At 50.8% G+C, this 560604-nt stretch overlaps 22 protein-coding genes, 2 long non-coding RNA genes, 6 other non-coding genes and 2 pseudogenes across 62 annotated transcripts; 18 read left to right on the forward strand and 14 right to left on the reverse strand.

Annotated features, from left to right (window-relative positions):
- The first annotated feature begins 5837 nt into the window (after positions 1 to 5837).
- ADGRL1 (adhesion G protein-coupled receptor L1) lies at positions 5838 to 56573 on the forward strand. Of its 4 annotated transcripts, none has more exons than XM_059888482.1 (24): positions 5838 to 6618; positions 24854 to 25016; positions 29438 to 29651; positions 34520 to 34629; positions 38312 to 38329; positions 41963 to 42763; positions 43780 to 44094; positions 44831 to 44934; positions 45215 to 45400; positions 45720 to 45758; positions 45909 to 46092; positions 46265 to 46387; positions 46894 to 47108; positions 47405 to 47575; positions 47982 to 48191; positions 48309 to 48529; positions 48768 to 48834; positions 49309 to 49400; positions 50062 to 50230; positions 51475 to 51603; positions 51750 to 51846; positions 51928 to 52056; positions 52215 to 52232; positions 52697 to 56573. In XM_059888482.1, exons 2-24 carry the CDS (start codon positions 24947 to 24949, stop codon positions 53434 to 53436), a joined length of 4422 nt encoding a protein of 1473 aa, XP_059744465.1. In that variant the 5' UTR covers positions 5838 to 6618; positions 24854 to 24946; the 3' UTR covers positions 53437 to 56573.
- A 15160-nt stretch (positions 56574 to 71733) lies between these two features.
- Positions 71734 to 72633, reverse strand: LOC100848715 (uncharacterized). Its single transcript, XR_003035455.2, has 2 exons — positions 72566 to 72633; positions 71734 to 72213 (listed from the first exon to the last, which is right to left on the reverse strand). It is a non-coding gene; the product is annotated as an uncharacterized lncRNA (long non-coding RNA).
- Positions 72634 to 73209: 576 nt separating this feature from the next.
- Positions 73210 to 85637, forward strand: ASF1B (anti-silencing function 1B histone chaperone). Its single transcript, NM_001075453.1, is given in 4 exon segments — positions 73210 to 73426; positions 80296 to 80411; positions 83034 to 83210; positions 84412 to 85637. Coding segments are annotated over 4 exon segments (609 nt in total). The 5' UTR covers positions 73210 to 73317; the 3' UTR covers positions 84619 to 85637.
- A 2511-nt stretch (positions 85638 to 88148) lies between these two features.
- PRKACA (protein kinase cAMP-activated catalytic subunit alpha) lies at positions 88149 to 106103 on the forward strand. Its single transcript, NM_174584.3, has 10 exons — positions 88149 to 88408; positions 96138 to 96199; positions 96648 to 96776; positions 99037 to 99135; positions 100137 to 100219; positions 101238 to 101364; positions 101457 to 101552; positions 101653 to 101775; positions 103813 to 103977; positions 104546 to 106103. Exons 1-10 carry the CDS (start codon positions 88363 to 88365, stop codon positions 104669 to 104671), a joined length of 1056 nt encoding a protein of 351 aa, NP_777009.1. The 5' UTR covers positions 88149 to 88362; the 3' UTR covers positions 104672 to 106103.
- On the forward strand, positions 92026 to 93764 carry SMIM46 (small integral membrane protein 46). The gene has a single exon (XM_059888540.1). The coding sequence runs from the start codon at positions 93524 to 93526 to the stop codon at positions 93674 to 93676; it is 153 nt and encodes a 50-aa protein (XP_059744523.1). The 5' UTR covers positions 92026 to 93523; the 3' UTR covers positions 93677 to 93764.
- A 1254-nt stretch (positions 106104 to 107357) lies between the features above and the next one.
- On the forward strand, positions 107358 to 110311 carry SAMD1 (sterile alpha motif domain containing 1). 2 transcript variants are annotated; one of them, XM_024994856.2, is made up of 5 exons: positions 107358 to 108336; positions 108755 to 109049; positions 109139 to 109235; positions 109347 to 109458; positions 109560 to 110311. In XM_024994856.2, the coding sequence occupies exons 1-5, from the start codon at positions 107392 to 107394 to the stop codon at positions 109716 to 109718; spliced, it is 1608 nt and encodes a 535-aa protein (XP_024850624.1). In that variant the 5' UTR covers positions 107358 to 107391; the 3' UTR covers positions 109719 to 110311. The 2 variants fall into 2 exon arrangements, with proteins under 2 accessions (XP_024850624.1, XP_059744522.1); XM_059888539.1 differs by lacking the exon at positions 109560 to 110311 and having other exon boundaries at positions 109117 to 109235; positions 109347 to 109455.
- A 104-nt stretch (positions 110312 to 110415) lies between these two features.
- Positions 110416 to 114486, forward strand: C7H19orf67 (chromosome 7 C19orf67 homolog). 2 transcript variants are annotated; one of them, XM_002688739.5, is made up of 6 exons: positions 110416 to 111868; positions 112541 to 112685; positions 112805 to 112905; positions 112992 to 113177; positions 113531 to 113665; positions 114104 to 114486. In XM_002688739.5, exons 1-6 carry the CDS (start codon positions 111531 to 111533, stop codon positions 114276 to 114278), a joined length of 1080 nt encoding a protein of 359 aa, XP_002688785.2. In that variant the 5' UTR covers positions 110416 to 111530; the 3' UTR covers positions 114279 to 114486. The 2 variants fall into 2 exon arrangements, with proteins under 2 accessions (XP_002688785.2, XP_024850625.1); XM_024994857.2 differs by having other exon boundaries at positions 112544 to 112685.
- Positions 114487 to 119298: 4812 nt separating this feature from the next.
- Positions 119299 to 122947, reverse strand: MISP3 (MISP family member 3). The gene is made up of 4 exons (XM_015471954.3): positions 122827 to 122947; positions 120504 to 121335; positions 119893 to 119966; positions 119299 to 119652 (listed from the first exon to the last, which is right to left on the reverse strand). Exons 2-4 carry the CDS (start codon positions 121069 to 121071, stop codon positions 119641 to 119643), a joined length of 654 nt encoding a protein of 217 aa, XP_015327440.1. The 5' UTR covers positions 121072 to 121335; positions 122827 to 122947; the 3' UTR covers positions 119299 to 119640.
- A 4489-nt stretch (positions 122948 to 127436) lies between these two features.
- Positions 127437 to 136807, forward strand: PALM3 (paralemmin 3). Of its 3 annotated transcripts, XM_024994858.2 has the most exons (8): positions 127437 to 127629; positions 129078 to 129200; positions 130521 to 130569; positions 131431 to 131511; positions 131949 to 132091; positions 132230 to 132314; positions 134592 to 134637; positions 134726 to 136807. In XM_024994858.2, the coding sequence occupies exons 3-8, from the start codon at positions 130525 to 130527 to the stop codon at positions 136567 to 136569; spliced, it is 2244 nt and encodes a 747-aa protein (XP_024850626.1). In that variant the 5' UTR covers positions 127437 to 127629; positions 129078 to 129200; positions 130521 to 130524; the 3' UTR covers positions 136570 to 136807. The 3 variants fall into 3 exon arrangements, with proteins under 3 accessions (XP_024850626.1, XP_005208688.1, XP_024850627.1); XM_005208631.5 differs by lacking the exon at positions 129078 to 129200; XM_024994859.2 differs by lacking the exons at positions 127437 to 127629; positions 129078 to 129200; positions 130521 to 130569 and adding an exon at positions 130599 to 131290.
- Positions 133075 to 160846, reverse strand: IL27RA (interleukin 27 receptor subunit alpha). Of its 5 annotated transcripts, none has more exons than XM_059888135.1 (14): positions 160591 to 160794; positions 160037 to 160154; positions 154289 to 154446; positions 154049 to 154203; positions 151694 to 151853; positions 151528 to 151601; positions 147069 to 147252; positions 146785 to 146973; positions 144099 to 144200; positions 143866 to 144024; positions 138988 to 139113; positions 138296 to 138389; positions 138002 to 138095; positions 133075 to 133481 (listed from the first exon to the last, which is right to left on the reverse strand). In XM_059888135.1, exons 1-14 carry the CDS (start codon positions 160682 to 160684, stop codon positions 133458 to 133460), a joined length of 1731 nt encoding a protein of 576 aa, XP_059744118.1. In that variant the 5' UTR covers positions 160685 to 160794; the 3' UTR covers positions 133075 to 133457.
- On the forward strand, positions 158200 to 158847 carry LOC614617 (ribosomal protein L13a pseudogene; annotated as a pseudogene).
- A 147-nt stretch (positions 160847 to 160993) lies between the features above and the next one.
- RLN3 (relaxin 3) lies at positions 160994 to 163581 on the reverse strand. Its single transcript, XM_002688750.5, has 2 exons — positions 163220 to 163581; positions 160994 to 161851 (listed from the first exon to the last, which is right to left on the reverse strand). Exons 1-2 carry the CDS (start codon positions 163395 to 163397, stop codon positions 161622 to 161624), a joined length of 408 nt encoding a protein of 135 aa, XP_002688796.1. The 5' UTR covers positions 163398 to 163581; the 3' UTR covers positions 160994 to 161621.
- Positions 163582 to 186285: 22704 nt separating this feature from the next.
- Positions 186286 to 221732, forward strand: RFX1 (regulatory factor X1). 6 transcript variants are annotated; one of them, XM_024994861.2, is made up of 22 exons: positions 187214 to 187437; positions 195992 to 196360; positions 203604 to 203713; positions 203959 to 204042; positions 205082 to 205189; positions 206116 to 206232; positions 207236 to 207331; positions 207741 to 208115; positions 208855 to 208949; positions 212801 to 213179; positions 214952 to 215133; positions 216113 to 216232; positions 216324 to 216439; positions 216660 to 216778; positions 216860 to 216969; positions 217407 to 217558; positions 217640 to 217737; positions 218803 to 218952; positions 219056 to 219264; positions 219883 to 220036; positions 220119 to 220164; positions 220302 to 221732. In XM_024994861.2, the coding sequence occupies exons 2-22, from the start codon at positions 196048 to 196050 to the stop codon at positions 220469 to 220471; spliced, it is 3303 nt and encodes a 1100-aa protein (XP_024850629.1). In that variant the 5' UTR covers positions 187214 to 187437; positions 195992 to 196047; the 3' UTR covers positions 220472 to 221732. The 6 variants fall into 6 exon arrangements, with proteins under 6 accessions (XP_024850634.1, XP_024850629.1, XP_024850628.1 ...); XM_024994866.2 differs by lacking the exons at positions 187214 to 187437; positions 195992 to 196360 and adding an exon at positions 186286 to 186788; XM_024994860.2 differs by having other exon boundaries at positions 187214 to 196360.
- Positions 221733 to 221843: 111 nt separating this feature from the next.
- DCAF15 (DDB1 and CUL4 associated factor 15) lies at positions 221844 to 231079 on the reverse strand. The gene is given in 13 exon segments (NM_001034685.2): positions 221844 to 222383; positions 222759 to 222874; positions 222948 to 223052; positions 223282 to 223367; positions 223459 to 223587; positions 223681 to 223772; positions 223881 to 224315; positions 227628 to 227798; positions 227886 to 228025; positions 228105 to 228211; positions 228792 to 228927; positions 229016 to 229113; positions 230944 to 231079. Coding segments are annotated over 13 exon segments (1803 nt in total). The 5' UTR covers positions 231076 to 231079; the 3' UTR covers positions 221844 to 222327.
- A 115-nt stretch (positions 231080 to 231194) lies between these two features.
- Positions 231195 to 250317, forward strand: LOC112447337 (uncharacterized). Of its 4 annotated transcripts, none has more exons than XR_009495155.1 (4): positions 231195 to 231774; positions 248753 to 248884; positions 249139 to 249170; positions 249262 to 250317. It is a non-coding gene; the product is annotated as an uncharacterized lncRNA (long non-coding RNA). The 4 variants fall into 4 exon arrangements; XR_009495157.1 differs by having other exon boundaries at positions 231195 to 231665; XR_009495156.1 differs by lacking the exon at positions 248753 to 248884.
- A 5341-nt stretch (positions 250318 to 255658) lies between these two features.
- PODNL1 (podocan like 1) lies at positions 255659 to 261342 on the forward strand. Of its 3 annotated transcripts, XM_005208634.5 has the most exons (11): positions 255659 to 255734; positions 255861 to 255909; positions 256048 to 256275; positions 256983 to 257076; positions 257365 to 257429; positions 257583 to 257692; positions 258237 to 258393; positions 258646 to 258761; positions 259418 to 260075; positions 260658 to 260806; positions 260927 to 261342. In XM_005208634.5, the coding sequence occupies exons 2-11, from the start codon at positions 255907 to 255909 to the stop codon at positions 261075 to 261077; spliced, it is 1731 nt and encodes a 576-aa protein (XP_005208691.4). In that variant the 5' UTR covers positions 255659 to 255734; positions 255861 to 255906; the 3' UTR covers positions 261078 to 261342. The 3 variants fall into 3 exon arrangements, with proteins under 3 accessions (XP_005208691.4, XP_010805010.1, XP_024850635.2); XM_010806708.4 differs by lacking the exons at positions 255659 to 255734; positions 255861 to 255909 and having other exon boundaries at positions 255926 to 256275; XM_024994867.2 differs by lacking the exons at positions 255659 to 255734; positions 255861 to 255909 and having other exon boundaries at positions 255926 to 256275; positions 258324 to 258393.
- A 595-nt stretch (positions 261343 to 261937) lies between these two features.
- On the reverse strand, positions 261938 to 280273 carry CC2D1A (coiled-coil and C2 domain containing 1A). 2 transcript variants are annotated; one of them, XM_059888116.1, is made up of 29 exons: positions 279985 to 280273; positions 278462 to 278597; positions 276844 to 276959; positions 276686 to 276751; positions 276308 to 276442; positions 275977 to 276211; positions 271224 to 271348; positions 270702 to 270774; positions 270449 to 270520; positions 270226 to 270356; positions 270073 to 270145; positions 268659 to 268792; positions 268178 to 268289; positions 267923 to 268095; positions 267077 to 267199; positions 266935 to 266993; positions 266726 to 266842; positions 265330 to 265403; positions 265195 to 265253; positions 265023 to 265074; positions 264820 to 264919; positions 264641 to 264731; positions 263823 to 263960; positions 263667 to 263728; positions 263032 to 263095; positions 262814 to 262940; positions 262654 to 262730; positions 262533 to 262580; positions 261938 to 262451 (listed from the first exon to the last, which is right to left on the reverse strand). In XM_059888116.1, the coding sequence occupies exons 1-29, from the start codon at positions 280042 to 280044 to the stop codon at positions 262431 to 262433; spliced, it is 2853 nt and encodes a 950-aa protein (XP_059744099.1). In that variant the 5' UTR covers positions 280045 to 280273; the 3' UTR covers positions 261938 to 262430. The 2 variants fall into 2 exon arrangements, with proteins under 2 accessions (XP_059744099.1, NP_001092424.1); NM_001098954.1 differs by having other exon boundaries at positions 263667 to 263731; positions 279985 to 280257.
- Positions 280274 to 280340: 67 nt separating this feature from the next.
- On the forward strand, positions 280341 to 301198 carry BRME1 (break repair meiotic recombinase recruitment factor 1). Of its 4 annotated transcripts, none has more exons than XM_005208636.5 (10): positions 280341 to 280455; positions 280709 to 280775; positions 281305 to 281356; positions 286528 to 286708; positions 290511 to 290592; positions 290808 to 290912; positions 292286 to 293566; positions 297425 to 297513; positions 300090 to 300182; positions 300531 to 301198. In XM_005208636.5, exons 3-10 carry the CDS (start codon positions 281326 to 281328, stop codon positions 300682 to 300684), a joined length of 2016 nt encoding a protein of 671 aa, XP_005208693.2. In that variant the 5' UTR covers positions 280341 to 280455; positions 280709 to 280775; positions 281305 to 281325; the 3' UTR covers positions 300685 to 301198. The 4 variants fall into 4 exon arrangements, with proteins under 4 accessions (XP_005208693.2, XP_005208692.2, XP_005208695.2 ...); XM_005208635.5 differs by having other exon boundaries at positions 280712 to 280775; XM_010806706.4 differs by having other exon boundaries at positions 280343 to 280455; positions 280712 to 280775; positions 293465 to 293566.
- A 1898-nt stretch (positions 301199 to 303096) lies between these two features.
- NANOS3 (nanos C2HC-type zinc finger 3) lies at positions 303097 to 314547 on the reverse strand. Of its 4 annotated transcripts, none has more exons than XR_009495154.1 (2): positions 305008 to 305248; positions 303097 to 303432 (listed from the first exon to the last, which is right to left on the reverse strand). XR_009495154.1 is itself a non-coding variant. In XM_059888542.1 (2 exons), exons 1-2 carry the CDS (start codon positions 313949 to 313951, stop codon positions 303342 to 303344), a joined length of 750 nt encoding a protein of 249 aa, XP_059744525.1. In that variant the 5' UTR covers positions 313952 to 314547; the 3' UTR covers positions 303097 to 303341. The 4 variants fall into 4 exon arrangements, 3 of the variants coding, with proteins under 3 accessions (XP_059744525.1, XP_059744527.1, XP_059744526.1); XM_059888542.1 differs by lacking the exon at positions 305008 to 305248 and adding an exon at positions 313293 to 314547; XM_059888544.1 differs by lacking the exon at positions 305008 to 305248 and adding an exon at positions 305277 to 312587.
- On the reverse strand, positions 307061 to 307173 carry MIR181D (microRNA mir-181d). The gene has a single exon (NR_031181.1). It is a non-coding gene; the product is annotated as a microRNA mir-181d (primary transcript).
- MIR181C (microRNA mir-181c) lies at positions 307243 to 307339 on the reverse strand. The gene has a single exon (NR_031372.1). It is a non-coding gene; the product is annotated as a microRNA mir-181c (primary transcript).
- Positions 314548 to 329002: 14455 nt separating the features above from the next.
- LOC132345691 (uncharacterized protein MT2145) lies at positions 329003 to 335727 on the forward strand. The gene is made up of 2 exons (XM_059888546.1): positions 329003 to 329141; positions 334438 to 335727. The coding sequence occupies exons 1-2, from the start codon at positions 329017 to 329019 to the stop codon at positions 334682 to 334684; spliced, it is 372 nt and encodes a 123-aa protein (XP_059744529.1). The 5' UTR covers positions 329003 to 329016; the 3' UTR covers positions 334685 to 335727.
- MIR23A (microRNA mir-23a) lies at positions 334489 to 334561 on the forward strand. The gene has a single exon (NR_031347.1). It is a non-coding gene; the product is annotated as a microRNA mir-23a (primary transcript).
- MIR27A (microRNA mir-27a) lies at positions 334663 to 334740 on the forward strand. Its single transcript, NR_030884.1, has one exon. It is a non-coding gene; the product is annotated as a microRNA mir-27a (primary transcript).
- Positions 334818 to 334889, forward strand: MIR24-2 (microRNA mir-24-2). Its single transcript, NR_030968.1, has one exon. It is a non-coding gene; the product is annotated as a microRNA mir-24-2 (primary transcript).
- A 1972-nt stretch (positions 335728 to 337699) lies between the features above and the next one.
- On the reverse strand, positions 337700 to 362315 carry ZSWIM4 (zinc finger SWIM-type containing 4). 3 transcript variants are annotated; one of them, XM_005208639.5, is made up of 14 exons: positions 360290 to 362295; positions 357877 to 358078; positions 355866 to 356222; positions 354393 to 354541; positions 354159 to 354309; positions 352833 to 353000; positions 351700 to 352050; positions 350258 to 350395; positions 349671 to 349925; positions 348850 to 348985; positions 344200 to 344354; positions 342160 to 342323; positions 340180 to 340261; positions 337700 to 339750 (listed from the first exon to the last, which is right to left on the reverse strand). In XM_005208639.5, exons 1-14 carry the CDS (start codon positions 360440 to 360442, stop codon positions 338891 to 338893), a joined length of 3321 nt encoding a protein of 1106 aa, XP_005208696.1. In that variant the 5' UTR covers positions 360443 to 362295; the 3' UTR covers positions 337700 to 338890. The 3 variants fall into 3 exon arrangements, with proteins under 3 accessions (XP_005208696.1, XP_059744528.1, XP_002688800.2); XM_059888545.1 differs by having other exon boundaries at positions 357877 to 360214; positions 360290 to 360376; XM_002688754.7 differs by lacking the exon at positions 351700 to 352050 and having other exon boundaries at positions 360290 to 362315.
- A 5406-nt stretch (positions 362316 to 367721) lies between these two features.
- C7H19orf53 (chromosome 7 C19orf53 homolog) lies at positions 367722 to 373161 on the reverse strand. The gene is made up of 3 exons (NM_001076345.2): positions 373045 to 373161; positions 372912 to 372967; positions 367722 to 368501 (listed from the first exon to the last, which is right to left on the reverse strand). The coding sequence occupies exons 1-3, from the start codon at positions 373142 to 373144 to the stop codon at positions 368361 to 368363; spliced, it is 297 nt and encodes a 98-aa protein (NP_001069813.1). The 5' UTR covers positions 373145 to 373161; the 3' UTR covers positions 367722 to 368360.
- A 1675-nt stretch (positions 373162 to 374836) lies between these two features.
- On the reverse strand, positions 374837 to 381253 carry MRI1 (methylthioribose-1-phosphate isomerase 1). Its single transcript, NM_001046387.1, is given in 6 exon segments — positions 374837 to 375070; positions 377960 to 378184; positions 378267 to 378443; positions 379752 to 379927; positions 380768 to 381006; positions 381090 to 381253. Coding segments are annotated over 6 exon segments (1077 nt in total). The 5' UTR covers positions 381222 to 381253; the 3' UTR covers positions 374837 to 374942.
- A 992-nt stretch (positions 381254 to 382245) lies between these two features.
- Positions 382246 to 395301, reverse strand: YJU2B (YJU2 splicing factor homolog B). Of its 3 annotated transcripts, none has more exons than XM_024994593.2 (10): positions 395262 to 395301; positions 391655 to 391699; positions 389527 to 389580; positions 388404 to 388486; positions 388229 to 388284; positions 386688 to 386748; positions 385708 to 385850; positions 385452 to 385624; positions 383053 to 383191; positions 382246 to 382955 (listed from the first exon to the last, which is right to left on the reverse strand). In XM_024994593.2, exons 2-10 carry the CDS (start codon positions 391655 to 391657, stop codon positions 382465 to 382467), a joined length of 1203 nt encoding a protein of 400 aa, XP_024850361.1. In that variant the 5' UTR covers positions 391658 to 391699; positions 395262 to 395301; the 3' UTR covers positions 382246 to 382464. The 3 variants fall into 3 exon arrangements, with proteins under 3 accessions (XP_024850361.1, XP_059744363.1, NP_001069812.1); XM_059888380.1 differs by having other exon boundaries at positions 391944 to 395301; NM_001076344.2 differs by lacking the exon at positions 395262 to 395301 and having other exon boundaries at positions 382247 to 382955; positions 391655 to 391702.
- Positions 395302 to 470395: 75094 nt separating this feature from the next.
- LOC112447504 (small ribosomal subunit protein uS14-like) lies at positions 470396 to 470685 on the reverse strand. The gene is made up of 2 exons (XM_024995360.1): positions 470660 to 470685; positions 470396 to 470567 (listed from the first exon to the last, which is right to left on the reverse strand). Exons 1-2 carry the CDS (start codon positions 470683 to 470685, stop codon positions 470396 to 470398), a joined length of 198 nt encoding a protein of 65 aa, XP_024851128.1.
- Positions 470686 to 471380: 695 nt separating this feature from the next.
- On the forward strand, positions 471381 to 543425 carry LOC112447505 (mitochondrial transcription rescue factor 1-like; annotated as a pseudogene).
- TRNAG-UCC (transfer RNA glycine (anticodon UCC)) lies at positions 532193 to 532265 on the forward strand. Its single transcript has one exon. It is a non-coding gene; the product is annotated as a tRNA-Gly (tRNA).
- Positions 543426 to 560604: the final 17179 nt, after the last annotated feature.

Consider the following 560604-nt stretch of genomic DNA (forward strand, 5'->3'; position numbering starts at 1 on the left):
CTTTGCTCTATACCCTCAGTTTCCCCCCCTCCCCAACTCCTCTCTCCTCCAGACACCTCAACTCCCCCTCCTCTCCCCTGCTTTCTCGCAAGCACTCAGTCAACCATCTCTGGCTCCTCACCTGCCTCCTCCAACCTCACCTCTTTCAGCATCCTCTACGTGGGACTCGCTCAGCTCTCTCCCTTCACCCCCATTTCGTTCCCCCAACTCCTCCCCCAGCCCTGCTCTCTTTACTCCAGTCCCCTGCCCTCTCGACCAACCAGAGCACCTGCTGGGGAAGAGGCGGGGCCTCCTCCTCACCTGGCGGCCGCAGAGCAGCGGGGCAGCGGCCCCTAGCGGTCGGGGTGGGAAGTGCAACCCAACTGGCCTCCCCTCCCAGTTGGTGCCTTACCGGGAATGGACCACCATTGCTGCCTGCCAGCTGTTGCTCAGACTGGACCTGGGTGGCTTCCTGGACTCTTGTTTCTTGGGAGTGAGGAAGGTGCAGCGTCCGCACTGTGATCCAGAGGTGACATTTGAGAAGTTCTGCTGGGGAAGGGGGATTCAAAGACTAACGTGTCCTATTGGCTCTGTCCCTAGGCTGTGCCTCAAATCTGGCCCTTTCTCCCCAGCACCCTGTTCCAGGCCTCCATCACCTCTCAGCTGGATTGACTGTGGAATCCATCTCCCCAGTCTCCTGGCTCCTTCTCAAATCTTACCAGGGCCAGAAGGTTCCTGTGAACATATAAGTCAGGGGAAAACCCTCCTCTGCCTAGAACCTTCCATTGCTCCCAGGTGACTCCGATTAAAAACCAATTCTCCCCGAAGCACATCAGGCCAGGATGGTCTAGCCCATTACCTCCCTACCCTCACCTTCCTCTCTTTTTGCCCTCACCCCCTCCCTCCAGCCACACAGGCCCGCTCATTGATCCTTTGAACACCCAGCATGTTTCCACCTCAGGACCTTTACGCTGGCTGTTCTCTCTGCCTGGAACCCCCTCCCCCCCACCGCCGATCTCCCCAGGACTCCTTTTAAGTCTTTATCCAAATACCACCTTCTTAGTGAGCTCTTCCCTGACCTCCTCTATCTAAAACTGCAGCCATCACCATGTTCTGCTGCTGCTGCTGCTGCTAAGTCGCTTCAGTCGTGTCCCACTCTGTGCGACCCCATAGACGGCAGCCCACCAGGCTCCCCCGTCCCTGGGATTCTCCAGGCAAGAACACTGGAGTGGGTTGCCATTTCCTTCTCCAATGCAGGAAAGTGAAAAGTGAAAGTGAAGTTGCTCAGTCCTGTCCGACTCTTAGCGACCCCATGGACTGCAGCCCACCAGGCTCCTCCGTCCATGGGATTGTCCAGGCAAGAGTATTGGAGTGGGGTGCCATTGCCTTCTCCGGTCACCATGTTCTGTCTTCCTTAATTTTCTTCCATAGCACTGATCATCCTCTAACATCCTGTACCTTTTAATTGTCTGATTTCTCATCTGTCTTTCTGATTGGAATGTCAGCCCCAAGAACAGAGAAGCTTGTCTGCCTTATTCACTGCTGTGTTCCCAGCAGCTAGCACAATGCCAGGTGCACAGTAGGTGCTCAACACATGCTTGTTAACTGAATGCATTGCCTTGCCCCTGCCAATGACAGCAGTTGGAATTAATCCCCACCCACACAATATCCTCCCAGCTCAATTCTGAGACCCCTTTACCTGCCTTTTCACTTGAGCCGAGGTATAAAGGACAGGATGGGGCTCCAGCAGTGCCCAAGGTGGGGGTATAGGAAGCCTCCAGGAGAGGCAGGGGCACACAGAACTCCACCCCACCCACTCTTCAAGGCTTGGACAGTTCACCATCCACTCCCCTTAGCACCCTGCTTACTTTCCAGGGCTATTTCCATCATGCTTTCTGTGCCTGCCTTACCCACTGAACAGGGATGCCCCAGAGAGGAACTCCAGTCTTACTGGCAAGACACTAGGGCATTCTCAACATCTGGCCCCCAGCCACTAAATGCTGTAAGGGGTCCTCCGTGTTTGAGGAATACATGGAAGGAATTAATACACTGAATGAGAAGCCCCTCAGGGTCAAAAATGCTGGCCGAGTGGGCTCTAGGTGTATCTGTGCTGGGGGTGCCTGGTGGGCAGTGGAGGGCTGAGCATTTTTCCTGAGACCAGGAACGTGTTTCATTACCAACCCCAACCCCTGCGCCGCCCTCGCATGGGTTCTCGCACCTCCGGCACACGGACCTAAGGAATACGAAGAAACAGGACACCCACGACTGAGGGCGCCAGCCCTGAGGTAGAGGACTCAGAAGATCGGGGACAGAGGAAGGTGGAGGAAACCAGCACCCAGGTCGGTCAGCACTGGAGCTCAACACACGTGGACACAGGAGGAGGGCAGAGGGCACAGGTGAGTAGAGCTATCCACGTCTGAGGTCAGGGTGCGCCAAATGCTAGATGCACAGAATGTAGGGTCTCCAAGACGCCGGGGGATCCGTACGTGGGGTGTCCTAGGCGCGGGCCACCTGGGTGTGAGGGTTTTCTGGCATAGGGTAAAGAGAAAAGTGGATGTCCAGGCGCCGGATGGACAGGACGTTGGGTATCCAAGACGCGGGTCACGCTGAGCGTGAGAATCCGAGGCATAGGTAGGATGCGCAAAGAGAGAAGCGCCTTGGGAGTAGGGCGTCCTGGGCGCGGGTACGGACACGCGCGGTGCTGGGCGCCGGGAGCTGGGGCGAGACTGCGCGCGCGCGGACGCGTTAGTTTCAGGAGCCCGGCTGCTGGCGCGGCATCCACTGCGGCTGCGCAGCCGGGGGTCTTCGGGGAGAAGCGCTGGGGCTCTTTTGCGCCCCCAGCCTCTACTCATCCTTCTCCTCTTGAGCCCCTCGCCCGCGAGGCCTAAAAACCGCGATAGAATGGAGGCTAGTGAAACCGATCCCGGCCACAACACGGGGCGCTCTGCTGACCACGGGCTTTGGGGAAAAAAGAGGAGGGTTTGGGGGAAGGGAGTCCTAGCCAGGATTTTTCCAAACTGAGCCGGGGGTTCCTTAAAGCATGGCACTCCTTTCCCTCGTATAAATTAAAGACACCGCTTCTCGCAGCAACTGAAGAACGCAAGTTAGTACCGTCCCCCAGGCACATTCATTGGTTCCGAGGGTCCCTCCATAGAGCAGGTGGGTGGGCTACTCAGGGCTGGACGGCAGGGTGGTGGGAGGACTAGGAGCCAGGGGGCTCTGGAGATGCTCAGCCTTCCTTGAGCTGCACGTTCTTCCCCCTTTCAATCCTTCCAGGTTTATAGAAAGCTGGCTGTGTGGATGTGGGGGGAGGGTTCCTGGTTGCCCCCTGCGGTACCGCCAAAGCCTTTCATGGATCCTACCAGGTGCTGCGGAGATATTTCAAAGTGGGAAACTGACGTGTGGAGAAGCCGAACCTCCCCCATTCTCCCATCCTGGTACTGCACCAACCATAGATGGATAGAACCCCCTCCGCAGCCACAAACCTCCACTTCATACATATTTGGTCCCTTAGATCCAGCCGATGGGCCTGACCATCCGTATTTAAGGCCCAAGGTCTACAGCCACGGAACCCTGGGTGTGAAGGAGGAATGAAGTTAGCCCGCCTACTGTCTCCACCCCTGAAGTCTAGGGCTGGATTTGGCCCCAGTTCCAGGCTATGAGAATCCCTGCCCAGTCCTGAAATGATGGTTGCCCACAGAAGCAGGTGGAGGGTGGTGGGTGCCATAGAGGTAAACCCCGGTTACCCGGTCAGCCTGGAAGTCTGGCGTCTCTGTGCGTGCTCAGTCACTCAGTCCTGTTCGACTCTTTGCAACCCCATGGACTGTAGACTGTGTCCGTGGAATTTTCCAGGCAAGAATACTGGAGTGGGTTGTCATTCCCTTCTCCAGGGTATCTTCCCGAGCCAGGGGTCCAACTCACATCTCTAGCATCTCCTGCACTGGCAGGTGGATTCTTTACCTCTGTACCACCTGGGGAGTCTCTGCTTTTCCCTAAATTCAAGCTTCTGGGAAGGGATTTTTAGAGGACGGGTTTATTCACTTGCAGATGTTCCTTTTAGGGTTTCTTAGATTTTTATAGCTCCCCTCTAAGCCTGCCCCAAGTTTTGTCTATTTGTCACCCCAACCCTTTCCATTGCTACTTCCACGCTGTTTCTCAATTCCTCACCCATTCTGCAGAGCCAAGTTGGAATGGCAATGCATTCTCTTCCCTGGAGACAGAGACCAGGGTTTGCCATCTTCCTCGTCCTCAGCACATCCCCTTCCTCTATAATCCAGGTCCGGACTTGTCTGCCCCACTCTCCCCACTATTGCCTGCTCTGTGTCTACCTGAGATTCAGCCCCGACTTTGTATGCTCTGGCCCGTGTGCTAATTAGACCTCCACTGGATGATTCCCTTCCCTAAGGATCCAAACCAGGGATTTGCTCCTTCCCATCCATCAGTCTTCCCCTTGCACCCATCCTTCATAAAACGCCAGGCTTCCAGGTCCGCTCTCCCGAGATCCTCACCGGATCTTACCTCTCAGGACCTTCTAGTACCCGCCGCCCTCTAGTTTTTCCTCAGCCCCCACCCTGCACTGATCTGTCTATTCTGCCAAAGTGCCTATTTTTGGCCTGGGGCCCGGTTTTATAGCCCCCACTGTGGGTCTTGGCAGTCACAGCTCTGGCTCTGGGAATCCACGCCAAGTCGGACTGCCTTCCCCAACCAGGGAGATGGGGTGCGGGGCTCCCTTCTGCAGCTGCAGCATGAAGCCAGCCCCAGGCCTCACTCGGCCAGATGCCTAGGAACCCGCTGGTTCCTTGTCCTACTTCAAGTCCACCAGCTGCAGTATAATTGCTGGGCTGCGGAAATCCATACCGAGTTTTTGCACTTGCCGAAAACCTAAAATGCAATTTTTTCTCTCGGCCCCCCCACCCCCACCCAAAGCAAGACCTTTGAGGCGTTTATAGATACTAACCTCCCCCAAATACCCACCCTCTCCGCTCCTGCGACCTGGTCAGTTCCCAGGCCTTGACCAGTTGCCACAGATCTTTAGCTAGGGTCTTGTCCCATCCCGCATACTCCAGTCCTGGCTTTGCGGTCTTCCCTTGCCTTATATTGTAGGTCTGGTCTCCCAGGGTAGCGGCCTCCTCATTGCATTCCCTTCGCATCGCCCCTGGATCCTGAAACCGATTTTACCTGCCTGCTTCGGTGCAGCCAGCGCTCCAGATCCTTTCGTGCCCGAGTCCAGCCCTCCTTTTGCCCCTCCTTCTTGCACGTCGCTGCCAGGAAGACGAGGGCAGCCCACGCCGCCTCAGCCACTAAATAGCCCCTTCCCGGAGACCCCTGCGAGCCCAGGTCTGGGAGCTCTAGGCCAGGTCTTGCTTATTCCCACTGCATTAGGCATGACGCATTACTCCGTCTCCCGAGGAAGAATCCGGCCCGAAATTTGCGTGCCCGGGGTGCATTTGGCCCTGTCGCAGCTGCCTTCGTTCCTCCCATCTCTGTCTAATCCAACCCGGGTTTTGCAGACCCCTTCCAGATCGCTCCCATTTCTCCCCTCACCGGGCAAAGCGCCTTTACTCCACTACCTGCAAAATCCGTTCCGGGTCTTCCTCGAGCCTGTCTCCCCTCCCCCACTTCCCGTTCCAAAGCCGGGATCCAGCACAACTCCTTCCCTCTCCCGGTTTTTCCATAGGGACAAGAGCGGGGCGAAGGGGAGGAAAGTCCATTCCGGGTTTTCGGACCGGCCTCCGGTGCGCTTGGGCAGGTTGCGGCGGCCGGTCCCGGGCGGCGGCTCCGGGCCGGGTTTTGCGCGTGCCCGCCGCCCCCCTCCCGGAGCGGGTGCGCCGGGGAGAGGGGCGAGCAGGCGGCTTGTCATTGCTGGTGCCCGGCGCCCGCTCGGTCCGCGCGTCCTGCGGTGCCCACGGGCCCGGCCCGGCGCCCCCCCCATCCGGCCACCCCGGGGGCGCGACGCCGCCGCGCCCGCCTACAACCGCGACCCCCCCCCAACAAGCTCCGCGCCGCCCGCCCCCTACCCGAGCCCCCCGTGGCCACTGCGGGGAGCCCGACCCGTCGGCGCGGGAGTTGTCGGCTCTGCGGCGCCCCCGCCCCGCCGTCTGCTGAGGAGGCCCCGGCGAATGGGGCCGCGTGGGCCCCGGAGCGGCGCCGCCGGGCGGCGGGGGGCTGCAGGGGCTCCCTAGCTGCTCGGTTAACCCCTCGGCTGCCGCCGTCGGAGGGGGCTGGGAAGTCGCCTGGGCGCACACGTGCCGCCTCCGTCGGGGCCGCGGAGCTGCGGGGAAGATGCGGGCAGCTGTTGGCGCCGCCTCGGGGGGCTCCGCCTCGCCCCAGCCCCCGGAGCTCTGACACCGCCCCCGCCCCGCCGCCTCCGCCGCCTCCCTCCCCGGGAGGGGCGCGGACGCTCGCCCCCAGCCCCGAGTCTCTGCCGCCGCGAGGGGGCCGCCTTTGGAGCTGTGTAATCCGCTTCTTCTTCTTTTTTTTTTTTTTAATTTTTGGTTGGTGACAGCGGTTCTGGGCCCCGCCACCCCTCGCCCGATTTCCCCCCTGTCCCGGTTCCGGGAGATGTGCCGGGCAGGGGTCCTGGGTTCGCGGAGCCGCAGGAGAGACGCGCAAGGCCGACCCCGGAGCGGCGCTGGACAGGTGAGTGTCTGAGGACCCCGGGCGAGGGAGACGCCGTACCTGGGCCAGGTGTGGGGGCCGAGGTAGGGAGGATGGGAGCCCGGGCCTGTCCGGGCCAGGAAGGGGGAGGGGATGCTGGAACCGCGGGTCACAGCACCTGAGCGCGAGGGGGATGGAGGGCGGCCTGCACCTCACCCCACCGGTGAGGGGGCCGGGAGGGGCAGCCCCCGTAGACTGTCGGGGGTGCGGATGCGCGGCCGCGGGGTGCCCGTGGGGGGAGGGGACCGCGAGTGTGCCCGCGCGTGGCTGCGTGTGCCCGCGCGCGCGCCAGCCTTTGTGGGGAAGCGGCGCGGCAGTGCCTGCGTGTCCCCGGTGCGTGTGCGCGCGGGTGCTTGGCGCCCTGTTTGTGTAGGTGTCTGGGTGTGAGCGGAGAGGGTGCGTGTGCGCGCCGCGCGCCGGCCCCAGCCCCCGGAGGAGCCGTGTCGGGGGCTGGCACCCCACGAAGCCGGGCTGGGGGTTGTTTTTCTCTGGGAGGCAGAGGCGCGGGGGATGGGGAGGGGTCTGTCTGGGTGTCTGGTCGGCTGTAGCCGTCGACAGCATCTTCCCTCCGCGGTACCGCGTTAAGCCTGGGAAGCTGTTGGGTTTCATCCATCCGGATTCGGGCTTTGAGGTCCAGCCCTCCCACTCTCCCAGGTGTTCGCCGAGTAGAGCTTGGGGTTTCAATTGTCATCTTTCTATCTGCCTGGGACGGGAGTCCGTGCCAGAAGAGCCTGGGCAGCGCTGTGTGTGTGCTCCCGCCGTGGCCAAAGTGGCCCCACAGGCACACCGCCCCCCGCCTGCACACAGCCCTCATACACATCCCTGGCCCTAACCTTCCAGGCTCGGTCAGCACCCAGCCCCATCGCTGCCCGGCCCCTCACTGGACCTTCCTCGCGCTCCGCTCCTCCCTCCCCTGCCTCTCCACCCCCCCCCTCCCCCGCCCCCCGCGCGCACACAGTCATGGCAGCTGAGTGGGTGTCCCTCCATGGCAGCCTTGAGACAGGGCCCCCTTTCCTCCTGGTTCCTGCAGTACCCGGGGCCTGGGTTCCTCTGCCCACATCCAAACATGTGGTGAGCTGGGGGAGCAGGGGGAGGGGTTCAAGATGGCTGCCAAGATGGCTGGTTGCCTTTCCGCCTCTCTCTCTTTCTCTGCTTCTCTCTCCCTCTCTCGGCTTGCCCTGTTCTCTTCGCTGCTACAGGAGTCACCGATGAGAGGGGTTTGGACAGTCTGAGGGACAGATATGGGGGACACATGAGAGTAGATGTCTGCTCAGGGCTGGTGGATCTCAATTCTGCTTGGGGAGAGGCGGGTGATCCCTGCTCCCCTCTCCAAGCACCCAAAGGCCGGGCGGGAACCTGTAACCTGACCCCAGACCCCAACTCCTTCACCCCCGGGCCTAACAGCCTGGGAGCTGCCCGCCCTCCACCTGGTCTCCTAGGCCTGGCACCCTGAATGGGTCATCAGGGTGTCCCACTGAGGGTCCCTGTCTCTCATTCTCTCCATCTGCCTGATGGCCAGGGACTGAGCACTCCCCGCTGATGGGTCAGGCCCCAGCTGTGGGGGCAGGTGACTTCTCCTTCCTCCCCATTCCCCCACCCCCAAATTCTAATGCCGATTTTATTACTTAAAAGTAGGATGAAAACAGGGAGAATAAGAGAAGGAATACAACCTTCATTATCATATCGAGAAAATTATCCGTGATTTTCCTAACTAGTAATTTGCCTGCCATGCTGTTCAGAACTGACTTGCCCATTAATTACAGAGATGAAAAATCATCTGGAAAGCGGAAAAGGGAACTAATTCGATCCCTGGCTGGCAGCAAGGGCCCCCATGCACCAAGCCACATATGTGTGTGCTCACATGTGAGTGCCTGGCCTTCCCACTGGCATTGCCACCTTCTTCCTCCTCTCCCTCAGGGAACTCCCTTGGGGCCTCAACTCACCCCACGTTTGTCACTCCTGCTCTGCATGGGGTGCCCACTCCAACCCCCTCTCCTGGGGAGCTGGCTGATCCATGCTGATTGCTGCCCTTGGGCGTGGAGAGGATGCCCAGGGTTGAGGGAGGGCAGGGAGCTGGGGACCAGCCGCACCTGGGTGCCGTGAGGCCTGCAGGGAGGAGGTGGAAGGCAGGAGACTCGAAGCCTGGTTTTATTCCCAGCCTGCCCTGGGGAGCCCCTTCTCCTGGGAGGCGGGCCATAGGGGAGGAGCTCCGGGGGCCCTGGCCCCTCTGGAGTCTGTCTGCATTCAAGCAGTCTGGTCCTGGCTTGGGCACCACCGCCATGTGGGGGGCTGACAGGAGAGAGCATGGTGCTTCAGCCCCAGCCTGGGCATCAGGGGGTGGGGGTGCCAACCCCAGGAGGCTGTGCTGCCTGGCCCCAGAGGGGATGCCCCGATGGAGAACAGGAGGAGCAGTTCCCCCTGCCTGCTGTCCCCGTCCCAGCCCCTGCTGGCCACAGGGAGCTGAAGTTGTCAGTCACTGCCCCCTCCTACCTCTCCAGCCAGACCCAGACGTGTGACCAAGGACACACAGAAGGCTCTGGTTTCTGTGTGGGCTCCTCTCGAGGATTCAATTTCCAGACGCCAGACAGTTCCCCTCTTCCAGACCCTCCAGGGAGGTGAGGAGGGGGGTGATGCTCCTGAGATGGGGGTTCCCCAGGTACCTGACTGCACCAGTGCCCCTCCCAGCCCTGGGCTCAGCCACCCTGATGAAAGAGGAAGCGGGGTCCCAGGTGGCAGGGGGGCTGCAGAACAGAGGCCTGGGAGCGGGTCCCACCGCCCTGAGAATCCAGGCTGCTGTGACCTGTGGGTACGTGTGCTGTGATTAGGATGGTAACCTGGACGAGCCTGTGTGTGGCCACGTGTCCGACAGGCTGGTCCTGTGTTCATAAGGTTCTCCTGGGTGCTAGTGTCTGTGAGTTTTGCAGAGGGGATGTGTGTGTGTTTCCACGTGTCAGGAGCTGTCTGCGTCTTGTGTGCACCTGCTGTGTGTGCACGTGTGGCTCCTGGGAGCAAGGCTGAGCAGACCTCTTCATGAAACCTGTGAATATTTGCCAAGTGTCTTTTCCACTCAGCGCTGTGCTGGGGACGCCAGGGGGACAGTACCCCAGTCCTGTCCTCAGGGAGCTCACAGTCTAGTGACACGAGCAATTTCAGTCAAGGGGCTCCTATCATAGGAGTTGGGAAGAAGGCATATATCTCCCCTCCAGAGCGGCCAGAGCTCCAGCTGGGGTGGGGCAGCCCCTTCATCTTGGCACCCCAAGCATGGGGTGTCCCAGAGTCCAGACCTTCATGATCTTCCCTGTCACCCCTTCCACCTCGCCCCCTCTCTCCTCACTGCTCCTAAGCACGCAGTTCGACCACAGGCCCTTTGCACTGGCGGCTCCTTCGCCCGGGCCCCTCCCCCTGACACGTGCAAAGCTTTTGCTCCCTCACCCAGGGATGAGGGTTGTCCCCTCCTCAGTAACCTTTATCTACCCCATGTAGCCTGTTTAAAATTTCAGCCTCCCACCTGCCTTCTGACTTTCCCTAGCAAGGATGACTTTGCGCACATTCTGTAATTTACTGATTTATGGTACCTGTTTGTTTATTGTATGTCTTCCCCGATCAGGACCCGAGCTCTTGGGGAATTTGTTCCCTGGTTTGCTTTTGGACGCCAGGTGCCTAGACTCAGGCCGGGCCCACAGTAGGCGCTTGAGAACTCTTAGCTGAGTGAATGGAGGCGGGGGGAGCCTCTCAAAGGACGGAGACCCCAAGGGACTCCCTCTCCCTGGCTTTGCACATTGAGGGGTCCCTGTGGACCCTGGTCCTCTTAGGGGAGCCAGGGCTACCCACCAGGGGCCAGACCAGGCCAGCTCGGCACCTGTCCCATGCACACTCTTGTGAGGCAGCTCCCTGAGAGGGCCTCATGGGTGCTCCAGTGTGTGAGGGTGTCCCTGTGGGCAGGCGTGGGGTAGTGTGCATATAGGGTTTAGAGCCCAGAGGGTCACGTGGGGGCCCCCGCCTTTGCTGGGGATAGGAATGTCATGGTCAAGGCCTGAGCAGCTTTGATCCAGGGGGACACTGACTCAGACTCTCATAGGATGATGGGACCCCACTCTACCCTTGTTTCAGATCCTAGGAAATCAGCCAAGCAAAAGCTCCCCCGCCCCCCACCTCAGCTCAGCTCAGCGCTCAGTCACATCTGACTCTTTGCGACCATGGACTGTAGCCCGCCAGGCTCCTCTGTCCATGGGATTTTCCAGGCAGGGATACTGGAGAGGGTTGTCAGGCCCTCCTCCAGGGGATCTTCCCGACCCAGGAATCGAACCCACGTCTCTTGCGTCTCCTGCACAGGCAGCCAGGTTCTTTACTACTGCACCACCCCCTCCCACACCATCCTCCCCCAAATCCAAAATTTGGGGAAGATAAAAATTGCAATAATTAGATGCTCAGGCTAAAAATACCCTTGTTCCCCCTCTCCCCAAAACTAAAAATAGCCAGGGCTCTTCCCTCCGAGGCTAAAAATACCAGGCAGACCAGGAAGCCAGGTGGGTGCTCCTATCTGGTGTCAGGGAGGTGAGACAGACAGGCAAGGGGCCCAGGGCAGGGTCTCCCAGCCATGGCGTTCCTGACATTGGGGCTGTGTTGTTCATTTTTTGGGAGGAGGCCTGAACTTTTCAGCATCCTTTGCCTCCATGCTCTAGATACCAGGAGCAATCCCCCCACCCCTGAGTTATGACACCTAAAAAGGCCTCCAGATTTTGCCAAACAGCCTGGGGCAGGTGGGGCAAAATCATGGGCCCTCCCAGGTGAGTACCACTGCTCTAGATCGAGGGTCTGCAGATTCCCTCTGTGAAGACCCAGACAACAAGTGTTGGAGACATTGGCGGGGTTAGCAGCTCTGTTGCATAAACTTCCTCCGCCTCTTCTTCTTAATCCTTTGAAAGCGGCCAAGCTTATTGGCTGGGGGCAGTGCCCAGTCCATAGGTAGTCAACTCCCACCCTGGCAGACCCACCCACCCTTTTTTGCCCCTGGTGACGAGGTCAGGGTGCCCTTGAATGCACCCTCATCAGCAGAGGGGCAAGTCTGGTGGTGTTTGTCCCTTTCACCTCCCTGCCCACACCCCCTGCTGTTCCCCTGTGCCCACTCTCTCACTGGTTGTCAAACACACAGCCCCTGCCTCCGCCGAACAGCCCCAGGGCCTTTGCACAAGCTGTGCTTGCTCCCTGGAATGCTCTTCTCCTCCCTGGGCACCTCTGTGGCTTCTTCCTCACCTTCCCAGAGCTTTATGACATGTCTGGCCTTTCTCCATCACTGTATTTAACATTGCCCAACACACACACACACACACACACACACACATACCAACCACTAGTACATCACAGGACTGACTTTTTTTAGTGTTCTTTATGTCTGGCTCATTCACAGCTGTCTCTCCACACCTCGGTCAGTGCCTCACACACAGTTGGTGCCCTAAAAGAGACGTGTGGGTACTTCCCTTGTGGTCCAGTGGTTAAGATTCAGGCTTCCACTGCCTTGTTCCCAGATTCGATCCCTGGTCGGGGAAACTACGGTCTCACAGGCTATGCAGGTGTGGCAAATAAATAAGATAAAGAGTCATGTAGAATCGCTGAATATTATTTCTAAGCCCCACAACCACCATTGTGAGACTTTCGTCCCATTTCCCCAGGGAAGAGACAGAAGGCAGAGGAGGGACCGTGGTGGGGGCAGGGGGAGTTGCATCGTCACACAGCCTAAAGTGGGCACAGCTGGGATTTAAACCTAGGACCCTGAGACCTGGGGCCTCTTCCCTGTTGCCCCGCTGAGCACCATCTCCCCCACCCTCTGGTCTCTGCCCCTTTACTGCCAGCTTGGTGGTAGCAGAGGGCCCCAGAGCTTTCTTCCATGTCTTCTGCCAGAGGCCCTGGCTCCCGTGACCATTTTCAGCACTGCTCTGCAGTACCTGGGGGGTTCCCAGGTGGCTCAGCAGTGAAGAATCCGCCTGCAATGCAGGGGACCAGGGTTTGATCCCCAGGCTGGGAAGATGCCCTGCAGGAGGGCATGACAACCCAGTCCAGGATTCTGGCCTGAAGAATTCCAGGAACAGAGGAGCCTGGCGGGCTACAGTCCATGGGGTTGCAAAGACTTAGGCACAGCTGAGTGACTAGATAGCAGCTACAGGACCTGGAGTGTATGTGAGGCGTGTGATCGGTCAGGGAGCACCTTGGGGTGGAAATGGGTCTCGGGCTGCCTGTGGTTCCAACCTGCTGTGGAGAGGAGCATCGAAGAGGTGGCCGGATGGCCTGTAAGGGAGAGCTTCCTGGCGGAGAGGGCTTCCCAGCCGAGGCCTGGAAGGGAAGGAGGGGTAAAGTGGAGGGGAGTCAGGGAGAGTTAGTGAAAGGAAGGGACCCGCCCTGAGGTCAGAAAGAAGTGGGCAGCTCAGACGGGAAAGGAGAGACATTCCCTGGCCAGGCAGGGAGACAGGACGCGGGTCCTGGGGCCCGAAGGACTGCTTTGGATTTGTGTTTCTACTTGTGCACAGGGCTGAGGAGGCCTGGGAAGGGGTCAAGGCCATGAAACAGGGTTAGAATGTTTAGTATGCGCTCCTTCTGGCTGCTTCATAGGCGGGAACTGTGGAGGGCAGGCGGGAAGGGAGCCCAGGCCAGGGGGGAGGTGGGGGCGAGGCCAGTGTGGGTCGGAGGCCACCACAGCTGTCAACATGAAGGCTTGGGCGGGGGCCTTGAGACCTTAGAGAGGGACCCGTGCGGGGCTTTCGAGACAGAGTTGACATGATTCAGTGGGTGACCAATTGGAAGGCAGAAGGAAAGGAGGGGGACGGGGAAACTGCAGGCTTCTGGTTCAGACAGCAGGGTGGACCTAGAGAAACGAAGAGGGTGGGGCCAGGGAGCACCTTCCGCTCTCATCATCACCCCCCACACGTAGAGTCTCATCTCCCCTCGCCCGAGTCAGGGCACATCTTGTCCCCACTCAGTCTCAGGGTGGGCCTTCCCTGGTGGTCCAGTGGCTAGAACTCTACACTCCCAATGCTGGAGGCCTGGGTTGAATCCCTCATCAGGGAACTAGACCCCATATGCCACAACTCAACGTTCATATTCTCAACTAAAGATCCCACGTGCCGCAACTAAGACCTGGCCTAGCCAAATAAATAAATATTAAAAAAAAGAAGCTCCACTGCTCCCGGCTCACTCCCGCAGGCCCTGCTCGCTCTGCCCTCTACACCTGCCCTCACCCCTTCCCACTCTCCCCTTTCTCTCTGAACCAGAGCCACGCTCTAGCACATTCCTACCTACCTCAGGGCTTTTGTGTGTGTTCTTCCCATGGCCTGGATACTCTTTCTCCAGTACCTCGGTGGCTCACCTCCTTGTGACCTTTGCTAAATTGTTACCTACTTAGCCAGGCGTTCCCTGACCACCCCATCTATGTTTGCATTGACACATATTCCCCACCCCACCCCCATTCTTTCTCTGCCTCGAGTCTATTTTCCTCCAAAGTACTTGTGACCAGGTGGGAACTAGGTAACTACCCCCTGAATGGACGACCTCTTCCAAGGGTCTGTTTCATCGTTGTTCATTAAACGAATTAACAAGAACGCTCTCCTCACCAGAACTGGGCATGCAACAGAGAACCAGGCCAACCCACGATGGAATGTTCCCTGATGGGATAGATAGACTTTCAACCGCAGAGCCCAAGTCCAGTGAGGGGAGCAAAATGTGGAGGCCCAGTGTACTGCTAGTGTGGGTTCCAATGCAGTCCTGGGGGACAGAGCCTTTTGGAGGAAGAGGGCACAGAGGGCAGGAGTCTTCTGGGTATGTGGGTGAGAGATGTGGGGGGTGAGGAAAGAATAGGCCGGAGCAGAGAAGGTGATGAAAAAAGCAGGAAATCCAGGCCTGAAATACCAAGTCGCAGCCTCTGAGGCAATAGGGAGCCATGGAGGGTTGTAGGCAGGCAGTGATGTGGAGTTTTCATTTTGCCAAGAGCACTCTGGGTGCAGGATAGAGATCAGAAGGGGTGGGAGTGGCAGATAGATGTGGAGGAGACCAGGGAGGAGGCATCCGTGGAGAAGGGGAGGCTTTGAATGGTCCCACCCCTGCCACTTGGCTGCCAGAGTGACCTTTTAAAATTTATAGGCAGACAAACCCCACCCTGTGGCGCCGACATCTAGTGGGAGAGAGATAATAAGCAAATAAGTAAAACGCATGGAGAAGGCAATGGCACCCCACTCCAGTACTCTTGCCTGGAAAATCTCATGGACGGAGGAGCCTGGTGCGCTGCAGTCCATGGGGTCGTTAAGAGTTGGACACGACTGAGCAACTTCACTTTCACTTTTCACTTTGATGTATTGGAGAAGGAAATGGCAACCCACTCCAGTGTTCTTGCCTGGAGAATCTCAGGGACGGGGGAGCCTGGTGGGCTGCATAGTCCAGTCTGTGGGGTCGCATAGAGTCGGACACGACTGAAGCGACTTAGCAGCAGCAGCAGCAGCATGGCAGGCATGATAGGGATGAGTGCCGGGGAAAGCAGGATGCAAGAATGTTGGGGCTAGCAGGACCTCCCAGAGCTGGCAGCATCTGTGTAAAGACTTGAAGAAGGCAAGGGAGGAGCTTTGCAGGTCTGGGGAGGAGGGAACAGCCTGTGCAAAGGCCCTGAGAGGATACTTGCCTGGTGTTAGTGAGTGAGGAGGAAAAGGTGGAAGGAGGTGAGGGTAAGGACGGGATGGGGCTGAGTGCACAGGGCCTTGTGGGCCGAAGAAGGGCTTTGACCTTTGCTCCTAGTGTGGTGGGAGCCGTGGAGGGTTCTGAGCCAGAATGGGACAGTGTGGGGACTCAGGTGCTCACCGGCGCCCTCTGGCAGCTGTAGGGGGAATAGGCTGGGCTGCGAGGGTGGAGAGCCGGAGAAAAGGGAGGAGGCGGCAGGGCTGGACCAGGGAGGGGACCAAGGCCTGAGGAGACAGTGAGCAGATGCCGAAGGAGGAGACGAAGGAGCCGCTGCGGGGATGGGAGGAGGAGAGGTTCTTGAGCACCTCGGAGGACTCGGGCTGCTTTCTGCTGAGATGTTGGAAGATGAAGGGGTGGAGCTAAGGGTTCAGTGGGGACCCTGGCCTGACCCCACCCCCAGAGCCCACAGCCCCCTTCCTGAAGGAGGTTATGTGCTGGACACTCTCTGGCACTTGCTCCACCTCTGTGACGGCAGTCTGTCAGTCCTAGAGTTGGGATGGGGAGATGGGCTCAGAGAGGCCAGGAGTCTGGCCTGAGAGCAAATAGCACACAGCAGGTTCAGACCCAGGAGCCAAGTCCCTGGCCTTAGCCCAGGCCTGCCGCTTACCCATTCGGCCACGCCTGAGGGTTCCCTGGAGGAGGCGGGCCCATGGAGCTGGGCTCTCTGGCTGCTGGGTTTGGGGAGGACTCAGGCTGCTGAGGAGGGAGCAAGAGGAAGGAGACTTGTTCTCAGGGGCCCGGAATCCTGCTGGTGGTGTCCCCCACCTCCAGATATTCAGACTCCCACCCACTCGAGCACAGAGGGTTGCCACGGCAACCACACTCTAGGGCAAGCTCGCGGCTCCCCCTCTCCGCCAGCAGCCGGTTTTCCTCCTGTCGCCCTCCTCTGCCCCATCCCAGGGCACCTGAGGACAGAGCTTGGGCCGCATCACCCGCCCCCAGGACATGCTTTTGCCCCTTGACTTGAGACTGAGGTGGGGCTCAGGCAAAAACAGAGGCAGGTGTGGGGTCAGTGGGCAGCCTGCATGACCTGGGGGTCTAACACACCTGGGGCCCAGTCTCCCTTCTCAACGTGAGGGTGGCGAGCCCTGTTTCCCATGGGTTAAATTGGGAAACAAGTTTCCCAAACACTCCAGTTCCCTGAGGCTCAAAGTGGGGACAGACACAGGTGTGCGCTCACCTGACCCCTGTGGGCATGCCCACTTTGGAGGCCACTCAGGCTTACAGAAGCAGTCTGGGCCCAGAAGAGCGGCCTCTTGAGGGCCCCCAGGTCTCCCCAGCTTGCCGTGATCAGCCTGGGGTTCCAGGCCCCCTTGCCACTTGGGTGCCCTTGGGATCTCACTTTCCTCTCCTATAAAATGTGGGTATGCACCCCCCATCCTTACTAAGTCCTTATGAGGATTACCTGAGATACAGGCGTACAGTGCTCGGAATGGGGCACAGCGCTGTCAGCTGCTGCCCCTGGCCGTCGTGGGTGGTTCTGGCAAATGGGAGGTCCCAGCTGACCCCCCACACCCCTGGAGCAGAAAGGTTTTCCTGAAGTTGTGAGGCTCAAGGCCCATCTCCCATCTCTGCCTATATACCACCACCCCTCCTGCCCTGTCTGCCCTGACCCCCTGTGTGAGTTCACTGGGGCTGCTGTTAAAGCCAGGCTGGGTGGCTTTAACAGAAATGTATTGTCTCCCAGTTATAGACACCAGAAGCCCAAGATGGAAGCATTGGGTTGGTTCCTTCCAGGGGCACAGAGAAGGAACCTCTGCCCCAGCTTCTGGAGGTTGGCCAGCAATCCCTAGCTTGAAGGCGCGTCACACCAATCTCTGCCTCGTCTTCATGGGGTGTTCTCCTTGGGGGTGTGTGGGTCTGGGTCCGTGTCCTTTTTATAAGGACAGCAGTCTGATTGGATCAGGGTCCACCGTACTGGGGCTTCCTAGGTGGCTCAGTGGTAAAGAATCCACCTGCCACAGCAGGAAAAGCAAGAGATGAGAGTTTGAGCCCTGGTCTGGAAAGATCCCCTGGAGAAGGAAATGACAACCCACTCCAGTATTCTTGCCTGGGAAGTTCCATGGACAGAGGAACCTGGCGTGCTGCAGCCCATGGGGTCGCAAAGAGTCAGACATGACTGAGTGCGTGCAGACACACAAACACACACACACCCCACCCTGATGACCTCACTCATTTTAACTTAATTACATCTTTATCTCCAAATAAGGTCCTATTCTGAAGTGCCGGGGGATAGGGTGCCATCGTATCTTTTCTGGGGGGAATATAGTTCCATCCACCCCAAGGCCTCAGGGCTGGTCAGGCCTGGATCTCCCAGGTGGTTCCCACCTCACCACGTCTGACCTCACCTCCTCACTTCAGTGAGCACCAGGTGCCAGGAGAAACTCCCCAGGGCCTAGTGGGTGTGCAGTCAGGCCAGGAAGAGAGGGGACAGAGCTGCTGTGCCCAGCTCCCCCAACTCCAACCCCGAGGTGGGGACAGCCCTGGGGATGCCTGGGGCTTCGTGGGGGAGCTGCTCCAGGGATGGGGCTTCCGGGAGCAGCAGCAGCCCATTGGGAACACTTTCTGTGCCCCTGAGGCAATGGTGCCCAGCCTGTGTGGGTCAGGCTTGGCCCCTAGGTCACAGGGCAGATGCCCCGCCCAGCCATCCCCACCACTATTCGTGTGTTCATTTGGTAAATATTTGTTTGTGAACCTATTATACATCTGGGCTTCCCTGATAGTTCAGTGGTAAAGACTCCGCCTACCAGTGCAGGAGATTCAGGTTCGATCCCTGGTCCAGGAAGATCCCCTGGAGAAGGAAATGGCAACCCGCTCCAGAATTCTTGCCTGGAGAATCCCATGGACAGAGGAGCCTGGCAGGCTGCAGTCCATGGGGTCGAAAAGAATCGTGCACAACTGAGCAACTGAACGACAGCTAGTACTGCACATCTAAGTGCCAGGGGACAGCCTCGGGAACTTCCCTTCTTGGGGGCGGGGGAGGAGTACGAAGGAAATCCACCAGTGGACAAGTCAAGTCACGTGGCAGTGGCGTGACCGGTGGGTGCAGGGATGACAGCGCAGCAGGGGACACCTTGAACTCACTGCACACCAGGCAGGGCCCTGTATGTTCCCTGGGTGTGAATTCATCATGCTGTGCAGCTACCCTAAGCAGCAGCCCCATTTTACTGAGAGAAAAACAGCCGTGGGAGGTTACAGGACGGTGGGAATGGGCCAGGCGGGCACTGGCTGCCAGCGGCTATGGTGCAGGGTGGTGGAGGCCCACCGCATCTCTGAGGGGGGGACATGAGCGGAGATCTAAGGGGCACCGGCCAGGACTGCGTGGCCGGAGGAGCGGGGAAGGGGCAGGAGCCGGACGTGTGTGGTCTCACAGGATGTAAAGTGGGAGCTCTGGCAGGGATTTAAGCAGGGGCGCAGTGTGTTCAGATTCTTTTTTTTTTTTTGGCTCTGCCACATATCTTGTGAGGCCTGGTTCCCCAACCAGGGGTTGAACCCGGGTCACGGCAGTGACAGCACCAAGCCCTAACCACTGGACCGCCAGGGAGGTCCCAAGATTGTCTTTAGAAAGTCCCCTCTGTGGAAGAGACTTACAGACGTGGGGGCGGGAGGGGTGGAAGGAGAGGGTGGGATGAATGAAGACAGGAGCATAGAAACATATACACTGCTGTATGTAAACTAGACAGCCAGTGGGGATTCGCTACATGACTCGGGGCTCAGGTCGGCGCTCCTCGACAACCTAGAGGGGTGGGATGGCGAGAGAGGTGGGAGGGAGGCTGAAGTGGGAGGGGATGTATGTATACCTATGGCTGATCCGTGTTGATGTCTGGCAGAAACCAACACAGTATTATAAAGCAATTACTTTTCAATTAAAAATAAATAAATTGAAAGAAAAGGTCCTCTCTGTGGAAACAGCCTAAGTATCCGTCAGTGATGAATGGATAGGAAATTCCCTGGTCATCCAGTGGTTAGGACTTCACATTTTCACTGCCTAGGTGTTATTAGCTGCTCAGTCTTGTCCAACTGTTTGCCATCCTATGGGCTGTAACCCACCAGGGTCCTCTGTTCATGGGATTTCCCAGGCAAGAATACTGCAATGGGTTGCCAGTCCCTTCTCCATTCACTGCCTAGGGAGCGGGTTCAGTCCCTGGTCAGAGAACTAAGATGCTGCGAGGCACATGGCATGGCCAAAAACAAACAAAAATAAATTAACACATACAGACTACTCTGTTAAAATACATAACTAATAAGGACCTACTATATAGCACAGGAAACTCTATCAGTACTCTGTAGCGGTGTATACATGAAAATAATCTTTTTAGAAAGTGGATATATGTATATGTATAATGGATTCACTTTGCTGTATACCCAAAACTAACATAACCTTGTAAATCATCTATATTCCAATTAAATTTTTTTATCCAAATGGATGAAGAAATGTGGTTCATTCGTACAATGAATATTACTCAGCCAGGAAGAGGAACCCAACTGACACACTCTTCCACATGGGTGAACCTCAGAAACATCTTGCTGAGTGAAACAAACCAGACGCAAAAGGCCACTGATTATCTGATTCCACGTGTGTGCGATGCTAGAAACAGGCAGATCCATTGACACAGAAAGCAGATGAGTGGTTGCCAGGACCTGAGGGGAGCGGGGAGACAAGAGTTCTTGATCAGCAGGTACCAAGTTTCTGGTGGCTCAGATGGGAAAGAATCTGCCTGCAGTGCAGGAGACCCAGGTTCAATCCCTGGGTCAGGAAGATCTCCTGGAGAAGGGAATGGCAACTCACTCTAGTATTGTTGCCTGGAGAATCCCATGGACGGAGGAGCCTGGTGGACTATAGTCTGTGAGGTCACAAAGAGAGTCGGATACAACTGAGCGACTAACACACACACAAGTTTCTCTTCGGGGCGATAGAAAAGTTTTGGAAATAGAGGTGCTGGTGGCACAGCATTGAGAATGTAATTAATGCCACTGAATTGTATACTTAAAAATGATTAAAATCACAAGTTTTACATCATATATGTATATATATACACACACATATATATATATATATATAGGGCTTCCCTGGTAAAGAACCCGCTTGCCAAGGCAGGAGATGCAAGTTTGATCCCTGGGTGGGGAAGATCCCCTGGAGAAGGGAATGGCAACTCACTCCAGTATTCTTGCCTGGAGAATCCCATGGATGGAGGAGCCTGGTGGGCTACTATCCATGGAGTCGCAAAGAGTTGGACACAACTTAGCAACTAAACAACGGTGTGTGTGTGTGTGTGTGTGTGTGTGTGTGTGATACCACAACCTTTTAAAAAGCCCCTCTGGCCGCCAGGGGAAGCCTGGGATGTAGGAGTGGAGGTGCTGGAGGGCAGCGGGGAAGGGATCAGAGCTCTTTGGTGAAGATGGGAATGCCCAGGTCTGGAGGACAGATGCTGAGAATGGACAGAGAGACGCTGGGCTGTTCTGGAGGTGCAGACCCCGGACTTAATCCTGAACTGGCTGTGGGGGTGAGGGAAGAGGGAAATCCCAGATTTTGACTCCTTGAATTCTGACCCAAGGTCCTGGGAGGATGGTGCCAGGGGGGGACCATGCCCTGAAACCGGGAGTTTGGTCAGGTCTGGTCAGGGTCAAGGTGCTTTGGAGATCCAGACAGAAGTGTAGATGTGAGGACAGAAACGGGGCTGGGACTCAGAGGCGGCAGCTGTCATGGGTACAGATGGTGTCTAAAGCCATGAGGCCGGTGGAATCCCTGAGTGGGGTGTGGACAGGAAGAGGGCTGGGGTCCTGGGGTTCCGGGGAGCGGGGCCAGCCCAGAGGAGAAGAGCTAGCTCCTTCATGGATGCTTCCTGGGTCCTGACCCTCCTTACTCTGGGACAGCATCCTGTGCTGGCTTACTGTGCATGTAGGCTGCGGTCCTTATGAGAACCCTGCAGAAACAAGGTGTCAAGGGAACTGGGGGTGGGGGGACCCACTCAGGGCCTTGGGGCATGAAATGACCGAGTTGGACCCCAGACCCATGTTGGCCGGCCACACCCAGAGCCTGGCATCTGGCAGCCTCTTCAGCATTAACCAGGTGCTAACCGGTTTAACTCCCTAAGGGAGCCAGAGGGAGAATGCTAACCAGCTACACTCCCTAGGGAAGAGCCAGGGAGGGGAGCATCCAGCAGCCTAGCGCCAGTTCCCCGCTCCACCTCGAGTCTGGAAAGTAGATGCGGGTGGGAATGAGGTGATGCCCCCCACCGCACCCCGCCCCAGACCATGTAAAATTGTAGAATGCTTCAGAATGAAAGGAAACCATCCAAGGCCGCATCTGGACAGGGTTGTGGGATGAGAGAGATGGTTGTGGGCTGAGGAAGTAGAGGGGAGAGTTTGCTGAAGGCTGGGAGCTGGGGAAGGTCCTGGGGGTCGGGGTGGGGGAGCTGCGCCGGGAAATTACTTTCTATTTCTCATGAGAGGAGACAGCCCTGGAGGGACGTCCTGCCCCATGAGTGAGCAGCCCAAATCTTTATTCCCTGAGAAGCTGTGCTGAGTCCCTGCCCTCAACTGGCTCATGATCTAGTGGGGAAGGCTGACAATAGACCTGCTTATACAAGAAGGTGATTTCAGGGCCTTCCCTGGTGGTCCAGTGGTTAAGACTCTGGGCTCCCAATGCAGGGGGCCCAGGTTCTATCCCTGGTGAGGGAACTAGATTCCACATGCTGAAACTAAGAGTTAGTGCAGCCAGATAAATAATTTCTTTAAAAAGGCAAAATGTTTAAAAGAAAAAAGAAGGTGATTTCAGGTGCTGTGAATTAAACATGGGGCTGGGGACTCCCCTGGCGGTTCAGTGGTTAAGACTGTGCGCTTCCACTGTTCGGCCCCTGGTCAGGGAACTAAGATCCCACAAGCTGCACAGTGTGACCAAAATAAGTTAAAATAAAATAAAAACAGGGCTAAAGGATGGCGAGCGAGGATACAGGAGTGCTGGGGGTGGTCAGGGCAGGTTGCTCTGCTGGGGTGACCTTGGGGTTGAGCCCTGAGTGCTGAGAAGCTGCAGCAGGCAATGGGGGTACTGGGAGGCTGTTCAGCAGAGGGGCAGCCCAGGCAAGGGCTCAGGCCGGAAGGAAGCTGGAGCTCCAAGGACTGCGAGGAGGGTTGCGTTGGAGAACGTGGTGACACCAGCCCAACCAGCAGCCTCTGGGTCCTGGTGAGGAACGGAGACCCCAGGGGAGAGCAGAGGGGGAGGTTAACGCTCAAATTTACATCACTGAATGCTGGCCTTAGCACTGAGTGGAGGCAGCGAGGCTGGGAAGAGGAGGAGACCAGGACAAGCCTCTGGGGGCAGCAGGGTGGCGGCTTGGGCCTGGTGGTGGCCCTGGGGAGTGGGCAGATTGACAGGGTACTTTGGAGGGAGGCAGAGCCCATGGGACTTGCTGGAGGAGCTTATGAAGGAGAGGGGAGCAGAGAAGTTGGTAATTGAGGAGGATTTCTAGGTTCGGGTTCTGAGACTGATTCAGCGTGGAGAAGGAAATGGCTATCTACTCCAGTATTCTTGCCTGGGAAATCCCATGGACAGAGGAGCCTGGCAGGCTGAAGTCCATGGGGTCGCAAAGGAGTTGGACGTGACTGAGCAACTGAACAACAGCTGTTCAACAAACATTCAGGCCTGTTGTGGAAGCAGGACCAAAACAATGCAATGATCCCTGCCTGTGGAGGGGCACATCCGTTAAAAAAGAGAAATAGTCACATTTGAACCAAGGTTTGAAGGAGGCCAGGGAGCAGAGGAAGAGGCCGTGTGAATAACTGGCAGGCAGAAGATTCACCCAGAGGAAGTGACAAGTGCCGAGGCCCTGGGGCAGGGTCTGGGCTGCTTGAAGAAGAGCAGGAGGCAAGAGTGGGGTCAGGGAGCTTACCGGGCTGGTTGATAGGCTTTCAACTGTGGGGGGAAAAACAACCAGTCGTCAGGGCTCTTTTGTGAGATTCCAAACTGTAAATAAGAGGCTTGGAAAGTATGAGCTTGTCCCTGGTGTTGAGACCATAGGACAGACGTGGGGGATGCGAGTAGAGGACAGACCAAGGGTTTGCACACTAGAAGTGAAGTGAGAGTCACTCAGTTGTGTCCCACTCTTTGCGACCCCATGGACTCTGCAGTCCATGGAATTCTCCAGGCCAGAATACTGGAGTGGGTAGTCTTTCCCTTCTCCAGCGGATCTTCCCAACCCAGGGATCAAACCTAGGTCTCCCACATTGTAGGCGGATTCTTTACCAACTGAGCTATCAGGGAATGAGAGCCAGATAAAACATGGGGTGCTGGAACTTGCCTGGTGGTCTAGTGATTAATAATCAGCCTTGCAATTCAGGGGGTGCAGATTCGATCCCTGGCCAGGGAACTAAGATCCCGCATGCCACAAAGCAACTACACCCATGCCACACAACTACTGAGCTGGTGAACCACGACTAAGAACTCAGCCAAATAAGTAAAAGAGAAACTGTTTTTTAAAAAAGAAACATGGGTGCTGACCCTCCTCAGAGAAGGTACATTTCTAGCAAGTTGCTGTCCAGGCTGGTGCCCCTGGGCCAGGGTCATACTTGAAGAACCGGGGTGTAGATGGAGCAAAAGACCAAGGGTGGAGATCTGGGTGTCCCATCTTAGGAGTATCGCAGGGGAGACAGAAGCAGTGAGAAGAGGAGAGGCTAGGAGGGAGAAAAAGTGGTCAGAACCCGGCTCTGTGCCCTCGAAGCCGCTGTGCCCGGGAAGGACAGACTGGGGAAGAGGGGGCTAGCCTGGGAGGGCATACAGCTCCCACCCCTCCTCCAGCCTCCCCAGCCCCTCCAGGGGCTGCACCCACCCCTCACCCCGCCTGCCCATCTCCAGCTCACCCTGAGGGTCCCCCCGAGAGGAAAGAGGGGACTTAGTTGTCCCTGGTCCCTGATCTGTGGCGCCAGCCAGCTGGATTCTAATTAGCTTCCAGAGCCAGAGAGACAGGAAGCCAAGGGGCTGGGGGTGGGGCCCTGGACTCCTGCCCAAGCCCGCGAGGCTGCAGGCCGGGGCCAAGACGCCTGGGTCCCCCACCCTGGACGCCGTGCTGGATGAGGAAGCTGGGGTAGGGGAGACGAACTGGCAGGGTCTCAATTTCAAGAGGCTTCCAGAGGGTTCTCCTCTGGGATGGAGGGTCTGGGGCCTGCCTGGGTGCAGGTGGGCCCTTCTTAACTGATACTGCCTGAAGAATTACCCCAGCCACCTGGGGAAGGGGGCACTGGCAGACCCCAGGAGGTGCTTCTGGGAGATTCAAGGTGCCCAAATGGGTGGGTCCACCTGTTGGGGTGGGGGGGTTGCAATGTGAGCCAGAGGCCTTGGAGGGGTCAGCCTCGCCCAGGGGTGCCGCTTCTGTCAGATACGGCCGGCTTGGTCCACCCCTCTCGGGGCAGCGGGCTAGAGGCCCTCGGGCACCTGCAGAAAGAGAGGGAATCTGCCCTCCTCCTCAGCCCGCCCTGCCCCCCGCCTCACTCTCCCTGTCCTCCACAGGCTGGTGGACCAGGCCGTGGTGCCCACCTGGTGATGCAGGGCGAGGCCCCCTGCACAGCCCACTGAGCTGAGAACGCACCCCTGGCCGCCGCCATGGCCCGCCTGGCCGCCGTGCTCTGGAGTCTCTGCGTCACAGCCATCCTCGTCACCTCAGCCACCCAAGGTAGGTGTTGAGGGGGCCGAGGCAGGGTAGAGGGGATGAAACCCCAAAATACCCCCGACCAGGGCTCCCCTGGTGGCTCAGCGGTAAAGAACCTGCCTGCCAGTGCAGGAGACCTGGGTTCAATCCCCGGATTGGGAAGATTCCCCTGGAGGAGGGCATGGGAACCCACTTTTTGCCTGGAGAATCCCATAGACAGAGGAGCCTGGTAGGCTACGGTCCGGAGGGTCGCAAAAGAGTCGGACATGACTTAGTGACTCAACCACCACAATCTCCTGATCCCTTGTTAAGAGAATCAGGCCCCCACCCAGCCTAAGTCTGGCAGACCCGGAGCAGAGAAAGACTTGGTGATCAGATACCCTGATTCAAGGGGTCCCCAAATCAGCCCCTCACCCCCAACCCAGAGCTCCAGGGCTTGTCCCGCCAGGGGTCCTAGGGCCTGGGATTTGGGCTGTGGCCTCCAGGACCAGGACAGGCCTTCCTGGTGAGGCTCTTCTGTCTCCTGTGTGTGTGTGTCTCTCTGTGATTACATCTCCGAGGCTCTCGCTGGGAAGAAGGCTTAATTAAAGCATGCCCGCTGACGTTTATTTAAAAACAACTAATTATCCGGCTCGGCCCTATGCTGGCCCTGGATCCCGCACACGCCACAATTAGTGCCCGGAGCCTACCCGCCCACCCTCGCCCGATTACTCAATTACTGTCCCTACGGTGGGCCCAGGCGGGGGCAAGGGCAGCGCGGGATGAGAAGCAGAGAGAGGAGGCCTGCCGGCTTCACCCTCGCCCTGGGGGTGCCCCCTGCCCCACTCTTCCCAGCCCTGTCTGGAGGCTGCTGGTGGTGAGCCCTGCTCACCAGCGCTCCCTCTCACAGAGAGCCTCAAAGGTAGAGGGGGCGTCATTCAGCCATGCCACCAGGCCTTGGCACTGCTCCGGCCAGCTGGCACCCTCCAATCCCACAGCACCCGTGTTCTCTGCCCGTCCAGGTCCTGCCCTACAGCCCCAGTGGGGCCGGGTGGGGCTGCTTCCACCCCCAGACCCATCTGAGCCAGCCCTCCACCCCCAGCCTCCTTCCCAGACCCAGGAAGGACTAAAATTAGATGTGGGAGCAGATGGCGCTGGAGGAACACATGTAAAACTTTTCCCCAAGTGGGACTCAACTCACCCCAAAAAACCCCGAGGGCCTGGCTGCCAACCCTGTTGGGCCCCCAGCTGGCATCAGAGGGACTAGATCGCAACACAGGGGGTCCGTCTGTCTCTGCTGCCAACGCACACTGGGACTTTCTCTCCATCCACCAGTGACAGTCTCCATGTTGGTGGCTTGGGACCCTGCTGTGTATCCCTGCTTCCCTCGGACCCCTGGCATAGGCCTGGCTGGGACCAGTGTGCAAGAAGGTGGCTGCCCCGGCAGGCGTGGATGGTGCTGAGCCCGCTCTGTCCCCCAGAGACGAGCTGCCTTAATCATCCTCCTGACAGTAGTAATCAGGGGCCTGTCTGCTCACTGCGGACCAGTTCTGCACCCCTCAGCAGAGGCCCGTGAGGTAGGCGTTGTTGGCTCCCTAGAATAGGAAGTAAGGGCACTGGGGTGGTCAGTGACTACGTGAAGCCACCAGCCAGGGAGTGGCTGCACTGGGATTTAAACCCTAACCACTGGGCTCCTGAGTCCCAGCTTGCAGTCCCTGAAAGGCACAGGAAGGGAGCTGACATGTGACAATGTAGCCCCTCCAAGAGCCAGGCACTCCCATGGCAAGTTCTTCCATTGTCATGGCAACCCTAGGAAGTTTCCCAAGTGAAAGCCAGGGCCCCCTCCCTGGGATGCCCTCACTGTCCACAGCACCTCCTTCCAGAACATCTTCTAGCACAGAAGCCTCCCAGTACATCCCTGGGCTGTGGTTTGCCCATTTTACAGATCCAGAAACAGGCCTGGTGAGGCACCAGCAGCAGCTGTCCAGACGAGAGTGTGCATGGGAATCACGGGTGGGTGTACCCATTTGGGGGCTCCTGGTTTCACCCCCGAGATTCGGGATCAGCAGGCCTGGGTCTAGGGGCACTCAGAATCTGCACTCTGAACACAGTGTGGATATGCCCAGGGCCACACTGGGAGGAACCCTGGCCCAAAGGACCCACCTGGCCTGTCAGCTGGGAAGTAGCAAAGTCAGGCTCTGTGGTTTCTTCCAGAACATGAGGACATTCCCTAATACACCCTCCCTGCTCTGTGCGTGGGGGTGGTGTGAAGTTAGAGAAGTGCCCCAGGCCACTCTCAGCTTTGATGATTTGCCTGAAGGATTCATGAAATTCACAAGCACCATTATTGTTGTTTACTCGATCAGTCGTGTCTGGCTCTTTGGGGACCCCATGGACTGTAGCCCACCAGACTTTGCCGCTGAGCCACAAGGGAAGACCATCCCTTGCGGTTATAGTTGATTACTGGTGGCTCAGATGGTAAAGATTCCTCCTGCCAATGCAGGAGACCCAGGTTCGATTCCGTGGTTGGGAAGATCCCCTGCAGAAGGAAATGGCAGCCCACTCCAGGATTCTTGGCTGGGAAATCCCACAAACAGGAGTTTGGCAGGCTACAGTCCATGGGGTCACAAAAGATTTAGACATGACGTAGTGACTAAACAACAACATCGTTGACTACAGTGAACTGATACAGATGAAAATCAGCCAGGAGAGGAGGGGCATGGGGCAACTTCGGGAAGGTTCTGTGCAGGTGGTTCCCTCCCAGTGCAGTCTCAGACAGCGGGAACTCTCTAGGCAACGATGAGCCACACCACGCATGTTATACTGCTAACCAGGGAAGCTCTTCTGAGCTTTGGTGTCCAGAGTCTTTACTGAGGCTCAGTCACATAGACATGGCTGGCCTCAATCTCCAGCCCCTCAAGAGGTCAGCTGATACATCACCCAAAACGCCTACCTGAAACCGCATTGTTAGTGAACTATATTTAATAGTTTGCTAGGACCGTCGTGACCAAGTGCCACAGACTGAGGGGCTGAAGCCACAGAAAGGTATTCCCTCCCAGTTCTAGAGGCCAGACGTCCAAGATCAAGGTGTCAGCAAGATTGGTTCCTTCTGAAGGCCACTGGGGAAGAGTCTATTCCAGGCCCTTCTCCTTGGCTCATAGGTGGTCATCATCTTCCTCCCTGCATCTCCACATCATCTTCCTTCTTTGTGTGCCTCTGGGTCCAAATTTCCTCTTTTTATAAGAACACCATTCATATTGGATTTGTTGTTGTTGTTCAGTCGTTCAGTCACATCCGACTATTTGCAACCCTATGGATTGAAGCACACCGGGCTTCCCTATCCTTCACCATCTCCCGGAGTTTGCTCAAACTCATGTCCATCGAGTTGGTGATGCCATCCAACCATGGCATCCTCTGTCAACCCCTTCTCCTCCTGCCTTCAATCTTTCCCAGTGTCAGGGTCTTTTCCAGTGAGTCAGTTCTTCGCATCAGGTGGCCAAAGTATTGGAGCTGCAGCTTCAACCTCAGTCCTTCCAATGAGCATTCAGGGTTGATTTCCTTTAGGATTGACTGGTTTGATCTCCTTGCTGTCCCAGGAACTCACGAGAGTCTTCTCCAACACCAGTTTGAAAGCTTCAATTCCTCGGCACTCATATTGGATTAGGGCCCACCTTAGTGGCCTCATTTTAACTTGAGTACCTCGGTAAAGATGCTATCTCTAAATCTGCTCGTATTCTAAGGCAGGGGTCCCTTTCCTGGGCTGCAGACCAGTAGTGATCCATGGTCTATTCGGAATCAGGCTGCAGAGCAGGAGGTGAGTGGTGGGCCAGCAAATGAAGCTTTATCTGTATTTACAGCTGCTCTGCATCATTTGCATTACCGCCTGAGCTCCACCTCCTATCAGATCAGCGGTGGCATTAATATTCTCATAGGAGCGTGAACGCTACTGTGAACTGTGCATTCAAGGGGTCTAGATTGCGCGCTGCTTATGAGAAACATCCGAAAACAATCGTCCCCATACCCCGTCCATGGAAAAAATTGTCTTCCATGAAACCAGTCCCTGGTACCAAAAAGGTTGGGGACCGCTGTTCTAAGATACTGGGGCTTAGGGCTTGATTTCAGCATCTGAATTGGTGGAGGGGGGAAGACCTGATTTAACCCATTAACAGTTCACACAGGCTATCCTGGCATGGCTCCAGGCCCCCAAGTAAAGACACTCTTCTCACAAAGGACACTAGAAGGGCTCATAGGACACGTCCCAGGAGCCAGACTCTTCTTGGGCTGGGCTAATGGCCTTACTACACAAGTGGGCACACCGAGAAGCCCATTTCACAGATGAGTAAACTGAGGTTCATACAGCCTGCAGGCCGATACAGTCAAGCTGGAGGTGGAGCCTCTTCAGTGGGGTTCTGTCCCACCCCTCCTGGGCCTGGTGGTGACCGACTCCCTCTCTCTTCTCCCTGCAGGCCTGAGCCGGGCTGGGCTCCCATTTGGGCTGATGCGCCGGGAGCTGGCATGTGAAGGCTACCCCATCGAGCTGCGGTGCCCGGGCAGCGACGTTATCATGGTGGAGAATGCCAACTATGGGCGCACAGATGACAAGATCTGCGACGCCGACCCTTTCCAGATGGAGAACGTGCAGTGCTACCTGCCGGATGCCTTCAAGATCATGTCCCAGAGGTGAGGGGCTCCAGGAGGAAGGGGTGACAGCAGTCCCGAGGGGCCCCAAATAAGGTGCCTGTCCTCTGCGCGCCCCATGGCCAGCACACCCTGTTCCCCTTCACCCTTCCTTGTGGGCATTCGACACATATTTCCTGAGCAGCTACTAGGGGCTAGGTGCCACGCAAACAGCCAGTAAGACCCAGCCCACCCCCTGCCAGCCTGTCACCTCCCCAAGCCGTACCCTTCGCCAAAAGCCCGTTGCCTCCAGACGCTCATCCTAAGATTAGCGGGGGCTTGCAGGGTAAGGGCCAGGGCAGGACAGGGGGCTGTGTCAGAGGAGCTGAGGGACAGCCCAGAGGGCTTCCCTGAGGAGGTGACATTAAACATGGACGGCAGAAGGTTATGTGCTTGTGTCAGAGAGAGGTGTGTGAGAATGTGAGGGAGTGAGGGAGTGTGAAGACTGTTCCTTTCTGTAAGTGTGTGTTTGAGTTGGGGGTGGGAGGTGTACAAAGCTACACACTCAAGCCAGACCACCTACAGCTCGTCAGCCCTTCCTTCAGATTTTACCCAGATTTAGGACTTCCCTGGTGGTCCAGTGGTTAAGAGTACGCCTGCCAATGCAGGGGACATGGGTTCAATCCCTGGTCCGGGAAGATCCTACATGCCACAGGGCAACTGATGCTGTGTGCCACAACTGCTGAGCCCATGTGCTACAACTGCTGAACCCATGTGCTACAACTGCTGAAGCCCGTGCACCTAGAGCCGGTGCTCTGGAACAAGAGAAGCCACCGCAGTGAGAAGCCCGAGCCCCACAGCTAGAGAGTAGCACTGTCGCCGCAACTAGAGAAAGCTAGCACACAGCAGTGAAGACCCAGTGCAGCCAGATTAAAAAAAAAAATTTTTTTTAACCCAGATTGATTGCTGCTGTTTCCACGCCAAACCCCCCACGGCTGCTTACAGCATGCTCTGCCCCCTCTCCTTGCCTTCTCTTGCCTGCCTGCTATAGTCTGTTCCCGCCATAGCAGCCAGAGAGCGCTTGTGAGCACTTGAGTCAGGTTCTGCCCTCCTATCAGATCCCTCCTTGGTGCCCACCTCACTCAGAGCAAAAGGCCTAAGTCCTCCTCAGGTCCACAAGGCCCTGGACACTCTGCAGCGTCCTCTCTAGTCCTCACCTTCTCCATGCTCCTCCTCACTGGATTTCAGTTACCTGGCCACTCCTTAGACTCATCACCCACCTCCTGCTAGGGGCTCCCTCAGGACCTTTGTGCTGGCTGTTCGCCCTGTCTGGAATCCTCTTCCCCAAAACCCACGTGACTCCTCCCTCCCCTTACTCAGGTTCTTTCATTTGAATTATGGTTTTTTGCTGCACCCCGCTACTAGGACGTGGGATCTTATTTCCTTGACCAGGAATTGAACCCACGCCCGCCGCACTGCATTAAAAGCACAGAGTCTTAACCACTGGACTGCCAGAGAAGTCCCCCATTCAGGGATTTTTTTTTTTTGGCCTGACTAGCCTCTTAATGAGGTCTACCTGACCACACTCTAAAATCACAGTGCCCCCGCCCCACTTCCCAGCCCCTTCTCTGTCTCTCTCTCTCCTAGTCTTGACTTCTGCCCACAGTTCATTGGCTGTATTGCCTCTTTATCATGTCTCTTTTACGTCTTCCCTCCCTGGGCTGTCAGCCCCACAGAGTGCTGTCTGTCTCCACCATGTCCGCAGCCAGCTACCCCACAGGCGCTCACTGAATTTTTGCCAAATGCCTGAGAGAGAGAGCAGGGTTCACTCCAGGACCCTGAGCAGAAAACTGGAAAAGGGGAGGCCTGGGGCCAGCTCCACAGCTCCTCAGGGATTCTAGAATCCCTCACTGGATGGGGCTTCCAGAAGCCTTCTGAGAGCTTGGGGCAGGGAATGGGCATGGTCAAGTGGCTCAGGTAGGTGGGCCGGGCTGGAACCACATCACCCTCTCACTTCCACCATTTCTTTCTCAAACATCTACTCTCAGGACTTCCCTGGTGGTCCAGTGGTTAAGGCTCTGAGCTTCCACTGCAGTGGGCATGGGTTTGATGCCTGGTCAGGGGCTTCCCAGGTGGTGCTAGTGGTAAAGAACCCACCAGCCAATGCAGGAGACATAAGAGACATGGGTTCGATCCCTGGGTTGGGAAGATCCCCTGGAGGAGGGCACGGCAACCCACTCCAGTATTCTTTGGGGACTTCCCTGGTAGCTCAGACGGTAAAGAATCTGCCTGCAATGCAGGAGACCTGGGTTCAGTCTCTGGGTCGGGAAGATCCCTGGAGAGGGGAATGGCAACCCACTCCAGTATTATTGCCTGGAGAATCCCCATGGACAGAGGAGCCTGGTGGGTTATAGTCCATAGGGTCACATAGAGTAAGACACAACCGAAGCAACTTAGCACAGAGAAATAAGGTCCAGTGGTGTGGCAAAACACACAGAAAACAAAAAACTATTTCCCTGAAGCAATCTTCTCCCTCTTCCCTAATTTCCATCTCCCAACACCCCTGCATGGACCATCCCAGTCCAGCCTCCCTTTTCTCCTACCCACTGCCTCTCCAGATCCTCCCTGCCCACTTTACTCGGACCAGCCTCAGGGTCTATGGTGGTTTTCGCCATCTCCCCAAGTTGCTTGCACAGAAACTCGCCTAGTTTCCGACGCCCATGGGGTCTCAATTCTGGGGCAGAGGGGTGGGGGACACAGTAGTGCGGTCACTGGGGCCGAGCGAACGTGATGAGGCCACTGCCCCCACTGTCGTCACATGTGGAGACTCTACGTTAGTTCAGGGTCCAGCTCTGTGACTCTGACAGAGACACCCCAGGGTAAGTACAGTGGCCTAAACAGGATCAGCTTCCTAGGTGAGGCTAGTGGTAATGAACCTGCCTGCCAATGCAGGAGATGTAAGAGAGACAGGGTCTGTCCCTGGGTTGGGAAAACCCCCTGGAGGAGGGCATGGCTACCCACTCCCGTATTCTTGCCTGGAGAGTCCCATGGACAGGGGAGCCTGGTGGGTTACAGTCCATAGGATTGTAAACAGTCAAACACAACTAAAGGGACTTAGCTCACAAACAGGATCAGAACTGAAAAGACCTTCAGCACCTGCTTCTATCTGAGTACTGAAACCCCGCCCCCTACTTCCACCCCAGGGCCACTCCCTTAAAGGCTACATCATACCCACTCTCACCTTCTGGGTTAGAACTCAAGTCACAGGCACTTCCCAGCAGGGGAGGCTGGACATGTGGTTTTTCCAGGAAGGCCAGCATTTCTGTGTTTTTCTTTTTGTTTTCATAGAGGCGAAATCCACATAACAAAAGATGCACCATTTTAAAGTGAACAGTTCAGTGGCATTAATTACATTCACGATATTGTGCAATCTCTGCCTCTGTCAAGTTCCAGAACATTTTCATCACCTCAAAAGGAAACTCCATCACCCTGAGCAGTCACTCCCCACCCCCCTCCCCTCCCCTGAGTCCCTGGCAACCACTAATCTACTTTCTGTCTCTGGATTTGCCTGTTTTGGACATTTCATATAAATAGAACTGTGAAACACGTGGCCTCAGGCTGGCTTCTCTCACTGAGCATGATGTTTTCAGGGCTCATCCATGGTGTAGTATTAGCGCTTCCTTCCTTTTTATGGCCGAATAATGCTCCACTGTGTGGGTAAGCTGTGCTCCATTTATCCACTCATTCGCCCGTGGGTTGTCTCTACCTTTTGGTGATTGTGTGAATGATGCTGCTGTGAACATTCATATACAAGCAGTTGTACACAAATACACCTTCAGTGTTGCAGGAGATGAACGGACCTGCTTTCAGTTCTTTGGGTCATAGGTAACAAAGTCTCTGTTTAACCATCTGAGCTCAGTGTTATATATATTTTTAAATTTATATATTTTTAATTGAAGGATAATTGCTTTACAATATTGTGTTGGTTCTGCCATACATCGACATGCATCAGCCATACGTATACATATGTCCTCTCCCTCTTGAACCTCCCTCCCACCTCCCATCAGTGTTATATTTTTGAAAAGGGGAGGTGAGGAGTGTGGGTATGAGCAGATGCTCATGAGTTAAGCACTCATTGGTTAAGAGCAGGATTGAAGTGAAGACGCAGGAGCCCCCTCTGCCTCATACCTGTCAGGAAGCCCCCCCACAACCAAACCACTTCTTTCACACCTACAGTCAAGGTGCTGTCCTGCGCAGCCAAGACTCAGCTGCTCCAGGAAACAGAGACCTTGACCGTGGGTATAGACAGCAGAGAAGAAACATCTTTTTGTTGTTGCTAAGTAGACTTCCCATCGCGTGGTAGCCAGACTCCTGAGAAGTTGACAGGGACTTGGGGGAGTTCCGCATGGGGAACCGAGGATGGTTTCAGCATGAAGGGACGACTCTGCCCCTCTCTGGTTGCAGAGCCTTGCGGCAGCTCTGTCCAAAAGGTGGGACATGTCAAGACGTGGTATGAGGTGGCAAGCACTGAGCATTTCATCAGTGTTCACAAAGATACCACCTTGTATGTATGGCTTCACATCTTATTGAACAAAGGACAGGTTTTATGGTCAATTTATGGGAAAAAAAGAGACGTAATGGCACAGGTGACACTCAGGAGGAAAGTGATGAAGGGTGACTGGAAAAACATTTTATGGAGTGACCCTCTGGCATAGCCTTGAGCTTCCTGCTGTGCCAGGCCTGAGAATAGAAGACTCCTATCTGGAAGGAGAGAGCAGACAGGAGGCAGAAAACAACATCCACATACGGCCCCTGGCATGGTCACCGTGGTTCCTTCCCCAAGTGGAGATGTCCCTTCCTCTCCTGAGCCTGGGCCTCCCCCGCCCAGTTCCAGGCTCGTCTTTTCCCAACCCCCCATCTCTCCTCCACAGGTGTAACAACCGCACCCAGTGTGTGGTGGTCGCTGGCTCCGACGCCTTTCCGGACCCCTGCCCTGGGACCTACAAGTACCTGGAGGTGCAGTACGACTGTGTCCCCTACAGTGAGTCATCTTGTTCCTCACGCGACATGGGCCCTTCCCCCTCCCAGAAGCAAGTGAGGAGGAGACACCTTGAACACACACACACACACACTCACACACACACACACACACACACACAAGGCCCAGCTGGGCCAGGAACACAGGGATGGCTGGACCCGCTCCCCCCCTCACAGATTCTCTTTGCTCTGACTCCCTTGTCCACACCGCTGTCTGCCCCACCCCCACCCCCACCCTTGACTCTGTCCCCATCCACTGGGCACCTTCTCCAGCTCCTGTTACTCTGGCCTGCTCACCCTGCTTCTTCACCTGCCCTTGGCTTATTTATACACTTCAAGGCCGCACCCAAATACTCCACTTGGCACACTTATTATCTCTCCTCTCCCCGGACCTTGACCTCACTGCCGTCTAATTCCTCCTCCCCTGCTCTTCCCACATCCCTTCCCTTCCTGACCACCTCTTACACACATGCTCTTCCCTCTAACCCCACTTCCTCTCAGCTCCCTCTCCTTTTTCTTATCCTTCTCACTCCTCACAGGCCCCCACTCTTGCCCCTTCCCAATCCTGGAAGCTACCCATAGACAAGCAGGTCATCCTCTGAGGCCTGGCAGCAGATCTCATGTGAAGGGCTAGGGGCAGCTTCCACAGATTCTTAACTCTTGGTTGGTTTGCCTGTTAGCATGCCAGTACTTCCTTTCTGCACAGGAAGTGCTGCCATGTTGGACTGAGGGTGGTACCCAGGCATCCTGAGGAAGGTGATCTGGGGAGCCAGGGGCCTTCCATTCTTGCACCCAACTAAAGGAAGCAAACCATCAACAGGGTCTCTCCTCCTCAGCACCCCACCCTTAACATGGCCCTTCTTTCCAGCCCTCATGCTCCCCCAACCCTTCCTCATCATCCATTCCCTCCTCTCCACCCCCAGCTTCATGTAGCCAACCTGAAGGTAGGGCCCTCTGGGCAGAGGGGGGAGGAGGCAGGGCCACCAGGGTGTCTTGAGTGTGGGGGGCAGGGGCGGGGGAGCAGGAGGCCCTGTGACTCTCTCTCCTCTCCCCTCCCACCCCAGCCTTCCCCCCAACCTTTGATTTCTCCTCGCAGGTGACCGCAGATGTGCTGGGGGAGATAAGAGCCTCATGTGCTTCCATAGCTTTCTTCTTTTACTCCTTACCCTTTCCTTTCAGCGACCGAGGCCTCCAGTCACCGCCTGAGGGGGACGCCCATCTGATCCTTGAAGCCTCCCCACAGCACTGGGGACACTGCCCACCCCCTGTGGGCTGGGGCAGCAGGGGAAGGGGGACAGGAGTTGGGGAGCACAGCACAGTGGAAAAATCTAGACTGGGTTCGAGGTTCAGCCCCGGCCCTTGGGTTTTCTGGCTCGGAAACTGGAGCAAATGACTTAAATTTCTCTGGGCCGCTGCAGAAGAAGGCAAGAGTCTGGGAGGTCATGTGTGCAAGGCGCCCAGCCCAGGGCCCGCCACAGAGCCCAGTCGTGGTGGCAAAGTGCTGGATGTAAACTCCCCCCACAGGGCAGAGACCTCATCTTCAACCCCCTCCCCAGCGCCCAGACCCAAGCCTGGTTCGGGATGTGCTCAGTAATGGTTTGGGTGCCCTTTCAATCCAGCTGAGCCTACACCTCCCTCTGTGACGCTGGGAGGGGATCAAACACCTCTGAGATGCTGCCAGGACTCCGGAGAACGTGGGTAAAGAGCTCTCTGTGCACCCCCAGCGGGAGATGTGAAGGAAACTGCACCCGTTCTGTTTACTTCACTTCATTGAAGTCGTGTTGCTTCACTTCATTGAACCTGTTTCCTCATTTATAGACAGGATTCTCGAAACGCTGCCAGAGGGGTGCTTAGCTCGCTTCCTGGCGCCTAATAAGCGCTGAGCACTTAGTAGTCGTTGCTTTTCTTTTGACCACTCACCATGACTTTTACCAATTATTATTGCTATTGGTAATCAAAAATAAAACTAACACCAGCTGACAAGCCCAGTTTCTCCTGAGACCAGGCAGATAAAAAGCAGGGGGGGGGAAAATCTCTTGGTCCAAGTGGCGTGCAAAAGCAAGTGGGAAAAAAAAACAAAAACAAATGAGTGGATACTATGCAGGTACAGAAGTAGGGAAGAGGTGTAGAGACTTCCTAGAGCTGAACCTCCGAGTGTGGGTGGGAGGGCATGACCCACAGAGACCAGGAGGGCTCAGGGAATGGGCAGCCCCCAGTCTGATGGGAGAGAGCTACCTTGAGCCCTGGGAGAGGCAGTGGCACACGCGCTTGGGTGCGCATGCACACACACACATTCTCACACTCACTAACACGGAGGATGTATCTGGGGGGCTGGGCTAACTCCTGGTCCCAGAAGAAGAGGGCTGGCATTCCAAGGGTGATGGAAGCCAGGCCACCAAACAGGGAGGCCTGGCACTCACTTAGCCCCAGACTCTGAGCACCTCCTGTGTACCAGGCTCTGGGAGAGGCGCTGGGAAGGGAGTCAGACACTGCCCTTCCCGGCAGACAGGTGGCAGGAGAGCGAGGCCCAGGTCAGAGGTTCCTAAGGGGCCAGGGGGCCCAGAGCCTGGAGGGGGCACAGCCTGGGCAGCCCCTCTTGCCATGGGCTTCAGAGGCTGGGGTGACCCCAGTGCTGGTCGGGGGTGGGTGCGGGGCTACCATGGGAATGGAGCAGTGGGTGTGTGGGGCACCCCCCACCTCCCCTGGCACACGGACCTGACAGGCCCGACTAACGCTGGATTTGCCTTGCAGCTGAGCACAGTTTAACCCGTGCCCCCTTCCTCCCCAGGTGCTGCCCGCCTGCCCATCCCAGCTGTGGGCTGGGGAGCTCCCAGCTCCTGGGCCCCCAGGGGGGAGCTGGGCAGAGAGACTGAGCCTCGGGCTTGCCCCCGGGGGAGCGGGGGAGCGTGTCTGTGGCCCCTCCTGCTGTCCTGCCCGTCTGTGATGTCGCCCCCAGCCCAGCCTCTTCCCTCTCTGCCTCGTCTCCCCGATGGGGCTCTTGGAGGCCCCGGGCTCCGCCTGTCTGCCTCTCCATCGTTCTGTGTCCGACCTGCCACCCTCTCTCTGTGTTGGCTTCCGGGTGGGGGTGGGGTTCCGAGGGTTTGGGGAAACGCAGCTGGACTCTTTTTAAGGCCAGCACAGAAGAGGAGGGCATCCTGCGTGTCTTCTCTGTGGTGCTCCCAGGCTGAGGGTGGCACTGAATCCCCTCCTGGGCCCCCGGTTCTAGCACAAGGGCAGCAGGCAGGGCTGGAGGGGACCAAGGGGTTCCTCCACCCCCACCATCCCTTCCTGGTGGCCCCTGGAGCGGAGCTGCCTACCGGCTGGGGCTTCCCCTCCCCAGCCTTGCTGCACTGGGGGTGCCCCCTCCGGGCTGAGGGCTCTGTCCGTCTGCCTACCTGTATGCCCCCTCTCCCTGCCCCCAACCCGTGTCTCTCTCGGTCTCTGTCCTCCCGTGTGTCTCCCTCCTCCCTGTGACTGTCTTCCCGACATCCTCCCTAGGAGGAAAGGACATGGGGGCGGGGGCTGCTCTACCTTCGGGGTTGGGGAACCAGGAGTGAGGAAAAGAAAGGAAAAGGGGGCGTGTTGCCAGAAAAGAAACGAAAGCAATTTAATCTTTTTTTTTTCTCTTTTTTTCTTGCACATTTTTTTTTTCAATTTGTTTTCTCTCTCTCTTCCGATGCTTAAAGTAGAAGTGGAGCAGAAAGGTAAACGCACTGTTACCAATGCTAACCCCTAACTCAGACTTTGTTTTACCTGTACCACACTTATGTGACCTGCCCTCCCCTCCAGCCCCTTCTTCTACCCCCCACCCCCCAACTTGGTCCAGTCGCTCCCCACCCCACCCCGGTGTCCCCCCACTGGTGGGGCCAGCCCTGGTGCGACCAGGCAACTCCACCCTCCAGACACCCAAGGGAGCTTCTCTGAGCTCGGGCAGGACCTTCTGCTCTCTCTACCTCTGTCTCTCTCTCCTCTCACTCTGTCTGTCTCTCCCTGTCCCTCCTTTCTAGTCCCTGGCCCCTGCAGGGGTGGGGGGGGAACCTGACCTTCTCTCATACTTCTTTTGCCTCCTTCAGGAGAAGTCTATAAGCATCCAGGGTGGGTGGGGAGAGAGGGACCCTCTTCCCTGGCTCCCGACTAGGGGCGGAGGGCACCGGGGAGCCGGCTGTCTTCTCTTTTCTTCCTGCCCCAACTTTTGTGTCTGGTTCAGGGGAGGCGGGAGGGAGGGCACACCTTTGTTTTCCTTTTGGGGAGCAGATTACCTCCTCCTTCTCCTCCTCCTCTCTCTCTATTTCTCTCTCTCTCTCTCTCTCTCTCTCTCTCTCTGGCTCCTGGTGGTTTAAGTTCCTTCTGGTTTGGCGTTTCCAAGGCCCAGAGCTGTTTCGGAGCACGGAGCACCAGTTTTCCCCACCCCCACCCCATCCTCCACCAGCGGGGGGTGGTGGGGGGCAGCCCCTGGGGAGAGGGGTGTGAGTTGCCCCCAGCCCGGGGAGGGCGCCTGCCAGATCACTGGGGGGCCCGAGGGGGCGGGGGTGGGCCTCACGGTTGGGGGAGCGAGGGGCGGGGGAGCGTTTGTTTGTTTTTTTTTTTTTTGGTTCTGAAATACTTGCGAAGCTGCAGTCAGGGTTTCTTCTGGGCTGTTGTGGTTAGAGGACCAGAGAGAGGGGGGCGGGGGAGGCACAGGCTGGGTCTGGGGGCTTCCGTGAGCACCGTAATTTCCACGGCGGTAGGGAGGGCGGCTGGGCTGGACTTGGCTGTCGTGGAGGGCCACCGCCTCCCCTGGAAGTCGTGGGAAATGGACAGCGCTGAGGCGGGGATGGGAGAGATGACCTTTTGGGATCACATTGGCCTTGAAATTACGGTGGTCAGTGGAGCGTCCCCTTTGAGGGAGGCAGGGCGGGGTCCCTCCGAGCTGCTCCCCTCCCCCTTGTCCCTCCCCCCATCTCATAGAGGCCTGGGCCACCAGCCCACCGCCCTGCCCCTCACTGCACCCCACCACTCTCTCCCTCTCTCTTTCCTGGAGTCTCTCCGCCCAGCACCAGACACTCTTCTTGCAGGCCCGGTGGTGGTCGGACACGCAGCCTGGGATCTTTTCTCTTCAAGGGACGGGTGGGAGGAGGCTGGAGGGCAGAGAAGGCTTTGGGAGCTTGGCGCTGGGGCAGGGTCCTTGCTGGCAAAGGCCCCGAGCAGGCCCTTCCTCATCTTCTCCCCCTTCCCCCAGGGTAACCTCTAACCACGTTTTCCTTCTCCATGCCCTGCCCACCAGGCCGGGCTCTGAGACCTCCCACTGCCCACCCCCCCTACACACACACACACACACATACAAACACATCTGTCAGGCGTCACAAAGGTGGCTGGGGGGCCTGGCTTGGGGAGAGGGAAGACCCAGGCACAGGAGAAAAGGGCAGAGGCCAGTGGGCTGGACAGAAGGTGCAGGCTAACCCCTCAGGGCACTGGGAACACAGCGCTAGAGCCCCAGGCTTCCCTCCCCTTCCTAAAGCAGGGCATGCACCTGGCTGCTTTGTGACCCAAGACCCCTGGATCAGAAAGTCCCTGACACTGTGGCGGGCGGGCTGGAATCCCCAGCCACCCACCTAACCCTGCTGAAGAATGGGGCTGGAATTGGAATGAGGAATGGTTCCTGGCCAAGGCCCTCTAGCCACTGGGGCCACGCCCCTCCCCAAGCCAGCACCAAGTCCCAGCCCTCTCTTGTCCCCTCGGGCCGGCTGCTTTGGTGACAGGCCAAGCAGGAGCAGAGAATTCACTACAAACTCTCACCCCGGCCGGTCCTCAGGTTCTGCTAGTCGGGCGGCGCCGAGAGGGAGGCCCCCAGCCATCCTGGTTGGAGGGACCTCGCCACTGTGGGAGAAGGAGGGGAGCCTGGCCACACTGTTTGTGCAAGCCCAGACTGCCACCGGGCCAGTAGGGGGAGTCCAGGAGTCGGTGGCGCTGGGTCGTGACTGGGCAAGGGTGGGCAGGCCGTTGGTGGCCAACGAGATGCAGTTGAGGTTTTCCTCCTTTTCAGGGAATGGGGGGGTGGGGCGGGGCCCCCCACCTTTCTGACATCAGCGCTGCCTTGGTCCCTCCTCCCGAGCCGGGGATGGTTGCAGGTAAATCGGGTCGGGGAAGGGGAGGTGGGGGGCCTGTCGGGGGCGGGCTGGGTCTTTATCCTAGCACCTGGTTCCCTCCCTGGCCCCCTCTGAGCTGGACCTGGGACTGCCCCCCCAAGGGACCCTCAGTCGGGCCTGGGCCTTGGAGTGAATTCTCTGCTCACCCCCCTCTCTCCTCGCCAGCACTAACTCTTTCTTCCCAGGTGCTCTCCGGCGTGCCTCCCTTGGAGCCAGGACCTCGCCGAGCGCCCCCACACCACCACTTGTCTCTCTTCCCTCCACACAGCTCTCCTCCCCACTACCCAACTCTCCCAGGAGTCCCCTCCCTCTCTGCCCTCGCCCCACCACCCCTGTGCACCAGTATCAGTGTCTGCTGCTCGATAAACCCCATGAGAGACCCTGCCGGCTGGGGGCAGGGCTGGGCACCCCTCAGGAGGGGCTGGACTTTTCCGAAAACTCTTCCCCAGCTCCTGATTTCCTGGGTGCTGGGTGGGGGGTTGTCACAGGCTGCGTCAGGAACCTTGGGTGCCTCTCTCACCCTGGAATAGGAGTGCGCTCCTGACACCCACCCACAGTGGGTACGGAAACATCACTCTACCTTGCAGTTTTTGCAGGAGGAAGAAAATGGAGTTTTTTTAAAAAAACGTATATATATATATATATATATATATATATATATATATATATCTGTGTCCTGGTGTGGTTGGTGAAAGATGGGACCCTTGACCCTAGCTCTTCCATAGGGGCGCAAATGATGGCAAAGGGACAGGGCCCTGAGTCCCTGGCACCTCAAAGCCACCAGTGGCTCCAATGAGGAAATCTCTCCATCCCCCACTAAAGGCACATGAGACTGACTCTCGGATGGCTCTTGCCAAACCCCTTATCCCCAGCCTGTGGGGTCTCTAGCAGCCAGGGAAGGAAAGAGGGGCACCTCCTCCCTACTCCCTCACCACTAACCCTGCTCTTAATGGCCTCCAGGGTTGACATCTCCAGGGAGAGGGGCAGCTGGGCAGGGCAGGGGTCCCAGCCCAGAAACCCCCTTCCCATCACCAGCCCTACCAAGCAACCGTGACTGCAGCAGCAGGAGGGGACAGCCTGGCTCCCCCCGCTGGCCACGTGACCAACTCGCCTCTCTCTCTCCCTCTCCCTTGCCACCCCCGTCCCCCCCACCCCGCCCCCCGCTCCTCCTCCTCTCCCTGTGTCCTCCCTGCCCCTCCCCGCCCGACCCAGTCTTCGTGTGCCCAGGGACCCTGCAGAAGGTGCTGGAGCCCACCTCAACCCACGAGTCGGAGCACCAGTCTGGTGCATGGTGCAAGGACCCGCTGCAGGCAGGTGACCGCATCTACGTCATGCCGTGGATCCCCTACCGCACGGACACGCTGACCGAGTACGCCTCGTGGGAGGACTACGTGGCAGCGCGCCACACCACCACCTATCGCCTGCCCAACCGCGTAGACGGCACGGGCTTCGTGGTCTACGACGGCGCCGTCTTCTACAACAAGGAGCGCACGCGCAACATCGTCAAGTACGACTTGCGCACGCGCATCAAGAGCGGGGAGACGGTCATCAACACAGCCAATTACCACGACACCTCGCCCTACCGCTGGGGGGGCAAGACCGACATCGACCTGGCAGTGGATGAGAACGGGCTGTGGGTCATCTATGCTACTGAGGGCAACAACGGGCGGCTGGTGGTGAGCCAACTCAACCCCTACACGCTGCGCTTCGAGGGCACGTGGGAGACCGGCTACGACAAGCGCTCCGCGTCCAACGCCTTCATGGTGTGCGGCGTCCTGTACGTGCTGCGCTCCGTGTACGTGGACGACGACAGCGAGGCAGCCGGCAACCGCGTGGACTACGCCTTCAACACCAACGCCAACCGTGAGGAGCCTGTGAGCCTGGCCTTTCCCAACCCCTACCAGTTCGTCTCCTCTGTCGACTATAACCCTCGCGACAACCAGCTCTATGTCTGGAACAACTACTTTGTGGTGCGCTATAGCCTGGAGTTTGGGCCGCCCGACCCTAGTGCGGGTGAGGACAGCTCGAGTTCACTCCCCAACAGCCCCTGCCCCTGGGTCTCAAGCGGAGGGGGGTGCACTCTGAGCTCCTAGAGGACCTGGAGGTGCGTTCAAGGGAACCCTGGAGGTCACAGAGGTAGCAACGGGACAGGCTGTTTTCAGCACTTTCCAATTAACTCCTCTGATCCTTGCAGTCTGAGAGCCAGGGCTTACTGTTGCCTCATTTACAGATGAGGAAACCCAAGCACTGGGTGGGCTTCCCTGCTGGCTCAGATGGTAAAGAATCCGCCTGCAATGTGGGAGACCTGGGTTCGATCCCTGGGTCAGGAAGGTCCCCTGGAGAAGGGAATGGTTACCCACTCCAATATCCTGGCCTGGAGAATTCCATGAACAGAGGAGCCTGGCAGGCTACAGTCCATGGGGGTCTCAGAGAGCTGGACACAACTGAGCGATTTTCATATACACAAGCACTGGGTGGATGTGAGATTAGCTAGCTTGCTTATTTGAGAAACTAGACCAAGGACTCTGGGCTTTTAGCCAAGCTGCACTCTCCTAAGGCCGTTTTGAGCCCTGGAACCCCTTCAACCCCAGTCTTGGGTGGGAGTACCAGTAAAACAGCAAAGCTGAACTGCTGATATTGACTAGGATTGGGAACCTCTCGGCAGTCTCATTCTAACCCCTCAGCCACCCTAAACCAGCTCTGTGCAGCCCCACAGCTCAAGAAGAGTCCCCTCGAATAAAAAAGGGGGAACTGAGGTCCCCAGAGGGAAGGGACGTGGCCAGGCCAGAGAGCCCAGAGTAAGAGGAGCATGAGGGTGGGAGCCTGCAACACTGCCTTCCTGGCTTGTCCTCTGCAGTTGCTCTCAGACCTCAGAGGACAAATGAGTGGATTTCTGCCACCTTCTGATGCTGTATAGTCCCAGGGGTGCATGGGGCCTCTGGGCAGAGAGGGGCTAGGGGAGATCTCTCAGACCTAGTGGGAGACCAACCCTGGGGGTAACCGCATCTTGTGTCCCCTCTCCCTTTCAGGCCCAGCCACTTCCCCACCCCTCAGCACAACCACCACAGCCCGGCCCACACCCCTGACGAGCACAGCCTCGCCAGCAGCCACCACCCCGCTCCGCCGAGCACCCCTCACCACGCACCCCGTGGGTGCCATCAACCAGCTGGGACCTGACCTACCTCCAGCCACTGCCCCGGCCCCCAGCACCCGGCGGCCCCCTGCCCCCAATCTGCACGTGTCCCCAGAACTCTTTTGTGAACCTCGAGAGGTGCGGCGGGTCCAATGGCCGGCCACCCAGCAGGGCATGCTGGTGGAGAGGCCCTGCCCCAAGGGGACTCGAGGTGAGTGCCGAGCCTAGGTGACCTTTGCTGCAGCTGGCTTGGGGAATGACCACTGCTGGCCTGGCCAGGAAAGGGACAGGGGACATGCCCCTAACTCAGCTTGGATGCACTTACCTGTCCACCTTCCCTGCCAAAGTGGGCTGTATGCAAGGGTCATGCTTCATGTCTGCAGCTGTGTCCCCAGGGCACAGTCACAGCTCAGTTAGTGCCCCTTGCTCCACCCCTGTCCCCTCCTGCAATTCTAAGCACCTGCCATGCAAAGCCCTGGATGGACCCTGCAGGGAGCCCCTGGGAGTTAACCTGAGTCCTGGCCTCGGACCGAAATGGACACAGGCCCAGGAGCAGCTGGGGGTCAGGACACAGCAGCTGACGCACCAGAGAAGGCAGGGCCGGGACCACAGGCTCCAGGGATCCGAGGGAAGGGTCAGAGAGGCTTTGCGAGAGGCGTGGTGGGGCTTCCAAGGTAGGCTTGACCGGAAGGCTCTGACTGTGGTAGGCCAAGCTGGAAGAGGAGCCGAGAGGGAGGGTTTAGGGGAAGTGGGCGGTTCATGTCATTTCAGAGTGACACCTCTCTTTGACTGTCTGGCCTGTTTCATGTCTGGTCTTCCGTGCCCCCTCACCTCTTCCCTCACCTGCTCGTCCCCCTCTCTCTGCCATCTCCTTTTTCCTGCTCTGGCCCATTCCCCTCTCCCTCCCCGTGGCTCCCTTCTCTGTTCCTGTGTGTCTGTCCCTACAGGAATTGCCTCCTTCCAGTGTCTACCAGCCCTGGGGCTCTGGAATCCCCGGGGCCCTGACCTCAGCAACTGCACCTCCCCCTGGGTCAACCAGGTGGCCCAGAAGGTACCAGCAGCCACCCCACCCCCAGATAGGCACACATGCTTACCCTGCTGGCCCTGGGTGCCCAGGCACAGGGCACAGCGGGGGGCGGCGGAACTCCTGGGGAGACAGGCTGGGGTCCACCCCTAGTCTCCAGAGGGGACAGACAGATGGGGAGGGCCAGGGCAGGCAGGGAGAAGGGACCGCAGAGAGGGATGAGAGGGGCTGAGCAGGCTGGGTGTGTGGAGAGAGAAGCAGGATGGTCCCTGACGAGACCGGGGGCTCCCCCTCCTCCCTCCTGCAGATCAAGAGTGGGGAGAACGCAGCCAACATTGCCAGCGAGCTGGCCCGCCACACCCGGGGCTCCATCTATGCGGGTGATGTGTCCTCCTCTGTGAAGCTGATGGAGCAATTGCTGGACATTCTGGATGCCCAGCTGCAGGCGCTGCGGCCCATTGAGCGCGAGTCGGCCGGCAAGAACTACAACAAGGTGGGCCCGGCGGCGGGGGCCGTGGGGCAGGGGCACCGCCCTAGGAACTTGGGAGACACCCAGCCTGGCACTGCAAAGCCAGGCGGCCATCCACGGCCAGGAGAGGAGAAGGCAAGACAGAGCCCAGGCCGGCAGGGACTCCCTCCTGGATGGTCCTGGGGGTGTGGGGGCTCCCTTAGCAATGGCTCTTGCTCGTGGGCTAGCCCCAGGTCAGTGGCAGAGACAGAAGAGGAATCTCTCTGGTGCCCAGACGTGAGTGTCAGGGTTCAAGGAGAGGGGCTGGGAGACCAGCCTTCACCCCACCTCCTTCTTTCCCCAGATGCACAAGCGGGAGAGAACTTGCAAGGACTACATCAAGGTGAGGCCCAGGAGCTCCTGTCTCCTGAGTGAGTGGGGCTGGCCCCAGGAGGCACCAGGAGATAGAGGTTCCGAGAAGGGGGTGCGGAGCCCAGCTGGAGGGACTGAGGGACAGAGCGGGAGTCGCAGCGTTGCCCCGCCACACTTGCAGGCTGTGGTGGAGACAGTGGACAACCTGCTGCGGCCGGAGGCCCTCGAGTCCTGGAAAGACATGAACGCCACCGAGCAGGCGCACACGGCCACCATGCTGCTAGACGTCCTGGAAGAGGGCGCCTTCCTACTGGCAGACAATGTCAGGGAGCCGGCCCGCTTCCTGGCCGCCAAGCAGAACGTGGGTGAGTGCTGCTGTCAGGTCGGGGGGCAAGTCGGGGTGCAGAACTTGAACAGGGTGGGGGGGTCCCTGTTCCTCCTGGACAACCCAGGGCTACCCTGGCCCTCAACCTTGCCTGAGCCTCTGGACTGTGGACAGACCCCAACCTTGTGTGCCCTGCCACCCCGTCCCCACAGTCCTCGAGGTCACAGTCCTGAACACTGAGGGCCAAGTGCAGGAGCTGGTGTTCCCCCAGGAGTACCCGAGCGAGAACTCAATCCAGCTGTCTGCCAACACCATCAAGCAGAACAGCCGCAACGGTCAGTGTCTGAACCCTGAGCCGGTACCCCAGCTCTTCTCATGGGGAAGTTCTTAACTCTGATCAGGCTGAAGACTCTGATGAGAGGTTGGAGCCCATAGCAACACACAGAGGTGTCCTTCATGCAAGCTAGTGTAACTTTTCAAGGGATTCAGGGGGACCCCAGAAAGCCCCACAGAACCTCAGACAGTTTGGAGGGCTCACTCCTGTGCGATAGCAGCATGATCCTCAGAGTTTAGGGCAGGTTGTGCCATTTGAGATTTAAGGCCCGGAGAGGTTAGGGAATTGCTCAAGGTCACACAGAAAGTGAGAGGTGGGTGAGGTGTGTCCTGGATCACTACCCTGCCATTGGGAACTGCCTGCAACTGAGCAGCGGTCCCACGGAAGGGCTCCTAGAGCCCCCTTGCCTGGGCGGCAGCCTGACTTCAAAGATCCCAGCAGCCAGTGTTACTGGAGGGCGGCACCAGCCAGGGGCTGACACACGCCTGCTGGGCCTGTCCTACCTAGGAGTGGTCAAGGTTGTCTTCATTCTCTACAACAACCTGGGCCTCTTCCTGTCCACCGAGAACGCCACGGTGAAGCTGGCGGGTGAAGCAGGCTCGGGGGGCCCAGGGGGCGCCTCCCTGGTGGTGAACTCGCAGGTCATCGCAGCGTCCATCAACAAGGAGTCCAGCCGAGTCTTCCTGATGGACCCTGTCATCTTCACTGTGGCCCACCTGGAGGTGAGCTGAGATGTCCACTCCTTCCGTGAGTGTCCCAGCACCCTCCGCTTTCCCAGGCTGCAGATCCATACCCCGCACTGTGTGTTCACCCACCCCGAGAGCAAGTTACAACCCCTCCCTGGAGAAGCAGCCTCCCAGCCCCCACCTTAGCATCTCGGGCCATCTGTCCCCGGAGATCTCAGGCTGTGACCTGGAGCTGGAAGCCCCAGGCATGTCTCCTGCTTGTCCCCATGGTGGGGTGTTGGGGCTGGGGCTGGACTCCCAGCTCTGACTCCCTGGCCTCCACCCCACAACAGGCCAAGAACCACTTCAACGCTAACTGCTCCTTCTGGAACTACTCAGAGCGCTCCATGCTGGGCTACTGGTCAACCCAGGGCTGCCGCCTGGTGGAGTCCAATAAGACCCATACCACATGTGCCTGCAGCCACCTCACCAACTTTGCTGTGCTCATGGCGCATCGCGAGATCGTAAGCTGACCGGCGCCCCACCCCTCCTGGCGGGCCTGCTTCCTGGCTCAGCCTTGCATGGCCTCTTGGGTGGTGCCAGGGAAGGCCACCTTCATGGGCATGGGGGGCCCTGAGTCTTGCCCAGGGCAGGAGGCCACATGTCTGGCTCTCCCTAGTCCGAGTTCCACCTTTTCCCAAGGCCCGCTGGAGAAGCAAGTTGGTGTCAACCTTTGTCATGTCTCCACAAGCCTGCCAGAGCATGGGAAGTGAGCGTGCCACCTGTAGAGGGGTGGGGGCCTGGCTAGTAGACTGGGGTGGGGCAGAAGGCCAGGTAGGTGGCAGAAGGCCCAGTGGGCTGCAGCTCGTGGCCCCGGGCCTGGCCCATGTGTGTGTGCAAGGCTCAGCATGCCCCCTGCTCCTTCCCCAGTACCAGGGCCGCATCAATGAGCTGCTGCTGTCGGTCATCACTTGGGTGGGCATCGTCATCTCCCTGGTCTGCCTGGCCATCTGTATCTCCACCTTCTGCTTCCTGCGGGGGCTACAGACCGACCGGAACACCATCCACAAGAACCTCTGCATCAACCTCTTCTTGGCGGAGCTGCTCTTCCTTGTCGGGATAGACAAGACTCAGTATGAGGTGGGCGGGACTCTGGGGCAGGAGCGGAAGGGGCGGGGAGGAGATTGTGATGCCCACTGGCAGGTCGGCGGCCAGGGCAGCTCCTTACCTGCGTTGCTTCCCCACCCCTGTCCCCAGATCGCCTGCCCCATCTTCGCGGGCTTGCTGCACTATTTCTTCCTGGCCGCCTTCTCCTGGCTGTGCCTGGAGGGTGTGCATCTCTACCTGCTGCTGGTGGAGGTGTTTGAGAGCGAGTACTCCCGCACCAAGTACTACTACCTGGGCGGGTACTGCTTCCCTGCCCTGGTGGTGGGCATTGCGGCCGCCATCGACTACCGCAGCTATGGCACCGAGAAGGCGTGAGTGCCCCCTCCACCTAGTCTCTCCTCCTTGTGGTTCCCTGCTCAGCAGCTTCCCTTGAGCCAGGACCCTCAGGGCACTGGCCTCCCTTCTCCTGAGCTCTGGGGCCTGAGCCATTAGAGTCCCTGGGCCCTGGGGGTCAGAGGGAGGGAAGAGCGCACCCCCTCTCCCCTGCCCCCCTCACTTCTCTTCCCCTGCACCGCCACATCTCTCTTCCCGGCCCTGCTTCCTTTACAGGTGTTGGCTCCGAGTGGACAATTACTTCATCTGGAGCTTCATTGGGCCCGTCTCCTTTGTTATTGTGGTGAGTTGGAAGGCAGTATCCCTAGCATTGAGTCTGTCCTTCATCCAGACCAGCTCTGACCCCCAGACCCCCATTTTCCCCAAGCCCTTGAAAACTGAGCAGCCAACTGAGGCAAAAAAGAGCAGCTTGTGTCTGTAAAGCTCCAGCACTGAGGTCGGTCTGTCTAGGAGCTGTGGTGTGAGCTCCTGCTCTATGTCAGGCCCCCGAGCCCTGTCCCCCCAGCCCCGAGAGCCACATTAACAGGCACCTAGGGGCAGGAAATGGCAACCCACTACAGTATTCTTTCTTGGGAAATCCCATGGATAGAGGAGCCCGGGGGGTATAGTCCATGGGGCTGCAAAAAAGTTGGACGCGGCCGAGCACACATACCAGCAGAGGGGACCCTGAGGCGGGGGTGGCAGCTGGGATTTGGTCAGAAGCCGCTGCCTGGAGGCAGAGGGGCCTCGGGCCAGCCCTCCCCTCACCCGCCCGCAGGTGAACCTGGTGTTCCTCATGGTGACTCTGCACAAGATGGTCCGGAGCTCATCCGTGCTCAAGCCTGACTCCAGTCGCCTCGACAACATTAAGTGAGCACCCCTCCCTGCACCTCTGCCCTGGCACCTCTGAGCTGAGCCCAGCCTCTCCCAGGCTTTCCCGAAAGGTGGTGTTCTCACCTCTTGTGTTGCTTTTTAAGGACGAAGGTGGTGTTTTACTATGTTCTTTGTGTGTCTGTTTAACGAGTATTAGACAACACGGTGTTAGCACATCCAATGAAGGTTTCAAGCACATCACCGCTTAGGGTGAGAGAGTTCACAAAGCAAGCACAGCGAGTCCCCTGGAGGTCTGGTGGTCAGGATTCGGTGCTTTCACTGCCAAGGGTGTGGGTTCAGTCCCTGGCTGAGGAACTAAAGATCCCGCAAGCTGTGCAAGGTGGCCGAAAAAAATACGCGAGTCCATTTTAGGGTAACTTAAAGACACATAGGCAGCAAAAGATAGATTAAAGGTTTGGAAGTGTAGCCAAGAGGATGAAGGATACAGGAGAATGACTGGCTATTCAGAGAACTCTGACCCCCCGACCTCCACATGCCCCCCAGGCCTAGCTGGGCTGATGAGTGTCGCTGGGCAGGCCCGCTCACCCCAGGGCACTGCCCAGACTTGCTGAAATAGGGACATGCAGCAGGGCCCTGGGGGTGGTGTCCCTGACGGCGGGGACTCTGACGTCCTGTCTCCTCCCCACCACCCCCCCAGATCCTGGGCCCTGGGAGCCATTGCGCTGCTCTTCCTGCTGGGCCTCACGTGGGCTTTCGGCCTCCTCTTTATCAACAAGGAGTCCGTGGTCATGGCCTATCTCTTCACCACCTTCAACGCCTTCCAGGGGGTCTTCATCTTTGTCTTTCACTGCGCCTTACAGAAGAAGGTGAGTTCTGGGGAAGAGGGCCAGGGGCCTGTCTTCTGCAGCGGGACCTGTGTCTGCCTGGAGGGAAGCACAGGCTCAGGCAGATTCTAGCCCGTGGTGAGGAGGGTTCTGGAAGAGAGCAAGACACAGGAGCCCAGAGGAATGAGAAAGCAAGACAGATGTGGGGAGTGGGAAGAGCTCAGGGCAGGGACATGGCTTGGGGTGTAGATCAAGCGTGTGGAGGAATACAGCTCCGGGTGCCACCCAGACAGAACATTTCCTACTTTAATAGTCGCGGGGTAAACCATGAGTTTTGTGGTGACAGGAAGTTTCCTTTTTAAATAAAGGGTGTTAAAGTCTGAATCTTAAAAATAAAGAGGTAACAGAAGCAGAGGAATGTAGAGAAGAGTGTACAGGCTGTAGACTCAAGACGGAAGCCAGGGAAACGGAGCCAAGGAGTGTTAGACTTCGTCTTGAAGGCAGTGGGGAGCCCCAGTCAGGCCGTTGTTGGTCTCAGAGGACAGTAAGGTGGGTGATGGCTGCACAGGGAGTGAAGAAGGCAGGGGTCACTGGTCTTGGCTGCAAGGTCAGCTGTGTTCCCGTTCTGATGACAGGTCCACACTGGACGCACAGTGACAGTGGCATCCTTACAGGGCTCCCCCACCGGCCCGCGGGGTCCGCCCTGGGCCCCCCTTTTCTCCCCGTTCCTCCAGCCACGCTCTGTCTTCTGTCTGCAGACACTCAGGCATGGGCCTTCCTCGGGGCTTGTCCCCTACCCCTCCCCAGATCTCTGCGGGGCCCACTGCCTTGTTGCTTTCAAGTCTTTGCCAAACGTCTCCTTAGTGAGTCCCCCCGCTCCCCCGTCTATTGGAAATCACCACCCACTCCCGCCACCAGCCCTGCCTAACCCCCGGCCATGGTTCTCTGGGCAGACAGCCCACATAACGCACTGCTGCTGTAGATGTGTTCAGTCTCTGTCTGCTGGAAGATACCAGCTCTGAGAAGGAGGGCTCTGTTTCTGATTTGCATCTGTCCTTGGGGCCTAAACCACACTTGGCACATAGAAGATGCTCCCTGAAGGTCTGCTGAGCAAATGAACAGATGAGAACTTAATGGTGAAGGTGGAGAAAGGAAGATGGGCCTGAGTGAGAAGAGAGCCTGCTGGGCTGACCGCTGGAGGCAGGAGGGGATGGCAGGGTTTCTGGTGCCCACCAGCAGCTTGGTCTCGGGTCTGCCAACTGCCTGCCCTCCTTGCCCACCCGCAGGTGCATAAGGAGTACAGCAAGTGCCTGCGGCACTCCTACTGCTGCATCCGCTCCCCACCCGGGGGTGCGCACGGCTCACTCAAGACCTCAGCCATGCGGAGCAATGCCCGCTACTACACAGGGACCCAGGTACAGGCAGGATCCGCGCCCCGGGCTGAGGGCCGGACCCAGCGCCCCAGGCGCAGGGCACTTCTCCGCCCAGTCCCTGGTGGTACCCATCGGGCATGGGGAGAATGGGCGGCCCGAGAGCCCTCATGTCTGGGTTACGTCCCCAGAGCCGAATCCGGAGGATGTGGAACGACACCGTGAGGAAGCAGACGGAATCCTCCTTCATGGCGGGCGACATCAACAGCACCCCTACCCTGAACCGAGGTGAGGGGGCACTCCTGAGCCCCGCCTGCGCTCCCTTTGAGGTTCTCCCAGCTGCCTCGTGACATCCTCCCTCCTGGGCAGGTACCATGGGGAACCACCTGCTGACCAACCCTGTGCTGCAGCCCCGTGGGGGCACCAGCCCCTACAACACCCTCATTGCTGAGTCAGTGGGCTTCAACCCCTCCTCGCCCCCAGTCTTCAACTCCCCAGGTGAGGGCACGCTGGTGCCAGAGAGGGTGCCAGGTCTCGGGGTGGGGAGAGTCTCTACGGGGGGCACCCTCGTGCCTCCTGAACTGGTCGGAGCCTAGACCCAGCATTCTGAGCCTGCTCTCACCTTCTCTCTCTTCCCTCCTGGCCGGCACCTGCAGGGAGCTACCGGGAACCCAGTAAGTGTGACTGTTTCCTGTTGATGTTTCCAAGGGTGGGGACAAGAGGGGAATGCGACAGCGGCCCCCTCAGGTGACCACACCTTAGAGAGAACTGGGGTGCCCCCCACACACAGACAGGAGTCTCTGGCTTGGCAGCCGGCTGGATGATGTTGCATTAGGTGGGGAGTCATGGTGATGGAGATCACGGGAAAGGGACCTGGCCACCCAGGCTCCTCATACTGCTGAGACTCCAAGCCCCCAGATGGGAGGGGACCCTGGGGAAATTGGTCCCCACCCCCACTAACCGTCTGCTGAGCTGGTTCCCCACTGCCAGTGAGGAAGAGAGGGAATAGAAGACCCCAGACCCCAGGGACAAGGTGAACCCAGGGAAAGCCAGGTGAAGGCAGACACCCACCTCCCATGTGGCCCACATCCCTTCCACTGCCCAGCTCTCCTCCTGAGCTGCTCCCTTCTGCCTGCAGAGCACCCCTTGGGAGGCCGGGAAGCCTGCGGCATGGACACGCTACCCCTCAACGGCAACTTCAACAACAGCTACTCCTTGCGAAGCGGGGATTTCCCTCCTGGGGACGGGGCCCCTGAGCCCCCTCGAGGCCGGAACCTGGCCGACGCCGCTGCCTTCGAGAAGATGATCATCTCGGAGCTGGTGCACAACAACCTGCGCGGGGGCAGCAGCGGAGCCAAGGGTCCTCCACCGCCGGAGCCCCCTGTGCCTCCAGTGCCAGGGGGCAGCGGGGAGGAAGAGGCTGGCGGGCCCGGGGCTGACCGGGCAGAGATCGAACTTCTCTACAAGGCCCTGGAGGAGCCACTGCTGCTGCCCCGGGCCCAGTCGGTGCTGTACCAGAGCGATCTGGACGAGTCGGAGAGCTGCACGGCGGAGGATGGAGCCACCAGCCGGCCCCTCTCCTCGCCTCCAGGCCGGGACTCCCTCTACGCCAGCGGGGCCAACCTGCGGGACTCGCCCTCCTACCCGGACAGCAGCCCCGAGGGGCCCAGTGAGGCCCTGCCCCCACCCCCACCCGCACCCCCTGGCCCCCCCGAAATCTACTACACCTCGCGCCCGCCAGCCCTGGTGGCCCGGAACCCCCTGCAGGGCTACTACCAGGTCCGGCGGCCCAGCCACGAGGGCTACCTGGCGGCCCCGGGCCTTGAAGGGCCAGGGCCCGACGGGGATGGGCAGATGCAACTGGTTACCAGTCTCTGAGGGACCTCACGGACCGGGGGCTGGTGGCCCGGGCCAGGGAGGGGCCCCTGGGCGGGGCTCGTGGGAGAGGGAGACGGATGGAGACCGTGGCCGATGGGCCACTCTCTCCAGGCGCCCCTTGGCCGTGGGCCCTCCAGGCCCCTTGGGGGCTGCGCTGTGGGGGCCCGAGGTGCAGGGTTCACAGACAGGGTTTCCCACCAGCCATGTGCACCAGCTCAATTCGGGGGAAGTGCAGTGAGGAGCCAAGAGGCCCCCAGGGGAGTGAGGAAGGAGACATTGGAAGGGTGCAGCCCACCCTTGACTTCCCCCGCCCCCCTACCCTTCCTGCTCCCTGGAGGGAAATGAGGGTTCTGCTTGCCCTGGGCCAAAGGCCCTGCTGGATGAAGCCTGTCAGCTGCTCCTCTCTTTGCAGCCGGAAGTGCAGCCGGAAGTGCTCCCGGCTGCACCCAGATGGAGCAGTGGGCGCAGGACAGATGGACAGGTTCCTCTGCACTCCAGTTCCCTGCTCCTCCTTGGAGACTGGGGCCACTGGCCTGGGAGAGCGCCCTCGGGGGGAGAAAGCCCCAGGGTGAGAGGAACGGGCGGTTGTGGCTGGTGGTTTACAGGTGGAACTTTCTCTGAAGCTCCTTCTCTCTGCTCTTCGTCCCTGCTTTCCCCGGCAAGCCTGCCCCCTCAGCCCTCCCTGAGTGCACCCAATGACCCCCTCCCTTGGGGCGACTCCTGATGAAGCACAACTCCCCGCAGGGCCCCCAGCCCACAGGGGTGGCCGTATTTGAGCAGTTCCCAGTCCTGTGGGCTCGGCTATCTGGGGAGCAGATTTTGGGTCTGGAGCTCCCTGGGGAGTGGGTCCTGGGCTTGGATCTTTCCCTAGGGGGCCCTCTTACCCCCTCCTCTCTCTTTCTCCTCCTCCTCTTCCCCCATTGCTGTAAATATTTCAATGAAATGGAAAAGAAAAAAAAAGACAAAAAAAAAGAAAGAAAATCTCATCACTTGAAGCCACCGGGAGCCTGCGGCCCGGCCAGCCCGGGATTTTTCCGGAGCAGAGCTGCGCCGCTGGGCCCTGGCAGCCAGGACTTCTCCATGTATGTGTGCATCCCCCAGCCGGGGTGGGCGGGCCACCAGAGCAGCTTTTTACAATCCAGAGACAACAAAATCTAGAAGCAACATCGAAACAAAGAACCGTTTCCTTCCCCCAGCACCTGGTTCTGTCGCCCCCCCCGACCCTCCTGGTTCGCCTCTCCCTGGCATCAGTCAGCCCTCCTGGGGCGTGTACCTCACTGTCTGCCCCAGGGCTCGGCCTGTCTCCCCTGCCCCTCCCCGTGGCCCGGGGAGGCACCCTCACGCCCAAAGATGCTTCTGCCGAGATGGCTGCGCTGTCCCTTTGAGTTCCTGCTTCTTGTATATTGCTTCTGGGACTCAGGGCCTGGGAAGAAGGGGCTGATTTCCTGCCTAGAGACGTTGTTGGGAAGGAAAATGAGGGCAGCGGTGTTTGCTGGAGGCAGGTAGGACTGGGAAGGAAGGAATGGGAGTGGTGAGATGGTCTTACACCGGGTGGGGAGGCCGAAGCTGAGAGGTCGCCTTGCCTCCCCTCCACCCTCCCGCAGGAGAGTCAAAGCCAGGTAGTACCTGGTAGGGCCTGGTTGGGGTGTCTCCTGAGGACCTCTCCCTGCCCCCTCTCCAGTCTGTCTCCCTGGCCTTCCCAGCAACCCTCCCCCCTTACCTCTTCGGGGGTAGTGTAGTCCCATTGCCATAGCCCAGCCCTGTCATTGCCATTTCCCCAGGGGTAGCCCTCCACCTTTGCTCTGACCCCTCATCTCTTTTGTCCCTCTTTTCTCACAAGTGCCATGAGTTTTCAAACATCTTCGGGTCTCAGCCTGCTGCTGCCATGAACTTCTTCGGGTTCAGGGGGAGGGACTCTAGGGAGGAACTGGGGAAAGGGGCAGAGGGGTGGCTGGAGGGACCCTTTTTGCTGCTAGAAAGCCCCTCCCTTCTCCTGAGGAGCTGGGGCTGGCTGGTCCCCATCAGTTAGGGGAGAAGGGGCCAGACCAAAGAAGCTGGTTTGTCCCATGCCGGGGGACAGGAGTGGGGAGAAGGTAAGGCTGGGTTCCATCTGTTTTCTGGAAGGGAGGGTTAACCCCTTTCACCAGATCATGGGCAGGTCTGAGCGGGGAGGGGAAGGAAGGATGGGAATGGTCTCTCCCAGGTGGCTCCGTGAGGAAGGTATGGGGCAGCTCCACTGCTTTCCTCAACTTCATTAGGCCAGAACTCCTCTCTGGGGACTAGAGAGCTGCTGGGAGACAAGGGTAGGTGGAACGGTGGGCCTGGCCCAGGCATCAGCCAGGCCATAGAGTCAGGCCGCCTCTGGCACCAGCAGAGAGGTCTGGAAGAGCTGGGGGCAGTGGGGGGAGAGGTCCGGAGGACTGGAGGCAAGCAAGGCGCCCCGCTTCCTCTTCCCTGCCCAGTCCTTTTCTCTCTCCAGTCTCCGACAATCAAGGGGAGAGAGAGGGTGCAGTGGGTCCCGGGGCTCCCACTCCAGCCAGAATCCCCAAGGTGGGCTCCCAGGCCTCAGAGCTGTGTGGCAGGGCCCCCTGGTCGGTAGGTCTGGACATGCCGCAGTCCAGCACGAGGCTACCCTGAGCGCCCAGGTGTCCCCCCACCCCCGCCAGACCTGGTGCCTTGACGCCCCCACCCCAGCTGGGACAGTGTAGAGAAGGAAGGGTCTTGGTTTCCTCTCCTACTCCCTTCCTTGGGCTCCTGAATTCATTTGCTTTGAAATCTTGTTGTTTTTCTCTGGGTTTGGTGTTTTTGGTTTTTGTTTTTTTTTTTTGGGGGGGGGGTTTGGTTTTCCTTGCCTTCCTTTCTCAGTGTCTCCACCTCTTCCCCTGTGTCTCAGTCTCTGTGTTCCTCTTCTCTCACCCTCAGTTTCTCTCTGTCCATTCGGGCCTCCTCCCCTCTTCTCCCATGACCCCAGTCCCTCCTTGGTCTCCTTTTCGATATGCCAAACCAATTTTGGGTCGAGTGCATTTAACGAGAACAAAACAAAAGGCTCATAACAACAAGAACGTTTCAGAAAAAAACAAAAAGTTAAAAAAAATTGTTGAGTCAAAAATCAATAAAGAAATTAAGATTTCTTGGAATGACAAGAGTGGCATGACTCATTGAGGTGGGGGGTGCGGTTGGGGGTGTGTGGTGAGTGAGCGGCTCTTTGCAGAGCATTCCTGTGAGGCTGTGACACAGGAGCCTGCACTGCCGTTCAGAACCCATGGCAGAGGTCTGGTGAGTCAGCCAGTGTTCACAACACTTGGTGGGCTCAAGGGCCTAGCTGGACAATTCAGGTGCAATTTCTCTCAAGCCTCATGAATGCTTTGGGTGGAGGGTGCTTGCGCTCCATTTGACAAGTGGGGAAACAGGCCTGTAGCACCTGGATGCACATCCCAGTCTCTGGGCTAGGCCACTGTGCCACATAGTGTCTCAGCCAAGCCCTTCTTGGCCCAGACAGCTGTCCACAGGCTATGTTGAGAGCTAAGCCCAGGGACCATACGCTGCACCTTGTATGATTCCAACTGCCATTCCTGGACTCCCACATGTTATTGGAGTGGTGCATTTTTGATCGTGACAGCACAGTGGAATGGCATCACGTGTATTTCACTTTCTCAAATATAGCAGCCAGTGTTCAGAGAGAGAGAGGAATGACCAAACAGTGCAAGAACCTCTCTCCATGCCCGTCTGCCCTCAACACAGGCATCTGGGGTACCACCCTCCGCCATTCCTCTCCCCAGCTACTCCTTCCCAGTCTCCATGCTGGTTCCCTCTCATCTCCTGACCTCTTAATGTTGACAGGCCCAAGGGTTCAGCCTTGGACCTTTACCTACACTCACTCCCTGGAAGATCTCATCCCATTTCATGGTTTTAAATAAAGTTGACCCTTGAGCAACACACCACCACACAGGTCCACTCAGATGAGGATTTTTTTTTCAATAAGTATATTGGAATCATTTTTGGAGATTTGCAACAATTGGTAAAAACTCAGGTATAGACTAGAAATACTAAAAAAAATTAAGAAAGGTATGTCATGAATGCATAAAATATATATAGATACTATTTTATCATTTACTACTATAAAATGTGGGTTTTCCAGGTGGCTCAGTAGTAAAGAAACCATCTGCCAATGCAGGAGACCCTGGGTCGATCCCTGGGTTGGGAAGATCCCCTGGAAGAGGAAATGGTAACCCACTCGAGTGTTCTTGCCTGGGAAATTGCCTGGACAGAGGAGCCTGGCGGGCTACAGTTGTGGGGTCACAAAAGAGCCGGACATGATTTAGCGACTAAACAACAATCATAAAATATATACATATCGATTATAAAAAGCTGAAGTCAAAACTTATCAAAGCTTTTGGACTTACAGACCATACATGGCGCCACTGACCACACAAGGCTCCCATAAAGCAATCATTGGTGCTTCTTCATTACCAATGTGTGAAACATTATACCTGTAAATAAAAATGAATTTCTTTTTCAGTTATCTAATTTCATTTTTGATGTCCACTGTTAGGAATATGTGTAACATCTACAGTGTTTTTTGTATCATATAAGAAAACATTGATGTAGATACTGAGAGACAATTCATCTTGTAGACAGAGAAGGTAAACTTAAATGTATTTTCTCTTCCTTATGATTTTCTTAATAGTTTCTTTTCTATAGCTTATTTTACTGTAAGAATACAGGATATAATACATATAACATACAAATATGTTTTAATTTACTTTATGTTATTGGTAAGGCTTCCAGTCAACAGTAGGCTATTAGTAGTTAAGTTCTGGGGGAGACAAAAGTTATACATGGAGGGACTTCCCCAGCAGTCCAGTGGTTAAGACTCTGTGTTTCCACTGCAGGGGACACGGGTTCAACCCCTGGTTGGGGAACATGCTGTGTAGTGCAGTCAGAAAAAAAAAAGTTACACATGGATTTTTGATTGCCAAGGGTCAGCATCCCAAACTCCTGCATTGCTCAAGGTCAGCTGTACCATCTATTCTACTGATGACTTCCAAATGTAGAGCTCCAGCCTGAACTTCTATCTCGAGCTCTAGATTCATTTACATCTGATGAACCACTCCACATCTTCCCCTGGGTGTCTGGTAAGATCTCAAATGTAATGTGTCCTGAACCCAGCTACACACACCTGCTCCAGTTCCTCCTAATGTAATGTGTCCTGAACCCAGCTATACACACAGATACACACACACACACCTGCTCCAGTTCCTCCTACCGGCTTCACCTTGATTAACAGCAAGTCCATCCTGAGATTCAAGATAAGACCCTTGGAGCCTCCCTTGAACTCACTCGCTGTTTCATACCCCACATCTAATCTGAAGCAGAGGCAATGGTGGCTCTAACTTTAAAATACCCAATTAACTAGTTCTTACTACCTTGGTTCAAGCCCCCACTGTCTCTTACCAGGACCATGGTAACAGTCCATGAACTAGCGCCCTTGTTCCTCTTCAGGCTTTTCTCAACACAGAAACCAAAGTGATCTCAATAAGCATACTTTCGTCCCTCCTCGGCTTAAAGCCCAGAAGGCCTCCTCCTGGCCCAGACAAAAGGGCCAGGACAACAAAATGGCCCACAAGGCTCTCCAGCATCAGATCTCATCCCCATGGCTCTCCTCCTTCCCTCCACTCCAGTCACACTGGGGTCCTCACCATCCACAAACATGCAGGCACTCTCCTGTCTGCCTCAGGACCTTTGCACTGGCTGTTCCTAGGGTTCACCTATTCTCCTTGCAGGGCATATGAAAATCAGAGCTTCCCAGCAGGCCTTACCAGGCTACTCCATTTAAACGGCAATTGCTGCTCCAGAATTTCCCAACCCCTGTCTTGCTTTGTCTCCCATCTCACAAACTATCTTTTTTGCTTGTTTATTGTCTGCCTCCCAAACTAGAATATAATGCACAAGTCACGTCCAACTCTTTGTGACCCCAAGGACTATACAGTCCATGGAATTCTCCAGGCCAGAATACTGGACTTGGTAGCCTTTCCCTTCTCCAGGGATCTTCCCAACCCAGGGAAGATTGCAGGCGGATTCTTTACCAACTGAGCCACAAGATAAGCCCAAGAATATAATGCATAAGGGTCTTTTTCTTTTCACTGCTGTTTCCTACTGTTTAGCACAGTGTCTGACACACTGTAGGTGATCAGTGAATATTTGTTAAAAGACATAAAGCTGAACTGAGCATCAGACCCAGAGGATGCCTGAGATGAGTTAAAACCCTTCCCTCAGCAGCTCTCAGCTCCCACACACTGTTTTGTATGATGCTGATGTTAGCTCAGCAAGGTCCTGAAACCTAAGTTCAACAGTTTAGCTAATGCCCAACGATATCCTATGCTGATGAGGAACTAGTTCTACTGGACTTACTGAGAGATGCTCTGTGAGCAAATTTGGGAGATCTAAGCATAGTTAAACTTAATTGTATATGATTCTGACCTCATGCTCTTTGAAATTTAATCCTGGCGTAAGATGAAATTCTACAACAAGGCCAGTTCTTCCACCTTTTTGCCCAGCACTGTACACACGACTCCTTCCTCCGCACATACAGTGAAACCTGCTGTGCCTGACAACCTGTGACCCTCAGGGCTTGTTACTGGGGCACCTGTCCACACTGGGGGCAACCATATGCACGTGCCCAGGAACAGTAACACTTAAGTTGAGACTCCTTTCAAAGCTCTTTGCTACATTTCATCTTAATTATCATAAGATATATATTATTATCCCCATATCAGATGAGGAAACTGAAGTTAAGAATAATTAAATGACTTACTCAAGTAAGATTACTAAGCAGTTCAAAGTGCCCACACCCTGTAGATACCTTACGTATACTGTCCAATTTAATCCTTCCAACCACCCAATGAGACAGGTTTTACTTAGTTCCATTTTACACGTGCAGAAGCTGAAACACACCGACGTTCACCTGGCTAAAAAGAGAAAGTTGGACCAGGCCTCCATCTTGGTCTTCTGACCCCAGGGGCTGCATCTAGGGTTGTCTGCACTCAGCTGTGGTTTCCCAGCACCATCCCCCTTCCTGCCAAGCCCACTCAGATCAGATCAGATCAGATCAGTCGCTCAGTCGTGTCCGACTCTTTGCGACCCCATGAATTGCAGCACGCCAGGCCTCCCTGTCCATCACCAACTCCCGGAGTTCACTCAGACTCACGTCCATCGAGTCAGTGATGCCGTCCAGCCATCTCATCCTCTGTCATCCCCTTCTCCTCTTGCCCCCAACTGCTCCCAGCATCAGAGTCTTTTCCAATGAGTCAACTCTTCGCATGAGGTGGCCAAAGTACTGGACTTTCAGCTTTAGCATCATTCCTTCCAAAGAAATCCCAGGGCTGATCTCCTTTAGAACGGACTGGTTGGATCTCCTTGCAGTCCAAGGGACTCTCAAGAGTCTTCTCCAACACCACAGTTCAAAAGCTTCAATTCTTCGGCGCTCTGCCTTCTTCACAGTCCAACTCTCACATCCATACATGACCACAGGAAAAACCATAGCCTTGACTAGACGAACCTTTGTTGGCAAAGTAATGTCGCTGCTTTTTAATATGCTATCTAGGTTGGTCATAACTTTCCCTCCAAGGAGTAAGCGTCTTTTAATTTCATGGCTGCAGTCACCATCTGCAGTGATTTTGGAGCCCAGAAAAATAAAGTCTGACACTGTTTCCACTGTTTCCCCATCTATTTCCCATGAAGTGATGGGACCAGATGCCATGATCTTCGTTTTCTGAATGTTGAGCTTTAAGCCAACTTTTTCACTCTCCTCTTTCACTTTCATCAAGAGGCTTTTGAGTTCCTCTTCACTTTCTGCCATAAGGGTGGTGTCATCTGCATATCTGAGGTTATTGATATTTCTCCCGGCAATCTTGATTCCAGCTTGTGTTTCTTCCAGTCCAGCGTTTCTCATGATGTACTCTGCATAGAAGTTAAATAAACAGGGTGACAATATACAGCCTTGACGTACTCCTTTTCCTATCTGGAACCAGTCTGTTATCCCATGTCCAGTTCTAACTGTTGCTTTCTGACCTGCATACAAATTTCTCAAGAGGCAGATCAGGTGGTCTGGTATTCCCATCTCTTGAAGAATTTTTCACAGTTTATTGTGATCCACACAGTCAAAGGCTTTGGCATAGTCAATAAAGCAGAAATAGATGTTTTTCTGGAACTCTCTTGCTTTTTCCATGATCCAGCGGATGTTGGCAATTAGATCTCTGGTTCCTCTGCCTTTTCTAAAACCAGCTTGGACATCAGGAAGTTCACGGTTCACATATTGCTGAAGCCTGGCTTGGAGAATTTTAAGCATTACTTTACTAGCGTGTGAGATGAGTGCAATTGTGAGGTAGTTTGAGCATTCTTTGGCATTGCCTTTCTTTGGGATTGGAATGAAAACTGACCTTTTCCAGTCCTGTGGCCACTGCTGAGTTTTCCAAATTTGCTGGCATATTGAGTGCAGCACTTTCACAGCATCATCTTTCAGGATTTGGAATAGCTCAACTGGAATTCTATCACCTCCACTAGCTTTGTTCGTAGTGATGCTTTCTAAGGCCCACTTGACTTCACATTCCAGGATGTCTGGCTCTAGGTCAGTGATCACACCATCGTGATTATCTGGGTCGTGAAGATCTTTTTTGTACAGTTCTTCTGTGTATTCTTGCTATCTCTTCTTAATATCTTCTGCTTCTATTAGGTCCATACCATTTCTGTCCTTTATCGAGCCCATCTTTGCATGAAATGTTCCTCTGGTATCTCTGATTTTCTTGAAGAGATCTCTAGTCTTTCCCATTCTGTTGTTTTCCTCTATTTCTTTGCATTGATCGCTGAAGAAGGCTTTCTTATCTCTTCTTGCTATTCTTTGGAACTCTGCATTCAGATGTTTATCTTTCCTTTTCTCCTTTGCTTTTCGCTTCTCTTCTTTTCACAGCTATTTGTAAGGCCTCCCCAGACAGCCATTTTGCTTTTTTGCATTTCTTTTCCATGGGGATGGTCTTGATCCCTGTCTCCTGTACAATGTCACGAACCTCATTCCATAGCTCATCAGGCACTCTATCTATCAGATCACACTAAGGGGGGCTGACTATATGGGCTCCCCACATCAGAGATGCCCACAAACTGTGCCACACCCTGATGGTCCCCACGTAGCTAGTATGTTAGAGGACTATCCAGAGTGGACTCATGTGAGTTAAGCTAGAGGGAAAGCCCTGATGCAGAGCAATGGTGGATTCTCTCAGATACCCAAAGGGCTGAAAACACTGGAGCCTCTGCTGTTGAGAAAACCTCCTCTCTCCCATGAACTCTTGGGAAGGTCTAGAGGTGCTAGGTTGAGGCTACCCCTTTATCCCCACAATATCCTTTTTTTTTTTAAATTTATTTGGCAATTGAAGGCTAAACACTTTACAGAATTTTGTTGTTTTCTGTCAAACCTCAACATGAATCAGCTATGTGTGTGTTAGTCGCTCAGCCGTGTCTGACTCTTTGCAACCCCATAGACTGTAGCCTGCAGGCTTCTCTGTCCATGAGATTCTCTAGGCAAGAATACTGGAGTGGATTGCCGTTCCCTTCTCCAGAGGATCTCCCAGACCCAGGGATCGAATCCTGGTCTCCTGCATTGCAGCCATTCTTTACTATTTGAGCTATAGGGAATCAGCCATAGGTATACATATGTCCCCTCCCTCTTGAACCTCCCTCCCATCTTCCCCCTCTAGGTTGATACAGAGCCCCTGTTTGAGTTCCCTGAGATACAGTATTCTTTCTTATTTTTGGCTGTACTGGACATGGGTTACTGCACATGGGCCTTCTCTAGTTGCGGTGAGTGGGGGCTGTGCTCAAGCTGCGGTACACAGGATTTCTTGTGGCTTCTCCTATTGTGGAGCATGGGCTCTAGAGCACATGGGCTTCAGTAGTTGCAATGCCTGGGCTTAGCTGCCCTGTGGCATGTGGGATCTTCCCGGACCGGATACTAAACCTGTGTCCTGTTCATTGGCAGGTGGGTTCTTAACAGCAGGGTCACCAGAGAAGTCCCTCCTCAGGCTTATTCTGCTCCTCTCACCTTTTCAAACATCTCAGTCATGGCAACAAGCTGCGATGACAAGACCCGCTCCCACCTGCATCCCTTCCTACGTCTCTGGGCCTCTCCTTGATGAAAACCCTTGTAACCACGACTCTTCTATCTGTCCTGGCCACTGTTTTCCACCACCCTTTGCCTCTGTCCAAGTGATCCCATCTTCTCACAAGTGAAGCCCTCATTTTAAGCCAACCAGTCCTCTCCTGGGAATTGATCCTAAGGAAACACCCATGTGCATGAAGACTGCAACAAGAAGGTTCACTGTAACAAGGCTTCTAAGAGTGAAACACTAATCTAAAATTTCAGCACAGAGAACTGTTATGTGAATAATGCACACCCATATGCAGCCACTCAAAATGACAATGTAGAAGAACACTAAATAATGTGAAAATATATTCATAATAATCCTAAGGGTAAAAACCTATATATAAAAACAAGGTAAAGTATGACTTTACTTTTGTTGTGATGGCATGTATATACAAAAAGTGTGTATATACAAACATGAAACTGTATGTGTGTGTATAAATATAAAATATATGCAGAATATAAAGCTAAACATCAGAATATTAACAGGGGTAACATTAACTTTCTTGAAACTCTGTATTTTAAAAATTGTTTGCATTACACATTTTTACTTTTGCAACAGGAAAAAGTATTTGTGTGTCCTACTTTCTATGGAGGAACAAAAGGCCAAGGATAACCAACACAAATGGAAGAAGAAAGAACAAGGTGGGGAATTAGCCTTACCAAGACTGGTTATAGTGTGTTAATATTTCACACAATGGGGTGTTGGCAGGGGAAGAGATGAAAAGTCTGAGGGAAGAGACCTGTGGCTAGATGGGAACTTGCTCTAGGCAGAGATTACAAATCACTAGGAAAAGGATCGAAGAAGGCAATGGCACCCCACTCCAGTACTCTTGCCTGGAAGATCCCATGGATGGAGGAGCCTAGTGGGCTGCAGTCCATGGGGTCGTGACGTGTGGGACACCACTGAGCGACTTCACTTTCGCTTTTCACTTTCATGCATTGGAGAAGGCAATGGCAACCCACTCCAGTACTCTTGCCTGGAGAATCCCAGGGATGGGGGAGCCTGGTGGGCTGCCGTCTATGGGGTCGCACAGAGTGGGACACGACTGAAGCGACTTAGCAGCAGCAGCAGCAGCAGGAAAAGGATGGGTTAATCCAGAGGATCTGATATTTTCTGGTCTTGAGCTCCCTTCACTCTTTTAAAAACTTATTTTAAAAATAATGGTAGGGAAGGGGCTGTCTGGGAGGAGCACAGCGGATTTTTAGGGCAGTAAAGATACTCTGTATGATACTATAATGATGAATATATGTCACACATTTGTTGAAGTCTATAGAATGTACACCAAGGGTGAACCTTTCTGTAAGTTGCGGATTTTAGGTGATAATGATGTGTCAGTATAGGTTCATCACAAATTCAGCACTTCGGTGGTGGATGTTAACAGTGGGGGATACTATGCAAGTGGGAGGCAGAAGGGGATGTGAGAAATCTGTCATGAACCTAAAACTGCTCTAAAAAATTAATTTTAAAAAAATTAATGAGGACCCTAATGAGCTGTTCTTTATGGGACTAGAGATTATATCTATTTATATTTACTAAATTGGAAATTAAAACTGAGAAAAATTTAAAATATTTAAATTAGGTAATAAATCTTTTAAATGTTAAAATAACCTATTAAAAATAACTGTATTTTTAAAAAACAGGTAGTGAGAAGAATGGCATTGTTTTACATTTTTGTAAAGCTCCTACCCTCTAGCGTAATCGAAGAGCTGGATTCTGACATAGGTTTCTACAATCAATCCATTGCAGTATGCTGTTTTGGTTGAAGTATATGAAGAAAAGCCAGACTAACAAAGACATATAGTTGGAAAAGGGAGGAGTGTTATAGACTTTTCAATTAATTTGGGATATTTTACTTGGTTACTATACCAAAACTCAACAAGTGGTAGTGTATTAAGTTAGTTACAATGTAGAGTATGAAACTCTATCAATAAACTTTTCATAGTTACACTGGAACTCATTGGTCTATTTTACAAATTTTTATCTTTTATGACTGATTTTGTAACATCATGCATTGGTCTTTAGAAAACATTAATATGCTGAGTTATTATATTTCACTATATAGTATTTTTAAAAATATATGGTAATTGTATCACCACTGATCTCATCAGGAAAGCCTTCAAATATTGAAAAGTTGGGGACTTCCCTGGTGCTCCAAATAGAGAGCTTGGGTTCAATCTCTGGTCAGGGAACTAGATCCCACATGCCGCAACTGAAGATCCTACATGCCACAATGAAGACTGAATATCCCATGTGCCCCAACTAACTAAGAGCCTGAGCAGCCATATATATATATGTTATCAGGCTCATGGTGATGAATAAAAGCTTCCCAAATGTCTGTTTTGCTTAAAAGCTCAAATATTATCACTGACAACACACTGTCAATCTTCCTCCTAGTGACAACTCACTTCATTCATTTCTGAGAAAATACATGGCCAATATCCTAATCTGAATAATTAATAATTAGCGATTATTCAGTAAAAATGGTGTTCATGAAAAAAGTAGGCTGTTCCACCTCCACTCAAACTGGACAGGTGCATTACCTCCTTACCGTCATTCTCCAGCATGCAACACAAGTGCTCTATGCAAAGGTCCCATTTCACCACCCAGAACATTAGGAAGACCTGCTGCAGGGCTAAGCTTTAACACAATTACTACTTTCACTGCTCCTTCAAGGACATTCTTCAGTGACACTGTTTCAACACTGAGTGTGTGAGGTGGTGAGGAATACACGACGACCACTACATAATACAGTGACACTGCACTGATTGCTGGAAGTGACCAGCAGTTTTACTAACTGTTGCTTTTGTACCAACAGTACACAGACAACAGAGCACAAATGAAAAAGGCAAATAATGCTTTAGAAAATTATGAAAACAGTTTATCTCATGGATTCCCTAAAAGGTTCTTAGGGATCCCCAAGGGACTATATTTTGAGAACCACTGGACTGCTCAATAAACGGAGCTGAAGCTGGAACAACTGGTTATCCATCTGAAAAAAATTAAACCTACCTCACATCATAAACAAAAATAAATTCCAGTTTGATTTTTTTAAGCTAAATATGAAAAATAGAACTTCCAGAAGAAATACAGTAAGATATCTTATTGACTTCAGTGTAAGATTTCTTAAGCAAGACACAAAAAACACAAACCCTAAGTAGATTTATAATTCCGATGACATTAAAATAATGATGATGGTGACAGTAATAATAATAAATTCTGAACATCAGTAGACATCACAGTGCAACTTCTCTGGCAGTCCAGGGGTTAAGAATCTGCCTTGCAATGCAGGGGATTTGGGTTTGATCCCCAGTTGGGGAACTAATTGGAGAAGGAAATGGCAACCCACTACAGTACTCTTGCCTGGAAAATTCCATGGACTGAGGAGCCTGGTAGGCTACAGTCCATGGGGTCACAAAGAGTCGGACACAACTGAGAGACTTCACTCACTACTGGGGAACTAATATTCCACATGCCTCAGAGCAACTAAGCCTACACGCCACAACTAGAGAGAACTAAGATCCAGTGCAGCCAAATAAACATTTTTTTAAAAAATGAAAAAGACACCATACAAACAAAAAGGCACACCTCACTTATAAGTCCTGCACTCAGTAAAATGAGGACAATCCAGCAGGAAAATGGACAAAGATATGAACAGGCAATTCACAAAAGCAAATGGTCAAACAAACATGAAAAAAGTTCAATTTCCCTTGTTAATCAGGGTAATGCAAACTGAAACCAGTAATTCACACCCATCATAAGGACAAGTATGTAGAAGTCTGACAACAGCAAGTGTAATAAGGACACAGCAACAGCAACTTTGTTGGCAGGAGTGAGAACTGGATCCATCATTTTGAAGAACACACTAGCAATATCTAGTCAAGGTAAATATTCCCAAACCTCAGCAAATCATCACCTAAGTATGCATCCCAGGGAAACTCCTGCACGTGTACACCAAGAGCCATGCACAACAATGAACACTACAGTGCTGTTTCTAAGAGTAGAAGACTGGAAACTGGGCTTCCCTGGTGGCTCTATGGTAAAGAATCCACCTGCCAATGTAGGAGACATAGGTTAGATCCCTGGTCCGGGAAGATCCCACATGATGAGGACCAACTAAGTCCGTGTGCCACAAATATTGAGCCTGTGCTTTAGAGCCCAGGAGCCAAAACTACTGAAGTCTGTGAACCCTAGAGCCTGTGTTCTGCAATAAGAGAAGCCACTGTGGTAAAAAGCCCATGCATCGAAACTAGAGGGTAGCCCCTGCTTGTTACAGCTAGAAAAAAGCCAGCACAGCAATGTGACCCAGCACAGCCAAACATAAGTAAATTTTTTTAATTTAGGGAAAAAATAGAAAAGTGGAAACAAATAACAAGCAAGAGGTGGATGGATAAGTAAATTCTGTCCAACAAAACTTGCTGTGATCACGCAAGCATTCTTTATTGGAGTTGTCTAATGTGACAGCCACAAGCCATGGTGTCTATTAAACATATGAAGTGTGGCTAAGTAACCAGGGAGTTAAATTTTTCATTTAATTTGGATTAACTGGAAAAAAAAATAGCCACACGTGGCTAATGGCTACTGCATCATACAGCACAGCTATACAGCAGGGAAAATAAATGACTACAGCTATACATGTGTCACAAATACATTTTAAAAGTATTACACTTGACCAAAAAAATGCAAGTTTCAGAAGGTAGGGCTGGCACCAGAGGCAAGCTAGGTGTCTAGACAAAATTGTAGGAGGCACTTGCCTTCAGAGTCATACAAGTACAGGTTGGCACTTGTGTGACTTGGAGGGTATGTCTCTCCTTAATGCCAGCCCTGATGGGGTATGTCTGGTATGACACTGCGTTGGGGGTCCAAGATAACCCCTGCTGCTGCTGCTCCTAAGTTGCTTCAGTCGTGTCCGACTCTGTGCGATCCCAGAGACGGCAGCCCACCAGGCTCCCCCGTCCCTGGGATTCTCCAGGCAAGAACACTAGCTTCTATGATTCATGAGGAGGATTCATAGAATTTAGCATCTAGCTTACTCAAGGTATGATTTTGTTTGGGTTTTTGCTTTTGGCTGCACCATGAAGCATGTGGGATCTTTGTTCCCTCACCAGGAACTGAAACCATGCCCTCTGCCATGGAACCATGGAGTCCTAACGACTGGACTGCCAGAATTTCCCAGGGTATGATTTCTTACTGTGAAAGGACACAAAGCAAAATCAGCCAAGAGAAAAGGTGCATGGGGCAAGGTCTGGAGAAAACCAGGCACAAGCTTCCACAAGTTCTTTCCTGGTGAAGTCACATGGGACTTCCTGAGTTCCTACAGCAGAATTGCGACAACACGTGTGAAATGTCTACCAGGAAAGCTCAGTACCCAGGGTACCTGGGGCAGGAGGGGGCTGATCAAGTTTCAAACTTCCAGACTCCAGAAGGAAAGCAGGTGTTGGACCGAAATCACATTGTTTGTATAGTTTAGGCCCCACCAGTCACTTGTATCATTTAGGGAATGGTGGGAACTCTCCTGAAATCCAAGTTCCTATACACCAGCCAGGGCCAACCTTGCAAATAGGGCTTTCTAAATACAGTTAACTCTTTTGTGCACAGCTATCACTTCTGCAGGGCTTCCCAGGTGGTGCTAGTGGTAAAGAACCCTGCCTGCCAATGCAGGAGACGCAGGTTTGATCCCTGGGTCAGGAAGATCCCTTGGAGGCAGGCACAGCAACCCACTCTAATATTCTTGCCTGGGAATCCCGTGGACAGAGGAGCCTGGCGGGCTACAGTCCATAGGGTCGCAAAGAGTCGGACACGATTGAGGTGACTGAAGTGAATGGAGTTCCCACCATTCCCTAAATGATACAAGTAGGCTAGTGGTGCCTAAACTGTACGAACAATGTGGTTTGGGTTCAACACCTGCTTTCCTTCTGGAGTCTGGAAGTTTGAAACTTGATCAGCCCCCTCCTGCCCCAACTACCCTGGGTACTGAGCTTTCCTGGTAGATATTTCACACGTGTTGTCACAACTCTGCTGTAGGAACTCAGGGAGTCCTTTGTGACTTCACCAGGAAAGGACTTGTGGAAGCTTGTGCCTGGTTTTCTCCAGACTTTGCAGCAGTATCATTTCCATAAGGTTGTGACATACAATACTATATATAGTTTGAAGACACCTATTAAAGATGTACAAGCATGTACAGAAAGATAAACACTAAATCCAAGATTGTAGTTACATCTGTAAAAAGGGGAGGAATAGGTCTGAGGCAGGGATATATAAGGCCTTTCAATTGCATCACTAATGTTTTACTTCTTAAGCTGGGTAAGGAGTAAAAATGTACTTTGTTATAGCATTTCTTCTTCTCTTTTGAGTGAGTACACCTGAAATACTACGTAAGTTAAATGATGACTATGAACTGCTAATGTTTCTTATTTATGAAGTAGTTTTCACATTCCAGGTACCATGTAAGCCCTTTATATGGATTTATTATTTTTTAAAAACAATCTACTGAAAACTTTCTACATGTGAGGTCCTGTGCTAAGCTCTGGAAATACACTGAGAGGTCTGTATGAGACAGGTGGAATCACTGTCCTCAACCAGCTTTCAGTCTACTGAGGGACAAGAGTTCCCTGGTGGTCTAGCAGTTAGCATTTGGGGCTTTCACTGCTGTGGCCCAGGTTCAATCCCCAGTCAGGGAACTGAGATCCCGCAAGCCATGCAGTGGAGCCAAAAAAAAAAAAAAAAAAATCTACAGATTCTGATAAGTGCTCCTAATAAGCAGGCTTTTGTGATTAATGAAGGTCTACTTTAACTAGGGTGGTCCAAGAAGACTTCTTCTAGAGAGACATCTGAGGTGAACCATAAATGAGAATGAGACAGCCCAGCAATTATCTAAAGGAAGCACATTCCAGGCAGAGGGAACAGCAAGTCCAAAGCCATGCAGCAGGAATAAAGTTTGGTGTGTTGAAAGACAGGAAATAAAGCCAGCAGGGCTTGGGAGTGGTGACAAGAGGGAGACTGGCAGATGAGGTCAGTTGAGGCCACTGTGCAGGGCCTCCTAAGCCACAGTGAAGATCTTAAGTTTCATCCTAAGTATGATAAGCCTTTGAAGGTTTTAACCAGAGTAATGATATGAACTGGTTTACAACTGAAGATTATTCAGCCAGCTGTAGGGAGAAGGCATTATAGACAGAGACATAATACTTCTGACTGATGAACTTTTCAGGGGCTATGAAAAGGCTGGGGCTGAGAATAAAGGAAAAAAAGTTCCACAATGCAGAAAGAAAACTACAAAGTTGTAATGAATAAAATGTTTAATATCTAGAAAACAAAACATAACAACTTCATCAAAGTTCATATGCATAAGCAATTGAATTACATTTGGAAATAATTTGAAAATTTGACCTTCTCAAATCACAGAAATTCCTAAGGATGCCCAATGACTGCCAAGAACCCAGAGCCAATCATAATGGGAATTTTCTTGCAGCCAAATCGTTTCAATGAGGGGAAAAAGCCTTTCAATCCTACTTTATTTGAGATGGAGATACAAAAAAAAAAAAGAGAGAGAAAATATTCTGAGCATCACGAGGCCAAAGAGGAGGATGTTTAAGAAAGGCTGCTGCTGCTGCGTCGCTTCAGTCGTGTCCGACTCTGTGCGACCCCATAAACCGCAGCCCACCAGGCTCCCCCGTCCCTGGGATTCTCCAGGCAAGAACACTGGAGTGAGTTGCCATTTCCTTCTCCAATGCATGAAACTGAAAAGCGAAAGTGAAGACGCTCAGTTGTGTCCAACTCTTAGCGACCCCATGGACTGCAGCCTACCAGGCTCCCCTCATCCATGGGATTTTCCAGGCAAGAGTACTGGAGTGGGGTGCCATTGACTTCTCCGATAAGAAAGGCCAGTGGCTTGAAATATACCGTTCAGGCTTATGTTCTACGAATTTGAATGTTGTTCGGGGGGCTCTTGGATTTTCCGAAGAAGACATCTGAGAAAAGACTTGAATAACAAGGAGGCACCAGAAAAGAGGTTGGGGCTGTCACGTCGGATTTTATGGAAAAAAAAAAAAAAGGTCAGTTTGGCTGAAGTTGGTATTGGCTATCCAATATCGGAAGCCACAGGGGATGACAAGCACCTGAATGTGGCTAGTGCCACTGTGAAACAGAACATTCCACGTCGCTTAACTTTCATCAATTAATATTTCCATTTATCACCGACATGAGATTGAGTTCATGGGAAATTTTAACGTATGTTGGGAAACATTTGGGCATGTGAATCTCCATTTCAACTGTAAATTTTTGTGAAACCTCAACTATTTCCGGTGAAAACCTAGCGTCCGGATTACAGATGTGGTGTAACGTGTAAAACACACAGGTTTTCAAACCGTTAGTACTAGGTAACAAAAGATACCTCAGGTTCGTGTTTTTTTTTAATACCGATCACATGTTGAAATGATATTGTGGCTATAGTACATTACATTTAATATATATATATTTAAAGTGGTTTCTACAGAACAGTGTAAGATTAGGTTTGTTGCCGCTGGACTGACGGGAGTGCGGAGGCCCCTCGAGTCTTCCAGACAGGGGGCGACGGTGGTCCCGCCTACGCCTGGGAGTGGAAAGAAATTTCTAGATGTATTATGTAGTCATAAATCAGGCCAGTAAATTTTCATGCCCCCTTTCAACGAGCCGGGAAATGAGGCCTCGGGTGGTGCGTGGCAGAGGCCGGATTCGAAATCCCATTCAGCGCCGTCCACCTGAAACCTCCCCAGAGGCTCTCAAGTAAGAACCTGATTCGAACCAGGCCCGACTACTGGGTCCCGGGCTCCAGAGCGCCGCGTTACCGCGGCACCGTCTCCGCTCAAGGGTGAGTTAAACGTTCACAACGTTCACAACGGACTCCCAGGCTGCTGGGCCTGCGGGGCCAGGAGCCCCTTAGAGAAACTTCCGGCAACGCTCACCTGCTGACAGACGCCGATGCCGCAAACGCTGCTCCCTTCTCTTCACACTCGGCTCAACCGCGTCAGCTGCCGACTTCCGCTCTACTTCCACGAATCCCCGGCCGAGTCTTCTCTTCTCCCGCCCCCGAGCCAATTCAGCCAATCATCTCTCAGAAAACCTGCTTTATCTACGCCCCATTTCTGCCTGCCAATCACTGCAAGTCCAGCACCTCCCTTCCTTCCCGCTTAAGCGAGCGCTGTGCGCCACCACTCGGCGGTTGACTGCGCGGCCCCCAGCTGGAAGTCTCTCCCGGAAAGGCGGGGCTAATCGCGGACCTCGCTGGTGCGGGGACCCTCGGGATTGGCCAAGAAGAGCCCGGCGCTCTGACCCCGCCCACCCCTTCCTGGACAACCGAGTCGGAGGCTCTGGGGATTGGTTCCCTGCGGACACCAAAGAAGCCTAGAGACGGTCCCGCCTCCCTTGCTCATCCCCTAAGATGGAGCTCCAGGGATTGGTCCCGGGTGTCTCGGCGCGCGCCGACCGGCGCTCCAGGATTGGCTGAGGAAGCGCTTGCGCAGTCGTGGAGCGTTGACGGTGATTGGCCGTAGGGTGAGAGCCGGCTATTTGAAGGAGGCGCGCGGACTAGATACGCACTTCAGATCGCGGTCAGAGGAGGCGGGAGCGGATTTGGGCAGAGCTTCTCCGCTGACCCGACAGGACCCAGCCGCGGGCTCGGCCCCAGCTCTGGCCTCAGCCGCGACCCGACGAGGCGATGGCTAAAGTGTCAGTATTGAACGTGGCGGTGCTGGAGAATCCGAGCCCTTTCCACAGCCCTTTCCGGTTCGAGATCAGCTTTGAGTGCAATGAGGCCCTTGCAGACGGTGAGATTGGGCCCTTGTGGAGACCCCACTCCCCTGAGCTAACCTCGACCTCCCTTTGCAGACAGCCCCGAGGCCAACCCTGCCAAAAACACTCCCTCTCCCCCTCCCCCAACCGCGATCTCCCTTGAACCAAAGCCCGCCCGCCAGCCCCAACCGCCCCCCCCCCCCCTTGGAGACTACCCCCATCCCACCCCACCCCCATGGTTATTCCTCTTTTTCCCTAATGGAGACCACTTCATCCCCATCTTTCTCCTGGGCCGTTCCTCCTGAGCACCTGTTTTCTGTGTAGAGACCTCAGCCTCAGTTCTTTAACTTGCAGAGACCCTCAGCCTCCCCATCTTCCTTAAGAAACCCCCCATCTTCTATTTCTGTATGGGCAGACTACCATTCCAGCCACCCAGCCTCCCCCACCAATCCCCTCTCCGCTACCAATCCCCTCTCCCCTGTGGTGAGACACTTCTACCTCACTCTTTTCCTGTGAGAGCTTAAGAGATCTAAGATCTCTTAGAGCTAGAGATCTAAGCTCTAGCCCCCTCCCATGTCCCATATAAAAACCGCAGCCTCCTCCCCCATTGTCCCTGTGAAGATCTTACCCCTCTGGCAAGACCTCACACATCTTTATCTCCCCATTTGTCTCCCCATAATATCCCCTACCTGCTGATACTTAACCCCACCCCACCCCCCTTCTGCTTGTTTTCTATCTCAAAGCACATACCCTAGAACCTGGCTTCCCTCCTTAGTCTGGCCCCAACCCTCTACTTCCTCAAGAGAGGCATGACCTGGCTTCCTGCTCCAGTGTTTGAGGATGATCTGGTCTCCCCAGCTCCTCTTCCTTCCTCCTCCCTGACTGTGGGCTTCAATGAACACACTCAGATCTGAGGAGTGGCATGGCCAGGCACACGTTAGCTGGTTCCTACCGTTGGCCTGCTGGATTCCTGCTGACCCACTGCAGCAAAGCTCGCAACACTTTTGATGGCCTGACCTCGACTTGTGCGGTGTGGGTTGGGTGTGCCAGGACGAGCCATGGTGATGTTTGGCTTCAGTCTGGGAGGTCACAGCCTTTTGTGCATCTTTTCCAATGTGCTTTCACAGATGTGCTTATTCATCCCTGTGACAAAAGGCGGACATGGCTCTCATCTCACAGATGAGAAGGCAGGAGACAGAGAGTAAAAGACCTTTCAAGTTAAAGGTCTATAAAAACCAGAAAAGCTAAGGTCGTTCAGCGAGTCTTGGCACCACTTTCAGGAGCAAGTACTTCCATTAGACCTCTTCTCCACTTGGTGGTTAAAAGAGAAGAGGCAGCCTCTAAGGAGGTAGAGATCTGGAAGGCCAGGGTGTGCTAAACTAGCACTTTTCAGTGGTCGGTGGGTCGTTTGCCTGCAAATGGGCTTCTCCAACTAGCATGGGGTTGAAGAGTTTTGATGTCTGTGTGCTTGGGTGGGGCCATTGGATCACTCCCTGCTTTCTCTCCTTTTTAAATCAAGGAGTCATTCTACTTATAACTAACTATAGAATATGCCCAGTTAAATCCTTTCTGGAACAAGGCAGGGTGTAAATAAATAAATAAAGTGTAGAATGACCTTGTGGAATAAGACTTAATTTTAAAGCCAGGAGATGTAAGGAGCTAATAGTTCAAGGGATTCATAGTTCCCAGATGGCAGGAGATCGGGTTTCAATCAGCCTGTTTGAGCTCCTGGCATTTAAAAATGGTTGCATGGTCATTATCTAGTACTTTCATTCCTGCAAAGCTACTGCCCTGTTACTTCACTAATCTGTTCATAGAATCAGGAGAACCTAAAGTCAACCTGCTGGTCATTGTTTTTTATTTGTGTTCTATTTTATTTAAGATTTATTTATTTTTGGCTGAGCTGGATCTTCGGTGCTTTGCTCAGGCTTTCTCTAGTTGGGGTGAGCAGTGACTACTCTTCGTTGTGGTGCATTGGACTTCTTGCTGCGGTGGCTTCTCTGGTTGAGGGGCACAGGCGCTAGGTGAGCAGGCTTCAGTAGTTGTAGCACTCGGGAGTAGTTGCTCCACAGCATGTAAGATCTTCCCGGACCTGGGATCAAACCCATGTCCCCTGCTTTGGCAGGTGGATTCTTAACCACTGGACCACCAGGGAAATCCCTAAAGACAGTTCTTTTTTTCCCCAAGGTCATTATTTTTTTAATGGAAACAAAATGATTTCTCCAAGGTCACACAGCTGGTGTGTAGAATTATTAACACTAGGTCTTGTCTCTGAGTTCTGAGTCAGGGTTCTTTATCTTTGCTATAAACTGGAAAAGAGTGCACCCATTATTTTAGAAGTGGGACATAAACAGGACAGAAGAGGGCAACAGGGTCCTATTATTAATTATACCTGGACAATAAAGCTTTTGCTCAGAAGAATTCTAGTTGGAAAGCCAACTCTGGACTGGAAGTCTAGACTCTCTGGTTGTACCTCTAGGGCTGTGCTTCACTCTGACCTGTCAACTTGCTTTCTGCCTCTTCCCACAGAGCAGAGAGGATTTGTCTCCTGCCTCCCAAACAAACGGACTAGGCCTGGCTTTAGAAGTCTCTTAGATTCTGGAGAAAGTCTCAGTCAGCCTTATTACCTGGCAACTGAAGATCTGAACACCCAGCCCCCAGTCTAAGCCATTTCTCAAGGGCTCTGAACCTCTTTTACTCTCTCTCTCTCCTCCTCAGCAGCATGTGGAAACAGATGCATCCAAGGCCTGGGTCTATATTCAATACATTGGGTGTGTTTTCCCCCAGTTTAGTGGAGAGATTCATGAGATACTGCCTGAACAAGCCTTAGAGCCAGATTTTCTGACCCACACCTAACACGCTGTGGTCAGGCCAAGGTTCAGCTGTATTATGAACAAAGGGAAAGTGATAAACAGAAAAAGGCCTACTAGATAAGTTGTTGGGGTTGGGGTTGTTTGGGGTTTTTTTGATTGGGGGTTTGTGTGTGTGTGTGTGTTTGTGTTTGGCTACAATGGGTCTTCATTGCTGCACTTGGGCTTTCTCAGGAGCTGCTCTTCATTGTGGTGCTTGGGTGTCTCATTGCGGGAGGCTTCTCTTGTTGTGGAGCCTGGGCCCTGGGATGAGCAGACTTCAGTAGCTGTGGCACATGGGCTCGGTAGTTGCGACGCATGGAGTTAGTTACTCTGAGACCTGTTGGGATCATCCTGGACCGGGGATGGAACCTGTGTCTCCTGCATTGCAGGTGGATTCTTATCTACTGTGCCACCAGGGTAGTCCTGTTGTGATTTTTTGGGGGCAGGAAACAGATTCTCCAGCAAGTTAAACTACCGTAATTTTTTATGTTTTTCATCATATCGTTGGTCTGGATTTTGATTTCATACATAGTGGAGGAGCATTTTGTGCAGTGGTTAGATGATGAAGTCACGGCATAAAGACAAAACAATGGAATCCATTTACCCTTGGAATTACTTAGGCTAGGCATATGTTACACGTGTGCGACCTTAGCTCATATTCAGTAGGAATGAATTTGTGCTGTTTGTGACTGACGTCCCCACATCTCATTCAAAAAAGTGAAGTCACTTCAGGATGCCTCTGCTTAAGAGTCAATTCCAATTTGTAGGTCCTTGTTTCAATCATCTTCTGTCTTCCATAGATGATTTTATAAACTCTTTAACTCTTATTATTTTTTAATATTTATTTATTTATTTGACTGCCCTGGGTCTTAGTCACAGCATGCGGAATCTCTTCAGTTGTGACATGCAAACTCTTATTAGCAGCATGTGGGATCTAGTTCCCCAAGCAGGGATTGAACCTGGGCCTAGCTGCATTGGGAGCTCGGAGTCTTAGCCACTGGACCACCAGGGAAGTCCCTCAGCTCCTTAATTCCTGAGTGAGTATTGTCGTCCTTGGTTAATTCTCTGGTTTCTTTCTGACCTGACTACTGGGAGCCACTTCAACCCAGTCACCTGACCACCTGCGTTTCTCTCTTCCAGTCTGCACCCACACAGGCTTGTTTAGGTTTTGCCGACAGGTGTTTTTGGGTTTTGGCCATTCCATGCCAAATTTGGGATCTCAGTTCCCTGACAAACAGGCCACAGCAGTGGAAGACGGGAATCCTAACCACCAGGCAACCAGGGAACTCCATTGCCAACAACGTTGAAAGCTGAGTGGTGTGGTATACATCAGGTCCTATTCTATTAAAATCTCTCTTTTGTATCCACCTTCAGCACATTAGTTAGGTTTCCCAGGTGGCTCAGTGGTAAAGAATCTGCCTGCCAATGCAGGAGACTCGGGTTTGATCCTTGGTTGGGAACATCTCCCGGAAGAGGAAATGACAACCCACTCCAATATTCTTGCCTGGAGAATTCCATGGACAGAGGAGCCTGGAGGGCTACAGTCCATGGGGTCACAAGAGTCGGACACAGCTTAGCCACTGAGCACATATGCAACACGTATGTGACTCCACTGATGATGGGGAAGGCAGCCAGAAGGAAAGATACCAAATGATAGAACTGTGTCAGAAAGGTGAGAACAAGGCTAGCTTGTTTTCTGTTCATCCAAAAACATGTTATTTCCGGTTGTGTCACTACTTGTAGCAAAAATAAATCAGTAAGCTTAACTCCTTCCTGCAAATAAGAGAATGGGGTTTGACTGAAGCCCAGTTCAGTCCAATGGCCACCCACATCCTGTAGGCCTGCTAGGGTCCCTGAGTAGAAGGCCGGGTGTCAGCTGTGACGGGACAGGAAACCAGTGTATCAAGGAAGGGCGTGGAGCTCAGGTTTCAGACCTCCATAGTCATGGCCCAGCATTGCTGTGCTTCCGAAGTTGGGTGCTCTGGGACTTCCCTGGTGGTCCAGTGGCTAAGATGCCAAGCTTCCAATGCGGGGGGCTCAGGGTTCAATCCTTGGTTGGGGAACTAAGATCCCATGTGCTGTGTGGCAAAGCCAAAAATAAAATAAAATTTAAAAAAAGAAACTGCCACAGGTTTTAATTAGATTTAGGACATGCTAAGATTAATAAGGAACAGGGGTCTAAGGATTATGAGAGGCCATTCCCCCCGGTCCTCACAAACACTTCAGGGAATATTGAAATAACAGTCAGGGGGAGACTTCTCAGGCCCTTCTAGACATGTGCTCAATCGCTCAGTCATGTCCGACTCTTTGCAGCCCCACAGACTGTAGCCCTCCAGGCTTCTCTGCCCATGGAATTTTCAGGCAAGAATCCTGGAGTGGGGTGTCATTTCCTTCTCCAGGGGATATTCCTGACCCAGGTCTCTTGGGTCTCCTGCACTGGCAGACAGATTCTTTACCAGTAGCACCACTTATGGACATGGGGGTGACCTTATCCATTCTCAGCCCTACCCTCATTCACTGCCCTTTGCCTCAGAGTAAATGGTCAATTCAAATGACAGGTGTTTCTAATTCACCTCTGTGCATTTTAAAAGCAGAAACAGTAATGTTTCAGTCAGGAACTGTCTCAGGAAGACATATGTTCCTTTGGCAACATGTACTCCAATTCATTTCCTAGGATGAGCCCTCTTAGAGGCATGTGATGTCCATACTGCCTGAAGGGCCAGGTGATTTTAGAAGGACTTCCCTGGTGGTCCAGTGGCTAAGACTCCGAGCTCCCAATGCAGGGGGCCCAGGTTCGATCCCTGGTGAGGGAACTAGATCCCACATGCCACAACAAAGAGTTCACAGGCCACAACTAAGACCCGGTACAGCCAAATAAATAAATATTTTCTTAAAAAGGCACCAAAGTTGGGTGCTCTTGTGGGACACTAGACCAAGGAGCAGGGCAATGTATAAGACAGTGTGCTTCCTGTGAAAATCACAGCTTGGGAAACTTCTGCCCCGGCTCCTGCAGCCCGTAGGTTGTGTAATTTCAAAGAACCTAAAATAAGTTTCAGGTCTCTGGCCAGATTTCCCTGTACTAGCGTGACCTTGCCCCTGATATACTTGGCCCTCCTGCCAGAGCCCTCAGTCACTGGGAATTTCCTGTGTTTGATAGGCGGGGTCTCACGGAGCACTTTTCCTTTTATCTGGCCAGAAGAGAGCCAGGAATGGGGGTCTCCCAACTGGAGGGGATGCCAGAGAGTTGGGGTTCAGGATGGCCTTAGGGTGCCACGTTTGTGGACTGAGTCGCTGTCACCCGAAGGTCCGAGAGCAGGTGTGACTTGGTGTTGGATCTGGAGGACCCGGGGACTGGCCAGCTCCCCCAGCGACCTCATCTCCCCCTCCTGCCGGCTGGCTCTCCGACCAGATTGCAACCCGCCGTCCTGCCCCAGTTGTCGAGGGATCTACTCAGTTCAGTGGCACCAGTCCCTGTGTGTGAAAGAGGATGCTGCCTCCTGTCCCAGCTCCCTGCTCTTCCCTCCTCAGCATGTCTCTGAGCCTCCATCACGTGGCCATTAATTCAGCCTCTGCCATACGGTTCACCCTCAGGCTCTGAGGGGCCTGAGTTGCCCTGGAGGTGCATAGTCAAGGTCACCTGGCCAAGTTAGGCCCACAGGAGAACTTTCCCCACTGGAAATAGAGCTTCGTGCCTGCCCTGGTGACCAGCAACACAGTGCCTGGCCCTGGGTGCCCAGTGGATGTCGGGTGTTCTTTATTAAAATTAAAAAAAAAATTTTAATAGATTTTATTATTCACAGCAACCCTCCCAGGTTTTCCCCATTTTACAGATGCAGAAATTGAGGCATGGCGAGGTTAAAGAATTTCTCAAGGTCACAGGACAGAAGCGGGGATTCAGACCTTGGCAGGTTACCTGCAGTAGATGTCAGATGTCCTTGAGAATTAAAATCTACCAATGTATTAAGGACTGATGCAAAACTACCACGAGAAGGCCCTTTCCCAGCTTTCTTGCTGTTAAATTATTTCTGTTCCTAACACCCGTATCCTTGCAGACCTGGAGTGGAAGATCATTTACGTTGGCTCAGCTGAGAGCGAGGAGTTTGATCAAATCCTAGACTCAGTACTGGTTGGCCCTGTCCCAGCAGGAAGACACATGTTCGTCTTCCAGGTAAGAAAGACTCGGCCTTGGTCCTTGACACCTAGAAACATCCTCTCTAAAAAAAAAAAAAAAAGAAAGAAAGAAAAGATAGAAACATCCTCTCTGACCCAAAAGCACACAGATGGTTCATTGGTCCGAGTTCAGGTTCAGATCCTGGCTCCACTCTCAAGCACTGTCTGACCTCTCAAAGGTAGTTCAGACATCTCCCATCTCTATTACATCATAGCTGTTACCATGAGCCACCAATTTACAGCTGATTCTTGTTATGGGAGTTCTGTAAAGTTGCTGTGGACACTGAATTAATGAATCCCAAACCATTGCCCCTAGAGCAGCTGTCGCCAACCTTTTTGGCACCAGGCACTGATTTCCGGGAAGACGATTTTTCCACGGACCCAGAGGGGTGGGGGGATGGTTTCAGGATGATTCAAGCACGTTACATTTATTGCGCCCTTTATTTCTATTATCAGCTCCACCTCAGATACCATCAGGCATCAGATCCGGGAGGGTGGGAATCCCTGCCCTAGAGGAAATACAGTGTTAAGTTTCTGCAAGTCAACATTTTTGTCAACCGGTCAATGCATAATCTTGTTTTATGTGTTTTTCTGTTTGAAGACACCTTATTTTCGATTTATTCACAGTGCCCACAGGACTATAACTCATGCCTGAGCAGAGCTTACCTAACATATGTGTTTTCTCTACAAGGTACATCCCTTCTTGCTTTTAGGAACACGGCAGCCCTCACTCAGCACCACGTTTAGGGCCCTTTTAAACAGCAAAATTACCAACAAAAACGCAGAAACTGTGGTCTAGAGATGGCAAAAAAAAGACACGTTTAGTCTGAGATTGCCTCGTTCTGCCTCAAGTAGGAACATGCACACTGAGCTACTCAGATCCCACCTGTGCTCTGTCTGTCCATGTCCTTCAATGACTGTGAAAGCCCCCAGATGTTGATTTGGGGGTTGCAAATAAATTTGAGCAAATAGTCGAATTTTCAAATATATGCAGTGTGTGAATAATGAGGATCCAGTGTAGCTTGTAAGTGGCTCCACTCCAGCATCACGGGCTTCCCTGGTGGCTCAGGGGTAAAGAACCCACCTGCAGTGCAGGAGACGCAGGTTTGATCCCTGGGAAAGATCTCTGGTGGGAAAGATCCCCTGGAGCAGGAAACAGCAGCCCACTCAGTAATCCTGCCTGGGAAATCCCATGGACAGAGCAGCCTGGCAGGCTACAGTCCGTGGGGTCACAAAAGAGTCAGATACAACTTAGAAACTAAACAACAATCCAGCATCACAGGGGTTGTCAGAAATGGAGATTTCCTGTGATTCTTAGACAATGCTGCTGCTAAGTCACTTCAGTCGTGTCCAACTCTGTGCGACCCCATAGACGGCAGCCCAACAGGCTCCCCTGTCCCTGGGATTCTCCAGGCAAGAACACTGGAGTGGGTTGCCATTTCCTTCTCCAATGCATGAAAGTGAAAAGTGAAAGTGAAGTCGCTCAGTCGTGTCCGACTCTTCGAGACCCCATGGACGGCAGCCTACCAGGCTCCTCCGCCCATGGGATTTTCCAGGCAAGAGTACTGGAGTGGGGTGCCATTGCTTTCTCCATTCTTAGACACAGTAAAGTTTAAAAGCCAGGGCTCAAATCCATTCATTTACCTAATCCTGGCCATTCCTGCCCCAATCTCAGCAACCTCATCCCATCACCAAACTCCTTGCCTACCTCTACCCCATCCACTGGCCAGTCCCATCTACTCTACCCCACAACAGGGGCATGCAACCCATACAGTCACACAGGGCCCCACACTTGCTATAATGTTCTGCCATCACTGGCTGAAACGTAACTAATTTTTGAACCCGAGGCCCCACGGTTTGATGTTGTGTTAGTCTCCTTTTGCACCAGTTGTATAGCGGTCCTGTCCTTAGCAACACCCCCCGAAATCTGTCCACTTCTGTCCTTCTCTAAGGCCTGTTCTAAGCCACTGCCCTCTCTCCAGGATGACTTCTGTAGCCCCCTGCCTGGTCTCCCGACTCCCACTTAGCTCTTTTCCTATTGCAGCTGCACTGACCTCCGGAGTTGAATTTTCAGATGGAATGAGCAATGCCACACCTATCTCCTGCTAAACATCCTCAACCTTTCCCAAGCCTTTAACTCACTGATACCTCCTTGCTCACCTCTTCAGCCTCATTTGATCCCGCTCTCCACCTTGCTTCTCAGGTGGTTCAGTGGTAAAGAATCCCTCTACCAATGCAGGAGACTCGAGTTTGATCCTTGGGTTGGGAAGATCCCCTGGAGAAGGAAACAGCATTCCACTCCAGCATTCTTGCCTGGGAAATCCCATGGACAGAGGAGCCAGGGGGGCGCAGAAGAGTCGGACACAACTAAGTACCTAAACAACAACCACCCTCTTGCTTATTACGTTCCTCCTCGGTGCCATGTACGTCTCCTTGGTGGCATCTGCCCCATTCGGCACTTTGCGGGCATGGGTATGATGGATTCTGTCTTCCTCCCTCAACTGAAAACTCCTCAGAGCAGGGACCACCCTTTTGAATCTGTAAATACACATTGCTTGAGAATCATATTACTGGGTAAGATGAGACTGTCAGTATTCAAGCCCAGCATGTGTTTCCCCAGGCGGATGCCCCCAACCCATCCCTCATCCCGGAGACCGATGCCGTGGGAGTGACCGTGGTCCTCATCACCTGCACCTACCATGGACAGGAGTTCATCCGAGTCGGCTACTATGTCAACAATGAGTACCTCAGCCCCGAGCTGCGCGAGAACCCGCCCCTGAAACCAGACTTCTCTCAGGTGGGGCTCTTCTCCACACTTCTGCTTCAGACAGGCTGGCTCCTTTGCCCCTGGGGGTAGCTGAGTCCCTGGAATTAGGAGCCAAAGTCATTTATTAAGGTTTTCAAGTGGTGCTCAGCTCTCACAGCACTGGGCTGGAACAAGAGAGAGAAAGGTCTTTGTTTCTCAGAACTTTGCCTCACAGAATCAAGATTAGATAGGCCCCAGACTTCCCTGATGGTCCAACCAGTGGTTAAGACTCTGTACTTCCAATGCAGGGGCCATGGGTTTGATCCCTAGTTGGGGAGCTAAGATCCTGCAAGCCACGCAGTATGGCCAAAATAAAAACAATAATATATTCTTTCTCAAGCCGTTATCAAATGTAGTAGAAAAGCTTTTGTGTGTATATACACACACAAAAGCTTTTTTTGTATATAATATATGCTGCTACTGCTGCTAAGTCACTTCAGTCATGTCCAACTCTGTGCGACCCCATAGACGGCAGCCCAACAGGCTCCCCTGTCCCTGGGATTCTCCAGGCAAGAACACTGGAGTGGGTTGCCATTTCCTTCCCCAATGCGTGAAAGTCAGGTCACTTGGTCGTGTCTGACTCTTCGCGATCCTACAGACTGCAGCCTACCAGCTCCTCCGCCCATGGGATTTTCCAGGCAAGAGTACTGGAGTGGGGTGCCATTGCCTTCTCTGTATAATATATGTAATGTGTATATTTTAGAAAACTTATGAATTTTTGCCTAACTAAAAAATTTATGACATTTTGATTCCACTTGTTTGACTTAGTATGAATAGGATACTAGATTTCCAATTTAGTGGAAAAATAGATATGCTACAAACAACAAAGGTTTACTGAATATATAGCACAGGGAACTATAATCAATATCTTACAATAACCTATAATGGAAAATAATCTGAAAACTAATATGTGTGTAACAATCACCTTGCTGTGCACCTGAAACATTGTAAGTCAACTATACTTCAATAAAATATATATATTAATAAAAAAATAATAATGATAAAATTAGATAGGCCCCAGCCCTAAGTCATGGCACACAGGCCTTCCCTGGAATTGTACACATGTTGATGGTAATGGAATAAGCAAAGTCGGCTCTTCCTGGGCTTCGGGAGGGGGTTTGAGAGTGCACTGTTCTGTGGGAGGAACACGAGGGCATGCTAACGAGGGTTGGTGTTGCTTTTTCTGCCCCAGCTCCAGCGGAACATCTTGGCCTCAAACCCCCGGGTGACCCGCTTCCACATCAACTGGGACAACAACATGGACAGGCTGGAGGCCATAGAGAACCAGGACTCCTCCCTGGGCTGCGGTCTCCCCCTCAGCTGCACCCCCATCAAGGGCTTGGGTCTCCCCAGCTGCATCCCGGGCCTCCTCCCTGAGAACTCCATGGACTGCATTTAACTGTGGGACTCCAGGCCCTACTTGGGCCCAGCTGGGACCACGGCCAGTCTCTCCTGACACATCTGGAAGGGGCGGCCAGGTCTCCTGGAGAATGTCGGGAAGGCCACATGGAGGACTTTGGGGCCATCAGCTATATCCAGGCCAGTCAAACTCAGCCCCCAGGAAGGAAGGGGCTTCTGGTCTTTCCTAGCCCTGGCCCAGAGGGTCATCTCCCCTCTACTGCCCAGGCCTGAAAGAACCTGGTACTTCAGTTCTTAATTCTTTCTGTCTTGTGTCCTTTCTCTCTTCTACACATACTATATACTCCACCTGCGGGCCATTGTGCCACTGTCGTCCAAGGAGTGCCACTGACCCACAACTTTTCCCACAGACCTCCCTGGCCTGCCTTGAGGCTTTCTTGGTCAGTGCCTGGCAAGGCTCCAACCCTGTTGGGCCAAAGGTTCTGCCATTCATTTCCCTTCGCAACCATCTAAGCAGAGCCACCCAGCTGCCTGGAGTCCCAGGCCAGGAGTCTTGGTAGAAGATAGACTCGGACACAGTTTCTGTCCTTTTGCAAGGATGATTTTTTTAAGACTTTTCAATTCAACAGCCCTCTGGAAAACTCTGTTCCCAAAAAGGTGACCAGCAGGATGCTGAGGTAAGATGGTTGACTCTCCTTTGGGTCACAGCCACCTTCCTCTTGCCTTCCAACTGAATCTGGCTTTCCCTGGAGGCTGCCCCTTGGAGACAATGGCATGTTGGAGGGGTCTGCTGTTCTCAGTCTGTCTCAATACTGGTGTCAGGACCCCTCTGCTTCTGGCTACCTTGATCTGCACTCTGCCAAGACCTCATGTTCTCAGGCCACAGTGCAGACCAGGGAAGCAGTAGAGACCCTGAAAACCTTCCTTCCCCTGCCATACTCCTCACTTCACCCCTGTTCCCTTGCTGCTACGTGGATGCTGTTGTGATTGCAGTTTGTGTATTAAAGGGTTTTTATATTAAATATTTGGTTGGTCTGAAAATAAAAAGCACTTCATCTAGACTCTTTCTGCTTTTGTCTCCACTAGGCTGAGGCAGTTTTGTCTCTTTCTTCTCATGATGGGGGCAGTGGGGGGGGGGGGGCCCTCTTGCCTCAACAGTAGGTTGACTGACCCTTTCTCCCTTACTCACTTCTTTTTATTGTCTTGTCATAGTTGTATTCCAGACTGAGGTCCAGGAAGATTCTTTTGTCAAAACGTAGGCAACCCAGCTGTTCTGTAGATAGAGCATACTAAGTTGCTTCAGTCGTGTCTGACTCTGTGCAACCCCATAGACAGCAGCCAACCAGGCTCCCCCATCCCTGGGATTCTCCAGGCAAGAACACTGGAGTGGGTTGCCATTTCCTTCTCCAATGCATGAAAGTGAAAGTGAAGTTGCTCAGTCGTGTCCGACTCTTCACGACCCCATGGACTGCAGCCTACCAGGCTCCTCTGCCCATGGGATTTTCCAGGCAAGAGTACTGGAGTGGGGTGCCATTGCCTTCTCCGAGATAGAGCATAACCAGTGATTTTTCAGACTTGTCATGACCTTGACCCACCAGAAGAAATTATCGTTGCTCTCTGAGGACCCACATATCAATACTTGTATTAAATTTTACTTAAACTTTGTAACTCCATATCCCCAGGTGAAGTGGTGAGCCATTTCCCCATAATTCACAGGAAAACCCAGACTTCTCTCCCTGAAACTATGGTGAACTTAGGAACATGGGTCTAGATGGCTGCTGGGTGGAGTGTACAGGTCATACCAGTCCAGGCTCAGAGCAGCCAGTTGGCTTGTAGACCTGAGACCAGTCAGCCTCCCCACACTGAGGGGGTGGCTAGCTCATCCAGTCCCCTGCCCCTGGCATCACCTCCTGTTTGGGCTTTCCTCTACCTCAGTGGTTTCAACTGGGCAGCAGTTTTGCCCCCAACCAGGGCAATTTAACAATGTCTAGAGATGGTTTTGGTGGCAGGTGGCACTAGTGGTAAAAGAACCCGCCTGCCGATGCAGGAGACTTAAGAGATGAGGGTTCAATCTCTCCCTTTGGAAGATCCCCTGGAGAAGGAGATGGCAACCCACTCCAATATTCTTGCCTGGAGGATCCCATGGACAGAGGAGCCTGAAGGGCTCCAGTCGATGGGGTTGCACAGAGTTGGACACGACTGAAGCGACTCAGGATGGCAGAGATGGTTTTAGCTGTCACAGGTAGCAGAGGAAAATGAGGCTCTACTGGCATGGGGGGGGGGGGGGGCGGATACTGCTGAACACTACAATGTACAAGGCAGCGCCCCACCCCCAGCCCAGCATAGACTGAGCCAGACCCGAATGTCACAAACGTGGCGGTGGGAAACTGACCGTCCTCACGCTGTCTGTATTTAAAGGGGACCCTGAAGGAAGAGGGGCTTTCCAGGTGGTAAAGGATCTGCCTACCTCTGGAGGACACACAAAAGACGCAGGTTCAATCCCTGGGTTGGGAAGATTCCCCTGGCAGAGGAAATGGCAACCCACTCCAGTATTCTTACCTGGATAATCCCATGAACAGAGGAGCCTGGTGGGCTACATTCCATGGGGTCACAAAGTTGGACACGACTAATCATGCACACACGCACGCTGAAGGAAGGGGCATCTTGCTACTCTGTTCCAGGAGATGAGGTTCCTTTTGCATTGCCCAGAGGGAATCCTCAATCTGGCTGTGCCCCAGATTGCTCATCTGTAAAATGGGAGTGATGATAACAGTACCCACTTGAAAGGAGTGTGGTGCAAAGTAATGTATTTAACAAGTGCCAGCTCTTACTGGTATGAGGCCAGGGTAGGCACCCAGCAAAGAGGTGTCTACTGAGTGCCCCACTCCCAGAGCCCAGCATCCTCCTGAAGCTCCTCTAGCAGGGTCCCATCCTGGACCCGACCCTGGTGCTGCTATCCTGCGCCAGGCCTTATGAATGACGACGGCCGGCGGCCCGGCGACCTATGACCCGCGGCGCCTGCCGCGCCCCTCCCCCGCTTGGCAGGTGGACAGCGGCTGCGCCGGGGTTGGGGTTCGGGGGGGGGCCGAGGCGCCAACCTTGGCTGGCCCGCAGCCGCTGCCGCACTGAACGGGGGCGGGGGACTGCGGCGCGCACGGGGCCGGGCGAACGCCTGCCTGGACCGCCTCCTGGGCCTCAGAGCGCTGCGCGGCCGCCAGCCAGCGTCCGCCGGCGCGCCGGGGCAGCAGACTGCGCCTCCGCCCCGCCCTCTCACCCAGGGATTGACACTGAACGTTCTGCCGGGGCTTGCGGGACAGCGCGCCTCCACGAATTGGCAGCCTCGCTGGGCGGACCCCGGGCCCTGTCGGAAGCCTCCACCAATCAGACGTGTTGGCCCGCCCGGTTAGGGTCTCGCAAGCGCTCGAGTGGCCAAGCGTCCTAGGAGCGCGTCATGAGGCCGAGAGCCTATGGCAGCGCGGGAGGGTCGCGAAGGGCCAATGAATGGCAGCGTAGCGCCGTCAGTCAGGGCGGCCTAGGCCAATGAGCTGCGAGCTGCGGGGGCGTCACGGACAGCAGCAGCGGACTTGGGCTGAGGTTCCCGGGCGGGAGGGCGCGGAGAGACGCGGGAAGCAGGGGCTGGGCGGGGGTCGCGGCGCCTCAACCAGCGCAGCCAACCCGAGGGGCCGCCGCTGCCGCCGCCCAGCGTGCTCTGGGGCCGCGGGCCGCCTCCAGCACCCGCCGCGCCGCAGCTCCGGGACCGGCCCCGGCCGCCGCCGCCGCCGCGATGGGCAACGCCGCCGCCGCCAAGAAGGGCAGCGAGCAAGAAAGCGGTGAGTGCCCGGGCCGTGACCCCGATCCCGGCCTCGCGCTGCCAGCCTCCTCCCTGTCCATCACTGCTTGGCCCCTCCCCCCACGCCCCCCCATTTCTCTCTGCTTACCCCCAGGCGCCCCTTCCCCGTGCCTGTCCAAGGTTGGGGCCCAGGGCCCGCAGAAAACCTCGTAGGAACCCCGTTGCCAAAGACCTCCCCTCCACTGCAAAGACTGTGCTCCCCCCTCAGCTGTCACTGCCACCCCATGGCACGTATGACCGCTGGGCCCCCACATGGGGCCGTATCACCACCCAACTCCCTACTTTCCTGGTCCCTCTCCGCAGATTCTAATCCCCCACTTCCTCACTCACCTCTTCCACAGATGAGACCCACTGCCGAACCCCGACCCAGGCTTCTGCCGGCCTGGGAGTGCTCTGGGGTCTGCCTCCACCCGACAGGCACCTTGGCCACTTGGTGACCACACCCCTCCCCCCTCCAGCCCCCGCCATCTTTCTCCTGCCCTTCCCCTCTTCACCTTATCACAGCCCCCCTTCAAACCCACCCTTGAGCATTTCCCAGAGCCACCTCCAGCATTGTTTTTCCCTTCTGTGTCACTTGGCATGGGGGACAGGATCTTTCTGGGTCCCTCTGCCCCTCTCTCATCCTGTCAGTCACTGCTTCTCTGCTTGTGCTTCCTTCTCCAAGCAAGCGTCTGTCCCCGGCTGGGGTCTCACACTGTTTGTGAACCTAGAGAACTGCTTCTGTGCTTGCAAAGCCAGGTTTGAGCCAATCGTGCTGGAATTCCATGCGTCCTCTTCCTTGGCTTTGGGGGTGAGGGGTTTAAGCAGAGAGCCCCTTCCCATCTCCTGCTGTGCAGTGAGCTCTAGGCTCTTTGGCGGGCCCCTCAATAAATGGTTGTGTCACAACTGAGGCTTGATCATTCACCCAGTCCCTCAGGCTTCTTTACCTGCTTGGGATGAAAAGTGGGGGATTAAGAGTGAGTTTACCAGGGCTCATTCAGCTAGAGCTGGGATGGTGAGAAAGAGGACTCAAGGGATGACAGTTGGGAAGAGTAGTGGGTGACATCTAATGACTTGCTTTGCCAAGAGACAGATTGTGATCATCCCCAAGGTTCACCCAGAGGGGGCCCTGTTTCCACCCTCAGCCCCCAAATCATATTGGCCTTTTCCAGCCAGCCAGGGAAAGAGATTCTGTATCTGGAAATGCCTTCAGAAATGGTCTTGAGTTCCTTCCTCAAGTCATCTGGCTCTCAAATTGTCATCACTCCAGCCCTAAAGTTGGGCCTCAACTAGGATCCCCTTCCAGTTACCCAGAAATAGAGTTGAAAAGGAATGGCCACATCCAAATATGCCTTTCCCAGTTATTTGTCTCAGATCCCAGTGTCTGAGTTCCCTGAATGCTCCCTCCCAGAAAGACCCAAGCATGGAAGCCAGGGAACTTTATTTCCACCCAGATTCAAATAGCAGAACTTATAGCTGCTGAGCAGCCATGGAGAAGCCTGACATGTCACCGATGGGCGGGGGACAGGGAGGCAAGTGCCTGTAGCTGAGCGCTTGATGACAGAGGAGCAGGTGGGTAGTGACCAAAAATGGTCTGGGCATGAGCTTGGAGGGGACTAGACAGAGGGGGAGGGGCCGGGCCCCCAGCAGGTGAGGCCGGCCCGGAGGTGGAAGGTAGAGGCAGGCAGTTGTATATTTCAGTGACTCAGTTGAAAGTTGGGGAGATGACATAGTCCTGGAAAACTTTCAAGGCGTATCAAACACATGCAGTGGAGAGAGGTGGGGTGGCAAAGCCACACAGGGAAAAGGATTCCCAAGAAAAAGATCAGAAGCTCTGGAAGGAACCGGTAATTCAGAGTACAGGCTGGACACCCAGGAAGGGACTATCAGGATAAAATAGAGCCACTATTTACTGGGCAGCTAGGATGTGCCAGGCTAAATGGTCTCCATAGATCTATCTGCTCGAGTGATTTTTCATAACAGGCTGTTACCTGAATTTTACAAATGAGCTCTCTGAGTTTGACATAGATGATGCCACAGAAGCAGGATTCACATCCATTTCCATCTACCAGCCAAATTCCTGGACCCCAGAATTTCCCAACTCAAACATTTCCAAGCTGCCCCCTGATTTTTCACTATATTCACTTCTATTTTGTTAACTGAAATAAAAATTTTGACTCACTTTTGTTCAGATGTAAGTTTCGATCCGTCCTGAGAAATATAAATGAAATCATGGGATTGCTATACCAGTTATATTCTCTCTGGTACACCTTAAAATACAATGTAACTAGAAAGGCAAAATATCCTTAACATCAGTTCGTCCCCAGCCAGTGGGACCTGGTCACACTTTGGGAAACACCCTAAGCTGTACTTCCTTCCAGCGATTTGCAGGGGCTCTTGGAGAAGAAGAGGATGAGGAAAGAAGCCCCTCTTTGCTTCAAAGCTCTGATTCTGAGAGGTTGGAGTTAGACAAAATTTGCCCTCTCCCACAACTAGGATGGGGTGGGAGTGGGGATAAGTAGCCAGGCCAGCCTTCAGGGGGCACCTGACTTTTATCTGCCAGACATCAGCTCAACTAGAGTAAGGAACGTGCCAAACCTTAGTAGGCACCATTTGGCATCCTGCAGCCCCCTGTGCTGCTGTCTCCATGCTGGGGCAGGACAGCCTTGGCCTCCTCTCAAGAAAGCAGGGATTCAGAACCAGCCCGGGAATGGGGTGGGGGAAAGTGTTAGTCACTCATGTCAGACTCTGCCACCCCATGGACTGTAGCCCGCCAGGTTCCTCTGTCCATGGGATTCTCCAGGCAAGAATACCGGAGTGGGTAGCCATTCCCTTCTCCAGGGGATCTTCCCGACCCAGGGATCAAACCCGGGTCTCCTGCATTGCAGGCAGATTCTTTATCGTCTGCGCCACCAAGGAAGGGGGAAATCTGTACCCAAAGATGCCAAAGCCACTGGTGGTAGCCTGGGTAAGATGCTAAGAGGGCAGAGGAAAAACAAGATCAAGCTCAGGGCTCTGAACAAGCTAGAGGAATTGAGAGAGGGCAGTAGTCCCAAGAGGCCCTGGGGACGGGTGCCAACTGGGGCTCCAGCCTTGGCTGCCCTGCCCAAAAAGGTACCCCTAAGAGCTAGTCCATGGAAGAAGGTACAGGACTGGTAAAAGGAAGCCCTCCAGACCTCCCCCAACCCCTACCCCAGCTCCCAGAGACCAGAATATTCACGTGCTGAGAATGAGAATTGCCCCCAAGAGGTCCATAGATGGGAAGACTTGTGGCCCTCGTAACATACTACAGAAGCCTGAGAGGGCCAAACACCGTCTGTGTGTTGGCAGTTGTACAGGTGCCCAAGAGGGTCCTGCCAAGACACGTTTCCTTTACGTCCACCTGGGCTTAAAGAAGCTTGAGGGTCCTCTCTGCCCCTCCCCTGCACCCGCTGGCTCCCAGGTTGGGTTTCTCTTCCTGCCACCACCCCACTACTCCCTGGCTCCCCCTATAGGCAGGGTTCTGGTGATGAGTAGCTAAGCTGGTGCAGCAGGTCTCATGAGCCTTCCCAGCCACCGTAGTCCCGGTGCTTTGAGAGGAAGACTGAGTGATGGCTTCCAACCCTAACGATGGTGAGGCTGAGCCCTGTTGCTATAGCAACTTCCCAGGCACTCTCTGACCCTCAAATCAAGGAGGGATTACAGTAGAGTTTAGGGAGCAAGTGGAGAGGAAAAGGCTGTGGACCCCTGACTGGCCCTGGAAACCCTTCCAAACAACCCTGAGTGGAGATGGGTGGTTTAGTTCAGACAAGGGGGTGGGGGGTGGGGTGGATGATCCACCCAGAGTGGGGATCTGACCCAGACCAGGCCGTGGGTTAGACCAGCTCAGTGATAGGGTTCAGCTCAGAGTAGGGGTTGGTCCAGCTCAGTGATGGAGTCCAGGTGGTACTAGGCAGTGGTCCAGTCCAGTGTTGAGGTCCAACTCAGACAAGGGGGTGGCCTAGCCTACGGCTTGGCTTTCCTGCCGCAGACTCTCCAGGACGAGCAGGTTTCAAGGAAAAGAGGGTCCTGAGATTTTTTTTTTGGAGGGGGGAGGAGATCTGAGGCTGGGATCCTGCCTCCTGCTGGGGCCCTGGCTTTTTGAGGGCTGTTTTCCCTGTGAGCCCAAATGGAATCCAGACCAGGGTGGAAGCTGGTACCCCTCCTGTGGGAAACAGGAGCAGGCCAGGCCTACAGTCTCCAAAGACAGCAGCTAGCTGGGTTTCCCTTCTCTGGCACTTCCTGTTGTCAGCAGGGGCCGAGGTTGCCGGGCACTCCCGGGAATAAGTAGCTGCCACTGACCCTGCACTTCTTTTGGGGATCTGGAAAGAAGGAGGAAGATAGTCAAAGCTGCCTCCCCCTCCCCCACCCCTGGGTTTAGCGTTTCGTTTCCGGTTTGGACTTTCTGGGCTGAGAGCAGAGCCAAGCACAGGGCAAGGTTTGACAGAGGCCAAGGACATCCCGGGATGCCATGCCCCTCTCCGCCCCTGCACAGGAGCAGGGCTGAGTTAGTGTTACCCATTTCTCTCTCAAAGTAGCCAAATTTGAGGGCTCTAGCTTCAAAGAGCACTTGCGGGAGGAGATAGGGTGTTTGTAACTGCCCCCCCCCCCACCTCCGCCTTTCTCTCCAGCTGCTCTTTCAGCTAATTAATGGAGTTCTGGGGCCTCCTTGACCCCCAGGGAGGCCCCGGCTGCTGCCTGGGCCTGAGCCTTAACTCCTTCCGCTCCCCAGTGGGCACTGCCCTGGGCACATTGGATGCCATCCTCTGGGCAGTCTAGCACCCACTGAGAAAGGCAGGGCCTGGCAGCAGGGAGCAGTGAAGTCCTTGGAACAGGAAGTTAGCTTTAGCACCCCGCCCCCAGGGCAGGCAGGCTAGCCAGGAGGGACACCCTCAGGAGACTCTTCCCACCACCTGCTGCCAAGGAGGGCCTTTACCAACCTTGGCCAGCTGGGAGCAGGTACCTTTAAACGCTTCCCTAGCAACCAGCTCCTCCTCCCCTGTCCACCCCCACCCCCAGGCCCTCCCAAGGAACTCAGCTCAGAGACTCTGCTGTATTCCTGGTTTCCCTGTTCCTGGGAGAGTCAGGGCGGCCTGGGATGGATCCGGGGTCAGGCAGAGGCTGGGATGGGGACTCAGAGACCACCTTCCAGCTGTGGCTGCAGCTGCTTCTCTGGGGCCATCTGATTGTCCGCCTCCTGGGCTACCTGCGCCATACCCTCTGGGCACCTAAGCCGCAACCAGCACCTTGAGCCTCCCTGGCCACGGGCAGACGGGCCCCCGATCACCCCATCCCACTCCACTCCCCGCCCTTGTACCCTCTGCTGGAAGAGGCAGGAAGCAGAGGTGAGTATGGGGACTCCTGGCTGGGTTTTCCCCCCATCATTATTCCTCTTTATCTGCCCTCTCTTCCTGCCACTGCCACACCCTGTCCCTCACCCCCAAATCTGGCAAGCTGATGAGAGCGCACATAGCCTGGTCCCTCCCGCACTTTGGAAAGGTCGGAGCAAGGCTGTGTCAGGATCAAGGTGTCCTTGTGGAGCCTCTTAGTGGGGTACCAACAGACAGAGACGCTGACCCACCACGTTGGGAAAAAACAGGATGTGGCATTTCTCAGGGACAACTGAGAGGAAAAGAAGAAGCAGGACCTGCTTTTCTCCTGGAGTCCTCTCAAATGCACTCCTCTCTGCCTTCTTGGGTGGATGACGGTAGAGTCCCAAGAGGGTACTTCACCCCCCTGCCCCCCTGCCCACCTTCATCCAGCATTCAGCGTGTACGTTTGGAGGTTTCCAAGGAAGGTGTCGTATGTCAAGAAAGATTCCGCTAGTGAAACCCTTGCAAGCCGTGCAGCCCCCAGGCTCGGAGAGTTCTCAGACAAGTTGGTGGCTCAGCCAGGCATACCAAGCGAGGACCCTCGGCCATTCCTGACTGCCCCCTCTCTGCCCAGTCATTCTTCATAGGGCTTTCCTAGCCAACTATCTGTCCTCCATCTGCCACTCTTGTGGCCCCCCACAGAAGGCTCTTCTCTTGGAACACTGAGGGAGAGTCTTAGGATTGATGGGGGGAGGGGTGTGGCTACCCACAAGGCTGTGGGCATTCCTGGCACTGCCTACGGGTGAGATAGGCAAATAACAGGCAAAGCCAAAGTACAAGTGTGCAGGACCCTCTCAGGGTGGCAACCGTCCCAGGGACATCAGGGTTGAGGATAGCTCTGTCCGTGGGCCACCCTGGTGCCCTGGGACCCGTCAGAAACAAAGCACTTAATCTCGTGGGTGTGAGGGACTGTCTGGAAAGTGGTCAGAGGCCAGTCTTCTCATCTGTCCAATAAGAGTAATAGCAGCTCTGAGCCATCAGTGTAGGAGTTAAGCGTGGAAAGCATTGAGTGTGTCACAGAGCTGACACACAGAGAGGGTCCCGAACAGCAGCACGGCTGGCCCCAGGTGGGCCGTTGCAAGGACAGGTCCATACTGCTAGAGTCCATCAGGCCATGCATTCAAGATCTGAGCATTCAGTGCTCTACCTGTATTTTATACCTCTATTTTAAAATACACTTGAACCTCCCTGAAGACTCCACGCTTCCACTGCAGGTAGGGGGCGCGAGTCCCATCCTTCATCAGGGAAGTTCTGCCTGCCATGCCATGAGGCCCCAAAAACTTAAAAAATACTTCACAGCAAGATTAATAGCTGACATTTACATAGCACTTACACCCTGTGCCAGCCACCATCCAAACCCCCTTTGCCAAGATTAACTCCTTTAGTCCCTACAACTACCCTACTGGAGCATTACGATTATTATCCCCAGTTTACGGATAAGGAAAACTGAGGCCCAGAGGTCAGTCACACAGCTCCTTAGGGACCAGGTCAGGAGCTGAACTTGATCTTATCCCAGAGTCCTGGCCCCTACCTACTTTGCCGGGGTGCTGCTCCACACTGGTGGGAATGCCTGTTTTCAGGCTTCAGTTCAGGGGGGTGGTGAATGGGAAGAACCCATAAAAGGAATGTGGGGGGCAAGTGAACCAAAGGAGAGAGTGGACACAAAGTAGCAAGCCCAGGGTCCACAGGGAAATCTTCAATGCTAGCTGGATGGTAGCGTTCACCTGGGGCTGCTGAGGGGCCTGTAGCGGGCAGGCATCAGGCGAGGCTTTCTCTGAAGCGGCTCAGGAGCCAGGGGCCCTCCATTGGCAAAGGCGGGAATGGAGCCAGCTGGGGGCCAAGGCAACAGCTGAACCCCCCAAGGGCGCCTGCTACCCGAGCCCCAGAGGCCTCCACCCGGGCCGGCCTCCCCAGAGAAGGGACCAGAGGAGCCGCCAAATCCAGAGGCTATAAATACCTCGGCTGGCGTCGTCCCTGGCCCTGGAATGTCGGTCAAAACTGGGGCGAGTGGGGGTGGGCTGGCCCGGGCACTGTTCTCTGTCCCCCCACCAAGAGTAACCCCCCAAGTCGCCCTGTCCCCCATTGTAGACAGAGTTGAGACTGGACCCCAGCTGTCTGTAGTAAAGAGGCCCCATACCCCAGCCCAGATCAGGCCCCGCCACCCACCCAGGATTACCCTCAGACTCAGCCAGGACACCCAAAGGCACAGGGAGAAGGTCAGGCTCTAGGTTAAGGCGACTGCACCCCACTTAGCACAAATCAGCATCTCCCCAGGAATAGCCTGGGCCCATGCCAGCAACATGGGGTCTTCACCTCACTGTCTTCCTCTCTTTGTTTCAGTGAAAGAGTTCTTAGCCAAAGCCAAAGAAGATTTTCTTAAAAAATGGGAAAATCCTGCTCAGGTAAGCCCCCTGGGTACAGAGTCCCGGGAGGTGTGACTGACGGCCCCCTCACCCCCAACCACATCCAGGTGACATGGCTAGGATTTTGGGGCCCTGTAGAGGCACCTCACCTGCCCTCATTAACCCCATCGATGCTCATGGGGGCACCGGATCACACATTGCCAGGCTCCTCCACCCCACCACCCCCTTCCAACGGGTGGCCCCTGCCCCCCCAGGCAGCTGCCAGCAGCTCCTGGGCCCCTGGCCAGGGCTGGATCCGGACCCTGCCACCAGCCTTAAGGAATGCGCCCTCTGCCATCTTGTTTTTCCGCCCCCGTCCTTACCAGCTTTGCTCCACCCGGTGCCCATGGCCCCCTCTGCTGGTGGCAGAGGGGACACTCCAAACTTGGGCCGCGCAAGCTGCAGGGGTTGGGGTGGTCCCTGACCCTCCAGAGCCCTCTGCCTGCAGAACACAGCCCACTTGGATCAGTTTGAACGAATCAAGACCCTGGGTACGGGCTCCTTCGGGCGGGTGATGCTGGTGAAGCACATGGAGACCGGGAACCACTACGCCATGAAGATCCTCGACAAACAGAAGGTGAGTCTGGCCCTGCGACACGGCCCGGGTCCCGGCTACCAGGGCTCTGCCTGGGCAGTGGTCATCGCCTGGAGCACCTCCATAACGTGCCAGACCTGGGGGCAGGAAGGGTACCATGCTGCCTTCAGAAAGCTTCCCCTCCCCGGGAGCCACCAGTGTCAATCCCAGCATGGATGCGGCATCAGACACCTAGCCTGTCTCGAGAAAGCCAAGCATTTTCCAGCATGAGGGGAGTGATGTCTACACAGACCTCCTTTCTGTAAATATTTTTGCCAGACAAAATGCTCTACAGCAGCACTGTCCAGGAAATATATCACAAATGGTTGTACATTTTCTAGACTCCTCGTTTTATTTTTATTTATTTGCCCAAGTGGCTTATGGGATTTTAGTTCCCTGACCAGGGATCGAACCCAGACCCTCAGCCATAAGAGCATGGAGTCTTAACCACTGGACCACTAGGGAATTCCCTAGAACCCTCATTTTAAGAGCTTTAAAAAAATACAAGTGGAATTCATTTTAACAATGTGTTGTAATTAAGTCAGTATATCTCCAATATTATCATTTCAACATATGTATCCAGTGTATAAATATCATTAATGAGACACTTTACATTCTTTTTGCCATACTAAGTCTTAGAAATCCAGAGTGTACTTTACACTTAGAACACATCTTCGTTTGGAGGTTCATTTTCACTAGAAAGAAAAGAAAAAGACAAGTTGAAAAAGCAGGTTCACATAGCCCAAGTTGTTCCAAGCAGGCTTGAAAGTTGCCCAGTAACTGCACTGAGTATCAGTTTTTAAATTTTCATTTTAAATACTTTGACTTTTATTGTTTAAAACATCTTTTTTGGGCTCTGCTGAGTCTCTGTGGCTGCTCAGGCTTTTCTCTGGTTGTCGCAAGCGGGGGCTACTCCAGTTGTGGTGCACAGGCTTCTCATTGCAGGGGCTTCTCTCGTTGTGGAGCACAGGCTCAGTAGTTGTGGCACGTGAGCTTAGTTGCTCTGAGGCAGGTGAGATCTTCCCGGATCAGGGATCAAACCTACATCTCCGACATTGGCAGGCATATTCTTTACCACTGAGCCACCAGGGAAGCCCCAAGATACTTTGCATTTTAAACTCCATCTGTCAGTCAACCAGCCAGGTTTCAAGTACTCAGCAGTCATACGTGGCTAGCGTGGACTGTCCTGGACAGTGCAGGTATAGACCCAGAGGATGTCGTGAACAAAGCAGAAGAAGCCCCATTGCAGTGGGGCTCAGAGCTGACCGAGGGGCCAGATTGCGTGCGTGTGACAAGCTGGTCTGAGGTTGACTAGCTGCATGTGACCTTGGGCACCACACTTCCCTTCTCTGCATCTGGACTTCCAGACATGCATGTTCCCAGTGCATCCTCCTCAGGATTCCTGTCAGTGTGTGAGGCGGCTGCTGGGGATGGCTGAGGGCGGAGGAGGAATTAGCCCTGGGTTCAGGTGGATTGTGGGGAGGGGTGCGCTCTAGTTGCAAGGAAGGTATTTCTAAACCCCCCACCCCTTGGGTGCCCCTTCTGCTTGTATGTTCTGTTTCAGCTCAGCTGCCCCTTCCTCCAAGAAGTCTTCTCTGACTCCTCAGACTTCACCGGGTGCCTTATCTGGGCATCCACAGGCCCCCAGCTTCCCCCACCACGGCTCTGACCCCTGTGGCCTGGTGACTCATGTGTTCTTGCCCTGAATTGCATGACTGCATGCCATGTGGGGACAGGCACCTGGCCCAGGGCTTGACAGTCCCCAGGCACTAAAACAGCGTGTGTGTGTGTGTGTGTGTGTGTGTGTGTGTGTTTTAGGTCAAAGCTTATTTATTTATTTATGACTGCACTGGGTCTTTGTTGTGCAGTGCACACAGGCTTTCTCCAGTTGCGGCGAGTGGGAGTTCTCTCTAGTTGCTATGTGGTGTACGGGCTTCTCATTGCCATGGCTTCTCTTGTTGCGGAGCATGGGCTCTAGGGCATGTGAGCTTCAGTAGTTGGGACTCACAGGCTCACTTGTTGTGATGCATGGGTTTAGCTGCCCCATGGCATGTGGCATTGTCCCAGACCAGGGATCAAACCCGTGTCCCCTGCATTGGCAGGCGGATTCTTCACCACTTGAGCACCAGGGAAGTCCCCACTCATACAATTCTAGATGAAGGACCTGGCCCGGCCCTGGCACCTCTCCTTTTTTTTGGGTGGTCAGGAGGGAAAGGACTCGCTCACACCCCGTCTTCTCCACTCTCCCCTCCCACTCCTGCAGGTGGTGAAGCTGAAACAGATTGAGCACACCCTGAATGAGAAGCGCATCCTGCAGGCGGTCAACTTTCCGTTCCTTGTCAAACTCGAGTTCTCCTTCAAGGTGGGGTTCCAGTGGCGGCAGACCGGGGCCGCTGCCAGGCAGTGCAGCCTCTGGGTTCCCAGAGCCGGAGCCAGGCTGATCACCACCAGTGGCTGTCCACTGATGGGGCGGGGGCGTGAAAATCAGCCTGGGGCTCTGATAGCCCCAAGTTCAACTGGGCCTGCCAGCCTCTAGCTTGATACCCTGGGGCTAGTCCCTCAGTCTGGATAACGTCCCTCAAAATCATCACTCCGTTTATAGCAAGAACCTGACACATGGCCACAAGCCATGCCACTCAGCCTGGGTTCCAGTGCCAGCCCTGTTCTTCCTGGCCGTGTGACCCTGGCCAGGGACTTTACTCCCCTGAGCCTTGGTTTCTTCATCTGTATAATGGGTATCGTGGCAGTCCCCACTTGGGGCTGCCATAACAATTCAAAGCACAGCATGAGCGCCCTGTGTGAGCTGTTTTGGGCATCATCCTAAGCCTTGACTGCGAGAGCTGGGAAAGGCCACTCAGGGTCTGTGACCCCTGCAGTCACAAGGGCCCTGCACTTAGTTGAAGCCTCTGCTGCCACCTTCTTGAAATTTGTAATCAAGTTTTTTAACAAGGGGCCTCACACTTTTATTTGGGGGGCCCCACAAATTCTGTAGCCCATCCTGGTCCCAGTTGACAGATGATAAAACCGTGGCCCCAAGAGCCTTGCTCAGGACAGTCACAGACATGAGCCACCATGGAGTTCTGACTGCAGCCCCGATGCCGGCCAGTTCCCTCATGTACCCCTAACCGGCCCTCACTTTGGGCCCCCGTGAGCAGGATGACGGCTGCCCCTAGTTTCTCTCGGGCAGAAGGAAATGAGACAGGTAACTGGTGAGCACAGCGCCTGGCACGTGGGACGCGCTCCGCCTGGGAGCCAGGATGGTGGTTGTCACTTTCTGAACACCTGCCGGGCCAGGGCACTAGGCCTGCAGATGGGGCCCGGAGCTTGGGGAGCAGAGCCCTGATCACTTGCTGCTTCCCGCAGGACAACTCAAATTTATACATGGTCATGGAGTACGTGCCCGGTGGGGAGATGTTCTCACACCTGCGACGGATCGGGAGGTTCAGGTGAGCCCGACGCCCCACCCCACCACCTTGGGGCTGTCCATGGGCATCATCCTTGGAAGTGGTCTCTCGGGGTTCCGGTGGGTTCTCGTTCCCCCTGAGCTGAGGAATCTGAATCTACAGTATCTCAACTACCATGAAACAAAACAAACACAGTAACTTAGGTGTCACCCCGTGAGTGGGTGATGTTATGTCCTTTAAATTTATGCTCTCGTTTTATTTTACTTATTTATTTAGCAATACATTTTATGTACAATAAAATGCACAGGTTTTCAAAACCCGGTTCCATGAGTTTTGACAGCTGCACATATGTGTGTAGCCATCATCCTGGAAAATTCCCTCGAATTCCTTTCCAGGCAAATCACCGGCCCAACAAAGGCCAACGTCGTTTCTGGCTTTCAAACACCATAAGTGCGTTTGGTCTGGGTCTGGACTTGATATAAATGGACTCACACCGTTCATATTCTTTTGTCCCTTTCTTCTCTTGCTTCACATAATCATTTTGAGACCCAGCCACATTGTTGGGTATATTCCTCATTTGTCCTGGTGGTGGTGTTGGGTCCGATCCCATTGTATGAATCTGTTGCAACCTGTGATTCCATTCCTCTGCTGATGGACACATGGGCTGTCTCCAGTCTGGGGCTGTAGATGAAGAAGGTTGCTCTGTGGGTGCTTTTTTTTTTTTAATCACAAAATAAGGCTTTTCATTATTTAGCTTCTTAGAGTACTCACACAAGAGAAACTGACAAATCCACCTCCTTGTTGTTTAGTCGCTTCGGTCGTGTCTGACTCTTTGCAACCCCATGGACTGTAGCCCTGCCAGGCTCCTCTGTCCATGGGATTTCCCAGGCAAGAATATTGGAGTGTGTTGTCATTCCCCTTCTCCATCTGCTGATGCATCATGATCACCTAGGCTGGAGGCAGCTCCACAGGCCCACCTGCTGGACTGCTCTAGGGTGGGCAGGTGCCGTGGGTATGGCCACTCCCACTCACCCATCCCCTCCTCTGTTATCTCCATCAGTGAGCCCCACGCACGCTTCTACGCCGCCCAGATTGTCCTGACCTTTGAGTACCTGCACTCGCTTGATCTCATTTACCGGGACCTGAAGCCAGAGAACCTCCTCATCGACCAGCAGGGCTACATTCAGGTGCCCACTGGGCCGGGCGAGGGGGCAGCCCCAGACGGCCCCGGCCTGAACCCTCCCGCCCTCCCAGCCAACCGCCCATCCTGTGCCCGCAGGTGACAGACTTTGGTTTCGCCAAGCGTGTGAAAGGCCGCACCTGGACCTTGTGTGGGACCCCCGAGTACTTGGCCCCCGAGATCATCCTGAGTAAAGTAGGCACCTCCCAAGCCCTCCCACCACCCGGAGGCCTGTTCCGCCCGCGCCCCTCCTAACCCTCCTCCTCACACCTGCACCTCACCCTTCTCCCTCCAGGGCTACAACAAAGCTGTGGACTGGTGGGCCCTGGGGGTCCTCATCTACGAAATGGCCGCAGGCTACCCGCCCTTCTTTGCCGACCAGCCCATCCAGATCTACGAGAAGATTGTCTCTGGGAAGGTGAGGCCCGGATGTAGGGGGCTCAGCCCTAAGACCATCCTGCCCACTGTGGAGCCCTGCTCATCACTGTCAGAACAATCTCGGGAATTCCTTGATGGCCCAGCGTTTAGGACTCCGCGCTTGCTTCCACTGCAGGGGGCTTGGGTTTGATCCCTGGGTTGGGGAACTAAGTCCCGCATACCTCAAGGGGCAACCAAAGAAAAACCAAAAGAACAATCTAGAAGTTGATGAAGTCGGGCCAGGTGGTGATACCAGACACACCCACCACACTGAGGCCACCACTTCACACAGCCTCACTCATCTCTGGACCTTCAGTGCCGAAACTCCACGGGTTTCCAAAACCCCAGGCTTCACTCAAACTCCTGCCCTGCCTGACATGAGGCTCATCTCACCTCTGTGTGACCCTCTTAGCCTGAGTTTCCATAAGTTTGACATCAGAAAAGCAAGGGTGTTTAGTTCCCAAGCACTACCCTAGAGCCCTACAGGGAGTCACCCAGGACATATAGCCCCACCTCGTTTCCCAAATGCAGACTTTCTAGGTTGGAGGATGTGGGTAAGGGGTGGCTGAACTGTTAGAGCCCTAGAGTGCATTAAGTACCTACTGCCCCGTGCACCCCCTGAGTCGTACAGCACTGTGAGGGAGAAGGAAGCTGAGGCCCAGAGATTGGACATGTCTGGTTCAGGATTACACAGCACCGTTGTCCCGAAAGAGGCTGGGAACCCCAAGTCTGCCTTCGGTTCACCCACCTCCCCTGGAGGACCAGCCATCCCTCCACCTGGCTCAGAAAGTGGTGGAAGTGGCTCCCAGCTCAGCCTCGGTGGGCAGACCTGGTTCTAAGTCCCAGCTCTGCCATCCATCAACTTTGAAACCTCAAGCCAATATCTGTGCTTCTCTGAGTCTCATCCATCTCAGAACTGGGGAATCAAGCCACTTGGCTCTCAGGGAGGTTTAAGAGAGTCACCAACTACAAAGTGGAGTCGTTAAAAAAGGGAAAGATGAGGTGTCTGCCACAAGGCAGAATAGAGGTTGCCAAGAAAATGGCCCAGAGTGGGGAGAAAAAAAGTCAAAGAAGTTTCTGAGGGGGAGAGGAGAAGCTGAGCTTGACTCCCTTCTTTGTAGCATTTTACAGTTCCCACGCACCCGCAGTGGGATTATCTCCCTCATGCAGCCTTGGGATATCTGCCCCGTGCCAGAGAGGCAGGCACAGGCCCAGAGAGGTTAAGGTGGTGGCCAAGGTCACACAGCATGTAAGAAGCAGAGCGGTGCTGAAGTCAGTTCTTGCAGCTGTAAATCCACTGACTACTTATATACAAGGCTGTAGCCTCAAAGCATTTGGGGGAAGTTTCTGGAAGAGTTACACTGAGCCTTAAAGAATGGAAGAGCCTTAGCTATGCAGAGAGAGAGAAATAGAAAAACAATTATTTCTCTCTGAAACATGAATATTTCTGAAGTACCCTAACCCCAGCAGAGCTGCCTTAAGAAGCTGTGGCTAAGGATGCACATTTTGGAGTCCATCAGACCCCACATATGGAACCAACCTGTCCTGCTCCTCAGTGTGACCTTAGGGAAGCTGTTTAACCCTGCCAAGCCTCAGTTTCCTCTTCTGTAAAATGGGAACCTCGGGAATTCCCTAGCAGTCCAGTAGGTAGTCTCTGCTTTCACTGCCAAGGATCCAGGTTCAGTCCCTGGTCAGGGAACTAAGATCCCACAAGCCTCACAGTGAGGCCAGAAAAATAAAAAATCAAATGGGAACATCATAGCTCTTACCTTGCTGCAGCAGTTCTCAAAGTGGTCCCCTTTCCAGCAGCATCAGCATAGCCCAGGCACTGGCTAGAAATATAAGCTCTCAGGCCCTACCCAGATCTCCTGAATCAGAAACTCCAGTGGGCCCAACAAGCTGTTTTAAATGGGATTCCAACACACAATCCAGTTTGGGGTCTTCCACCCAATAAGACTGTTGGGTGAGGAAGGCAGTGTGCTGGGCTCCCCAAACTCCAGAGGAGTTTCTCAGTCTTTCTGTGTTATCCACTCTCCAGGTGCGGTTTCCATCCCACTTCAGCTCTGACTTGAAGGATCTGCTGCGCAACCTCCTACAAGTGGACCTCACCAAGCGCTTTGGGAACCTCAAGAATGGGGTCAATGATATCAAGAACCACAAGTGGTTTGCCACAACTGACTGGATTGCCATCTACCAGAGGAAGGTAGGGCACCCCCTTCCTTCCTCAGGTGCTCTGGGGGGTTGGGGAGAAGGGAGGAGTATTACCAATGGAGAGATGAACAGGGAAGGGGAATCTAAAAATAGCCTTCAGGCTCTGGGTGAATCTAGATGTGGCAACTTAGAGCAGTTGGGGTCTAGAAACAGAGTTGCAGAGTCATTTGGCCACTCTGTGACCTTGGGCAGGAGACTACTCTCTCTGGAAAGTATTAATAATTTGCCCATCAATGTGTTGGCTATAAAATTATTTTTTTTAATTTATTCATCTGCACTGGGCCTTTAGTTGCAGCATGTGAACTGTTAGTTGCAGCATGTGGGCTCTAGTTCCTCGACTAGGGATCAAACCTGGACCCCTTGCCTTGGGAGCACAGAGTTGTAGCCACGGGACCACTAGGGAAGTCTCTATAAGATTTTTAAGATGAGTCCACACTAATGCTAAGCTCAGGCCTGGGTCAAAGTAAGTTATGTTATGAGTGTTAACCCATTCACATTTATTGTTGTAATGATGATTATGTTGACTGCTGAGGTCTGAGTGGTTCTTGACCCCTCTCCAGGTGGAAGCTCCCTTCATACCAAAGTTTAAAGGCCCTGGGGACACAAGTAACTTTGACGACTATGAGGAGGAAGAGATCCGAGTCTCTATCAATGAGAAGTGTGGCAAGGAGTTTTCTGAGTTCTAGGGGTGTGCCTGTGCCCCCATGGGTTTTCTTTCTTTCCTTTTTTTTTTTTGGTGGGGGGGTGGGAGGGTTGGATTGAACAGCCAGAGGGCCCCAGAGTTCCTTGCATCTAATTTAACCCGCCCAGCCCCACCCTCCACGGTAGGGGGAGCAGGAAGTCCAGGTATTTGGGTCAAAACACCAGCTGCTCCCCCTCACCCCCTTTGCCCTCCTGCCTCCCCACCCACTGCTTTTGCCTTCCTTCCACAGCCCCCCACCCCAGCCCACTTCTGCCTGTTTTAAATGAGTTTCTCAGTTCTTCCCTTCTTCAGGTCAGACCAGGTCTCCCTGGTTTCAGGGACAGGGTGTGGCAAGAGGGGCCCAAACTTAACTACAGCCACCCCTCCCCCTCCCCCCCCAAAAAACCCGACAGGCACCACTCTGTAATGGCGAATGAATGAAAAGCCAACCTTGCCTTCAGAATAATCCTGCCAGGGAAGGAGAGATTTTAGTGACATGTTCAGTGGGCCACTTGGTATAATTTTTTTTAAAAATACAATTTACAATCTTATTTAAGTTCCACCAATGCCGCCCTCCGTCCTTCCTCTCCCACCCTTTCCCATGCCCCTCCTCTTCAAATCTTTTTTTTTTTTTTTTTTTAACAAAAACTGGGAAGCAGACTGACTGTAAAGGAAGGAGCTGGGGTTCGAACCTCTCCCCCAAGCTGCTAATCTCTCCTGCCTCCTCCCCCCATCCCTTCCCCAGGATCCCCTGCCAAGCCTGGAAGGGTCTCAGCCCCTTTAGGAAGCCCCTACTCTGTTCTGCTCCCAACAGACCTGTCTTCACTCTTGGGCTTCGGGACCCAGACAAAGCAGCTGCCCCTCTCCCTGCCAAAGAGGAGTCGTCCCCTGAAAAGACAAGAGGGGAAGCCCCGAGCCGAGGGTCGTCCCTCCCAGTAACACTCTCCCCAAACTCCTTGATTTTATTCTCAGCTAGATTTTAATGTCCAGCTTCCTGTCATTTGGGAAGGCAATCACCGCAGAAGGAGGTAGAGCGCCCCCTCCCCCGGGTTCAAGGCCAGGGTTCCTGCGAGGGACTGCTTATTTTATTCACCCAGCAGCCTCCGCCCTCCACCCCCCATCTTGGGCGCTCCTCCTCTGCTTAGCTGTCAGCTGTCAATCACCGGTTCTCCCCCCCCCACCACCACTGCCACCACCCATTTGTGGTTTTTTCTCTCTGAATAGAAAAGTCGGGAGTCACCCCATTCATCCCCACATTTGTTCCACTCATCATTTCTCCCCATCCTAGGAGGAGCTCTCAGGCCTGGGGTGGGACCCCGGGTGGGCGCGGGGGTGATTCAACCTGTGTGCTGCGAAGGACGCAACTTCCTCTTGAACAGTGTGCTGTTGTAAACATATTTGAAAACTATTATCAATAAAGTTTTGTTTAAAAAAAAGTGTCGCTAGTGTTCCTGACTTCGGTCACCCACCCACGCACCCCCAGGGGGTTGGAAAGAGAATTTCGGACCCCAGCGTCCAAGCTGATCAGCACCTGGCCTGGAGTCCTTGTAAAGCTGGGTTTAGCTGGAATTCCGCCACTCCCCTCCGCCCTGCTGGAGAAGGGGGCGCCAAACTGCCCTCTGACCCAAGATTAGGGGTCCCCACATTCTGAAGCGCACCCCCTCTGCGTCCAACGAGAGGCCGAAAGGGCGGGAGCTCTAGGGAGACGCTGGGGCCGGCGCGCCGGGAAGCCGAGCGGCGGCGGGGGCGGCCCTGGCAGGGGGGGTATGGGGTGGTGGAGACCGTGCGCGCCCCCCTCCCCGCGCAGGGCCAAGCACGCCCAAGGGGCGCGGAGGCGGCGGTGGTCCGAAGGTCCCTGCGGCGCCGGGTTAGTGCAGTGGCCCGGCCCGCGGGCGGCGAGTTCCCGGTAAGTGCGGTCCCGAGAGCGGAGCGCGCCGGGGAGGCGTGGAGAGGGGGGCTGGGCGCCGGGGACGTCTGGGTCCCGCGCCCAATGGCTGGAGGGCGGCCGAGCACCGCCCGCCCGCCCCGCCCGCCCCGCCCGCCCCCTCTCCCCTCCCCCCGGCGCTCCCCTCCCCCTCCCCCGCCCGCCGCTTTCCCCCGCCCCCGCCCCGGCGCCAACTCCGCGGCGCCTCCTTAAAAAGCGCGCGGGAGTTGTAAGGGGGGGCCGGGGCGAGCCGGAGTGAGCGAGAGCGCAGGGTTAAGGGGGCGGGCGGGGGGCCCGGGCTCCACCTTAAAAGCGGGCGCGTGGGGGTGGGAGGGAGGAAGGCGGGCGGCGGGGAGGAGGGAGGGAGGGAAGGAAGGGGGGCCGGAGTGTCCCGGGCGCAGGGCGCGCGTGCGGCGGCGGCGGCGGCGGCGGGGAGGGGCCGGCCGCGCCGCGCTCCCCTCCTCCCTCCTCGCATCCCCGGCCCCGCGCGCGCCCAGCAGAAGCGGGTCTGTGTGTGCGTGCGTGCGAGTGAGTGAGTGTGTGCATATTTTTTCTCTCTTTTCTTTCTCTCTCACTGTTTTTTCTCTCTCTCTCTCGCTCCCTCTCTCTCTCTCTCGTTCTTTTTTTTTTTTTTTTTTTGCAAAGAAACAGCAGCGCCGCCGCCGCTCCGCTGAGGCGCTGCGCCCCCCGGGGGGGGAGGCGGAGGAGGCGGGCAGCGGCGGAGGGAGGGGTGCCGGGGAGGGGGGCGCCGCGCTGGGAGGGAGGCAGCGCGCACGGTGCAGCCGGGCCGGGCGGGAGGCATGGCGGGGCCCCCGGCCCTACCCCCGCCGGAGACGGCGGCGGCCGCCACCACGGCGGCCGCTGCCTCGTCGTCCGCCGCTTCCCCGCACTACCAAGAGTGGATCCTGGACACCATCGACTCGCTGCGCTCGCGCAAGGCGCGGCCGGACCTGGAGCGCATCTGCCGGATGGTGCGGCGGCGGCACGGCCCGGAGCCGGAGCGCACGCGCGCCGAGCTAGAGAAACTGATCCAGCAACGCGCCGTGCTCCGGGTCAGCTACAAGGGGAGCATCTCGTACCGCAACGCGGCGCGCGTCCAGCCGCCCCGGCGCGGAGCCACCCCGCCGGCCCCGCCGCGCGCCCCCCGCGGGGGCCCCGCTGCCGCCGCCGCGCCGCCGCCCACGCCCGCCCCGCCGCCACCGCCCGCGCCCGTCGCCGCCGCCGCCGCCCCGGCCCGGGCGCCCCGCGCGGCCGCCGCTGCTGCCGCCACAGCGCCCCCCTCGCCCGGCCCCGCGCAACCGGGCCCCCGCGCGCAGCGGGCCGCGCCCCTGGCCGCGCCGCCGCCCGCGCCTGCCGCTCCTCCGGCAGTGGCGCCCCCGGCCGGCCCGCGCCGCGCCCCCCCGCCCGCCGTCGCCGCCCGGGAGCCGCCGCTGCCGCCGGCGCCACAGCCACAGCAGCAGCCGCCGCCGCCGCCGCCGCAGCCACAGCAGCCGCCGGAGGGGGGCGCGGCGCGGGCCGGCGGCCCGGCTCGGCCCGTGAGCCTGCGGGAAGTCGTGCGCTACCTCGGGGGTAGCGGCGGCGCCGGCGGCCGCCTGACCCGCGGCCGCGTGCAGGGTTTGCTAGAAGAGGAGGCGGCGGCTCGGGGCCGCCTGGAGCGCACTCGTCTCGGAGCGCTCGCGCTGCCCCGCGGGGACAGGCCCGGGCGGGTGCCCCCGGCCGCCAGCGCCCGCGCGTCGCGGAGCAAGGTGAGCGCGCCACGGAGGGGGGCGCCGTGCGATGGGCAGGTGCTGGCGAAGTTGGTGGCGGGGCGAGAGTCCCAGGAGGAAGCGGGCCGCGGGCGGCCGGGGCTTTGCGCTTCTTCCCTGCGGGCTCGGCGGGTGGTGACCTTGGCAAGTGACTTGATCTTCGCCAGCCTCAGTTTCCTCCGCTGTAAAACGCGACTTAATAACAGTAGCGACCTCTTGGGGTTGTTGAGCGAGTTTAGTGAGATTTGGCTACTGAGAGCTTTATTAACACAGAGCCTGGCACGGAGTGGATGTGTAAAAGTTAGTCCGTGTTGGTATTAAAGGTGGTGGTGAGGCAGTCCGCTTGGTCCTGGATCCCCGGGTCGGGCCCAGGGCTAGAACAGCTACTGCCCTTACGGGCCTCCTTCTCTTGCACCAGAGGGGTGGAGAAGAGCGAGTGCTTGAGAAGGAAGAGGAGGATGAAGATGACGAAGATGAAGATGATGAAGATGAAGTGTCTGAGGGCTCCGAGGTGCCCGAGGGAGACCGTCCTGCAGGTCCCCAACACCACCAGCTTAATGGCGAGCGCGGCCCTCAGAGTGCCAAGGAGAGGGTCAAGGAGTGGACGCCCTGTGGACCCCACCAGGGCCAGGATGAAGGACGCGGGCCAGCGCCAGGCAGTGGCACCCGTCAAGTGTTCTCCATGGCCGCCATGAATAAGGAAGGGGGATCAGGTAAGGACCCCTCTGGGGGTGGGGAGTGGCTGGTGGGAACGAACCGAGCCCCAAGACAAAACCACAGGCATCTGTTTTTTATTTCCCAGCCTCTGCTGCCACTGGGCCAGACTCCCCATCCCCCGTGCCTTTGCCCCCAGGAAAACCAGCCCTGCCTGGGGCTGATGGGACCCCCTTTGGCTGTCCGTAAGTTACAATGTTTGAGACGCGGGGTGGGGGGTGGGGGTGCTGCCCAGGTATGTGTGACAGAGCCACGGGAGCGTCAATACTCAACTGGTTTCCTCTGTTCCAACGCAGTTCCGGGCGCAAGGAGAAGCCGGCTGATCCTGTGGAGTGGACGGTGACAGATGTGGTAGAGTACTTCACCGAGGCTGGCTTCCCAGAGCAGGCCACAGCTTTCCAAGAACAGGTGGGTTTCGCCCCCTCAACTTAGCCCCAGGGTTTCAGGGTCTCAGTGGGGGTGTATTCTGACCCTGCTCTCTCTCTACCTTTCTCCTCTGTCCCACCCAGGAAATCGATGGCAAGTCTTTGCTGCTCATGCAACGCACAGACGTGCTGACAGGCCTGTCCATCCGCCTCGGCCCAGCCCTGAAAATCTACGAGCACCACATCAAGGTGCTGCAGCAAGGCCACTTTGAGGAGGACGATCCCGACGGCTTTCTAGGCTGAGCGCCCAGCCTCACACCCCTGCCCCGACCCACTCCAGTCTCCATCTCACCCAAGACCCCCAAGAGTCTGGGAGCTGGACCAGGAACGCCCTCAGGCCTCGTAACAGATTCTAATGAGGGGGCATTCCTACTCACCTTTCCCCCAATATACACGCCTCTGGCCCCCCGGGCACATCCTGTACTCCCTGACAAAGGAGTATGGGGTGGAACAGGGCTTATTCCTTTCACCCCAGGAGGCCAACCCCTCCCTGCCCCGGCCAACCCAGTCTAGGACATTTTGGGGGAAGAAAATGGGGGCTTCCCATCTTCCCTAGATCCTCTTCAGTTCAGCCAGATATTTCCTATATCAGTGTTTTATTCTGCCTGTTCATTTTGGTGGGTGGCCTTTCCTCTCTCCCCCACCACCCAGGCCCCTCCCCAGTCTGGCCCTGGCCTCCAGCCCCTGGTAGCAGCTGGGAAAGGGGTCCCTGGATCTTCCCTATCCGTCCTCCCCTTTTCTTTCTGTTCATTGTCGCTCCAGCTGGCCGTATTGCTTTTTAATATTGCACCGAAGGTTTTTTAAATAAAATTTTAAAAAAAGAGAGAAGAAGAAAATGGCATGGAGTCCATTTCATGAAAGTAGTCTGGGGAGGAGAAGAGCCACCCCGGCCCCCTAGGAGTCTTTGGTTTAGGACAAAGGTGTATGAGGAGGGAGACTAGGTAGTGAGTGGTGCTGCCTCAGAGCTGGCTGTAATTTTGACAGTAACTGTTCCAGGAGAACAGGATTATTTGTTTCTTCTGCCATCTTTCCTTTCCCAGAATAGTCCCTGGGCACACAGTAGGTGCTCAAATATTTGTTAAGTGACTAGCAGTTAACTCTAGGTTTTATGAGCATTCTCTTGGTTCTCACCAGAGCCCCATGAGACAAAGCTTATTAAAAAAAAAAAAAAAAAACCACTTTATAGACCTGGCAACTGGCTCATCACTGCAAAGATGCTGGCTCAGTGTCACACAGGGTGGGGTCGGACACCTGTCATTCTTTACCCAGCGTCTTTAAGTATAATTAATGTATTTGGCTTCAGACCTCTGTATCTGATAACCTTTGCATGTTAACAAAGAATCCAGCCTACAACTTGCGGGGCAGAAGCCTGTTCTGGGCCCATGGTAGGGTCTCCAGTCCTCAAGGTCTTTTTCATAAAAGGGACAGGAGGGACTGGGCCATCAGATGAGATCATGAGATGGGAAAATCTTTTCCAAGTGAAGATTTTTATTGTTAGTGACAACTACTACATCACAAGAGCCTAGTAAATTTTAATGCAGTTTCTCAATTCCATGAGGTTTTGTTGTTAATACAGATTCCAGGGCCTGGGGGTCAGAGTCAGCGAGCGGGGCGGGGCCTTCCTTGATTTCTATACTTGCAACCCCGGGGGTTTGACGCGCGGTGAAGATCCCTCCTCCCTAGGAAACCACCTCCGAGAGTGAAATGCGCTGGCCCCAGGCCGCGCCCCCAGGATACCGCCGCGCCAGCAGCAGCCCAGGTCACCTCCCCCGGAGGCGCACCCCACGGTCAGGTTCCGGGAGCGCGCGTGTGCGCGGGGCGCCGCTGCCGCGCAGCGCGGGCAAGAGCGGCGCGCCCCTCCGGCGTGTTGAAATTCAAATGAGGCGAACTCCTTCCACGCGGCGCCGGCAGGGAGGTCGAGGCTGGGCTGAACTGGAGGAGGGACGCGCTCCCAGGCCAGGCAGGTCTGAGGTACCCTGGGCGGGGTCGAACCCGCGGCCAATGTGAGCAGCGGAGGCTTAAAGAGCTCCGGTGGTCCCCGCCTCTTGCCGCACGATGGCAACAGAACAGTGGTTCGTGGGGCCGCTCCCCGCGGGCTCTGGGGAAACGCCGCCCCTGGGCGACTTGGAATCTGGGGCACAGCCCTGCGAAGACCCCTCGTGGTCGCCTCCCCCTGGCGGACCTGGGAACCCACCCGAGGCGGAGCCCGAGAACGGTGTTCAGGGACAGCTGCCCGAGGTCTCCACCTCTACGCCTTCACCGGAGCGTCTGGCCCCAGGCCCCCGGCCCACCCCTCCTCGCCTGCCGTTGGACACCATGTTCAGCCCCATCACCGAACAGCTCTGCTACCTGCTTAAGAAGGCAGATGATTTCCAGAGCTACTTGCTCTACAGGTGATGCTCGACGGAATCCTAGATTCTACCATGGATGAGAAAGAGGAGGGTTTAACAAAATGGGCGAAATACACTAGGTTTGCATTGGGAGCTAAACGAAGTAAATGACACTAGCTGATTAGCAACCGAAGTTCAGAGTTATGAGAACTGTGTAGAAATTTGGGGTTAGGGAGGGCGGACTATTATGTGGGCTCTTGAGGTTGCCAAACTGCTAGAACTTTTCTCCCATTTTTTAACTGTTGGCTTAAGTTTCGAACCTTGGGCAGGCTAAACAAAACCTATCTGGGCCAGATTTGGCCTGCTGGCTACCAGTTTGAGACCTCAGAGGATAATATGATTCCCAGACCAAGGGAAGGGGGACTGTGATGCTCACGGATCAATGTCCATTGGAATCCCCTGGGAGGATGTTTAAATCCTAGATTTCTGAGCTTCACCCAGGGAACAGGAGTAGGTCAAAGTCAGACGTGGGACTCAGGTGTCTGCATTTTAACAAGTGTTTCACATGTCTTTGATGATGGTGGTCCTGAAAGGTCCTCTGAGAAAGGCCTGACACTGCAGGAGTTTGTTCATAGTGGGAATCCAGGCCAGGGATACAGGTGGGAGGGGTGAGTAGAATAGGAGAAATTGGTGGGGGAGCCAAGGACTCAGGCAAAGGCCCGCTTCTCCCTTCAGCAGGGACCGAGTGCAGAAGGAACAGTTGGCAAAGGCCATGCCCACCTTCTTGCAGATGTGTGAGCCCTACTTCCTGTACCTGGAGGCAGCTGCTCGGAGCGTGCCCCCCGTCTATGGAGCCCTGCAGGAGCTGATCCGAAAGGGGGTGTGTGTGGAGCAGATTTCCCAGACCCTGATGTCCCTTTCACATCCCTCAGGCCTGGGGGATGGGGAGGATGCTCCTGGAAGGCCAACTAATCTCATTATGCCCCCTCTTCCATACAGCTGCTGGAGATCTCCCAACAACTCACTCTTCGCCTGGAACAGCTGGTCCTAATGTATGCCTCATTTGGGTTCGTGAACTTGGAGGAGACTGACCCCCTAAGGTAAAAGCATAAGAGATTTGGCTTGGGGTCAGGGGTGGAGGAGCCCAGAGCATAGCCTCATTCCCTACTCTTGAATCTCCTGCCAGCATCTCTTGTTTCTTCTGCGGGAGGTTCACCATCAGTCCTTCCCACGAGGTGTCCATCTTCAGATACTGTGCCCCTGCCGCCTACACCGCCAGCCGCTTCCCCCGATACCTCTATAAGAAGATGCGCTGGAACCTGGAAACCACCCCAGAGCCCAGCAGCCGGGAGCAAGATTCCCACGTGGATTAGTGAGTCCCCTTATCAGAATCCAAGTCCTCCCCCTCGCTATGGGAGAATGCCAGTTTGGGCCACTGAACCACCACCAAAGTGGAAAGCCAAGCAGGAATTCAAGAATCTTTGCAAGGTCATCCTCACCTTAAATATACATACATATATAGATGCCCCCATCAAAATAGAAGTACTTATCTTAAAAAAGTAGGCTGACAGGGAGAAAAGGCCTCAGTATTGTCACATGCCTACCTGAGAACCTGAAGGCACCTTTTAATGAGTTTCCACTTTACCTCTAAAATTTAAGCCCTCAAACAGAAGAACAAGAAACTACTCACTGCTCACTTTTCATTGCTGCCCCTTCCCCTCCCAGCTACTTCCTATGCTATAGAGATACATGGGAAGACACAGGCAAGAGTCCCGCCAATTCCTGCCCCCAGATTCAGAAGCTGTGGTCCATCGGCCGATGGATGCCCCTAGGACCAGCCGAGGATGACCTTTATTCATGGTAGGAGCAAGGGCAATGGTAAGGTGGGTGGGATCGGAGGGAGGGACAGAAACCAACCAGAGACCATCTGCCTTCCTCAACACTGTTACCATTGATAATAATTAATTTTATTGTGCCCTGAAAAGCGTTTATGCAGACTCATGTAACAACCCACTGAGGTCTATACTACTAGCCCCATTTTACAAAGGAAACAGGTGTTCAGAGAGGTTAAGTTACCTGCCGAAGGACACACAGCTCGTTGAGCAGTCAGCCAGGTCAGGGATAAAATTGCTCAGCCTCCCAGAGCCTTACCCTCTAGGTTTCTCATCAACAAGGAAACCACTTTCCCACCCCCAGCTGAAACAAAGCCTCTTTCAGCCACAGCCTTTCGCTCAAGGGGAGGGGCTCCCGAGTGGCAGGGGACGCTCACGTCCTGGCCTGTCTGTCCCTGGCCCCCAGGATTTTGTGCCCGCAGCCGCCCGGGGACTACCAGCAGCTGCTGACCATCGGCTTCGAGGAGCCGTCGCACATGCTGGCCACCGACCTGCTGGTGCAGATCCTCACGGGCCAGGCGGGCGTGTCTCGGCCCCCGAGCGCCGCCGGGCCCGCGGCGTGGGCCGCGCAGGAGTCTTGAACCTGGAGAGAGGGTGGGAGCTGGAGCTTGACAGTTCCAAACTCCAGAAGAGGGGGTAGGGGAGGGGCTCACTCGTTCTTCTAGTGCGGCTCGGCCTGCCTTCCAAGGGGCCAGGCCGAGCTGGCCCGTCCGCACTGGATCCGGCCCGGCCGCGGAGCCCTGCTTATGAACACACCAGTTTTGTGTTAAATAAAAGAAAGAAAGAGGTCACAGGCTCAGCGTCCGCTCGGTGCGCCGCTCCCCTCCCTCCCGGGGAGAGGAGGCCCCGCCCACTCGCTGTGGCCTTCTGGGTAATGTAGTCTTATGGAAACAAAACTGTGGTCCGCCGACTGGCCAACAGGAGCTCAGAGCATGCGTAGGGGGCTGGTACGAAGCAAAAAGGGAAGTAGCGGCTCCTGTCAACAACCGGAACCCAGATAACCGCAAGTTTTGGGTAGCGAGGAAATTCAACGCCCACTGTGAGAAGGAACGCAGGGCTACGCCCACTCGCATGTTTTGACCCGGAAATTATTTCCCTGTACCAAAAAAGACTATATTTCCCGACGTGCCCCAGGAAAGGGCCAGCGATCAGTTTCCTAAGCGCCGAGGTTATATCTTTCTCTTCCAGCTTTTGGGTCACGGCTTGGGCAGGTCGCTGTACCCTCCTGAGGTGTCCGGGGCGCGGGCTGGTGGGAGAGCTGTGAGGCACTCCAACTTGGGAACTCTAAGCTTCACCTTAGCCTTGGACTGAAAAGGAAAACGGGTTGAGAGGTGAACCCGCCTACCTAGAGCTTCAGAGACCAAGTGGTGGAACCTGGACCTGATAGCAACTGGTCACTGGCCAGGGGAGGAGTGTATTTCTTTCGGCTGTCACTCAGCTGCGAGTTACCCACCCCTCTCCCCTTAAGCTACCGGACACCTTTTGATTCCCTCTAGCATTTTCAGAGTTGGAGAACAGACTTGGAGCCCTGCTTACCTAATAGTCCCCGACACATAGTATTATCATGTGTTATGATTATCCCAGTTTACAAATTATAAAAATAGAAACGTGAAGTGAATCATGATTAACCAAAACCCTTGTCTTTTTGGAGTGGGAGTAGAGGCTTCTGGTGACAATTTCTGACTGCACCAAGGATTTTTTAGTCCACAACCCAGGAGTTTGAATGAGCTCAAACGGGTTCTGAAGTTCCCTAATACTGAGTCAAGGCCCTTCTGAGTTCACCACCACCACTGTTTAGACTCCGTTCAGTTCAGTCACTCAGTCATGTCCAACTCTTTGCGACCCCATGAATTGCAGCACACCAGGCCTCCCTGTTGGAGAAGGCAATGGCACCCCACTCCAGTACTGTTGCCTCGAAAATCCCATGGACGGAGAAGCCTGGTAGGCTGCAGTCCATGGGGTCGCTAAGAGTCAGACACGACTGAGCGACCTCACTTTCACCTTCCACTTTCATGCATTGGAGAAGGAAATGGCAACCCACTCCAGTGTTCTTGCCTGGAGAGTCCCATGGACAGGGGAGCCTGGTGGGCTGCAGTCCGTGGGGTCGCACAGAGTCGGACACGACTGAATCGATGCAGCAGCAGCAGGCCTCCCTGTCCATCACCAACTCATGTAGCCTACCCAAACTCATGTCCACTGAGTCGGTGATGCCATCCAACCATCTCATCCTCTGTCATCCCCTTCTCCTGCCCTCAATCTTTCCCAGGATCAGGGTCTTTTCAAATGAGTCAGCTCTTCGCATCAGGTGGCCAAAGTATTGGAGTTTCAGCTTCAACATCAGTCCTTCCAATGAACACCCAGGAGTGATCTCCTTTAGGATGGACTGGTTGGATCTCCTTGCAGTCCAAGGGACTCTCAAGAGTCTTCTCCAACACCACAGTTCAAAAGCATCAATTCTTCGGCGCTCAGCTTTCTTTATAGTCCAACTCTCACATCCATACGTGACTACTGGAAAACTGTTTAGACTAGTCCAGTCCAATAGAAATTTGAGCCACAGATGCGAGTCACCTATGTAATTGCAAATTTTTAAGAGCTATATTAAAAGAATAAAGAGGTCAGACTTTTAGTGATATTTTTATTTAACCCCAGATATCCAAAATATTTTTGCAATATCAATGTAAGAAATTGAGGTATCCCCCTTTTTTTGCACTAGGTTTTTGAAATCTGTATATTTTGCACTTATAACACATCTCAATTTGGACTAGCCACATGCAGCTTTAATTTGTCTTCCCTTAAGACAAATCCACAGGCCACTTAAAACTAGATTTCTGGTGGGTGGTGGCAGTACTGGGAGAAGGAAACAGGTTTGATTTCCTGGGTCCTATTGGTGAGGAGGGAAGCCCTGGTGGCTCAGTGATAAAGAACCTGCCTGCCAGTGCAGGAAATGGGGGGGTGGGGTTTCCATCCCTGAGTGGGGAATATCTTCTGGAAAAGGAAATGGCAACCCACTCCAGTAGTCTTGCCTGAGAAAATCCCATGGACAGATGAGCCTGGTGGGATGTATAGTCCATAGGGTTGTAAAAAAGTCGGGCACAACTTAGCGACTAAGCAACCAGTAGTTGCTCAGGAACTGTCTACACCCATGATTCTCTAACTTTAGAATCACTGGAGGGTTTGATCACTAAGTCTGGGATGGAACTTTTTTCTTACAAGATCCCAAGTGATGCTGATGTTGCTTGTCCAGACACCACACTTTGAGCCTGTTTCAACCTATATCAAGCCTACATTGACCTGGTGGCTCTCAAACTTGGCTCCATGTTAGAAACACCTGAGGAGCTTTATTGATGGCAAAGCCTCTATCAGAATCTGATTTATTTGACATAAGCATGCCTCAGGTAACTTTAATATGCAAAAAAGTTCATGAATCCAGGTCTATACTTAAGTTCTGTCAACTCGACATACTTAGCTCTTAGCTCCTCTGCAGGGGATTAAGAACAGGCTCTTGGTGTTTCCATTTTCCACCTTGGCAGTGCTGGCTCTGAACTGTGGTGTGGAAGGCTTGAGAGTTCCTCAAACTGCAAAGAGATCAAACTAGTCAATCCTAAAGGAAATCAATCCTGAATATTCATTGGAAGGACTGATGCTCCAATCCTTAGCCCCCTGATGCAAAGAGCTGCCTCATTAGAAAAGATTCCGATGCTGGGAAAGATTGAAGGCAGGAGAAGGGGACAAGAGAGGACGAGATGATTGGATGGCATCACCAACTCAATGGACATGAGTTTGAGCAAGCTCAAGGAGATGGTGAAGGACAGGGAAGCCTGGTGTGCTGCAGTCCATGGGGTTGCAAAGAGTCAGAGATGATTGAGCAACTGAACAACAAATGCTGGCTCCTTCTTGCCTTTCTCTCCATTCCTCCCAGAGTCATGGTCAAGCATGTGGTCAGTGTGCTGATGATGGGGTCGGGGGTGGGTCTTTGGGCTGAGCTACTGTTGGGGTGCAATGCTGTGTGAGCTAGACCCAGGCATAAATCCAGGAGTTTAAACAATGATTCTAAAACAGTCTTTTCTGGATTTCAGCGCACCTCTAAGAATTTGATACATTAAAACTGCAGAATATACTGCACTGATGCAGCTTTACAGCTTATCTTGAACCCAATCAGGGGGGCCTTGGACCCCTTGTCTTAGGACCAAGGGAAGTTAAGGAGGGCTTGCCAACTGAGCCACACATCCTATTGCAACAGGTATTGTTTGCTGTCTGCTCCTGCTGCTGCTGCTAAGTCGCTTCAGTCGTGTCCGACTCTGTGCGACCCCATAGATGGCAGCCCACCAGGCTCCCCCACCCCTGGGATTCTCCAGGCAAGAACACTGGAGTGGGTTGCCATTTCCTTCTCCAATGCATGAAAGTGAAAAGTGAAAGTGAAGTCGCTCAGTCGTGTCCAACTCCTAGAGACCCCATGGACTGCAGCCTACCAGGCTCTTCTGTCCATGGGATTTTCCAGGCAAGAGTACTGGAGTGGGGTGCCATTGCCTTCTCTGTGTCTGCTCCTACCTCCCACCAATTAAAGTTTTCTAAATAGTCACAATTATTTAAAGTTCAGTAGATTTCTCTTTTAAAGATGATTTCCAGTTACTTTGGGGCTTTTTGGGTTTTTTTGTTTTGTTTTGTATTGTTTTTAGATTTTTTGGCTGCACCACAGGGGTTGTGGGATCTTAGTTCCCAAACCTGGGATTGAATGAGGGCCTTCCTTCCGCAGTGAAATCATGAAGTCCTAACCAAGGACTGCCAGGGAATTCCCTCCAGTTGCTTTTGGAAACCAGAGACTTGACACCACTCACACTTTGAGCTCACTCACTCAAAGCATTGGTGATACAGAGGAACCCCTACCTCCTTCCTGCTGAAACAAGGTCTTTGTTTTACAGCACACCTTCTCTCTTTTAATATCTGTCTGGGGTCTGTAAGGGCTTCCCTGGTGGCTAAGACAGTAAAGAATCTGCGTGCAATTTTGGAGACCTGGGTTCCGTCCCTGGGTTGGGAGGCAACTGACTCAGTATTCTTGCCTGGAGAATTACATGGACTGAGGAGCCTGGCGAGCTACAGTTCATGGGATCTCAAAGAGTCAGAAACGACTGAGCAGCTAACACACATACGCTGGGGTCTGTAAGCGTGTGAGGTTTACAGTTGCTAGGCAGATTATAAATGGCCTTACATGCCCTGCTAAGGAGCTTGAACTACCAACACCACTTTTTTTTTTTTTTTTTTGATAGCTATTGTTTATATGCCCAGGACGGGAACCACCTCTTATCACTTCTGTCTAGCCAGCACCATGCGCGGGGCACGTTGTTTGGCACCAATAAAAGTTGACGAAATCTAGAAAGGGAGGGCATGAGTTCGTTTGTCCCAAAGCCGCAGTTCGCACCCGCATCGCTAGGGGGCACTAGGACCCCGGCAGGGCCGGGGGAGACCAGAGGCCACGGAACCCGGCGACAAGGGGACATTCTGCATTCCGGCTGGCGTCTCCCGTGTGTCTCAGGCCTACCTCGTCTCGCCGCGCTCCTGCCCCACCCCAGGAGAAGAGAACCCAGAAGAAAACAGCCTGCACTGTCCAGAAAGAAAGGGCTTTATTGGGGAGTAGGCCCAGCCGAGGATCCCTGTCCTCTAACAGACAAGGCCAGAAGGAGAGGCTAAGGCGCAGAAGGGCTGGGCAGTTTTACTAGCAGGGTGGTGGCGGCGGTGTTTCCCAATGGGGACTAACAGTTTTATAGAAGATTCTGGTCAGTTTCACAAAGTCATGTTCAAGGATGCTGATCGATTGCGTCTTCCCCGGCACAGACCTGTGGCCCTTCTCCAGGCCTTCCGCGGATCCGGAGGGCACTCCTGGGCGCCCGGGCCTGAGGGTCTGCCGGGCATGTTACTTTCCTCTGGGGACCCCAAAGGGCCGGAACCTCAAGGCTCCTCCTGCCAGGGGGAAGGGCCAGACCAAAGGCAAATCTTAGCGGCGCACGCACCGCAAATGGGGACACCCAGGCGCCGGATGGGGCAGTATGGGCCCCACGACCACCGCCTCCTTCTCACCCGCGGGCCACTCCCGGGACTTTGGGTCCTAGCCCGATGACTTCCCCGGGAGCCCTTTCGCTAGCCCAGTTTTCTCCCATGCAGAGGGCTGGGGTAAGGGCAGGAGGGGAAAGGGGTTCCCACCTGTTCCAGACCATTCTCCGAAGCCTTTCTGCGAGGAGGCCAGATCACCGCCAGCTTTCCGTCGCCCCTGCTCACTGCGGAAGAAGGGGCGCTCAGCTGGGATTGCCCCCCCACCTCCACGCCTTAGCAGCAGGAGGCAGTCAGGACGAAGGAGAGCGGCCGCGCCCCTTAAACACACACAGGCGTTCACTCCCCTCCTCCCCACGGAGGCCTCCGTCCCGAGGGAGGAGGGAGGAACCCCAGGGATGGGGAAGGCGAACAAACTCAGAGTGAGGAGGGAGGAATCAGAAAATTCAGAGGGGGAGATCCAGGTGTGCCAGAACGCAGGGAGGGTCCCTGGGAACCCGACAAAGACATCTAAGATCCTGCTCCCTTCCCCCACCACAAGCCTAGGTGGGGTGTGTCTGGGACTCCGACGAAGGTGGGGGTGGAGCATAGGGGAAGGTCAGTCCAGAAAGGGTGGGCAGAGAGAGGAGAGTCGAGAGGGGTGTCCGGGGAGTTTGGGAGCCAGGAAGGGGGACCCTGAGGATTAGAGGACCATTGGAGTTGGGGAGTCGGTGAAAGTGGCTGGAGCCCTGGGAATCCCCAGCGCTGGGACGCCGGTGGCTTACCCGTTAGGCTGGGCGCGGGCTCCTTGAACTCGGCGGTGCCGTAGAGGCTCAGCCGCTGGCGCTGCAGCTCCCGCTCGCGCTCATTCACCTCGCGCACCTCCTGCTCCAGCAGCGACTGTGCGATGGGCGGCGGGGCGCGAGGCAGCACCGGACACCGGCCCTGTACGACTGAATGCGGCCGGCCTCCGGGCTCGGGCAGCCGCTGCGCGTCTGCGCTGCCCTCCGCCGCGGGTGAGGAGGAGCACCCGCCAGCAGCCTCGAAGAAGCGCTTGAGCTCGCCCAGCGGCTGCGGCGGCGGCCGGGTTCTCTGCTTCGGGACCTCGGGGCGCGCCAGCGCCGCCTGCCGATAGGCCTCCCGCTCGATGTCTCGCTGCATCTGAGCGCCCGCCCGAGCGCGCTCCAAAGCGCGCGGGAGCGCGGGGCTAGGGCCCGGCAGGCTGAGCACCGGCCGCACGCGCAGTTCGACGAGTTCACTGCCCGCGCGACCTGGGCTCAGGCCCCGGCTCCGGCGCAAGCTTTCCTCGCGTTCGCAGCTGCGGCGAATTTCGCGCTCGATGGGCGTCTCCATGAGTGGCTCCTCTAAGGGATGTTGTGGGGTCTCCGAACGCAACTGGAGGGCTTCCGAGTTCGACTCAAAGAAGGTTTCCGGACCTTGAGAGAGACACTGCTCCAGGAGCCCCGTGCCTGGCGCTTCAGACGGTTCAGGGTCGTCGCTTCCTTGCCCAGGACTCTCAAAGCCCCCAGCTACGGTCCGGCCCAGGACGTTCTGCAACCTGCCTCGCTGATGGTCCGAGGACTTCCTTCTCTTGCTCGGGGGTCTCCGCTCCCTGGTCTGGGGAGGGCACGGGGACGTCGGTATTCAGCTCTGCGGCGGGCTTGGGAATTTCGCTATCTAAGCCGGGGGGTTCAGGCCCACGCGCTTCGGACGACCCCAGGGCTCCGTTCTGCCGCCCAGGGCCTAGGTGTCCAGGGTTGGGAGCAGCTCGGGAGCCTTAGCTCCCAGCGCTGGAGTTTTGATGCCCAGAGCTGGGACACCCTGCCCTGCGCAGCACCTGTGGTTGCAATTGCCGTCCGCGGGTTCCAAGGCGTCGCCCGCACGGGCCACTTCTCTGACCCGCCCCTGGCCTCCAAGAACTGCCCTCGGGGGCAGGGCCGGGCCCCGCCCCCTGCACCTGCCGGCCGGACTCGGGGCCCCGCCCTAGCCCCGCCCCCGAGAGGGGGGCGCCTCAGCTGGGCACTGGGTTTGGTCCACTGACGCGCCTGTCAGCTCGGGGCATTGGATGTTTTAGAAGAGAGCTTCCCTAGACCTAGCCTGCTACCTGGGGGCGCCAGTCTAGATGCAGTGTTCACTCAGTGGGCGCCACCTTGGTACCTTTTCGGGCTCACGTCCCCGGCATTACCAGGGGGCTTGGTTCCCACCCAGCTGCACGCCTGGCTGAACCTCTGAACCACTGTCTTCTGGTGGGGTGTCCTCCGAAACCATCTTTCCGGGGCCTGGCCTGGCCCGCCAATCCTGTGTCAGCCGGCTGGCAGCCACACCAAAGGGCTCCGGCTGTCCTTTGAAGTTCCACCCCTGCAGCGCACAGTTCGGGCTGGAGGGGGCGCCAGGAACCGCCTCTCCGCCCGCCCCAGTCTGTCTCCCAATGCCTCGGCTCACACTTCCGAGCCGAGCGCCAGGCCCATAAGGGCGCTTCCCCTCACCCCACCCGGAAAAGTTCGCGAGCCGGCCGCTGCCAAGCGCACTCCCAGACCGAGGGACGAGGCAGGCAGGCACACACAGCGCGCCCAGGACCCAGAAGTGCGGCTGAGGTTGGAAAGGCGGTCACCTTGGGACCAGGCGACTGGGAGACCCAGAGAAGTATCCAGGCTTGTGGGGGAAGTAGCTCCCTCCAGCTGGGGCCAGATTGTGGTGTTCTTGGCCAGGATTGATGCCAGGAACAGGCGACCTACTCCCAGGGACATCATTTTCCACTCTCTTCCACTGGCTTTCGCCAAAACCTGCCTCCACCCCTCCCCCTCCATTTTGGGATGACCAGTGAAAAAGATAGTTACCTGAAGAAAGGAGGGGGCGGCTACACAGTCTCAGGAGTGCCGATAATCCCCCAACTCTCTGCCTACTCTGGTGACTCCCTTTTCCATCCACCCTCTCACTCCCCTCTCTCCTGGATCCCAATCTCAAGCAGCTACCCTCCTCCCTCTGACTCTATTGGCCCAATTAGAATTGGGCCCACCTGGGTTCCATCCCACTGAGAACCTGAGCTAAGTGTCAGCCTTCTCCAAGACTCAGTTTCTTTATCTGTAAAATGGGGATGGCAGTACTTACCCCTTTGGGAGGTGATGATGATGAAAACTCTACCTCTGGAATGAGTTGTCTCTACAGTGGACTCTCCACTCATCACCTCCTGTTCCTCTTCTTCCCTGATGGCTCAGTGGTAAAGAATCCGCCTGCAATGCAGGAGACACGGGTTCAACCCTTGGGTCAGGAAGATCTCCTGGAGGAGCAAATAGCAACCCACCCCAGTATTCTTGCCTGAAAAATACCCATGGACAGAGGAGCCTGGCGGGATAGCGTCCAAAGAGTCACAGAGTCAAAAACGACTTCACATGAGTATGTGCATCTCTCTCCTAGCCAAGCATACTGTGCTCTTGGTTCCACCACACCACTGACCCTTCTCTGTCCAAGGACCTCCTTGACCTCCATTTACCAGACCTGGTCACTGGCTTTTCCCTGAGTTCCTTACCACTAGCTCCTTAGTCTTGGAGAATGGTACCCACTTATGGTTTATCCTCTAACCTCCCAGGTGCCTCTTTTCAGACTTCTGGTTCACCTGCATCAGTGGGGTTCTTTCCCCTCTGGCTTCCATTGGGTTTGGCTGATGGGAGAGAGGAGAATGAGAGATCAGGATGTTTAACCCATATGTTCTTCCTCCAAGCTTTGTTGGCTGTGTCCCTCCACTGCCGGCAGCAGCTCCAAACAGCTCTCTCTCCAGGGCTATGGGGTGGTAAGAGCTCCCAGCTGATGCTAACCCAGCAAGTGCACTATGCCTTGTTTATTTCCTTCTATTGAGTTCTGATCAATTACTCAGTTTAAGTATACAATCTCTTTCCTGCCAACACTCAGACCTTGACAAACTCCAATTTCACACTTTAAACACCATCTCTATGCAGATGTCTCCCAAATTTATATCTCTAGCTCTAATTTCTCCTCTGAGTTTTAACTCATATCCAACTGTCCCCAGTCTAATATATAGGTCAAACTGAACACTTTCAAAACTGAATTCTTGGTCTCCCCACCAACTCTACTTCTCTTTACTACATACAGCAACTCACACATTCTGTTTTTTATGTCCCAAAATGTAGAACTCAGCCTCAATTTCTTTTTTTTCCCTACCCAACCCCAGTTCATTCATATATTGGATTGCTGTTTGCTCTGCCTCCAACACATATTCTGAAGTCATCCACTTCTCTCCACCCTGTTCCCAGCCATTCATTGCCCTCCGATATCTCTCCACCAAACTTAGGAGAAAAATCCAAATTTCCTACCCTGGCTCAAAACCCCTTCCCACTTCTCAGATCTCATCTCCTGACACCCTCTCCCTTGATCCCTCCTCCATTTGAACCTTTATGCTTTCCTCAAACTCTGCGATTGCATTCCCACCCCAGGGCCTTTGTACTGGCCTTTCTGTCTGCTTGGAATGACTCAGCATATGGCTGGGTTCTGCTATTCAGATGTCACTTGATTCAGATGTCACTGCTTCAGAGAAGTGGTCTCTGATCACCCAGCCTACCTCAAACACAGCTCTTCTCTGTAACTCTATCCCTGCCTTTTTTATTTTTTGTAATTCACCCAGTACTACAGTTGGGCTTCCCTTGTGGCTCAGACGGTAGAGAATCTGCCTACAATGCAGGAGAACCAGGTTTGATCCATGAGTTGGGAAGATCCTCGGGAAAAGGGAATGGCTACCTACTCCAGTATTCTTGCCTGGAGAATGCCATGGACAAAGGAGCCTGGTGTGCTACAGTCCATGGGATCACAAAGAGTTGGACACGACTGAGCGACTAACACTTTCACAATACTCTAGTTATCATCATTTACCTTTGTTTCTTTATTTGTATATTATCTATCTCTGCCTGCCCCCGACCTCAGCTGGAGAGTGAGTTGTATTAACAGCATTTTCTGTCTGTCGTGTTCACCCAGCTCTCTCACGCCTAGAACAGTGCCTAACACATAACACTTACCAAAGAATGTTCCCAAAATTGGGAACAAAGAAATAGACTTGGAAGTTGCCATTGAGTTTAGGAGACAGACACAATTATAAACAGAACAATCTTGCCTCAAGGTGGAACCCAGGACAAGAGTATAAAGAGAAGCCTATATAAGTGTTGATCTAAATAGCTAACCGGAGAAGGCAATGGCACCCCACTCCAGTACTCTTGCCTGGAAAATCCCATGGACGGAGGAGCCTGGTAGGCTGAAGTCCATGGGGTCACTGAGGGTCAGACACGACTGAGCGACTTCACTTTCACTTTTCACTTTCATGCATTGGAGAAGGCAATGGCAACCCACTCCAGTGTTCTTACCTGGAGAATCCCAGGGACGGGGGAGCCTGGTGGGCTCCTGTCTATGGGGTCGCACAGAGTCGGACACGACTGAAGCGACTTAGTAGTAGTAGTAATAAATAGCTAACAGTTATAAAATCAAGCTACAAGCAATGAAGTAAAATACAAACTCTCCTCCAAAAGGTGCTGCTGCTGCTAAGTCGCTTCAGTCGTGTCCGACTCTGTGTGACCCCATAGACGGCAGCTCACTAGGCTCCTCTGTCCCTGGGATTCTCCAGGCAAGAATAGTGGAGTGGGTTGCCATTTCCTTCTGGGAACAACCCAAATGTCCATCAACAAATGAATAGATAAGCAAAATGTGATCCATTCATACAATGGAATATTATTCAGCCATGAAAAAGGAATGAAGCACTGATTCAGGCTAACATATGGATGAACCTTGAAAACGTTATGGAGAAGAAAACCCACCCAGTATTCTTGCCTGGGAAACCCCATGTACAGAGGAGCCTAGTGGGCTACAGTACATAGGGTCACGAAGAGTCAGACCCTACTCAGCAACTCACACTTTCTCTTTTGAAAAAATTATGCTCAGTGAAAGAAGCCAGACAGAACAGGCCACATATTGTATTATTTATTGTATTATTTCACTGATTTAAAAAAATGTCCAGAATAGGTAAATCTATAGAGACAGATGCAGATCAGTGGTTGCCAGGGTCTTAGGGAAGGCGTGTCTGTTTAATGGGTACAGAATTTCCTCTTGGGGTAATGAAAAGGTTCTGGACCTAGACAGTGGCCAGTTGTACAACATTGTGAATGTACTAAATGCTACCAATGGTAAATTTTGTTTTGTGTATTTTACTACAACTAAAAGCTAATTTTTAAAAATGTGTTCTCTAATGTCTATTATGGCAAATAAGCTTTTATTAAAAAAAAAAAAATTTGGCTGACTTGGGTCTTAGTTGTGGCACAAGAGATCTTCGTGCCTCACGTGGGATCTTTCGTTGTGGCGTGTGGGCTTAGTTGCCCCACAGCATGTGAAATCTTAGTTTCCAGGCCAGGAATCAAACTCATGTCCCCGTCATGGCAATGCAGGGGGTTCTTAACCACTGAACCACCATGGAAGTCCCCCAGATATGCTTTTAGGAGGATCTATTGGGTTCGCCAAAAAGTTCACTTGGGTTTTGCCATACCATCTTCGGGTTGTTGTTATGAAAAAATAAAGTCGCAAAGGAACATTTTGACCAGCCCAATAGAAGACCAGGTTCAACTGAAAATATTTTGAATCCCTAGGAGCTTTGTACTTGGCATAGGAAAACCCCAGGCCTCAGTCTGGCCCCGTTTATTTCCCACCCCAAGTCTGTCCTACACAACAAGGGGCCCTGTACATGTACCTAGGGACCCTGTCCCATGTACCCAAGCTCTTTCCTCGCTCCTCGGCCACTTTTTGGCCATCCTGAGTAGGATCTAGAGCAGGGAGGAAGGATTTAGTTGGGCACATTCCCTTTGTTCCATGGGGAACAGACCCTCTGAAGCAAGGAAGGGGCCTAGGGGACTTCCCTGGCGGTCCAGTGGTTAAGGCTGCAGGGGCCATGGGTGCGATCCCAGGTCGGGTGGGGTGAACTAAGACCCTGCATGCTGTACAGCTTGACCACAAGAGTGCTGGGGGCTGCAGCAGACCAGCCTGGAGAGTAGGAGATGATTTCCCCACGAGGATGGTTGGATAAAACACATGATCAGCTGAGAAAAAGGGCGCTGCTCCTTTAAGAAAGGGATGGTGGGAGGATTGAATAGGGACCTTCAAGACTTGGGTAAGAAGTTCTCTAGACATTTCTCATCACCACACTCCCCCAATAATTATCACATCTAAGGGGCGTCCAGTGTCCTGGAGGCTATTTGATCGAAATCTCTCATTTTCCGAAAGGGGAAACTGAGGTCCAGAAAGGGAAGTTGCCCTGAGTTGTCCAGAGCTCAAGCCTTCTGGTTCTCATGAGGCACTGGCTCTGGTCTCCAGAATCTTCTGGTGGAATCAGCCCTTCCTCCTCACCCCAGAGATCAGGGTCCAAGAAGGGAGGGCAGTAGTATGTAAAAGCAGCAGTATTCGAAGGCAGGTTACCCTTGGTGGGCAGCCGGACTTGAAATGTCTAGGGTGCCAAGTAAAGGTGCCCTTGTCTGAGGGGGTTAGGGAGTCCCAGCCCTAGTCCACAGGCTTGACCAGGCATGTGAAAGTGCGTTTGCCGGGAGGCAGCCGAGTGCAGCAAGGAGGCCAGTGGCTGGTAAATAATTGATCAGGACAGCTGATAGTACCTCCCCAGAACTGCCCGCCAGCCCCCAGCCCCCCTCAGCCCGGCCCAGGCGTCTCCCGCCTCCTGGCCCAAACCAGCTGGACCAGCTCTCCCAGTGCCCGCTTGCTGCCCCCAACCCCCAACTCCCGACAGCCAAGTCACAGCCTCCGGGGCACCTTTCGGCAAGCACCCGGGGTGGTAGGTCTGGAATTTGGAAATCAGAACGTGGGCTTCTGGGCAGAGATGGCCCTGCAGAGCCATGTGTGGTCTCTGGCCACACCCATGTAAGTGTCGGGGGTCAGGGGGGCCAGTGGGCAGGGCCTGGGAGGGGCTCATGGAAGACGCTGGCCTTCCTATGGGGGGACGGCGGGGTGGGGGTTGTCGCTGGTTAGAGCTCCAGCTAGCCTCTCCTAAGGGGGCCAGGAAGAGTGAAGGGCGGCTGGCAGCCAACCCTGCAGCCTCTTCAACGTCCCCCTCCCCAGAAAGTCAGGTGGGAGATGTGAATTCTCACCCCCTTGTTTTTTTGGGATTTTCCACTGGCAGGCTTCAAGCCCAAAGTCCAGCCAGAGGCGGGGTGGGGCTATGACTTGAATGGGGGATGGGGAATGTCAGGGTCTCTCACTCTCATATTTTGCCTCTAAATTCATCCTTTGGTGTCTGTGGTGAGAAGAAATGCTTGAGATCCAAAAGGAAAAAAGGTTAACAGTTCCCAAACTGGAAAAGAGGATTTCAACAGGGAAATGATTACCTGCTTAATGAAATGACCACCAACTGTCCCTGGCAGGGCAAAAAGCTGAAGATTTAGAAACAAGCAACATTGAACAAAGTGTGCAGATTGTTTAATATTTGAGATGTGAAGGCCTTTGAAAGTCAGAGGATGGAGGGGGTTCCAGAGGTTTGTAGAGACTTCTGGAAAAGGGGCTCCCTCCAGGGACCCCAGTTGGGTCCCTCACTCTTTTGGGTTCCCCGTTGCATTATTCACCAACTACAAACCTGGTTGCCTAGCAATGGGAATCTGATCTCCCCCCACCCCCCCAGCAAGGAAGAGGCAGGGTGATTACATCTTGGGCCTGGGAGAACTGAGGGGGTACTTTAGCCTCCCCCAGGGCAAACCTATTAGCAGGGGGTCTGAGCTTCCTTTGGGACACCCTGTAAAGCATGAACTTCAGCATCCTGCCCTAATTGGAACTAAGACCCACCTCCCCAGGCTGATCTCTGGTCCCCTGGCTGTCAAGATGAAGATGCCTGAACTTCCATTTCTCCACAGTGTTCCCAGTATTTGGGCTCTAAGAGCCTTGAGTTCCAATCCTGACTCAATCACCTTAGACAAGTCTTCTGCCACTTCTCAGAGCCTCAGTTTCTTTTTCTGTAAAATGGGGACAGTAGTACTACTTACCTTTTAGGATGGTCGAGAGGGTTAAATGTTACTAAAGTTTTTTGAAAGTGAAAGGTGCTCAGTCATGTCTGACTCTTTGCGACCCTATGGACTATAGCCTGCCAGGCTCCTCTCTCCATGGAATTTTCCAGGCAAGAATCCTGGAGTGGGTAACTGTTGTCTTCTCCAGCGGATCTTCCCAACCCAGGTATCGAACCCAGATCTCCCGCGCTGCAGGTGGATTCTTTACCATCTGAGCCATCAGGGAAGCCCCAAATGAGTTACTAGGAGTAAAGCATTTAACAGTGCCCAGCACATGGTGTGCACTGGCTAATGGTTGGCTGATTTTCTTCTCAGTTGGAATGTCAACTCAGCAAAAAGTTGACTACAGTGTCTCAAGATTAGGGCAGGGAGGAGGAGGCGAAGATGGCTGCGGGAGCCTAGCGGAAGCCCCGAAGAGCACTTAGAGAGCTATATATAGTAAGTGCTAAATGCGAGCTCACTATTATGCCTTCATGGTGAAGCCAGAGAAGATCCGAGAGGCCCCACCAGAGTCTGGGCAATGAGGTTTAAGCTCATCTGATAGGATAGTGCTCAAATTAATAAATGTTTGAGGGCTTGCTCTGTGCCCACCCTGGGCTACGTATCAGGGCCAACAGGCAGATAGATATATCCTTTTAGATATTGGAAGCACCTCCATGTAGCTGGCACTCAGTGCATCTCTGTGATGGTAAGTTGTTGTGACGATGACTGTCCCCGACGTGCACTGCAGTACCAACCAGTCTCCAGCTTCCAGGGACAGCCCAAATGGACTAGGGGTGCCCCGGAGGCTGAGAATTGGGGATCCTAGGGTGCTTTGAGGAGGACAACGATGGGAGAATTGCAGGTTAAACCTTAAACGGCAAGTCCCCCTCCCCCCATTTCGGAGTCCAGCACTAGGCAATGTGACCTGGTGATCCTTGCCCCCTGGGAGGGTGGTTTGCAAGTGGAATAGGCAGCTCTGGAGTTACCATGGCAATGGCATGTGTCCACAGCGAGATGGACACTTCTCTCCCAGACTCTCACCCCCTCTCTCAACCCGTACATAAGGGATGCTGGGTAACAGCCAAGGTCCAGAGAGGGTGTGGGTTTGGGAAAAAATACAGAGCATGTTCTGGCCTGGTGGGATCTGAGCTTCTGGGAATGGTTATTATAATTAATTTAAAACATTATTAGTCATGGGAATTATTTAAATTATCATTATTTTTCTTTTTGACTTGTGAGATCTTAGTTTCCCGATCAGGGATTGAGTCTCTGCCCTCAGCAGTAAGAGCCCAGTCCTAACCACTGGACCATCAGGGAATTCCCTAAAATTATTATTAATATAAACCATGCTACTGTTTGGGGGGCACGATGTCCTAAGGTTTTTCCTGCATGGATAGATATTTCCCTGCAAGGGAATCTCTCTCTGCAAGGTGAGGAAGGGTCAAGCTATTCTGGTCCATTTTACAGATGGGGAAACTGAGGCTCAGAGGGGTGATGTCAAGCCTCAGAAGGGATTTAGCTCAGCCTGTCACAGCCTGGGCTCTCTCCCCCTCACAGGACCCCTGTCCTCTGCCCCGACTCCTCCCAGGTGCAAAGGAGAAATAGAGGAAAGTACTGGGTTTGGTTGATTTCCAAGCAGTTCAGGGATCTTGGCTCAAAGATGGGTGTTCAAGAGATGGGTCTGCTGAGGGTTGGGCCCCCGGGAGGCTCCTTTCGCAGCCCAAGCCGGCCGCCCCTCAACCCCGCTCCCCCTCAACCCCCGCCGTCTTCCTGCAGGCCCATGGCGGAGAGCTCCCTCTATCGGCAGCGACTAGAGGTCATCGCGGTAAGTGACGCCCTACCAGTGCGCTGCGCCCTGAGCCCTGGGCACCCCTCGCCATACCCAGGCCTCTTCCTCACCTCTTTCCTATCACAGGGAGCAGGCCTAGCGCTCTGAACGTGGGGGGAGCACCCTCAGCTCCAGCCGTGCCTGGAGCGCCCCACCAAAATCCTCAGGCCCCTCTGCTCCTCAGTTCTTCTGTATGATCATCAACATCCCCAGAATGGAGCTCTGCGGACTCCGCACTCTCAAATCGGCAGCATCTGTTTCATTCTTGAACCCTGTCTCCCAAACACACCATGTCTGAAGCCCCCTCTCTCAGACCCCCATATCTGGACCTCATCTCTCTGAACCTCCATCTCTGAATCCCCATCTCACTAATCCTCATCTCTCTGGACCATCTCTACATCCTAGTCTCGCTGGATCCTCACGACTGCACCTCCATTTCCGACTCCCCACCTCACTAGCCCCCTCCATTGGATCCTCATATCTGGACCCCCATCTCTCTGAATCGCATCCCTCTTAATCACTTATCTCAGACCCCTCCCCCTCTGGATTCCCATTCCCGGGGCCCTCCCCATCCACAGACCCCGCCCCCCTTCCGCCGGGGCGAGACCTCCGCAGCATCTGGGGCGCGGCCGGCCCCGCCCCTACCCGCTGCTGACTCAGCGCCTCCGCCCCCCAACCTTTTTCCCGCCTGGGGCCCCGACGTGTGTTCCGCTACACGGTGCGACTTGCAGCCCTGGGAGTCCCGGGAGCCCCCGGGAGCCCCGGCTAACCCGGCGGAGGAGGGAGGGTGGAAGGGGAGGCGGCGGCCCCGCCCGGCCCCACCCGGCCAGCGGGCAGCTCAGGGTCCTCTGTGCGCAGGAGAAGCGGCGGCTACAAGAGGAGATACGCGCGGCGCGCCGCGAGCTGGAGGAAGAGAAACTCCGCGTGGAGCGGCTCAAGGTTGGGGGCGGGCGGGGGCGCCTGCTTAGCCCGGGCAATGAAGTGAGGGTGTCTATGAGAGTCAGTTCTGGGAACCAAAGGAGCCTCTCTTTAGACATGGGGTTGGGGGAGTTGGTTCCAGCTTCGGGGATGGGCGTCTTCCCCAGCTTGGAAAGAGTGGTTGGTGGTAATGGGGGACGTTTGTTCCACCTTTGGGAAGATCTTGGGAACGTGTTTGTTCCGCTTTGGGGTAGAGAGGGGCTAAGAGGGACGTTTATTTCCCCTTTGGGGGTGTCTGTCCCATTCTGGAAAAGTTGGGGAGATTGATGGGTGTTTCTTCCAGCGTGGGAAAGCTGTCGGCTGGGAACGGGGTGGCTTCCCACCTGGCATTATTAGGGCACGTATCCCAGCCTGAGGCAGTAATGTCTGTCCATCCACATGCCCCTTCTCATGGCCAGAGGAAGTCTCTCCGGGAACGCTGGCTAATGGACGGGGCAGCTGAGGAGCCAGAGCGGCCCCAGGATCCCACCTCACAGGACCCCCAGTCGCCTGAAGACCAAGCTCAGGCCCGCATCCGGAACCTGGAAGACAGCTTGTTCACGTGAGTAGGGCCCCCTGCCTGGTGGCTTTGCCTCTCTGACTAGGCCAGTCTCCTCTGCCTACTTCGCTGAGACTTCCGGTTGGGGGTAGCCCATTGAGCCTGGGGTCCAGGCTCCCAGCAGCCCCTTCTCTTCCCCAGACTCCAATCCCAGCTGCAGCTGCTGCAGAGTGCGTCCACAGGTGCCCAGCACAAGCCCTCAGGCAGGCCCACCTGGCGACGACAGGTGAGGAACTAGGGGATGTGACCAGCAGAGCTCAAAGCAGTACCTCTCCAAGCACAGTTGTTGTGTTTTTTTGTGACCCTGCCATGTGGCTGTCTTAATTCCCTGACCAGGGATCAAACCTGTGCTTCCTGCAGTGGAAATGCAGGTACTTAACCACTGGACCACCAGAGAAGTACCCAAGCACAGTTTAGATCCTGGGTCCTCTTGTGGTCTTGGGCAAATTGCTTTCCATGCCTAAGCCTCAGTTTCCCCATCTCTAAAATGGGGATATATAACAATAGCACACCGCTGGAAGAGGCGTGAGAGAAGGTCAATGAGATCATAGCTTGGTACCGGAAGCAGGCACAATGGAATGTTTTGATATGTTGTCGTGTTGTGTTAATCGCTCAGTCGTGTTCGACTCATTGCGACCCCATGGACTGTAGCCTGCCAAGCTCCTCTGTTCATGGAATTCTCCAGGCAAGAATACTAGAGTTGCTATTTCCTTCTCCAGGGGATCTTCCTGATCCAGGGATTGAACTGGCATCTCCTGCATTGCAGGCAGATTTTTTATCATCTGAGCACTAGGGAAGCCCTATTTTGATATTTGATTGCCAATATGACCTAAATGAGGAAAGTAGTCAGAAAATGTTGTGGGGCAGGGTTGGGGCTGGGGGGCTGGGGCTGGGAGTTCCCTGGCGGTTAGGACTTGGTGCTTTCACTATAGTGGTCTGGGTTCAATCCCTGGTTGGGATTACTAAAATGATCCCACAAGCCGCACAGTTTGGCCAAAAAAAAAAAAAGATAAGAAAATGTGGGGATGTGTTCTCAGAATTCAGCCCCAAAAATGGGAAAAGTATCCCCACGAGATGGTCTAATAATTTGAGGCATCTCCATGATTTGAGGGGTTTGGGATTTTGTTTTGGTAATGCCTCTATTAAGATATAATCTACATGCCGTACAACATATGGGTCTTTGAAAACTAAGATGACTTTACTTAAAATCTGGCTCTCTGGGTTGTCCTTGAAGTCCATACCATAGATCCAGGAACATTATCCAGTATCCATAGATCCAGTAACTGATGCACCTGGCCACAGTAAGCTGTGGGTTTTCCACAGCCCCCATCTCTCCTTGATGCCTTACTTTGGCTCCCAGGTGCCTGTCTCAGGACAGAAGGGGAGAGGAGACCTTTGGACAGAGGAGGGTAGGATTGAGACCTATGAGGAGATCTGTGGGGTTTGGTTAAGGTGGTTGCATGGCCAGGTCCCCAGCTCCCCTCCCTGAGCTCATCTTTCCCTCCATCCCTTCCTCACTCCACTCCAGCCACCCTTGACCCTTTTGTATCCCTTGAACTTGCCTAATTCATTATAGCCTCAGGGCTTTGCACTCGCCTTTCCCCTCTTCCTGGAATGCCCTTTCCCACCTCTTGACTCAAGGCTGGCTCTTCTCACCTTTCAGGCCTTTTGGGTTCAGTGTCACCACCTCCAAGAGGCCCTCCTGCATCAATTTTTTTTTTTTTTTTTTAATACTTATTTGGCTGCATCAGATCTTAGTTGCAGCATGTGGGATCTAGTTCCCTGACCAGGGGTCGAACCGGTGCCCCTGCGTTGGGAGCATGGAGTCTTAGCCACTGGACCACCAGGGAAGTCCCCCTCCTGCATTTTATACCTACAGGAGGCACCCCATCACCTCCCAGGCATTTCTTAGCCTTTTCCCCCTGCTATTACAGCCCTTCTCACTTCCTGAATTACAGATTTGTATTTTATGTTTATTACCTGCTTCCTTCCACTGGAATTTAAGTTCTAATAGCAAAAGTCTTAAGTATCCCTTAAGTGGGATTTCCTAGGTGACTCAGTTGTAAAGAATCCGCCTGCTGGTGCAGGAGATGTGTTTGATCCCTGGGTTGGGAAGATCCCCTGGAGTAGGAAATGGCAACCCGATCTCATATTCTTGCCTGGAAAATTCCACGGGCAGAGGAGCCTGGCAGGCTGCAGTTCACGGGGTCGCAAAGAGTCAGACATGACTGAGCACGCATGCATGTCCCTTAAGTAACCTCAGTAGCTAGCAGAGTAGATCCCCAATAGAGGGAGTGGCTGCATGGACATAGGATTGACTGGGTACATACGATGTGCAAGGCAGTGCAGCAGAGGGAGATAAGACAGGTGAGGAAGACTCATGGTTTGGTCTGGAAGTAATGGGGAGCCATCAGGGGAGTTTGAGCAGAGTAGGGGTGCTGGCATGCTGGAGGCTGGAAGTGAGATGTGGGCTGCCCTGACCTTGTTTCTGCCATCCCTGCAGGGTCACCGTCCTCTCTCCCAGCCCAACGTGGAGTCAGGTCCTGCAGGTGGGTGTTTTGAGGTCTGGGGATTGCAAGAGGAAGGGCCTGAATCTTACTCTGTTGCCCCATCTCTCCTCTTCCCTGACTCCCCCAGGCAAGACCGATCTAAACAAGAGAGCCTCCTTACCAGCCGGACCGGTGGGCGCATACCCGGAGTCCCCCTCCGAGCCCAGAACTGAGGCTGCCGGGGTTCCAGCAGCCCCGAGGCGGGTCCCTGGGGCAGCAGGGACCTCCTCAGAAGCCAATGGCCCCTGCCCTGGATCCAGCCCCCCTCTGGAGCAGGAGCCGAGTCAGGGGGTGCTAACACCTGAGGGGGCAGTGAATGAGGCCAAAGGAGGAGGCATGGTGAAGGTGGTGTGGGAGGGGCTGAGGCCCACAGAGGACTGTGCCATCGGGGCCACAGGCCTGGAGCTGGAGGCTAAGGTGGAGGAGATGGTGCTGGAGGCCATCGGGGACAGACAGGAAGCCAGCCGTCCAGAGCTCCCCTCATGGGTCAAGGAGGACAGGGCCATCACGGAGGTGGTCTGGGAGGGGATGGGGGGCACAGAGGGCAGTGACTTGGAGGCCATGGCGGAGGCAGGCAGGGGCCCAGAGGCCGTGCAGACCAGCTCCCTGGGGCTCCGGGAGGGATCAGGGGGAACAGCTCCTGGACAAGGTGCCCCCAGGAGCAGCCCTGATGGTGATGGGCAGGGGGTCTTTGGAGAGGAGGGGTCCTTCATCTGGGTGGAAAGAGTGACCCTCAGTGAGGAATGGGAGGAGCTGGAGGTGGAGGGGTTGGAAGGGCCAAAGGCACTGGGAAGGGAGGAAGAGGATGAGAGTCCATTGGGGGCGGAGGGCAGAGGCGAGGAGGAAACGTGGGAGGCGGAGAGGAGGCGGGTGGAGGGACCTGAAGGTGCAGAGAAGAGAGGCAGTGAGGGGAAGGCAGGCACGGAGCCAGAAGGAGCAGAGATGTCACTGGCGCTTGAGAGGAAAGGAAGCCCAGACTCCATGGAGCCAGAGAGAAGAGGTGAGGAACGCGTGGAAACAGAGATGGCAGGAGGTAACGAACCATTGTCAGCCGAAAGAAAAGAAGTTGAGGGACCTCTAGGGGCAGAGAGGGGAAGAGATGAAAAGCCATTGGGAGTAGAGCAGAAAGGAGGTGAGGAAAAGCTAGAGGCAATCCAAGAACCATTGGCAGCAGAGAGAGAAGAAGGGGAGGAGTCACTGGCGGCAGAGAGAATAGGAAGTGAGAAGCCATTGGAGGAAAAGGAAAAAGGAGATGATAAATCACAGAGGGTAGAGAGAATGGGAGATGAGGAGCCCTTGGAGGCAGAGAAAACAGGAGACGAGAAACCACAGAAGGTAGAGGGAACAGGAGGTGAAGAGCTACTGGAGGCAGAGAAGACAAGAGATGAGAAACCACAGAAGGTAGAGAGAACCGGAGGTGAGGAGCCATCAGAGGTAGAGAAAAATGAAGACGAGGACTCACTGAAGGTAGAGAGAATGGGAGGTGAAGAGCCATTGCAGACAGAGAAGACTCGCAGCGTCGAGGAAGAGCAGAGAGAGTCAGAAGAAGAAAAGGAATGTCAGGCAGAGGATGTGAGTGAGGCAGGGGCTCCCCCAGAAGCCAAGGAGGCGCCAAGGCCAGAAGATGAAAGACAGCAGCCCCAGGAGAAGCAGGAAGGCTCCCCAGAAGCAGAAGCAGTGAAGCCCCAAACTCCTGCTGAGGGCCAGGACCCCACTGGAGATGCCACCCCACTCCTGGCAGAGATGTCAGCTCAGGATCAGCCCGCTGAGTGCCAGCCACTGCTGCAGATGGAGGGGCCCAGGGCCAACCCCAGTGCCCACCCCATGCCCACCTATGCGCCTGCCCGGCAGCCGGAGCCATCTGCCCCTCCAGAAGGTGAAGAGGCAAGCGGCCCTAAGCAGAAGACGTGCCAGTGTTGTGCGGTTATGTGAGCCCGTGCCCTCCACCCAACTCCCAGCTCCTCTCACAGCTACCTCGGCCTCTTGGCATCCAGCAGGCAGTCCCAGGCGCAGACGGGGCACCAAGGGACTGACCATGGCACCTGGGAGCCAGTTGGTCTACACGTCCACCTCCACCTGGGCTTCTGGACCCCTCACCCGCTGCCTGTGACCCTGGCCCTCTTCTGTGACAAAGCCTTTTATACTTGAAAATAAAAGTTAAGCATTCGGACAGTGTGAATGTGTGTGTTGCCGGCCCACAACCACCTCACTGTCTGCTGGTGGGAAGTGGAGGGCTTGACTCTGCTAGAAGCAGATTGAGTCAGTGAGAGTTAAATAGATGTGGCTGCTGTAACAAAAAGATCTCAAGCTAGAGTAGCTATCAAAAGAAAAAATTTTATTTCTTTGGACACTTCTATGGGATCACTTGGAAACTCTTGTTTTCTTTCTGTTTCTTGCGCTGCCTTCACCTTGGGTGTGGTCAAAGCTGCATCACAGGGCATACCAATGCTCCAGCTCATGGGAAAGGGAAGGGAATGTGGAAGAGCCCCCACCCAGGCCCAGCGTTGGCACATGTCACCTCTGCTTATGTTTCACCAGTGAGAACTCAGTCCATGGTTACACCTAGCTGCAAGGGAGGCTGGGAGTGCATCCGACTACAGTTCTATTATAGCAGCAGGACAGATATGGGGAGTAGCTGCCACTCTGGATATCACGTATTTTTTCTTTGCTCCCTCATCCATCCACATTTTCCCTGCAGGGCCAGGCCCTTCTCTGTAGGGGTCCTTTAGTCTCAGCTCTTCCTTGGCTGGGTGTCCTCAGGCAAGTGACTCAGCTCTGAGCCTCTATGTCTTCATCTGTCAAAGGAGCTCCCCTCTCCCCTCCTGAGGTCAGTTCAGGCCGTAGCCTGGAGCCTGCAGTGGGGCTCAGAAGGCCCAGCTCCTCAGGCGTGGGCAGGAAGTGTTTCTCATACCCAGAGTCCAGTGGTGCCAAGGGCTGGGGGGGCTCCTTAACTGGAACCTGCTCTATTTCCTCCACTTCCAGGATGGGTGAGTCACCAGGGGGCTGGGCCTGGGGCACCTCCTGGGGAGAGAAGAGACCGAGATTGTTCCCCTTGTACCTGTGAGTGTGCGTGCTAAGTTGCTTCAGTCGTGTCCGACTCTGCAACCCTATGGACCGCCAGGCTCCTCTGTCCATGGGATTCTCCAGGCAAGAATACTGGAGTGGGTTGCCATGCCCTCCTCCAGGGATCTTCCCAACCCAGGGATCAAACCCACGTCTCCTGCATTGGCAGATGGATTCTTTACCACTAAATCCTGGGAAGCCCCTTCCCCTCATACCCCCCACCCTAATTCTCAACTATCCCCCACTGTCCAGCTTTCCCCAACCCCCTAGAGGGCCCCAAGAAGCCAGGCTTTTCACTCACCTTCATGTGTGGCAGGCTGAAGTTGCTATTGGCAGGGTCAGGAATCTTCTCCCAGACCCAGTGGGGCAGTACCTTGTGCTGCAGGTGGACACACCTGGCAAGCAGGTTAAGAGTCAGGGCAGGGAAGCCAGGTGGCGAGATACCCATGCCCAGATGGCAAGGTCCAGGATGTCACAGAGCTCTGAAGCATCATCCCCTTATCCCCAAAGCCCCTGCCCCCCTGCCAAGCCAAGCTCAGTGATGCCCAGCTGCCCTCCCCACCTGGGCAGAGACCTGTGTGTCTGACAGCCTCACCTTCCACAGGTGGCCAGGCTCACACCACAGCCGGTCAGGAGCAAACCCCACAGCAGAAAGACAACTGACAGAACTTTCCAATTCAGGGTGTTATCTGGAGGGCAAGGGGGAGGGGCAGAAGAGCATTTGGACACCAAGAAGGCCGGGAGGGCTCAGGGAAGGCTCATGGGTGGGGCAGGGCACAGGTAAGGAAGCGGATAAATGGGCAGGGCTCATGAATGGGTGAGGGCTTCTCAAGTGGCCCAGTAGTAAAGAATCTGCCTGCCAATGCAGGAGATGCAGAAGACTCGGTTTCAATCCCTGGATTGAGAAGATCCCCTGGAGAAGGAAATGACAACCCACTCCAGTATTCTTGTTGGAGAATCCCACAGACAGAGGAGCCTGGTGGGCTACAGTCCATGGGGTCACGAAGAGTCAGACATGACTCAGCGACTGAGCATGCACACATGAATCGGTAGGGGGAGTCTCAGAGTGGGAGTGGGACTTGTGAGAAGGTCAAGGTCAGGGATGGGTGAAAGGGTCAAAGACACGCATTGCCTGTTAATCCACAGCAGTATTTAGCAGCATCAAAATGCATCATCGACATCCCCAAGTCAAAAGGTTGTCTACCCAATGAAGTTCAGTAAGGATTATGTAACCCCTTCCAGTGGAACAGGGCCCCTTCACATAGCAGTCCCACCCCAGACCTCTACCTGGTAGGTGAAACTGGAGGCTTGGACCAGGTGGGCCCTGTCCTGCGATGGTAGAGGCAGTCATCCACAGCTTGCAGGGACCCCAGTGAAGGTCAGGCAGGGTGATGGTTCGGGTGCTGCCAGTCACTGAAGGACATACCCAGAGAGGTGAGGGAGGCAGTCAAGTCCTGCCTCAGGACCTTTGCACATGCCATGCTGTCTGCAACACTCTCTCCCAGATATCCCCATGGTTCCCTCCTCCCCTCCTTCAGCTCTTTGCTCACAGGTCACCTATTCAGTGAGAACTGTCCTGACTGCCCCCCCAACCCCAACCAATTAAAACAGCACTGGCTTCTCCATTCATCTTCCTTGCTTTATTCCTCTACCCAGCACTTACCATCATCTGACACAATGCATAGGTAGTATTTACTTTATCTATGCCTGCATGTCCCCCATGAGAAGTTAGGGCCACGAGGGCCATATTCCTAGAGTCGTGTCCAACTTTAGTCAGTGCCTGGCACATAGAAAGCACTAAAAAATGATATACAGTTGACCTTTGAACAAGGCAGGGGTTAGGGGTGTTGACTCTTAACTCTGTTAAAAATCCAAGTACAGTATAATTTATAGTCTGCCCTCCTTATCTGTGCTACTGCTGCTGCTGAGTCAAGTCCGAATCTTTGCGACCGCATGGACTGTAGCCCACCTGGTTCCTCTGTCCATGGAATTCTCCAGGCAAGAATACTGGAGTGGGTAGCCATTTCCTCCTCCAGGGGATCTTCCCGACCCACAGATTGAACTTGAACCTCCTGCATCCCTTGCACTGACAGGCAGGTTCTTTACCACTGAGTCACCAGGGATGCCCTCCTTATCTGTGGTTGCTCAATAGGGGCTTCCCTGGTGGCTCAGATGGTAAAGAATCTGCTTGCAATGCAGGAGACCTGGATTTGGTCTCTGGGTGGGGAAGATCCCCTAGAGAAGGGAATAGCTACCCACTCCAGTATTCTTCCCTGGAGAATTCCATGGACAGAGAAGCCTGGTGGGCTACAGTCCAGGGTCGCAAAGAGTCAGACGCAACTGAGCAACTAACACACACACTGTAATTCCTAGTTCCACATCAGCAGATTCAACCAACCATAGATAGTACTGTTAAAATTTACTATGGAAAAAAGTCATGTATAACTAGACCTGCACAGTTCAAAACTATGTTGTTCAAGGGTCAAGTGTGTATTGGAACAAATAAAAGAAGGCATGAATATCATATCCCTCAGGATGCACAGGATCCAGTGAAGGGAAATTTGCTTCAGACCAGGGGAAGACATCTGCACCTCCCAGAACTGTTTTTGTTTACTTCTTTGACCGTGCCTTACAGTTGTGGGATTTTCGTTCCCCTACCGGGGATTGAACCCAGACCTTCAGCTGTAAGAGTCCTAACCACCTGTCCATCAACTATTATCAGTTATTGATAAAGGGCTGCAACTGAAGGGCCTTGATTCCCCAGCACTTCTAGCTGTTGAGGCAGGCAAAATGTTTCAGACCAGAAAAAGCCCTCAGGCCAGGAATGCAGGTGCCAGAGACTGGGAAATAAATTCTGGGCTCTGAGTGGGGCCCTGATGCCACCCATCACAGAAAATAAGGCTCCTGAAATCCTTTCTCAAAATCTGTGGTGCCATATAGCCTTCCCCAACTGTGAATTTTCCAGAATTGGGGCTCCTCTCCTTTTGTCTATATTACTTATGGTCTTGGGACTCCATCCTTAATCTCTCACTCGATGCCCTTCTCAGGCTGTCTCAAGCTCTTTACACCAAGACAGACTGCAGTGTTAAATCTCACCCTGGAATTTATTGCTAGATCTGAAACTTGAGTACCTGACCATCTCATGGACAATCCCACTTGGATGAGCATGTCACATGCAACAAATCCAAATGGGTCCCCCAAATTCTTCTCTAAAGTCCCTTCCACTGGACCGCCAGGGAATTCCCTGGCGGTGTGTGTTTTTAACTGAATATGCCACATAAAGCTATCTAAGCTAAAACATCGAGTAGAAAAGAGAGCTGCAAAACATCAGTCATAAGCTTTAGGGGCCTATAACATGGTTCTCTTTTAATAATAATAATAGGTACATGTACTCATAAAAGGAGAAAGGGGAGCAGAGGATGACACGGTTAGATGGCATCACCCACTCAACAGACATGAATCTGCACAAACTCCAGGAAATGTGAAGGACAGGGGAGCCTGGCATGCTGCAGTCCATGGGGTCGCAAAGAATCAGACATAATTTAGCAACTGCTGCTGCTGCTAAGTTGCTTCAGTCGTGTCCGACTCTGTGCGACCCCATAGACGGCAGCCCACCAGGCTTCCCCGTCCCTGGGATTCTCCAGGCAAGAACACTGGAGTGGGTTGCCATTTCCTTCTCCAATGCATGAAAGTGAAAAGTGAAAGGGAAGTTGCTCAGTCGTGTCCGACTCCCAGAGACTCCATGGACTGCAGCCCACCAGGCTCCTCCGTCCATGGGATTTTCCAGGCAAGAGTACTGGAGTGGGGTGCCATTGCCTTCTCCATTTAGTAACTGAACAACACATAAATATATATGATTTTTAACCCAGTGATATCTATGTACTCATGCAAAGTGCAGTTATGGCAAAGTAACTATGTTTAAAAAAAATAGGCTTTATCAGTTAGAGACAAAGGCAGAAATACCAAATTATTTAAGGGTGAAATGACACCAAAGACACACTAGGTAAAAAGCATGGGGGATACACTGAACAAGAATGATTAAATGCAGTTAACTATTGAAACCGGATGGTGGATACACAAGGGTTTGCTACAGTTTTTCCTACTTTCACTTGAAATTGTCTATAGTAAAAATGTTTAAAATTTTCAAACACCACAACTCAAAAACAATACAAAAAAACACAACTCCCATCTTTGTGTTAATGTACACAGGGCAAAATATGGAAGCTGCATGATCAGTATCACTGAAGTGATGAGAACGCTCATATATTACCAGTCCATTCTGAAGGAGACCAGCCCTGGGATTTCTTTGGAAGGAATGATGCTAAAGCTGAAACTCCAGTACTTTGGCCACCTCATGCAAAGAGTTGACTCATTGGAAAAGAGTCTGATGCTGGGAGGGATTGGGGGCAGGAGGAGAAGGGGACGACAGAGGATAAGATGGCTGGATGGCATCACTGACTCAATGGACGTGAGTCTGAGTGAACTCCGGGAGTTGGTGATGGACAGGGAGGCCTGGTGTGCTGCGGTTCACGGGGTCACAAAGAGTCGGACGCGACTGAGCGACTGAACTGAACTGAACTTTAATGTGTCGGTTTTTAAAATACTTTCATTTTTTTATTTTTGGCTGTGCTGGGTCTTTGTTGCTGAGCGGGTTTTCTCTAGTTGTGGCGAGCAGGGGCTACTCTCTAGTTATGGGGCACAGACTTCTCATTGTGGTGGCTTCTCTTGTTGCGGAGGTAATCGGGCTTCAGTAGTTGCAGTACGTGGGCTCAGTAGCTGAGGTTCTCTGGTTTTAGAGGACAGGCTCATAGTTGTGGCACGAAGACTGCGATGCCCCGAGGCATGTGGGATCTTCCCGGATCAGGGACCAAACCCTTGCCTCCTGCACTGGCAGGTGGATTCTTCACCACTGAGCCACTAGGGAAGCCCCAGTGTGTCAGTTTTTAAAACAAGAACAGATAACTTTTGTAATCAGAAGAAAAGAATATTTTGAATTTTTATTACTTTTTAAACTTTTTATGGTATGTATTGGAGAAGGCAATGGCACCCCACTCCAGTACTCTTGCCTGGAAAATCCCATGGACGGAGGAGCCTGGTAGGCTGCAGTCCATGGGGTTGCAAAGAGTCGGACACGACTGAGGGACTTCACTTTCACTTTTCACTTTCATGCACTGGAGAAGGAAATGGCAAGCCACTCCAGTGTTCTTGCCTGGAGAATCCCAGGGAGGGGGAGCCTGGTGGGCTGCCCTCTATGGGGTCACACAGAGTCAGACACGACTGAAGTGACTTAGCAGCAGCAGCGTGGTATGTATGTGAGATGATGGATGTTAACGAAATTTATATGGGGAATTATTTCACAATATTTGTAAGTCAAACCATTACAATGTACACCTTAAACATACACAGTGTGCTTGTCAATTATATCTCAACGTGACTGTGGGGGAAAGGGTAATAAAGACAATTTAGGGACTTCCCTGGTGGTCCAGTGGTTAAGAATCTGTCTGCCAAAGCAGGGGACACATGTTTGATCCCTGGTCCAGGAAGATGCCACATGCTGCAGAGCGACTAAGTCCATGCACCATAACAACTGAAGCCTGAGCACCTTACAGCCCGTGCTTCACAACAAAAGGAGCCACTGTGATGAGAAGCCCGTGAACTGCCGCAACTAGAGAAAGCTAGCAAGCAGCGACGGAGACCCAGCGTAGCCAAAAATAAGAAAGGTACTTTTAAAAGGAATTTGTGCTCAGAGTAAAAATTTAGTCTATATCCAAAGGTATAAAAAAAGAAATAAAAATCATATGTAATTCTAAAATCCCTATTGATGCTGTGGAGGAATTTCTTTTCATAGTTGTGTCTCTGCTTTGCTCAGTGCTGGGTTTATTGTATAAAAGTGGAACCATCCCGCAAAGTTTTATAATCCTTTTATCTTTTTTCACTTAATAAAATATGACAGGCATCTTTCAATGTCAATAAATATAGATCGGACTCTTCATTTTAAATGGCCACATGACAGTCTGTTACACTGATAGCCACCAGGGTTATTACCCACTAGGGAACCCAGGATATCAGGTTTTCTCGTAGGGGCTGAGAGGGAGCCAAAAGGTTCCTTGGGGGCAAGAGGAGGGGTGGACTGATAGGGGCTGGGGCAGAGGCAGTGGAGCTCACCGTTCTTGCAGACAGAAGGCCTGGTTCCACTCTGTGTACACAGGGTGTAGTGGGTGAGATGGCCCCGGAGTTGCTGCCTTGGGACCTCTCCCCATGCTACAGCAGGGGTCCCTGAGGGGGCATCCTGGATTCGCCAAACCACTGGCCCCGATAACGGTACTGGCGAGAGAAAGTCAGCGGGTCAAGTTCTGCCACGGTTTCAGAACCCTCCATCCTCCAAGCCCACCACTTACCTAGCTCCTCTCTGAACTTCCAGACGGAGGGGGCCGGGGCCAAGCCCCACGGAGAGATCGCGGTCACCGTGATTCGGTAGGGGACCCCTTCCTTGAAATCCACTGAGTAGGGCAGGAACAAAGACCAGTTAGAGCTGGCTCCCCTCCCCAACGCGTTTCTTATTTTGTAAGGAATCTTCATTTGTGTCTCCAGAGGGACACTCTGCTACAAGGGTTTTGAGGGAAAGTAATTTATCTGGGAGGTAACCATAGAAAACACGAACAGGGCAGTGGGGAAATGAAGCGGGGAAGGAAAGAAACCCAGGCAACTGTGCGTTAGAGAACAAGTTCCCAATATGACCAACCAAGGCTTAGTCCCACCGGTGCCCTCTGGGTGGCAGAAGAGCTGACAATCCTGAACTCCATCCCACCCAAGGAGGGAGGGAGTTGGGGTATTTATCCATCGACCATTATCAGTCATTGGTGAAGGGCTGCATCTGAGGGGCCTTGATTCCCAGGCACTTCGGCTGTCTAGGCAGGCAAGATGCTTCAGGCCAGAGAAAGCCCTCAGGCCAGGAATGCAGGTGCCAGAGACTGGGAGATAAACTCCGGGCTCTGAGTGGGGCCCTGACATCATCCATCATAGTAAATAAAGCTCCTGAAATCCCTTCTCAAAACCTGTGGTGCCATATAGCCTTCCTCAACCGGGAACTTCCTAAAACTGGGGCTCCTCTTCTTCTGTCCATATATACTTATGGTGTTGGGACTTTATCCTAAATCTCTCACTTGACACCTTCTCAGGCTATCCCAAATTCTTTATACCAAGGACAGACTCCCCAGTGTTAAATCTCAGCCTAGAACGTATTGCTAGATTTGAGACTTGAGTATCTGACAGTCCCATGGACAATCCCACTTGGAGGAGCATGTCAGGTACAACAAATCCAAATAGGTCCCCCAAATTCTGCTGTAAGACTCCCCAACAAGAACCTGCTTGCTTCTCTCCCTTCCTTTGTTCCCTCCCAGAAGGAGCAAACACAGTCCTTTCTGAGAGAGAAAGTGTTACTCCCTCAGTCGTGTCCGACTCTTTGCAACCCCATGGACTGTAACCCACCAGGCTTCTCTGTCCATGGACTTCTCCAGGGTAGAATACTGGAGTGGGTCGGCATTCCCTTCTCCAGGGAATCTTCCAGACCCAGAGACTAAAGCCAGGTCTCCTGCACTGCAGGCAGATTCTTCACTGTCTAAGCCACCAGGGAAGCCCACAGTCCTGGGTTTCTCAATTTCAGCCCTCACCCTCCCAGTCTGTTCCTCCCACTGCAGACAGGGGGCACCTGTGAGCAACTGAGTCAGGACACACCCTTCCTCTGCTTAGAACCCTGGGTGGCTCCCGCCTCACCGGCAGAAAAAATCAAAGTCTTCTCCATGAGCCACGAGGCTTTGCACATTCTGCCCCGTCCTCTCCCTGCCCTTACCTCCTCCCACTTTCCCCTTTGCTCATTCTATTCCAGCCACACCGGCCTCCCCGCTGTCACTCTAACACATAAGGCACATTTCTGCCTCAGAGCCTTTGCACTGGTTGTCTCCTCTTGTTTTTCCCTTAGACCATGGATCCTTCAGGTCTTAGTTTAAATGCCACTTTCCCAGAGAGACTTTTTCTTTTTTTTCCCTAAAATAAATATCTTCCCTCCTCCCCCTTTACTTTGCCCCAATTACATTACAGGGGTTTCCCTGGTGGCTCAGCGATAAAGAACCCTTCTGCAATGCAGGAGACGCAAGTTTGATCCCTGCGTCAGGAAGATCCCCTAGAGAAGGAAATGGCTCCCACGCCAGTATTCTGGCCTGGAAAATCCTGTCGACAGAGGAGCCTGGCATAGTCGGACACAACTTAGCAACTAAACAATAAATTGCATCACAGAGGTATTTGGTTTTTGTTCCACTGGTTGCTGGCCCTACAAGATGAGGATGGAGATGTTGGTGGGGATGAGAGTAGGGATGCTGTTGAGAGGAAAGTAGTGATAGTTCAGGGTTTGGCTTTAGGAACTTGACTGCTGCTGCTGCTGCTGCTGCTAAGTCGCTTCAGTTGTGTCCGACTCTGTGCGACCCCATAGACGGCAGCCCACAAGGCTCGATTCTCCAGGCAAGAACACTGGAGTGGGTTGCCATTTCCTTCTCCAAGGAACCTGACTAAGTGGTTCAAATCTTGGTTCCACCACATACTTGCTGTATGGCCTCAGGGGAGTTGCTTAACCTCTCTGAGCCTTTTTCTTTATCTTCATGATAATAGCAGAAACCTGCTTTATAAGGAAGATTGAATGGTTTCACGCTGATGGAAAGGCCAGTACACATTAGCTGCCATCACCGTGTTTGTTGTTTAGTTGCTAAGTCATGTCCAACTCTTGTGACCCCACGGACTGTAGCTCTCCAGGCTCCTCTGTCCAGGGGATTTCCCAGGCAAGAATATTGGAGTGGGTAGCCATTGCACTGCATTGCACTGCCTCTCCTGCACTGCAGGTGGATTCTTTACTGCTGAGCCACCGGGGAAGCCCATCATTGTGTACCAGTCTCTAGAACAGGGCTTGGCACACAGTGGGTAGTCAACGAATATTTCTTGCATGAATTAATAATACTTGACCACTCCTCTGCAAATCCAGCCTCTCCTCTGTTCTCCAACAGCTGAAATGGGAACCCTGGTGCTCTTCGGCCTCACCTGGCAACACTGCACTGAGGTTCCCAGGAGGAAGCCGGACCCAGTTGAGGTCCTCCACGGGGTCGCCGTCTCGAATCCAGTCCACCACATGCTCCTGCAGCTCCCCAGGCTCCTGTTGCCAAGTCACCAGCAGCTCTGTGTTTCCAGAGATGCTCCTGACCACCACGCCATGGGGGGCAGAGTCTGGACCTAGAGGATGGGGAGGAGAAATCTCAGCTGTAAACTTGGGAAGTCTCCACTTGCGCCTCCAAGGAATCTCACAAAGGAAGTTCACAGCCTCTTACCCAAGCAGGTCAAAGAGAGGTTGGTAGGAAGCTCCCAGCTTGTGGCATTCACAGCAGACACCCCCACCCACTCTGCTTGGGTGGGGATGGAGAAGTTGCAGTAGGGGGTCTCCTCCTGGATCACCTCCTGATCCTTAACCTGGATCCAGACTCTGTAGGTCACCTGCATGCAGAGCCCTGAAGCCTAAAGGATGAGGGGAAGGAGGGGTGAATCTCTCTCCTTATCAGGCACATACTGTGCATCTCAGTGAGGTCACTGGATAAACGCATCAGTGAAACATTTTTGTTGGTTTCTCTGTTGTTTAGTCCCGAAGTCGTGTCCAATTCTTTTGTGACCCCATGGAGTGTAGCCCGCCAGGTTCCTCTGTCCATGGGATTTTTCCAGGCAAAAATACTGGAGTGGGTTGCCATTTGCTTCTCCAGGCCAATCCTCCTGACCCAGGGATCGAACCTGCATCTCCTGCACTGGCAGGTGGATTCTTTACTGCTAAGTCACCAGGGAAGCCCTGGTTTCACGGTACAGGTGAGGAAACCAAGCCTCAGAGGGGCTCAACAGCAGAAGTGAGATTAGAATACAGCTAGTGAGCCAGAACTAGGGTGTAAAGCAAGAAAGCATACCCAAAATCCAATCAAGATAAATTATTTTAATGCAATATTTTTAAAATTTATTTTTACTGAAGTATAGTTGATTTATGAAGCTGTGTTAATCGCTGCTGTAAGCAAAGTGACCCCCCATACATACATATATATATATATATATATACACACATTCTTTTTCATACTCTTTTTCATAATGGTTTATCACGGGATATTGAATATAGTTCTCTGTTCTACAGTAGGACCTTGTTGTAATATAGTATTTTAATCAATCAAAACTAATGCAAAAAAGCCAAAAACAAAAAAACCATGACAAACAAATTATCAAGATTTTAAGGGACTTCCCTGGTGGTGGAGTGAATAAGAATCCGCCTGCCAATAGGGGGAACATGGATTCGATTCCTAGTCTGGGATAATTCCACATGCTGCGAAGCAACTAAACCCATGGGCCAAAACTACTGAAGCCTGCTCACCCTAGAGCCAGCAAGCTGCCAGCTGCTGAGCTCACGAGCTGCAGCTACTCAAGCTGTCTATAGCCTGTGCACCACCAGAAGAGAAGCCACTGCAGTGAGATGCTCATGCACCGCAACTAGAGGGCAGCCCTTGCTCTCTGCATCTAGACAAAGCCCACATGCAGCAACGAAGACCCAGTGCAGCCAAAAATAAATTTTTAAAAAACAAGAGGAAATAAAGTGATTTCTAAAAAAATATTTTAAGTAAAGACAAAATCTGGCCACGCACTTATATAACCCTGCTTCACTCAGCTTACCCCATTCTGTGCTGTGTGGTTCTTAGGGACTGCAAAACTCCCACTGTTGTACAGAGGAGTGGTTATGTGTAGCAAAGAGGATGGTACCTTCCAGAGTTTTTTGGGGAAACTTGTGAGAATATCTGGTTGCCTCAATGATTGGTATTTGATGCTCAAGAGCCAGGGACACTACCCTCTCCTAGAAACAAAAAGTTGTCCCACCTCCGTTGTGACTTTAGACTGTCATCCCAACTGGAAACTTCTGTAGATAAAAAAAATCTAGCAATTTTAGCTGATCCTAAGACCAAACACCATTTGCTGTATAAATACAAAACCTTTGGGGACCTGGTTTTAATATTCACTGAATGTTAAAATATTCTGAACATATAGGGACTTTCCAGGCAGTTGTGATCATCGATTTCCAGCACGATCTGTGTTCTGATCAGAGAATTTCTCAACATGTCTTGCATTGTCTCATCCCTTTGAAGTCCTGGGAAACTGGCTCAATAGCCTGGCATGTGGACGACTCTGGTAAATGTCCTGTTTGGTATGGAAAGAATGCATGTTCAGATGTTTCCTATGTGAGTCCACTTGGGTGTCTGCTACTCACATGTTCAGATCTTCTAGATCTTGACTTGTTTTCCATCTGCTTGTTATGGAATTACTTAGAGGAGCATGTTAAAAATCTCCCACAATGGTTATGAATTCATAGAGTTCTCCTTGTAGTTCTGCCAACTTTTACTTTATGTATTTTAAAGCTATGTTATGAGGTACATGGAGCTTCCCTGGTGGCTCAGACGGTAAAGAATCTGCCTGCAATGCAGGAGACCCGGATTCTATCCTTGGGTGAGAAGATTCCCCAGAGGAGGGCATGGCAACCCGTTTCAGTATTCTTGCCTGGAGAATACCATGGACAGAGAAGCCTGGTGGGCTACAGTCCATGGGCCCACCAAGAGTCGGATACCACTAAGAGACTAACACAACCCTGTCAGGGAGGTACAGATTTAGTACTCATGTCACACTGGTGAACTGAATACCTTGCCGTTATGCAGTAGCCTTATTTCCCATTTATTTTCTGTTGAATGTTACAATATACTGTACACTGTATGTTACAACACAATACACTGTATTTATACGTTTTAATATATATATATATATATGGGTTATAAGAACTATATTTCTTTTTTATAATTTTACTTATGTATTATCTATTTGGGGCTGTAATGGAGCTTCATTGCTTCACGGGCTTTTCTCTAGTCGCAGAGAGTGGGGGCTACCAGTTGTGGTACTTGGGCTTCTCACTGCGGTGGCTTCTCTTGTGGAGCACAGGCTCTAGACACACGGGCTTCAGTACCTGCGGCACATGGGCTCAGTTGTGGCTCCCGAGCTCTAGAGTACAGGCTAAACGGTTGTGGCCCACAGGCTTAATTGCTCAGTTGCATGTGGGATCTTCCCGGATGGGAGACTGAATCCCTTTCTCCTGCACTGGCAGGCAGATTCTTTACCACTGAGCCACCAGGGAAGCCCTGAGCTATGTACTTCATTTCAGTATAGTAAAGGGGCCTTACAAGGTATGTGTCATCAAACAGAGGCACTGAGGGACTTCGCTGGTAGTCCAGTGATTGACTCCATGTTTCCAATGCAAGGAAGCACAGGGTTGATCCTTGGTCAGGGAACTAAGACCCCACAGGCCCTGGAGCATGGCCAAAAAAAGTGAAAAAAAAATATTTAAATAAATAAAATAAAGGTAGCGAAACTGTGAATTATGCTTTGAAAGCCAATAAACATCAGCTCTGCCGTGTACCAGTTGTGTGGTTTGGGGCAACCTCTCTGCGTCCCATTTTCTCATCTGTAAAGTTTGTCAATATAAATAAGTGTGTAGGCGAGGACCGGGCACACAGTGAGAACTCTAGAAATATTACGCATGGTTAAAGTCAGTGATGTTATTAGATCGTGTGGCCCAAGAAAGTGAGAGCCCTGTTATTTGGTTTCTCGCCATGTTTACTGTGAGTCAGGGCCTTGCAATGCATGGAACCGACTAGGTGCTTAACAGACTTGGGTCAGTGAGAACTGTTTCATTCTTGTCTGTCATCTCACAAGCCCTGTTTTTGTTTTGTTTTGTTTTTTTAAATATTTATTTATTTATTTGGCTGCACCAGGTCTTAGTTGAGGCACACGGAATCTTCAATTTTCATTGCAGTAAGTGGGGTCTTTTAGCATACAGAATCTAGTTCCCTGACCAAGGATCGAACCCAGGTGCCTTGCATTGGGAGCTCAGAGTCTTAGCCACTGGACCACCAGGAAATCCCTACAATGCCCCCTCCCCCGACCTTTTAAAATTATTTATTTATTTTATTCTTGGCTGTTCTGGATCTTTGTTCCTGGACTCTGGCTTTTTCTAGTTGCTGCGAGTGGGGACTACTCTAGTTGTGGTGCTCGGGTTCCTCACTGTGGTGGCTTCTCTTATTGCAGAGAATGGGATCAAGGGCATGAGGGCTTCAGTAGTTGTGACACCTGGGCTTAGCTGCCCCAGGGTATGTGGGACCTTCCCAGCCCAGGGACTGAACTCGTGTCCCCTGCATTGACAGATAGATTCTTAGCCACTGGATCATGAGAGAAGTCCCAAAACAATGCCCTTTTGATACTAACATCAAAGCCCTTAGCATACCCGGCTATATTTTGTGGAGCTGAGCCTTGTATTGCTTCTAAATCTTTGCACCCAACGTCCCCCCCACTGCCTGGAACACTCGTACCCATCTTCAAGTCTCAGCTCAGATCCCTACTTTCAGTCAACACTGGTGGAGTCTTGCTCTGAGCCCAGCGCCATGCCAGGATCTCCCTGATGATCCCCCTCCTTGAAACCCTGAAGCAGCCTCAAGAGGGCAGCAGAGTAGCCTCTGTTTTGTTTACGTCATTGGTTTTTGGTTTGGGGGTGTTTTTGATTTTGCAGCAGTGGGCAGCTTGTAGGCTCTTAGTTCCCTGACCAGGGATTGAACCCACGACCTTGGGAGTGAAAGCTCGGAGTCCTAACCGCTGGACCACCAAGTAAGTCCCTGCATCATTGTTATCCAGGGTTTCCTGACATGGGCAGAGAAATGGGTTTTCACAACTCACCTTCCACAGAAGCAGGGGTTCCTGTCCACCTGGTGCCCCACAGATGTTCCCCATGATCCACACATCTTTTGGAGCTGGTGAGGATGGAAAAAGAAGAGACAAATGGGAATGGCATGATGGCCTGACTTCCAGGAGAGGAAAAGATGGGAAGCCCAGAGATCCTCACCAGAGGGTGGTGTCTGGAAGGGCAGAATGGGGCTCCACTCGCCCCACAGATCCTCCTCTTTGTCCACTTGGCAGCGGCCGAACATCTCGTAGCCAGTGGCCAGTTCCAGGTCCTGGATCTCAATGGGCATCAGAGGTATAGACTTCACTTCCGGTTCCAGCTGGGGGAGTGACATGTGAGTGATGAAGCTGAAGGCTGAATTGAAAGTTGACCTTTTATATGTCGATGTGTGTGCTCAGTCACTTTAGTCCAGTCCAACTCTTTGGGATCCCCTGGACTGTAGCCCACCAGGTTCCTCTGTCCATGTGATTTTTCTGGCAAGAATACTGGAGTGGATTGCCATGCCCTTCTCCAGGGAATCTTCCTGACCTAGGGATAGAACCCATGTCTCTTGCATCTCCTGCATTACATGCACATTCTTTACCACTGAGCCAGCTGGGAAGCCCTTAGCTGCCAACAGGATGACCAGTACTATCTTGCTTTGCCTGGGAGACAGAGTGGGTTCTCAAGACACAGGGCTTTCAGTTTTAAAATTGGGACAATCCCTGGCAAAAAGAGACAATTTGATTATCCTCTGTGCCAGGTATAGCAGTAGGTGGGAAATTCTATTATTGTTCTCATTTTACAGATGAGGAAAACTAAGGTCATGTGAGGGAAAGTGACATACCCAAGGTCACAGAGCTGGTGAGTACTACAGCTGAGATTCATTCCCAGGCAGTAGGATTTCAACGTCTGTATCTTAGCACTGTTCTGAACTGCATGAATATTCCCAGTGAAAACAAGTCTACCCTACCTTGTGGTGCTTGGCACCCCAAGCTGTGACTGAGATCGTTGGTTATCTCCAGTACCCATTCTCGGCTGCTTCTTTTGGAAACCCTGAGTATCTGTCAGGACCATGTGTATCAAGAACAAAGACCACATTTCCCAGTCTCCCTTGCAATCAGGTGAGACCATGTGACTACATTTTGACCAATGAGATATGAGATGAAAGATACATGCAACTTTGGGGCTGTGCTCTTAAAGTGTTTGGGCAGGCTCCCCAACTCCTGGGGTCCCATTGCTCTGGAGCTTTCGTCCTTTTTTTTCACTGTGTGTGAGCTTGGGAAAGTTGCTTAACCTCTCTGAGATTCAGTTTCCCCAACTACGAAACAGAGATCATAAAATAACCTATATTAGGGAAGTCAGGAGTACAGTCCTCATTGAGATCATCCATGCAGATTGCTTAGCTTGGTACCTGATGCATGGCTGGTGCTTGGAAATATGAGCTTCTTTTATTATTAACACTTTTAAGTATTTATTGAAAACCAGGCTCTGTTCCTCATCTGTAAAATGGGTAGGCACAAAACACATCTACCTCAAAGAGTTCTTGTAAGGATTTGATAAAGAGCCTCCAACAGTGTGTGGCACACAGCAGGTGCTAAGTAGTATCTGCTATAAACCTTTTTTTTTTTTTTTAGTGTTCATTTATTTATTTGGCTGCACTGTGTCTTAGTTGCAACATGTGGGATCTAATTCCCCGCCCAGAGATTGAACACTGCATCGGGAGCATGGAATCTTAGCCATTGGACCACCAAGGAAGTCCCCTGCTGTTAACCTCTTCCTTTAAGGTTCATGTAAGTTATCTGAGGAGACAGCAAGGAGATCAAACCAGTCAATCCTCAAGGAAATCAACCCTGAATACCCACTGGAAGGGCTGATGCTGAAGCTGAAGCTCCAGTACTTGGGCCACCTGATGTGAAGAGCCAACTCATTGGAAAAGACCCTGATGCTGGCAAAGACTGAAGGCAGGAGGAGAAGGGAATGACAGAGGATGAGATTGTTGGTTGGCATCATCAAGTCAATGGATATGAGTTTGAGCAAACTCTGGGAGATAGTGAAGGACAGGGAAACCTGGGGCGCTGCAGTCCATGGAGTCGAAAAGCGTTGGATACAACTCAGTGATTGAACAACAACAATTCATTAAATGAAAGTGTTTGAGGAAGTTTACTGAATTTCTCAAGAATTCCAAGTAAAGGGAATTAATTCCCCAGCTGTCCAATGGTTAGGACTCCATGCCTTCACTGCTGACAGCCGGGGTTCAATCCCTGTTCAGGGAACTAAGATCCTGCAACATGCATGGCATGGCCAAACAAGAAAAAAAAAAAAATTCCAAGTGGGACTGTATGGAATTTGTAGATTATCTTGGTGGGGGTACATTTTTTAGCTGAACAAAATGCACGTACAGACCTTTCGTGAGGGATGTGGACAGACTCCAGGGGCAGGTGAGGAACGAGTTCTGGGCTAGGTTGCTGATTTGGGAATGATGTCTCAGGCCCCACCAGAGTAGGGTGGGGGGAAAGGTTCCCTGACACTCACCATCACCCAGGGCATCCGGCACCTTCGATAGTAAAACCGGCAGACCAAGACCTTATGGGGTGGCCACGTAGGAGGGGCCCACTGGACAACGGCCTCCAGGGGGTGGTCATCTGAGAAGTCCACGTCAGGGTATAGGTGGGGGGCATCCGGCTTCACTGAAGAAGGAGAAATGCATTGAGCAGGGGCCTCCAGGACCACCCACCCCACACACAGCGCATCCCCAACACTCCCGCCCATTACTTCGGGTTTCGAGGTTCACAAAGACTGGGGACCAGAGAAGCTGGCCGGCCTTGGCCGCCCAGACAAGGAGTTCGTCAGACATGGTGAGCTGTTCCCGTGGGATGGTCACCCAGTTCTGTCCAGTGGGCACCGCCACGGTCCAGGTTTTGTTGGAATGGCTGTGAGGAGAGATGGGGAAATAAGAGGCGATAGACAACAGGCCGGGCCCCGAGTCGTAATGATAACATCTGTTCTGCCTGGGTTCAAGTCCTAGTTCTGCTTAAGAGCTGTGTGACCTTGAGCAAGCAACTTCACTTCTCTGCGCCTCAGTTTCTTGACCTACAAAATGAGGGTGATAAAAGCACCTGCGAAAAGGGGTGAATAGTGAGGGGAATCAATGCGATGAGATATGAAATGCATTTAGAACAGCCAGCAGCACTTCCCCGATGGTCCATGCACGCGTGCTCAGTCACTCAGTCCTGTCTGACTCTGCGACCCCGTGGACTGTAGCCTGCCAGGCTGCTCTGTCCATGGGATTTTCTGAGCAAGAAGACAGGAGTGGCTTGCCATTTCTTCCTCCAGAGGAACTTCCCGACCCAGGGATCAAACCTGAGTCTCCCGCGTCTTCTGCACTGGCAGGTGAATTCTTTACCACTGAGCCACCTGGGAAGCCCTTCTTCTGGTCCAGTGATTAAAAATCCACCTTGCAATGCAAGGGATGTAGGCTCCATCCCTGGATGGGGAACTAAGATCCCAAGTGCTGTGGAGCAACTCAGCCTGAGTGCAGCAACAATTGAGCTCTCGTGCCACAACTAGAGAGTCCGTGCAACCAAATTAAAACATTAAAGAAAATAATAGCAAGCATCAGGAGCATATACATGATATGAAAGCATTGGTTATTTTATTTATTGAGCACCTATTATATATATCCACATTTACTTCTATATTTTCTTGGGCTCCAAAATCACTGCAGTGACTGCAGCTATGAAATTAAAAGATGCTTGCTTTTCGGAAGGAAAGAATGATAGCTATGATAAACCTAGACAGTGTTTAAAAAGCAGACATCACTTTGCCAACAAAGGTTCCTACAGTCAAAGCTACAGTTTTTCCAGTATTAACATGTGCAGCTGTGAGTGTTGGACCATAAAGATGACGGAGTGCCAAAGAACTGATCCTTTCAAATTGTGGTGGTGAAGAAGACTCTTCAGAGTCCTCTGGACAGCAAGGAGATCAAACCAGTCAATCCTAAAGGAAATCAACCCTAAATACCCATTGGAAGGACTGGTGCTGAAGCTGAAGCCACAATATTCTGGCCACCTGATGCAAAGAGACAACTCATTGGAAAAGACCCTGGTGCTGGGAAAAACTGAGGGCAAGAGAAGAAGAAGGCAGCAGAGTATGAGATGGTTAGATAGCATCACCTACTCAATAGACATGAATCTGAGCAAACTCCAGGAGGTAGTGGAAGACAGAGGAGCCTGGCGTCCATGGGGTCAACAAGATTCGAACACATCTTAGTGACTGAACAACAATAAAAACAACTATTTGGTCAGCTAATACATATTGTGGGCCAGGCCCTGCTGTAGAAGCTGAGAATAGGACTGTGACCAAAGCAGGCAAGGATCCCCTCTCCAGAGCTGGTATTTCAGTGGAGGAGGCAGATGAAACACATAAATATATAATTGATGGTGGTAAAAGCAATATAAAGAACAATCAAGGGAGTTCCTGGCTGTCCAGCGGTTAGGACTCCATATTTCCATTGCAGGGGGCACGGGGTTCAATCCCTGATAGGGGAACTAAGATCCCACAAGCCTCCCAGTGAGGCCCAAAATCCAGAAATAATTATTTTAAAAAAAGATCAAGCAGGATGAGGAAGATGAGGCATGCTGAGATGAAGAGTGACAGTGGTATTTTAGTAAACGTGGTCAGGAAAGCTCTCTGGTGAGACATGTGAATAACAGCCTGAAGGAGGCGGGTGCACAGTTTGTGAAGGATCTTCTTAAATGAAGAGCACTTTAAGAAGGAACAGCAGCCAAGGCAAGGGTCCCGAGGCCAAACTGTGCCTGGTGCTTTTTCTTTTTTTTCTTTTATCATTTTATTTATTTATTTTTGGCTGTGCTGGGTCTTTGTTGCTGCACACAGGCTCTTCTCCAATTGCAGCAAGTGGGGGCTGCTCTCGAGTTGCGGTGTGCGGGTTTCTCATTCTCGTGGCTCCTCTTGTGGAGCATGAGCTCTAGGGGCGCCGGCTTCAGTAGCTGTGGTATGTGGGCTCAGTAGTTGCTCCAGAGCACAGGCTCAGTGGGGCTTCCCAGGTGGCGCTAATGGTAAAGAACCTGCCTGCTAATGCAGGAGACATAAGAGATGCAGGTTTGATCCCTGGGTTGAGCAGATCCTCTGGAGAAGGGCATGGCAACCCACTCCAGTATTCTTGCCTGGAGAATCCCAAGGACAGAGGAGCCTGGCGGGCTACCGTCCATGCGGTTGCAAAGAGTCGGACACGACTGAAGCAACTTAGCACACGCGAGCACAGGCTCAATAGTTGTGGCACACAGGCCTAGCAGCTTTGTGGCATGTGGGATCTTCCCAGACCAGGGATCGAACCCGAGTCTCCTGCACTGGCAGGTGGATTCTTTAGCACTGAGCCACCAGGGAAGAGATGGTTAGATAACATCACCCACTCCTGACTCAATGGACATAAGTTTGAGCAAACTCTGGGAGATAGCGAAGGACAGGGAAGCCTGGCGTGCTGCAGTCCATGGGGTCACAAAGAGCTGGACACGACTTAGCGACTGAACAACGACCCCAGGGAAGCCCCTGTGCCTGGTGTTTTCTGAGAAACTGAGGAGGAGGCTTGCACCCTGGAATAGAGTGAGTAAGGTGGAGGTGGGAGGAGGCAAGGACAGGGAGGCCACAGCAGATTGTTCACATGACAGCAGGAAGGATTCTGGCTTTTACCCTGAGTGAGCAGGGAGCCCTGCAGTGCTGTGCACAGGGGAGGGAAGTGCTCTGATGCAGAAGTTCACAGGCGCCCACTGGATGCCATGGTAGAGAAGAGACTGTGGGGCTGAGGATGGAAACCTGAGTCCTGGGAGGAGGTGACTGTGGGGTCCAGGCCAGCGATAATGGGGACAGGATCATGGAGGGGGTGCTCAGGAAGTAAGGAGTGCCAGATTCTAGATAATGTTGGCAAGGCCTGCTGATGGATCAAATGTGGGTTAGAGAGAGAGGAGTCGAGGATGTCCCAAAGGACTGGATTTCAAAGGTTCAAATCAAGGCCTTCATTAAAACAAAGACAAAAACACATATGCTGGCAAAGATGTGGAGAAACTGGGGCCCTCTTACATTGCTGGTAGAAACATAAAACGGTGCAGCTGTTGCAGAAAACAGTTGGTTCCTCAAAAAGTTAAACAGAATTGCCGTATGACCCAGCAGTTTCACTCCTAGGCATATACCCCCAAAGAACTGAAAAGAAGGACTCAATTTTCAGTAGCGCTAGTCACAACCACCCACGGCAATTGCTCAACGGTGGAAACAGATAAGTAGATGAACGCAGTATATCCGTTACAGTAGAATACTGTTCAGCTACAAAAAATGGAATGAAGTTCCGGTTCATGCTACAACATAATGAACCTGGAAAACATGCTAAGTGAATGTATATAGATATCGAAGACCACATAAGGTATGATTCCACTTATGAGAAAGGCCCAGGACAGGCAAATCCAAGGGATGGAAAGTAGATCAGTAGTTGTCAGGAGACAGGGATTGACTGCTGTTAGGGATGAAACTTCCTTTTGGGGGTAATGGGCATGTTCTGGAATGAAATAGAGGCACTGGTTGGACAACAGTGTGAAGTACTAACAGCTACTGAACTGTTCACTTGCAAATGGTTAATTTCACCTTATGTGAATTTCACCTCATTAAAAAAAAAAAAAAAGCTTTCCGAGGGGCAGGTCCTGGTGCTTGACGGCCAAGGCCATCTCCTGGGCCGCCTGGAGGCCATCGTGGCCAAGCAGATGCTTCTGGGCCGGAAGGGTGTGGTCGTGCGCTGTGAGGGCATCAACATTTCTGGCAATTTCTACAGAAATAAGTTGAAGTACCTGGCCTTTTTCCGCAAGCGGATGAACACCAACCCCTCCCGTGACCCCTACCACCTCCGAGCCCCCAGCGGCATCTTCTGGCGGACAGGGTGAGACATGTTGCCCCACAAGACCAAGTGAGGTCAGGCTGCTCTGGAGCACCTCGAGGTGTTTGATGGGATCCCACCAACCTATAACAAAAGAAAGCGAATGGTGGTACCCGCTGCCCTCAAGGTTGTGCGTCTGAAGCCTACTCGCAAGTTTGCCTACCTAGGGCGCCTGGCTCATGAGATTGGCTGGACGGACCAGGCAGTAACCGCCACCCTGGACGAGAAGAGAAAGGAGAAAGCCCAGATCCACTATTGGAAAAAGCAGCTGCTTATGAGGCTACCAAAGCACGCAGAAAAGAACATCGAGAAGAAAACTGACAAATTCACAGAGGTCCTCAAGACTCATGGATTCCTAGTCTTAGCCCAATAAAATTGACTGTTTATTCTTCAAAAACAAAACAAACAAAAAAAAAGAGACTTTCTTTTATTCCCTCGTGCAAGCATGCATGCTAAGTTGATTTGCAGCCCTCTGTACTGCAGCCCGCCAGGCTCTTCTGTTCCTGGGACCCTCCAGGCAAGAATACAGGAATGAAAGAATACTGGAGTGGGTTGCTGTGCCCTCCTCCATGGGATCACCCCAACCCAGGGATGGAACCCATGTCTCTTACATCTCCTGCATTGGCATGGGGGTTCTTTACCATCAGTGCCACCTGGGAAGCCCTCTTACTTTCTCGTTCTCTACAAATTAAAACCCTTCTGGACATGGATGGTGGTGATGGCTGCACAACAGTGTGACTGTACTTAATGCCACTGAACTGGACACTTTAAAAAGATTGAGGGGACTTCCCTGGTGGTCCAGTGGTTAAGAATCTGCCTGTCAGAGCAGGGGATGCGGGATGGATTCCTGGTCAAGGAACTGGGATCCCACATGCCCTAGAGGCAACTAAGCCCATGCACCGTAACTAGTGAGAATCCTTCAAGCCGCAACTAGAGAGTTGGAGCTGCGAAGAAAATCCAGCACAGCCAAAAGAAAAAGATTGAGGAAAAAAGGGGTAAATTTTATGTGTACTTTACCACCATTAAAAAAAAAACAAACCAACCTTCCATGCCAGTTCCCATCTTCAAATGCTCCTTTTCCTCTCCTCTCACAGCCAAATTTGAAATGAAGTTGAGTTTCCAAGTGTGATTCATCATGAAGCAATATCAGTCACCCCCTCAGACTGTGGGCTCCATGAGGCTTTCTGTGTCTCTTTCACTGTTGCATCCCCAGCACCAGATCAAATGATCTTTTCCTGTTCTCAGAGAGGTTAAGCTACTTGCCTAAGGTCACACAGCAATAAAAAACAACTTCTAATCATTAAGCATTTTCTCTTTCCCAAGTGCCTAAACTCACTGAATTCTCAGAACCAATGCTGGGAACCAGGTTCCATTATTATCAGCATTTGATAGAGGAAGAAACAGAGGTTCAGAGAGGGAAAGTGACTGGTTCATGGTAACACAGCAAGGAAATGAGGGAATGTGGAACTGAAGGGCTAGAGAGTGGGGTCGGGCTGGGAGGTGAGGGTGGGCAGGGCGAATGGGTCCTCTGAGAAGGCTAGAACCTGAGTGGCTTCAGTGTCCCCAAATTACCCCACTGTACTCACTATTTCTGGCTTTGGACATACAGCATGGAGGGGGCTCCCAGGTCCCCATGAGGCTCCCAGGAGCAGTTCAGGTCCCCCAAGGGTCCAACTCCATAGCACTGCAGTGGCCCCGGGCTGCCTGGAGAGGGAGGCAGGAGGGTTCCAAGGAAGGGGGTCAGTTCCCCCAGCCTCGGGCACACCCCAGAACTTCTGACAACTGTGGAGGGCGATCCAGGGTCCCTTACTGAAGCGAGCAGCAGGAAGGGGGCGCTGGCCACCGCTCCCCAGGCTTTGGGCATAACTCCTCCCCTCCCACCAGCCACATCCTGTTAACTACCCCCCCACTCCCCGACAAAAGCCCTTACCCTACCGCCGCCCCCCCAACCCCGGCCTCAAGTTCCCACCTCGCTACCGCCCATTCCCCAAACCCTCGCATCGCCCGGCCCCTGCCACCGGGCCGGGGAGAGCAAAGTGGCTTCTGGACCTCTGCCATTCATTCCGCAAACTTGAGGGTCACCCTGGAGGGTGATGGGCGCGTTCGCGAGCATGAGACACGAGCTCGCTCCAGAACTCACCCTGGGGCCGAGTCCGGCTGAACAGCAACAATAGAAGCAGCAGCAGCATCGGCTTCGGCCGCGGTGGGAAGGGGGCGGCCGGGGTCCCCCGCATGGCACTCCCGCGGCCCCCCAGTCCGGCCCGGCCTTGCCTGGCCCAGCGCGGCCGCGCCGCCCGCCTCGCTCTCGGGGACCAACGCCTGAGCGGCGACGGGAAGCAGAGCCACCCCTCCCGGCCGCCTCCGCACCTTGCGCTGTGGGTCCCCGCCCCTTATCTGCACCGGAAAGTTCCCGGCAGAACTCGCAGGGGCTGGGGGGGCGGGGGGGGGGGAGACTTGGGAGGGGGTGGGGGCTGCGCTGAGGGCGTGGCCGAAGCTCCCTTGACACCTGCCCCTTCCCTTCCCAGACATCACACACTGCCAAGTCTTTTGCAACTTTTTATTTTGAGGGGCTGAAGAAGGTTCTGATCCGTTCCCACCACACACACACTGAGCTTCCCACCCCAGGATACGAAGAAAACCCAGGAGTCCTTCCACCAACCCTGGGGTCTACAGCTTTAGAACCTCCCCCCACAGCGGGCGGGGTTGGAGGGAGAGGGGCTGATAGGCAGAGGGGCTGGCAGGCAGGAAGGCTGGAATGGGATGGGGGCATAATTTGGGCTGGCGAATGGCCACAGGTGGGACAGGAGAGAGTCACAGTTGGGACAGGGGAGAGTCGCAGCTTGGGCAAAGTCTGAGTGTGGCCAGTTTGGGTAAATAGAAACAGAAGGAGACAGAACAGGCCAGGAAAGGCATCGTATGGGCTGCTGAGACGTCAGGGTCCGCATCTGGCCAGGTTGCGGCATAGCTTGCTCAGGGGTGGGATGGACTGCTCAAAGATCAGGGTTGGGTGGGGGCAGTCTGAGCCCAGAGTGCCGGACCTCTGTGACTTGCTGATGAATGAACGCCTGAGGGACCCGAAACAAGTGCCCAGCCGGACACCGGTCAGGTGGATGGCAGGGCTGGGGTATTGACCCCGGTGCCCCCCCCACCCCCCGCCGCCCAGTTTCGCTTCTAGCAGAGTCTGCCGATTTCGCTCTTGCTGCAGCCCCGCTTGCAGCAGCTGCTCGACAGGCCAGCCAGGACGTCGCGTCTGCCCCTCAGAGACCCTGGGGTTCCCTGCCAGTCCTGTCGGCCCCCATAGAAGGCCTGAGGGGACTTGGTCAGGGCCAGCCACTCGCTGGAGGCCACTGCCTCATCAAGCTCACTCTCCGAGTCAGTGTCCACCTCTGGGAAGGTATCTTCTGCAAAAGATGAGAAGAGTTAGTGCTCGGGACTGTGTCACACCCAGAGTCCCAGCTCTGGGCTGGCCCAGCTACTTCTCTGTTCTTGAGTGTGAATAAGCCTCGTGAGTATAGACTTTGATTCTGCTCAGACGTGGGTTCCTTCTTTGATGAGCAACTTAACCCCACTGAGCTTGGCTTTCCTCTTCTGTCATAGGTTTTGCCCTGCGTGCCAAGTCATTTCAGTTGTGTCCGACTCTTTTCAAACTTATGGACCATAGCCCACCAGGCTCCTCAGTCCATGGAATTCCTCAGGCAAGAATACTGGAGTGGGTTACCATGCCCTCCTCCAGAGGACATTCACGACCCAAGGATGGAACCCAGGGATCAAACCTGCATCTTGTCAGGCAGGTTTGGATACCACTAGCGCCACCTTGGGAAGCCCAGCTTTTCCCCTCCTACTTAGTTATTGAGGACCTGATGGTGAAAAACACATGTCTGGGAGCTGAACTGACTGAGCCCTAGTCCAGTTATCATCCTTGAGCTTCAGCTCCCTTGCCTGCAAAGTGGGGATAATAACTCCTGGGACTTCCCTGGCGGTCCAGTGGTAAGGCGTTGCCTTCCAATGCGGGGAATCCAGGTTTGATCCCTGGTTGGAAAGCTAAGATCCCACATGCTTCTTGAAACAGAAGCAGTATTGTAACAAATTCAATAAAGACTTTAAAAATGGTCCACATCAAAAAATTTTTAAAAGCTTCTACTTTGTAGAGTTTTATACAGAGTAGATGACTTAACTAATATGCATTAAGAAAAAAAAAAAACAACTTTAAATAGCATCTGATATAGGGTAAGCACTCAGTTTTGTCCTAATCAGTTTAGACTCAATTTTGCCACTTAACAAACGTGCAAGATACAGGAACTGTGCCTCCTATTTGCAGATAAAGCTGATCAGGGAAGAAAAGCAACTTGGTAGGAGACTCACCTATTAGGTGGTAAATCTAGCCTTGTCCTCACCACACTCCTCTTATTCCCTTCCCTGAGGCTTGGAAAACACTTTAGTTTTGGCTTCTGAATGGCACTGACCAGGGTTGGGCAAACAGCAGCCTTGCGTAACACAGGGCTCACACATAGCAAGTGTCCCAGACTTCTAGCTGGTTCAAATGGTTTGCCGCTCACCCCCCCGCCACCCCCATCTCAGCTCTGCAGCTCTGCCAACCGGCTCCCTCAGCCTTGGCACAGCTTCAAGGGCCTGGCCCATCTCCCCAGCTGCATGTGGTGAAGGGAGGACCTTCCTGCCCCAGCCCCTCATCTCACTTCTGTCTCTGGTTTCTGGGACCCACCTCATGCCCATCAATCCCGCGGCCACACATACTACCTCCTCAGCCTTACCCACAGCGTCGTGGGCACGTCTCCACCGGGAGCCCCCACAGGTGAAGATGACCGCTCGGATGAATTCACGGCCGCAGAGTTTCACTCCATAGGCTGTTGCCCGGGCCTCGGTCCTTGGCAAGAGCTCCCCAGTCAGCACCCCCAGGGCCAGCAGCAGCAGGACCAGGTGTCTGACCATGCTGGACGGGGCTGCCTGAGAGGCGAGAATGGGCACGGCAAGGCAGCTTCCTGGTGATTGGTGCCTCTACTGCCTCCTGGCCCCTCATTTATACATCCTAGCTTCCCCCTCCTGTCCTGTAGGAGCTGAGTGACCTCCTTTATCTCCATCAGCAGAGGGGAGGTGGGCATGCCCACCCCCCAACCCTGACCTTTCCCGTTTCCTGGACCAAGTGATAACCTTTCGAAGGAATAGGGTGACGTGGCCCAGCTGTCATCACCAGCTGTCATCTTCAACAGAGAGAGGTGAGAAGGCCTCCGCTCAGCAGAGACCAGTGAGGGAGTCAATTCTTAGGTAGGTTGATAAGAAGTCCGGGGTCCCTAAGGAGGAGAAAGGGGTCTAGGAGTTCTTAAGGGTGAGATAGGGGTCTGGAGTTCTCAAGGAGGAGAAAAAGACAAACTTTTTGTCTTTAAGCCCTGAGCTGCTGTTGTTGCTGCTGCTAAGTCGCTTCAGTTGTGTCCGACTCTGTGCGACCCCATAGAAGGCAGCCAACCAGGCTCCTCTGGCCCTGGTATTCTCCAGGCAAGAATACTGGAGTGGGTTGCCATTTCCTTCTCCAATGCATGCATGCATGCTAAGTCGCTTCAGTCATGTTTGACTCTGTGCAACTCCATAGACAGTAGCCCACCAGGCTCCTCTGTCCACGGGATTCTCCAGGCAAGAATACTGGAATGGGTTGCCATTTCCTGAGCTGATGATTACACAGCAAAACAACTCATCTTGCTCAAGGATATGTTTTTCCTTAAATTCTGTACCAACGACTATATAACAACAATGTATCCTGCTTGAGGACATGTTTCTCCTTCCTGAGAACCTTCTGACTAATCCTATCACTTTATAAAATGTATATTGTGGGAGTGGGTCTGAAAAGATCTTTACAACCTTGAGACGTTCTTTTGATTTATTGTTAATAACCAACTAAAAAGTATATAGCTCCTTGCTAAGACTAGCAAGTGGGGCACTGTCTGTCCCCCTCCTAATGTCTATGTCAGAAGCTTTCTCTTTTTCACTTTAATAAAACTCTGCTATGCAACAGCTGTTAGTGATCAAGCTGGTACCTGGTCCTGAAGCTAAATCTTCTTCGGAGATCATGAATACGACACCGTTCACCGTAAGCTATCAGCAGGAACCCAGACCCCCACCAGACTGGGAGGGAGGGCACGACCAGCTCCTCATTACCACCCTACTGCTAGGGTCCTGGGCCTCTTCTGTAATAACAATAGTGAGTGCTTACACTGTGTGGGCTATGGGGCCAGGCACTGCTCTAAATATTTCAGATATTGTTTAATCAATTTAATCCTCTCCATAACCTATGATAATGGTTCTCAAAATCTGAGCCAGCCTCAGAATCTGGAGGGCTTGTTAAAATACAGATCGCTGGGCACCACTTGCAGAGCATCTGAGAATCTGTGTGTGAACGCGTGCTCAGTTGTGTCTGACTCTTGTGCGACCCCATGGACTGTAGCCGGCCAGGTTTCTCTGTCCATGGGATTCTCCAGGCAAGAATACTGGAGTGTGTAAGGAAAGGGAGTTAGAGAAGGTGAGGTTCGAGAAAAAAAAAAACAAGACTGCACTTTACAGGAACAGATCACCTTTAATGAGGCGAGAAGGGGCAGCAGTCAGATTAGTGGGCTCCTGGAATAAGTGGGCTCCAAAATCACTGCAGATGGTGATTGCAGCCATGAAATTAAAAGACGATTACTCCTTGGAAGGAAAGTTATGACCAACCTAGATAGCATATTAAAAAGCAGGAACATTACTTTGCCAACAAAGGTCCGTCTAGTCTAGGCTATGGTTTTTCCAGTGGTCATGTATGAATGTGAGAGTTGGACTGTGAAGAAAGCTGAGCACCGAAGAACTGATGCTTTTGAACTGTGGTGTGGGAGAAGACTCTTGAGAGTCCCTTGAACTGCAAGGAGATCCAACCAGTCCATTCTGAAGGAGATCAGTCCTGGGTGTTCTTTGGAAGAACTGATGCTAAAGCTGAAACTCCAATACTTTGGCCACCTCATGCGAAGAGTTGACTCATTGGAAAAGACTGATGCTGGGAGGGATTGGGGGCAGGAGGAGAAGGGGATGACACAGGATGACATGGCTGGATGGCATCACCACCTCGATGCCCATGAGTTTGAGTGAACTCCAGGAGTTGGTGATGGACAGGGAGGCCTGGCATGCTGCGGTTCATGGGGTCGCAAAGAGTTGGACACGACTGAGCAACTGAACTGAACTGCACTAAGTGGAGAAGAGAATAGATATATACATACAGAAAACATATATATAGAAAACATATATATGCAGAGATGCATCATTTTGAGGGGGTCTGTTTTTCCTCATGATTATTTTTGATTAGTTAGCTTTAAACAACTGGGGAAAGGAATTCCTGAGACAGGCCGGAGACTGGGATCAGCTGGGAGCTGAACGTAATCAATATTAATGTCTATTCCTTTCTTTGGGGGAGAAAGTTCTTTATTCTGTATAGAATGGTGGGGGGGACCTGGAGGGAAGTTTTAACTCCAGGCTATTTTGAGTCGTGTAGCTTTCCTTCAGAGTGGGTTGCCACCTCCTCCTCCAGGGGATCTTCCCAAACCAAGGAATTGAACTCACGTGTCCTGCCTGTCCTGCACTGGCAGATGGGTTATTTACCACTGAGCCACTTGGGAAGCCCCATTGAAAATCTGTATTGGCAATACATTTCTAGGCCATGCAGATGCTGCTGGTCCAGAAAGCACACTATTTTAAAAAGTTTATTTATATGGCTGCCCTGGGTCTTAGCTGCAGCATGAGGGATCTTTTTACTAATAGTTGTGGCCTCTGAACTCTTACTTGTGAATATGGGGTCTAGTTCCCTGACCAGGGATTGAACCTGGGACCCCTGCCTTGTGAGTGTGGAGTTTTATCCCCTGGATCACCAGGGAAGTCTCCAGAAACCACACCTCAGAGAACCACTGGCCTATGAGATCAGGACTAAGATTATGTTACAGATGAGGAAACAACAGTGACATAAGGTGTCCAAGGTTAGCTAGTAGGTGAAAGTGGAGATTGAAGTTTAAACAGAGCCTTTGGCTCCAGAGCCCATGCTTTCCAAAAGGAAAAGAGGGAGAAGGAGAGGGTGGGAAGATTTGGGAGAATAGCATTGAAACATGTAAAATATCATGTATGAAACGAGTCACCAGTCCAGGTTCAATGCACGATACTGGATGCTTGGGGCTAGTGCACTGGGACGACCCAGAGGGATGGTATGGGGAGGGAGGAGGGAGGAGGGTTCAGGATGGGGAACACATGTATACCTGTGGTGGGTTCATTTTGATATTTGGCAAAACTAATACAATTAAAAAAAAAAAAAGTCTTTCTTGAAAAAAAATAAAGTCTTTCTTGGAGTGTAGTTGATTTACAATGGTTTGTTAGTTTCAGATGTACAGCAAAGTGACTCGGTTATACACACGTATATATCCACTGCTTTTTTGGGATTCTTTCCTCATATAGGTCACTACAGAGCATTGAGTAGAGTTCCCTGTGCTCTACTAATACAGCAGGTTCTTATTAGTTATCTCTTTTATTTAGGGCAGTGTGTTTATGTCAATCCCAACCTCCTAGTTTATCTCTCCCTCCAAGGAAAATTTTTAAAGAATTTTTAAAAAATAGTGGGGACAGAGTTTCAGTTTCACAGGATGAAGAGTTCTGAAGATGGATGGTGGTGATGCTTACACAGCTATGTGAATGAACTGTTCATTGAACTGGACACTTAAAATGGTTACTATGATACATTTCATGTTATGTGTAGGTTGCTGCTAAGTCACTTCAGTCGTGTCTGACTCTGTGCAACCCCATAGACAGCAGCCCACCAGGCTCCGCTGTCCCTGGGATTCTCCAGGCAAGAACACTGGAGTGGGTTGCCATTTCCTTCTCCAATGCATGGAAGTGAAAAGTGAAAGTGAAGTCACTTAGTTGTGTCTGACTCTTCGTGACCCCATTTAAAAAATAATTTTTATATGTTTAACTAATATCATATATGGGCTTCCCTCGGGGCTCAGATGGTAAAGAATCTGCCTGCAACACAGGAGACCCAGATTTGAACCATGGGTCAGGAAGATACCCTGGAGAAGGGAAAGACTACCCACTCCATTCAGAGACGAACTGTCATGTGTGGGGCAATGTTTAGCAGTGGGCTCTCCAGATACAAAGGAACTTATTTACAAAATGGAAATAGACACACAGAAATAGAAGACAAACTTATGGTCATCCAAGGAGTAGGGGAGAGATAAATTAGGAGGTTGGGATTAATGTATACAGCCCGAATGCATGCATGCTAAGTCACTTCAGTCATGTCCGACTCTTTGCGACCCCATGGACTGTGGCCCACCAGGCTCCTCGGTCCATGGGATTCTCTAGGCAGGAATACTGGAGAGGGTTGCCATGCCCTCTTCCAGGGGAACATATATACACTGCTGCTGCTGCTGCTGCTAAGTCACTTCAGTCGTGTCCAACTCTGTGCGACCCCGTGGACTGCAGCCTACCAGGCTTCTCCATCCATGGGATTCTCCAGGCAAGAACACTGGAGTGGGTTGCCATTTCCTTCTCCAATGCACTGTACGTAAAATAGATAACCAACCAAGGACCCACTATATATAGGGAATTATGCTCAATATTTTGTAATAACCAAAAAAAAAATTTTGTAATAACCTACAAGGGAAAAGAATCTGAAAAAGAATGTATATATATATGGGCTTCCCTGGTGGCTTAGATGGTAAAGAATCCGCTTCCAATGCTGGCGATCTGGGTTCGATCCCTGGGTCAGGCAGATTCCCCGGAAGAGGGCACGGCAACCCATGACTGAGCAACTAAGAACAGCACACATATGTGTACGCATATGTGTATATATATGTCTGTACCCCTGAAACGAACACAACACTGTACATCAATTATAGTTCAATTTTTAAAATACGAAAAAACAAGGCAAAAAAAAAAAAAAGGAAAAAACAACTCAAGGGACTCTCCAGAAACAAAAAGGTCCTGATTTGTAGCAGTTACAGGTTTCTGGCCAGTTTCAAGCTACCAGTATGATATTAGAGTGATATAGCCAATTTCCTGAGAAGTTATTAATCAGTTCTCATGGCAGTATAAACCAGCTCTAGGACACCACCAAAATATGAAAAAGAAATCTCAATTTGTGCAATTAAAAAAATAATAATGATTCAAAGACTTTCCTGGTGGTCCAGTGGCTAGGACTCCAGGCTCCGGATGCAGAGGGCCTGGGTTCGATCCCCGGTCAGGGAAAGAGATCCCAGCTGTTGCAACTAAGAGGTCGCATGCTGAAACTGAAAGATTCCGCATGCTATGACTAAGACCTTGCACAACCAAATAAATGAATATATTATTTTAAGTAATAATTTTTTAACACTCATGTCGTCATTACCCAGATCAGGAGAACAGTGCCAGCACCACTGATGTCCCCCCCCACCCCCCATCACAAGTCCTTCTTCCATGCCCAGGTAAACCATCATCCTGGCTTCAGCTGTCATCATTTCTCTGCTTTCCATTTGTTTTGTTTTCCCCTGGCTGCTGGCTTGTGGAATTTTCAATCCCCGACCAGGGACTGAACCCAGACCCCTGGCAGTGAGAGTACTAACCACTGGCCTGCCAGGGAATTCCCTGCTTTTCATTAGTTTATTTTTTTATTTTTGGCCATGCTGAGTTACCGTTGCTGCTCTTGGGCTTTCTCTAGTTGCAGCAAGTGGGGGCCACTCTCTAGTTGCAGTGCACGGCTTCTCATTGTGGTAGCTTTTCTTGTTGCGGAACAGGGGCTCAGTGGTTGTAGCCCATGGGCTTAGTTGCCCTCAGCATGTAGAATCCTCCAGGACGAGGGATCTAACCTGTGTCCCCTACATTGGCAGGAGGATTTTTAACCCCTGGACCACAGGGAAGTCCTGGTTTTCATTAGTTTTTATACCAATAGGGCATCTCTGAAAAAGATAACTGAATCTCTGAATCAAAACTGAATCTGTTTCTTTTTTTTTCCCTTTTTTTCCCCCTCCATTCAAGCAAGTTGCACTTTCTATCAAAGTATGACATGCATACAGAAAAGTGTCCAGACCATCAGTGGATATCGGAAGGATTTTCACAAACAGAACATACTTCTGCATCCATTACTCAGGTCCAGAAACAGAAATTCCCAGTCTTCACCCAGAGTGGGGGGTTAAGCTCCACTGTCTCGAGGAGGAGTATGGTAGAATTTGTGGACATATGTTAATGGCTAGATAGCATCACTGACTCAATGGACATGAATTCGAGCAAACTTTGGGAGAGGATGGACAGCAGAGCCTGGCGTGCTACAGTCCATGGGGTCACAAGGAGTCGGACATGACTTAGTGACTGAACATCTACAATGTCAAAACCATACTGGCCAATAAATATTTTGAGTGAGACGCTCTGAGGTGATGCAAAGATCCTGTTTCCCATTCCATCCACTGAGTTTAGCCTTCGTTGGTGGATTGTGTGTGCAGAAATTATTACTGTGCTATTTGTTTACTAGTAAGTTTCCATTTACCTCTCTCCTTCTGCATTTGTTATTATTTATTCTTTGGAATTCTTCTGTAAGGAAGAGCTGATTCATCTCCATTTATTTACTTGCACCATCATTTATTTATACCCATAAGGACTCTCGAAGAGTCTTTTTATTCTTTGGGTGAAAATCAAGTACTATTATTGTTTATTTCTCCACCCAAATTGTTCCAGCTTTGGCCGGGAGCTCTTTCAGTTGGCCCCTGCTCTGAGCATTTTCTCTCCGGCCCTGGTCTTTTGACATGACTCCATATTTCTTTTTGAGTACTTCCTTACTTTCTGGCATCACACGATGTTCCAGGCTCATCTTACATTTTCCCTGCCCCAGTCCCAGAATCAGCCATTTTCCCGAAGATTTGGGAATTCCTTTCCTGAGTTTCCTTTACTGGAGAGTGGTGGCAAGATTGAGAAGTCAAGATCGGGATATTGAGTCTGCTTGTGGCTACTGGGGGTAGAGGTTGACGTTACTGCTTCTGGGCCCTCTCAGCTGATAGCATTACTTAAAAAAAAAAAAAGGAAATATTGGACTTCCTAGGTGGTCTAGTGGTTAAGAATTCACCTGCCAGTCAGGGGCCACAGATTTAATCCTTGGTCCTGGAAGATTGCGCATGCCATGGGACAACTAAATCCGTGTGCCACAAGTACTGAGCCTGTGCTCTAGAGCCCGGGAGCTGTAACTACTGAAGCCCACATGCCCTAGAGCCCGCAATGAGAGAAGCCCACACACAGAAACTAGAAAGTAGCCCCCACTCCTCACAAAGGGACAAAGCCCACCCAGCAGTGAGGACCCAGCATAGCCAAAAATAAATAGGCACTGAGGTACAATTCCTATGAAATAAAATGGACCACCTTTCACAAAAAATATTTATTTGGCTGCACTGAGTCTTAGTTGGAGCATTTGAGATCTTTGATCTTTGTCACGGCATCTGGGGTCTTTAGTTGCCACACGTGGTGTCTAGTTCCCTGACCAGGGATTGAACCCAGGCCCCCTGAAGTGGGAGTATGGAGTCTTAGCCACTGGACCACTAAGGAAGGCCCCACATTGACCATTTTAGTGTCACATGTACACACATGTTCAGAGTCTCACTAGTCACAACAGCCAAAGAGTGAAAACAACCCAGGTTCCCATCACGAGATGAATGGATAAACAAAATGTGGTCCATCCCAAGCAATGGAATATCACAGAGTCATAACAAGGAATGAAGCAATGACACACACTACGATGTGGCTGAACCTTGAGAACATAATGCTGCGTGAAAGAAGACAGATATCAGAGGTCACATCGCGTATGCTTCCATGGATAGAAAATGTCCAGAAGAGGCACACCCACAGAGGCAGAAGGCAGACTGTGGTTGCTGAAGGTTGGGAGGAGGCAGGAATCGAGAGTAACTGTTACCAGGTATATCCTAGGATGATGAAACCATTTTGGAACTAGACAGAGGTGATAGTTTCACAACATTAGGATTCTACTAAACACCACTGAATTGTTCCCTTTAACACTGTTAATTTTATATTATGGCAGTTTCACCTCAATTTATTTATTTTTAATTTCACCTCTACTTAAAAAAAATCATCCATAGGGGCTCTGGTGATGGGCAGAGCTAAGTTCAAATCCCATCTCTGCCTAGGTCCTGCTGTGTGACCTTTGACAAGTCACTTAACCTCTCTGGGCCTCAGTTTCCTCATCGGCAAAACGAGGAGGATTCAGTGAGTGCGTCAGATTCTTGAAAAAGTCTGTGGCACACAGTAAGTGCTGCTTAATTAAATGTTATTTCTACTTGACACATCCCCTTTGGATTCTAACTTTATTCCTTTGTCCTTTCTTCATGACAAACTTCTGGCCTCAGTTGCCCCCAAAGCCAAGGGCAACACTCCAGAAGGCAGGAGTCAGAGCTGATGGTACTGCTTCCAAAGGCCTGATGAATAATCCTCACCCCTCCTCTGCCTCTTCTTTTCCTGGCTACTCTCCACGGCCACACCCTTCTGCCCTTTTCTCCATATCCTTGATCTTGGCCCAGGGGTTGCTGATGAACAAACACACCAGAAAATATTTGCTCTCTGACTGTTTGCCTTTAATGGACTGTCCCAAGACCAGAAGTCTCTTTCTGTGCCTCACACAGAATCAGAGTTTTGAGCCCAACAGTTCAGTTCAGTTCAGTTGCTCAGTAGTGTCCAACTCTTTGCGACCCCATGAACCACAGCACGCCAGGCCTCCCTGTCCATCACCAACTCCCAGAGTTCACTCAGACTCACGTCCATCGAGTCAGTGATGCCATCCAGCCATCTCATCCTCTGTCGGCCCCTTCTCCTCCTGCCCCCAATCCCTCCCAGCATCAGAGTCTTTTCCAATGAGTCAACTCTTCACATGAGGTGGCCAAAGTACTGGAGTTTCAGCTTTAGCATCATTCCTTCCAAAGAAATCTCAGGACTGATCTCCTTCAGAATGGACTGGTTGGATCTCTTTGCAGACCAAGGGACTCTCAAGAGTCTTCTCAAACACCACAGTTCAAAAGCATCAATTCTTCAGCGCTCAGCTTTCTTCATAGTCCAACTCTCACATCCATACATGACCACTGGAAAAACCATAGCCTTGACTAGACGGACCTTTGTTGGCAAAGTAATGTCTCTGCTTTTCAATATGCTATCTAGGTTGGTCATAACTTTTCTTCCAAGGAGTAAGTGTCTTTTAATTTCATGGCTGCAGTCACCATCTGTAGTGATTTTGGAGCCCCCAAAAATAAAGTCTGACACTGTTTCCACTGTTTCCCCATCTATTTCCCATGAAGTGATGGGACCAGATGCCATGATCTTCGTTTTCTGAATGTTGAGCTTTAAGCCAACTTTTTCACTCTCCACTTTCACTTTCATCAAGAGGCTTTTTAGTTCCTCTTCACTTTCTGCCATAAGGGTGGTGTCATCTGCATATCTGAGGTTATTGATATTTCTCCCGGCAATCTTGATTCCAGCTTGTGCTTCTTCCAGCCCAGTGTTTCTCATGATGTACTCTGCATATAAGTTAAATAAGCAGGGTGACAATACACAGCCTTGACGTACTCCTTTTCCTGGGTTCAAATCCCATATCCCATGAGCAAGGTACGGCGCCTCTCTGAGTTCATTGGGAAGATGGAGATAATAAGCGTATGTTACTTTATGGGGCTGTTTGAGGACTTGGGTGAAGTGATGTAAAATGCTTACCACTGGGCATAGCAACCAGTAAGGGAAGCAGGTTGAATGCAGAACTGCAGAAAGATATATCCACGTCCTAACCCCCAGGACTTGGAACGTGATCTTATCTGGGGAAAAAGGGGTCTTTTAAAAAGTATTATTTATTTGGCTGTACCAGGTTGCAGTACGTGCGTGCATGCTAAGTCAGTCGTAGCATGCCAGGCTTCTCTGTCCATAGAATTCTCCAGGCAGGAATACTGGAATGGGCTGCCATGCGCTCCTCCAGGGGATCTTCCTGACCCAGGGATCGAACCCTCGCCTCTTTGTTGTTGTTGTTCAATCAGTCAGTTGTGTCTAACTCTGTGACACCACAAACTGCAGCACACCAGGCTTCCCAGTCCTTCACTGTCTCCCAGAATTTGCTCACACTCCTGCCCATCGAGTCAGTGATGCCATCCAACCAACTCATCCTTTGCTGCCCCTTCTCTTCTTGCCTTCGATCTTTCTGAGCATCAGGGTCTTTACCCATGAGTCAGCTCCTTCCATCAGGTGGCCAAAGTATTGGAGCTTCAGTTTTAGCACCAGTCCTCCAATGAATATTCAGGACTGATTTCCTTTAGGATTGACTGGTTTGATCTCCTCTTCAACACCACAGTTCCAAAGCATCAATTCTTCGGCGCTCAGCCTTCTTTATGGTCCAACTCTCACATCCATACATGACTACTGGAAAAACCATAGCTTTGACTACACCGACCTTTGTTGGCAAAGTGATGTCTCTGCTTTTTAACACGCTGTCTAGGTTTCTCACAGTTTTATGTCTCCTGAATTGGCAGGCGGGTTCTTTACCACTATCGCCACCTGGGAAGCTCAGTTGCGTTACACAAGACCTTCAGTCATCTTGCAGCACTCAGGATCTTCAGTTGCAGCATTTGTACTCTTAGCTGTGGCTTGTGGAATCTGGTTCCCTGATCAGGGATGGAATTGGTGCTCCCTGCACTGGGAGCTCAGAGTCTTAGCCACTGGGGGATGTCCCAGGAAAAAAAGGGTCTTTACAGATGTAAAGGACTTTGAAATGACATCATCCTGAATTATCTGTGTGGGCCCTAAATCTGATGCCAAGTGTTAAAGACACAGACAGAAGAGATTAGGCCAAGTGGAGCTAGAGGCAGAGATTGGAGTGATGTAGTCAAAAGAGGCCCAAGTCATGCCAGGAGCCACAGAAGCTGGAAGAGACAAGGAAAGGTCCTCCCTGGGCCCTTTGGGCTTCCCTGGTGGCTTATCGGTAAAGAACTCACCTACCAGTGCAGGAAACCCAGGGTCGACCTGTGAGTCGGGAAGATCCCCTGGAGAAGGACATGGCAACCCACTCCAGTATTCTTGCCTTCGAAATCCCGGAAAGAGTCAGACACAACTCAGTGACTAAAACGGCCAACGAAAGAGGCTTTGGAGGGAGCCACGGCTCTGCTGACACCTTGCTGATGTTGGACTTCTGGCCTCCAGAGCTGTGAGGGAATAAATCTGCATCATTGGAGGCATCCGATTATGATGAACAGTTACAGCAGCCATAGGAAACTATAGAAGAATTTCAAAAGGTAATCTGCTACCAATCTCACTGTGGGCTTCCCTGGTGGCTCAACAGTAAAGAATCTGCCTGCAATGTGGGAGACCCAGGAGATGTGGGTTTGATCCCTGGGTTGGGAAGATCCCCTGGAGTAGGAAAGGGCAACCCGCTCCAGGATTCTTGCCTGGAAAATCCCAAGGACAGAGGAGGCTGGTGGGCTATGGTGCATGGGGTCGCAAAAGAGTTGGACACGACTGAGAGACTGAGCATGCACACACCAATATCATTATTGTTATCACCATCATCATTATCATGGTCAGCATAAAAATGCACTCAAATCTTTCCAATCCTGGGGCCTTCCCTAGTGGTCTGGTGGCTAAGACTCCACACTTCCAGTGCAGGGGTCAAGGGTTCAATCCCTGGTCAGAATACTAAGATCTCACATGCCATGAGGATGTGAAGTAAAAAACAAATTAATAAAGTAAAACAGGGAGTGCCCTGGCGGTCCACTGGATAAGATTTAGCCTTCCAAAGCAGTGGATACCTGAACAGGGAGATAGTGAAGGACATGAAAGCCTGGTGTGCTGCTGGCCAGGGGTCGCAGAGTCGCACACAACTGAGTCACTGAACAACAACAGGGAGCTAAGACCCCACATGCCTCGTAGCCAAAAAAATTTAAAAAAAAAAGAAAACTATTATAACAAATTCAAAACTTTTTAAAAATAAAACAAAATCTTACCAATCCTAAATAGAACCATTCTCCAGATTTGTAAACTAATTTTATTTTTGAACAGTAAACACATTCTCATGCTTCAACAAGCAAAGAGTGTAAGGTTATGTTGCAGGATAAGCCTTAGTTACCCTCCCTTCCCCCACAGGTAACTCACTGCTCTTGATTTCCTGAGTATCTTTCCAGAATTTCTGGGCACATATAAAAAGAAATCCAAATTTGAGTCCTTATCCCCCCACCCACTCACACACACCTGCTTTTATTTATTTATTTGGTTGCTCCAGGTCTTAGTAGAGGCACTCAGAATCTTTGATCTTTGTTGCAAAGTGGGGTCTTTAGTTGCAGCAGGCATGTAGAATCTAGTTCCTCGACCAGGAATGGAACCCAGGCCCTTTGCATTGGAAACGCAGAGTCTTAGCCACAGGACCACCAGGGAAGGCCCTCCCACACATCTGCTTTTATGTTAAAGGTAGCATTAAAAAGTTTCTTTTTATTGTGGTTATATACATACACACACATATATATAGGAGATCCAACCAGTCCATTCTGAAGGAGATCGGCCCTGGGATTTCTTTGGAAGGAATGATGCTAAAGCTGAAACTCCAGTACTTTGGCCCCCTCACGCAAAGAGTTGACTCATTGGAAAAGACTCTGATGCTGGGAGGGATTGGGGGCAGGAGGAGAAGGGGCCGACAGAGGATGAGATGGCTGGATGGCATCACTGACTCGATGGACGTGAGTCTGAGTGAACTCTGGGAGTTGGTGATGGACAGGGAGGCCTGGCGTGCTGTGGTTCATGGGGTCGCAAAGAGTCGGACATGACTGAGTGACTGATCTGATCTATCTGATACATATAAAACATAAAAATTTACCATTTTAGCCATTTTTAAGTGTACAGTTCAGCGACATTAAGCACGTTTACATTGTCGTGTAACTATCACCATCATCCAACTCCAGAACTTTTTCACTTTCCCCAGCAGACCCTCTGTACCCAATTGAACAGCGATTCCCTGCCCCCCATCTCCCGGTTTCTGGTCACCACCATTCTACTTTTTGTCTCTGTGAATTTACTTATTCTACGTACTTTACAAATTAAAACCAAACAGTATTTGCCCTTTTGTGTGTAGCTTCCTGCATTTAGCATAATAGTTCAAGGTTCATCCATGTGGTAGAATGTGTCAGAATTTCAGTTGAAGGTAGCAGGTTTTACATATTCTTCGACAGGTTCTTCCTGCCCCACCTCCCCACACACTTAACAACAAATGCTGGCCATCTCTCCTTTCCAAAGCTGTCCTGATGCACTCGTCATTTTCTGTAACCACAAAGTATTCTGCCACTTAGATGGCCCATAGTTAATTTCACGGCTGGAGACAAACATATTTTCATCCGTTTGTTCTGAGGTTAACACTGAAAGGGAAGACTCTTATACAAACATCATTTCACACACACGCGAGTGTAGCTGTAGATAAATTCCGCCAAGCGAGATTTCTGGCTCGAAGATTATGTGCATTTGTAATTTTCACAGATATTACCAAATTTCCCCCTTTGAGGGTTAGGTTAACTCATACTCCCTCCAGCCACAGGTAAGAGTCCTGTTTCCCTTCAGCTTTACCAAGAAAGTATCATCAAACCTTGGATGTTTGCCAATAGGACCAGCGAAGAATGTTATCTCAGAACAGAGAAAATTTGCATTTCCCTTACCACAAGCCAGGCAGAACATATTTTCATAGTTCCATGTAGTTAAGAGCTATTTATAGTTTTCTTTTGCCATTCTGGTCACCTTCCTCGCCCGTTATTCTTTGTTGATCTTTTCCTTCCTGATTTCTAGGAGGGTTTGTTTTTTTTTTTTAATTGTTGTTGTGCTGTTCATTTAAAAATGTATTTTTGGCTGCTCCACATGGCTTGCAGGATCTGAGTCCCTTCTCAGGGACTGAACCGGAGCCGTGACAGTGAAGGCTCAGAATCCCAACTGTTGAGGCAGTCCGAGCGCGGGTTGGAAAAGAATTTCCAGACACAGAGCATTTCAGAAGGGAGTGAGCTTTTATTAAGAACAAAGAGCAGAGAAAACGTGGGCACTGCGAGCACAGGGGGCCAACCTCCTGACAGACCAGGGAGAGTTGACAGCTTTCATGAGTTAATAGACTCAAGGCAAAGAAAATTCCTGCTGGAAGGGTGGCGTTAGATGACTGTCCAGGGTGCTATAGGGTGTTAACTGCAGTGGGCATCTTTGCCTAACTGGTATCAGCTTGTTAGTGATATCGGGGGGCTTTTGGCAATGGTTACAAAGTGGCTCAATCAGCTTCAAAGGTGACCTCTGTTCTGGGCTCCGTTTCTACGGCCTTGGCGCAAGGCCTTGTACCTGTGGCCTTGGGGGCAGGACTCAACACTAACCACTGGACCATCTGGGAACTCCCCTAGGAGCTCTTTATATACTAAGGAAGCTTACCATATGGTTATGAAATGTGTAGTAAATATTTTTTCCCAGTTTGTCCTTCCTCCAAACTTTTAAATTACTGACCACTAACATTTATTGAGGATTTGCTGTAAGTCTGGTTTTGTCTTACATACTTTAAAGACACTATCTCCCTTTTTTTCTTTCCTTTTTAAAAAATATTTATTCATTTGGCCGCATCAGGTCTTATTCATGGCACGTGGGAGCTAGTTCCCTGACCAGAGTTTGAACCCAGGCCCCCTGCATTGGGAGTGTAAAGTCCTAGCCTAGGGACCACCACGTGAGTCCCCACATCATCTCTTTTCAATCTTACTACCACTGTTTTTCATCTCTAAATACTACAACACAAAGTTCTGAAAATTTTCACACCTAGCAAAATATTCGATCATTTGTCAGTATCATCTAACACCAGAGCAAATATCAAGATTTCCCCAAGTCTCTGAAATGTCTTTTTAGAGATACTTTAGAGCAATGATGGCCAATTGAACTTTCTCTGATAAGAATGTGTTTTGCAACACAGTAGCCTCTAGTTATTAATACATTTGGCTGTTGAGTGCTTTAAATGTGTCCAGTGAGGGCTTCCCTGGTGGTCCAGTGGTTAAGAATCTGCCTTGCAAGGCAGCGAACGCTGATTCAACCCTGGGTCTGGGAAGATCCCACATGCTGCGGGCAACTAAGCCCCTGAGCCTACATGTCACAACTGCTGAAGCCCACATGCCATACAGCAACCGGAGAAGCCACTGCAACAAGAAGCCCTCACACAACTACAGAGTAGCCCCTGCTCTCTGCAACGAGTGAACGCCCATGCACAGCAACGAAGACCCAGCACAGCCAAAAAAAAAAAAAAATGTGTCCGGTGAGACTGAGGAACAGAATTCTTCATTGTATTTTATTTTAGTTTCTTTAAGTTTTAATAGCTACTTGGAAAATTACAGGCCAATATCCCAGATGAAGTTAAATGTGAAATGTAAACAAAATATTACAAATCAGGGACTTTGTGGTTAAGACTCTGCCTTTCCACTGCAGGCGGCTTGGGTTTGATCCCTGCCTGGGGAACTAAGATCCTACATGCACTGTGGCACAGTCAAAAAAAAATTAGCAAATCAAACTCAACAAGGAGTTAAAAGGATCACACACCGTGATCAAGTGGGATTTAGTCTAAGGATGCAAGCAAGTTCAACATCTGTGAATTAATCAATTTGATATACCACATTAATAAAATGATGGACAAAAATCATATCAAAACAATCTTCCAATCATGATGAAAAATCAAGAACCTTGAAACCCTGCCCTTGATGGTCTACAGAAAATGCTAACTTTGTTTTTGTAATCCCACCCCACCCCAAAACCTTGCTAACTTTGATTAAAACACTGAAACCCGGAATAAAAGATCAACAGATGCAGAAAAAAACATCTGACAAATTTCAACATCCTTTCATGATGAAAAAAAAAAAACTCTCAACAAACTGCTACTTAGAGGAAATGCACTTGAGGTAACAAAGGCCATATGTGACCAACCCACAGATAATATATTCAACACTGAAAACTTTTCCTCTAAGATTAGGAGCAAGACAAGGGGGCCCATTCTTACTGCTTTTATTCAATATAGCACTGAAAGCCCTAGCCAGAGCAATTAAGCAGGAAAAAAGAAATAATAGGCATTCCCTCCCTGTAAAAATAGCCACATAGGACTAGCAACTACCATGTGAGATGATGCAGGTTTAGAATCTGACTTCCTCACCCAAATATATCTCAGCTGTATGCACTGTCTCCATTCCTCCCCTCCCATTTAGCCCTCAGCATTTTGCAGTGTGACAGCTGTGCCCCCGCCCCTACAAATGTCACTGAACCCAGGTCTCAGCCGTCTCTGCCTCTTCCTAAACTCTGTCATACCTTCATCACGCAAAGCTCTGACTAGTTTTATTTCTGCCTCCTCCATCCCAGAGGGCTTCCCCTGTGGCTCAGCTGGTAAAGACTCTGTCTGCAATGAGGGAGATCTGGGTTCGATCGCTGGGTTGGGAAGATCCCCTGGAGAAGGGAAAGGCTACCCACTCCAGTATTCTGGCCTGGAGAATCCCATGGACTGTACAGTCCATGGTTGCAAAGAGTCTGACACGACTGAGCAACTTTCACTTCCACCCCAGATCCCCAGTTCCTTGTCCTTTCCAAACCATTGCCAGCATCTCTAAGGCATTTGCTACATGTTCCTGAACTGGTAAATATTCTTAAATTAATAGGATGTATCAGTTTGTATGTTTCTACAGTTTATTTTGCATGTTTATACAAGTGTGTTGTAATTTGCACAGTGAAGCTGTGTCCTAGATCTCCATCTGTATCTTTTTCAGTGATACACTGTGGTTTTTTTTTTTTTTCCACTGTGGTATTTTTTTGTTTATTTTGTTTTGTCTCTCTTTTTTTTAAAGCACATAGAAAGCATTTTTTATTAACTTCTTTCCTTCAGCTTCCTCCCCACAAGAAGATGTATTTCTGCTGGGAGTGGGAGTGCGGAGGGGTGGGGATAGGTTGACACTGGCTCATGCAGATTTAGGGCATCGTCTCTTAGATCTAACTTCTTATTTTCAAATCTCAGTCCATTTCACAGGTCTTCCTTCCTTTTAGTGCCTCCAGGAGTAGAGTCACAAGATTGTCTTCGTGTATCAAAATCCTGCTTCCAATATGTTTCCCCAAACCTGATTAAGTGCATGTTCCTGACATTGGGCTTCCCTGGTGACTCAGACAGTCAAGAATCTGCCTGCAATGCGGGAGACCTGGGTTTGATCCCAGGTTGGGAAGATCCCCTGGAGAAGGAAACGGCAACCTACTCCAGTATTCTTGCCTGGAGAATTCCATGGATTGAGGAGCCTGACAGGCTAATAGTCTATGGGATCGAAAAGAGTCGGACACGACTGAGCAACTTTCACTGTTCACTGTTCCTGACATTAGACTCCATTGTATTCATGCACATGTCTGCACAGTGTTTACATATCAAATATATATATATATATATATGCTGCTGCTGCTAAGTCGCTTCAGTCGTGTCCGACTCTGTGCAACCCCATAGACGGCAGCCCACCAGGCTCCGCCGTCCCTGGGATTTTCCAGGCAAGAGTACTGGAGTGGGGTGCCATCGCCTTCTCCTATATATATATACACATACCTATTGTGTACATAGTTTGAAAAATTAGAAGAACCAGCTTGCTAATCATTCACTACACCTCATGTTTAACAAGCAGAAATGCACATGCTTTTTGAGATGAATTTCCAGTGTAACAGAAGGACACCTTGTTTGTATTTCAATGTACCAAGTGGCAGATTCTTATTTCATTATTGTTGGCACTTTAGTGGCTGGCTCTTTATTTTTTTTTCCTCTATCTCTTTTTTAGCAAAATTCGATGGAGACTTCTCACTCTTGCCACGTGGGTCAGGTGTTGCTTTATTTTAAAATGCTGTAGTGTCTGGGTTTCACCCCATCAGCACCACAATTTTAGAGAGCTACTTCATTGCTTTCAGTGTTGGCTTAGTATTCTGTATCTTGCAGTTCTTATTTCATCTTTCTGGTCCCCTAGGGACAGACACCTTCATTGCTTCCAACTTCCTATTTCAATGTGCATTCTTTTCTGGTGCAAAACTCAGTGAATATAAAAACTTGGAACAGTTTCTTTACCACTGAGCTTTCCTGGTGGCTCAGTGGTAAAGAACCCGCCTGCCAATTCAGGAGACATGGGTTCAATCCCTGGTCCAGGAAGATCCCACATTGGGAAAGCAACTAAGCCTGTGCACCACAACTACTGAGCCTGTGCTCTAGAGCCCAGGAGTCACAACTGCTAAGCCCCTGTGCAGCAACTTCTGAAACCCACGTGCCCTAGAGCCTGTGCTCTGCAACGAGAAGCCTGTGCACTGCAACAAGAGAGTAGCCCCCGCTCACCGCAACTAGAGAAAAACCCTGCAGAGCCAAAAATAAAATAAAATAAAACTTGGAACAGAATTAGCCAAGTTGTAGTTCTCTCAGTTTAACAGGGATACAACAGCTAGTTTAAACGAAGAGACTGTTTGTCTCTGCTGGCAGACAGTCTAGCCATCCTGGGTCCTTTGGTCAGTTGCTCCACCATCCTCTAGGGCTGTCTCTTCAAGGACACTTGCCTGTGTCTGGAGACACCTTTGGGGCTTCCCAGGTGGCGCTAGTGGTAAAGACCCTGTCTGCCAGTGCAGGAGATGTAAGAGACATGGGTGCAATCCCTGGATCGGGAGGATCCCCTGGAGAAGGAAATGGCAACCCACTCCAGTATTCTTGCCTGGAGAATCCCATGGACAGAGGCGCCTAGTGGGCTATGATCCAAAGGGTCGAAAAGAGTTGGACACAACTGAAGTGACTTAGCATGCATGAACGCATGCACGCACACCCGGAGACGTCTATCTTTGGTTGTCACACCTGGAGAAGGGTTGTGTACTACTGGCAGTAGTGAGTGGTGGCCAGGAATGCTGCTCAGTTCTCCACAGTGCACAGAATGTACTCCGGGGGACAAAGAACAATTTGGCTTCAAATATAAATGACGTCACCCGCCCTAGAATAGTCCCCACTCCGTTTTGTCATGACTGACACGTGGAAGAGACTGAGACGGTTGTCCTGCAGCACACTCCACTCAGCTGTTTCCTAATGTCGTTTAGCTTGTTCCTCTATTCTTCCTATTTCCTGCAAACTGGATGTTGGGTGGAGAGATTTGATCAGAGTCAAGTTTAATGTTTTGACAAGGGGTGTCCTGGGAGAAGCTATAAACTTCCTTTGGTATCGAATCAGGAGGCCCAGGAGGCCTGAGGGTCCCTCTCCTGTGAGCTTTACTGCAGCTAATGCTGTTGATAGTCTGGCCTCCGTGATGAAGTCTGCACCCACACACCTAGTGAACCTTCTGAAACCCTGTGCATATCTCTCGCTCCATCATCTTCTCACCTGAGGCTTTTTAAAATTAATTTTTTCTTTTGCCTGTGCCTGGGTCTTCACTGCTTGTGTGTATGTGTGTTGCGATGGAGGGCGGGGTGGTGCTTTCTCCACTTTCTACTCTTCCTTGCAGTGAGCGGGCTTCTCATTGCAGTGACTTCTCTTGCGAGGAGCACAGGCTCTAAGGTTCATGGGCTCCAGTAGCTGCAGCATGTGGGCTCAGTAGTTGCGGCTCATAGGTCCCTAGAGCATGAGCTCAGTAGTTTTGATGTGCAGTCTCAGCTGCTCCAAGGGCATGTGGATCTTCCTGGACCAGGGATCAAACCCTTGTTCCCTGCACCAGGTAGGCAGATTGTAATCCACTGTGCCACCAGGAAAGTCCTCACCTGATATTTGGTAATACCCATTGATGATTACCCTCTAAATTAATTACTGCATTGGCTTTTGAAAAATGGTGATTTTTTTTTTTCTCCAATTCTCTCCTTCCTTCCACATTTTTTAGCTGGCATTCTTGGGCTCTTTGGTGATCAAGGAAAGCTACTACTGGGAAGGCCCGATCATGCTAATTCCTTACTTTTCATAAGTAACGTTTCCAGAAAGGAGTTAGTTAAGAGCTACTTCCAAAGGGTTAATGTGTGTCTGTTTTAACTTCCAAAGTGAAGTGCTCAGACTTTTTTCTTTTTTTGGCCCAGCAGCAGGATCTTAGTTTCCTGACCGGGGATTGAACTCAGCCTGGCGGTGAAAGTGTTGAGTCCTAACCACTGGACTGCCAGGGAATCCCCAAAGTGCACAGATCTTAAATAGAGAGCTCAGGGAATTTTGACATCTATATACCTGTGCAACTGCCACCAGATAAAAATATAGAGCATTTCTAATCCCACACTGCCTTTCTTGCCAGTTTTTTTTTTAATTGAAGGATATTTGCCAATTTTTTTTTCTCGTTGTTGTGCTGGGTCTTCGCTGCTGTGAGCAGCCTTTCTGTCGTTGCAGCAAGTAGCGGCTACTCTAGTTGCAATGTGCATGCTTCTTGTGGTGGCTCCACTACTTGTGGAGCACAGGCTCTAGGTGCATGGGCTTCAGTAGTTGTAGCACGTGGGCTCAGTAGTTGTGACGCACAGGCTTAGTCGCTCCCTCGCATGTGAGATCTTCCTGGATCAAGGACTGAACCCATGTCTCCTGCACCAGGAGGTGGATTCTTTACCACTGAGCCACAGGGAAGCCCCCCCACCCCAACCCCTGCCCACTCCCATTCAGTTATATAGAGTAGTTTTGATTGAAGAAATGATTTCCAGGTTTGGTTGGACCCAACTTGGGGTTCAAGGACTTCAGGAAGATGGGGAAACAGGTGGGAAGTAAAAATAGGGCTTCTTGCACCCCACCACTCAACATGGCTGGCTCGACACCCAAAACTGTCTCACAGAATTAGCTGAACGGGTTGAGTGACTTGCATTGCCAACCAGGACTTATTCTGGGCACTCCTTCCTGGAAGTCTCATTAATTCTTGGGGCTCAGTGAGCATTTCCAAGCAGACTGCTGCTTCTTGTCTTCCATCTAGGGTCACACCCAGGGGCAGCAAAGCACGCTGGGAAGTCCCAGAAAAGGAGACAGCCTGTCTGGGTGCTGCTGCCTTCTGTTACATGACCCCAGAGGATTCTCCTTTCCCTCCTGAGCCTTTGTTTGCTCACCTGGCAAGTGGGGGGAATATTCCACTTTGCTGGGTTCTTGGGAGGATTTCCACAGAATCTAACTACCTTTACGTTTCTGAACTCACCTCCCGGCGCTTTCCTCTCTGCTCATCCCACTCCAGCCAGATGTGTGATCCTGTCCTCAGATGTCTGCTCCTGCAGTTCCCTTAATCTCTGTTTTTTGGGGGCTTGCTTGCTTCTTCTTACCACTCAGGCTCGGTTCAAATGTAACCCATGTAAGTCCTCAGGTTACATGGGTTCCAGCATCACTTTTATCACACATAGTCTAATGTTGCTCTCACAGCTTTTCATTTTTTCTTAAGAGTCTCTGTTGCTGTTTTTTAAAGTATAGTTGATTGACAATGTATTAGTTTCAGGTGTACAACAGAGTGATTCAGATATATCTATATATATTTTAGATCTCTCTCTCTATATATATATAATTTATGTGTGTGTATGCACGCCCAGTTGCTCAGTCATGTGTGACTCTTTGCGACCCCATGGACTGTAGCCTGCCAGGCTTCTCTGTCCGTGGGATTTTTCCAGGCAAGAATATCAGAGTGGGTTGCCAGTTCCTCGTTCAGTAGATTTTCCTGACCGAGGGATTGAACTTGTGTCTCCTGCATTAGCAGGCAGATTCACTACTACTCAGTCACCTACATATTCTTTCTCAGATTATTTCCCCTTATAGGTTGCTACAAAATGTTGAATATAGTTCCTGTGTTAGATAATCAGTCCTTGCTGATTATCTATTTTATGGTTAGTAGCACCTCACAGCTCTTATGAACCTTTTTTTAAGATTTTTTTTAATGCGGACCATTTTTAAAGTCTTTATTGAATTGGTTACAATATCGTTTCTATCTTGTGTTTTGGGTTTTTTGCCAGAGGCAAGTGGGATCTTGACCAGGGATGGAGTCTGCACCCCCTGCATTGGAAGGCAAAGACCTATCCATTGGAACACCAGGGAAGTCCCATCCTAGACTCTTAAGTGTTAATGTCACTGCTTACTGTGTCATTTAGTAGGGAAGGGGGACTGCACTCCACACCCTGCAGGAAGTTATTTTAGTGCCCTTTGCAGAGATAGGCCCCAGGCAGTGGGAGTTCAGAGTCCTAACCACTGGACCACCAGGTAATTCTCTTATTAAGTCCCTTATTTGTGGTAGACCACAGACTCTAGGGATTTGTCTTCTTTTTTCACTTTTACTACCAGGGCCTTGCAGAACAAAGTGTAATGTTGGCAGAACTAGGAAACAGCAGCTCAGAGAGGTGAAGCCACTTTCTCAGTGTCACACAGCAGAATCTGAATTAGAACGTCAAGTTCTGAGTCTCTGCTTTCTTTTTCCTTTCTCCTTGGTCTCTGGTGGGAGTTGGAGCACAAAATTTAAAGTGTTAAAAAACTGTCATCAGGATATTTTTGAAGGTCAAAACTCATGCCAGAAAAAAAGAGTAAAAGGTAAGATTCTACCCTATACTTGCATGATTTCACTTCTCCCTAATCCCAGTCCTGACGGATTCTGTGTTTAAAATTTTGCTATTTTGTTCACTATGGATTTATTCCCCCCCATTAAATTTGATATTTTAAACATACTGCAATATTGCATTAGAATAGTATCCATCTTGATGGTCGAATTTTTGTACCAAAGACGCTCAATCTAATACAGATCCCGCTTCTGTCTCTTCTCCTCCCCTAGAAAAACTGAGGCACGTAGGAGGGCGGGAGTGGGGCAGGAACGGGGGAGGGATGGGAGAGCCGTGTGGAGCCTGGTTGAGCAATCCGAGCTGCCCCGGGAAGGGCTGGACGCTGACCTTTGCTTATCGCTCACGGTGGAAGCAGCTAATTAAGTCCCCCGCCTGTGGGAGACCTTTCGCAGGGCGGCCCGCACCTCCTGCGGGGCCGAGATAGCCGCGGTCGCCCCGGCAGCCGTGACCTTTCCCGGCCCGAGGCGGCGGGGAGGCGGGAGAGAGCCGGACGAGCCTAAGCGGAAGTGGTGGCGGGTGTCGCTCTGGGGCTGGGCCCCGGGATCGAACCCTGGTCTCGCATCCCCACCTGCATCCCACCGCCGTAGGGCAACCGCGTGGGGGGAGGAAAACAGCGCCTGGTGACGTCATCGAACCCGGAGCCCGGCCTCCGCCACCAACGTCACAGACAAACAGCGCTGCGTCACCGTATTCCTTCCCTGACGTCAGCGCGCGAGACCAAGAACTGGCCCACAGGGAAAGGGAGAAGTCTGAAGAAAGAGATCTTTCCTTTCTCGCTCTTTGCATTTGGTAAGGCGTTTAAAGTACGCAGGAACGGACTACCACTCCCAGGGGGGCTTTGCGTGGCGCGCATGCGTATAGGCGCCAGCTAGAGAGCGCGGCAAACCTTTGGGTTAGATTGACATCCCTTTAGTCTAACCAGAAGACAGGCTTTAAGGCAGCAAACCAATCCCGACCTCACAGACCCCACCCCTTTATTCTTAGCCCGACGCTTCCTTGGGGGAGTGACGGGCTCCACTGCCTTTGAGGGCTCAGTTTCCTTTGATGGACATTAACACCGGTGAATCAGAGCGCCGGGAAGTCAAGAGGGTGTTGAAAAGCGTGCCTTGGGGCCAATAGGTTAGCGGCAGGGCCTGGCGCCGTCCAATCACTTTTCCCGGTGTCGCCAATCACCCTGGACCCCGCCCCCCGAGCGTGACGTAAGTAGGGTGGGTAGCAACAGTTGCCCCGGTGAGGGAAACGGAGGCGCCATAGCCACGGTAGTCGTGGCGACCAAGCAACCCGGCAACGCGAGTCAACAACAACAACCGCCCGGCCGACCCCCACCCCCACCCCCCCGGCCCGGCCCGGGGACCCCGGCACGTTCTGTCCCCCTCCCAACATCGCCTCCGAGACCTCTGGAAAGCCCTTCCGCAGAAAGAAGTGGGAAGAAGCCGAGGTAACCCGGGCGGCCCCAGGGTGGCAGGCCGGGCCGGGGAGGGCGGCGGGGCCCGGGCGGCGGGTGTCGCTGTGGTCAGAGTCTTGGGGGAAGGGGCGGGCGGTCAAAATGGCGGCGGCGACCGTCGGGGCCGTGGGGGAGGGGGCTGGGTCCCGGCTGGGGCGACACCACCCGCCCCCGGGCCCAGCGGCCCGGCCCCCGCGAGGGGCGGGAGTTCGCAAGCCGGCGGCGAGTGGAGGTCGGCCGGCCCGGGCGGGGGGCTTTTATATGTCGGGAGGTACAAGGGGGCGGGACTTGGAGGGTTGGGCCAATGGGAGTGAGGGAGGGGCGAGGCGGGATCTAGGTGGATGGGCGGGGCCAGGCCGTAAGGTGTGGTTGGGGGCCGGCCGGTGCCCCAGGAACGGGGTGGGGCAGCTGCCGCCTAGGCCTTCCTGCTCCCTGAAGCACTGGAGGCCACCTGTGCCTCGTCATTTTAGAACCTGCCAGTACTCAGTGCCTGCCACATCTAGGCCTCAGTTTTCCATCCTGTAAAGTGGGTTCAGTCATTGCCATCTCTCCTCATTTTTTGCATTTCAGGCCTCCTAATTCCTTTCAGACATTTCTCTAGGGCTCATCCTTGAATTTTTTACTCCTATCTACTGTTTCTGAAAGTGTTTTATAGATTAACTGTTGGTCTTGATGTCAACGTTGCTGTTCCCTCCTAAATCTACCTTCTCTTTGAGAGGAGGTGAGGGTGGAGAGTTTTTTGAAGCTGCAGGCTAGGGGTAATGACTTTAGTCTGGATGATTTGGTTTGCAGAGAGCGAAGGCCTTGGCTGAGAGACATGATCTTGGGTGGCTGAGTTAGAGGAACCGAAACTTGATTGCTTCTCTGTGGGCAGCTCTAAGATCTCCTTCCTGTTGTCCCTGGGCAGGAGGCTTATTCCTGGAGATGGGGCCATTCCTAGCTTTTCAGCCTATCCTGGGCTTCCTCTCTGGGCATGGGGAGTAAATGGCTCCTGAGGAAGTTTCTGAAGCGGCTTCTCTTGGTCAGACACATGTTTTTGTGTCAATCAAGTTGGTGTCAGCTGGATCACATGTCACTGAAGAGGTACCAGCCTCCAGAGCCACGTGGGGAGGGAGCGGGGACACTGAGGTCAGAGACAAGGGGAAGTGCTCTACTTTGTTAGAGGAGAATCTGAGTGACTGCTTTGCTGGGCAACAAGATCTGCCAGCTTGGGGAAGATTTTTTTAAATAGCCAGCCAAGCCAAGTCCACTGTGCTTATTCTCCGTTTTGCTTTGGAGCTTGGCATCGGCAGGGCTGAGGGCAGACTGCAGCCATTTTCTTTTAAAATCAATCAATAAACTTCAAGGAGAACAAATGTTCCAGGTTCTCCTAAAGCTTTCCCCCAGAAGTTTGAGATAAGGCTGGGAGAAGGGATGTCACTTCTCCAGGGACTTTTCCCAGGTCAGGGGTGGTAGAACCTCTTGAAATTTAAGAAAAGGAGAGATTTAATTTTTCAGTAAAAATCTAGAAATAGCCAGGTTGTCAGATCATCAGCACCTGTTAGGCGAATTCTGATGCAGAAAGCAGTGTTACTGATGATCTAGTCTCATTGACTGCTTCTTCCACTCTCTGTGACCCCCCTTCCCCACCCCACCCCCCATATCTTAGGCGTTTGAAAGGCCCAAGCCCAGAGCAGTTATTAGACTCCAGAAGGGAATACTGGCTTTGGTTGCTTGCCTTTGAAACAATCAACTGCTCTCTAGCTGTGTGGTCCTGGGCAAGTAAGTTAACTTCTCTGGGCCTTAGTTTCCTCTCATCTAAACTAGGGGCAGTGATCATCGGTCACGATTTTAATCTCATGTTACGGTACTGTGGATCCCATAAAAGAATACATGTTGAGCATCAGATACATAGTAATTGCTCAGACTATGTTGACTGCTACTGTTATTATGACGATTATCACTTCCTGCTCAGCCCTTGGAATTATACCACTCACATTTATTTTTATCATCTCAAATCGGGTGACAGCCTAGTGGGTTTAAAGCTTGACTCACTTGCTGGTCCGTGTGGGCCGATGACAGGGATCCTGGGAAGCCGGGTCCTAGGACTCCAGTTTTTAGTGGGAAGGTGTCACTCTCCTAAGGCCCTTCTCCAGCCTTAGGAGAGGACCCAGAGAGAAAGTTTGTCCCTGGGCCCAGACTCAGACGCAGCCTTCTGGGAAGCAGCTGGATAAGCTGGGGCACTGGGTGTCATGGGAAAAGTGGGGATCTGAGAAAGGTGTCCCTGGGGCTAAGCGGCTCACCCTCCCCTCCTGCCACACACTCCAGCATCTTGGGGCTGAAAACAAGGGTTGGGCTAGACAGGACTCTTCCCCACTCCTCCACCTGCCAGGGATACCACCTCCAGAGAGCAACTGCTTGCTGCACAGTCTTCCTGGCCTAAGGGGTCTGTTCTGGATTTGGAGGCATCACCTGCCCCTGTAGCACAGCTGCAGGAGGCAGTAACTTTTCTGCAAGCCTCTCTCACCAGTTGGTAGATTTCAACCGTCTTTGACATTCACTAGCAGTGTGTTGTTCCCAGCATTGTGGACACTTATTTGGCAGTGAAAGTGGAGCGGAGTCCCAGCTGTGTGCTTGAAAGTGTTCTCGTAGCTGGGAATAGAGTGATGGGTGCCCTTACCTTGTGGAGGGAAGAAGAAAATAACCAAACAGGATACAGGGCCAGGGGAAAAAATGAAACAGGAGTATGTGCTCCAGAGGGCTTGTAAAGGGGGAGCTTGAGACCTGACAAGGTGACCTATGAGCTGAGATATGAGTGATAAGGAGCCAACAGGCGGAGGTGAGGAGAGCATGCCAGTAGATGGAAGAGCTGGGGCAAAAGTCCTGAGGCAGGGGGAGGCCTGGAGCGTTTGGGAAGGAGAGAGATTGTGGCTAGAACATTCAGAGTGAGAAACGGGCCTGGAAGGGGCCAGATCCCATGAGGCCCTGTAGGTCATGGGAGGGGCTCTGGTTTTTATTTATTCTCTGTTATGGAAAACATTGGAACCTTTTCAACAGAGGAGCGACACAATAGGGTTTGCGTTTCAAAGACTCTTATAAAGGCAAGAGTGAAGCCAGGAGCCAGTGATGAGTGGGTCCAGGCAAGAGATGACGGTAACCATCAATACTAGCATGGTATTGGTAAAGATGGAGGGAAAAGCCCAGCCTTAGGATCTGTTCTGGAGGAATTATTCAGTCAGTTCAGTTCAGTTCAGTCGCTCAGTCGTGTCCAACACTTTGTGACCCCATGAATCGCAGCACTCCAGGCCTCCCTGTCCATCACCAACTCCCGGAGTTCACTCAGACTCACGTCCTTCGAGTCCGTGATGCCATCCAGCCATGTCATCCTCTGTCATCCCCTTCTCCTCCTGCCCCCAATCCCTCCCAGCATCAGAGTCTTTTCCAATGAGTCAACTCTTCGCATGAGGTGGCCAAAGTATTGGAGTTTCAGCTTCAACATCAGTTCTTCCAATGAACACCCAGGAGTGATCTCCTTTAGGATGGACTGGTTGGATCTCCTTGCAGTCCAAGGGACTCTCAAGAGTCTTCTCCAACACCACAGTTCAAAAGCATCAATTCTTCGGCACTCAGCTTTCTTCACAGTCCAACTCTCACATCCATACATGACCACTGGGAAAACCATAACCTTGACTAAAACGGACCTTTGTTGGCAAAGTAATGTCTCTGCTTTTCAATATGCTATCTAGGTTGGTCATAACTTTTCTTCCAAGGAGTAAGCGTCTTTTAATTTCATGGCTGCAGTCACCATCTGCAGTGATTTCGGAGCCCCCCAAAATTGATAAGTCTTAAAAACTAACTGGTGGGACTTCTCTGGTGGTCAAGTGGCCAAGACTCTGTGCTCCCAATGCAGGGGGCCCAGATTTGATCCCTGGTCAGGGAACTAGGTCCCACATGCTGCCAATCCTGTGTGCTGCAACTAAGACCCGCACAGCCAAATAAATAAATGAATGTCTGGTGGTTAGGACTCTGCTTTCACTGCTGGGGCCCAGGTTCAACCCCTGGCTGGGGAACTAAGATCCTGCAAGCCACGTGGTGTGGCAAACAAACAAATAAAAACACCCCCCCACCACACCAAAAAAAAAAAAAAAAACAACCCAAACTGGATATAGAGGATGAGGGAAACTCACACTGTTATATTTAATTTCCCCATTCCCCCAAAAGTTCTTTTTTGAAGCCAGTCTACAGGTGAGGAAAGTGAGGTTTTCTTTTCATTTCCTTGGGAGGGTCTTGTCCCAGATGTAAACCATTACAGCTAAACCTTCACCTGTTTTTTACTGTCTGTGATCTGAGAATGTTTTTACATTTTTAAGGACATTTTGTGACATGAATAATATATCGTGATATGTGAAAATTATGTAAAATTCAAATCTCAGTGTCTAGAAATAAACTTTTATTGGCACACAGCCACGCAACTGCTTGTTTACATATTGTCACGGCTGTTTTCACAGTCCAGTGGCAGAGCTGAGTCACTGGAATAGACTTGTCTGTCCTTGGAGTCAAAAATCTTGACTTCTGGCTGGCCCTTCACAGAAATATGCCAGCCCCGTCCTAAAGAATGGATTCAAACATTCTCCAAAAAACAGGTGTTGGCTTTGAAGATAGGTGCAGCCACTGGTGCATTTTTTGGCAGTTTCATTGCTAAGGAACAGATTTGCTGAGTCATGCTCAAATAGATGGAGAACACACCTCATCCTGTATAGATATTTGTGACTTATTCCTCTCCAGGGAACACCCTACTGAACTCTGCTCAACCTAGCCTTCCACAATTGGAAAAAATAAAAAGGGAGGTTCCCCGGTGAAATAATTATGGGAAATTTGGCATTCTGTATCATTCTTCCTGGAGACTAACAATGACAATGCTGAGAAGGTCTCCAGTAGAGAAGCTGGCTTAGCTGTTTTACCCATCTCCCCTTCCCCATTTTGAGCTCAGTTGTGTCCATGCCACCTCCCCCTGTCCTCGAGTGGAGACAAGGAGGCCTACAGGGTTTGCACCTTGAAGGGGAGAAAGCACCGGCAAGCGTGGAGGTTTTAAAGCCCTTTTATGGTGGGAGGGGCCACAAGGGGCCACCTTCCTAAGGCTGGGAAAGTCCAGGCCAGGGCTTCTCAGTGCCCTGTACAACCTGCCCCAGAATTATCCTGGCGACTAGCTCAAACGGCAGACTCCAGGGTCATCCCAGACTCTGTCAGTGGGCCTAGGAGTCTGCATTTAACTGACTCCCCAGGTGAGGCTGATGAACACCAGAGTCAGAATCTCTGCTTGGTGCCTGTTTCTAAGAGCTTGAGGATTGCGTCTCTCTCCTTTCCCCTCCAACCCCATGGATGCTTGTTGAGTGAATAATGATAATAGCAACTTCTACTTCTCAGTGCTTATTTGGTGCTCTGCTGATCACATTGGATCTTTGCAACAGCCCTATGAATCAGGTGTTATCATCCCCACACGAAAGATGGGGAAACTGAGGCCCAGAGGACAATCAGTTACATGTTTTAAGAGACATGAATTAAGAGACAGGCCAGGGTTCAAGTGGAAGTGAGTCTGATACTGGTAGACAGGCACTGATCAGCAGCAGTGACTTGAGCATCCGATCTGGACCAGGGTTTGAACCCAGTACTGCGAGGAGGTCTGAGGAGGTGGGCCCCTCTAATACTGGCAGGAAAGAGTTTGGGGAGGGCAGGGGCTGGTGGGAGATGTTTTCCCTGTGTGCTTGGCAGGCAGTAGCCTCTCCCTCTCCAGGTGAGCAAGTTCTCCCTGCTACCTGAGTCCCTGGCAGGCCACCTTTCCATCCTGCACAGTGGGCAAGTCCAGAACCACTCCCTCAGACCTGGACCAGGGCCCTTGTCACTGTCCCTCTCTCTGTAATGACCAGGCTTGGCAGGGAGGGTGGCCTCAGGGCTCTGCCAGCTCTGTTCACACCAGCCATCGGAGCCTGGCATACCCAAGCCTACCAAGCCCACCCGAGTGCAGACAGCAGCCCTTGTTTCCTTTGTACTTAGCAGCCCAAAGCAGGGAGGCAGGGCCTGGAGGCTTGTAGTCTTGCCTAGAGCCTTGTTCAAGGGCCCCGGGCAATGAGGGGAACCAGAGCCATTTCTTAAGTGCTCAGGCTGCACCAGGAGCTTGGCCAAACACTGCCCACACCATCAGACGGAGCTCTGCAGCAGCCTTGCACCGTAGGCCTGCTACCCTCCCATTGCACAGATGGGGCAGTTGAGGCCCAGGGAGTGGACACCCTCCTCGCAAGTCACACAGCGGGGAGGTAGTCAATTTCAAGTCGTGCACAGGCCCATCCAGGGTTTGTGACTCACCTGCCTTGCCCCCTGCTGACCTGGATTCCTCTTGGGTTTGGCATCCAAGAGCAGAGTCCAGATCCCCAGAGAGCGAGATACAGGGAGGTGCGAAGAACACAGGCACCACGGTGCTGGCTGGCCTGCTGTCTCCCTTGGGCTGCTCTGGTGGGCTCCCCGCCCCTGAGTTCTGCTGCTCCAACCAGGCCTTGGGTAGGTGGCATTACCTCTGTGGGTGGGCCTTAGGTGTCTCCATCTGAAAAACAGGAAAGATGCCATCTACCGACTATGAGCCCTGGGCCTGGCTCCCTGAGTAGGGCTGTGGGCTAACAGCACATATCTGGGGGTCAGAGAGACCTGGCTTCAAATCCTTTTTCTTGCTGGTTGCCGCCGCAGGCCTGTGTGCAGGTCACTCCTGAGCCTTGTTTTGTTCATGTGTGAAATGGGCACAGTGGCTCCTCCCTTGCCAGCCTGCTGTGAGGAGGTAATCACAGTGATTACCTGGGGTTTCTGATCACCAAGTAGCAGTTATTTTTCTCTTTCCCTTGAAGATCTTTTTTAGTCCCCCTGCAGCTGGCTGGCCATGGCACACAGGTGCTCGAGGATTATTGCAGAAGAGCCTCTGGCTCAGCCCTGCAGTGTCACGCTGCTGAAGGCCACAGGTCACCGCGACCCCGCAGGCAAAGCTCTAACACTGAGATACGTCTAGGGCCATCAGGGACCACGTAACTGTGAGGGGTGGAGCTTCTCTTAACCACTCCTGCATTTGTTCCACTGTCCCTAGAAGCTCCTTAGTGAAGGAGTCAGGAAACCGGTGGCCCACTCCCTGCTGAGGCGGGGCTCAGCGAGGGGCAGGGCTTATACTGACGATTTGCCTCACTCACAGTACTTGCCTCACAGCGAGCGCCTGAGAGAGGCACCACAGACAGTTAGCAGCCAGAAAAGCTGCCTCTGCATGGTCAGGTGGGCCCCATTCTGAAGTCAGCAGGGCCTACCAGGCCTGCTCTGTGGCCAGGGCCTGCTCCCAGCCCAGTCGCCCCAGGCCCTAGAAGGCCACTGTTCAGGGAGGAGCTCACATCTGGCGTCGCCACCTACAAATGCTCTCATTTCTATGGCCGCAAGCAGCTCAGGGGGCTTTTTGGACTCAAAACACCTTCCCCGTGGCTGGCATTCCGCACCCCCCCCCACCACCCCCGCCTCAGGGAATGACACTCAGCCAAGAATCCAAGCCTAGATGGCAGGCAAGGAGGGGACTGGAAGAGGCTGGCTGGGGGACAGCTTTCCCCATGACCTTCCTTCCCAGCAGTTAGCCCAGTAGTCCAGTGCTCAGAGTGCCCAGGGTTCAGACTCAGTCCCACCTCTTCCCTGCTGTGTGACCTGGGGCAAGCTCCTTAACCTCTCTGAGTCTCAAGCATGGATGCAATTGTTGCAGAGTTTTAAATAAAGTAATGTAGAGACTCGGAGAAGGCAATGGCACCCCACTCCAGTACTCTTGCCTGGAAAATCCCATGGACGGAGGAGCCTGGTAGGCTGCAGTCCATGGGGTCGCTAGGAGTCGGACACAACTGAGCAACTTCACTTTCACTTTTCACTTTCATGCATTGGAGAAGAAAATGGCAACCCACTCCAGTGTTCTTGCCTGGAGAATCCCAGGGACGGAGGAGCCTGGTGGACTGCCGTCTATGGGGTCGCACAGAGTCAAACATGACTGAAGCGACTTAGCAGCAGCAGCAGCAGAGACTAGATTCTGTGTGCTTCCACTACCTGGAGTAGGGGTTTGATCCCTGGCCGGGGAACTAAGATCTCACATGTCATCCAGCATGGCCAAAAAATTAAAAAATTAAAGTTAATTGTAAAGAAAGTACGCAGGACAGTGCCTGCAGGCACTCTCAGGAGAACTGTATAATTTGTTTCTGGGCAAAAGTCGGAGGTCTCCCAGCCCAGGGGTCCCCCAGGCGCTGGAGCCTGCGAAGGAAGACGGCAGGAATCCTGGGTCAGGGTGAGTGGAAGAGGTGCAGACCAGCCCTGGTCCATCCTCAGTTGCTGTGCAGCAGCGGGTTGGTTAGATCTTGCCACCAGCCTCGGAATGTAATTAAGTTGCTGATGAACCCAAACGTGTCTCTGGGGAGCCAGGAGCTGTCCCTGGTTTCCTCTGCCTGTAGATTAATTCTTGTTTTTCCTTATTTTTCTCCTTCCTCTTCTCTCTCCCCCCTCCCTCCTTCTTCCCAAGCAAGCAAAAAAAAAAAAAAAAAAGCCTTATTTATTATCATTTTCCCCACTGTTGGCATGGCAACACAGGCGTACGTTACTGAGTTACAGGCGGCCCCGCAACCATCCCAGCCACCACAGGCTCCGCCGCAAGCCCAGCCGCCACCGCCGCCCTCTGCGGCACCCCAGCCCCCCCAGCCCCCCGCCACCGCCGCCACCCCCCAGCCCCAGTATGTCACCGAGCTGCAGAATCCGCAGCCCCAGGCACAGCCACCGGGCAGCCAGAAGCCGTATGTGACAGAGCTCCCGGCTGCCCCCACGCCCTCGCAGCCGGCCGGCGCACCCACCCCGTCCCCGGCGTCCCAGCAGTACATCGTGGTCACCGTCTCCGGTAAGTGGACGCGTGCTCGGAGCCAGGGCACCCTGTGAACAACTCCAGCAAGAGTTTGGGGGAGCCTAGCCTTATGGATGTGGGGGCATCCCAGAGCCCTCCCGTCATCACTTATTGTGCCTATCACCCGGAGGGCAGCTTTTTAACTGTCTCAGGTCCACAGGTGGGATTTGCGGTACATCTCTGGGGAAGGCTTCCCTGGTGGCTTAAGACAGTAAACGATCTACCTGCAGTGTGGGAGACCTGGGTTTGATCCCTGGGTCGGAAGACCTGGAGGAGGGCATGGCCACCCACTCCAGTCCTCTTGCCGTGAGAATCCCAGGGACGGGGGAGCCTGGCGGGCTACAGTCCATGGGGTCGCAAAAGAGTCAGACACGACTAAGCGACTAACACTTTGACTTTTTTCACTTTCTGGGGAAGAAGTAGTCAGACCAAGCAGGGAGGACTCTGTGCCCCCCAGAATCCTCCCCGCCAGGGCAGCTCTTTGAGCTGGTTCTGTCTCTGTCCTCAAGTAAGATGTCACTCAATGAAAGGCTTGGGTAGTAGAGTTAATTTGCAAACGCCTGCCAGAACTGGAGGGGAAGCATTCGGCCATCATCCATAAAGGGACTGTAACAACTTCAAGTGACTTCCCTGGTGGTCCAGTGGTTAAGAATCCACCTTCCAATGCAGGGAACCCAGGTTCGAGCCCTGGTTGGGGAACTGAGATCCCACAGGTGGCAGGGCAGCTAAGCCTGAGCGCTCTGGAGCCTGCCCAGCTGGTACAACCAAGACCCAACCCAGTCAAAATTTTTAAAAACAAAAAGTAACAGTTTTGAGCTCAGGGGCTGCCTGTGAGATGCTCCCAGCTGCAGTTCAGGGAGGTCCACTGGGAGGTCTGGAGGGGTTGCTCCCCCTCCCTTCTGTTTCATTTTTGACAAGACTTGGGCCAAGCAGGGCTCTTGGTTGGATGAGTTCGTGAGTGTGTGATGTGGCCAGGGGATCCTGTTTGTCACTGCAGCCGCCCCCCTGAGGCTGTGGAGCAAATGACCAGGAGGCTTGGGCTGTGGCACCCATGGTTCCTGCCTCAGAGCATCTTCCCTATGCCCGCTTCCTCTAGAATGGGGACGGGCTGAGCAGAGGGAAGTGGAAGCAGAGAGTCAGGATAGGTGGTCATTCCCCGGAGGGAGATGGTGGAGCTCAGATGAACTTCCCTGGCGGTCCAGTGGTTAGGACTCTGCGCTTCTACTACAGGGAACATAGCTTCCATCCTTAGCTGAGGAACTAAGATCCTAACATCCCACACGCTGCATGGTGCGGCCAAAAAAAAACAGGTGGCGCTCAGGACAGGACTGGGCATCTTTAATGGTTTCTGGTGTTCCCTGTGTAGAGGGGAGGCTGGCCCCAGTCTTTCCGCAATGGAAAAGGAAGTGGTGGGGATCCTAAGGGCATCTTGGGAGGCTGTGGAAAGTGCAGGTCAATTAACTTGACCCTAGGACAATGAAGAGTCAAAACTGGTGGCAACTGACACGGCCCCGTGGGACCACAAAGGAAGCAGTTGGGCCCCGGTAGTGTCAAGGAGGCTCCCGCAGTGTCAGGGTCGCCAGGGAGGGCAGGGGCACGCAGGGGCTCGGGACAATGACTCTTTGCGACACAGACTGGTGTGGAGGAGGGTCTCAGCTGGCATGGGAGAGTCAGCTGAGTACAGAGCGAGGCCAGGCGCAGGATGTGGCCGGGGTCACCAGGCCACATCTCCAGGGCGTTCTTAGCCCAGTATCCTCACCAGCATCCTCCCTGCTCTCTGAAAAACCCAGGCCCCCGGCTGCCCCCTCACCTCCAGCACCTCCCTCTCATTCTGTGTCCTTAACCCCGCACCCTGCTCCTGACCTCACTGTGGACAAGGCATTGTCATGTGACAAGAAGGGCCCCATCTCCCACCCACCCAGCCTCCCAGCACCCAGGGTCCATCTGCACCCACCAGCTCTGCTTTCCTGTTGCTGGAAGGGTGAAGTGGCCCCATGGCAGTTCCAGGCTGCCCCCTCCAGGACTTCTGCCGTCCCAGCCTCATTACTTAGTCCCTCTCTGGTAGATCTTTTCTACCTGCTTGTAAAAATACAGCAGCTCCCATTTTAACCAGGGCCCCCAGGCCCTGCACCCGCTACCGCAGTCGTCCAGTTTTCTTCCCTTAGTTGTTATTTAGTTACTAATTCATGTCTGATTCTTTACGACCCCAAGGACTATAGCCCACCAGGCTCCTCTGTCCATGGCATTCTCCAGGGAAGAAAACGGAAATGGGTTGCCATTTCCTTTTCCAAGGGATCTTCCCAACCCAGGGATGGAACTCATGTCTTCTGCATCTCCTGCATTGGCAGGCGGATTCTTTACCACTGAGCCACCTGGGAAGCCCTCCCTTTGAGTCAGAATTCCTCAAAGGATTCATCCTCCCTTCCTTAGTCTCTGCCCCTTCACTCAGAGCTCTGTCTCCTCAATCCCAGAGTCCCAGGCAGGATCACCCATGGCCCCCATCTTGTCAACCCACTGGTCACCCTCTATTCTCCTCTCCCCTGGCCTCTGGGCAGCACATGACAGTTTCTCCCCTCCCCCCATCCCCCCAGAGATGCCCTCCCGCTCTGGTCTCTGCCCACCTCCCTGCCTCCCCATCTCGGTTCCCCCTTGCTCCTTCCTCCTCATGTCCCTTACCTTGTGCACCATGACCTCATCAGCTGAGGCCTCCTCTCTGCTCCAGGGCCTTGTCCTGTCCCTTAGCCTCTGATGCCACCTCTGTACGACAATGCCCACGTTGTCGGCCCTGAGTCCTCGCCACCTGTGACCCATCCACGTGGTTCCACAGACCTCTCAAACCAGCATGGCCTGATGGCAATCTGGAATTTCTTTCCTTCTTCAAATCTGGCCTCCTTTGAGACTTCCTTGTCCTAGTAAATATCATCCTCTCTCCCCCCCACCCCAGGCCAGGGTCAGCCTTGACTCCTGTCTTACCCATCCTTTTTTTTTTTCCTGGCTGCATGGCGTGGCATGCAGAATGCTAGTTCCCCAACCAGGAATCGAAACCATGCCACCCCTGCAGTGGGAGTACAGAGTCGTAACCACTGGACCACCAGGGAGGTCCCCTGTCTTACCCATCCTTGAGCAAGCAAGCTGTCTGGGCTCCATGTCCTAAATCCAACCAGAACCCACCACCTCTCCCACCTCCCTGTCCCCTACCCTGGTCCAGCCTCTGTTCAGACCCTTCACAGTCCTCCCCAACAGCAACCAGAGGGAGCCTCTTGATAACTGTTGATTCGATTCCATTCCCAGCTCAACCCGGATTATTCCAAAGCAGGTGGCCCTGGGGGCACTCTCTGAGAAAGCCTGGCCTGGCCTTTCTTGCCTCTAGGAGATCTGGATCCCTGTGATAGGGACCAGCTCCACACTCCCTGCGCCGCTACTGACAAAAGTCCAACCTCCTGACTCTGGCCATCCAGGCCTGCTGGCCACCCAGCCCCATCTGGTATCAACCTTCCCGCCTACATTCCTGCTTCAGCCCCACTGGCTTTCCTGTGGCTCCGCAAACCTTCCAGGCTCAATTCGTCTCTGGGCCTTGGCACTCTCGTTGCCCTCTGCCTGGAGCTCTCCCATCCCAGACCCTCTGGTGGCTTATCCCTCATGAATGCTGACCTGACCCAGCTCAGCGCTCCCATCCCATCTCGGGGCCTCTGGGCAGCGGAGAGCAGGCAGGAGGGCTTGCCTGTCGCTGCTAGAGGACTTCTCATAGCCTCCACTTATTGGCCCTGGACCTCCTGAGTGCTGGCTTTTGTTGCTTGCTGTGTCTGGGGTCCCCAGAACAAGGGTCTGGAATGGACGCACGACTGTAGACCCCAGCATCCCCCAAGTCCCAGCCCGTCTCCTCTCTTCCCTTGTCTTCTCCAGCTCCTCCCACCACCCCCCTCCTCCACCCTCAGGGAGGCCCTGGTACCTACTGGTCAAAGCCTTCGGTACCCCCCTCTCCTGGCCCCCATCATGCTGTGGGGCACTCAGTGTGGGTGGGTTGCGGTGTTGATGTGACCGGTTGTGGATGTGAATCTCAGCCTCCTTTCTTTGGTCAGTGGCCTCATTATCTTTCACAGTGGTCCTGGGGAACTGCCTGTCCCTTCTGCTCCTGGTTCTGCCAGCAGCAGGCCTGTCCCCGGAATGGTTACCAGACACTGCTTCCTTGATTTGTTCTATAAGGACTCCTGTGGCTTCGTTGACCCCTCCCCCACCCCTGGCAGTGATTTCTGAGGGTTCCTTTGTAACCCTTAGTGTCCCTTTTATCTAAGGGTGGCCTCTGGGCCACGTGAGCCGGTCCTGGAGGTGGAGGTGGGGGTGTAACTAACACCAGCAAAGGCTGCAGCAAGGTGCCTGGGGCTCCTCCGGAGCCAGAAGCAATGTGAGCTGAGCAGGGACCCAGGGAGTTGCAGGCAGGAGGCAGGGCGGGGCCCAGGAGCCAGACATGGAGCCCAGACTGGAAGCCAGCCAGGAGCGCTGCCGTAGAAGCAGCTCCTCTCGCCCAGTCCTCAGGAGCTCTGCCCTAAGGTGACTTTGGAGGTGATGGGAAGGAAGCTCAAATTTCCAGCTTAGGAACACTCCTCTAGATCCATAATACCCCGTCCTCAGAGGCCACCAGGCTATCACCCAAAACCCAAGTGGAAGGAAGACCTTGTGAGTCCTGCCGGCCATCCCTAGAAAGATGAGACCAAGCCGGTGGAAGGGGATAGGGCTGGACTGAAGAAGGGATCATGTCCAGCCTCTCTTCCCTGCTTCTGTCTCACTTGGAGCCCCTGGAAGTCCAAGACTTGTGTCAAGATGAGGGACCCGGAAGGTGTTTATCAGTGTCCCCAAGCATAGATGGGGAAACTGAGGTCAGGACAGACAAGGGACCCAGGGCCCTGGGGGCATCAGGAATCCACAGGCTCCCCTCCCAATGAGCTGTTGACTGAAATCATTGGCAGGACGGGAGCGAAGGATCAGGAGGAAGAGGAACAGACGGCCCCATGTGTGGTCTGTGGTGACCTGGGTCCCGTCTTGGAGTCCAGCCTCTCAGGCTTCCCTCTGTCCTCTCCCAAGTAGCTCAAAGTGGCCTGTGAGGCCAGAGTAGGTCTCAGTGAGAAAGTAAGTGCAGGGGCCAGGGAGGAAGAGAAGCTCATCAGATCGAGGGACAGGAAATCAGCTGCCGCTTCCTGGCTAGAGATTTGAGACGGCGGGGCCCTCTCTGGCCTGTGCGCATGTGCAAAGTGGAGCTTGCAGACAGATGCTGATGCTCACGGACTCAGGGTCCCTCACGCAGACATGTGCACACGCAGAGCCAGGGCGAGACACTGTGGCAGGAGTCCTACCTTGGCCACAGGAAGCCCCTCGTCTAAAGAGTAGACTATAGAATCTCACCTGCTCATCCTCGGGATGCAGCCTGGCCAGGATGGGGGTTCCAGCCTTAAGGGCCACCCCTGAAGCAGGAGATGGGCAAGACTGTCTCCTGGATCTTCCTTATCCCAGGTGATGCTGGATCCCAGCAAGTCCCCAGGCCTCCAGCTGCTCCGGGTCCCCACTCAAGGACCAACCTTGCCCTTTTCATCAGAGTACCAGGGTGTTGGAGGGGATGGGAGAAGCCCCCAACTCGCTGCCCACCCTGAGCCAGGCTGAACCTGCCACGGGCCTCCTGGGTCAGGCACTGTCCCTTGAGCCATGGACACCCAGGTGTGCCGGGGCCCTCACGGGACTGGGTGCTTTCTCGGGTTTCTCCCTGCGGGCCGGCTCAGTGAGGGCCTCCTCTTTGATGATGACAGGGAAGCCTGAGTGGTTGTGAGGGGTGATTCTAGCAAAACAGAGGAATCAGTGTCTCCTCGAACGAGCTGCAGAGTTGTCCCAGGGCCTCCCCCACGTCTGGCCCACACCTAGCATACACAGTCATGTGCTGTGCTTCAGACTTGGCCCCTGAGGTCTTTGCTTCTACCTGCATGCGGCCACCTTTCTGTTCTAGCCAGTCCCTTCTCCATGTCTCCCTGCAACAGCCAAGGCCTAGCTCCCCACTTTAGAGGCTGAGACCCAAAAGGACGCTCCGAGCCTTTTGTGTCCCCCACAGGCCCTCGGCTCAGACACATGCCTCCTTACCCACATGCCTGAGTCTGCATCTCCCTGCCTTTGGGGCCTCAGCCTAGGCCTGGCCTGTGACTCTGGTCCCAGCCCCACCCCACCTCTGAAACTGCTGGGAGTAACCAGGAGATAAAGGGGGTGGGGTGGCTGGTGTCCCAGCTGGGATGAGGGTCTCCCAACCAGTGCCTCTGGGGACACTCGCCCCATGCTCCTCCCTCTCAGCTGTCCTGCTAATCACTTAGCAAGATGTGCATGAAACCTGACCTGCACCTTCCTGAAAGCATCTCTGGGTACCAGCCTCCCTCTTGACCCCAGAGTGTAGCCCCAGCCCTTCAAAGGCCCCGCTCGGGCTGGGAGGGAAGTATGTTTATCCCAAGAGGACTGCCAGGAGCGCTGGGGGGATTAGCTCCCCAAGGTTGCAGGTATAAAGCCGCCCGCGCACCCTGCTGTTCTGGAGAGGTGGGCAAGGACCAAGGAGTGCCGGGCAGGCTCCTGGGGACTGATGGGCAGGGACTGGGGCGGAAGGGGGGCACCATGTTCTATGACTGCCTCTTCTCGGCTGCCTATCAGCGTGAGTACCCACCTGCCCAGCTCCTGCCCCCCACCCCCACCGAGGACAGGGAGGCTCTGACAGTGGCAAGGGAGGAGGGGGTGTTTGACAGCAGGCTGGTGAAACTTTCTGGGGTCACTCCTCTGACCAGCTTCCGATCCTGGGAAGCCAGGGGTCACCTCAAGGCAGGTGGTCCTGATGCTTTCCAGGGCTGCGGGACCCCTGGGAGGTGGGGTTGATGGGGTCGGTCACGGTCCACAGTCCTGCCTGCTGGGCAAAGGAGTTCATCTCCCCAAGCCTCCACTGCATCTTGGCTTGTCAGTCAACCCTCTGGACACTGACTTCAGGACAATGAGGTCGAGGGGGCGGGGGTGGCTGCTAATGGGTGTTAAGGATTATAGGTCCTTGTGGCCCCTAGCCCACTCCAATGGGCAGTCTTGCGGCTGGACAGGGGCCAGACAGGATTCCTGGAGAGGCCTAGCCTCATCTAGAGCTGGCTTCAGGCAGAAGCATCTATCTAGACGGCCTCAGGCTCAGGGTGGGGGTGGAGGCAGCAGGCAGAGCTGACCTGGTGACCTTTCCCCACAGAGGGTGCCATGCGGGCCAGCGAGACTGTGTCAGAGGCCAGCCCGGGCTCCACGGCTAGCCAGACCGGAGTCCCCACTCAGGTGGTTCAGCAGGTGCAGGGCACCCAGCAGGTAGGACACGCCCCGCCCCCAGGGTGGACAGAGAGCACGCCGCGCGGGCAGTGGGGCTATGGCTATAGTGACCTTGCTTCCCCCACCCCCAGTCCTGCTGCTGGAGCCATCTGCTCACCTGTTCTTATCAAGATGCTCACTGCTAAAAAAAAAATCCCTACCCCTCCACCCCGCCTTTCCCCCACCCCGGCCAGGCCTCCCTGGGGAAACCAGCCCGGTTCAGGCCCTTCTTCCTTTCCCCACAGCGGCTACTGGTCCAGACAAGTGTGCAGGCCAAGCCGGGCCACGTGTCACCCCTCCAGCTCACCAACATCCCGGTGTCCCAGCAGGTAAGCGCCCCGCCTCTGGCCCCCACACCCCACTCTCAGAGCCCTCCCAGGGTGTACAACCAACCCCTGGAGCCTGCTCGGATCTGCCCGCACCAGTCTCGAGGATGTGGGGCCTACCCTGGGGTGGCCAGTGAGGCCGTGTCAGGCAGGGCCCATCAGGCAAGAAGGAGCTGCAGGAGTCATCTTAACAGAGAGACCTGAGGATTGACAGGAACACGTCCTGTCCAACCCTGGTGTTCCTGTCCAACCCTGATATTCCAGAGCAGAGAACCCAAAGCCTGTTAGGAACCAAGAGCCCAGCACCGGGAGCAAGTGCACAGTGATCTGTGGGCTGCAAGGCTGCACAGCGGCCGCTGGGGTCTGGCATGAACTGGGACAAAGTCCTGCCCAGTTTTCAGGGTGGGAGCACATTTTGAGGCCCATGGAGCCAGGTGCCCTGGGAAAAAACTTCAGCTCTGCTGAGTATGGGCTCCAGGACCTTGGGCAATTGCTTCTGCTGCCCTAAGCCTCGCTGTCACCCTCTGAAATTCAGGAGCCACCACGCATCGGGACTGTGTGGGCAATTCCGGGAGCCCGCAGGCAGGAAGCGCTAAGATAGCACCTGGCTCAGCACATTGCTGTTGAGTCACTCAGTCGTGTCCCCCTCTTTTGCGACCCCATGGACTGTAGCCCACTAGGCTCCTCTGTCCATGGGATTTCCCAGGCAAGAATAGTGTAGTGAGTTGCCATTTCCTTCTTCAGGGGATCTTCCCGACCCAGGGATTGAACGAACCCACATCTCCTGCATTGGCAGGTGGGTTCTTTACCACTGAGCCACCAGGGAAGCCCCTGGCACAGCACAGGTGCACATTAAAAACACACAGGCCAGGGGATTTCCTTGGTGGTCCAGTGGTTAAGACTCTGCACTTCTAATGCAGGGAACTCGATCCCTGGTCCGGGAACTGAGATCCCACATGCCTTGAGGAGGGCAAAAAAGAAAAACCTACACGCACACAGGTCATTGTCAGTGAACTGTGGTCCTTCTCCCTTCTCGCTCCAGGCTCTTCCCACGCAGCGTCTGGTAGTGCAGAGCACAGCCCCGGGCGGCAAGGGCGGCCAGGTCTCCCTGACGGTGCATGGCACCCAGCAAGTGCACTCACCCCCCGAGGTAGGTGGTGGCCCCTTCAGCCATCCTCCCCGCCCCTCTCCCCAAAGGAGTGAGGACTCCCTCCTTTGAAGTCCCTGTTGAGCCTGGGTGTGGGAGGCTCGGCCGCTGGATTCTGCTCTGCTGGCTCTGCTCTGCTGGCTCTGAGCTGAGTTTGGCTCCAGGAGGAGGCACCTTCTCTCCTGGGCCAGGATGAATCTCAAAGTTCCAGCTCTGGGCCCTGCATCCCAGGAAGCAAAAGTGGCCGTCTTCCAACCATAGTGTGAATACTGAGGACCCCTAATTCCCATGAGGATGTGGAGGCAGGCGAGCCGTGGATGGCTGGGAGGATGGGTGTCAGCAGTCAGACTTTGAGGTCCCAGGCTGAGACATTCAGTTCTGGGGGTCTCTGGACAGGTCCTCAGAGCCTTCTGAGCCTAGAGTTTTCGAAGCATGAAACAAGTAATGATACCCACCCCTCATCTACTTCCCATGACACAGAGCTGATGGGGGCTCTGCAGCCAGCCCACCCAGGGTCAGCACTTGGTGCCACCACTCACAGCTGTGTGGCCCTACACACGTCCCTTCCCATCTGCGCCTTCACAACTCGTCTGGAAAGTGGGGACCCCCAGACCTAGCCTTTCTCACCTCAGGGCTGCAGTCCAGCTGCTGATGGAGGCAGCTGGGGGCCGCTGAGTGGAGGCCAAAGTCCTCATCCTCCTCACTGGGGAAGACGGGCCTCCCCAGCATCTCTGGGCTGAACTCTGAGCCTTGCCCTGGGATCCCTGGGGCTGCGGGAGGGACCAGGCGTCTGGACGCCCGGGACAGTTATCAGCTTAGGTGGCTGGGAGACGTCCCCCCCAGCCGTTGTCCTCCCCGAATAACTCTTGGGACAGGGTTTGTCAGGGCCCGGCTGCCCCACACACTCTCTGCGCCTCCTTCCCTTGCAGCGGTCACCCGTGCAGGCCAACAGCTCCTCCGGCAAGACGGCCGGAGCCCCCACGGGCACGGTGCCACAGCAGCTGCAAGTCCATGGCGTCCAGCAGAGTGTCCCCGTCACCCAAGAGGTGCCAGGCCAAGGCGGGCGGTGGCAGGGGCAAGGGGTGCCAGCCCAGTGGCCTCTGCATCCTCCTAAAGCTGTTTGTCGGGGTGGTGGTGGGGAAGCCGGTGGGGGTCCAGCCCCAGCTGGCCACCGGGGCCTGCGGCAAGCAGCTCTGCTTCTCTCCAGACTCTACGTTCTCATCTAAATACTGAGGGCCAGGGAGCTAGGTGGTTGGGGCTGCTGTGGAAAGCACCTCAGACTGAATAGGCACTGGGAACAGCTTCGAGAAGCAACCTTGGCATCTCCAGGCCCATTTGCCTGGAGCCAAGTCCTGGCTCGCCCCCAAGGGGCTCAGGGAGAGGCCTCAGCCTGTTAAGTCCATGCCCCATCTTCCAGAGGAGGCCTCACTCTGAGCTGCCAGCCACCGTGGCCAGAGCAGGTTATAAGGCAAGGGTTGTCTGTCATTTGGTCATTACCAGTCAGGTTGGGGGGTGGTTTCCACCCCCTCAGAAAACCAGATGAAAGCCATAGATGCTCTCCCTGGAGGAAAGCAGAAACTCCACCCTGAAGGACTCAACAGATATTCTCCAGCCAGACACCACAGCCCCTCGGAATCTAGCCCTGAGTTCATCACTCAGCTGCTCCCCGCCTCCCAGCCTCTGTCCCTCACTCTGTTCTGAGGGTAATGCCGGCGTCCCCGCCATAGCATGGAAGTGAGGACTTGCTGGATGCCGAGGTGCGGGATGACCATGTAGGCAGTTGGGGTGGGGAGCAGGGACCCCTCCTCGGTCAGCTCCAAGTTCAGCTTTCAGTCCTACTTCCTGTCAGCCTCACCTGGTAGAGCCCGGGTTCACCATGGCACCCAGAGTCAACCTGCTAAGGAACCTGGAAGCCACATGATGTGGGGCCAGTAGTGAAAAGCTGGAGAAAGGCTGCCAGTGCTGGGGACAGGGGTGGCGCTTGAGGACAGGCGGGCAGCCATCCTGGCCATGGCTATCGCAGTCTGACTTGCCTTTCCCTCCCCGCAGAGGTCGGTGGTTCAGGCCACTCCACAGGTGCCCAAAGCTGGCCCCGTGCAGCAGCTCACCGTGCAAGGACTCCAGCCGGTCCATGTGGCTCAAGAGGTGTGTGTCTCACCCACATGCCTCTGGGCAAACTGGGGCTCAGTCCCGGAGGTTGGAGGGGGGGGAGCGGGGGCGGGGAAGGTGCAGGCCCCTCAGGCCGCAGGGAGGGAATGCAGCCCCCCTGGGGGGGTCTGGGTGGAGGGTGGTAGCTGGAACTTTGAGAAACCCAGCCCCACCCTGGACTCCCAATTCCAACCATGGGCCTCAAGCCTTCCTCTTTGCCAGCACCGGGCAGTTCAGGGTCCAGGCTTTGCTAAGAGAGAGCTCTGGATTGCCCCTTCCCTGACACCGGGTGGGGTCTTCTGGTCGGGTTGCTGCCTAGTGTCAGCAGCCCGGTGGGCGGTGGAGGCCTGGACAGCCGCCCGCTGCCGGCCCCGGTGACCCCTCAGTATCTCTGTTTGTCCTCCAGAGCTCAGGCAGTCAGTTTCCCGCTAGGAAGGCAGAGCAGCAAGAGCCCTGGCCCACGCCGCCACCGGAGCCGCCGCCGCCCCGGCCGCCCACGCCTGGGCCCGGGCCGGGTGCGCTGGCCCCGGAACCGCCAGCTTGCCGCGGGGAGGCCGCGCAGCTAGGCAGCCCCGAGCCGCTGCCGCCCCATTACGAGCCGGGCGCCGAGCAGTGGGTGGAGCTGGTGGGCTTCCTGCCCCCGCACCTGCTCCTGCCGCAGCAGAAAGTGGTCCTCGAGCCACTACCCGGGCTGCCGGCCCGAGCCAGCCCCGACCAGAGGGTCAGGATCCAGAGAGTCCCCCAGGTGCTAGTGTTCGGCACGGCCGCCACGGCCCTCAAAGTAGGTGGCGGACGCACGGGCGGGGGTGCGAGGGGCGGGCGGGGGCGGGATCCGCCGGCCCCGGCCCGCGCCCGGCCCCGCAGGCCCTTTAGACCCCACCTCCACCCAAACAGCCTGGGGACCCATCTCTGATTACCCGCCCCCCCGCCCTACCAAAGCGGGCTCCTGGTCCCAGGCTCTGCCCCTACAGACTGGGATGGGGGATGGGTGGGGAACTCAGGCCCCGCCCCTGCCCCGCTTTGTCAGTAGTTCCAGATTCTGGCCCACCAGTGGGGCCCCAGCCCTGGTCCCGGCTCCGCCCGTCGCATCCTGTGCACCTAGGCCCCGCCCCCATAGGCAGGGGTCCCTCCCTGATGCAGGCGCCTCTCCTACAGCCATGGCTAGTTCCCGGCTCCGGCCGGCTTAACCGTCAGGCTTGTACCAGAACTTGGCTCTGCCGCTGGGGTTCAGCTTTCATGCCCGCAGTAGGACCCTGTCTGGGGTCCCCTCCACCCACCTCATCTCAACCCTACCCTTGCTGTCTCCAGTTCAAGCAGAGAGGCCTGGCTTTTCCTGACGCCGCTGTGCCTCATTCCCAGCCCTGGCCCTGTCCAGGGTGTTCAGAGAGCCCCTAAGTGCAGCCTCCCAGCCGGGGATCTGGGAGTCCCCGTGAGCTTGGCCAGCTGCCAGACTTTGAGAAGCAGGGAGGTGGGGAGCCAGCCCACCCCTGACCCTCTGTGTCCCCTTCCTCCCATGCCAGGTGCAGCAGCTCCAGCAGGTGCCGGTCTCACACGTGTACCCCAGCCAAGTGCAGTACGTGGAGGGTGGCGATGCCAGCTACACGGCGAGTGCCATGTGAGTGGGGCGGGGGTGGGGGAAGGGACAGGAGGAGGAGCATGGGTCTGCTCAGGATCCCTTCCCAGAACTTGAAGCCCCAGTCTCCAGCAGACCAGCTAGCCTTCAAGGTGAAAACAGGTGATAACAGTGAAGCAGAAGGGACCCTGGCATGTTGGGAAAGGCGTTCCAGCATTGCGTCAGGCTTTGGAGTCAGGGAGGGGGCTCTGGTTCTTTGCAAAAAAACAAAAAAACATGGACTTCCCTGGCAGTCCAGTGGTTGAGACTGCGCTTCCGATGCCAGGGGCGCAGGTTCGATCCCTGATCAGGGAACTAAGATCTGACACGTCACAAGACATGGTCCGAAAAGAAATTGCAAAAAAGGAAAAAAAGTTTAATTTTACAAGATAAAATTTTTAATGAGTAGGGAACGTTAAACAGTGAAGAAGAAATCTTTACTCCTGATCCCCAAGCCTGCCCCAGAGGAGATGCTGCGCCCCATTTCTTTGTTTCCTCCCTGAGAAACTCTGAGAATAGAAATTACCTGCTTTGTGTGTTGAGAAATAGAGGCAGTGTGTTCTGTCCCCTGTTTCTTCCCCTGCCACATAGCTTGGAGCTCTCCATGTGGGTCTCAGTTATTCTCTTTAATCACCGTGTGTAACTCCACTGCTCAGTCACAGCATGAATGTCATATGGCCAGTCACCCCCAGCTAGCACGTAGACGACTTCCACTCTCTGCTGCTGTACATGGCTCTGCCTTAGTACCTGCCATATCAGGCATATGTCAGCCCCAGGCCTGCCCTAACCTCGGCTCTGGCTCCTTGCTGGGGATCCTCCACACACCACCACCTTCTGTCTCCCCTTCTTCACAGTAATAATTCCAGGACTTAGAGTTATTCTAGTTGTCCGTTCAGCTTCCCAGGGGGCGCTAGTGCTAAAGAACCTGCCTGCCAAGGCAGGAGACGCGGGTTTGATCCCCGGGTTGGGAAGATCTGCTGGAGAAGGGCATGACAATCCACTCCAGTATTCTTGCCTGGAGAATCCCATGGACACATGAATTATTTGAGTTTTGAGAAGTTTCACTGACTTTCTTTGCATTTGCCTGATGTCTTTCTCACGTCCCAACCACCTATCCCTGTGGGCATGACACTGGGGGTGGATTAGCTCATGGAATGACTTGATCCCTGGGTCCTGATCCTGTGGGTGTGGGGCCCCGGCCCCTGAGTCATGGTCTACAGCATCCAGCGACCTCATGGTTCTGTTGATTTATTTCCCGCACTGCCTGGCTCTCATCTGTGCAGGTGACCAGTGCTGGCGGGGGCCACCGAGGACATTCCAGAGAGGAGCCTAGCTCCCGAGGGCCCCCAAGGGCTCTTCTGCCTCTCCCTGGTCTGTCATTGGCTTCTGTTTCAATTCTTCCCTCCGTGACTATAGTGTGTGAGTGATCACACAGTAACTCCGCTGTTACCATCAGATTCTTCTGCTGTATGACTTTCTTGAGGGCACCATATCTTCTATCTCTCCCTCACAGTGGGTCATTTCCACCTTTCCAGCCCTTTGCTGGTCTGGATTCCTGCTCTGACTAAAGCCACACCCCCTGGGCTTCTATCCATGGCCTTGTTTAGCCTGTGTCCAGTTGTTGTCGTTCAGTCGCTAAGTCGTGTCTGACTCTTTGTGAACCCATGAACTGCAGCACATCAGGCTTCCCTGTCCTTCACTGTCTTACGGAGTTTGCTCAAACTCATGTCCACTGAGTCAGTGATGCTATCTAACCATCTTAATCTCTGTTATCCCCTTATCCTCCTGCCCTCAATCTTTCCCAGCATCAGGGTTTTTTTTCCAGTGAGTTGGCTCTTTGTATCAGGTGGTCGAGGTAGATACACACATTCATTCTGGTAGTCATTTGGCAAACAGTTGCCATAGCAACATTTTCTGAGAGCACAGTGTTGCAGGTAGGGTGCTGGGCTGGTTTTGGTTCCTGCCAAAGGGGGTGGCAGGGGCACTTAGCAGTACTGGCTCAGGTCACACACTTCTGGAGTCACTCGTGCCATGATGTGGACTATGTAGGTGTGTGAACCAGGACACAGTGAACAAGAGCTGCATCCTGGGGTCTGATGGATGATGCTGTACACCAGGAGTGACCACACTCCCACCACCACCCCAGTTGCTCTCCTTGCTGCTCTGGGAGGCCCGTAGGACTCCGCTCCCCGGCATCCTTCAGCACCTTCTGGGCCAAGGACACTCCTGACGGGCCTCCCTCCTTTCTGGATTTTAACATTTTAGCTTATGTTTTTTATAATTACTTTTATTTTATTTCTTTATTTTTGGTTGCGCTGGGTCTTCAGTGCTGCGTGGGCTTACTCTAGCTGTGCCACGCGGGGGCTACTCTAGTTGCGATGCACAGGCTTCTCATTGCAGTGGCTTCTCTCGTTGTGGAGCACGGACTTTAGAGCTCCCAGCCTTCAGTAGTTGGAGCTCCTGAGCTCCAGGGCACAGGCTCAGTAGTTGTGGTACATGGGCTTAGTTGCTCCACAGCGTGTGGGATCTTCCCAGACCAGGCATCAAACCCATGTCTCCTGTATTGGCAGGCAGATTCTTGACACACTGAGCCACCAGGGAAGCCCAGCTTATGTTTTCAAACGCCTAATACATTGTGCGTGTGAGCCAAGTTGCTTCAGTTGTATCTGTCTTATTGCGACCTCGCAGACTGTAGCTCACCAGGCTCCTCTGTCTATGGGATTCTCCAGGCAAAAATGCTGGAGTGGGTTGCCATTTCCTTCTCCAGGGGATTGAGAGGGCTCAAAAATCAAACCTGTACCCAACCATGTTTAGTGAAGTGGCTGCCCCTGTCCACACACCCTTCACCCCAACGAATAGCAGATACAGATAATGAAATGCCATGCGATCTCTCCCTTCTTCCCGAAGTATCATCCATACCCCTCCCTGCCTCTTTTGTTCACCTAATGGAACATACTGGACCTTGTTCTTTGGTGGGACCTCAAGACCTTCCTCCTCCTCTCTCACCCCCACATAGGAAATCATCAGCTTTTAACTTGACATCCCAGTAAAGATAGACCCCACCCCCCACCCCCAACCATCCATGTTATTCTTGCTACGATTTGCAGCCTTGAGTTCATGTGACCGAATAGTTGGAGACCTCTCCAGGGCGGGATGGGTCGCTGGGTCAAAGCGAAACATATGTGCGCCTTAATAGTCGTCGCTGACCAGCCCCTCATGGTGGCAGCCAATGGATTTAGAAGTAGAGCTCTCACTTTTCCCCACCCACTTCCTGCACCTCGTGTCCCTTGACATGTGCCACCTTCCAAAGTGCCCTCAATTTACCTTTGCACTTGGCTTCTCCTCTGGCTCCCTTGCTAGGACGTTAACCTCCCCCAGACCCCAGGGTGGGGCCTTTTCTCTCGTGTCCACTGTTGGGTCCAGCGTACCTAGAACACTGCCCAAGCAGGCCTTCAGTAGTTGTTGGTCTTTTTTTTTGGCTGCACCACCAGGCTTGAGCAATTTGAGTTCCCCGACCAGGCCCCCCAGCAGTGGGAGCGAGGAGTCCTAACCCCTAGACTGCCAGGGAATTCTCTCAATAGTTTGTTTTCTGAGTGACTGAAGTGTTTAGCCCGTTGCAAGTTACTCAGCTCTTCCAGTCTCAGTTCCTCACGGCTGAAGCGGGGACTCCCAAGTCACAGGACTGTTTTGAGGATTCAGTGAAGAATTGCCCATCAGGCACTGGGGGGTGTGCAGTGCATGGGGCTGTTGCTGCCCTGCTCCCCCTTCCCCCCTCCACTGCAGGGCCCCCCTCATTATGCCCCTGGGCCACCCAGCTCTTATCCCCTGTCTCCTGCCCTCTACTTCTTTTGTAGCCGCTCCAGCACCTACTCCTACTCTGAGACGCCACTGTACCCGCAGACGGCAGGCACCAGCTACTACGAGGCCGCGGGCACGGCTGCCCAGGTCAGCACCCCGGCCACTTCCCAGGCGGTGGCCAGCAGCGGCTCCGTGCCCATGTACGTGTCTGGAAGCCAGGTTGTCGCCAGCTCCACCAGCAGTGGGAGTGGAGCCAGCAGCAGCAGCGGCAGCGGCAGCGGCAGCAGCAGCAGCGGCGGGGGTGGTGGGGGTGGGGGTGGTGGCGGCGGCGGCGGCAGCGGCGGCGGAGCAGGCACCTACGTGATCCAAGGCGGCTACATGCTGGGCGGTGCCAGTCAGTCCTACTCACACACCACCCGTGCCTCACCAGCCACCGTAAGTGCCCACCCAGCCCCAAAGGAGACAGGGGTTGCGGGGGGGCTCTGGGCAGGGGCAGCAGGCGATGGGTGCCAGCCACCGTCCCCAGGAGTCTGGGTAGCCTGGTGCCAGGGCACTCAGGTGAAGAGGTCCTGGGGTTGACTCCTCACTCTGTGGCCTCAGGGAACCTCCTCAGCCTCTCTGGGCCTCAGCTAATACGCCTGAAGCTCTTGGAGCTATTACCCAAGGAAGTGTCATCGAATCTGATAGTCTGGCGATGGCAGATAGATAGCATGGGGTGAGAAATGCAGGCACCACCATGCCAGGAGCTACCCGAAGCAAGGATCTGTGTCTGTCCAGAAAGGCAGTGAGATAACCTTCCTGTGCCCAGAGCAGCTCTGTGGAACAGCCCTAGGGCCTAATCCTGATGGGGCTTGTCATCAGCTCTGTGACTGTGGTGGGGTGTCCCGGCATGGTCCTTGTCCTCCAGGAGCTTGAGGTCTGAGCGATGGCTTCCCGTCATGTTTAACTCCCGCCCTCTCCCACGGCCACCCATTGTGGACATCATTACCAAGACCGAAGCTTTCTCAGAAGACAGAACATCCCTCATGCACCCAGGAAGCCTGGCTTCTAGTCTGAATTTTTTAATGCTGGTCATGACCCCCATAACTGACTTCATGACTCCCGAGTGGGTTCTGAAAATGTGTTCCCCTAGACCCATGCTGTCTGATAGAACATCCTCCAGTGATGGATATGTTCTTTGCTTGCTGCCTAGTGTACAGGCCTCGGGACACATGAGGCTATTGAGTGCTGGAAATGTGAGTTTCATAGTCCTAGAAACAGAATTGTTGTTATTTTTTTATTTTAGAATTTTAAAAAATGATTTACTTTTGGCTGTACTGGGTCTTCGTTACTGTGCTTGGACTTGTGCCCAGTCTGTGTCGTTGCGGGGCACAGACTTCTGACCTCGCTGGCTTCTCTTGTTGCGGAGCATGAACTCTAGAGCGTGCGGGCTTCAGTAGTTGTGGTGCACGGGCTTGGTTGCCTCATGGCACATGGGATCTTCCCAGAACAGGGATCGGACCCGTGTCCCCTGCATTGGCAGGTGGATCCTTAACCATTGGACTCCAGGGAAGTCGCTGAGTTGTTTTTTAGAAAAAATGATCTTGAAAGAATTATGGTCACAGAAGCTGCAGAGATCCCTGTGGACCCCCCACCTAAGTTACCCCACTCGTTACAATTTATGTATCTGTAGTACAGTATCTAACTCGGAAACTGACAATTGGTCTTATATGGGGGTATCTACTTCTGTGTCTTTTTATAACATGGGTAGATTTGGGAAACCACCATCAAACTCAGAATGCAGAACTGTCCTGTCCCCGCAAAGATCTCCCTGGTGCTACCCTTTTAAAGTCTCCCTTACCCTCCTCCCTTCCAGCATTCCTGACCCCTGGCCATCATGAATCTGTTCCCCATTTCTCTAACACTGTCATTTCGAGAATGTTCTGTGGATGGACTCATACTTGACGTGACCTTTTGACACTGGCATTTTCCATTCCGCCTACATTCATGTAACAGCTCTCCGCAGCTAGTGGTGATGGCCTGGGACAGCGCAGTTCTAGAGAGTTCTGCTGGATTTAGTTCCCATGGGCAAGGGTGACATGACACCCTCGCCAGCATGGTTGTCAAGATCACAATGGGAAATAAATAGAGCGCTTAGCGACGAGCACTTGAGAAATGGAAGCCATTCTTAGCATTCTTCTGATTCTTCCGTGGCCCTCGGGCCCCAGGTCCAGTGGCTCCTGGAAAACTATGAGACGGCCGAGGGCGTGAGCCTGCCGCGGAGCACCCTGTACTGCCACTACCTGCTGCACTGCCAGGAACAGAAGCTGGAGCCCGTCAACGCCGCGTCCTTCGGCAAGCTCATCCGCTCTGTCTTCATGGGCCTGCGTACCCGCAGGCTGGGCACCAGGTGGGGCCACCTGCCCCTGACAGCCCCCAGTGGCTGTAAGGCCCGCCCTCACCCTAAGTTTCAAGGTCCTCTGCTCCCCTTGTCCCTTCACTCCTCTCCAGCCCCAATGGCCTCGTCTCAGTTCCTCTGACGCTCACATGCTCCTGCCCCAGGGCCTTGGCACTCTGTGCCTTTCTCCGTCTGCTGACTCAAATATCCCCTGGCCCTCCTAACTAAAACTTCAGCTTTCCCCTACCTCCTTGGCATCCATCTCACCTAGTTTTTCTCCTGAGCACCCATCCAGGATGCCTTTCATGTTACTTCTCATTTCTGATCTGTCTTCTGATGCTGAAATGCACACCCCTTGAGAGTGTGGGGGCTGCACACAGTCATTGCTTAATCACGGCCTGTGAGTCAGTGAATTCACAGAGGAAGGAGCAAGGAGCCCTCCCGTGAGCCCACCCTTCTCTGCCTCTCCTTTGTGATCCCCCACACCTTTCTGGGCTAAGCCCTGCTCTTCTCTTGGTTCCAGCTCCCAGTTCAGGCCTGAGTGTCACCTCATTCAGGCAGGCATGCATGTAGAATCTTGGGCAGAGTCCCTCGTCTCTCTGTGCCTCCGTTTCCTCAGCTATCAGGCTAGGATGCTAGGAGTACCCTTCATAGGGTAGAGATGAGAAACACGTGCCTTCGCATGTGCTCAGTGCTCAGAACAGTGCCTGGCAAATTGTTATGACTAGTAGTCAGCAAAGACTTGCTAAGTGCCTGCCCCCGACTTTGGTCCTATCTTCACAGAGCTCAGTCTGCGGGTGGGGGCCTCTCCTGGCCCCCATAGGCCCCATGGCTTCCCCAGCCCAGCACCCCCAGCTCTGTGGAACATGGGTCTTACCCCCGGGGCTCTGTTTGGCCCCCTAGCAGAGAGGAGGTGGGTTCGATGTAAAGTTCCCAGTGGATAATCAGGGGCTACCCCCAGCCCAGCCCTCACCCTCTGCCTCCCTCCCAGGGGCAACTCCAAGTACCACTACTATGGCCTGCGCATCAAGGCCAGCTCGCCCCTGCTGCGGCTGATGGAGGACCAGCAGCACATGGCCATGCGGGGCCAACCCTTCTCCCAAAAACAGAGGTAGGAAGGCGGGGCTGGCTGGGTGCTGGCAGGCAGGGAAGGACGTGGCGGCCTAACTGCCCATCCCATTGCCCACCCATCCCTTCTCCAGGCTGAAACCCATCCAGAAGATGGAGGGCATGACCAACGGCGTGGCCGTGGGGCCACAGCAGGCCACTGGGCTCTCGGACATCAGCGCCCAGGTCCAGCAGTACCAGCAGTTTCTGGGTGAGGGCTCCCTGGACTGGGGTGGGGCCCAGGGCAGGCTGTGCAGCCCCCAGAGAGCCAGCAGATGGTTCACTTGCCCTCCCTGAACCTCATCACCCCAACTGGTCATGGGGGAGCTTGGTAGCCAAGTGGTGCCAACTTAACAGGATCCCAGGATGAGGCTGAAAGGGGTGGGTAGGTGGGACTGGAAGGGGCTCACGGTTTCTTCTCTGCCCTCCAGATGCCTCAAGAAGCCTCCCTGACTTCTCAGAGCTGGATCTCCAGGGCAAAGTGCTGCCCGAGGGCATCGGACCTGGGGACATCAAGGCCTTCCAGGTCCTATACCGGGAACACTGTGAGGTAGGGCACCTGGGCAGTGGGCAGGGGTGAGGGGCACCATGCTGCCCCCCGACCCCCTCGAGCATCTGGCCTCCCCAACAGGCCATCGTCGATGTCATGGTGAACCTGCAGTTCACACTGGTGGAAACGCTCTGGAAAACCTTCTGGAGGTACAACCTGAGCCAGCCCAGCGAGGCGCCTCCGCTGGCTGTGTGAGTGCCCCGGGGGGGAGGAAGGGAGGAAGTTGTACACCTGCGAGTCTGACCTCAAGGCTGGGGTGGCCAGACCATGCAGGGGCGGGGGGCTCCTCTCTGATCCCCACAGTTTGTGGGGCCCCTGTGGCCTTCTGAACCCGCCTCCAGAGTGTGCCTGGGGACCAATCTGATGCTCTGTGTGTGGGATGGCGGGCCCCACCGAGCCATTTCCTCCCTGCAGTGGCTAGGTGCCTGGGTCCCCATGTACAAGATGTTGAGATCCCTCTCTGACCCTGGGGGCAGTGAGGCCTGTATCAGCCTGACCCCGGGGGTCTTCAGGATGCAGAGGGTACCTGCCCGAGCCCAGGGTGGGTGAGGGTGCTGTGCCCTTCTGACCCTGGGTGCAGGACTGTGGAACAGCCTCGTAACGCCGCGGGCCGGGTGGGTGCCCACAGGCACGATGAGGCTGAGAAGCGGCTGCCTAAGGCCAGCCTGGTGCTCCTCTCCAAGTTCGAGCCCGTGCTGCAGTGGACCAAGCACTGTGACAACGTGCTGTACCAGGGCCTGGTGGAAATCCTCATCCCCGACGTGCTGCGGCCCATCCCCAGTGAGTGCCTGCCCCGCCCCGCCCCCACTCCCCGTGCCCCACTCCCCCGCCGAGTCCCCACCAGCCCCCTGCCGCCCCCAGGTGCCTTGACCCAAGCGATCCGGAACTTTGCCAAGAGCCTGGAGAGCTGGCTCACCCACGCCATGGTGAACATCCCTGAGGAGATGCTGCGGGTGAAGGTGAGGGTGTGAGGTGGGGGCGGAGGGGCCAGCTCGGGCCCACAGCTTTGGGTCCTCCCTCCGGGTTGGGGGCGCTGGGGGCCTCGGCCTCCTCTGCCTGTCCAAGGCAATAAGATGCGTCCCCGTGTTTGTCCCCTCAGAGTGAGCTGTGGGTGTTGTCTTCATGAGCCAGCTTCCTCAGGTGCCCACTTCTGACACAACCCACTTGTGGTATTTCTGTATGCAACACATCATCTTAAAATAAAAACCAAACGCAAACTTGAGGTAGTTCTCTTCAGAGAGCTTCAGCAGAAAGTGCTTTAGATGTTCAGAAAGAGATAAAATGTTAAAAAAAAAAAGATACCTATAAGGAAACAGAATAATGGCCCTCTCCATCAGTGCCACACATCCACTAACTACCAAGATATTTGGAAATAGATGGAATGGGCTTGCTCTTGAGCAAAAGGAAAAAAGAAAGAAAAAAAAGTTGTTAAAGTCCTGAAAATGCTCACAAGACTGGATGTCAGAAGAATGACCCCCGGGGTCTGCTGGACCAGAGAGCTGGGCTTGGTCTGTGGAGAAACTAGAAACTGGATCCAGGGGGAGTCCTTCGGAACTGGCAAGACTTATGTATTCATTCATTTATTATACACACATTTATTGAGCACCTGCTGTGTGCTCGGCCTGGTTCTAAGTTCTGGGAGCACAGCAGTGACCAAGATGGACAAAACTCCAGCCCTCCCGGAGTTGACATTCAAGGGAATAATCAAACAGAATGAAGCAGAAGGTTATGGAAGCGGCGCCCTTTCTGGGCTGTGCCCTCCCAGATCTTCTTATATGCTTTGATTAAAAATAATAGTGTTCAGATACATTAATTTTTTTTTTTTGGACACATTATTTGTGTGGCTGATGACCCAAAGTTTACAAATCCTGACCCTTTAATCTCCCAACAAAAGCAACAAGGTTTTTTCTCCCTTTTCGGAGAAAGAAAAAGGCTCAGAGAGGTCACAGTGGGTGGGGGAAGGGACCTGAGTGGGCGGGGGCAAGGGTGAATTCCAAGAAAGCCACAAGCCCGGGGCCCCACAGGTGGCAGCGGCCGGCGCCTTCGCGCAGACCCTGCGTCGCTACACATCGCTCAACCACTTGGCACAGGCGGCACGCGCTGTGCTGCAGAACACTGCGCAGATCAACCAGATGTTGAGCGATCTCAACCGCGTGGACTTCGCCAACGTGCAGGTGAGCGCCGGTAGGGCAGGTGACGAACTTGGGGTAGCCCGGCGGGGCGGGCCCCCGGGGCGGCAGCTGAGTCGCGGGCGCCCGCCTTCCTGCTCTGTCCCAGGAGCAGGCCTCATGGGTGTGCCGCTGCGAGGACCGCGTGGTGCAGCGGCTGGAGCAGGACTTCAAAGTGACGCTGCAGCAGCAGAACTCACTGGAGCAGTGGGCGGCCTGGCTGGATGGCGTCGTGAGCCAGGTGCTCAAGCCCTACCAGGGCAGCACCGGCTTCCCCAAAGCCGCCAAGCTCTTCCTCCTCAAGTGGTCGTTCTACAGGTGCGCCCCAGCTGGGCGGGAGGCGCTCGCTTTGCAGCAGGGCAAAAGGGGGCAAGAAAAGGCCCCGCCTCTTCGAGGAGGGTGGGGCTAGACGAGGACCATCTCCTTCAGAGTGCGGCCAGAGAAAGTCCCGCCTCCCTGAGGGACTGGATACCTTTTAAGAAGGCCAGGAGAAGGGAATGGCACCCCACTCCAGTACTCTTGCCTGGAGAATCCCATGGACGGAGGAGCCTGGTAGGCTGCAGTCCATGGGGTCGCTAAGAGTCGGACACGACTGAGCGCCTTCACTTTCACCTTTCACTTTCATGCATTGGAGAAGGAAATGGCAACCCACTCCAGTGTTCTTGCCTGGAGAATCCCAGGGACGGGGGAGCCTGGTGGGTTGCCGTCTATGGGGTCGCACAGGGTCGAACACGACTGAAGTGACTTAGCAGTAGCAGGACTCTGCTGGTGGTGGATGGGTCTAGGGCCCTGCCCTTCTCTGATGGACACCCCGGGGAAACTTGTACGGGGCTGGGTGGTGGTAGCTGCGTTTGCTCAAGCCTGGTTCTCATGGCAGGGAAGTGGGGCGAGAGGTGGGTCTGGGCCTGAGGGTCTCCTGTCTGTCGCCGCCTCCAGCTCCATGGTGATCCGGGACCTGACCCTGCGCAGCGCCGCCAGCTTCGGCTCCTTCCATCTCATCAGGCTGCTCTACGATGAGTACATGTACTACCTGATCGAACATCGTGTGGCCCAGGCTAAGGGCGAGACCCCCATCGCCGTCATGGGCGAGGTGCGCGCAGCGGGACGCTGAGGGCACGGGGCGGGGCGCCCCTGGGCAGGACCCTCACCCCTTTTCTCTCCCCACCTTCCAGTTCGCCAATCTGGCCACCTCTCTGAACCCCCTGGACCCGGACAAAGGTAGGTAAAGCCAGGACCTGAGTTTGGAGGTCGGTACAGGGGGGCTGGGATGGAGGAGGCGCCAGTTGGGGCACCGCGTAGGGGCCTGGTGGCGCGGCCGCCCCGCGCTGAGCCAGGCCCCGGTCCGTGTACTCCAGACGAGGAGGAGGAGGAAGAAGAGGACAGCGAGGATGAGCTGCCGCAGGACATCTCGCTCGCGGCTGGCGGCGAGTCGCCTGCGCTGGGCCCCGAGGCTCTGGAGCCACCGGCCAAGCTGGCGCGGACAGACGCGCGCGGCCTCTTCGTGCAGGCACTGCCCTCCAGCTAAGCCCGCGGCCTTCCCCGCCCCACCCGCCCTCCCCCGCTGCCCCTCCTCGCCAGGGTCCCTCACAGCTTCTGTGGCTTCGCTGTCACCGCTCCAGCTTTGGCCAGGGCCAGGAGGGGCCTCCAAGACAGGGAAGGCTAGGGGGTACCCACCCCCCACCATGGGGCCCGCACAATCACAGGGCCGGGCGGAGCCGCAGCTGCAAACTCTGACACAAAAGACGTGCCTTAAGGAACCCGCCGCAGTGCCCAGGTGCCCCCTGGGGCAGCCAGCTTGGCCCCTTGGCCCCAAAGGCTGCATCATCTCCCTCCCTCCCCCAGCCCCACCCCCACCACCCCAGGGGGCAGGCAGGCAGGCCCCCTACCTTGCAGAACTGTTAACTTATTCAGCTCGCTGGCTTTGCACAGCCTGTCCTGGGCCCAGCCCTGAGCCCCGGGTGGGCGCAGGTGGGCATCACCTGGGGACCCACCACTGTCGGCAGCAGCAGCCCCGGGACCCCTCCCTCAGTAACCCCACTGCTTCCCCCTCCTTGGTATAAGTGCAATTAAAGCCGTGGGTGTCGCATCTTCTCCAGTGCTGGACCCTCCCGTGCCCCACAGCCCCAGAGGGGGGCAGTGCCCAGCCTGGACAGAGGGGGAGGGCAGAAGGGGCACCATCTCTGGCTTCCAAAGAGCAGCAGGCTGGGCCGGGCGATGAGCCCGGAGGGGCCTGCTGCAGGCAGCGGGCCCGGAAGTGCCACGCCTGCCCCAGCCGGGGCTGGGTGCTCCGCCTGCTCGTACCCAAGCCCCCAGGCACCCTTGCCGCTGGTTTGTAATGGAATCTCCACGCTCCTACTCGACCCCCACCTCCGCTCCTGGAGACCGTGCTTCTCCTCCGTGTGTGGGACCTCTGCCCCCTCCCAACCCCCACATGACTATTGTGCGATTTGTGAGCGGAGTCGGTAACTTGTTGGGTTTTTTTCCAACCATCATGGCCTTATCTGTTCCGGTTTTCTCAGTGTTTTCAACCTGTGAGATAGATGTTTATGGCAAAAAGCGAAAAAAGAAAAAAAAAAAAAGAACCTGACCTATTGTATAAAAATCACTATTTTGTGTGCTCCGCGTGCTACAGCTTTTGGGAGTGGTTTGCCCACTCCCTCTCCCACTCCTCTGGGCCTCCCTTCTCCTGGCGGTGAAAGTGTCCACGCGTGTGGTAGTCTAGTGTGCCGAGCTGTTTTCTATCTTTTTGTAGTCTTTCTTAAAACACAATAAATTCCACTGTCATATTTGGCTACTGCTGACTTGCCGGGCTTTGGTGGGAGCCTGGGGGCTGGAGGGGGGCCAGCTGGGCCCCAAGCTCATGAGTAGCAAGCAGTGAAGGGAACTGGTGAGGTTCAGAAATAAAACATTTATTATGTGAAGAGGAACAACAGGGCCGGAAGGGGGCGGTGTGACGGCCACTAGGTTCTCCACCTCAGGTAGGGGCAACGGAGGGTGGTCGGGGCAGGGGTCTGGGATCCATCTGGCCTCCCTGGGCTGTGTGGGGGGCCTTGTCCACACCTGTAGCTGAGGAAAGGGGCGAACTCTCGAGGAACGAGGGCCCGCGCCCAGCTTAGGGTGAAGGCGGGTGCTCAAGGCAGGTGGGGCAGGGGGCTCTCTTCCCTCTGCCCCTCCCCACTTAAATAGGCATAAATAAGAAGCGTCCAGACTCTCAGGCCACCAGGGGCTGCCCGGCCCAGCCCCCTTCCCGGAGCCTAACACTAGTGCCGGTCATCGGTTGGTCGGTTGGTTGGTCGGCCGGCCGGCCGGCGGCTACCAGGAAGGCAGCCAGCTCCCAGGCCACGGAGGTAGTTGGAGTCAGTGTCCAGGGCGGCCGGGCTCTCACAGCACAATCCACGTGTATCGCTCGCTGTCTGCCAGAACTTTCAGTGAGCACCCTGCAGTGGAATGTGGGGACAAGGCCTTGGAACCTCTAGCCGGCCCAGTCTGCAGGAGAGGCTTCTCTCTTTACCTGACCTGATGGCGGCCCAGAAGGCTCTAGCAAGGCAGGTGCAAGTTATCTCTGCCTCGGGCCTGCAGCCATTCAATTAATGTCTGCTGAATGAATGAATGGTTGGGGGGCCGTCAGGTGCCACATCTGAGCTGGCCCCCTGGCTCTGGCCTGGGCTGTCCTCACCTTCACCCCACATGCCACTGCTCAGCCAACGAGCTCCTTCATTCAGCAACATTTAGCAATTAGCGCCCGCTCCAGGCTCCGCCCAGCCCCAGGATCAGGACCCCAGTCCCGAACTGTCGTCAGGTCAGTGCCCCACCTTTGTGCAGAGCCTCGTTGGTCATCCTGTTGACGTATCGGCCGCTGCTCTCAGGCACCAACCACTTCATAACCATGTCCACACAGCTCTTGCGATACGAGCTCCAGACGCTGCCGCTGAGGAAGAGGGTATGAGCAACTCCCAGCCCTGGGCCCAACCCAGCCCTGCCCCGCCTCGATCCTGCCTCACCTGGTCTGCCCTTTGACCTCAGTGAGGTCGCCCACGCTGACTGTCACAAAGATGCCCGTGTTGAGGTCCCATGCCACCTTGAGACTGGTGTGGTAGGTCTTTGGTCTATGGGAGGGAAAGCTGGTGAGCACAAGAGAAAGTGGGGGACTACAGGGTGCCTGAGCTGGAACCCAGGCTACCCCAAGGCGCTTTTATCTTTGGAGCAATAATGGAATAGCCTATCCAAGCTTTGGGGAGCCAAGGGGAGTTTTATCATATGCTACCTGCCCGCACTGAGCTATCATGAGCGCAAGCCCTGCTGGGCAAGGGTGAAGGTGGGTCCTTGCCCACTCACCGGAGCTGGCCTTCCTCGGTGGGGGATGGGAACGCCAGGAGCAGCAAGCCAATGTTGATGAGGACCTGGTTGGTCTCTGGGCAGACCTGGGGAGCGGAGGGTGGACAGTGACAGCTACTGAGAGTGCCACCAAGACCAGGGAGGCCCTGGACCGCCCTGCCTGACACCTGGACCCACCTCCAGGATGACAATGTCATAGTCGCTAAAGGAACAGAACTGGTGACCCCAAGTGGCGTCGTGGCGGATCACCTCGTTGATGACATACTCGAAGTCCAGTGTAAGCTGCTCAACTGTCAGGTACTGACCCTGTGGACAAGGGCAGGGGGAGAACTGTGCCCACCGCCATCCCAGGAGGTGCCCCAGGAGCTGCCCCTTGGCCTCCCCACCACCCACACCCACCTGGACAACGGCCTGCTCCCGCATGGGCCGCAGGTTGCGACCGCGGAGATCGGTCACCACGAAGGGCAGGGAGATCTTGTCATCCTCGAACTCTAAGGGGGCAGGACAAGGTGGTAGGGATGGCGGTGGGAGGCCTGGAGGCTCTCAAGGCCAGCCTCCCATGCTTGGGGCCCTGCCCAACAGAGGGGCTCCCCACTCACCATCCTCTGGCTCCGTCCCCTCACCGGACCCCAGCACGTAATAGAGCTTGGTGTAGTTGACGTATCCAGGCTCTGGGGCGGGCGCCTCTGCTGCAGGGGGGCTGTCCCGGGGCACCGCCTCCCCACCTGGGCCAAGAGGCTCAGAGGGCAGGCGGCAGCGGCTGCCTGAGGGCCCTGGGCAGGGAGGTGGCCGGACTTCCTCCGAGGTCCCACCCTTGGCCTCTTTGGCCCGGCGGAAGATGTCAGCCACAAACTCCTTGGCTTTGGCAATGGCAGGCGAGGGATCGGGGGGCCCAGAGGGCCAGGCTGGGGCCGCTTCAGGGCAGAGGCTGGGGAGAACAGGGGGCAGCTCTGGGCTCTGGGGTCCAGGGGGGCTGGGAGGGGCTGGGGGGTAGGTGGTGTGGTCGTACAGGATCTGGCAGAAGCTGCTATCTCCTGGAACACACAAATAAAAAGTGAAGGAGATAGAAGAGGTCAATAGGTGAGTTTAAGTCAACGCTTTCCTGACCTCCCTCATTACCCTGGGTGGTGGGAGGGGTGGTGGCGTGGATCTTAGAAATCCAAGAGGAGGCCCTCCTGGAAGACTTACATATGCTGAGATCAGTCCAAACCAACCAAAACAGAAAAAGGCCTCACACACACACATGTTCATTCAAACCTTCCTCTTAAGCATCTGCTGTATGCCCCATACTGAGGACATAGGAGTGAACAAGACAAAATTCCCTGCCCTTGGGAGCTGACATGTATGGATAACAGCAGTCATGTATGGATGTGAGAGTTGGACCATAAAGAAAGCTAAACGCCGAAAAATTGAAGATTTTGATCTGTGGTGCTAGAGAAGACTCTTAAGAGTCCCTTGGACTGCAAGGAGATCAAACCAGTCAATCCTAAAGGAAATCAGTCCTGAATATTCATTGGAAGGACTGACGCTGAAGCTGAAACTCCAATACTGTGGCCACCTGATTCGAAAAACTGACTCATTAGAAAAGACCCTGATGCTGGGAAAGACTGAAGGCAGAAAAAGAAGAGAATGACAGAGAATGAGATGGTTGGACGGCATCACCGACTCGACAGACATGAGTTTGAGCAAACTCTGGGAGGTGGTGATGGACAGGGAAGCCTGGCGTGCTGCAGTCCATGGAGTCACAAAGAGTAAGACATGATTGAACAACTGAACTGAACTGAATCGGGGAGCTGAGTTATGATGACAGAAGATAAAAGCTACATAAGGGCTCCCGTGGTGGCTTAGTGGTAAAGAATCCGCCTGCCAATGCAGGAGACATGGGTTCGATCTCTGATCTGAGACGATCCCACATGCCCAGGAGTGACTAAGGCTGCGCGCCACGACTGAATCTGTGCTCTTGAGCCACAACTGCTGAAGCCCGCACAACTGGAGGCTCTGCTCTACAACAAGAGAAGCCACCCAATGAGAAGCCCACGCACCACAACTAGAGAGCAGTGCCCGCTCTCTGCAACTAGAGAGAAGCCTGCATAGCAGTGAGACCCAGCACAGTCAAATAAATAAGCCACAGAGGCCTGACGGTTTACCACACTGTCTTCTGTCCTTTTCAACTTGAAACAGACCAGCACAGGCACAGCCTGGCTGGATCCCAGGCCTCTCTGTGGCTCCACCTAACCCTAACCCTAACCTGACTGGGGGCCAGATCTCCCTGTGGAGAATCTCAGTGTGAAGAACCCAACGCATCCGCCAAGCAGCACCACCACCAGGCACTGGGCCCCCCCTGTAAGCAGCCCTTGTAGAGGGGAGCTCTCCTCTCAGTTCAGAGACTCGGGGCCAAGGCTCAGAGAAACTTGTCCAAGCTCACACTGAGAGATAATACAAGTATGCCAACACACTCATGTCTGCCAGGGCAGTGGCACTTCTTCCGGAGAGGAGGCAGACAAGTGGAAAATGTTTGCGTTAAACCCCACCTCTGTGTAAATACCCTCCTAGGGTGAGAGGGGAGAAGGCAATGGCACCCCACTCCAGTACTCTTGCCTGGAAAATCCCATAGACAGAAGAGCCTGGTGGGCTGCAGTCCATGGGGTAGCTAGGAGTCAGACACGACTGAGCGACTTCATTTTCACTTTCATGCATTGGAGAAGGAAATGGCAACCCACTCCAGTGTTCTTGCCTGGAGAATCCCAGGGACGGGGGAGCCTGGTGGGCTGCCGTCTATGGGGTCGCACGGAGTCGGACACGACTGACGCAACTTAGCAGCAGCAGCAGCAGCAACAGGGTGAGAGGAGTGTCGACACCGCCGACAGTGCCCCCCGCCTGGGCCGAGCACACGGCCGCATCCTGTCCTGTGCAGCCATTGCTAGCAGGGTGGGGGCAGCCGCCCCATCCAGGCATAGCTTGTTGGGGGATCACGGTTTGGCGAGAAGCAGAGCCTTGCCCACACTGGTACAGGTGGCCAGGGCAGGGGTGGGAGGCCCCTGGAAGAGCTCGAGGACAAGGCACACTGCCCCTTGCTGGTCTGTGGGCTCAGTTATATATACATATATAACACATCCATGGCTTCCCCAGTGACTCAAAGGCAAAGAATCCACCTGCCAATGCAGGAGACCCAGGTTCAATCCCTGGGTTGGGAAGATCCCCTCGAGGAGGAAATGGCAACCCACTCCAGTATCCTTGCCTGGAGAATCCCCATGGAGAGAGGAGCCTGGCAGGCTACAGTCCATGGGGTCATAGTTGTACGTGACTTAAGCAACTAGGCACACACACAAGCGTATATATAGGATCCTCTTCTCATGTCCATTCCCCTCCCTCCCCAAGGGGCAATCATTTTAAACGCAGGTAGTTGATATCTTTTTTTGGCCATGCTACTCAGTCTGCAGGATCTTAGGTCCTCCCCAACCAGGGACTGAACCTGGGCCCTCGCACTGAAAATGTGGACTCCTAACCACTGGACCCCTGGGGAAGTCCCAGGGGTCATCTTTATTGGACTGGATTCTGGCATAACTGGAACACATTCTAAACTCATATATAAACGGCATCAGTAACAGGTTACAGATCTCCTTGTGTTTCTTTTGCACATGAACATGTCTTTAACGCACACTCTCCACAGATAGGCATGCTGGGGCACTCCCTGCTGATCGGGGGAGGTAACCACCCAGTCCTACCTTCCCAAATGCCAGGCGGGCCCCAGCTTCTGCCACTAAAGCCTCGGACACACTTGGGCGCAGGGCTGCTGCTGGGCCACAAGCATCCTCTGTTGCCATAAGGCCCTGGGAGAGCAGGAGCCCCCTGCCCCCAGCCCCATGTCAGCAACAGCCAAAACCATGAGACAGCCCTCTATCCCCTAACCACTCCCTTAAGTTTTTAATCAGTCTTTCTCTTTTTGAATAGAAGGACGCACTGCATGGTGGACATGGGACTATTTGAACTTGACATCACTAAAATTAAATTTAACAACTCAGTTCCTTGGTCACATGAGCCACTGTCAAGTGGCTACTGGTGGCAGCTGTAGCAGATACCCCAAACATGGACCCTCTTAGCCCCATGGAAAGTTCCAGTAGGCAATGCTGGGGCGGGGGTGGGGGGGCAGGGTGGCTGGGTTTGGAACCCACATTGCCACTTCCTGAACAAGCGACTTCACCTCTCCAGGGTCTCAGTCACCTCATCTGTGATGCAGGGTAGGGATGGCACCGATGTCAAGGGGCTGCTTGGCCAAGTCATCGGGTCACAGGGCCCCATGGCTGGGAGCGCGCACGCAGGGCCCGTCGGCAGACCCAGGAGCCTACCTGCCGAGTGCACCGAGACGGCGCAGGCCACTAGAGAGTAGCTGGTGTTGAGCAGCACCACCTGGTCCTTCTTGAGCTGGAAGGCGGGCTGGAAAGTGGGGAAGGGGTAGACCACCTGGTACTTGGTGTGCAGCATGAAGCCATGCCGCAGGCACTGCGCACTCGGGTCACCTGCAGCGACACAGGCCACGCGGGCTCAGCTGTGGCCGTGGGGCAGGGAAGCAGGCCGCCCGGTGCCCCAGGCCCCCAGCCCCTCACCTGGGTGGGCGCGGCTGGCATCCCGGCAGGCGGCGCAGCGGCCCGGCGGCGGCACGGCCACGGTGCTGATGTAGATGTCCCGGTGGTTCTCGTCACTCATCACCATCATGTTCATGAGCATGCCGTTGGCTGAGCGGGTGCTGGGGGCCGGCGGAGCCTCAGAGCCTGGCCTGGGCGCCCGCCCCCACCCACTCCCCACCACCCTATCCCAAGTCTCACTTGAAGCCGAAGACAATGACCTTGGAGGCGTCACTGGGCCACTCGCACACGGTCAGGTATAGGTCACTGTAGATCTCCTCGTCCTGGAAGAGCCGCACCTGGCGGACCTGAGCAGCAGGTTCTCATGGGGGTGGGGTCCAAGCGGGCCGGGGCCAACCTGAGGCTGCACCTGCCGGCAGTCTCAGGCCAGGGAGCCCCAAGCGGCCTTCACCCCACACCCCGCTCGGCCATCCTGAGAACACGCTGAGGAGGCTCATAAGAATTTCCCCACAGGTCGGGGACACAGGGAGGCCAGGCCTAGGATAGGACGCAGCCAGACCCATCGGTTCCAAGCCCAACCCACCCTAAGACCGGTTCACCTCTCTGAACTCACGTGGAAACTGGGGTAACGGCACTCACCTCCCAGGGTGGGACATTTGAAGAGTCAAGGTCAGGGCTAAACCAGGCATGGCAGCCTGCTTGGTTCTAACAGACCTAATGGGTCCCTCCTGCCTTGAGCTGTCAGACCATAGGAAATCCTGCCATTTACCCACTTTCGGCTCTGAAGATGGCAATTTCCTACAGTTCGACCTAACACTTGGAGTCCTGACAACGGCCCTGAGAGTACACTATCTTCAATTTGTGGCCATGGAACTTGAGGCTCAGAGTGGGGTCATGCGGTCAGAAAGGGAGGTGGCCTGGCCCTACCAGCTTGAGCTTGCTGTGCACATTGAACTCCCACCAGTACAGGTGGTAGATGTAGAAAGAGAAGTCGTCGTCCCCACTGCTGCTCGTGTAGGAGAGAACATAACGGCCGCACTTGGAAAAGCCCAGGAAGATGTGTCTGTGGGGATGGCAGGGAGGGGCCAATGGCCACGTCAAGGCTGGCCGGCCATCCCACCCCACCAACCCCTGCCTGGCCCCTGCCTCACCCTGCGTAGAGGAAGTCTTCATCCACAATGTTCTTGAGAGAGACGCAGACCCTGGGTGGCAGCTTCCGGAAGAGGCGAGGAGAGAGCTGCCCACTGATCTGGGGAAGGGGCAGCCAGGGCTCTTGAGACACCACGTGGAAGAAGCGGCCTGCAGCTCCCCCATTCCCCTCACACAAGGCAGAACAACACCTTTGGGGTCCAACCCAGCCACACAGGCCTACTTCCTACCAACCATAACGGTCCAGGGTGGTCCAAGCTCTGGAAGGTGTGAATGGCTTGCGCCTGTCTCTCCACCAGGGCCCCATGCCACCCTCCCAACTCCACAGCCTAAGGGCTCCTCTTGCCTGAGGTTTCCCTGGTGGCTCAGATGATAAAGAACCTGCCTGCAAATGCAGGAGACGTAAGAGACATGGTTCGATCCCTGGGTCAGGAAGATCCCTTGGAGAAGGGAACGGCAACCCATTCCAGTATTCTTGCCTGGAGAATTCCATGGACAGAGGAGGCTGGCAGGCTACAGTCCATGGAGTCACAAAGAGTTGGACACGACTCAGTGACTGACATTTTCACACGTTCCTCTTCCAAGGCTATGAGGACTATCACTGGCATTGCTTCCCCCAGTCACCCCTGGCCCACACTGGGCCACCTGTCTGTCTTCCTGAAGGCTACTTGAAGGCACAGTAAGCTGCTGACATCGAGGATCACTAAGGAGGCTGAGATGGGGACTTGACCAACTCCACTCACCTGTTCCCAACCCACCAGCCTATACACAGGGCGCTTAGGTCCCTGGGGGGCTGTCTGTTGAGGCAGACAGAAGGGTAAACCTGACTAGTGACTGTCCAACTCCTGCCCAACTCCCCCTTCTCAATTAACAGCTGCCCTCCAACTGACTCCCGCATCCCAAAACTTCAAGGAAGGTTTTGGGTGGGGAGCAGGCCCAAGTTGAGCATTGAGGAATCAGAGCACCTCGGATCCTGCTACCCAGTCTAATGGGGGAGATGCAGCCCAGCCCTCGAGGAGATCCCAGAGTGGAATAACCCTGTCAGCGAGGCCCAGGCTGACTGGGAGACACAGTCCCCCGCCATGGAGCTTCCAAGCTAAGGGCGGAGCCACAGCCCAACCCAGGGAGCAAATCAGGCTGAGGGTGGGGACTGTCTCTGCTCCAGGAGTTCTAGTCAAAAGGAGAAGACACAGCCCTGCCCTCACAGAGTTCCCAGACTGATGGAGAAGACCGCACGACTCCCGATCCACGGAGACACAGACCTGCCCCACTTGCTGCTGACCTGACAGCAGATTTACACGCTTGCCCTCCCAGAGCTGGCAACCCGATGGGGAAAAAGATTCCAGCACGCTGAGAGTTTAGTTTCATGGGGAGACAGAGCCTTGCTCAGGTAGCTCAAGATCAGGCCCTCTCCAGGGAGCTCCCTCCCATTCAATGTGGGAGGCAGTTACAGGAACTCCCAGCTCTCCTGTGGTCAGAGCTGGACAGAGAGAGGAACTCCAGGCGGAGGAATCCCAAAGCCGGTAGCAGAGTCTGTGCCAAGGGGGCGGTAAGGCTCCATAACGGAAGGGCCAGGGGAGCAGGGTTTTGAAAAACGAGTCTGACCCTGCGTCGCCCCCTTTCTCTTCACTCCTCCAGCGGCCTCTAAGGCCCCCTTCATCCAAGCCCGTCCTCAGGACCCCGCCCCCAGCCCCTCCATCCAAGCCCCCTCTCAGGGACCCCGCCCCCAACTCCCTCCATCCAAACTCCCGCCGCAGCACCCCCAATCTAAGCTCTCTCCCTGGGGCCCCGCCCAACCCCCCTCCTCCAAGCCCCCTCCCCCGGGGCTCCGCCCCCAACCCCTCACCCCGCGAACGCCCTCCCTCCCCGCCGCCTCCCTCGTCCCTCCTCCCTTCCCTCCGACGCGCTCCTCCGAGACTCCAGGCCTCACCTTGACCCGCTCCAGCTGCTTGAGGACGTGCTCCCGCCGCCGCCCCGCTGCCCGCTTTCCTCCGGCGCCCCCGGGGCCGCCGCCGCCGCTCCCGGCCCCGCTGTTCCGCTCCGATTTCGAGCTGGGCGCCATTTTCACCCCCTCCCTCCACTTCCGGAGCAACCGGCCTCTTCGCCCCACCCCCGCCGCCTCTTCATTGGCCGTTGCTCGACACTGCGGCCCGCCGGTTGGGCGAAAGCCCGCACTCTGGGCTTTTTCCCGCTACGCCTGTCCATCACTGCCACCTCGACCCTTGATTGGTAGAGACTGTACAGTCCCGGCTGCCCGTCGCCGTATTCCCGCCTTCCCGCAAGGACGCACCCGTCAGAGGCCCCATTTGCGCCCCTCGCGGAGATGACTTTGACCCAATAGGCAGAGGAGCCTATCCGTCTCCAGGGCGTCACGCCCCCTTGTGGCTGGTGGGTTTCCATGGAGATGCAGGCGGTCCTGGCCTATGGGCGGGGCGATGAGCGCCTGTGGTCCAGAAGGGTCATAATCCCCAGCACAAGGATATCCGCGCCCAGTCTGGGTACAGCGAAGGCCTGGCAAACATACTGGGGCCACCGGCCGGGCTGAGGAAAGGGATTTACAAAATAAAAAGATGAAATTGATTAAAACATCTTTCAGGACTTCCCTGGCAGTCCAGAGGTTTCAGGACTTCCTCATGGCTTCAACTGCAGGAGGTATGGGTTCCATCCCTAGTCCAGGGACTAAGATCGCACGGTGCAGAGGGGCGTGAGAAAAAAAAAATTCAGATGGACTGGCGGGCGGCCTGACCAGATCATGATGATGGTAATAACAACAACATTAATCACTTATATAGTACTTTATACTTACAAGAAACAGTTCTGCACTTAGAATCCTATGTAGTAGATCACTGTTATGCCCATTTTATAGATAAGAGTAATAACAGTTGTTTAATGTCAGATATGAGTATCATCTTCCTGTGCTTTAGCTTATTTAACTTTCAAAGCCGTTTTCCAGATGGATCCTTTAATTATCTTCATTTTTAAACGTGGTGAAACTGAGGCTTACAGTGTACTGCTCCTGAACACCTGGCACATGTATATATATACACCTCAGATGCATGAGTGTTGTGACCATAATTAGAGAAGAATAGAATGGATCTGGCTTTCATATTCTTCCAACCTCTGTCTTCATTTATTCAATAAATACTTACTGAGCACCTACTATGTTCAGTGAATAAGACAGGGCTTATTTATTTATGTGGCTGTTTCAGGTCTTAGTTCCATCATGGGAGATCTTTTGTTGATTGCAGCACACAGACTCTCTAGTTGTGGTGCGTAGACTCCGGAGTGCACGGGCTCAGTAGTTGCCACTGGTGGGCTTAGATGCCTCATGGCATGTGGGATCTTAGTTCCCCCACCAGAGATCAAACCAGTGTCCCCTGCATTGCAAGGCAGATTCTTAACCTCTGGACCACCAAGGAAGTCCCTAGTGACTCATTTTTAGAAAAAAGAATGGAAAGGGAAAATGTAGTCTGGCAGTGAAGAAACTTGGCAGATAACACCTCAATCAAGTGATCAAGTTTATCATTATAGTGATAAGTAGTGTGCATGTCATGGGCACTTGATGTGACGTGAGGACACTTGCACTTGTCTGGTATTCTCTCCAAAACCCATAACCTCCATCTAATGAGAAAACATCAGGTGATTGTCCCAAACGAAGGGACAGGACTTTCTACAAAAGTCCTAACCGGTATATACTTCAAAAGTGTCAAGGTCATGAGAAAGCATGACCAAGAAACTGGCACAGTTTAAAGGAATCTAAGAAGATGACATGATAACCAAATGAAATGTTAGATGTGATCCTGAACCACAAAAGGACATCAGAGTAAAACCTGGGGAAACTGACATTATGTCTGTAGTTTAGTAAATAGTGTTATATCAACATTAGTTAATCTCTTAGTTGTGACAAATATGCCCGGTTAGGCAATATATTAACATTCGGGGCAGTTGGGCAGAGGGTAGACAAGAATTCTTTGTACCAACCACCTTTGCAAATTATAGTCTGGTCAAGCTGCTATAGCAAAAATGCTACAGACTGAGTGGGTTTGCAACAAACATTTATTTCTCACAGTCCTTTATTGTGGACAGCATCTCCTTGCTGTACCTTCATATGGCAGAGAGAGAGACACAGAGATAGAAACAGAGATAGGGAAGGAGGGAGGAAGAGAGAGAGGCACAGAGCGCAAAAGTTCCCTTATAAGGGCACTATGTGCCGTGCAGTACTAAGTTGCTTCACTTGTGTGCGACTCTTTGCTACCCTACGGACTCTAGTCCGCCAGGCGCCTCTGTCCGTGGCATTCTCCAGGGAAGAATACTGGAGGTGGTTGCCATGCCCTCCTCCAGAGAATTTTCCTGAACCAGGGATCAAACTCATATCTCTTACATCTCCTGTATTGTCAAGCAGGTTCTTTACATATAAGGGCACTAATCCCATTCATAAAGGTTCCACCTGCCTGACCTAATTATTTCCCAAAGACCCCCCTCTCCTAATACCATCAAACTTGGGTTTAGGGCTTCAACCTTTGAATTTCAGGGGGACCCAAGCACAGCCTGTAGGACAAGTCGTCTGTAAATCAAAAAGTATTCCAAAATAAAAAGTTTTTAAAGAATTGGGGGGCAAGTCATTATGGTTGCTGTGTAGAGGATAGTTTAGGGGATTAAGTGCAAGAATGGCCTCAGAGAGGCTAGAGAGGGAGGTGATGGTGCCTGGAATTCAGATAATAGCAGTAGAAAGAGAAAAGTGATCATATGCAAAGGTGATGGGTGATGCTCATGGCTTGGGTATTGGGATGGAGGCAAGAAAGGAAGACAGTGACCTCCTTCAGCAGGATGAAGGAAACCAGACAAGAGTCCCCCTCATCCCCTTTCCAGAGCCCCACCTACCCCAGTGGAAGAGATCTGTATCAGTTATCCATTGCTGTATAATAAACAACACCAAACCCAGTGGTGTAAAATTACAATAATTGTTTAATCATTTTTTATATATTTATGCATTTATTTGACTGGGTCAGGTCTTAGTTGTGGCTTTCAGCCTTTTCATCGCTACATCATGCAGGGTCTTTCTTGGCAGCATACGGACTCTCTAGTTGTGGCATGTGAGCTCCAGAGCACGTGGGCTTCAGTAGTTGTGGCACGCAGCCTTAGTTGCTCCACAGAATGTGGGATCTTAGTTCCCTAACCAGGCATTGAACTCGCGTCCCTTGCATTGCAAGGTGGACTCATATATACATCTCTCTGTTCATGTGCTGGCTTTCTGTAGTTGTGGCAAGTGGGAGCTACTCTCTAGTTGCAGTGCACGGGCTTCTCATCACGGTGGCTTCTCTTGTTGTTGAGCACAGGTTCTAAGGTGAGAGGGCTTCAGTAGTTGCGGCGTGAGAGCTTAGTAGTTGCAGTTCTTGGGATCTAGAGCACTGACTCAATAATTGTGGTGCACAAGCTTGGTGGCTCCAAGGCCCATGGGATCCTCCCAGGCCAGGGATGGAACCGTGTCTCCTGCATTACATGGCAGAGTCTTAGCTACTAGACCACCAGGGAAGTCCTAGTCATTTAGTATTACTATCTCTTAGAATCCTAAGAGTTGGCTGGATTCAGCTGGGCAGTTCTCACTTGAATTCTTTCATGCATTCCATTCAGATGATGTGCTAAGGTTGGAGTCAACTTAGCACATACATGTGGACTTAGCACACACATATGCTTTGTATAAGAATAAAAACATTGTCAGTATCATTGACGATCCCCTTATCTTTATTTCCTGTCAAGGTAACAACATCCTAGGATTTTGTCCTCGGAGAAGGCAATGGCACCCCACTTCAGTACTCTTGCCTGGAAAATCCATGGATGGAGGAGCCTGGTGGGCTGCAGTCCATGGGGTCACTAAGAGTCGGACATGACTGAGCGACTTCACTTTCACTTTTCTCTTTCATGCATTGGAGAAGGAAATGGCAACCCACTCCAGTATTCTTGCCTGGATAATCCCAGGGATGACGGAGCCTGGTGGGCTTCCGTCCATGGGGTCGCACAGAGTCGGACATGACTGAAGCGACTTAGCAGCAGCAGCAGCAGCAGCAGGATTTTGTCCTACCATTCTCATTATGTTTATATTCCTAAAGAACATAGTGTTTATTTTGCCTGCTTTGTACTTTTATACAAATGAATTCATAATGGTGGGACTCCCTTATGATTTGCTTTTTTCACTCAACGATATGCTTCTATGATTCATCCATATTGTGTGTAGTTGGGGGTGTGTTTGTTTTCACTGTGCTAAGTTGCTTCAGTCATGTCTGACTCTTTGTGACCCCATAGACTATAGCCCACCGGGCTTCTCTGTCTATGGGAGTCTCCAGGAAAGAATACTGGAGTGGGGTGCCATTTCCTTCTCCAGAGGATCTTCCTAACCCAGGGATCAAACCTTTGTCGCTTATGTCTCCTGCGTTGGCAGGCGGGTTCTTCACCATTAGCACCAGCCGCTTGGGAAGCCCTTATTTTCACTACCATATCGTGAATGCACCATAATTCTCTACTGTCCTGTCCGTAGAAAGTGCAGCTGTTTCCAGTTTGAGGAAACATCATCAATGATCAATGCTTGATCATCAGAGCATGATGAGTGCTTCTCTGAGCCCTCTTGTACATATCTCCCAGAAGACCTGTGCAAGAGTTTCTCTGAGGTCATACGTTGGAGTGGAATTGCTGGTATGTGTCAAATTGTTTTTCCAAAGTGGTTGTATCCATCTACACCCGTAACAACAATGTGTGAGCATTCCAGTTGCTCCACGTCCTTAGCAACACTTGACATTGTCAGACTGCTTCACATGTGTCCTTTACCAGGTAATAACACAGCAGTCTGGTGTCATTCATCCCTGCTGGGAGCACCCCCGTCAAGAAAGGTATCCATATTCTAGTTAAAAAAAAAAAAAAAAGATGCAACCTTCCCTGGGAAGCCTCCTGCCCAAAGTTTGGTGCCCTCTCTGGGTCTCCTTCTCCCAACACGGCAGTGTTACAGCTTCCAAGGACTTGTGGTTGACACACGTTTAAGATATGTAGATTCTACTGTATATGTAGACCCACAGAAAGATGTGGTAGGTTCTGAGTAGGGGTCCATCTGTTGGGGCAAGAGACAGCATGGGATTGAAAGGATACAAGATGACCTTAAGAAGCCACTGTTGGGAATTCCCTGGTGGTCCAGTGGTTAAGAACCACCTTCTAATACAGGGGACTCGGGTTCAACTCCTGATCAGGGAACTAAGAGTCCACATGCCACTGAGCAGCTAAGCCCACATGCTACGACTGCTGAGTGTGCTCACTCTAGAGCCCGTGCTGCACAGCCAGAGAAGCCCCCTCACACTGCAACTAGAGAAAGCCTGTGTGCCACAGTGAAGACCCAGTGCAGCCTCCCACCTTGAAAGAAGTCACTATAATTTACTCTGACCAAACCTGTATATAAACTAATATAGTTTATTTTTAATAAATATGAACAATTTGTGTGCATATGCTATACAGTTCAGTTCAGTCACTCAGTTGTGTCCAACTCTTCACGACACCATGGACCACAGCACGCCAGGTCTCCCTGTCCATCACCAACTCCCAGAGTTTACTCAAACTCATTTCCCTTGAGTTGATGGTGCCATCCAACCATCTCCTCCTCTGTCATCCCCTTCTCCTCCTGCCCTCAATCTTGCCCAGCATCAGGGTCTTTTCAGATGAGTCAGCTCTTTGCATCAGGTGGCCAAAGTACTGGAGTTTCAGCTTCAGCATCAGTCCTTCCAATGAACACTCGGGATTGATCTCCTTTAGGATGGACTGGTTGGATCTCCTTGCAGTCCAAGAAACTCTCAAGAGTCTTCTCCAACACCACAGTTCAAAAGCATCGGTTCTTCAGTGCTCAGCTTTCTTTATGGTCCAACTCTCACATCCATACATGACCATGGGAAAAACCATAGCCTTGATGAGACAGACCTTTGTTGGCAAAGTAATGTCTCTGCTTTTTAATATTCTGTCTAGGTTGGTCATAACTTTCCTTCCAAGGAGTAAGCGTCTTTTAATTTCATGGCTGCAATCAGCATCTGCAGTGGTTTGGGAGCCTAAAAAAATAAAGTCTCTCACTGTTTCCACATCTATTTGCCATGAAGTGATGGGACTGGATTCCATGATCTTAGTTTTTTGAATGTTGAGCTTTAAGCCAACTTTTTCACTCTCCTCTTTCATCAAGAGGCTCTTTAGTTCTTCTTCACTTTCTGCCATAAGGGTGGTGTCATCTGCATATCTGAGGTTACTGATGTTTCTCCCAGCAATCTTGATTCCAGCTTGTGCTTCTTCCAGCCCAGCATTTTTCATGATGTACTCTTCATTTAAGTTAAATAAGCAGGGTGATGATATACAGTCTTGACGTACTCCTTTTCCTATTTGGAACCAGTCTGTTGTTCCATGTCCAGTTCTAACTGTTGCTTCCTGACCTTCATACAAATTTCTCAAGAGGCAGGTCAGGTGGTCTGGTATTCCCATCTCTTTCAGAATTTTCCACAGTTTATTATGATCCACACAGTCAAAGGCTTTGGCATAGTCCATAAAGCAGAAATAGATGTTTTTCTGGAACTCTCTTGCTTTTTCAATGATCCAGCAGATGTTGGCAATTTGATCTTTGGTTCCTCTGCCTTTTCTAAAACCAGCTTGAACATCTGGAAGTTCACGGTTCACGTATTGCTGAAGCCTGGCTTGGAGAATTTTGAGCATTACTTTACTAGTGTGTGAGATGAGGGCAATTGTGCGGTAGTTTGATCATTCTTTGGCATTGCCTTTCTTAGGGATTGGAATGAAAACTGACATTTTCCAGTCCTGTGGCCACTGCTGAGTTTTCCAAATTTGCTGGCATATTGAGTGCAGCACTTCCACAGCATCATCTTTTAGGATTTGAAATAGCTTAACTGGAATTCCATCATCTCCACTAGCTTTGTTTGTAGTGATAATTCCTAAGGCCTGCTTCTGTTAGGTCCATACATTTCCATCCTTTATTGTGCCCATCTTTGCATGAAATGTTCCCTTGGTATTTCTGATTTTCTTGAAGAGATCTCTAGTCTTTCCCATTCTATTGTTTTCCTCTATTTCTTTGCACTGATCACTGAGGAAGGCTTTCTTATCTCTCCTTGCTATTCTTTGGAATTCTGCATTCAAATGTGTATATCTTTCCTTTTCTCCTTTGCCTTTAGCTTCTCTTCTTTCTCAGCTATTTGTAAGACATCCTCAGACAACCATTTTGCCTTTTTGCATTTCTTTTTCTTGGGGATGATCTTGATCCCTGTCTCCTGTACAATGTCACGACCCTCCATCTAGTTCTTCAGGCACTCTCTCAGATCTAATCCCTTGAATCTACTTGTCACTTCCACTGTATAATTGTAAGGGATTTGATTTAGGTCACAGCTGAATGATCTAGTGGTTTTCCCTACTTTCTTCAATTTAAGTCTGAATTTGGCAATAAGGAGTTCATGATCTGAGCCACAGTCAGCTCCTGGTCTTGTTTTTGCTGACTGTATAGAGCTTCTCCATCTTTGGCTGCAAAGATAATCAATCTGATTTCTGTATTGACCATCTGGTGATTTCCATGTGTAGAGTCTTGTGTTGTTGGAAGAGGGTGTTTGCAATGACCAGTGTGTTCTCTTGGCAAAACTCTGTTAGCCTTTGCCCTGCCTCATTTTGTACTCCAAGGCCAAATTTGTTTGTTACTCCAGGTATCTCTTGACCTCCTACGTTTGCATTCCAGTCCCCTATCATGAGAAGGACATCTTTTTTGGGTGTTAGTTCTAGAAGGTCTTGTAGGTCGTTACAGAACCGTTCACGTTAAGCTTTTCCAGTCTTCTCCAGCATTACTGGTTGGGGGCATAGACTTGGATTACTGTGATATTAAATGGTCACATAGACATTCTGTTTCATAGATAGGTTTATTTGCGTCATATTTTAGTTTATTTGCGTCATATTTTAGACTCCACATTTAGGTGATATCCTATGGTATTTGTCTTTTTCTTTCTGACTTATTTCACTTAGTATAATAATCTCCAGTTTCAGAAATGAGTTCTGATTCATATGTTTTCCATATTTTCACTTTTATTATTTGCCACACATACCTCAATCAAATTTTTAAGATGTATTGACTTTATTTGGAGAAGAAAATACTCCAGTATTCTTGCTTGGAGAATCCTATGGTCAGAGGAGCCTGGCGGACTACAGTCCATGGATTCGCAAAGAGTCAGATACAACTGAAGAGACTTAGCATGACTTTATTATTTACTTTTGGCTGCGCTGGGTCTTCATTGCTGCATGGGCTTTTTTCTAGTTGTGGCAAGCAGAGCTACTCTCTAGGTGCCGTGCATGGGCTTCTCATTGCTGTGGCTTCTCTTCTTGTTGGCACAGGCTCTAGGCTCATGGGCTTCAATAGTTGCAGCTCCTGGGCTCTAGAGCACTGGCTCAGTAGTTGTGCAGGGCTTAGTTGCTCAGCAGCATGTGGGATCTTCCTGGACCAGGGATTGAACCCATGTCTCCTGCATTGGAAGGCAGATTCTTTATCACTGAGCCACCAGGGAAGCCTTCAGTCAAATTTTTTATTCAACAGATACACGAGTATGTAACGTGGCAAGGCCCACGTCTCCTCTCAGCCCCAGCCACCCAGTTCTCCCCTCTGAGACAACCAACTCATGAAAATTTTAGTTTATGAAAATGATTGTGATTGTTAGCCTCACTCTGCAACTTTTTTGTCTTCATGTTAACTCTCCTCACTCTAATCCATGTAGTGGTTTGAATGGTGATCCACAAACAGATGTGCTGACATCCTAACCCCAGAACATGTGAGCATGACTTTATTCTGGAAAAAAAAAAAAAAGAGAAAGAGAGATGTAATTAAATTAAGGATCTTGAGATTATCCTGGATTAGCTCTAAATCCAGTGACCAGTGTCCTTAAAAGCGACAGAAGAGGAGAAGCATAGACAGACACACACAAATAGAGAGGAAAAGGCCACGTGGAAACCAAGGCAGGGACTTGGGAGACAGAGCTAGAAACACCGGCAATGGCAAAGATTGCCAGAAACCACTAGAAACTGGGAGAGAGACAAACAAGTAATTTCGAAAACGAACCAAGTCTGCCAACACCTTGACTTCAGACTTCTAGCCTCCACAAGTCCAAATAAATAATTTGGACTTCTGAAATGAATCCATTGCTGCTGTTTAAAGCCATCCAGTTTGTGATCCTTGGTTACAACAGCCCTAGGGAGAAATGAATAAAGTATGTGTAGATAAAGTCCGCGGTGGATCCAAGATCTGTTTGCCCTCAACAGGACACATTTTTTTTTGGGTCTATTTATCTACTCCCCTCTTCTTTTCTATTTATTCATTTATGGCTGTGCTGGGTCTTTGATGCTGTCTCTGGTTGTGGCAAGCAGGGGCACTACTCTCTAGATGTGGTGTTCGGGCTTCACATGGTGCCGTGGTAAAGAATCCGCCTACTGATACAGGAGACACTGGAGACACAGGTTTGATTCCTGGGTCAGGAAGACCCCCTGGAGAAGGAAATGGCAACCCACTCCAGTAGTTTTGCCTGGGAAATCTCATGGACAAAAGAGCCTGAGAGGCTACAGTCCATGGGGTCGCAAAGCGCCGGACACAGCTGAGTGACTGAGCACACACATACTCTTGTTGCGGAGCGCAGGCTCTAGAGCTGGGTCTCAGCGTTTGTGGCTCACCGACTTAGTTGCCCTTAGGCATGTGAAGTCCTCTGGAACTTATGTACCCTGCATTGGCAGGCAGACTCTCAACTACTGGACCGCAAGAAAGTCCTACTATTTCCCTCTTAGCCAGATTTTTCTCACTCATCACCTGGTATGTGAGAGGCCCTGTTCTCGGTCTGGGGACACAGCAGTGACTATGGCCAAGTGCCCACCTCCGTAGAGCTGACACTCAGGTGGGGGAGATGGACAGTGGGCAAATATATAAATCAGGATGTGAGAAATGCCAGGAAGAAAAATGAGGCAAGGAAGAAGAAACAGTGGAAGAAAAAAAAGCAAACCTGCTCTCATCAGGGGATTTGGTGAGGGGGTTCTCTGAGGAAGTGATGTGAAATTGCTAGCTTTGTGGGATGAAGGGCGACAGAGAGTTTTTCCTCTGTTTAATGACTCTGCAGACAACAGTCTTTGTGCGGACATGTTGGGGGCTGTGTAAGAAGAAGAGATGGCTGGTCCTTATGTGTCACGGAGAGGATAATACTGCAAATATTCCACTTGCTCCTCTCCCTCCACCTGATTACCCACCCACCCCCACCTCCTCACCCCATTTCTCCCTTCCTTGCATTCAGGCAAGACCAGGTAATGAATCCTCACCAGTGAGACAGGAGCGGGAGGGTAGATGGTCCTTCTGAGTGAAGGCACTGAAAAAGTGATAGGGAGTCTCTCTCTTCAACTGTTCCAGCCGTGCACAGACTGCTGTTCAGGTCTGTGCAGCCTCTGTTGGACTGGATCCCAGCATGACTATGGCTCTGACACCCTGCTGCTGATCTGTTGAGACTGGGGTTTAGTCATTGATCTTTGCAGTCATTTGTTATGTAGAATGGTCTTGCCTGCCCCCACCCCCGCCCCTCTCTCTCTCTATATATATATGACCCTTGAATACTGTGGGGGTTGGAGGCCATACCTCTACAGAGTCAAAAATCCGTGTGTAAGTTTACAGTTGACCCTTCAAATTTGAGGTTCTGGATCTGCAGATTTAGCCCATCATGGTGTGACACTGTTGAAGAAATTCAGTGAAAAAAAATCCACATATAAGTGGAGCCATGTTCAAGGAAATACATGTGTGTGTATGTATGTATAAATATATATATATATATATATACACACACACACACAATATTTTACATGCTGCTGCTGCTGCTAAGTCACATCAGTCGTGTCCGACTCTGTGCGACCCCATAGACGGCAGCCTACCAGGGTCCGCTGTCCCTGGAATTCTCCAGGCAAGAACACTGGAGTGGGTTGCCATTTCCTTCTCCAGTGCATGAAAGTGAAAAGTGAAAGTGAAGTCGCTCAGTCATGTCCGACTCAGCGACCCCATGGACTGAAGCCTACCAGACTCCTCCATCCATGGGATTTTCCAGGCAAGAGTACTGGAGTGGGTTGCCATTGCCTTCTCCATATTTTACATGCTATGCTATGCTATGCTAAGTCACTTCAGTCGTGTCCGACTCTGTGCGACCCGAAAGACGGCAGCCCAACAGGCTCCCCCGTCCCTGGGATTCTCCAGGCAAGAACACTGGAGTGGGTTGCCATTTCCTTCTCCAATGCATGAAAGTGAAAGTGAAGTCGCTCAGTTATGTCCGACTCCTATCGACCCCATGGACTGCAGCCTACCAGGCTCCTCTGTCCATGGGATTTTCCAGGCAAGAGTACTGGAGTGGGGGTGCCATTGCCTTCTCCATATTTTACATAAACACACATAATATATATAATGTGTGTGTGTATATATGTAAAGAAACCTGTATGCAGGTCAAGAAGCAACAGTTAGAGTCGGTTCCAAATTGGGAAAGGAGTACATCAAGGCTGTATACCGTCACCCAGTTTAACTTATATGCAGAGTACATCATGCAAAATGCTGAACTGGAGGAAGTACAAGCTGGAATCAAGATTGCCTGGAGAAATATCCATAACCTCAGATATTCAGAGGACACCACCCTTATGGCAGAAAGTGAAGAAGAACTAAAGAGCCTCTTGATGAAAGGGAAACAAGAGAGTGAAAAAAACTGGCTTAAAACTCAATATTAAAAAAAACAAAGATCATGTCATCCAGTCCCATTACTTCATGGCAAATAGATGGGGAAACAATGGAAACAATAACAGACTATTTTCTTGGGCTCCCAAATCACTACTGATGGTGACTGCAGCCATGAAATTAAAAGACGCTTGCTCTTTGGAAGAAAAGTTATGATAAACCTAGACAGTGTATTAAAAAGCAAAGACATTACTTTGCCAACAAAGGTCTGTAAAAGCTATGTTTTTTCCAGTAGTCACGTGTGGATGTGAGAGCTGGACCATAAAGAAGGCTGAGTGCCAAAGAACTGATGCTTTCAAACTGTGGTGTTGGAGAAGACTGAAAGTCTCTTGGACTGCAAGGAGATCAAACCAGTCAATACTAAAGGAAATCAGTCCTGAATATTCATTGGAAGGGTTTCCCTGATAGCTCGGTTGATAAAGAACCCACCTGCAGTGCAGGAGATCCCGGTTCAATTCCTGAGTTGGGAAGATCCGCTGGAGAAGGGATAGGCTGCCCACTCCAGTATTCTGGCCTGGAGAATTCCATGGACTGTATAGTCCATGGGGTTGCAAAGAGTTGGACACGATTCATTGGAAGGACTGATGCTGAAGCTGAATCTCCAATACTTTGGCCACCTGATGTGAACAGTGGACTCACTGGAAAAGATCCTGATGCTGGGAAAGATTGAAGGCAGGGGGAGAAGAGGGTGACAGAGGATGAGATGGTTGGATGGCATCACCAACTCAATGGACATCAGTTTGAGCAAGCTCTGGGAGATGGTGAAGGACAAGGAAGCCTGGCGTGCTGCAGTCCATGGGGTCACAAAGAGTTGGACATGCCTGAGGGACTAAGCACAGCACGCAGACACATATAATGTATGTATTGTGCATTGTGCTCAGTTGCTTAGTCATGTCTAACCCTTTGCGACCCCCTGGACTGCAGCCCACCAAGCTCCTCGGTTCATGGGGATTGTCCAGGCAAGAGTACTGGAGTGGGTTGCCATGCCCTTCTCCAGGGGATCTTCCCAACCCAGGGATTGAACCCAGGTCTCCCGCACTGCAGATGGATTCTTTACGAACTGAGCCACCAGGGAAGCCCAACAATACTGGAGTGGGTAGCCTATCCCTTCTCCAGGGGATCTTCCCAACCCAGGAATTGAACTGGGGTCTCCTGCATTGCAGGTAGATTCTTCACCAGCTGAGCTACCAGGGAAGCCCATATATATGTATATGTGTATATATATATTATATATAATGTGTATATATAATATTTTGTGTATATAAAATATTGTATGTGTTCATATGTATATATATAGTACTTGTGTATATATAATAGTTACTATATATATTTTTTCATATATACCTATATGCATATCATTTTCTGTATGTAAAATCTATATAAATAAGAGGAGATTTAGCATGAGGAGTTGACTTATGTGATTATGGAGGATGAGAAGCCCCCAGGCTGTGGTCCGGAAGCTGAGGACCCAGGAAAGCTGGTGGCGTTATTCCAGCTTGAGTCCTGAGGACTAGGGAAGCTGATTGCGCACCTCCCAGTCCTGGGGCAAGAGAAGACCAATGTCCTAGCTCAAGCAGGCAGGATGAGAGAAAAGGCGTGATTGTCTCCTTCCTCCATCTTTTGTTCTGCTCAGGGATGCTGTAGATTGAATGATGCCCAGGCACAGTGAGGAGGGTCATCAGGTTTACTGAGTCCACTGATTCCAACACTAATCTCCTCTGGAAACACCCTCACAGATGTGCACAGGAAGAATATTTAATCTGGGTGTCCCGTGACCCAATAAAATGTTATCATGTGATTTTATATTTGACACATACAATGAACCATCACCAACCAGTACACAGCAGGAACATCTTCAGGTTTTTTTTTTTTTATTATTAATTACATTATTTATCTTTGTGCTGGGTCTTCATTGCTGCACTCAGGCTTTCTCTAGTTACATTTCATGGGCTTCTCACTGTGGGGGCTCCTCTTGTTGGAGAGCATGGGCTTTAGGGCGCACAGGCTTCAGTAGTTGTGGCACGTCGGTGCAGTAATTGTGGCTCTCGGGCTCTAGAGCACAGGCTTAATTACCCCACAGCAAGTGGGATCTTCCTGGACCAGGGATCGAACCCATGTCCCCTGCATTGGCAGGCAGATTCTTTTATCACTGGACCATCAGGGAAGTCCAACATCTTCCGTTTTACCAGGTACTTTCAGGTTCCTTTCTGACCCTCCTTCTCTATGGCCGTCGAGGGCTTCTCTTTCACCCACACCTCAAACCTAAGCATCCTTCAAGGTCCTCCCTTTGACTCCCTTCTCTTCTCCTTCTATGTGTTCTTGGCGAACAGCATCCATGCTATGTCTCCAATTCTCACCTCTGTGGATATCTCCTGTGTCCACTAGGATTCGGTTCAGTTAGTAAAAGTGTGGGTGGGGGGACTTCCCTGGCAGTCCAGTGGTTAAGATGCTGTACTTCCAATGCAGGGGTGCAAGTTCAAGTCCCGGTTGGGAATTAAGGTTCCACATGCCGTTCAGCCAAATAAATAAATATTTTTTTTTAAAAAAAGGATGGGTATGTGGGTAGGGGACACAATTCTAAGTCACCTGTGAAACAAACAAACAAACAAATATATATATATATATATACACACACACATATATATATGGAATTTCAAGAACACAAAGCTAAATGATGATAAAAACATTACATATAAAAACTTGTGAGCTCAACTCCAGAAAAATAAATGACCCAATCAAAAAAATGGGCCAAAGAACTAAATAGACATTTCTCCAAAGAAGACATACAGATGGCTAACAAACACATGAAAAGATGCTCAACATCACTCATTATCAGAGAAATGCAAATCAAAACCACTATGAGGTACCATTTCACACCAGTCAGAATGGCTGCGATCCAAAAGTCTACAAGTAATAAATGCTGGAGAGGGTGTGGAGAAAAGGGAACCCTCTTACACTGTTGGTGGGAATGCAAACTAGTACAGCCACTATGGAGAACAGTGTGGAGATTCCTTAAAAAACTGGAAATAGAACTGCCTTATGATCCAGCAATCCCACTGCTGGGCATACACACTGAGGAAACCAGAAGGGAAAGAGACATGTGTACCCCCAATGTTCATCGCAGCACTGTTTATAATAGCCAGGACATGGAAGCAACCTAGATGCCCATCAGCAGATGAATGGATAAGAAAGCTGTGGTACATATACACAATGGAGTATTACTCAGCCATTAAAAAGAATACATTTGAATCAGTTCTAATGAGGTGGATGAAACTGGAGCCTATTATACAGAGTGAAGTAAGCCAGAAGGAAAAACATCAATACAGTATACTAATGCATATATATGGAATTTAGAAAGATGGTAACAATAGCCCGGTGTACGAGACAGCAAAAGAGACACTGATGTATAGAACAGTCTTATGGACTCTGTGGGAGAGGGAGAGGGTGGGAAGATTTGGGAGAATGACATTGAAACACGTAAAATATCATGTAAGAAACGAGATGCCAGTCCAGGTTCGATGCACGATACTGGATGCTTGGGGCTAGTGCACTGGGACGACCCAGAGGGATGGTATGGGGAGGGAGGAGGGAGGAGGGTTCAGGATGGGGAACACATGTATACCTGTGGCGGATTCATTTTGATATTTGGCAAAACTAATACAATTATATAAAGTTTAAAAATAAAATAAAAAAAGAAAAAAAAATAAAAATAAAAAATAAAATAATATATTGTAGGGAAAAAAAAAAAAAAAAAACAACTTGTGAAATGCAACCAACGTAGAACCTCAGAGGAAATGTTAGACCCTGGTGGTCCAGTGGTTAGGACTCTGCACTTCCACCGCAGGTAGCACAGACTCCATCCCTGGTCGGAGACCTAAGATGCTGCAAATCGCAGGTTGCATCCCTTCCTCCCTGCCAAAAGGGGTGGGGGGTTGGGAGGGAGAAAAAATAAAAATTAGAAATATAAAGAAAATTTAAAATCCAAAATAAAAATGGCTAACCAAGAGCGATATCTATTTTTCTCTCCTGGTCAAGATAACTGGTGTTGCTTATGTGGAAAGGCCTGAAATTCCATGGGCTGTTTTGACCTCCTTGACCCTCACAGGGCCCCCTCTAAGACTTCAGTGTAAATTTCTCCACTTTTGTCAGATATGCACCCCCACCCCAACCACCTGACTCGTTTCTCTATCAGCCAGAGCAGCCGTCCCCGATCTGGTCCTTGACCTAAGGCGTTTTACCTCTCCGGAAGTCAGAAATTATTCAGACAAGCCAATCACACCCTCGAAAGAGAACCAGAGGTTAGCCCACTCTTCTGTCACTACCGAGGTTGCCTCCTTGCAGCCCCTGCTTCTTGACTCTGCTCCTGAGAGCACTCCCACCTGGTGGCTCAGTGTCTTCCTCCACTTCCGGCCCGTGAGTGCGTGTGACCAATTAACTGAGGATGACCTCATCTATCCTGTTGGGTATCATGTGTTGGGCTCTCATGTCTTTGCACTATTTAGGGCATGTGATCCCTCTTTCTGCAACAGGGCCAATAGGAGGGGATTAAAACATTGGTCAATTCATGGACAGCACAGTCTTCCATGGTATGTGAGATTCAGTTTCCTTCTACAATATCTTGTTGCTCCACCATTCGAGGCTTCTAGTCCCAAGGCAGTGTCATGGCCCAAGATAGCTGATGGCATTCCAGCCATCACGTCTATGTTCCATCAGAAAATAAGGCACCCTCCTTTCCTCAAAGTTATACATATCACTTCTGCTTACATAGTCATATGGCCATATCTAGGGCTTTCCAGGTGGCAGTGGTTAATAATCCACCTGCCAATGCAGGAGATGCAAGAGACACGGGTTCGATCCCTGGTTGGGAAGATCCCGTGGAGGAGGAAATGGCAACCCACTCCAGTATTCTTGCCTGGAAAATCCCATGGGCAGAGGAGCCTGGCTGACTGCAGTCCATGGGGTCGCAAAGTCAGACGCGACTGAGTACAGTACGACAGCAAGGCCTTGTCTACCTGCAAGGGAGCCTGGGAAATGTAGTATTTTATTCCAGGCAGCCATAAGGCCTGGTTAAGTACCAGTTCGTTTTATGGATTGGGTCCAGATCCTGAGGGGCTTATCAATCAGATGAAGGCTGATTGAGGAGTTTGGGCTTAGCCTGTGAGTTAAGACTGGATGCCATTAGAGGATGAGGAGGGGCAGGCCCAAGGTATGCCTTGGGATCATTAACTGGTACTGAGTTAAGACCCCTCCTTTTTCTCTTCTCATTGGGAACTACATTTTCCCTCAGTTTCTTTCTCCCTCCCACATCAACCCTGCCCCTTCTTCCCCCCAACCCAAAATGACACCAGATCAAGACTTTCCTGGTGGTCCAGTGCCTAAGATTCTATGCTCCCAGGGCAGGGGGCCAGGGTTCAATCCCTGGCTGGGGAACTCAATCCCACATGCCACGACTAAAGGATCCTGTATGCTGCAGCTAGAGATCTTGAGTACTGCCCCTGAGACCTGGCACAGCCAAATAATAAATAAATAATTTTTTAATTAAAAAAAATGTTGAAAAACAAAATGAGATCAGATTGCTGCCCTAGCTCCCATGGTGTTCCTGTAGCTATCTTTTGTCCCCCTGATTCCACAGTCCTTCTTACTCTGAGATCACAGCCCCAGGAAAACCAAGAGACACCAACACCCCCTCCTCATGCAAACATCCCCACACATACAGACACAATCCTACATGCATTTTGATTCTGCCAGGCTCCACATTGGTAGACCATACTTCTTTACCACCCCTGTAGAACTTCCTCTTGGGCAGGGCAGAGCTGGGATGGGCTGAACCGGGCTGGGCATAGCACAGTGCAGAGAAGGGGGTTTGTTGCAGGAAGATAAGGCCTGTAGGTCATTTACAAGAGTGGTGGTTATGTTCCCCACCAATCATCACATTCCATCTGTCTAGCCACAGGGACTGATTCCAGATGGACATGTGACCAATGCTAGGCCAATGACGTGTAACCTTGGGGCTTTCAGCTGGACTAAAGCTGGGGATATCTTGGCACCACACAGAGAAGCCTGCTGGTAGAGCTGAGAGGTAGAGAGAGTTTCCATACTGAAGATGTCATTTGAGCCCCTGTGTTGTGGGAAGGGGGAGGCCCCCCTACAGGGCCCCAAGAGTGGGCTCTTGTCTAACACTCGGAAAAGAATTGTCCGAGGAGACACGTCCTGACAAAGCAAGAGATTTTATTGGAAAGGGCACCCGGGTGGAGAGCAGTAGGGTAAGGGAACCCAGGAGAACGGCTCTTAGATCCTGGACGAATTGATAAGATCCATCTGTTTTTTTAACAGGCAAGATTGGAGTATTGCAGGGAGACTCACAGGTAATTGGAATTCCAGTATCTCGGTATTTGTTAATTAATGGTCTAAGACCCTCAAAGAGCTTCTGGTTTTAAGGGATATTGTCTTTTCCAGGAGTAGGAGCATTTGGCCTCAGAAGAATCTTTACCGGTGGAACATTTATGGCGAGACCAGGGCTGAAGACATCCCACACCTGGGAATTGACATCATCTAAGAAAGGGACAGACTCCTCCTTTTCTACATCTGACTGTAAACATTCAGACACTAGGCAAAGGAAATTATCTACTTCTAGCTTTCCCCAAGTCACTCTGGTCTGGAGGGGGCAAAGAAGGTCTCTCCCCAGTAGGGGAGCAGGGCAACCAGGGATGTATAAGAAGGGCTGGGTTCCTTGCCAATTGCCCACCTTACAATGGAGGGGCTTAGTAAAATTTCAGCTTTGGGGTTTTCCATCTACCCCATCACCGTTTTAGCCTGGGAGTCTAAAGGTCCTAACTGGGAAGGAAGAACAGAGAAGGCAGCCTCCGTGTCTAAAAGAAAGTTCACATCCTTACCTTCTGTTTGTACAGTCACCCAGCGGTCGAGAGGAGTGATCTGGACCTCACCATTTGCGGGGGTTTCTCGAGCCGTTGGGCACCATCAGTCCCGGTCGCTCAGGACTAACACAGAGGGAGCAAGTGTAGGGGTCTCCATACGCCTTCACTTAGGGCGATGTGGGCACTCCCTTTTCCAATGCCCACCCTCTTTGCACTAGGTACATTGGGTGCGTCTCAGCCGCAGTGGATTGTTAAGATCCTTTTTTCTTTGCTCTTCCCGGAACTTTCGCACAGTGGCAGGATGAATCAAGGCCAGGATTTTAGCCTGTTGTTGTTGGGCCAAGGCCTGAGTCTGCCTCTCTATTCTCCTATCTTTTCGGGCTTCCTTTTGCTCCCTTTTTGCTTCCTCCTCCCAGTCCCTGTTCAAAAACACCCTATTTTCCTCCTCCACCAAATCGGAAACTGGGGTCTCTGGTCCTTTTCCTAGTTTTTGTAATTTTCTCCTGTCTGGGGCTGCCTGGGTTATGAAGGAATGGGCCAACAGGACTCTTCCTTCCATACTTTTTAGATCTGTCTTGGTAAAGTTTTTAAAGGCTTCTGTGAGTCTGCCCAAAAAAAGAGCTGGATTTTCATTTTCTTCCTGTGTAACCTCTTTTATCTTATTATAATTAACAACCTTTTGGACACCCTGGGTCATTCCCTGTAGTAGGCAAGTAATGAGGTGTCTTAAGGATTCCTTTCCTGCCCTTGTATTAGGATCCCAGTCTGGCTCTGTAGAGGGGATTGCCTCTTTGGCAGAGGCCAAACTGACATCTACCCGCTGTCTTTCATCAGCCACTTTTCTAGCCTAATCTAGGATTCGAGCTTTTTCTTCATCATTACAACACCAGGTGAGGATGACCATTATATCCCTCCAGATGAGGGAGAAGTTAAGACTAAGACGCTCAAATTAATCCTTAAATTTTGGGGGGTTCTCAGAATATGACCCCAATTGTTCCTTGCACTGAGTAATGTCTTGCATAGAGAACGGAACATGAACGTGCATGGTTCCCCCCTCCCCATCCGATGTCTCTCTTAGAGGGCAGATTTTGTCTGAGGATGACCTTTCCTTCTGTGGAGGACAAAGCTTACTTCCTGATTGTAACCCCATGGGGGAGGGGGTATATGGAGGAGGAGCCGAGGCGATTGTGAGTGACTTCCCTTCAGATCTCATAACTTCCGGGCCCAGCCTCGTGACTTCTGGGTCTAACCTCCTTACTTCCGGGTCCAGGCTCGAGACTTCCGGGCGTGTCTGACCCTCCTTTCCCGTGACCTCTCTGCTGAAGCAGAGGAGGTTAAGAGATGGTCAAGGAGATTTGTTTCAGATTTTGCTAAAAGGATTTTGGAAGAGCATTTATCAAAGTCCTCAAGCTTATATTTTCCTTTTTTTTCGGAATCCTGGTAGAGGGCCATAAAGGCCTGGACGTAGGGAACCTCCTTGTATTTACCCTCGCGTTTGCGGTATAGACTGAATCGTGTTGTATCCAAGTGATCCCGACTGGGGCCATTTTCCCCCTCCTCCCAGGGAGTAATTAGGCCAGTATTTAGTACAGTATTTGATAAGTTTTTTCTTTTTTAGCCCTTCCAGTTGGTATCCCTCCCAGTGGGCCAAAAGATAACCCAGCGGGGTGTCTAAAGGGAAGCTAGGCTTATTTCCCATTTTAGCGATGGTATAGTTTATATCTCGTTCCCAGGGGACCAGTATTGGGGTGGATGCCCCTATATCTAACCCTAGAGAGATTGTAAGCTCTCTCCTGGTCTCAAATTGGCTGATTGTATATGCGCCAAAGGAAATGTTCAGTAGTAAGCACAATCAAGGGGCTGTAGGACTGGGCCCAAAGAATTAACCCCTAAGGATGTGTCTAGGGTGTTAATTTTCACCCAAAACCAGGTGCGACTATACTGAACCCCATCAATCAATTCCACGTAGACGCACTCAGCCAAATGCTCAATTAAATGGCTGAATTTAGAGAAACAGCACCTGATGGAGGGCTTCTAATGCCAGATTGTCTCCCCAAGAACAGAAAGCACAATTGATGGGGAGCAGAGAGCATAGCCTCTCAGAAAGTCTCTTGCAAAGACCCAGAACTTCAGGTCCAAGCATTGACAGAGTAAATGGAAATAACTTGGGTCTTCAAAGAGAGGAAAAGAGGCCAGGTTGAGAGAGAAGGAGTGGGAAGAGACAAAATGTCTAAGAGTCAGGGAGAGAAAGAAGAAAAAAAAGGGGTGGACTTACAGACGTCTCCTGCCACCTGCAGATACCCAGGCATTATGGGACTTTTCCCTGGGCCTCCAGAGAAGGGAGGACTGGAACTTGGCCCTACCAGAACCAAAATTCGAGTTCTCTGCCAAGAGGAGGTGATCAGTCTCCAATCCTCAGCTCAGGCTGAGGCCCTTTGACCAGATTCTTGCATCCAGGACCGGGGGACAGGAAAAATAGGATGGGATAGGATAGGTTGAAAGGAGAGGTGAGATAAAAGGGGTCAACAAAATCTGTTGTTCCTTACCTGGTCAGGGCACCCTGGCCAGTTGTCCACGTCAGGAGGAGACCAGGGACAAACGAGTCCCAATTGTGGCTGCTGGGTCAGATCCCTCGGCAGGCGAGCTGGTCCTGGGGTACCCCGAGTGGTCTGGATGTCAACCCCAGTAAAAATGGGGGTGTCCCTTCGTGGTTGCCAGTTGTTGTAGAAAGGGGGAGGCCCCCACCCCCTTACAGGGTCCCAAGAGTGGGCTCTTGTCTAACACTTGGAAAAGAATTGTCCGAGGAGACACGTGCTGACAAAGCAAGAGATTTTATTGGAAAGGGCACCCGGGTGGAGAGCACTAGGGTAAGGGAACCCAGGAGAACAGCTCTGCCACGTGGCTCGCAGTCTTGGGTTTTATGGTGATGGGATTAGTTTCTGGGTGGTCTTTGGCCAATCATTCTAATTCAGGGTCTTTCCTGGTGGCCCACGCATCGCTCAGCCAACATGGATGCTAGTGAGAGGGATTCTGGGAAGTGGACAGACATGCGGTGTCTCCTTTTGACCTTTCCCGAACTCTTCTGGTTGGTGGTGGCTTATTAGTTCCCTATCCCTTATCAGGATCTCCTGTCATAAAACAACTCAAGCAAATGGTTACTATGGTGCCTGGCCAGGGTGGGCGGTTTCAATCAGTGTGCTACCCCTAACACCTGGACCCAGCTATGCCTGAAGGACACCCCTTCAACATTTCTGTTCATGAGCTAATAAATACCCTGGTTTGTATTCGTCAGTTTGGCTTGATTCTCTTACTCCTTTGCATCTTTTAAGTTTCTTGCCAGAAGCTCACATATTAATAGTTTGGGCCTCATTGTCACGTCCTTGTGGCTAGGATCAGTTCAGTAGTTCTTCAACTCCCTGGGGCTTTATTTACTCTATTACTCTCTAATTACTCTGTTACAGAGACTAAGAAGCTGCTACACAATGTCCAAGCTAGTGCTTGTCAGTCCCACATGGAGAACTTGGAGGCCTGTTGTTCTCTTCTGGTCGAAGCTAAGTCCTGTCTTCTAGCCCTGAGCGTCCCATTTCCGGAGGTCACACAGTTCTAGGAAACATGGTTAAATGACTACCTCTTTGGGTCCAAGTTTCTTCTTCTGTAAAAGAGGGATTAATACATACAGACACCCTCTCTCTATCCATCATTCTTCCACATCGTGGTCCTTTCTTCCCACTGACCTGATGCACTTCACTTCCATCACCCCATGGCTTGACGACCCCTCCCCCCAAACCCTCCGTAGTTGGTTCTGTCTGGGGCTTACCATGCCCTCCTCGGGCCACACCAGCAAACATCTCATATCTCTTTATTTTAAAAAATGTTTATTTATTTATTTATTTATTTATATTTGGCTGCTCTGGATCTTGTTGCCCCACAAGGGAGTTTCACTGTGTCATGTGGGATCTCTCCTCATGGCCCTAGAGTGCTTGTGCTCAGTAGTTCTGGCTCATTGGCTTTGCTGCCCCGTGGCATGTGGGATCTTAGTACCCTGACCAGGGATCGAACCTGTGTCCCCTGCATTGCAAGGCGGATTCTTAACCACCAGATCAGATATTAGGGAAGTCCCTAATATATCTTTAGGAGTGGAACATGCTCTACCCAAACCGCCAGGGAATTCAGGTCCCTTGGGGGTAGCCCTCAACCAGTGACCAATGGAGGGAGTTGGAGGATCAATACCTCAGCTCTCTCACCCCTGGTGTGGGATGACTCTGATCTCCCAGGGCTCCGTTGCAGGACTGAGCTCCAGCTGCCTGCAGTGAAAATTTGCTTGATTATGGGAATGACCAACCATCCCAGTGTGCCCAGGACTGAGTGTTCCTGGGATGCAGGATTTTGAGAGCTAAAGTTGACAAGTTCCAGGGCAAGTTGCTTACTCCAGTGATATCTCATCAATTACTGACTGCTCCCTTCCTTCCTTCTGCCACATCCCTGCTCCCCTACAGCTGCTATCTCTGAGGCAATGGCACTAAATCTTCATCTCCGTCTGTTTTGGAGAGACCCCAACCTCCATCATGCCCTTTAAGCGGCCCATCAGCCACTCCCACCCAAGCTGAGCACTTTTGGGGCAGTTGCTTAGTTTTTTTCTTCCCACTATCTGGTTTTCGTCTTGTGACAGCCTCTTTTCTTAAAAATAAATAAATAAATAAATTTAATTTATGTGGCTGCTCCAGGTCTTAGTTGTGGCGTGTGAACTCTCGGTTGCGGCACATGGGACCGTTTCCCGATCAGGAAGCAAATGTGGGCCCTGCGCATTGGGAGCTCAGAGTCTCAGACGCTGGACCGCTAGGGAAGTCCCTGTCTGGTGACAGTCTTTTGAAAAAGGATCTTCTGTCATCTTCATGTTATGTGTGGGAAAGCAGAGGTTTGGGCAGGGAAATGACTTGTCTGAAGTCTTGCCGTTAAGTGGCACGTCTCGGGGGATGGGACCTGGGGCAGAGATGGGCTTCCTCACCCCTCGGCACACACTGCCACTCTGCTGTTGATGGCCTGGTATGTGCTAGGTGCTATCTTACCTTTGTCTTTTTTTTTTTAAATTCATGCATTTGGATTTCCCTGGTGGCTCAGTGGCAAAGAACCCGCCTGCCAATGCAGGAGATGCAGGTTCGATCCCTGGGTTGGGAAGATCCCCAGTATTCTTGCCTGGAGAACCCCATGGACAGAGGAGCCTGGCGGGCTCCAGTTCGTAGAGTCACAAAGAGTCGGACATGCCCGAGCGACCAAGCACGCGAACACATTCAAGCATTTGTTTGGCTGAGCTGGGTCTCAGTTGCGGCACATGGGATCCAGTTCCCTGACCGGTAATCCAGCCCGCTCCCTGCGTTGACAGCACAGAGTCTTAGCCGCTGGACCACCAGGGAAGTCACCTCTCTCACGTCCTTCTTATGCATTATCTCATTTAATCCTTACCCCACTCAGGAGGGCAAGACAATCACTCCCCCACTTTGCAGAGTGGGAAACCAAGGCCAGGAGAGGTGGCAGAGCCCAGGTTCAAGCCCAGGCAGGCTGCCCCTGAGCACACATCCTTAACCACATGGCTGGTGCCTCAATACTTGTAATTTCCTCTTGGCTGAGGCGGCCGTGGCCATTTGGGTACAGGGGGAGTCTAGCTGCCAGTGAGTCCAGCTGGCAGAGGGGAGGAGGGGCCCAGATGGCAGGCCTGACTGGGAGCGCCCCAGGCTGGTGTCTGGACCGGCAGGCTGAGTCTGGGCCTGCCCTGGCACTTGCTCCCAGCCCCGGCTCCTTGGGGACCCTCCTGTGCCCTGAAGTGTCCTCCACTCTTCTGCCCCCACCCCTACTCCTGCGGTCGGCCCAAATACCAGACAGGGCGAATCTCAGCTTTCCCCCAAGCATTCCTCGCTCCTGTGGCCCGGCCCAGGCTGGCCGAGGTTACGCAAGCGGAGCTGGGGTGGTTGGGGGAGGCGGGTGGGACCAAGGGGATGGGCTGGCCGGTCCTCACCACCCCATCCGGCGCCTGCCCGCCCTCCGCAGGGCGGGGAAAGGGTGGGCCAGCTCCCCTGAGCCCCTGGGGGAACGGGCTGGGGGGGGGAGGAGGGAGGTTTGTGTGAGATGGGGGGCGGTGGCGGCCACAGCACAACCTCCAGAGGTGACCGCCTGGTTTCCATTAAGGAACTCTGGTCAGCAGTTCGGGCGAGACGGCAGAGCACGGCTGGCTATGGTAAGGTGGGGCAGGGGTGGGTCTGAGGGTGGGGCCTGCCCGCCTGCTGCACACCCCCCACCAGGCGGGGATGCTTCCGTTGCCATGGTGACCCGGTGCCCAGTCTGGGGACACCCTGACCTGTCCCTCAACTCCCAGCGACTGAGCCTATTGCTGCTGCTCCTGCTGCTGCCTGGCCCCCAACCCGCCCTTGGCATGGAGGATGACGCTTCCTTCCCCCACCTGGGGGAGAGCTCCCAGCCCCCACCCCGGGCCTGCCCCCCACGCTGCTCCTGCCCCCGGCCCGACACGGTGGACTGCGACGGCCTGGACCTCCGGGTGTTCCCGGACAACATCACCAGGGCTGCTCAGCACCTCTCCCTGCAGGTGGGGCCGGCGTCTGGGTGCAGGGAGGCTCCCAGGGTGGACGGGGGAGCCTGCAGAGTGCCGGGGTTGGGGGTGCAGGGTCCCCGTGCAGGGGTGAGGAGCTGAGCGTGTGGGTCGTGTTGGTCTTGATGAGCACACAGGGGTCTGTGCAGGACTCAGGTGAGAGGAGGTGGGGGGCACAGATGCTGAAAGTGGGAGGGGCTAAGGGGTGTTGGAGGGGTCAATGTCTGCTGATTACGGGGTTGCTTGAGGTCAAGTGTAACGAGGCATCCGGGGTCAATTGTGGGGGTGGATGGAGCGTTGGGGGTCAGTGTCTTTTTGTTACAGGTTTGTTACAAAGTAATGCCTTTGGGATCAAGTACAGGGTGAAGGTTCAGTGGTAAAGAACCCTCCTGCCAAGCAGGAGACGGGAGTTCAATCCCTGGGTCAGGAAGATCCCCTGGAGGAGGGCATGGCAACCCACTTCAGTATTCTTGCCTGGAGAAGCCCATGGACAGAGAAACGTGGTGGGCTACAGCCCATGGGGTCAGAAAAAAGTCGGATATGACTGAGCGACTCAACAACAAACAACAGGGTGAAAGGGTGTCGGGGCTTCCTGCTTAGGCTGACAGGAAGCTGAGAAGCAGGGCTTGGGGCCATCTGTTGAGGGCCCAGGGCCGCGGGGGTCAGGGTGTGAATGTCGGCCCCCACCCCGGCCTGCCCTGCAGAACAACCAGCTCCAGGAGCTCCCCTACAACGAGCTGTCACGTCTCAGCGGGCTGCGGACCCTCAACCTCCACAACAACCTCATCTCCTCTGAGGGTGAGTTGGGGGAACAACAGGAGGAGGCCCGTCCACAGCCCGGTCCCCGCTGCCCTCTCCCTCCCCAGCTGGGTCTGTGGGCAGCTCTGTGGCAGTTCCCAGAACTGCCCTTTGCTGAGCAGGATGGAAACTCAGGGGATGGGGGGCGGGGGCTGTGGCTTTTGAGGACACAGCGGGGGCGGGGCCTGGAGGAGCCTCTGCCAGCCTCCAGGCTGGATGGGAACACAGGCTGCCCCCTGCCCTCGCCACCCGCCAGGAGGGTCCCCTCACTGCCCACCTCATGCACAGGCCTGCCCGACGAGGCCTTCGAGTCGCTCACACAGCTGCAGCACATCTATGTGGCCCACAACAAGGTGAGCACCCCACCGTGCCCCCACCCCCGCCCCAGGCCGGGCTCAGCAAGGGTGCAGCCAGCTGGGGTCACACAGCGCTGAGTGGAGGTGGGCGGCAGGCGGGAGGGGCAGGATGGGCGTGCCACCGGGACCACTGCGGCTGTGCTCCCGCAGCTCTCTGTGGCCCCCCAGTTTCTGCCCCGCTCCCTCCGGGTGGCTGATCTGGCTGCCAACGAAGTGACTGAGATCTTCCCGCTCACGTTTGGAGAGAAGCCAGCGCTCAGGTATAGCCCCTGGCCCAGCCCAGGCCCTGCTGGGTCTTGTGTAGGCCTGGGGTCACTCTGCACCCTGGGTTCTGACCGGGGTCATGAGCCAACCCTGGGAAGCTCTGGGTGGCGGGGGAGACAGGGCCCCGGATGCTCTGTCTGGAGAATTTCAGACTGGAGGAGGGTGCACACACTCACACATACACTCCACACACATACACACTCACATACATACACCCACACATTCGCACAGGCATTCACACACACACTCATTCACACACGTTCACTCAACCCACCCACCCACTCACACACACCATACACTCAACACACTCACACATTCACATACTCACACTCAAACTCACACACACACTCAACACACACTCACAGCCACACCCACCCACCCATACAAATCACACCCACACCACTCCCACACACACTCTGACATGCACACACACACACACACACACACACACACACACACTCTGAAGCCTGCCCTGAGCTCGGGCATGGGGTGGCGGGGAGGCTGGGGCCGGGCTGGTGGCAGGAGCCTGGCTCCCCTCAGGTCCGTGTACCTCCACAACAACCAGCTGAGCAACGCCGGCCTGCCCCCTGATGCCTTCCGCGGCTCTGAGGCAGTGGCCACCCTCAGTCTCTCCAGCAACCAACTCAGCTACGTGCCCCCCAGCCTGCCGCCTTCGCTGGAGCGGCTCCACCTACAGGTGCCCCTCTCCGCCCGACCACCCCCACGTCCCCACTCCCCTCAGGGCCCTGCACCTCGGTCCTGGGGGACCCCTTGTCATCCCAGCAGTCAAAAGTGTCTTTGGGTCCTTTCCTCCGGCATGGGTAGCTCACAGGCTCTCTCTGAGCAGCCTTGCTCAAAAGAACACCTTGTCCCTTACTCAGGAGCCCCCTGTGGCTCCCTATTGCCCTCTGCCCTGGACCTGCAGTCTCATTCTCTCCTCCCTTCCCAGAACAACCTCATCTCCAAGGTGCCCCGAGGAGCCCTGAGCCGCCAGACCCACCTCCGTGAGCTTTACCTTCAGCACAACCAGCTGACAGACAGTGGCCTGGATGCTACCACGTTCAGGTGGGGCCTGGAACAGGGCTTTGGTGGGGTGTAGGCTCATGCTGGCAGTAGGGTCTGAGGACTTAGAATCTGGGAGCCCCAGCCTTCCATTTCACCACCCCCCTTTATGGCCAATTCAAAGCCTCATTTGGTGTGTGCCTGTCGTGTACCAGGCGTGGCCAAGCACCTGGCCTCCAACCAGCTGGTGCCTTGGTCTTATTACCCAACATCAAGATGCCACATGAAGATCTCAGACCCAGAACTCTGACCTAGTCACCCCAGACTTACTTCCTGCCCAGATCTCTCAGCTCGTCACCCCTAAATTGAAATCTCCACCTTACATTTCTCAGGTGTGTGCTTGCATGCTCGGTCATGTCTGATTCTTTGCAACCCTGTGGACTATAGCTCACCAGGCTCCTTTGTCCATGGGATCTCCCAGACAAGAATACTAGAGTAGGTTGCCATTTCCTTCTCCAGGGGATCTTCCTGATCCAGAGATTGAACCTCCATCTCTTCCTCCCCTGGCAGGCAGGTTCTTGATCACTGAGCTCCCTGGAAAGCCCAGACATTTCTCAGGACAGCTCCTCAACTGTCCCACCCCAACCTGCCCTGCAGTATCCATCAGGGGCCTCCACTCTGGATGCCCAGCCCGACGCCACCTCTCTCTCTCCTGTCAGCAAGTTGCACCGCCTGGAGTACCTGGACCTGTCCCACAACCAGCTGGCTGCGGTGCCCGCTGGCCTGCCTCGCACCCTGGCTGTGCTGCATTTGGGCCGCAATCGCATCCGCTGGGTGGAGGCAGCCCGGCTGGGCGGCCTGCGGGGCCTGCGCTACCTGCTACTGCAGCACAACCAACTGGGGGCCACGGGGCTGCCAGCCGGAGCACTGCGGCCACTGCGGGGCCTACACACGCTGCACCTCTACGGCAACAGGCTGGACCGAGTGCCCCAGGCGCTGCCCCGCCGCCTGCGGGCCCTGGTGCTGCCCCACAACCGTGTGGCCGCGCTGGGCGCCCGTGACCTGACCTCCACGCCCCGACTGGCCGAGCTCAACCTGGCCTACAACTGCCTGGCCAGCGCCCGCGTGCACCTCCGGGCCTTCCGCCGGCTGCGGGCCCTGCGCAGCCTCGACCTGGCTGGCAACCAGCTGACCCAGCTGCCCTCCGGCCTGCCCGCTGGCCTGCACACCCTTCGGCTACAGCGCAACCAGCTGCGGACCCTCGAGCCGGAGCCGCTGGCTGGCCTGCACCAGCTTCAGGAGCTCAGTCTGGCACATAACCGACTGCGTGTGGGTGGCATTGGGCCTGGCACCTGGCATGAGCTGCAAGCCCTGCAGGTCAGGGGCAGGCTAGTTGGCCATACTATCCACAGGGCAGCTCCTTCACCCCTCTGTCTGCTTGCCCAGCTCCTCCCCTGGAAAGCCTTGAAATGCTAGAGAGCCCCCACTGTATGTAGGCTAGCCCTGGGATGCCACGCCCTCCTCCAGGAGATCTCTGACCCAGGGATGGAACCCGGGTCTCCTGCACTGCAGGCAGATTCTTACCATCAGAGCCACCAGGGAAGAATGGGGTTGGCCCCAAAGTTCATTAGGCTTTTCCGTAAGATGTTACGGCAAAACCTGAAAGAACTTTTGGGTCAACCCAATACTGTCTTTGTGAGTGATCAGCTGCATCAGTGGCTCCCATGGCAGGGACCCTATCTGGGCCCCCATCACCTAGAATGAGGCCTGCCCCAGAAGGGACTCAGTTTACCTCTGTGGAGGGCAGGACTTGGCAGCCATGAAGTAGGTGGGGGGAGGGGGCAGAAGAACCAGGTTGGGTATACAGGAGGGCCTGGGAGGGGAGCAGGTTGGGGCTTGGCTGAACAGGTGGCCCAGGGCCTGGGGCCACCACGGCGCCATCTCTGCTTGCCTGCCCAGGTGCTGGACCTTAGCCACAATGAGCTGTCCTTCGTGCCCCCTGACCTACCCGAGGCCCTGGAGGAGCTGCACCTGCAGGGCAACCGCATCGGCCACGTGGGCCCTGAAGCCTTTCTCAGCACACCACGCCTGCGTGCCCTCTTCCTCAGGTACCCTGCAGGTGGCCGGGTTAGGCAACTCCAGGTAGACAGGGCAGGGCTGTGGGCTGTGAGAGGGCCTAGGTGGGCCTGTCCCCTGGAACATGCCCTCACACCCATCTTCTGGTCCAGGGCCAACAGGCTTCACATGACCAGCATTGCACCTGAGGCCTTCCTGGGCCTCCTGCACCTACGCGTAGTGGACACGACGGGGAACCCCGAGCCAGTCTTGGTCCGCCTGCCGCCCACAGCCCCACGTCAGCCACGGGCGGCAGGCCCCTGAGCCCAGAGGAGCCCGGTAGAGCTATGGACTAAGGAGACAGTGCCCACCTGGGGTCTTGACCTGGCTCTCCTGGGCCTGGAGGGCTGGGCCTGCCCATCCTGTGCTGGCGGGGATACTGGGACGGGCCACTACCCAGACACCCAGGGAGCCCAGGAGACTGGAGCAGCCAAGCGCACACTGGGCGTACAGGCAACCCGGGCCCTGCTGGATGCTCCCCAACTGCCTGTGCAGATGGAGACAACAATAAAGCCTAGACCCGGCCTTCCCTGGTGGTCCAGTGGTCAAGATTCCACACTTCCACTGCAGGAGGTGTGGGTTCAATGCTTGGTTGGGGAACTAAGATCCTGCATGCCTTGCAGCGTGACCAAAAAACAAACAGAAAAACACCCCTAGCCCTTTCAAGTGCTCACTGCAGACCAGGTGCCCTTCCGCTTGTGGCAGGGGCTCTCATTGTATCGTATCCAGCAGCGGAAGCTGAAGCTCTGGGACGCTAAGTGCGTCCGGCAGTCTAGTCCAGGTCCTGGGGCCCCCGAGCGGCAGGGCTGCCTTGCAAGGCCCTGAGACGCACATGGGTCACCAAGCACCACCACGTATGACCTGACCTTGTGTGTAAACCCAGATACGCCCAAGGCCACCAGCTGGAGAGACGCACGCAGATGCCCTCAGGTGCACTGCAGACCCCAAGGACACACGCACGGGCCTTCACACACATCCCTGCAAAGAGTGTGTGCACAGACCATGTCCTTCACGGGCACGCTCCCTGCCAGCCTGCTCCTCTTGCAGGCACCTCTTCATCAGCCCCCTGGGGTGGGGCAGCCCAGCCCAGGCACGGGGGGCAGGAACAAGAAACAAGGGCAGGACAGAGTGAGCCAGGTGCGGCCCTGGCTGTTTATTCCATGTCTGCCCTGGGGGCCCAGCTGGGCCAGAGCAACCCTCTGGGGAGCCTGGCTGACCCTGGCTCGCCTCAGCGGCTTCTTTGGGGTGTGGGTGGGCATCAGGGTTAAGGCTGGGGAGGGACAGGAAGTAAAGTGCTTGCAAGGGCCCTGGGGGCTTGGTCCCAGCCACCCTCCCGCTTTGGAGGCCGGCAAGGGGCTGTGCACCCCTGGGCTGTGCAAACGGACTTTCTGGGGCCCACCCAGCTGCGCCTGGGTGAGGGGCACACACAGGCTGGCAGGCCCTGCCGACGCCCCCTGCCAGGGGAGGCTCCAGCCGGGCCAGGTGGGCCCAGTGGGGGATGTGTCCGTCCAGAGTTGACTGTCCACTGATTGTCTGCTTGTCTGGTCTGAGGTTGTGGTAGTATTGGGGCCGCAGGCCCGCTCCCAGCTCTCCGGGGGCCGCCTGTCCCTTTGCCCCTCACCGGCGGAGCCGCTGCAGCTGCGGGGAGAAACGGCCTGGGTCAGGATGGGGGACACGACCACACTTGCCCACCTGGCTCTCAATGCCTAAGCTGCTCACCTCACTCTCGACCAGGTTCCGTCTATACAGTGCCTCCTTGGCGGCCTCCTAGGGGGTGAAGAAGGAGTCAGCAGGCAGCCCCTGGTGGCCCTGGCCATGCCCCCACGCCCGCCCGGCTCACCCTGCTGCCATCATTGCCCAGACGCCGGGCGGCCTCCGTGTAGAACTGTAGCTGGCGCTCCAGCTGGGCCATGTACTCTGAGGGATGGAGGTGGCGAGGGGCATCAGGATGGGGCCTGCAGCCCCCACCCCTCCCCTGACACCCATCCCTGAGCTCCTACCCCGCCGCATGCCCGGGCCTCCCTGCTCCAGCTGCGCCCGCTGCCACTGGCTGCGCTGCATGATGTCCTGGTACTGCTGCGCCACCTCGGGGGGCACTGGCCGCCGCGCCTGCCTGAGGCCCAGGATCTGAGGTGGGGGGAGAGGATGCAGAGGGAGCTGTGAGGGACCTGCGGACCCCCCAGTCCTGCCCCACTGAGCCTCGCAGGGCAGTACCCACCTTCCGCTCCAGACGCTCTTGGTCGAAGGCCAGCACACTGAGACTATGCAGGGGCCGTGCTGATCTATGGGGTTGGGGAGGGGTGAGGGGCTGCAGGGAACTCCCATTCCCAACCCTGTTAATTCAACAAACATACTGGGCCCCGGGGAACAGTGGGAATCAAGCCAGGCCCACCCCTGTATTGCTGAATCCACGACCTGACAGGGACAAGGGGTGTACACCCAGGCAACTGTGATGCCAGGTGTCAGGGAGGGCTTCCTGGAGGAGGTGACGGCCAAGCTGGGAATCAAAGGAGTCAGAGTTGGGCAGAGGAGCAAGGAGCAAGTGTGGCGATAGGGGTGCTCAGGGTATTATAACACAGAGTAGCCAAGAGGCTCGTAAAAACTAAATGTAGCCATGAACCAACAGGAAGAAGTAGGGAAAAAAAGGCTGGATTATTGACAGTGGTTTGATCACAAAAGGTCTTAAAGATCAAGCTGAGGAGTTTAAACCAGATGCTCTAGGAGAAGAGGAGCCAGGAAAGGTTTTGAAGCAGGTGAGAGACATGCTTTAATTTGTGCTTGATGATAAGTCGTCCAGGAGAGGCTGAGATAAGAGGGGCATTCTCTCCAGCACAGCTGGGCCCAGTCACCTACCTGTTCCCTGGCTCCCTCGTAGGAGCAGGTATGGGAGGAGCCTTCCCTTTGGGCCCAACAACCTGCTTCAGAGAACAGAACTAGTCTTGTGAGTCTCGGCCACCTTGACACAAGCCCCACCTTCCCCCCGGGGCTGCTGGCAGGCAGGGGTCTCACTGTGGGCACAGATGCTGGCACGGGGTCGATGACCAGCCACCTCTCAGTCGTGGTCTCCAGCTGCTGGGCCGTCAGTGGCTCGCGAATCCGAACCATCACCTCCAGCCGCCCCCCTGTGGGCCTGCGACCATCCAGGACCTGGGGGGAGTGAGGGGAGGCTGTTAAGAAGCAGGCAGTGGGGATTCCCTGGTGGCTCAGTGGTAAAGAATCCACCTGCCAATGCAGGAGACGTGGGTTCGATCCCTGGTGTGGGAAGATCCCACATGCTGCTGAGCAACTGAGCCCACGTGCCACAACTATAGAGTCTGTGCTCTAGAGCCCGGGAGCTGCAAGTACTGAGCCCCCGTGCCGAAACCACTGAAGCCTGTGGACCCTAGAGCCCGTGCTCACAACAAAAGAAGCTCCCGCAACGGGAAACCTGCGTACCACAACTAGAGAGTGGCCCCCGTTTGCCACAACTCGAGGAAAGCCTCTGCAGCAACGAAGACCCAGCACAGCCAAAATAAATAAAATTACCAAAATAAAGAAATAAATAAAAGCAGCAGCAGGCTGTGGCTGGAGGCTCAGGGCTGGGCTCCAGGACAACCAGGGAAATTTCCAAAATATGAGCCCCTGGGTATGGCTGAGACACCAGCTGCTCTTAATGGAGCAGGGTGCAGAGGGTACTTAGGGCTGGGTAGTGGGGAAGCCTGGTATTTCCAGGGAGGGGCTGTGCCAGCAGAGAGGACCTTTGGGAGGCTCAGGGCAGGGAGCATCTGGTTGATGTTCGTGAGTGGCATGGCTATACCCAAGTGTTCAGACCAATGTCCACCTCTCACCTCAAGGACCTCTCGGACCTCACATGCCGTCTCCAGGGCATCCAGTTTCAGCTGGGCTGTGCCCAGGACCCGGTCGGTCTTAAAGAGCCCCCTGTGTGTGTGAGAGGGGACAGGACGGTTGGCCCTGGGCAGCTCCCCCTCCTCTGGAGGCCCAGACAGCACCTGTGGCCCCAGCTCACCCCTTGTGGACCACTTCGAACTTGATGCCTTTGGTCTGGATGGCCCTTCGGAAGCCACGGTGGCTGCGGTTGATGCAAAGCTTGAACTGCTCCTTGAACTCTGCCAGGGGAAGGAGGGAGAGAGGAGGCGCAGGGTCAGCTTATGGTCTCATGGGCTTTCTGCGGGGAGGGGAGGCGGGGGACTGCTTCCTGCCAGGGCTCACCAGGGGAGTCTGTGTTTTTGATCACGCTGGTCTTGTCTTTCTGAGCTTCTTCCTGTGACCAGACAGGAGGTGAAAAAGCTCAGGGCTGGGGCCTGCCCTTGAACCCCTGCCGGAACCACACCCTCCAGGCCTGAGGGGGCTGGAGCCCATCCCCCCTCAGCTCCCCATGTACCACGTTGGGATAGGGGAAGTCGAACCGAACAAAGACATCCAGGTCACCAGGAGACAGCCCTGTGGGAAGACAAGGGTCAGAGTTGGGCAGACGGGTGGACCCCACAGCCCTGCCCCTTGCCTGGTGCCCCCTCACCTGGCGGTGTGGGCAAGCTGATGCCCTTCACGATGAATAGGAGCATGTCGTTGCTGCTGAGGTCAGGGAAGATCCTTCCGGGAGGGAGGGCGGGAGACAGGCACCTCAGTGCCACCACCCTGCCCGCCTTCTCGGCCCTCCCCCCAGTCTCTTGAGGGTGTCTCAGGTCCTAGGCTTGAGTTTTAGAACCAGACAGACTACAATTCTCTATTGAGGTCTGCCACTGGCTACTTGTTTAGTCCTTTCATAAATATGCACATATTTATTTGGAACCAGCTCTGCACCAGTCAGTGGCCTCACGTCTGTGGGACCTCTTCCCTTGAATAAGATTTCTGGAACCTTCTAGAATTTTCTGGAATCTTCTAGAATTCACCAAGTGCCCTAGCTGCTGTGGGACCTTCTCTTTCTCTGACAAGGTTTTTTGAGCATCTACTATATGCCAGCCAGTGTCCTCACTGCTGAAAATACAGAGGTAAATGAGGCAGACCATGCCTGTGTTCAGGGAGCCCTGGCTAGCTGAGTGAACAGATGACCCCTGAATATATAAACAAACAAAACAAAAACAACTCTGCAGAGGATTAAAACATGGGAGTGTGCTTGGGAGGTGCTGCTCTAGACAGAGCCATCAAGGAGGGCTTCTCGGGAGAAGTAACATCATAGGTGACTCAGTGTCAAGAAGAGGCTGCTACAGGGACTTCCCCAGTGGTTAAGACTTCGAGTTTCCACTGCAGGGGGCATGGGCTTGATCCCTGGTCACGGAATTAGGATCCTACAGGCCATGCAGTGCAGCAAAAAAAAACTTTTAAAAAAGAAAAAGAAGAGGCTGCTACATGGTAATCTGCTTAAGAGGGTCTAAGCAGAGGAGACAGCCGATGCAAAGGTCCTGAGTGGGAACACGGCTGATGTGTCTGATTGACCAAAAAGAAGTCTGTGTGGCTGGGGGTGAGAGAAGTGGGGTCAGTGAGAGGAGATGAGGGGGTGACAGGGAGCCAGGCTCTGGAGATGTCGGGGAGCCAGGGTGAGGGGTGCAGGTTATCCTAAGTGGTGATGTTAGGTTACCCCAGTGGCCACCCCTAACCTCGTGTACAAGTGGGAAAAATGATCCCAACTCCCTAGAGTGTGAGATGATGCAACAGGAGCAGGACCCACCTCACCACTCCATGAGCTTGCCCAGGCCTTTGCATTCACTAGACTGTCCCCATTTCCAAATGTGTCACTGTCAACACTCCATTGCCATCCTTTACTTACATGGCACGTCTGCCTCAGGACACTTGCACATGCTCTGCTCCCACCAGACCACCCAAACTCTCCTCCAGAAGCAAGTCCTCTGCTGGCTTCTGGGGAGTGTGAACCCCTCTCTCCAAAAGGGCCAGTGGCAGGGTATAGGGGGCCTTACTTGATGACGCTGAAGGTTCTCTGTTCAAAGCGAGCAGTGGGTGTGGGGAGACCCCGGGCAAAGGCCTGCTTCAGAATCTCCATGCTCCGCTTACAGTCCTCCGCCAGCTTCTCAAATCTGCCAGCGAGAGGGCCCTGCTCAGGTCCCTGGTCCCAGGGGCAGGCTGCGGGGTGCAGAAGTTAGTGGGGCATGGGGGCTGGGCTTCTTACTTGCTGGTTTCAGCGATGTTGCCTAGCTGAGTAAACTGGTTAGAGTGGTTCAGGCACATCTGGGGGAGCAGAAGAGAGTGAGGGGAGGGTTGGAGGGGCACCGTGTGCCTGGTGATGACCTGGGCAGGGAAGCCCCCTTCACCTCGTGCTGCTGCCTTATGAGTTTGGTGAGTTCGCCATAGCGTCGGGCAGACTCCTGAGACAGACCCGGGCCAGGACGCTGGACCAGGGCAAAATCATCCTTGTTGACGGGGGCAGGCGGCACCTGGGGAGGACAAGGCTTGTGAGGGAGGGGCCTGCTGGACAACCATGAGCAGACCCTCCCAGGGCTCTGTGGAAACATCACACCTCCTTCAAGAGGCCTTCCCTGACTACAGCTTCATCCGCAGGCCCTGTTCTTCTTTCCCAAGGAGAAAAGTAATCCTCAAAGAGAAGTGGATGGTCTGTCCCACATGGCACAATTTGTTACCCTGATCTCCAACTCCTCTTCTCTAGTAATGGAGTTCTGGCTGGACACACAGCAGCCCAGCAAGAGACTACATGTCCCAGCCTCCCCTGCAGCTAAGTGTGGCCACATGACTCAATTCTGGCCAATGGGAGGCAAGTAGAAGTGATGGTAACTCCACATCACTGCCCCATAGCCCGGATGAAGATAAGGCATCACTTATCTGGTCAAAGGTCAATCCACTTTGACCACAAGGACAAGAATGACCTCCTAAGGTGTCACAGAGTAGCAAGATGGAAAGAATCTGGGCCCTGAAGGGCTTTTTTAGAGGTCTCTTTTAGAGACCAGAATGCCCTAAGTGTTACAATACAGGAAACATAAATGTCTGTCTTATTTCAGCCACTGTCTTGGGCTGGGAAGAGGAGTTTGTTACAGCAGTTTAACCTGGACCCTGATGAATACATTCTAAGTCATGTGACTGCTAAGTGGCAGAGGTCTGAAGGGTGAGTGCCTGGGAAGGTCCAGAAGGCCTAGAGGGTTCACCTTGGTGATGTCCACAGGTAGCCCGTTGCGTGAGGCCTCCAGCATGGGCTCCAGCCCCTTGGCCTGGCGCAGGTGCATCTTGGCGCCCTCCACGTCATTCTTCTGCTTGGCTCGCAGTGCAGCCTGCAGGAGCTGCTTCTTGCGGCCCTCCAGGAAGGCCAGCTGCTGCTGGGCTGTGGGTACAGGGGTGTCTGCGGGTGCTGCCCCACCCACAGCCAGGCAATTGGCTGCCCAGGTGGGGAGGGCTGTACCTACCTCTGGTGGATGTGCCTTTGGGGGCTGCTTTGGCTATGGGGGCGGATCCTGATGGGGGTGCCTTTGAAGGTGGGGCTTTGGGCTGGGCTGTGGGGGCTGCAGGGCTGCTAAGCTGCAGAAGGATGGAGAGCAAGTCAGAGCTTTCCCAGCACCTGTGATGAGTCTGCTGCCCACAGGGTCGAGGCCTGACAGCGACAACACTGACCATCTCAGTTTCTATTTCCTCAGCACTGAACACATGTGATCTTGTTCACACTAACCCTTGGCAACAGCCCCTGGAGGTAGGGACTAGTACTGTGCTCACTGTACAGAGGAGCCCGAAGTTCAGAGGGCAAGATGACTTGCCCATGGCCTCATGGCCAGGAAGTAGCAGGCCCGGATGTGCAGCCGGTTTTTCCTGGCTCACGGCCAGGACTACTGGGGCTTGGCTTTGCTGCCATGCCACTCCCCTGCCTCACCCCAAGGCCCTGGCCCTTCACACCTTTTTAGGCTCCTCGTCCTCTTCGTCCTCAGGGCCTTCATCCTGATTGGCCAGCTTCATGGCGGTCTCCAGGACCCCCACCAGGCTCTGCTGGGTGGGCTCGGTGGCCTCCAGGCCCTGGATCGGGGGGAAGCCTAGGTGGCCAGTTGGGACCCGGTCAGGAGGGTGAGGCCCACACTATAATGGTTGAGACACAGGGTCTTCCCCTGCTAAGGAGCTTCAGGCCTTTGAATCTATGTGGGTTGGCCAAAAAGTCTGTTCTGATTTTTAAACCCTGAACAAACTTTTTGGCCAACACAATACTTTGCGTTTTCTTGGTTCTTTCTTTTTTTTGTAGAAGGGCAGGGTGGGCTGCACCGCAAGGCATGTGGGATCTTACTTCCCCAACCAGGGATCGAACCCACGCCCCCTGTAGTGGAAGCACGGAGCCTTAACCACTGGACTGCCAGGGAAGTCCCTGAATCTATTTTGAATGCAAGGAAGGAGCTGCCGCTGGTTTGGTGGAGATGTCAGACCATTCTAACCTCCCTCTTTGCTCTTGGCTCCTCTTGCCTGACCCTGGCTGGGTCTTGGCCAGACTCCATCAAGCAAGCACCATGTGAGGTGGCGTGCTGGGCATAAGAGGTGGCCCTGGGCCTGGAGGGACTCCCAGGGGACCAACGTGCAGAACTGTAATTGCTCTCGTGGTGGACAGACAGGCGACTCTGAGATCCCAGAAGACACCTCCAACCCATTGGCAGGGGTGATGGGAGGCTGGGAAGATCTCTGTAAAACTGAGAGCTGATGACTAGGAAGGAGTGAGTCAAAGAAGAAATGACCAGGGGCTTCCCTGGTGACTCAGTGGTAAAGAATCTGTCTGCCAAAGGAAAAGACATGGGTTTGATCCCTGATCCAGGAAGATGCCACATGCTGCGAAGAAACTCAGCCCCAGAGCCACAGCGTCTGAGCCTGGGTTCTAGAGTTCAAGCTGCACTACTGAAGCCCACGTGCCTTAGAGTCTGTGCTCTGCAACAGGAGAAGTGACCGCAATGAGGCCTGTGTACCACAACTAGAGGGTAGCCCCTGCTTGCTGCAACTAGAGAAAAGCCTATGCAGCAATAAAGACCCAGCACACTCAAAAATAAACATATAATGTTTTAAAATAAATAAATGACCAGACAGTGGTGGGATGGTGAACAGAATCTTCAGATAAAAACCTCCTAATTTTTAGTGTTTGCCAATTTCTGTGGTGTAAACATTCCCGTGGTAAATGATTTTAGGGTACCCATTGTCTAACAAGCTTACAGAATTTCTGAAGGTGCAGCCATCAGCTCCCTGGGACTGGAGAGCTGGAGGGAACAGCACCTGTGAAGGCTCAGAGGTGGAGCCTCTGAGTGGAGCCCACTGGTGGAGTGGGGCTGGGGGCAGGGCCTACCTGGAGGCACAGGCAGCTCCGCCACGTCCACCGCTCGGCCAGCCTTGTGGGCTCGAATGGCATCTTGGTATTGCTGCAGGGAACACAGGTGTCAGGGCTTCCTGGGCAAGGTCTCTAGGGGTGGCCGACCCGCCTACTTGGGTCTCCACGCACCTTGACGATGCGCTCATGCATGCGAGCCTTCCGCTGGTCCCCCTTGGTCTTGGCTTGAGCCGCAGCCACGTGGTACCGCTCCATCCGCTGCTCTAGTGCCTCCAGGAGAGTCTTTGGGGGTGGAGGAGCCTCTGGGCCAGACCAGACAGTAGAGTTAAGGGTCTTGGTGAGGGGAGATTGTCTTGCTCTGGCCGGCCCACCCCACAGGGTCCCAGGAGCCTACCTGGTGTGGAGGGCACCACAGCAGGAGTTGGAGGCTGCACAGGTGGTGATGGTGGGCCCTGGGGCAGCTGGTCTATGGGCAGAGAGGTCCAGTCCAGTGTGGGGCTTACTTGCGGCTGCCCTTCCCCCGACCAGGCTAGTCTGGCCTGAGGCTGGGGTCCCTGGGGTCCCCCTGACCAAAGGGGTGGCAGCATCAGCAAGAACGTCCTGGAGACCTCCAGCAGTCCTGGAGGATGGGCAGGGTGGGTCCTCACCAGGTGGAGGAGGCAGGCGCGACAGGTCCACGGGCTCCCCCCGACTCAGGGCCTCCAAGACAGCATCAAAGCTCTGGGAGAAGGAAGATCAGGGGAGGAGGCTGCAGCTGCAGGCTAGGACCCCATGAGGAGCCTCCACGACCTGCCACATGGCAGATGACTCCCCACTGTGTCCCTTCCTTTGCAGCAAGCATCTTTTTAAAATTTTTATTTTTGGCTGTTCTGTGACCAGGGATTGAACCTGCTCCCCTTGCAGTGGAAGTGCAGACTGACCTGGTGGTCAGTCTCTGGACCACCATGGAAGTCCCTTTGCAGTATTTTGCTCAAGCCTCCTCCAAACATTTATGCCCATTTCACAGAGAGGGTAAACTGAGGCTTCAGGAGGTGCAGGAAACTATAGTCACGGAGTGACCAGGATTCAAATCTGGGTCTGTCTTAACTCCAGAGCCCCTGTTCTTTGCTATCACACAATGTTAGAAGCATCCTGTCCTCTACCTCCAACCCTGACCCCTCTGGACGCACCTTGGCCACACGAAAGTGCTTGGCAGCAGCGGCGGTGTCTCCCTGCTGCTTGGCGTGGAGGGCAGCCAGCTTGTATTCACGCTGGCGGCTCTGCAACTGAGCCAGGGGGCCAGGGCTGCAAGGACCTGCGAGAGGGAATGGTGCACAAACTATTTCTACTTAATTCTCACAACAAAGGCCCACCTTAGAGATTTGAGAACTGAGGCTCAAAGAGGGGATGCTGTTTCCCCAAACCACACAGCCTGAAGGCATAGTGAGGACTCAACCCTATGACTGTCAGTCTCTACAGCCAATGCTATTTTGCCCCCAAGAGAATTCTGGAAAACTTTCTGTACTCTAACACATTTTTAAGTCGACATCTAAAACTTCATTTTGAGTTGAGACAGTGGCAATGGCTGTTGTCCCTAGTGTCTTCAAACACTGACATTTGATAAAGAAAATCATCACACTACTCTTTTAAATCAAATGTATCCTAACTACCATGGTGATCTGAAACTCACCAATATTTCCCTTTTATTTTTTCAGATTGTGGTAAAATACACACAAGATAAAATTTACCATCTTAACCCTTTTTAAGAATACAGTTCAATGGCATTAAGAACATTCACATTGTTGTACAACCATCACCACCATCCAACTCCAGCACTCTTTCCGTCTTTCCCAACTGAAACTCTGTCCTCATTAAACACTAACTCCCCATCCCCTTCCCCCAGCCCCTGGCACCCACTGGTCTACTTTTTGTCTCTGGGAATCTGCCTCCCCTAGGGACCCCCTATAAGTGAAATCATACAGTATTTCTCCTTTTGTGACTGGCTTATTTCACGCAGCATAATGTCTTCAAGGTTCATCCGTGCTGTAGCATGTGTCAGAATTTCCTTCCCTTTTCAGGGTGAATAATATTCCATTATATGGATGGACCACATTTGTTTATCCATTTACAGGCATAAATTAGACAGTGTAGGTCTGGTTCCAGATCACCTCAATAAAGCAAACATTGTAATGAAGTGAGTCACTCAGTTTTTTGGTGTCCCGGTACATACAAAAGTTACTATACTATACTGTAGTCTGTGAAGCATGCAATACCATTATGACTAAAACAATGTACATACTTTAACATAAGAAAATGTCATTGTTCCACAGGGTAACTAAGCCCACGCACTGCAACTACGGAGCCTGAACACCCTACAGCCCATGCTCTGCAACAAGAGTCGCCACTGCGACGAGAAACCTGCTCACCGCAACGAGAAGCCTGCTCACCGCAACTAGGGAAAGCCCGCGTGTAGCAGCGAAGGCAGCCAAAGATAAACAACTCATTGGATTTAAAAAAATGTATTGTTAAAAAACGCTAACTACCACCTGAGCCTTCAGCAAACTAGCAGTAAAACCGAGAATCACGGATCACAGATCCCCATAACAAGTATAGCAATAATGAAAACCCTTGGAATCCTTCGAGAATTGCCAAAATGTGACAGACAGACACAAAGTGAGCAAATGCTATTGGAAAAATGGTGCCAACAGACTTGCTCAGAGTACAGTTATCACAAACTGATTTGTAAAAAAAAAAAAAAAAATCACAGTAATCTGTGAATTGCAATAAAGCAAAGCTGAAGAAATCCAGGTGTGCTTTATCTGTCAACAGAAACTGGACACGTGGAAGCTTCTGGGATCGACCAGGGATTGAACACGTGTCCTCTGCATTGGCCAACGGATTTCCAACCACAGGACCATGAAGTCCTACTTTTTAAATATATGCCAGGGTTCACAGCGAGCAATTGGGAACTTCAGATCTTCCCTTATTTACATACACGTTTCCGGCAGAATTGTATCGTAACATGATGCATTTGGGTACTCAAGAGTCTTTAACACCTTACTGTACATTTAAATGTACCTTTCTGCGGTGTATCAGCAAAGTTGGGAAACAGGATTAAATGGCTTTTAAAACACTATATTAGATACAGATTCAAATAATATACCTAATATGTTCTTAGGAGAAGTGTTCTTAAATTGAAATCAATAAGTACAATTGTTGGTATTAAAAATAAAATACAATAGATACACCACCCACCACCCAGATATACATCCTAGAAACACCTGGAAAACAGTACAAAGTACCTGTTGTACTTTTTCAGACTGATAACTGGACTCACTGCTTTGTTTTGGTGGACTTGCCTGAGAAGGTGTGCAACTTGAAGCAAAACAACTTGACATTTTTTTTTTTAATTGAGGTATAATTAATTTACAATGTGTTAATTTCAGGTGTACAGAAACCTGATTCATTTATGTATATATATAAATAAGTGTTCTTTCTCAATATATAACTAAGTGTTCTTTCTCAGGTTCTTTTCCATTATATATACGTAAAATATATAAATCCACTGTATAGCATAAGTTCCCTGGGCTATACAGTAGATACTTGGTTTTTTTGGAACTATGTATATAATGTATATATCTACTCTATAGCATAAGTTCCCTGGGCTATACAGTAGATACTTGGTTTTTCTGGAACTATTTAAAATATAATAAGGTGTATCTGTTAATCCCAAACTCCTAATTTATCTCCCCCTGCCCAATATCGGAGAAGGCAATGGCACCCCACTCCAGTACTCTTGCCTGGAAAATCCCATGGACGGAGGAGCCTGGTGGGCTGCAGTCCATGGGGTCGCTAAGAGTCGGACACGACTGAGCGACTTCACTTTCACTTTTCACTTTTATGCATTGGAGAAGGAAATGGCAACCCACTCCAGTGTTCTTGCCTGGAGAATCCCAGGGACGGGGAAGCCTGGTGGACTGCCGTCTATGGGGTGGCACAGAGTCGGACACGACTGAAGCGACTTAGCAGCAGCAGCAGCAGCCCAATATCTTGACATTTCTTAATGTGGACCATTTTTAAAGTCTTTATTGAACTTGTTACAATATTGCTTCTGTTTTACGTTCTACTTTTTTGGTCCCGAGGTATGTGGGATCTTAGATCCCCGAGCTGAGATTGAACCTGCACCCCCTGCATTGGAAGGCAAAGTCTTAACCACTGGACCACCAGGGAAGTCCTGTAACACCCTGACATTTCATTGGCTTTATCTCCTGCCACTGAAAGTCCCTCTTAGTGTTAAAATTTTTTTATTTTGGGGCAGAATTACTGTTGGAATTATTTTTTGCACAAAACTGAGCAAAGCTTAACTATATTGAGCTTTTTTGATAAATAATTTTGATATAGTAAGAGTAAAACTGTACTGGCGAGGCAGCTCTTGTTGACAAGGTGGGGGCCGGGTCCACCCACTAGCACGTAGCTCCTGTTTCCTTGTTCATTCTTTTCCTACTTTCCTTTTTTGTCTTTAATGTGCAAAGAAACCTGCTTCACATCATCAAATAGATGAGAAGAGACAGAGTCTTACAGATGTCACATGATTCTCAGGGTCCCTGCACAGCTATATACAAAAAACCCCATTATGAAAAACTGTTGGTGATTTCAGCTGAGAATCTCAGGTTACGACTTCCAATAGTCATCCTTGAGCTTTATTAAAAACAAAAGCTTAGAAACCAGCTTGGCTGAAGCACTCAGAGACTAGGGGTTCACTTTCTGAACCTCAGGGCAGCATTTGGAGTATCTCCTTTGGTTTGCCCCATTTTCTTTTCTTAAGGTGGGGGAAGGGGAGGTTAGGGGAAAGAAAACTTCTTGGGAGGTGTGTTCTCCAGCAAGTGAGTTTTAGGAACGATGGACAAGCTGATGACTTGGGAACTACTCACTTAACACTCTATGGGTGGGGGCCTTCCCTGGTCGTCCGGTGGTCAAGAATCTGCCTGCCAGTGCAGGAGACATGGGGTCGATCCCTGGTCTCGGGAAGATCCCACATGCCATGGAGCAACTACGCATGTGAGCCACAAATATGGAGACTGTGTTTTAGAGTCCTCGAGGCGCAACTACTGAGCCTGTGCACTCAGAGCCCATCCTCTGCAACAAAAGAAGCCACCACAATAAGAAGTCTGTGCACCACAATGAAGAGTAGCCCTCGACGCAACTAGAGAAAGCCCGCAAGCAGCAATGAAGACCCAACACAGCCATAAATGAATAAAAATAAACAAATCTTAAAAAAAGAAAAAACTCTATGGGGAATTCCCTGGTGGTCCAGTGGTTAGGACTTTGCACTTTCACTGCCGGGACCTGGGTTCAGTCTCTGGTCAGGAAACTAAGATTCTGCAAGCCACCTGGCACACCCAAACCAAAACAAAACCAAAAAACCATAATGCTGTTCAGTTCTAAAAAGGAATGGCGTTCTGACACATGCTGCAGCATTTTGCTAAGTGAAGGAAGCCAGACACAGGAGGACAAACACTGGATGATTCTATTCCGGTAAAATATCTATAAGAGGCAAATCCAGAGACAGAAAATAGAACAGAGGTTCCTAGGGACTGGGCAATGGAGAATGGGGAGTTAATGCTGAATAGGGGAGATGAAAAAGTTTTGGAAACTGATAGAGGTGGTGTTGCACAATATTGTGAGAGTGACAAATATCACTCAATTGCATGTTGAAAAATAGTTAAATGGCGAATGTTTTGTTAAATATATTTTACAGCTACTACAGACAGAAAACCTCTCCTGTGAGCCTGTGTTTCCCTTGGAAAGTAGGATCTGGGGAGGGAAAGGTGTTAACAAATATCTAAAAATCAGGGCAGGCCCTGTACCCCCCCACCAAAGGGGCAGCCACTAAATGAATACCCCCTCATCAGCCCACATCAGCCAGCCCTGCCTGTGGCCTACCTGGCGGCAGCTGGGGCTTAGCTGAGGCCAGGGACGAGGATGGAGCAGCGGAAGGAGGACTCTCCACGATGACCCGGGGATCTGGGGCCAGTGGGTTCAGAGGGGCTGGCTGGGTGGGGGCAGGTGTGTGGCTGGGTGTGGCCACTGGACCCTTCCCCACAGCCACAGGCGGCGGGATGTCCCCTTCGTCGATGGCTTTGCCCTTCCGGACCGAGGCCAGCAGGTTTTCAAGTGTCTGGGAGAAGGTGTGAACGTAGGTTTGGGAGGAGCCTGGAGCTGGGTGCAGGGGGCAGTGGTGAGGACCTGGTCACCCTCTTGTCTGCCCACTCACCTTAAGCCCCCGGTCGTAGCGCCGCATCTTGGCACTGTCTCCGGCTTGCCTAGCGCTTTCGATCGCGGTCTGGTAGAGGGCCAGCCTCTCCTGCAAGGTGGCCTCCAGCCCTGGGCTGGGGGTTGTGGCCTTTGGCTGCGGGAGGGGCCAGGTGCACAGTCTGGGTGGTGACCCCTCTCTTCCTGGGTTGAGTACCTACTGTATACCAGGTGTGTTGCCCCCTCTAACCCCAAAGGGGCAGAAATCATCACCCATCTCCCAGGGTGGAGAACTAGGGATCAGAGGCACCCTACCACCTGTGCGAGGTTCTGTGGTTGAGAGGGGAGGAGGGAGCCCTTGAACCCTGGGCTGCACAGACCAGTGTTGTCAGGGGTATACCTGGGCCACAGGAGGGTGGGACTCTGAAGCCTTCTGCTCCTCCCCAAGGACCTCATTCAGTTCCGCCTGCAGGGACACACGGCCGGGGGCCAGTCGTGAGGGCCTGCTGGGTGGACACCAACGGGAGGGAAGTCTCCTGCTCCGCCCCGGGTGCTCACCAGCAGGTCATCATCAGCCTCCACGTCCTCTTCGTCTGTTCCCTCCTCTTCATCCTCATCTGGGTCTCTCATGCATAAGCTGGCCATCTTCTCAATGGCTTCCATGGGTAGGGGACCTGGAGGCAACGGGAGGCCCCAGTTGAACCAGGATCCTTCAAGAATCCCCAGCCTCTTGTCCCATTCACCCATGGCCGTGAAAATTAGGGTAGCAGGCAGTGGTCAGTATGTCTCCCTCTCCTGGGTCTTCCATGGCACCCCAGTGTCCTTGGGCCAGCAGGCACGATCCTACTCCCTGTCGATCTCCCTGGCCTCATCTCTTCCTCGACAAGCCTGAGTTGGAACCCCAGATCTGCAACTTTCTCACTGTGGGACCTTGAGCAAGTCGCTTCACCTCCCTGGGCCTTAGTCTTCCCATCTGTTAGATGGGGACAATAACAGTTTCTCCCTCACCATAGACTGCAGGGACTAAAGGTAAATGCAGCTCTTAGAACAGCACACTGTCAGCATTTTGTTGTTCATGTAACTCTTGTTATTCACGGCACCCATGTTCTATAAAGTTGGAATTAGTGAATAATGAACCAACTGGCCCTGAAGGAAATACAGCATTAGGTTCCCATGAGCCTCTGGGCACAACACTATTGTCAAACAGGCAATATATATCCTTGTTTTATGTGTGTTTCTACTTAAAGACACCTTCTTTAATATATATTGTTGATTCATTAACACGGAACTCGAGGCCAACAGCACTATAACTGATGCCTGAACGAAGCTTATCTACAAGGTACATCCTAGTCTTCTCATGCTAAGGAATAGGAGACAGCACTCTGGCACTACGCTTGGGGACCGTGTGGATCCGCAAAATCAACAAAAAGCACAAACATGAGAAAAGCGTGACATTCAACAGACCAAGAAAAGTCACTATTTGTGCGCTGAGACAAGAAGGCAGAGTGTCGCCTCGGCAGGGAACAGGCACACTGGGTGACTCAAACTTTTGGCAGCTCCATGCATGTCTGTGAATGACTGCAAAAGCGCGACAAGCAACTGATTTGGAGGTTACAAATAAATTTAAACCAATAGATGAATTTACAAATTTGGACTCTGTAGCTAACAAGGATCAACTGCATTAGCTATAAAGTGTAAAGGTTCCATGTGCCCGAGCTCCAGCCCCACTTGAGTCCCCTGCCACCTCTTCCAGGGCCTGTGCACAAACTGTGATTCACCCCCTCCCCCACTCTTCACCTGGCCCTCCCCATTGCAGGTGCCTCCTCCTGGAATCCCAGTCCAGCTCACACGTCTCCCCTGATCCCAGCCCTGATCACAGAACCATGGGTTGGAAGACATGCCACATCCATTATTGGTGATTATTGCCATTTTACAGACAGGGAAACTGAGCCCCATATAGTTGCTGAAACTCAGCAAGTCACAAGTCACACAGCCAGTTAGTTAAAGAAGTGGGACTTGAATCCTCATTTGGGGCCAGAGCCGATCGCTTAACTCTTCCCCAGAATTAGGCTGCCAGGCGGACAGGGACCTTCTCTGTCTCCATATTCTCATCACCTCAGTGCCCAGCTTCAAACAGGAGCTCAGAAAATGTTCAGGGGTGTACTGAGAGTCTCACCTTTGCCTTTAAGCTTCTCCAAGGCTTGGGGCTGGCCTCCCACCAAGGCCAAGAACTCAGCCTCCAGTTCCTCATCGTTAACTCCATCTTCGGGGATCATCAGGCCATCTGGGGAGAGGTCAACTAGCAGGCCCAGCTGTGGGAACAATGGGGGTTCAGTCATACCATGGGATGCACCCTGGCTAGCTGGAGGCAGCTATGATGGACCTGGAATCCCCTGGGGAGGAACCCAGGGCTCCTGGGGAAAGCCAGTCAGCTGGAACAGGCCCCAGACACAACAGGTGTCCCAAGATGGGCCAAGTCACTCCTCTGGCACAGATCAACATGGGGCAAAGGGCAGGTAGAGAGAGACCCAACTGCCTGCTCTGAGCCCACACCCGTGATGTGTTGCTAGCCAAGTTCAGTGGTGAAATAAGGCCCTACACCCTGCCCCAAAGCAAAGTCACTCTGCACAACTGGGTTTTTCCATTCCAGCATCTTCAGCAGAGGGAGCTGTGCAGGAAGACTGGAGGTGTCAAGAGTAAAAGGAAGCACAGACAGCGCTGAAGTTGGAAGTAAGGTCTTGGCTGTGTGAAATACCTGTCTTCTTATCCTATCCTTATTAATGACCAACCATGATGTGATAATATTAGGCTGAAGTACACAAATTACCCCCCTTTCTTTGGGTCAAAAATGGCCAAGTATCAGCAATCATATGCGCTCCATCTAATGGTAATGATGATGACACCATTTATTGAGCGCTATGTTCTAGCACCCTCTGTAAACTATCACAGATAGTTGTGAATTAAGAGTGTTGTGAATTTTCACAACTATCCTGTGACATACACTCTTAAGGTCTCCATTGTACAGATGAGAAGACTGAGGCTTAGAGGTGAGAAGACTGAGGCTTAGAGGTGTGAAGCCAAGTATCCAATATGCAGAAGCCCGGAGGGAACTTCAGGTCAGCCAGACTAATACCTGGGCACTAAGTTTTGGCCTGAGCTCCTTCCATCAAAGAAAAATCAAACTCTCCCAGTGCCTAGGAAAAAGGTAATGAGGGAGGGAGACGGGGCCCAACCACAATTCTGTGGGCTCACGGCAGGCAGTCCGGATTTGCCCTTAGCTCTGGCCAAGCAGTTGATCCCTATGACCTTGGACAGGTGTCTTCGCCTCTCTGGGCCTCAGTGTCCTCATCTGTACAATGGGGATAAAAAAGTATGATCTGGCCAAGCTGACGCCAGGGTTCCACGAGTGCTCAGTCCAGGAAAGCCATAACTGTCTTTCTTATCCCAGGTTCGAGGCCTTCTCCTCCCGGACTGGAGCTGCTACTGCAACAGGTGGCCCTAAGCCCTGGGCGGGGCGCCAGGAGCTGGGGAGCCCGGGCCAACAGGCCTTACTGTGGGGGTCGAACCTAACCTAGGGGGCAGGGACGTGGGCTCACCTGGGAGTGGAGAGCCGGTTCCCCCGGGGGGTGGGGCCCTCCCTCGAACGTGTGACAAGGGTGGGATGGGATACCTCGGCGGGGCCATGGGATACAGACTCACCTGGCGGGCGGTGGCGGCGCCTCGACCCGGGGGTCCCGGGGGTCCCTTCTTCTTGTGCATCTTCCAGGCTGGCTACTCGGACCACTGGACCCCTGGCCTGGCCTTGCCCTGCCTCCTACCCCGGGGCCTATGGCAGCGCACACGCCCTTCCTGAGTCCCACGCCCCTTGTCGGTGCCCGGAGACCGCCGACCCCACGCCCTCGGCCCCCAGGTGGCTGCCCCACTTCCGCCTTGGCCCTCGGGCGCCGCGGTACCGGAGCTCAGCCCCTGGACTTGCCGGGCCCACAACACAGAAACTACAATTCCCGGCAGGCAGTGCGCGAGTGCGCAGGCGCGTTGCCGGCGATGGGCGGTGCCGGCAGGTTGCGCGGGAAAGAGGCGGAGCGTGCGCAAGTGGAGAAGTGAGGTTCCGCCATAGCGCGTGCGCGGCAGGGCCTCGTAGTGCGCGGGAAAGAGGCGGAGCGATTGCAGGTGTGAGGGGTGGTGGCGGCCTCTGGGTTCACGGTGTGGCCGGTTCACCTGCGAGCTCTGGTCTTTCCTGGTTTAGGCAGTTCTCACTTTCGGCGCCCAGAGTAGGGTTAGGATGGGCCTGGTCACCAGAAGCCAGGTCCGCAGCACTCGGGCCTCAGAACTCGAGGTGCCCGGCCTCCGTGAGGGACAACTTTGCCTTTAATTGTTTAAAAAAAAACCAAAACCTTACAGAAATAACCGAATTATCCCCCAGCAGGTCCAGGTAGACCTTCCCAGTTCCTGGTAACGACAGAGGGACCTCAACACCTTCTCTGGCCCAGGTCAGTTTGGGCTTGTCTGGCTCCTAGGCTGGAAGGAATGGACCTGTGGTGGCGACTCCGGCCTCCCCCAAGGCCCCAGGCATCCTCCAAAGGGCCTTCCCATCCCTTGAAAGGTCCCCAAGTGTCCCCTCTAAAGCCTTCAGATTACCTTGCAGGCCCCATGTGTCACCTCGAAAATCCTGGGGTGTCCCTGGAAGGGTCCCAAGTACCCCAGCCTGGAGGAAGGGAGCTTCACATAGGCTGCCCCATCTTAGAGACTAGAGGGGCCATACCCCGGCCCAGGTGCTCTCAGATCCTGGGCAGAAAATAGGCAGTTCCCTCTCTGCAGCGTGGAGAGGTTTAAATTCTCACCCCGAGATAGCCTAAGGTAGCTATGATTCCCATCCTCTGCCCTACTGGGGCTCTGTTGACCCCTGGGGCAGCCAGATAGGTCTAGGTGGAGGAGAGGTGGCCTCAGCCAAGGCCACTGGGTCCTGTAACCCAGAGATAGGAACTGCTTGTAATGATGAGGTTTGCTCCTTGTTTTCAGATTTCTCTAGGGAGAGAGAAAATGAGTAAGAGGAAGAAGCTTCGGACCTCAGGTATTTGGATGATCAAATTGACACATTTTTATTGCTGCTTCTGCTGTTAGGAGGAATGTGGGCTTATTGCAGAAATGCTAAGGTGACCACACCAAGCTCCTTAAAATAACAACAATGATTTAATACACATGATGACTTAGTGCAAGTGTAAGTTATGGAGAAGTGCTTATAGTAAAAAGTGAAAGCTTTATGGAGCTTCCTCCAGCCTGTAGTGGGATCCCACAGCCTAGGGGAGGCCTGCAGGCTTCAGGGAGGGGTACAGCTTCTATACAGGTCCACTCTCAGAGATGACCTGTGAATAGAGCTTGATGTGCTGGTATGTGGCTTGAGCAAAAAACCTAGATTCATCTCCCTGTGTGATGGCAGATAACTTACTCTTTGTCTCACTTTCCTCCTGTAAGTAGGGGATAATAAAGAGCACATACCATTTTCTTTTTAAAATATTTTAAAATTTATCTTTAATTGGAGGATAATTGCTTTACAATATTGTGTTAGTTTCTGCCACATATCAACATGAGTCAGCCATAAGTATTAGTATGTCCCCTCCCTCTAGAACCTCCCTCCCACCTCCCTACCTTGTCCTTTAGAACAGTGATTCTCATCCTGTTGCGGGGAGCAGTTTGATTCCAGAGGACATTTGGCAATATCTAGAGACATTTTTTTTAAAGTATTGATTCATTTATTTGGCTATGCCAAGTCCTAATTGTGGCATGTGGAATCTTTCAGTTGTGGCCGGTGGGATCTAGTTCTCTGACCAGAGATTGAACCCCCTGCATTGGGAGCAGGAGTCTTAACCACTGGACCACCAAGGAAGTCCCTAGAGACACTGTGGGGTTTTACAACTGGTGTGTTTGGGTGGGTGAGAGGTACTGGCATTTCATGGGTCGAGAGCAGAGATGCTGCTCAAAATCATAGCATGCAGAGGACAGCCCCCCCAGCCCAGAATGACCTGGCCCCAAATGCCAGTAGTACCCCAAATGTCAATAGTACCAAAGCTGAGAACTTTGCCCTAGAGCTCACATGTGGATTAGTATTTGTAAAGCACTGAAAGTAGATGCATGGCGGGACACAAATATATGCTGCTGTTACGATTGTCCTTTCAGATTATTATTTTTTTCATTTTGAAACAATTTTGAGCTTACAGAAAGGTTGTAAAAATATTTCAGAGTTCAGTCTACCCTTTCCTCACCTTCCGCTAATGTTAAAGCCGCCCATAACCATAGGATGATGGTCAACCACGTTGTTGTTCAGTCACTCAGTTGTGTCCAACTCTTTTGCGACCCCATGGACTGTAGCCCCCCCAGGCTCTTCTGTCCATGGGATTTCTCAGGCAAGAATGCTGGAGTGGGTTGCCATTTCCTTTTCCAGGGTATCTTCCTGACCCAGGGATCAAACCCGTGTCTTGTGCATTGGCACTCGGATTCTTTACCACTGAGCCACTAAGGAAGCCTGGATCAACCACATCGTGTAGCATAAAAAACAGGAAATAAATCTCAGTACCCTACTTCCAGATTTTTCTTTATATACACAAATACAGTGTTTTTACTGGGTGAATATAATCATCAACATACTGATCTGCAACCTCTGATTTTCAGCTTCATGGGTTTTGAAGATCATCTTTACGTCTCAGTACACATAGAGAATTGCCTCGTTCAGAAGGAAAACATCCAGTATTATGTGGTATAGCTCCATTCCGCTGTCATTGGCTAAGGAATTTAAATTTCTTAAAAATTTAAGAATGATCCCTTCACCTAGTGGCTAATGAACTTCAAGAGTAGGATGTAGGGCAGGAAAGAAATCAACAGATCAAAGATGTTTGGTGTAAGGGCTTCCCTGGTGGCTCAGTGGTAAAGAATCCACCTGTCAGTGCAAGAGACAGGGGTTCGAGCCCTGGTCTGGGAAGATCCCACATGCCATGGAGCAAGTAAGCCCCTGCACCAGAACTACTGAGCCTGCACTCTAGAGCCTCGGAGCCCAAACTACTGAAGCCTGTGTGCCCTAGAGCTTGTGCTTCGCAAAAAGGGAAGCCACTGCAGTGAGAAGCTTTCATACCACAGCTAGAAAAAAGCTTGAGCTGGGACAAAGACCCAGCACAGCCAAAAATAAATAAATAGAATTATTAAAAAAAAAAAAAAAAGATGTTTGTGCAGAGATGAGTAACAAGCTGCTTGGAGGCACAGGAATTTCTGTGACACTGGAGGAGGAAGCTGGGGCCAGCCAGGCCCACCCACAGCAGGTCATTTGCGGCCTCTCTTGGCAGTGGACTCCTCAGCTCAGCGGACCCTGGGCTGGCCCAGGAAAGTTCTTTCTGTGTGTCCTGGATGGGTGGGGAAAAAGAAAAACGATTCTGGCAGGTGGTGAAAAAACCCTTTCCCTCCTGATGTCTTTGGCCTTTAGTGTTGAACACAAGGTTCTGCTTTCGTTTTTCTTAAATTAATCCTGTGGGGATGGATCACAGGAAGAAAATGGGAGCCTCTTCACTCCTGTTGGTATTTTTGCTTTTTATTTGGTACTAATAAATGTCCATTGGATGAGCAAAGCAAGCTAGTGTTTGGACTTCTTAAGAAACTAAACAAATGAAGCGGCTATATTTTTGCATTTCCTGGCAGACCACAAAATGGAAATGTGTTTGTATAAGAAGCATTCATTGGAGCTTTGCTCTGGGTGCAGTGCCAGGGTGGGTCCGTAAGGTGGGCAGGAGTGGGAAGCACGGTGAAGATGAGATCAAGATGAGATTTAGATCCTGCAGTTGATACCTTCAAAGTCTAGTCAAGGGTAAAGGAAAAATGCTTCTGACCAAGGGAGCTAATCAAATACACAGCAGTGGGGTAGAGTTCTAAATTGGCCTGTGTGAACTGTAACGGACAGAATTAGGAGAAATTACAGGAAAGTCACTGTGGTCTAGTGGAACCCAAAAAGCCAAATGGACGCTGAGGAGGCCCCTAGCATTCAGTGTTGGAGGAAAGGAGCTCATTCAATGGATTTGTTGTCTTACTTGTGTCTGACTCTGCAACCTCATGGACTATAGCCCTCCAGGCGCTTCTGTCCATGAGATTTCCCAGGCAAGAAGTACTTGAGTGGGTTGCCATTTCCTTCTCTAGGCGATCTTCCTGACCCAGAGATCAAACCAGGGTCTCCTGCATTGGCAGGCGGATTCTTTACCACTGAGCTACCTGGGAAACTCTCAGTGGGTTTACTTCAAGATATATAAGGAGGATAAGGGGACAACAGAGGACGAGATGATTGGATGGGTGACTGACTCAATGGACATGGGTTTGAGCAAGCTCCAGGAGATGGTGAAGGACAAGGAAACCTGGCATGCTCCAGGCCACGGGGGTCACAAAGAGTCGGACACAACTGAACAACAATATAAGGAGCTGAGTTTGGAAAGGTCTTTGTGACAACCTCCAGAAAAATCATACCTGAGTTTGGTTTATCTTTTTGTTCTCACTGCCTGGTCAGAGGAGATGCAGTATATAGTAAGTGTTCAGTAAGTGTTTGGGTACACTTAAGTGTGAAGGCTCTGGAGCTGGACTGCGTGAATCCCATTTCAGAGTCTTTGATCTCTCCAGGCCTCAGCTTGCTCATCCGTAACATGGCCATAACATGAAGACTCTACCTCGAAGTTTTGTCATAACATACCTGACTCCTCAGGACAGTGTCTGGCATGGAACTGAACTAGAGTCAACCCTTATTATTTGTTCATTGAATAAATGGTTCATTTGGGGCCAGATTTTGGAGCATTCTGCCAAGTCAGCCACTATTGGCAATTTCTATATAAGGGAATTCCCTTCATTAAACAAATAGAAGTTAATAAGCACCTTTAGGCTCTGAATTGCTTTCAGTGATGGGAAAGGTATTTTTAGGAATGTAGCAGGGACCAAGAGGCAACCGAGCTGAGAAGTCAGCTCCTTACCGCTCGATGACTCTGGGTCCCAGTTTTCCCAGGTTGGATATTCTGCAAGTGTCATGGAAAACCAGAGTGGTACATAAAATTTAATGTCATCCGCATTTTCTGGGAGGTGATCTGGATTTTCTCATGCGTTTACTCAGTCATCTTCCAAGTATTTATTGAGCGGTTCTCGACCCAGGAATGAAACCAGGGTCTCCTGTATTGCAGGCGGATTCTTTACCAACTGATCTGTCAGGGAAGCCCCATTTATTGAGCACCAACAGTTTATTAGGTGCTCATCTAGCCACTAATAAATGAGGCTCCTCTTTGCATGGACATGTTGTAGTGGAGGAGACAGTAAATGACCTAGTACCTCGGACGCTTGCAGAAAAGATGTAAAGTGAATATGACAGAGCATGGGTTCTAGAGGAGTTGCTCTATAGAAAGGGCAAGAATGGCTCCTCCAGGGATGTCTCTGGTGGTCCAGTAGTTAAGACTCTTGTGTTTCCACAGGGGGCACAGGTTTGAGCCCTGGTTGGGGAACTAAGATCCCACATGCCCTCTCACCAAAAAAAAAAAAAAATGGCCCCTCTGTAGGGACAATTTGAGCTGAGATCCAAGGGAACCAGCACACACCTCTCACCACTTCCCCAGAGAAACAGTCAGCTGGACAGGTTGTCTTGTGATTCTGAGCCAGGCCAGGTCACCTCAGGATTCAGCATCTGTCATGACTAGACCACAAGTTAAAAGCCTTTGAATCCCATGGCCCCATAAGTTCATGGGTCCCACCTGGATGACAGTCCATCCCATCTCTCACTCTCCAAGCAAGCATCAGAGCAGGAATTTCCTGCCCTTTGCACAAGCCTGCTCATGTTGCATCGGCGACCCAGATGTGTTTGGTTGTTGGTCATGGCAGTGTGTGCTCCCACTGTCCCCCACCCCTTCAATTCTTTTTTTTTTTTCTTTTCATTTGTTTATTTTTGGCTGTGCTGGGGCTTCACTGCTGAGTGAGGGCTTTGGTCTAGTTGCAGCGAGCAGTGTCTGCTCTTCATCGCGGGGCACAGGCTTGTCATTGTGGTGGCTTCTCTTGTTGGGTTCCACTAGACAACACTGACTTTCCTGTAATTTATCCTAATTCTGTCAGTAGTGGCCACGTGACACGTAGGATCTTCCCAAAGCAGGGATTGAACCTGTGTCCCCCCTCATTAGCAGGCAGATTCTTAACCACTGGACCACCATGAAGGGAAGCCTCCTTAATCTTCTTTTGTCTCCAAACCAGGAAGGGAAGGACTCCATCTTCCGAAACTTCCAAAGAACCCAAGGATAGAAGACTCTGATGGGGCCACCAGCCAGAGTTCCCTGTTAGACTCTTGGCATCACCCTGAAGAATCAGAAGGTGGATCAGGACTCACTCCTTCTGCAGAGCAGAGTAGGGAGGAACCAGGACAGGCAGCCTCCAGGTAGGTGGCTCAGAACATCCAGCAAGCCTCTCCGCTGATGGTGGGCACAGCACAGTGACCTAGTGGACAGGATGCAAAGGACGGGGAACCAGCCAAGATGACCCAGCCAGTGCTATGCCTCCCCGACAGGGGTCAGGGCCCTTGGATTGAGGTTCTTGAAGTTTTGCTTTAGAGACTCCTCTCTAGTGAGAAAAGTATATATATATTTTTTTTTAATTAAATTTTATTTATTTCTTGTTTACTTATTTATTTTTGGCTGAATTGAGTCTTTGTTGCTGCGTATGGGCTTTCTCCAGTTGCAGACAGCGGAAGCTACCCTTCGTTGCAGTACATAGGCTTTTCATTGCAGCGCCTTTTGTTGTGGAGCACAGGCTCTAGGCATGTGGGCATAAGTAGTTGTAGCACACAGGCTCAGTAGTCGTGGTGCACAAGCTTAGTTGCCCCATGGCAGGTGAAATCTTCCTGGACCAAAGGTTGAACCTCTGTCCCCTGCATTGGCAGGCAAATTCTTATCCAGTGTGCCACCAGGGAAGTCCTCCCATATTCCTTCTTAATGGGACTGAAGGAGTTGTGGGTCTGTGAAATAATAACCTATAGGAGAGGATTAAGCATCTTTATGTTCCAGGAAGTGTGCTAATAATAAATACTTTACACACATCCATTTATTTAATCCTCATGGCACTGTGACACAGGTTTTTAACTCCATTTGACTGATGAAGACTCTGAGGGTTCAAGCAATCAAATGACTTACCCAGGGCCACTAAGCTCATACAGGGTGGGCTGCGGTTCTGGCTTCGTCTGGTTCCTGTGCCTTCACTACTATGGCTTCCCAGTTCCCATATATTTTCAAGAAATATGTAATTAAACACGGTGGGAAGAAAGGAAATCTCTGGCGAACCATTTAGTCTCCATGGGGGTAAGCCATATGTAACTGCAGCAAAGTAGAAAGGGTTATTAGGAGTTGGGAGAAGGAAAGTTCCTGCTTTCCGAAGTCTTCAGAGAAAGCACTGTGGATTGGTATAGCACGTTTTCTGCATGAAAAAGTAAGGCATGCGGTCAGGCTGACAGGACCATTTTCTGGGGTGCATGTCTGATCTCAGGACTTGGCAGTCTTAGGGCTAAAGCTGCATGTGTGATAGGAAGAGAGGGGCCACATGTCACAGCTAAGCCACTCTCCCAGACACACACGATGGTGTCACCATGTCCCTCACCCCAGAGAGGCCATCAGGTCTGATGGGGTCATGGCTGCTGCCCACCCTGCTGTCTGAGTCCAAAAGAATAATCAGAACCTGCAGAAGTGGGTTCCAGTCCTTTTGTTTCTGTTTTTTTAATGTTTTATTAAGAAATACCGCCTGTGCGGAAATGTAGCAGAAAAAAAGCAACATGAATCAATCAGCCTAGCACATTTATGTTGAGAAATGAAACCTTGCCAGTACCCCAGAAGCCGCCCAAACAACCCATCCCAATTAAAAAATTTTGAGCAGACGGTTGCTCTCAGTATCTAGACTTATTCTGTCTCCATAACCTCCCTTGGCACGATCCAAGCCCATTAGCGTAGCTTCGTGCTTTATCCTGCTCTACTTCTAAAGTTGAAATCATGAAGTTTCAGTTCCAGATTCTGATTTTTTTTTTTTACAATATATATATCCACATTTGTTTGGATATAACCGTAAGTCTCACCAGTTTTTAAAAAAGACTTTATTTTTTTAGAGCAGTTTTAGGTTTACAATAAAATTGAGAGGAAGATACAGTGATTTCTGATATACCCTCTGCCCTCCCACATCCCTCGTGACCGCCATCACTCACCAGAATGGTACATTTTTTTTACCAAGGATGAAGCCACAGTAATGTGGCTTGTAGCATGTGGACAGGGAAGCCTGGCGTGTTGCAGTCCACGGGGTCGCAAAGAGTTAGACACGACTGAATGACTGAACTGAACCTACACTGACACATGTTAATCACCCACAGTCCATTGTTTACTTCAGATTTTTTTTTTTTATTGTTTAATTTTGGTTGTGCTGGGTCTTTGTTGCTGCACTGGCTTTTTGCTAGTTGTGGCAAGTAGAGGCTCCTCTGTAGTTGCGGTGCATGGGCTTCTCATTGCAGTGGCTTCTCTTGTTGCAGAGCGTGTTCTCTAAGGCATGAGGGCTTCTGTAGTTGCAGCTCCCCGGCTCTAGAGCACAGGCTCAGAAGCTGCGGCACTCACACTAAGTTGCCACGCAGCATGTGGGATCTTCCTGGACCAGGGCCTGATCCCGGGTCTCCTGCATTGGCAAGTGGATTCTTATCCATTGGACCAGCAGAGAAGCCCCAAAGTTTACGTTCCGTGTGTTGCACACTCTGTGGGTTTGACTAGAGGAATAATAACATGTATCAGTACAACGTCATGCATAGTTCTTTCACAGCCATAAAAATCCTAGTCTACTCATCTTCCCTTCACCACACCCTGGGTAACCACTGGTCTTTTTCATTGTCTTCATAGTTTGCCCTTTCCAGAATATCGTATAATTGGGATCATACGATACATAGCCTTTTCAGATCAGCTTCTTTCACATGGTAACATGCATTTAAGGTATCTCCACGTGTCTTCATGGCTTGAGAGCTCGTTTATTTTTTTAAATTTTATTTTAAAAAGCAGATAGCATAATTTTGTTTGTTTATTTTTAAAAAGTTTGGACTTATCTGGTGATCCAGTGGTTAAGACTCCACCCTTCCAGTGCAGGGAATACCAGTTCGATCCTTAGTTTAGGAAGTTCTGCATTCCTTGGGGTGTGGTCAAAAATTAATTCAAATTTTTTTATTGGAGTCTAATTGATTTACAGTGTTGTGTTAGTTTCAGGTGTACAGCAAAGTGAATCAGTTGTACACACGTGTACTCTTTTTTAGGTTCTTTTCCCATATAGGCCATTACAGAGCACTGAGTAGAGGAGAGCTTGTTTCTTCTTAGCACTGCATGCTGTCCCACTTCATGTACCAGAGTTTATTTATTTTGAAAATTATTTTATTTATTTATCTATCTTTGGCCATGCTGGATTGGGTCTTTGTTACTGTGTGTAGGCTTTCTCTGGTTGTGGAGAGCAGGGCCTCCTCTCTGGTTGTGGTGTGGGCTTCTCATTGCTGTGGCTTCTCATGTTGCGGATCACAGGCTCTAGGACCCATGGGCTTCAGTACTTGCAACATGTGGGCTCAGTAATCAGGCTTTAAATCAGGGGCTCAGTAGCTATGGCACATGGGCTTCTTGTCCCCTTCGGTATGTGGGATCTTCCCAGACCAGAACTTGAACCAGTGTCCCCTGCACTGGCAGGCAGATTCTTTACCACTGGACCATCAGGAAAGGCCTACCACAGTTTAGTTATCCAGTCACCCGCTGAGGGCCTCTCAATTGCTTCCACATTTTGGCAATTATGAATACACCCGTGTTTTTAGACACTGTGTTTTTTTTTTTGTTTTTTTTTTTTTTTTTGTATCTGCAACTTTTTAGCATTTGTAGAATTGGGGGCTGGGATGTCAGTCCAAATGAGAATCCCTGTTCTTATTCCAGGAGCCAGTTACTGGGATTAGAAGAGTAAAGTGCTGCCAGAGAAGGCAGCTTGGCTTCTAGGCATGGGACTCTGAACGGCTTCTTGGCAGTCATGCGTCCCTTCTCCACCCCGCCCTTTCTCAGCAGGTGCTCCAGGGCCGCCCTCTTTGGAGACTCTGAGCACTCCTCTGCCTTTGGATTCCATTGTTTGTCTCGCTACACAAGTTAACGGCGGGGTAGGAGGACTTGAGAACCTCCCCTGTTTTGTCTTTCTCCTTCCAGCTCTCCTGATAATGAAGCAGACGCTCCCTCCGGGCTCCTTGGGCAGCCAGAAAGGGAGCCAGTTCCCCTTCCTCCTTCCCAGGTGAGCCTGCTCTGTAGCCTCACATAGGCACAGAAGATGCTGGGGAGCTGGTCTGTGTCCAGCAGCAGCAGCTGCTGGTGGGAGTGTGCACTGGGGCTGGAAGGCACAGACTGCAAGACAGAAACCGGTTTGGGGATTTTCGCGCTTGATTTCCAAGACCTCATTCCTCCTTTATCTTTACTGCTGTTTTGTTCTTGTTGTTATCTGCTTCACAGAACTCAGTGGGGAAGTTTGTCCCCCAGTTTGCAAAACCCAGGAAGACAGTGACGAGACAAGCAGAGAGGAGGGAAGAGGGCCTCAGGATGGGGGTGTTCAGCTCGGTAAGGTCCTACCATCAGCCAGGCTGAGCTCTGTAGGTGTACCACCTCTTGGCCCCACCTCAGCAGCCAAGTTCAACCTTGGTTTCCTTTGACAATGACTAGGCTTCCCAGGTGGCTCAGTGGTAAAGAACCTGCCTGCCAGTGCAGGAGATGCAGGAGACACGTGTTTGATTCCTGGGTCAGGAAGATCTCCTGGAGAAGGAAATGGCAACCCACTCCAGTATTCTTGCCTGGGAAATCCTACGGATGGAGGAGCCCGGCGGGCTACAGTCCATGGGGTCGCAAAGAATCAGACACGATTGAGCATGCACACAGCCCTGCACCTCTCCACAGCCCCACCACCATCATATTTAGCACTAAAGGCATCTGTGGACAGCAGGGGCTGTGTCAGCAGCCTGCAGGCCTGTGAGAGGCGCTCGGGGCAGCGTGCCTGCACTGAAACTGTGGAGGCCAGAGCTCTGTGCCCCAAATTGGGTGAAAGTAGCGAAACTCAGAAAGGCAGCCCGGGCATAGCACAGGGAGCTCACCTCAGGGTTCTGTGATGACCTAGAGGGCTGGGGTGGGGGACGAGGTAGGAGGGAAGGGATTTTATATATGTATATAGATAAAATTACAGCTGATTCACATTGTTGTATGGCAGAAACCAACACAATATTATAAAGTAATTATCCTCCAATTAAAAATGAATTAAGAAAGGCAGCCTGAATTTCTGTCCCTAAACCCCTTTGCCTCTCAGAAGCTTTTGCATGAGCCGAGGGGGCTTTTACAGCATGCTGTCTTGTCCTTACCCCTGTGAGCTCCAGGGGTCACGTTCGCTGTCTCTGGAACACACTCCCCTAAAAAGTGATTGGTAGGCGTTCCCAGCAGCTGTGTTTGTAATTTCCCCAGACCAGAAACACTCCACGTATCTTTCAGCGGGTGAATGGTTGAACAAATCGTGCTTCATTGACACCACAGAACACAATTTCCAAAAAAAGGAGCAAACTAGTGTGATACACATAACCACTTGGATGGATTTCCAGGGCATTAAGTAGACTCAGAGGAAGGTGTAAAAACCATATGGCCACAAGTGTCTGTTGATGGATGAATGAATTAAACAAAACATGGGTAACATCCATAAACAGAACAGATATTTGTGTATCCATGTTCACTGCAGTATTATTCACCTTGAACTCAGGTCTCCTGCGTTGGCAGGCAGATTCTCTACCGCTGAGCCACCAGGGAAACCCACCCAGGATCCACACAGATCCCTGTTTGGGGGCACTGTCAGCCTCGTGGCATCTGAGGCTTCATACAGGGGCAGTGATGGCTAGAAAAGTCTTCAGAGCAGTTGATTATTAAAGGCCCAAGGCTGAGTCTTTCTCTCTCTACAGGGAACACTGCCAGAACCCAGTGCACAGCAGACCAGTAGCCAGCCTCAGAAAGAGTCCCCAGGACTTGCCCTCCTGGAGGCCAGGGACCCAGGACACCAGACCCAGGCAGATGGCACCTGCACCGAGCCCAGTGGCCTAAGCCCCATGACCCCTGGGCCCAGTGATGCAGATCCTCAGCCCTCCTTCTCCACCAACGCCTCCCCAGAGTCGGGGACGGTGCCCTCGGCCTCAGAGAGAGCTGGCCAGGACTACCTGTCAGAGCCTGGGACCAATGTGCCCAAGAGTGGAAGCACGGAGGAGGGTTGGGCTCCAGGCAATCAGGGCCAGAAAGGGCCCCTGCCAGGCAGTGACTCTGGAGAGATGGGGCCAGAGCGAGGAGCCCCCCAGCAGGGAGGTGCCCAAGGACTAGCAGGTGCTGACCAACTTGAGGGGCTCCGGGAAGAAGGAGGTAGCCTCCTGGGCCCAGAGCCCCCATCTGCAGCCCTGGGCCCTCCTCTCCCCCTGCAAACCCTTGGCAGGGAAGCAGAATGGAGCTGGAGCGGCCCTCGGTGCCCACCACTTGGGGCCATTGTTATCGCAGATGTGAACACAGACCCCGCTGAGCCAGAACACAGGGCTCTGAGGGTGGCTGGGCCAGACAGGGAGGTCAGCACCAGGGTGCCCGCCTCTCCCAGTGGGAAGGCTCCCGACGCAGGCTGCAGCGGGGCACTGCTCAGCTGCACGCCTCTCACTGGGGTGACCAGTGGAAGCAGAGGGGAGGCACAGTGGGAAGACGAGCCCCCTGGTGACATCCTGGGGTGCTTTGCAGCCTCCCTGCCTCTGCCTCATGAGACCCAAGAACCCACACTAGGAGCTGGGGATCCCAGCCCTTCAGCCTTAGAAACGGGCCCAGATGTTGGTCAGACCCAGGTGCCAGGCCCGGATCAGGAAGGGTTGGGAGGTGTGTGCTCGCAGCCTGGGCTGTCACAACCTGCAGCTGAAAAGGCAGCTGAGCTAGGGAGCCCGAGCCGCAAACAAGACCTCCAGGGGCTCGGTTTGTCCCTCAGAGCCTCTGCTATACTGATGTACCAAGAAGCAGTGGGCGGCCCTCCCCAGGATGCTGGGGCAGGCCAGAGCAGCCCAGACACCCCCACAGGCCCTGTAGGCCAGCCCTGGCGCCCCGCTGACTCTTCCAAGCAGGCCATCTGGGAGGGGTCACCAGCCTTGGAACTCGACTTCCTGCCAGACAGTGAAATACAGGATGCCCTGGAAGCCCCTGGCTTTGAAGCCCCACCGGAGCAGGTAAGAACTTCCCTGATTTACAGCCACATGCCCCAGGGCAGGCGCCAGACGGCCACGAGCCCTCCCAAAGCGTCCAATAGTTGGGGGAAAAGGGGCACGTGGTGACCTGTTTATACAGCAGATGAGTCCTGGGGTCTGAGTCACAGCTTCAGTGGGTGTGGAGCCAGTGATGTCCTGGGAAGGTTAACCTGCCTTTCTCTGAGGGGCCTGTCCGTCTGGGAGCTGAGGAGCCCCAGGGCGTGATACACACACGTTTTGTCGGCCCAGGCAGCGCCCCCGGTGTACCTGCGTCCTGCACACCTCAGTGCCCGGCTCTGCATGGAGATTCCTTGGGTGTCTAGAGGGCGCCAGACCACAAGGGGCTACCTGAAGAATCGAGGGACCTCAGAACTGGGCCCATGGGAGGGGACCTCACCCCCCTGCTGGGAAGAACCTCTGTCCATCTTTAGGGTCGCCTGATACCATTCTTTTTCAAACATACACATGGACTTTCGTTTGTCTGCTGGAGTTTTTGTTTGTTTTTCACTTACTGTGCTTTGCAGTTTGTTTTTTGTTTTTTATTTTACAAATTGAAGATTTGGGGCAACTCTGCTGTCAGATGATGGTTAGCATCTTTTTATTTATTTATATATTTTGCTGTGCTGGGTTTTCGCTGCTTTTGCACGGCCTTTCTCTCCTTCTCAGTGAGTGGGGGCTACTCTTTCGCTGTTGCAGTGTGAGGGCTTCTCACTGCGGTAACTTCTCTTGTTGCGGAGCATGGGCTCTAGGGCTTGAGGGCTTCAGTAGTTGTGGAGCAGGGCCTCAGCTGCCCCGGGGCATGTGGGGTCTTCCTGGACCAGGGATTGAACCCATGTCCCCTGCATTGGCAGGCAGATTCTTATCTACCAGGGAGGTCCTGTCTGCTGGCATTTGCAAGGGCTTCCCTTCGGGGATCTGCCCACCTGAGCCTCAGTGTTTTGTGGCCTCACACTCAGAGGTGGGCGGTTCTCTTTCCACACACGGGGTGCGGCTGAAAGGCTGAGGAAGGTGGGGCACCTGCCCGCCATGAGGCAGCCGGGAGGGAATCACGCCCAGGTGGCCTGATTCTACGGCTGTGCCTCAACCGTTCTGACCTGGAACCAACACAGAGCCCATGTCACTTCACAAACGTGGCCTCCATCTCTGGCCATCCTTGTTTTAAAACTTTATTTTTGGGGTGTTTGAAAAAAATTTTTTTTCAACTTTTATTAATTTATTCTTTATTTTGGTTGCTCTGGGTCTTTGTTGTGGCATGCGGGCTCTCTAGTTGGGGTGCTCAGGCTTAGTTGCAGCATGTGGGATCTTAGTTCCCCGACCAGGGATCGAACCTGGGCCCCCTGCATTGGAAGCGTGGAGTCTTATCCGCCAGACCGCCAGGCAAGTCCCCTGTTTGAAAATGTTTTTGAGGTTTGAGAGCCTGCTCTGTGGCAGGAGTGAACAGATCTGGATGGTCTCTGCCCCCATGAGGTTTTCAGTAGCGCCATTCCATCTGCCTCTCCCAGAGTGAGCATTTTGTACCCTGTCATTTCTGCCCTTAAAAAGTCTCTTCCTAAGATGCAGCCCCCAAACAAGCAAAGGACGTCATCTGGTGCCCAGCTGGAGGAAGCCAGCTGTTCCAGCCGTGGAGGGAAACCATGTCTGGGTCGAGGAAATGTGGGTCTCAGGTGCTGCCTTCCCAAGGGATGGCCAGGGGTCGTTTGTGACACGGGCCTCCCTGCCCTGGCTCCAATTCTTTGTACTGTGCATCGCACGTTGCTGTGATCACCAGACAATCAAGATTACAGAAGGCGAGTCACAGTGTGGCTAGATCGTAGCCTTTAAACACAGACGCCCGGGAGAAGTAGGCACTCAGGTTCTGGACAGAGCTGAAACGTTGTAATTAAAGCCCCAGCCCTTGAAAAATGCACACCCCTCTCTTGGAAAGAAGAGCTTGGTCATTCCCAGTCTCTGCCCTCTTGGGCCGTGGCTGAGGGAGAGGGCTGGGGAAGCAGCTGGAACCTTGGGCGCGTCTAGCAGGCCAAGGAGAGCCCTGCTGAATGTGCCGCCAGCGAGCACGCTCAAATCACCACCGAGCCGGGAGCACCAGGAACCCAGCAGCGCCCAGGGTGGACGGGCCCGCTGCAGGAGGCACTGCCCTGGCAGGGCCGCAGATGCCCAGGCACGCTCTGTTTTGACGCCGGGCCTTCCTGAACAAGTTGGGGCAACCCGAGCACAGGTTCCCGTGGGGAGGTTCCAGAAGGCAGGAACCCTCCCTGGCAGGAAGGCCCTGTGGGAACAGAGTGCCGGTGGGTGGCGTCTCGGCCTGCGACCTCAGCGTGCTCAGCTGTGAGCTCCACTGCTGAGGGGGGGCCCTGGGGACTCGCAGCAGTGACAGGCTGGCTGCACACCCAGCTGCCCTCTTATCGTGGCTCCCTGGGGACATGATGCTCACCCCAGGGCCAGTGGAGCCCCCTCTACTTGTAAGGAGGGCCTCATTTAAAACCCTGACTCCCACGTCCCTCTCATGGCCCCAGTGGGTGGCCTCCAAAGGGGGACGGTGCACTACTGTCCCTTCAGGACAAGCACTACCTTTGTCATGACAAACTCCTACACAGCCCTTGTAGGAGCCGTGGTCCCTGTTGGGAAGGAGAACATTTCTTATGACCAAACTTAAGTGAATCCATGGCATCGAGTTTTTTTTTTTAATTTGGCTGTGCTGGGTCTTAGTTGCGCCATGCAGAATCTAGTTCCCTGATCAGGGATCGGACCCGGGACCCCCTGCATTGGGAGCGAAGAGTCTTAACCTCTGGACCACGAGGGAAGTCCCTGAATTGTACTTTAAGTCACAGAGTTGCCTCCGTGAGAGTCGGCTGTGTGCATGGGAGAAACCACTGCCTAGAACAGTCGTGCCAACCTTGGCACTGCTGGCGTTGGGGGCCTGGCCGCCATCCTGTACATGGAAGGGGGTTGAACAGCATCCCTGGCCTCCAGCCCCCACCCTCTGAACACGAGGAGCACCTTCTTGCAAAGGCGTGACAACCCAAAATGTTTGCAGACACTATGATGTGTCTTGGGGCTGGAGTCATCCCTGAGTGAAAGCTGCTGGACTGCAGACAGTTCTTCATGTCCATTCCTTTGTATCCCAGGACCCTTGGCAGGTTGTGCTCAAACCCTTCACGGCATCCCCCACCTAGGACTTGTGTCTCCTCAGAAGAACAGACAGCCCTGGGCCAGCGGCTCCAAAGAGGCAAAGAGCCGTCACCTGCGCCACTGAGCCACTGAGCCTGACATTTTCCATGAAAATTAAACCACCGTTGACCTTTAGAAATTTAAGCTTCTCAGGGTTATCTGGCTCTCTCGCCCCCGTTAATTATGAATGTTCCCTTCAAAATATATTTGCAAAATCTTTTCCTTGACATGAAACTCGGGGCTTATCTGGCCGACTCTGCCCCTCCATGCCAGCCGCCCGCCTCACCACAGTCAGCACCCCCGGGGTCCTCTCTGACCCCTCCTAGATACCGCAGGACAGGCCTGAGACCACACCAGGCCTCAGGGGTCAGGGACAGAGAATATGGGATGGAACCACCCGCCGGTGGCTCAGATCAGCTTGTCCGAAGACTGGGGCCCAGGAGAGGACGCCAGGGTCAGGCCTAGTATCGAGGAGGGAGGGTGAGAGCAGCCGGACTGGTGGCCTGCAGGTCTGGCTGTCACGGCATCTGTCCCCCACACCACTTTTCCTCCTCTGCAGGAGGAAAGCACGCCTCAGCCTTCCGAGTGTGGTGGAGGAGAAGCCAGACCTGCGTGGCTCCTCTCCTTCTCCCAGCCGGGTCACTCACATGTGTGCGCACTCTCCTTTTCCAGTTGTTTCCTGCAGGAGGCGAGCTGGACCCCTGCCAGCCTGGCACCGGCCCGTGTGCAGACAGAGGCCCCCGTGCTGAGGCCCAGCCGAGGTAGGCAGAGTGGGAGGCACCGTGGGACCTTGCCTTGGCCGGAGTCCTCCTCTTGTCTCTCGAAGGGGGAGCGTGGCTGCTTTGCTGGGGCTCCAGCCCCCACCTCTCCCCCACCCCTGCCTTTTGAGCTCCCACTTTGTGAATGAGGGTGATGGAGGTGACCCTGGCTCTCCCTCGAGGGGCCTCACTTTTCTCTGTCTAATAAGGTTGCTAAGCCCTGAATTTCTTACTTATGTGGCTGCGCGGGGTTGTAGTTGCAACATGCTGGATCTAGTTCCCTGAGCAGGGATCAAATCCAGGCCCCCTGCACTGGGAGCACAGAGTCTTAACCATTGGGCCACTAGGGAAGTCCCCAGATTTTTTCATTTTCGCTTTTCGGCCATGCCACTTGGCATGGGATCCTAGTCCCCACCAGGGTTTGAAACCAGGTCCCCTGCGTTGCAATGCAGTCTTAATCACTGGACCACCAGGAAGGTTCCCACTCCCACTTGCAAACTTCCCATGCCCCCTGCTCCCTGGGAGTGGAGAACTCCCAGTCAGCACCCTGCACCCAAGCTGGCATCTCTCCCTAGGTCCCTTGGGATGGTGCCCCCAGCTCTGTGGTGGTTTGAATGCATGTTGTGCGTTTTATTGGAGAGACAGCCCAGAGCTTTCCTTGAATCTCCATGGAGGGAGTAGGGACCCAGTCAGAGCTCGGAGCCACTGGCCTGCGTGACCTCGGGGCCACCCCTGCTCTGGCACCCTCGGGCCTTCCAGAGTCCCCAGTCTGTCCCGTCTTCTTTCCTGCTTGGTTCTGTTCCCCAAGGCAGCCACCTTCTCTCCCTCCTATAGGCACCCGGTGTGCTCCTCCAGCCCATGGAGGTGTGTGTTGGGAGGGTCCTCTCCCCCCACCCCAGAGCTTCCCTCTCCCAGTCCATCACCTCTGTTCATGTCCTTTCTCCCAGCCTTGCTGACCACCAGCACAGGGCGACAGTCCTCTCCTGTTACCTTGTACTTAAACTGCAGAGCGGTGGCCGATTGATTATTTATGGCCAAGTTTCTGTTTCTCTCTGGCAGGTGTGGAGGAGAGATGAGGCATGCAACCCTTGGCGGAATTTGTCTCCTTTCTCTTCCTCCTGCTCCTCCTCCTCAGGGAAGAGGGGGGCCTCCCACCCCCTGCCCTTGCACACATCTGTGTATAGTACCTGTGGTACCACATGTTGCTTCCCCTGACAGACACACACACCCGCTCCCTGCCTGGGGACCAGAGGCAGTTTAATCAACGTGGCCCCACTGTTGTTTTTTTTAACATTTATTTTTGTTGTGCTGGGTCCTTGTTGCTGCTCACAGATTTTCTCCAGTTGCAGAGAGCACGGGCTCCTCTTTGTTGCAGTGCACAGGCTTCTCACTGTGGCGGCTTCTCTGACTGCAGAGCATAGGCTCTAAAGCATGGGCTTAGTGGCTCCGCAGCATGTCGAATCTTCCCAGACCAGGGATCAAACCCATGTCCCCTGCACTGGCAGGCGGACTCTTAGCCTCTGAACCACCAGAGAAGGCCCCTACTATTGCTTAAGCAAAAAGGAGGGAGATTGGCGTGTGAATCTCTTGACGGCCTCAATGCAACCCCACGTGGATGGCTGGAAGCCCCCAGGTGGGTCCTGGGGTCTGCTTCTATGGCCCTTGGCCAAGAGAGAAAAGGCAAGAAACTGAGGCCCAGGCTGACCAGTCATCTCAGGGTGACTAAAGCAGGGGGAGCAGAACCACAGTTCCTCTAGTGACAGCCCAGGAATCTGCTAAGCTGTATGACCCTCTGCTCCCTCCCCACAGGCTATACCTATTAGATACAGTGGTGCCCCGCCTGTCTACCCCTTCTATAGGCACTGATGCCCTCCAATGCCAGGTCTTCCAGGACCTGCTCTGGGCACTGGGGAGAAACACAGCTTCTCCCTAGTTGGGTGGGAGCTTGGGGGGTGGTGGTGAGCAACAGACAAATTATTAGCTGGTCAGATGGCAGAGTGGTGGGGAGAAAAAGATAGCAGGGAAGGGGTTAAGATTTTAACCTGTGGTGGATGGGGAGGGAGAGGGAGGGTCCCCCTCCCAGCTTCTCCCTCCCCCACCCCCACGGAGGAGACATTCTGGAAAGAACATTTCAGAGCCCTAAGAAGTGCTACGGGAATGGCCAGGAATTCAGTGTGGCTGCAACAGGGGGAAGAGGGACAAGAGGGAGTGGGTGGGTCTGGAGGCACGGCGGATGGTGTAGGGCTGCGGGGAGAGATTTGGGCTGGGTTTCCATTTCCACAGCCCCCCCCACCAAGCCACTTGAGGGGACAGGATATAAGGGCAGGAGGTGGGGGCCGAGGAGGGTGTGGCAACTGCCCCACAGGAGCCACCTGGTGGGGGAAGGGGCTAGATTCTGGGTGTATTTTAAGCGGTAGAGCCATGGGGCTGGCCATCAGGACCCTGCCTGGTGGGAGGGGGCGTCATGGCTGTCAAAGGTGTTCATCTCTGGAGAGATGGCTCAAGGCTCAGCAGAGCGCCCCCAGTGGAGGCTGGTGGGGCTCTCCAGTGAGCTCTCCTCCTGCCTCCCTTCCCGCCAGGACACGAGTGGGGATCAAGACTTACGAGGCCGCCAGCATAGAGGACGCGACGGACACCGTGAGGGGCCTGGTCATGGAGCTCTCCAACCTGAAGTAAGGGCTGGGCTGGCACCGTGGACCCACAGTCCCTGGGACAGGCAGAGGGAATGGAGCCGGGGGTGGGTGATGGAGGCCCCAGTGTACCAGTGATCTGGGGGAGCCAGGCTGGGCCCAGCCCCCCCCCGTGAGGGGCCTCTGGGAAGCTTCTCCTTCACAGAGTTGTCAGGCTCTAAGGAGGGGCTAGAAGGGTCACAGCCTGCCTGCAGCAGGCTGATGCGGACTGTGCACACGCCTGTGCTTATGCGGGTGTGACCCGAGTACCCATGAGCGAGTGAGCCGATGTGAGCAGCCCAGTGTGCCCGAGTGTGAGGTGGGGCACAGCCCAGGCCTGTTTCCACCCAGCCGGCTGATTATGAGCACCCACCGGGACCTGGAGACCTTCAAGCGCCTCAACTACTACCGGAAAGCAAAGCCGGCCGGGAAGGCCCCCACACCCTACACCGCAAAGGGGGCAGGAACCCTCCCCCGAGGGGAGCAGTCCTGGAGGGATCTGTAGCTGGTTCCAAACTGCCTGGGGTTGTGGTGTGTGTTCCTGCAAGCTCACTGGCTCCCAGAAATGTCCTGCCCAACAGTGGGGAACAATCCCTCTGCAGACCCTGTGTGCTCGCTCCCCCCACCCTGCTATCTTGACCTTCTCACGTGCCGGTCCTGGGGGCCCCAGAAACCGTCCCTCAACTGACGGGGAAGTCAGCTTCCCACGGGAAACACGAGAGGCCCTGCCTCTGTCATCGGCCTCCCCTGGGAGCTGCGTGGGGCGGGGAACCTGCTCCTCCCTGTGGCAGGCCTTCTGGGGCCCCAGGAAGCCAGCTGCTTCTGAGCCAGGGGCGCGGGGCCACCCAGATGGTTATCTGAGTTTGCAAATTTCAGCTCCTTAGCTGAGGTTACTGAAGGTTCAGAATTTGTTTCTTTCCTGGAGGAGAAAAGGGCTTGCTTTGTTGGTCATACCCTTGTTTTTCACTGGATTTCCATTTCTTCTGGGAAGCCCATTAATAAATGATGCCTTAGCCAGACCTCAGACCGTGTGACCGACCTGTTTGCGGTTGGAGGTGTTTTCAGTTCCTTGATGGCCTGCCCACAAACCTCCCTAATACCACCTTGTTCTCCTTCTGTTTCTCATGCTCTTTGTGAAGACAAGTTGGTGTACTGCCGGGGGCCCCCACTCCCAGATGGAGTCTAGGGGTCCCCATGCTTTAGCAAGTGTCAGACTCTCCTGGAGCAGGTGGGTATGTGCAGAGATGTGCATGTGTACAAATTCCAGCACACAAGTATCTGTGGACCAATCAGCCCACTGAGACATCTTGACTGTCCAAGCTGGAGTTCAGTGCTGAGTTGGCCTTGCCTCTCCTCTGTGGGACAAGCTGCTGAGAAGCCCTGGTCTAGGAGGCAACCCTGGGTGGGAATTATAACTGATGCAGACACAGCTAATGCCTGGAGGGTGCCGAGGGCAAGCGTGCGCACACCCTGCCCCACCAAGCCTCACCACAGCCCCAGTGAGGTCACATGGTCACTAGCAGTCCCAAGTGCTGCTGTCAAACCCGTTTTGCAGAAGACATTGCTTCTGTTAAATAGGTCACCACTAGGTGGACCAGACCCAAGACTAATTTGTTGCTCTGCCTGTCGCCCCTGCACCCTAACTCCTAGGGCCAAGGCAGGGAGGGCCCTCCTGCCACCACCTTCTTATACCTGGGACATCCCATTCAGGTGGCTCAGAGTCCCCCAGCCTTTTTACCCTGCAGAATGTACAGCCCCTTCCTTGAACCCACCAGAATGTGCCCAGTCACCCTGTTCCCTGGGTCTCAAGCCCCAGTGGCTCTGGCTTATATAATTAGCATTTGTACGTAGCTGAGAGTGGCTGGGGTACTGTGTCCCCTGACTCCATGTGAAACCCTTGGCACTGCTGAGGAGGCCTCCCTCATGTCTTCTTTCTCCTCCTTCCCTTTTCTCTCCAAGCCTGGGCAGTAGGCTGTCTTCAAGGGCCGTTTCTGATCCCTGGCTCACCGCAGCCCTCCTCAGGTGGCCTCAGGTCCCAGATCAAATGGCAAAGCCAAGGGCAAATTCTGGGAAGCCCAAATTCTGCCCTGACTCAACCCCAGGAGACCTTGTAGGCTGGGGGTGGAGACCAGGCTCAGGCCAGCCCTCGGACTGGAGAAGGAATGTGGACTGGCACTTCTTACCTGCTGCCCCCTCAAGGCTGGTGGAACAAGATCTGGGGGTGGAGACATGGGGTGGGGATCCCCCCAAGCCAAGCCCCCCAGGAGAACCAGATCACACTACCAGGGTGGGGATGGACCTCTGTCCCCTCCCACTCCTGAAGAAGTACAGCCTCCACAGTGCCCCTTGCCCAAGCTGTTGTCTGGCACAACTGACCAGGACATATTCCCATTCCTTATGGCCCCCAACCCTCACCCTGCCCCAACCCAGAAGTCCTTCCCTTGTTCTGAAGGGCCTGGCATGTGACTCTGGCCCCCAGTTTCTGGGGCATCGATGGTAACCTAAACATTCACTGAGGGCTTCTGAGGTGAGGACAACGATGGGGGAACCTCTAATTGTTTCTCCATTGCCCCCTCAAATCAGGCCCCCGCCTCCAGTGTGCTGGATCTACCCATCTGACATGTCAATATGCAAGAGGTGGCCAGAAAAGTCTGCAAACACAAAAGTCACAGAAACAAGATTCATGGCACTAACTCCACTGCAAATGTCTGCTCAGAAGTGCCGGGCTGGGGCGACCCCCCAGCTGCCATTTCTCAGCCCAAAGCACCTCACCCCAGCGCCCCAGGGCGAAAAGAAATCCAAATAGCAGTTGAGGAAACCGGAGATCAGAGTAACATATGGAGGCTGAGGGACGCGACAGCCCCAGCGGCGCAGTTCACGATACCTTGTCCCAAGACCGGGCTTCGTATGACGCTGATCCATTCATAAACATTTATTGAGCGCTGACTGGTTGCTCAGCGTTGGGGAAGAAGGGCAGGGGTGCCTGAGGACCACCCCCTTCAGTGACAGGGGCGGGCGCGCTTTGGGCGGTGGTCCCAGACCGGGCTCCTTTGCCAAGCCCCCAGGCTGGAGGCACCGTCTAGGGGGCGGATCCTCGGAGGGTGGGTCTTCCCTGAAACCCAGCCTCCACTGAGCCTGGGTCCCCATCCCCAGGTGAAGGCGTCATCCTGCCCACGCCAGTCTCCTTAGGCAGAAGTTGAGGGGCAGCAGGAAGAGGGAGGAGTTCCAGAAGACTTCCTGGCACCTTTGGAACCTAGATTTTAAAAGCAGAGTTGGGGGGAGGGGAAAAGCATTTAGTAATAAGGATGATTCGATGATCCGGAAGTTCCGACTCAACCTGCAGAGCTGCCGGGGCTCTGGCTCCACCTGCAGGCTCCTTCCGGACTAGCACCCCTGTGCTATTCGCAGCCCCGGGCAGTCCCAGGTGGGACCCAGAGCCAGACACAAAGCAACGGAAACTCCCAACTCTGTCCTGCCGTACTGCCCCCTCGCGGCCGCAGGGCTCCGGGAACCCCGGATTTGTTACACTCAGAAAGTTTCCTGGGAGGACAGCCTCAGGCAGCCTTTCCGTGCCAATATCGTAGTGAGGGCTCCCCGACCCCACCCCACCCCTGAGTCAAGTTTTCCTGTTCCCTAGGGGAAAAAAGAAGATTCTGAGACCATCGTCTCTGTGTCGCTTCCGCTTCCTCCCTCTCCCAGTTGGACCTTGTCAGACCTCACAGGAATACTATCCTCTCCCGCAGGCAGTCTCACAACCCTTCTAACGTGTTCTCCGCACAGCCGCCGGGATGGGAAGGGGTCCTCCCTTCTGGTGACTTCCCGAGGGGCCCCCAGTCTGAGAGAGGCAGTAATGGGGTACCGCCCCGTCAAACCGGTCCCTCTGTTGGCTGACTTCCCCAAAGTTGCTAAAACGGATTTCTCTTATAAACCTGCAGAAGCGGAGGTGTTTCGAGTCTGTAATAGTAACTGCTGATACGTAAGCCTAGCTACTCGAAGCCTGCCGGCTACGGAGGTCAAGGGGATCTAGTTAGAAGTACAGATGCTCTGGCCTCACTCAGGCCTGCAAAACTGGACTCCGAATTTGATGAGCAAGATGGAGGGAACCCTCTGTGGCTGTGCAGACCTTAGGGAGCCTCCAGCCACCCTCCCGGGGGGTGACCCACACACAGCAAACTCATGGTTCTTTCCCTCCAAACTGATGCCAACTCCAACACCTGCCTGGAGGACCAACTTCTTCCAACCCCCTCAAATCCACCCCCACAGCCCAACCCATTAGCCACAGTCTAACACACGCACAGTCTAACACACCCTTAATACACAGACCTACTCGTGTCCCCTTCTCAGCTCCCTAGTACTCAAGTCCAAACTCTTCAAGGCGATCAGCAAGCAGCCCTTCCCCGAAATTTCTGACACCTTCCCCTCCATCCTTCATGCACGCATACTCCCATCCCAGACGCACGGAATTTAACCAAGTTCCCTAGTGAGCCCCAGTGCCCAGACCCCCTTCAGCATTTCACCAAACTGAATGAGGTTTCCAGGAGTCACTTCCTCCAGGAAGCCCTCCTGGACCTCTTTGTCTAGCTTGAGTGCTCCCTTTAGACTCCCCCGTTTCTGTTATAACTGTCACTGTCCCATCTACCACTGAAGGCCAAGCCCAGCCCAGTGCTTGGCACAGGACAAGCCTCACAAACCACCTGGCGAATGAGTGGACAAGTGAGGCTGTTTCCCTCTGGTCACGTGGCACCTGCATTCCGCACAAGATTGCAGCCCCTGCTGTACCTGTTGCCAGACCCCATCACTAGTCCCCACGGCCTCCCTGCTAGCTCACCCTGCGCCTGAAAACAATATACCCTCTATGGGCCCAGAGAAGGAGAGTGTCTTGCCCAAGGTCACACAGGGAACCCCAGCCCCAGCTTACCCACTAGGGCAACAGTTCTAGAACATGGTTCTAAGCCTTCTATTGTGTATGGATTCTCTCCCCCACCCAACCCTCTGAAGTGGGTCAGCCCAGGGGTTAACCCACTTCTCAGAGGCTCTAAGTCAGCCCAGGGCAGACCCCCCTCTGCAGCGAGTCCCCCCAGCCACCTGCACAGGCACCTCCTCCTCGGCGCGGTCCGTGTCCAGGGTCCTGCGTCCTCGCCTTGTCCGAGCGGACCAGCTTCTTGCCGGCCGAGTTCCGGGTGGTGTAGCTGTAGACGGAGGTGTAGCCCTGGCCGGTGAGCGGGCAGAAGCGGCGGGTGTGGGCGCGCTCGCGGGTGGCCCCGCACTGGGGGCACACGTAGTCGCGGAGGATGGGGCACAGCACCCGGCCCGCTTCATCCTTGAGCACGTGGGACTGGTAGATGGCCCGGGACTCGCCGTTGTGTTTGCAGAAAGAACACAGGCGCTCGGGAGCTGGTGAGGATTCAGGGCTGGGTCGCTGACCCCCCGGTTCGGGCACTGCTTCTGGCTGGCGATCCAGCCTGGTCTCCGGCTCCTCTTCTTCACGCTGAGCCCCAACCAGGCGTGCCAAACCCAAGTAGTCTGTCCACAGGTTGAAGGTCCCCATGGCTGGGCCCCGTGTGCCAGGTGGAGGGGCAGAAGACAGGAGAAACGCAGCCGCCCCCAAGCTGGTCTCTCTACTTCTGCCTAATCTCCCTTCCCTTCCCCTCTCTGGAGCCGAGGAGTCTGGGCTGTCAGTTCCCTCCTTATACTCCAAGGGGGTGTGAAGAGGGAGGAGCAGGCTGTAGGAGGTTCCCTATTGCCACAGGGGGCTTGCTGCAGCTCCCCCCAGAAATGCACCTGCCACGGGGCTGCATGGCCTCTGGGTAGGCTAAGGGTGAGGGGGCGTGACAAGACACAGGCTGCAGGGGGTACCAGCAATAAGCAGCCACACACCCCACCCAGAGGGCACTGAGAGGGCTGCCCTTGTCTACTCCTCCAGGAGAACCAGAGTGATGCAGGTGGGGGCATTGGAAGCCCCACCCCAAAGACTAGCAGTGCTGTAGTCAGTAACTTAGTAACTTCTTTCTTCCTTCTCCAGGACTGGGGGAGGGGGGAGGGGGAGCCACTGACCTTCCAGCTGACTTTGGAAGGAGGAAGGGCCTGTCTTATGGTGGGGGGGGACAAGGACCAAGGCCCCTACCTCTGGTCACCCTCAGGGAGCTTTCACACCCCTTGTCAGTGGAACCTCCTTTTAGCTGATGAACAAACGGGTTTGAAGTCACCTGCCCTGGGGTTATTCACGAAGGCAACAAAGCCTGCCTCCCCCACCAGTTACAGGAGCCTTAGGTGTTGTGGAGTCAGTCTCTCCAGGTCCTGGGGTGGAAAAGGGTTTGAGACTGAGGATTATGGGGAAGAGAGCACAGGCACAGGTGGGGCTAACGGGGCAGAGGGGAGACCCCTAGATTGGCCAGGACCTTGATTGCCCTCTCAAATGAGACCTGCGCTCCATCTCAGGAGGATGCGGTGTGCCCCCGAGTCACCCAGGTGGGACACAGACTGGCAGGTGATCAACGGGCATCAGGTGCTAGGTGGGCAACTGAAGGTAAAGGAGGGGTCTGCAGGTACCAGGTAAGAAGGGTGAGAAAGCAGGGCCCAAGACTGGAACTCAGAGAAGAGGTGACGTGCCGCCTACACACCTCATTCATTCATTCATTCAAGAAAGCTTCACTGAGCCTTCTGGAAGCAGGGCCCCCTAATCCCTTTCAGAAAGGTTTTTCAGCTGCCCAGTCCTAAACTTGTAATTCCTGTCCACAGCCCTCCAGGATTGATGCCCCCAAATCTAGCCTGTGTCTTTAAGTACCCCAGACACCAGCCCTCCTCGAGGGGTGAAAGGCCAGGGTCAGGGTCAGGTTCTGGCTGAGCAGTTTTGGGGGGCGGGAGGGGGGGAGTCCAGGATTGTGTCTGGCCCAGCCACAGTGACATTCATCCCTCGGTGGGTCTGGTCTCTGTCACAACCCACCGACAACAATGAATGTTGATTGTGACCTTCGCTGTGGCCTAAGGGAGGGGATGTGTTCGGGATCCCCTGCCCCTGCCCCAGATCTGAAAGTTGGGGGTCGTGATGGGTGGGTGGGTGGACGGCAGTTCCAGGCCTCGGGGTCCACTCAACGGTCGATGGTTTGCCTGAGCTGCCCAAACTCACCGACAGGTTGAATGTTCCCCCAAACCCTTGGCAACTCCTTGGGGGGCAGGGAGTGGAGGCTGGGGGGCGGGGTGGGTCAAGGAACCGGGTAGGGTGAGGGAGGGGAAGGGAATGAGAGACTTAGAGAATCTATTAAGTCAGGGAACAGATAGCAGGAAGGAGCCAACTCTGCTCCAGGACAGGGAAAAAGGAGATAAATCTAAGTAATAATATCAGCAGATACTTCTGTCACCTTTGCTATGCAAATATAGCAGCAGCGGGCGCTGGGCTTCTAACCCATTTAGTCAAAGCATTCTCAAAAGGGCCCTCAACGGTGCATATTTCTTCCAATTATCAGTTTGGGAGACAGGCCAGAACAGAGGGCACCCTTAGCTAGAGGCAGAGGCAGAGGAGGGATTCCGAGAGGCCCCAAGAGGTCTGGAGGCCAAGTGGTTCTGGCCCCGGGGGCATGGATGCAACGGAGAGATAAACAAGTCATTTTAATACAATGTAATACCTAAGTGAGCTTCACCGTGTTCCGGACACAATGGTTTATGAATCACAACAACCCAAGGTGGTTGGGGGGAGGGTTGTCTGAGTCTGCACTTTGCAAATTCGAGCCCCGAGGTGGGGCCGCTGCCTAGCCCGCCTTGTGGGTCCACCTGCCGGTTGGACAAGGGCGAAGCTAGAGGATCGCAGAGGGTCCCGGGCTTCCAAACTCGGGCCCTTGTCGGATCAGACGGGGGCCCAAGCGCATAACTACACGAGGCTTACCCCGTTAATGCTCTTCCCCATTTCTTCACCCTCAAACCCGGTCCCCAGTCCCTCCCTCCAGGGGCGGCTGTAGAGTTAGCCGCCCTCCCCCTCGGGTGCCCCCACGCACAGTCTCAGAGAAGGCTGCTCCCCACCTCCTTGGGTCTGGGAGGTCTGGGACCCCCTCCCCCCAAGAGAATGGCCTAGACTTCAAATTTCCAGTCCCCTTCCATTTCACTGAGGGCAATATCGAGCCCCAAAGGATAAACCGCTTGCCGTAACACTTAAGGCAAATCAGATCCCCCAGGTGTGCTGAGCTTGAGTGAACCCAAAAATGACCTTCCGCGGAGGCGGCCAGAGGAAGCACGGCGCTCGGAGCCCCACCCTCGAAATCCCCACCTAGAGCCAGCCTCCAGAGACCTGCCCCTCGCAAGCCACCGACTCCAGTCCGACCCCTCAAGGCCCGCCCCCTCGAAGCCCACCCACAAATTGCACATCCCTAGGACCCTCCCTCTAGAGCCCGCCCAGATAGACTCCCATGTAGCCCGCCCCCAAACTCAATCTCCATAAAACACGCCTTCTAAGCCGGTCCTCCAAGAGCCCACCCAGCTCCTCTAAGGCCCGCCCCGGGGCCTCGCTCTCTGAGCTCACCTCCGCTGGCCTCCCATCTACAGCTGTCTCCGGGAGCCCCCGCTAGGGCCTCTCAAATCCTCCTGCCCAGACCCCCAGAGACCTCGTCCCTACGCGTCCCCAAGGTCGTTCCCAGGGATCTCAACTCCGCGAAGGTCCGCCGGGGACCCCCTCGGAGCCCGACTCCCGTAAGACCCGCCCCTCCCTCCCCGGATTGCGTTCCCCAGAGCCCGCCCTCTCGCCCACCCGGGACCAGTCCGGTTCCCACCCCTGTCTGGAGCTCCGCGCGGAGACTCCTCTCCCAAGGACCATCCACCCGCCCTGCAGAGCCCTCCCCCATTCAGGCACAGTGTATCCAGGCCTTTCTTAGGGCGCGTGTTGGGAGAGGCGATCACCTGCAGGGAGGACAGCGGTCCTAACAAGCAGAATGCTGGGAGAGGAGGGTAGGTTAGGAGGGCAGGGGTATTAACAACAATGACAGTAATTCTAATAATGATGCTTTACATAATCACCCTGTTATTAGGATACACTGAGGAAGGTGAGGTTTTATCAATGAGGAAGGTGAGGTTCTGAGAGTTTGGACCAGAACTCTCTCAGCGGTTCTTAACAACCAAGAGGTTAGAATGCCAGGTCATGGAGAGGCACCGTGGCCACAGTGCGCTGGGGGTGGGAGAGGGGTCTTCCGGGGACCACTGCTCCTTTCCCCGAGGGCTTTGACTTTGACCTACCTCAGGTAGGTCCTAGTAAGGGGTCTCCCCAACTCAGGAAGGCAGGGCTGGGGCCAAAGGATGGGCCTTGGGATCAAAGAGAGGTGCCCCAGGCCCGCAGCCCCCAGCACCCCACTATGGGGGAAGGGCTGTCCGGACATAACCTGGGGTCTGACTCTCTCCCTTTGTCTGTCGTGGTGGGTATAGGCTTCCCACCCTGCTGTGTGTTTGGGTCCTCCTGTCTGGGTCTGACTGTGCCCCTCAAAGGCTGGTATCAGTCTGGGTCCCCAGCCTTGCTGTGTGCGCCCCTCCCTGGCTGTCTGGGGTCATCCGTGTCTGGCCCTTGCCACCTGATCTCCCCTATATCCGTCCGCCTGTTCCCTCCATGTCTGGAGCTGCCCTTTGATGAAAGGCGGCCTTGGATCTGTCTCCCTTCTCTCTGTCTGCACCTGGGGCCCTTCAGCAGGTGGCTGAGTGTTTCTCCCGCCAAGTGTCCTGAGGCCTTCTCCGGGGATGAAGGGGCCTCCAGTCCGACTTTGAAGCCCAGCAGGGTGGGAGGCAGGGAGCCGTCTCCTCCCACCCCCAATCTGGGGCCCTGCCTCTTTCTCCTCCTTATCCCTGGGACCCCACACTACAGCTGGGAGGGCCTGTCTGGGCTGGGAATGACTGGGTGGGGGGCAGCCTTTCCGCAGCCAGGCTGACCCAGAGCCTATCCCCACCCCCACCCTCATCCTAAGCTCAGGAAGGCAGAGCAGCTGGCATGGGGTCTGGGGGTCAGGGGTCAGAGGTGAGAGGTTCCAGTGGAGCCAGATGGGCAGGCAATGGGTGGAGGCAGCTCTGCTGTCAAGTTGAAGAACAAGGTGCTGGTGTGGAGGTGGGAGCGGGGAGGAGCACGAGGTTCGAGATGCAGGGCTTCCGGGGTATCTATTGGCTTGTGTGCCCCTCCTGTGTCCCAATGTGCATATGTCCCTGTGTCTGTGCCCTTGTGTGTGTGTGCACAGGACCTGGGGGCGGGGAACACGCGGAGGAGGAGGTACTCAGGGCCTGGCAGACAAAGAGCCCATTATGGAATGTGCAGTGGCAGTGTACACAGGAGTCCCCATGTGGGGTCTCGTTGATGGCCCAGGCTGTCTAGACTGGCAGGCAGCAGGCCCCTCATTTCCATGATACCTACATGGCCTCTCAGGTTGCCACCCCGCCCTCCCCAGGCTTCCTCTCCACTTGCTGGCTGCTCAGGCTTTTGACTCCACGTCCTCAGACAAGGGGCTTGTCTGTCCTGCTCAGGACCCTGAGGGCAGCCAGTTCAGCCAGGAACCTGAGTTTCCTTCTCAAGCCCACCAGATGTGGGGCCAGGGCTGGGGGAGGCAAGAAGCCTCCCTGGAGTTGGGGTTGGGGGCCGTGGAGGGGCCTGGGAGAGGCTGATGAGAAATTCAGACACTTCTACCAAGGCTTGTAGCGCAGAGTGACCCTAGGTCTGGGTCAGGATGGGCCCCATCTGCAAAAATGTAGGCAGCAACTGCCTATGGGCCTGTTACTTGGAGGCTGTGATGGGCTTGAGGGTCCAAAAGCTACTTTGGTGGGCTATTTTAGGGGGTCTGTGGGTGTCCGTTAGTTAAGGTAGGCATGTGCCATAATGGGTGGCTGGCTGTCTCTACGCCAGTTGTCTGTGTTGGCACTCCCATGGGCTTCTGTTTGTGTGTGGATGTCAGTGTGACTGTGGGTATGTGTCAGGCTAATTGTGGGTAATTGCAGGTCCATGTGTGAGCCGGTGTACATGGGTGTCTGGCGTCTGTCAATGTCACTGTGGGTGACTGTGGTCTGTCATCTGATGATGGTGCCCCCCTGACCCCTCCTCACTAAAAATTCAGCTCCAGGAGGATAGGGATCTTCATCTCTTATAACCCCAGTAGAGAACAGTCCCTGGTACCTAACAGATGCTCAATAAACAAGGGCTGGATTTGTGGGCATTCAGGTGACTATGGATTTCTACATGTCTCTATGTCCTTTTCCTGTATGTCATTTTCACTACAAATGTGTTACTGTGTCTGTAGATCAGTGTTTTGTTTTTTTGCTGCACTGGATCTTAGTTGTGACATGTGGGATTTTCAGTCTTTGTTGCAGCATGCGGGATCTTTCATTTTAGCGTGTGGGATCTATTTCCCTGACCAGGGATTGAACCCAGGTCCCCCTGCATTGGGAGCATGGATTCTTAGCCGAGGGAGCACCAGGGAAGTCCCAGGGGTGTCTAAGGGTATAATCAAGTGTCAGGGTGGGTGACTATGGGTGTTGGTACTATTGGACTGTTCATATCTGTCTGTGGGTGACAGTGATGTAATGGTTGTCTAGGAGGGTCAGTTTAACTGTATATGTGTAGATTAAGATTACTATAACCTGATGTCAAAATCTCAGTCATCTGTGCAGGCCTTTACCGTCTGTGTGTGTGTGTGTCAGTTTGCCTGGGTGACTGGGTGTGTCCTTGCCTGGGCAGGCACACAGAGATCTATGTGTGCATGTCCAAGTTCTTGAGAATAATGGTGTCCATGTGTCCCTGTGTTGGGACATTTACCTAGCTTCGGTTGTCAGATTACTCTGATGACAGCCTGTGGGTGCCCATGGGACAGTGAGCATAGAAGTGTCTGTGTGTGCAACAGAAAACTATGTGTGTGTGTCAGTGTTATGTGCAAGGATATGTCTACCACGGTTGGTGGCAGCTTCGTTTCTCTGTGGCAATGTTTTCCCAGGTGTCAGCCCTGGGTGTTCTTGTCATTGTGGGTGATGTGTGCCCACGTGGCAGTGTTATGATGGGTGACTGTGTGTGTACATCAGCGTTCTGGCAGGTGATGTGAGTAACAATGGGGATGATTTATGCGGGAGTATAGAGTGTAGATTTGGGGTCTTCATCTAATTGTGACTCTGTAAGTGTATCTGTGAGCAGTCCAGGGAGGTGGAGAATCGGTGGGAAAGGAGATGGGGGAACTGAAATGTAGTGGGATGCAGGGTGTATCTCAGATCCCATCAGCCAATGAGGGGTCTTCTCCGTCCCCTCCCCCCGCCCCCAATGCATGTCCTCCAGGGCGAGGTCCCTGTGAAAGGCGCCTTGTCGCTTTAAAAGGGTTCCCCAGTAGTGGGATTCCCGGCCAATTTTTCCTTTTTACGGCCTCTTTTTGAGGGCGTGTTCCTGTTAGCAAACCTTGGCCCGGGTAAATACTCTGCATCCGGCGGTAATGACAAGCGGGGGCAGCGGCGGGGGGCTGGCTGCGGAGGGCCCCGGGGCTCCGGCAGGCGGCGCCGCTGTCGCCCCTGGCCCGCCGCCGCAGCCAGGCCCGAGCGGGAAGCCCCCGCCGGGATCCGTCTCCGCAGGGCCCGCACAGGCCTGCACGCCCGTGAACTTGGCCGGGAGCGCCTACTCGAACGCGCGCGCCGGCTCAGAGCCTCTCCCGGTCCGGGATATCCGAGGCCCCCATCCGCCCTGCTCCCCCAAGAACAAAGCTGGCCGCCGCCCGGCTCCAGGGCCTCCTACGGTCAGGTGTCAGGAGGCCCGGCACCCATGCCCCTCCGACCCTCAGCCTGCGTCCCCTCCCCACAGGGGCATCTCGGCCCGCCCTCCCCCCGGCGGCCCCCAGCCGGCCTGGGACTTCTGGGTCTGTCCCCTCTGGAGTGGGGGTCTGGTCCTCCGGGGGCCCCTCTCGGGGAAAGCGAGACACAGAGAAGCCGCCAGGGCCTCCCCGCCCCCCTTCCCCAGCCGCCGCAACAATGGAGGGCCGGGCTGCAGAGGCCGGGGCGCCCGCCCCCCGGCCGCGAGCAGGTGCGCGAGGGGGCTGCGGCGGGTCCCGCTGCCGCCCCGCCCCGCCGCGCCCCCTCCCCGCGGGCGGCCCCCGCCCCGCTCGCGCCCCGGGCCCGCCCGGCGCCCGCGCTCACCTCGTTTTGGGGCCGCCGCCTTGTTTCCCCCTCTTCTGTCCAAAACCCGCCCGGAAAAGCCCCCCGAGCCGCGAGGCGCCGGCACGGGAAATTGCATTTTGGCGGCTCCGGGGCTGGGCGGGGGCTCCCCAGGCCGCGGGCAGGGGGAGGGGACCGCGGGGCTCCGGCGCCGGCTCGAACCCGCGGCCGCCGCCTCCCACCCGCCCGCCTGTCTGTCTCGGTGACGTGCCCGCGCTCCCCGCCGCCACCGCCCCCTCCCACCTCCCGGCTCCTGCCGGGCGGTGGGTCCAGCCGCGGCCGTGTGTGCCCCGAGGCCTCCCGCCAGGCGCACCAGGATGCAAGCGGGGATGCCCACGGGACTCCAGGACGCAGCTCCCGGCCTCCGCGCAGGGGACACGGGGACACGGGGGCGCGAGCGGGCACACGCTGGAGCCCAGATGCACGCAGACCTCAAAGGCGCACGGGGAGCAGACGCGCACAAAGGCACGCGGACCACAAACACAGGGAAGGGTGTGCGAGGGACTTCCAGACACAAACCCAGCCGAGGGAATGGTAGGACACGGGGCACCCGCCACACAACCTTGTTCATAAAACCCACTACACACGTAGGGGCACCTGGGGCCACACAGACACATGCAAGATACAGACACGCACCACATCCAGCGACAAGAAGAATGTCTTCAGAACTGAAACAGAGTACACAGAGCATCCCAGGGGCATACACAGAAAATCCTGGCACAGAAACAGACAGACTCGCAGGAATGGCCCCAAAACACGTACACACACGCCCAGGGTCTCACACAAGGTACACAGACATACCGGTGTAAACATAGAACCAGCACACCTCCCCACTCATCAAGTGCACAGCCATGGGAACACCCTGACACACAACAGTTCAGCACACGTGGATGGATACACAGACACAGGACGCGGTTATATACACAGAACAGAAATACACCCATAAGACATGTCAGGTACACAATCTCAGGGGTACACACAGACACACAAAGTCCCCCCTTCCCCCGGCAGGTCCTAGGGTTACAGGGTCCACGTGTGCGTGCTAAGTCGCTTCAGTCGTGTGTGACTGAAGCGTGACCCTATGGACCATAGCCTGCCAGTCTCCACCGTCCTTGGGATTCTCCAGGCAAGAATACTGGAGTGGGTTGCCATGCTCTCCTCCAGAGGATCTTCCCAACCATGGGATCACACCTGCAGCTCTTTTATCTCTGCGTTGGCAGGCGAGTTCTTTACCACTAGTGCCACCCGGGAAGCCCAAAGGGTCCATAAAGACACACAAGATACAGGGATGCTTGGGGCCATGTGTACCTGGGACCATCCAGTGTAAATACACAGACAGGCCAGGTACAGAGATCACATACAGGAGATGGACTCAGAAGTTGTGCATGGGGTGGGGCTCCCCTGATCCCCCCGAGATGCTTACATGGAGCCCCCGTGGTCACACACACACACACCAGGTACGTGGCACACACAGCAGCAACAGTACACCGCTGGAGGATTCCTCCAGGAATTTGCACAGGTCCCCCCTTATACTTCCCATCAATACACACAATGCTGGCCTGCCGTGGCCACCTCGACTGGCAGAAAGAAGTCACCTCAGGGCAGTCTGTGGTGCCAGCTGAACTTCATGGCCCAGGACTGAGCTGACCAATTTCTCATTTTGTGTATTTCTTCCCTGCTCCAGTCTAAGCCGGGGTAAAGGAAACCTTCGAGCCCCTCACCTCCCCAAAACCCAGGCCTTAACCCTTTTGGGATCAGAGCCCTGCTCCACCAGGCAACAGCCCTCCCCTTCATCCCCCTCAATGTCCTGCCTCAGTTTCTCCTTGATAAGTCTCCTTTTCCCACACCTTCCTTCTTTCCTCAGGTCTCAGCCCAGAAAGCCAAGCTCCAGCAGGCCCAGGAGGGTGGATATTCCCTTGGGAGTCCCCCAGAGGCCTTTGGGGTTCAGCCCTACTCTGTACCTGACTTCCCTGCAAATAGGGGCTAATTCCTTGGAGGAGAAGGAAGAGGATGTGAGTAAACAGTAATTGGGCCTCAGCAGTTGGAGACAGCTTTGTGGATGTCCCTTATGCACCCTCCCCATTCTAACTGAAAAAGATTGCATTGAAATGATGTCTTCATTCAATCCCAGCTATCGCAGACTCTTCCCAGCAAGCCAATGAAGCGCATATTGTGATTTTTACATACAGGCAACTGAGGACCAGAAAGGGACTGCTGTTTGCCCAGTGAGGCACAGCCGTAGGCTGCAGAGCTGGGATTCTGTGCAAGGTCTTTCCCCATCTCCCAGGATCCTTTTGAAGAAGCACTCAGGCCCGCTAAACTTCCCACAGCCAGCAGCAGGGGGCAGCAGACTCCAGAGCCCTCGGGCTGCCGGAGTGCGCTGGCTCTCAATTCCCTCTTCCTCCTAGCCGCTGAGGACTCTGCATAGACAACCTCCCCCCAACCCCCACTCCCCGTCCCGCCGCACGTGGTCCCTCTTAAGGTCTAGCTCTGCTCCTTCTTGCTGCAACACAAGCTGGGTGGGCAGCCTCAGCATTCCTGAGCTGGGTCAGATCAGGAGAGAGGACTCCTGGATCCTGGCCCAGTGGTTAGTCCCACCCCCTACCCCAAAGTCCTCTGAATATCCCTCGGAGCCCATTGCAGGATGGGAGGGGCAGAGAGGGAAGCCCCAGTGCCCAAGCTGCCTGGTTCCTTCTGGCGTGGGAACTGCCTGCCCCACCCCAGACCCTAGTTCTGGGGCCCCTGCCAGTGCTGACTCATAGGGGACCCACGGCTGTGACTCAGCCAGCGGTCCTTCCTGAACCTCTCCCTGAGAGATTTTCCACCCCATATCACCTCCTGTCCCCTGGGGGGGTCGCCTTAGGGACCCAGATGTAGCCCTCGTGGGTGTGTCAACCAGAAGGGTCTTCTCAACTCCCATCAGTCCCCGAGCCCCAGTCCCCAAGGACCCCCCTGCAAGGTTGTGGCCATGACTGGGTGTGCCAGGCTGTGGGGGTCTTGGGCGGTGTCCGTATGTGCCCAAATGTGTGCCTAGGCAAGGCTCAGGCTGTGAACACACCTTCCTCCACATCCCACTGGAGTCCGGGCAGCAACTCTCCAAGTCCATGTGAGGCCTGGGCTGGGAGCTAGTTCACTCAACCACAAACCAGCTTCTCCAGCCATGTTCCCTGTCTCCGGAAATGGCAGCTCCATTCTTCCAGCTGCTTCAGCCAAAACCCTTCTTAACAAATGCAATCCATTAACAAGTTCAGTTACTGTCTCTTCTAAAGGCATCCTCCCCTCTCCAGAGTTCCCACCCAGGGCCACCCCACCATAATCTCTCCCCTGGACCTACGCAATTGCCACCTCCTTCTCCCTGTGCTCCAACCTCACACAGTCTGTTCTACCATGGCCCAACAGCACCAGTGAATGCCTTAGTCCCTTCCCTGCTCAAAACTTTCCATGGTTCCCATTTCATTCATACCAAAAGCCCAAGTCCTCCCCACAGCCCTGCACACTATATCTATCTTGTCCCCTCCCTGCCTCACCTCCTTTCCTCCTTCCCTCATTCCCTCTGCGCCAGCCACATGGGCCTCCTCACTGTTCCACAAACACACAGGGTATTGTCCGGCCTCAGGACCTTTGCACTGGCCATTCCCTCTGCTCAGGACTCTCTTCCCCCAGGTACCCACAAGGCTGCCTCCCTCACTTCCTTCAAGTCTCTACTTAAATATCATGTCCTCAGTGAGACCTTCCCAGATGCCCCTAGTTAAAATCCCACCCCCTTGCTTTGCTTGTTCTTTTTTTCATAACTCTATTTTTTTTTATTTTTTGGTTGCGCTGTGTCTTCTTTGCTATGCGCAGGCTTTCACTAGATGCGGCAAGCAGGGGCTACTCTTTGTGGTGGGTGGTGTGCAGGCCTCTCATTGCAGTGGCTTCTCTTGTTGCGGAGCACAGGCTCCGGTAGTTGCAGCACGTGGTCTCAAGGGCTACTGGAGCTCAGGCTCATTAGTTGTGGCACATGGGCTTAGTTGCCGCATAGCATGTGGCATCTTCCCAGGATCAAAGCCATGTCTCTTGCATTGCAAGGCGGATTCTTAGCCACTGTACTACCAGGGAAGTCCACCCTATCACCTTTGAACATTATATGTTGGAGCACCGAGAGCAGAGTCTCAGACTGTTGTCTGGACGTATTGATGATCACTACATTTCTGACGTGTTGAAGAACAAAATGACGTGGCACCTGCCTGCCTGCCACTGGCAGGTGAGGCAGTCACGTAGCTAGCCAAGAGTTTCCAGAGCTGAAAGCCAGAAGCATAAGGGAGTACTGGGGAGGCGTGGGGCCAGTCTGGAGGATGAGGTGCAATCAGGGAAGGCTTCTGGAGTGGGTGAGGTCATGCAGGGCCTTGGTGGTCAATGAGGGGTTTGGATATAAGTATAGGGTGGGAAGATTTGGAAAGTTTTATTTGTTTTAATTTAGTTTTTTATGGCTGTGCTGGGTCTTCATTGCTGTGCGTGGACTTTCTGCAGCTGTGGTGAGTGGGGGCTACTCCCCAGTTGCAGTGCTCGAGCTTCTCATCTCAGTGGCTTCTCTTGTTACAGAGCCCAGGCTCTAGGACACGTGGTCTTCAGTGGTTTCGGCACATGGGCTTAGTTGCCCTGCAGCATGTGGAATACTTACTCCCCGATCAGGGACTGAACTCGTGTCCCCTGCATTTGCAGGCAGATTCTTTATCTTTGAATCACCAGGGAAGCCTGGGTTTCTATTTTTAGTTAAATATATTGAGTTATTATTTACACAGAGTAAAATTCTGCCTTTACATGGTTCTTTGAGTTTTGACATATGATACAAGTTGTGTAACCATTGTCTGAAATCACGATGTAGCAGATTTAGTGGGAGGTGATCAGCAGGTCCACCAGGGCAAGCACACAGCAACCAGGACATGAGCGGAAGCAGAGGGCCAACGAGGAGACCCATGTGGCTGGCTGTCCACCAGCTTGAATTAGGACGGAGGCCCCGGGGAACAGGTGGAAACAGGCAGCTTCAGGAGGCAGACGGGTCTCAGGGGTGGACCAAGTGTGGGGGCCAAGGAACCACGGAGGAAGGATGAGCAGACAGAGTCGGAGACACCTGAGGGCCCCCTCGAGGAGATGATTGGAGAGGAAGGTCATCAGCACGTAGTGACCAAAGCTCTGCCTGGGGAGGAGAGCGTTTGAGAGGCATTTCAAAAGACTGAGGAGGAGCAGGAGGAGGAGAAAGGCCACCAGGAGAATGTAGTGTCCTGCGGTCAAGGAGGAAGTAGGCAAAGGTAACAGATTCTTTTGTGGGTTTTTTTGCCACACCGTGCGTCATGTGGGATATTAGTGCTCTGACCAGGGATCCAACCCTTGCCCCCTGCGGTGGAAGCATGGAGTCCTGACCCCTGAACTGCAAGGGAGCTCCCCAAAGTTGACAGATTCTGTACAGAGGTCGAGGACAGAGGTGACTGGGAGCATTGGCCTGACTCACCACTTAGTGTGATCAGGCACCCCCTTGAGAAGTAAGGAAGAGAAAGAAACAGGCAACAAGCCCACCACTCTCCAAGAAAAGTGCTGTATACTTTTAAAGCCACGAATGGGCTTCCCTGGTGGTTCAGCAATAAAGAAGCCACCTGCCAATGCAGGAGATTTGGGTTTGATCCCTGGGTCAGACCTTGGGAAGATCCTTGGGAAGATCCCCTGGAGGAGGAAATGGCAACCCACTCCAGTACTCTTGAGCCTGGGAAATCCCAATGACAGAAGAGCCTGGTGGGCTACTGTCTATGGGGTTGCAAAGGAGTCAGACACGACTGAGCCACTAAACAATAACAACAGAGCCACAAATGTGACCTGCCACGTGTGTAATAAAACAATTTTTAGTAGCCCCATTACCGGTTTGCTTGTTTTTGTTTGGGGGGGGCGTCTTATGGCCACAGTGAGTGGCATGTGGCATCTTAGTTCCCCATCCTGGTATCGAACCAGTATCCCCTGCAGTGGAAGCTCAGAATCTTAGCTGCTAGACCACCAGAAAAGTCCCCTAGTAGCCTCATTACAAAAAGTAAAAGAAACAGGTGAAATGAATGTTGATAATATATGCAATTTAACCTGACATATGCAAAATAGCATGGTTTCAACATGTAATCAAGATTTTTTTAAAAAATTCTTGAGATATTTCACATTCTTGAAAACAAGCTTTATATTTACAACATATCTCAGTCTGGAATAGCCAGGTTTCAGCTGCCCAGTAGCCAAGTGACAAGTGGCAACCTCACTGGTAAAGCACAAATCTAGACAGGACTCAATTTTGCCCTCTGATGACTCACCTCACTCACATTTCCCTAATCCCCACCCTATCAAACCCTGTCTATTATTTGATTTCCCACACAAAAGTGTGTACATGAATGTTCATAGCAACATTATTCTTGTTTGCTAAAAAGTGAAAAACACCCAAATGTCCATTAACTGATGAATGGATTTTAAAAAATGTGGTGTATCTATACCACATATGATTTAGCAATCAATAGGAATGAAGTTGCGATACATGCCACAACTTGAGCACATCTTGAAAAGTGAATGAAGCTAGTCATTAAGTCACATTGTATGAGTCCATTCGTATATAGAGACAGAAAGGAGTGTAGGGGTACAGTGGGTGGGGGAGATGGGGGCACCTGGGGAGTGATCGCGTATGGGTACTGAGTTTCTTTGGGGGGTTAATGAAAATGTGAAAGTTACACAATTCTATGAATATACTAAAAACATTGAATTATTTACTTTAAATAGGTTCGTTGGGGACTGCTCTGGCAGATCAGTGGTTTGAGACTCCATGCTTCCACTGCAGGGGGTGTGGGTTCAATCTCTGATTGGGGAACAAAGATCCTGCAAACCAAACATTGTGGCCAAAAAAATAATAAAAATTGTACATAAAAAAGGTTAATTTATGATACATGAATTTTATATCAATAAAGTTGTTATAAAAAATATTTAATCTTGATGTTTTAGTAAGTAGGTGGCATTACTGGTAAAGAACCTGCTTGCCAGTGCAGGAGACATAAGAGATGTGTGTTCAGTCCCTGGGTTGGGAAGATCCTCTGGAGGAGGGCACAGCAACCCACTCCAGTATTCTTGCCTGGAGAATCTCCATGGACAGAGGAGCCTGCCAGACTACAGTCCAAGGGGTGGCAAAGAGTCGGACACGACTGAGCAACTGAGCACCCACACACTGAGTAAAGTTTTGGTGTCCCCATAAATTTTGCCCTCAGTGGATCTCTGCTCTCAGCCTAGTCCAGGCCCTGCTGTCCTTCCCACACCAAGCTTAAGAAGGACAACTGGGACTTCCCTGGCCATTCAGTGGTTAAGACTTTGCACTTGCTCTGCAGGAGGGGCAGGTTCAATCCCTGGTCTGGAAACTAAGACCCTGGATGCTACACTATGTGGCCAAACCCCACCCTCCCACCCCCTACCACACCCCCCCCCCCAAAAAAAAACACAGAGGGACTGCAAGGAGAGGATGCCTAGGTGGAGGGCTAGCAAAGTCAGGGAGATATGCTGAGACGTTTCGCCAGTACCCTTGTTTCCTACCAAAGTCATGGGCTTCCTGAGTTGCAGGCTCTCCCGGGGTGGGAAGAATGATGCCTTCAAAGCCTGATTCCAAGGGCCCTGGCCTACACGCCCAACCAGACAGCCTGACTCAACTTTACCCACTGTATGCGTGTGACCCTCCACTGTCCCCCTAGTGACTCAGGCAACCTAAAAGCCCCCTCTCTGGGAACGCTCTGCTGCCCACGGTGACTCTTCACAGACATTGCAGAAGCAAGCTGGCGCCTCCCCGGCCTAGGCGGGGGTCCTGGGGGCAGCCCACTAGGGCCTTGGCCCCACAGCACAGTCTCCCCCAGAGGGCCCAGAGTCTGGGGGAGGGGGGTGGGGAACTTTCTCAAAGGGCCTTTGTGGGAGCGGCTGGGACGCTGGGGTGGGGGGGCTGCCGGGGGACCACGCCCTGCGTGAGTCACTCCTCATTGCTGGGCAGTGACTCACGCTCAGGCCTCCCTCCTGCCCCCTTGCAGCAGGTGCTGCCAGCGCCAACTTCAGGATTGGGGCCCCAGCAGCCAGGTTCATGGCACCCTACCCTGGGCCTGTGATTCACACTCATTTATTTCCAGGGGCGCCTACCCTCCCCTCTCTACATGGTTCGGACCACGAAGAAAACTTCCCACAGTCCCTCTGGTCCTTGGTGGGGCGGAGGGCAGACCCCTGGTACTAAGATACGCCAGCTATTGTCTCACTACTGATTCGTGGAATCTCCAAACCACCTGAGAGGTGAGACGTCCTTGCTACTTTAACAGATGGGGAAACTGAGTCTCGGTGAGATTATGAAGTTTGCTCAAAGATACAAGATCAAACCGAGTCAGAGCACAAAGTGATGCCCGACAGTGTAAATATGTAATGACCCCAGCTGCTTTGTAGCCCAGTAATGGGTTACTGCAGCCTGTAATGTGGCGTCCATTTTACTGATGACCAAACTGAGGCAAGGAGTGCCTAAGTCACACCCGAGAGTGAGAGGCTGGGCAGAAATTCGAACCGATGTCGGCAGCCGGGGCTTGTTCTGCCACTTCCCAGCCGGCCTTGGGCACCCACTTGGAGGCTGGGGCGCCCCCGCCGCCCGGCCCCTCCAGCCGCCGGGGCCAGCCTGGGCCGGGCCGCCCGCCAGGCTGCCGGGCGCCGCGCCCGCCAGCATCACGCCGCTGTGAGTCACCCCGCGCGCCGGCCCCGCCCCCCGCGCCAACAAACAGCGCGTTACCCGGCAACTGCCGCCGGTTCCGCCCCGGGTCTGCGCTCGAGGACACGGGTTCGAGCCTCTAGCCGGGTGGGAGCTGTGAGAGGCTCCGGGACCCGGTGGCTTTATTCAGACTAGGGATTCAGATCAGGTCTACAGTCCTGGTTGACACAGAGATGAGGGCGAAGGAGTTGGTGGTTCACTGGCAGCGGGATTGGGGATGGGGGAGAACAGAGGGTCCTCAAACAGACCTGTCTCTGGTTCTCAGGAGGCCGATACCAGAGCCAGGGGATGGCACTAGGGACTCTCTGTGGGGTGAGACGAACCCTGAGAAGTTAGGTTAGAGCTACTGTCAAGAGGTCGAAGCCATTTTCCTATAGGGATTTGGGGAGCCGATCTGGGTGTGGGGGGTCAGGAGGGCTGTGATCATGGCTTCTGACTTTTCACCATCCGCCCCCCGCCCCCCACCGAGTAGCTAACAGTGAGCACGTTCTATGTTCCAAGCTGTGTTCTACTCGCGTGCTCAGTCGTTCAGTGGTGTCTGACTTTTTGTGATTCCATGGACTATAGCCCTCCAGGCTCCTCTGTCCATGGAATTTTCCAAGCAAGGATACTGGAGTAGATTGCCATTTCTTCCTCCAGGGTATCTTCCTGACCCAGGGATGGAACTGGTGTCTCTTGCATCTCCTGCATTGGCAGGTAGGTTCTTTACCACTATGGACATTACCTAATGTTCACAATGGCCCTCTGACAGTCCACTGGTATTCCCATTTGACACACGGGGAAACTGAGTCACAGAGAGGCACAATCCTTCGCCAGAGGAGGCAGGACACCAAACTTGAAACCAGGCAGGGTGACTTGGCCTCCTACGCTCCTCTCAGGGGGGTGCATGCCTCCTCTTGGGGGCGGTCCTATCTGTGGGAGTTTCCAGCAAGGCTATGAATCCACATTGGAGCTTAGATGGGCCAGGTAGGCTCCTTGGGGCTGTTGATGCAAGGCTGTGCCAGGTGCCCTCCCAGGCTTCCAGGCTACTTGAGGGCAGGAGAGAGTCCCCCAAGAGCCAGCATCACTTAACTCTAGGCGCCCAGGACCCATACTAGCCGCCATCCAGCTGCCCACAGGACCCCTAAGGGGGCTGCTTGAGGGGTTTCCTAGGGCCTGGATCCCATGGGGTGGGGAAGAGAGTAGGTAACAACACTGAGGTCAGGTGGACAGGTACATCCCCCACCCCCAACCCCAGTTACCTTTATTTTCTTGACTATATCATTCAAATGGTTGAGTGGGGAGACAGAAGTGTTTAGAGTCAGAGTATAAAGTCAGAGGGTCATGGCAGGAGGTGAGGAAGGGTTCCTGGAGGAGGTGGTGGCCTAGGATCTAAACAAGTTGGCAGTTGACAGGTGGGTGTGAAAGGCAGGTTGGAAAGAAGGTGGGAACCTGACAAGCAAGGTCTTGTAGGTGACAAGGGGGACCACAGAGGAACTTTTGCAGTGGATGGTAGGGAAATGTGATTGGATTTAATTGGCTCTCTCTGGAGAATGGATGGAGTAAGTAAGGCTGGAAGCAAGGAGACAAGGGAGACCAGAGTTGGAGTGGTTTCATGCCAGAGATGATGATGGCTCAGAAATACAGTTGCCAGATTTAGCAAATAAAAATACAGGAGATCCAGTTGGATTTGATTTTCAGTTATAGAGCAAGTAAAAAAAAATTTTTTTAATAGAAAGATGGCCCAACTAACTATTGCATAGGACATACTGATATGAAATGATTTAAATAAAATCAGATTTAATTGGGTGTCCTGTATTTTATCTGGCAAGAGTACTTGAGGGTCTTAGGGGACTCTGGGCATGGGGAAATAATATAACAAAGATGGAGCAAATACCCTTTGAAGTAGGTACTACTATCATCCCTGCTCTACAGACAGGTAAACCGAGGCCCAGAGGTTTTTGGTTTTTTGTTTTTTTTCCCCTCTCCCTGTATGGTTGGGTAGCATCACTGACATGAGTTTGAGTAAACTCCTGGAGTTGGTGATGGACAGGGAAGCCTGGTGTGCTGCAGTTCATGGGGTTGCAAAGAGTCAGACACGACTGAGCAACTGGACTGAACTGAACTGAACATATCTATACAGTTAATAAGTGGGTGACCCCCAGTTGGAACCTAAGATGTTGCTTACAGTTCTGCGGCGGAATAGTGGTGACCTGTAATGGGGTAGGGGATGGGACTCAGGCCAGAGTTTCTTCTGTTTCTTGGTGGTCCAGGTGAGGGCCTTCTTAAGGCAATAGACTCCTCAGCCCTCTTGCATCCTGGGATCTGTGCCACCTCCTTTGCGCCCCTCCTCCCAGGACACCGAGGCAGTGGGAGGGACGGGAGTCGGCCTCAGGGGGGCTCCTCTCCCCCGCTGCGGCTGGGCCTCGGCCTCCTCCAAGCCAGGAGGATCCGCCGTCTGTGCCCGCCGGCAGGAGGAGGGGGAGGGTTATTTTTACCTCCCTCCAGGCAGCCAGGGCGACAGGAAGTGAGCGCGCAGCCCGCCAGATGTGGGGAGCCAGGCAGCTGGGAGCAGCCACAGCTGGACTGGCCGCCGGCTGGGGGTTGGTGGGGCGGGAGGCAGGGTGTGCAGAGGGCGGAGCGCAGGCCTCAGGTCCCTCCTTTGTTCCCCCGCCGCCCCAGCCTCCCTTCTGAGGTCCCCCCTCCTCATCTCGGCGGTGACCCCGCTGTCCCTCGTCTGTGCACCAGTGCCCCGGGTGCTCGTGGGCTCTCGGGACCCGGTCGGGGAGGGGACCCTCCTCCTCGCCCTGGGGACCCCCCCCTGGTCCCAGCAGAATGAGGAGTGGGAGGGGGAGACAGCCCCTCTCCGGCCCCGCCTGCCACCGCCATTGTTTACCCGTCTGCTGCCTCCTAGGAAACTTAACCCGCCCGCGGTAATTTTATTTGGGAACTTCGGGCAGTTGCCATAGCAACCCCCAGTGACGTCAGAGGGGCTGGGGCCCGAAATCCCCGGGAAAAAGGGGGGGGGTGGGATGGGGGGAGACCCCCAGGAGGGCCCCTCCTTAACCCTGCGCCTGCCGGGCCCCAGTCAGAGGGGAGAAGGCAGCCTTCTGTGACACTTCTGGGGCACCCCCATTCTGGCCCGGTGCCAAGACAGGGTGGCCCGCCAGACCCTGATGTCATCTGGTGCTGGGTAGGTGGTGAATCAGTTCCCGGGTGGGGGCTGGGCTAAGCCTGGGGGGCTATTCCTATCTGACTCACCCCTCCCCTGCCCCAGGAGCTGGCAGGTATCCTGATGGACCCTGCCCTGGGGATTTCAGGCCCCCGGCTGGGGGACCCCATAGGTCCCGGGGGCCTCTCTGGCCCTCTGAACTGGTGGATAGACCAGAGCTTTCCTGCTGCTCCCAATGCCAATTTGGGGCAGTTGAATGAAAGGGTTAGTGGCAGGGAACTGGGTCCACTGCATAATGTCCTCCGGATGTGGGGAGTGACTAGTGCCCTAGTGAGGGGGCAGGTGGTGGGATCCCAGCTCAGTCCATAACACAGCCTGTCACCAGGGTGACAGGAGGCAGGGGCCCTGACTGGCAAGGAGGAGCGCAGCGCCAGCCGGAGGCTGGGCTGGGAGGAGCCACTCTAACCACAGTGACGTGGGACTTCCTCGGCAGGGCTTGTTTGATGTCTCTGTGTGCTGCGTTGCCATGGGGCCCGGCAGGCGGCCCTGCATATGAGCCAGGGTGACCTACAGGGCCACTGAGTCTGTCAGGGTCCCTTGACCCATCCTCCCCATCCCAGGTCTGAATGGCTACGTAAAGTGGTGTACCTATGTCCTTAATGCTTGTCCAGCTTTTACCCTGCCTCAAGCCCTGGGCTGGGACAAAGTGCAGCTCATCTCAGAGTCTCTTAACAACCCTAAAAATTACATTTTCAGGTCCATTCCACGAATGAAGAAACTGAAGCTCAGAGAGGTGTGATCACTTAGCAAAAGTTATTCAGCTAGGAATTGGGGAGCAAGAATTGGAAACTCAGTTCTGCCACTCTGCTCCCCTCCCCACTCTACCACACTGGTTCCTTGCTGTTTCTCAAATACACCAGGAACTTCCTGCCTCAGGGCCTTTGTACTGGCTGTTCCCTCTCTACCGAAACTCTGTTCCTCTAGCTGTCTGCGTGGCTTCTCCCCACCTCTTATAATCTTTGTTCAATTGTCACCTCCTCCTTCTCAGGGTAGCCTTTCTTGATCTGGCCCCCAACCCCTCACTCCTCATCTCACTGCATACTAAGTCGTTTCAATTGTGTCAGACTCTGCGACCTATGGACTGTAGCCTACCAGCCTCCTCTGTTCATGGGGTTCTCCAGGCAAGAATACTGGAATGGGTTGCCATTTTCTCCTCCAGGGGATCTTTGCAACACACGGATCCAACCTGCGTCTCTTATATCTCCTGCATTGGCAGGCAGGTTCTTTACTATTAGTGCACCTGGGAAGCCCCTTCCCCTCATCTTCTTAGCCTCCTTCTAGTCTCCCCTAATACATACCACCCAACACATTCTATATCTTTATACCTGTCTGTTTACTGCCTGTATTTCCCCCATTGATGTGGACTCCATGAGGGCAGGGTTTTTTTTGTGGCTTGTTCTCTGCTATGTCCCCAGTGCCCAGAAGAGCACCTGGCACCCAGCAGGCACTCAATGAATGTTTGAAGAATGAACAAATGGGTGTGTGTGTGCCCTGTGCCACTTGACCGCTTGGCCTGGTCTCACCCTGGCCCTGTCCTCTCACCCGTCCCCGTCATTACAAAGAATCAGTTGGCCGGTTTGGAGAGCTCTGATCCCTCTTGGCTGCTGTCCCTGGGTAAATTGGCCAGCTTAGGACCAGGGTGGAGGGGGTTGGTGGGGGCAAATGTTCAGAATCCAGATGGAGGGCTGAGGACACTGGGAAGACCCTCCCAAGTTTGGGCTGAGGGATGCTGAGCTGCTGTGGCCCAAACTACATGCAGGGTAATGGCAGAAGGCACAGTTGGCATAGTTATCCCTGGAGGCCAGCCTGGAGCAGGCATTTCCCCCACATGTATGCCTGATTGGATTAATAAGAATAGGAGGATGGTTCTCGATGGAGACCTTGTCCCAGGGCATAAAGGGAGTGTTCTGGAGAGGTGGTGTGGAGGAGGTGCCCTATTGTAATTTGGTCACTTTATACTTCTAGAATGGGTTGTGTGTGTGTGTGTGCAAGCACGCACATGCACGAATGTGTCCACAGTAAGACCCTGGACCCTGGGAACTCCATTCCCCTGTTTGTAGCTGCTCAGGAGGTCCTGTGGTGAGTGCCCCACCCCCTCAGGGCCCCGCCCTGAGTTGGGGAATTCTGTGCCACCCCAAATCTTCCCCTGGGGCCCCACAGGCAGCTCTGCCCCCTCCTGCCCCAACCTGCCAGATCCTGCAGCCTGGGCCAGCCTGCCCCTTGGGCCCCACAGAGAAGACAGACCCGGGAGCCCCCAGGGCTGGGCCCCATGGGATAGTAGCTAGGTGTGGCTTCTGCCCCTCTCTCCCCAATCCCACTGAGATCCAAAGTGGGGAACCTGTTGAGCTGAACGGGGGAAATGAGGGAGCCTGGAAGAATTCTGGGGGAGCGAGGTGACCCACAAGGCATCCAACCAGCCCTTCCAGTCTTCTGCCTGGGCCCTCCTGCTGGGTACCCTTCTATCCCAGCTTTAGTCTTACTGCCCAGGAGGTGGGTTATGAAGAATCTGAGCACCGCCCCCCCCCCCCACCAAGCCCCAATTATATGACTTTGGAAATATTGGAGGTGGATGGGAGGAAACCTGTCTCCCAAAGCAGTGCCCACACAGGTCTGGGAAGGGTCCTCAAGCCATAGAACCTTGCTGCGGCATCATGGTGGTGGTGATGGTGGTCTGCGGGCCACTGACTCCCATCCCATCTTGGAGAGGGCAAAGTGGCATCCGGGCCTGCCCAAGGAGGCTGGCTTGGCGGCACAGGGCACCCCGCCCCTCCTTCGCTGAGTTTTGTTCCCGGCCCCCCACCTGGGCACGGGGCCAGGCCCCAAGGCAGGGCCCCGTACTGGTGAACAATGCCTCCGTGTTCCTCCTCCCGGTTGAGGGGAGGTCCGCGGAGGATGAGGTGGGACAGACAGGCTCGCAGGGAAGGCGGGAGGGATGCAGGGAGGGGCTCTCTCTCAGGGATACTCCAGGAGCTGGGAGTTTCCCAGAGGCCCTGGGTAGATGGGGGGTGGGGATGCCGGGAAGCCTGGCGGGGAGGGGCGGGGGGAGGGGACCTAGACCAGGGACCACCTGGACTGGGGTCAGCAGGTCTTCAATGGCAGCAGGAGAGGGTTGGGTGGGATAAAAGGAGGGACTTCCTGAGGCTAAAGAACGCACGTGTAAATGCATAGAGTGGGGATTCGTAATTGGCCGAACCCCAGAATTCCCCGGGCCCATGCCCCCCAGGGCAGGGAGGGGTCTACAGTGGCAGTGTGGCACTGTGCCCCCGCCATCTACCCTGTCCTTGTCCATGGCCTCCTGGGTTTCTCTCCGGGCGCAGGGGAGCAGAACTTAGGCCAAGAGGGGTTTCGGGTGCGATATGGATTAGGAACCACCGCCGCCCCCCCCCCCCCCCCCCCCGCGCCCCGCCAACATCTCAGCAGGAAGGGCGTTCGTTGAAGAACTGGGGCTGGATCCCCGAGCCCAGGACCCAGAGGGGGAAGTTGAGCTAAGTCTCAGGCTCAGGAAGAGTTGGGACAAGGGAGGGAAAAGTTAGGGCTGAGTTGGGGACGGGACCGAGTTGGGGGACCTGAGAGAGAAAGTGGGGGCGGACCGGCTCCGGGGGCACATGACGGCGGCGCCCGCCCCGCCCCGCGCCCGCCCCCGCCCCCTGCCCGGCCCGGGAGGGGAGGAGACGAGGAGGTTTTAAAAGCGATTCGGCCCCGCGGCGGGCCGGCCAGTGAGTGGGATGGAGCGCGGCCGGCGACCGCCCCCGGCCCTCTCGGGCCCGCCGCCCGCCTGCCCGGCCGGGTGTCGGCCGGCCGGGCCGGGGCGGCGGCCGGAGCCCCGAGTGCCGGCTCCCCTCCCCCGCGGGTGAGTCGGGGAAGCAACCGGGAGGGAGACTGCGGCGCCGTGGTGGCGGCGACAACTTTTCCGCGCTGGACTCGTGGGCGGAGTGGGGGGTGCGCCTGGCGGGTCCCCCACCCCTGGGCGAGGGGGAGGGCGCCGCCCCGCCGCCGGTGGTTGAGGGGACGGCGGGGCCGGTCTGATGGTGGCGGCCGCGGAGTCCCGCGGCGCCCCCTGCGGAGCTGGGAAAGGGCGGCCCACCTCTACCCCGTCCCCAAGGGCCCTCCGCGGCCTCCCCAGCCACTCCCCCGACCCAGGAGATTCGTGAGAGCGTGCTGGGGAGGGCGGGTCCCAACGCGAATCGGGGCAGGTCAAGGTGGGTCGGAGTTGGGCGCAGGGTGGGAGAGTATGCGCCCCCCTCGGGGTGGAGGGAATGGACATGGTGTCTTGGCCCCTGGAGTGGGAAGGTAGGTGCCTGTCTGGACTGTGTAAGTGAGGATCTCCCAGAGTTCTGTGGATGCGGGTGGAGGACAGTGCTTCAAGTTCTTGACATGTCAGCCAGTGTGGGGGTGGGGAGGCCCTCCAGAGGAGAGAAGTGGGGACCCAGCAGTCCAACCTGGGTTTAAAAGAGGACTAGGGGGACCCCTCTCCTCCCTTCTCACTCCTTCTGGCCCAACTAAGAAGACTCATTCATAGAAAGGGGGCCCACATCTGGGAGATTCCTGGAGGGCTGACTCCTCTGCCCTGTGTAGCTTGGGGTTCCCGTGCCCTTGGGGTGCAAAAAGAGGGTGAAAGGGCTCAGACTGAACCTGGACCCCCTTCATCCTAGCGCCAGACTGACCTCTGCCCCCAGTGCTGGGCTCCACGGCTACCAAAGCCCCTCAGCCCTACACTGCCTGTCGGGTGCAAGCCAGCCAGGCCCAGACCCAGTGGCTTCCTGAATGTCTTGGAGGTGCGGTTGGCTGTGTCACCTATCCTTTCTGCCCCAGCCCCAACCAACTGCCTGCTCCTGGTGGGTGGTCTTTGAGGGGGAAGCTGGGACCCTTGGCATAAGGGTGTCCTCTGGCAGCCCTGCTGATGCCAGCCCGAGCCGGAGGGCAGTCCCCAACAGGTGCCCGAGCTTAGAGGCGAGGTGATGGAGGGCACACCCTGTCCGCTCACCCACGCACTGTGCCTGGGCCAGCCCATGCGCATGTGTTCACATGCCGCCGTCCTGGGAAGGCACGGGCCCTAGGGCTCCGTGCCAGCTCTCTTCTAGCGCCCCAGGGGCACCCACTGCCCTCTGTCCTTGCAGGATGTCCTCTGGGAGCTCCCTCAAGACCCCAGTGGGCAAGTCTTGTCTCTGTGGATCTGGAGGGGGCCCCTAACGTAGCTGCTGACCTGGCTCTGGGTTGGCACGCGGAGCACATGCGTGACAGGGCGTGTCCAGGGGGGTCGGGCCTGTCTGTGCCGGCCCGGCCTCTGACTCTCCGCAGACCCTTGCTCAGTGGAAAGAAACAACAGGGACGGATGCTCCAAGGGTCCTCCGCGGGACCCCCCCACCAACCCCTACCTGTTGCAAGTGAAGGCCAGATGTATGCGGGCCGCAGCTGCGGGGAAGACCCCTGGCCCCCTGGAAGTCTGAGGAACACTGGCCCAAAGAGTACAGTGGGAGGATCTGCTCACCAAGGGCCTAGGTGATTCTTTGATATACCGTAAGATTTTTCAGCGTTTGCCCTTTACCTTGGGAAGCTGGGTGGGGGAGTCAGTTCGAAGCGAAGGACGCTGCCAGGAACCCTGGGCGGTCCGGAGAAAATTCCTTCCGGCCCCTCTCTGGGCTGGCTGGCCAGCCCTTTCCCGCTCTGCATGCACTTGAAGCCAGGATCAGGCCTTGGCTTTTCCTTAGACTTCTCGCAGGACCTTGGGCCTGGCTCTGAATCCTCTGGGTCTCAGCTTCTCCATCTGTATATGGGAAGCATTGGGAAAGCGAGCGGAGAGATATGTCCGCTTCCCCTCCCTGTCCAAGGCCCTCGCCTTCAGATCCCTTTAGGGGGCGGCCCTCTGACCACCTTCCCTCCTGCCATCCGGTGTCCTGGGTGATCATGGAGGTGTGTCTGGGGAAGACTGGTCCCCTGGGAAGGACGTACTCGGAAGCCAATGGGTGTGGGCGTGTGAGAATCCTTGGGCAGAGAAGGACGCCGCCATACTGGGCACGGCTGAGTCATGCTCTAGCGGCGCCTTGCCCCAGGGTGCTGGAGCTGGCGCCACCCTGGGTGTGGTCACCAAGCTGTGGCCCTGGGCAGAGCAGGCCTGGGTGGTCTGGGTTGGGGTCCTGGGTTGGGCCAGGGAACCGACTTGGGCGATGCTAAGCCCCTCAGCCTCCTCCTGTCCTTGGTCTGGTGTCAGCGTCCAGGACCGTGGTCACCCACACCTTGGGAATGGTTTGGGGAGCCCAGGAACCTAGAGCTTTGGGCCTGGGAATTGTCAGGGTGCCGTAGGAGGGGGACAGGGCCTGGAAGCCAGCGACTATCCTCGAGGCCAGCGGCCCCCAAAATGCAGGCCAGATGGCTGGGACAGGGACCTGTTTGGGGATAAGGCAGAAGTGAATGTGGTCTAGCATGTACCCCTCAGTGAAGGGCTCACCGTGTGGACGTTAGGGGTCCCCTGGGAATTCTGTGATCGGACTGAGGGTCATCAGAGTTGAAGGCAGGGGCTGGAGCGTGGTGTGGCTGGGCACCATGGGGGCTGAGATGTGACTTGCACGGTTCCCCTATTTATAACAAGTGATTCACTCCTCACTTACTCACCCCTTCCTGAGCCTGCCCCACTCCCTCAGCCCTGGATGGGCAGTGGGGGCCCACCCACTTGCCAGTGGCCTGCCTTCCTTCAGCTGGGTGCCGACCTCCGAGGGCTGCCCTGTCAGTTGGGCTGGTGGTGATGGTGGCCTCGTTGGGATGGGGGTGACGGGTGAGGGGGCGGGTGGCCCTGGTGGTCAGGCGGCACTTGGCTGGAAGGCCCAGGTTAGCGGCTGGCTCAGGGCCTGGCCCAGGGAGCCTCTGCGGAGAGTCTGGGCCCATTAGGCAAAGCGTTAGTGACAGGCTGGGAGGGCGGGGCCAGCGGCCCTTGGTATTTTCCGATCCCAGCTGCTCTGAGAGGGTGGAAAGTATTTGGGGACCAGGCTTGGGGGCGGCGGCGGCGGTGGTGGTGGCGCCCCCGGCGGAAGCTGCCCCTGATTCATTCTTGGAGCATGGGGTTTGGGGGGGGTGGGTAGGCTTGCGGAGCATGTCTCTCAAGTCCACGCCCTGTCTGCAGAGCAGACTTAGACACCCATCTATCCATCCGTCCATGGTGTGACCTGGGGCCTGCCCTACTCCCCTGGCCCAAGGGCCCTCCGCCCGCCCCCCCCCCCAAGCCCCCCGCAGATGCCTCCAGCTGCCAGGAGCTTGTCCTCCCTGGACACTGTCTCCCCTGAGCCTGAGGGGCACGCCTACGGTAATGGGGGTCATCCTGCTCCTGGGCACCTGCCTGGTAGTGCCCCCTCCACTGGAGACCCAGATCTTTTGTGCCTGCAGGGATTGGGGAGTGGCCTTGGCCCCGGCCTGGGGCTCTGTGCAGGGGAAACCCCACAGGAAACGGGCCTGGCCAAATGGCCGCCCTTCCCGTTTCGTCCCTGGGACACGAATGTGCTGTCTCACTTCCGGAGGCGGCCCAGGGAGGCTGGCTGCCCTGCGGGGCCTCGTCTGCTCCCAGTTGGTGCCCCTAGACCTTGAGGAGTCAGGGCTGGGCTGGGGCCCCGCCGTAAAGTGGGTGGCCAGCGTATGTAATGTGTGTATGGCGGGGTCGGCGCAGAACAGGACACCTCCCTCCACCTGTCTCCCGGGGGTGGCCACCCCCTATCATATCTGGGTGCCGAGGTCCTACCCATGTGCAGTTCCTGAATGCCATCCTCCTTCCTGTTTCTGCCTGGGGAATGATGACAGCGTAGCCCCGTCCCAATTATACACAGCACTCAACGAGTTCCTCACCACAGCATTGCCCCTGCTTTGCCAATGGGGAAACGGAGGCCCAGAGAGGTTGAGTTCCCTGCCCGGTGTCGCCCAGCTGGTGCGCTGCAAAGCCAGGGTTCAAATGCAACTGGACTGGCTCCAGAGTTCAGGGCTCCTAGCCACAGGGCTCTCATCCTCCGGGAGGTCTCTGTTTACTGAACACAGGGCTGGCTTCACCGGCTGGTGACCTGTGCGGTTCACAGGGTGTTTCCCCACTGAGAAGGACCCCGAGATTTCATTTTTTTTTTCCCCACCTGAGTATTCATTTTGCACTGAGTCCCATAAATTCTGTAGGGAGTCCTGGTGCTGGGTAGTTGCTACATACTGTTGGTGAAACCTCACTGTGTTACGTGGTAGAGGCTCTTGGTGCCACTGTACAGATGGAGAGACTGAGGCTTGGATGGTATCTTGGAAACCATGGAGCTGGGATTTGCACCTGGAGCCTGGGTCTGGTGCTCTGGGTGGGTGCGTGCCTGGGGGAAGAGCGGGGCGCCCGCTGTCGGCATCCGCTCTGGTGGGGCGCAGGCTGAGGCCTGGCCGCTGAGGAGACAGGGCCATGGGGGGAGGCCCTAGTGGTTTCCTCCTGCCCTTCAGGCTTCTAGGAAGTGGCGCCAGCTGGGGTGAGATCACTTCCTCAGCCGCCTGCCCGCCACCCCCTCAGCTTCCTCTCCCCATGGCCCCATTTAGCCTGCCCAGGGCTCCGTGTTGCGGGCGGGGGTGGGGGGGTGGGGGCTCGGCCAAGGAAAGGAGGGGAGGCTCACTCTGGGAGTTCCTACAGCCTCCTTGGCCGAAAGTGACCCTCTGGGTATCTCTACCTCTCTGGGTCTGGGAAGCATGGCTGGGGGTGTCCAGCCTGGTGGTATCTTTAGCTGCTGCCGCACCCAGGGACGAGGGAGCCCGGTGGGCTGCCGTCTATGGGGTCGCACAGAGTCGGACACGACTGAAGCGACTTAGCAGCAGCAGCACTTGCAGAAGGGCTTCCCAGGTGGCGCTAGTGGTAAAGAACCCGCCTGCCAATGCAGGAGACAAGAGAACGAGGGTTCGATCCCTGGGTGGCGAAGATCCCCTGGAGGAGGGCATGGCAACCCACTACAGTATTCTTGCCTGGAGAATCCCAAGAACAGGGGAGCCTGACGGACTACAGTCCATGGGGTCACAAGAGTCAGGCACCACTGAAGCGACAGCATAGACGCACGTGGGGAAAATGGCTTCTCTGCTAGACCTCAAAGGATGGCGGCAAGGGGGGACATGGAGGGCAGGTGTCCTCAAATCTCACGACCTCCTTTCGTCTCTCCTAGGTGCCAGCTGCTGGCCCTGCCCGGCGCCCTGCCCCTTGACCCTGGTGCCATGGCCGGCTGGGGTTCCTGGGGATGGGATTTGCTGCCTGTCACAAATCACATTGCCAGGGATTTCCAACCGACCCTGAGCCCTGTCTCCGGGGCCGCCATTGTCACTGCCACTGCTGAGGACGCTGACCCTGGGGATGGGGATGGGGTGGCAGCGAGGCCCCCACTGCTCACATCTGGCCTGGGGAGCAGGGCTTAGCTGCTTGTGAGCAGGTCCACATCAAATCGTGTTCACAGTGGCTAAGTTCCGCCCCCCCAAGGGCCCTGCCGCTGCCTCTGGCCCTGCCACCTCTCCCCCTCTGCTGCCTGGCCAACCTCGGGGCCTCCCTGGGCTCTGCCTCCCGTGCCTACTGAGCTGAAACACAGTTGATTTGTGCACACTGGCTCAGTTCAGCAGGAACAGGAGTCAAGCCCCCTTGGAGTCTGCTGTGGCCCCTGCCCTCCTTGGGTGGGCCAGTCGCTGCCCGGGGGAAGAAATGAGGACCCTGCTGGCCTGGGACCTGGGTCCGGAGGAGGAACCTGGGGATGGGTGGAGCCTGGAATGGGGTGGGTGAACCCAGCTGTTTGCTGCAGGCCCCCTCCTCCAATTTCTGCACTTGGGGACTGCCCCCGTGCCCCCCAGTCCCAACTCAAGACTGGGCTGTGCTCCCAGGGAGGATGAGCAGACAGGCAGGTGGCTGGCTGGCTGGCCTTTCCATGAAGAAAGGAAGCCAGATGTGTCCTTGCCTGGCCGACCCTCGGCCCCTCCTCGTCCAAGCTTGGTGGGGGCTTGGCTGGCCTGCATCTTCCCAGCAGCCAGTTACCAAAGAGGAAGCTGCCTTGGGCCCCCCAGACCGTTAAATGCCAACTCCGGGCTTCCGGAACCAGGCTGGCCTGACCTGAACCTGCCTGGCCCCTTCTCCCTGGGCCCTGTGGCTTCCTAACTTGGGGGGAGGGGCCATGGCACCCTCCTGGCACATGGGGTGGGGAATGAGGTCCCTGTGGGCCCAGAGGACGCAAGCAGGCCTGCTCAGTTCTTGGGTGGGTCCAGGGCATGGAAGAGTTAAGACTGTATCCATCATCAGATGGAATAGGGCTCTTCTAGGCGTGAAACTAGGTATGTAGAGTGAAGCCCCCCAAGCTGTCAAGAGTTGGCTCAGTGTACCCCTCCTCCATCGAAGCAGCAGCAGACATCAGCTTGGGGAAGTCTCTGCTGTGTCTTGAGCCTGCTGTCCAGTTAAATAAAAGCTTCCCCCTGCCTTATGCCTGGTCTGCTGGTTGTGATGTATTCTATTCTAGTCTGCAACCCTGGAGTCCTGGCTTTTTGTCTGGGGAGGGTTGATGGGTCTGAATTTATTTTCCTGGCCTCCTGGGCTCCTGACCTCACAGGATCCCGAGCCCTACCCTGCCCACTCTGGAGACGATGAAAATTTAGTCATTTGGGTGCCCTTTAGTCATAAAGGGTGCCCTTATCATGGAAAGGTGAACTTGAAGAGTGTGCCCTGGGGTTCAGGGGTGGGTTAGAGGGACAGACATTCAGGGTTGGTGTGGTAACAAGAACTGGAACCTAGACGGGAGGATGATAAGGAATGCCCCATGTCCAGGGGTGAGGTGGAAGGGAATGGGACCCAATCTAAGCTGGTGGTTGAGGGTGACCCGGAAGAAAACACTGGACATTTGAAGGTACCGGAAGGTGTTGATCTAATGACATTTACGGGTGACTTAGACATAAGGGACAACTTGGATTGGGGTTAAGATTTGAGATGTCTGGTATCTGAGAACCGTGGTGGGGAAATTATGTGTGTGGGCCCAAGGGGGACATTTGGCTGTGACTGGGACCTGAGTGGCACCCTAGGTGTGTGGGGATATCTGCAGATGATTTGGAGAGCCGAGGGGCACAGTAAGGGGTGCCCCAAAGTCTGAGAACATTTGAAGGCAGCCGGGAACCCCAAGGGCCAAAGCTGAGATAGGGCCCTCAGGACTGCCGCCTCTACCCTGCCAGGCCTCCAGGCGGCGCTAAGGAGCTTGTGGGTCCGCTGGGGTCTCCCCTCACATACCTGCAGGAATGTGTGAGGCGGGGCAGAAGGTGGGGTCATCTCCAACTGGTTCCCTCCAGCGCAGGGCGGTGCCAAGAGCCAATCGCCTTGCCCAGCGCCAGGGAAGGCCCGCCCACGCCTGCGCGCAGGCCCTTGGTGTCCTCCAGCTGCTGGCCCCGCCCAGCCTCGCTCTGAACCCCGCCTCTCCGGGAAGCCTGTCCTCGCCTGCCCCGGCCCTGACGCTGACCCAGTCAGTGAGTCCCTCTGTCCGTCAGTCTCTAAAGGCAGGAAACCAGTAAAGGCAACTAAAGGCCTTCTCGCCATCACCCAGGTCCCTCATCCGCGGGGTAGGAGCCCAGACACGCCCTAGGCGCGCCCGGCATTGACCATGCCCACGTCATCTCGGCAAGAACCTCGCCCACCAAGGCCTAATCTAAACCGCGTTCCACTTTTGGGGGCTGTGTCTTCCCCACCCAGCTGCACCCAGCACCTGACAGGCACCCTCCCACCCCTGCCACGTGCTTCAGTTCAGTTCAGTCGCTCAGTCGTGTCTGCAAATCACCCCAATAGCGAGGCTTCCCAGGTGGTAAAAAATCCACCTGCCAATGCAGGAGACTTGGGTTCGATCCTAGTTGAGGAAAGTCCTCTAGAGTAAGAATTGGCAACCCAATCCAGTATTCTTGCCAGGAAATCCCATGGACAGAGGAGCCCTGACGGCTAGTCCATGGGGTCGCAGAGTCAGACAGGACTGAGCAACCGAGAACGCACACAGGGAACTTCAATAGTGAGTGTCTGGAGCCAGGGCACCCTCTAGTGGCCACTCCCATCACTGCATGGACCAAGCAGCTTGGGGTGAGCAGTGTCCCCAGCCCAGCAAGGAACTAAATCTAGAGCTATCACGTTCTAAAATTCCATGCCCTTTCCTTAAACTTTGGAGCCTCAGCTTTCTTCTCAGACAGGTGTCGTAACAGATGACAGGTGTAAAGCACAGATATAAACACTAGGCTTGCTCACAGTGAGCTCTCCATCCTGTCCACTGTCATCCATACTCTTCCCACTGGATGTAACCAACAGTGGCTCCCATTGCACCCGTCGCTTGAAACTATTCCCAGAGAAGAGGCTGGAGATTTTCTACGGGGGGGAAAGGGGGCCCTGGCAGGGGCCACACTGGGGGAGGAGAACACACTTTAGTCTCAAACTAAAATTTAAAAGAACAAGCTGTGTTCAATCTTAAAAAAAAAAAAAAAGTAAATACAATATGTGGCTCAATAAATAGAAAAAAAAGTTACAAAATTCGGTGATCTTTGTCCTTAATTACAAGAGGAGAAAAGACAGAGGTGGATGATTGGGAGCGGGACTCTTTCTTCTTCTCCCTAGGCCAAGGTGGGGAGAGGGAGGCCAGAGAGACAACAGCTGGGAATGCAAATAGAAAGGCTAGATGGAAATATGGGAAGAGGGAATAAGATGAAGGACAGAGCCGGGAGGCAGAGGAGGAGAAAAGGAGAGACACACAGCCAGCCAAAAAATGCGAAGATGTTAGCTCCTTTCCTTTCTAGATTGGGGGGTTTGGGGGGGTCTCTGGCTTGCCTGGGCTTGTCTCCCCCCACACCAGGTTCGGAGGACAGTGTGAGTCTGGCTCGGTTCCTGAGTTGTATGTCCAGTGACTAGTAGGTAGGGGGAGGGGCAATAATGACCCCCCCAGCCTGCCCTGGGACCCTGGCACCCAACGGAATCCTGGCAGGATGAGAGGGTGAGGTATGTGGCCGAGGCCTGAAGCCTCTTCAAATCCTTCAGTGGGGGTGAACCATTGATTCCCGTTTGGCAGCCTGGGGGGTGTAGGGGCTGCCCGTGGGGCCCCTGAGGCGGGGGTGGGGGTGAGGGGGTATTACAAAAGGAGTTTAGATGCCCTAACACAAGCCCTCCACCCACCCACAGTTGGGCACAGGGAGGGTCTGTCTGCTACTTTGACTTCGAAAACCAGTGTCTGGAGAGTCCTGCTTCCCAGCACTCCCCGCTGCCCCCTCAGCACCAGACAGAGAGCTTGACTATTGCTTCTGGGGTGCTCACAATGGGGTCATACCAGCTGCACAAGCACACACCCCCTTCCAGGCCTCTGGGTGCTGGTATGGCTTCTGATCCTCGCGTCTCGCACACTCGCTTGCACGCTCCTAGGCACGCACGTGGCAGGATGCCACCTCCTGCCTCCCACCTCCTTTTGGGCTTGGGGGGTGGGGGATGGCAGGCAAGACCACCCAGCTTCAGCCGGGCTCCTTCCCTGACTTAATACTGAAACGCCACACGGGCCTTCAGCGTCGAGGCCCCTGATGGAGAGCGGGTGCCACAGGGGCAGGGGCGAAGGGAGGATGCCCCCACCGTCTGCCTCTTGCCCCTCAGCCAAAACGCTCCCGCACCAGGAGCATGAGCTTCTTCTTGCCCTTGTAGGTCTGTTTGAGGTTCTCCAGAAACTGGGCGAACTGCAGGTGCCCATCGGGCGCCAGCAGGAAAGTCTCGCGAGCTTTGCCCAAGAACTCGATGAAGTCGCTGTAGTGACGCGGGCTGATGTGCGTCAGGCGCGAGTGGCTGGTGGTGATGTAGGCTGCCACAGCCGCGTCCAGCAGCTGGCAAAGCGGTGCCCGGTCGGCGCCCAGAGGCTTGGCAGCCCGGCGAGCCCCAAGGGGCCCCAGGCCGGGTGCCGAGAGGGTCCAGCGGCGCAGGATGTCGGAGAGCATGGGGGCGCAGTGGATGCTGCGGATGATAAGGGGGACGATGGCCGAGAGCTCGTGCCGGCCCAGGGAGTGGCTGAGCGAGCAGGCCCAGAGAACGTCATTGACTGCCGGGTGGCTGTCCTGGTTGAAGGCGATGCTGAGCTGCGCCAGGGCCAGCGTCGCCAGCTTGTAGGCCCGCAGTGGCAGGCCGCGGTGCTCCATGTAGCGCGCCACGGTGAAGAGGTGGGCGTGGCCCAGGCCGCCAGCGGCCGCATCCAGCACGATCTGGTAGGCCGCCTCGAAGGCCGCCTGGTTCTTCTCGCACAGGGTGAGGGCAGGCAGGGCGCAGTTCTGCGGGTCTTTCATGGCGCACTGCAAGGCCAGGGTGCGGGCGCAGGCCCAGAGCTCCTCCCGCCGGGCTGCATCCAGCTGCAGCCGCAACAGCGTGGCATGGGTGGTGCCTGTTACTGCCACGATGGTGGCCGCCTCCACCGGGGTGAATAAGGAGTACCAGTTCTGCATGATGTTCATCAGGGCTTGCGGGCCTGCGGGAAACGAGAGGGTGACACTGGCTGGGCACGGGGCAGGGATTCACCTGTGCATGGGTGTACCTATGTGTATAAGTTTACCCTGACCTAGAGTTCCCACCAGGCAAGAATAAAGCTGTATCCCCTCTACCTCCACTCTAGGCTTGATAGAAACTTTACTTTTCTAAGGGAGCAGAGGGCAGCTGGGCTGGGTAGGAACTGGGAAGGTGGGTGCTAAGCACTGGAAGGATTGTCCGTTCTCCAAGCCTCTTTAGCTTGGCCAGCCTCCAGGCTCAGCTGGACACACCCTGCCCTCCCCCATGCCCATCATTCCCTCCTGGCCCAGCCCAGACCATGGGCTGGGGTCCGGGAAGTGGCTCTGCTTCTCCCTCCTGCCTGCCTGGTTCTGCATGGAGGTGAGCCGTGAGTCCCCTTTGGGGCTCTCACCGATTTCTGTGGCACAGCTGACCAGCCAGCGCACCATCTCCCTCCGACGCCAGGTCATGGTGTTCAGGGTCATCCGCATCACCTGCAGCCGGGACACAGGGAGAGAAGGGGGTCACCCAAGGGAGGCCTACGGAAGGGGGCGGAAGACTCTGAGGGACCCCAGGAAACTCAGAAGCTAAGGACTGAATCAAAGCCGTACAGTGTGGGCAAGGGGTTTCACCTGTCTGGACCTCAGCTTCCTCATCTGTAAAATGGAGATAAAAATAGTATCTACCTCACCCAGTTGTGAGAATCAAGCGAGAGTGTGCAGTAAGTAAGGCTTTTTGTACAGTGCCTACCGCTTTAATGTGCCCAGCCATTACTGTTGGTGTTATTCTAAGGTCCCATGGATTCTATCTGGGACAACTAACCAACCTGTCACTTTTCTCTGGAAAGTTCTGTGCTTCCTGTCAGATTTCCTCCTGAGGCCCCACACAAGCACCTGCCATTACAGGTCCCACCCCCAATAAGCACCATCCTTGCTGGCCTTTCTCCTGAGGCTCCAACCCCAGGTCCTACCTAGAAGCTCCTAAATAGTGGGGTCACCACCCTACAGCACCACCCTTGGGGACTTCCCTGATGGTCCCCAAGACTCCATGCTCCCAGTGCACGGGGCCCAGGTTCGATTCCTGGTCAGGGAACTAGATCCCACATGCTTTAATTAAAAAAAAAAAAATCCTGCATGCTGCAACTAAAGGTCCTGCATGGAGCAACAAAGATCGAAGATCCTGTGTGCTATGACTAGGACCTGACACAGCCAAAAAACCCCCCAAAGCACCGCCTTTATCCCAACCCCCGTATTCCCCCACAATAGCTCCGCCCTCTTCATGGCGTTGTTCAGAGGCCAATTCTGCCACTTGTGTGCCCTTTGCTGGCCAGTTCTACACTGGGAAGATGTCACCTGAATCTGTACCTTATTCTCTAATTTTACTTTTGCCACTGAGACCCTGCCCCCATGAGCCCCATACCTGTCTATGCCCTCAAGCTGCGCCCATGCCTCTGCCCTGCCCTTACAGCACTGTCCCTCGTCCGGGTCCCTGAGGAGGACCTGGACACTCACCTGCAGGTCTTCTACCTCCACGACTTTCAACCACAGACCCCATCCCCAGAGGTGGCTCTTCACTCACAGGACCCTCCCTAAGCCCCGCCCCTCAGTAGAGACGCCTCCTTCTCACGGCAGTCTCCTGCAGGCCCTTTCCCCAAGAAAGCTCCTAGTAGGCAGGCTCTGGATAAGGCAATGGCACCCCACTCCAGTACTCTTGCCTGGAAAATCCCATGGACGGAGGAGCCTGGTAGGCCGCAGTCCATGGGGTCGCACAGAGTCGGACACGACTGAGCGACTTCACTTTCACTTTTCACTTTCATGCATTGGAGGAGGAAATGGCAACCCACTCCAGTGTTCTTGCCTGGAGAATCCCAGGGACGGCGGAGCCTGGTGGGCTGCCGTCTATGGGGTCGCACAGAGTCGGACACGACTGAAGCGACTTAGCAGCAGCAGCAGCAGCAGCAGGCAGGCTCTTCAGTTTCAGCCCCGCCCACTCATGGTCCTTATGGCACATCAACCCCAGGCCAACACACGCAGGTTCTGCTCCCTCTTGTGGCCACCTGCATGCTCCGTGATCCCCTTCCGTGTCCTCAGCCACACCTCCAGAAGTAGATTCTCACCTTCAGGTTCTGCAACTGAGTCACTCATTCATAGGTCCCACCCTCACTGGTGACTTCAGGCCCTCTCTCTCAGGACTCCTCTCCCTGACCTTGTTCCTCTGTAGCCCCGCCCAGAGATGCCATTCACATCCAGGCCCCGCCCCTAAAGGATGCGAGGTTTACCCTTAGGTCCCTCCTCCAGAAAGACCTTGAACTCAGGCCCCGCCCCCAAATGGGCCCTTGCCCCACCCTCATGCCCACCCGGCCTGCCCTCATGCTCGCTCCCGTGGCTCGCACCTGAAGGCCCAGCTCCAGCGCAATGCCCAGCAGCGTGGTGTCCGGTGGGGCGCTGGCCGGGGTGGCAGTCTTGCAGGCATCCTGAGCCAGCTTGAAAAGCAAGGCTGGAGAGTGGATGTTCTGCTGGATGGAGCCCAGTACTGCGTGCAGCCACTTGGGGTCTCCTAGAGTTGGGGGAGGGACAGAGGATATCACGGGCATACCCTGCACCAGCTGGATGCTGCCGGACCTGCTCACACAGTTTCTTCCACACATGTGCAAATGTGTGAATGTGGATGGTGATCACCTGGCGATGGTTCCATGAAGACCTAGACCACTCTTGGCACTCCCCTTTATCTCTCCTCTGCCCCTTTCCTTTCTGTGGGAGGAAGCCACTGGACCCCTGTCAAGGGCACCAATTCTGGACCCAGCAGATGCCAGATGCCAGGGTTCAAATCACACAAGCTGTGTGATCTTGAGCAAGTCACTTCACCTCTCCGTGCCTTGGCTGCCCCATTTGTACAATGGATAATACTAATGCCACGGTACATGTCACACAGGGCTGCGGTGAGCCCATACTTGTAAAGGCCTTAATATGGCAAGACCTATATATGTGAGTGGCTTCCAGGTGGCTCAGTGGTAAAGAATCCACACGCCCATGCTGGAGCTGCAGGGGACATGGGTTCAATCCATGGGTCAGGAAAATCCCTTGGAGGAGGAAATGGCAACCCACTCCAGTATTGTTGCTGGGATAATCCCATGGACAGAGGAGCCTGGCGAGGTAGTCCATGAGGTCACAAAGAGCCTGACATGATTGATCCACTGAGCATGCAAACACATGCACATATGTGAACTTTTATTACTGTTATTATTGTTCACCTAGATCCTAGAATTCTGTTACTCAGCTCCAGCCACACCAGCTTCCTCTCTGCTTCTTAAATATAACCAGGCACTCTGTGCTGGCTGTTCCTTCTGCCTGGAATACTCTTCCCATATGCTGGGAACTGAACTGTGCCTCCCAAAATTCATACACTGAAGCCCTAACTCTCTAGAGTGACTGTCTTTAGAGGCAGACCTTTGGGAGGTAATTTGGTTTAGATGAAGTCATGAGGCTAGTGCCCCAGGATGAGATCAGAGTCCTTATATGGACAGGGGGAAACCAGAGATCTCTGTTTCTCTGTCATGTGAGGAGACGGTGAGAAGGCAGTCGTCTGTAAGCCAGGAAGAGAGCCCGCACCAGGAGCTGACTGTCCTGGCTCCCGGATCTTGAACTTCCAGCCTCCAGAACTGTAAGAAAATAACTTTCTGTTGTTTAAACCACCGCATCGATGGTAGTTTGTTACGGCAGCTGAGCTAAGACACCAGATACTGGCATTACTCCACCTTTGCCTTCATGTTGTGGCTTAAATGTCAACTTGCTGTATGCCCCTTCATAGCACTTATTACCTCTCACTGCATAACTATCTTCTTTCCCTTATTTATTGTCCGTCTGCCCTCCCTAGGAATAACACCACAGAGCATGGGATTTGGGACAGTTTTGTTTGCTACTGGGGCTCAGCATCTGGGACTGTGCCTGGTATATACAGAAAGTGCTCAAGAAGGGACTTCCCTGGTGGTCCAGTGATTAAGAATCCACACTTCCTCTGCAGGGGGTGTGGGTTTGACCCCTGGTCGGGGAACTAAGATCCCGCAGGTCAAAAGAAAAAAAGAATGTGCTCAAGGAAAACTGCATAGGTGCACGCTAAGTTGCTTTCAACTCTTTGTAACCCCATGGACTGTAGCTCCCCAGGCTGCTCTGTCTGTGGGATTCTCCAGGCAAGAATACTAGAGTGGGTTGCCATGCTCTCCTCCAGGGGATCTTCCCGACCCAAGGGTAGAACCCACATCTCTTATGTCTCTTGCATTGGCAGACAGGTTCTTTATCACTAGCACCATCTGGGAAGCCCCAAGGAAAACTGTGGGATAAGTAAAAGTAAATGGGGGGAATGGAATGAGGGTAAGGAGGGAGAGGAGTAATGTAAAGGGCAGGGGGATGGGGCGGGGGGCAGCCACGGTCCTCACCCTTGGCAGCAGTCAGCATGGCAGAGGCCAGCTCACACTGGCGGGTCTCCAGGTGGCCGAGGATGAACCAGCGGGGGAAGCGGTTGCTCATGATGGAGTCCAGCGGGTTGCTGGGAGGTTCTCCAGCTGGAAACGCTGTCTCCAGGACGGGCAGCCTGGGGTGAGAAGAGAAGCAAGCCTGCTGTGAGACAAGCCTAGACTCTCCATCCTCTCTAGGAGATGCCTCCTACCTCAGCCAGAACCTACCTTCCAGAGTCAGCAAAGCCCTGGGCACCCAGGAAGATGGAAGATGTGTGTTGAAGATGTTTACTGCATGTATAAAATACATGGGGCTTCCTAGGTGGGGCTAGTGATAAAGAACCTGCCTGCCAATGCAGGAGACATGAGACCCGGGTTCAATCCCTGGGTCGGGAAGATCCCTTGGAGGAAGGCATGGCAACCCACTCCAGTATTCTTGCCTGGAGAATCCCATGGACAGAGGAGCCTGGCGGGCTATAGTCCATAGGGCTGCATAGAGATGGACATGACTGAAGCAACTCAGCATGCACGCATGCATAAAATACATACAGTATAGCACAGGGAACTCTACTCAGTACTCTGCAATGACCTATATGGGGAAAGAATCTCAAAAAGAGTGGGTATATGTATATGTGGGCCTTCCCAGGTGGCACCAGTGGTAAAGAACCTGCTTGTTAATGTGGGAGACAGAAGAGATGTGGGTTCAATCACTGGGTCGGGAAGATCCCCTGGAGGGGGGCATGGCCACCCACTCCAGTACTCTTGCCTGGGAAATCCCATGCACAGAGGAGCCTGGTGGGCTGCAGTCCATGGGGTCACAGAGTCAGACACGACTGAAGCGACTTAACACACAGGCACAGAGGGATGCTGCTGTTGCTGCTGAGTCCCTTCAGTTATCTTCACCTCTTTGCAACCCCAATGACTGTAGCCTGCCAGGCTCCTCTGGTCTGTAGGATTCTCCAGGCAGGAATACTGGAGTGGCTTGCCATGCTCTCCTCCAGGGGATCTTCCCGACCCAGGGATCGAAACATGTCTCTTATGTCTCCTGCATTGGCAGGCGGGTCTTCACCACTAGTGGCACCAGGGAAGCCCCACACATAGGTATATGTATAATTAATCCACTTTGGTGTACACCTGAAAGTAACACAACATTGTAAATCAACTATACTGCAGTAAAAATTAAAAAGACAAAGATGTTCACTGCAGTTGAAACTGATCAGGGCCTTGTGGGAATCCCAGGCACAGAGGCCTTTCTGTCTGGCATTTCTTGAAGTAAGGACTCCAGTCTCCAGAACTTCCCTGCATTCCAATGGATGGACTCCAACAGTTGCTAATCAAGGGAGGAACAGCCAAGATACCACCTGAAGCAAGATTAAAGGGGCTGGAGAAACTCACCAAGATTAGAAGACCCGACCACCTGAGATGAAGGATCTGTGACCCCCTGCTCATATCCTGATCTAGTCAGAGACCATATTTTTGACCCACTGTTAAAACTCTCATCAGGGTTTCCCTGGTGGCGCAGTGGGTAAGAATCCACCTGCCAACGAAGGGGACACGGGTTCGATTTCTGGTCAAGGAAGATTCCACATGGTGTAGAGCAACTAAGCTCGCGTGCTTAGTTGCTCGTAACTACTGCGCCTGTGCTCTGGGGTCTGTGAGCTGCAACTACTCAGCTTTCGTGCCACCACTACTGAAGCCAGCTTGCCTAGAGCCTGTGCTCTACAACAAGACAAGCTGCTGCAACGAGAGGCCCACATATAGCAACTAGAGAAAAGCCCGTGCAGCAGTGAAGACCCAGCACAGCCAAAAATAAATCAATCAATAAAATGATTTAAAAAGTGTTTTCAGTGAGCTCTTTGCTGACATGCCCTACACATGGGCAAGTGCAACTTCCCCTCCCAACCCCTTCTACCCGTCTCTTGCATGTCACCATCTGCCATACAACATAGTTTACCTATAAATGTGCATCCTGTCACTCCCTCACTACAATGTCAGCTCCATGAGGGCAGGAATTTTTGACTGTTTGGGTCACCATTGCATCTCCAGCACCAGAACAATGCCTGTCATACAACAGGTAAACAACACGTGTTTCCTGAATGACTCAATGAGGGGCCCCCGTAAGATATTTTGATACTCAGCTCACTGTTTACATACATTTTGTGTTAAGAAAGTTCTACAAAGCTGTTAAATGTAATCAGAGCATGCAAAAGGAGTCAAGACTATTCTGGTTCCAAATATCTAAAATGACTTTGCTGGACTTCCCTGGTGGTCTAGTGGTTAATACTCCACCTGCCAATGCAGGAGACATGGGTTCAATCCCTGGCCTGTGAAGATCCCACATGCCCCACCAAGTAGCTAAGCCCACAGCTACCGAAGCCTGAGCACTAGAGAGCCCCTGCTCCGTGAAAAAGAAGTCACCACAGTTCGAAGTCTGAGCAGAGCCACGAAGAGTAGGCCCCACTCTCTGCAACTACAGAAAGCCTGCAGGCAGCAATGAACACCTAACACCGCCAAAAATAAATAAATAAAAATTTAAAGAATAAATAAATGACTTTGCTACATGACTTGGGACACAGCTTCAGCGTGTCTTTGTGTAAAATGGGTGTAAATATACTTATTTCGCTGGGGTGTTTATAAGATTATATGGGATAATGTGAGTCAGATTTAGATCAGAAGTTGGCACCTTTTCTTCTGCACTGGTTGGACAGCCAGTATTTTCAGCTTTGTAGGCCATTTAGTCTGTGTCACAACCATCATTGTTGTGTAAAAGCAGACACAGACAATACACAAGCGAGTGAGTGGTGCTCTGGGCCAATAAAACTTAATTTCTAGAAACTGAGATTTGAGTTTCACGTGTTTTTCATGTGTCACAGAATTTTTTTTTTTTTCTTCCCAACCATCTAAAAATATACAAACCATTCTTATCTCAGGGGCTGCACAAAAGCAGGCAGCTGGCCAAAGTTGGCCCGTGGGTTGTAATTTGCTAGCACTGGTTTAGGAAAAAAGTCCGACACATAAAAGAGTGTTCTCTAAATCATGGCTCTTAACAGATTATTCTTTTCAAATATTCCGGAAAATGCACCTCAAACTTTTTTTTTTTTTGCCAGGCCATGTGGCATGTGGGATCCTAGTTCCCCAAGCAGGGATTGAACCCGATCTCCCTGTATTGGAAGCAGAGTCTTAACCACTGGACAGCCAGGGAAGCTCTCAAATTGTTAATAGGTATCTCTGGAGGATACAGAGAAGGCAATGGCACCCCACTCCAGTACTCTTGCCTGGAAAATCCCATGGACGGAGGAGCCTGGTAGGCTGCAGTCCATGGGTTTGCTAAGAGTCGGACACGACTGAGCGACTTCACTTTTACTTTTCACTTTCCTGCATTGGAGAAGGCAATGGCAACCCACTCCAGTGTTCTTGCCTGGAGAATCCCAGGGACGGGGGAGCCTGGTGGGCTGCTGTCTATGGGGTCGCACAGAGTGGGACACGACTGAAGTGACTTAGCAGCAGCAGCAGCTGGATGATAGGATCAGAGGGTGGGAGGTGGATTTCACTTAATTGGTTGGGCATGGTTTACTATGGACGGGGCCTTTTACTATTCTGATTCTGTGATCTGCTGGTGCCCATGGGAAATGGTAACCTGGTCATTCACTGCAACATCTAAATGTCTATCAGTTTCACACTGGGTTTTTCATGGTACCACCCTACAGTGGTTCACCTGTTATGTGACAGGATAGAGCCTTTAAGATGCAAAAGTTCAGTGAAAACAAGGTGCAAAGAATAGGTACAGGAGACTTCTTTGGTGGTCCAGTGGCTAAGACTTTGTGCTCCCAATGCAGGGGGCCTGGGTTCCATCCCTAGTCAGGGAACTAGATCCCACATGCCACAGCTAAAAGATCCTGCGTGTCGCAATTAAGGATTCCTCGTGCCTCAACTAAAGAAACTGAGTATGGCAACTAAGATTGCGTGCAGCTAAATAAATAAATATTTAAAAAGATTTACCATCATAAGAAACCATTAGGTTATTAAAAAAAAAAAAGAATAGGTACCAGAGGTATGGGGCTTCCCTGGTGGCTCAGTGGTAAAGAATCTGCCTGCCAGTGCATGAGACTGAGGTTTGATCCCTGGGTCAGGAGGATCCCCTGGAGAAGGAAATGGCAACCCACTCCAGTATTCTTGCCTGGGAAATCCCATGGACAGAGGAGCCTGGTAGGCTACAGTTCATGGGGTCACAAAAAGAGTCAGACGTGACTTAGCGACTAAACAACAACAGGATGTATCATGGGTGTAAAGGAGAACCAAGTTTTAATTTTCAGATTACGAGTTTGCAGAAATCCGGACTCTTGTAGTGTAGGTATGAAAGTGGTAACACTGCTTGCCTCCAGAGCTTTAGGTAGGTTGGGGTAAACCTAGAAAAGGACTCTGAATTCTGTGTCATGTGGAGATTTCTCAAATTCAAAATAATATGACATATTTATGTTTAGTCAGCAAGAGCACCGAGCGGCCTGGAATGCCAGCATCAAGGAGACTGCAGGAACTAAGTTGCGAGAGCAGGCGGAAGGATGGGGCTCCCAGTAGCCTCCCATCCCCTAATCCTTCCCGCCCCGGGGGGAGTCCCCCGCTGCATTTTCTCACCTCATGGCTCGCAGTGCGAGGCGGTAGGCCAGGTCTGGGTCGTGAGGCAGCAGTGCGGTAAACAGGTAGCGGGCACAGGTGTGCATGGGTACGCTCTCCCGGAACAGCACTTCTCCGAAGCCACTGAAAGGACCCCCTGCGGGGGCAACCCAAGCTCAACCCCCAGGTATGGGTGTGTATCGCCTCTCCCCAGGGGTCCCCACATTCCAGTGGGGTATGGGCCGCCCCAAGATAGAGTGGTTGGGGCTAGAGAGGTCCCAGGGGTGGGGAAGCAGGGCTGAAACTAAGACACGTACTGGAAAATCCAAAAGAAAGAGACCCTTGGGACCTCTGGGTAGGGGTAGGACTCAAACGCAGGCTGTTGCCAGAGAGAAGGCAGGGCTGCACTTGTTCTGGGGGCGCGGCCAAACCAGCTTCCCTAAGTGGTAGGGACGGGGCCTCACAAGGATAGGGTTGAGAGGGGGGAGGCCTCATCAATAGCAGCCGTTATTGGCTGGCAGGCTTTCTGGGGGCGGGGCCAAAATTTGGACCTCCCCTTTAGGGAACTGCCAAGGTATGTAATGATGGGATGGTTATCACTGACTCAGTGGACATGAGTTTGAGCAAACTCAGGGAGATAGTGAAGAACCAGGAAGCCTGGCATGCTGCAGTTATGAGGTCACAAAGAGTAGGACACGACTTTGCGACTGACCAATAAGGTATGTAAGACAATAAGTACCGGAAGGTAGAGGCTGGGTCTCCCAACCCAGCAGCAACCAGACCACTGCAGTGGACTCGACCCTACGTTTCAGGAACAACCCGGCTTAGAAGTGTGGCCTTACCTTCCAGCAGCTGTCCTGCCTGCTTGCGCAGCACCTGCACCAACCGCTCGTCCAGCTCCACTTCCTCCAGCAGGGCCAGCAGCTGCTCCTCATTGCGTACCACCTTGTCCTGGGCATACAGCCCCTCGGGCAGGGCCCGCTGCTGTCCCAGGCCCAGCAGGGCCACCTCTAGCGCCATTGCCAAATAGGACTCCCCAGGGCTCCCCGGCACGGGGACGTGCTGGTAGGCCACCTTCCGCTTCTCAGGGCCCGAGTCTGTGGGAGAAGGGCACCAAGGCTACCGGGGAGGAACCCATTTTCCTGGGACTCCAGTGGTCCCTGACCTTAAACATGGATACTGTAGGGGTGGGGGAGATTTATGGAGAGCCAGCTGTTTCTGCACACACCAGGAGGTAGCGCCCACCTTCCAACAGCAGGTAGGCCTATAGTGGCCTCACTTTCAGAAGCTAAGCCTCTTGGCACCTGGTACTGGCCAAAGGGCAGGCCAAGTGTAGGGGCGTGGCCAAGTAATAGGAATACTAGGCAAAGGAGTATGGCCAAGGGGTGGTGATTCTCCCACCTCCTCCAGGGGTCCCCAGTGTGGATACCTGGGTAAATGGCGAGGGTCTCCTCCTCTAGACGACAGGCCTCCAAGAGTGCCCTGCAGAGGCAGCCAATGGGGTCCAGGGGATGGCCCACCCATCCTTCCATGTTAGTGATGCAGGTGGAACCTTTCTGCAGTAGCTCTGAAGGTAGAAAAAAAGGCTCAAGGCCCACCCCTCTACCAACCCTCCAGGAGGGCCTCCTCTTCCCAAACCCCGAGCCCAGCCTCCAGATGCCCATCCAGCACCTTCATCTCTGCCCCCTTGAGCTCTGCAGTAGCTCTCACCTCCCTGGCCTCCTATCCCACACCCAGGCTCAGGCGTGGCTAAACTGGGTGCTTTTAAAACATCCAACCAGTCTCATTCCTCTCCATAGAACCCTTAATCCTTCTCACTTCTCTCAGGCTCAACCAGCTTTCAGCACTCTCAAGGACGGATCTGAACGCTTCCCCATGACTGTCACGCACCCACCCCATCTGGAAGCACATCCTCTCATCCTCTCACACAAGCTGAGCTCTCCCTTGCCTCTGGGCTCCAGACCACGCTGTTTCTTCTACCTGGAATATAGTTGCTCCCTCTCTTTTTCCTGGGAACCTCATGTACATCCTTAGGATCTAAGCTTAGCTCTCACCTCCTCTGGTCCTGGGGAAGGGTAGGAGCTTTCCCTATGCTTCCAGGCTAGTTTAGAGTTCTGCTCAGATACCAAAGCCCCCATCTTCCCTCATTAAACCCTGTGTTCCATTTCCTGGTAACTAACCTATCAACCCAGCCTCATCACCCAGAGTATGCAACTGGTGGCTCCCTCCTGCTCCCCATATCTAGTCTATAAACATGTTCTTTTTTGGGTCATACAACATGGAATACAATTTTGAATTTGTTGCCCATATTGGGGGAAAAAAAAACAAAACAGGAAATTACACATCAAAGAATCCAGATTTCTGACCTCTCTTGGAAAAATCTGATCTGGCATGCTGGGTCCATGTTCTTGAAAGGCAAGTGGATGGATGCATAGAAACTACATTTCCCAGACCCCTTTGTGTGAGGTGTGAAAGGTGGGAGAAAATGAGCCCATTACTCTTCTGCAGCAGCTGTGAGTAGGTGTGTGTGTGGCTGTCTGGGGCACAGATGTAAGATTTGCCAGCAGGTTCTGGGTTGTCCTCTTGGGAACTGCCCCCACCCCCCAGTGAGGGCTACAGCCAGCTGAACTCTCTGTGCTTCTGGAGTTCAAGTTTGTGAACCCAGGCAGTGGCTTCCCTGCCTTTCAATATGGCATCCCTTTCACTGGTTCTGTGAGCCCTCAATCCCCTGTATTAAAGTCCTTTCTGCTCAACACACCTTGAGTGGTCTGTTTTCCTGTTGTACCCACAGACCCTCCAGGTTGCCACAGCCCCCAGCAGTTGGCATTTGTGTCTTCAGCCCCAGGACACGATGATAAGATTGGTGCCCACCTTTTTTCTGCTGCTTGTAAATCTGTAGCTGATGTCGCTGCTGCAGCCGGAGGGTGTTGACTATGGCACTTGCCAGCCGCAGGGCCTGGCGGGGGTATCCATGGGCCCTCAGGGTGTCCACACGAGCACAGGTAGTGGGGAAGGGCTCGCCCAGCCAGAGCGGGCGGCCCTGGGGGTCGAAGGTTGGTTTGTCACTGCCCCCGTTGCCTGTGAGGTTGGGGCTGTAGGAGTCACTGGCCAGGATCCTCTGCAGATGGTCATCACTCCAATGCAGTGACCCAGCCTGCAGGGCGCGGCCAAACACGGTGTGGCGGGAACCTGCAGCCATCGCCATCACCTCCTCCTCTGGGCCTGTGGGAGAGGTGCCCAAATGTGGCTTCATGAGGGGGGCCCTAGCAGTTAGGCAATGGACAGTTCTATCCCACCAAATGCCAGCTTGGGCCTAGACTCTGGATACAGTGATGAGTGTGCCATCATTGCCCCCAATTTTTTCAGAAGACTTAAAGTTGTGTGTGTGTCAGGGGAGCTATCATAGTCCTTCATGAAAGTGAAAGTGTCCGACATGAAAAAGTCGTGTCTGATTCTTTGTGACCCCATGGACTATAGCCCGCCAGGCTCCTCTGTCCATGGAATTCTCCAGGCAGGAATACTGGAGTGGGTAGCCATTCCCTTCTCCAGGGGATCTTTCTGACTCAGGGATTGAACCTAGGTCTCTGCTTTGCGGTGGATTCTTTACTGTCTGAGCCACCACAAATGAACAACTGGGTCTGTCCATCTTTCTCCCTCCATACTCAATTTCTTCCTCTCTGCCTGTCTTTACTTGTCTTTCTCTTCTTAATACCTGTTTCCTTTTCTTTCTGTTTCCCCTTCCCCCCACCCGATTTCTGCCTCCATGGCCAGGAGGAGACTGAGTCAGCCCAGAACTACAGGTATCTTAAATATTTCACATCACTGTCCCTCAGGCTGCCTGCTGCCCCTGCCCTGGACACTCACTGTCTCCTGGCTAGGAGGCAGGTAAGGGCTCGTCCCCTCCGCCCTGCCTCCATTTTCCCCCAGAGCACCATGATGGGGAGACTAGGCCACAGGCAATAGGGATGGGTTGTTGCGGGGAATGGCAGGGACCCCTCTCCTACCTGGGATGAGGGCTGCAGTGGGCTGCAGGCTGGGCCCATCAAAAGAGTAATTGCCCTCCTCCAGTGGGCACACGTCCAGCTTGTCCCACTTGCTAAGCAGCTGGAGCCAGCTCGTCCGCTCCTCTGGTCTGCAGTGGGGACTCAAGATGACGCACACCCACAGGGCCCCTGGGGAGGGAGGGTAGCCAATGTGGGCATGGAGGAGGCTCAGCACTCATGCCAGCAGGGGCAGCACACACTTATGGAGTGCCTGCTGTGTGCTGGGCACTGCTTAACTCTCACCTTGGGCCTCTGAGGCTGCAATTCATCCTCTCTTCACTTTATGGCTCAGAGAGGTAAAGTCACTTGCTCAAAGTCACACAGCTGGGAAGACAGAAGTCAGGACTCAAACCCTGGCTACCAGACTCCTCTTGCAATTTTTTTTTTCTCTATACCACTTATCACTATCAATCACAGGGGTCAGCGAACTACCACCTGTGGAGAAAATAAAACCTGCCTTTTTTTTGTTGTTGTTTGGAAGCTGCACTGCATGTGGGATCTTAGTTCCCCAACCAGAGATCAAACCTGCACCCCTGCCTTGGAAGCACTGGACCACCAGGAAAGTCCCCCACCACCTGTTTTTGAATGGCCTTTGAGCTAAGAGTCATTTTTACATTTTTAAATGGTGGAGGGGGTGAAGAATAAATAAAAATATTTTGTGATTTGTGAAAATGATATGAAATTCAAATAAATAAATAGTGCCCATAAATACAGTTTATTGGAATGCTACCATGCCTACTTTGTTATGTGTTTGTGGTTGCTTTTTTGCTACAACAGATAAAATTGAATAGTTGGGACAAAACCCAAATAGCCTGAAAAGCCAAAACTATTAACTGTCTGGCCCTATGGAAAATGTGTGTTGACCCCTGGCCTAATGGGCTTGTGGGATTTTCTCCTCTCTGTCTGCCCTACTAGGTGTCAGGTCTCTGAGAAGAAGAAATCAAAGTCGCTCAGTCGTTCAGAGTCCGACTCTTTGTGACCTCATGGACTATACAGTCCACGGAATTCTCCAGGCCAGAATACTGGTGTGGGTAGCCTATTCTTTCTCTAGCGGATCTTGCAGACCCAGGAATCAGACCGGGGTCTCCTGCATTGCAGGCGGATTCTTTACCAACTGAGCTATCAGGGAAGCCCTGAGGGCAGGTATTTAATCTCTTTTGTTGCCTGTGGTAGCCCCAGCGCTCAGTACAGCCCTTGTATATTGGCGGTGCTACTGAATGAGGACGGATTCAAGGTGGTCGAGCCCAGGAGCTTGCCGTGCTTCCGCTTTTGGGGTCTGGGACTCACCCAGCTCGTCCCACAGCTGGCGGCACTTGTCCGTCATGCCAGCGCCCTGCTGCCGCCACAGGGCCAGGCGCGGGTCCTGCAGGAACTGCTCAGTCATGAGGATCAGCATGCGCGCCCCATTGGAGTCACGCATCCGCAGCATCTCTCGCACCTGTGCCAAGACCTGGTGGTGAGAAGGGGCGGGGCTCTGACTCCGGAGCCTAGCCCCGCCCCCCGTGCTTGCCCACGCAGCACCTTGCAGAACATGGAGCGCAGCTGCTGGCTGGCGCCGTAGTAGCCGCCATTGGACAGCAGCTGTTTCACCTGCTCCTGGATCTGCTCCTCGTCCAGGTGCCAGCAGTTGGCATCCTCGATGCCTGCGCCTGCTGTGGGGTCTGGGGCACCTGTGGGGAGGGAGGGAAAACAAGTGTGCGCTGGGGAAAGGAATATGTCAACCAGTCCTCCAAATCACCCAATCCATCCCCAAATTCCATCCATCCCACCTGAAAACCCACTCACCCACCTATCCATCCTCATCCTACCCAAAGCATCACCTACCCATCCATTCAAACCACTCACCGGTCTATCCACACCCCCATGTCATGCCATGCATCTTTCCATCCACACATCATAACCCTTAGCACACCTACCTACCGCATTAGTCCATCATCCACCCTACCCATAACTCCTATCTGTTCACTGATCTACACACCTATCCCATCAGTCCATCCATCCATCCATCCACCTACCTAACCCTATTTGTCTTTCCAACTCATCTGTACCAAACACTCAAAACACTACTGACCTATTCATCCACTGACCCACACAACCATGCTATCCATGCATCCAGTTACCCAAACTCTCCATCTATTTTTTCCCCACCAACCATCCATTCATTTGTATCTCTCCAAACACCCACCAATCCATTAGTCCATCCATCCATCCCATATCCTTGATCCATCCACTATGTCAGTCTATATATAACAACATTCATGCACCCATCAACTCACCCTCAATCCATGTACCCCTTGGTCCTTCCAATCTTCCACCAACCCCATCTGTCCACTACCTCAAATTCCGCAAGCAAAGCACATGCCATCCAACTCCACTGCCGAGTACCACCAACTCCCCATTCACCTACTGTCCCAGTAAATCACCCATCCACTCATTCCATTCATTTTCCCACACCATCAGTTCACCCCAACACTCCATCATGAACAATTTCTGGCCACCCATCACTACTCTCAAACATCCATTCATGCCTCCACCTGCTACTCATCCATCTATTCACTCTCCATCTTACTCCATCCTCCCACCATTATAGTTAAGCAACACTTGTAGCTCCAAACCACCCCAGAATTCATAACACCTCCGAGTGTATCTCCTAACCATATCCCACCTCTCATACCCACTAAGGTCCACACATACTCCTCCTGACCTCCACCCATCCATGATCCCAGGCCTGCTCCTGCGATCTTGGGACACCCCTACCCTGGGGCTGGATCTTCCCATTGGCTGATTTCTGACCATTCGTCTACCCAGGGCCAGATCAAATCCAGGTTCTGCCACTTCCTAGGTGTGTGACCTTGGCCTCAGGTGGTGGTGCTCCACCCTCATTCCTAGATCAAGGCTATCTTTGGATGCTGTGACACATGCCTGCCACATAGCAAGCAAGGTGGCTTTGAGCTGGGGCTTCACCTCTCCCATTAGACCTTGGGGCACCCTTACCATGCACCAGGTTGATCTCAGAGCCCAGGAGGAGGATCTCGTCTGCCAAGCGCTGGGCGGTGGGCAGCACCTCGGTGTGGTGGGCGCTGATGAGGTACTGCACAAACTTCTGCAGCTGGTCCCGGTTCATCTGGGAGAGTGTCTCAGAGATGGGCAGTCTCAACTCCACCTGGTGGGCGTGCCGAATGCGGTGCAGCGACAGGGCCACCACGTGGGCACAGTAGAAGAGATCGCGGTTGTCACAGCCGCAGGTCACAGATGTGATCTTGCAGCGGTCAAAGCTGATGGAGACGTGGTAAAGCCGCTCGGGCTCTCCGGGGCCCCCTGGCTCCCGGACGTTTCCACTCAGGTGGAACCCTAAGACCAAAACCAAGCTGTCACTGCTGCATCACCCCAGAGATGGGTTGTGCTTGACAACGACGCACAGCAAGACCAGGTGCAAATTCCAGCTGAGTAACTTAGCACTAGTAACCTAACCTTGCTGGGTCTCAGTGTCTGCATCTGTGAAATGGGAATATTAATGAATAAATGTGGAGGTAGCATCCTCCTCATGCGTTTGTAAAGAGGATGAAATGGGTTAATGTAGAACACTGTTTGCAGACAGTAAGTGCTAAATAAATGCTTGTTCTTATTCTAATTCTGAATAATATTACCATAAGCCCTTGAATCATTATGGATACTGCCCAGGCTCCAGGCACCCTGGAATTTCCTGGGAAGATACCAAAGAATCTTGGGGGCAAAGGGTTGAATCTTGGGGGCCAGCTAGGGGCCAGGTCACCCCATCAACCCCCTGCCCCTCCCTGGCCCCTGGGGAGCCCAGATGCCAGGCTCATCCGACTGGTTGGGCAGCTCAGGCTCCAGCCGGCCCTGTCTGTGTCATGCAGGGACACAGCAGCTTCCTCATACCAGTTGGAGGTGGCCGAGCCTGTGGCTGGCTGGGTCATGTCCAGGCAAGGGGGCCCCCAGGCTGACATGGTTCAGAGACGGTCATCTTGGCTGAGTCCCTGCCTCCAGCTGGGAGATGACGTGACCTGCCACCATGTGAAGTGTGGTATTCCAAGGCTCATCTGCCTTCTGGCTCAGTCTCCACTGGTTCCCATCTGAGCCCTGCTTCCTGAGGTCGAGATTCATCCTTCATCTCCAGCTACACTTCCACCCGCTCCCTTCACCTGGACCCTGCTGTCTGCGCTTTAAGAGCACTCCTTACTGATGATCCTCAGCTTTCACCCTTTGTTCAGTTGCTCAGTCGTGTCTGACTCTTTGCAATCCCATGGACAGCAGCACACCAGGCTTCCCTATCCTTCACCATCTCCCTGAGCTGGTGAACTTTCACCCCAGACCCCACCAAATCCTCGTTGCCTTAGGTCCAAGACCATCCCTAAACCTATGAACCCCACCTCCACCTGAATCTCTCTGCCTGAGGTCTAAGTCTGTCTCTCACCACTGGCTCTAAAACTGCGCCACTTCCCTGGTCCAGTGGTTACGAATCCTCCTTCCAGTCAGTGTATGGGACATGGGTTCGATCTCTGGTGTCGGGGAACTAAGATCCCACCTGCCTCGTGTGGGCAGCTAAGCTCGTGTGCCACAACCAGAGAGAAGTCCACACGCCCCAACAAAAGATAAATATTAAAAAAATAAACAAAAAAACTTTGCCTCCAACTCTTACCAAGGACCCTGCTGCCTGAAGTCTAGGATCATTCTTACCTCTGGCTCTAAACCCTGGGCCCAGAGGACTCCTGGGCCCCAGTGCCTGAGGTCTGGAACCTCCCCTCACTTCCGGTTTATAATCGCTCCTCAAAACCACTGCCTCCTCCCTGTCTCACACTTCTACCTTCACCCCCAACTAAGCTGACTCAAGTCGAGGCAGATCCCTGATCCTGAGCTCAGAATATTTTGTACAACCCTCTGTGGGCATCAAAGCCTGCCTTTTGGAATCTTCCAGCTCCCTGCTCCTCCACACATGCTCTGGACCCTTGGCCTCACTGGCAGGGCTGGAGGGACAGGCACTCACCTACTTGTAGCACACGATCTACGGCCCCACTCTGCAGCAGGTGCAGCCCACGGGTGAAGGGCACCCGGGCGTCGTGCTCGCCCTCTGGGGGCTGGTACCCCAGTGATGAGTACATACATATCTCCCGCTCGCTGCGTGGAAATGACCAGAACACAATGCGCTTCTGGACTGGCTCCGGCACACGGGAGAACCGCTCCTCAACCTGTGGAAAGAGCTGCTGTGTTAGAGACCCGGGTGCTGGAACCCTGACTTTGCTGCTTACAAGTACCATGACCCTGGGGACTTCCTCCGCAGCCCAGTGGCTGGGAATCTGCCTTCCAGTGCAGGGGATGTGGGTTCAAGCCCTGGTCCAGGAACTAGGACCCCACACGCTGTGGGGCAACTAAACCCACCCACCACAACAAAAGATGCCACAGTGAAGATCCTACCTGCCACAGCTAAGACCTACCAAAATAACCAAATAAAACAAGTAGCATGACCTTGGACAAGTCACTTTGCCTCTTTGAGCTTCAGTTTTTCTCAAGTGTAAGAAGAAGATGTTAAGAGCACCCGCCTTTTGGGTGTCATGAGTATTACATATGCATTAATATGTATAGCACTTATAATAACACCTGGCCCATTGTTAGTATTCTAGAACTTTCTGTCACTTCCCTCTTGAATGTCAGGTCCCAGGATCCTAATGGAAGGTAGTCTCACCCCTCAGGCTTGTGGGGTTGGGGTGGGGCAGGAGGAAAGAAGACAAAAGTGATCAGAAGACGAGTGATCGGGCCTACACAGTCTTAGCCCACATTGTGCTAAATGTTTTATGTATATTAAATACCCTTAATTCTACCAGCAACAATCCAATATTTTGGCAGCCTGGGGATTCTAAACTCAGAAATAAGGTGAATTCATTTGTTCAGGATCCCACAGCTGATGAGCTCCAGGTTCCAAGACAGGCTCTCTGTTCCAGCTTCTAAGGGTCCCCAGGAAGGGACGAACGTCCTGCCCACCCCTGGGGGCTCTGGGCAATGAACTGAGCTGGTTGAGCCTACATTCCAGTCCAGGCTTGCTACTCACTGGCTGGGTGTCCTTGGGCAAGTTTCTCAACCTCTCTGTGCCCTTGTTTCTTCAAAGTAAGGAGACCAACTTCCAAAGAGCTGCTTCTGCGTGGTAAGACCTTTACTAGGGCCAGACCTGCCTGAGGCAGGTACATGGGAGCCTTGGAGAAGGTTTTAAGATTGTCCTGGGGGTCTCACACACAGTAAAGGAGCAGGAACCCTTCAGAGTCCCCAGTCCTGGATTTCAAAGGGAAGTGGGAGGACCAGTGATTCGCCCAGGGCCTCGGGGACAGTTGGCAGATGACTAAGGAGGGATTTTCCAGGCCATGAATCAGAGCCCGCCCCATCCACACTTGGCCCAGACCCATTGGTCGAGGCAGACTCCCTAATTCTTTTGAGGCCAGGGAGCAAAGAAAGCCACCCAAAGCCAAAGAGAGGACAGAGCCTGTCAGGGCTGAGGAAGGCTTGGTCAGGTCCTAGCCACAACTCCACTGAGGCTGGGAAAGTTGACTCTAATAGCTTCCGCCCTGGGGCCATCCTGGCAGGGCCCCCAGAAACCATAGGGGCAGGGTTCCAGGTGCACCTGTCCAGGTAGCAAGACCCTGGCCCCGCACTTGCTGCCAAACTCTGGAAAGACTGGGATGGTTGAGGGTGTGGGGTGGGGAAAAGGGGAGGGTAGGCATGAGGTAATGGGGAGGGAGGACTCTGACAATGGAGTAATCTTTGCAGCCAGTCAGGAGGGGCAGCCCCAGGTGGGAGGTGGTCCCAGAATGACAGGGGGTTGTGTATTAGGGCCTGAGTGAAGGATTCCCAAGAGAAGATGTCCCCATGGGATAAGTGGGTTGTGGAGGCTGGAGGCAGGGATCGGAGACAGAAAGGCGTGTCTTGGGCCTGGGATCTATATATATGGGAGAGTCCTCTAAAGGGGTGTAGGTCAGAAATGTTGGGTCTCTAGGTCCTGAGATCTGCTCTGTTCCCAAGTTGGGGCGGTCGTAAGAGGAGGAGAGAGGACTGAGGATTGAATGGGGTGCCCTAACTGGGGATGAGGATAAGGTGGGACAAGAGAGGTATGCGGTGTCCTAAGAGGACCACGGGTCAGGAGGAGAAAATGGGTCCCGAGTTGGATCTGGGGCACTCAGGTATTCCTGGGTCTTGTGGGCTGAAGAGCAGAGTTGTCCCAGGAAGGGATGGGGGTGGAAGGAGTGAAATGGGAGGATGAGGGGATGTCTTGGGTAGAATTAAGGATTTTGGAGATCTCTGGAGGTGTCTTCGATGGGGACAGGTCCGGAGGCTGGGGTCTGGGCAGGGAGAGGAAAAGATACGTCTAGGAAGAGGCTAGGAGTGGGTTCCTCCCCACCCCGCCTCTCGCTCACCTGCTCAAAGGCCCAGTTCTCGGCTACTCGCTTGGCGCTGAGGTCCAGCAGAGCTTCGGGCCGGCCCCGGCCGCGCACGGCCCCGGCCCCGGCGTTGCGCTCCTCCGGTCCTGCCGGGCAGCCCCGGCTCCGCTTGGCCGCGGGGGGGTCCATCCGGCCCGGCCGGAGCCGGGGCCGGGGCGGGGCCTGTTGAGGGGGTTCTGCCCGAAGCCCGCTCCCCCTCGCCGGCTCCCACGACTCCTGCCCACCTTCCTGACCTTGGTCTGTGCTCGGTCGCCCCGGGACTCGCGCCGCACCCACCCCTGGGCCACCACGGTGATGCGGCCCCTTTAAGACGCTTCACAACAATGAAGCTGCCTCGGCCGCCGCTTTATCCTACACCGTTGTCCCGCCCCCGCCGCCCATCCCTATTGGCCCCCCCTTCGGCCTCCGAGGCCCTCCTCCGCCGTTGGCTGCACCACCAGATCCGTATCCAAGTCGACGCTGTTCATTCGTTACGTGCACTGCCCGTCTTTTCGGGACTACTCAATCAGGACGCTCAGCGAGCTGGGCTGTCAATCACGAAGAGCCGAAGACCAATCACAGTGGGAGGAGACCCCGCAGCGCCGGCCTTAAGCGGAGTTTCGGGGCGGGTCTTGGGTTCATTCACAACATTCCTCCCCCGCCCCCCTCGGGCTGGACAGCGCTCCCAGGGCTGCTGGGGCTGTGCCCACACACAGCTTTGTTTACTGAGGGTCGCTTCCGGGCGCCGCGAGGGGACAATCAACACTGCTCGGCCCGGGAGCGAGACAGAGCGGCGGGATCCCCGGGCAACCTCTCAGCCCATCCTCCCTCTGGGCTGTGTGGCGTGAGAAACAGCCTCTCTGGGCTCCAGGTCAAGTTTTGATGCTTTGCGGAATGGAGGGATCACAGGTCGCTTGGTAGAGCTTATGGGGGCTGCAGGCACCCTCTCTAGAAATAGAGCCAAATTCAAATCCATCCTTGAGCCCCAAGATAAGTACCCCCAATCCATTCTATGCCTCATATATTGTTGTTGTCTTTTAGTTACTAAGTAGTGTCCGACTCTTTGTGACCCCATGGACTGTAGCCCGCCAGGCTCCTCTGTCCATGGGATTTCTCAGACAGGAATACTGGAGTGGGTTGTCATTTCCTTCTCCATATATTATGTTGAGTCATATGAAATTATTGATTTTCAATCATTTTTGATACACTAAATGACAGTCTCATAAAGTTCAATGTAATAGATGTTAAATCTGACCACTTCTGAATTATTTTTTCTGATTCAACTTATCTGGGCCACATCTCTGACCTTGAAGCTGTCGGTGGTGCTCATTGCAGTTCCCCAGCCCAACCCACACCCCCGGCTTCTGCCCACCGTGGCCCCTGCCAGCTCCATGTCCTCAGAGAACCCTGCATTTCCCCTTTGCCACACTTCTCTCCGTCAGCATTACGTTTCTTTATCATTTCAGCAGTTGTTCACCTTCTGTCTCTCCCTGCTCCATGGCGAGCTCCAAGAGGCAGTAGTTTGTCCAGCTGATGCACTGCTTTAAGGCCAGCACCTGAACACCTCAGGACATACAGCAGTGGCTCAATCTATATATAACTTGTTGACTAAACCAACTCATGCCTGTTCCCATTCCACTGAAATGATGTACAGAGCAGGAAAAACTCAAGCTGGCTCTTAATTGGTCTAATGGCTGCCCCCTGCCCCTCCTCATATGGAAACTCTGGCTTTTTCCTTCCAGGAATTTCCAGTTTCACAGCTGCACGTTCTGGCCAGTCCCCAACCCACCATTCAGCAAACTCTCTCTGACCTGCACTGTCCAATATGGTCACCACTGGCCACAAGTGGGCTTTGGAGTCCTTGAAATGGGGTCAGCCTGAATTAGCCTGTGCTGTGGACTTACCTCGTGGCTCAGACAGTAAAGAATCTGCCTACAATGCAGGAGACATAGTTTTGATTGTTGGGTCAAGAAGATCCCCTGGAGAAGAGAATGGCTACTCACTCCAGTATTCTTGCCTGGAGAATCCCATGGGCAGAGGAGCCTGGTGGGCTACAGTCCATGGGGCTACAAAGAGTTGAACATGACCGAGTGACTAAGCATGTCAATGTAAGCACACTGGATTTCAGAGACTTAGTAAGAAAAAAGGCAAAATAACTTAAGAACTTTTTTATATTGATTACATGTTGAAATGATGCTATCTTAGATAAGTTTGTGTTAAGTAAAATACATTATTAAAATTAACTCCACCGGTTTCATTGTGTATTCATTTTATTCTATGGGGTCTCAGGGCATGTCAAGTTATGTATGCAACTTGCATGGTCGTTTCTATGGGACAGCACTCCATTGTAATTTCTGTGGGTCTTGAGAAACCACAGCTGACCACGATGACAACAAAAGAAACAATAATAATAATACTGTACTGATTGTTTATGGTGTACTGTAGCTGTTCAGACACATGATCAAGTTTAAGCTTTCTGACAGTGCTGCAAAATGGGGATGTTATCTCCATTGCTCAGATGGGGAAACTGAGGCTTAGAGGGGTGGTCTTTGCCTGCCTGGGAAGCCCTAGACTTAGTAAAGCGTGTCTTTCTTGCAAGGATTTGAGGCAGAGACAGATGTATGGGGAAGGGGTAATGGGTGAGGAGAGAAGCAGACAGAACTTCACCAAAACAAGTCTTTCAGCTGCTCCCCTGGCAAACAGGACCCACGGTCCGGCTGTTCCAAGCGGCTCCCTTCAGCATCTAGTATGTGGCTGGTCCTTCTGACGATGCTTCAGTGGGTGCCCCAAGATGCTGAACCAGAGAAGGCACTCCAAGCCCATGGAATAGGATGTGTAGAGGAACAGAGAACGGGGCATCAAAAGGTGAGGAGGTTTATTTTATTCTCTTATTAATAAGAGATACTAATAGTGCCACCATCCCCATCTCCTGGATGAGAAAACTGAGGCACAGACAGGTCAGGTGACTTAATCAAGATCCACAGCAGGAAAGGGTAGGGCCAGCATTCAAGCCCTACCTTGACGAGTGGGCTGGTCTTATCACATTGGATGGGGATCAAATGCACCGTTTGGGACACACTAGCATTCCATTCTGATCCCTGATGAGGGGAATGAGGCCCAGAAAGGGTAAGAAAGTTGTCCAAGGCCACATAGCAACCCCAGAATGTGAGAAATCAGAAAGACACCTAGGAAATGTGTCACACCTCCGGGATGCCGTCTCCAAGCCTATTTCAAACCCAGCAACACTTTTAGAAAAGAAGATTGGGGGGTTGGGTTCCAGCCACGGGCAAGTCCTCTCAGGGTAGACAGTGAGTTTGGGCTTCAGGGAATGGAAGCACGTTTATCCTGCCCGCCCTGCTGTGAGCTCACTGTCTAGGCATCCACAACTCCAGACCCCAAACCCACATGTCCTTGAGACCCATGAGAAACGGGGCAACCCTGCAGTCTCACATGAGGGGGGCTGCGCCCCACAACTCTGGCCACCCCATTCTAACTTTCCAAGGGTCCCTCCCTCTGCCAGCACACCCCCACATGGCCCCCACCTACCCACCCACCCAGGCACTCCAAGGCTCCTGAAGACTCAGGCAGGAAACCAGCCAGGGCAGTTTCGCTTCCTGGTCTGGACACAGCCCCTCTGGCCTGCCCAGCTGGCAAGATCTGCTTCTTACATTTCTTTTCTTCCCTTTTGGAACACAAACTCATGGGCAGAGAGTCAGGGCCCTGCCAGGAAAAATGGGCATTCCAGGCAGAGGGGGAAGGTGGAGGCAAGAGAGAAAAAGGCTCCTGCAGGAATAATTGTCTGAAAAAGCTACATTTAATGACTGCGGGGAGGGGTAGGGGGTGGGCAGAGTGGCGAGGGTGGGGGAAGCAGGGAAAGAAGACAGGCTGAGTGGCTGGAACTGGGCTTCCCACCCCACCCAGGACACAAAGGCAGCTGTCACAGCCTTAAGGTTCAGCGAATTCTCCACACTCAGGACGAGGTGTTAGGGTCTCCATTTAACAGGTGCGGAAACTGAGGCTCAGAGAGGGACTGAAAAGAACAGGAGGTATGGGGATTTGCCCAAGTTTGGGGCTCTCGGCTGCGACACTAAAAGGGGATTTGCGGGCAGGACCCACGTGCTAGGAAGGAGAGGAGTCACTCGGGACAGTGACAGGGTGGAGGGTCGGGGAAGACAAAACAGATGGGTTGACAGTCCAGATTCCATATCTGTCACACCTGAATGCCCTTCCTCACCCCTGGGGTCCCCCTCCAAGGGGCTGGCATCAGAGGGACAAAGGGAGCCAGTTTACAAGAGTCCTCCACCTGCCCTGCCTCATGGGCTTGGCCCAGGGTCTGAGGCGCCCCCTTGTGGCTGAGGGACGCGCCAGATGGCACCCAGAGCCCAGAGAGTCCCAGCCCTCGCCCTTTTGAGATTCCACATAGAAAGTTTAAAAGATAATTTTCAAAAGCGGGTGTAATCATGGCTCTCACTGACAAATAAAGGACACGTATTAAGATTTTTTTTTTTCTATTGAACTCCTATGGGAACCAGGCAGATGTTCCACGAGGTTCAAGAGTCCAGAAAAACAGGCCCTCTTAAGGACATATCAGACTATTCAGACTATTCGAGTAAATACATGTCCGAATGGAGGCCAATTGGTTTTTCCACAGGGGAGGAGGCTTGTCAATGGGACCTCGGCTGGATGAGCCGGAAGGAGCAGGTAACAGTGGTTTTGAATTGCTATCAGTTGCTGACAATTCAAGGAGCTGTGAAGTTCGAAGAGGCTGTTATGAATCAGCTAACCCGGAAGGCAAGCACGTGTTGTATGGAGACGGTGCTTTGAATGGTCAGAAAGATTCACTGAGACGCAAAATGTTCCTTCCTTCCTTCATTCAACAAACACTTGTTCGTGGAGCAACTGCTGTCCATTGTTCCACGTGCTCAAGACATAACAAAGATGCAGAACAGAAAACGGAGGAGAGTGGCACAGGGACCACCTCCTGGGGCGGGGGACAGAGGAGGCTCTCTGCGGGGACACCTGGGAGCGGAGGAGCAATAGGGGCTGAAAAAGGCCAGGAGGCAGCTCAGGGAGGAGGGTGGGGTCTGGAGGGGGTGGCCTGGGACTTCCTGTTTCCTGTTCTCCCCACTAAAATGTCAGCTCTCAGTTCTCCCTTAGCGCAGAGGTTGGTATGCAGTAGGCGCACAATGAATGCCCATCATGGACTTCGCTGGCAGTCCACTGGTTAAGAATCCACTTGCCAATGCAGGAGACACAGATTTGATCCCAGATCAGGGAAGATCCCACAAGCTCAGAGCAACAGAGCCAGTGTGCCGCAACTACTGAGCCCGTTTGCCCTAGAGCCTGTGAAGTCACCGCAATGAGAAGCCCGCACACTGTAATAAACAGTAGGCCCTGCTTGCTGCAACTAGAGAAAGCCTGAGCACAGTAACAAAGACTCAACACAGCCATAAATGAATAATTTGAGGAAAAATCCCCATTGAGGAAAAATCCAATGGGATTTCAAAGCAATCCCATTTCAAGGGCACAAGTCACTTGCTTCCTGCTTAGGGTAGAAAACTGCTGTGAGGTGGGCAGATGGCAGGAGGTCCAGGCCCCTAGGTGGGGTTCAAAGAAGGGTGTGCCCTGGGGGTGTCACAGAGCCCAGCAGCGGTCCTGCCCTCTAGTTAAGGGTCTGTGAGCCATTCACCAGCTCCATCCTCCCCAACAGAAATCCTGAGCCCTGGACTCCAGGTAACTCCCAACTGTGAAGTCTCTATCAAATTAGGGCTCTGCTGCCACAACTCGTTTTTTTGAGATGTAAATTAAGATTTTTTTGGGGGAGGGGGTGTGAAATTTCCCTTCCTGCCTTTTTTTTCCAGTGGTTAAAACCCACAAGGAACATTTATCATTTAGAAGGGTATAATTCAGTGGCATTTAGCACCTCCACAATGTTTGCAACCTCTATCAAGCTGCAAAATCTTATCACTGCCTTCCAAAGCTGAAGCCATACCCATTAGCTGACACTCCCCATTTCCTGGCACCCCAGAGTGCATTCCAGTCTCTGTGGATTTGCCTCTTCTGGACATTTCACATATACGGAATCACGTATTACGTGGCCTTTTGTGTCTGTCTGCTTTCAGAATGTTTTTGAGGTTCACCCATGGTGTAGTCTGTATCGTTCTGTCTTATGGTGACTGATAGCTTAGTCACTTAGTCCTGTCCGGCTCTGCAACCCCATGGACTGTAGCCCAGCAGGCTCCTCTGTCCACGGGGACTCTCCAGGCAAGAATACTGGACAGAGTTGCCATTTCCTCCTCCAGGGGATCTTCCTGACCCCAGGGATCAAACCCCAGTCTCCTGCATTATAGGCGGATTCTTTACCAATGAGCCACCAGAGGCCATTGTTTTATATGGCCAAATAATAAATACTCCATTGTATGGATAATCTACATTTTGTTTATCCAGTTATCTGCTGGGCATTTGGTTGCTGCCACCTTTGGGTGACTGTGACCAGTGCTGCTGTGAATGTAGTGTGTGAGATGCTGTCTGAGTTCAGTCCCTTAAGGTGTGTGCCTGGGAGAAGGGCCGGGTCACGTGGTGGCAACTCCGGGCTAAACTTAGTGAGGAGCCACCGGACTGTTTTCCACAGTGGTTGTTCCCTGCTTTTTGTTACTTGGCTGAGCCATGTGACATCGTCCAGACCAGGGACTGCCCGTGCCCCCTGCACTGGGAGTGTGGAGTTTTAACCACTGGATTGCCAGCGAAGTCCCTGTTCCCTCTTTTTAGAAAAATGTTGGGTGTTCAAAAAATGTTGACCACTACTATGTGGGACAAAGGAAACCCATGTGGGGTGGGTGAGACTGGCTGGGAAAGGCTGGGCCACCAGGGAATTAGTCACTCGCCTGGGACGATCAGCCACCACATGCCCACCTCCCTCCAAAGACAGCAGCTTAGCATCCCCCAGACTATAGCCTGCCCTGGTCCCTGCTCCCCAGGTCCTTGATCAAACCTGCACCCCAGTGTCTCGTGCATTGCAGGCGGATTCTTTACCCACCCAGCCACTGGGCAAGCCACTAGGATATGACAACACCACTCTTTAAGTAGGATTTTCTACCAGTTTCATCAGAATTGGCCACATTAATCTCAAAACCATAAGTGGTTGGTCTTCAAGACGGCAGATTTAGAGGAGGGGAGCCCAGGATGGAACAGGTCAGAAACGTGGGTCTGTGAAGGGAGGCAGTGGTTTGGCAGCTGAGAGACTGCACTGCGATTCTGCCAGTGGCGGGTTCAAGTCCTTGCTCGGGACCATGAATGACGTGACCTGACCTGGGCATCGTGAGGATTGAGATGAGACGTGTGGGAAGCACCTGAACCGCGTCTGGGCCACAGGCACGGCTACATACTCACTGTTATGACTTTTTATAACGATAAAGATGGCACAGAGAAGTTCAAAAACGCTTCTGGTTTAATCAGCACTTTGACTCTACAAGGTGGTATCAGTGTCTGCCCCGAGAATGGGAAAGTGGCTCCCTAGGCTGTCTGGCCTGTCCCTGGCAGACAGGAAGACACAGGGATATTTGTAGAGGGCAAGCAGGTGAGTCACCCAAGGTAGGAAGAAAGAAAAGACTCTCCCCCAGCCCCCAGGCTGGAGGTGCGGAAGCTTGTCCACCCTTCCCTGGACATGTGGCTCGTGTGTAAACTGGGGCTGGCCGGGCGGTCCAGGCACCTGGCCCGAGGCCCCAGCACAGCCTCCTCACAGGAGCATGTGACCATGGGAGGAATGACAAAGTCAGGTGTCTTGCTCCAAGTTATCCAGACAGGATGTGGGAGGGGGTAGTGGGGACACAGGAAGTCGGTGAAAAGATCCCCCTGGCCTTGGCCTGTGCGGAGACCTCGGCACCTGCAAAGCCAGTCCGTCAGTGTGCTTCTGACCTGCTACTCACTGGCTCATGGGCCAGGGCCCAGTCAAGTTCGAGGTGCAATTCAAGTCTTTGGAGAGCACAGTTCCTCTTTCCCATGGGGTTACCTGCACAGGTCTGAGCACAGAGGAGGGGGCTGCAGTGGTGATCACTGCTGGGGCGCATCCTTAGGCAGGCATCTTGGTGGAGGAGGAGGCCTCCTTCTTCTTGGTGCTGGCCTTCAAAAGCGCCAGCTTTTTGGGCAGGCTGGTGCTGGCTTTCATCACCACATCATGCTCAATCTTCTTCCGGATCCCAACCTCCAGGTTCTGGGGGGAGCAAGTATGGAGCAATCAGACTGGGACCTGAGGTGGGAGGGAGGGCCTGGCCTGCTGCCTTTTGTTCTGTGAGCTCACCAGGGGCTAGATCAGCAACCCTCTCGCTGAAAAAGCACCTTAGAGTCTGGTGGCTGGCGCTCCCACCCTCTGAGAACACTGTACACACACAGAACATCCCTTCTCATCTCTGGACCTCAGCTTCTAAACTTCTGCTCATTCCCATTTTATGGATGGAGAAACAGAGGCACCTGCAGGGAGGAGGCACTTGGCCAGGGCTCCCAAACTATCTGAGCGATGGGAAACTGGAACCCAGCCCGCCCAGACTCTCTGGCTTAAAACTCCAGCCCCTTCTTGTCCCATCATCTCTGCTTGGCAAATGGTGAACTGGGGCTCTGAGAGATATGAGGTGGAACAAATAAAGGCATAGCAATCAGAGCCCAAGTGTTTGGGTCCAAAACTGACAGTTTAATCCTATGACCTAAACTGCTTCCTTGCTCTATGAGTTCCAATGACCATGGTACCAAGGGTGTCACCACACACCTGGGCGCAGGGGACACAATAGCAAAGACACAGAAAACCTTCTGCCTTCACGGAGCTGACATTCAGAGAGAGAGAGAGAGACCGCGCACGCACATGTGTGTGTGTGTGTGTGTGTGTGTAACCTTCAATGACACTCTGGTAAACTGTTGAATGATGGCGGATAATAAGTGCTGTTGTGGAGAAAAGAGAAAGGATAATGAGCGAGAGGTGTGGTGGTGAGGTTACCATCAGGGATGGCTGCTCAGAAGCAACGCTGGCTGCCAGCCTTGACCTGGAGGAAGGAAGCAGTGTGGACTTCTGGGAAAGAATCCAGGTGGAGGAAACAAGTAGTGCCAACGTTCCCAGGTGGGTCAAGGGGCAGTTAAGGGGCCAGTTAGGCTAGAGGGAGTGAGCCAGGAGGAAAGAGAGGGAGCGGGTGAGGGCAGGGCAAAGACAGGGCTAAAAAGTGCCAGGCCCCATGGGGAGAACTTAGGCTCTTCCTGAGCAAGGTGGAGTCATGCAGGGTTCTGAGCAGAGCTTCCCTGGTTCAGGAGCTCTCAGATGCTCAACGGCGCCCCGTGGCTATTACTGGAGGAGCAGGGGAAGGAGATCTGGGAAGATGTGACTGCTCTAGTTCAGGTGTTTTTAGATGATGGGATGGGGCCAGGTGGGAGGGGGATCAAGGAGGTGAAAAGTGAGTGCATTCTAGATTAATCCTGAAGGCAGGGACTTCCCTGGTGGTCCAGTGGCTAAGACTCTGCTCTCCCAATGCCGGGGGCTCAGGTTTGATCCCTGGTCAGGGAATTTAGATCCCACATGCCACAACTAACAGTCCATCTGCCACAACTGAGACCCAGCACAGCCCAATAAATATTAAAAAAAAAAAAAAATCCTGAAGGCAAAAAGGATGAGATCCAACCTGGATGAGAGAGAAAGGGGGAATCCTGAATATCTGGAAGGAGAGACTGGTAGGATCATGGTAGGCTGATGGAGCAGAGTGGGAGAGCCTGGTTTTGGATATACTGAGCTTGAGCTGCCCAAGAGACACTTCCCTCCTCCAGCTGCCAGGTGGAGGTAAGCACGGTACCCAAGGCTAAGAAAACTGAGGCTCTCACATCCTGGAGTTAAGACTGTGCTTCCACTGCAGAGGGCAAGGGTTCAATCCCTTGTTTGGGGCACCTAGATCCTGCAAGCTGCAGCATGCAAGCTGCATGCTGTAGCCAAAACAAAAAGACAAAAAACTGAGGCTCTGAACAATATGCTCAAGATTGTAGGGCGAAGGACTGAACAATCGATGCTTTTGAACTGTGGTGTTGGAAAAGACTCTTGAGAGTCCCTTGGACTGCAAAGAGATCAAACCTGTCAATCCTAAAGGAGATCAACCCTGAATATTCATTGGAAGGACTGACACTGAAGTTGAAGCTCCAATACTTTGGCTTCCTGATGCGAGGAACTGACTCACTGGAAAAGACCTGGATGCTGGGAAAGACTGAAGGCAGGAGAAGGAGCGACAGGTGAAGAGATGGTTGGATGGCATCACCGACTCAATGGACATGAGTTTGAGCAACTCTGGGAGATAGTGAAGGACAGGAAAGCCTGGCGTGCTGCAGTCCACAGGGTCACAGAGAGTCTGACATAACTTAGCGACTGAACAACAACAAAGGGCGAGTTACTGTGCAGAGTGCAATTCAAATTCAGATCTGACTCCACCAGATCTCTCTGAAACTTCTCTGCAATCTTAATAAGTCTTTCCGCAACTTCTTTATAAATTTAACCCTGTTCCCCTACAAGCACTCCTATGGCCCTGAATCCTGACATTTCTAGGACAGAAGTGCTATCATTAGGACCATTTCAGTTAAGACCTAGCTGTCAACAGGACTGCGTTTTGCATCCAGCACATCCTTCTTGCAAGGCTGGGGTTTTTAACTCCTTTCCCAGGCTGCCTGTTTTTTTGATGTCTATTAACGAGGACAACAGAATGGGAAAGACTAGAGATCTCTTCAAGAAAATTAGAGATACCAAGGGCACATTTCATGCAAAGATGGGCTCAATAAAGGACAGAAATGGTATGGACCTAACAGAAGCAGAAGATATTAAAAAGAGGTGGCAAGAATACACAGAAGAACTGTACAAAAAAGAGCTTCACGACCCAGATAATCACGATGGTGTGATCACCCACCTAGAGCCAGACATCCTGGAATGTGAAGTCAAGTGGGGCTTAGAAAGCATCACTACGAACAAAGCTAGTGGAGGTGATGGAATTCCAGTTGAGCTATTTCAAATCCTGAAAGATATGCTGTGAAAGTGCTGCACTCAATATGCCAGCAAATTTGGAAAACTCAGCAGTGGCCACAGGACTGGAAAAGGTCAGTTTTCATTGCAATTCTAAAGAAAGGCAATGCCAAAGAATGCTCAAACTACCGCACAATTGCACTCATCTCACATGCTAGTAAAGTAATGCTCAAAATTCTCCAAGCCAGGCTTCAGCAGTACGTGAACTGTGAAATTCCACATGTTCAAGCTGGTTTTAGAAAAGGCAGAGGAACCAGAGATCAAATTGCCAACATCCACTGGATCATCGAAAAAGCAAGAGTTCCAGAAAAACATCTACTTCTGCTTTATTGACTATGCCAAAGCCTTTGACTGTGTGGATCACAATAAACTGTGGAAAATTCTTCAAGAGATGGGAACACCAGATCACCTGACCTGCCTCTTGAGAAATCTATATGCAGGTCAGGAAGCAACAGTTAGAACTGGACATGGAACAACAGATTGGTTCCAAATAGGAAAAGGAGTACATCAAGGCTGTATATTGTCACCCTGCTTATTTAACTTATATGCAGAGTACATCATGAGAAACGCTGGGCTGGAAGAAGCACAAGCTGGATTCAAGACTGCTGGGAGAAATACCAATAACCTGATATGCAGATGACACCACCCTATGGCAGAAAGTGAAGAGGAACTAAAAAGCCTCTTGATGAAAGTGAAAAAGGAGAGTGAAAAAGTTGGCTTAAAGCTCAACATTCAGAAAACGAAGATCATGGCATCTGGTCCCATCACTTCATGGGAAATAGATGGGGAAACAGTGGAAACAGTGTCCGACTTTATTTTTGGGGGCTCCAAAATCACTGCAGATGGTGACTGCAGCCATGAAATTAAAAGACGCTTACTCCTTGGAAGTTATGACAACCTAGATAGCATATTGAAAAGCAGAAATATTACTTTGCCAACAAAGGTCCGTCTAGTCAAGGCTATGGTTTTTCCAGCGGTCATCAATGGATGTGAAAGTTGGACTGTGAAGAAAGCTGAGTGCCATAGAATCGATGCTTTTGAACTGTGGTGTTGGAGAAGACTCTTGAGAGTCCCTTGGACTGCAAGGAGATCCAACCAGTCCATCCTAAAGGAGATCAGTCCTGAGTGTTCATTGGAAGGACTGATGTTGAAGCTGAAACTGCAATACTCTGGGCACCTCATGCGAAGAGCTGACTCATTGGAAAAGACCCTGATGCTGGGAGGGATTGGGGGCAGGAGAAGGGGACGACAGAGGGTGAGATGGTTGGATGGCATCACCGACTCGATGGACATGAGTTTGAGTGAACTCGGGGAGTTGGTGATAGACAGGGAGGCCTGGCGTGCTGCGATTCATGGGGTCGCAGAGTCGGACACGACTGAGCGACTGAATTGAACTGAACTGACTGATTTAACGAGGACAATTTCGCGAAAGCAGCTAACAATGTGAACACTTTACTGCGCGCCAATCCCTGCTTTAGGAGACCCGTGGGTTGCTAGATAATGTTTCCGTACCCACCGCACAAAGGAGGAAACTGAGGCTCACAGCACTGGGACTTCTCCATCCCCGACCTGCTGCACGCCCGCACTCACCTTCTTGAGCTGCTGCTGCTGCACGATGCGTGCCTTCTTGGGTGCGATAACGCGACCTGGGGAGAAACGTGCTCTCGTGAGGCTGGAGAACATTGGGCCCACCTCACCCTCGAGCCCCCGGCCCGCTTCTCACCGCCCTTCCTCGGGCCCCGGTTCCGAGCCGAGGCCGCCGCCGCCGCCGCCTTGCTCTTCGCTGGCTTCTGCGCCTGGAACTTGCGCTGCCCCTGCGCCATTGTCATCCACGCATCGGAAGAGGGGAAAGTCGCAGAAGGAAGGCGCAGGGCACGATGGGATACAGTGGGGCTGAAGGGCGCAATGACTCACGGGATACAACGTGGCAAAGTTAAAGGGACGAGCTACTCACAATGGTAGTTGATCATAGCCAGCGTTTGGCAAAAATTTCGAAGTAAGGGTTATAATGATAGCCTAACATTTATTGGTCACTTGTTTTGTAAAACTTACATTGTCTTATGCTTTTTGTTAGTAAAATTCAGTTTACCTCAAAAAAAAAAAAAAATAATGGTGCCCCACACTTCAGTGGGCTTCCCTGATGGCTCACAGGATAAAGAATCCACCTACAATGTGGGAGACCTGGGTTCGATCCCTGAGTTGGGAAGATCCCCTGGAGAAGGGAATGGCAACCCACTCCAGTATTCTTGTCTGGAGAATCCCATGGACAGAGGAGCCTGGTGGGCTAGTCCATGGGATGGCAAAGAGTCAGACACGACTGAGTGACTAAGCACACCAAACTTCAGTAACCAAGATAAAAATATTTTCAACATTCAAAAATAATATTTTAATATTAAAAAAATCAAATTGCCCACTACAGCCTGTGGACTGGCTGTCTGATTAAATGTTACTGGTATGAGCGCTGGTTATCAAAACTTAGGGAAAGTCAGGATAGGCAAGGTCAGGGTTTCATTCTATTGAATATCTTGATATTTTGTTCATCGTGGAGGTCTTTTTTTTTTTGCATTAATTTTTCTTTCTTTTCTGTTCTTTTTTTGGGGGAGGGGGCACACTATGAGGCACATGGGATTTTAGTTCCCTGACCAGGGACAGAACCTGTGTCCTCTGTATTGGAAGGGCAGAATCCTAACCACTGAGCCACGAGTGGGAAGTCCCATTTTTTTTTGTTTGTGCCACTGGGATGCCGGATCTTAGTTCCCCAGCTATGCCTGCTGCAGCAGAAGTGCAGAGTTCTAACCACTGGACCACCAGGAAATTCCCTGCATTAATTTTGATTTTTCAAAAAAAAAACATGCAGGAAGCTGTTATTTATCTTGATTGAAAGTGAAAGTCACTCAGTTGTGTCTGACTCTTTGTGACCCCATGAACTATACAGTCCATGGAATTCTCTAGGCCAGAATACAGGAATGGGTAGCCTTTCCCTTCTCCTGGGTATCTTCCCAACCCAGGGATTGAACCCAGGTCTCCTGCATTTCGGGCAGATTCTTTACCAGCTGAGCCACAAGGGAAGCCCAAGAAAACTGGAGTGGGTAGCCTATCCCTTCTCCACGGGATCTCCTGACCCAAGAATTGAACTGGGGTCTCCTGCATTGCAGGTGGATTCTTTACCAACTGAGCTATCAGGGAAGCCCATTTATCTTGATTACTGAGCTTCTTATGACATCCTTTAAAATTCTGCACCTAAGGTGTCACCTTCATTTCAGCCCTGAGAGCAATTTAAGAGGGAGGTACCAGTATTATCTGCATTTTATAAATGAGGAAAAGAAAGTATGGGAGAGATGAAGTGATGTGGCCAAGATCACACTGCAGAAAAAGAGGTGGAGCTGGGGTATGAACTCAGGCAGCTGGGCTCCAGATGCTGGCCTCTCAAGCCACACACAGGCTCTTCCCGTATTCTACCTGATGCCCTGCTCTGGGAAGTACTGTGGTTATGGGAAGAAGGTCAGCGGTTGTGCAGAACATTCAATAAGTTTATTATAAAAATAATGGGGATATGGAGGGCATATGGAAGCTATGGAGAGCTAGGTTGGTTACTTCTGGGGTCCATCTAGGGTGTTCCACTCAGGAGATGGTGGCACTAAGGGCTGCCTGGAGCTCCTCGGGGGCAAAGACACCCAGCTCTGTGATGATGCCGCCAGTGATGAGGTCGTGGGGGGTGACATCAAAGGCAGGATTCCAAACCCCAATTCCTGCAGGGAGGAGAAGCAAGAAGGCAGGTATTTGGTCAGTGGATGTACTTAAGCTATTGTCACATGTCTCCCTCATGGTGGTTCTTGGGGTTGCGGAATCCTTGAGAATCTGGGGATCCTGACCCCCAAAATACACAAATGCATGGGTTTTGACACCCAGTAACAAGTTTAGACACCCTGACATTCCCGGATTGTTGCTAAGAAGGCTTCAAAGACTTATACACGTCTACCCAACTTGTGCCTGCTCCAAGAATCTCTTCAGACATGTCCGACTCTGTGCGACCCCACAGACGGCAGCCCACCAGGCTCCTCTGTCCCTGGGATTCTCCAGGCAAGAATACTGGAGTGGGTTGCCATTTCCTTCTCCAATGCATGAAAGTAAAAAGTGAAAGTGAAGTTGCTCAGTCGTGCCTGACTCTTAGCGACCCCATGGACTGCAGCCTACCAGGCTCCTCCATCCATGGGATTTTCCAGGCAAGAGTACTGGAGTGGGGTGCCATTGCCTTCTCCAAAAAATCTCTTTAGGAACCTCCAAGAGTTTACCCCGGGGCCTTTGCATGGACTGTGCCCTCTGCCTGGATGCTTTCCCTCAGATATGCATATGATTTAATGTTTCATTTCCTTTCAGGTCTTTGCTCAAATGTCACCTTCTCAGTGAGAACTTTGCTAATCATCCTGTAACCCACTCCCTGAAGAGACACTTCCTGTATCCTTCTGTGCCTCGTTCATTTATCCCCTTCTGAAAACACATTGGAATTTTACTCTTTGTCTCGTCTGTCGTTTGTCCCCCCACTGGACTGTCAGCCCCCCGAGAGTAGGGACTTGTCTTTTTTTTTCCTCCGTTGTGCCAAGAGGCATGAGGGATCTCAGTTCCCAGACCGGGGATCAAACCCAAGCCCTCTGCTACGGAAGCATCGTGTCTTAGCCACTGGACTGCCAGGGAAGTCCCACTTTTAACTTTTTTCACTCCTGTATCCCTGGCCCCTAGCATGGCAGCTGGCATTGATCAGGTACTTAAAAATTTATCTGGTGAATGAATAACAACCTCTTACACAAGAGGCTGCAAACTGGTTTCTCTGGCTCAGTTATTTTTTTAAGACCACTGAATTAGCAGTCAGATTTCAAAAAATCCCCTGGAGAAGGGACTGGCTACCCACTCCAGTATTCTTGCCTGGAAAATCATGGCCAGAGGAGCCTGGTGGGCTACAGTTCATGACGTCGAAGAGTTGGATATGACTGAGCAACTAACACTTTCAGTTTTCAAAATGTGGGAGATTTTATCCCTATAACAAATGTTAAGGCTTCTCTTGGAAAAATCAGACCGATTACCCTGGGGCCTGCATTCCTGTGACAGCAGAGACTGGGGTCGCTGGATTGCACCTAGTCTGTGTTACCCAGCTTTCCTGGAGGGAAAAGCAGGCTGGGTTGTCAGTTCCGCTTTCCATGGTCTTGTGGATTTTGACCAGTGCTAAATAATTAAGCCCCTAGGAAGGCAGGGACATCAAAAAGCACTGAGAAAAATTTTTTCAGAATTAATGTATCTATTTTTATTTACTTTTCATAGTCTTTTCCATTATGGTTTATCACAGGGTGTTGAATATAGTTGTTGTTAACCCATTGTATATATAATAGTTTGCTAATGTGTCCTATTTTTAGAAAGCTATAAGGAATCGCAGCAGAAAACAATAGAATATTAGGACTTCCCTCCGCTTAGCTGTATTGTTTTACACTCATTCCATATTTGGAGTAAGGGACGCTGGCCTCATTGTATTTTCAGTGCTTAGGAGTTTTAACTGGTCTTTTTTTAATTCTTTTTCCGTTTAGGTTTTTACATAATATTGAGCAGCATTCCCTGTGCTATACGGTAGGTCCTTGTTGGTTATCCATTTTAAATATAGCAGTGTACATAAATCTTTGAACTGAAACGTGAGTTAAATTGAATAACTTGACACCCATCCATCATGTGTTCTATGATGTCTGACTCTTTGCGGCCCCATGGACTGTAGTCCACCCGGCTCCTCTGTCCGTGGAATTTTCTAGGCAAGAAGACAGAAGTGGGTTGCCATCTCCTCCAGGGGATCTTCCCGACCTAGGGAATGGAACTCACGTCTCCTGCATTGCAGGTGGGTTCTTTACCTCCAAGCCATTGGGAATGGATATAGATATAAAAATAAATAAATATACCACTGTGTACATGTCAATCCCAAACTCCCTAACTATCCCTAACTGGTCCTTTTTTTAATAAAAGTTTTCAATCGTAACCTGTTTCTATTTAATGAGCACTAACTAAGGGCCAGGCACTGTTCTCAATGTCACCTGGGTTAACTTGTTGAACATCCTGGGTGTATGAGGTAGGTCATAACAATACCTCATAGGGCCCTTATGGATGAATTTTAGGCACCTGGCTACAGTCAGGAAGTGTGGGGAGGCTGAGAAATATCTGTCTCTTCAAAAGCACTTGACCAGGTGGTATTCTTCTTATCCAAGTGAGAAAACAGAGGTGGATAAGAAGACAATTTGCTCAAAGTCTCCTGACTTATTACTCTACCTTCTGACCATGGAAGGGGGCTTCCCAGGTGGCACAGTGGTAAAGATCCGCTGGAGAAGGGAATGGCTACCCACTCCGGTCTTCTTGCCTGGAGAATCCCACAGAGGAGCCTGGCAGGCTACAGTCCACGGGGTTGCAAAGAGTCAGATACTACTGAGCACACACGCACACCAGTGCATCTGACCTCCAAGACATGTCTGCTCTAATAACATGGCTTGAAGGAACTGCCTGTCTTAGAAGGCTGATGATAACCCAGATGCCACCTGCCGCGTGACAGTCAGGGTGCCTACACAGAGGTTCCCAGGCACTGTGGTGCAGCCCTCTCTGAGTGGAAGGCTTACCTGGTGCCGCTATCCTGACCCCATTGACGTCGGTCAGCTCCTGGTCGGGACGCTCCTCAATGACGATCTCCCGGCCTGTCTCCAGGCGGAGGTCACACGAGGAGCTAGGGGCAGCCACATAGAAGGGGATGCCATGGTGCTTGGCTGCGATGGCTAGCTGGTAGGTGCCCACCTTGTTGGCTGTGTCGCCATTGGCAACCACGCGGTCCGCTCCCACGACAACAGCTGGGGAATGAGACGCTGGGAGTCAGGATCCACCCGGCCCTGGATGCTGGAGCCCTGCCCACTGGTGCCCCTGCCTGCTGACCTGACACGCCTTGGTGGGCCATGGCGGCTGCTGCCATGCTGTCGGCGATGAGGGTGGCGGGGATCTGCTCGTAGACCAGCTCAAAGGCTGTCAGCCGGGCTCCCTGGTTGTAGGGCCGGGTCTCTGTGCAGAAGGCGTGCTCGAGACGGCCCAGGTTATGCAGTGAGCGGATCACACCTGTGGGGCCCAGCCCACCAGAAGAGGCGAGGATAAGACAGCAAGGGATAGATGGGCACGGTGACCCTTTGGCTAGCAGCATGGAACTCCAAACCATGCAGTCCGCCCCCAGGCCCTTGCAGTGGCTGTTCCCTTCTGCCTGGTACACATGTGCTTAGAGAAAGCCTTCTCTGTGAGGCCTTCCAGGATTACTCCATCTTACATAGCAACCCCCACACTGCCATCCCCTGCTTTCTCTTTAGTATGTACCACCTTGAAATGAATCATAGGTATCTGTTAACTTGCCTTTGTCTATTCCTTCTATTTTCTCCACTGCTGGGTCCCTAACTGCTAGAATGGTGCTTGGCAAATAGTAGGTGCTTAATAAATGTTTGTCGAATGAATGAAGGAATGCACACACGTGTGAATGATGGCACACACAGTAGGTGCTCAATAAATGTTGAGTGATTGAAGGAATGGATGCATGGATGAATAATGAGGAACACAGTAGATAAGCATTTATTAAGTATAAGTATTATTTTTTAAAATATTTACTTGGTTGCGTCAGGTCTTAGTTGAGGCATGTAGAATCTTTAGTTGTAGCATCTGAACTCTTAGTTGTGGCATGTGGGATCTAGCTCCCTGAACAAGGATGGAACCTGGGCCCCCTGCATCGGAAGCGTCGAGTCTTAGCCACTGAACCACCAGGGAAATCCCTAAGCACGAGTAAATGAATGAATTCATTGCCTCAGTATCCAGGCACAAAGGTGGGACTGAGGCAGGCAGAGAAACATCCAGGAGAATTAAGAATCAGGTGGACTCTGTTGCCTTGAGTGCCAGGACCCAGCCCCCAAGTCCTGGTCACAGCTACTCTAATTTTTCTTTAGGGGGCTATGCCCTTCCTTTCAGTCCTCTTAGAGCCCAGATTCCACCCACTTTCTAGGCACATGGCTCAGATGAGGCCTATTAAGTGATTGATCCTAGATGGGTAGGTAGGTGACTCCATCATGGCCCCCAAGATACATGACTTTTTTGACACTGTCGAAATAAGAGATCCTTGGCTCTTTTCCTCAAGATCTGAATCCTGGCCAACCAGTCGAGTGATAGGATGATGCCACTCTGGAGGAGGGCAGACCTTAGGGATGGGCATAGAAAGATCCTGATGCTACTGAGTCCCCAGATCCAGCCATACCTGAAGCCAACCCCTTGAGTGTGTTTCTGTGCAACAACTAATAAAGTCACCTTTCTGGGGGATGCATTAAGTGGTTTGGGTTTCTTTCTCTTTCATCCAAAAAGGGACCTCCCCCATTCCTGTGGATGCCCACTCACCTAGGGCTGTGCCATAGCCAGCGGTGGCCAGCGCACCAGTGTTGCAGTGGGTCAGCACGGTCACCTTGCCACCCTGGGGTGCTGCCCGCTTTAGGAGATGGTGGGCTCCCAGGTCCCCAATGCTCCGATTGTCCCGGAGGTCTTTGTCCAGCATGTCCTCGGCCCAGCAGATCACTCTAAGGCCGACAAAGGGCTCTGAGCACCAGCCGCCAGGCTTCAGGGCCCACCCCAGCCCCTCCTCATGGCCCAACACTGCCCTACTAGCATTCTCTTGCTGAAAGCCTCTCTCAGCATGGGTCTGGTCCCTTCTACAACCACCTATCTGTAACTCCACTCGCTCTCGCAAAACATTGTACCAGGCATCTCCTGTGTGTCAGGCACTGGGAGACATAGCAGTGAATAAGACAATAATCTCCTCTAATAGGGAGTTGACACTGGGGTTGGGTAGGCAAATGATTAGCAGACAATAAAGGGAGGGAAAAGGCAGCAGTCAGGAGACAGAGGGTAGGGGATGAATTGTATTATATGGGGGATGGGGAAGGCAGAAACCTGAGACCTGAGGGGGAGGAGATTAGCTAGGCGGATATCTGGCTTGCAAACACTGAGTGTGCAAAGGCCCTGAGGCAGGAGCAAGTCTGGTGGGGTTAACGGAGAATATCTGTGTAGCAGATGTGGAGGGAAAGAGTTGGAAGAGAGCAGGGCGAGGACCAGGGCTGGAAACAAAATTTCTCAAAAGCAAAAACCAGGTAAACCAGGTGGCACTTAAAAGGACCTCTAAGGGCAGATAGGGCTGGGGACGTTCAGGGAAGACAGTCAGGGGATTAAGTTCAAGGACCTGGGGGCCAGGCGGCTCGGTGTTGAGTCCCAGGCCTGCCTGTGTCGCCCTGGATTAAGCGCACCCTGCCTCAGTTTCCCCATCTGTAAAACTGGCAGCTGTGCACCACCACCACCACCACCAGCAGTGAACGAATGAACAGCCTCGGGTTTGAACAGTGCCGGGCACGTGGCTCCTCTACCTCTCTCGGACCGCCTCCTCCGTTGCGCCCTCCCGCTCCGCCTCCTGGGCCGCGAGGTCTGCCAGGTCCCGTGCGGCGCGGGCCATGTTGACGGCGGTGGGCCGGGCGGTAACAAGGAAGCTCAGCGCGTCCTGGACGAAGGCCACGAGTGCGGCAAGGCCAGGTCCCCCGGCGCCCGCCTGCAGCTCCACGGCGAGGCTAAGACAGCCCACGAGGGCAATGGCTGGGGCGCCACGCACCTGGAGGGGGAGTTGGGGGCGTCAGGGACAGCAGTCAGGGCAACCACTCCCACCCTAACCTGAGCTCCACCACGCGGCTCCACCTTCATAGCACGGATGGCTTCCCAGGCCTGGCGCACCGAGCCCACCGCTTCATAGCGGCTCTGCTGGGGCAGCAGCAGCTGGTCGAGGATCTGCAGTGAGCCCCGCGAGTAGCGGATCGCCTCCAAAGTCATGCTGTCAACAGTCGCGCTCACCGCTTTTCTCCGGGCTCCCGGGGCCCGCTCGCACCGGGGGCGGAGCCGGAATACGCGGAGGGGGCGGGGCCTCCCCGGAAGGAGGCGCATGCGCACAGTAACCCCGCAAGTTCCCGGAAGTCGCCGTCCTTAAGTCGGATCCTGCCCCACCTTCCCAGCCGAGCCCAGTTAGCAGCCCCCTCCACTGTTAGTGCCCCCTGCCACTATTTTGGGAGCAACGACCTCAAGCCATATAGCACGACCCCCAAGTTCCTGGTGGGCACCCTCAGGAGCGCGTACTGCCTGTGGTCTTATGTAGAGCAAGGCCCCAGTTGGGGGTCCCAAGATTGAACGATCCTTACTGCTGCCCTGAGACCGTCCCATCCCCGCGGGGAGGAAAGTCCAGTGGGCTGGGGGCTACCACCTCTCCGGACCGGCACGTTACAAGTTCCGAGAGATTAAGTCGGAACCTCAGCTCTGAGAGGTGTCTGATTTGTGCACGCTGGTATCTCCAACGGCTTGGATGGTGCCTGGTGCACTGCAAGGGCTCCGTCAATGTTTGAGCAATGATCCTTCTCCAGAGTTTAGGGGAAGGCGGTGGGCCATGAGCCTCCTTGTGGGTGCTCTGCTGTTTGGAGGCTGTTTTCTACTCATTTTACTAGTTTCCTTCAAAAGAAGTATACCCTTCCAAGGTGTCCCCATGGGCAGGGGATTAATGAACAGCCCTCACCTGTGCGCTCCATCCTTTGCTGCTTTGGGCCAGGATGCTGAGCACCCTATGTGCCTGCCCTGTTGTCCAGTCCCCTTTCCATCCCTCACAAACTCAGCCTGTTGTTCCACCACCTCCAGGAAGTCAGCCCTGATTTCAGGCCAGTCTGGGCTACTACATTTAAACCCTCATCAAGCTGGGTGGGGACCAAGGCTGTGAGCAGGGGATCTGCACTGGGTGATGAGATGCTGGGCAACCTTCATTGGGTGGGTGGGGGTAGAGCTCCTGGGCCCATTTAGTAATCTGAGGCAGGGGCAAAGAAGCAGGGCTTTAATGTTGGGAGGTCTTGGGTCGCACAAGGCACAGACACCCTCTCCAGGAACAAATAACAACTCCATCACCGCGAGAAAGTGAGGTGTGCACAAGGGTGGGGACTGAGCTCTCCAAGAGCTGGTGGGCCAGCGGGGCTGCAGCCTGGGAGGGGCCTCCTGGGTGAGTCTTGGCCTCTGGAGTGAGTGAATCTGGACCATGGAATCACTCACTCTCGGAACCGGAGTAGTCAGCCACGAGGGAGGAGCCGAGGCTGCAGGGCTGTGGTGTGTCCTGGGGGTTGGGTGCCTCAGGGGAGGTGTCTGGCGGGGGCTGGGGCCTGTCCTGACAGCTCTCCTCCTGCCCCAGTGCGCTGCTGTTCTTGGGGGTCTCGGCTGTCTCCAGAGAGCAGTCCTGGGGGGACACGGGCCTGTTCTGGTTGGTCCCCTCTGGCAACTGTGGCTCCCCAGACTTGAAGGTTTCGGCCACGTGCTGGGGGCTCTCTGGGACCTCCCGGGACCGCCGTCGCACGATGCCCAGGTGCCCCATGGTGACAGGGGAGCTGGTGGGAGTGGCTCTGCGGTTCTGGGCCAGTTTCTTCAGGACACTGTTGGTTTTGCTGCTGCTGCTGCTGCTGGCGCTGGCTCCCGGAGTGGAGGGGAACCAGGAGCGGCTGATGATCTCTGTCCGCTTGAGCTTCTGCTTGTCCTCGTATGCTGGGGGGGAGAAGGAGGTCCAGAGCCGCCCTCTGCCTGAGCGCCTACCCCCCGTCTCCCCCCACCCGACTCCCCACGCTCACTGGCCCCCACGCACAGTCTAGGGTGTGGAACTTCAGCAGGGCGGCCAGTCTGCGGTCATCCTCTGTCTCCGGCACCAGTGGGATGGCCAGGCTGGCCTTGGCCTGCAGTGCCTGGTCCCTCTCCTCCTCCTCCTGCATGGCTTTTTTCTTTTCCTGTGTCGGGGTGGAAGTGGGTGGAGAGGGACAGCGCTCAGCCACTCAGTTGTGTCCGAGTCTTTGCGACCCTATTGACTGTAGCCTACCAGGCAGGCAAGGATCCTGGAGTGAGTTGACATTTCCTCCTCCGGGGAGCTTCTCAGCCCAGGGATCGAACTCTGGTTTCCTGTGTATCCTGCACTGGCAGGCAGATTCTTTACCACTGAGCTCTATAGAGCAGCCATGGGGAGGGATGGTGGGTGCCAGAGTCATGCCTCTTCCATGCCCTCTGAGCTGGGAGCTGGCATGGGCATCCCCTCTAGCTCTCCTCCCATTTCCTCCTCTTTAAGTTTATGTGAGGAAAGGGCCTCATGCAGTGCTTGGGACACAGAACTTGTTCAACAAGCAGGAGACATGACTGTTATTACTGTGCGTGCCATTGGGTCCTTCACTCATTTTTTTTTTTTTTTGGCTGCGACTCAAAGAAGGCAGGATTTTAGCTCTCTGACCAGGGGTCAAACCCTCGCCTCCTGCAGTGGAAGTATGGAGTCCTAACAACTAGACTGCCAAGGAAGTTCCCAGTCATTCATTCTTTCCACAAATATTTGCAGAATATCTTTCTGGTGTCAGGCCTTGTTCTAGACACTAGGGACACAGCCATGAGCAGAAAAAAACCCTTGCCCTGGTGAAGCTGACGTACTAGTGGGTGAGTGAGACAAAATGATGAGGAGAAAAAGAATGCTGGGAAGGGGGTGAGGGTTGGCAGGGGATTCAACTTTACATATGGCACGCGGTGGAGCGGAGGGGCAGGGGCAGTCTCCCTGAGAAGATCATGTTCAAGAAAAGATGTCTAAGTGAGGGAGTCATGTGGATATTAGGTGGAAAAGTGTTCCAAAGGGGAGGGAACAGCCTGTGCAAAGGCCCTGAGGCAGAACTGCACTTGCCAGTGAGGTGGCCAGTGTGGCTGGAGCAGAATGAGCAAGGGGAAGGTGGAGATGGGGGTAGAAGGGTAAAGGGCAGATTGTTTGGGCCTGGTGGGCCATGGGGAGGACTTTGGTTTCTGCATAAAGGAAGTGGGAACCATGGAGGGCTCTGAGCATAGTAGGGATGTGATCCGGCTCAGGTGCTCACGGGTGCCCTCTGATGGCTGTGAGGGGAACAGGCTCTGGGACACGAAGCTAGGAGCCACTGGGGTCCAGCGTGGAGAGATTGTGCTAGTCCAAGCAGGAGACGATGGAGACTGCAGATGTTGTCAGAGCCTGCCAGAATTTGCTGATGGATGCAGAGGTGGGGAAATAATGGTGGTTATAACAAGAGGAGCAAGGCTGAGTGCCTGGAAGAACAAAGATGCTTCTATTACCGAGAAAGGGAGGATGCAGGCAGGGCAAGTTAGGGACTGATGGGGTTTCCCTGGCATTTTATGTTTGGGGGCCCTCAGACGCCACTCAGGGATGCCCAGAAGGCAGGGGACACACAACTCAGGCTATAGGCCTGGCCAGAGGGACACACTTTTAGTAACAAATAATTAGTAAGAAAACCCTTGGGCTTCTGTGATGCTCCAGTGGTTAAGAGAAGAGCCAATGCAGGGGACGTGGGTTTGATCCCTGGTCTGGGAAGAGATCCCACAAGCCACAGAGCAACTAAGCCAGTGTGCCACCACTACTGAGCCTGTGTGCTCCAACTACTGAAGCCCGAGTGCCTGGAGCCTGTGCTCTGCAACAGGAGAAGCCACAGCAATGAGAAGCTTGCACACTGCAACCAGAGAAAAGCCAGCACAGCAATGAAGACCCAGCACAGACAAAAAGAAAGAAAGATTATTAAAAAAAAAAAAAGCTGCTGGGCCAGCTGCCTCCCCCAGGCACTGCGATGTAGGGAGGTGGTCCCCGAGTGGCGGATGGGGAAACTGAGGGTAAAAGGACCGCCTATAGTCAGGAAGTGATGGGGTGCAGGCTGGACCTGGGTCTCGGCCCACTTTGCGTTCTCCCTGCCCCACTGTTAGGACCCCCTTGGTGGCTCAGACGGTAAAGAATTTGCTTGCAGTGCAGGAGACCCAGGTTCAATCCCTGGGTCAGGCAGATCCCCTGGAGAAGGCAATTGGCTACCCACTCTAGTATTCTTGCCTGGAGAATTCCATGGACAGAGGAGCCTGGTGGGCTACAGTCCATGGGGTCACAAAGAGTAAGACATGACTGAGTGACTAACTTTCATTTTCTTTGCTCCACTGTTGCTGATGCCTCACTGCCTGTGGACCCGACCCTAGGCTGGGAGCCCCACTCACCCGGAACCTTTTCCGAAGCATGCTGTTGAGGGCGAAGTCGTCCTTCCAGGCGCTCTGGGCCTCCTGGATGTGGCTCAGGGTGGGGAGGGCCTTCTTGAGCGTGCTCCGGTCAGCCTCGCCATGCTCCAGGCGGAACATGGCGTCCATCTCCAGCTTCTGCTTCTTCTCATGCTCTGCAAGGGTGAGAATGGGGTTGGACTTTCGGGGCCCCGGCTCAGGATCAGGGTTGGGGTCCAAACCCACCCACAGCGCTCACCTGTGGTCAGCACCTGTTCGTTGTCCTCCATGTCCCAGCGCTCCTCCTTGCGCTGGGCGCCGCTCACAATCACGTAGTCACAGTTGGCGGGGTCCGTCTGCATCTCGATGTAGTTGACACAGAGGTGGCATTTCATCCTGAACCTGGGCGGGTGGAGGGTGGCAGGCGGGAATCTGGACACTGTGGCCACCCTGGGACACCTTGCGACCCCTGCCTGCTTCCCTCCATCTGTGTGCGTTACGTCATCAACTAGCATTTGCAGAGAACCTGCTGCATGCTGCTCTCCGTGTCTGAGGCACAGCCATGGGTGACACGCAGGGGCCCATCACCCTGGTACTGACCATCTGTCTGGAGTTTATGTATTCATCCCTGCATTCATTCGTTTGTTCATCTGTTCACTCATTCATTCAACAAACCCTCCAAAGCCAGGCTGCTCTGGGGCAGGCTTGGTGCCAGCTGCTGGGGACACAGCGGTGAAGGAAGCCAACTTGCTCTCAGCGGGGCTGATGTTCTAGTGGCAGCTGAGTGGGCAGGGAATGCTCAAACAACCACAGCGCTGGGAGGAAAGCACTGCTTTAGAAAAGGCCTCTCTGAAAGGCGACTTTGGAGCAGAAATCCAAGGAGGAAAAGGGGGCCTTGCAGATGTCTGGGGAAGACGTTCCAGGCAGAGGGCACCAGAGAGAGTTTTTATGAGGGGCAGCGAGGAGGCTGTGTGGTTGGAGGAGAGTGAGTGACGGGGAGGGTGGGAGGAAGTGAAGGCAGGGAGGGGTCTCTGTGGGCCATGGGGAGACCTGAGATTTTTAGTCCGAGGAAGGAGGGAGCCATGGAGGGGTCTAGGCAGGATGCACCCGGACTGACACACCATGCTGGTTTCCAGGAGAGACCAGCAGGGGGTGACCCTCAGGCAGACGGTACAAGCCTCCCTCCCACTCCGAGTTCTGTGTAGCCCCTCACCCCTCTGCCCACCAGATTGCCTCTACCTGTAGATCGGGGTTGTGTAGTAATTGCCAACCTTCTTCTTCTCTGCATTGTAACGAACACCTGGGAGGAGAGGGAAAGAATGAGGCTAGGGCGCACCCTCAGCGTCGTTTCCTGGGGTGGTAGGGGGCAGACAGGAGTGGTGGCATTCCACGGGCCTGCAGGGGAGACACCTCCAGAGATTCAAGCGGAAAAGAGCCGTCGGGGCTTCGGGATGGGTGCTCAAGCCACAGAGGGTGGTGGGTTGTGGCCAGAGGGCCTGGGTTCAAATCCTGGCTCTGCCCTACCAGCTGCAAGACCTTAGTCCAGCTGCCCGGATTGGACAGAGATGACTTTGACGGCCACCACACAGGGCTGCTGTGCAAGCTGCAGAAGCTAGTTAACACACATGGAGCACTTAACACAGGGCTGGGTGCCAGTGATCATCCCAAAAGGGCTGGTTTTGGGGACTTCCCTGGCAGTCCAGTGGTTGGGACTCCTCGATTCCACTGCAGGGGGTGTGGATTCAAATCCCTGGTGGGGGAACTAAGACCCCTCAAGCCACACAGTGTGGCCAAAAATAAATAAATGAATACAGTGCTTAGTGGACAACACGTGGCGCACGTGAGGGCTTGTAGGCTTGACCTGCCGCCGCCCCTGCCCTTACTGTTGCCTTTAGGATTCGAACCCGACTGTGCCCACAGGCGCAGATGGATGCAGAGACAGGGGTCTGAGGCCTGCGGTGGGTAACTCGGCCTTCCTGGCTTGCGTTTCCTTCTCTGCAGTGCAGACATCCCCAGCCCATCCCATAGCACCCAGCCCAGGGGAGAGCCTGCTCTATAAACAGGAGCTGGTGGCTTTCAGAGGGAGGGACGAGAGCAAGAAGGAGGGGCCAGGTCACCCCACTGCTGAGGCTGACTGACCCCTCTAACGCATCCCCCTGATCAGACCCAGCCAGGGACACCTGCTCCAAAGGCCAAGAGGCTCTCAGGGCACCAAGAGCAGGGCTCAGCTTGACCCTCGAGGCCATGAACCAGAGCAGCCCCCAGCCTCCCAGGGCCACACTATCCACCACCCCAAGTTCTGTTTTTGTAGTTTAAGCATTTTTCACTTAGTAAGCAAGATCAGAGCCCAGAATATATCATCTAATTAGTGAAAAAGAAACCCCCCCCAAACCTGGATATTCTCTAGAAAAATAATAAAAGCCCACGCTTCTTTCTTTCTCTGCACTAAGCACTTTGTATGCCATGCAGGCGGGCACTCATATCATGTGAATTCAGAGATGGGTAAACCGAGGTGCATGGAAGCTCTGTTGCCTGCTAAGGGTTACCCAGCTTAGGGAGTGGCAGGGACGGGATCTGAACCCAGAGCCTCCTAACTGCTCTGCCATCAAGTGGCCACAGCCCACCAATTATTGGGGGCAGTGAAGAGGGGGGGTCTATCTTCTCCTTGACTCTTGACTGGGGCATCAGTGAGATGCTCTCTCACAGCGCTTAGCAAGTTACGGGGCTCGCTGGCGGTGGGGCTGAATAGTTGGGGGCGGGGTGGGGAGCAGGCAGCTCACCCATGCCGATGTGGTTCTTGCAGCCGTCACACCAGATGTTATAGGGCATCTCAAACCTACACAAACAGAGAACAGCTCATTTGTCCTTGTCCGCATGGGTTCTCCCTGGGTCTCCATGCCTGAGACTCTGGCTGCAGTTATGCTGCAAAGGGCGTGGTGACAATCAGGGCCTTACCTGATGATGAGGATGCCCTGGGACAGCTTCCGAGCCCGCTCCCGAAGGGGGTGGCTGTTGTGGTATCTGTTGAGCGAGCCATGCTGTGTGGTAAGGAAGAGGGAGCGGATTAGCACTGCTGAGTAGGGGGAGCTCAGGCCCTCTCCCACAGGCTGAGAGAGGCCTCATTCTTATGCTCTGCTGGGAGCGTTAACAGCAAACAGGAGGCACAGAGGCTTTGGTGAAGCAGGCAGAGCTAAATAAGCTGTGCAACCCTGGGCAGTGACCTCATCTTTTTGCCTTTCTGAGCCTGGTTTTCCAAATCAACTGGCAACAAGGATCATAACACACCTCGGGTGTCGTGGGGAGGACTGGGATAGGCGACAAGATCGGCAAACGGCTGCCAGGCACTTTATGTGCCTCGTCTCATTTTAATCCCTCCATGTTTCTAGGAGCCCAGGTCATTTTGCTTCCCCTTTGGACCTACGTACAGGGAGACTGTGGCATAGAAAAGCCGAGTCAGCAGGGACCAGCAGCCAGGATGCTCTGATTCATTCAAAGGCCCATACTAAGCACCCAGCATGGGGACACAGCCTGAACGAGACAGATGCGTGTCCCTGGCCTTGAGCAGCAGACATTCCAGGTGGAGAGATGGACAACATGCAGAGAAATAAACTATGTGTCAGGGAGTTGTGAGAGCTATGAGAGAAATAAAGCACTCAGTCATGAGACAGAACACGAGGCGGTGGTCAGGGAGGCCCTCTGTGAGGAGAGACCTAAAGGAAGGAAAGCAGCCTTGTGGGTCAAAATAAGGCAGAGGTTCCCGGCAGAGGGAACAACGAGGAGGCCTGAGGAGCTGGAGCCGGAAGGGCGAAGGGATCTCATCCTGGCTCCTCTGGAAACATGCCACACCCAATGCTGGGTCCGCTGAGGACCATACTGACCACCCAGGAGGGAAGGCTGCCCTGAGACCCAGGTGATGAGCCTAAGGCAGGGAGACTTCTCAGGCTGCCTGGGCTTCTGCAGCCGTGGTTCTGACTCCAGGAGGCCATGATGTCTGACTCCAGGAGGGGACGATGTGTGTGGGCTCCTGCCCAGGGGTTGCTTTCTATCATGGACACGGAGAAGGAAAGTTGCCCCTTACCTTCTCAGGGTTGAAATCCGGAGGGTAGTACTTGTTTACGCCTTTCCTTTCACCCTGGAAAGCAGAAGAGAGACATGACTTAGGGTGGGTCCTGCAGGAGACCTACCTGTGTAGCTGGGAGACAGGGACTTCCTGGAAGATGTGTGGCTGAGAACTGGAGACTTAGCGAGAAAAAACCCCACTGTCAGGACTTCCCTGGCAGTCCAGTGTTTAGGACTTGGCGCTTTCACTGCCGCGGCCCAGGTTCAATCCCTGGTCAGGGAACTAAGATCCCGTAAGCTCCACGGCTCCGCCAAAAGAACAAAACAAAACAAAACATGCTCCACCGCCATTGCTGTGGAAAATTCCACGAGGGTCACTCTCTCCTAGAACAATGGCTTTCACGGTTATTTTGGGACTGTGACTTAAAATAAGACATATTTAACACCACAAACACACGTAATACAGTCGAAGCACGGGTTTCAGGAAAGAATGTTCATCCAGCTGTGACAGTCTCTCTTTTAACTGCTAGCAGCCACCTGCTGAATTGACTGAATGATCTACCAAAGCAGTGGGTCTCAAACCTGGCTGCACGTTATAACCATACATTTATATATTTTTTAATATTTATTTGGCTGTGCCAGGTCTTATTTGCAGCAGGGGGGATCTAGTTCCCTGACCAGGGATCGAACCTGGGCCTCCTGCATTGGAAGCGGAATATCTTAGCCATGGGACCACCAGGGAAGTCCCGAAGAGTTTCTAAACCACGGATACCTGACATAGCACCTGCTCTGGCGCCCGGAGACGGGGCTTTTCCTTTCTCTTTGTTTTTTGGTGTGGTGGTGGTTGTTGTTTAGTCGCTAAGTCATGTCCGACTCTTTGCGGCCCCACGGGCTGTAGCCCACCAGGCTCCTCTGTTCATGGGATTCTCCAGGGGAAAATACTAGAGTGGGTTGTCATTTTCTTCTCCAGGGGATCTTCCCGACCCAGGGATTGAACTTGCCTCTCCTGCATTGGCAGGAGAATTTTTTACCACTGAGTCATCAGGGAAGCCCATTTGAAAAAAAAAAATTTTATTTATTTATTTGCTGTACTGGGTCTTAAGAGGCAGCACTTAGGATCTTGTTCCCTGACCAGGGAAGTCACAGGACACAAGGCTTTTCAAAAGCAACCTGGAAAACATGTTTCTACACATCCTTGTGCATACATGTTTGTTTGCAATAACCAAATGGTGGAAGCAACCCAGGTGTCCATTAATGGATGAATGGATAAACAAACTGTAGTCCAACCATGTGATGGGATATTACTGAGCCATAAAAAGGAAGGAAGCTCTAATACCTGCTACAATGTTTTAACAGATAAACCTTGAAAACATCCTGCTAAGTGAAAGAAACTGGATACAAAAGAACACATAGTACACAATTCCATTGACATGGAAGGTCCTGAAGAGACAAATCCACAGAGACAGGAAGCCGAATTCGGGTGCCAGGGACTGGGAGTGTGGGTGGATGGGATGAGAGTGACTGCCATTGGGTATAATGTTTCCTTCTGCGGGTGATGGAAATGTTTTGGAACTAGAGAGAGGTGGTTGTTGCAAAATATTGTGAATATACTAAATGCTGCTGAATCACAGCTTTAAAATGTTCATGTTATGTTATGTGAATTTCACCTCATTTTTTAAAAAAAGGAAAAAAAAGCAAAAGCTCCTGGGGTGATTTTAGCACGCACAAAAGTCTGGGCTTCCCAGGTGGGCTCTGGTGGTAAAGAACCTGCCTGCCAATGCAGGAGACATAAGAGATGTGGTGGGTTCGATCCCTGCGGTGGGAAGATGCCCTGGAGGAGGGCATGACAACCTACTCCAGTATTCTTGCCTGGAGAATCCCCATGGACAGACCTGGCAGGCTACAGTCCAGAGGGTCACGCAGAGTCAGACATGATTGAAGCGACTTAGCATGCACGCATGCACAAAGTTTGAAAACCACTCCACTGAGAAGACCATGATGCAGAGTTTAAAAATACCTTAGAGCTTTGGGTCAGGGGTAGGGATGGGGAAGGAGACTTTTAGCAGGGAGAGGAGGCTACTTAGGGGGCCCCTTCCCCGTATCAAAGACCACAAGAGAAACCCAGTGAGCACAGCCCGTCTACTTACCATCTTGGTAGCTGCCTACAGGTCCTCGCCCTCCACGTGGCCAATCTGAAAAGACAATGAGACACTGCTTTGTGGACGCACTGCCCAGTGCTGCCCTTCTGGACAGCTCAGCAGTCCAGATTCCCTGTGAAGATGCGGGGGCTGTGTGTGGTAGTCCTCCCCCTAGGTGTAGGAGGCATCCGAGGAGTGGTTTGGCTGTTTGGAAAGGGAGTGTCCTGTCCACTCTCCATCCAACATCTGTTTCCCAGCTGACACTTCTCACCCCACCATGGCCCCCATCATCGCTCACCTGGAGGAGTACCGTCATCTCGCTAAGCTCCTGGCTCTGGCCTTGACTCTCACAGTCTGTTCTCCTCATAAGGGCCAGAAGGATCTCTTCAAATATAAATCTAAACTACAGCTCTCCTGCTTAAAAGCCTCCAGGGGGCTTAAAACCCTTCCCTGGTGGCTCAGGGGTAAAGAATTCACCTGCCAATACAGGAGACTTGGGTTTGATCCCTGGTCTGGGAAGATCCCATGGGCCACAGAGCAATTAGGCCCCTGTGCCACAACTATTGAGCCTGCTCTCTGGAGCCCAGGAGCGGCAACTATTGAGCCCACGGGCCACAACTACTGAAGCCTGAGTGCCCTAGAACTTGTACTCTGCAACAAGAGAAGCCACCGCAATAAGAAGCTGGCGTACTGCAACTAAAGTAGCCCCCACTCACCGTAACCAGAGAAAACCTCATGCAGCAACAAAGACCCAGCACAATAAAAAACAAACAAACAGACAAACAAACCCAACCCTCCAGGGATTCCCATGGCTTTGAGAATCAACTCGAGTCCCTTTCCATGGCCTGCGGGGCCCCTGCTTGCCTCCCCAAGCCCTCTCTCTCTGTTCCAGTCACACTGGCTTCCTGCCTTAGGAGGCTCAGTGGGTGCAGGCCCACTGCCTCAGGTGCTCTTCTACCAGCAGTCCGTCCTTTGTCACGGATCTCAGCTCAGACATCACCTCAGTGAGAGGCCTCACCTGACGACATGATCTCAAGTCACTTCCTCCCTGGACTTTCTATCGTGTCACCCTGTGTCTGTTTGCTCGTTTACAGTCTGTCTCCTCTGCCAGGTCACACTGTGCTACGTCTCTGGCACCCAGGACAGGTCCTGATAAATGCTGTGTGAACCTCTGATAATTGATTGAGGTTCCATAAGAACCTTGGAAAAAACCCTGATGCTGGGAGGGAGTGGGGGCAGGAGGAGAAGGGGACGACAGAGGATGGATGGCATCACCGACTCGATGGACTTGAGTCTGAGTGAACTCCGGGAGATGGTGATGGACAGGGAGGCCTGGCGTGCTGCAATTCGTGGGGTCGCAAAGAGTCGGACATGACTGAGTGACTAAACTGAACTGAAGAACCAGTGTCAATGACACAGGTGTTAAATGCCGGGCTCCTTTAACGTGGGATGGGGAGACTTCCCTCCCCTTGCTTGTTCAGAGGCGAGACTTTCCAGTCAAACAGAAGGAAGTTCAACTTGATGCTAAAGAGAAACGCTATGGGAATGCATTAGCAGAAGCAAACTATTATAGATTGGATGGACAACAAGGTCCCACTGTATAGCACAGGGAACTCTATTCAGTATTCTATGATAAACCGCAACGGGAAAAAATATTTAAAGAAGAATGTGTATATATATATGATGTGTAACTGAATCACATTGTTGTACAGCAGAAATTAACATTATAATCAACTGTATTTAAGTTAAAAAAAACTAAAAGAAATTAAAAAAAAGAGAGAGAGAATAGACATTATGAGGGACTAAAGTGTAGTCCAGAATGGGGACTGGCAAATTTCCTCCATTGAGGGCAATCATTTCTGTCCCAAAGACTCATCAACTGAGCCACCTCAGCCAGAAAGTAGCCGATAGCATGTTAACGTATGGGTGTAGCTGCATCCTAGCAAAACTTTATTTATGGACGCTGAAATTTCAATTTCGCAGGACTGTCACCTGTCACAAAATATTATTCTTCTTTTGTTTTTTTCCCCAACCATTTAAGAAGCTAAAACCACCTTGTGCCGGTGGGCTATACGAAATCAGGCGGTGGTCTGATTTTGGCCTGTGAGTGGAGTTTGCTGGCTCCCGGTGCTGGAGTCAGAAAGTCTCGAATATTCCGCCAACTTAGCTGTGTGCTGATAGTTACTGTGTGTCACACGCTCCACTGATGTTAGTACTATTTCCAGCTGACAAACGAGCACGTGGGAGCTTAAATAACTTGCCCGAGCTCAGAGGCCGCCAAGAAGGCAGAGCCAGGGTGAAAAGCCCCAGATAGAGAGTCTTCCACCATCCCATCCTGAGCCCCTCTACACCTCAGATCCTCCATCTGTAATGCATACCCCTGGACCAGAGTCTCCTAAAGTCACCTCCAAACTAAAAATACTAACAAAACAGCAAGTGCCCACCCAAGCTTTCAGTTCAATTCAGTCACTCAGTCGTGTCCGACTCTTTGCGGCCCCCTGGACTGCCGCATGCCTGGCTTCCCTGTCCATCACCAACTCCCAGAGCTGAGTCAAACTCATGCCCATCAAGTTGGTGATGCCATCCAACCATCTCATGCACTGTCGTCTCCTTCAACTTCCGCCTTCAATCTTTCCCAGCATCAGGGTCTTTTCCAGTGAGTCAGTTCTTCACATCAGGTGGCCAAAGTACTGGTTTCAGCTTCAGCATCAGTCCTTCCGATGAATATTCAGGACTGATTTCCTTTAGGATGGACTGGTTGGATCTCCTTGCAGTCTAAGGGACTCTCAAGACCCAAGTTTTAGGGACACACAGTTCCCTGGGCTGGAACTCCAGCTCCATTCCTCACTAGCTGGGGAACCTTGGCCAATGTCTGAGCCTCCCTGAGCGTACAGTTCCTCATCTGTAAAGAGTGGATGACAGCAAGGAAGACTTTCTGTGGTTGCTGTAAATGAAATAACATGCTGGGTAATGCCTGCACAGAGTAAGCACTCCATTTACAAGAATTGGGGTCTTTCAGTGGTTTTATCACCCCAGCGAGTGGCACAGGTTGGACCATAGGGGGGATGTATAGAAATCTCTGGTTTTTGGTGTCAAGAATAATGATAAATCCCATTGGCTCAGGGCTAATGCTGGGGCTTGGATCCCGACTCTGCTGCTTTCTAGCAGTATAAGCAAATTCCTTCTTTCTCTGGGCCTCAGTTTTCTTACTTGTAAAATGGGGTTTATAAAAGTATCAACCTGATAAGGCTGCTATCAAGACTCGTTGAGTTAAATAAGGATCTAGAACAGCGCCTGATGTCAAGTTAAACGATGATCGTTTTGATTATTTCTCACGACAAACCATTTTACAAGCGTCATTTTACAAAATCTTCACGACGACGCAGCGAGGTAGGGGCTTACTGTCCCTAAGGAAAACCTGAAGAGGTATCGGATATGGGCCGGGGTCCGGGGTTAAAGCTGGGTCGCGAGCGGCTTTGAGCACCAGGCCCACGTCCGCAGAGCTCCGCGGACCCGGCACTTTATCCCCCTTCGGGCGGCTCACAGGCCTGGTGAGGAAGTGGACAGACCCCTTGCCAAACCGGGCCTGCCCGCCCCTCTGCCCTCCCGCACTTACCTGCCCTCCTGACGTCACGGCGAGCCCTTCCCGGAAGTCCCTTCCGGGCGCGCAAGGGGGCGTGGCGCACTCTCCGCATGACTGAGACGCCTGCGCGAGGCGGGGCGAGGCGGCAGCGCCGCGCTGATGGGCTGGATGTCGAATACGCCTCTGTCTCTCCGCCGCAGGAGTAGACCAATCGGGCCTGCCCTTCCCAACTGCACGCACGACACGATGCCCCACCCTCGCCCTGCCCATTTGCCTGACCCATTCCAAATCCCGCCTTTCTGATCGCGCGCTCCCCAGAGCCAGATCCAGCTCGCCTAATCGGTGGGGCGAAGGTGGGCCTCTTCATAAAGTGAAGTCGCTCAGTCGTGTCCGACTCTTTGCGATCCCATGGACTGTAGCCTACCAGGGTCCTCCGTCCATGGGATTTTCCAGGCAAGAGTACTGGAGTGGGTTGTCATATCCCGGGCCGAATCGAACTAGCCCATTTTATATTTATATATATATATATATATATATATATATTTTTTTTTTTTTTTTTAAAGTTTTACCAGTTTATTGCTACCAACCCATCTACCTCCACCCTCATGCACGAGTGCTCAGTCATGTAACCCCATGGACTGAAACCCGCTAGGCTCCTCTGTCCATGGACTTTTCCAGGCAAGAATACTGGAATGGGTTGCCATTTCCTTCTCCACAGCCCCTTATTTTTTAATGCCTAGCGAGATAAGAATTGTTTTTCCATTTTTTTAAGTAGTTGATGGCGGGGGGCGGGGGGGTGGAGAGAAATCAAAAGGATAACACCTTATGACCTCATGAAGTTCAAATTTTAGTGTCCATATATAAAACTTTATTGGAGTACAGCTATGCCTATTCATTTACCTGTTGTCTGTAGCTGCTTTCGCATGACAACGGCAGAGTTGAATGGTTGCCACAGAACTCCTGTGGCCCATGGAACCTGAAAATGTACTTATCTGGCCCTTGTCTCAGAGCCTTCGGACCAGCTTAATTTTGCCTTCTGTATGGGACAATGACTTTTGAATGTACTTTTGTGCCTTGTAGAGCCTAACAGAATCTGTTCATTTGTTCATTCAATAGCTGTTTATTAGGTGCTGTTTGTCAGGCCATGGGAATTTGAAAGCAAAGGACACACCTATTTCACACTGATGCAAACATGCCAACTGACAATTTATCAAGGACAGTGTGAAAAATGACGCTACTACTACAATTGCTACTATGACTGTGTTATTTGGTGCCAGGCTCTGTTCTAAAGCTCTCATAAGTCAAATCTCCTGTAATGGTGGCTCAGACAGTAAAGAATCCACCTGCGATTCAGAAGACCCAGGTTTGATCCTTGGGTCTGGAAGATCCCCTGGAGAAGGGAATGGCTACCTGCTCCAGTATTCTTGCCTGGAGAATGGCATAGACAGAGGAGCCTGACAGGCTACAGTCCAAAGAGTTGGACATGACTGAGCAACTAAGCACACTACTACTATGATTGCTATTATTACACTGTTATTTGGTGCCAGGCCCTGTTCTAAAGCCCTCATAAGTCAGATCTCCTATAATCATAGTGCTGTAAAGGGAGTGCTCACTACTCACCAGACATCATTCACCAGTGCTCACTTGTCACATATATCACCTGGGAATGCTGATTCCAGGAGATGGATACTCTGCCATTTTCATTTTATGAATGAGGAGACAGGCCCAGAGAGGTCAAGTAACTACCCCAAGGTTGCACAGCTAGTGAGGAGTGGAAGATGTGACCTCCATCTGTTGAGCTAAACTTTGTTCCCTTAACCTCAGTTATACTGCCTTGGTTTGTATGCATTAAACATAAGGGCTGTGGGAACCAGCAGGAACCTTTAACAAGGGTAAGGTGTTTGGGAGTGGGCATGAGTGAGGATCAGCGAGACCCCTGTGAGGGCTAACACCTGAGCCAGATAAAGAGGAGCAAGGCAAGGAGTTCCCTGGCAGTCCCGTGGTTAAGACTCTGCACTTCTTTTGCTGGAGGTCCAGGTTTGATCCTTGGTCAAGGAACTAAGATCATGCATATTGCATGGTGCGGCCAAACCATGCCACCCCAAACCAACAACAAAACAAAATCGAGTTGTGAGGGTAGGCAGGGCAGAGGGAGGCTCCCAGATCCTGAGGAACAAGATGGAGCCTCTCTCAACCTCAGTAATCTTGCTTATTATTACCTCTGGATTTTGTTTAAATCCTTGTCTTGCACCTGAAAGAAGACTAAAAAGTCACAAAAAACCCCCTTGTGAGTACTCTTGGGAAAGAGGAGTGTGGGAACCATTGGCTTTCAAGGGACATGTAGATCCTCACTCATTACTTCCACACAGGGCAGGTGATAGAAGCAAACATCAGCCTGAGATATCAAGAGACTGTCTCTAAAGATGCCAAGGGCAGGCCAGTTCCTGTGGGGCTAGGGAACCCATTCAGGGAGATGAAGACAGTTAGCCAGGCTGGGCAGGGTGACAGGAAGGGACCTGAATTCTAGCTCTGGAGGGGGACCCTGACCAAGTCACCTCATCTCTGTTTACTCATCTGTAAAGTGGGACAGCTCAGCCTGCCCATGGGAACAAACGCAATAGATGTCTACAAATGTAATTGTAAAACAGTTTGAATAGGAAGAAAGAAATCAGTGGGCTGAGGAGGGCATTCCTCTTGGTGTGGCTTTGGGGGACTGGAGCAGAATGAGAAGGAGACCTCTAAGCACCAGGAAGTTCTTTACATCAAACTTTCCTGCTATTGGCACCGACTATGTGGCTCTATTCCTGCCTTCGAGGGTCGCAGAGGACTGACCTGTCTTCCACATGCCAGTCCTCCAGCCCCTTCCCACTTCTAAGAGTCTGTGGTTGGAGCCTACCTGTCTTCACCCCCAGTCACAGCTCAGCTCAGCCCAGCCCAGCCCAGCTCAGAAAGCAGGCCCAATAGATTAGACATTTTATGTATTTATTTTAAAAAATTTCTTTCTTTTTGGCCGCATTGGGTCTTTGTTGCTACGCGTGGGCTTTCTCTAGTTGCAGTGAGCAGGGGCCACTCTTTGTTGCAGTGCACGGGTGTCTCATTGCAGTGGCTTATCTTGTTGGGGACCACAGGCTGTAGGTGCCTGGGCTCAGCAGTTGTGGCACAGGGGCTTAGTTGCTTAGTTGGGGTGCCTGCGCGGCCCCCACCTCTCCCTGTGTGAGAACATCCAACCTCCAGAGGGCGCTGCAGCATTTCTAACATTTATGGCCCATCCTTCGCCACAGCTGATTGGATCAGGGGTATGGATTTAACTCAAGCGGGGCCAATGGGATTTGCTCCCGGGAATTTAGACTTGGGATCCAGCGAGGCTCAGAAATCTGCTGGTGGCTAGATCTGAGGACATAGAACTTTAGGACTTCGTGGGAAGCCATCTTTAGCCATGAGGAGAGAGGAGCAGAGATAAGCAATCATGTGGTGAGAAAGAGAGAGAGAGAAAGGGGCGGGGGGCGGGGAGGACTTCCGTAGTAGTCCAGTGGTTCGGAATCCACTGCCATTGCAGGGGACACGGGTTCAATCCCTGGTCCAGGAAGATTCCATGTACCTCGGAACAACTAAGTCCATGCCCACGCGCCCCAACTACTGAAGCCCGTGTGCCCTAGAACCCATGCTTTACAACAAGAGAAGCCACTGCAGTGATACACTGGGCACCACCACTAGAGAAAGCCTGTGCACATCAATGAAGACCTGCCACAGCCAAAAATAAAAAATATAAAATTTGAAAAACAGCAGGAGATAGAAAGAGACAGAGAAACTTTCCTTATCTTTGGAGACCTTTCAGTTCTTAAGTGCCTTGATATATCCCTGTATTTTATCCCTGTAACAAACTCTCCTCTTTGTCTAAGCTAATTTGAACAAGTTTCTCTTTCTTGCAAGCAAAAGTACTGTAACTGTGTAAGTGCCTAAGACATGAAATTTACACACGGAATTTACAAACTTCAGATTCACTTCATTTTCTGTGAGGACCAACCCCAAGACTGGGGAGCCTTAAACAATTCACTTTATAGGTAGAACTGCAAAATATGAAATAACTACAGAACAGTAAAAATAAAGTGCAAACCAGAAAAACCAAGTTAATCATCTTTTGCAGGTGAGCACTGAAGCTGGCCAATGGTGCAAGCTCTCTGATTATGGAAAACAAGGTAACGGGATTTGAAAAGAATGGATGAGGGATCTCTCAATGTGAAGTTGTCCTTCCTGGTTACTTAACCCATTTTCCAGCAGTATCAGAGCTCATGATTTGGTGGTTGAGGTCTGAGTCCAGAGAGAAAATGAAAGGTCGAATCAAGAACTCCAGAAAATGCAGCTGGACATGTTTTCAAATCAACTTTAGACAAAACAGAAACCTCAATGCCTATACATTCGCCTCTGTAAGATCCTGGTGTGATCAGGACAACATTCAAGTGTCTCATCGGATTCTAGAAAATCCTCTTCCTGGTGGAAGGCAGAAAGGACAGGACCAGCTCTGGCATGAGTCACTCCTCCAGTGGCCAGGCTCTGAGCACACGGGGCACCCAGGGAGCCTTCATGCTCTCGCCATGAACTCCAGAGGAGGGGGCAAGAGAGGACCTCTAGAGCTAGAAAGTTCAGTGCCATACCTCCACTGGTTAGCTGCTGCACCTGCTTTATTCTGCAGCTAAAGTCTTTTTTTTTTTTTTTTTAAGAAAGAACAACTGTTCTTATTCAGAGATGACATACTTTTTAAAATTATCTATTTATTTGGCTGTGTCGGGTCTTAGTTGTGGCACCGCGATCTCTGTTGCACCCTTTGGGATCTTTCTTTGAGGTGCACAGGCTCAGTAGCTGCAGCGCATGGGCTCTCTAGTTGCAGCACATGGCTCTGGACCATGTGGGCTCAATGTGGTGTGTAGGCTGAGCTGCTCCGCAGCATGTGGGATCCTAGTTCCCTGACCATGGTTCAAACCCAAGTCCCCTGCACTGGCAGGCAAGTTCTTAACCACTGAGCTTTCAGGTAAGTCCCTGAGGCTAAAGTCTTTGGGGAAAACAAAAATCTTGAAAAAGAACATCTGATGGATAAACAGCAAGGTCCTACTGTCTAGCACAGGGAACTGTATTCAACATTGTGGGATAAACCATAATGGAAATGAATCTAAAACAGGATGTATATATGTGTGTAATTGAATCACTTTGCTGACAGCAGCAAATTAACACAGCATTGCAAATCAACTATGTGTGCATGCTCAGTTGTGTCCAATTCTTTGCGACCCCATGAACTGTAGCCTGCCATGCTCCTCTGTCCATGAGATTTCTCGGGCAAGAATACTAGAATGGGTTGTCATTTTCTTCCCCAGGGGATCTTCCTGATCCAGGGATCGAACCTGTGTCTCCTGCATCTCCTGTATTGGCAGTTGGATTCTTTTACCACTGAGCCATAGAAATGTTTTGTGTGTGGCAAGAGGAGTGTAGCGATGCAAGGGGCTTTTCAGGGTAAAGAGAGCTCTTTAACTGAACTGTGTCTCTAAAAAGGAAGAAGGTAGGACTGGATTAAATGAGACAGGGAGCCTCCCTTCCCAGTGGTGGAAGGGCACCTTGAAGCCACGAGGGCGCATCATGCATTGTGGCTCTTTAATCTGCAAGAGAGTATAAGAAGGAGGTCTGGACCTTGACGAGCTCAATGCCATCTGTGAATTACCTCCACAAGAAGAATAACATGCTTGATTGAGGTGCTGCTTTTATTGCACCAAGTTCAAAGGACTTTTAAAGGAGGCCTGGGCCTTTTATGGGTTTAGGAAAACTGGATTCTTGGGTTCTATTCTTGGCTCTGCTGCTTGCTATTTTAGTCAGCCTGGTGTGCCATAGGAAGGGTTTGACAATCTCTTGGAACCGATTGTTCTTGAAATTTAGGAAGAGAGCAAAGAACCAGAGAAATGGAGACACTCCCAGCATTTCTGGCTTTCTAAAAGCCTTTGAAGGAATAACTCGGTGCATTTTGGTGTATGGCTGCAAGGAAGAGGCCAGGAATGATTAATGGTACCAACAAGAAGGCATTTCCTGTTCTCTCTCTTTTTTTAAATATTCTTAAACAATTTTTTTTTTTTTTTTTAATTTGGCTGTGCTGGGTCTTAGTTGTGGCATGCAGGATCTTTAGCTTCGGCATGCAGACTCTTAGCTACAGCATGTGGGATGTTAGTTCCTTGACCAGGGATACAACCCGTGTCCCCTGCACTGGAAGGTGGATTCTTAACCACTGGACCACCAGGGAGGTGGCATTCACCATCTGATTCATCTGCCTAAAGATGACATTTTCAAACAGCAAACCAGAAGCGTATGGAACCAGCTTTGGGGATAACACCAGGGGCATAGGGATCATCCTTGGGGAACACAGAAGTGCCTGCCTCTTCCTCCCAGCATGCATCCTAGGTAATAAATTCTTTCTCCTCCTGTGACAAGGAATGCACCTGAACGCTGCCCTCCAAAAGGGTGCTGACTACACAGAACTGACCCAGATGAGGGAGGAGATGCTTTGTCAGTGAGAGAACTGATGAGGGTAACAGAAAAAAGGAAGGAGGGAAAAGACGGAAATGTTGTCTACTACGCCAAAACTTCCTGGGGGGTTGCAACACAACCTTAAACCTCAGGCAAAATATTTAGATTGACTTTATTTATGACTTACCAAACTATATCTTGTCCAGTCATTCATTTGACTCATTTATTGAGTACTTCTAGGTGTCTGGGGCTTCCCACGAGGCTCAGTGGTAAAGACTCCACCTACCAATGCAAGAGACACAGGAGATGCGGGTTCAATCCCTGGGTCAGGAAGATCCCCTGGAGGGGGAAATGGCAACCCACTCCAGTATTCTTGCCTGGGAAATCCCATGGACAGAGGAGCCTGGTGGGCTGCAGTCCATCAGGTTGCAAAGAGTTGGACACCACTAAGCATGCACGCACAACTAGGTGTCTAGAATTTTTCCAAGCATGGGAGATGCAGCGATAAATAAAATGGATAATCTTTGCCCTCCTGAGCTTACATTCTGGTGGGTTCAGGTTGGATTATCCTGGGCAGACTGTTCTCTGTGAGCAGAACACCTCATTCCTTACTTCGAGTTCCTGCTCTTTGAAGACAGGACGTAGAATCTTCTGACCCATTACCCCAATCTGGCAACAGCAGAGTATGTGGAAAGGCAGGTGGGTGCTGAAGAGAATTAATTACATGGATGATCTATGGCTTTCTGTGGGTTTCCCAGGTGTCTTAGGGGCAAAGAACCTGCCTACCAAAGCAGGAAACATGGGTTCAATTCCTGGATTGGGAAGATCCCCTGGAGAAGGAAATGACAACCCATTCCAGTATTCTTGCCTGGAAAATCCCATGGACAGAGGAGCCTGGCAGGCTACAGCTCGTGGGGTCGCAAAGAGTCTGAGCAACTGACTGAGTGACTAAACAACAACACGGCTTTTTGTGTGAAGACCAAACAGGTCAGCATAGTTTATGTGGATGCTTGAGACATTCCTGTAATTTAAGCAGCACATCATGGGGGCATTTTAAAAGACCACTTTTAGTTTTATTTTTCCTCATGCAAATATCAGGGTGTGTTTGTGCTTAAACACCGTAATTTCCTACAAACAAGCCCCTGCCACTGCTGTGTTAAACGCCACCATAATTTACTTGTTAGAATCAGGAAAAATAATGAGTTTGTCTGAGTGGTAACAGGAGCCTGGAAGAACTGACTCTGTAAGATATATTTAAAGGGACAGGCCAGGAGGCTGAAAAATGTTAAATGAAAGACATTTGGGGGTGAAGAGGGCGCTGGGATGGGGGCTGGGTGGCTTAAATAACTTCAAGGTGGGGAGAGTTATCTTGTTAGAATCTGAGCGTTTCCAAGTCCTTAGAAATCATCTCACTATCCTCATTTGACAGATGGGAAAATCAGTCCAGAGAGCCTAAGTAACAAGGCCACAGAGTTTGTAATGGCAGAGCTTGGCACAGAACCCAGCTCTCCTGATTCTTAGCCAGTGCTTACTCCACAGTTGACCTATCCATTACAATCATCCATTGTGTTCCATATAATCCAACTGTGATAACCAGTTTCCAGAAAGTTAGGCTATTTTAAGGATCTCGAGAGAGAGAGAGAGAGAATTAATATGATACATAGTTTGGGGCAGGAAATCAACCCTGAATATTCATTAGAAGGACTGTTGCTGAAACTGAAGCTCCAATACTTTGGCCACTTGATGATGTGAAGAGTTGACTCACTGGAATGAATGATGCTGGGAAAGACTGAAGGCCAAAGGCGAGGGGGACAGCAGAGGATGAGATGGTTAGATAGCATCACCGACTCAATGGACAAGAATTTGAGCAAACTACGGGAGGTAGTGGAGGACAGAGCCGGCATGCTACAGTCCACCCTGTTGCAAAGAGTCAGACACGACTTGGCAACTGAACAGCAACACCACCACCACCACTTTGGGGCATAGAGCATGATCCAAGAATTTAAACATTTATTTAGTGACAATGAGTAGATTTATCTGTCTTTTAAAAAGTATTTATTTATTTATTTTTGACTGCACTGGATCTTCATTGTCTTGTGTGGGCTTTCTCGTTATGGTGAGTGGGGGCTATTCTTCGTAGTGGTGCATGGGCTTCTAATTGCTGTGGCTTCTTTTGTTGTGGAGCACAGGCTCTAGGCCCACTGGGTTCAGCAGTTGCAGTGTACTGGGCTTAGCTGCCCTGCAGCATGTGGAATCTTCCTGGACTAGGGATGGAACCTGTGTCCCCTGCATTGGCAGGTGGATTCTTATCCACTGTGCCATCAGGGAAGTCCAGAGACAGAATGTCTTAAGTTTTGGCTCTGGTCAGTGGTTCTCAATGGGGGAGAGTTGTCCCCCAGACGACATTTGGTTGTGACATTTGGAGGTAGTCATATTCATGGCAACTAGAGGGTAGGGGCTGGGTATGCTGCTAGATGAAACATCTTACAGCGAACAGGACAGCCCACCTCCCAAAGTATGACCCAGTCCCAAATGTCAGAATTGCTGATGTTGAGAAACCCAGAGGCACAGGAACCAAAATGCGAACTCAGATTAGAATTTGGACCCTGGTGGAGATGCCAAGTGGGCTAAGAATTTGCCAACAAAGGTACTGTTTCAAAAGGTAAGCATATATGGGCTCCTAAATTCAACACTTTTCCCATCCTGTTTACAGTCCAGATGGTGTTTGGGGCACTCTGGGTTGTTATTTCTTGCCTTCACTCCATCTCCCCACCCCCAACATTGAAACACAACCCTCTCATTCCTCCCTGGTGGCTCACTACTTTTCTGGGCTGTTTCTTTCTCTGTAAAATGTAAATAATATGCCCACCTCGTCTGGCCGTGGAAATCAGAAGAGCTGGGTTCTGCAATGCGGGAGACCTGGGTTCCATCCCTGGGTTGGGAAGATCCCTTGGAGAAGGGACCCACTACCCACTCCAGTATTCTCGCCTGGAGAATTCTGTGGACTGTATAGTCCATTGGGATGCAAAGAGTTGGACGTGACTGAGTGACGTCACTTTCACTGTCACTCCTGCCAAGGCACAAGGTTCATTGCGTCCCCCGATCCTCCAGTGGGGTTTACCCCAGGGTGGGCACCTTCCCCTCTTCCTCCTGCCAGGCACTAGCTGAGCCTCATGAGTGGGTCTCACTTTACTTTTCTGGGTTCAGTTTCTTATGTAAAATGAGAATAATATGCCCACCTCCTCGGGCCGCTGAAGGGCTGCCTTCACCCCATCACTCCTCCAACGGAGCCCGCCCTGTTTGCAGTTTTATGAATATTCTTTGGCCTCCAGGGTAGGAGCTGTGAACCCGCACACTACAGATGGGGAGACTGAGGCTAGACACACGGACCCGAAGCGCAGTCTCACATAGCGTTGAAGGAAGGTGCCGACTTGGAAGGCGGGGATCTTCTCCAGAGTCCTCCAGAGGGCTCTCAGCACTAAAGGGGCATCCAGACGAGCTGCTTATTCTTGCTGGGTCCCTGCGATCCTGCTTCCCCGGGCGGCAAGGATCCAGCGAGGAGCAGAGGTCAAGCATAGGGCTCAAAAGGTGCAACCTCCGCGGCGCGACTTTGGTTCTGGGGCGTCTGCGCGAGCGTCAACCAGCGCCGGGGCCTGCGGGACGCCTGCGGAGTGCTCCAGGCTCTGCCTTGACGCCCGCTCGGTTGTCATGGCAGCCGGGCCCGGGAGGGTGGGGGGGGCTGCAAGAATTTGCGGTGGCTTCTTTTGTTCGTCCACAGCTTTTTACCTCATCTTGGTGACTCTTTTCCCAGTTGCTCTTTCTTTTCCCTTCGTTCGTTCACTTTCCAATTGGACAGAAGCTGATTTTTCTGTCCCCAGGACCATTTGTTAATTAAAAAATTATGGATAGCGTAGGATCTTGGCTAGGATAAGGTGCTGGGTGGCGCTGGTAGTAGAGAACCCGCAATGCAAGAGATGCGGGTTCGATCCCCGGGTCGGGAAGAGGAGGGTAAGGCAACCACTACAGTATTATTGCCTGGAGAATCCCATGGACAGAAGAGCCTGGTGGGCTACAGTCCAAAGTGTAGCAAAGAAGGGGGCAAGACTGAGCAACTAAGCAAGCACGCGCGGGGACCACTTTAAAGATCTGCCTCCTGGTGTCCATAGGTTCACATTCACGTGCCACTTTCTCTTTCCTCTTTTGCTTTTGAATACTCTATAATTCATTAACGCCATCTATAATTTATCTGACGTCTCTGGCCAAATCCGGCTAAGACCAAATCACGAATCTGAATTTTGTAGAGATGACTCACTGGTGACTAACTCCATTAGGAAAGCGTTCTCTGTCAAAGAATTCGCAGGAGGATTTCTTTAAATAGAAAAACTTCCCCAGTGCACTGAAAACGATTCACTTTATAGAAAATTCATTTAGATACAAGATCCCACCTCGTTTTTCTGCATATAGATATGCAGAAAATATGAACTGCTGTGTATGTTCATGCTGTGACTGGCTGAGAGGCTGGAAAGGGGGCTGAAATCCTGCCTAGACTGTCTTCCCCAAGTTGAAGGATCCTGGACCCTATTCTAATTCTATTAGAGTAGATGTCTTTTTCTATTTGCCTGAAGTTTCCATATGTGCCAGTTACCTTCCTGCAGTTTGCTCAGTGGTAAAGAATCCATGTGCCAATGCAGGAGATGAGGGTTTGATCCCTGGGTCAGAAAGATCCCCTGAAGAAGGAAATGGCAACCCACTCCATTATTCTTGTCTGGGAAATCCTGTGGACAGAGGAGCCTGGTGGGCTATAGTCCATGGGGTAGCAGAGTTGGATGCCATTTAGTGACTAAACGACAACAATCTTCATGCACATATAATTTTACTGTAATTAGTTGCATGGCTTTGAGCCTTATGGAATGTTTATAACAAGCTTTTATAGTAAGTCATTCTGTTTCATTCTTGCTATATACTCTGTGTGGACTCAAGTCTTTGATTAAAATTAAGCACGGGCAAATAAGGTCACATAGGGTTGAATATTAATTCTTTTCTGTGCTCCCTTAGGTCATCCAGGAACCCAGATTCCTTCTGTCTTGTTTCTTCTCCATCTCCTAGGGTCTGTCCTCAGATACGCAGTAGGAGCTGGCTTGCCTCTATAGCCTAGTTCCCAGCAGAAGGAGGAGGAGGTCTAGGTGAGTAGTTTTGTTTTTAAGGAGATGATTCCCAAATTGCTTTGAGGACTGCTTAAATCCCACTGGGATTCAACATGGTCACATGGCCACACCTGGCAGCAAGTTCTTCTGGGAAATGTAGTTTCTAGGTGGGGGTCATGTGACCCCCCCCTCCAATTCAGGAGATTTTATTACTTAAAGGAAAAACATCTACTTCTATTTTATTGACTATGCCAAAGCCTTTGACTGCGTGGATCACAGCAAACTGGAAAATTCTTAAAGAGATGGGAATATCATCTTGACCTGCCTCCTGAGAAATTTGTATGCAGGTCAAGAAGCAGCAGTTATAACTGGACATGGAACAACAGACTGGTTCCAAATAGGGAAAGGAGTATGTCAAAATTGTATATTGTCACCCTGCTTATTTAACTTCTATGCAGAGTACATCATGCAAAATGCTGGGCTGGATGAAGCACAAGATGGAATCAAGATTGCTGAGAGAAATATCAATAACCTCAGATATGCAGATGACACCACCCTTATGGCAGAAAGCAAAGAAAAACTAAAGAGCCTCTTGATGAAAGTGAAAGAGGAGAGTGAAAAAGTTGGCTTAAAGCTCAACATTCAGAAAACTAAGATCATGGCATCCGGTCCCATCACTTCATGGCAAAGAGATGGGGAAACAATGGAAACAGTGTCAGACTTTATTTTTTGGGGCTCCAAAATCACTGCAGATGGTGACTGCAGCCATGAAATTAAAAGACACTTGCTCCTTGGAAGAAAAGTTATCACCAACCTATACAGCATGTTAAAAAGCAGAGACATTACTTTGCTGACAAAGTTCCATCTAGTCAAAGCTATGGTTTTTCCAGTAGTAATGTATGGATGCGAGAGTTGCACTATAAAGAAAGCTGAGCGCCAAAGAACTGATGCTTTTGAAATGTGCTGGAGAGGACTCTTGAGAGTCTCTTGGGCTGCAAGGAGATCCAACCAGTCCATCCTAAAGGAAATCAGTCCCGAATATTCATTGGAAAGACTGATGTTGAAGTTGAAACTCCAATACTTTGGCTGTCTGATGCGAAGAACTGACTCATTTGAAAAGACCTTGATGCTGGGAAAGGTTGAAAGCGTGAGGAGAAGGGGATGACCCAGGATGAGATGGTTGGATGGCATCACCGACTCAATGGCCATGAGTTTGAATAAACTCCAGGAGTTGGTGATGGACAGGGAAGCCTGGTGTGCTGCAGTCCATGGGGTTGCAAAGAGTCAGACATGACTGAGCGACTGAACTGAACTGAAAGTAATAGAGAGTGTAGTAGATTCTGTTTTTTTTTTTTTTAATAAGTTGTAAACCTCTTGAGGGTAAGGACTAGCTCATCAAGTGTTTTGAATAAACAAGCAGACATATGGTGTTTTATTTTTGGTTGATGAGAAAGGGTACTGTTATATTTGATCAACAGCATTGCATAGGGGAGAAATAGGGGTTCCAATCTTCCCTGTGCCATTTGCTGACTGTATGATCCTGACCAAATTATATCATCATCTAACCTCAGTTATTCTAAGTATATAAAGTATCCTTTATAATATCCTCTGTAATAAACCAGTAATAGTAACTAGAGGCTTTTCTGGTGGCTCAGTGGTAAAGAATCCACCTGCTAATGCAGGAGACCTGGGTTTGATCCCTGGGTCAGGAAGATCCCCTGAAGGAGAAAATGGCAACCCACTCCAGTATTCTTGCCTGGGAAATCCCATGGACAGAGGAGCCTGGTGGGCTGCAGTCCATAGGGAAGCAAAAGAGTCAAACAGGACTTAGTGACTAAACAACAACTAGTAACTAAACTATTTTACTTGAGTTGGAGACCCAGGTTCAATCCTTGGGGTGGGAAGATCCCCTGGAGAAGGCATTGGCAACCCACTCCAGTACTCTTGCCTGGAAAATCCCATGGACGGAGGAGCCTGGTGGGCCACAGTCCATGGAGTCGCAAAGGGTCGGACATGACTGAGTGACTTCACTTTCACTTTTCTTTCTTATGTGAACTGATTTAGCAAATTACTGAACCCAGGGAGGTGATCATGGTAGCCCTTTATAGATAGTTGGTCATAAGTACAGGACGCCCAGGATTTGTAATTGGCATATGAAGTGGTGGAGAGTCTTGTAGAATTGAGCCCTTAACCTTTGAGGTCTGGCATGAACTTTGGGTAGTTAGCATCATTATTGAATTGAATTTTTGGACACCCAATTGAGGTCCCAATTGGAAAATAGGTTATTGATGTGGAAAAAATGCAGGCATTTGGTGTCAAAAGTGTGAGTAAAAACATCTCAGTAGTGACCTTATTTGGAAATACGGTCTTTGCATTAAGAAGAGATCATTAAGGGGGGGTCTATTCTAATGACTGGTGTTCTTATGAGAAGAGGATACTACAGAGAGAAATTGATGGAAGAAGACTCTGTGAAGACAGGGGCAGAGACTGAAGTGATGCTATTGAAATAGAACAAGACCCTATGATTCTTGTCCCTTTGCCCTCTGTCCCTTGTCCCTTGCCCTCTGCCAACCTTTTGTCTATGGAAAAATCTTAAGAATAAACTTAATCAGAGAAGTGAGAAAATGCAGAAACAAAGAAAAACAGTCAGAGAAGACCAAATTTTAGTCATTTAGTCATTAAGCATAGTCAAGGACCTTTAGCTCCTTCTCAAGGGCTATAGATAATATTCTGAGCCATATCCTGTGAACTGTTTTACAGGTTTTGAAACCCCCATGAGGTGGAAGAAGTTACCTGTATGATGACCTGACTATAACCATGACATGTGTGTGTATGCTTGGTCATGGCCAACTCTTTGGGACCCCATGGACTGTAGCCCACCAGGCTCCTCTGTCCTTGGGATTCTGCAGGCAACAATACTGGAGTGGGTTGCCATTTCCTTTTCCAGGGTAGCCATGACATAAGTTGCCACAATTCTGAGAACTGGCCTCAAGGAAATGAGAACAAACAGACCATGGAATGGTTTTCTGTACCTAAAACAATTAAGATGACCCTGGTCAGATGCCAAAGACCAATTTCGAGCTGACTGCGTTGTATGCAGAGTTGAATGCAGAGTTTCTGCATTGTAGCCCCTTCCTTTCATCTATGAAAGCTCTTGCTTCCTGATTTTCAGGGTGGGGGAGTCAGCCTTTGGGCTCCACCCTCTGCCCCAGTTGCTGGCATCCAAAATAAGGCAAACTTGCCTTTCCACTGACTTGGCCTCTTTAATGGCTTTTGAGCAGTGAGCAACCGGACCCCACTTTTGGCTACACTATCACAGGTCCTGGTGGCTCAGACAGTAAAGAACCTGCCTGCAATATGGGAGACTTGGGTTTGATCACTGGATCAGGAAGATCCCTTGGAGAAGAAAATGGCAACCCACTTCAGTATTCTTGCCTGGAAAATCCCATGGACAGAGGAGCCTGGCAGGCCACAGTCCATGGGGTTGCAGAGTCAGACATGAATAATACTTCACTTGACTTCACCACAGACCGAGGAAGTATGGCCCTGCCAACACCTTGATTTTGGACTCTTGGCCACCAGAGAGTAAACGATGTTTTAAGCCACCCAATTTGTGGCACTTTGTTAAAGAAGACCTGGAAAATTAATGGGGCTTCCCAGGTAGCTCAGTGGTAAAGAATCTGTCTGCTAATGAAGGAGACACAGGCGACATGGGGTTTGATCCCTGGGAAGATCCTGTGGAGGAAATGGCAACCCACTCCAGTATTCTTGCCTGGAAAATCCCATCGGCAGAGGAGCCTGGTGGGCTATATAGTCCATGGGGTTGCAAAGACTCCGACATGACTGAGCACCTGAGCACACAAGCAGGTAACTAATGCAATAACAGAGAAAGGAAGTGGAAATTACCTGTGTCCCTAGTGATCAAATAGAGAGCATCTGCATGTACAGCTGGACCACTTATCTGAGGACACTTACCTGAGTAAGATCCATACTTCTACATTCTTTTAACTGGTACATTTTTGAGTACCTGTTATAGCAATTTAAATTTTTTTTTTACCCTATTAATGATCTTTACAGGGCTTCCCTTGTGGCTCAGACAGTAAAGAATCCACCTGCAATGCAGGAGACCTGGGTTCAATCCCTGGGTTGGGCAGATCCACTGGAGAAGGGAATGGCTATCCATTCCAGTATTCTTACCTGGAGAATCCCATGGACAGAGAAGACTGGTGGGCTACAGTCCATGGGGTCACAAAGAGTCATGATTGAGCGACTGACACAATTTCTCTTGAGTCTCCCTCCCACCTCCCACCCTATCCCACCCGTATTAATGATCTTTACATCATGGAACACTGAGGTTTCTTTCTTCCAGAAGCTGCTCTTTGATTTTCCTCCCTCTTGCCTTTTTTTCTTCTCATTTCACCTCTTTTGAAAAACTAACTTTCTCCCATCTTGGAATATCTCTTGTTTACTACTCTAGTTTTGTGACTGACTGCTTTTGCGTGTTGCCTTTGAAGGAGAATTATAAAAGTTGTAAGAGATGTATGTGACAAATTTGGCACTCTGTAACACCAATCAGATTACCAGTTTTTTGGGGGTAGGTTTTGGAGAAAACAGCATGAATCAACCCAATTATTTGTAAGTAAAATTAGAGTAGTTTCAAGCTGTCACATTTCTCTGCCTTACACACATTATTGGAATAAGTTGGCAGAAGAACAGCATCTGGGTTTGTGTTGGGGAATCATGGGGACACAAACCTGGGTTTAAATTAGTGAAGTTTTAAACAGAAAGTCTTTAATTCTTTTTTAAAATTAATTTACTTATTTGGCTGCCCCAGGTCTTAGTTTCAGCATGCAGGATCTTTAGTTGCAGCATGCGGAATCTAGTTTCCTGACCAGCAGGGATTGAACCCAGGCCTCCTTCATTGAGGGCATGGAGTCTTAGCCACCGGACCATCAGGAATGTCCCAGAAAATCCTTTAATTCTTAGAGGCAGTATGGTGTGGTCATCAAGAGGACAGACTCTGATGTTGGCCTGTCTGTTACATCTTATCTCTACCATTTCCTGGCTGTTAAACCTTGAGATTACACCTTAACTTCAATGTGCCTAATTTTCCTCATCTGTTAGTGGGATTATCTTAGTTCAGGACCCCTTGAGACAAGGACTCGGGCTCAAGTTGTTTATCTGGAAGATGTCAAAGAAAAATTGCACCAGACAGTGTTAAACAGGCAAGGAAGACTTTATTCAAGCTATGGCAATAGAGGAGAGAGATTGACCTCAACTCCTAATACAGCGAGGAGAGCTGGTAGTTTATAGCCAATGGGTGTGGTGAGGGAATCAGTTACTAAGTTACGAACTGGGTTATGTGTCAAGCCTGGGGAGATTCTTGTTCAACTGGATTCAGTAGGACAAGGACAAGAGAGTTCAGAGGAGCCTGAGTAAAGTTTGGTCAAAAAGAGGGGTCCTTGTCAGAGGTGACCCCAGGGATGAGGAGTGAAAGAGCTAGGAAAACACAATGGAGAAGGGGGAAAAGCCAAGATGAGGTGAGTTTTTGTGGTCACTGCTGTGGGCCATAGAATAAAGATTTCTCCCAACAATGTCTGTCTGAAAGCTAGAGGTAGGAACATTTATCTGCTGGATCATGTTTTCCATCAGTTGAAGGTCAAAACCTGAAATCTTTCTTTTTAAGCTTTTTAGTTGTATTTTGAAATGATTTTAGATGTATAGGAAAGTTACAAAAATAGTACAGAGAGTTCTTACACACTTAACCCAGCTTCCCTGAATGTAAGGGCACTAATTCTATTCATGAAAGCTCCACCCTCATGACCTAATCACTTCCCAAAGGCCCCACCTCCCAATATCATCATGTTGTGGGTTAACTTTTTTTCTTAAATTGGAGCTTAGTTGCTTTACTGTGGTGTGTCAGTTTCTGCTGCAGTGCAACGTAAATCAGCTTTAGGTATACACGTTTCCCCTCTTTGTCATCACAGAGCACTGAGCGGAGTTCCCTGTGCTATACAGTAGGTTCGCATTAGTTATCTATTTTATACGTAATAGTGTATATATGTCAATCCCAATCTCCCAATCCATCCCACTCTCTTCCCCCTTTCTACCCTTGGTGTCCATACACTTGTTCTCTATGGGGCTTAGATTTTTTGTTTGTTTTTTTTGTTTGTTTTAAAAATATCTGATTTATTGTTTTTTTTAACACCGACAAAATATTTCATCGTATATATTCTTTTCAAAAAGAAATTTTTAAACTTTTTATTTTATATTGGGGTATAGCTGATTAACAGGGGCTTAGAGTCTTAACACATGAAATTTGGAAGGACACAAACTTTCAGTTTACAGCAGCCCTTTTAAGTATATCCTGCTAGGGAACGTGTGATATGATGTGTCGATGTTAATCATGACCAACTGCACCCCAGTGATCTTTAACTCCACACTCTTCTCCAACCTGCAGGGTTGGAGAAGGCTGCAGAAAGTGAAATGATGTGTGGTATAGTCTAGAGATGGGACAGTCAGCAGAAGGTGACTTGAAGCTTGCAGCCTCCGGAGGCTAAAAGCATAAAGGCTGAAGGAAAGGAATGTGCAGCACTCACGGATTTATTGCAGAAAGGGTGATAAAACAGCGCATCAGCTCACAAGCATATACTCAAAAGTAAAGAGATTAATATTGTACTTTGTACATAGCAAGATCTCCAAGGGTGTTAGCTACTGCTCCAAGACGCTAACACTGGGGCAGTATCTGTCTGAGACCATCAAACTGTGCACCCCACCAGTTTGCTCAGGGGCAACATCTTCCTTTCTTTTTATTTTTAAAATTTATTTGGCTGTCCTGGATCTTTGTTGTGGCATGTGGGATCTCATTCCCTGACTAGGGATTGAACCTGAGCCCCTTGCATAGGGAGCACAGAGTCTTACCCACTGGGCCACCAGGGAAGTCCCAGCATCTTTATTTCTTGGCATTTCCGAAGACCGAGAAGAAGTTAAATAGTTTTAATAGCACTGAGACCAAACATTTTGTGTCCCTCAAGAAATATTTCTGAAATAATAGAACCAATGAAAGTAAAATGACTAAAGCTGAAGAACTTAGGTAACTTCAACTTCTGCTCCAGCCTTGTAGTAAGTCTATTCTCTACTCAGCAGCCAGAGGGAGCCTTTGTTTTTCCTTTTTAGCCAAGTTTCACATTTGTATATCTTTTTTTTTTTTTTTTTTTGCTTTTAAAGATTGAAATTCACAAAACATAAAGTCAACCATGTAAAAATGAACAATTCAGTGGCATTTAGTACATTCACAGGGTTGTGTAATTGCAAGCAGATAGGGTAGGGAGTCCCTGGAGAAAAAGGACCAGACATCCTTCTTTCTTTCAAATTTATTTATTTGATCTTTTTGGATCTTAGTTGCGGCATGAGGGCTCGAGAGCCCAGTGGCTCCATAGTTGCCCTGTGGCATGAGGGATCTTAGTTCCCCTACCAGGGATTGCAAGGAGGATTCTTAACCACTGGATCACTAGGGGAGTCCCCGGGAATGGCTTTCTTGACATAAGTGAAGCCTTTTCTAGCCTAAGCCATTTGGGGATCTAAGCTTGGTCGCAATGCTTACTTTGACCAGGTCTCAGTTATGAGTGAGAGAATGCAGGAACACAGGCAAAGCAGTCAAGAAACAATAGGTTAGCAACAAAACAGAGTCCTAGTTCCACCTGTAGGGATATATTATACATAACAGTCTGATACATGTCTTTGAGTTCAGTAGGAACTAAGCGCCCCCCTCCAGGTAGAGGATGGCGTGATGACATTGACCCTCGTGACTTCAATCACAAGGCTTGAACTTTGTTGACCTTTGCTCCAATTCCATGTTGAGTTCTTCTCTGCTCAAGTCACTTCATGAATATGCATGTACCCTTAGCTTAAAACTTCCTCAGTTTTGTTCTTTGGGAAAGATCCCAGTGTTCTCTTTACTTGCTGCAGAAAATACATCCAAGGTTCCTTCTTCCAGTCTTTGACTTGATTGTGTCCTTTGACTCAACACCCACCAAGAGGCACCCAGTTTTGGGGTTGCACAACCATCACCTCTATCTAATTCCAGAACGTTTTCATCACCCAAAAGGAAACTCTGTACGAAAAATTGAATGCAATGGCCAGAACTTCCACAGTGTGGGGGCTACTTGGAAGGTTTTTTTATGCCTCGTAGGTGGGCTGCATCCTTTGTCATACCCTTGTATTACTCAGCTTTGCTTTTCTTCCTCTTCTCATTTAGGTGTGAGCTGAGTAGACAATTAACTAAATCACTCATTGATTTGTTTGAGGACAATCATTTATTTTGCGTCAGGTGCTGGACCAGATGGTGAAACTACAGGGATGGAAAAACTTGCCCTTGCCTCAAGGTAGTTGTACTTGATGGAGGAGATGAAGCAATTCAAACGCGGTAAATATCAGAGGCTGGCAGACTATGGCCCCAAGGCCAAATCTGGCCCACCACCTGCGTTTGTAAATAAAGTTTTATTGGAACACAGACACCCATTTGTTTACTGATTTTCTGTGGTTACTTTCATGCTACAAGGGCAGAGCTGAGTCATTTAGAAAGAGACCATCTGACCTGAAAAGCTAAAAATATTTACTTTCTGGTCCTTTGGGTTTGCCAACCCTTGGTATATATAATTAAGGCAGATTTAAAATGTGGATAGAGAGCCTTGGAAACTGAGGAAGGGCAGTTAGTTGGGGGTGAGAAGGGTTGCAGGGGTTAAAAAAAAGGCTTGCTGGTGGGACTTCTCTGGTGGTCCAGTGGCAAAGACTCCATGCTTGCGATAGAGGGGACGCAGGTTCAATTCCCGGTCTGGGAATGAGATCCCACATGCCACAAGGAACAATGCTGCCACTAAAGATCTCGAATGCTGCAATGAAGATAGAGGATTCCCATGTGCCTCAGTTAAGACCTGGTGCAGCCAAATAAATAACTTAAGAAAAGAATTCTGTTAAAAATAAGAGGCTTGCTGGTGATAAGACTCAGGTCCATAAATGAATAAATCTTAAGCATACAGCTTGATGAATTTTTACATTTATATGCACCTAAGTAACCACTTGGAGAAGGTAATGGCAACCCACTCCAGTACTCTTGCCTAGGAAATCCCATGGACAGAGGAGCCTTGTAGGCTACAGTCCATGGGGTCACAAAGAGTCGGACACGACTGAGCGACTGACTTCAGTTTCACTTTTCACTTTCATGCACTGGAGAAGGAAATGGCAACCCACTCCAGTATTCTTGCCTGGAGAATCCCATGGACGGGGGAGCCTGGTGGGCTGCCGTCTATGGGGTCGCACAGAGTCGGACACGACTGATGTGACTTAGCAGCAGCAACTAACCACTTGGAGAAGGACATGACAACCCACTCCAGTATTCTTGCCTGGAGAATTCCATGGACAGGGGAGCCTGGTGGGCTACAGTCCATGGGGGTCGCAAAAAGTCAGACACAACTGAGCTACTAAACAACAACAAAGTAACCACTACCAGGACCCAGAGATAGGACATTTCCAGCCTCTAAGAGGCTCACATCTTTGGTGTAAAGGGCACTGTGTTCTGAGTCGCTTCATGCAGCTTTTCATTTGCTCTCTCCTGCTGTGTCTTTCCAGCTCGCCCGCCTCACCGCTGCCTGGTATTCCAACAGCAGACGCTTGGATGTTCCCCGTGTGCGAAACACAGAGCCCCTGTGCAGTTCATCTTTGAAATGCATTGCTACTGTGGTGCAGCACACCCACAGGAAGGCGCAGCAAATCTGTCACTACACCCAGATACTAGACGTAGTCTTAGAAAGAGTTTTTGAAATTCCTTGGTTGTCCAGCGGTTGAGAATCCTCCTGCCAACAGTAGAGATTTAGACATAGAGAGAAGACTTATGGACACAGGCCAGCTTGGAGGTGGCGGGGGAAGGAGAGGGTGGGTGGGATGAATGGAGAGAGTAACACGGAAGCATATACACTACCATGTGTGAAATAGATAGCCAGTGGGGATTTGCTATATGACTCAAGGAACTCAACCGGAGCTTTGTAATAACCTAGAGGGGTCGGAAGGAGTGGGAGGGAGGTTAAAAAGGGAGTGGACACATGTATATGTATGGCTGACTAGGCCAAATGGCGAAGCAATGTTCCTATAAATAAGTTTGGAGAAAAAGAAAAATGGAATCCGACTGCCAACGCATGGGACACAGGTTCAATCCCTGATTTGGGAAGATCCGACATGCTGTGGAGCAACTAAGCCTGTGCGCCATGACTACGGAGCCTGCGCTCTAGAGCCAGCCAGTGATAACTACTGAGCCCACCTGCCTAGAGCCCGTGCTCTGCAACAGCAGAAGCCACTGCGATGAGAAGCCTGTGCACATCAACAAAGAATAGCCCCTGTGCAACAACAAAGGCCTAACGAAGCCAAAAAGAAAACAAATTAATACATTTTAAAAACAGGTCTTTTACTTCCCCTTTACTTCTTTTTTAAACAAATTATTTATTTGGCTGCTCTGCACCTCTGTTGCTGTGTTCGGGCTTTTCTCTAGTTGCAAGGAGCAGGGGCTACTCCCTAGTCGTGGTTCGAGGCCTTCTCATTGAGCTAGATTCTCTTGTGGTGTGTCCAAGCTCTAGGCCACGTGGGCTTCAGTAGCTGTGGTATATGGGTTTAACTGTCCCACAGCATGTGGTGTCTTCCCAGACCAGGGATTGAACCCATGTCCCCTGCGTTGGCAGACGGACTCTTAACCATTAGACCACGAGGGAAGTCCAACCGCCTCTTTTATTGGGCTCTAGCACTCAGGGCCACTATCCATCTGTCGTAGTCAACCTAGGTGTAGGTATTGGACAGCTAGGGGCAGCACTTATGCCCAGAGACTGCTGAAATTACTCCAGCTAAGGCAATGGCACCCCACTCCAGTACTCTTGCCTGGAAAATCCCATGGACGGAGGAGCCTGGTAGGCTGCAGTCCATGGGGTCGCTGAGGGTCAGACACGACTGAGCGACTTCACTTTCACTTTTTACTTTCATGCATTGGAGAAGGAAATGGCAACCCACTCCATTGTTCTTGCCTGGAGAATCCCAGGGACGGGGGAGCCTGGTGGGCTGCCGTCTATGAGGTCGCACAGAGTTGAACACGACTGAAGTGACTTAGCAGCAGTCAATCTGAAGTCTGTTTACTCTGCTTCACTTGCTTCCTCCAAAGGAAGCATGGCTTGGCGTGAACCCCTTCCTCCTGGGAACTTTGGGAGATAAGCTATTCTGTCAATGGAAATCACTTTTAGATCTGTCGGCCTTACTATATGCCAAGCTTTCTGCAACACACTATATTTTAAAACTCAAGGGGCAAAAACTCTGCCTCTAGTGAGTTTGACAGTAAAGTTCCATGGTGCAGGGTATGGGTTGGGGAGGAGTGAATAAATGAGACCAGGGCATTTCCCTGGTGGTCCAGTGGCTCAGATGATAAAGAATCTGCCTGGAATGCAGGAGATCTGGGTTTGATCTCTGAGTTGGGAAGATCCCCTGGAGGAGGAAATGGCTACCCCCTCCAGTATTCTTGCCTGGAAAGTCCCATGGACAGAGGAGTCTGGTGGGCTGCAGTCCATGGGAGCACAGAGTCAGACATGACTGAGCAACTAACACCTTCTCACTAAGACTCCCCACTCCCAATGCAGGGGGCCTGGGTTCGATCCCTGGTCAGGGAACTAGATCCTACAGGCTGCAACTAAGATTTTGCATGCTGTAACTAAAGATCCTGCGTGCTGCAACAAAGATTGAAGATGGGAGACTGCGCATGCCACAGCTAAGACCCGGAGTAGTCATACAAGGAAAGAGAGAGAGAAAGAACAAAGGAATGAGACCAGTAGTTCAATCCACCACACTTGTTACTACTTCCCTTGCTCTCATTGGACTACAAGCCTTCAGGGGCAGGAACTGGCAGAATCCTCTGTTTTCCAAAGCTTAGCATAGCACCTAGAACATAAATGCAAATCAAACAAATCAATTAATCATAGGAAGCCTGACTATTCTGGTACCCTGTTAGTCTTGGACAAGGTAATATTGCTCCTTAGACAGCTGAGAAAGTGTCCTGGTTTCACAGCTGGGCTTTTTGAGCCAGATTTGAAAAGAGAGAAAAAGGGTATGTTTTCATGCATCATTTCCACCCTCTCTCATTTTCTCAAAATCTCCGCTTGACATTCAATCACTCTGGGCTGTCGAGGTCCCCATGTGACATTTGCCTGAGATGCTGTGAAAGGGCGTTTTGAACATCTTTATTTCAGGATTTTGACAGCGTTGCCTTCCCACCCATCAACTCCCTCCACTCAATCTGTTCCCACCAGGGCAGAGACATTTCTTCTTGTGCAGTCTGTTGACCGGGCGTTGCAGATACCTATTTTGTCTTGCAGATATTTTGTGTGTGTGTGTTTTTCTCACCAGCTTCAAAATAGTCTAACAACCCACACTCCAAGATTCGCATCTATCCTACTGTTCCCTGGCCATGAAATGGATTATGCAAATCTTGAAGGCATTCTGACTTTCAGAGGAGGAAAATGGCTCTCTAAATGGGACCACACAATATTGTTGAATAAATGCTTGTAGATATAGATGGAAAAATGTAGATTATCCATGGCAAATGTGTAGCAATAACCAAATATTTTCTGAAAATCTCCAATGTCCTTCCTCTGTTTACTTTATAAAGCTCTAATTAAGGGAGCATTTTGAAACATAAATCCCTTACTGGAATTAGTTAAAATTCTGGCAATAGGGCTTCCCCGGTGGTCCAGTGGTTGAAAATCCACCTGCCAATGAAGAGGACATGAGTTCAATCCCAGGTTTGGGAAGATTCCACATGCTACTAGGCAACTAAGCCTATGTGCCACCATACAGAACCCACACTCTAAAACCTGTGAGCCACAACTACCGAGTCCATGCGCCCTAGAGCCTGTGATCCACAACAAGAGAAGCCATCACAGTGAGAAGCCTGCACAGCACCGCTAGAGAGTAGCCCCCACTCGCTGCAACTAGAAAAGCCCACACGCAGCAACAAGGACCCAGCGCAGCCAAAAATAAACAAGTAAATAAAAATTTAAAACTCTGGCAATAGATTAGGTGACTTGTTTTCCCAACATTTTATTTTGAAAACGTTCAGACCTTTTGTTTGAAATGTTCACAAATTTTCAAATACAGAAAAATTATAAGAACGGTACAATGGACATCCACAAACCCTTCACCCATACCCCCTAGTTATCGCCATTTCTGTACTGCTTTCGTCTGTACCTCTGTGTCTTTCTATGTATGTGTATGTATATACATGTACACACACTTGTTTTTTTCTATGAGTTTGTTTGTTGTAAATTAATTTATTTATTTTAATTGGAGGCTAATTACTTTACAAAATTGTGGTCGTTTTTGCCATACATTGACATGAATCAGCCACGGGTGTACATGTGTCATATATGTGTTAAGATACTGTATTGGTGTTTTTCTTTCTGACTGACTTCACTCTGTATAATAGGCCCCAGTTTCATCCACCTCGTTAGAACTGACTCAGATGTGTTCTTTTTTGTAGCTGAAAAAGCCTCTTGATGAAAGTAAAAGAGGAGAGTGAAAAAGTTGGCTTAAAGCTCAACATTCAGAAAACGAAGATCATGGCATCTGGTCCCATCACTTCATGGGAAATAGATGGGGAAACAGTGGAAACAGTGTCAGATTTTATTTTTTGGGGCTCCAAAATCACTGCAGATGGTGATTGCAGCCATGAAATTAAAAGACGCTTACTCCTTGGAAGAAAAATTATGACCAACCTAGATAGCATATTAAAAAGCAGAGACATTACTTTGCCAACAAAGGTCTGTCTAGTCAAGGCTATGGTTTTTCCAGTGGTCATGTATGGATGTGAGAGTTGGACTGTAAAGAAAGCTGAGCACCGAAGAATTGATGATTTTGAACTGTGGTGTGGGAGAAGATTCTTGAGAGTCCCTTGGGCTGCAACGAGATCCAACCAGTTCTTCCTAAAGGAGATCAGTCCTGGGTGTTCTTTGGAAGGACTGATGCTGAGGCTGAAACTCCAATACTTTGGCCACCTCATGTGAAGAGTTGACTCATTGGAAAAGATTCTGATGCTGGGAGGGACTGGGGTCAGGAGGAGAAGGGGATGACAGGATGAGATGGCTGGATGGCATCACCGACTCGATGGACATGAGTCTGAATGAACTCCGGGAGTTGGTGATGGACAGGGAGGCCTGGCGGGCTGCAATTCATGGGGTCTCAAAGAGTTGGACAGGACTGAGTGACTGAACTGAACTGTACTGAATATTCCATTGTGTATATGTACCATGACTTTCTTATCCATTAATCTGCCAGTGTACATCTAGGTTGCTTCCATGTCCTAGCTACTGTAAACAGTGCTGCAATGAACATTGGGGTACATGTGTCTCTTTCAATTCTGATTTCCTCAGGACACACTTATTTTTTACAGTTTCATTGACATATAACACTGTATAAGTTTCAGGTGTACAAAAAAATTATATATATATATATATATATTTAAGGACTTCCCTGATGGCTCAGTGGTAAAGAATCTGCCTGCCAATGCAAGAGATACAAGTTCAATCCCTGGAGAAGGGAACCCACTCCAGTATCCTTGCATGGAGAATCCCATGGACAGAGGAGCCTGGCGGGCTATATAGTCCATGGGGTTGCAAAGAGTTGGACACGACAGAGTGACTAAGCAAAGCACATAATATAGTTATATAGGTGTATATATATATATATATATATATATATATATATATATAAAAATCATATATATGGGGCTTCCTAGGTGGTGCTAGTGGTAAAGAACAGGCAATGTGGTTCTATCCTGGGTTGGGAAGATCCCCTGGAGGACGGCATGGCAACCCACTCCAGTATTCTTGCTTGGAGAATCCCATGGACAGGGGAGTCTGGCAGGCCACAGTCTACAGGGTCTCAAAAGAATCACACACAACTGAAGTGACTTAGCACACATGCAATCATATATGTGTGTGTGTATATATATATATATATACACACACATATATATAAATTCTTTTCAGGTTCTTTTCCTTTATGCTGCTGCTGCTGCTGCTAAGTCACTTCAGTCGTGTCCGACTCTGTGCGACCCCATAGACGGCAGCCCACCAGGCTCCCCCATCCCTGGGATTCTCCAGGCAAGAACAATGGAGTGGGTTGCCATTTCCTCCTCCAATGCATGAAAGAGAAAAGTGAAAGTGAAGTCGCTCAGTCGTGTCCGACTCTTAGCTACCCCATGGACTGCAGCCTACCCGGCTCCTCTGTCCATGGATTTTCCAGGCAAGAGTACTGGAGTGGGGTGCCATTGCCTTCTCCGTTTCCTTTATAGGTTACTACAAAATATCTAGTACAATTCCCTCTGTAGATAGTAGACCCCTGTTGGTTGATATATGTTGTGAAATGATTACCAGAGTAAGTTTAGCTAACATCCATCATCTCATATATTTTGAAATCTTTTTCTTTTGAAGAGAACTTTTAAGATTTACTCCCTTAGCTCTTACTTTCAAATATATGATACAGCGCTTTAATCACCATGTGGTACATAACATCCCCAGAACTTATTACAAATGGAACTGTATAACTTTCGATCACCTCCATCCTTTCACCCATCCCTCTTCCTGCCTCTAGCAGCCATCAATCTGTTCTCTGTGTCTATGGCCTCTCTCTCTTTTTTTTTTTAGATTCCACATATAAATGAAATCATACAGTCTTTGTCTTTCTCTGTCTGACTTACTCCACTTAGCACAATGCCCTCTGGCCTGTCCATGTTCTGTGTACTAGTCCCACTAATAGTACTAGTGTACCATGGGCCCCAACGATGTCCTTTAGGGCAGGGGTCCCTAAGCCCCTGCTAGAGACCAGGTCGCATAGCAGGAGGTGAGCGGCCAGCAAGCAGGCGCACAAGCAGAACTTCATCTGTATTTATAGCCTCGAGCTCCACTTCCTGTCAGATCTTTAGTGGCATTAGATTTTCATGGGAGCGTGAACCCTACTCTGAACTGAACATTCGAGGGATCTAGGTTTCATGCTCCTTGTGAGAATCATCCTGAAACCATCCCCTCACCCTTGTCCATGGAAAAACTGTCTTCCACGAAACCCATCCCTATCGCCAAAAATGTTGGGGATGCTGCTTTAGGTCAAAAGGGTCCCGTTCAGGGTCATCAATTGTTGCATTTAGTCGCTGGATCCCTACAGTCTCTTTCAAGCTGGGACAGCCTCCTACTCATTCCTTTTCTTCCATGACCTTGATTCTTTTGAACAGTGCAGGCTGAGTACTTTGTAGAATGCCCCTCAGTTTGGGTTTGTCTGGTGTTTCCTCCTTATTAATGCCGTGAGGCATAGCCTTAGAAGTGGAAAATTGCACAAATTGTTAACATTCTGGTCTGAGCCTCCATCATCTCCCACCTGGACTAGTACTGTTGTTTTTAACTAAAAGAGTCATTTTTGTGGGAATGTTGGGTTGTATATCTGTGTTGAAAATGTTATCGTTGCTCAGTTGTGTTGGACTCTGCGACCCCGTGGACTGTAGCCCACCAGGTTCCTCTGTCCATGGAATTCTCCAGGCGAGAACATTAGAGTGGGTAGCCATTCCCTTCTCCAGGGGATCTTCCTGACCCAGGGATCAAACCTTGTCTCCTGCACTTCAGGCACTGTGATGTCTGCGGATGGAGAGAATTCTAGGGGACCAAGGATGGGATTTGAACTCAAACAGGATACTATAGGGAGGAAATGAAAACCTATTAAAAAGTCAACACTGAGATATTCCAAAGTTAGATATTCTAAAAATTCCATAAGCCAGGTATTGTATAGCAAGTCATTCATTTATCCATCCATCCATTCCTTCAACAATGTGTGTTGTGTATGTACTATGGGTGAAGTACTTTCTAGATGTCTGAGCTACAGGAGTGACTAAACAAAGCTATCTTCATGGGACTTCAATTCAAGTAGGGGGTGGTGGTAGATAATAAATATGAGACATAAAGTATGTTGCATGCGTGCTAAGTCACTTTAGTCGTGTCTGACTCTGTGTGACCCTATGGAGTGCAGCCTGCCAGGCTTCTCAATCCGTGGGATTCTCCAGGCAAGAATATTGGAGTCGGTTGCTGGCTGTCCTCCAGGGGGACTTCCTGACCTAGGGATGGAAACTGCATCCCTTATATCTCCTGAATTGGCAGGCGGGTTCTTTACCACTAGAGCCACCTGGGAAGCCCATAAAGTGTGTTGCTACTGCTGCTATGTTGCTTCAGTCGTGTCCGACTCTGTGAGACCCCATAGACGGCAGCCCACCAGGCTCCCCGGTCCCTGGGATTCTCCAGGCAAGAACACTGGAGTGGGTTGCTGTTTCCTTCTCCAGTGCATGAAAGTGAAAAGTGAAAGTGAAGTCGATCAGCTGTGTCTGACTCTTAGCGACCCCACGGACTTCAGCCCACCAGGCTCCTCCGTCCATGGGATTCTCCAGGCAAGAGTACTGGAGTGGGTTGCCATTGCCTTCTCCAATAAAGTATGTTCAGTTCAGTTCAGTTCAGTCACTCAGTTGTGTCCGACTCTTTGCGACCCCATGAATTGCAGCACGCCAGGCCTCCCTGTCTATCACCAACTCCCAGAGTTGACCCAAACTCATGTCCATCAAGTCGGTGATGCCATCCAGCCATCTCATCCTCTATCGTCCCCTTCTCCTCCTGCCCCCAATCCCTCCCAGCATCAGAGTCTTTTCCAATGAGTCAACTCATCGCATGAGGTGGCCAAAGTATTGGAGTTTCAGCCTCAGCATCAGTCCTTCCAATGAATACCCAGGACTGATCTCCTTTAGGAAGAACTGGTTGGATCTCCTTGCAGTGCAAGGGACTCTCAAGAGTCTTCTCCAACACCACAATTCAAAAGCATCAATTCTTTGGTGCTCAGCTTTCTTCACAGTCCAACTCTCACATCCATACATGACCACTGGAAAAGAAAAACCTTGACTAGATGGACCTTTGTTGGCAAAGTAATGTCTCTGCTTTTGAATATGCTATCTAGGTTGGTCATAACTTTCCTTCCAAAGAGTAAGCATCTTAATTTCATGGCTGCAATCAACATCTTCAGTGATTTTGGGGCCCCCTCCCCAAAAATCAGCCACTGTTTCCCCATCTATTTCCCATGAAGTGATGGGACCAGATGCCATGATCTTAGTTTTCTGAATGTTGAGCTTTAAGCCAACTTTTTCACTCTCCTCTTTCACTTTCATCAAGAGGCTTAAGAGTTCCTCTTCACTTTCTGCCGTAAGGGTGGTGTCACTTGCATATCTGAGGTTATTGATATTTCTCCCGGCAATCTTGATTCCAGCTTGTGCTTCCTCCAGCCCAGCATTTCTCATGATGTACTCTGCATAGAAGTTAAATAAGCAGGGTGACAATATACAAACTTGATGTATTCCTTTTCCTATTTGGAACCAGTCTGCTGTTCCACGTCCAGTTCTAACTGTTGCTTCCTGACCTGCATATAGGTTTCTCAAGAGGCAGGTCAGGTGGTCCAGTATTCCCATCTCTTTCAGAATTTTCCACAGTTAAAGTATGTTAAAAGGTAGTAAATACTATGGGAAAAAATATAGAATAAGGTACGTGGATTGGGGGTGCTAGGAAGTGAGTTGCAGTTTCTAGTAGTCAGAAGCCAGCTTCATCAAGAATGTGAGAACTGAGTAAACTTGATGCAGGCGAAGGAGGAAGCTGGGAGGAGGGGCTTTCTCGGTCACGGGAACAGCAAGTGCAAAGGCCCCGAGGTGGGATTTTGCCTAGTGCGGTCTGAGCAACAGCAAGGAAGCCACTGTGATTGGAGAGAATGACTGCGGGGGAGAGTGGAGGAGGTGAGGCAGGCAGGTGTTGGGGACAGATTGTGCGAGGCCTTGGGGGGAGTGGGAAGGACTTTGTCTTTTACCCCAGTGAAAGGGGAGCTGTGCAAAGTTCTGAGCAGGGGAGGCATGACCCGACTCAGGTGCTCACTGGTGCCCTCTGGCTGTTGCAAAGGGAACAGACCATCATGTTTGAGGGCCGGAGCTGGGAGACCTGGGCAGAAATAATACCACTGGTCCAGGTAGAAAATGACGGAGGCGAGGAGGAGCCAAGATGGTGGAGGAGTAGGACGGGGAGAACACTTTCTCCCCCACAAATTCATCAAAAGAACATTTAAACGCTGAGTAAATTCCACAAAACAACTTCTGAATGCCGGCAGAGGACATCAGGCACCCAGAAAAGCAACCCAACTCTTCGAAAGGAGAGAGAAGAAATACAGCTCCACCCATCAGAACACCGACACAAGCTTCCCTAACCAGGAAACCTTGACAAGCCACCTATACAAACCCACACACAGCGAGGAAAAGCCACAATAAAGAGAACTCCACAAACTGCCAGAATACAGAAAGGACACCCAAAACTCAGCAATTTAAACAAGATGAAGAGACAGAGGAATACCCAGCAGATAAAGGAACAGGATAAATGCCCACCAAACCAAACAAAAGAGGAAGAGATAGGGAATCTACCTGATAAAGAATTCCGAATAATGATAGTGAAATTGATCCAAAATCTTGAAATTAAAATGGAATCACAGATAAATAGCTTGGAGACAAGGATTGAGAAGATGCAAGAAAGGTTTAACAAGGACCTAGAAGAAATAAAAAAGAGTCAATATATAATGAATAATGCAATAAATGAAATTAAAAACACTCTGGAGGCAACAAATAGTAGAATAACAGAGGCAGAAGATAGGATTAGTGAATTAGAAGATAGAATGGTAGAAATAAATGAATCAGAGAGAATAAAAGAAAAACAAATTAAAAGAAATGAGGACAATCTCAGAGACCTCCAGGACAATATTAAATGCTACAACATTCGAACCATAGGGGTTCCAGAAGAAGAAGACAAAAAGAAAGACCATGAGAAAATACTTGAGGAGATAATAGTTGAAAACTTCCCTAAACTGGGTAAGGAAATAATCACCCAAGTCCAAGAAACCCAGAGAGTCCCAAACAGGATAAACCCAAGGCGAAACACCCCAAGACACATATTAATCAAATTAACAAAGATCAAACACAAAGAACAAATATTAAAAGCAGCAAGGGAAAAACAACAAATAACACACAAGGGAATTCCCATAAGGATAACAGCTGATCTTTCAATAGAAACTCTTCAAGCCAGGAGGGAATGGCAAGACATACTTAAAATGATGAAAGAAAATAACCTACAGCCCAGATTATTGTACCCAGCAAGGATTTCATTCAAGTATGAAGGAGAAATCAAAAGCTTCTCAGACAAGCAAAAGCTGAGAGAATTCTGCACCACCAAACCAGCTCTCCAACAAATACTAAAGGATATTCTCTAGACAGGAAACACAAAAATGGTGTATAAATTCGAAACCCAAACAATAAAGTAAATGGCAACGGGATCATACTTATCAGTAATTACCTTAAACGTAAATGGGTTGAATGCCCCAACCAAAAGACAAAGACTGGCTGAATGGATACAAAAACAAGACCGCTACATATGTTGTCTACAGGAGACCCACCTCAAAACAGGGGACACATACAGACTGAAAGTGAAGGGCTGGAAAAAGATTTTCCATGCAAATAGGGACCAAAAGAAAGCAGGAGTAGCAATACTCATATCAGATAAAATAGACTTTAAAACAAAGGCTGTGAAAAGAGACAAAGAAGGTCACCACATAATGACCAAAGGATCAATCCAAGAAGAAGATATAACAATTATAAATATATATGCACCCAACACAGGAGCACTGCAGTATGTAAGACAAATGCTAACAAGTATGAAAGGAGAAATTAACAATAACACAATAATAGTGGGAGACTTTAATACCCCACTCACACCTATGGATAGATCAACTAAACAGAAAATTAACAAGGAAACACAAACTTTAAATGATACAATAGACCAGTTAGACCTAATTGATATCTATAGGACATTTCATCCCAAAACAATGAATTTCACCTTTGTCTCAAGCGCACATGGAACCTTCTCCAGGATAGATCACATCCTGGGCCATAAAGCTAGCCTTGGTAAATTCAAAAAAATAGAAATCATTCCAAGCATCTTTTCTGACCACAATGCAGTAAGATTAGATCTCAATTACAGGAGAAAAACTATTAAAAATTCCAACATATGGAGGCTGAACAACACGCTGCTGAATAACCAACAAATCACAGAAGAAATCAAAAAAGAAATCAAAATTTGCATAGAAATGAATGAAAATGAAAACACAACAACCCAAAACCTGTGGGACACGGTAAAAGCAGTCCTAAGGGGAAAGTTCATAGCAATACAGGCACACCCCAAGAAACAAGAAAAAAGTCAAATAAATAACCTAACTCTACACCTAAAGCAACTAGAAAAGGAAGAAATGAAGAACCCCAGGGTTAGTAGAAGGAAAGAAATCTTAAAAATTAGAGCAGAAATAAATGCAAAAGAAACAAAAGAGACCATAGCAAAAATCAACAAAGCCAAAAGCTGGTTGTTTGAAAGGATAAATAAAATTGACAAACCATTAGCCAGACTCATCAAGAAACAAAGGGAGAAAAATCAAATCAATAAAATTAGAAACGAAAATGGAGAGATCACAACAGACAACACAGAAATACAAAGGATCATAAGAGACTACTATCAACAATTATATGCCAATAAAATGGACAACGAGGAAGAAATGGACAAATTCTTAGAAAAGTACAACTTTCCAAAACTCGACCAGGAAGAAATAGAAAATCTTAACAGACCCATCACAAGCACGGAAATTGAAACTGTAATCCAAAATCTTCCAGCAAACAAAAGCCCAGGTCCAGACGGCTTCACAGCTGAATTCTACCAAAAATTTAGAGAAGAGCTAACACCTATCCTGCTCAAACTCTTCCAGAAAATTGCAGAGGAAGGTAAACTTCCAAACTCATTCTATGAGGCCACCATCACCCTAATACCAAAACCTGACAAAGATCCCACAAGAAAAGAAAACTACAGGCAAATATCACTGATGAACATAGATGCAAAAATCCTAAACAAAATTCTAGCAATCAGAATCCAACAACACATTAAAAAGATCATACACCATGACCAAGTGGGCTTTATCCCAGGCATGCAAGGATTCTTCAATATCTGCAAATCAATCAATGTAATACACCACATTAACAAATTGAAAAATAAAAACCATATGATTATCTCAATAAATGCAGAGAAAGCCTTTGACAAAATTCAACACCCATTTATGATAAAAACTCTCCAGAAAGCAGGAATAGAAGGAACATACCTCAACATAATAAAAGCTATATATGACAAACCCACAGCAAACATTATCCTCAATGGTGAAAAATTGAAAGCATTTCCTCTAAAGTCAGGAACAAGACAAGGGTGCCCACTTTCACCATTACTATTCAACATAGTTTTGGAAGTTTTGGCCACAGCAATCAGAGCAGAAAAAGAAATAAAAGGAATCCAAATTTGAAAAGAAGAAGTAAAACTCTCACTATTTGCAGATGACATGATCCTCTACATAGAAAACCCTAAAGACTCCACCAGAAAATTACTAGAACTAATCAACGATTATAGTAAAGTTGCAGGATATAAAATCAACACACAGAAATCCCTTGCATTCCTATACACTAATAATGAGAAAACAGAAAGAGAAATTAAGGAAACAATTCCATTCACCATTGCAACGGAAAGAATAAAATACTTAGGAATATATCTACCTAAAAAAACTAAAGACCTATATATAGAAAACTATAAAACACTGGTGAAAGAAATCAAAGAGGACACTAATAGATGGAGAAATATACCATGTTCATGGATTGGAAGAATCAATATAGTGAAAATGAGTATACTACCCAAAGCAATTTATAGATTCAATGCAATCCCTATCAAGCTACCAACAGTATTCTTCACAGAGCTAGAACAAATAATTTCACAATCTGTATGGAAATACAAAAAACCTCGAATAGCCAAAGCGATCTTGAGAAAGAAGAATGGAACTGGAGGAATCAACCTACCTGACTTCAGGCTCTACTACAAAGCCACAGTTATCAAGACAGTATGGTACTGGCACAAAGACAGAAATATAGATCAATGGAACAAAATAGAAAGCCCAGAGATAAATCCACGCACCTATGGACACCTTATCTTTGACAAAGGAGGCAAGAATATACAATGGATTAAAGACAATCTCTTTAACAAGTGGTGCTGGGAAATCTGGTCAACCACTTGTAAAAGAATGAAACTAGAACACTTTCTAACACCATACACAAAAATAAACTCAAAATGGATTAAAGATCTCAACATAAGACCAGAACTATAAAACTCCTAGAGGAGAACATAGGCAAAACACTCTCTGACATTCATCACAGCAGGATCCTCTATGACCCACCTCCCAGAATATTGGAAATAAAAGCAAAAATAAACAAATGGGACCTAATTAACCTTAAAAGCTTCTGCACATCAAAGGAAACTATTAGCAAGGTGAAAAGACAGCCTTCAGAATGGGAGAAAATAATAGCAAATGAAGCAACTGACAAACAACTAATCTCAAAAATATACAAGCAACTCCTACAGCTCAACTCCAGAAAAATAAATGACCCAATCAAAAAATGGGCCAAAGATCTAAATAGACATTTCTCCAAAGAAGACATACAGATGGCTAACAAACACATGAAAAGATGCTCAACATCACTCATTATCAGAGAAATGCAAATCAAAACCACTATGAGGTACCATTTCACACCAGTCAGAATGGCTGCGATCCAAAAGTCTACAAATAATAAATGCTGGAGAGGGTGTGGAGAAAAGGGAACCCTCTTACAATGTTGGTGGGAATGCAAACTAGTACAGCCACTATGGAGAACAGTGTGGAGATTCCTTAAAAAACTGGAAATAGAACTGCCTTATGATCCAGCAATCCCACTGCTGGGCATACACACTGAGGAAACCAGAAGGGAAAGAGACATGTGTACCCCAATGTTCATCGCAGCACTGTTTATAATAGCCAGGACATGGAAGCAACCTAGATGTCCATCAGCAGATGAATGGATAAGAAAGCTGTGGTACATATACACAATGGAGTATTACTCAGCCATTAAAAAGAATACATTTGAATCAATTCTAATGAGGTGGATGAAACTGGAGCCTATTATACAGAGTGAAGTAAGCCAGAAGGAAAAACACCAATACAGTATACTAACGCATATATATGGAATTTAGAAAGATGGTAACAATAACCCTGTGTACGAGACAGCAAAAGAGACACTGATGTATAGATCAGTCTTATGGACTCTGTGGGAGAGGGAGAGGGTGGGAAGATTTGGGAGAATGGCATTGAAACATGTAAAATATCATGTATGAAATGAGATGCCAGTCCAGGTTCGATGCACGATACTGGATGCTTGGGGCTGGTGCACTGGGATGACCCAGAGGGATGGTATGGGGAGGGAGGAGGGAGGAGGGTTCAGGATGGGGAACACATGTATACCTGTGGCGGATTCATTTTGATATTTGGCAAAACTAATACAATTATGTAAAGTTTAAAAATAAAATAAAATTAATTAAAAAAAAAAAGAAAATGATGGAGGCTCAGACTAGGGTGTTAACGATTTGTGTTATTTTATTTTTTTTTAATTTTTAAGGCTGTGCCCATGGCATGTGGGATCCTAGTTCCCCAACCAGGGCTCAAACCCACACCCCCAGCAGTGGAAGTGTGAAATCGTAACCACTGGACCACCAGGTAAGTCCCAATTTGTGTTATTTTAGATCATTATTTTTCACCTTTTGCATTTTTGTATGATAGCTGCCTTATTACGTGTTACAAATTTATTGGAATGGTCTGGGCAAAAGAAAGTATGTACTGCAAAGGAGCTCAGGTGGTTAAAAAAGTCCAGTGTTGCTAAATTTAATATATGTACAACTCGAGGACTGTGCCCAAGCTGTTATTATAATTATTTTTCTTCTGCAAAAGTTTTCTTCTGCCTGATCCTGCCTCAGGCATTCAGGCATTTACATGAAATGTCTGCGTGCCAACCTGTCATATTCTAATTTGATGAACGTGACCTTTGAAGCTGAGGACACAACATAACAGCAGAAAGGAGAGGAAAAACTGGAAGTAAATTTGGGTGCAATCAGTTACATGCGTGGAAAACTGTTACGGCACTGAGGCAGACCAAACATAAGCAAACAAGCCATTTGTTAATTTCAGTGAGTTTCTTGGCAGAAAGAGGCTTGAGGGTGTTGCCGAAGTCTCTGCCAAGTTTAAATTTAGGACAGCAGGTTCCTCAGGAGTAGAGAAGTTTTAGAATTCTTGCTCCAATTTTGACTATAACCTTTTTTTAAATTTTTTTTGGTGATCTTCAGGGGGTTGCTACATGGAGGGGAATTATTTCCAAATTTCCTCTTTTCCTCTCTTCTCCCCTTCCCTGGGTTACTCAGACAGACATTAAAAGAATTTTTACTTATTTTATTTTTGGCTGCGCTGGGTCTTCACTGCTGCAAGCGGGCTTTCTCTAGTTGGGTTGAGCAGTTGTTGCTCTTGGTTGTGGTGCTCAGGCTTCTCATCGTGGTGGTTTCTCTCGTGGAACATGGGCTCGAGGCGTGTAGGCTTCAACAGTTGCAGCACACGGGCTCAATAGTTGTGGCTCCCTGGCTCTGGAGCTCAGACTCAGTAGTTGTGGTACCTCGGCTTAGCTGCTTCAATGCATGCGGGATCTTCCCAGATCAGGGATTGAACTAGAGTTCCCTAAATTGGCAGGAGGAACTCTTAACCACTAGACCACCAGGGAAGCCCTAAAATCAAGGACATTTTTAAATGAAAGAATGGATTGCAGAGACTTTCCTAGCTGTCCTTCCAAATGGGGAAACTGAGGGCCATATTGGCGAAGTGACGTGCACTCCTTCTAGGAGAGGCTCTTGGCTATAGTCCCTTTAAAGAGACTTGGTGGCATTCATTATGTAATAAATGATTTCTCCTCTCTCATGAAAACAAAGGTCATCAGCGAACTGCTGCATACTGATCTTAATTCTTCACTAAGTTTTGTGAAATAATAATTTAGAAAATGAGTTATGCAAATTGTAGTTGGGGAAAAATGACATGTAATGTCTGCAAAACTTGCCTGAGAATTCTCCCTTTGTCCAGAAAGCAGGCTTGTTGGTCAGTATAAGGCTCTGTTCAATGGTGATAACAAAGAAACCGGAAACTTTAATGGCTGCACCCCACTCAAATTTGTTTCTTGTTCCCGTGAAGCTGGCTAGCAGGGCTCTCGTCCAAGCAGTGACTCAGAGACCCAACCTTCCTCCATTGAGCAGGAGCACCATCTCTCACATGGCTTCCAAAGCTACCCTGGGAGGAGAAGAGAAGGATAGAGGGAGTGTTCAGTTCAGTTCAGTTCAGTCGCTCAGTCGTGTCCGACTCTTTGTGACCCCATTAATCGCAGCATGCCAGGCCTCTCTGTCCATCACCAACTCCCGGAGTTCACTCAGACTCACATCCATCGAGTTGGTGATGCCATCCAGACATCCCATCCTCTGTCGTCCCCTTCTCCTCCTGCCCCCAATCCCTCCCAGCATCGGAGTCTTTTCCAGTGAGTCAACTCTTCGCATGAGGTGGCCGTACCAGCTCTTAACTGCCTCCGCCGGGTAGTGATAATCCATTGGCTAGAATGAATCGCACGGGTCTGCTCTAACTGTGAGGGAGTCTGGGAAATGTAGGACAACATCTGGGTGAACACCCTACACTGCTGATTATTTCCGTTAGAGAAAAGAGACAGACTTGCCTTTCAGTATCTTGAATATGGCAACAGAATTGTTTGGATACTACCAGAGTAATAAAAGGAGCCAAAACACTTTTCCCTTTTGAAGCAGACAGGTAGACATGCCTCTGATCTTTTAATTTCAGTTTTAAAACTGCAGTAGAGGGACCTGGTGGTGGTCCAGTGGCTAAGACTCTGCGCTCCCATTACAGGAGGCTGGGTTTGATTTCTCATCAGGGAACGAGATTCCACACGCTGCCACTAAGAGTTCACATGCTGCAATTGAAGATCCTGGGTGCAGCAACTAAGACCTGGTACTGCCAAATAAATAAATATCGAAAAGATACACAATGGAAAACATTAATAATTGCAGTATGTGAAAGTGAAGTTGCTCAGTCGTGTCCGACTCTTTGCGACCCCATGGACTATAGTCTACCAGGCTCCTCCATCCATGGAATTTTCCAGGCAAGAGTACTGGAGTGGGTTGCCATTCCTTCTCCAGGGGATCGACCCAGGGATCGAACCCGGGTCTCTCTCACTGCAGGCAGATATGCTTTACTGTCTGTATGCTGCTAAGTCACTTCAGTCGTGTCCGAATCTGTGCGACCCCATAGATGGCAGCCCACCAGGCTCCCCCATCCCTGGGATCCTCCAGGCAAGAACACTGGAGTGGGTCTCCATTTCCTTCTCCAAAGCATGAAAGTTAAAAGTGAAAGTGAAGTCTCTCAGTCATGTCTGACTCGTAGCGACCCCATGGACTGCAGCCTACCAGGCTCCTCCATCCATGGGATTTTCCACGCAAGAGTACTGGAGTGGGATGCCACTGCCTTCTCCGTTACTGTCTGTATAGTTGATGTATAATATTATATGTTTCAGGTGTACAGTATAGTGATTCACAACTTTTATAAGTTATAGTTTATTTATACTTATTATTAAGTATTGGCTATGTTCTCTGTGTTGCATTTTATATCCTTATAGCTTATGTATTTCATACATAATAGTGTGTCCCTCTTTATTCTCTAGTCCTGTCTTCCCTATCACCACTTTCCTCTTCCCACTGGTAACAGCTAGTTTGCTTTCTATAGCTGTGAGACTGTTTCTTTTTTGTGGTAGCCCCTGGACTGTGAAGAAGGCTGAGCACCGAAGAATTGATGCTTTTGAACTGTGCTGTTGGAGAAGACTCTTGAGAGTCCCTTGGACTGCAAGGAGATCCAACCAGTCCATTCTGAAGGAGATCAGCCCTGGGTATTCTTTGGAAGGAATGATGCTAAAGCTGAAACTCCAGTATTTTGGCCACCTCATGCGAAGAGTTGACTCACTGGAAAAGACTCTGATCCTGGGAGGGATTGGGGGCAGGAGGAGAAGGGGATGACAGAGGATGAGATGGCTGGATGGCATCACCGACTTGATGGACGTGAGTTTGAGTGAACTCCAGGAGTTGGTGATGGACAGGGAGGCCTGGCGTGCTGCGATTCATGGGATCGCAAAGAGTCGGGCACAACTGAGCGACTGACCTGAACTGAACTAGTTAGCTTTATTTTTTAGATTCCACCTATAAGCTGAAATTGCAGATCTAAGAGTCAAATGTAGGTGGTCAGAGGCTGTGGAGGAATGGAATCTCTCATTCATCTCTGGAGGGAACATAAAATGATAAGACAACTCTGGAGAAGGTTTGGCAGTTCCTTTTAAAACTAAAAGTAGACTTAGCATATAGCCCAGCAATTATGCTTGTGGGCATATACCTAAGAGAAACGAAAACTTAACTTTCATGCAGAAACTTGCACATGAATGTTCACAGCATCTTTATTTGTAATAATCAAAGACCAAAAACTACCCAGAGGTCTTTTGGTGGGTGAATGGATAAACAAATTACGGGACACTCATACTATGAAATACTACTCGACAATAAAAAATATGAACTATTGGTGCATGCGGCAACTCGGATGAACTCCAAGGAAATTATGTGAATGAAAAAAGTCAGCTTCAGAGGATACATTTTGTGTGATTCCATTAATATAACATTAATGAAATAGCGTAATTACAGATATGGAGAACAGATTAGTGGCTGTAAAAGGGCAGAAAGAGAGTCTTGTGGTGATGGTACAGTAGACTTTCTTAGCTGTGGCTGGTGGTTACACAAAGCTATGCATGGTAGTTTTACATACAGCTACACACGTACAAAGACAGACACACGCACACACATATTCATGAATGCACAGGTCACTGATGAAATCTGAATAAGCTCTGTGACTTGTACCATCATCAATTTCTTATTTTGATATTGCGTTATAGGTATGCAAGATATTAGCCTTATGGGAGGAGAGTGAAGAGTGTGTGGAAACTCCTTGTACATTTCTTTACAACTTCCTGGCCATCTAGAATTATTTCAACATTAAAAGATTAAACACAACTGGGTTTTAGAGCTTGTCCTCTTCTGCAAGGATTTAATCACAAGATCCTCATCTTTACCACCACCAGGGAAACAAGCAAACACACAAACGAAGCACATGGAAGAATGCCGCAAACCAAGCACAGCCATCTGCTAGGAAGTCTGCCCAAAAGGAGTTGTAATATTAGTGTGATGGGATTAAGGATATTAGTCTTTCCCCATTTCTTTTCTTTTCTTTCATTCCATCTTCTTTCTTCCTTTCCCCCTTCCTTCTTCCTTCCCTGCCCCACCTTCCCTTTCCCTTCCTTCCTTCCTTCCTGTCTTTTTTTTTTTTTCTAGTTTGAGTTCCTCTCAAAGCAGATCCTGAGACAACGATTTGAGGTCAAATAGTTTCTGGGAGGTGACCTCCAGAAACATCAGTGGAGGGGAGAGGACGGTAAGGAAGACAGTGAAGGGTGTGTTTCATGTATTTTCCTGCTGCAGCAACTGGAGTTTAATTCTGCTGGGGACCTCTGGGAGATAGCTGAAGGCATGAGCCTTTCAGAAGTGTCCCACTGAAGGGCGAGAGAGCAGAGGTATTTACCCACCAACTCCTGTCAGGTACTGGTTGAGGGCTGCTCCCCAGGGTATTAATTCTGCGGTTTGTGCATGGCAAAACAAGATTCAGCAACAAACAAAAGCCTCCATATTCTGGCAGTTGGAAGATAGGCTACTATGCACTGAAGGGTAAAGGCAAGAGGGCATGGGCCAGAAATCCTGTGTAAGAAATAAAAATCAGAAGGGAAATGGAGCCTGCTTATTGTGGCAGAGATTGCTTGCTTGTTACATCCTCAGTAAAAATCCTCTATTCTTTGTTCTAACAGAGCTCCCCATTTTCATAGAGAATGACAATGTGCTCAGCTAAAAACACATTTCCTCACCTTTAATGCAGGTAGCAGTGACCTCATGAAATACAAATGAAGGTTATTGAGGGGAGAGCTTCTAGTAAACTCTTAAACGATGATGACTCATTTGGCACATATTCCCCAGCCCTTTGCCTCTTAACATTGCATGGAGTATGGATATGATGGCTGGAGATGTAGCACCCATTTTGTGGCCATGAGGTTGGAAGCCAAGGATGAAAAAGCAAAAAGTTAAAAGACCCTTAGGTCCCTGATAACTGAGCAACTGCCCTAAAACTGTGAATTCCTACCTTTGTACACCTACATGAGAGAAAAAAAATATCTTTTTCTTGTTTAACCCACTATTATTTCAATTTTCTGGTCTGTGCAGCAGAATTGAATTCTAACTGATAGATGGACTTATTCACATACTGAAAGGGAAAAAGTTTACTACTGACTTCCTCCTTCTCCTCCTCTTTTACTAAAATGTGCTACAAAGGGCCTGGATGTCCAGTTGCCTCTTCTAGGAAACACTGGTAATCAGAACCTGACTTGTTGGGTACTGGCTGGGATCCTGTGAAATAATGGACCTGAAGCACACAGAACAGTGACTCAGAAAGGATCTAGAAATGGACAGTCCCTACTTACTATTCCAAAGTAGGAAAAGTCAATCAGAAGTGACACTTCCTGACAGCAGAATACTTTTTAGGGTACTATGCTCTGTGTTTGATTAATCTGTGGCTCAATGTGACTATCTTAGAGGAAATAATGTACCATATTGCTTTTCAAAAATCCTTGGTGCTTGGCTATTTATTCTCGTTGTGTGAAACCTCCAGACAGTCTGTTTATTTAATTGCTCTGGTCAGAGCTGTAAGAAATTGCACTGAACGTCTGTAAGCAAGGTTTTTATAACATGGGATTTTTGGCTGACAGAGTAAGATCTTATCCCAGTTTTGACCAGTGGGAGGTCCTTCAAGCTAGTTTGTGTATTTTTTGACAAAACTTTGTCTTTAAATGCCCCTTCCTTGCTTTCTGACCCAAGTAGATAGTCTAAGCTCACCTTGTTTATATCCAAGGCACAGATTGTCTGCTTTGTTCCTTTCTGTATCCCCATTACCCAGAAAAGAACTGGCGCTGAATGAATGAATTCTTGCATTTTACTCATTCTTCTGCTGTTTCCTCAATAACTCTCAGTTTATAACCTCTGCTAAGTCAGGCATTATTACTTGCACATTATAAAGATGTTCAAAATCATTTCTGAGGTGAGACATACCCATCGATATGTTTTCACTGCAGCTAAGTCTAGCCTGATCACAGCCTAGATCCCAAGGTTAAAAATAGCTCAATGCAGACTCAACAGCTTCCAGCATCTTGATTATTTTTAGGACAGAGGAGAGGGTGAAGGAAAAATGTGACCAAGAGTCACCTCCAGGGAGGAGCATTCCTTTCTGGTGGCTCAAAACTAGGGGTGTGACCCCTGCCTGGAGATGTTCAGTCCTGTGAATGTTTCAAATCTGAGAAGTAGAGGGTCACGAGATACGGTTTTCCCCAATACTGGATGGTGAATGCTAGGCAGATTTCTCACTCTGCTGGGGATGCAAAGAAATGCAGCGCTTCAGGGTCAAATCAGAGAAACCTTTAAGACTCTGCATAGGCTCTAGGCTTTCACTATCAACTGCTGAAGAGTAAATATTCCATAATTCATGAAACATACGAATCAGTTCATTCATTCAATTCTGTAGCAGGTGCTGTGCTAGGTACTGGTGTTACAGCAGCAACTACTGAAATCGATCAAAGTTCCTGCCTTCATGGGACTAGACCTCGTCTGGGAGTCAGTCAATAAAGTAAAAAAGGAAACTATATAGTTTTTACAATATTTTTTTGGCCACACCATATGGCATATGGGATCTTAGTTCCCCGACCAGGGATTGAAACTATATCTCTTGCATTTGAAGGGTGGAGTCTTAATGAGGAAAGCACCAGGCAAATCCATAAACTACTCCAGTTTTGTTAATTGATATGGAGAAAAACAATGTAGTAAAGGGGAACAGTCACAGCTGAAATTTTTTTTAAAATTTTATTTATTGGTTGCACTGGGTCTTAATTGTGGCATGTGGGATCTTCCATCTTTGTTGCAGCATGCGATATCTTTAGTTACAGCATGAGAACTCTTAGTTATGACATGTGGGCTCTATTTCCCTGACCAGGAATTGAACTCAGGGCCCCTGCATTGGGAGCACAGACTCTTAGCCACTGGACCACCAGGGAAGTCCCTCAGTCAGGGTTTTTGTCTGCAGGCATGCAAAAGAAACAGATTCTGTTCATATTGTTAACACATTTAAAAGATGAGTTTTGTGGAAATAGTATCAGAGGCTCAGAGAATGGACTGAAAGTTGTAGAAATATTCTTGGAGAAAGGGGAGAAACTGAGGGACCTCTGGGGGGTCTAGTGGGCACCATGAGGGTTGTGAATTGCTAATGCTAATGTTGCACAACTGTAACCTTTGGTAGATACTCCCAGCTGCTGCTGTTTGCATCTTTTTGCTCAACAGGCTTCTCTAAAGTTGCCAAAGCCTGCACAGTAGGTTAGAAGTGCCTGGGAATGGACATCGAACAGCTATATCCCCACCCCTGCCACGACCAGCAGCAATCAGCCAACAACTGATGGGAACTCGTGGATCAATACCCCAGCTCCCCTGCCCTCAGGTGGGACGACTCTGAGGGGCATGTCCTATGCAGTCTCCTAGAGTTCCCTAGCCATTTGGGGCCATAGAGGAAAACCTGGTTATCTGTAGCACCAGTATGGGGCACCCTCCCTTGTCTTTATCACATCCCTAAACCCCTACTGGTGTTTCCTGGGGTCACCTCCCAAACAAATGACTCATGCAGGAGACTTGGGGTCAGTATGTGCTTCTGGGGGAGCCTGAGCAAAGACAATTACTTTCCATGGCAGAAGGAATTTAGAACCCAGGTGGAGAGTGAAGGGCTGAGAAATGCTAATATTGGTATCTTGAAGTTTCCTTAGAATCTCCCAGTCACCTGGAGACTGTGGCCCCAGAGACAGTGTGCAGCAGCTTTGCCCAGCTCTGCGAGCACAGCTCTATCCAGATTTCTTCTTTCTAACCAGCTAATGGCCTTCCCAAGTAGCGCTTCCCAGTGGTAAAGAACCCGCCTGCCAATGCAGGAGACATGAGATGTGAGTTTAATATCTGGGTCAGGAAGATCCCCCGGAGGAGGGCATGGCAACTCACTCCACTATTTGCCTGGAGAATCCCATGGACAGAGGAGGCTGGTGGGCTACAGTCCATAGGGTGTCGAAGAGTCAGACATGACTGAAGTAACTTAGCACGCACACACCCAGCTAATACTTTCATGTTGTGGGGAGAGGAGAAATCCTGGTGGGGCTCAGGACATTCCTTCTCCTGATCACTCTTGTGTTATTACAGGACATCTGTGAACTTTCATGCTGAAGAGAAAGTTCACAGGGAAGTTCACCCTCAGCATATCTGTCTTAGATGAGCCTTCCTTCTTAGGGGCCGGCAAGAGGATTCAGAGCCAAGGTCACAGAGCTGGTGGGCAGCTCTGGCCATGTACTACCCCTGCCCTGTCCTCAGACACTTCAAATCACCCTGGACCATTCACTCAGAAGTCAAAACAATGAGACTTAGGTTGGCCAAGCATGGCTCCGCTCCCATGCCTGTCCCGGATGGGGAGGCTAGTGTTGGAACAGTCCTTATGTTAAGACTATTTATTCTCAGTGGGGAACTTCCCCCTGAAAGGGAGAGCAAGATGATCATAGGAAGATGGCAGGTTAAATGAGAGGTAGCCAGAAGTATAGCCAACGTCAGCTCCCCAAGGGAAGGAGGTGCTGTCGCCTTCCTAATTTTTTTTAAAAAATTATTTATTTATTTAATTTTGGGCTGCACTGGGTCTTCCTTGCTGTGCGTGGGCTTTCTCTATTGGCGGCGAGGAGGGGCTACTCTTAGTTGCAGAGCTTGGGCTTCTCGTTGTGCTGGCTTCTGCTGTGGAGCTCGGGCTCTAGAGCGCATGGGCACTGACATTTGTGGTGCACAGGCTTTGTTGCTCTGAGGCATGTGGATTCTTCTCAGACTAGGGATCGAACCTGCATCCCCTTCATTGGCAGGTGGATTCTTAACCACTGAGCCACCAGGAAAGTCCCAACCCTCATAATTTCTTGGTTGCATTTGCAAGACATTTCCAGAGATAAAAAGATTCTACCATAGCAGATGCTGATGGTGCGCCTACTGCCTTGAAGGTCACTTGGAATCAGTTCCCTTTTATACCAACCACTGCCTTCAACTCTGACTGTTTTGGTTCCCTAAGGCGGCCATAACAATTGACCGTGTATGCTCCTTTGCTCAGTCATGTCTGACTCTTTTGTGACCCCATGGACTGTACCCCACCAGGCTTCTCTGTCCTTGGTATTCTCTAGGCAAGAATATTGGAGGGGGTTGCCATTTCTTCTCCAGGGGATCTTTCTGACCTAGGGGTCAAAGCTGGGTCTCCTGCACTTCAGGCAGATTCTTTACAGTCTGAGCCACCAGGGCAGCCCAACAAGTGACCATAGGGGCTTCAAAACCAGAAAGCTGTAAGTTCTGGAGGCTAGGGGTCCAAAATCAAGGTATCGGTGGCGCTGGTTTCTTCTGGAGGCTCTGAGGGAGAATCCACATCTTGCCTCTCCCAGATTCCGGCAGTTTCCAGCAGTCCTTGGCATTTCTTGGCCTTTAGCTGCATCATTCCAATCTTCTATTATCGTGTGGTCTTCTTCTCTATATGTGTCTCTCTGGGTTATCTTCTTTCTTTTTTTTAAAAATTATTTTAGGCTGTACCATACAGTATGACAAGCCCAGACAGTGTGTTGAAAACAGAGGCATTACTCTGCTGACAATGGTTGGTACAGTCAAAGCTATGGTCTTCCCAGTGGTCACATATGGTTGTGAGAGTTGGACTGTTAACAAGGTTGACTGCCAAAGAATTAATGCCTTCAAACTGTGATGCTGGAGAAGACTCTTGAAAGTCCCTTGGATTGCAAGGAGATCAAACCAGTCAATCTTAAGGGAGATCCACCCTGAATATTCACTGGAAGGACTGATGCTGAAGCTGAAGCTCCAGTATTTTGGTCCTCTGATGTGAAGAGCTGACTCATTGGAAAAGACCCTGATACTGGGAGAGACTGGGAGCAGTAAAAGAGGGCATCAGAGGATGAGGTGGCTGGATGGCATCACCAATGCAAAGCACATGAACTTGGGCAAACTCCAAGAGATGGTGAGGGACAGGGAGGCCTGGCGTACTGCGTCCTCGGGGTTGCAAAGAGTCGATCGACTGACCAACATGCAGCATATGGGATCTTAGTTTCTTCACCAGGAATCAAACTCACACCCCTTGCAGTGCAAGAGCCGAGTCTTAACGACTGGACCACCAGGGAAGTCCCGATATGGAATCGGATTAGACTGCAGGGTAGCTCTGAGGGATCTGACCCGGTCACTGGGCTCATTTGCTTATTCCAAAGGAGTTCTAGTCCCCCGGGACATGGCCTGCCTCAGTGTCCTTGCCCTGCTCAGTCCCTGGTGGGGGCAGCCTGTGGGAAGTATGGCCTCAGCATCGATGTAGTGCTGGATTTCAGAATCCTGCTGGTGTTCTTCCTCCACAAAACGTGTGCTAGATATTCATAGCAGGATTCTTCACAATTGCCATGAGGTGGAAGCAGCCCAAGTGTCCCTCATCGGAGGAATGAGTAAACAATATGTAGCATATCCATGAGCTCAGATGCTCAGTCGTGTCCGACTCTTTGCAGCCCCGTGGACTGTAGCCTGCTAGACTCCTCTGTCCATGGAATTTCTCAGGCGAAAATACTGGAGTGGGTTGCCATTTCCTTCTCCAGGGCATTTTTCTGATCCAGGAATCGAATCCAGTCTCTTACATCTCCTGCATTGGCAGGCAGATGCTTTACCACTAGCGTCACCTGAGAAGTCCAGTATTGTCCATACGATGGGATATTATTCAGCCTTAAGAAGAAATGAAGTCTTGAAAGGTGTGCTACAGCATGGATGACTCTTGAGGACATTATACTTCAAGTGAGCCAGTCACAAAAGGATAAGTACCATATCATTCCACTTACTTGAGGTCCCTAGAGAAGTCAAATTCACAGAGACATAAAATAGAATGCTGGATGCCAGAGGCTGAGAAGTCAGTGTTTAATGGGTATAGAGTTTCAGTTTTATAAGATGAAAAGTATTCTGGGGATGGATGGTGGTTACACAAAGTCTGAATGTATTTAATGCACTGAGAGTGTTAGTCTCTAAATTGTGTTTGACTCTTTGTGACTCCATGGACTGTAGCCCACCAGACTCCTTTGTCCATGGAATTCTCCAGGCCAGAATACTGGAGTGGGCAGCCTTTCCCTTCTCTGGGGGATCTTCCTGACCCAGGGATGGAACCCAGGTCTCCTGCATTGCAGGCAGATTCTTTCCTGTCTGAGCCACCAGGGCAGCCCACTAAGATGCTCACCTAAAAATGGTTATGATGGTAATTCTTATGTTATGCATTTTGAACCACAACTGAAAAAAGAAGGGCTTTTTTTCTCCTCCTATAAGTTAACCACGCCGGGCCCATTTTGGCTTTCTATTCATCATTCAAGTGATGGGTCACAAAAGCTTAGTGTTGCTTATGTGGCTAGATTCTCACCCCCTGAAGCTTGAGGGTTTCCCCCCTTCCCTGACACTCTAGTGAACACTGTCTCCATTTCCAGCTACCAGGACTGGTATCTCTTTGATCAGCAGCTTTCTCTTGCAAACAGAGTCCGTTTTGTCTTCACAGTGGCAGCCAGAAGTGCTTAGCAAAGTCCCCACTGAGAGCAGCCTTCTACAAATGACTGACAGGAGTTGGTGGGTCAATACCCCAGCTCTTTCACCCTTCAATTCTACCCTGGCTGCCAGACTTCCAGAGGGATTAAGCTCTAGTAACTCACGGCAGTAACTCTCTCACCAATACATCATTTACTGTCAATCTTGTCTTTCATCTCTATAATCTACTGATACTTTCTGGAACTACTTTCTAAACAGTGGATTTATTCTCAAATCTTTGTCTCAGCTTCTGGGGCAATTAAAATTAAGATGCTTTCCAAGTAGATTGAATATATTAAGTCTATCCAACTTGCACTTGTGTGTGTGTGTGTGTGTAGAAAGCACATTTTATTTTTTAGCATTTTTAAATTAATTAATTAATTTGGATGCCTCAGTATTAATTGTGGCACAAAGGATATTCGTTGCTTCTTGCGGGATCTTTGGCTGTGGTGTGAGGACTCCCTTGTTGTGGCCTGCGGGCTCAGTAGTTGTGGTGTGCAGGCTTAGTTGCTCTGCAACATGTAGGATCTTCCCCGACCAGGGATCGAACCTTTGTTCCCTGGCCTGCAAGGCAGATTCTTAACCCCTGAACCAACAAGGAAGTCCCAAAAGCACAATTTTGAAAAACAAAACTTTACAAGGAGTTGGCATTGCCCCAATAAAGACATTGTCTTGACATCTCCTATGGCACATGGACCAGGACTCCAGTAAAGCCATGCCTCCTAGAAAGAGCTGAATTGCTTTGTGATTTGACGCAGGGGAAGAAAACCAAAGAATTGTGTTTGCCATCAGCCCAGGACTGCTAATCATTCTTTTAATGTTTTTGAAGCAGGTTATGGAGGAGCGGACAGCTTCCCATCTCTCTTCTGTGTGCAACTGGATGGAACCACAGACATTTCTGAGTGCAAAGAGAAAATGCACAGATATGTGCTCATGGACCCCATCCAAGAAGAATTTCCATTTTCTGACCCCACTTTGGAATTGACAAGGCCTTCGATATCTGTGAAAGGTTGAACAATTTTCCTAACAAACATAAACTCCGACTGGAAGCAATCTCTCAGTCTTCTAGCTCAGGAGCATCTGTGATGCTTGACAGCACACCTGGCTTGGCTGCTTTGGAGATTATGGAGTGGCTCGTGCCCTCCTGATTCACAGCCTCTCTGTAGGCACTGCCAACCCGCTGATAAGCACATCATTGCTCCCGTGCCAACCACTGACGTCCACAGAGCCCAGGACTTGAGTCACTGCCTCTGCTAGGAGTTGGTCAAGAAATAGAAGCAGAAAATGGATTCTTTTTTTACTGCACTAAAGTTGGCTGGATTTCAAGGCAAATGCTTTTAAGACAGATGCTTGATTGGGCTCTGGATGGAAGTTTCTGTTTTTTTTCTTCTCACTGTCAGATCAGTGATCTCACTGACAGGGAAATCAACCAGGGCTCAGCAATAGTTTGGAATCATCTGAACAAGGAGGAAATCAAAGCCCTGTGTTTACCATTATGGATTTTGTGAAAAACCCAGGAAGTCTTTTGATCAAACTGCCAGGCTGTGAGAGGAGATTGGAGGCTAACTCTGTGGAAATTTCCAAGTCTAGCAGAAGACTTCTTCAGCCTGGTGTGCAGGGTCAGAAATCTGCAGATATACAATTATAATTCAATTCCTCCATTAAAACAGATGCACGTCATCTCTTACTGATACAGCAGTGGAGTATCTTGAAGTGTTTTTGACAACCAGACCCAGACTCCAGCTCTGTGTACACATCACCCAGCTTCTTCAAGCTTACCTGCTACTTGCTCACACCTGTGGCCTTCAGAGGGTTGCTTGTTAGCTCTGGAGCCACCCTGCTCATACTGGAGGACCATAAGTGCCTGAGAGTTTATCTCACTTCCCCATCCTGGTGTCCAGCTACTGATGGTTTAGGAGTCTGTTGTGGGACCAAAAGTTTGTACCCTCTCCATCCCTGAATTTATATATTGAAGCCGTAACCCCCAATATGAATACATTTGGAGATGGAGACCTTATGAGGAAATTAAGGTTAAATGTAGTATTAATGGTGGGGCCCTGATCAGATAGGATTTGCGTCATTATAGGAAGAGGAGGAGGGTCTTCCTTGGTGGTCAGTGGCTAAGACTCCATGCTTCCAATGCAGGGGGCCCAGGTTCTATCTCTGGTCAGGGAACTAGATCGCACATACTAAAACTAAAAATACCAAATGCCCCAACTAAGACCCAGTGCAAACAAATAAATAAATACTTTTTAAAAAGAAGAGGAGGTGGTATCAGATAGCTTGCTCTTCACACATGCACTGAGGAAAGGCCACATGAGTACACAGTGAGAAGGTGGCTATTTGCAACCATTCTGTGACATCCACTGAGGGTGAAAGAGGAGAGTGAAAAAGCGGGCTTAAAACTCAACATTCAAAAGACGAAGATCATGGCATCCAGTTCCATCACTTCATGGCAAATAGATGGGGAAAAATGGAAACAGTGACACCCTTTATATTCTTGGGCTCAAAAATCACTGCAGACGGTGACTGCAGTCATGAAACTAAAAGACACTTGTTCCTTTGAAGAAAAGCAATGACAAACCTAGACAGCATCTTAAAAAGCAGAGGCATCACTTTGCTGACAAAGGTCCATATAGTCAAAGCTATGGTTTTTTTCAGTAGTCAAGTACAGAAGTTAGGGTTGACCATAAAGGAGGGCTGAGGGCTGAAGAATTGATGCTTTCAAATTGTGGCTTTGGAGAGGATTCTTGTGAGTCCCTTGGACAGCAAGGACATCAAACCAGTCAATCCTAAAGGAAATCGACCCTAACTATTCATTGGAAGGACTGATGCTGAAGCTAAAGCGCTAATACTTTGGCCACCTGATACAAAGAGCCGGCTCATTGGAAAAAGACTCTGATGCTGGAAAAGATCAAGGGCTGGAGGTGAAGGGAGTGAAAGAGAATGAGATGGTTGGATGGCATAACCGACTCAGTGGACATGAATTTGAGCAAATTCAGGGAGACAGTGAAGGACAGGGAAGCCTGGTGTGCTGCAGTTCATGGGGTCACAAAGAGTTGGACACAGATGAGCAACTGGACAACTCTTGGCACCTTGATCTTGGACTTCCCGCCTCCAAAATTGTGAGAAAGAAATTTCTTTTGTTTAAGCCACTCAGTCTGTGGTACTAAAGGGTTGAAAAAACAGGCTCCTGGACTTCTCTGGTGGTCCAGTGGTTAAGAATCCATCTGCCAATGCAGGGGATGCAGGCTCAATCCCTGGTCCACGAGTATTCCATATGCTGAGGAATAACTAAGCCCATGTGCCACAACTACTGAGCCCGAGCTTTGGCATCTGTAAGCTGCAACTGCTGAAGCCTGAGCACCCTAGAGCCTCTGCTGTACAAGGGAAGCCATTGCAATGAGAGGCCGTGCACTGCACACCTAGAGAGTAGCCCCCACCCACTTGCCACAACTAGAGAAAACCCTTGCACAACAACGAAGACCCAGCACAGCCAAAAAATAAATAAACAAAAATTAACAACAAAACCCCAAACTCAGGCTCCTTTGCCTGGGAGTATAATTTATGTCCTAGAACTCCCTGCTTGACAAGTCTGAATTTGGGACTTCACCTGACATCAAACTCAGGTGGCTTCTTCCTTCCACTGTTTTACTTCTCATACTCCCTTAATGGTTATCCTGTGAGTGATTTGTAATAAGTCACTTGCACCTGAATGTTTATTTATTGGGTAATTTGGCTGCATCAAGGCTTAGTTACAGACACGGGATCTAGTTCCCTGACCAGGGACTGAACCCAGGCCCCCTGCATTGGGAGTGCAGAGTCTTAACTGCTGGAGAAGACCCAACCTGAATCTTTGTTTCAGGTTTTGCTTCTGGGAAAATCTGACCTAAGAAATCAGTGATGCAGAACTTTGCCAAAGGGAAGCCCAATTCTGAGTTGATGACACAGAAACTGCTGGGACAAACTTGCAGAGCTTTGGTAGTTTCTATTAATGGGAATTCTAATTCTCCTTAGGTATTAGTTAGATTAAGCAATGCAGCTGCTACAATAGGCAAGCCCTGAAGTCTCCGTGGCTTAACACAGTAAATGTTTATTTCTCACTTTTGTGCTGTTGAAGTACGTTAAGCAACTCTCTTCCATCTTGTAGCTGCACCAAATGGCTTCCAATGGAACATATGGCTTCCAAGGCTGTCAGAGGAGAAACACCAGTTCTTAACTGCTTCAGTCTGAAAATGACTTGCATCATTTCTGCTCACAGTCCATTGGCCAAAACTAGTCACATGACCCTAGTCAAACTGCAAGGGATGTTGGGAAATGTAGAAAAGCACATGGGATATGTGGGGAACCACAGTTTGTTCTTACCGTGGAGTTGCACCTTATACAGGGCTTAGGTTCTGAAGGGCTTCTCAGGTGGCACTGGTATTAAAAAAAAATCTGCCTGTCAATGCAAGAGACATGAGAAGCACAGTTTTGATCCCTTGGTCAGGAATATCCCTTGGAGTAGGGAACGGCCACTCCAGTATTCTTGCCTGTAAAATTCCCTGGACAGAGGAGCCTACAGTTGGCTACAGTCCATAAGATCGAAAAGTGCTGGACATGACGAGTGACTGAGCACAGCACAGGTTCTGAAGGCAGTAAAAAAATTAAACATCACATATGACCCAAATTGCCTTTGAAAATCTTTTAGGAAGGTGTCATCAACATGAGTTGCAGATTCTTATTTTCATTACAGAGAAATAATTAATGACAGAAAATGTCTCCCTCACATTTCAGGCAAAAGTCAATAAATGCTTCTGAAGCTTCTGAAATTTCGCTAATAAAATTAAAATTTGAATGTGTTTTTGTAAATTTCAATGAGAAGGTTTATTATTTGGTTTGAATAAAAAGCTGAATTAGACCCCAAAGACACTAAACATCAAAGAAAATACTGACAAATTAGACTTCATTAAGATTAAGAAATTCTCTTCATCAAAAGACCCTATTAAGAGAGTGAAACTTGGGGAATTCCCTGGTGGTCCATTGGTTGGCACTCTGGGCTGTCACTGCAGGGATCTGGGTTTGATTCCTGGTCTTTGGGCTTCCCTGATGGCTCAGAGGGTAAAGGATCCTCTTGCAATGCAGGAGATACAGGAGATGTGGGTTTGATTCATGGGTTGGAAAGATCCCCTGGAGGAGGAAATGGCAACCCACTCCAGTATTCTTGCCTGGAAAATCCCAGGGACAGAGAAGCAGACTCCAGAGCCTGTGGGCTCCGGTAATTGTGGCACATGAGCTCCAGGGTGTGCAGGCTTAGTTGTTCTGTAGCAAGCGGGACCTTAGTTCTCTGATAAGGGATCGAACCTGTCTCCCCTGAAATGCGAGGCAGATTCTTAATCACTGGACCACCAGGGAAGTCCCCACTCCAATTTTATTTATTTTTATGTTTTTTAAAATATATTTTTTGGAGTATATTTGCTTTACAATGTTGTGTTAGTTTCAGGTGAAAAGCAAAATGATTCAGCTATGCATATACATATCTATCTATCTGTCTATCTATCTATAGATATATACATATCTCCATTCTTTTTTGGATTCTTTTCTCATTAAGTTCATCACAGAATATTGAGTAGAGTTCCCAGTGCTATACAGTAGGTCCTTGTTGGTTATCCATTGTTCCATTCCAACTTTTAATTTGAGAGTAATGAGTACTGAAAATTCTGACTCAAAAGAGTTGCAATAAAGAACATATGTCCTGGTACTGCGATAAGCACTTTACTTGTTATTAATTCATTTATCACTCACGACAAACCTGCAAGGTAGGTGCTATTAACAATTGGCATTTTATGGATAAAGATAGTGAGGTTCTGTGTGAAAAAGTAATTCTTTAGTGGTTATATAGTCACTGTACTGCTCAGTTTGGAATTAATTTCAAAACATTTTAGGAAGCATTCATTAATACTTGCCTGTGAACACAGACACAGAAAATAAATTTATGGTTACCAAAGGAGAAAGTGGGGGGTGGGGAGGAAAAATTAGGAGTTTGGGATTAACAGATACACATTACTTTATATAAAATAGATAACCAACAGGTCCTACTATATTAGCACAGGGAACTATATTTAATATCTTGTAATAACCTATAATGGAAAATAATCTTTAAAAGAATATATATGTGTATAACTGAATCACTTTGCTGTACATTGGAGAGTAGCACAACATTGTAAATCAACTATTCTTTAATAAAAAATATTTGCCTGTAAAAGTAGATGAGAAAGACTTATGGTGTTATACTGTTCTTTTTTTATACCATGAAGGAAATTAGTTTCCATTGCATTAAAATAAAGAATGTTTATGTGAAAAGATGTACCTTTTGAAAGGAAGGAATCATAGCTCTCAGATTTCCAAAGGAACTGTGACTCCAGAAATTATAAACCACTGAATTACAGGCAGTAGGCTGCAACAATGAATTAGTTCCTAAATTTGCAAAGTGAACTCTGGGGTACTGTTGATAAGTGTAGCCATATACTTTTTACTTTCTCTTTTGGTGCATTTAAAAATGAGGTTTTGTTTCTTTTGCTGGTATCAGCTGTGGGTGCAGATGATGAATAATACTCTTGCAATTGAAAGGTAGGTGGTTGTGGATAATGACTCAGTTGCCATGTGGCTCCTGGATGCTGAAGCCATACTTTTTGTATCAATCAGCTATTAGTACCATGATGCAATATAACAAGCTGCCCAAAACTTAGTGGCTTATTCCAAGTAAGTGTTCATTATTTTTTTAAAGAATGTCTTTTATTGAAGTATAGTTGATGGACACCATTGTGTTAATTTCTGCTGTATAGCGAGCTTCCCTGGTGACTCAGATGGTAAAGAATCTGCCTGGCAATGCAGGAGATCCAGGTTTGATCCCTGAGTCAGGAAGATCCCCTGTAGATGGGAATGGCTACCCACTCTGGTATTCTTGCCTGGAGAATCCCATGAACAGAGGAGCCTGTTGGCCTACATTCTGTGGGGTCACATAGAGTTGGACACGACCGAGTGACTAACACACATACACTGCTATATAGCTCAGTGGTTCAGATATACCTAAATATACATGTATTTTTTTTCATATTCTTTTCCATTGTAATCTATCATAGGATATTGAATATAGTTCCCTGTGCTAAATAGTAAGACTTCGTTGTTTATCCATTCTGCATATAAATTTCTATCTGCTAATCCCAAACTCCCAGTCTATTCCTCCCCCACTGCATCCATATGTCTGTTTCAGTTTTGTGTATAACTTCATTTGTGTCAAATTTTATATTCCACGTATAAGTGATATCATATGATATCTTTCTCTTGATTTCACTTAGTATGACAATCTCTAAGTTCATGCATGTTCTGCAAATGGCATTATTTCATTCTCTGAAACAAACTTTTATTCTTATGCTTATGTGTCTGCATGTAAAGATTGGTTCAGAATTGATCTGTTCAAGGCGTGGCTGGCTGACCTTGCTTCAAGTTGTGGATTGGTTGGGCTCAGATGGGGAGGGTTGTCTTTACTCTGATCCGCATTTGTCAAATCTGTGGTCCACAATGCTATCTCAAAATGTGTGTTGTGGGTGAGGGGCCTGGTGCAACTCTCTCAGTTTTGAGGCATTTCCTTGCTCTAATTAGCAGCTTGTGGTTAGTCACTTAGTCATGTCCAACTCTTTGTGATGCTATGAACAGTAGCCCACCAGACTCCTCTTGCCTAGATTCTCCAGGCAAGAATACCGGAGTGGGTTGTCATTTCCTTCTCCAGTTAGCAGCTTGCTTATAGGTAAATGACTCCTTGCTAAAAACTAGCAAGGGGCACTCTTTCTGTCTCCTTCTGATGTCTATGTCAGAAGCTTTCACTATCTCTTTTATACTTTAATAAAACTTTTTACACTCTAAAGTTTTATACTTTAATAAAACTTTGCTATGCACACACACACACACACACACACACACACACACACACACACACACTCTGTGACCCAGGAGAAAAGGGAAGCAACTTCTGGTGCATGCTATTCCCCTAACAAAATAACAAGAGCTACACTAAATCACGCAGACACATTTAAATCCTTTGTTCACATCTGCTAACATTCCATTGGCCAAAGCAGGTCATATGGTCAAGCCCAATATCAATGTAATAGGGAAATACATTCTACCTATGAGGCAGGACGTTGCATTTTTACATGCAAAGGGTCTAGATGCGTTGCATTTCTAGAAATTCATCACACCTACCCAGAGCTGTCGTGGTTAGATTATGGGAGGGAGGGAGGGTGGTACTTCTCCAGTGGGCAGCAGATTTGAGAGAAAAAGTGAGTTCTGATGACAACTTTGACAATGCTGGTCCTAGTCATGCTGGGAGCCTGATACGTCTTTGGACTTCCCAGAGTCACCAATAAATAACCATCCCTGCCACTTCCCCCCTTCCCTATTTTTTGGCCATGCCACGCGACTTGTGGGATCTTAGTTCCCTGTCCAGGGTCTGAACTCAGATTTTCAGCAGTGAGAGCCGGAGTCCTAACTACTAGACTGCCAGAAAATTCTGCACTTCCCCCACCCCCCCACCACCCTTTTTTAAAGGGTGATCAAGAAGTACAATTTATTTAAAAGGAAAGAAAACCCAATAATTCTATATCTTAACATCCTGAAAGAATATCTCGCCATTTATTTGGTAAAGAAGCTAGAACTCACGTACATGAAGACTAGCTGTTATCATCCAGATTAGACGGTGAGTCACACATTGAGGTAGGGAATTCTTTCAGGTTTTATGGAATCCTTTTATTCAGATGCTCTGGGGAAAACAAACAAGAATGTGGACTGCTATCTGACCAGAGGCCAAAAACAGAAGCAGAAAAGAAGATTTTTTTCCTTCCAGACAGGATGGCTCTTGGTTAGCAAGCAAATAGTGGATGAAGTAACCACATGATGGTGGAATATTGTATTCCAGTAAAGCTCCCTCTGGCTCCCCTCTGGCCAGCAGCCCTCATGGCCTCGACTGACTCCTGATTCTGACCTTGTTTTGCAGACGCTCCAACTCACTTTTCCTTCCCCTTGGTCGTAGATGTGTGTTTGCACACAACCCTGCAGGCTGCTTCTATGCCCCAGGACCTAGTTCCCCTAAAACAAGGGCTTTGGTCTGTACAGCACCAGGCTGTGGGAGTGGCCATCCTCCTCAGCACGTGCTCCTGACTGTGGTGCGTCGTTCTGTCTGAGTCCTGCCGTCCTTTGCTGGGGGTTTTCCCATCGGTATCGTGAGTGGCTAGAGAGGGAGCCTGGTGATAGGCCAGGCATGAGCTCCACGCAGGCAGCTTCCTCTGGAGTCTGCAGTGTCCTGGTGTCGCTTCTTGGCAAGTGGGTCCTGACCTCACCCCTCACCCTTGACCCTGGCTGAGGTGGTGTAGGTCCACCACGCTTGGGGTGAACCCCAGAGACAGCAAACACCTCTTTCCTGCATGAGGGACCTGTGGGGCCGCAAGAAATCCTGGACTCCCAATTCCCATTTTGATTAAATGATTTTTTAAAAAGATTTTTTTGATATGGACCATTTTAAAAATCTTTATGAAATTGGTTACAATACTGACTCTTGTGTTTTGTTTTTTTTTTTTTAGCTGTGAGGCATGTGGGGCTTTTAGTTCTCTGATCAGGAATCGAACCTGCACCCTCTGCATAGAAAGGTGAAGTCTTAACCATTGGACCACCAGGGAAGTCCCCGATTAAACAGTTTTGAATCAGGATCTTGTCACCTGCAACCACATGATTCCCAGTAGGTAGGTACTCTCTTTACAGTAAATTAGAGTGCTCATTTCTTCTTACCAACTACAGCATGCATGCTAAGTGGCTTCAGTAGTGTCTGATTCTCTGTGACCTATGGACTCTAGCCCCCCAGGCTTCTCTGTCCGTGGGATTCTCTAGGCAAGAATACTGGAGTGGAGCCCTCCACCAGGGGATCTTCCAGACCCAGGGACCGAACCTGCATCTCTTATGTCTCCTTCATTGGCAGGTGGGTTCTTTATCACTAGCGCCTCCTGGGAAGCCCACCTAGACAACAACAACAGCACTGGGTGTTAATATTTCTTTTTAGTTTTTTCCAATTTTCCAGTGAAGAATGGTATACCTGGTTTAAACTTCATTTATTTACCAGTAGTATTGAATGTCTCCACACAAGGAGTGGCCATTTATATTTCTCTTTTGTGAACTGAATTTAGCTTACTTTGGCAATGTGCTGATTTTTCAAGCTGGAGCTGGATTTGCATAGGGAGACAGTTCCCAAGTGTTTTGGGTGTTGAAATGGTTTTTGCTGTTGATTATAACATCCCTCCAGGCTGAGGGTGTTTCTACCTTCATGTAGTCGATGTTTCCTGGGGAAATGAGCACATAACGACTTGTGCCACCTTTTCCAACAGCCTCGATGAATGTTATTTTGAGTTAGAGAGCTAAAGTAAGAAAAGACAGAAGGTAAGACAGCTGTCACAAGATCTCCAGAAAGTGGCATCATATTTCACTTCACAGTGCCCTGAAAGAAGGCATGGCAACCCACTCCAGTATGCTTGCCTGGAGAATACCACGGACAGAGGAGCCTGGCAGGCTATAGTCCATGGGGTCGCAAAGAGTTGGACGTGACCAAAGTGACTTACCATGCACGCGTGCTCTGTGAAGCATGACAACTTCCTACGAGAAATCTGATGCTCGAAAGAAAATTTGCCTATTAAAATAACCTGAATTGATGAATCTAACTAATATCCAGGAGTGGAGAACAGCACAGAAAGGGAAACATTTTTTTTAGGATGCTCTTCATTATCATTTGGAGATCTGAGACTAGAATTCTGGGATCTGGAAGTTTAGCTCCTAAATCCTAGGGGAGGCAGAGGAGTGGAGTGGTTGAAATCCTTGCTCCACAAATTGTGATTCATGGCTTAGCAGCATCAGTACCACCTGGTAACTTTCTAGAAACTTGAAAACTCCACCTTTGCCCCGGACTTATGAAATCAGAACCTTCTGCATGGGCTTTCGGAGCATGATAATCCTGGCTTCCAATTCTGTTTGCACCACTTATTGATCTCAGGAGTTGGGGCAAATTATATATTTAGTTATTATTATTAAAAAAATTAATTTTGGCTGGCCTGGGTCTTTGTTGCAGCTCAAGGGCTTTCTCTAGTTGCAGTGAGTGGGCTTCTGCTTGCGGTGGCTTCTCTTGTTTTGCAGCATGGTCTGTAGAGCGTGGACTCAGTAGTTGTGGCACACGGGCTTAGTTGCCCTGTGGCATGCTGAATCTTAGTTCCCGGACCATGCATTGAACACATGTCCTCTGCACTGGCAGGCAGATTCTTCTTCTTCTTCTTTTTTAAATCCTTAATTCTCACATTATTATTATTATTATTCCCATTTTACAGATGAATAAACCAAAGTACACAGAGAATCAAATAGCTAGCCCAAAGTCACATAGCCAGTAACAGACAAAACTGGGATGTGAATCTGTGTTTGCTTGATGATACCAAAGCCTGTTCCTTTTACAGCAAACTGCGAGGTCCATGGGCAGGCAGATTCTTAACCACTGGACCAGTGGAAGTCCTGAGTGTCATTTTCTTTATCTGCAACATGGGACTGATAAAAGTAGCCAACTCACTGGATGGTTGTGAGGATTAAATGAACTAGCCTATTGGATTACGGTAAAGGTTAAGATGCTATAACAACAAGGATCCCCCAGTACAGTAGCTTAAGAGAGCACAGACCAGGGTTTGTCTTTCCCATGGCAGTCTCTCATGAGCCGTCTTGTCAGGGCAGACCTGTTCCACACACCATCATTTCCAGGATCCTGCTTCTTCCCCTTCTTGTTGCTCTGCCATTCCTTATGGCATTGTCTTCATCGGATAGATTCAGACTGGATTATAGGCGCATCTACATTCCAGTTCTTGGACAAGCCACTCATCACTTTGGCTCACATTTCATTGGCAAGATCTTACTCATATGGCCACACCCAGCTCCAGGGGAGGCAGAGAAATGTAGTCTTCAATCTGAGCACCCCTGAGCCCTCTCTAGACACCTCCACAGCACCTGCATCAGAGTCTTCCCACAGAGTCTAGCTGGATGAATTTCAGCCTCTGCTGTTGCATTATTTTTTTTTACTGTGATGTTTCTGAGCTGAGAAGCACTTTGGACCTTTGATCCTGCCACACGACTGTGGTAACATCACAGGTTGTGATATATCACTGCCTCTGCTATTTGGAGGAGGCAATTATCCAGTTCTTTCTAATTACCTGGTCAGAAGGGAGATGAATAGTCCTGAAGTCACCAGGGGATTTAGCAGCCTTGGTGGATTTAGGATACTTCCCCATGTGTGGGTGGCTGATTAGCTATATTTGCCAAGCACCTAACAGCTGCTATTAGCGTTTAATGATCTTAATTCCCCAAGTGGCTTGGTGGCAGAAAAGCTGTTCTCTGGATTTTTCCCTGCCAAGGTTCCCAGGAGACAAATATTTGCTCTCTGCATCTGTATGTTAGGGACCAGGAAGGCGTGTTCTCCGGATCCTGAAAATTTCTATCCAAGGAAATTTGTAATAGAGCCCACATTTGGTGAAAAGATTAAACCCTGAGATTGAAACTGCTCTGACTTCATCCCAGCGGCAAATGGATTATGTTCTCTCAAAGCATTTGCCTCTAGAGATGAACCAGGGAAATTTTTTTCCCCCTCTATATTCAATAAGAGTTTGGCTTCTTAGTACTAAACTGCAACTCGTTGCTTTGCTAGCTTTCTTGTTCACAGTCTTAGGAATGTCCTTACTAGTCCCCCAAAGAATTACTTTGCAGATAAACACAAAGTAATGTTTGGAAATGGATTTTCTTAAGATTTTCAGCTAGAGTTTTAAAACTTCAGCTATGCTACTTACCGGCTGTGGGTCACTGGTCCCATCACTTAGTCTTTCTAGACCTTTATTTTTTTGTTTATAAAATGAGATTAACAATAGTAACTACTTCATAGAGTTGAAGATTAAATGAATTAATACAAATAAAATATTGGGTTGGTCAAAAAGTTAGTTTGGATTTTCCCATAACATCTTGTGGAAACTCAAAAGAATTTTTTGGCCAACCCAATACTCAGAATGGTGCCTGGCATAGCATATGTAAATATTAGCTATATTATTACTGTTAGTAAAGACAAATGTAAGTAAATCCCAGCATGCTCTCATCCCCTTCCTTCCATGGCAGGCACTGTCTTTGGTGTCTCCAGTTTCACCAAGATAAGCTTAGCTATATATTTCTTTTTATTTATTCTGTTTGGGCTATGTTATGCTTCTTGAATCAGAGGATTAATTTTTTATACGTTTTAGAAAATTTGTAGTTCTTGATCTCATTAAGTGTTGCCTTTCCTCCATTTTCTGTTTTTGACCCTCCTGGGTCTTTGATTAGATGTGCCTTGGGTTTAATCATTTTATTCTTCGTTTCTCTTATTCTTATTCTATATCTTATCTTTTTGTGTGTGTTACAGTCCAGTTTATTTCCTCAGCTATTCTCCCAGTTCACTCATTTTCTCTTGGGTTGTGTTTAAGCTGCTTTTAATTAGTTGAGTTTTATATTTTTTTATTTTTACAGATTTTATTTAAAAAACTCCATTTCCCCCTCAACTTTCTTGTTGTTTGATCTTTGTTACTGCATCCTTAATTTTATTTTTACTATTTCACCTGTTGTTGCCTTTGTACCTGACAATTCCAGTATCTGAGGGTCTTGGAAAGGGGTTCAAGTCTGTTGCTGATTATTTCTCCAATCTTTTGGGCAGAGCGGTTTCTCATGGCTTTGGACTTTTTAAAATTTTGAAATTAAAAGTATGAATTTAAAATTACTCATCTAGTGCTGTGCCTGTGTATAAGACTCCTGGGACTGAATCATTTCTTTGCCACCTGCTAGCATTGTGAATGCTACTTTTCTGTGTCTCGGCTCCCTATCCAAAAATGGGGTGAGTAGGGGTATCTCATAAGGGTGTTTCTGAGTTTCATGAGTTGATAACTGCAAAGGGTTTACAACAGTGCCTGACACATACTTAGTCCTCATTAGGGTGACACTTTGTTTATACCAATACTCATTTATTGAATGAATGATAAGTGGATGAATGCAGTCTTGGTTTTCTCACCTTAAAATAAAGGAGTTAAGTTAAACAAATTGGCTGTACAGTCCTTTCAAGTTTAAAATTCATTGGTTTCCATATTTAATATGTATGGCTTGTAATATTTCTGCAGGCATATGAGCATGTAAGTGTGACATTTTGCTAACAAAATTTGTTAATAAAATTCACAAGGAATAAAGGATAATATAACTAAAGGCACAGTCTATGCCCCAAATGGAACTTGGCAGCATTGCACCTCTGGGCTTAAGTTTCCCCATCTGTAAATGTAGGGATAATGATGTTCGTATCACTGAGGATTACATCTATTATGCTAAGAATGCAATGATATTATTCAAAGGAGTGAAAATTGGGTTACATGTTTGAAAATGGAACAGAGGTAGCAGGACAGAGAAACTGGGAAATGCAAGAGGAAAGGATGGTTGGGGAAAGGAGTGAGAGCTCTTCCAGTGCCCTGAAGTAAAGCCCTGCTACATCAGATAGCTCCCCTGTCTCAGTTACTCATAAACTAACATGAAGTCTTTAGATTTATCAAAATTACTCTGGTTTCGAAGGTGAATGATATCAATGCCATATGAGTGATGTTTCATGCAGAAATCAGAGTCCCTCACCCAATGGAATGGTTCAGGTTGGCAAGGCAGTTCCCAGTGATCACTCAGGTTCCCAGGTTCCTCTTCTTGCTTCATCCTCCCTAAGGCATTAGTTCCCATCCTGACCACACACTGAAATCACCTGGAAGGTACTTTTTCTCTGGCTGCTTTCAAGATCTTCCCTCAGTCTTTGATGTTCACAGTTAGGGTTAAGCTTAGGGTTAGGTATAAAAATATATGGATCCCTGACCCTGCCATTAGAGATCTGAATTAGTTGGTCTGCAGTGGGATCTGGGCATAGGTTTTTTTTAAAGCTCCCCAGGAGATTTAATGTATAGCCGTGTTTATGACCCACTGTCCTGTAGCACTGGTGTATTCCTCTGATCAACACCAGGTCACCATTACATCTCAGTTCCAGCCAGTAGGAAGGAGAAAGAAAGCACACAGGAAATGTGTGAGTTATCCATAAGATTCAAGCCAGGGAGTGAAATATGTCACTTCCTCTCATGCCCCATTGGTGGGAACTCAGTCACATGGCCTCACCTAGCTGCAAGGGAGGCTGGGAAATGTCTAACTGGGCAGTTATGTTCCTGGCTACCATTCTTTATTTATTTTTTTAAAATAATTTTATTTATTTATTTTTTGGCTGTCCTGGGTCTTTGCTGCTTTGCACAGGCTTTCTCTAGTTGCAGTGAGTGGGGGGCCACTCTTTGTTGCCATGCTTGGGCTTCTCATTATGGTGGCTTCTCTAGTTGTGGAGCACAGACTCGCGGCATGTGGGCTTAGTAGTCATGGCTCCCAGGCTGTAGAGCACAGGCTCAGTAGTTGTGGCCAACTGGCTTAGCTGCTCTGTGGCATGGAATCTTCTGGGACCTGGGATGGAACCCAAGTCCCCTGCATTGGCAGGCAGATTCCCATCCACTGCGCCACCTGGGAAGTCCCTGGCTACCATTCTGTTGCTTTGGAAGAAGAGGATTTGGGACAAAGGATGGGGTTCAGAAAACAAGTGGGCTTGTAGAGCTGGCTCTGGCAGTGACTGGCACTGGCCAATGTATTAATTTCCAAAGCTTGCCACAAATTGGGTCACTTAAAACAATAAAATGTATTTCCTCCTAGTTCTGGTGGCTAGAAGTCTAAAATTAAGATGTTGGTGGGGCCACAATCCCTCTAAAACTTGTAGGGGAGAAACTGTCTTTTCCCAGCTTTCAGTGGTTTGTCTGCAATAAACCTTGGCATTCCTTGACTTGCAGCTATACCACTTCAATCTCTGCCTCCTTGCTATGTGATGTTCTTGTGTCTCAGTGTCTTCTCTCTCCTCTTTTTATTTATTTTTTGTAAACACTTGGCAATCCTATTCTTTTTCATATGGTTACATTTATTTATGTTTTGCCTGAGCTGAGTGTTCACTGCTGCTTGGGCTTTTCTCAAGCTGGGGAGAGCAGGGGCTACTCTCTAATGGCTACTCTCCCATTTTTTAAGATTTTTTTTTAATGTGGACCATTGTTAAAGTCTTTATTGAATCTGTTACAATATTGCTTCTGTTTTATGTTTTGTTTTTGTGTGTGTGTGGGCTTCAGTGTGTGGGCTTCTCACTGTGGTGGCTCCTCTTGTTGTGGAGCGCAAGCTCTAGGGCATGCAGGCTTGAGCAGCTGTTGCATAAGGGCCCAGTAGTTGTGCTTCCCAGGCTCTAGAGCATTGGCTAGATACTTGTAGTGCTCAGGCTTAACTGCTCAGTGGCATGTGGAATCTTCCCAGACCAGGGATCAAATCTGAGTCTCTTGCATTGGCAGGCGGATTCTTTACCAGGGGAGCCCCATCCTCTTCTCTTTTTAGAAGGACACCAGGGACTTCCCTGGTGGTCCTGTGGTCAAGACTTTGCCTTCCAAGGCAGGGAGTATGGTTTCAATCCCTGGTTGCGGAACTAAGATCCCACATGCCTAGAGGACAAAAAAACAAAACATAAAACAGAAGCAATATTGTAACAGATTCAATAAAGACTTAAACAATGGTCCACATTAAAAAAAATCTTTAAAAATGGGCAAGAGTCATATCTACAATGATCCTAATAAGGTCATAATTTGAGGTACTGAGGTTTAGTGCCGGAGTTCAGCTCTAGCAGCCAGGGATTCAACCTGAAGAGATGAACGGTGTCAGCAATGAGACAGCCTCTCAGTTTTCTTGGACTGCCTATTTATTTCAACTTTAAGATTCTCTTTTATACTTTTACAAAAGCATTAGGTCAGAGGTTTGACATTTTCAGTTCCCCCTCATCCAGATTTATTATGTCCATAAATCACTGTTGCTCTTCAAACAGAGTTCCTGCTTCAGTGATTCTCTCAGGATCAGCCTTACCGTCTATTACCTACTTCCTCTAATGTGTCCTATAGTTAACTTGTGGTTACTTTGTAACTCATGCTACATTCCTCAGTTTACTACTTATCTTCCTAAATCCTGTTTGCCCCTAACATCCTGAGCTCACTATCTCTTAAAAAGGCTTCTAGCTATAGTGTTTCTAAAAATTCCTAATTTCTATAAGCTATAGTAAAATATGCTAACTTTACAACATTCCTTAAATCTTTAACTTCTAACTATTTTAATTATTTTTAACCCCTAAATTCCGGAGAAGGCAATGGCACCCCACTCCAGTACTCTTGCCTGGCAAGTCCCATGGATGGAGGAGCCTGGTGGGCTGCAGTCCACGGGGTCGCCAAGAGTCAGACTTGACTGAGCGACTTCATTTTCACATTTCACTTTCATGGATTGGAGAAGAAAATGGCAACCCGCTCCAGTGTTCTTGCCTGGAGAATCCCAGGGATGGGGGAGCCTGGTGGGCTGCCGTCTATGGGGTCGCACAGAGTCGGACATGACTGAAGTGACTTAGCAGCAGCAGCAACCCCTAAATTCAGTAAACTCCTTTGCCATAAACATTTTCCTCACAAATAGGCTTCAGATAGCAATCCCTCCCATGGCCTCAAGCTGAGGCCTATGTGCTCATCCTGGAACACTCTTTTGTAAAAGTCCTTAAACAAATATCAATGATTAACTTTATGAAGTATTCTCTGAGCACAGCTGCAGAAGAATAGGCTTTGTGCCTTCTCATGCTCCTCTCAAGAGCAATAAGCACCTTAATATTCCTTTTCAGTCAACTCAGACGAGGAGAGGAAAAAACAAGTCAGAATTACAAGGCCTAACTCCTTTGTCCCGGGTCCGTGCCTGCGGAATGAGGAGAGGAGGCTGGGGCCATGCCTCCATTTTGTCAGTAATGCCTAACGTGGCTCCCAACAGTTTAAGACTTAAACATTTTGTTGTTGTTGTTGAGGATCACAATTCAATTCATAGCAGCCAGGAATCAAGAACGAAAATGATAAGGCACCTTTCAATGTGGCCATCACAGAGAGACAGTGACTTAGCAACTTATCCTTCCTTTCTCTGTGCCTCATGCCCATCCTAGGCACCATGTGAGGCCCAAAAAATTAAGATGCAGCATTATGGCACCAAGAAAAAGCAGCCCACCAAGCAGAAGAGAACCCTAAATTGTCTGAGATGAAGTTTCCCATTGCACAGAATAAGGGTTGGAACTAGTCATGAAAGTAAAAGTGCTAGTTGCTTAGTCGTGTGTTGTGATTCCATGGTCTGTAACCCATAGGCTCCTCTGTCCATGAGATTTTTCAGGCAAGAATACTGGAATTGACTGCCATTCCCTTCTCCAGGGGATCTTCCTGACCCAGGGATTGAACACATTCTTTACCATCTGAGCCACCAAATTGTTACCAAAAAACAATTAACATCTCTCAGGTATGTAAATTGGGCACTGAAATTGACATAAGACACATCCTCAAGGGTTCAACAGAACGAAGTGTTAACAAACTCCCAGATCAGGTGTTGGCAAACTACGGCTCACCAGCCAAATTTGCCGGCTACCTATTTTCGTAAATAAAGTTTTACTGACACACAGCCACACCCATTCATATACCTACTGTTTATGGCTGTTTTTTAAAATAACAGTTAACATTTATTTATTTATGGCTGTGTTTCGTCTTTGTTGCTGCGCGTGGGCTTTCCCTAGTTGCGGTGTGCAGGCTTCTTATTGTGGTGGCTTCTCTGGCTGCACAGCATGGACTCTGGGGTGTGTGGACTTCAGTAGTGGCAGCGTGTGGGCTCTAGAGCACAGGTTAAGCAGTGACACAGGGGGTTAGTCTCCCCAAGTCATGCGGGATCTTCCTGGACCATGGATCAAACCCATGTCTCCTGTATTGGCAGGTGGATTCTTAACCACTGGGTCACCAGGGAAGTTACCTATGGCTGTTTTTAATGCTAAAAAGTTAGATTTAAGTCACCTCGATAGAGACTGTACAATTTGCAAAGCCCAGAATATTTATCATCTGGTCCTTTACAGGAGTTTGCCAACCCCAGTCTGGATCAAGCTTTCAGATCCTCTACAATTTAAGACCAGTTTTTCAAACATATACTCCAGTACTCTTCCACCTAAACTTTCCAATATATTAAAACTAGTATCTGCAACATAGGTACTTCCTATGTTCAGAGCAGCACTATTCACAAGTGGCAAGACATGGAAGCAACCTCAATGTCCACTGACAGGTGACTGGATAGAGAAGATGTGGAGCATGTATATGACAGAATACTACTCAGCTATAGAAAAGAATAAAATAGTGTCATTGTCAGCAACACAGATGGGACTAGAGATTATCATACTAAGCGAAGTAAGTCAGAGGGAGAAAGACAAATATCATGTGATATCACTATGTAAGTGATATCACACTTACATATCGTATTTTAGATATCCATTCCATAAGTAATGGAATCTAAAATATGACACAAATGGATTTATCTTTGAAACAGAAACAGCCCCACAGATACAGAGATCAGATTTGTGGTTGCCAGGGAGAAGAGGGTGGAGGAAGGAGCACTGGGAGTTTGGGTTAACCGATGCAAACTATTATACACAGAATGGATAAACAACAAGGTCCTACTATATAGTACAGGGAACCATATTCAATATGCTGTGATAAATGGTAAGAAGGCCTTGTGTTAGCCAGTTATGTCTGACTCTGCCACCCCATGGACTGTAGCCTACCAGGCTTCTCTGTCCATGGAATTCACCAGGTTCCTGTGAAACCTGTATGCAGGTCAAGAAGCAACAGTTAGAACTGGACACAGAACACACTGGTTCAAAATTGGGAAAGGAGTATGTCAAGGATGCATATTGTCACCTTGCTTATTTAACTTATATGCAGAGCACATCATGAGAAATGCTGGGCTGGAAGAAGCACAAGCTGGAATCAAGATTTCTGGGAGAAATATCAATAACCTCAAATACGCTGATGACACTACCCTTATGGCAGAAAGTGAAAAGGAACTGAAGAGCCACTTGATGAAAGTGAAAGAGGAGAGTGAAAAGGCTGGCTTAAAGCTCAACATTCAAACAACAAAGATCATGGCATCTGGTCCCATCACTTCATGGCAAATAGATGGGAAAACAATGGAAACAGTGATAGACTTTACTTTCTTGGGTTCCAAAATCACAGCAGATGATGACTGCAGCCACAAAATTAAAAGATACTTGCTCCTTGGAGGAAAAGCTATGACAAACCTAGACAGTGTATTAAAAAGCAGAGACATTGCTTTGCCAACAAAGATCCATCTAGTCAAAGTTATGGTTTTTCCAGGAGTCATGTATGGATGTGAGAGCTGGACCATAAAGAAGGCTGAGTGCTGAAGACTTGATGCTTTTGGACTGTGGTGTTGGAGAAGACTCTTGAGAGTCCCTTGAACTGCAAGGAGATCAAACCAGTCAACCCTAAAAGAAATCAATCCTGAATATTTATTAAAAGGACTGATGCTGAAGCTGAAGCTCCAATCCTTTGTCCACCTGACGTAAGGAGCCTGTCCAACATACATTTCTCTTTCTTCTGTTAATATAGTTCTTCTGATTTTCTTTTTGGGGAATCATTGTCATTAGAAAAGAACCTGATGCTGGGAAAGATTGAAGACAGGAGGAGAAGGGGATAACAGAGGACAAGATGGTTGGACAGCATCACTGACTCAATGGACATGAGTTTGAGCTAGCTCCGGGAGATGGTGAAGGAGAGGGAAGCCTGGTGTGCTGCAGTGCTGCTGCTGCTGCTGCTAAGTCGCTTCAGTCTTGTCCGACTCTGTGCGACCCCATAGACGGCAGCCCATCCCTGGGATTCTCCAGGAAAGAACACTGGAGTGGGTTGCCATTTCCTTCTCTGTGCTGCAGTGCATCGGGTCACAAAGAGTCGGACACGACTGAGTGACTGAACAACAACAGCAACAAGAATACTGGAGTGGGGAGCCATTCCCTTCCCCAGGGGATCTTCTCAACTCAGGGATCGAACCTGGGTCTCCTGCATTGCAGGCAGATTTTTTTAACATCTGAGCCATCAGGGAAGCCGGTGATAAACCATAATGGATATTAAAAAGGAATATATGTATGTATAACTCAATCACTTTGCTGTATATCATAAATTAAGACATTTAAATCAACTATGCTTCAACTGAAAAATTAAAAATAAATGATATCCATAAAGCCCTTTGGAGAAGGCAATGGCACCCCACTCCAGTACTGTTGCCTGGAAAATCCCATGGGTGGAGGAGCCTGGTGGGCTGCAGTCCATGGGGTCTCGAAGAGTCAGACATGACTGAGTGACTTCACTTTCACTTTCCACTTTCATGCATTGGAGAGGGAAATGGCAACCCACTCCAGTGTTCTTGCCTGGAGAATCCCAGGGACAGAGAAGCCTGTTAGGCTGCAGTCCATGGGGTCGCACAGAGTCGGACACGACTGAAGCGACTTGGCAGGCAGCATAAAGCCCTTTAAATCCATTATCTCTAAAAATTTTTTGTCCCCCAGGAGAGAATCAAGACCCCACCTCTTCCCACCATCCAGTGGATGACAGTTGGATGGTTAAGAAGACACGTCATCCTGAACACATCCTAAAACTTGGGTAATAGTGTGTACATATGCTTTAGCAGTAAGAGCAGAGCTCCTCTTTTCATTCCATACATATATGACTTAAAGTCTACTTATTGAAAAATTATAGGCCAAAAGTACTACTGATGCAAATGAGTGTTATTAAATACTGTAGGATTTGCCAAACAACCCACGACAAATTAAACTGATAATAACAAGCTAAGCCCACAGTAATTTATCATTAGCTAAGCAAAAAGAACAGCATTCAAAAACCATGGCCAACTCAAGAGAATACAAAGGCAAAATGTTCCTTCAGGGAATTATGGAAATTCCTACTATTGGTGTATACATGTGTGTGTGTGATACTGTGGGTTATTACTTGGCAGCCAGACTTCTAGGTGGAATACCAAATAAAAATGCTCAGTTAGCTGTAGTGACTTGCTATTTTAAATTTATGAACACTATGTTTTAGTAAACCTCAATGACTCACTTAGCATATATAGGCATAATGGATATCTGTTGGGTTTGCCTGTCCAACATACATTTCTCTTTCTTCTGTTAATATGTTTCTTCTGATTTTCTTTTGGGGAATCATTGTCTCATTCTATTTTTTTTTTTAATTTATTTGTCTGCACCAGGTCTTAGCTGTGGCACAGGGAATCTTTGTTGGCACATGCAGGATCTTTGCTTCGCCATGAGGATCTTCTGTTGTGGCATGCAGGCTCTTAATTGCAGCATGTGGGATCTTAGTTCCCTGACCAGGGGTCGAACCCAGGCTCCTCTGCATTGTGAATGTGGAGTCTTAACCACTGGGCCACCAGGGAAGTCCCCACTGTCCCATTCTTATCCATGTGACTTGAGAAGGGCCAGCTTTAGAACTGGGCCTAGAACCAAGACTGGCCATTCAGTGTATGACATCTCTTTGCTCATAGTTCAGCCATGAGCACATATCTCAAGGTGATGAGACTTGCTTCCAGGATTTCTGCCATAGTTGCTAAGCTTGGAGAATGAAACTGCCTACAGCAGGGAGAACCAGACAGCTAATGGAGACAACAGAAAGGGAAGCAGGGCTGGGAATGGACAAACAGATTCCTGACACTGTTTGAACACATGCATCCAGCCAAGCCTGAAGCCTTAGGTGAAGTCTCCCTTAAGAATCAAGGGATTTGTACTTTTGGAAGGAATGATGCTAAAGCTGAAACTCCAGTACTTTGGCCACCTCATGCCAAGAGTTGACTCATTGGAAAAGACTCTGATGCTGGGAGGGATTGGGGGCAGGAGGAGAAGGGGACGACAGAGGATGAGATGACTGGATGGCATCACTGACTCGATGGCTGTTGAGTCTGAGTGAACTCCGGGAGTTGGTGATGGACAGGGAGGCCTGGCGTGCTGCTATTCATGGGGTCACAGAGTCGGACATGACTGAGTGACTGAACTGAACTGACTGAGGTGTCTCAAGGGGCTTCCCTGGTAGCTCAGCTGGTAAAGAATCCTCCTGCAATGTGGGAGACCTAGGTTCAATCCCTGGGTTGGGAAGATCCCTTGGGGCAATCCACTCCAGTACTCTTGCCTGGAGCATTCCCACGGAAGAGTCGGACATGACTGAGCAACTAAGCACAGCATAGCACAGGTGTCTCAAGACCATACTCTGAAAGAAATTCTAACCTGCACATGCTGAAACCTTGTACAAGCCCCTGTGTCTTTGTCTTTTGAAGTAAAATGCTGACTCAAGAGCGAATGAGTGGGAAATGTGAAGGTGTAGAAACAAAGAATAACTGTTGGGCTAGGGAACTGGTAACAATTTAGACAATAATTCCGCTGCATAGCAGAATCACTGAATTCCCAGTTCCCTGAAAGATACAGATAAAGGCCTGGCACACAGTCCTAAGTTGTTTTTACAGGAAGCAGACCAGATGAAAACTGCTTACCACAAGAACACAGACCCCAGACTGGATGAAACCAGAAGGTTGATGAGGCTTGAAACTTCACCTTGATGCCAACCAATCCAAGAACTGTCCATGAGCTTATCATGCCCCTGCTCTTTGAACACTATAAAACTCCTTGTTACCCCCTCCAAGGTGGGTCACATGATCTTGAGGGCATTGGCCCACTGTGGAGAAGGCAATGGCACCCCACTCCAGTACTCTTGCCTGGAAAATCCCATGGACGGAGGAGCCTGGTGGGCTGCAGTCCATGGGGTCGTGAAGAGTCGGACACCACTGAGCGACTTCACTTTCACTTTTCACTTTCATGCATTGGAGGAGGAAATGGAAACCCACTCCAGTATTCTTGCCTGGAGAATCCCAGGGACGGGGGAGCCTGGTGGGCTGCTGTCTGTGGGGTCGCACAGAGTCGGACACGACTGAAGCGACTTAGCAGCAGCAGCAGCAGCAGCCCACTGTGGCCCCCTGTGCCTGGCAAAGGAATAAAAGCTGCTCTTTGCTACTTCACCCCAAACTCCCTCTGTGTGTTTCTGTTCGGCACCTGTGAACAGAGGCCAAGTTTCGGCAGCAATGCCAATAAAGTCATATTTTATTTTTTTAAATTTATGTGGCCATGCGGAGTCATAGTTGCAGCATATGGAATCTTTGGTTGTGGTACATGGGCTTAGTTGTGGGCCCCGGGCCCCCACATTGGGAGCTTAAAGTCCTAACCACTGGACCACCAGGGAGGTCCCTAAGTCACATTTTATAACTGAGGATATGTGTTGGAAAAATAAACCCCAGATGGGATTTTTTTTTTTTTAATGTTTGCTATTGGTTGCTGAGTGAAATTCAAGAGCATTTCTTCTTCCCAGAGATTATGAGGGAAAAATAAGCATACCTCCTCCTGTAAGCCGGTTCTCTGATGTGATATGAGCTCAAAACTTTAGGCTTCAGGATATGATGATAAATGATGAAAGCAAATCACCCAGAGAAAAAGAGAAATGGAGAGAGAAGATGAGAGTGGAGTGACTGTGTTTTGAGAGGTCACTTGACAGTTATTTTTCCAGTTGTTCCAAAATGTTCATTACAGATGTTAGACAAGGCTTGGCAAACATGTGCTTCAAATTTCCTGTGTGGTTGTGTTTGTTTGCTAGGATTGCCGTAACAAAGTGCCATAAGCTCAGGGGCTTAACAGCAGGGATTTATCGTCTCATAGTTCTGGAGGCTGAAATCTGGGATCAAGGTGTCAGCGGGTTCTTTTTTCTTTCTAATAATTTTATTTCTTTAGTTTTGGCTGTGGTGGGTCTTCATTTCTGGGCACTTTTTTTTCTCTAGTTGCAGCAAGTGGGGTTACTCTCTCGTGGCAGGGGCTTTTCTTTGCGGTGGCTCTAGGGCTCATGGGCTTCAGGAGTTGCGGTTTCCAGGCTCTAGAGCACAGACTCAGTAGTTGTGGCGCAGAATTAGTTACTCCCAGGCATATGGGATCTTCCTGGGCCAGGGATGGAATGGGTGTCTTCTGCATTGACAGGCAGATTCTTTACTACTGAGCTAATCAGGCAAGCCCAGCGCTGATTCTTCCTGCAGGTCATGAAGGAGAATCTGTCTCATGTCTCTCGCCTTACTTTTAGTGACTGGCTAGCAATCTTTGGTGTTCCTTGACTTGTAGAAGCATCTCCCCAATCTCTGCCTTCATCTTCATAATGGTGTTCCTCTTGAGTGTGTTTGTATGGGTGTGTGTGTCTGTCCAAATTTCTCCCTTTTCTAAGGACACTGGTCATATTGGATTAGGAGCCCACCCTAGTTCAGTATGGGGGCTTCCCTGGTGGCTCAAACAGTAAAGAATCTGCTTGCAGTGCAGGAGGTGAAAGTGACACGGCTTCGATCCCTGGGTCAGGAAGATCCCCTGGAGCAGGAAATGGCAACCCACTCCAGTATTCTTGCCTGGAGAATCCCATGAACAGAGGAGTCTGGCAGACCACAGTCCATGGGGACGCAAAGAGTTGGACACGACTGAGCGATTAACACACTAGTCCAGTAGGACTTTAATCAAATCTGCTGTGACCCTATTTCCAAACAAGTTCCCATTCTGAAGTATTGGGGGTTAGGACTCCAGCATATCTTTTTTTTTTTTTAAATTTAAAAAGTTCGTTTATTTTTCATTTGGATGCTCCAAGTCTTAAGTTACGGCACTCAGGGTCTTCATTGCCACGTGGGGAGTCTTCCTTGCAGCTTGCAGTCTCTTTAGTTGCGGCATGAAGGATCTAATTCCCTGACCAGGGACCAAACCCAGGTTCCCTGCATTGGGAGCACAGTTTTAACCAATGGACCAAAATGGAAGTCTGCTAATTTGCCTTTTTTTTTTTTTTTGGCAGGGGGACACAATTCAACCCAGAATTCTCCATCTCATTTTATAAAGTCTTCAGTATAGCTGTGCTCTCAGGGACACATTTGAGGGGTTTTGTAGAGCTGGACTCTCTCACCCATTGGTTTCTCCAGCCTCCCATGTTTACCTCCCTGGAAAGCCTTGTCCTGCTTTCATCAGTGGGGTTAGTTGCTCCATTGTGTCTGACTCTTTGCAACCGCATGGACTGTAGCCACTAGGTTCCTCTGTGGATGGGGATTCTTCAGTCAAGAATACTGGAGTGGGTTGCCTAGCCCTCCTCCAGGGGATCTTCCCAACCCAGGGATCGAACCCAGGTCTCCTGCACTGCAGGCTGATTCTTTACCAGCTGAGCCACCAGGGAAGCCCTCAAATGTCAGTGTATGTCTCCCCAAATGGGTAGGAGGATCCTCTCCCCAAGGACCTTGGCTCATTCAGGAATGCCCCTCCAACAGCCAGGAATATAACCTCAGGTGACAGGAAGTCCTCTCTTGTCTGTGCATCCAAACCACTCATGGATTTTTTTTGGGGGGGGGGTAGTTTTTAAACTTTCATTTTCTATGCAAAGAGCTAATATTGTTTCCACATAAGGTAGATGTGCTGAATGATCTATTCAAGGAACTTCAGTTAGTCTGATTTAACAAAGCCAATGTCCTTCATGTACTGGTGGCCCATATTGAGGCAGTGTTTCCGGATCAGACCGTGCCTGTTTGAGCAGACCCGGCAAGAGCGAGAACCTTCGCTGAATTTTCTCAAATGGCCCCAGTAGAGCTGCTGGTGACCCACGTTGCTTTCTTGACTGCAATGAGGCAAAAGGCTCACATATTTTTTTAAATTAAACACATTAAGTTGTAGTCAACTACGTGTCATATACCATTTTAAAGTGCATACAATGCAGTGGCATTTACTAGTTTCATGGTGTTCTGCAGCTCTCACCTCCATCTAGTTCCAAAACATTTTCATCACCACAAAGGAAGCTCCATACGATTTAGCACTCCCTCCCCAGTCCTTCCCTCCCCCCATCCCTGTCAACCACTCATCAGCTTTCTGTCCCTATGGATTTATCCTGAATGTTTCAATACATGGAATCACTCAATATGTGACCTTTTCTGAGCGGCTACTTTCACTCAGCAAAATGTTTTTGAGGCTCATCCACACTGTACCAGATATCAGTGCCTCTTTTCTTGTGGAGACCTTTTGGTTTTATTAATTTTGATTGGAGTACAGTTGCTTTACAGTGCTGTCTTAGTTTCTGCTGTGCAACAAAGTGAATCAGTTATACGCATACGCGTATCCACTCTGTTTTTTAAGAATTCCTTCCCATTTAGGTCACCACAGAGCACTGAGTAGAGTTCCCTGTGCTATACGGTAAGTTTTCATTTGTTATCTATTTTATACATAGTGGTATATATATGTCGATCCCAATCTCCCAATTCATCCCATCTCCTCTTCCCCCATGGTAACCCTCAGTTTGTCCTCTAAATCTGTGACTCTATTTCAGCTTTGCAAATAAGTTCAACTGTACCGTTTTTCTAGATTGCCTTGTGTAGCTTTTTAAAGACAGACTTGCCTGGACAAATACATCTAGGTAAGGGTTGAAAAACTACGCCCGATGGAAGGTGGGGCTTCCCAAGTATGGCTCCCTGCCTCTTTATATAGCCTGTGAACTAAGAATGATTTTTACTTTTTAAAATCATTTTAAAAAGTTAAGTGAAGAATAGTCCATGGTGAGAATGATATAAATCTGAAAATTCAGTGTCTACAAAGTTTTTCTGAACCACAGCTACTCCCATTTGTTTCCATTTTGTCTATGGCCCCTTTCAAGCTACCAAGACAGAGTACAAGACAGAGTTCAAGGCTGGTCTGAAGGTAGTGAGTTATCTCAATTGATTGTTCACAGTCAGTTACAGATCGAACTCCTCGTTCTGCTGACTAGAAAAAAAAAAAAAAGAAAAGAAAAAAAAAGGACACAGACACAAAAAAGACAGAGTTCAAGACGGAGACGGTCTGGCCCCCAAACTAATGATACTGACCACTTGGCCCTTTAAGGAAAGTCAGCAGATCACTGTCCCAGGGAATGGACACCACCTAAATTTTCATCCATTCATTATAAAGGACTCTTTCTCTTTCCCCTCATCTTCCTCCCCAACAAAGGAAGCCAAACTCCTCCCAGAATCCACACGGAGACCCCTCAGAAAGATTTGTTCGAACCCATACATATCAGTTTGCTATACACTTGAAACTAACACAACATTGTAAATTAATTATATTTCTGGGAATTCCCTGTCAGTCCAGTGGTTAGGACTCCCAAGTTTCCACTGCAGGGGACATGAGTTCAATCCCTGGCAGGGGAACTAAGGTCTTACATGTTGTGAGGTGCAGCCAAAAAAAAAAAATAGAGCAATGATGGAATAGAATCAGAGGACCTGGTTTAGAATGAGGAGATAAAGTAAGCCTCTCTCCAAAGAGGAATTTTGATTCTGATGATTCTGATACTAATTCCAATGTGTAGCTTCCCCTTCTCCCCCCTATACCACCAAGCAATTTTCCAACGTACTGGGTGTCTTGCATTTCCACTCAGTTTTGACACAACCTGCAGATAGCATCAGGGTCCACAGGTTAAGGACTCGGTGCCATATGACTGCCCCCACTGCAGATGCCAAGCACAGTTCCAGGTTGTTACCTGTGTTTCTGACCAACTGGGTATAAATCAGAGGTTCCCATTGAGTCAGGAGATGGATGAGCCCCCGGAGGAAACAGTTAGAGTTGGTTCTCTGTGGACCGATTCTCTAAGAAGAAAATAGTAGGACAGTTGAGGGAGGAGGCTAAGCCCTGCCCAGATCGAAGATAAAAGCACCACATATTTCCCATTCTCGAAGTCAAGGAAACTCTCTTGATTAGAAAGCTCCTTGGAGGTAAAAAAATGGAGGGGGTGTCACACACCCTCTTGGCCTCTTCGGTAGAATATATCTTGACTGACAGATGTTCATACACACATAGGGGGATCCTGAGATATACCACATATAGACTCAGAAGCAGGTGAATCAAAATGATTGGCCAAAGGAAACCCCGAAACGAATGCCCCTTAAAAGTAATTGACTACCAGAAAGGGGTGACTCTCTCTCTGAGTCTGCCCACGAGACCATCCACATGTACTATACTCTTTTCTTCCTCCTAGTAAACACTTGTTTCGCTGTGTGCTGTGCTAAGTTGCTTCAGTCATGTCTGGCTCTTTGTAACCCCTTAGACTGTAGTCCGCCAGGCTCCTCTGTCCGTGGAATCCTCCAGGCAAGAATACTGGAGTGGGTTGCCATACTCTTCTTCAGGGCATCTTCCTGACCCAGGGATGGAACTCGGGTCTCCTGCATCGCGGGTGAATTCTTTACCTGCTGAGCCACCAGGGAAGCCCCACTTGTTTCACTACTTCTGTCTTTGTGGGAATTCTTTTTCTGCAAAGTTGAAGAGCCGGGGTCTTGTCACTGGCCTCTGGTCTAGCGGCTAGGATTTGGTGCTCTCACCGTTATGACCCAATCCCAGTCTCTGGCGGGGAACTGAAACCCTGCTTCAAGGCACTGCAGGACGAGGCCACCTGAGATCACCGTGACCCCCTTCTTGGGTTTGATTAATTTCCTACAGTGGCTCACTGAACTCAGAATACTAGAGTTTACTCACTAGATCATTTGTTTATTACAGTGAGACTCAACAGCCAGATGCAGAGAGATACACAGGCAAGATCCTGAACAAAGGAACTTCTGAAAGTGTTCTGGTTCACCAACCTAGAAGTTCTCTGGACCCCAATCTTTGAGTTTTTATGGAAGCTTCATTACATAGACATGATTGATTAAGTCCTTGATCACTGGTGATTGAACTCAATCACCCCAGAGGTTGGGAAGTAGGAGTGAAATTTTCAACCCTCTAATGACAAAGCTGGTTCCAATGGCAACCCACCCACGTCTCTGTGTGCTTTCCCTAGCATAACAAGACACGTTTATCACTCTTATCACAGAAATTCCAAGGTTTTAAGAGCTGTATGATAGAAACAAGGATGAAGACCAAATATATATATTTCTTTTTATTTCTTTATTTTAGTTTTGATGTGCTGGGTCTTCGTTGCTGTGCTTGGGCTTTCTCTAGTTGCGGAGAGTGGGGGCTACTCTCTGGTTGCAGTGCGCGGGCTTCTCACTGTGGTGACTTCTCTTGCTGGGGAGCAGGGCCCTAGAGAGTGGGCTCAGTAGCTGTGGCACATGGGCTTAGTTGCTCCAAACCATGTGGATCTTCCTGGACCAGGGATTGAACCCATGTCCCCTGCATTGGCAGGCAGATTCTTAACCACTGGACCATCAGGGAAGTCGCAAATATATGTATTTCTTATTATAAATCACAATATCACAGATCTCAAGCTTCCCTTTCTTGACTTGTCAATCCCAGGAAATTCCCATGATTTTCTGCCTGTCCATAAAGTATCTGGAATTGTCGATGGCCAGCTGCCTTATCACCTTAGGAAATCCTTGTGTAAACTCTCTTTCCCCCCATGAGTGAGAAACGTGGTCTCCATGGCAGCGAGGTTAAAGTTCTCTCTGATTTCATGTCACTTCATTGGCAGTTTAATTGTCCAGGACATGAGAAAAACAAAACACCAAACGCCTTATACTGATATGTGTACAACACAGATTTTGAATAATGCCCCTGAGGGAAACATTTCTACCTTTCTTTTCTGTTGCTCCATAATAAATTCTCAAAAATATTTCCCTGAAGCAATGTGCTTCAGTGCTTAAAATCTGCCTTAACATCTAGTGGAAATGAGACAGGAGGGAAGGGGGCAGACACAGCCTTTAAAAGAATGATGTAATCACTGAGGATACAACAAAAACTGATTAAAACTAATTAGCCCCAAGATGACAGGCTGCCCTGGGGGCTCAGATGGTGAAGAATCCACCTGCAGTGTGGGAAACCTGGGTTCGATCCCTGGGCTGGGAAGACGCCCTGGAGAAGGGAATGGCTACCCACTCCAGTATTCTTGCCTGGAGAATTCCATGGGCAGAAGAGCCTGGAGGGCTACAGCCCTGGTGGGCTGTACTCCACAGGGCCACAAAGTCAGACCCGACCGAGCAAATAACACTATAGCACAGGGAACAATATTCGATATTCTGTGATAAACCATAACAGAAATATGTGTGTAACTGAATCACTTTTACTATATAGCATATACTGCCACAATAAAATTTTTTAGAGTCAGCCAATCTGAGATATTCTGTTATAGCAGCCCAAACAGACTAAGACAGTTTCTATAATGGAAGAATTACTATTAAAAAAAGAACTCCACCTTGCTTATGTATCCTTCAGGTCTATGTCCTTGCGGGCAATGTGTCACTTGGAAAATCCCATGATCCAGATGGGAGCAAAAGTTCCCAGCTGTAGCCAACTGGCTTCCTAAATTGAGACTAGATGTTTGGATTGGCATCTCTGGTGGCTCAGATGGTAAAGAATCCACCTGCAATGTGGGAGACCTGGGTTCGATTCCTGGGTTGGGAAGATGCCCTGGAGAAGGGAACAGCTACCCATTCCAGTATTCTGGCCTGGAGAATTCCATGGACAGAGGAGGCTGGCAGGCTACAGTCCATGCGGTCTCAAAGAGTTGGACACAACTGAGTGACTTTCACTTTCAGAGGTACCATGTGTGCCTGGGCTGATCACTAGTGTCTAAGGCTGTTCAATTTCTTAGTACATGTGATGCTGAAATTCTGTGATGTTCTGCTGCTGGAAAGACACTCAGCCGTGGGATTCTGAGAGATACTCTGTGGTTGTCATGGGAGCACTTCAGGCAGAAGAGATGATCAGTTCCTAGAGTTAGGAGAAAGCTGTCCTCATAGAGTTAGGAGAGAGTGAAGGGTATCAGGAAGAAATTTAATGTTCAGAATGGCTAGCTGAAGTGAAGCCAGAAAGAAAAACAAAAGCCATATGATATCACTTATATATGGGGCTTCCCAAGTGGTGCAGTGGTAAAGAATCCACCTGCCAGTGAAGGAGATGCAGGAGACGTGGGTTCAATCCTTAGGTTGGGAGGATCCCCTGGAGTAGGAAATGGCACCCCACTCCAGTATTTCTGCCCGGGAAAATCCCATGGACAGAGAAGTCTGGCAGCCTACAGTCCATGGAGTTGCAAAGAGTCAGACGTGAATGAGCAGCTGAAAACACACACACACGCACACACACACACAAGCATACATACATATATGTGTGTGTGTGTTCTTTTATCAGATTACTGATATATATATATATATATATATATATATATATATATATATATGTATGTATCTGCCATGTGCGCTCAGCCATGCCCGACTCTTTGTGACCCCAAGGACTGGAGCCTGCCAGGTTCCTCTGTCCATGGAATTTTCCAGGCAAGACCTGGAGTGGGTTTCCATTTCTTACTCCAATATATGTGTGACTGAATCACTGTGCTGTACACCTTAAACTAAAATGATATTGTAAGTCAACTATACTTCAATTAAAGAAAAGAAAAAAACATTATTATTAGAGCACTAATTCTTAAACTTTTTGGTCTCAGGCCCCCCTCTTCACTCTTAAAGTTACTGAGGACCCTACTTAGCTTTCTTAAATGTAAGTTGTAGCTATCAATACTTACTGTTTAAACATTAAAATTGAGAAAATTTACAATGTGCATTTAAAATTTACTTAAAATAACAATAAAACCCATTGAATGGTAACATGAACAACATATTTTATTATATTTTCCAAACCAAAAAATTTAGTTAGTTAGAAGAATAGCATTGCTTTACATATTTGCAAATCTCCTAGAAGACAGTTGTATTCTCATTTGTGAGACTACCTTATTACTCTGTTGTGAAATGTCATTTTAGTCCAAGTCTATGAAGAAAACCTACAAGCATCTAGCTGAAAAAAGTATTTCAATAGACTTCTCAGGAACTCAAGAATTCTTCTTTCAGATCAGATCAGACCAGTCGCTCAATCGTGTCCGACTCTTTGCAACCCCATGAATCGCAGCATGCCAGGCCTCCCTGTCCAACACCAACTCCCAGAGTTCACTCAGACTCACGTCCATCGAGTCAGTGATGCCATCCAGCCATCTCATCCTCTGTCGTCCCCTTCTCCTCCTGCCCCCAATCCCTCCCAGCATCAGAGTCTTTTCCAATGAGTCAACTCTTGGCATGAGGTGGCCAAAGTACTGGAGTTTCAGCTTCAGCATCATTCCTTCCAAAGAAATCCCAGGGCTGATGTCCTTCAGAATGGACTGGTTGGATCTTCTTGCAGTCCAAGGGACTCTCAAGAGTCTTCTCCAACACCACAGTTCAAAAGCATCAATTCTTCGGCGCTCAGCCTTCTTCACAGTCCAACTCTCACATCCATACATGACCACAGGAAAAACCATAGCCTTGACTAGATGAACCTTTGTTGGCAAAGTAATGTCTCTGCTTTTGAATATGCTATCTAGGTTGGTCATAACTTTCCTTCCAAGGAGTAAGCGTCTTTTAATTTCATGGCTGAATTCTTCTTTAATGCTATACTAAAACTTGAAAAACTGGTAATTTAGTCAAGGTTAGTTGTAGTGGGGACTCTCCATTTCAGTGAGTTCTATTTTATTAAAATCCATTTGTCTACGTTGCACTTTTCATGTATTTCTTTTTTTTTCTCAATATCATAGACATGTGGGATCTTAATTCCCTGACCAGGGATCAAATCCATGCCTCCTGCATTGGAAGCACAGTGTCTTAATCACTAGACTGATAGGACAAGTCCTACCTTGCACTTTTTATGACTCGTTCATTGGTCTTTTGAATAATATTACTTCACTAAGTCATACAGATCTTCCAAACATCGACGCATTTCATTACATAATATTTTAAAAACTCCATTTGTTAATATCACCACCAATCTCAGAAAAGTCTTTCAGCGTTGGAACATTGTCAAACATGGTGACAAACACGTGTCTTCCAAAATTAAAATTTTCCCTTGAAGCTCACATTTTACCACTGGCAACAAACACTGTCAGTTGTTTTCCTTGAACCAGCAAGTTCATTTCATTCATTTTTGAGAAAATTTCTGCCAGAACCCAAGTTGAAACCTCATAGACTCGTCAGTTTTTTCCAACAAATTATAGTTCATGGAAAACTGGCCAATTCAACTCTTAAGCACTCAACCAACTGCGGGCCTTAAGGTATCTACTATCTGTCTACTGTGATTTGCTCAGAGGTGGTCATGTGATAAAGGCTGGACCAATCAGAGTGCATCTCAGAACAAAGAATTTCTATCTCCTTCCCTGAAGTTTGAAGCTTCAGGGCTACTGGCAGAGAGCTTTTGACCATAGGGTTGGCCAACCATAGTTTGAAGCCAACATCGTGAAGGGCACAGCAGAGAGACGGGAAGAAACTAAATTATTGATCACATCACTGAGCCAGAATACCAAGTCGTTCTTAAAAACACATCTTACTTTTTCATTTATGATGTCTGCTTGGGTGTATCATCCACTGGGTGACTTAAATAACAGACATTTAATTCTTACAGTTCTGGAGGCTAAGAAACCAACATCAGTGTTCCAGTCAATCAGGTTTCTAGTGAGAGCTCTGTTTTTGATTTTCCGATGGCCTCCTTCTTGCTATATCCGCACATGGCCTTTCCTTGGTTCAGGAACATGGTTGTTCGGTCACTCTGTCATGTCCCACTCTTTGCAACTCTATAGACTGCAGCATGACAGGCTTCCCTATCCTTCACCATCTCCCGGAGTTTGCTCAAACTCAGATCCATTGAGTCAATGTTGCCATCCAACCATCTCATTTTCTATTGCCCTCTTCTCCTCCTGCCTTCAATCTTTCCCAGCATCAGGGTCTTTTCAAGAACATAGAGACAGTGTGATTTCTCTCTCTTCCTCTTTTAAAAATGTTTTATTTATTTATTATTTTTGTCTGTGCTGGGTCTTCATTGCTGCACAGGCTTTCTCTGCTTGTGGTGAGTGGGGGCTACTCCCTAGCTGAGGTGTGTGGGCTTCTTATTGTGGTGGCTTCTCTCATTGTGGAGCGTGGGCTCTAGGGAACACGGGTTCCAGAATTGCAGCATACAGGCTTAGTTGCTGTATGGCAAGTGGGATCTTCCTGGACCAGGGATTGAATCTTTGTCCCCTGCACTGCATTGGCAGGCAGATTCTTAATCACTAGACCACCAGAGAAGTCCCTCTCTTTGTATCAGGACTGCAGCTTTACTGAATTAGGCCCCACCTTTATGGCCTTATTTAGCCTTGGAAGTGAAAAATGTTAGTCATTCAGTCACATCCAACTCTTTGCCACCCACAAACTTGCAGCCCATCAGGCTCCTCTGTCCATGGAATTCTCCAGAATTCTGGAATAGAGAGTCCAATATTGGACTAGAAGTCATAGAATACTTAGAATTCTATACATAGAATACATGGAACAGAAGAATACTGGACTAGATAGTCATTCTCTTTCTCTAGGGGATGTTCCCAACCTAGAGATCGAAATCAGGCCTCTTCCTTTGCAGGCATATTCTTTACCATAATTGCCTCCTAAAAGCCCTAATCCAAATACAGTCAAGTTGGGGGTTAGGGCTTTAGCATATGAATTTTAAAAGGATGCAATTTGGTCCATGGCAGCTAATGCTATGTCCAATTCAGTTTGAGATTTTAGTCACAACCAGAAGTATCCTAAACAATGCAGTGGAAACTTAAGTGATTTTTAGTAAGTCTGAGCCTCAGTTTTCTCATCTGCAGAATGTTTAAAAGCAGGAGGTCCTTGTCATCATCCACCACGGAGATTAAGTGAAACAATAAATTTGTGAATATCTGGAATAATATAAAGTTCATGGAAGATATTAGTTAAAATTAACAAGAAGGTTGGAGGACTTCCCTGGCAGTCCAGTGGTTAAGAATTCATGCTTCCAATGCAGGGGCTGTGCATCCAATCCGTAGTCTGGAACTGGGATCCTGCATGCTTCGTGTTTGGGTCAGAAAAATAAGCAAATAAACAAGAAGGCTGCCAGACCAAGGGTCAGAGGTAGGCACAGCAAGGTGAGGAAAAAAGAGAGAAATGATAACCCTGTTTTTCTAAAGAGATAGATAAATAGTGATAGGAGCATGCATACTTGGGATATGCATGCCTGTCTCAGAAATACAAAAATAAACCTTCAGACCCTAAATGGGAAGAGTAATTATAAATAGAGCAATATTAGCTGTGAGTGACAAGCCCAATTAGAGAATGTAAAGATGATTTAGAAGGTCTTCATGCAAAGCATCTTGGGTTGCTATAAAAATATTTGATATTTACAGCTCAAGAAAGAGATGAAAATTAAGAGAAGATAGTTCAGGATCTGACTGTTGATCTGCTCTGTTGTAGGTGCTGTCAATGCCCAGTTTTTTCCTTCTCACTGTCAGTCATTACACCCTGGCCCAACTTCCAAAGGCCAGCTCTGCTGAGCTGTGCTCAGTCACTCAGTCGTGTCTGACTCTTTGGGGCCCCATGGACTGTAGCCAGCCAAGTTCCTCTGCCCGTGGGATTTTCCAGGCAAGAATACTGGAGTGGGGTGCCATTTCCTTCTCCAGGGGATCTTCCTGACCCAGGGATTGAACCTGCATCTCTTGTGTCTCCTGCATTGGAATCAGATTCTTTACCTGCTGAGCCAATGGGGAAAGCCATCAAGGTTGCCTGGAACCACTTTTAAAGTGGTTGGCATTGAAATGAAAACTGACCTTTTCCAGTCTGGTGGCCACTGCTGAGTTTTCCAAATTTGCTGACATTGAGTGAAGCACTTGAACAGCATCATCTTTTAGGATTTGAAATAGCTCAGCTGGATTCCATCCCCTCCACTAGCTTTGTTTGTAGTGGTGCTTCCTAAGGCAAACTTGACTTCACACTCCAGGATGTCTGGCTCTAGGTGAGTGATTAGACTGTCATGAGCATCCTGGTCATTAAGATCTTTTTTTGTACAGTTCTGTGTATTCTTGCCACCACCTTTTCCTTTTAATTTCTTCTGCTTCTGTTAGGTCCTTACCATTTTTGTTCTTTATTGTGCTTGCTTCATCCTTGCATGAAATGTTCCCTTGGTATCTCTAATTTTCTTGAAGGGATCTCTAGTCTTTCCAATTCTGTTGTTTTCCTCTATTTCTTTGGACTGTTCACTTAAGAAGGCTTTCTTCTCGCTCCTTGCTATTTTCTGGAACTCTGCATTCAGATGGGTGTATCTTTCCCATTCTCTCTTGCTTTTCACTTCTCTTCTTTCCTTGGCTATTAGTAAAGCCTTACCAGACAATCACTTTGCCCTCTTGCATTTCTTTTTTGTGGGGATGGTTTTGGTCACTGCCTCCTTTACAATGTTACGATCCTCCATCCATAGTTCTTCAGGCACTCTATCATATCTAATCCCTTGAATCTATTTGTCACTTCCACTGTATAATCATAGGGATTTGATTCAGGTCACTCCTGAATGGCCTACTGGTTTTCCCTACTTTCTTCAATTTAAACCTGAATTTTGCAATAAGGAGCTGATGATCTGAACCACAGTCAGCTTCCAGTGTTGTTTTTGATGACCACAAAACAACTTAGAGCTTCTCCATCTTCAGCTGCAAAAACATGATCAATCTGATTTCGATATTGACCGTTTGGTGATGCTCATGTGTAGAGCCATCTCTTGTGTTGTTGGAAAAGGGTGTTTGCTATGACCAGTGTGTTCTGTTGGCAAAATTCTATTAGCTTTTGCTCTGCTTCATTTTGTACACCAAGGCCAAATTTTCCTGTTACTCCAAGTGTCTCTCAGAGAAGGCAATGGCAACCCACTTCAGTACTCTTGCCTGGAAAATCCCATGGACGGAGGGGCCTGGTGGGCTGCAGTCCATGGGGTCGATAGGAGTCGGACACGACTGAGCAACTTCACTTTCACTTTTCACTTTCACGCATTGGAGAAGGCAATGGCAACCCACTCCAGTACTCTTGCCTGGAAAATCCCATGGATGGGGGAGCCTGGTGGGCTGCCATCTATGGGATCGCACAGAGTTGAACACGACTGAAGCAACTTAGCAGTAGTAGCCAAGTGTCTCTTGACTTCTTGCTTTTGCATTCCAGTGCCCTATGATGAAAAGGACATCTTTTTTGTGTGTGTGTTAGTTCTGGAAGATCTTGTAGGTCTTCATAGAACTGGCCAGCTTCAGCTTCTTTGGCATCAGTGGTTGGGGCATAGATTTGGAGTACTGTGATATTGAATGGTTTGCCTTGGAAACAAACCAAGATCATTCTGTTGTTTTGGAGATTGCACCCAAGTATCATGCATTGGGTTTTGCAAGTAAATGCAAAACTTGCATTTACTTGCACTTTGGACTCTTTTGTTGACTTTGAGGGCTACTCCCTTTCTTCTAAGGGATCCTTGCCCACAGCAGTAGATATAACGGTCGTCTGAATTAAATTCACCCATTCCCATTCATTTTAGTTCACTGATTCCTAAGATGTCAGTGTTCACTCTTGCCATCTCCTGCTTGATCACATTCAATTTACCTTGATTTATGGACCTAACATTCCAGGTACCTACGTGATATTCTTCTTCACAGCATTGAACTTTACTTTCATCACCAGATACATCCACAACTGTCATTTCCACTTTGGCCCATCCGCTTCATTCTTTCTGGGGCTATTAGTAATTGCCCTCCACTCTTCGCTGGTAGCATATTGGACATTTTCCAACACGGGGGGCTCACTTTTCGGTGTCATATCTTTTTGCTTTTTTTTTTAACTTTTATTTTATTTTTAAACTTTACAATATTGTATTAGTTTTGCCAAATATCGAAATGAATCCGCCACAGGTATACCCGCATTCCCCATCCTGAACCCTCCTCCCTCCTCCCTCCCCTACCCTCCCTCTGGGTCGTCCCAGTGCACCAGCCCCAAGCATCCAGTACCGTGCATTGAACCTGGACTGGCGACTTTTTGCTTTTTTATGCTGTTCATTGGGTTCTTGCGGCAAGAATACTAGAGGGGTTTGCCATTCCCTCCTCCAGTGGACTATATTTTGTTAGAGCTCTCCACCATGACCCGCCCATCTTGGGTGGCCCTGCACAGCATGGCTCATAGCTTCATTGAGTTCCACAAGCCCCTTCGCCATGACAAGGCTGTAATCCATGAAGGGGACATACACTGTACTTCCATTTATATGATCTCCCGGTAATGACAAAACTGTAGGGACAGATTGCTATGGGCTGAAGATGCCGGGAGGAGTTAATTACAAAGGGTCTTGAGGGAACTGCTTGGGGTTGATGAAACTGTTCTATATCTTGATTTTGGAGATGGTTCCACAGCTGCGTGCATTTTTCAAAACTCTTAGGACTGTACACTAATCAAGGGTGAATTTGGCTGGATGTAAATTAAGCCTTAATAGAAAAGGTCACTTAAAGAAAGAGCGTTCATCATCATTGTCTTAGCTGGTTGTCATGACAACCCGGCAACAATCAGGCATGATTATTCATTTTTTCAGCCAACTGTTTTGAGCCTATCTGCACTTTGCAATGCCGCGTCCTTCTAAACCTGCTACTGATTGCTTTCTAGCCCACCAGTCCTCTCAAATTGTTCTTGTCGAGGTCATTAGTGACCGCATATTTGCTCAAGCCCGTGGTTAATTTTCAGCTCTCACTTCCTTGACCTTTTTTCTTTCTTCCTTTCTTCCTTCCTTTCGCTCCTCCCTCCCTCCCCTTCTTTCCTTTCTTTTTTAATTTTTTTCAAGAAACAATCTCAATTTTTAAAAATGTTTTTTAAAAATTTTAATTGGAGGCTAATTACAATATTGTGGTGATTGTTGCCATACATTCACATGAATCAGCCATGGGTGTACATGTGTTCCCCATCCTGACCCTCCTTCCCACCTCCTTCCCCATCCCATCCCTCAGGGTCAAGGTTATTTATTTATTTATTTGGCTACACTGGGTCCTAGTTACAGCAGGTGAGGTATTTTAGCCGCAGCACACAGAATCTTTTGTTGGGGCACACAGACTCTTAGTTGCGGCATGTGGGATCTTGTTCCCTGCCCGAGGGTCAAGCCCAGTCCTCCTGTATTGGGATCAGGGAGTTTTAGGCATTGGACCACCAGGGAAGTCCCTCCTTCTTTCTTTTTCTCTCTCTTTCATTCTCTCTTTCCCTCCCTCTCTCTCTCTCACTGTCTTTCATTCTTTCTTTCCCACTTGGCATCCCAGATGCTCACACCACAGCTCTGTCTCCTCCAGCCTGCAGCTTTCTCAATGCTGCTCTTTCCTGCTCTGCCTTTGACTGTCCTCAGTTTCTTCTTTACCCCATCCCTCCCCATTCACCTGCTTTTCCTCTCCTCCCCACCTCCCTAGGGGAGCACATCCAGCCTTTTGGCACCAGATAGCTCTTAGATACTCATGACTGCCAAATCTGGTTTGCATCTTATCCCCTTCCTTCCTGCGTACCTGGATTTCCAGTGTAATTTTCGTCAGTTGATTTTGCAGTCTCCAAAAAGACATTAAATCAGGGAAGCTTTGACTCACAGCTCAGGGCTGCTGTCACTAGGTTTCGGGCCACTTACTTCACTTCACATTTTCTTTATCTGTTTATTTATTGATGGACATTTAGCTTGTTTTCATATCTTGGTCATTGTGAATAATACTGCAATGAACATGTGAGCCTCAGATATCTCATCAAGACCCAGATTTCTTTTTCTTTGGATATACACCCTGAAGTGGGATTGCTGTCTCACAGGGTAGTTCTATTTTTAATTTCTTGAGAAACCTCCATACTGTTTTCTGTGATGGCTGCACCAATTTGTATTTCCTCCAACAGTGCACAAGCGTTGCTTTTCTCTACATCATTGCCAATACTTGTTATCTCCTGTCTTGTTGAGAATAGCAAAGGTTCATAATCTTGACCTCAACTGGCTAAAGACAACACTGTCCTGAATAAAGCTGATTAAAAGAGCACTATTTCATCTTCTTTTGAATTTGTATAGCTGTAAAAGCTATACACTTCAAAAATGCAAAAACTGGAAACTGATGACCTCCATTAATCTCTCATCGAGAGCTCACCCATATTTGTAGCTGTTGTTCAGTGGCTAAGTCACGTCCGACTCTTTGTAACCCCATGTACTACAGCACGACAGTGTCCCCTGTCTGTCACTATCTCCCAGGGTTTGCTCAAACCCATGTCCATTGAGTTGGTGATACCATCCAACCATCTCATCCTCTGCCACCCCCTTCTCCTTTTGCCTTCAATCTTTCCCAGTGTCAGAGTCTTTTCCAATGAGTCAGTTCTTTGCATCAGGTGGCCAAAGTATTGAAGCTTCAGCTTCAGCACCAGTTCTGCTGTTGCTGCTGCTGCTAAGTCGCTTCAGTCGTGTCCTACTCTATGCGACCCCATAGACGGCAGCCCACCAGTCTCCCCCGTCCCTGGGATTCTCCAGGCAAGAGTACTGGAGTGGGTTGCCATTTCCTTCTCCAATGCATGAAAGTGAAAAGTGAAAGTAAAGTCGCTCAGTCATGTCCAACCCTTAGCATGGACTGCAGCCTACCAGGCTCCTCCGTCCGTGGGATTTTCCAGGCAAGAGTACTGGAGTGGGGTGCCATTGCCTTCTCCACAGCACCAGTTCTTCCTGTGAATATTCAGGGTTGATTCCCTTTAGGATTGACTGGCTTGATCTCCTTGCTGTCCATGGGACTGTCAAGAGTCTTCTCCAGCACTACAATTAGAAAGCATCAATTCTTCAGCGCTCAGCCTTCTTTATGGTCCAACTCTCACATCTGTTCATGACTACTGGAAAAACCATATTAGTGATTTGCAATTAATCCTCTCAAACATTTATTAAAAATGCCAATTTTCAAAGTCAGAACATGTTGTACATTCTGTTCTATCTGATTTATTTACTTGATAAGATATATTGGCTGTCTAGTGATTTGGTAATTGATTAATTAATTGCATATTTTTGGTTGCTCTGGATTCTCGTTGCACGTGGGCTTTCTCTAGTAGTTGGGAGCAGGGGCTACTCTTTGTTGCGGTGCGTGGGCTTCTCATTGCAGTGGCTTCTCTTGTTGAGGAAACAGGCTCTAGGTGTGCAGGTTTCAGTAGTTACAGCTCGTGGGCTCAGTAGTTGCGGCTCATGGGCTCTAGAGAGCAAGCTCAGGAGCTGTGGTGCTCAAGGGCCCAGCTGCTTCTTGGCATGCGCAATCCTCCCAGACCAGGGATCAAACCTGTGTCCTCTGCACTGACAGGTGGATTCTTATCCACTGCACCACCAGGGAAGTCCAGAGACAGGATGTCTTTTAATTTTTGCCTCTGGTCAGTGTTTCTCAATGGGGGAGAGTTGTCCCCCAAGGGACATTTGGTTATAACATTTGAGGGTGGTCGTGTCCATGGTATCTTGGGGGTGGAGGCTGAATATGCTATTAGATGGAAACATCTTACAGAGAACAAGACAGCCCTGCCCTACCCGCCACCACAAAGAGACATCCTGGATTATCCAAGTGGTTCCAAATGTAATCACGTGCATGCTCCATTGCTTTAGTCGTGTCCAACTCTTTGCAATCCCATGAACTGTAGCGCACCAGGCTCCTCTGTCCATGGGATTCTCCAGGCAATACTGGAGTGGGTGTCATGCCCTCCTCCAGGGGATCTTCCCAATCCAGGGATCAAATCTGGGTCTCCTGCATTGCAGGCAGATTCTTTATTGCTGAGTCACTAGGGAAGTCCAATGTAATCACAGGTGTCTTTATATTAACAAGGGGCAGGAGATCAGAGGCAATGTGATGATGGAAGGTGGGGGAGAAAGGTACCTGAAGATACTACACTGCTGCCTTTGAAGATGGAGGAAGGGGACGAATCAAGGGATACAAGAAATGCATCTCTAGAACCTGGAAAAGTCGAGGAAGTATGTTCTCTTCTAGAGCTTCCAGAGACATCAAGCACAGGCCTACCAACACTTTGGTTTCAGGTCAGTGGAACCCAGCTGTGAAGTTAAAAGATGCTTGCTCCTTGGAAGAAAAATTATGATGAACCTAGACAGCATATTAAAAAGCAGAGACATCACTTTACCAACAAAGGTCCATGTAGTTAAAGCTATGGATTTTCCACTGGTCATGTATGGATGTGAGAGCTGGACCATAAAGAAGAATGAGCACTGAAGAATTAATGCTTTTAAACTATGGTGTGGGAAAATACTCTTGAAAGTCCTTTGGACAGCAAGGAGATCAAGTTAGCCAATCCTAAAGGAAATCAACCCTGAATGTTCATTGGAAGTACTGGTGCTGAAGCTGAAGCTCCATTACTTTGGCCACCTGATGCAAAGAGTGACTCTGTGCAAAAGACCCTGATGCTGGGAAAGATGGAGGGCAGGAGGAGAAGGGGCGGGCAGAGGATGGTTGGATGGTAGGATCAACTCAATGGACATGAGTTTGAGCATACTCTGGGAGATAGTGAAGGACAGGTAAGCTCGGGGTGATGCAGTGCGTGGGGTCGCAAAGAGTCAGACACGACTGAGCAACTGAACAGCAACAACAGTGGAACCCATTTCAGACAATACAGTTGTGCTATTTTAAGCAACTGAGTTAATGCATGTTTGTTAGAGCAGTGAGAAGAAACTAATACAGATGCTGTTCCATGTTGTGGCTTAATTTATCTAACCAATTTCCTACTGATGTCATTTAGGTTACTTAGAAAAGGTTATTTTATTTTGTGGTTTGTTTGTTTAGAAGGATAATTGTTTTACAGAATTTTGCTGTTTTCTGTCAAACCTCAACACGAATCAGCCCGTGTTTGTTTGTTTTTGTTTCTTTGGCAATTACAAATGATGCACATGGTAGATTGCCAAAATGGTATCAATTCTTCACGCTTCTCTTTTGCCAGTCACTTTGTAGCATTTTATTATTTTTGAATTTTAATTAAAAATTATTTATTAATTTATTTTCGGTTGCACTGACTCTTCGTTGCTGCACAAGGGCTTTCTCTAGTTGTGGTGAGTGGGGGCTGCTCTCTGTTGTGGTTCAGGAGCTTCCCATCGCAGCGGCTTCTCTTGTTGGGGAAAGCCCTGGGAATGTGAGCTGCTCAGTGGTTTGCTGGCTTTAGAGCTTGGGCTCAGTAGTTGTGGCACATGGTCTCAGTTGCTCTGAGGCACGTGGAAAGTTCCCAGACCAGGGATCAAACCTGTTTTCCCTGCTTTGGCAGGTGGATTCTCAATCACTAGACTACCAGACAAGTCCTAGCATCCTACTGCTTTTACTGTGGGTTTACTATGACTTGCTTTGGGTCAATGGCATGTTGGTAGGAACATGCTTGAAAGGTCCCTATGTGACTAGGCTAACTCTTGCACCACTGACATCACCACGAGGACACACTGGGGATAGCCTTCAGGAGAGTGAGAGACGTGCGGCACAGAGCCAAGTTGCTCTTGTCACTCCACGGTCAGCCAGCTAACCATCAGTCATGTGAGCAAAAAGAGCTAAGATCAGCAAAGCCATTTGATCCTCCACTGACGCCAGACATATGTGCAACAAATTTACTGTCGTATGCCATTGATCACGACGCAGACTTTCTTATCTCTCCTTGCTATTCTTAGGAACTCTGCATTCAGATAGGTAAACCTTTCCTTTTCTCCTTTGCCTTTAGCTTCTCTTTTCTCAGCTATTTTGTAAGGCCTCCTCAGACAACCATTTTGCCTTTTTGCATTTCTTTTTCTTGGGGATGATCTTGATCACTGCCTCCTGTACAATGTCACAAACCTCTGTCCAGAGTTCTTCAGGCACTCCATCAGACCTAATCCCTTGAATCTATTTGTCACTTCCGCTGTATAATTGTAAGGGATTTGATTTAGGTCAAACCTGAATGGTCTAGTAGTTTTCCCTGCTTTCTTCAATTTAATTCTGACTTTTGCAATAAGGAGTTCATGATCAGAGCCACAGTCTGCACCAGGTCTTGTTTTTGCTGACTGTATAGAGCTTCTCCATCTTCGGCTGCAAAGATTATAATCAACCTGATTTCTGTATTGACCATCTTGTGATGTCCATGTGTAGAGTCATCTCTTGTGTTGTTGGAAGAGGCAAAGGAGAAAAGGAAAGATATACCCATCTGAATGCAGAGTTCCAAAGAATAGCAAGGAGAGATGAGAAAACCTTCCTAAGTGATCAATGAAAAGAAATAGAGGAAAACAATAGAATGGGAAAGACTCTTCAAGAAAATTAGAGATACCAAGGGAACATTTCATGCAAAGATGGGCACAATAAAGGACAGAAATGGTATGGACTAACAGAAGCAGAAGATATTAAGAAAAGGTGGAAAGAATACACATAAAAACTATACAAAAAAGATCTTAATGACCAAGATAACCACAATAATGTGATCATTCACCTAGAGCCAGACATCCTGGAGTGTGAAGTCAAGTGGGCCTTAGGAAGCATCACTACAAACAAAACTAGTGGAGTGATGGAATTCCAGATGAGCTATTTCAAATCCTAAAAGATGATGCTGTTAAAATGCTGCACTCAATATGTCAGCAAATTTGGAAAACTCAGCAGTGGTCACAGGATTGGAAAAGGTCAGTTTTCATTCCAGTCCCAAAGAAGGGCAATGCCAAAGAATGCTCAAACTACTGCACAATTGCACTCATCTCACACACTAGCAAAGTAATGCTCACAATTCTCCAAGTGAGTTTTCAACAGTATGTATACCTTGAACTTCCAGATGATCAAGCTCGATTTAGAAAAGGCAGAGGAACCAGAGATCAAATTGCCTACATCCATTGGATCATAGAAAAGCAAGAGTTCGAGAAAAACATCTGCTTTTGCTTCACTGACTATGCCAAAGCCTTCACTGCGTGGATCACAACAAACAGTGGAAAATTCTGCAAGAGATGGGAATACCAGACCACCTTACCTGCCTCCTGAGAAATCTGTATGCAGGTCAAGAAGCAACAGTTAGAATCGGACATGGGGAAAAAAAAAAAAAGAATCGGACATGGAGGAAAGGAATACATCAAGGCTGTATACTGCCACCCTGCTTTTTTAACTTATATGCAGAGTACATCATACGAAATGCCAGGCTGGATGAAGCAAAGCTGAAATCAAGATTGCTGGGAGAAATATCAATAACCTCAGATATGCAGATGATACCACCCTTATAGGAGAAAGCCAAGAGTAATAAAGAGCCTCTTGATGAAAGTGAAAGAGAAGAGTGAAAAAGCTGGCTTAAAACTCAACATTCAGGGACTTCCCTGATGGTCCAGTGGTGAAGACTCCAAGCTCCCAGTGCAGGGGGCCTGGGTTTGATCCCTGGTCAGGGAACTAGATCGCATATGCTGCACCTAGGACCTGATGCAGCCAAATATATATATATATATGAACTCAACATTCAAAAAATCAAAGGTCATGGCATATGGCACCATCACTTCATGGCAAATAGATGGGGAAACAATGGAAACAGTGACAGACTTTATTTCCTTGGACTCCAAAATCACTACAGATGGTGATTGCAGCCTTGAAATTAAAAGGAACTTGTTCCTTGGAAGAAAAGCTATGACAAACCTAGACAGGATATTAAAAAGCAGAGATGTTACTTTGCCAACAAAGGTCCATCTAGTCAAAGCTATGGTTTTTCCAGTAGTCATAAATGGATGTGAAAGTTGGACCATAAAGAAAGCTGAGCACCAAAGAATTGAACTGTGGTGTTGGAGAAGACTCTTGAGAGTCCCTTAGACTGCAAGGAGAGCAAACCAGTCAATCCTAAAGGAAATCAGTCTTGAATATTCATTGGAAGGACTAATGTTGAAGGTGAAGCTTCAATACTTTGGCCAGCTGATGTGAAGAACTGACTCACTGGAAAAGACCCTGATGCTGGGAAAGATTGAAGGCATGAGGAGAAGGGGATGACAGAGGATGAAATGGTTGGATGGCATCACTGACTCTATGGACATGAGTTTGAGCAAGCTCCAGGAGTTGGTGATGGACAGGGAAGCCTGGCGTGCTGCAGTCCATGGGGTTGCAGAGTCGCACACGACTGAACGACTGAACTGATGCCACTGATATTTTGTGTTTATTTGTTACACAATATTATCATAGAAATAGGTAACTGATACAAGGTTGTTCTGAACATTTTTACAATTATCTCTCTGGGTTAGGGTTAATGTCAGAAGTGAAATGTTAAGAAATTGGATATCATAGTGGATACCTTTTGGAGTATCTACTTGTCCACAATCCTCTAACCTCCACCCCCTCTCTCTGGGAATCATTCTCCCATCCAAAGGAATGGTTCAGGAAGCCATGTTGGTGCAATGTGATTGCTCTTTCCTCCTAAATTCCAGACACAGTTGATTAGATTTGGAAGTGTATCTCACCCAAACTGTTTTAAAGCCTTAACTCTCCTTTGTAATTGGGACTAAAAGAATTTTTGGTTTAATGTACGCTTGTCCATTGATTGGAAAGCACCATGGAAAGGGGATTATTTTTATTTCATTCCCAACATACTGCATGTAAGAAAAGAATCACCAACCACAGGGAGTGATTACTGGGTTCCAGTCATTCTGCGTTTATTATCTAATTTTCTCACACTAGCCCTATTATTCAAGTCCCACGGTCATTCCCAATTTACAGATGAGAAAACTGAGACTTAGATTAAATACTTTGCCCAAGAGCACGTGTCAGAAAGAAGCAGAGACAGATCTGCCTTTCACATAGCCAACCACAGTGCCGTGTATTCTGCCAGCATGTGGCAAGTGGTCAATAAACATTTGAACATGAATGAAGGGATGGAATCTTTTTTGGTGTTAATTCTAGCAGGTCCTGTAGGTCTGCATAGAATTGTTCAACTTCAGCTTCTTTGGCATTAGTGATTGGGGCATAGACTTGGATTACTATGATGCTGAATGGTTTGCCTTGGAAACAAACCAAGATCATTCTGTCGTTTGTGAGGTTGCACCCAAGTACTGCATTTCGAATTCTTTTGTTGACTATGTGGGCTACTCCATTTCTTCTGAGGGATTCTTGACCACAATAGTAGGTCATCTGAATTAAATTTTTCCTTTCTGTCCATTTTAGTTCAACTGATTCCTAAAATATCAGTATTCACTCTTGCCATCTCTTGCCTGATCACATCCAGTTTACTTTGATTCATGGACCTAATATTCCAGGTTCCCATGCAGTATTGTTATTTACAGCATCAGACTTTACTTTCACCACCAGACACATCCACAACTGGGCATTGTTTCTGTTTTTGCCCAGCCTCTTCACTCTTTCTGGAGCTATTTCTCCGCTCTTCCCCATTGGCATATGGACATCTACCCACCTGGGGGGCTCATCTTCCGGTGTCGTATCTTTTTTGCCTTTTCATACTGTTCATGGGGTTCTTGAGGCAAGAATACTGGAGTGGTTTGCCATTCCCTTCTCCCGTGGACCACACTTCATCACCGACTCAATGCACGTGAGTTTGAGCCAACTTTGGGAAATAGTGAAGAACAGGGGAGCCTGGTGTGCTGTAGTCCCTGGGGTCACAAAGAGTTGGACATGACTTAGCGACTGAGCAACAGCAATAGGGATGGTGCAGAGTGAGAAGACTGAAGCTAACGTGCAGGTATTGAAGACCTACTATGTTGTGATGATTTTTTAGGACAGGTCCTAGTTCCTGTGAGAAGAAAATTTGTTCTGCATTATATGCGGTAAGGCATGTCCTTCCCTTTTAACATCATTATCAGCATAATCATAATTTTGCTTAAGCTACCTTTATTTAGCTTATGCTAAGAACTTCTAAAAAATAAATAAACATAAGATGCATATTTAGGTTTTAAATAATATTTCTGTAATATAAATGTAATAAATAATATTAATATAACCTTGCCCTCCCAACAGTTTATAACAATGTTTACTCCCACAACAGCATAAATTAATGTCTGTCTTTCCACATCCTAGCCCACACTAGATATTACCAATTAAAAATTTTTTTAATTTACTTTTTGTTTAAAAAAATATTTATTTATTAATTTGACTGTGCTAGGTCTCAGTTGCAGCATGCAAGATCTTTAGTTGCAGTGTCCAGGATCTTAGTTCCCTGACCAGGGATCTAACCCTGGGCCCCCTGCATTGGGAGCGTGGAGTCTTAGCCACTGGACCACCAGGGAAGTCCTTCAGTTTTTTTTTTTTAATGTACAGGGAAGAGACAAGCTTCCTTTTATTTTCTCCGGGCTGGTAGATAAAGTTCTCCTGGTACCCATTCCCTAGGGTACTACCTAGTCCCACCGGAGTTCCAGCTCTATGTGGAAAATGTCAATTGCTATTTATCTGTTCACTCAGGACATGAGGCCCCATCTCTTGCCTTGCAGAGTCAGTAAAGCCCCTAATACTTCCTCTATATTATGCTCTACAAGCTTTCTTGGTGCCATGTTGCATGCTTACCTCCTGACTCTCAGCTGTCTCTTTTCTGACTTCTGGGAAACCTTTTATTTCTTTTAAAAGTTTTGTTTATTGTTTATTTTTGGCTGCACCGGGCCTCTGTTGCTGTGAAAGGGCTTTCTCTAGTTGCGGCGAGGTGGGCTACTCTCTAGTCGCGGTGCGAGGGCTTCTCATCATGGCAGCTTCTCTCGTGGTGGAGCATGGCCTCTAGAGCATGCAGGCTTCAGTAGCTGTGGCACATGGATTTAGTTGCCCCTTGGCATGTGGGATCTTCCCAGACCAGGAATCGAACCCATGTCTCCTGTACTGGCAGGTGAATTCTCAACCGCTGGACCACCAGGGATGTCTCTTTTATTACTTTAAAGCTCACTTGTGCATGTATGGGGCTTCCCAGGTGGCTCAGTGGTAAAGAATCTGCCTGCCAATGCAGGAGCCACAGGAGACTCTGGTTCAATCCCTGGGTCGGGAAGATCCCCTAGAGGAGGAAATGACAATCCACGCCTGGATAATTCCACGGACAGAGGAGCCTGGTGGGCTATAGTCCATAGGGTCACAGAGTCAGATATGACTGAACACGAATGCAGAGACACACACGTGTCTATTTGTATGGCATCACTGAACATTAGGGAAATGCAAATGAGAACCCCAGCAAGATTTGACTACACACTCACCAGAATGACTATCATCCAAAGGATGGATGATGCCAATTGCTGGCAAGGCTGGGGAGTATCGTGCCCACTGCCAATGGAAAGCAGTATGGTAAAAGCTTTTTTATGGAGTTAAATGTATGCTCACCAGATGGTATTTCTGAAGCTGAGTACTTACCCAGGATAAATGAAAACACATGTCCACACCAGAGCTTGTATGTGATCGTTCACAGCAGCTCTGTTTGTAATAGGCAAACATTAGCAGCAAGCCAAATGTCTATCAACAGGTGAGCAGACAAACCGTGGTCCAGCCATACAATGGCATATAATACAAAGGAACAGAAACTGGTACACAGACCAATGTGGATGAATCTCAAAAGCATTATGTTTCGTGAAAGGAGCCGGACACAAAAGAGGAGTTCATTTGTGTAAAATTATAGAATAGATGAGTTTACTCTACAGTGACAGAGAACAGATTGGTGGTGACTTGGAGGCAATAATTTGTTTGATAATAAAGGGGTGTTGATAATAAAGGGGCAAGAGGGAACTTTTGGGGTGATGGAAATGTTCTGAATGTTGATGGTGTTGGTGGTGATTACAGGTGGTGTGCGCTAGTAAAAACGCATCAAACTGTATACATCAGATGGATGCATTGTATTGTAGGCAATTTCTATCTCCATAACATTGATTACAGTGTGTTCTGTGTTATCTGGTAAGGACTCAATATATTGTCAGTGTTTTTTCCATCAGACTCCACCTGGAGGTCTTCAGCATATCTTTTGCCAGACCAACCGTTTTTAAGGACCCACTTTGTGGGGGACAGTAAAGTGATGTCTTTTTAAAAATAATTGTATTTATTTATTTATTTTTGGCTGTGCTGGGTCTTCATTGCTGTGCATGGACTTTCTAGTTGAGGCCAGCTGGGGTTGCTCTCTGGTTGTGATGTGGGGTTGCTCTCTGGTTGTGATGTGCAGGCTTCTCATCGCAGTGACAACTCTTGTTGCAGAATATGGGCTCTAGGTGTGTGGGCTTCAATAGTTGCGATTTCTGGGTTCTCGAGCACAGGCTAGATAGGTGTGGCCAACAGGCTTAGTTGCTCTGCAGCATGTGGGATCTTCCCGGATCAGGGATGGAACCTGTGTCTCCTGCATTGGCAGGCAAATTCTTTATCACTGAGCCACCAGGCAAGCCCCATAAAGTGCTTTCTTATTTAATAATCCCTTCATCATGATTATCCATTCAAGATTTTTAATTTTATAAGGCTTCATAGTAACTGTTATGGATTGAATAATTTTTCCCCACAGTCTTAGACCCTTCAGGCTGCTATAACAGAATATGATAGTCTGGATGGCTTAAAAACAACAGAATTTATTTCTCCCAGTTGTGGAGGTTGGGAAGTTCAAGATCAAGGCACTTATAGATTCAGTACCTGTCGAGCGCCTGCTTCCTAGATGGCCAACTTCTCCTTGTGTTCTCAGGTGGCAGAAGGGATGAGGGAGCCCTCTAGGGTCTCTTCTTAAAAGGACATGAATCAGGACTTCCCTGGTGGTCCAGTGGTTAAGAATCCACCTTGCAATGCAAGGGACACTGGTTCAACCTCTGGCCCAGGAACTAAGATCCCACATGTTGCAGAGCAACTAAGCCCATGTGCCACAGCTACTGAGCCAGCACTCTAGAGCTTGGAAGCTGCAACCACTGAGCCCATGTACTACAGCTACTGAAGCCTGCGTACCCTAGAGCTCACGCTGCACAACAAGAGAAGCCGTTGCAGTGAGAAGGCTGCGCGTGGCTATGAATAGTGCCCTTGCTTGCTGAACTGAAGAAAGCTAACATGTAGGAATGAACACCCAATACAGCCAATAAATAAATAAATCTACAACAAAAAAGGACATGAATCTGAATCCCACTCTAGAAGGCTCCACCTTGATAGCCTGATTGCCACCCAAAGATCCCCTACCGGCAATTCCATCACATTGGGGTTAGGATTTCAACATATGACTTTTGGAGGAATACATTCAGTCCATAGCATACTTGAAAGTCTTACCTTGAAGCCCTATCTCCCAGAACATGGGAACCTGACCGTATTTGGAAATAGGGTCATTGCAGATGTAACTGGTTAAAATGAGGTCATTAGAGTGGACTCTAATCCAATATGACTGATGTCCTTGTAAAAAATGGGAAGCACAGTCACAGCCATGCCTATAGGGAGAATGCCATGTGAGCATGAAGACAGCCATCTAGAAGCCAAGGAGAGAGGCGGGAGCGGACTCTTCCCTCACAGCTCTCAGAAAGGACCAGTGCCGTTGCCGGCTTGAGTTTGGACTTTTAGTCTCCAGCACCACGAGTGAACAGTTTGATTGTTTAAATGTCCCAGTCTTCCTTCAGTATCTGTGGGGCATTCTTTTCAGCACCCCCACGGGTACCAAAACTCAGGGATGTTCAAATCCCTTACAGTTGGATTTATGAATTCATGGGTCCCCAGATCTGAGGATTGGTTGAATCCCTGGAATCCCTAGAACCCACATATGCCGAGGGCCAATTGTAGTTCATCCTGGCTGACCTAGAAAACTAAAACAGCAACTTAGGGTTCACTTTGTTATACAGCAGAAACCAACACATCATTGTAAATCAACTATATCCAATAAAATTAATTATACCACATACATACTCACACACACATATGTACATGTATATATATATACATGTATATATATATGTGTGTGTATATATATATATAAATTATTAAGATAGGATGTGCCAAAGCTGGGGGTCTGACCACAGATTCAATTCCAGAGTTTGATCGCTTTCACTGTGTCCTTTCTTGGTTAAATGATTGGCTCACACGAGTAAGGGACGGGGGCATTTCATCTAGCATTTTGATCTCTTGCTTTCCTCTCTCCTGATTGCCTCCCCCTCACTTTACAGAGAGATTGGACTTTGCTCGGGATTTATAAGCAGCAATTCTCCAGCCTGGGTGGCTGGCAAAGACATTCGCCGTGCGGGCGGTGGATGGTGTCAGAGTGTCGTATTTCCCAGCAGCTCCGTGTGTGCAGTTTCAGCTATGGGACTCAGAGAGTGACCTCCACCATGCTGGAGGGCATGATATGTTTGGCCAGCTGCCTGCTCTTTCGGCCAAAGGAAACATGATTGGGAGAACATAAACAGAGTAATGACCCTCTTCCTTTGGGAGAGCTGGCTTAACGAGAGAGATCACTATAGATGTAAATGTGTATGTGGAACAGTTCTTAAGATTTATTGGGGGTGAGTGGGATGGATTAGGAGATTGGGATTGATATATATACACTGCTATATATAAAATAGATAATTAATGGAACCTACTGTATAGCACAGGGAACTCTACTCAGTGCTCTGTGGGGACCTAAATGGAAAGGAAATCCAAGGAAGAGGGGATATATATAGACACTTGTGGCTTCACTTTGCTGTGTAACGGAAATGAACACAACATTGCAGAGCAACTACATGGCAATAAAAATGGTTTACTGGGGATTCCTTGGAGAATGTATTTTCCCTTTTGTATCTGTTCCCTTTGGTAGCCAGCGAAGAGAAAAAAAAATCAGGTCAAGCACACTGCTAAGAAAAATGACCTGAATCACAGGGATTCAGAAAGTAACTGATGGTGCTCTGGCAACAAAAAACTCGTTAAAACTCCATTTGCCATCCAGTTCCACTCTCTCCTGTTTTCCACCTTGTTCTGTGCCGTTGGAGGCTAACCAGTAAGAATGACATCACTGGGTTTTATTGTCTCCTGGCGTACTGGTGAGTGTTCTCCTGAGTAACAACCAATGTGGTTGTTGTTCAGTCGCTAAGCCATGTCCGATTCTTTGCAACCCCATGGACTGCAGCATGCCAGGCTTTCCTGTCCTTCACTATCTCCTGGAGTTTGCTCAAACTCATGTCCATTGAGTCCGTGATGCCATCCAACCATCTCATCCTCTGTCACCCCCTTCTCCTCTTGCCCCCAGTTTTCCCCAGCATCAGGATCTTTTCCAGTTGAGTTGGCTCTTCACATCAGGTGGTCAAAGTATTGGAGCTTTAGCTGCAGCATCAATCCTTCCAATGAATATTCAGGACTGATTTCCTTTGACGGGTTTGATCTCCTTGCAGTCCAAGGGACTCTGGAGTCTTCTCCAGCACCACAGTTTGAAAGCATCAATTCTTCGGCACTGAGCCTTCTTTATAGTCCATACATGACTACTGGAAAAACCATGGCTTGATTAAAGAGCCTCTTGACGAGGGTGAAACAGGAGAGTGAAAAAGCTGGCTTAAAAGTCAATGTTTGAAAAACTAAGATCATGGCATCCAGTCCCATCACTTCATGGCAAATAGAAGGGGAAAAAGTGGAAACAGTGACAGATTTTATTTTCTTGGGCTCCAAAATCACTGTGGATGGTGACTGTAGCCATTAAATTAAAAGACGCTGGTTTTCAGGTTAGGTACAGAAATGACCTCTCTGAGTGAGTGATATTGTTAATGAAAGTGGGGGTCCAGCTGCTCACTGCTCACAAGTGCATAAAGGGGCAAAGTCGGTGGAAGGGAAAGTTTACTTTATCTGGGATGTTGGCAACTGAAGTGGGTCGGGGAGGTGGGTCCAAAGGCTGACCTCCCCCTTCTGCACTCCACCACTTTCCACCTGAGCCCCGCTTTTCCCCTCTCACACAGTCCCCGCCCTGGGAAGGCCACTGACAATCAGCGGGCAAGAGCTTTTATAGATGGAGGGAGGGGAATACATGCAGAAAAAGCACAGTCAGCTCTGACAATCATCTTGAAATTGCTCATGCAGTCTGACAAATGTCATCTTGATTTTTTTTTTGGCCCTGCCTCACAGCTTGTGGGATCTTAGTTCCCTGCCCAGTGATTGAACTTGGGACCCCAGGAGAGAAAGCGCAGCATCCTAACCACTGGACCACTAAGGAATTCCCCCATCTTGATTGTTTTTAGTCGAGTTAATCTTCAGTTCCAGGGTCAGTTTGTCCCCATTTCCTTGAGGCCAGTTCTTGGAACTGTGGAAGCTTATGTCACGGCTAAAGTTTGGTCATCATGTCGTTAACTTCTTCCACCTGGTGGGGGTTTCAGTATCTACCAGACAGCTCACAGAATGTGGCTCAGAATATTATCTGTAGCCCTTGGGAAGGAACTAAAGGGCCTGGACTTTGGTTACTGACTAAACTATTGTTGTGTAGTCTTGTTTGACTGCTTGTCTTTGTTTCTGCGTTTTCTTGCTTCTCTGATTAAACTTACTCTGTGGGTAAAGTTTTTTCACAAAAGGCAGGTGGAGGACATGGTGGGAAGGACCATAGGGTCCCACTCCATTACAGTATTATATCAGAGACCTGAACAAGTGATGGGGTGAGCTTGTGGGTTCCCTGAGACAAGGGAATTTTAGGCAGAGGGAACAGCTGGTATGAAGCCCCTGAGGCCTAGTTTTTTGGCTAAATGTTCAGTGGGGAGAACACGTTTATTGAACACCTTAGCATCTCGCAGAAAGTTTATTAAGTGATCTCACCACACATTAAATCATTCCAGCAATGACTGCTGAGCATTTACCAAAATCCACCCCCTCTTCTTCTCAGGGATGCAGCTAGAATACATTCTCCAGCCTTTCTTGCAGTGGGTGCAGCTGATTTAAGTGGGAATTAAATGAAGTACCATCCTGGATATGTCTGAACTGGCTGACCATTATCCTCCCAGTCTTCTGATTGGCTCAGCACGTTACACTGCCTTCTAAAACGTCTTCAGTCATCATTTTTGTGGGCAGAATTGGAAAAGCAGTGGAAATTGTTGAGAAGGTACCCAGACTTTATCTGTTGGGCCAACTTCATCTTTCTTTGGGCTTCCTTGATAGCTCAGTTGGTAAAGAATCTGCCTCCAATGCAGGAGACCCAGTTCAATTCCTGGATTGGGAATATCTGCTGGAGAAGGGAATGGCTACCCACTCCAATATTCTGGCCTGGAGAATTCCCTGGCCTGTATAGTCCATGGGGTCGCAAAGAGTTGGATAAAACTGAGTGACTTTCATCTTTATTCCTTTGAAATTCTGTTTTAAACTTTTTAATTGGAGGATAATTGTTTTACAGTGTTGTGTTGGTTTCTGCTGTACAACAATGCAAATCAGCCATAAGAATATATATCCCCTCCCTCTCGAATCCCTCCCACCCCACCCCCATCCTACCCCTCTAGGTGGTCACAGAGTGCCAGACTGGGCTCCCTGTGTTATATAGCAGCTTCCCACTACTTATCTATTTTACACATGAGTGAGTGAAGTCGCTCAGTCGTGTCCGAATCTTTGCGACCCCATGGACGGTAGCCTACCAGGCTCCTCGGTCTATGGGATTTTCCAGGCAAGAATACTGGAGTGGGCTGCCATTTCCTTCTCCAGGGGATCTTCCTAACCCAGGGATCGAACCCAGGTCTCCTGCATTGCAGACAGATGCTTTACCGTCTGAGCCACTAGGGAAGCCCTATTTTACACATAGTAGTGTATATATGTCAATGCTACTGCCTCAATTAGTCCCACTTTCTCCTTTCCCTGCTGTGTTCTCAAGTCCATTTTCTGCATCTGCATCTCTATTCCTGCCCTGCAGATAGTTTCATCAGCACCATTTTTCTAGATTCTGTATATATATGTGTATGTGTGTGCATTAATATACGATATTTGTTTTTCTCTTTATAACTTACTTCACTCTGTATAACAGGCTCTAGGTTAATCCACCTCAGTTCAACTGACTCATCAATACTTTAATAAGTCCACGTAAAAATTCACTCTAGGTGCCTTGATTATACGCTGCTTATATAGAATGTTTAGACATGGAAGCAATATCTAGACTGTGCGAAAGAGATGAAATGGTTACTCCATCTCAATGTACATTGTTTTACCGCATGCATATAACTGCTCATAGCATGGAGAAACTGTCACAACAAATCAATGGGAAGCATCTTTCTTTTTACTTGTAAGCAGTAAAAAGAAAATTAAAAGTAATTTTTTTTCTGAAGAAGTAAATTTATTTAATTAATTATTTTTTTGTTTGTAAAATTTTTACAATTTTGTGTGGGTTTCTGCCATACAACAACATGAATCAGCCATAGGTACACATATATCCCCTCCTTTTTGAACCTCCCTCCCATGTCCCTCCCCATCCCACCTCTCTAGATTGATACAGAAGCCCTGTTTGAGTTTCCTGAGCTATACAGCAAATTCCTGTTGGCTATATATTTTACACATGCTAATATGAGTTTCCATGTTACTCTTTCCATACATCTCACCCTCTCCACCCCTCTCCCCATGTCCATAAGTCTGTTCTCTATGTCTGTTTCTCCACTGCTGCCCTGTAAATAAATTCTTCAGTACCATTTTTATAGATTCTATATGTATGCATTAGAATACGATATTTATCTTTCTCTTTCTGACTTACTTCACTCTGTATAATAGGTTCCAGGTCCATCCACCTCATCAGAACTGACTCAAATGCATTCCTTTTTATGGCTGAGTAATTTTCCATTGTGTATATGTACCACAACTTCTTTATCCATTCACCTGTTGATGGACATCTAGGTTGCTTCCATGTTCTAGCTATTGTAAATAGTGCTGCAATGAACAATGGGATACATGTGTCTTTTTCAATTTTGGTTCCCTCAGAGTATATGCCTAGGAGTGGGACTGCTGGGTCATATGGTGGTTTTATTCCTATTTTTTTAAGGACTCTCCATACCATCTCCCATAGTGGCTGTATCAATTTACATTCCCACTGACAGTGCAAGAGCTTTCCCTTTTCTCCACACCCTCTCCGGCATTTATTGTTTGTAAACGTTTTGATGATGGCCATTCTGACTGGTGTGAGGTGATATCTCATTGTGGTTTTGATTTGCATTTCTCTAATAATGAGTGATGTTGAGTATCTTTTCATGTGTTTGTTAGCCATCTGTATGTCTTCTTTGGCAAAATGTCTGTTTAGGTCTTTTTCCTACTTTTTGATTGGGTTGTTTGTTTTTCTGGTATTGAGTTGTATGAGCTGCTTGTATATTTTGGAAATCAATCCTTTGTCAGCTGTTTCATTTGCTATTATTTTCTCCCATTCCGAGGGTTGTCTTTTCACCTTGCTTGTAGTTTCCTTTGCTGTGCAAAAGCTTTTAAGTTTAATCATGTCCCACTTGTTTACTTTTGTTTTTATTTCCGTTACTCTAGGAGGGGGGTCATGGAGGATCTTGCTTTGATTCATGTCATCCAGTGTTCTGCCTGTGTTTTCCTCTGAGAGTTTTATAGTTTTGGGTCTTACATTTAGGTCTTTAATGCATTTTGAGTTTATCTTTGTGTTTGATGTTAGGAAGTGTTGTAATTTCTTTCTTTTACATGTAGCTGTCCAGTTCCTAGCACCGTTTATTGAAGAGGCTGTCTTTGCCCCATTGCGTATACTTGTCTCCTTTGTCAACAATAAGGTACCCATGAGGGCACCTTGCGCTGCAAATGCCTGCACAGCGGAGCAACCCTGAGTGGTTGGCCCAGCCGACAGGTCTTACCAGTTAGCGCGGATGGCTCAACCAGAGAACATGTACACTCTGAATGGATTTACTGTCAGATCCAAATGTGTTGTGTGGTCAAGTCTCAGAAACATGTGGTCTAAATGTGAGATTTTGGAAATAACTGAAGAGGGCACAAAGGTTTTGGACCTTTCAAATGGCATAGAGGAGGTGGTGAACACTGAGATGTCTGGAACGGTATACCCAAATTGGATTAGAGTCCATCTGAGAAAAGAGGCCTGGAGATGACAGAGATTTAACTGTGGATCTGTACGTGTGATCAGTCAGTCCAAAGCTGCTCTGCAATAAGTGCCATCTTTACCAGACCAACAAAAATATTTGAAAAAATTGAGAGGTGTAGACACGAGAAATTGTCATTTTTGAAAACTTTGTGTTGAAAACAAAACAGATCTTAGACTGCCTGTGTGGTGTATTCATAGTGCTGTTTCTGTATATGTGGAGGTGAGATGTTTCCTCTCCCTTTAAATATGTCGTCTTTCTAATCAGTTGGGAGGATTTATTTTGCTAAACAGTTTGCTAACACATTACTCACATTGCAAAAAAAAAAAAAAAAGGGTATTTTGGTTTCTTCTGAATAATAGTGTTTAAGATAGAAAATTATAGGTTTCTGACAAGCATATTATATGATACTACTTGGGGGGATGGCTTTGTTAGCAGTAACTCCTACAAAATTTTTGTTTTGTTTCTGAAGCTTTGCTGTTCCAGTTTGACTAATACTCTGAATTTAGAAGTATACTAATATGACACAAGATTTAAATAAAGTTTGTCCTTAAAAGTTAAAAAAAAAAAGATACTCATAGGTGCGTGGATTTATTTCTGGGCTTTCTATCTTGTTCTGTTGGTCAATATTTCTGTTTTTGTGACAGCACCATACTGTCTCGTTGACTGTAGCTTTATAGTATAATCTGAAGTCAGGAAGGTTGATTCCTCCAGCTCCATTCTTCTTTTTCCAGATCGCTTTGGCTATTTGGGATCATTTGTGTTTCCATGTGAATTGTGAAATTTTTTGTTCTAGTTCTGTGAAAAATGTCATTGGTAATTTGATAGGTATCTCATTGAATCTGTAGATTGCATTTGGTAGTATAGTCATTTTCACAATATTGATTCTTCCTACCCAGGAGCATGGAATATCTCTCCATCTGTTTGTGTCATCTTTGATTTCTTTCATTAGTGTCTTATAATTTTCTGTGTACAGTTCTTTTGTCTCCTGAGGTAAGTTTATTCTAGATATTTAATTCTTTTTGTTGCAATGGTGAATGGGAATGATTCCTTAATTTCTCTTTCTGATTTTTCATTGTTAGTATATAGAAATGCAAGTGATTTCTGTGTATTGATTTTGTATCCTGTAACTTTGCTAAATTCACTGATTAGCTCTAGTAATTTTCTGACACTATCTTTAGGGTTTTCTATATACAGTATCATGTCATCTGCAAAGAGAGAGAGGCTTACTTCTTTTCTGATCTGGAATCCTTTTATTTTTTTTCTTCTCTGATTGCTGTAGCTGGGACTTCCGGAATTATATTGAATAATAGTGGAGAAAGTGGACACCCTTGTCTTGTTCCTGATCTTAGGGGGAATGCTTTCAGTTTTTCACCATTGAGAATAATGTTTGCTGTAGGCTTATCATATATGGGTTTTACTATGTTGAGGTAGGTTCCTTTTATGCCCATTTTTTGAAGAGTTTCAACCATAAATGGGTGCTAAATTTTGTCAAAGGCTTCTTCTGCATCTATTGAGATTATCATATGATTTTTATCTTTCAATTTATTAATATGGTGTATCACATTGATTGACTTGCATACATTTAGGAATCCTTGCATCCCTGGAACAAATCCAAGTTGATCATGGTGTATGAGCTTTTTCATGTGTTGCTGAATTCTGTTTGCAAAAATTGTGTTGAGGATTTTTGCATCTATGCTCATCAGTGATGTTGGCCTGTAGTTTTCTTTTTTGTGTGTTGTCTTTGTCTGGTTTTGATATCAGGATGAATGGTGGCCTTGTAGAATGAGTTTGGAAGTGCTCCTTCCTCTGCAATTTTTTGAAAGAATTTTAGAAGGATAGGCATTGGCTCTTCTCTAAATGTTTGATAGAATTCTCCCTTGAAGCCATCTGGTCCTGGGCTTTTGTTTTTTGGGAGAATTTTGATCACAGCTTCAATTTTAGTACTTATAATTGGGTTGTCCATAACTTCTATTTCTTCCTGGTTCAGTCTTGGAAGATTGAATTTTTCTAAGAATCTGTCCACTTTTTTCAGTTTATCCATTTTATTGCCATATAGTTGTTCATAATAGTCTCTATAATCCTTTGTATTTCTTCATTGTCTGTTTTAATCTCTCCTTTTTCATTTCTAATTTTGTTGATTTGATTCTTCTCTCTTTTTTTCTTGATGTGTCTGGCTAAAGGTTTGTCAATTTTGTTTATTTTCTCAAATAACCAGCTTTCAATTTTATTAATGTTTACTATTGTTTCTTTCATTTCTTTTTCATTTATTTCTGCTCTGATCTGTATTATTTCTTTCCTTCTACTAATTTTGGTGTGTGGGTGTGTGTTTGGTTCTTTTTCCAGTTGTTTTAGGTATAAAGTTAGGTTGTCTGTTCGATGTTTTTCTTGTTTCTTGAGGTAGGATTGTATTACTATAAACTTCCCTCTTGGAATGTGGCACCCCACTCTAGTACTCTTGCCTGGAAAATCCCATGGATGGAAGAGCCTGGTAGGCTGCAGTCCATGGGGTCGTGAAGAGTCGGACACAACTGAGCGACTTCACTTTCACTTTTCACTTTCATGCATTGGAGAAGGAAATGGCAACCCACTCCAGTGTTCTTGCCTGGAGAATCCCAGGGACAGGGAAGCCTGGTGGGCTGCTGTCTCTGGGGGTGCACAGAGTCGGACATGACTGAAGTGACTTAGCAGCAGCAGCAGCATAGGTTTTTGAGTTGTCATGTTTTCATTGTCATTAGTTTCTAGAATTTTTTTTACTTACCTTTGATTTCTCCAGTAACCTATTCGTTATTTAGAAATGTATTGTTTAATCTCCATGTGTTTGTGTTTCTTACAATTTTTTCTTGTAATTGATATCTAGTCTCATAGCATTGTGGTTGGAGAAGATGCTTGATGTGATTTCAATTTTCTTTAATTTACTGAGGTTTGGTTTGTGACCTAAGATGTGGTCTATTCTGGAAAACGTTCCACGTGCACTTGAGAAGAAGGTGTATTCTTCTGCATTTGGATGGAATGTCCTGAAGATATCAATGAGAATCCATTTCATCTAAGACTTGTGTATCATTTAAGACTTGTGTTTCCTTATTAATTTTCTGTTTTGATGATCTGTCCATTGGTGTGACAGGTGTTAAAGTCTCCTACTATTATTGTGTTACTGTCAGTTTCTCCTTATATGTCTGTTAGTGTTTGTCTTATGTATTGAGGTGCTCCTATGTTGGGTGCATAGATATTTACAATTGTTATGTCTTCCTCTTGGATTGATCCTTTGATCATTATGTAGTGTCCTTCCTTATCTCTTGTAATCTTCTTTATTTTAAGGTCTATTTTGTCTGATATGAGGTATTCTTCTCCAGCTTTCTTTTGCTTCCCATTTGCATGGAATATATTTTCCCATCCTCTCACTTTCAGTCTATATGTGTCTTTAAGCCTGAAGTGGGTTTCTTGTAGACAGCATATACATGGGTCTTGTTTTTGTAACCATTCAGCCAGTCAGTGTCCTTTGGTTGGAACATTTAATCCATTTATATTTAAAGTAATTATTGATATGTATATTCCTATTGCCATTTTTTAATTGTTTGAGATTGATTTTGTAGAACTTTTTTCTTCTCTTGTATTTCTTGTCTATATAAGCCCATTTAACATTTGTTGTAAAGCTGGTTTGGTGATACTGAATTCTCTTAACTTCTGCTTGTCTGAAAAGCTTTTTATTCCTCCATCAATTTTGAATGAGATCCTTCCCGGGTACAGTAATCTTAGTTGTAGGTTTTTCCCTTTCAGTACTTTAAATATATCCTGCCATTCCCTTCTGGCCTGCAGAATTTCTGCTGAAGGATCAGCTGTTAAATCTTTGGGGTTTCTCTTGTACGTTACTTGTTGCTTTTCCCTTGCTACTTTTAATATTCTTTCTTTGTGTTTAGTCTTTATTAGTTTGATTAGTGTCTTGGTGTGTTTCTCCTTGGGTTTATCCTGTATGGGACTCTGTTCCTCTTGGACTTGATTGACTATTTCCATTTCCATGTTGCGGAAATTTTCAACTATAATCTCTTAAAAATTTTCCTATACCCTTTATTTTTCTCTTCTTTTTCTGAAACTTCTATAATTCAAATGTTGGTGCATTTGATAATATCCCAGAGGTCTTGGAGACTATCCTCAGTTCTTTTCATTCTTTCTACTCTATTCTGCTCTTCAGAAGTTATTTCCAGCATTTTATCTTCCAGCCCACTGACTCATTCTTCTGCTTCAGATATTCTGTTATTGATTCCTTCTAGAGTATTTTTAATTTCAGTAATTGTGTTGTTTGTCTCTGTATGTTTATTCTTTAATTCTTCTAGGTCTTTGTTAATTGATTCTTGCATTTTCTCCATTCTGTTTTCAAGGTTTTTGATCATCTTTACTATCATTATTCTGAATTCTTTTTCAGGTAGTTTGCCTATTTACTCTTCATTTATTTGGACTTATGTGTTTCTAGTTTGTTCCTTTTCATTGTTATTTTTTTAAACTTACTGTGTTTGCAGTCTCCTTTTCCCAGGCTTCAAATTTGAATTCTTTATTCCTTTTGGTTTCTGCCCTTCTAAGCTTCGACATGGAACAACAGACTGGCTCCAAATAGGAAAAGGAGTACGCCAAGGCTGTATATTGTCACCCTGCTTATTTAACTTATATGCAGAGTACATCATGAGAAACGCTGGGCTGGAAGAAACACAATTTTCCTGGAATCAAGATTGCCAGGAGAAATATCAATAACCTCAGATATGCAGATGACACCACCCTTATGGCAGAAAGTGAAGAGGAACTAAAAAGCCTCTTGATGAAAGTGAAAGTGGAGAGTGAAAAAGTTGGCTTAAAGCTCAACATTCAGAAAACGAAGATCATGGCATCCGGTCCCATCACTTCATGGGAAATAGATGGGGAAACAGTGGAAACAGTGTCACACTTTATTTTGGGGGGCTCCAAAATCACTACAGATGGTGACTACAGCCATGAAATTAAAAGACGCTTACTCCTTGGAAGGAAAGTTATGTCCAACCTATATAGCATATTCAAAAGCAGAGACATTACTTTGCCAACAAAGGTCCGTCTAGTCAAGGCTATGGTTTTTCCTGTGGTCATGTATGGATGTGAGAGTTGGACTGTGAAGAAAGCTGAGTGCCGAAGAATTGATGCTTTTGAACTGTGGTGTTGGAGAAGACTCTTGAGAGTCCCTTGAACTGCAAGGAGATCCAACCAGTCCATTCTGAAGGAGATCAGCCCCAGGATTTCTTTGGAAGGAATGATGCTAAAGCTGAAACTCCAATACTTTGGCCACCTCATGCGAAGAGTTGACTCACTGGAAAAGACTCTGATACTGGGAGGGATTGGGGGCAGGAGGAGAAGGGGACGACAGAGGATGAGATGGCTGGATGGCATCATCGACTTGATGGACGTGAGTCTGAGTGAACTCTGGGAGTTGGTGATGGACAGGGAGGCCTGGTGTGCTGCGATTCATGGGGTTGCAAAGAGTCGGACACGACTGAGCGACTGAACTGAACTGAAGCTTGGTCTTGTGGTTTGTGTAAGTTTTATATAGGGTGAGATTTGTGCTGAGGTTTTGTTTGTTTGTTTGTTTTCCTCTGATGTGCAGCATTGAGTGAGGTGGTGATCCTGTCTGCTGATGATTTGGCTTGTATTTTTGTTTTGTTTGTTGTTTAGATGAGGTGTGCTGCACAGGGTGCTACTGGTAGTTGGGTGATGCCAGGTCTTGTATTCAAGTGGTTTCCTTTGTGTGAGTTCTCACTATTTGATCCTCCCTAGGGTTAGTTCTCTGGTAGTCTAGGGTCTTGGAGTCAGTGCTCCCATTCAAAAGGCTCAAGGCTTGATCTCTGGTCTTAAGACTCAGTGAAGTGAAGTGAAGTCACTCAGTTGTGTCCAACTCTTTGCGACCACATGGGCTGTAGCCTACCAGGCTCTGAATAGCCTCTCAGTCCATGGAATTTTCCAGGCAAGAGCACTGGAGTGGGTTGCCATTTCCTTCTCCAGGGGATCTTCCCAACCCAGGGATGGAACCCGGGTCCCCCGCACTGCAGGCAGATGCTTTACTGTCTGAGTCACCAGGAAGCCTATAAGATTCAGAGGGAGGAGCAAATCTGAAAGGCTAAAGCTGAAATACAGTGAAAGTCTATCTTCATTAAATTCTTTTACCCACAGATCCTATGTCTAGGAGCTGTCTTCACAGGATTCAGCAACTTTCTGTGGGTCTCACTTTGTTGCCAAAAATATAGTCATTGCTTTTACATCCTTCATTAAAGAGACAACAATCCATGGATTGGGATAACAAGCAGCACAGCCCTCTTTACAAGGGATTTGGGACAAAAGCAAGTTCTACAGAGCATTAGAAGGGACAATGCAGAAGTGGGGCACCAGAAGTATTTTTAATTCAGTCTCATTGTGCTTGAATTTCACAGGCTTTGGGCTTCTTCTCTGGGCCAGTGGATCAGATGTTGTTGTTCAGTTGCTCAGTCATGCCTGACTCTTTGCGACCCTATGGACTGCAGCATGCCAGGCTTCCCTGTCCTACACCTTCTCCTGGAGTTCCTTCAACTCATGTCCATTGAGTTGGTGTTGCCAACTCAATGCCAACCATCTCATCCTCCTCCTGCCCTCCATCTTTCCCAGCATCAGGGTCTTTTTCAATGAGTCAGCTCTTTGTATCAGGTGGCCAAAGTATTGGAGCTTCAGCTTCAGCAGCAGTCCTCCCAGTGACTATTCAGGGTTAATTTCCTTTAGGATTGACTGGTTTGATCTTGCAGTCCATGGGACTCTCAAGAGATTGTTGCAATTGTGCTGCATTACAAACTGCCCCAAAGCTCAGTGAAGTGAAGTGAAGAGAAGTGAAGTGTTTGTTGCTCAGCCATGTCCGACTCTTTGACCACATGGAATGTAGCCTGCCAGGTGACTCTGTCCATGGGATTCTCCAGGCAAGAATACTAGAGTAGTAGTCATTCTCTTCTCCAGGGGATCTTCCTGACCCAGGGATTGAATCTGGGTCTCCCACATTGCCAGTGGATTCTTTACCATCTGAGCCACCAGGGAAGCCTAAAGCTCAGTGGCTTAAAGCAATAGACATATATACCCATGCACCTCTGAGTCTGCTGGGTTGGCCAATCTGGATAGGGCTCGACTGGTTGACTCAGCTCCATTGGTCTTTTATCTTTATTCTGGGATAGTTGTGCTCATGCTGACAACTCTTTTGAGAAGCAAGAGGGCAGGTGGGGCATGGGAGGTCTCTTTAGACCCAGGCTTGGAACTGGCTTATTGCCACTTCCGCCCACATGCTGTTGATCAAAGCAAGTCCAAAGTCAAGGGTTGAGGAAATACATGACACTCACAATAAGCTGTGACGAAGAGGGATACAGGAAGGAGTGAATAATTGAGGCCAACCTATTATTCACCAACTCTTGCAAAAGGCACAAGAGTTTAAAAGTTGGTTGACTCAGGATGGCCTCATTTGCATAAAGGAAAAAGCAGAACTTTTTGACATTTTCAAAGGACTTTTAAAGAAACCAGGATGGCTATTTATGTTCATCATCAAGTGACTCATACAAGTCATGTGATTTAAAAATAGGAAAATTCAATGCTAATTGCATAGACTTCTGGCTTCTGGCATAACAATAATAACATCTTACATTGCAGAGCATTTTACAGCACACAATGCCTTTTCATATCATATGTCTCATTTTATACCCAAAACAGTCCTCCTCAAGTGTTATTATCCTAGTTTTGAACAGGAGGTGATGGAGGCTTAAGTGACTTGCTCAGGGTCACACAGCTTGCCACAGTTCAGCTCTGTCCTCCACACTCTGGCTTTTCTTTGAGTTACTTTGAAGCCTGGGGGTTCACCTAGTTGCTGAACTGAGGTTCCAGTCTCCCACAGAGAATCCCCCTCTACCCCACTAATGTTGGTCCAAACCCACCTTCAAGGGCTGCATTTTTCCTAATTAATGTTTACCTCCATCTCTTTAAAAAAAGAACATTTTAAGCACAAAGCAAAGAGAACACAATGAAAATAACAGTGGACTCCCTTGTCCCCAGAAGCCAGCTTCTTCAGTGAGCAATGTTGTGTTGGTCATGTTTATTTTCCCCTCCCTTTTGCACTGCATTAAAAAAAAATTGGTGGGAAATTCCTTTCACATGAAATTAACCTTTTTATTTATTTACAATTTTTTTTTTTTCTGGCTGTGCCAGGTCTTAGTTGTGGCATGTGGCATCCAATTCCCTGACCAGGGATTGAACTTGAGGCCCTCTCCACTGGGACCCTGGAGCCTTAGCCGCTGGCCCACCAGGGAAGTTCCTAAAGATTTTTTTGATGTGGATCATTTTTAAAGTCTTTATTGAGTTTGTTACAATATTGCTTCTGTTTTATGGGGGTTTCTGTTTGTTTTTTGGCTCCTTGACCAGCCAGGGATTGAACCTGGCTGGTTTGAACCTCCTGCCCTGGAAGGCAAAGTTTTAACCACTGGACCACCAGGGAAGTCTCTAACCCTTTCAAAGAGAACAATTCAGAGCATTTAGTACATTCACAGTATCATGCCACTTTTCTATCTCATTTTAGAACATTTCCATCACCTCAAAATGCAACCCTATACCCACTAGCAGGCACCCCCTATCTCCCCATCCCCCTGCTCCTGGCAACTGCCAATCTACTTTCTGTCTCCGTGGATTTGCCTATTTTGGATATTTCATATAAAGGGAATCATACACCACATGACATTTTGTGTCTGGCTTCTTTCACTCAGCATCATGTTTTCGAGGTTCAGCCATGTTGTAGTATGTCTCAGTGCTTCTTTACCTTTAATGTGTGTGCGTTAATCATTCAGTCATGTCTGACTCTTTGCGATCCCATGGACTGTACCCCTCCAGGCTCCTCTGTCCATGGAATTCCCCAGGCAAGGATAGTGGAGTGGGTTGCCATTCCCTTCTCCATCAGATCTTTCTGACCAGGGATTGAACCTGATTCTCCCACATTTCAAGCAGATTTTTTACAGTCTGAGCCATCATATCAGATCAAGTCAGATCAGTCGCTCAGTCGTGTCCAACTCTTTGCTACCCCATGAATCGCAGCACGCCAGGCCTCCCTGTCCATCACCAATCAGGGAACCATTATTTTTAATGACTGAACAATATTCCACTGTACAGAGGTGTTACTGAATCCAAGCTCCTACTGCTTGCTGCACAACAGGCCAATAAATCAAGAAACAAGTTGTGGGGTAAGCAATATCGACTTTATTTGGAAAGCCAGCAAACTGAGAAGATGGTGGGCTAATATTCCAAAGAACCATCTTCCCTGAGTTAGAATTCAGGCTTCTTTGATACTGAAAGGGGAGGAGGTGTGGTTGGTTGCTGCAAACTTCTTGATGTCAAGAATCCTTTGTTCGTGCAGCTGTCTGGGTAGGTCAGGTCACCATGTTCAAGTAAACCTCCAGCAAGACAAATGTCATTCTCTGTTCTGCAACTTTGCGGGGGGTGCAAACTGTGTTTATTGTAGTCTGCTGCTAAGTCACTTCAGTCGTGTCCGACTCTGTGTGACCCCATAGACGGCAGCCCACCAGGCTCCCCCAGCCCTGGGATTCTCCAGGCAAGAACACTGGAGTGGGTTGCCATTTCCTTCTCCAATGCATGAAAGTGAAAAGTGAAAGTGAAGTCGCTCAGTCATGCCTGACCCTTAGCGACCCCATGGACTGCAGCCTACCAGGCTCCTCCACCCATGGGATTTTCCAGGCAGGAGTACTGGAGTGGGGTGCCATGGCCTTCTCCGTTATTGTAGTCTAGGGCTTATAAAAAGAGATTGGAAAACACGTGGAATTAGAAAAAAACATTTAAACAGCAAACATTGGTAAACACAGTACATCTGTGGCTACAAGGGGGGAAATCCATGGACGTTTGGCCAGAGTACACTGTTTGGGGCAGGCACTCAACAGGGGGTCTTTCCAGCAGAGCATGAGAACCAATGGCTAGAAGCGTACCCAGTACTGACACCGGTCAGGGCGAGCTGGTATGTGTATCCAAACCAAGCAAGTTCAGTCGGAGGAACCCAAGCACATATTCAGCAGAATGTGCCAGCTGCCCTCTGAAACAGCTGTTACATAATCATTTATAAAACAGGGGGCAAGAGCGAGAGGCTGTGGGGCAAGAGAGCCTGACCACGCCATCTTGGCTAATTTGCTCTCCCCCCACAAAAAGAGGAAATTGTAGGAAGGCAGGAGGAATCAGCATTTTCAAGAAGCCAAATCTGCACATCCTGTGATTCCCATCAGCAACGTCAACCCATCTTGTTGCAATTGTTGTTTAGTCACTAAGCCCTGTTCTACTCTTTGCAACCCTATGGGCTGTAACCCACCAGGCTCCTCTATGAATGGAACTTCCCAGGCAACAATGCTGGAGAGGGTTGCCATTTCCTTCTCCACATTCTGCAACTTGTTATTTCTATGTGAATGGTAAAGTGTTATACCTTTAAAGGTCAGAGGCTTGAAAATGGGCTATCCAGTATATTTCAGGCTATAGGCAACATTATTGTAGCAAAAGCAATAGACTACAAAGGTTAAAGTAAAAGATTCAATATGGAGTCACATTTCTTCTCCCCTGTTACAGAGGATCTGAAATTTTGTTTATGCATTCATTACTCCTGGAAACGACCTATCACCTTAAGCATAAATACTTCAATATGCATCCCTAATACATAAAGACTTTAAAAAACAACATAATCAAAATACTGGGATTCCCTTGTGGTAACAGTGGTAAAGAATCCACCTGCCAATGCAGGAGACACAAGGGATATGAGTTTGATCCCTGGGTAGGGAAGATCCCCTGGAGTAGGAAGTGGCAACCCAGTACAGTATTCTTGCCTGGAAAATCCCATGGTCAGATGAGCCTGGCGGGCTACAGTCCATGGGGCAGCGAAGAGTCAGACAGGACTGAGCACAATCAAAATACTACTAAGAAACTTTACAAAAAGAACACTAATGCTTTAATATTCCTTAACACCCAGCCCAGGTTTAATTGCTCCTGTCTAAACAATGCTTCTTTCCCCAGCGAGGTAAATCCTCCCATTTTGATTTCACCTTACGAAAAACATGAGGCTTCTCTCTGCCCTAGATGCCTCTTATAAGACATACAGCTCATCTTTAAAAGGAGCTTCCTTTAAAAGGAGAAAGGGGGTCACCCCAGTTTTGGAAACCTAAGTCTACGCATGCAGCAAACAAACCTGTGAAGCTTGCCATCAATTGCCTTTTTGCATCCAAAGACTCAAATTTTCTTCTTGCTGCCTTTGTATTCAAATCATACAACTGCCTTTGCCTTAAGGGGGTGGGAGGGAGCTCAAAGAAAAGCTATTTCGCCAGAGAACAGAAGAGGCTGGGGGTGGGGTGGGGTTAGCAGCTGTCCTCTAATTAGTGTTTTTGTAAGGGCATCAATAATTTAGGTAATCTGGCGGAGGGGAGATGGTTAAATTATAAGTGTGATTCCACATCCATGCTGCTTCCCGCCTGCTACACACGCCCCTTCCGCAAACCCACTAAGTAGGAGAGACAGAGCCTTTTCTGGCTCCTTAAAAGAAGCTGCTCTGGAAGAAGGTAGAGGGGTGATACACAGCATCCTTCCAGAGAGTCCTGCCCCGTGCTGGGAGGTCGCGGTCCAGTGTTAAGGGGCAGAGAGAGGAGAGTAAGAATTCCCTTTTATTTTCCCCTGAGGAGCACTGTGGATGGGAGGCTGGATAGTCTCCTTGTGCTGGGTTCCCGACTAAGTACTTTGCTGGAGATGATCAGGGGCTGATGACACGTTAGTCCTCCCCTGTCTCCTCCCAACATTAGGGAAACCTCCTCCTCTTCCTTCTCCCTTTCCCCCCTGTCAGCTGGCACAGAAGCCCCATTTGGCACCTGCCTTTGTGGGGAGCCCTCAGCTCCGAGCTTGGCTGCTCTTGGCATCCCCTTTCTCTCTCCTTTCTCCGGGGCCCCCTTTTCCTTTCCATTGGGCAGGCAATGGATGCGTGGGCATCTGCTGGCTTGGACCCCTGGGCGCTGACAAGGTGGGACCCTCGGGACAGCCAGAGGACTCGCTGCACTGCCTACTAACCAAACAGCCTAGCGCCAGAGCCCATGCCACACAGGTGAGTGAGCGATAAAATCTGGGGGGCAGAGTTTTGCAGGGAGTCTAATCTTTATTTCCTTTTTGCAACCTTACCTGTATAGGCAAAGGTAAGAACCCAATGACTCCCTCTTTCCTCTGAATAGCTTTTCTTTGGGGGTGGGCAGTTTATTTCTCTCCGCAGTTTCTCTTGCTGGGGGCAGACACCCTGATTTCCAGCTTTTACTTCTTGCTGAAATATTCATTTTCTCTCGACTGCCCTTAGCCCTCGTGTAGTACTTGATGTCTCTGCCACCTGTTCTGGGCCTGTGACATTTCCCCAATATTGATAGTTTCTAAGCTAAGTCTAATTCTACTTTTTTTTTAATGTCTCCCCCAACCCCGTCTCCTGTCCTCCACCCCGCCCCCGGCCATCACTCAAGTCTAAATTAGTCTCTTTTTGCTTTAAGATCCAGGCAGGCTGGACTAAGTGACAAGCTTAGAATCTTGCGCGCCTTCCCCTCCCCCATCGCCTACGACTTTGTTGTGGGGTGGGGGGACGGGGTGGTGGTCCCGGAAACAAAAGTTCACATCGCCCGTGTCGCCGGTCCTTGTTTGCTGTGCTCTAAGCAGCGTGAATGCGTTTGGAAAAAGGGAGATGGCAGATGGCTGTTGAGGATAATTACGCCGTCTTAGGCAACCTCTTGTTCTGTTTAATATTTAATATTCTGCCCTCCCTTGCTCCAAATGAAAAGCAGAGACAGTGCTTGGCACCCCTCTAGACCAACCCCTCCCTTTAGGAAATGTTTGGACAGAGCTGACTCTCCGGGTGGCTTTTATTTCTCAAGAAATGAGAGAAATCACTCTCCTTTCTGGCTCTCGCCCGCTGACAGCTTCTGAGAACACGTGGCTGGTGGGGGCGGGAGGGGGAAGCACCCGGCGGGCTGGGCTTCTCTGCCTTTTCCCGGGGCTCGGGCTTTGAGGGTTCCTGAGGGACTGAGCTGGAAGAAGGAATCAAAAGGAAATGTAAACAGGAGGACCAAATAGCTTCCAAGAGGCAGTGGCCTCCGCCGTGGTGAACAGACAAGAGGGGGCGCTCTTCCCTGGGCTGCCGCCTCATTCCTTAGCTCCTAGGTGCGGGGGTGGGAGTGGGGTAGGGATCTCCACTAGGTATTCCGGCTCCATCCTGAGTTTCCTGTTCAGAGTCTGACCTGCCATTTCCCCTGCGGGGTCTTTCAGGGACAGTCTTAGGTCTCTGGGGGATGGAGGAGGGATGCGGGGGCGGTGGGGAGGTGGGGAGAAAGGCAGTCTCCTGTGTCTATGGCTGACTCTGGCCCTTCACCCCCAACTTGGCTTCTAGACTTTCGAAACCCAAGCCCGGGGTTGCAGGAAAGCTCCCAGCTCCAGAGGTCTTAGTAGCTGACTATCCCATTGGTGTTTTCCTCTAAAACACTGGGATATACAGGCACGCATAAAGGTATTCCACCCAATGTATGGTGCCTAACTCTGCTTTTTGTAGAAGGAAATGGAAACCCACTCCAGTATTCTTGACTGGAGAATTCCATGGACAGAGAAGCCTGGCGGGCTATATAGTCCTTGGGGTTGCAAAGAGTCAGAAATGACCAAGTCATTGAGCACATAAAGATATTGAGGCAAATGCCATCATCCCTCTAGATAAGACTAGGTTACTTCAGTGCTGCCCCTCTTGCTCCCCCAAAGTAAGTGGAAAGATCAGAACTAAGGTTTTGGAGGCAAAGGGCAGATTTTTTTTCTTAACGTGTGTTTTTTGGGGTGGGGTGGAGTCGGGGGAGGTGGGCAGCACTGGCATATGGGATCTTAGTTCTCCCAGCAGGGATCAAACCCGTGCCCCCTGCAATGGACGTGTAGAGTCTTAACCACTGGACCACCAGGGAAGTCCCCCAAGGGTGGATTTGACATTGAACAAATTACTGGGTAAATGACCTGCAAAGTAATGCCAAGTGCAGCTCTTGAACATCATAGCACCAGTAGAAGGTTTGACTTACTTGTTTTCTTATTCTTTTCAAAATGCTAGCCCCCAGGACAAGAGGGCCCTTAGTGGCCGAGGGCAAGTGAGAGAAAATCTTATTCCAGGATCTTTCAAGCCAACTGTCTTCACAGTGACAGGCAAGGGCTCTTGGCATGCTCTCCTAACCCCCTCCCGGCAAGGCCAAGCCTGTCTGATGGCGGTCAGCGAGACTGACTTAACTGAGCGGAGGAGGGGAGGGGAGCTGGTCAGAATCCTCAGACCTTCATCTCAAAGTGCAGACCCTGGACTGACAGCATACTCTGCGAATGCAGAGTCTCAGGCCCCACCCAGGCCTATTGAGTTAGAATCTGCATTTCAGCTGGTTTCCAGGGCAGAATCAGTTTCTTAGAAACTGGGGGCATAAGTCTGTTCATCAGTGTTCCTAGTTGACAGGCCAATTGTGGCATCCCAATAGTAGAGGTCCTGGGAGACCAGGCCAGGTGATGCTCAGTGCTGGGCACACAGTAAGTGCTCACTAAATCTTGGCTACTTGTTTGTTGTTGATATTCTTGCAAGAATTGATTAATGAATGTAATGTGGTTTTGTAAAGTTTCATTTATTATGGGCTTCCTAGGTGGCTCAGTGAAAGAATCTGTCTGCCAATGCAGGAGATGTAGGAGATGCAGTTTCAATCTGTGGATCAGGAAGATCCCCTGGAGGAGGAAATGGCAACCCACTCCAATATTCTTGCCTGGGAAATCCCATGGACTGCAGAGCCCGGTGGGCTACAGTCCATGGAGTCACAAAGAGTTGGACACTACTGAATGACCGACTTGTTGTTCAGTTGCGAAGTTGTGTTCGATTCTTCACTACCCCATGGACTGCAGCACCCCAGGCTTCCCTGTCCCTCACCATCTCCCAGAGTTTGCCCAAGTTCATGTCCATTGAATTGGTGATGCCATCCAACCATCTCATCGTCCATCACCCTCTTCTCCTTCTGCCTTCAATCTACCCAGCATCAGGGTCTTTTCCAGTGAGTTAGCTGTTCTCCTCAGGTAGCCAAAGTATTGCAGCTTCAGCATTAATCCTTCCAAAGAGTATTCAGGGTTGACTTCCTTTTGGATTGACTGGTTTGATATCCTTGCTTTTCAAGGGACTCTCAAGAGTCTTCTCTAGCACCACAGTTCAAAGGCATCGGTTCTTCAATGCTCTACCTTCTTTATTGTCCAGCTCTCACATCCGTACAAGACTGTGAAAAGACCATAGCCTTGACTATGTGGACATTTGTCAGCAAAGTGATGTCTTTGCTTTTGAGCACACTGTCTAGGTTTGTGATAGCTTTCCTGCCAATAAGCAACCGTCTTCTAATTTCATGGCCGTATGCACCATCTACAGTGATTTTAGAACTCAAGAACAGGAAATCTATCATTGCTTACACCTTTTCCCCTTCTATTTGCCATGAAGTGATGGGACTGGATGCCATGATCTTAGTTTAATATGGAGTTTTAAGCCGGATTTTTCACTCTCCTCCTTCACCCTTATCAAGAGGCTCTTTAGTTCCTCTTCATTTTCTGCCATTAGAGTGGTATAATCCATGTATCTGAGGTTGTTGACATTTCTCCCGGCAGTCTTGATTCCAGCTTGTAACTCATCCAGCTCGGCATTTCCCATGATGTTCTCTGCATATAAGTTAAATAAACAGGGTGACAATAAACAGCCTTGTCGTACTCCTTTCTCAATCCTGAACCAGTCAGTTCCGTATAGAATTCTAACTGTTGCTTCTTGGCCCGCATACAGGTTTCTAGGAAGACAGGTAATATGGTCTGGTATTCCCGTCTCTTTAAGAATTTTCCACAGTTTGTTATGATCCACACAATCAAAGGCTTTAGTGTAGTCAATGAAACAGAAGTCGATGTTTTTCTAGAATTCCCCTGGTTTCTCTATGATCCAGCAAATGTTGGCAATTTGATCTCTGGTTCCTGTGTCTTTTCTAAACCCAGCTTGGACATATGGACGCTCTTGGTGCACATAATGCTGAAGTGTAACATGCAGGATATTGAGTATGACCTTTCTAGCATGGGAGATGAGTACAATTGTCCGATGGTGTGAACATTCTTTGATACTGCCCTTCTTGGGAACTGGGATGCGGTCTGAACTTTTCCAGTCCTATGGCCACTGCTGGGTTTTCCGATTTGCAGACATATTGAGTGCAGCACTTTAATAGCATGATCTTTTAGGATTTTAAATAGCTCTGCTGGAATTCCGGCACCTCCAATAGCTTTATTGGCAGCAGTGCTTCCTAAGGCCCACTTGACTTCACACTCCAGAATGTCTGGCTGTACAAAAAAGATCTTAATGACCCAGATAACACAAGGATGTAGTCTCTTACTCAGAGCCAGAATGAACGACTTAGCACAAACTTATTTATTACCTTTCTAATCATTAAAAAATTGAAGTATAGTTATTTTACAGTGTTGTTAATTTAATGTTGTGTTAGTTTTAGGCGTACAGCAAAGTAATTTATATATACACACACACAATGCAGGAGACCCTGGTTTGAATTCTGGGGTCGGGAAGATTCCCTGGAGAAGTGATAGGCTACCCACTCCAGTATTCTTGGGCTTCCCTAATGGCTCAGCTGGTAATTATCCACCTTCAATGTGGGAGACCTGGGTTTGATCCCTGAGTTGGGAAGATCCCTGGAGGAGGTCATGGCATCCCATTCTAGTATTCTTGCCTGGAGAATCCCCATGGACAGAGGAGCCGGGTAGGTTATAGTCCAGGGGGTCTCAAAGAGTCAGACACGACTGAGTGACTAAACACAGCACAGCATATGTATGTATATATTTTCTTTCTCAGATTCTTTTCCACTATAGGTTATTACAAGATATTGATCACAGTTCTCTGTGCTAATTTTGGCTACTTTTAAATTTCTCTCCAGAGCAAGGATGTGTATCCAGTTTCTTTTCTAATTTAAAATACACCCAACATAAAGTTTACTGTTTTTACCATTTTAATTTCACCAGTTAAGCAATATTAGTATATTTGTAATGTTGTGCCACCATTAACTCTATTTATTAATAGTTCCAGAATTTTCTGTTCATTTCAAAGGGAAACTCTCTACCATGAAACAGTTGCTCTCATTCCTCAATCCCCTGGCACCTGGCAACCACCTACCGGCTTTCTCTCTTTATGGATTTCCCTCTTCTCCGTACTTCATAGAAATGTGTCTGGCTTCTTTTCACTTCTGATTTCTTTTGTAGCTCAGACTTCAACTTTCCCTTTCTTTCACGTGTCCCACCCACCCCTCCCTTAGGGCATGCAGGTCAGATGAGTATTGGAAACATATCCTAAACCCTATTATTTCACACATTCATTCTTTTTTATTTTGAACTTTTTTTTAAAATTGGCGTAGAGCCGATTAATGTTGTGATAGTTTCCGGTGAGCAATGAAGGGACTCAGCCATACACATACATGTATCCATTCTTCCCAAATCCCTTCCCATCCAGGCTGCCACACCACATTGAGCAGAGTTCCCTGTGCTATACAATAAGTTCTTGTTGATTATCCATTTTAAATACAACAGTGTGTACATGACTGTCTCAAACTCTCTATCCCTTCCTCCCCTGCCCCAGCAACCGTAAGTCTGTTTTCTAAGTCTGTGAGTCTCTTTCTATTTTGTAAGTAAGTTCATTTGTATCATTTCCTTTTAGATTCCACAAATAATAGATATCATACGCTATTTCTTATTCTCTGTCTGAATTGCTTCACTCAATATGACACTCTCTAGGTACATCCGTGTTGCCATGAATGGCATTATTTCATTCTTTTAATGGCTGAATGATATTCCATCGTGTATCCACATCTTCTTCATCTATTCCTCTCTCAATGGACATTTAGGTTGCTTCCATGCCTTGGCTGTTGTAAATAGTTCTGAAAGAACGTTGGAGTGCACATATCCCTTCGGATCATGTTTTTCTCTGGATATATGCCCTGGAGTGAGATTGCAGGGTCATATAGTAGTTCTAGTTTTGGTTTCCTTAAAGAACCTCCGTCCTGTTCTCCATAGTGGATGCACCAATTTACATTCCCACCAACAGTCCCACGTTCATTCTTAGTGAGCAAGAACAATGTAGGGAGGCTCAGTCTTCAAATATTCTTTTTTCAGGACTGGACACCCAGACAACTCACTTTTTCTTTTTCTAAAAGTGATTCCGATTTTGGTATCCAGCTCTTTCCCTCCAGCCAAAACCATCACTACAATTTCTTTCGGCTCCAATGGGGAGGCTGTTTCTAGATGATATCTTGAGAGTTTTAAGCTCTCAAGGTGTGGAATAATTGAGTCACAGTGCCACAGAGTTGGTACTCAGTAAATATTTGCTGAACAAACGATGTATGTCAGCACTGACGATTACTGTCATAATGGATTCATGTCTTCACGTAGTAATATGTTGATAACCATCCACAGCCGCTGGCTGGTCAAAGGGGCAGAATGAATGAGGGAGATCATGAAGTTCCTATTAATGCTAAATGCCAAGTCAAAAACACATGTACTGGGGACTTCCCTGGAGCTCCAGTGGCTAAGACTCCGTGCTCCTAATACAGGGGGCCTGGGTTCCATCCCTGGTCAGGGAACTAAATCCTGCATGCTGCAACTAAGAGTTTGAATGCTGCAACTAAACATTCTGTGTGCTGCAGCTAAGCCCCTGTGCAAGCAAATAAATGAATAAAACCCATGTATTGAAGGCAAAGGATTCCAAAGATGCAGTTTGTAGGCAAAACTGTGCCCCTAACCCTGAGAACACAGAGGACAGCAAATGTCCCTTAAATGTTTAGTTTAAGGGAACAACATTAGAGCCTCATTCTCTCCTGGGAGGAGTTCTATTTTATTTTTTCCTGGCAGTCTATTTTTTTTTCCATTTAACCTTCCGGTTCCAATGGATTCAAGTAAGTTTAAGAGAGAAAGCGACAATAAAGGATGACAAGTGGAGTCAGTCGTCTGGAGCATGACTCCAGTTGTGATATTGCTCTGCACAAGAGGATCTGCCTTGTTTTTTTTTGCCACACAACTTGTGGGATCTTGGGTTTCCCTGGTGGCTCAGACGGTAAAGAACCTGCCTACAATGCAGGAGACCCAGGTTCAAATCTTGGGTTGAGAATATCCCCTGGAAAAGGAAATGGCAACCCACTCCAGTATTCTTGGCTGGGAAATCCCACGGACAGAGGAGCCTGGCGGACTACAGTCCAGACACAACTGAGCATGCGTGCACTCCTCACATGTAGGAAATTACCATGTGTGGGTCACTGTTGCAAGCACATTACGTAGAATGAAATGATTTCATCTTCACAAGAGCTTGATGAAGTCTGTGCTCTCATCATCCTCATTCTACAGATGGGGAAACTAGCTCAGAGAGGTGAAGTGGCCTGCCCAAGGTCACACAGCAGGAAGGGACTGATCCAGGAACCAAGCAGGCTGGTTGCAAAGCTGGGGGCATTTCTCCACCAACTCTCATCAATCATTAGTTGAGGAATATTCCAAGGGTATTAACTTCGCAGAACCTCTGGCCTGTCCTTCGATCCTGCAGCCAGAGCTAGCCCCATGCAGGGAGTGGCAGGTGCTGGAGGTAGAGAGCCATGGACACGTGAGCAGGTGAAGGATTTGGGCGCTGATAAATTCTCGTGGAGGCTTCATAGCAGAATAATCTTTTTTTTTTTTTAAGATTCATTTATTTTTGGCTGTTCTGGGTCTTCATTTCTGCCTGAAGGCTTTCTTGAGTTGTGGTAATCAGGGGCTACACTTTGTTGCGATGCTCGGGCTTCTCACTGCAGTGGTTTCTCCTGTTGCAGAGCACAGGTTCTCAGTTCGCAGGCTTCAGTGGTTGTGGCCCAAAGGCTTTGTCTCTCTGAGGCATGTGGGATTCTCCCGGACCAGGGATCAAATGTGTGTCCCCTGCATGGGCTGGTGTTTTCTTAACCACAATTTGTCATTGTTGTTCAGTTGTGTCTGACTCTGCAACCCCATGGACTGCAGCACGCCAGGCTTCCCTGTCCTTCACTATCCCCTGGAGTTTGCTCAAACTCATGTCCATTGAGTTGATGATGCCATCCAACCATTTCATCCTTTGTTGGCCTCTTCTCCTCCTGCCCTCAATTGCCACTCATTAACCACTAGACCACCAGGGAAGCCCCAGAAACATCTTAAAAAAAAAAAAAAACAACTACAATTCCCCTTTTATTTATTTATTTTGGCTGTGCCCAGGGGCATGGAAGATCTTAGTTCCTTGACCAGGGATCAAACCTATGTCCTCTAGCACTGGAAGCGTGCAATCTTACCACTGGACTGCCAGGAAAGATCCGCAGAAACATCTTTTGAGCTGGACTTTGGAGGTGGGGAGATAGAAGGATATTCAGGATGGAGGCAAAGAGGTGTGGAAGTTAGGATGTGTTCAGGACTGGCAGTGGGAAGTCTTTTGGGGATTGGCCAACAGATAACCTGATAGGCTATGATGAATTGAAGGGAGAGTTAGGGCTCAGAACACAGAGGAAAAGATTACAGTCCCTCAGCATGGATCGAATGAGGATCTGAACCTTGGCAAGTGAAAGTGAAGTATGAGGCAGAGTTAGTAGCCCTGATGATGAGTAGAATGTGGGGTGAAGCAGGGAGAGAGGGAGCCCCACAATGGTTGGGTGATCACTTCTACGACTTTTTGGGTTTCTTACAAATCTGACCTCCAGGGAACACCTGAGAACACCTGAGTCAGGTCATGTCCCTCCTCTGCTTAGAATCTTCCATGGCTCTCATCTTCAGTCAAATCAGTTCAGTCGCTCAATCGTGTCCAACTCTTTGTGACCCCATGGACTGCAGCACACCAGGCCTCTGTCCATCACCCACTCCTGGAGTTTACTCAAACTCATGTCCTTTGAATTGGTGATGCCATCCAACCATCTCATCCTCTGTCATCCCTTTCTCTTCCCACCTTCAATCTTTCCCAGCATCAGGGTCTTTTCCAATGAGTCAGTTCTTTACATCAGCTGGCCAAAGTGTTGGAGTTTCAGCTTCACCATCAGTCCTTCCAGTGAATATTCAGGACTGATTTCCTTTAGGATGGACTGGTTGGATCTCCTTGCAGTCCAAGGGGACTCTCAAGAGTCTTCTTCAACAGTTCAAAAGCATCAGTTCTTCGGTGCTCAGCTTTCTTTGTAGTCCAACTCTCACATTCATACATGACTACTGGAAAAACCATAGCCTTGACTAGACGGACCTTTGTTGGCAAAGTAATGTCTCTGCTTTTTAATATGCTGTCTAAGTTGGTCATAACTTTTCTTCCAAGGAGTAAGCGTCTTTTAATTTCATGGCTACAGACACCATCTGCAGTGATTTTGGAACTCCCCAAAATAAAGTCTGTCACTGTTTCCATTGTTTCCCTACTATTTGACATGAAGTGATGGGACTGAATGCCATGATCTTAGTTCTTTGAATGTTGAGTTTTAAGCCAACTTTTTCACTCTCCTCTTTCCTTTTCATAAAAAACAACAAAAACAGCAACAGCAAAATCCTATGTCCTCTCTGTAATCCAGAAGGCTCTCTACCATCTATCCCTGTCACCTTCCTCTCTCAGCTCACTCGCTCACTCTACTCCAGCCACACGGGCCTCCTTGTTTTTCCTTGAACTCATCAGGCACGCTCCAGCCATGGGGCCTTTGCACGGGCTGTTCCCTCTGCCTGGACCCCTCTCTCCCTCTCCTCCCCCCACCCTCATGGCTCCTCCCTTACCTCCTTGAGATCTTTGCTCAAATGGATCTTTCCCACAAGGGTCCTTTCTGACTACCTTCTTCTTCTTTTTTAAATTATTATTATTTTTTTTATTTTGGCTGTGCAAGGTCTTTTTTTGCTACATGTGGGCTTCTCTAATTGTGGAACATGGTCTCTGGCTCAATAATTGCGACAGGCAGACTGAGTTGCCCCACAGCAATGTGGGATCTTAATTCCCTAACCATAGATGGAACCCGCTTCCCCTGCATTGGAAAGCGGATTCTTAACTGCTGGACCACCCGGGAAATCCTACCTTCTGTAAATGACATTCCGCTTCCCCTTCCTTTTCCTCCTCTTCTGTTTTCTTTCCTCTGTCTGCATACTTTTACTTGTTTATCTTGCTTCTTGTCTGTCTCGCTTACTAGAATGTCAGTTCCATGAGGGCAGGGAATCCATACTCCCTTTTGTTTACATATTCTCCTTTGATTACTGCTGGGTCCCCTACGATAGACACATAGTAGGTGCTCAATAAATATCACTGGCTAGATGAATGAATGAATGATGGAAAGGATAATGGAGCCATGAAACTATAATTGGGAGGAAGAATTCAGCTTGCGGTATTTCCCTGGTGGTCAAGTGGTTAAGAATCCACCTCCCATTGCAGGGGATGTGGGTTCGATCCCTGATTGGGGAATTAAGATCCCACGTGCTGCGGGGCAGCTAAGCCTGCCAGCCTCAGCTAGAGAGGCTGCTTGCTGCAACTACGGAGGCTGTGCACTCTGGAGTCCGAGCACCACAACTGGAGGGAAGCCCATGCCCTGAAAGTACGACCTGATGCAGCCATAAATAAATAAATATCAGTGGTTCACCTGGATGTTGCCCAGAAGCCTGCACCGCAAGGGTTTCCCCTCCTTTCTCCTTCCTAAAGCCCAATCAGTGTCCAGAGGCTGCTGTGAAAAATCATCCAGCAATCCCAGGGAATCTGTTCATCCTGGTGGGAGGGAGTGTGTGTCTCCCTGCACTGTGATAGGCAACTGAGCAAGCAGGTGAAAACCAAGCCCAGCTGCGACATAGTTTCTTCTCACCAGGGGAGGGACCTTTGCAGCTGTACTCAGGGCTATGCTGGCGTGCTGGTCTCAGCCTAGCCTTCAGCCTTTGCCATCTGGCTTGGCATTTTCTGTAGCTCTGTTCTCGTGTATGTGGGGCAATTCTGGAGTTTGGCCCCAAGTGACAAGAGCTCTTATTGGCCCTGGTTTTTTTCATTTCACCTGTCTCTTAGCTTCTCTTGGCGTAGGTGGGGTATGGGGTGAATTCACTCTGCCTTAGACAGAGTGGCTTTGGGTTGTCTGAATTAGCATGAAAGCTCTGATCTATGTCTAGATCTACTTATTGGTGCCCTCAATAAGTGGATGTCTGCACTGCTATATTTAAAATGGATAACCAGCAAGTACCTACTGTAGAACACAGGGAACTCAGCTCACTCCGCTCCTTACTATGTAACAACCTAAATGAGGAAAGAGTTTGAAAAAGAAGAGACATATGTATATGTATAACTAAATGACTTTGCTGTACACCTGAAACCAACACATTGTTAATCAGCTATACTCCAATATAAAAGAAAAAGTTTAAAAAACAGGGTATTTTTAAAAATTTATTTATTTTTGATTGTGCTGGGTCTTTGTTGCTGTGCTCAGACTTTCTCCAGTTGCAGCGATGGGCGGCTTCTCTCTGTGGTTGCTTCTCTTGTTTCGGAGCACTGGCTCTAGGCAGGCTGGCTTCAGTAATTGCAGCATGCAGACTCAGCGGTTGCAACTCAAGGGCTCTAGAGTGCTGGCTCAATAGTTGTGGCACGTGTGGGATTCTCCTGGACCAGGGTTTGAACCCGGGTCCCCTGCACCAGCAGCCAGATTCTTAACCACTGGACCACAGGTAAGTCCCATAAGTGGGCATTTGACAAGACAAGAAGGTTGAAATGCTGGGGCAACTGTGAATTGTTAAGTACCTCCAAGAAGATGAGTGGATGTTTTTTGATCACCTGTTAAAGAGTTTTTTCCTATACTTTTTTTGGGAGTAAGATAGACATAACATATCATTTACCAGTTTAACAATTTTTCGGTGGTCTTATGTGAAAGTGAAAGTCACTCAGTCATGTCCAGCTCTTTGCCACCCCATAGACTATACAGTCCATGGAATTCTCCAGGCCAGAGTACTGGAGTGGGTACCCTTTCCCTTCTCCAGGGGATCTTCCCAGCCCAAGGATCGAACCCAGGTATCCCGCATTGCAGGCAGATTCTTTATCAGCTGAGCCACAAGGGAAGCCCAGGAATACTGGAGTGGGTAGCCTATGCCTTCTCCAGCAGATCTTCCCTACCCAGGAATCGAACCAGGGTCTACTGCATTGCAGGTGGATTTTTTACCAACTGAGCTATCAGGGAATTATGTACATTCATAATATTTTGCATCATCGCTATTCATCTCCAGGACTCTTCTTCATCTTCTCAAGTGGAAACTCTGTCCCCATTAAACATTAAATCCCATTTGTCCTCCTCCCAGCCCCTGGCAACCCACCATTCTACTTTCCGTCTCTATAATTTGGCCTCATATAAGTGGAATCACAATAAACTGTGGAAAATTCTGAAAGAGATGGGAATACCAGACCACCTGACCTGCCTCTTGAGAAACCTATATGCAGGTCAGGAAGCAACAATTAGAACTGGACATGGAACAACAGACTGGTTCCAAATAGGAAAAGGAGTACATCACGGCTGTATATTGTCACCCTGCTTATTTAACTTCTATGCAGAGTACATCATGAGAAACGCTGGGCTGGAAGAAGCACAAGCTGGAATCAAGATTGCTGGGAGAAATATCAATAACCTCAGATATGCAGATGACACCACCCTTATGGCAGAAAGTGAAGAGGAACTCAAAAGTCTCTTGATGAAAGTGAAAGAGGAGAGTGAAAAAGTTGGCTTAAAGCTCAACATTCAGAAAACTAAGATCATGACATCTGACCCCATCACTTCATGGGAAATAGATGGGGAAACAGTGGAAACAGTGTCAGACTTTATTTTTGGGGGCTCCAAAATCACTGCAGATGGTGATTGCAGCCATGAAATTAAAAGACCCTTACTCCTTGGAAGGAAAGTTATGACCAATCTAGATAGCATATTAAAAAGCAGAGACATTACTTTGCCAACAAAGGTCCATCTAGTCAAGGCTATGGTTTTTCCAGCGGTCATGTATGGATGTGAGAGTTGGACTGTGAAGAAAGCTGAGTGCCGAAGAATTGATGCTTTTGAACTGTGGTGTTGGAGAAGACTCTTGAGAGTCCCTTGGACTGCAAGGAGACCTAACTAGTCCATCCTAAAGGAGACCAGTCCTGGGTGTCCATTGGAAGGATTGATGCTGAGGCTGAAACTCCAATACTTTGGCCACCTCATACAAAGGGTTGACTCATTGGAAAAGACTCTGATGCTGGGAGTGATTGGGGGCAGGAGAAGGGGATGACAGAGGGTGAGATGGCTTGATGACATCACTGATTCGATGGACGTGAGTTAGGTGAACTCTGGGAGTTGGTGATGGACAGGGAGGCCTGGCGTGCTGCGATTCATGGGGTCGCAAAGACTCGGACACGACTGAGCAACTGAACTGAACTGAACTGAAGTGGAATCATACAGCACTGTCCTCTTGTAACTAGTCTCTTTCATTGAGCATAATACTCTCAAGGTGCATTCATATTGTAGCATGTGACTGGATTTCCTTCCTTCTCAAAGCCAAAAAACATGCCATTGGATATTTCGTTTGTCTTCATCTATCGATGGACACTTGGATTATTTCCCTGTTACCTTTCAGCTCTTCCACCAACATGCACGAAGGTTCGCTTTTCTCTGTATCCTTGCCATCACTTGTCATCTTTTATCCTTTTAAAATAATTTTATTTATTTATTTACTGGTTGTGCTGGGTCTTCGTGGCTGCTCAGGCTTTTCTCTAGTTGGGGCGAGCAGGGGCTATTCTCTAGTGGTGCAGACTTCTCCTTGTGGTGGCTTTTCATTGTGGAGCATGGGCTCAAGGGCGGGAGAGTTTCAGTAGCAGAGGCACATGGGCTTAGTAGGTGCGAGTCCCAGGCTCTGCAGCACAGGCTCAGTAGTTGTGGCATATGGGGTTAGTTGCCTGTCGGCAGGCGGTATCGTCCTGTATCAAGGGTCCCACCCATGTCTCCTGCGTTGGTAGAAGGATTCTTTACCACTGAGCTGCCTGGGAAGCCCTCTTGTCTTTTTGATGGTAGTGATTCTAAACAGCGTGAAACAGTATCTCATTGTGGTTTTGATTTGCATCTCCCTGAGAATTGGTGATGTTGAGCACATTTTCATTTGACTATTGGCCATTTGGATGTCTCTTTTAGAAAAATGTCTATTTAGTGCCTCCATTTATTTTTTTTTAAACTATGTTTTGACTGCACTGCAAAGCATGGGGCATCTTCATTCCCTAACCAGGGATCAAACCCATGCTCCCCGCAGTGGAATGTTGAAGTCTTAATCACCGGACCACCAGAGAAATCCCCTCTGCCAAGTTTTTTAATTAAAATTTTTATTTTGTATTGGAGTATGGCTGATGAACAGTGTTGTGATAGTTTCAGGTAGACAGCAAAGGGACTCAGCCAGACAATCAGTTTTTTTTTTTTTTTTTTAAGCTACTGAGTTGTATGAGTTCTTTACAGATTTTGGATACCAACCCTGTATCTGATATATGGGGCTTCCCCCAAGTGGTGCTGGTGGTAAAAAATCCACCTACCAATGCAGGTAGATTTTAGAGACCCAGGTTCCATCCCTGGGTCCAGACGAGCCCCTGGAAAAGGAAATGGCAACTCACTCCAGTATTCTTGCCTGGAGAATCCCGTGGACAGAGGCACCTGGTGGGCTACAGTCCTTAGGGTCTCGCAGAGTTGGACACAACTGAAGCGACTTAGCACTCACATCCGATGCTAACTTGCAAGTATCTGCTCCCATTCTGTAGACTGCCCTTTTGTTTTGTTGATGGTCCTTTTGCTGTACAAAATCTTTTTAGTTTGATGCAGTCCCACTTATCGATTTTTGTTTTTGTTACTCCCTATTTTTTTTAATTTGAAGAATTATTTTTAAGTCTTTTTTTCTTCCCATTATAAAAAAGTTTTAATTGAAGGATAATTGCTTTACAATATTGTGTTGGTTTGTGCCATACATCAACATGAATCAGCCCTAGGTATACATATGTCCCCTACCCCTTGAACCTCCTTCATCTTTTTTTTTTTTTTTGGCCTCACCTCGTGGCATGTGGGATCTTTCCTGACCAGGCTTCAAACCCATGCCCTCTGCATTGGAAGTGTGGAGTCTTAACCACTGGACTGCCAGGGAAGTCCTTTTTTTTGTTACAAGTTTTTACTTCTGGGTAGAACCCTGCACTTGTCCCTTACCTGTTCCAGAGATTGTTTAGGATCCAGAAGTCACTTTTGCTGCTGCTAAGTTGCTTCAGTCGTGTCTGACTCTGTGCGACCCCATAGACCACAGCCCACCAGGCTCCCCCGTCCCTGGGATTCTCCAGGCAAGAACAGTGGAGTGGGTTGCCGTTTCCTTCTCCAGTGCATGAAAGTGAAAAGTGAAAGTGAAGTTGCTCAGTCGTGTCCGACTCTTAGCGACCCCATGGACTGCAGCCTACCAGGCTCCTCTGTCCATGGGATTTTCCAGGCAAGAGTACTGGAGTGGGTTGCCATTGCCTTCCAAGAAATCACTTTTACTATCAGCCAAGTAAAACATCTAGCAAGCGATGAATGCATTTGAAGGGCGGTTGAAAATGACATTTGAATTAGCTTCGTCCTGGCTGTTAGAATCCACAGTCTGTTGACTTTCATACTCTTCAGCCTAGAACTCAGGAAGAGATACCATTTTTTCCATAGGTCTTAGCAACACTTGTTTAGCCTGGGGCTAGTTAAGATGCCTTATTAACAGAGATCTTAGCACACAGAGCAATACAGGAAGGCATGAAACTACCTAAGAGAGCTCAAACAGCAAGTGGAAGAGAGAGAATGAAGGCTGAGAGAGAGGACAAGAGGGAAGAGGTGAGAGCAAATGGTTTTGTGCAGAGATGCTATCTTTAGCTGTCTTTTTAATGAACACTTTGGTGTTCTCAACAGGACTCCACACCTGTGTGAATTCTCCTTGAATGCAAAGCTTTCAAGGCATGAGAAAAACATTCATTGAATTAAACCAGTGTTGCTTCTATGAAGTAGTGTATCAGTTGTGTGTGTTAGTCACTCAGTCGTGTCTGGCTCTTTGTGACCCCATTGACTGTAGCCTACCAGGCTCTTCTGTCCATGGAATTCTCCGGGTAAGAATATTGGAGTGGGTTGCCATTTCCTTCTCCAGGGGATCTTCTTGACCCAGGTCTCCTATATTGCAGGCAGATTCTTTACCATTAGGGAAATGCTATGTACTGGCTTATGTCCCCCTAAATTCATATCTTGAAGTCTCTAACTTCCAATGGGATGCTATTTGGAGATGGGAGGTCATGAGGTTTAAGTGAGATCAGGAGGTTGGGGCCCTCGTGATGGGATTGTTGCTGTTCAGTTGCTAAGTCGTGTCTGACTCTGTGACCCTATGGACTGTAGCCAACCAGGGTCCTCTGTCCATGGGATTTTCCCAGCAAGAGTACTTGAGTAGGTTGCCATTTCCTTCTCCAGGAATTATTTCCCATATAAGAAGAGACACCAGAGCACGCAGTCTCTTTCTTTCTCCTCCATGTAAGGACACAGAGAGAAGGTGGTCATCTATACACCAGTAAGAAAACCCTCCTCAGGAACTGACCTGGTCTTGGACTTCCAGCTTCCCAAACTGCGAGAAAATAAACGTTTGTTATTTAAGCCACTCAGTCTACGGTATTTTATTATAGCAGCCAAGCTAAGACAGGAATCCTACAGTAACAAATAGGCCCCCAATTGGGTGGAAAGTTAAAGGAAGAAGTTTGTTTCTAACTCACCTGATTACCCTGGAAGGTTGTTTCTGGTCAGTGGATGACTCTCCTCCTCCACATGGTGACTCAAGGACCCAGGTCCCCACCTTTTCATGGCTCCAGCACGCACAGGGCCCTTACTGTCTCCCATGTCTAGCCAGCAGAGGAGAAAAGGAACTTGTTGAGGGCGTGCCTGCTCCTTAAAGCTTCAACCCAGGGTGACACTTTTCACTGCTGCTCACATTCCATGGGTGAAGATGAGTCACATGGCCATACCAATTTAAGAGGAGCTGGGAACGTAGTCCTTGGCCACTGTTTATTCCCCAGGGTGGTGCCTCGATTTTGGTTGCAATATCTGTCAAATTTTCTTTTCTTTTACCATTTGATTGGTTGATTGATTTTTGGCTGCACTGGGTCTTCATTGGTGCATGCTGGCTCTCCGGTTGTGGCAAGTGGTGGCTACTCTCTAGTTGAGGTACACGGGCTTCTCACTGCAGTGGCTTCTTTTCTGCAGAACACAAGCTTGGGTCTCCCAGGCTTCAGTAGCTGTGGCTCACGGACTCTGGGGCACAGGCACAATAGCTGTCGTGCACGGGCTTAGTTGCTCTGTACCACGAGGGATCTTCCTGGATCAGGGATGGAACCTGCGTCTCCTGTATTGGCAGGCAAATTCTTTATCACTGAACCACCAGGGAAGCCCTTCTGTCAAAATTTAAAATGCACACAATCTTTGAAACAGCAATGCTTCTTCTAGAATTCATTCTACAGAAATACTTGTAGCATGGACTTCCCTGATGGTCCAATGGTTAAGACTCTGCACTTCCAATGCAGGGGGCACGGGTTCAATCCCTGGTCAGGGAACTGGGTCCTGCATGCTGCATGACATGGCCAAGAAATAAAAACAAATAAGAAAAGTAAAGAAGTTAATAAAAGAAATACTTGCAGCAGCTTCATGGGGATTTATATATAAAATGATGGCTACAACATTTTGAGGAATAGAAAAAATGAAAAGATTCAGATGTCCACACTAGATAAATTCTATGGGTTCGTGGAAAACTATAGGAACTGGTGTAGAATGTTGTTTAAGATATAATATTAAGTGCAAAAAAATTCAGACTTTTATGTATATACACACACATAAAACATATATGTATGTGTCTATATAGACAACTATGTGTATATGTGAATATATGTATATATATGTATATGTGTGGTCAGTTGGGCCTGACTCTTTGTGACCCCATGGACTGTAGCTGACCCACCGGGCTCCTCCATCCATGGCATTCTCCAGGCAAGAACACTGGAGTGGGTTGGCATGCCCTCCTCCAGGGGATCTTCCTGTCTCAGTGATTGAACCAGAGTCTCTATGTCTTCTGCATTGGCAGGTGGATTCTTTACCATTGTACCACCTGGGGAGCACCCATATATGTGTATATATATATGTATAATTTCACTTTTTTTGGGCTAAGCCACGTGGCATGGGGGATCTTAGTTCCCTGACCAGGGATTGAACCTTGGCCCCTGCAGTGGAAGCATGGAGTCCTAACCAGTGGACTGGCAGGGAATTTCCTTTTTTTTAAAAATCTCATTTTTTTTTTTTTTTAACAAATGCTTGTACAGTTCTTTTTGTACACATATGGGATTGTGTAGTATTTTTTCTATGCTGCCATATCTAATTACCACAAATTGAGTGGCTTACCAACAGCATGGGTTGGAGGTCTGATAGGCTTGACTGGGTTGCAGTCAAGGTGTTGGTGGGCTGCGTGCTTTTCTGGACACTAGGGAGAGTCTGTTTCCTTGTTCATTCAGGCTGTTGGCAGAAGTTGGTTTCAAGCTCTTGCAACTGACCTGGGGTTCTGTTTCCTTGCTGGCTGGCAGCTGGACGTTGTTCTTAGCTTCTTGAGAGTACCAGCATTCCTTGGCCTGTGGCTCCTTCATCTCAGAAGTAATGACCCAGGGTCAAGTCCCTCTCTCTCCCATGCTTCAAATCTCTCCTGCCTCATCTTCTGTTGCATTGCTGGCCTATTCTTCTGCCTCCCTCTTACTTTTTTTCTTTTCTTTTTTTTCCCTTTTCTCTGTCTCTCTCTCTTTTTTTTTTTCGGTTTATTTTCAGCCTGGTGTTGAGGGCTGACTTTCAATACATCGCAGCGAGGGAGCTTCTCTGCTACTTCTGAAACTCTGACCTCTTTTACTTTTTAAAAAAATTTAATTTATTTTCAGCTGGATCTTCATTGCTGCTTTTGTTTGAGTTGTGGCGAGTGGGGGGCTACTCTCTGGTTGCAATGCTTGGGCTTCTCACTGTGGCGGTTTCTCCTGTTGGGGAGCGTGGGCTCTAGAGTGCAGCCTCAGTAGTTATGGCTCACAGGCTCAGTTCCCCCTCGGTATGCTGAATCTTCCTGGACCAGGGAACAAACCTGTGTCCCCTGCATTGGCAGGTGGATTCTTAACCCCTAGGCCACCAGGGACGTCCTGCCTCTTCTTTTAAAGACCTGTGTGATGAGCTTGGGCCCACGGGAATAACCCAGGATATCCTCCCTATTTTAAAGTGTGTAACCTAGGACCAGTTTCTTGCACCATGTAATATAACATACTCAGGTGCCAAGATCATGGGGGACACACTCTTGCCTACTACAGATTATGTTTCGGGAGAAGTGTTCTTGGTAAGAAAAAGGCTTAGTGTCAGACTCTGGGTTGGACCTCAGAGAGAGGTGTTAGGAACCCCGAGAAACCTAGATTTGTATCCCTGGCCTGTTTGTTCCATGCCGTGGGACCTTTGGTGAGTGGTTGCACCTCTGAACCTCAGTCTTATCTGTAACACAAGGGAGTAGATTTCCCACTTCCTCTGGGGCTTGTGTTTGGGTGGGGAGATTTGGCTAATATCCCTTTTTCTGCCCAAATCAAAGCTTGATTGTAGGGAGGAAGGGCATATCTACTTGCTCTTAGTGAATTTAATATGATTATTTTGCCTTTAAAAATATTTGTTGGTATTGTTGTTCAGTCACTTCCTGTCTGACTCTTTGTGACCCCTATGGACTGCTGCACACCAGGCTTCCCTGTCCTTCACTATCTCCCGGAGTTTGCTTAAACTCATGTCCATTGATTCAGCGATGCCATCAAATCATCTTATTCTCTTTTGCCCCTTTTCCTCCTGCCCTCAATCTTTCCCAGCATCAGGGTCTTTTCCAATGAGTTGGCTCTTCGCATCAACCCACTCCAGTGTTCTTGCCTGGAGAATCCCAGGGACGGGGCAGCCTGGTGGGCTGCCGTGTATGGGGTCGCACAGAGTTGGACATGACTGAAGCGACTTAGCAGCAGCCCTCTTTATGGTCCAACTCTCACATCCGTACACGACTACTGGAAAAACCATAGCTCTAACTACACGGATATCTCTGCTTTTTAATACACCGTCTAGGTTTGTCATAGCTTTTCTTCCAAGGAGCAAGCGTCTTTTAATTTCAACAAACATGCCGAAAAATGCACAAATGAATTTTTACACAGAGTGTCAGACTTTATTTTTCTGGGCTCCAAAATCACTACAGATGGTGACTGCAGCCATGAAATTAAAAGACGCTTACTCCTTGGAAAGAAAGTTATGACCAACCTGGATAGCATATTCAAAAGCAGAGACATTACTTTGCCAACAAAGGTCCGTCTAGTCAAGGCTATGGTTTTTCCTGTGGTCATGTATGGATGTGAGAGTTGGACTGTGAAGAAGGCTGAGCGCCGAAGAATTGATGCTTTTGAACTGTGGTGTTGGAGAAGACTCTTGAGAGTCCCTTGGACTGCAAGGAGATCAAACCAGTCCATTCTGAAGGAGATCAGCCCTGGGATTTCTTTGGAAGGAATGATGCTAAAGCTGAAACTCCAGTACTTTGGCCACCTCATGTGAAGAGTTGACTCATTGGAAAAGACTCTGATGCTGGAAGGGATTGGGGGCAGGAGGAGAAGGGGACGACAGAGGATGAGATGGCTGGATGGCATCATCGACTCGATGGACGTGAGTCTGAGTGAACTCCGTGAGTTGGTGATGGACAGGGAGGCCTGGCGTGCTGCGATTCATGGGGTCGCAAAGAGTCGGACATGACTGAGCGACTGATCTGATCTGATCTGATATACTATGTTCCTACCAGGAACCACGTAAAGAGTTAAGGAATTTCTAACCCTCAGTGGGCTGTCAGTTTAAACAAATTAAAAAATATAGAGAACACGTAGTTAAATTTGAATTTCAGATAAACAGTGAATAGATTTTGAACTTCCTATCAGTAGAATCACACAGTGGGTCCTCCTCTGTGTTGTTCTGTGAGATTCATCCACGCTGGTGCCTGTGATGCTTTCTTTTTCATTGATGTGTAGTGTTCCACTATACGGATACACCACAATCTTTGTATTTTCTTGTTAATAGACCTTTGGGTTGCTTCTAGTTTTAACCTACTAAAAATAGAGCTTTGTGAACCTGACTTTCAGTGGCTAGATGCACTTAGGAGCGAAACTACTGGCCATTTTTAGTTTAAAAATTTTCCTCCCAGATGGGAGAAAAAGACATCCTCCCACACCAGTGAATAAATTGAAGTCTTGTAGGTTACATTCCAGCCCCCAGCCTGGTCTTATTTTTATTTCCTGAATGAAGGACCTTGTGAGCATTTTGAGTTTCCATCTTCTCTAATGGGTCTAAGGAGCCTGTGAAGCTTTAGAGAATGTTTTTTCTCTACTTTTAATTTTATTTTCAATTTTGTAATTGAAGTATAATTGATTTACAATGTTATGTTAGTTTCAGGTATGCGGAAAAGTGTTAGTTTCACAGTGATTCAGGAACATGTCCTTCAGTCACTAAGCTGTGTCTGACTCTTTAGACCCTGTGGTACTCTGGGCTTCTCTGTCCTTCACCATGTCCCGGAGTTTGTTCAAACTCACGTCTATTGAGTCGGTGATGCTATCCAACCATCTGTCCTCTGTCGCCCCCCTTCTCCTCCTGCCCTCAATCTTTCCCAGCTTCAGGCTCTATTTTCAGTGAATCGGCTCTTTGTATGGTGGCCAAATACCTTTTCAGATTCTTTTCCTGTATAGGTTATTACAAAATACTGAGTATAGATCCCTGTTCTATACAGTAGGTTCCTGTTGTTTATCTGGTGTTGTATGTTACTCTCAAACTCCTAATTTATCCCTCCCCTCCCCTCTACGTTTCCCCTTTGGTAGCCTTAAGTCCTCTAATTTTAGGGGCCATATCTTTTACTGATTTTTAGGAGAGAGAAGGCTGCTTCAGGAGTTATTGGTACTTGTTTAACCCATGGATGGTGAATCCTGGTGCCCAGCACAGCCATGTAACTGTCCCTGTCCAAGTGGGGGTGGTGCACAGAAGCCACGCAGACTGCCTTGCAGTCCCTGCCTCCCTCCCATAGCTCCTCAACCAGCTATATTCATCAGGAGCATCTCCAGGTGCCATCTGGTTGCTATGGCAACTCAGGCTGGTCCAGGCTTGGCAGTGGGGGTCAACCCCCATCTCGGCTGCAGTTCCAATTTGGATTCAGGGAAATAGATACACACGATACCTGGTGCTTTGAGGAAGTCCTGTTCTGATTACATTAACAGTAAGATTTTTTTTGTGGTCTCAGGCTTAATGCCGCTTCTTTTCTTCTATTTGCTTTACCTCCATTGTCATCTCTTTGCACCGTCTGTTCGTGAAACCTGGCCGCTTTCTAAGGGATGCAAACCCCACGCGCTTTGCCATTTCCTCTGTGCTGTGGTTGAGCAAACAGAGAGGGAGCAGCACACCTGGTCACAAGGCCCCGCAGGCGCCAGGAACGGACCCCCGGCTGGAAGCGCCCGTTGGCTGGGGATGTGTTTGCTTCTTGTGTGTACACACAGGGCAGCTGGGGCTCTGTTGTTGGAAGCGCGCGTGATGGCTCTGCAGAGTGAGCTCCGTGGTGTTGCTTGAGCAGCCGTCCCCATCGCCCCCTACCCTGCCCCAACCCATCCAGCTTCCAGGCTCCACCCACCTGCCACAATGTCAACCTGAGAGCCAGTGTTGACCAAGCGCTTTCCATGGCCTGGCGTTGTGATCAGAGCTCTGACAGGCGCCCACTGACCCTTCACTATGGCTCCCTGTACTACTTATCCTTATCCCCACCTTGTGCAGGAGAAAGAGACTCAGAGGATTAAATAATGTTGGGGAACACACAGCTAGTTGATTGTGTGCTGGAGTCTGATGGGCCTGGCTCTGGAATAAATCTTTCCCACCACAATTTATCCCTTCCCTGCCCTAGACCCCAGGGAGCAGTGTTCTATGTGTTTGGTGATGTTTTCTTGGGTAGACTCATCCTTAAGATCATTCATCCATTCAGAATGCATGCAGGCTCAGTCGCTCAGTTGTGTCTGACTCTTTGCAACCTTATGGACTGGTGGGCTACAGATCTTCCCGACCTAGGAATGGAACCAGCATCACCCAAGTTGGCACATAGATCCTTTACCATCGAGCCACCTGGGAAGCCCAAGTTGTCAGGGACCCAGTGGCAAGCAACATAGATCAAGATCCTTGTATGCATAACACTGACATCCTACAGGGGACACCAAAAGGCCACGAGGAAGCCCTCATTGGAGGATGTGATGAGGAGTGCCTACATCCGACCGCAGCCTGAATAATGAGAGGGAGCCGACCCGTCACAGACGAGGGGAAGAGCATTCTAGGAAGTGGCCTGTCTGCATGCTTGCTCAGTCATGTCCGACTCTTTGTGACCCCATGGACTCTAGCCCACCAGTCTCCTCTGTCCGTGGGATTTTCCACACAAGATATACTAGAGTGGGTTGCCGTTTCCTACTCCAGGGGGTCTTCCAGACCCAGGGTTCGAACCCGTGTCTCTTGCAGCTCTTGTGTCTTCTGCACTGGCAGGCAAATTGTTTAGCGCTGCTCCACTGGGAAGAGGGAACAGCAATTGCAAAGATGGAATGAGCTTGGCAGAGACCAGGAGTGGCCAGGCCAGTGACTCTGGAGCTTAGAGGCAAGAGGGGGAAGGGGAGGGGTTGGGGCAGCCTGTAGGGAGTGGCTTTTATTTCTCTAAGAGCAAAAGAGTGACTGGCTCTTTTCAGAAGCTTCCCCACTGACTGCAGAGCAGAATGCAGGCTGGACGTGGGGAGTGAGAAAGCCAGCTGGCCCAGGAGAGGCAACTGCCCAAGTCCAGGCCCGCAGCGAGGGAGGCTTTGCCATGGAGGAAAGTGATTGCATATGGGATCTATTTTGGAGGTCAATGGATGGCACCAGCTGATGGCTTTCAATCAGAGAGTGAAGGGAAAGGGAGAACCATGTGATTTGGGCACCAAGTTAAATTGGGAGGCCTGTGATGAGATGGGGGATATTGGGAGCAAAGGGCTGTAGAGAAGGAGCAGGGAAGGGAGGTTTCTGTCTTGAGCCTGTGGGACCAGCAGGTGGATGTCTCAAAAGATGGCACTTGGGCCTGTGCCTTAGGTTTTGTCTTTCCCACTCCGTCTCCCATCTTCCCAGGTACAAACCTCCCTTCTCTAGGTGCCTGAAGCTTTTTCCATCACGCCTTGGCTCTGGGGTTTTAGTTGCATTGGGGATACTACACGGAACATCCAAGTTGTAAGCTAGGTTCTTTTCATTTTTCAAAAATTTTAAAGTATGATTGATTTTCAATGTTGTGTTAGTATTGAAACAGGAATCTGAATTCATGTTCACAGAGCTGAAGAATGAACTTAACAAACATGCAATCAATCACAGTAGCAAGCACATAGGATTTATTTTAAAGAGACGAAAAGAACAAAGCTCTCAGCGTAGACACTGAGAGACACTGAAGTGCCCCCAAATGTGGGACTTACAGCATTTATAATTAAAATGCTTACAGCACTTAACAGCATTATATCCTTTCTAGTATCGATCTGTACTTTTTTGGTTGGCTCTTGTCCTTAACGTATGTCATTTCTAGCCAATCAGTTTAAAGGTTACAGTGTTTAACTTGGCATCTTTATGGCTTCTTTTGATCCCCAGTTTCTAAGTCTCACACTTTCAGTCACCATCGTGTGACCCTGTCTTACGAGCCCTGGCCATTTCACAGAGGATCAGATATGGGCCAAAAGTTGATGGTCTACCTGTTGCTTTTCTTTTAGATAAGAGGGCCAGGAGTTAATGGTTGTCCTGTCCTGCATCTGGGTGTTGATGATCTACCAGACCAAGGATGCATTCCTCTGAAAGTCAGGAAACTGGAACAAAGGATATAGCTTTAGGTTAGTAGAGTGAGATGTTTACTGAAAAAGAGACTGAGGTCTCAGTCTCACACTGACTGCCTAGCAATTTCTACCTCAGTTTCAGGTATACAGCCCAGTGATTCAGTTTTATAATCTGTGTATATATCTATTCCTTTCCAGATTCTTTTCTCTTATAGGTTATCACAAAAATATTGAATATAGTTCCCTGTGGTGAATTCTTTCTTTAATATTGACACAGTAAGCACATTTTGGGGAATGGGAGGGGCGACTCCAGGAAGTAGAAATGGAACAGGTAGCAAGACACTTGAACCTTCCTTTTATCCTCAGTTTTTTAAAAGTGTGTGTGTGTGTACACACACATATATTTATTTTGGCTGCACCAGGTCTTAGTTGAAACATGCAGGATCTTTTTTAGTTGCAGCATGCAAACTCTTCTTTTTCAGATCTGGCATGTGGGATCTAGTTCCCTGACCAGGGATCAAACCCAGGCCCCTTGCATTGGGAGCGGGGAGTCTTAGCCACTGGACCACCTGGGAAGTCCCAGTCTTCAGTTTTATTTCTATAAAATGGGAAGGAAAATGCCTTTGAGGCATAAGTGCTTATAAAAGGAATAAAAGGCTTTTTTTTTTTTTTCAATGCGAAGGGAATGTATTTAGAAAAACACAAAAGGCTTTATAAATTCACGATTGTAGGCGATTAAGAGTAAGTTTTCATGGGAGTAAATTGAACCTTAAAGGCGTCATGAAGATAGGCCTATTAAACTCCATTAGTTACAAAATTTGAAAAAAGAAACCTCCCCAGAGGGAAACAGCGTTCATTAAACTGATATTGAGTTGATCTACTTAGGAGAGGCTTACTTAGGAGAGGGAACGTTCTTACTTCTTGGAAGCCTTCAAGCAGAGCAAGAAGAAATAGTCAGCAGGGAGATAAGCCTCCACTCCCACTCCCGTTTCTTTGCACCATCTTCTTACACCTCTGGGTGTTGAGGTGACTCTTGCAATGTTTATGCATGGGATTTAGGCTCCTAATTCTGTGTCATTTAGGCTGGCCTTCCTGTGGATTTCCTTTTCTTGGACAGACACTGGGAGGCTAGTGATGGGGGGCTGTAAGGTGGAAAAACTCAGTTTGGGTTGAAAATATGTTGTTGGGTAAGCTGTGGATCTGAACACCATGGGCCATCTCACTCCTAGAAGGAACAAGAAAAATTTTCTTCCCATGGCTCACAAGGTCCTGTGTGATCTGCTCCATTACCTCCCCACCCTCAACCCTATTACGCTTCTACTCTCACAGCCACTCAGGCCTCCTCATTGTTCCTTGAGCAAATCACACACAGCCCTGCCTCAGGACCTTTGCACATGCTGTTCTCTGCCTGGAATGCTCTTCTCTCATACCCAGCATGGCTACTGCTTCAAGGTTCAGATGTCACTTCCTCAGAGAGGCCATCTCCGACCCCCTATTTAATACAATAGCCCACCCACCACTTCCTGTCATCCTGTGGTGAGCAAAATTGTGTCTCCTGCCCCCAAATTCATGTGGTACAGTTCTAACCCACAGTAGCATGTGACTGTATTTTTTCTTAAAGATTTTTTTTTTCTTTTGACATGGGCCATTTTTAAAGTCTTTATTGAATTTGTTACAATATTGCTTCTGTTTTATGTTTTGGTTTTTTGGCCCCACAGTATGTGGGATCTTAGCTCCCTGACCAGGGATGGAACCCGCCCCGCCCTGCGTTGGAAGGCAAAGTCTTAACCAGTAAGACTGCCAGGGAAGTCCCAGCATGGGACCATATTTGGAGATAGAGCCTTTACAGACATAATTAAGGCTCCTCTCCCCTGGCTGCATTCCTGCTAGGCCTCCACATGAATCCCTCGTGTCCTGCCTTGGCCTGATCAGCTTGGGATGCCCTGTAGACCCTGGAGGTGGGTGCTGTAGGGCCGTAGGAACCTGGTGGGCTGAGGCTGTCTGCCCCCTGGACTGCCTGGCTGCTCCTGCTGGCTGGAGATCCAGATCAAAAGCCCAAGGATGCTGGTGTTCAGTTTCTCTTGACTTTGAGGACCTGGGAAGGTCATATGCACCACGGGTATGACTAGTGTCAGATTGCCCAGCAGTATTTTAAGAAAGCCAGATGCCTGGATTGGAGACTGCAGACACCTTCACACAGACACTGTGCTTTCCTGTAACTGATACTTCTATTTTTCTAGCATCAAGTTAAATGCATAATATTATAAAACTTTTTTTTCTTTTTTGCCACATGTCAAAGCTTGCAGGATCTTGGTTCCCCAACCAGGGATGGAAACCAGGCCTCCTGCAGTGTAAGTACAGGAAGTGTGGATTTCTAACCACTGGACCACCAGGGAATTCCCATAAAATACTCTTTTATAACATCATCTCACTGAGATCTCCAGGGCTTTTATGTTCACTTTTTTTTTAGTTTTTTTAAGAATTTTTTTTTGATGTGGACCATGTTTTTTTAAAAGTCTTTATTGAATTTGTTACAGTATTGCTTCTGTACTATTTTATTTTAATTTTTGGTTGCGAAGCATGTGGGATCTTAACTCACTGACTAGGGATTGAACCCACACCTCCTACCTTGGAAGACAGTCTTAACCACTAGACCACCAGGGAAGTTCCCCCAAGGCTTTTAATATCTTCAGAATCTATATTCCCACTTTCCGAAAGACTCAAAAGTCATATAAACTCTAAGAAATCTACTAAAAAGATGATGAAAAAAATCAGAAGATGAAGGGGACTCTGATGAAGAGTGTGACCATAAATGAGATGAGTGAGCAAGAAGAGAAGCCTGAGGACAAATCCAGGGTGGTCAGAGACAATCTTTATTAGGTGAAAGTGGTGTAGTCTTTTCCATAGGATGTTATCCTGAAGCCAGACCCAGATAGTGGAAGAAAGAAGTGAACGCTTCAAAGGTGGACTCAGGCTGAATAGGGGAAAAATTATGGAAGACGAGAAGAAGGTTGAAAGTGGGAGATACACTGGCTCTTCTAATGGGAGAGGATAAATAAGCAGAAATAGAGATGGTGATGCAGATTCTCCTGGAAAAAAAAAAGTGTTTGAAGAGAAGACTGACAGAAATACCGAGTGGTGCTACGACGGTGGAAAAAGTAAAAATTGCCTAAAAAGAATATGCTCAAATAAATGAATTGTTTTTAGCAATAACCCTGCTTTCTAGTGGTGGGGCAAAGGACCAGGTTAAAAAGAGGATTTTTTTTTAAATTAAAATTAAGTTCTCCTATCATTTGGAGTGGGAAAGAAAAAAGAAAAAAAATGAGAGAAGAAAAAAGAGGCAATTAGGGGCTTCCCAGGTGATGCTAGTGGTAAAGAACCCGGCTGCCAATACAGGAAATGTAAGAGACTCGGGTTTGACCCCTGGGTTGGGAAGATTCCCTGGAGGAGTGCATGACAACCCACTCCAGTATTGCTTGGGGGATCCCATGGACAGAGCAGCCTGGTGGGCTACAGTCCATAGGGTTGCAAGAAGTCGGGCATGACTGAAGCAGTTTAGCAGGCATGCATACAAAGTAAAATTAGAAGGACATTAAGACACACACATACCCCGAGGGGAGACCATGAGAAGACACAGGGAGAAGACGGCAGTCTACGAGCCAAGGAGAGAGGCCTCCGAAGAAACCAGCCTTGCTGACCCCCTTGATCTCCAACTGTAGCCTTCAGAACTGGGAGGAAATAGATTGCTGTTGTTTAAGGCACCCTGCATGTGGTACTTTGTTACGGCAACTCCAGCAAATGAATATACCTCTCCTGCTGAATTGCCCTCCATGGCACTTTGAACAATTTTTATTTATTCATATGGCTGTGCTGGGTCTCCGTCGCTGCTTGGGCTTTTCTCTGGTTGCGGCAAGCAGGGGGCTACTCTTTAGTTGTGGCGCTTGGGCTTCACGCCGTTTGAGGCTTCTCTTGCTTTGGAGCTTGAGCTCTGGGTGTGTGGGTCTCCATAGCTGCAGACACTGGGCTCGGTATTTGCAGCTCCCGGGCTCTAGAGCACAGGTTCAGTAGTTGTGGCACATGGGCTTAGTGGCTCCGCTGCATGTGGAGTCTTCCCAGACCAGGGATCGAACAGGTGTCCCCCCACATTCAAGGGCAGATTCATATCCGCTGGGCCACCAGGGAAGTCCCTCCACAGCACTTTTCAACTCCCAGGCTCCACATGAGGTATTTATTTTCTCCACAGGCTGCCTCCCCCTCTAGAACCTCCATTCCAGCATAAGGGTGACATTTGTTTGTCTCATCCACACTGTGTCCCCGGCAGCCAGCGCAAGACCTGGATGCAGCGGCGGCTCACTCGGCGTTTGTTGAGTGAATAAGTGAATGACATGGAGACAAAGCTTTTTCCCGGCTCTCAGACCCTCTGGGGTTTAACCACCTGATGCATTCATAAAGGACAAGAACTCTGTCCCTTTTCTCTTTTATTAAAATTTTTTAAATTTATTTTTTTGGCTATGCCTCACAGCATGTGGGATCTGAGTTCCCAGACCAGGGATCGAACCCACATCCCCTGCAGTGGAAGTGTCCACCCCAGGGAAGTCCCCATTTTCTCTTTTTAAAAAACCAGCCAAGGTGGCAAAGGGCAGGGCTCACTCACAGATGGCCATATCCTGTGTGGGTTTTAAAGCCAACCCATAAAGTCCCCCTTTTAGTTTTCTAAGTGACTCTCTGGAGCTCAGAGGATCCAGGGACCAGAGGAGAGTGAACAAGTAGGCTCCTGGCGGCCCATTTTGCAGAGAACGCTGAGATGCTGAGAAATCACCAGAACCGCCCTCGGTGGCCGGCACCTGGGAAGTGGAGCGAGTGTCCTGCGACACAGCCTCCGCGGTCTTTTGCGCCACGGTGCTGCCTTGGTTGCCGGGCAGCTCCTAAGAACTGGCTTCCCAGGCCTGAGTTGCCAAGGAAATACTAATTCCCGTTGGGCCGGTCCTGGGGTGTTTTTTGACTTCCTGTGAAGGAGGCTGGTCGCCTGTGCGGTCCTGGTCCCCTGAGCGCCCTTCTCTCTGCATCTCCCTCACCTTTCCTCTTTCTTGCTCTCTCCTGTCTCCTCCTCTAGTTTCCTCCCGGGCTGGAGGCAGAAGACCCTGGGATTTCTGAGTGAGGCCCATGGATGTCGAAGTCCTCCCGGGTCCTGGACCCCATGTTCTCGCCCCGCAGTTACTATGATGCCCTGTACGACCGCGGCTTGGGCCCCTCAGGTCCGGACGGCGCCCCCGCGGGCACAGCCCGCGTCCCGCCGGACGCGCGGTCCCACCTGATGAGCGGCGGCAGCTGCGAGGGGCCCCCTCTGAAGCGACGGGGCGGCGTGGTCGACCACCGCGATGTCATCTTGGCCCACCAGGCGCACAAAATCCACAGCACTCCGCAGGCCAGAAGGAAAGAATGGGAGTGAGTATGCACGGGGTGGGCGACCGACCCCCAGCATCCCGGGATGGGGAGCAGCAGTAAACCGGGGTCTCTTGGGGTCAGGAAACGCCTATTTCTGACAAGCTTCTGGGGCGGGGGAGGGGGGGCCATTCGTATGGCTGGTTGCTGAAGTCTCCAATTCCTTTCCTACCAGTTGATCGCGTAGCCGCTGCCTTGAGTCCCTTCGGTGAACCCCCGGGGCACACACGGTGCAGCAGCAAAGGGGTTAATTGTGGGCGTGGCAGGGCGTGCTCAGGATCCTGCTCTGTGAGTGTCCACTCAGAGGGGTCGGCAAATATTTCCCATGGGATGGACATTCCCGAACCAGGCTGAGAAATGCTCCTTTCTCGGGGGTGGGGGTGGGGGTGGGGGTGGGGTGGGGGGATGGGGTGGGCAGGTGAGGGGTGGAAAGAGGAAATCACACTGTTACCTCAAGGCTTCAGTCTAAACCTGAAAAGTGGTGTGGGAGTGGGGGTGGGGGTTTGGGAGGATGTGGTGATTCTGATCCCGGGTTCCCTTTCTCTTGGCCAGTGACCCTGAAAGTGGGTCTTTTCCTGGGAGCCATCATTGGATGGACGAGTGGGGTTAGAAATGGCTCCGGGGGCTCGCTCTCCACCGTGACATCTTTCCAGGCTGTTTAAGATTAGAAGCGGTTTGTGTGAAGAAGGTTCAGTCCCCCATATGGAGGGAGAGCCGGTGCTTTTTTTCTTTCTCTTTTTCTCAAGAGCTTCTTTGGCCAAGGCTTAGAGCTGGGGGCATTCTTGGGCAGACAGCAGGCAAGTGGGATGTGAATACGAATTCAAGGCTATTGGAGCTGAGGCTGTCAGGGTTGCTAATCACTCTTGTAGCCCCAGAAATCCCTTCTCCCACCCACCTCATACCTGCCAGGTCTGACCTCTTGGAAACTAGCAACTTCATCACTAGGCTTAGGCTCCGGCCTCCCCCACCTCGTGCCCCTCATCCCCATTTTCTGTCTGCTTGAAGAGGGAACTGGGTTATAGTGCCAGTTGGGTTCTGGCTGTAGTGATGAGGGAAGTATAATTACAGAATGCAATGAAAACTGTATTATCAAAATGTTCAGTCACTCAGTTGTGTCCGACTCTTTTTGACCCCATGCACTGCAGCACACCAGGCTTCCCTGTCCTTCACTATCTCCCGGAGCTTGCTCAAACTCCCGTCCATTGAATCAGTGATGCCATCCAACCATCTCATTCTCTGTCGTCTCCTTCTCCTCCTGCCTTCAGTCTTTCCCAACATCAGGGTCTTTTCCAGTGAGTCGGATCTTCTCATCATGTGGCCAAAGTTATGGAGCTTTGGCTGAAGCATCAGTCCTTCCATTGAGTATTCAGGGTTGATTTTCTTTAGGATTGACTGGTTTGATTATTATCCAAATGAGCCAGTGTTTGTTTTGAATCAGAGGGCTTCAGGTAAAGTGAAAAAGGTGGCTCCAATGTGGACTCTGACATGGTTTCCTGAGGTTAGACTGACATCTGGTGGCATGTTTGGGCATCACATATAATAGGAAATGGTGTAACCAAACTATTTTTTTTTGCCCATGCTGTCTTCCTTTTGACATTCGCTCCTCTCCATCCATACATCTAGCCACCCGCCCACCCACCTTCCTACTGGACCGTCCATCATCTGTTCATCCATCCACCCATCCATCCATCCACTCAGCAATCTTCCTATCCATCTATTCATTCATCCATCTCCCCACCCCTCCCTCCCTTTACCTACACATATTTCTATCCATCCATCCATCCATTTACTCACCCATCTTTTTTATGCGTCTATCAATTCATCATCTCCCTGTCTTTCCTCCCATCCATTCATTCATCCATTGGCCTTCCCTGTTTCTATTCATCCAACCTCCCACCCACCCATCCATCTTCCATTTGTTCACCCATCCATCCGTATGCCATTCATATACCCACTGATCTATATCTCTGTCTAGTCTTCCATCTCTCTACCCATCCTTCTATTCCTCAATATATTCATCCATCCATCCACCCACCTATCATTTCATATTTCATAAATAACCGGTGTTTTAGTCGCTAAGTCCTGTCTGACTCTTGCGACCCCATGGACTGTATAGCCCACCAGGCTCTTCTGTCCATGGGATTTCCCAGGCAAACATACTGGAGTGGGTTGCCATTTCCTTCTCCAGGGAATCTTCCTGACTCAGGCACTGAACCCACATCTGCATTGCAGGTGGATTCTTTACCTACTGAGCCACCAGGGAAGCCCTAAAGTGTTTGTTGCTCAGTTGTTTCTGACTCTTTGCAATCCCATGCACTGTAGCCCACCAGGTTCCTCTGCCCAAGGAATTCTCCAGGCAAGAATACTGGAGTGGGTAGCCATTCCTTTCTCCAGGGGATCTTCCTGACCCAGGGATTGAACCCACGTCTCCTGCATTGCAAGCAGATTCTTTACTGTCTGATCCAGCAAGGAAATGGTGCATCTAATAAATGCAGCTGCAACGCTAAATACCGCTCCTCTATTATCCCCTCTCTGGGCTTCCCTGGTGGCTCAGATGATGAAGAATTTGATTGCAATGCCAGAGACCTGGGTTCGATCCCTGGGTTGGGAAGATGCCCTGGAGAAGGGAACAGCTACCCACTCCAATATTCTGGCCCAGAGAATTTCATGGATTGTATAGTCCATGGGTTTGCAAAGAGTCAGACATGACTGAGCAACTTTCACTTTTTCACTTTCATTATCCCCTCTCTAGGATTCACCTGCTCTCTCCTCTCTTTTCCCATTTATTTCCATTCTCCTCTTGTTTTATTTTTTATTGAAAAAGAAATTTGATTAACTCTCAAAGAAACAGCAAAGCTTCTTTAAGGGGTTAGAATGAGTTATATCAGATGACCTGCAGAAAAGAGATTTTGGGGATAAGGAAAAGTGTCAGTGAATTAAAGAATTAAAAAACCCGTTGCTCAAGGGAAATGATAACTATAATTTCTAACAATAATGACAGCTAATGTTTATTGGCCACCTACTGTATGCCAGACACTTTTTAAAAAAATGTTTATTTATGGCTGTGCTGGGTCTTCGTTGCTGCGTGGGCTTTTCTCTAGTTGTGGTGAGCGAGGGCTACTCTTGAGTCGTGGTGCTTGGGCTTCTCATTCCTGTGGCTTTCTTGTTGCAGAGCACAGGCTCTAGGGTGCATGGGCTTGAGTCATTGTGGTGCCCAGGCGCCAGAGCACAGGCTCAATAGTGGTGGCGCGTAGGCTTAGTTGCTCCGCGGCCGTGGGATCTCCCCGGATCAAGGATTGAACCCGTGTCTCCTGCATTGGCAGGCAGATTCTTTGCCACTGAGCTACCAGGGAAGCCCTGCTTGATACTTCTTGTCATACCTCTGTCCGCTGTAGATTCTGCATTATCTGTACATTACAGATGAAACCAGAGAGGGTGGGATAGGCAAAGTAACTTGCTAGAAAGTGGCAGAACTGAGATTCGAACTCCGGCCTGTCAGACTCTGAAACTCAAGCTCTTTATCATTTGGCCAAAGAGTTTTTACTTGCCAAATAGTAAGTGGCAAAGATTTGCTTTCCGCTAACTCAGAAAACAAAGAAAGTCAATCACATCAGGGAGAAAGACAGAAGAACCACGGGATTAGGTGTCTCGTCTACCACAGCCTCACTGGATGGTTAACTTCTGCCTTAGCTTGCCATCGCTTTCCCCCAGTCTCTTTCTGGGACCATAAAATAGTCCTGGAGAATCTTTCTAGCCATAATCTCCAAACTTCTGAACGCCTACCTCTGCCAGCAAAGCCAACACATTTTCAGCGCGTGTACATATTTTTTCAGCTTTATTTTTGTTGTTTATTGCCTATTTTTCTTTTCCATTAGGGTTTATTATAGGATATTGAACATAGTTCCCTGTGCCATGTAGTAGAACCGTGTCGTTTATCTGTTCTGTGTACAGTAGCTTGCTTCTGCTAATCCCAAACTCCCAGTCCTTCCCTCTTCACCTCCCCTCCAGCTCGGCAACCATAGGTCTGTTCTTTATGTCTTTGAGTGTGTTTCTGTTTTGTAAGTTCATTTGTGTCTTTTTTTAGATCCCACGTGTAAGTGATATCATATTGTATTTGTCTTTCTCTTTCTGAGTTGATTCACTTAGTGTGATCATCTCTAGGTCTATTCATGTGGCTGCAAGTGCTGGCATTATTTCACTTTTCACGACTGAGTAATATTCCATTGTATATGTGTACATGTTTATTCATTCAGTGGTCAATGGACGTGTAGGTTGTCTCCATGTCCTGGCCATCGTGAATAGTGCTGATATAAACATAGGGGTGCGTATATCTTTTCTTTTCTTTTTAAACTATAGGATTTTTGTATTTAAAAAAAATTTTTTTAAATTTTATTTTATTTTTAAACTTTACAATATTGTATTAGTTTTGCCAAATATCGAAATGAATCCGCCACAGGTATACCTGTGTTCCCCATCCTGAACCCTCCTCCCTCCTCCCTCCCCATACTATCCCTCTGGGTCATCCCAGTGCACCAGCCCCAAGCATCCAGTATCGTGCATCGAACCTGGACTGGCGACTAGTTTCATACATGGTATTATACATGTTTCAATGCCATTCTCCCAAATCTTCCCACCCTCTCCCTCTCCCACAGAGTCCATAAGACTGTTCTATACATCAGTGTCTCTTTTGCTGTCTCGTACACAGGGTTATTGTTACCATCTTTCTAAATTCCATATATATGCGTTAGTATACTGTATTGGTGTTTTTCTTTCTGGCTTACTTCACTCTGTATAATAGGCTCCAGTTTCATCCACCTCATTAGAACTGATTCAAATGTATTCTTTTTAATGGCTGAGTAATACTCCATTGTGTATATGTACCACAGCTTTCTTGGAGTATAGTTGAGTTGCAGTGTTGTGTTAGTTTCTGCTGTAAGGCAAAGTGAATCAGTTATGCATATACATATATCCACTCTTTTTTAGATTCTTTTCTTGTATAGGCCATTACAGCGTGTTGAGTAGAGTTCCTTATGCTATACAGTGGATATTTATTAGTTATCTATTTAATATATATATGTATATAGTATTGTATATATGTCAATCCCTATCTCCCAATTTATCATTTGCCCCCTTACCCCTGGTAACCATGAGTTTGTTCTCTACATCTGTAACTCTGTTTGCTTTGTAGATAAGTTCATCTGTACCCTTTCTTAGATTCCACATATAAGCAATATCTTAGATTTGTCTTTGTTTGACTTACTTCACTCAGTATGACAATCTCTGGGTTTACCAGTGTTGCTGCAAATGGCAGTGTCTTTTTCTTTTTCTAGCTGAGTGCCCTTCCGCTGTATTTGTGCACCATGTCTTCTTTATCTAGTCCCCTGTTGATGGACGTTTGAGGGTGGTCCCGCGTTCCGGCTGTGGTGGACAGTGCTGCTGTGAACCGTGGGGTGCATGTATCTTTTCAAATTGGGTTTGCCCAGATAAACGCCCAGGAGTGGCACTGCTGGAGCACATGGCAACTCTGTTTCTGGTTCACTGAGGAACCTCCGTATGGTTCTCCATAGTGGCTCTTCCTCACATTCCCATCAACAGTGTGGGAGGGTTCCCCTTTCTCCACACCCTCTACGGCACTTCTTATTTGTAGACTTTTTAATAATGGTCATTTCTGACCAGTGTGGGGTGATACTTCATTGTAGTTTTGATTTGTATTTCACTAATAATTACTGATTTTGAACATCTTTCCATTAACATATTTTTATTTATGTGTTTATATAAATATTCCACTAAAATTATTATATGCACTATAAAATCTACAAAAATCAAAATGTTAAAAGAGATAAACATTTTTAAGTGGCTTTAATTTTTGAAAGTTATCCTGTGTTTTGTAAGAGCTTTTAAGGGCTTCCCAGGTGTCACAGTGGTAAAGAATCTGCCTAACAATACGGGAGACACAGAACATGGAGCTCAATCTCTGGGAGGAGGAAATGGCACGCCACTCCAGTGTTCTTGTCTAGAGAATCCCATGGACAAAGGAGCCTGGAATGCTGCAGTTCACAGGGTGGAAAAGAGTCGGGCATGACTGAGCACGCACGCACGAGCTTATTCTGAAAATATTCAAATACACTAAGAGTAGAGAGAAACCCACATACCCATTACCCAAATATAATTATCAGCATTTAGACTTATAAGTCCATTTTTCTCTTTATTTTTATTTAAAGCAAATTCCAGACCTCATATGATTTTACAGTCTTCCGTCTACATCTCTTAAAAGCACATACGTATTTTCTTACTGCTATCACACTGACAAAATTAACAATGATTTTTAAATGTCATCTAATTTACAGTCCACATTCGGATTTTCCTGCTTGTCTTTTTACAGTCAGTTTCTTTGAACTGAGAAAGTCTGTCTCTTACATTTGGTAGTCATATCTCTTTTTACAAATTGTAGTGAAATAGACATAAAATTTGCCATTTTCACCACTCTGAAATGGTGACGTTCAGTACATTCATATTTTTATGCAGCCACCACCGCCATTCATCTCTAGAACTCTTTTCATTTTGCAAAACTGAAACTCTGTCCCCATTAAGTACTAGCTCCCATCCCTCTCCCCCTTCTTTCGGCAACCACCATTCTACTTTCTGTCTCTATGAATGTGGCTGTTCTGGGGACCTCATATGTGGAATCATACAGCATTTGCCTTTTAGCATAATGTCCTCAAGGTTCATCCATGTCACACGTGTCAGAACTTAGTTCTTTTTTGAGGCTGAATACTATTCCACTGTGTGAATGAACTGCATTTTGTTTATCCATTCGTCCACTGATGGACACTTGGGTTCTTTCTGCCTTTTGGTGATTATGAACAATGCTGCTGTGAAAATACGTATATATCTATATCTATCTTTGAGACCCTGCTTTCAGCTCCACTGGGTCTGGTACACAGAATGGGAGGGAATTGCTGGATCATATGGTAATTCTGAATCATATGGGCTTCCTAGGTGGCTCAGTGGTAAAGAATGCCAGCCAGTGCAGGAGCTACAGGAGAGGCAGGTTCGATCCCTGAGGTGGGAAGATTCCCTGGAAGAGGAAATGGCACCTGACTCCAGTATTCTTGCCTGGAAAGTTCCGATGGACAGAGGAACCTGGTGGGTTACAGTCCATGGGGTCTCAGAAGAGTCAGACACAACTGAGTGACTGAGCACACACTCATGGTAATGCTATAGACTTTTTTTTTCAAACGTTTATTTATTTGACTGCATCTGGCTTAGTTGAGGCATGTGTTGTGGCATATGGGCTTCCCTAACTGCAGCACACAGGCCCAGCTGCCCTGAGGCATGTAGAATGCCAGTTTCTTGACCAGGAATCAAATCCGAGTCCCCTGCACTCTAAGGTGGATTCTTAACCACTGGGCCACCAGGGAAGTCCCCTATATTTGTATCTTTGAGACTCTACTTTCAGCTCCTCTGGGTCTGTTGTACACAGAATGGGAATTGCTGGATGATATAATTCTATGGGCTTCCCAGGGGGCGCTAGTGGTAAAGAACCTGCTTGTCAATGCAGGAGACGTAAGAGACGTGGGTTCTATCACTGGGTCAGGAAGGTCCCCCGGAGGAAGGCACAGCAACGCACTCTAGTACTCTTGCCTGAAAAATCCCATGGACAGAGGAGCCTGGCAGGCTACAGTCCATAGGGTCACAAAGAGTCAGACATGGCTCTTTGAGCACAAGAGCACAAAAGAGAATGAAGTGTATCGCCACAACAGTTATTTATCTTGTTTCTAGTCTGTCTTGCGCAATAGAATGTCCACGGAAGGGATGGTTGTCTGGGTCCTCAGTACCTGAGACTGAGGCTGGCACTCACAGGTGCTCAGGAAATATCTGTTGAGTGAAAGCACCAGATAAGAATGAGTGAGCGGGGGTTGAGCTCAGACATGTGGATTTGGTCCACCATACACGCAGGATTAAGAAAGTGCAACGCTTTGTTTCAGATGAAACAATAGCAGACATGGAAGTTTGAATATTTGGTTCTACATGTTCACAGATGTCCTCTCTGGGGTGGCCCTGATCCACTCTGGAGGTTCTTAGACCCAGAGTTGATTGCAAAGAGGCTCACTCCCCCTCCTCCTCTCCCTCTGTGTTTTCCCTTCTCTCCTTCATTGCTCCCTCCTTTCGTCTCGCTGGCTCCTCCCTCCCTTCTTCCCTCTACCACTCCATCTCTTTTTCTCAGCCCCACATCTCTTCGTCCTTCTTTACTACAGCACCCTCTCTCTGCCTCCCTCCTATCCATCCCCTCCTCCCTTCTCCTCTCTACACCCTCCCTCCTCCCTTCTCTCCACCCCTCCCTCCTCCCCTCTCCTCTCCATCCCAGCCCTCCTCCCTTCTCTCCCCTCCTCCCTCCTCCCCTCTCCCCTCCACTCACCCCATCTCCTTTCCTCACCCCTTCACCTCTCCCTGCCTTCCTCCCCTCTCTCCCTCCACCAGTATTTAGGATACCACCATGCTCAGCTCAGTGAGGGGCTTTGGGGATGCATCAGTCAACAGTCAGCTCTTTCCAGAATGACACTCTGCAGTCAGCAGGAAAATCCAGCATGAAGCAAATGGTGACAAGCAGTAAGAGTGCCCAGAAAGGGGCTGTATAAGAGTCTGGGGGGGGCCTGGGGAGTGTCCCCAGGAAGAAATTTCCAGGCTAGTTCCTCTCACACTTGACTACACTTTTGAACCTCTATAGAGGGATTTTTTTGGAAGGAATGATGCTAAAGCTGAAACTCCAGTACTTTGGCTACCTCATGCAAAGAGTTGACTCATTGGAAAAGACTCTGATGCTGGGAGGGATTGGGGGCAGGAGGAGAAGGGGACGACAGAGGATGAGATGGCTGGATGGCATCACTGACTCAATGGACGTGAGTCTGGGTGAACTCCAGGAGTTGGTGATGGACAGGGAGGCCTGGCATGCTGCGATTCATGGGGTTGCAAAGAGTCGGACACGACTGAGCGACTGAACTGAACTGAACTGAACTGGAGGGTCTTGTTAAATGCAGATTCTGACTCAGCAGATCTGGGCCAGGGCCTGAGACTCTGTGTTTCTTTCTAAGAGTCTCCCAGCTGGAATCAGTGCTGTTGACTGTGGACAGTAGTCTGAGTAGCCAATTCTGAGCCATCATTATCATTATCATCAAACAGAGGATGTGGGTGGGAGAATGGAGGGCAGGGAGAGAAGAGCTAAGCAAACTGCAAAGAGTATCGTGAATAATACTCGTGCTGTGATGATAACGATGATAACAAATATTTGTGGAGGACTTAATATCTGCAGGGCACAGTTCCGAGCCCTTTATATTAACTCATTTAGTCCTCATCCCCATTGTTATAAATAAGATTGGGCAGCATGCTATTGTTTTCCTAAGCATTTCTAAGTTTCATATCTGACTGCAAGCACATAACAGTCTCATGAAGCAGCCAGGGCAGGCATTTTTGCTGTTATTATTTTTTTATTGTGAATTTATTATTATTATTTTGGCTGTTCTTTGATCTTCGTTGTGGGGCTTCCCTGGTGGCTCAGATGATAAAGAATCCTTCTGCAATGCAGGAGGCCCAGTTTTATCCCCAGGGTCAGAAAGATGCCCTGGAGAAGGGAATGATAACCCACTCCAGTATTCTTGCCTAGATAGTCCCATGGACAGAGGAGACTGGCAGGAGTCCGTGGGGGTCGCAAAGAATTGAACACGACTGGGCTGGAACAGCGCCTGGCACAGAATAAGTGTTCTGTAAGCAACCAGCTTTGGTCATTGCGTGGGGAGAAGGAGGCTGGGGGACCCTACTCTCCCCTGGGTTCACCCCTTTTCACTTGCGGCTGCCACCAGGTGGCGCTGTGGCTTCCGCGTCTGGAGAGCACAGAACAGAAGCGAGGTGCTGGAAGCGGTCCGCGAACCTTCCACAGTACCTATTTCCTGGCTTCATCCTTCCTGCTCTCGGTGGTCTGAGAAATGGACTGCTGCTGCTGCTAAGTCGCTTCAGTCGTGTCCGACTCTGTGCGACCCCATAGAGAAGACAGCCCCAAATCAAGAATCCAGTTTTCATCAGCTAGTACTCAATCGTTCCATATATGGCGATTTCTTTTCCATACACAAAGTGCTTGGTAAAGACGCATTGAGAGGACTCAGGGCTTGATTAGCTTCCAGAAGCGCTAAAAGGTTTCAGGTGGGTCCTGGGGTCAAGTGTGGGGCCCAGCTGTCTTTGTTCTGGGTTGTGGTTGAATTCCTGGACTAGGAGCCAGATACTGCTAAGTCACTTCAGTCGTGTCCGACTCTGTGCGATCCCATAGACGGCAGCCCACCAGGCTCCCCCGTCCCTGGAATTCTCCAGGCAAGAACACTGGAGTGGGTTTCCATTTCCTTCTCCAATGCATGAAAGTGAAAAGTGAAAGTGAAGTCGCTCAGTCGTCTCCGACTCCTAGCGACCCCATGGACCGCAGCCTACCAGGCTCCTCTCCGTCCATGGGATTTTCCAGGCAAGAGTACTGGAGTGGGTTGCCATTGCCTTCTCCGAGGAGCCAGATAGCAGGGGTTCAAATTGCAGCTCTGGCTCTCCCTGACTCTGGGATTATTCTCTGCTTTGCCTCAGTTTCCTCATCTGTAAAATGGGGACAACGGTAACACCCGCTTTTGGGCTTCTGACAAAGATGAAATTCAATGCATTATTAGATAGCAAGCGTTTAGAACAGTGCAGGTGTATAGTAAGCCTTGATAACCATTTGCTATGGACTGGAGAAGGGTAGGCCTTTAAGCTTCTGGAAGCCTAAGTTAACACACAGTTACAAAGAAGAAAGAATAGCAGGTTGTGAAGACATCAAAACTGAAACCTGGCCTTTAAAGAAGACCTGCTTGAGAATCAGAGCACATTTTTTTTTTTCCTTCTCTTTTCAGGGAGGCAGTTGGACAATTCTAGCCTAGTTGATATTAAAAAAAAGAAATAGGTCTGGTCCCAGGGAGCTTCTTTTTCAGTGCTGCTGTCTGGTTTTAGTGCAGAAAGACCCTCCTTTTGTCCTTTGAATTAGCAGCTTTGGCTGCAGCTAGCGGTGGAGGGCCTGGGGAAGCCACCCTGCCCCCCAGAGATGGCGTCCTTTTTGATCTATCAGATTTTCCACGTGGGTCTTTGGAACCCAAGCAGCTGGTGCGATCCTCCCAGAGTCACCATCCTGCTTACCGCTGCCGCCATCTTTTATTCTGCCACCATCACTCCGAAAGTCTGTCCTTAAAACCCTGCAAGGCTCTTTTGATGGTGTCTGTGCACTTTCGCTCCAGGCTCTCGCAACTGCTTCCACCCAGGGGGCTCTATCGGCTTCATCTCTGCCTACGCTTTTACTATTATTATTCTCACTTTTGGCCAGGGCTCACTAGACACTTTGCTGTTCTCTGTGTTTGCAAGTGCTGCTCACCTCAGGACCTTTGCACTGGCTCTTCCCTGACCTGCAGTGCTTTTGCCATGGCTGGCTCCAGCTTGCCTTCCAATCTCAGCACAGATGTCACCTCAAGTAAAGCTGCCCCCTCCCCCTCCCAGGGATCACATCACTCTGTTCATTACAGTTAGGTATTTTCTCTTACATTATTAGACTGCCAGCAACTTGAGGGCAGGTTTTCTTTTGATCTTTCTTGTCCACTACTGTGTCCCCAGGGCTTGGGAAAGTGCCCAGAGCATAGAAGGGGCCAGTGTTTGTTGTTGCTCAGTCGCTAAGTCGTGTCTGACTCTTTGAGACCCCATGGACTGCAGCACATCAGGCTTCCTTGTCCTTCACTATCTCTTGGAGCTTGCTCAAACTCTTGTCCATTGATTTGGTGATGCCATCCAACCATCTCATCCTCTGTTACCCGCTTCTCCTCCTCCTGCCCTCAATCTTTCCCAGCATCAGGGTCTTTTCCGATGAGTCGGCTCTTTGCATTAGGTGTTTGTTGAGTGAATAGCCAATCAGTCCTTGGGAACCTGAACATCTGTATTGATGATCTTTCTATGTCTCTGGCTTAGAAACCCAAAAGCCCCTTAAAACAAGTGAACCCAATTTTCTTTTTTTAGTTCTCTGCCCGGGGCATCCTCTGGTTCCAAGTTCTGCATGCTCTACTCAAGGGGGTCTGCCTGGAAGAGGAGACAGACAAGCAGACTAGTGATTGCCCACAGTCTCCAGTACACTGGGACCAGTCTCTGTTTATCCCACAACTGCCAAAAGGCCAGCCTTGGGCTGAGGGGCTTAAGGTATGGGCTCAAGACGTCCTTCCCCCAGCACCCATTTCACAGAGGAGGCAACTGAGGCACAGAAAGAAAAATAATGAATCCAGTAGGGCAGAACCAACCTTGGAACCAGATCTGTTCAAGTCCAGAACCCAGGTTCTTGATTTCTCTCCTTACATGATCATGAATTTGGAAACACTTGGCACACAGTGGAATGCATGAATGAAGTATAATCATTAAGTTTCCCCCTGCATTTTAGGTATTCAAATCCACAGAGGCAAAGCCTTTCTCTATTGATCCTTGAATCTTTGGAATTGTTGGCACAGAGCTTGTGGGTAGAAGGCACACAATATCTGTTGAACTTGATTGTGTCAAGTCTGAGATGGTTTCAGAATGAAATCTATAAAATCCTGAAGGCATGACTCATTCTGTAAATCCTGGCCACTAGAATGAGCCTGATGAAGGCCAAATTGGGATAAAATGATATAACTTCTTACCTTCTAACATTTCCAATGTTTCAAAGCTCCTTTGGATAGGGGCAGGGCCTTATAACCCTCAGATGAGCCCAGAGCCACAGAGCAGATCAACAACAGTGCAGTTCAAAAATAATTCCACCATCTCCTTGAAATGCCACTTTGCAAAGCCAATGTGTTCTGTGGGCTTCCAAGAAGGCTGTTCTTGCCTGTTTAAAGGTTTTCTGGACTCCTCCAGGCAGACCCTCTGAAGTAAATCACACAGGACTTGGAACCAGAGAATGCCCTGGGCAGAGAACTAAAGAGAAAATGGAGTTCACTTATCTTAAGCGATTTTCAGGTCAGCTCTCTAAGCCAGAGACATAGAAAGAGCATCAGTACAGATATTCAGGTTCCCCGGGATTGCCTAGTTATTCACTCAACGAACATTCCCTGGAGACGGAAATGGCAACCCACTCCAGTATTCTTGCCTGGAAAATCCCATGGATAGAGGACCATGGCAGGCTACAGTTCATGGGGTCACAAAGAGTTGGACACAACTGAGCGACTGAGCACAACAAACATTGTTGCCTTCTATGCACTGGGCATAGCACTGGGGACACAGTAGTGGACAAGAAAGACCAAAAGAAATCCTGTCTTCAAGTTGCTGGCAGTCTTAACATAGGAGAAAATACCTACCTGTAGATAATAACCAGAGAGATATGATCCTTGGGGCGGTGGGTGTGGGTGTGTGCTCTGTATGAGGTAACATCTGTGCTGAGATTGGACGGCAAGTTTAGGCCAGCCATGACAAAACCACTGCAGGTCTGGGAAGAACCAGTGCAAAGGTCCTGGGGTGAGCAAGCACGTGCAAATACCAAGAACAGCAAAGTGTCTAGTGAGCCTTGGCCAAAAATGAGAGCAATAATAGTACTGCTTTTCTGGAGGGCCCCAAATGTGGGACAAAGAAGAGATTGGAAAGCAAAAGGAGCTGCCTTCCAATCTGAGACCATCCCATTAGAGCTGGGTGATCCTGAGCAAATGCCACAGCCTCTCTGAGTGCTGGGGGAGGTTACAAAAGTTCCTGGTCTCGGGGAGTGCATTGATGAGGCGGGGCTCAGATCACAGGGAGGAAAGTTCACTCTCGTCTTTCCCCCTTTCTAGTCTGTGGACCACCATGTAGCTCCTCCAGTTTGCATCTTGGCTCAAGGGGTGCTGAATAAGAGACCCACACAGCTTAGGGGTTCTGGAGTTAGCCTGGCTGGATATATGCTCTGGTTCTCCTATTTGCTGTGTGACCTTGGACAAGTGACCCCACCTCTCTGAGCGTTGGGAGCACGGAGTCTCAGGCACTACACCACCAGGGAAGTCCCTGAATGTGTTGAGTTTTTCTGCAGCTGTGTGGTTGAAATTCCTTACAAATTGGTGTGGAGCCTGCCTGTGCATTGGGCCTATTGATCGGCCTATTGGAACATTCTGGAACTCTTCAGTTCTTGCTTCTGAATAAGAAGTCCCCATTTAAAAGAGGTTTCATCAAATGAGGCCATACTGGAGAGCTGATTTGGTTTCTTAGCCATGAATTAGTTCCTGTAAGTGCTGCCAGCTCTTTAGATCTGTGTCTGAAATCTCCGGTCCTGAGTTGGGTATGTGTACTGGACTCCAGCTGATCTCAGCAGGTTAGCAGCATGGCAAGTCTTGGATTTCTTTGTGGTGGAAAAGAGTTTTTGGTGACAGTGCATCCGTGTGGCTTTGGCTGTCCTGCAGGATAATCAGTAGAAATGTTTTAATTCTGGCAGCCTTCACAGCTCTAAGCACCCTTTTGTTGTTGTTCAGTCAGTAAGTCGTGTCCAACTCTTTTCGACCCCATGGACTGCAGCATGCCAGGCTTCGCTGTCCTTCACCATCTCCCGGAGTCTGCTCAAACTCATGTCCATTGAGTCGGTGATGCCATCCAACCATCTCGTCCTCTGTCATCCCCTTCTCGTCCTGCCTTCAATCTTTCCCAGCATCAGGGTCTTTTCCAATGAGTCGACTCTTTGCATTAGATGGCCAAAGTATTGGAGCTTCAGCCTCAGCATCAGTTCCTCCAATGAATATTCAGGGTTTCTTTCCTTTAGGATTGACTGGTTTGATCTCCTTGCTGTCCAAGGGACTCTCAAGAGTTTCCTCCAGCACCAGCATTCGAAAGCATCAATTCTTCAGCACTTAGCCTTCTTTATGGTACAACTCTCACATCCATACCCTTTAGAGGGACTGTGAAAAAAACTCAGGTATGGGGCTTCCCCGGTGGTCCAGTGGTTAAGAATCTGCCTGCAAATGCAGGGGACACAGGTTCCATCCCTGGTCCGAGAAGATCCCACATGCCATGGAGCAACTAAGCTCGTGCGTTTCACAAGTACTGAGCCTTCAGGCCTACAGCTCATGCTCTGCAAGAGGAGAAGCCACTGCAAGGAAAAGCCCTCACATCACAGCTAGAGTAGTCCCTGCACGCCACAACCAGAGAAAGCCTATGCACAGCAACAAAGACCCAGCACAGCCAAATAAATAAATTAAAACAAACAAACAGACCACAGGTATTGCAGGGCCCACTTGGAGGTTTTGATTCAGCAGTTCGGGGGCCTGAGCATCTGTACTTCTTACAAGTTTCCAGGTGATGCTACTGCTGGTCCAGGGAGCACATTTTGAGAAGCATGTATTTCATTAAGTAGTTTCCAACTTAAATGCACATGAAGATCACCGGGGAAGGGACTTGCCTGGTGTCCAGCAGCTAAGACTCCACACTCCCAATGCAGGGGTTCAATCCCTGGTGAGGGAACTAGATCCCACATGCCACAACTAAGAGATTGCATACTGCAACTAAAAAAAAAATTTAAAAAAGATCTTGTGTGCTGCAAGCAGGATCCGGCACAGTCAAA

Source organism: Bos taurus, chromosome 7 (assembly GCF_002263795.3).
Source record: "Bos taurus isolate L1 Dominette 01449 registration number 42190680 breed Hereford chromosome 7, ARS-UCD2.0, whole genome shotgun sequence".
Taxonomy (NCBI): domain Eukaryota; kingdom Metazoa; phylum Chordata; class Mammalia; order Artiodactyla; family Bovidae; genus Bos; species Bos taurus.

Excerpts from the sequence above, each read along its gene's own strand:
- ZSWIM4 (XM_005208639.5), bottom strand. The coding sequence starts at position 360,442 with ATGGACCCCCCCGCGGCCAAGCGGAGCCGGGGCTGCCCGGCAGGACCG. Across the intron at positions 356,223-357,876 it reads AGATCGTGTGCTACAAGTAG|GGTTCCACCTGAGTGGAAAC; the intron begins GTGAGTGCCTGT and ends TTTTGGTCTTAG. Across the intron at positions 342,324-344,199 it reads CATGCTGACTGCTGCCAAGG|GAGACCCCAAGTGGCTGCAC; the intron begins GTGAGGACCGTG and ends CCCCAACTCTAG.
- RLN3 (XM_002688750.5), bottom strand. The coding sequence starts at position 163,397 with ATGGTCAGACACCTGGTCCTGCTGCTGCTGGCCCTGGGGGTGCTGACT. Across the intron at positions 161,852-163,219 it reads ACGTGCCCACGACGCTGTGG|AAGATACCTTCCCAGAGGTG; the intron begins GTAAGGCTGAGG and ends CATCTTTTGCAG.
- ADGRL1 (XM_059888482.1), top strand. The coding sequence starts at position 24,947 with ATGGCCCGCCTGGCCGCCGTGCTCTGGAGTCTCTGCGTCACAGCCATC. Across the intron at positions 25,017-29,437 it reads CGTCACCTCAGCCACCCAAG|GCCTGAGCCGGGCTGGGCTC; the intron begins GTAGGTGTTGAG and ends TTCTCCCTGCAG. Across the intron at positions 45,759-45,908 it reads CTTGCAAGGACTACATCAAG|GCTGTGGTGGAGACAGTGGA; the intron begins GTGAGGCCCAGG and ends CCACACTTGCAG.
- PALM3 (XM_005208631.5), top strand. The coding sequence starts at position 127,589 with ATGGCCCTGCAGAGCCATGTGTGGTCTCTGGCCACACCCAT. Across the intron at positions 132,315-134,591 it reads GGCCCACCTGGCGACGACAG|GGTCACCGTCCTCTCTCCCA; the intron begins GTGAGGAACTAG and ends CCATCCCTGCAG. Across the intron at positions 134,638-134,725 it reads CGTGGAGTCAGGTCCTGCAG|GCAAGACCGATCTAAACAAG; the intron begins GTGGGTGTTTTG and ends TGACTCCCCCAG.
- C7H19orf67 (XM_002688739.5), top strand. The coding sequence starts at position 111,531 with ATGGCAACAGAACAGTGGTTCGTGGGGCCGCTCCCCGCGGGCTCTGGG. Across the intron at positions 111,869-112,540 it reads CAGAGCTACTTGCTCTACAG|CAGGGACCGAGTGCAGAAGG; the intron begins GTGATGCTCGAC and ends TTCTCCCTTCAG. Across the intron at positions 113,178-113,530 it reads CAAGATTCCCACGTGGATTA|CTACTTCCTATGCTATAGAG; the intron begins GTGAGTCCCCTT and ends TTCCCCTCCCAG.
- YJU2B (XM_024994593.2), bottom strand. Across the intron at positions 388,487-389,526 it reads CGGATTTCAACCCTGAGAAG|CATGGCTCGCTCAACAGATA; the intron begins GTAAGGGGCAAC and ends CTTACCACACAG. Across the intron at positions 382,956-383,052 it reads GAAGTTCCACACCCTAGACT|CATACGAGGACAAGCAGAAG; the intron begins GTGCGTGGGGGC and ends TCTCCCCCCCAG.
- C7H19orf53 (NM_001076345.2), bottom strand. The coding sequence starts at position 373,144 with ATGGCGCAGGGGCAGCGCAAGTTCCAGGCGCAGAAGCCAGCGAAGAGC. Across the intron at positions 372,968-373,044 it reads CCGGGGCCCGAGGAAGGGCG|GTCGCGTTATCGCACCCAAG; the intron begins GTGAGAAGCGGG and ends GTTTCTCCCCAG. Across the intron at positions 368,502-372,911 it reads AGCAGCAGCAGCTCAAGAAG|AACCTGGAGGTTGGGATCCG; the intron begins GTGAGTGCGGGC and ends TGCTCCCCCCAG.
- IL27RA (XM_059888135.1), bottom strand. The coding sequence starts at position 160,684 with ATGCGGGGGACCCCGGCCGCCCCCTTCCCACCGCGGCCGAAGCCGATG. Across the intron at positions 151,602-151,693 it reads CTTCCAGACACCACCCTCTG|CTCCAAAAGATGTGTGGATC; the intron begins GTGAGGATCTCT and ends CATCCTCACCAG. Across the intron at positions 146,974-147,068 it reads CCTCTCTTTGACCTGCTTGG|GTCCAGACTCTGCCCCCCAT; the intron begins GTAAGAGGCTGT and ends CCCATCCTCTAG.
- PRKACA (NM_174584.3), top strand. The coding sequence starts at position 88,363 with ATGGGCAACGCCGCCGCCGCCAAGAAGGGCAGCGAGCAAGAAAGCG. Across the intron at positions 101,365-101,456 it reads ACCAGCAGGGCTACATTCAG|GTGACAGACTTTGGTTTCGC; the intron begins GTGCCCACTGGG and ends CTGTGCCCGCAG. Across the intron at positions 103,978-104,545 it reads TTGCCATCTACCAGAGGAAG|GTGGAAGCTCCCTTCATACC; the intron begins GTAGGGCACCCC and ends ACCCCTCTCCAG.
- CC2D1A (NM_001098954.1), bottom strand. The coding sequence starts at position 280,044 with ATGCACAAGAAGAAGGGACCCCCGGGACCCCCGGGTCGAGGCGCCGCC. Across the intron at positions 278,598-279,984 it reads GCGCCGCCACCGCCCGCCAG|CTGGGCCTGCTAGTTGACCT; the intron begins GTGAGTCTGTAT and ends TTGTTCCCACAG. Across the intron at positions 271,349-275,976 it reads TAAGCCCCAGCTGCCGCCAG|GTCCTTGCAGCCCTGGCCCC; the intron begins GTAGGCCACAGG and ends TCCCTCTCGCAG.
- LOC112447504 (XM_024995360.1), bottom strand. The coding sequence starts at position 470,685 with ATGAAACTAGTAAATGCCACTGCATT. Across the intron at positions 470,568-470,659 it reads CTAGTAAATGCCACTGCATT|TCAAGAAAGCAACGTGGGTC; the intron begins GTATGCACTTTA and ends GCCTCATTGCAG.
- MISP3 (XM_015471954.3), bottom strand. The coding sequence starts at position 121,071 with ATGGAGACGCCCATCGAGCGCGAAATTCGCCGCAGCTGCGAACGCGAG. Across the intron at positions 119,967-120,503 it reads GCCCGCGCCCAGCCTAACGG|TGAGCAGGGGCGACGGAAAG; the intron begins GTAAGCCACCGG and ends CTTCTTCCGCAG.
- PODNL1 (XM_010806708.4), top strand. The coding sequence starts at position 255,994 with ATGGTGACCCGGTGCCCAGTCTGGGGACACCCTGACCTGTCCCTCAAC. Across the intron at positions 256,276-256,982 it reads CTCAGCACCTCTCCCTGCAG|AACAACCAGCTCCAGGAGCT; the intron begins GTGGGGCCGGCG and ends CCTGCCCTGCAG. Across the intron at positions 257,430-257,582 it reads TCTATGTGGCCCACAACAAG|CTCTCTGTGGCCCCCCAGTT; the intron begins GTGAGCACCCCA and ends GTGCTCCCGCAG.
- SMIM46 (XM_059888540.1), top strand. The coding sequence starts at position 93,524 with ATGGATCCGGGGTCAGGCAGAGGCTGGGATGGGGACTCAGAGACCACC.
- BRME1 (XM_005208636.5), top strand. The coding sequence starts at position 281,326 with ATGAGTAAGAGGAAGAAGCTTCGGACCTCAG. Across the intron at positions 290,913-292,285 it reads GGATGGGGGTGTTCAGCTCG|GGAACACTGCCAGAACCCAG; the intron begins GTAAGGTCCTAC and ends CTCTCTCTACAG. Across the intron at positions 293,567-297,424 it reads TTGAAGCCCCACCGGAGCAG|TTGTTTCCTGCAGGAGGCGA; the intron begins GTAAGAACTTCC and ends CTCCTTTTCCAG.
- NANOS3 (XM_059888542.1), bottom strand. The coding sequence starts at position 313,951 with ATGTGGTGCGTGTCTGTATCTTGCATGTGTCTGTGTGGCCCCAGGTGC. Across the intron at positions 303,433-313,292 it reads GGCGGCGGCCCCAAAACGAG|GTTCCAAAGGTGCCAGGAAG; the intron begins GTGAGCGCGGGC and ends TTTAAAATCTAG.
- LOC132345691 (XM_059888546.1), top strand. The coding sequence starts at position 329,017 with ATGGAGCGCGGCCGGCGACCGCCCCCGGCCCTCTCGGGCCCGCCGCCC. Across the intron at positions 329,142-334,437 it reads CCGGCTCCCCTCCCCCGCGG|GTGCCAGCTGCTGGCCCTGC; the intron begins GTGAGTCGGGGA and ends CGTCTCTCCTAG.
- RFX1 (XM_024994860.2), top strand. The coding sequence starts at position 195,865 with ATGAACCCAAACGTGTCTCTGGGGAGCCAGGAGCTGTCCCTGGTTTCC. Across the intron at positions 196,361-203,603 it reads CATCGTGGTCACCGTCTCCG|AGGGTGCCATGCGGGCCAGC; the intron begins GTAAGTGGACGC and ends CTTTCCCCACAG. Across the intron at positions 208,950-212,800 it reads AGCTACACGGCGAGTGCCAT|CCGCTCCAGCACCTACTCCT; the intron begins GTGAGTGGGGCG and ends CTTCTTTTGTAG.
- SAMD1 (XM_024994856.2), top strand. The coding sequence starts at position 107,392 with ATGGCGGGGCCCCCGGCCCTACCCCCGCCGGAGACGGCGGCGGCCGCC. Across the intron at positions 109,236-109,346 it reads GGGACCCCCTTTGGCTGTCC|TTCCGGGCGCAAGGAGAAGC; the intron begins GTAAGTTACAAT and ends GTTCCAACGCAG. Across the intron at positions 109,459-109,559 it reads CCACAGCTTTCCAAGAACAG|GAAATCGATGGCAAGTCTTT; the intron begins GTGGGTTTCGCC and ends TGTCCCACCCAG.